This window comes from Scyliorhinus torazame, chromosome 7 (genome assembly GCF_047496885.1).
Source record: "Scyliorhinus torazame isolate Kashiwa2021f chromosome 7, sScyTor2.1, whole genome shotgun sequence".
Taxonomy (NCBI): Eukaryota; Metazoa; Chordata; class Chondrichthyes; order Carcharhiniformes; family Scyliorhinidae; genus Scyliorhinus; species Scyliorhinus torazame.
In genome coordinates, this window is record NC_092713.1 from 139,917,721 (window position 1) to 140,404,124 (window position 486,404).

At 47.7% G+C, this 486,404-nt stretch overlaps 2 protein-coding genes across 19 annotated transcripts; one reads left to right on the forward strand and one right to left on the reverse strand.

Annotated features, from left to right (window-relative positions):
* Positions 1–31,675: 31,675 nt before the first annotated feature.
* LOC140426606 (ral guanine nucleotide dissociation stimulator-like 1) lies at positions 31,676–441,000 on the reverse strand. Of its 18 annotated transcripts, XM_072511576.1 has the most exons (38): positions 440,885–441,000; positions 437,134–437,255; positions 434,534–434,603; positions 393,328–393,402; positions 152,869–152,979; positions 132,697–132,905; positions 128,266–128,343; positions 127,614–127,691; positions 127,208–127,285; positions 126,197–126,271; positions 125,759–125,821; positions 124,743–124,817; positions 124,290–124,367; positions 122,851–122,925; positions 122,398–122,475; positions 121,378–121,452; positions 120,925–121,002; positions 119,918–119,992; positions 119,489–119,566; positions 110,392–110,469; positions 109,133–109,210; positions 93,181–93,258; positions 91,354–91,425; positions 90,766–90,843; positions 83,404–83,597; positions 80,514–80,647; positions 76,984–77,199; positions 73,832–73,935; positions 72,756–72,840; positions 58,228–58,317; positions 56,729–56,815; positions 56,086–56,118; positions 52,581–52,702; positions 51,023–51,112; positions 40,811–41,003; positions 39,238–39,489; positions 35,178–35,292; positions 31,676–33,334 (listed from the first exon to the last, which is right to left on the reverse strand). In XM_072511576.1, exons 3-38 carry the CDS (start codon positions 434,579–434,581, stop codon positions 33,150–33,152), a joined length of 3,711 nt encoding a protein of 1,236 aa, XP_072367677.1. In that variant the 5' UTR covers positions 434,582–434,603; positions 437,134–437,255; positions 440,885–441,000; the 3' UTR covers positions 31,676–33,149. The 18 variants fall into 18 exon arrangements, with proteins under 18 accessions (XP_072367677.1, XP_072367693.1, XP_072367691.1 ...); XM_072511592.1 differs by lacking the exons at positions 393,328–393,402; positions 434,534–434,603; positions 437,134–437,255; positions 440,885–441,000 and adding exons at positions 106,020–106,091; positions 106,658–106,735; positions 206,376–206,719; XM_072511590.1 differs by lacking the exons at positions 393,328–393,402; positions 434,534–434,603; positions 437,134–437,255; positions 440,885–441,000 and adding an exon at positions 309,775–310,227.
* LOC140427333 (putative C->U-editing enzyme APOBEC-4) lies at positions 335,344–338,892 on the forward strand. The gene is made up of 2 exons (XM_072512888.1): positions 335,344–335,513; positions 336,858–338,892. The coding sequence occupies exon 2, from the start codon at positions 336,933–336,935 to the stop codon at positions 338,046–338,048; it is 1,116 nt and encodes a 371-aa protein (XP_072368989.1). The 5' UTR covers positions 335,344–335,513; positions 336,858–336,932; the 3' UTR covers positions 338,049–338,892.
* Positions 441,001–486,404: the final 45,404 nt, after the last annotated feature.

Below are 486,404 nucleotides of genomic sequence, written 5' to 3' on the forward strand. Positions count from 1 at the left end.
ATACTGTCGGGGGGGATAGCCTATCAGGGGAAAACAGCAGCAGCCAGAGCAGTGGCACCACGGCTGGCTCTGATGTTCAGAAGGGAGGGTCAAAGCGCAGAAGAGTAATAGTAATAGGGGACTCTATAGTCAGGGGCACAGATAGGCGCTTCTGTGGACGTGAAAGAGACTCCAGGATGGTATGTTGCCTCCCTGGTGCCAGGGTCCAGGATGTCTCCGAACGGGTAGAGGGAATCCTGAAGGGGGAGGGCAAACAGGCAGAGGTCGTTGTACATATTGGTACTAACGACATAGGCAGGAAGGGGCATGAGGTCCTGCAGCAGGAGTTCAGGGAGCTAGGCAGAAAGTTAAAAGACAGGACCTCGAGGGTTGTAATCTCGGGATTACTCCCTGTGCCACGTGCCAGTGAGGCTAGAAATAGGAAGATAGAGCAGACAAACACGTGGCTAAACAGCTGGTGTAGGAGGGAGGGTTTCCGTTATCTGGACCACTGGGAGCTCTTCCGGGGCAGGTGTGACCTGTATAAGATGGACGGGTTGCATCTAAACCGGAGAGGCATAAATATCCTGGCCGCGAGGTTTGCTAGTGTCACACGGGAGGGTTTAAACTAGTATGGCAGGGGGGTGGGCACGGGAGCAATAGGTCAGAAGGTGAGAGCATTGAGGGAGAACTAGGGAATAGGGACAGTGTGGCTCTGAGGCAGAGCAGACGGGGAGAAGTTGCTGAACACAGCGGGTCTGGTGGCCTGAAGTGCATATGTTTTAATGCAAGGAGCATTACGGGTAAGGCAGATGAACTTAGAGCTTGGATTACTACTTGGAACTATGATGTTGTTGCCATTACAGAGACCTGGTTGAGGGAAGGGCAGGATTGGCAGCTAAACGTTCCAGGATTTAGATGTTTCAGGCGGGATAGTGGGGGATGTAAAAGGGGAGGCGGAGTTGCGCTACTTGTTCGGGAGAATATCACAGCTATACTGCGAGAGGACACCTCAGAGGGCAGTGAGGCTATATGGGTAGAGATCAGGAATAAGAAGGGTGCAGTCACAATGTTGGGGGTATACTACAGGCCTCCCAACAGCCAGCGGGAGATAGAGGAGCAGATAGGTAGACAGATTTTGGAAAAGAGTAAAAACAACAGGGTTGTGGTGATGGGAGACTTCAACTTCCCCAATATTGACTGGGACTCACTTAGTGCCAGGGGCTTAGACGGGGCGGAGTTTGTAAGGAGCATCCAGGAGGGCTTCTTAAAACAATATGTAAACAGTCCAACTAGGGAAGGGGCGGTACTGGACCTGGTATTGGGGAATGAGCCCGGCCAGGTGGTAGATGTTTCAGTAGGGGAGCATTTCGGTAACAGTGACCACAATTCAGTAAGTTTTAAAGTACTGGTGGACAAGGATAAGAGTGGTCCGAGGATGAATGTGCTAAATTGGGGGAAGGCTAATTATAACAATATTAGGCGGCAACTGAAGAACATAGATTGGGGGCGGATGTTTGAGGGCAAATCAACATCTGACATGTGGGAGGCTTTCAAGTGTCAGTTGAAAGGAATACAGGACAGGCATGTTCCTGTGAGGAAGAAAGATAAATACGGCAATTTTCGGGAACCTTGGATGACGAGTGATATTGTAGGCCTCGTCAAAAAGAAAAAGGAGGCATTTGTCAGGGCTAAAAGGCTGGGAACAGACGAAGCCTGTGTGGCATATAAGGAAAGTAGGAAGGAACTTAAGCAAGGAGTCAGGAGGGCTAGAAGGGGTCATGAAAAGTCATTGGCAAATAGAGTTAAGGAAAATCCCAAGGCTTTTTACACGTACATAAAAAGCAAGAGGGTAGCCAGGGAAAGGGTTGGCCCACTGAAGGATAGGCAAGGGAATCTATGTGTGGAGCCAGAGGAAATGGGCGAGGTACTAAATGAATACTTTGCATCAGTATTCACCAAAGAGAAGGAATTGGTAGATGTTGAGTCTGGAGAAGGGAGTGTAGATAGCCTGGGTCACATTGTGATCCAAAAAGACGAGGTGTTGGGTGTCTTAAAAAATATTAAGGTAGATAAGTCCCCAGGGCCTGATGGGATCTACCCCAGAATACTGAAGGAGGCTGGAGAGGAAATTGCCGAGGCCTTGACAGAAATCTTTGGATCCTCACTGTCTTCAGGAGATGTCCCGGAGGACTGGAGAATAGCCAATGTTGTTCCTTTGTTTAAGAAGGGTAGCAAGGATAATCCCGGGAACTACAGGCCGGTGAGCCTTACTTCAGTGGTAGGGAAATTACTGGAGAGAATTCTTCGAGACAGGATCTACTCCCATTTGGAAGCAAATGGACGTATTAGTGAGAGGCAGCACGGTTTTGTGAAGGGGAGGTCGTGTCTCACTAACTTGATAGAGTTTTTCGAGGAGGTCACTAAGATGATTGATGCAGGTAGGGCAGTAGATGTTGTCTATATGGACTTCAGTAAGGCCTTTGACAAGGTCCCTCATGGTAGACTAGTACAAAAGGTGAAGTCACACGGGATCAGGGGTGAACTGGCAAGGTGGATACAGAACTGGCTAGGCCATAGAAGGCAGAGGGTAGCAATGGAGGGATGCTTTTCTAATTGGAGGGCTGTGACCAGTGGTGTTCCACAGGGATCAGTGCTGGAACCTTTGCTCTTTGTAGTATATATAAATGATTTGGAGGAAAATGTAACTGGTCTGATTAGTAAGTTTGCAGACGACACAAAGGTTGGTGGAATTGCGGATAGCGATGAGGACTGTCTGAGGATACAGCAGGATTTAGATTGTCTGGAGACTTGGGCGGAGAGATGGCAGATGGAGTTTAATCCGGACAAATGTGAGGTAATGCATTTTGGAAGGGCTAATGCAGGTAGGGAATATACAGTGAATGGTAGAACCCTCAAGAGTATTGAAAGTCAAAGAGATCTAGGAGTACAGGTCCACAGGTCATTGAAAGGGGCAACACAGGTGGAGAAGGTAGTCAAGAAGGCATACGGCATGCTTGCCTTCATTGGCCGGGGCATTGAGTATAAGAATTGGCAAGTCATGTTGCAGCTGTATAGAACCTTAGTTAGGCCACACTTGGAGTATAGTGTTCAATTCTGGTCGCCACACTACCAGAAGGATGTGGAGGCTTTAGAGAGGGTGCAGAAGAGATTTACCAGAATGTTGCCTGGTATGGAGGGCATAAGCTATGAGGAGCGATTGAATAAACTCGGTTTGTTCTCACTGGAACGAAGGAGGTTGAGGGGCGACCTGATAGAGGTATACAAAATTATGAGGGGCATAGACAGAGTGGATAGTCAGAGGCTTTTCCCCAGGGTAGAGGGGTCAATTACTAGGGGGCATAGGTTTAAGGTGAGAGGAGCAAAGTTTAGAGTAGATGTACGAGGCAAGTTTTTTACGCAGAGGGTAGTGGGTGCCTGGAACTCACTACCGGAGGAGGTAGTGGAAGCAGGGACGATAGGGACATTTAAGGGGCATCTTGACAAATATATGAATAGGATGGGAATAGAAGGATACGGACCCAGGAAGTGTAGAAGATTGTAGTTTAGTCGGGCAGTATGGTCGGCACGGGCTTGGAGGGCCGAAGGGCCTGTTCCTGTGCTGTACATTTCTTTGTTCTTTGTTCTTGTTCTGTGTGGGTGGGATTCGCTGAACACTGCACTTGCACCATCAGTCCTGCACACGGGGACCACACAGCACCCACCACCACCGCCCCCCCCCTTGCACCCCCGCACCGCGTTCACGGCACCAATTCCACATCACCTTACCCCATTGCGGCACTACGGGATTGCACAAGTGATGATTGGGTAAGCGGGTGTGATCAGTGCCATGTTGAATGATGACAGCCCGCTCTGCGATGAGCTGTGAGCTCAGATTCGCCAGCCGAGGTCTGACTCATGGCTATAGCTGAACCATGCACTCCAGTGGTCACAGCGTTCATAACGGACATTTCATCATGTGCCCGTGTGGGGTGGCTGGCGTCGGTGTGCCGAGGACAACGGTGTCCGAGTTTGGGAGGCAGAGGGGAAAGGGACAGCACATCCGGCACCGACATTGAACCGCTCGTATACCACTACGCCACTCGGTCACCCTCACGAGCCCCCTGGCACCGGACATAGCACACAGTCTTACAAGTGAAATTCAACAGTGAGTTTATTTGTGTGATTAACATAGGTGCCTTACCCCCTACAACTAACTGTGCCCTGCACCCGTGCCAACTTCTTACGTGCCTAACTTCTTTGCCTTACGGGCCCTCCAACTACGTCTAGATGTGTTCCCAGATGGTACAGCAGGAGTGGAGGCAGACTGCTGAGAATCACGCCCTTCGACATGGCTTCCTGGGGCGGCCCGGCTTCAATGGGCCAGGCTGCTCGGCGGGCGTGCTGGATGGCGTGGTGCCACCCTGACCTGCCCGCTGCCCACCTGATGCGCCAGGGACGGAACGGGTGGAGGTCGAATGTACCGGGACGTCCCTTGATGGAGCTACCGGGATGGGCCCCAGAACCTCCTCCTCCCTCGGGGAGCCCGGTGGCCCCCGGGCCTCACTGTGGGAGGAAGATGCGATCAGAGGCATGCCCCGTCGCACCACCGACACATGGCGCTGCCAGTCCTGGAGGCCTGCAGCGGGATCGACCACGGTCCGAATGTTCGCCGAGCGGAGCCCAGGGAGTGCGACATTCCTGCCAAGGACTGTGCGATCTCCACCTGTGAGTGCGCGACGCCATGCATCACGTGCGCCAGACAGTCTATGCTCTCCGCGACTGACTGCTGGGACTGTGCCATCGCTTGCTGGGACCGGGCCATGGCATGGTGAGACTCGGCCAGGGCCCGGAGAGCGGCGGAAATGTCGTGTTAGCTCTGGCGCATGGCTGCCTGTGAGAGGGCAGCCCTCTCCTGGGCCATGGATGGCGCGTGCACGTTAAGCCCAATGCCTTGCAGAACCTGACCCATGGCCGAAACCCTTTCACCCATTTCCTCCACCGCGGACGCCACCTGTGCGGTGTCGGCCTGGGTGGCTGCGATGAGCGGCACCACTCCCTGCTCCTGAACGTGGATGGACTCCTCCAACTGCGTGTGCAGGTCCTGGAAGATGGCCCTCATCCCGTTATTCAGTCCCTGGGTGTCCACATGCATCAGTTGTCCGGGTGGGTCAAGTACATCCAGGAACCCAGGAACCATCTGGGTGGCAGCTGTTTGCTGGGCCTGGGCTGCCCTCTGACTGTCCAACCCCTCGGCTGCTCCAAACTCCACCTGCTGTACCGGCTCGGCTGTGGGGTGCGCACCAGACCGTGACCCGGGAGCCTCATCACTTATATGCCCAACCGAGGTGAGTGTCTCTGCGATGGTGAATGGTGTCGGAGACAGTAATGCCGCTAGCTCGAGGTCATCGTCCGTTAGGAATTCTGGTCTGTTCCCCTCCCACTCATGGCCCGGCGCAAGTTCCATGCCGGTCATGTCGTGCTGACCTCCAGGTGATTCCACCGAGTGTGTGGCCGTGATGTGCGATTCATCTTCAATGTCTGCCCTGTGCCCCTCACTATTGTCTCTCTCGGTGGTGTGAGTGTCCCGGTCCTGCGTCCCATACTGAGAGGTTTGCCCTCCTGTCCGACCGACTGCCAACCTCTGGCGTGCACCCCTGGGTGCACTTGTGGTTGGCGATGTTCCGCTGTCTCTTGGCCGAGACGTTCCTTGACGCTCGGCGGCTGGCCCTGGGGATCATGAAGATTTGGGGTTTGTTAGACACGGTGGCCCGGGTGTATGGTGGTGGTGGGTGCACAGTGTGAGGGGGGGAGGGGACCGAGGGTGCAGTGGCATGAGTGTGAGGGGGGAGGGGATCGAGGCTGCAGTGGCAATGTGTGAGGGAGACGATGACGGGTTGGGGGGAGGGGGGGTGGGTGAGGACATGCAGGGCTGTCTCACTTGCTGCCATGCCTCGGAGCTGGCATGTCGCGACCTCCCGGGTGGCGGATCCCCCAGCGAGGTCCAGGGCCCTCTGCTCGTGAATGTTTAGGGGATGCAGCACAGGAGAACCCCCTCCGGTTCTCATACGCTCACGCTGGTTGTGAGCTGTCTTGTCCTGGGGGGTTGGAGGGGGGGGGGAGGATAAAGCATCACAATTAGGCGGGTATCATCAGGGCGTGCAGATATAAACTACATTTTTGCTGGTTCAGGAGACAGCACGCCATGGCATTACTCCGGGGCTCATGTGGGTCGAGTAAATCGTTGGGCACACCCCCCCAAACCCCCTCTGATGCCCCAACCCCCCCGATCCCCCCTGGCCCCCCAAAACCCCCTAATGCCCCAATCCCCCCTGATGCCCCAAACCCCCCTGATGCCCCAACCCCCACTTGACTCCCCCAAACTCCCCCTGATGCCCAACCCCTCCTGGCCCCCCCAAAACCCCCTGATGCCCCAACCCCCCCGATGCCCCAAACCCCCTGACCCTCCCAAACTCCCCTGATGCCCCAACCCCCCCCTGATGCCCCAATCAACCCCTGATGCCCCAACGCCCCCCCCGACACCCCCAACCCCCCCTGACCCCCCACCACCCCACTTCCCCCCCTCGTGCCGAGGGGGTGGGGGTGGGAGCTGGGGGCACCCTCATGGCACTTACCCTCGCAGCCCGAGTGAGGTCGCGCAGCTTCTTCCGACACTGCTCCCCCGTCCGGGGGGTCTGCCCCACAGCACTCACAGCGGTGCTAACCTCACGCCAACCGCGCCTCACCGTGCTGGATGGCTGGCGATGCCCACATCTTGGGCAGAGGGTGTCCCTTCTCTGCTCGGCCTCATCCAGCAGGGTGTCCAGGTCCATATCCCGGAACCTCGGTGCGGCTCGTCGGGGCTCAGCCATCTCTTCCTCTCTCTTCTCCTCCGGGTCCTCTGTGCGCGGATCGCGCCATTTATGATGCAGCGGGACCTTGGAGTTCAGGGGCACGGGTTCTCTAAAGGTGGAGTCACAGGTAGGGCAGTGAAGAAGGCTTTGGGCATGCTGTCCTTCATCAGTCAGGGCAATGAGTATAGAAGTTGGGAAGTTATGTTGCAGTTGTACAGGACTATGGTGAGGCCGCACCTGGAGTATTGTGTTCAGTTTCGGCCACCTTGCGAGAGGAAAGATGTTATTAAATGGAGAGAGTGCAGAAGAGATTTACAAGGATGTTGCCAGGATTCAAGGGAGTGAGTTTTAAGGAGAGATTTGACAGGCCAGGACTTTTCTTTGGAGCATAAGAGACTGAGGGGTGATCTTATAGAGGTGTATAAGATCATGAGAGGCATGGATAGGGTGAGTGCACTCTGTTTTTTCCCAGGGTTGGGGAACAGAGAACTAGAGGGCATAGGTTTAAGTTAAGAGGGGGAAGAATTAATGGGAACCTGAGGAGCAACGTTTTTACACAGAGGGTGGTACGTGTGTAGAATGAGCTGCTGGAGGAAGTGGTTGAGGCAGGGACATTGACAACATTTAAAAGGCATTTCGACAGATTCATGAATAGGAAAGGTTTCGAGGGATATGGGCCAAATAATAATAATAATAATAATAATAATAATTGCTTATTGTCACAAGTAGGCTTCAAATGAAGTTAGTGTGAAAAGCCCCTAGTCGCCACATTCCGGGAGGCTGGTACAGGAATTGAACCTGCGCTGCTGGCCTTGTCCTGCATTACAAGCCAGCTGTTTAGCCCACTGTGCAGGCAAATGGGCCTTTTGGTTGGTATGGGATAGTTTGGGCCGAAGGGCCTGTCTCCATGCCGTAGATTCTATGATTCTAGTTCCCTTTTTGAAAATATCTAAACTATTTGCTTCAACATTTGATAGCAGTTTCACATTCCAACCATTCTGAGTTCAGGAATTCCTCATTTTCCGCTGAATATCTTGTAATAATAGCCTGTAGTTTTGTATTCACGCACAAGTGAAGCCCTTCTCTCCACATCTATGCAGTCAAATCGATTTAAATTTAAATACCTCAAACTTGTAAGTCTTCTCTTCTCTTTTCTAGAGAAACGAAAGTCTTACGCTGAATTAGCCGTTCCTGAGACTAAGTGTTGATGCTGGGGCAGGATTCATGGAGTTCCATGACAGCAGAACTGGCCCCGTACCTGGACCGATTCAGCGACTATTAAGGGCGTGGAACATAATCGATTCCAATGAGAAACGGTGCAGGATTCGCCGAGTTTGTGATTGACACTCAGGAGGCTGACAAGCTGCAGCCGCATACACACGCTTCACTCCCCACACACACCACCCAGCCAACAAGATGGCAGTAGTACATGAGGACCACGCTACAGTGATGCCAAGCTCAAGACCCTCCTGGGCGTGGTGGAAGAGAAGCAGGCCACCCTGTCGCCCAGCCTGGGAAGGAACTGCACAACCTCCTCAGGGCTGCCAGGGTGAGTAGACAGCACTGTGCCCCTGGCACCAACACCCCTCCCACACACCTGTGACAGCCTCCACCCGCCCCACTAGGAGAGCAGCCGAACCCCCACCCTGCATCATCTGCCGACACTTATTCTGGCCGCTATGGCCGGGTGCCCTGGCCACTGACCACCAGCTCCTGGGCTGCATGCGCGAACTGTCTAACACTGTTGTTTTCTATTCCCCCACACCCCGCTCCAGGAGAAGGCCGCCCATAACCGCCAGGAGCAGGAAAAAACTAGAGGGGGGCTGACATACCTGCAGCCCCTCACCATGGCTGAGCAGCTGGCCCTGGACGTGGTCGGCGGGCCAGAAGATAGAGAAGTCGCCTGGGTGGAGGTCAGCCGCGGGCGAGGAAGTGAGACCATGCTGACTTGCGGTTCCTCGTGACAATGTGTCAGCCCGCCCCTCAACACCACCCTCACACCATCATCTCCCCCGCACCCTCAACCCCTCACTACCCCCCACCCCCACACCACTCCCACCCTCACCCCCACACCTCTTTGCCTTTGTGGTCTCAAACACACCCCGGTATGTTTTAATATCATGGCAACATGTATATAGTTAACAGTACGGTTGTGTTAACCAATCACTGGGAGCCCAATGTTAATATGCCATTTGTCCGTATATATGTTTCTTGACTTTCCATTTCTGTTTTGTTCTTTGTTGTTATAAATAGATGCAAAGGGGCAGCACGGTGACGCAGTGGGTTAGCACTGCTGCCTTACGGCGGCGAGGTCCCAGGTTCAATCTTGGCTCTGGGTCACTGTCCGTATGGAGGTTGCACATTCTCCCCGTGTCTGCGTGGGTTTCGCCCCCACAACCCAAAAATGTGCAGGATAGGTGGATTGGCCATGTTAAATTGCCCCTTAATTGGAAAAAAATGAATTGGGTATTCTAAATTTATAAATCAATAAATAAATAAACAAATAAATAAATACATGCAAAAGCCAATTAAAAATATTTTTTTTAAAAGTATCATGAGGCGTGGAGAAAGGTTATGTTCCGGGAGTAGGGCAAGATGAAATGACTAAGAGAAAGGCCATCATTCAATGTTATACTCGCTCAAAGGCTACATTCTCTCACGATAACATGTCTTATGTAAAATCATTCATGCTTTTCCACATCAAAGTGGAGAACAGCTCTTTTGTGGAAGCCCTTGCAGTGACGTTCTGATTATTTCTTTAAACACATCAGTGTGGCTATTCATGAGATCCAAGATCTTCAGAGGCTTTATAATCGAGCTCGAGTTTGACCAGTGCTGATAGCAAATTGGCAGCTAGAGTTGCAACTCCTTGTGTTCAGAAATAATAAATGTTGACTTCCTAACATCACAGATGAAATTCCTTCCCCATTGCTAATTTTCTACATTTGGAGGGGAGGGGCAGGGACTGCTCCCAACACAAAGGAGGTTGGACGTTACTGTGCTTGTGATACGGTTGTGACCTTGCTAACTCATTGGGACACTTATTGCCAGAACTTAAGCTTGAACTGTCTTGCAATTTGGAAACTCATACATTAAGCTAAATCTGACATGCCACCGTAAGCCAATTTGCTGGGATTAAATAATCACATACACAAAACCATTGTAAGCTGACTTTCACAAGCCCCCAAGAATTCCAAAGCCAAACTTTTTCAAATTTACAGCGAAATCCTTTTAATGCGGTGCCTTCAACTATTGACAGTGGCAGTGGTGTAATGGTATTGTCCCTGGACTAATAATTCAGACACCCAGGGCAATGCTCTGGGGACCTGGATTTGAATCCTGCCGTGGCAGATGGTGGAATTTGAATTCAATAAAAATCTGGAATTAAAAGTCTGGTTCATTAGTGTCCCCTCTGTCCTTACCTGGTCAGAGAATCGTAGAATCTACAGTGCAGAAGGAGGCCACCGGCCCTTGGAAACAGCACCCTACTTAAACCTACACCTCAACCCTATCCTCGTATTCCAGTAACCCCACCTAACCTAATGGTCTGGCCTACATGTGACACCACAGTGTTGTGGTTGACTCTTAAAATGCCTCTCAGTTCGAGGGCAATTAGGGACGGGCAACAAATGCTGGCCTTGTCTGTGATGCCCACATCCAATGAGAGTAAAGAAAACAAAACTCTCACACACACATCTCTCTCTCGCATTCTCACGCTTGCCTCTCTCTCTTACACACACTCACCTCTCACACACACACTCGCCTCACACATCACTCGCCTCACACATTCTCACACTCGCCTTTCTCTCTCACATACACTCGCTTCTCTGCCTCACACGCTCGCCTCATATACACACACTCACCTCTCTCATACACACGCCTCTCTCTCACACACACACACTCGCCTCTCTCTCACACACACACACTCGCCTCTCTCTCACACACACACACTCGCCTCTCTCTCACACACACATCCCTCTCTCTCACACACACATCCCTCTCACACACACACTCGCCTCTCTCTCACACACACACACTCGCCTCTCTCTCACACACACTCGGCTCTCTCTCACACACACACTCGCCTCTCTCTCACACACACACTCGCCTCTCTCTCACACACACACTCGCCTCTCTCTCACACACACATCCCTCTCTCACACACACATCCCTCTCTCTCACACACATCCCTCTCACACACACTCGCCTCTCTCTCACACACACACTCGCCTCTCTCTCACACACACACTCGCCTCTCTCACACACACTCGCCTCTCTCTCACACACACATCCCTCTCGCTCACACACACACATCCCTCTCACTCACACACACACATCCCTCTCTCTCACACACACACACTTGCTTCTCTCTCACTCACTCACCTCTCACACACACACATCCCTCTCTCACACACACACATCCCTCTCTCTCACACACACACATTCGCCTCTCTCTCGCACATACACTCGCCCCAGAATACTGAAGGAGGCTAGAGAGGAAATTGCTGAGGCCTTGACAGAAATCTTTGGATCCTGACTGTCTTCAGGTGATGTCCCAGAGGACTGGAGAATAGCCAATGTTGTTCCTTTGTTTAAGAAGGGTAGCAAGGATAATCCAGGGAACGACAGGCCGGTGAGCCTTACATCAGTGGTAGGGAAATTACTGGAAATAATTCTTCGAGACAGGATCTACTCCCATTTGGAAGCAAATGGACGTATTAGCGAGAGGCAGCACGGTTTTGTAAATGGAAAGTCGTGTCTCACTAACTTGATAGAGTTTTTTGAGGAGGTCACAAAGATGATTGATGCAGGTAGGGCAGTGGATGTTGTCTATATGGACTTCAGTAAGGCCTTTGACAAGGTCCCTCATGGCAGACTGGTACAAAAGGTAAAGTCACATGGGATCAGGGATGGGTTGGCAAGATGGATACAGAACTCGCTAGGTCATAGAAGGCAGAGGGTAGCAATGGAAGGGTGCTTTTCTGATTGGAGGGCTGTGACTAGTGGTATTCCGCAGGGATCAGTGCTGGGACCTTTGCTGCTCGTAGTATATATAAATGATTTGGAGGAAAATGTAACTGGTCTGTGTGGTAGTCTGTGTACAGGTATTACGGTACCTGGTAATGCTGGAACACCATTGGTAGATATTGTATGTTTCCTATTGGTCATGCTGTATGGTAGCTCCGCCCTGCAAGGCAGGGTATAGCCACCCCAGCAGCCTTCATTCTGTACCTGAGCTGCTGGGGGAAACATCTAGTTTATTAAAGCCTTCAGTTGGACTACAACCTCGCTTTAGTGGTCATTGATCGTGCATCAATTTAATAAGCTAGATTTAAAAGGATGGAGCTGCGAATCAAGCCGGAATGTCTGCAACTCAGCTCCCACGTGGCGAACTCAGCGGCAATCTTCAAGCACTGGCTGGCGTGTTTTAAAGGATATCTCGGAACGGCCGAAAACACACCCACGGGAGAAAGAAAATGCAAGTCCTGCACTCGAGGGTGAGCCCGGAAATTTACACCCTCATCGAGGGTGCGGAAAACTTTGATGCAGCAATAGAGTTGCTAAAAGGACATTATATTCGCCCGGTAAACCAGGTCTACGCCCGACATCTGCTAGCAACGAGGCGACAAATCCATGGGGAATCACTGGAAGAATTCTACCGTGCGCTCCTGGTGTTGGGGAGAAACTGCAGCTGCCCGCAAGTTTCGGCGAGCAACCACACAGAACCCTTGATCCGGGACGCTTTCGTGGCAGGTATGCTGTTCTCCCAAATCCGCCAGCGATTGCTGGAAAAAGACACCCTAAGACTCAAGGAGGCATGGGCCCTTGCAGGTTCCCTGGATGTGGCCTCCAGAAACGCCCGCGCTTACGTTCCCGACCGCACGGCAGCCCCCTGGGCAGCGTGGAGCCCCTCCGCAGCCGACCCCGAGACATCCCCCATCCCCCCACAAGCTTATGCTGCAAAGCGGCCTGGCAACCCCGGGGGGCCCCACTGCTACTTTTGCAGCCAGGCCAAGCACCCCTGCCCGGCCCGCACATCCACCTGCAAGGGATGCGGTAAAAAGGGCCACTTCGTGGTGGTATGCCAGGCCTGTGCGGTTGCCGCGGTCTACAGCGGCGAATGCAGACCGCCACCACAAACCTCGCCACGGTCCCCGTGCGGCCAGCGGGCGCCGCCATCTTCCTACTCCAGGGCCACGTGTGGCCCTCGGGCGCCGCCATCTTGTACCGCGGACGCCACATTCGATGGACGGGTGCCGCCATTTTGTGCACCCCCCGCCATGTGCGACCAATGGGAGCCGCCATCTTGGATGGACTCCCAGGACCCCAGCTCGGCTGACCGCACACCGCCCAAAGAGAATAGTCAACTGCTGAGATTAGCCTCAGTGACCCTGGATCAGTCCCGGCCTCGAACACTCTCAACTGCTACAACAACAGTACTAATCAAGGAGGCACGAGACGTCCTGCTTAATCAACTCTGGGAGCACGGAGAGCTTCATACACCCCGACACAGTAAGGCGCTGTTCTCTCCTCGTTTACCCCGCTAATCAAAAAATCTCCCCTGACCGCCGATTCCCACTCAGTAGAGATAAAGGGGTTTTGTGTAGCAAACCTCACAGTCCAGGGAAGGGAGTTTAAAAATTACCGGCTCTATGTCCTTCCCACCTCTGCGCAGCCACACTCCTAGGTTTAGACTTCCAGTGTAATCTCCAAAGTCTAACTTTCAAATTCGGCGGCCCTATATCCCGTCTGCAGCCTACCCGGTTTGCGAACCTCACCCCGGATTGCAAACCCGTCGCCACCAGGAGCAGGCGGTACAGTGCCCAGGATCAGATCTTTATTAGGTCAGAGGTCCAAAGGCTACTGGGGGAAGTAGTCATTGAAGCTAGCAACAGTCCCTGGAGAGCTCAAGTAGTGGTGGTAAAGATCAGGGAGAAGCAAAGGATGGTCATTGACTACAGTCAGACCATCAACAGGTTTACGCAGCTGGACGCGTACCCTCTCCCCCGTATAGCCGACCTGGTAAACAGGATCGCGCATTACAAGGTCTTCTCCACGGTGGAGCTTAAGTCCGCCTACCTCCAGCTCCCCATCCGCACTAGTGACCGCAAATACACTGCCTTCGAGGCAGACGGGCGGCTCTATCACTTCTTAAGGGTTCCCTTCGGTGTCACCAACGGGGTCTCGGTCTTCCAGCGCGAGATGGACCGAATGGTTGACGGTTTATGGGCAATATTCTCGTATCTCGATAATGTCACCATCTGCAGCCACGGCCAGCAGGACCACGACACCAACCTCCGAAAATTCCTCCAGACCGCAAAGATCCTTAACCTTACATACAACAAGGATAAATGCGTGTTTAGCACCGACCGCCTAGCCATCCTCGGCTATGTAGTGCGAAATGGAGTTATAGGCCCCGACCCTGAACGCATGCGTCCCCTTATGGAGTTCCCCATCCCACACTGCTCCAAGGCCCTGAAGCGCTGCCTAGGGTTTTTCTCTTACTATGCCCAGTGGGTCCCCAATTATGCGGACAAGGCCTGTCCCCTGATCCAATCCACAGATTTTCCCCTGTCGATAGAGGCCCGCCAGGCCTTCAGCCGCATCAAAGCAGACATTGCAAAGGCCACGATGCACGCCATCGATGAGTCCTTCCCCTTCCAGGTCGAGAGCGATGCATCTGACATAGCTCTGGCAGCCACCCTCAACCAAGCGGATAGACCCGTGGCCTTCTTCTCACGTACCCTCCATGCTTCCGAAATCCGCCACTCCTCAGTCGAAAAGGAGGTCCAGGCCATAGTAGAATCTGTGCGACTTTGGAGGCATTACCTGGCCGGCAGGAAATTCACTCTCCTCACTGACCAATGGTCGGTTGCTTTCATGTTCGATAATGCACAGCGGGGCAAGATAAAAAACGATAAGATCTTGCGGTGGAGGATAGAACTCTCCACCTGCAACTACGAGATCTTGTATCGTCCCGGGAAGCTAAACAAGCCTCCTGATGCCCTGTTCCGTGGCACATGTGCCAACGCACAAGTGGACCGCCTCCGAGCCCTCCACGAGGACCTCTGCCACCCGGGTGTCACTCGCTTTTTCCACTTTATCAAGACCCGCAACCTGCCCTACTCCATCGAGGTGGTCAGGACAGCCACTAGGGACTGCCAAACCTGCGCAGAATGCAAACCGCACTTCTACCGGCCAGAGAAAGCGCACCTGATAAAGGCTTCCCGTCCCTTTGAACGCCTCCGCATGGATTTCAAAGGCCCCCTCTCCTCCATTGACCGCAACATGTACTTCCTGAAGGTGATTGATGAGTACTCCCGGTTCCTATTCGCCATCCCCTGCCCCGACATGACCGCAACCACAGTCACCAAGGCACTCCATAGTATCTTTGCACTGTTCGGATCGAGGGATCCGCGATACAGTACCCCTTGATTTGTACCGAGTGGGACCCAGATGCGAGGGCTATGGTTTGGGATGCAGGATGGATGCACAAGGAGCAGCGCCTTACCGTGTTGCGCCCGTTGACTTGGACCTTCATCGTCGAGTTCTGCAGATGTTTTGGCTGAATTTGGTCGAGGATGATCGCTCCCACTCACGGGTAGTCCGAGTCCCCAGCCGAGTCGGACTCGTAAAATGGCCACCGCCGTCGGTCGCACGTGGCGGGTCGAGAAGATGGCCGCCGACAAGATGGTTGCTCCCATTTTTAATAAAATATATTTTATTCAAATTTTTCGGCCAAACAAAACAATACAAAGGTTTGCCTTTTTTACAACAATAAAACAATATAAATAACAGTGACCGTTTTAACAAGTAAATAAATAATATATAAACTAAATGGCAACTGCCATAACAAAAATAATAACTCTCCAGATAATAAAATCAAACAATCCAATATACATAACCAAGTACAAATATCTATACAAAAACACCCCTGAGGACCCACCCGAGCCCCCCCCCCCCCCCCCCCCCCCCCTCTCCCCTGGGTTGCTGCTGTTACCTTCCCATTTCTTTTATCGTTCTGCGAGGTAGAGGTAGTCAATGAACGGTTGCCACCGTCTGGTGAACCCTTGAGCCGAACCCCCTGGTGCGAACTTTATCCGTTCTAGTTTTATAAACCCTGCCATGTCATTTATCCAGGTCTCCACGCCCGGGGGTTTGGCTTCCTCCCACATAAGCAATATCCTTCGCCGGGCTACTAGGGACGCAAAGGCCAAGACATCAGCCTCTTTCGCCTCCTGCACTCCCGGCTCTTCTGCAACCCCGAATATAGCCAACCCCCAGCCTGGGTCGACCCGGACCCCTACCACCTTCAAAAGCACCTTTGCCACCCCCACCCAGAACCCATGCAGTGCCGGGCATGACCAAAACATGTGGGTGTGGTTTGCTGGGCTTCTCAAGCATCTCCCACACCTGTCCTCTACCCCGAAAAATTTACTGAGCCTTGCTCCGGTCATATGCGCCCTGTGCAAAACCTTGAATTGTATCAGGCTTAGCCTGGCGCACGAGGACGTCGAGTTTACCCTCCGTAGGGCATCAGCCCACAGCCCCTCCTCAATCTCTTCCCCCAGCTTTTCTTCCCATTTCCCCTTCAGCTCATCCACCATAATCTCCCCCTCGTCCCTCATTTCCCTGCATATATCCGACACCCTACCATCCCCCACCCATGTCCCTGAGATCACTCTATCTTGAATCTGCTGCGTCGGGTGCTGCGGGAATTCCCTCACCTGTTGCCTCGCAAAAGCCCTCAGTTGTATGTACTGAAATGCATTCCGTTGGGGCAACCCATATTTTTCCGTCAGCACTCCCAGACTCGCAAACGTCCCGTCTACGAACAGATCTCTCAGTTGCACAACCCCAGCTCTCTGCCATGCTCCAAATCCTCCATCTATTCTCCCCGGGACAAACCTATGATTATTTCTTATCGGGGACCGCACCGAGGCTCCCGTCCTTCCCCTATGTCGTCTCCACTGCCCCCAAATTTTTATCGTTGCCACCACCACTGGACTTGTGGTGTATTTCTTCGGGGAGAACGGCAACGGCACCGTCGCCAGTGCTTGTAGGCTGGTTCCTTTGCAGGACGCCATCTCCAATCTCTTCCACGCCACTCCCTCCCCTTCTCCCATCCACTTACACACCATTGAGATATTGGCGGCCCAGTTGTATTCACTTAGGCTCGGTAGTGCCAGTCCCCCCCTTATCCCTGCTATGCTGCAAGAACCCCCTCCTCACTCTCGGGGTCTTCCCGGCCCACACAAAATTCATGACACTTTTCTCGATTTTCTTGAAAAAAGCCTTCGTGACCATCACCGGAAGGCACTGAAACACAAAAAGGAATCTCGGGAGGACTACCATTTTGACCGCCTGTACCCTACCCACCAGTGACAGGGGCACCATGTCCCATCTCTTAAAATCCTCCTCCACCTGTTCCACCAATCTTGTTAAATTAAGCCTATGTAAGGTTCCCCAACTCCTGGCTATCTGAATCCCTAAGTACCGGAAATCTCTTGTTACCTTCCTCAGCGGTAAATCATCTATTCCCCTGCTCTGCTCTCCCGGATGCACCACAAACAACTCACTCTTCCCCATATTCAATTTGTACCCCGAAAATTCCCCAAACTCCCTGAGTGTCTGCATTATCTCAGGCATCCCCTCCACTGGGTCCGCAACATACAGCAATAAATCATCTGCATACAATGATACACGGTGTTCTTCTCCTCCCCTGAGTACTCCCCTCCACTTCCTGGAGCCCCTCAGTGCTATGGCCAGGGGCTCAATCGCCAATGCAAACAGTAACGGAGACAGGGGACACCCCTGCCTCATCCCTCTATGAAGAGGGAAGTAGTCAGACCTCTGCCTGTTCGTGACCACACTCGCCACCGGGGCCCTATACAGCAGCTGTACCCATCCAATAAACCCTTCTCCAAAACCAAATCTCCTCAGCACCTCCCACAGATAGTCCCACTCCACTCTGTCTAATGCTTTCTCGGCGTCCATCGCCACCACTATCTCCGCCTCCCCCTCTGGTGGGGGCATCATCATTACCCCTAGCAACCTCCGTATGTTCGTGTTCAGCTGTCTCCCCTTAACGAACCCAGTTTCATCCTCGTGGACCACCCCCAGGACACAGTCCTCTATCCTCGTCGCCATCACCTTGGCCAGGAGCTTAGCATCCACGTTTAAAAGGGAAATAGGCCTATAGGACCCACACTGCAGCGGGTCTTTTTCCTTCTTCAAAAGGAGCGATATCGTCGCCTCCGACATAGTCGGGGGCAACTTCCCCCTTTCCCTGGCCTCATTAAAGGTGCTCGTCAAAAGCGGGGCCAGTAGATCCATATATTTCCTATAAAATTCCACCGGGAATCCATCCGGTCCCGGGGCCTTCCCCGCCTGCATGCTCCCAATCCCTTTTACCACCTCCTCCATCTCAATCTGTGCTCCCATTCCCGCCCTCTCCTGCTTCTCCACCTTCGGGAATTCCAGCTGATCCAGGAAACACATCATTCCCTCCTTCCCTTCCGGGGGCTGAGCCTTATATAACCTCTCATAGAATGCCTTGAACACCCAGTTTACTCTCTCCGCTCCCCGTTCCATCTCTCCCTCCTCATCTCTCACCCCACCTATCTCCCTCGCTGCTCCCCTCTTCCTCAATTGGTGGGCCAGTAGCCGACTCGCCTTCTCTCCATACTCATACTGTACACCCTGTGCCCTCCTCCACTGTGCCTCTGCCTTACCCGTGGTCAGCAGGTCAAATTCCACATGTAACCTTTGTCTTTCCCTGTACAGTCCCTCCTCCGGTGCCTCTGCATATTGCCTGTCCACCCTCAAAAGTTCTTGCAACAATCGCTCCCTTTCTTTACCCTCTTGCTTCCCTTTATGTGCCCTTATGGATATCAGTTCCCCTCTGACCACCGCCTTCAACGCCTCCCAGACCACTCCCACCTGAACCTCTCCATTGTCATTAAGCTCCAAGTACCTTTCGATGCACCCCCTCACCCTTAGACATACCCCCTCATCCGCCAATAAGCCCATATCCATTCTCCAGAGTGGGTGCTGTTCTTGTTCCTCTCCTACCTCCAGGTCTACCCAATGTGGAGCGTGGTCCGAAATGGCTATGGCCGTATACTCCGTCCCCGTCACCTTCGGAATCAGTGCCCTTCCCAAGACAAAAAAGTCTATCCGTGAGTATACTTTGTGAACATGGGAGAAAAAGGAGAACTCCTTACTCCTAGGCCTACTAAATCTCCAGGGGTCTACCCCTCCCATCTGCTCCATGAAGTCCTTGAGCATCCTGGCCACTGCCGGCCTCCTCCTGGCCCTGGACCTCGACTGGTCCAGCCCTGGATCAAGCACCGTATTGAAGTCTCCCCCGATTACCAACTTTCCCGCCTCCAGGTCCGGGATACGTCCCAACATACGCCTCATAAAATTTGCATCATCCCAGTTCGGGGCGTATACGTTCACCAGAACCACCGCCTCCCCTTGCAATCTGCCACTCACCATCACATATCTACCCCCACTATCCGCCACTATGGTCTTTGCCTCAAACAGTACCCGTTTCCCCACTAAAATCGCCAGCCCCCTATTCTTCGCATCTAAACCCGAATGAAACACCTGCCCCACCCATCCTTTACGTAGTCTGACCTGGTCTCTCAGTTTCAGATGCGTCTCCTGCAACATAACCACATCTGCCTTTAATTTCTTTAGGTGTGCGAGTACCCGTGCCCTTTTAATCGGCCCGTTCAGCCCCCTCACGTTCCACGTGATCAGCCGGGTTGGGGGGCTCTTTACCCCCCCCCCCCCCCCCCTTGTCGACTAGCCATCCCCTTTTTTAACCCAGCTCCTCACCCGGTTCCCACGCACCCGTATATCCCCCCTGACGGTGCCCCCCGGCCTCGACCACCCCATCCCATAACAGCTCCCCCTTCTCCTTAGCAGCAGCAACCCAGTTAACTGCCCCCCCCCTCCGCTAGATCCCCCTCTAGCGTAGTTGCACCCCCCATGTTGCTCCCAGAAGTCAGCGAACTCTGGCTGACCTCGGCTTCCCCCCTTGTCCTCGGCCCCCACTGTGCGAGGCCCCCTCCTTCCTGCGTCCCTGTTGCCGCCACAATTACCATGGCGTGGGAACAAAGCCCGCGTTTCCCACTCGGCCCCCCCCCTAATGGCCGGCACCCACAGTTCCTCATACTCTTTCCCCCCCCCCCCCAACATTGGGAAGAGAGAAAAGTTACAGGATCACAGAATTAACAAATTGAAAAATCATCCCACCCCCCCCCCCCTTCCCCACCTCGCCCCACATAATCACCCCACCACTTTGTCCCAGAAGCTCTTTCTCTCGCCAGACTATTCCAGCTTCTCGTCCACAATGAATGTCCACGCCTCTTCTGCCGTCTCAAAGTAGTGGTGCTTCCCTTGGTGTGTGACCCACAATCTCACCGGTTGCAACATTCCAAACTGAACCTTCTTTTTGTGAAGCACCGCCTTAGCCCGATTGAAACTTGCCCTCCTTCTCGCCACCTCCGCACTCCAATCCTGGTATACGCGGATCACCGCGTTCTCCCACCTACAGCTCCAAGTTTTCTTCGCCCATCTTAGGACCATCTCTCTGTCATTGTAGCGGAGAAACCTCACCACTATAGCTCGAGGTATTTCTCCAGCCTTTGGTCTTCGCGCCAGAACTCTATAGGCTCCCTCCACCTCCAAAGGGTCCGTCGGGGCCTCCGATCCCATTAGCGAGTGAAGCATCGTGCTCACATATGTCCCGACGTCCGCCCCTTCTGCGCCTTCGGGAAGACCCAGGACTCTTAAATTCTTCCTCCTCGAATTATTCTCCAGCGCTTCCAACCTCTCCACACACCTTTTGTGCTGTGCCTCATGCGTTCTGCCTTCACCACCAGGCCCTGTATTTCATCTTCATTTTCAGCGGTCTTTGCCTTCACGACCCGAAGCTCCAGCTCTTGGGTCCTCTGCTCCTCCTTTAGCCCTTCAATCGCCTGTAATATCGGGGCCAACAGCTCCTTCTTCAACTCCTTCTTCAGCTCTTCCACAGTGCCGCAGGAACTCTTGTTGCTCCGGGCCCCATGACAAACGGCCACCTTCCGACGCCATCTTGCTTTGAGCTTCCCTTCCTTGCCACTGCTCCAGAGGATCCTCCATAATCCGGCCGCTATCCTCTCCCTTTTCCATGCGTGTCCGGGGGGATTCCCTTCTGGTTTACCGCACAGTGTTTTTGGCAGTTTAAATTGCTGTTGGGGCTTCTATTAAGAGCCCAAAAGTCCGTTCCAACGGGAGGTGCCGAAACGTGGGATTCAGCTGGTCATTGCCGCACCCAGAAGTCAAGATGGCTGCTCCCATGATTCGCACGAGGCGGATGACGCGTCAGAAGGGGGCGTGTCGGGTCGGTGCGCAGCCGCTTTGCGAGGCCTGCGGGCCCGAGAGCCTGATTTTTGGGCCGGCTGTTCTTTGTTTTTCTGGCTCCTGGGCCTGGCCAGGCAGACCCTCGCAAAATGCACCTTCTTCCCACAATCGCTGCAGATCGCGGAGCGGGCTGGGCAGCGTGGGCATGGATGCTGGCCCTGCCCGCAGAAGTAGCATGGTGTGCCCCCAGGAAGAGCGGGTCACCGCGCGGCGCAGGCCCGTAACGTGGCGGAGTCTGTTGAAGTCCGAGGGGGGCTCGCAGAGTCCGCGGGGTACGTACCCAAATTATGTCAGGCCACCTCCAGCGAGGAGGCAAGCGTTACCATGTCCTGGAGGCCTTTTGCCCCATTTTCAAGTAGCCGCTGCCGGATGTAGGTTGAGCGGATGCCGGACACGAACGCATCTCTGATGTGCAGCTTCATATGGGTTTCCCCTGTCACACCTTGATGGTCACAGTCCCTGGCAAGCGCGGTGAGTTTTTCAACCGGCAGGTAGAGAGCGTGGCATGTACCTCGTTGATGGGCTTTGCGAACTGCTTGCGTAGTAACTCGACCACCTCTTCATAAGTAGTCGCCTTTTCGAGCGTGGCAGAGATTCTGTGGCTCACCCGGGCGTGGAATAGACGCAGCTTGCGTGGCCCCAGGATGGGAGTCTCTGAGCAGTCCAGACAGGCCTCGAAACATCGGAGCCAGTATTTAAAAATTTATTTTGCCTGCAGTGTCCGTGCTTCCAGGTTGAGCTTCTCTGGCTTTAGGCCTGCATCCATCCTGATGTAGTTTAGCTTCTTAAATTGTTGTACCGTCAATAACAACGCTTAGAGAGTAAAACGGTAAAGAAGGCTTTAATAAGCTAAGAACTAGGCTGGTGCCGAGACGGGTGCTAACTGGGTGCCGCCCACAAGGCGGCCAAATATACGGCTCCCAGGTGGGCGGAGCCGGAGGCGGAGTCCCCCAGGGTTCCAAGTCTGGTCTTAAAGGGGACATCACCTTATATGATGACAAGGGTACAGTAACTGTTCATCACATAACTAGAAGATGGTCAGTCAGGGCAACAAATACCTTGCATATTCTAGTGTTCAATATTTTTAGATAATAGATCATGGGGTGAGGTCGTCTTTAATCCAGTTTGCCACTGATAATAGGATCTTTACCTCAAGGGTTGTAATGCTGTGGGCTGAATTCTCAGTTCACAGCTCAAGTCAGCACTCCAGACAACTCTTGAGGAATTGCTCCATTGTTAGAGGTGCTGTCTTTTGGTTGAGACAGGTAAACACAAGAGATTCCACGGTACTAGCTGGAGAAGTGCAGAGAATTCTCAAGATCCTGGCTAACATTTTTCCATCAACCAACAGCTCCATCAACCAACACCACAAAAAATAACGTTGCCGTGTGGGGGATCCTGGTGTGTGTGCAAATTGGCCCCCACTTGCAACTCTGAAAGCAATCCATCAGCTATGAAGCGCTCATGGCGAGGTCATGAAATAATAAAAACCAATAAACTTAACATCACAAAAGTCAAATCAATTCACTGAACTGTTAGGTACTACTCAACCATGGCATGAACACCAACACAAATTATTATAGCATCTGCAAAAGCTTTCTATTTGTCACAGTGCCTATGGGGATTCATAAAGTAAATAAAATCAAATTTACTGAACAAACCCAAAAGAAAAAAAAACTTACCAAGCAAGATTTCACTTTTTGTAACTTATAATACAAATCAGAATCCATGCAAATTAAACAAATTATCAGGCAAATCACGGTCAGTGCAAACTATAAGTTATACATAGAATAGCAGGTATCAAAGTCTATCTCAGAATTTCTCAGCAGTCCATTTCATCTGTATGGCCAACATTTTCAACCACAAAGTTCTTCCTCTCTCCAGTTCTTCCCTTTCCTTTGTTCTGGTGTCTGCAACATGCACTCTGTATTATTGTTCCAGTTGGCACTATTTCCAGGTCAAGGGTTGTCAGGTCACATGGATCAATATTTTTTCTTATCCAAAAATTAAAATTGATCCCTACACAATTGAAACAAACTCTGCACAGTCCTTTTCAAAATATTTAAAAAAACAATTAGATTCCCCAAACATTTGAAGTTACAAATTTTCCTTAGCTTTACTGCTTCAAGTGTACAGAAGGGCAGCAAGGTGGCGCAGTGGGTTAGCCCTGCTGCCTCACGGTGCCGAAGTCCCAGGTTCGATCCCAGCTCTGGGTCACTGTCCGTGTGGAGTTTGCACATTCTCCCAGTGTTTGCGTGGGTTTCGCCCCCAAAACCCAAAGATGTGCAGGCGAGGTGGATTGGCCACGCTAAATTGCCCCTTAATTGGAAAAAAATGAATTGGGTACTCTAAATTTATAAAAAAGTAAATGTACAGAAATCTAGACAAAAACATTGCATATTAGGAAACTTAATGCTACGAGATGCAGGTTAATGGCTGAAAATGAAAAGGTGGAGAACATGAGACAGGAGAATACAATGTCACATTGCTGCCGGCAATTTACTATCTATGTAAAATAATGGACATGCAGAAAATCAAATTCGTTGGGAATGGGATAGCTTCACATAATGCACTTTTGCTGATGACTGAAGAGACCAATCCTGGACAGGCAGGTTCAGCCACAGGTGTTGCACACAAAGTGGTTATCAGATGTCAGATGGGTTGTTTTTAGTGTTGGCACCACTTGCAAAGCCACTGTAGCCACGGTGGTGCACACAAACACGTCATTGCTTAGTGTTGCCTATGTGTGAAAAAAAACATGAAATTTGAGGTATTAAAAGTCCACGAGCCAGCAAAGTCACCGCAGCTTGATGAGTGCCAATATACTTCAGAGATTTGCCTTTGGGAGAACTGCTGCATGTGTCATTTTGTCCTACCACGAGATGCCCAGGACTTGCCACAAACAGCAAAGATGGAAGTTGTTGGGCTTCCTTTCTTGATAGCTGCAAGTTGTCCATATTGCACTGCCATACAAGATACTGAGAACATAGGCCTCAAACCAACAGTTCACGCTTCCTTCTCTGGAAGCAAAGGTTTTTCCAATGCATGTTAAGTTCTGCATCAAGAGGTAGATTGTTGAAAGTACTGATGTAGACCAAATCTACAGCATACTTTAAAATATATTCACAGTCTGGATACGGAGACAAGTACTGGACACAATAATCCAGTACTTGTGGTACTGCTGCGTTTTGGGGTCTTCCGTGGCAGCCATGAGCTGAGTGGTCACATGAAAAGTGGCTCTCATCTAAGAACATCAACAAAGGCCTTTTAAGCCCAACAAATGGGCACCAGAGGCACAGGAAATCCCCTTCAAATCTAACCCCCCACCAACCGTACTGCCAGTAGGATGGGAAAGAATCAACCGCTCAGCCGAAAAGCCAGTAGAAATTAGGGGAAGGAACCCTCAGCCTTGGAGCAGGGAATTGCAGATGGAGGCACAGAACCGGTGAGATGCAATCCTGCAGCGTTCCCAGCAACAGATCCAGGTGCTGATAGACAGAACCATGGGCTTCATCACCACCGAGTTCAGAAACGTAGGGAGGTGATGAAAAAATAGCTCATTGCGGCATAGGGAGGCAATGGACAATATGGAGTAGAAGCTGAAGGCCCAGGAAACGACGGCATAGGACCTTGAAAAAGCCAAGAGGACCAGATTGTGGCACTCACAGCTGAGGTGGCAAGGCTGGTTAAGATCCAGAAGGGGCCGCTGGCCCTGGCATTGAGGGAGTCCAGAAACTGGAGGGGGTTGGTTCGGGAGGGGGGGGGGGGGAGAAGCACCGTGTTTCGCTGTATGCGGATGACCTGCTTCTGTATATTGCGGATCCGGTGGAGGGGATGGGGGAAGTTTTGGAGACTTTTCGGGATACAAGTTAAACATGGGAAAAAGCGAGCTTTTAGTGGTGCATGCGAGGGGCCAGGAAGAGATATTGGGGAAGCTACCGCTCAAGATGGTGGAGAGGACCTTTCGGTACTTGGGCATCCAGGTGGCCAAGAACTGGGGGGTCTTGCACAAGCTCAACTTAGCGCGGCTGGTAGGTCAGATGGAGGAGGACTTTAGGAGGTGGGACATGTTGCCACTCTCCCTGGCGGGCAGGGTGCAGTCCGTAAAGATGACGGTCCTCCCTAGGTTCTAGTTCGTGTTCCAATGCCTGCCCATTCTCATCCCCAAGTCCTTTTTCAAGCGGGTAAATAGGAGCATCACGCGATGTGTGGGCAAATAAGACCCCGCGGGTTGAGACACTGTTTTTGGGAATGGTTGGAGGCGGCGTCCTGTATATATACTAGTTTGGGGGCACTGGTGATGGCACCGTTGCAGCTTCTGCCGACGCGGTATACCACGAGCCCGGTGGTGGCGGTGACACTGAGAATTTGGGGGCAGTGGAGACTGCATGGGGGGGGGGGGGGGGAGGTAGGGGCCTCAGTTTGGACCCCGATACGGAACAACCACAGGTTAATTCCAGGTAGGATAGACCGTGGGTTCCTAGGCTGGCACAGGGCGGGAATCCGAAGGATGGGGAATTTGTTTATCGATGGGACTTTTGCCAGTCTGAGGGCGCTGGAGGTGAAATTTGGGCTACCCCAGGGAATACCTTTAGGTACAGACATGTTCGGGCATTTGTGAAAAAACAGGTGGGGGAATTTCCGCTGCTGCTTGTCCGGAGGATACAGGACAGGGTGGTCTCGGGGGTGTGGGTGGGGAATGGCAAAGTATCGGACATGTACCAGGAGTTGCAGGAGACGGAGGCGGCCTCAGTGGAAGAACTGAAGGGCAAGTGGGAGGAGGAGCTGGGGGAGGAGCTGGATGAGGGCCTGTGGGCTGACACCCTGGACAGGGTTAATTCCTCGTCTGGCGCCAGGCTTAACCTGATTCAGTTTAAAGTGGTGCACCGGGTGCATATGACAAGGGCAAAAATGAGTAGGTTTTTTGGGATAGAGGACTGGTGAGTGAGGTGTTCAGGGAGCCCCGGAAACCATGCCCATCTGTTCTGGACATGCCCGGAACCTTATGGAATTTTGGAAGGGCTTTGCAAAGGCTATGTCCAAGGTCTTGGACACTCGGGTGAAACCGAGCTGGGGAATAGCGATATTTGGGGTATCGGACGATCCGGGAGTGCAGGAGTCGAAAGAGGCCGAAGTCCTGGCCTTTGCCTCCTTGGTAGCCCAGAGAAGGCTCTTGTTAATGTGGAGGGACGCGAAACCCCCAAGCGTGGAGGCTTGGGTCAATGACATGGCGGGGTTTCTCAGGTTGGAGAAGGTAAAGTTTGCCTTGCGAGGGTCTGTGCAGGGAGGGTCTGTGCAGGGGTTCTCCAGGCGGTGGCAATGGTTCCTGGACTTTCTCGGGGAGCGTTAGGCAGAGGTCAGCAGCAGCAACCCGGGGGTTGGGGGGCGGGGGGGGGATTTCATTTTATTTGTAAGGGGTGGGTGCCCTACTTTGCTTCGTTTTTGTTTATTAAATTCTGAGTTGGTTAGGGGGTTAGGTTGTTTTGTTGGCAGTGTTTTGCCTTCTTTGCATTATATTTTCTATTGTAGTGTTTTGTAAAAAATTATGGAAAAATCTTGAATAAAAACATTTATAATAAAGAAGATCCAGAAGGGGTTAAAGACAAGGTCGACGACCAAAAAAACTGATCACATCAGCAAAATCTGAGGATCATGGAGTTGCAGGAGGGAACAGAGGGGAGAAACCTCACGGAACATGTTGCAGAGTTGCTTGGGAAGCTGGTCAGCAAGCTCTCAGAGAAAGACCACGCCCACAGATCGCTTCGGCAGCGGCCCAGGTCTGGGGAACCATGGCATGCGATAATCAGGAGGATCCACAGGGACTCGGACAAAGAGTGAAACCCGGTGGGTGAAGAGTACGAGAGGGGGCAAGTGGGAAGGACATTTCATCCACCTGTACCAGGACATGCTGCCGACCTGGCCAGGCGCCGGGTTGAATTCAACGGTGCCAAATCCGCGCTGTACGCCAGTGGGATGCGGTTTGGCATGCTGTATCCCGTAAACAGTGGGTCACATGTCAGGGTAAAGAACATTACTTTAATTCCCCGGTGGAGACCAACAGGTTTGTGCAGAAAAATTGACTGGGCAACGGCATACACGGGCTGCAAGAATCTGAGAAGACAGGGTGACCACAGGCAGAAGTGCGGTTGGGGGGGGGGTGGGGGGGGGTGGGGGGGTGGGGCGGGGGACGCGAGGGGGACGAGAGGCATATGGGGTTAAATTGGGGATTCTGACTGTTAGGGGAGCCACTGCAATAACAAACAGGCTGGCGTATGGAGGTATAGCAAAAGGAGGAGACTGCGGTGCACTACCGGGAGAGAGGGAGCGCCTGACAGGAAAGAAGGGGAAAACAGGATTTCAGGGGCCAACTGCGGTAAAGAAAGGCTGGGTGGGACAAACGTTTCATTCATGTTTCAACACTAGGACAAGGGGATGACCATCCTAATCAACAGGATAGTTTCATTCACCGCGACAAGCACAATGATGGAGCCCGGGGGGCGCGGGGGCAGTTCGTTATGGTCAGTAGGACACCGGTAGTCTTGGTAAATATATAGGCTCCGAACTGGGGCGACGCAAAGTTAGTCAAAAAAATAATGGCCGCCATTGTAATCTCTGATCACGTGCCACATTATATGGACGCGAGGTTGGAGAAGGGCCGGGCCCAATGTCCCCCATGGAGGCTGGATATAGCTCTCCTTGCCGTTAAGGAATTCTGCACAAAGATATCCCAAGCCATCAATGGTTATGTAGCCTGCAATCAGAACAGGGAGGTCTTGCCCTCCATGCTGGCGGAAAGGAAACTGATGGAAATTGTAGCAGCGTGGCCCCGCACTTGCGCAAAATGTTCCACAACTCCCCGTCAATGGGGAGCCTACCACCCGCACTGGCCTAGGCCTCAATCTCACTGATCCCAAAAAAGGACAGACCCAACAGAGTGTGGAGCATACAGACCCAAATATTGATGCAAAAAGTTCTAGCGAAAACTTGTGAGGTGCCTGGAGAGCTGCCTGCCAGAGGTGATCATGGGAGATCAGACGGGTTTGCAAAGGCAGACAGCTAACGGGGAACATCAGATGCCTGCTGAATGTAATAATAACCCCATCCAGGGGGAAGACAGCAGAGGTGGTCGTTTCCCTGGATGCTGAGAAAGCCTTCGATGGAGTAGAATGGAGGTACCTCATGGAGGTGCTTGAACGGTTTAGATTGGGGTTCACCGCATGGGTGGTGCTCCTGTACAGCACTCCTCTGACAAGCATACAGATGAATGCTACCAGCTCAGAGTACTTTCGGTTGCATAGGGGAACGAGGCAGGGGTGCCCATTATCCCCACTCCTGTTTGCACTGGCAATCAAGCCAATGGCCATCACCCTTAGATTGACAGAGTGGTGGACAGGCATTCGGAGGGGGGGCAGGGAGCACAGTTGCAAGCTGTGCAGATGACCTGTTTCTACGTGTTGAACCTCCTTGCCTGCACAAAGTCCAGGAGCCCAGTAGTTGTGGCCACACTGAAGACGTGGAACCAATTCAGGCACCATTTCAAGCTTGGTGGTATGTCTATAAGAAGCCCCCAGCTGCAATAACCATAGGTTCATACGAGCAAAGATAGATGCCATACTTGGGGGGGTGGGGGGGGGAAAAGAGGAAAAAAAAAAAAAAAAAGACGAGAGGGACATTGAGAGTAAAGGACACGCACATGGACGGTAGACAGGTGACCCTGGGAGAACTCTCGGAAAAGCTCCAACTCCCGAAAGGGAACGAGCTCAGATACCTGCAGCTGTGCGGCTTTCTCCACAGAGACCCGGACACAATGGTAAGGCTGGACTGGTTTGGAAATGTCAAATGTGACGACATTTACAGACATCTCATGGAAAAGATCAGGATCCCATTGGACGAGACCAGACAGAACTGGGTGGAGGAGCTGGGCATTGAGATAGGGGAGAGGACGCTGGAGCAAGGAGCTGCACAGGAACAACTCCACCATCTGTAGCACCGGGTTAAGCCTGATGCAGCTCAAGGTGGTGCACAGAGTGCAACTCACTAATACACACATGAGCAGGTTCTTCCCGGAGGTGGAGGATAAGTGCGAGCGGTGTCACGGGGTCTGGCCAGCCACACCCACATGTTCTGGCCCTGCCCCAGATTTGGAGTTCTGGACAGCCTCTTTTGAGACAAAGCCCAGGGTTGTCAGGAGAGTGGGAGTTGCTAGAGCCATGCCCATCTGTGGCAGTCGTTGGGGAGTTTAAGCATCCAGAGCTCAACAAAGGGAGGGGGGGGGGGGGCGGGGGGAGGCGGATGCCTTGGCCTTCGCCTCACAGATCAGCAGGTGGAGACCACCTAACTGATCACCAGGTGGAGACTCCTGCCAGATTGAAAGTTGGCAGCTTCACCCAGTGTCTCAAGAGTGGCTCTCAGACCTGGCCGACTTCCTGAGACCAAAGATAAAATTTGCGATCAGTAGGTCCCCAGATTCCACGATACATGGAAGAAGTTCAAACTTCTGAAGACCTGTTTGTAACCAGGAACTAACTGCAGGAGGCAGGGGGAACAGGGGGCAGGGCAGGGTGTTCTGCCGAGATGAAAGGGAGCTCATGTACAGATGAGAGACAGGGAGGAAGGCCACTCGCCAGAGGGAACACATCCCCCCCTCCTATACATGGAAAATCGAGGAAGAGTATCATCTGAACCTCGCTTGAAAACTCAAATGGGGGAAACAGGACCTCCCCTATCAAAATAAGGGCAAATAGAAATAGTGTGTTCTGGCATTGATTGGAAATATAAATAAGAGAATGTGAGCACAGCAACCTGGTTCATATGGAAGTGACAACCTGTTGTATAGATGTTTATGAACTTGCTGTTTATTAGCTTCTTCCTTGCGTTCTTGCCAATGGTGGTCTCTTGTTGTGTATAACTTTTGTTACTAAATGCCAATAAAGAGTGGCATGATGACACAGTGGTTAGCACTGCTGCCTCATTCCACCGATGAAGTATTTTTTCAGGTCTGTGACTTGGGTTTGATTCCTGCTCTGGGTCACTGTCCATATGGAATTTGCACATTCTCCCAGTGTCTGCGTGGGTCTCACACCAACAACCCAAAGATGTGCAGGGTAGGTGGATTGGCCACATTAAATTGCCCCTTAATTGGAAAACATTTTTAAATCCCAAAAAAATATTTTTAAAAAGATAGATTGTCTAACACTGTGGATCCACGATAGAAGAATTTGCTAGCAGGGCGCTGTTTATCAACAGAGCTGTGACACCCTGTCTCATAACCATGGTTATATTTAGCTTGCTGCTTGTTTGAGTCCGGTGTTCTCAGCATGTTGTATGGGCTTGTACTATGAACAGGAACAGGTTACAGACATGGGAGAGACAACACATGTGTATTTGCAGCTCAGTTTCTGCATGAGTGACTAGCGCCGCATCACCAACATAGATTTATCCATTAAGACATGCTGTATTATGGTCTCCACTTTCAGTCTGGATAGATTGCAGAGCTGGTCATCTGACCCAATATTTATAGATAAACACCACCCAAATCAGCGCGTGTAAACATCCAGCATCATCAACTTATCCACTTACAAACTAATTATGGAAGTTAAACTAACTTGCACCTTATTTGGAAAAGTTACACATTCAGATTTCTTATGAGTGGAAAAATTTACGGATTATTTTAAGACTGAATTAAGTTTGACCTTAGAATTATAGCAATAGCAATCAACTTTGAATCTGATCTAGCCAGCAGAGATAAAAGATAGACACACAAGTTGGGAAGGAGGAGTAGAGGAGAGTGAGAGACAAGAACGATTGAGGATACATCTAAGGCAACAGCAAACTAGCCAAAAATTTCAGATGGGGCAGGACATTTTAAAATGGGGAATGCAGAAGCTGCCCCATTCAAAAAGTTGTAAATCTAATTGTTCACACCACAACTTTGGTGAATACGGTTTGATGTTGAACAATTAAATGGGGGATGGACAGGGGAGGGAAAGCATCCTGACCACATCTGTAGATATGCCCAGTGTCATTGTCTAGCAGATCATCAATACATAAAACACTGACTGGGCAAAAACTGGTACAGAGAGGGGGTGGAAAACTGGTATATAAAAATAATGCAAATAGTTAACTACTTTTGTTTTTCAACTCATCACCATACCATTGGAGAGCATGTGGCTTGGCTATATTATTTGATCAGCTGGTGTAAAAACATGACGACACTGCAGTTACCCGATCATCAGCCTTGGTTTCTAGTTACAAGCATCCATAACACCACATTAAGGGGAGCTCGCAACACATGGAAATTGCCTACTGGAGTACCAACAGGCAATGAAATAACTATTTAGATATGAAGTGCACTCATAACGTGTGTGATATGTCAAGCCCTGCCGCCTTCCATTTCAAACAAATAAAATCAAACATTTGATGCGTTGAAATTTTAGTAACTTTTTATTTAAAACAAATTATATAATATAGAAGGAATATGGAAGATATTTACAAAAGGGTACACTTAGAAAAGTAAAATGTACAAATAACTCAATAGGATTTCCTCTAATACCTGCACCAAGTGTAGTTGGCATAGCCCAGATGTTGAACCTTTTTAGTGACGAGTAGTCTTGTGTAATTGTGCCTGTGCCCGATAAGTGAATCCTATTACAGGGCATCAAGTGGTTGATAAGCAACACGAAAAATACATGGACCACCCTAACCCAGCTGGTGAGCTCCCCAAATCCCCTCCTCACAAAAACTCAGGCACGTCGATTCATATTGGGAAGGGACACTGGAACGTTGAGTGTGGAAGACGCTGGAAATGTTAAAGTGCTTCAGCACTTGCAGTTTTTCTGATGGTTAATTTATACATAGTGCAAACCTGAATTTGATAGAGACCCAAATACTGTTAAGACATTCTTGGCATTTTTTGCTACTTTTGAAGGGATTTTTTTTTGGGATACATCTAAGTGAACATACATAATTAGTGCTGTCCTACACCTGAGAAGTGATTGCAATAAAATGAAGAGGTCAATGAATTAAGTGTCTGTTGGGCTCTTGACCATTAAGATCTGTACTTTCACACAGAAAGGATATTGCTTATTCTTTTATTACTGTAGGCTAGCCCACACAAGATAATGGCAGTTCTAAGAAATTGAACACACGAGGGACAAAAAAGTATTCATATCTCAGATGATCTGGTCCCCTCTGCAGCTTTTAAAGATTTTTTTTTCCAAAAAGGTTTACACTTACAAATATATATACAAAATAACAATTCAATATAAATTCAGTATAAAGCTGAACATCAATTCAAAACAAGTGCAATATCATTGGCAATAATAAACTATTTCATATTTCTTGCAGTTGTCCTTCGTTGAAGGTAAGACATTGCTGTATAATCCAGAAGAGGTTAAGCCACTGGAAAAGTAAAGAGGGAAGGCAGGAAACATGTGCTGAAGAGTTCAAGGGCCAATCCAAATACTTTTGTTGAAGTATTCATCATCCGGCCAATGACAAGATGGTGGCTGGTTCACTTGCTACAAAGCGGTCATGGAGGAACCTAGGCAAGATCACTTGCAAATAGTCACAATTCAGTCATACGTAACAAAAAAGTTTTTTTTCCTCTTCCACTGATTTTGACAAGCACGTAATCTTCATCAAGTCTGTGGCTAGCCAGCAGACTTTGGTGACAGGATCCAATCCTCTAGCCATCTTTCAAAAGAGCTGATGTGCAAAATGTTTCAACAGCAGACCAAGCATTGTGCTCAAAAGTTAAGAGTTCGGTCAATGCTATCCATGGTGTCCAATAATTTAAGTAGAATACTGTCAAGGTGATTTATTCACATATATTGCAGGGCTTTTCTAATACTGAGTGGTGTTTTTAGCTCTGACAGGTACAGCTGCATGAAAAACTCCTTACAGCGTAACCTTGCTTAGTCTGTGCGTTGATGTTCCTTTTTTGGCTGCTCTGGGTAGAGTCAAGCATGACCGGCTTCGCAGCTTAACCGGTTTGCTCGAGTTGCGCTTTCTCAGAATAAAATCAAAATTCACAGAAGTGTTCATAGCATAAAACACATTGGCATTGTTTGGAATCATAAACTCTGGAAAGAAAAAGAAATGTACATGGTTATTTACACATGCATTTTGATTGGCTAATGCGTAGGATCCAACTGCAATTTAGATGTGGAAGTATGAATGGCTGCAAGGGTTCTGAACGTATGACAAATACATGCTTCTTGGATAGGCTCAATAAATAAAAACAAATTATTTAATCTCAGGATATGACCAGAATTTATTGCCCCTTCCCAGTTGCAACCCGCCCCCCCCCCCCCATTGAGAATATTGGTGGTGCCCACCCTCTTTCTCACAGTTTGATACAACTGAATGACTTGCTAGACCATTTCAGGGAGCAGTTACAAGTTAACAATGCACAGACCAAACCAGGTAAGGATATCTGGGTTCTTTTCCTAAAGAACATTGACATTGCGGCGATTGGATAATTAGTGAAACAATTGGGTTCTGCTCTTGCCAGTATTGAAGTAGAATAGCTACTGTTGTTATTGCTGAAAAACATTACCAAATGTTCCATTATTGTTGGAGCTGAATCCTGTACCAAACACCATTGGGGAGGCACCATTATTGAAAGGAACCCCAGCCTAAGACAGCAAGGTGATCAGCACTACTGTTCACAGCACCAGGGACCCGGGTTCAATTCCGACGTTGGGTGACAGTCTGTGTGGAGTTTGCACGTTCTCCCTGTGTTTGCATGGGTTTCTTTTCACAGTCCAAAATGTGCAGGTTAGATGGATTGGCCGTGCTAAAAAGATTGCCCCTTAGTGTCCAGGGATGTGGAGGTTAGGTGGATTATGGGGATAGGGCAGGGGTGGGCCTCTGTAGGGTGTTCTTTTGGAGGGTAGGTACAGACTTGGATGGGCAGAATGGCCTCATTCAGGGATTCTCTGAACTCAAAGATGAAACTTACTATCCCCATTTTCCCCAGGGCAATGAGGGATGCACAATAAATGCTAGCTTTGCCAGTAATATTTGCATCCAGTGAATTGTTTTTTAAAAATCCTGATCAGAATAGCATGTAAAATGCTTTGTAAAATTCCACCTAATGAGTATTCTGCTTAGTGGAGTCTGGACAGTTGAGAATCTGCAGGATTTTTAACCTTGGCAGAATCAAAGCCGCAAAGACTGATCCTGACTTCAACTTTTCTCTTGGAGAGGTAGTGGGGACATGGGGTACAAAATTAGCTACTTTTCTTGCTTCATGGCCAGATTGTTGGAGGGCCAAAGTAAAAAAAAATGGTTCTTGATTTCAACAAACTAAAATGGTAATTATTTTTGGGGGGTGGGGTGGAGAAGAATAACCAGCTGGAATTAAGAAATTAATAAAGTTGATAAATTGTGAATTATTCAAATAATTGACTCCACTACCAACTCCACATGTGCATCTTTCAATATAATATCACTTTCAGGAGATTGGTTGACATAGTTGCTTTCATTGGATGCAGATAATAGCTACTTAGTAAGGAACGTAATGTGAAACTCCTCCACTTGGATAAAAAGCAAAAAAAATTGCGAATGCTGGAAAATCACAAAAAGAACCTGAAAATGCTGGAAAAGCTCAGCAGGTCTGGTAGCATCTGTGGAGAGAGAAACCGAGTTAACGTTTCAAATCCCTATCATTTTTCTTAAGAGGAGTCACATTGATTCAAAACGCTAACTCTTTCTCTCTCCACAGATGTTACCAGACCTGCTGTATTTTTCTAGCATTTTGTGTTTTTATTCCTCCAAGTTGGAACCAGCTGAGTGCAATCGGCCACGTTCAATGCCAGGAATTTGAATTTTCCCAGTTTTGGTAAAATTAGAAGAAAATACCAATTTGCTGCCAGAGATGATGATTTATCACAAGTTGAAACACGATTTTCCACCTCTCACCTCTATCTTCTGAGATGACCTGTACTAGCTGATAATCCTCTGCATGCTCTGTTTCAAGGTTGTGCTTGGACATGGCTCTCTGGATAACCACAGGCGCTTTATCTTGGTTTGTCAGCTAAAGAGGAAAAAGTATTTACTTTTCATTAGGAATAATGAAAAAGTGCAAGGCCTTTCCAAAGGGCTTGAAAATGGCTGCTTTCACCCGGTAGATGAAAAGTAATGTTGCATTGAATGCTGCACAAGTTACATCAGAGAAATAATACCCATTTAGGAAACTGGTCTATGACCCTCAACCACCCCCAACTTTTAAAAACATAATTGACGGGATGTGGGCGCTGGTTAGGCGAACATTTATTGCCCATCCCTACTTGCCCTTCAGAAGGTGGTGGTAGGTGCCTTCTTGAACCGTTGCAGTTCTTGAAGGGTAGGTACATCCACTGTGCTGTTAGGGAGGGAGTTCAAGAATTTGGTCCCAGCAACAGTGGAGTGGCGGCGATATATTTCCAAGTCAGGGTGATGAGGGGAACCTCCAGGTGGTGGTGTTCTCAGGTATCTGCTGCTCTTGTCCTTCTAGATGGTAGTGGTCATGGATTTGGAAAGCGCTGTTTCAGGAACCTTGGCGAGTCCCTGCAGTGCATCTTGCAGATGGTACACATGGCTGCCACAGTTCATCGGTGATGGAGGGTTTGAATGTTTGTGGAAGGAGGAGAAATCAAGTGGGCTTTGTCCTGGATGGTGTCGAGCCTCGAGTGTTGTTGGAGCTACACTCATCCAGGCAAGTGAAGGGTATTCCATTACACTCCTGATGTGTGCCTTTTAGATGGTGAACACATGGAGGCTTTGGGGGGGTCAGGGAGGAGAGTTACTCACCGTGGGATTCCTAGCCTTTGACCTGCCCTGGTAGCCACAGTATTAATATGGCTAGTCCAGTTCAGTTTTTAGCAATGGTAACCCCCAGGATGTTGATTGTGGGGGATTCAGCGGTAATTCAATGGTAATGCCATTGAATGTCAAGGGGCAATGATTAGATCCTCTCTTGAAGGAGATGGTCATTTCCTGGCAATTGTGGAGCAAATGTAACTCGCCATTTGTCAGCCCAACCCTGGCTATTGTCTAGGTGTTGCTGCATTTGAACTTGGATTCCCTGGATTGGGATTGCAAAACCTGCCTTCATGCTCTGTAATCCATTCGCTGTGAACAGTGAAGGCACATGCATGAATAGACAAGAGTAACAGAGCCCAGAGTTCTGTCACTAGGATTCCCGGGCAATTTTATCCACATTTGCAGGTAAAGCAAATAAATTTGTAGAAAAGATTCATTTAAATGCTCCATTTCGTTTCCTCCTATACCATTTTTCTATTTTTGACATTTACTTTCCATTCACCAAAAGGGTTAGTCTGCCATTTACTAATATTAGTGCATGTTTACATAAAATAGATTCATAAAACCAATTAAGAAGACACTTAGCAACTTTTAGTTTCAGAGTGGAGTTCAAAAATGTAGTACCCACCTCAAAATGAGACACATTCGACTGGTGTTAGGTAAACAGGATATTTAAATGACCAAATGCACTGCAGTATTCTTTTAAAAAACCTTTTTGGTTTTTGTTCAATCCCACGTTACATCTGGAGCTCATTTCACCCAGCCCAAGAGGTTGAACAACCCAGGATGACCCCATGAGAGAAGTGCACTGGCAGATCTGGGTATTTCTTCTAGACAATTGGAAGGTTTCCCCAGTCGAGAGACTGTGTGCGTGTATTTCCCCTTTTAAGCTGCAGTCCATGGTTACAAATTGACTCTTTCCAGCCACTCAGGAACAAAAGTCATAATAAATGTGTTACAGATCAGCCGGATTGAAAAAGACAAAAGCGGTGCAATCAAATGCGATAGTTTGAGGTTGCATCAATTTGCAATTATTCAATATTTAAGTTGATTTATGAACTACAGCCTTTTGGACCTTGTATGGGTACATTCAGCAGAACTATATTTTGGCTACATTAAAGATCCTGCCATTCTTCTGTTCCAGGATGAATTTCAAGACAGGATGAATTTCAAGACATTCAAGATACTAAAATGTGTGTCTGATTAATGATGCTATTATCCAAGGTAAGAAAGTTACAGACTATTATTCTTAACGATAAATCTCCTGCTTTGTCATTTGATGGCAGAACTCTGTTTTGGGGGCAACCACGGAGTTCTAGATGTCTGGATCAGCTGGCCAAGGACAACTCAAGTTACTTGGTGCAAGCTCCAACGTTTGCAGCGATCTCGCACATCTGTCACGATCCATGCCACAAGTAGAGATGTACTCTTTGTCTCCCAAGATTGCTCCACATCATAGCCTCAACTCCACCCCCATGACAGGCTACATATCGGAGCAGTTTATATGTGACAACTTTAAACATGGGAGATGTTAAGCTGTGAATTCACAAGCTGGATCTATGCCAATTGGCATCACATTCATAGCATAACCACCAGAGTCCAATCTGGTAAAGGCAGACAGAACAGAGAAACATAGGTTTCATACATTTCAAGTTTCTTGTTATTCTTGGTGGGGTTGGTTTCTTATGTTACAAAGGTTACTGCAGTATCTTTGACATCAGAAAAGCTCCCTCGGTTATGAAAGATCATCACAATATATTCCAAAACTAAAACATTTCCAAAGTTAAATTTCAAAAATTTACTAATGGATTTTTTTGGCCATGCTAGATAGAAAAATCGCCTAGTGTGAATATACAGATTTCACGAGATTCAGCTCTGACAAACCCCCTCTCCTTCACTGATACAGGAGAACCAACTTTCATTTGCATGAGAAAACATTTTATTAAATCATCTAAATTATGCCTGAATGCTGGCTTGGAAAGTGACTGACGCTAAAAAAAAAAAACTTTTGCATGGATGTTTCTTAAATTGATTATAAACTGACTGACCCAGTAGTCTATGCACGTTGATAGCAATAAAATGCAATCTATGAAACCCTAAATGATGTAATTCCTTTGAGCATTCATGAAGCATGCTCAAAAATAATATACATTGTTTTAAACTATGAAAACATGCGCTGTCTAAATTTGAAATCCTCGATAAATATTTTTTCCATATTCCAACCAAACTGGGTCAGGACACCATTATGAATAATGACAGATTGGCTCATTTTAAACTTCCAATGATTCGCTCTCGTCTCGGATGCAAAATCAGACACAAGGTATGTCCACAACCAATAAGCATTATTAATTGGCTGTACACAGAGATATGTCCCTTTCCAAATGGAGGCGATAGGCTAGGCTAAACTCTTCCAATGAGACCTGGAGACTGCACTTTTGGTTTATTATAATAGTTATTTGCTACTGTTTGTTCTGGGGGATATAATATCAACACAGGTATTTGGAAGGCACAATCAAAGAGATTTGAAATGATCTTTCTGAACACGATACATGAAGATCATCAAGTTAGATTTTGAACTGTATACATCTTCTCCCCCATTTTTGATTGGTTCTCTTCTATTTGGTATCCTTTTAAATTCCACGTGAGCCAAAGCCAAGGAAAGCCTTGCAAAAATTATTCAATCAGCTAACAGTAGCAGAGCTACTTGTGGTTAGTCATACACTAATTGAAGGACCCACGCTCCAATTTGCACCTCCTTACCACATTGTTGTGCAAGGAGTGAGGACTAATGGGGGTTAGGGAGAAATAGTAAACATTAATAGACATCATTCCCCAAATAGGCTTAAGAATGTTACACCTTGCTGTGCGAATTTAATGAGTACGGACAGAAAAAAGGCTCCAAGGCCAAACGAACAGTGCGACATCACTCTAAAAGCAAGTTGAAGTGATGGTCAAAATACTCAGGAAACAGAATACATCAAAAGCATGGAAAGTAGACAGTGAAGTAGCAGTGATCAGTCACACAACCATCTTTACTATGGCTGCATGGCAACCAATGGTTCAGAGGCCATTTTTTTCTCAGAAATAAATGTCCCCTTACATTTATGTCTCTACTGACAGAAATTGACAACCATCACACAACATGAACATGACTAAAGAAAAAAAACCATGCACTTACCAAAATGCTTTTGTATAGATTTCCATTGTCATCCTCTAGGCTGACTCGGATGATACAGCTATCTTCATTCTGGTGGTTGTATACGGGAAGTGCTGATGCTGCATTGCAGGAGGTGGCTGAGGCGGAACGCTTGTGAACCTTGGTGTGGAGGGCTAATGGCGATGATGACACAGTGCTGAACAAGGATGAAACTCCCGAGGAGGTGGTTTCCACAGAGTGCGTGGATGAAGATGAAGACAAGGATTCGGATGACTGCAGAATAAATTATTTTAGAAAGAAAATTTTCAATGATTATATCTCTGATAGGCCCTCCTTCCCAGTTACATCCATTATGCCATGAGCTCTCGGATATTCCCTCAAAAATGGAGGCATTGCAGACACAACTATTTGGTCTGGAGGACAATGAAGGATGCACAATTTCATGGTAGTTTTACTGTGAAATATTTTCTTTGGGTTTCTCCCCCTCCAAGTTAAATACAACTCTGATGAATGATGTCATCTAATGTCTACTCATTGTTAAGCCAACATCGTCAGTTATCATTTAGCATACTGCATGCACAAGTGCACTGTGGGCTATTATATTTGAACATTTAAGCTACTCTCAAATTGTTAAATAATCCCTTCAGGATTTGGAGTTTCCGCTCAGTATTTGAGCAATTTTATACTCGCGCAAATATTTACCTGCCTGCGTCACCTGGCTACTCACTTGCAGCACCCGCCTACATTGGTTGAAGTTAAACACACCCAGTGGTGATGCGATGTGCGCTTGTGCAAGCAAGACAGCTGGTGCATGTGCAGGCGAGAGACAGCACCAGAGATCGAAAGAAAGGAGAGACACAAGAAGAATGAGGTGTGGGGTGGGATAGATAGAAGTGAGGAAATTAGGATTCAAATCACCCAGGTCACTCTAAAGTAGTTCTTCAAAGATGACTGCAGATTATTGGTCATGAAGAGGCAGTAAAGTTATTGAAGAGGAGGATTACAAGGACTGAAAAAGGTAAAGCCGTAGAGGGAGGGTAATTTAAAACACGTAGCACTCCAAAACACCCAAAGCTTCCTTTGTACATATTTATACAAAACAAGCTTGTATTAGCCAAACTTGTATTTCATGTTAACAAAATCAGTTTGCAATCCATAAGAGTTAATTTTAATTTTTTTGACATCCGATGCCTTTGAAACAACATGGTTGAGACAGAAGTCCCACCTTCAGGTTTGAAAATGGGAGGCCTCCCCACTTCGACCGGCAGTTTGACCTGGGGTAGCATATTGCTGGCAGTGGTCAATTATGAGGCTGTCGCTGGAGCCAGGTTCAAATTAAGGATAGAGGTTTGCCAAGAGATGTCAGCCCAATCAGGTAGTCAGATGCCCGCAAAGAAAGACAAGTCGGGTTTGGTCAGGCAAGAGAGACAGGTGATCACAACAGTTTGTCGCTGAGCACCCTTGTATCCCATTGACTGTCAAATTACAATTGGAGAGTGGAGTGGAGTATGTATTAGATGATCCCAAACCTCCCTGGAGATGTCTTAACTCCTACGACAACATGTTGTGTGGTGAACAAATGCCTGTGTGTCACCTTTTTCTGTGGTCCTTCTCGAGTATCAGTCTGCGAAGTACACGGCTCTTCGATTTCCAAACTGCTAGAATCCGATGATGAAACGCTGACTGAGTCAATACTCTCTGCTGAGCTCCCACTCTCAGGGGATTTAGGCTGGTCAGAGTTCTTAGTTGGAGTGCTGCTTGCGTTTACTTCTGCCCCTAGAAATAGGCTGCAGGAGAGAAAGGCAAAAACACTGAAAAACTGCTAAAAGTCATTGCATTCCAGAGTTTACTGTTGATTCGAGCGGCATTTAGCGACCAGTGGCCCAATACCTGAACAATTTTTGAAATATGTTGAGGTACATACGCTATCCCACCTGAGCTGGTTATGCAACTTATTGAAATAAAAACAGAAAATGCTAGAAAGAATTCCAGCACCCATGGAGAGAGAAAGAGCCAAAGTTACGTATCAGAACCTATTACCCTATTTATATTTTGGTTACAAAGAACTACATTTGAAAAGGTTCTTCTTTGAGAGCTACTAACAGCAGTAATAAACTTGTATTTATACAGCTTTTATCAATACCTTAAATCCTCCCCAGATGTGTCATAGGAGGAGTGTTGTGTAATAAAATGAGTCATTGCGCTACAAGGGATATGGGGGCATATTTTTATTGAATAGCTTTGTCAACTTTGGCAATGCTTTTGTGTAGACCTGCCTGCATCGAGAGTATAGTGTGTCAATGTATAGAGACTTTTAAATACAACAAATTGCATTATTTGAATCGGACAGCCTTGATAATAGGGTCAATTTCTCTGCACTGCCCCATTATCCATGTATTAAAGGATAATTAGGTTGCCCCTATCCCATTGTGCCCATCTAAAACAGAGACAGGAGTACAGCAGTGTAAAAATTGTGCCAGGTTTGATTGAAGGATTGTGCAGACAAGGTATTTTGACTTTGTGATAAATGGGAACCTGGAAGAGTGCAACTTCAGCAGTCGAGAAAGCTGCCGCAAGACGGACATTGAGCTTCATTTACAGATGTAAGTACTGAGTGTATCAAATTCATGTCATTTATAAGGGCAGGAAACTGATACTAACTGTTTGTGTTGGCTATCCCTCGATTCAAGGATGACGTCCACTGAGGATCGCGGGTTTCTACCATGGGCCTTCATGCAACTGAACAGACTGATTCTCAAGCCCCAGATCTTTAGGCACATAGGGCAGGCTGTCCCACAAGACAGGGAGAACCAGAATGCAGGATTTCCTTCCTTTATTTCCTTTTCTGCCACCCGTCTGCCTCCCCATTAAGGTGTTTGGATTCAAAGTGTGATGCAGCTTGATGGATAAATTGTCACAATTGAGCAATTGGTAGTAAGCTCCTCCGAATCATTGTCAACATTGCTGTGCTGCAAGGTGAACTTTACAATATTATCTTTATTAGCGTCACAAGTAGGCCCACATTAACACTGCAATGAAGTTACTGTGATAATTCCCTAGTTGTCACACTCTGGTGCCTGTTTGGGTACACAGAGGGAGAATTCAGAATTTCCAATTCACCTAACAAGTATGTCTTTCGGGACTTGTAGGAGGAAACCGGAGCACCCGGAGGAAACCCACGCAGAAACGGGGAGAACGTGCAGGCTCTGCACAGACAGGCGACCCAAGCTGGAAATCAAACCCGGGTCCCTGGCACCATGAAGCACCAGTGCTGAGCACTGGTTGATGAGATTTCTCAGCGTTCGTGTGTCACTGGTGCTTAGTCCACATCTCACCACGGTACAGGTATGTGGTGACAACAACTGCTCTGCACACTCGGGCATACAAGACCCCAAACTGCACATTCTCCCAGCGTCTGCGTGGGTTTGCTCCAGTTTCCTCCCACAGCCCAAAGATGTGAAGGTTATGTGGAGTTACGGTAGGGGAGTGGGCCTCAGTCGGGTGCTCTTTCAGAGGGTCGTTGCACACTCAATGGGGTGATGGCCTCTTTCTGCACTGTAGGGCTTCTATGCCATCACTACCCTCAATGAGACTTTGCTGCCACTCTCCATGAAGCTATGTCCACTACAGAACTGGGCCAAAGATACCTTAGATGCAAGTGGATTTAGTTGCCCTTTGAGACCTAGCAAAAGAATTCCAGACAGGGTTGACTAATATATATGGAGTATAAAAGTGAACCGTGTGGCATGGGTGGTTGCCTCCTTTGTTAATCACACTGGGTCTGCTGCATCTTGAACCCACTCATGCATATTCACAACACAGCCCACATTGCCTGCCTGATGCCTTGTGCCCAGTTACAAGGTACCAGCAAATAAAAAATGCATTTGTTGGGTGAAAAATTGAGGCAAACTATTAATGCGAGAATTGCATGTCATTGAGGAAAAGGGTAGTGTTGGCATCGACTTGTGCGCCCAAGTATATGCAAAAATTATGAGGCCAGAAAATGGGGGTGTTTTGTATGTGAGCCACAGCAAATCAAGGGCTGTGATATATTTAGGCAAAATACAGAGGTCCAGATTTTAGACTGACAGCAAAACAGAATGCACAGTCACTGAAATTGACAGAAATTTCAACCATTTCCGCACATGTAGAATAACTGCCATGGGTGCCGCAAGATTACAATAGAATCCCTATGCAAATTAGTGAACTTCTGAAAATTTCCACATCTATGCTATTAGTCTTTCTGAAGAAAAACTCTCGAAAAACTTGCAATTTGCTGAATGAGGTTTTTAAATGGACATATCAACCTCAATTACTGCAAAGCACCCTCACTAATCCCCAAAAGTTAAATTTATATTGCAGAATGTTTCTCCATTATTTAAAAATGTCTCCTTATTTAGCTACTATAACCCAAATAATAATTTGCTTTGTCATCTGAAATGTAAAGCAAAGGCATTCAACTGCGTGTTGCAGTCAGAGAGAATACCACAATACGATTGGCTTCCTATTCAGCTGCCTGAAGATCCACTTGACTTCGCACCAGATTCAAATTTACATCAGGAAAGGGGAAATCCTTGCAGAGATTGCAGTTGATGGCATATTCAATGAGGGCCTTCTCAGTGAAGGTTGGTGAGTTTGGTGGTTGTTGTGATTGGTGGTGTGGGGGGGGGGGGGGGGGGGGGGGGGGGGAGGAGAGAAAGAGGTGGTGTATTGCAGGGATCTGATGCACAATTCTACATGGAGTTGGAGATAGGAGAATTACTCCTTGAAGACCCGGGGCAGAAATGGCCGTCTGCCAAGAAATATTCCCCCTTCTGCTGGAAAAATCCACTAGGTGTTTTGATTTTTGTGTTCAGATGACATAAGACCGAGACTTTCCAGCGTGTTATTCCAACCCTGCTATTAATCTATTTCTTATAAATAGAAAAATCCAATATAAAATGATTAGTGCAGAAAATTTCCCAATGCTGCCACACCTTAAATGTATACATAATCTTTCATCAAAATTGAGCGCAAAAAAACCCACAACATTATTTGATAGGAAACTGCACACAAAACTTTGATAACTCTGAATTGGGTCTTCAATATACTGCTGCAGCTAAAGATAGGGTTTGCCCTCAGGAACTTGCATTTATATTCCATATTTAAGATGGTTAAATGTTCCAAAGTACTTAGAAGCAGATGGTATGGACTTCCGGGTGCGGCTATGCAGAGCTAGGTCGCATATTCGGCAGCTCCTGATTGGAACGGACTTTTGGGCTCTTTTACAGGGCCCCCACGGCATTTGTTTGACATTTCCCGGTGTGGGAAGAAGGCTGCAATATTCCCCCGACAGTGTCCCCCAGGAAGGGTATGTCTCTGGGTTGCCAGACACGGCAGAAACAGTAAAAGATTTGGCTGCAACTGCAGGATAAACAGGGCCTCTTCCAGCATGCAGGCGGGGGAAGGGCAAGCTTAAAGCTGCAAGCTGACCTGAGGGCCTGTATCAAAGGTGAATTCTAGCAGCAGAGGGAACAACTGTGAAAAGACCTCATCAAGGCCACTGAAAGGACTTCCGGTTGCGGTGATGCCTAGCTAGCCGCACGCTTCGGCGGCTCCAGCTCCGACGGACCTTCGGGCTCTTTTAAGAGCCCCAACGGGGAATTTTTCGACGACGCAATCCGGTGTGGGGTGTGTGAGAAGGGAGTCCCCCCCAAACGAAGGAGGAAAAAACCGGCGGCTGCAGCGCGAGGAATCGTCGACCAAAGGGTCAGAAAGAGAGAAGTACAAGATGGCGGCGGAGAAAGCACAGGCGACATGAGGGCCTGAGCAGGATGAAATTGTGAGACGGTGCGTGGAGCTGCTGAAGAGGGAGGTGTTGACCCCGTTGCTACAGGCAATTGAGGGGCTCAAGGAGACATTAAAGACCCAGGAGACAGAGCTCCGCGTGGTGGAGCAGAAGGTGACAGATATTGAGGACGAGATCCTGGGCCTGGTGGTTAAGACACAGACGCATTTCATAAAAAGTGTACTGAAATGATCGAAGCCCTAGAAAATGGAGCGCGAAGGAAGAACCTTCGAATACCGGGTCTCCCTGAGGGTGTGGAAGGAGTGGACTGTGGAGCGTACGCAAGTACGATGCTGAGCTCACTGATGGGTGCTGAGGCCCCTACGGGCCCCTTGGAGGTGGAGTGGGCAAATCGGATTCCGGCGAGAAGACCTAAAGCGGGGGAACCACCCAGGGCGATAATCGTGCGATTTTACCGCCTTAAGGATAGAGAAGAGGTCCTGAGATGAGCTAAAAAGGTGCGGAGTAGCAGATGGGAGAATGCAGTGGTACGGGTATACCAGGATTGGAGTGCGGAGGTGGCGAGAAGGAGGGCGAGCTTCAACCGAGCCAAAGAGGTGTTGTATAAAAGGAAGGTGAAGTTCGGGATGCTGCAGCCGGCAAGACTATGGGTCACGTATCAGGAGAGACACCATTATTTCGAGACGGCGGAGGAAGCATGGACCTTCATCAAAGAAGAGAAATTGGATCGGAACGGAGGGACTGATGCTGCAGGAAATGTTATTGTTAATGTTATGGTTGAAGTTAATTGAGAAGTAAATTGGGAAGGGGGGAGACATTGGGGTAATGTGGGCGCCGGTGAGGGGGGAAAGACGGGACATAGTTGGAGAATGGGGAAGGGGAGGGGGAGGGGAAAGGGAGCTGCGCCATAAGAGGCGGGTCAGGTAAAGGGATGTTCCCGCGCCAGAAAGAATAAGGCGGGAAGACAGGCGCAAGGCGGATGGGAGTTCCCCACACGGGGGGGGTCGAGGAGTGAGCAGGAGTAGCCGGGGTCAGTTGAAGTCAGCTGACTTACGGAAGTAATATGGGGGGAGCAATCATGCTAGAAAGAGATCTAGCGGGGAGGGGGGGGGGGGGGGGGGGGGAGGACAACTGGGTTGCTGCTGCGGAAATCCAAAAGGAAATGGCTAAAGAGTGGGTGGGCGGGGATGGTGCGCAACCCTGGGGGAGCGAGCGGGAGCGCGGAGGCGGGATATGGGACTGGCCTAGAGAAGGTAATGGCTAGTCGACACGGGAGGGGGGCGGGGGGGGCGGGGACAACTGGGTTGCTGCTGCGGAAATCCAAAAGGAAATGGCTAAAGAGTGGGTGGGCGGGGATGGTGTGCGACGCTGGGGGAGCGAGCGGGAGCGCGGAGGCGGGATATGGGACTGGCCTAGAGAAGGTAATGGCTAGTCGACACGGGAGGGGGACAGGTAGCCCCCTAGTGAGGCTGATCACGTGGAACGTGAGAGGCCTGAACGGACCGATAAAAAGGGCCCGAGTGCTCGCGCATTTGAAAGGACTAAGGGCAGACGTGGTTATGCTCCAAGAGACGCACCTAAAGGTGGCGGACCAAGTTAGGCTAAGGAAAGGATGGGTGGGACAGGTGTTCCACTCAGGACTGGACGCAAAGAATAGAGGGGTGGCCATTTTGGTGGGGAAACGGGTAGCATTTGAAGCAAAGAACATCGTAGCAGATAGCGGAGGTAGATATGTAATGGTGAGTGGCAGGCTGGAGGGAATGGAGGTCGTGTTGGTTAATGTGTATGCCCCAAACTGGGACGATGTGGGATTTATGAGACGGATGCTGGGGCGTATACCGGACCTGGAGGTAGGAAACTTGATTTTAGGAGGGGACTTCAATACGGTGCTGGACCCGGGGCTAGATAGATCCAGCTCAAGGACCGGAAGAAGGCCAGCAGCGGCCAAGGTACTTAAGGGGTTTATGGACCAAATGGGGGGAGTGGATCCATGGCGATTTCTTAGACCTAGGGCTATGGAGTTTTCCTTCTTCTCCCATGTCCATAAAGTGTACTCCCGGATAGATTTTTTTGTTTTGGGAAGGTCGTTGATCTCTCGGGTGGAAGAAGCTGAGTACTCAGCCATAGTGGTTTCGGATCATGCCCCACATTGGGTGGACCTGGAATTAGGAGAGGAAAGGGAGCAGAGAACACTCTGGCGATTAGATGTGGGACTGATGGCGGATGAGGGTGTGTGTGCAAGAGTGCGGGGGTGTATTGAGAGATACCTGGAGGTCAATGACGACGGCGAGGTCCCTGTGGGAGTGGTATGGTAAGCACTAAAAGCGGTGGTCAGAGGAGAGCTGATCTCCATTGGGACCCACAAAAGGAAAACAGAGGCCAAGGAAAGGGAAAGATTACTGGGGGAGATTTTAAGGGTGGATAGGGAATTTGCAGAGACCCCGGAGGAGGAATTGTACAGGGAGAGGAGACGACTCCAGACGGAATTTGACCTTCTGACCACCAGAAAGGCGGAGGTACTGTGGAGGAAGGCACAGGGGAGGAGGTATGAATATGGGGAAAAGGCTAGTCGCCTGTTGGCTCATCAATTGCGAAAGAGGGTAGCAGCGAGGGAGATAGGAGGAATTAGAGACGAAAGGGGAGACACGGTGCGAAGGGCAGGAAAGATAAATGAGGTGTTCAAGACCTTCTATGAGGAACTGTATAGGTCTCAACCCCCAGAGGGAGAGGAGGGGATGCGGCAGTTCCTGGACCAATTGAGGTTCCCGAAAGTGGAGGAGCGGGGGTGGTAGGCCTGGGGGCACCGATTGGGGTGGACGAGGTTATTAAGGGACTGGGAAGCATGCAAGAGGGAAGGCCCCAGGACCAGACGGGTTCCCAGTGGAGTATTACAGAAAATATGTGGACTTGTTGGCCCCGTTGATGGGGAGGACGTTCAATGAGGCCAGGAAAGGGGGGACTCTACCCCCAACGATGTCGGAGGCGACGATATCGTTAATTTTGAAGAGGGATAAAGATCCGTTGCAGTGCGGGTCCTATAGACCCATTTCATTATTGAACATGGACGCCAAATTGTTGGCAAAGGTACTGGCATCGAGGATAGAGGGCTGTGTCCCGGGGGTGGTGCACGAAGACCAGACAGGGTTCGTAAAAGGGAGACAACTGAATGTTAACGTGCGACGACTATTAGGGGTGATAATGATGCCCCCAGTGGAGGGGGAGGCAGAGATAGTGGCGGCAATGGACGCTGAGAAGGCATTTGATAGGGTGGAGTGGGAGTATTTATGGGAAGTGTTAAGGAGGTTTGGGTTTGGGAACGGGTTTATTAGCTGGGTTAGACTTCTTTATGGGGCTCCAACGGCAAGCGTAGTTACAGGTCGACATAGATCGGAGTATTTCCGACTATATAGGGGAACAAGACAGGGATGCCCGCTGTCTCCATTGTTGTTCGCGTTGGCAATTGAACCTCTGGCCATGGCGTTGAGAGACTCCAGGAAATGGAGACGGGTGATTAGAGGGGGAGAAGAACACAGAGTCTCGTTATACGCGGATGACCTATTGTTATACGTGTCGGACCCAGCCGGGGGGGGGGGGGGGGGGATGATAGAGGTTATGCGAATTTTGAGAGGGTTCGGGGATTTCTCGGGGTATAGGCTAAACATGGGGAAGAGTGAATTATTTGTGATACATCCAGGGGACCAGAGTAGAGATAGAAGGCTTGCCTCTAAGGAAAGTGGAAAGAAACTTCCGATACCTGGGGATTCAGATCGCTAGGAGCTGGGGAACCTTGCACAGACTTAATCTGACACGGTTGGTAGAACAAATGGAGGAGGACTTCAAGAGGTGGGACATGCAGCCTCCATCGCTGGCGGGCAGGGTGCAAGCAATTAAGATGATGGTCCTCCCGAGGTTCTTATTTGTATTTCAATGTCTCCCTATACTAATCACCAAGACCTTTTTTAGTAAAATAGACAGGAGCATCACGAGCTTCGTGTGGGCAGGGAAAGTTCCAAGAGTAAGGAGGGGGTTCCTTCAGCGTAGTAGGGACAGAGGAGGATTGGCACTACCGAACTTGGGCGATTACTATTGGTCCGCCAATGTGGCAATGATACGTAAATGGATGATGGAGGGTGAGGGAGCGGCGTGGAAAAGACTGGAGAGAAAGTCCTGTAAAGGGACGAGTTTAGAGGCGCTGGTGACGGCGCCGCTACCGATCTCACCTAAAAAGTTTACCACGAACCCGGTGGTGGCGGCAACATTGAATATCTGGGGACAGTGGAGGTGACAGAGAGGGGTGCGGGGAGCCCTGGTGGGGTCCCCAATCAGGAACAACCATAGGTTCGCCCCAGGAAGAATGGATGGAGGATTTCAGAGCTGGTACCAGTTGGGAATTAGGAGGGTGGGAGATTTATTTATAGATGGGACTTTTGCGAGCTTGGGAGCATTGGAGGAAAAGTATAAGTTGCCCCGGGGAAATTTCTTGAGATATATGCAGGTGAGGGCGTTTACTAGACAACAGGTGAGGGAATTTCCGTTGCACCCAACACAGGGGATACAGGACAGGGTGCTTTCAGGGGTGTGGGTCGGAGAGGGCAAGGTGTCAGAGATTTATCGAGAGATGAGGGAAGAGGGGGAGGAGTCGGTGGGCGAACTAAAAGGAAAGTGGGAAGAAGAACTAGGGGAGGAGATAGAGGAGGGTATGTGGGCTGATGCCCTAAGCAGGGTAAATTCCTCTTCCTCATGCGCCAGGCTTAGCCTGATTCAATTTAAGGTGCTACATAGAGCACACATAACGGGAGCAAGATTGAGCAGGTTCTTTGGAGTGGAGGACAAATGTGGGAGGTGTGGCGGGAGCCCGGCAAACCACGCACATATGTTTTGGGCGTGCCCGGCACTGGAAGGGTATTGGAAGGGAGTGACGGGAGTGATTTCGCGGGTGGTGAAGGCCCGGGTCAAACCAGGCTGGGGGTTAGCTTTATTTGGAGTTGCGGAAGAGCCGGGAGTGCAGGAGGCGAAAGAGGCCGACGTTGTGGCCTTTGCGTCCCTAGTAGCCCGGCGCAGGATCCTACTCATGTGGAAGGAGGCGAAACCCCCCGGACTGGAGGCCTGGGTAAATGATATGGCGGGGTTCATTAAACTGGAGCAGATAAAGTTTGCCCTGAGAGGATCGGCTCAAGGGTTCACCAGGCGGTGGCAGCCATTTCTCGACTACCTAGGGGAACGTTAGAGGGAAGACAGATGACCAGCAGCAGCAACCCAGGGGGAAGGCGGGGGGTTTAGTTTAGTTTAGGTCAAAGTTAAAGGGGTTTTGTTACTTGTGTATTGTTAAAAATTTCTGTATTGTTATTGTTGCGTTTGCTTTGTAAGAGGGGAAAAATTGTTGTTTGGGAAAAAAATTTCAATAAAACATATTAAAAAAAAAGAAGCAGATGGTATGATAAGTTTTCCAAAGGCTCGTGATGGGTACTGATGGAACAATTTTGGATGAAGGATCCATATGGCTGAGGAATCTTTTACCAATTGTGATGTGGAGAGAAGGATGGAATTCAATGGTGATGGGATCATATCAGCAGGATCTGTACACGTCACCCAAGGCTGGAGGAAATTAGAGGTAGAGACAGGGAAGGGCAGAGGGCACACAAGGGGTCAGCATGTTGTGGATAGGGATATCAATTGAGTTAGTGAGGGCATGAGTCAAAGGGAATCAGAAAAGGCTGATGGAAGATGAGCAGCAGATATTGGATGAGTTAGCATTCATGGATAACATAGCAGAGGAGGCTTGTGCCGCACAGGGGGCTGAGGCAGCAACACTGGGGAGTCTTGACAAAAGCATGAAAGAGTTTTCAGTAGTAATGGAGGCAAGGCAAGCATAGATTACATGTGATGTTGGCTAGATTGTAGTGATATACAAAATGTGGAAGAATATAAACTCAGAATAGACCCAGTCTGTCTATTTATCCCTATTACAAAGAAAGTAACCAGATCAGATGTATCCTCTGCTTATCGTGTGATACTTACAGGCTGAGGCGTTTCACCACACTCTTTCTGGGCTTTGGTGATGTGGGACTAGTATCGGAAGCGGCCTCTAGATCACAGGACACATGATAGCTGCAGGATGGCAGATAAACATATTTCAGACAAGGTTCAATTAAAAATAAACAGATGTGCTTGTTTAATAGTCTTGGCATTTTGAAGAACACATTTGTACAAAAAACATTTGCACGAGTGATGAATTTGCTGTTCAGGCAGGAGAACACTGCACATTACTTTGATTAATCATTAACTGCTACAACTGGGACGGTTCTCACTACGGGAACTACAATCTTTTCTACTGTGCAAAATGTAGCTAGAGAATAATCTAACTTCATGTGTCAGACATTCTCAGATGACAGCCACCATTAGCATCACAGCCTTTTTGTGGGACACACTGAAGGGAACAAAATGGTCTAACGTGTACATCAAGTACTGGAAAATTAAGAAATGCTGGACTTGTAGAAAGTAAACTGATTGACATTGGAAATCGAACTTCCAGTGTTTAAGAATATAGAATAGGTTGCAAATTCACACCCAAAGCGCTCCTGGCCTCATCTGTATTATTGTGAATGCACACAGCTGACAATGAACATCATCTTGTCACAAGGAATGAAAGGAGGTGATCAGTCACCTCAGGTAATTAACACTCCCTCGGAATACTAAAATGAGGGAGCAGATCCCGTGTATTAGAAACAAAGGGAGCAGACAAAATATAGGAGGCAAAAGTTTCTGCTACCAATATTTTCAGGTGCAATCCACCCAAAATCAACCAGCTCAAAGGAAAATACTGGAAGCTTTGCCCACCCACTAAACTAGCCATACTCCCAGCTCAAATGAATCAGTGTTCCAGGTATCTGCTCGACATGTCTATTTGCATCCGGAGGAGGGGTTTAAAATATTGTTAAAAGGTGCAGGAATACTGGAGTTCATTTTAAGAGATTTATTTTTTTAATTTACGAAGAAGCCAACTGCTGCAAACCAATATTACTGTCTAAAAAATACAAGGTTGGAAAAAGTCATTTCTAATTATTTCAAATCTCAGGTGGTGGACGAGACATTGATTGAACTTGTTTAACTGCAGTGCATCAAGTTGAGGCAACCACTTATTTTGTTTTTAAAAATGACACCTAAAATGCTGGCCTTGTTGGGTTCTAGGTCATGGATGTACAAACAGGTTTGAGCAGAAATTGTGAGGAAAAGAAATACTTCTCAAAACAAGCACAATTTACATAAAGATCAAATGTGTCCAAAGTGAAAATTCAAAATGAGGTCTATGGACCAGTGTCTCAAATTTTTTGCATTTTCCTGTAATTATTGGCTTATTAATTTGTTGTGTGTTATTCTACATTAATATAAACACATTTTGATACCACAATGGCACAGTTTCATTGCGTAGCTTATCCAAATCAGACTCCATCACAAAAGCTATTCGACACCAGTGAATGGAAAGACAACAAATAAACTGGCAGGCTCACTAATGGTGGACGATTACACACACAGCCCTTAACGGTTTAATCACCATATTCTTGCAATACCCACTTACCTTTGTTCATCAGTCAAGTAATGTTGACCGTGGAACCATCTTAGAAACTTCTGAACTGGATTGATGCTATAACTGTTGCAAGCAGACTGCAACAATTTAATTTGCGCTATCACCTCAAATTCCTAAAAGAACATGGAAAGAACAATTGAAAGTTTAAAAAATATCGCTACAATTGCTACTGCTTTACCCTAGTCAGTGGAATTTTGAATACATCAAAACTTTGCTAGATACTTGATGCTCAGTGACTCTTGCCTCAAAATGTCTTACATTGGAGTAAATGACCCATGAGGTGCCTCAGCGATACAAGTCCCATCTAGATTATTCAAAGATGGCTCCAAGGTATCGTTCCATCCAAACAGTGCTTCAAAGATCAATCTTTTAAAAATACCAATCACTTATGTCAGAACCATAATAAACTCCTGATAGGCTTGCAAGAGTGAGCAAAGGAAGGGAGGGTGGAAGGATGGGGAGGGAGGATGGGAGTATCTTAGGATGGAAGGGCAGGGGTGAGAAGGGAGGACAGGAGAGCGAGCAAGAAAGAAAGCGAGCTATCAAGAGGGCGGGTGGGCAAGACAGAGAAAGAACCAAGTGCACTTTATGGTGGCTGGAATATTCTGGAACCTAATCGCTGTAGAGTTTTCTCATCAGTTGTGGCCACTCTGTTGCATCTCACCTTGTGCGTTTGAGAGATACAAGGGGGAAAGATTTTTCCAAGTCAAACTTTGACAACAGCACGGTACAGTTGGGTTATAAAGTGTAAGCCTTCCTTCCGGTGACGGCGGGCGGGAGGCGGCCACACAATGGAGAGCTCCCGCTCGGGAACGGCATTTTCGGGGCTTTAAGCCCGGTCCCAGGGTCCACGGAGGCGGCAGAAGCAGGGAGAAGACACGGAGGAGGCACAGTGAAGACACAGGAGGGAAAAAAACCCAAAGAAAAATGTCGAGGGTGAGCAAAAAAACAGCCGAAAAAAACCAGCTGGAGGTCCGTCGGGGAGTGGAAAGTCACCGCGGGGTCACCAGGAAAAATGGAGGCTGGAGCACCAGGGAAGGCCGCACTGCTTACGGCTGAAGAAATAACCAAGGTGATGGCTGCGGAATTTGAAAAGCAGTTGGCGCAGATTGTGAAATGCATGGAGACGGTGAGGAAGGAGATGAGGGAGGTTTTGAAGTGTGCTGGTGGAGGAGGCGGTTTCCCCGGTGAGGACGGAGGTGGCGAGCGCAGTGGCGGAGGTGCAAGAGCAAGGGGAGGTGCTGAAGGAAGTGAAGGAGACATTATTGCAGCACGGTGATCAACTTGCCTCGATGGGGAAAGAGATGCGGAAGGTGATGGATACTAACAAGGATCTGCGAGGAAAAATGAAAGACCTGGAAAATAGATCCAGGCGACAGAACTTGAGGATTGTGGGGCTGCCCGAAGGAGTTGAAGGACCGAAGCCGACTGAGTATTTGGCCGCGATGTTGGCAAAACTATTGGGGGAGGGGGGGATCCCTCCCGATATGAACTGGATTGGGCTCATCTGTCGTGGAGGCTTGTACCAAAGGCGAGTGAGCCGCCAAGGGCAGTGACTCTGTGCTTCCGTAGGTACAGGGTGAAGGAGAAGGTCCTGAGCTGGGCCAAGCAGAAGCGGGTGGTGCAGTGGGCTGGAGCTGGTATACGTGTATACCAGGACTTTACGGTGGAGCTGGCAAGGAGGCGGGCTGCCTTCAAATGGGTGAAGAGGGCACTGTACATTAGCAAGGTGCGGTGCGGCATTGTATATCCAGCAAAGCTGACTTACAAGCTCAGGGACTTTTATTTTGGAACGGCGGAAGCAGCGGAGGAGTTTGCGAAAGCAGAAGGACTGTGGCAGAACTGACAAATTGAGGAATGGCCGTGTGCCGATGTAACCTCATGACTGTATTTTCTTCTTTTTTGTATCACTGCGCGCGGGTGTAGAGATCAAAGGAGCCAATGTGGTATATATTTGGACAAGGGAAGGGACGGGACTTTCACTTGAAATGAGGGTTCTTTGGGGTTTGGGTGGATATGCGGGGTTGTGTGCTAAAAGGGGATCTTTGGGCTTTCCTGGGGCCGGGCAAGTGGGAAAGGGACCCGGGCGGGGGCCTCCACGCTGGCCGGTTTGTGCCGGCCAGTGAACGGGAGTGAGGTGGGGGAAGGGGCTGCGGCCATCGGAGCCTGGCAGAACAGGGTCCGAGTGGTCTAGCCGGGGTGGAAAGTTGGGGGGGAAGGAACAGAGGTTGGGGGGAGGAGTTTTACAAGAGGCAGTGGACGGGAGGAGCTGGAGACCTGGGGTGGGGGGGGAGGGAAAGAGAGCTGTGTAAGATTAAGGGTGACTACGGGTAATCCCAGATTCCTTTTTGTCATTTGCTTATGTAAACATGCGGGTTGAGGTTTGGGGGTTGATGGGTGGATGGGATCATTGTTATTATGGGGACTGACATATCTTGCTGATTATTGTTTATTGTTGATGGATGTAAATGTGGGAGAAAATGTGAAAATGGAGATTTAAAAAAAAAAATTATAAAAATTATAAAGTGTAAGCCAGTATTCAACAGGCCAGTTAAATACTGAACATCATTCATTACACAAACTGGTCATTTAATAGAGCATGTCTCCCATCTAGGTGGGTAAGGCTATGTAGAATTGGGGTGGATGCCTATTTTGCATCCCACCTGATTGTATGAACCACTGAGGTCAAACTAGGCAGGGTGAATCATCTACAAAACCATCCCATTCCTGGGTTAGACTAAAATTGGTGCTCGAGTTACAGTTTCAGAACTGAAATATCACCGTTTTCCACATGGTCAGATTTCTATCGTGTTAACATTTTCAGGTTCTCTGCTGAACGCTGAGGCATAAAATGAAAACAGTACAACTATGCTCAGCAGTCACCACGGCAATAAAGCACATTTGGTAACTTGATTGCAGCAAAGTCAGCAATAGGGAGTAAAAATGCCCATCACCGGATAAACTCGAAGCTGCACTCCTTCACTGACATGCCACAAGAGTAACCAATGCCCCTTTTCTGAAGGAAAATATCGAGGACTTATTCAACCAGCCTCATGATTAAGGAAATATTTTCAGTCTTGCGGAGGCATAACCTACACAACAACACCTGGTACATGCTGTACCTAGCAGTGACTGCTAGAAGATAAACAGCATTAATTAACAGCACAAAAGCAGACCATTTGGCACAACAGATATGTGCTAGTGCTTATACTTCTCCCACCCTACTTCATCAGACTCCAAATATTCTCCTATTCCTTTTTCCAGCATTCCTGAAAGACATTTGTACAATTTATTTCAATCAATCCGTGGTAGCAGGTTCTACAGTCTAATCCAATCCAATGTGAAGTTCCTCCTGCATTCTTTATTCAATTTTAGTGACTTTCTTACATTTCAGGCCCTCACGTGAAACAAAGCCCAATAACATTTAGAGGCCTGCTCCCTGGCCCCAAATACAATTTTGAAAGTTTTGCAAAGTGTAAAAATAATGTATACTAACCCTGCGTCTCTTCTCAAAGTTGATGAAACCACTCTATAGGAGACAAACAAGGACAAAAAAAAACATTAGTTCGACTTGTAGAAAGGTCAGATTGCACTACAAGATTGTGAACTTGAAAGGTTAGGAGCAAAATGTAAGCCCTGTAAACTTGGTTCCAAATGAGTATGTAGCCAAAACTCAATCATGTGTACAACACAAATATTGTATTGCACTGCCAGGTCATTATTTTGAACAGTATACAGAGTCCTTGGATGCAGTCAAATTTGTCAACATCAACTGGACTATAAAAGCGAGCAGCTAGTTGAGAATGTAATGGAGAATGATGTCCAATTAACAGAAATTTACCTGTGCAAAGTAAAAGTGTGCAAGTTATAAAATCCACAACCGTTTTGGGATACAGAATAAATCTTGTTATATTCATAACCAGCAACATTGTGAATAAAGATGCATTCAAATCACCAAGTGTTTGATCCATAGTACAAAGCATCAAATCAAAGCCATGCAAGTACTTTCTCTGATGTATTAATCTCATTAGTGGTTTTACTGTTGCTTTGATTTCCACCTCCAAGCGACTTGCACTGAAACTGTAATGAGAGCAATCTTCAACAAAGATATAATCCCAATATGTCGTAAACAGACTTACATCAACATAATCTGGAAGAGCGGTGTCCAACATGGTTAAATCAGTTAAGAAAGTCCCCAGATAGGGCACAGTTCCCTGCATCACACCCTATAAAGTAGAAGCAAATTTGTTTAACCCAATTTGAATGTATTGTCACATTTCCTAAACATACTATCCATACAAGTTAAGGCAAAGTATATTATTCTCCATTGCTTGTTTTCTTTCCTTTTTCCCCTTCATTACCAGAAAGAAAAGTGAATTGATGACTCAAACTTGACCCAAACAAAGGCTGTCCTTCATGTGGTGACCTACAGGATGGCTGTTGGTACCCTATTCTATCAGAAGGCATCACAGCTTTCCAGCAGGAGCTAATGGTCAGCTATCAGAAGCTCAAAGTAGTTTTGGATAATTTTATAGTTTAGAAAGGGATTCAAAAGAATACCATAGATAACACAAGAAATTGGAGGAGGCCCGACAGCCCCATGAGACGTTCAATATGTTAATGCCTTTCTGCCTGATCCTCATATCTTTAGATTCTCTTGAATATGTTCAACAACTGTGTTCACAGTTCTTCCACGTAGAAATTTCCTGCCAAATCCTTGCAGATTCTTTTGTTTCAATGAGATTCCATCTCATTCTTCTAATAATAATTAGTGTCACAAGTAGGCCTACATTAACACTGCAAGGAAATTACTGTGATTATCCCCTAGTCGCTACACTATGGCGCCTGTTCGGGTACACCGAGGGAGAATTCATAATGTCCAATTCACCTAAAAGTGCGTCTTTCGGGACTGTGGGAGGTAACTGGAGCACCCGGAGGAAATTCACGCAGACACGGGGAGAACGTGCAGATTCTGCACAGATCCAAGTCGGGAATCGAACCTGGGTCCCTGGCACTGTGAAGCAACAGTGCTAACCCACTGTGCAACCGTGCCGCCCTAGTGTAATCCCAAGTGTATAGGTTTGTTCGATCTCTCTTCATAGAAAACCCTCCCAACCCGAGGACCAATCTATTCAGTCTACCACACTAGTAATGGCTCTTTGAATTATCTATTTGGTGTGGATTTAGTTCTTCCTACCCCATCTTAAAATAGGTGACTGAGTGGGAGCTTCGATTTCTGCCCGTCAACATCAGTAGATTCAGTGATTGAACCAGGATACTACCTTTATCCACGAGACCATGGAGAAGAAAGATTCTACCCATAATAGCTTACGATCATTTTAAACGTAGAACATTTTACATTCAAATGATACAGATTTATGTAAATCAATGCGTGGTTACATAGGTAAGCATCAGCGCTGTGCCCATATAATTATAGCTTTCAAAATGTAACCATTCATGTTAAGAGTTTTAAAAACAGCAACACTGGTGTCCTCACTGGAAATCGCACAAACTGGTTAATAGCTGAATTTAGAACAAAGCTTCAGAATTACATAAAGATGAATCACAACTTAGCTGGAAATGTATTAGAGTTTGAATTTTGAAAATAGTTAATTCCTGGAATAGATGGCTGACTCACCATGTCCTTCTGCAGCTGTAACCGCTTCTGAGCCCGTTTTTGGTTTTCCTTTACGCAGCTGTCAAGGTTTGCAAACTTCGAAGTTCCTTCCTGAAGATCAAGGAAGAAAATCAATCAACTCCTGGCCAACTAAATCTCCCATAGGAGACAACATCGGGAGATTTCAGCTCAAAAGTCTGATATTTTTGTTTTTAATTATTACTTCATAATCTGAAGCCTTATGCCATCGTGTTAGGAAATACCAATTCCAACTTGTGATAACCAGGTAACAATGTTTTGAAGCAAAACTACAACTTATCCCATTCGGAGAATCATTTAGCACAAAACTGACCATTATGTTGGGCCCACAGGAGAGATTAGAGCACAGCAAGGAAGACATGCACTTCCTGGATGATACACGACACTCTACTGGAATGCTTGTTGACTGCAGAAGGATGTACATGTGTGATATTGGGATAGTCCTGGAAAGGTCAGTGTTTGTTGTCCATTCCCAATTGTCCAAGAGGTGGTGGTGTGCCATCTTCTTGACAACTGCCAGCCTGCTAGTTAAGTGTCAACTGCATTGTTGTGGATTTGGAGTCACATATAGGCCAAATTAGGGTGACAAATTTCCTTTACTCAAGGACATTAGCAAACCAGATGGGGCTTTACAAGATTCTGGCAGCTTCATAGTTGATACTGCTGATACCAGCTTATTGATTGAATTTAAATTCTCCAGTTTCGGTGGTAGGATGTGAACAATTGTGTTTGGATCATTAATCCAGTCTACTGGATTACCAGTTCAGTAACAATTACTATGCCCATATTTCAAACAGAAGGCGGGTACTTCAAGGATGTACATCCCCTCCTCCACCCATAACCCAATTTGCTGGGAGATTGGAGGGGAATTTTATAAAATGTTCATTTAGGGACTACTTCAGATTTCCTGCAAGTTTTCAAATCAAGTTTCCGGACACTGGTCAATGAATTTGATGCCTCAAAGTGCAAGAAGAATGTGACAGAATATGTCATTTTTGGACATTTCAACAGATAACAGCAAAAGTTAGTATTGACAGGTCAGAATCCTGAACCACACGGAAGTCGCAGTTGCATCGTATGCACTGCAACATAACTGCAGCACAAGGGTGGGGGTCTCAGATGGTGGTTGTCATGATATTCAAACATACATCATAACACATACATAATGATAGACAGACCAACGGACCAATTAGCACACATAACACGACAGCCAATCACAGACAAGAGCAGACACAGTATAAAACAAGAAACACAACACTTCCGAGGCAGTCCATCTGGAGACGGCACAGGGCCAGGACCTCATAGCAAGAGACTCACACAGTCACAACGTGCTGAGTACCAAGTCTGATGTATAAATAGTTTAATGGAATAAAACTGCGTTGTACCAATCGCAACTGTGTTGGTTCATGTGTACCTCAGAGCACCCAACACTTCATGATACCAGGAGTGAATCGATACCTACCGGCAAATCTGCCATCCTGAGCCATGGACACGCTCAACAAACCGCAGCCGTTGCAAGTCGCTGGGAACCTGGGCACAAATTGGACGCTCTTCAAGCAGCGCTTCGAACTCTTCATGCAAGCCAATGAAAAACAGGGCGCCTCGGACGAAACAAAGATTGCCATGCTCCTCACTACCGCAGGTCAGTACGCCATCCATGTATACAACTCCTTGGTGTTCGCGGAAGGCGAGAACAAAGCTAATATGACACGGTCCTCCTCAAGCTCGACAAGCACTTCAACGTTGAGGTCAACGAAAGCTTTGAGAGGTATGTCTTTCAGCAGCGCCTGCAAGATAAGGATGAGCTCTTTCAGTCCTTCCTGACGCACCTCCGCATACTCGCGCAGTCCTGCGGTTACGACACCACCTCAGAGTCCATGATCCGGGACCAGATCGTTTTTGGCATTGCCTCCAGTGGCCTACGCTAGCAGCTTCTAAAAATAAAAGGCCTGACCTTAGCATCTGCAGTTGAAGCCTGTGTCCTGCATGAGAATGCGACTAGCCGCTATGCCCAATTTCAGGCGACCGAATCGGCATGGAGGGGGTCCCATGCGACCGAATCGGCAAGCCAGGCCACCCACGAGGCCGAACGCGTCCAGGCAATAGAGTTTCTCCCGGCCCGCGGCCCGGACGAGGGCGACCGTTTCGCGCGCTTTTTAAGGCCTCCCGCGTTTGTGCGCGCCAAAACCTACGGCAACACTGAGGGACATGCTGCGCAGACGCGCCCGACGCAAGACCGAACTGCGCATGCGCAGTGGCGTAACAAACACCATGACGTCATGACGTGCGGCAACTGTGGAGCTGCACATTCAAAAGGGCAATGTCCTGCAAAAACCCGACAATGCCTACGCTGTGGCAAGATGGGCCACTACGCTGCCTACTGTCGAGCGGCTCAACCTGTTGATCTTCCACATCTCCGACAACCTCGCAGGAATGTGCGGACCATTCAGCCTCCACATCACGACATCCAAACCGATGACACAGATGACCAAGACGTCTTCCGGGTTGCGGTCATTGATGGGAACCGGGTCAACACCATCAATCCGGGCGATGAATGGAGTTCCACCCTAACGGTCAACCCAAATTCGTCGCCCACCGACTAGACTGGACTTATGAGACTGTTCACACGTCAAACTTTTGCAACCACTGTTTTATAGCATGTCTCTGTTTTATCGTTTCAGGCTTTGTTTGATTGTTCCAAATTTCCACGTTGTTCTTCTTTTTGTTATGGTACAACCTCGTTAGCATGTCACACCTGACATCGCCCCTTGTATATAGTTAAGCCCCATGTACATGATGTAAATATTACGCACACACACACACACACACACCTTTAGCTGCACCCAGGACACATTTATATTTATAACCACGTAGGCACATAATCTTGTAAAAAAAAAAGGGGGGGGGAATGTCATGATATTCAAACATACATCATAACACATACATAACGATAGACGGACCAATTAGCACACATAACACGACAGCCAATCACAGACAAGAGCAGACACAGTATAAAACAAGAAACACGACACTTCCTAGGCAGTCCATCTGGAGACGGCTAGGGCCAGGACCTCATAGCAAGAGACTCACACAGTCAAAACGTGCTGAGTACCAAGTCTGATGTATAAATAGTTTAATGGAATAAAACTACGTTGTACCAATCGCAACCGTGTTGGTTCGTCTGTACCTCAGAGTACCCAACACTTCAGTGGTCAGTGTGGGGGCCGTGGAGAGTGCACTACATAGTTACCCAAAAGTTAGAAGTGGATTCTAACGTTTTTTGGGTAACTATTATTGTAAGACAGTTGGAAACATCTGACATCTGAAGTTTGTTTTGATATTGTACTCTTTTTGATGCTCAGAAGTTATAGGCCATGGTGTCCGACAGACTAGGCCTAACAAAAGTACTGCACTTAGTCCTCTTCAGAACAAAACTGCTTTGCTAACATCTAAAATTGATTAGGAATTAAGCAGAAAGCCATGCTTTGGCAATTTTCTGCTATGTACACTATGAACAGCAGTGTGGTAATTTGGCACCAAGATATTTATAATGAACCAACACCCAAGATTAATTAGTCACTTGGCAAAATGCAAGAATGAAGTAGCAAAAATGAATGGACAAGCATAGAAGTTAGGAGAGTTGACTGGAAACTTTGTTGAAAAAGGCAGTGTTTCAAAGAATGAAGAGGGGTAACAAGTCAAAAATGAGGTCCAAAGTTGGACTGAAGCAACTGAACGTTCTGTATCCAATGCAGTGAAGCGAAGGGGCATATATTAAAGAGTAGAATTGGAGGGGGGGGGGGGGGGGAAAGCACAAGAGCTCGAGATGGTATTCATGTTCAAAACTTACCAACCCTCTTTTATTACATTCCTGTATCATCTTTTATTACATTTCTTTGTGTTTTCATAGTATCATAGAATTTACAGTGCAGGAGGCCATTTGGCCCATCGAGTCCACACCAGCCCTTGCAAAGAGCACCCTACTCAAGCCCATGTGCAAGGGTACGTGATGTCTCGGATCGTGTTTTCCGGGTCCTTAGGGGGGAGGGGGAGCAGCCCCAAGTCGTGGTCCACATTGGCACTAACGACATAGGTAGGAAAGGGGACAAGGATGTCAGGCAGGCTTTCAGGGAGCTAGGATGGAAGCTCAGAACTAGAACAAACAGAGTTGTTATCTCTGGGTTGTTGCCCGTGCCACGTGATAGTGAGATGAGGAATAGGGAGAGAGAGCATTTAAACACGTGGCTACAGGGATGGTGCAGGCGGGAGGGATTCAGATTTCTGGATAACTGGGGCTCTTTCTGGGGAAGGTGGGACCTCTACAGACAGGATGGTCTACATCTGAACCTGAGGGGCATAAATATCCTGGGGGGGGGAGATTTGTTAGTGCTCTTTGGGGGGGTTTAAACTAATGCAGCAGGGGCATGGGAACCTGGATTGTAGTTTTAGGGTAAGGGGAATGAGAGTAGAGGGGTCAGGAGCACAGATTTGACGTCGCAGGAGGGGGCCAGTGTTCAGGTAGGTGGTTTGAAGTGTGTCTACTTCAATGCCAGGAGTATACGAAATAAGGTAGGGGAACTGGCAGCATGGGTTGGTACCTGGGACTTCGATGTTGTGGCCATTTCGGAGACATGGATAGAGCAGGGACAGGAATGGATGTTGCAGGTTCCGGGGTTTAGGTGTTTTAGTAAGCTCAGAGAAGGAGGCAAAAGAGGGGGAGGTGCGGCGCTGCTAGTCAAGAGCAGTATTACGGTGGTGGAGAGGATGCTAGATGGGGACTCTTCTTCCGAGGTAGTATGGGCTGAAGTTAGAAACAGGAAAGGAGAGGTCACCCTGTTGGGAGTTTTTTTTATAGGCCTCCTAATAGTTCTAGGGATGTAGAGGAAAGGATGGCGAAGATGATTCTGGATAAGAGCGAAAGTAACAGGGTAGTTATTATGGGAGACTTTAACTTTCCAAATATTGACTGGAAAAGATATAGTTAGAGTACAATAGATGGGTCGTTTTTTGTACAGTGTGTGCAGGAGGGTTTCCTGAAACAATATGTTGACAGGCCAACAAGAGGCGAGGCCACGTTGGATTTGGTTTTGGGTAATGAACCAGGCCAGGTGTTGGATTTGGAGGTAGGAGAGCACTTTGGGGACAGTGACCACAATTCGGTGACGTTTACATTAATGATGGAAAGGGATAAGTATACACCGCAGGGCAAGAGTTATAGCTGGGGGAAGGGCAATTATGATGCCATTAGACGTGACTTGGGGGGGATAAGGTGGAGAAGTAGGCTGCAAGTGTTGGGCACACTGGACAAGTGGGGCTTGTTCAAGGATCAGCTACTGCGTGTTCTTGATAAGTATGTACCGGTCAGGCAGGGAGGAAGGCGTCGAGCGAGGGAACCGTGGTTTACCAAGGAAGTGGAATCTCTTGTTAAGAGGAAGAAGGAGGCCTATGTGAAGATGAGGTGTGAAGTTTCGGTTGGGGCGATGGAGAGTTACAAGGTAGCGAGGAAGGATCTAAAGAGAGAGCTAAGACAAGCAAGGAGGGGACATGAGAAGTATTTGGCAGGAAGGATCAAGGAAAACCCAAAAGCTTTCTATAGGTATGTCAGGAATAAGCGAATGACTAGGGAAAGAGTAAGACCAGTCAAGGACAGGGATGGGAAATTGTGTGTGGAGTCTGAAGAGATAGGCGAGATACTAAATGAATATTTTTCGTCAGTATTCACTCAGGAAAAAGATAATGTTGTGGAGGAGAATGCTGAGCCCCAGGCTAATAGAATAGATGGCATTGAGGTACGTAGGGAAGAGGTGTTGGCAATTCTGGACAGGCTGAAAATAGATAAGTCCCCGGGACCTGATGGGATTTATCCTAGGATTCTCTGGGAGGCCAGGGAAGAGATTGCTGGACCTTTGGCTTTGATTTTTATGTCATCATTGGCTACAGGAATAGTGCCAGAGGACTGGAGGACAGCAAATGTGGTCCCTTTGTTCAAAAAGGGGAGCAGAGACAACCCCGGCAACTATAGACCGGTGAGCCTCACGTCTGTAGTGGGTAAAGTCTTGGAGGGGATTATAAGAGACAAGATTTATAATCATCTAGATAGGAATAATATGATCAGGGATAGTCAGCATGGCTTTGTGAAGGGTCGGTCATGCCTCACAAACCTTATTGAGTTCTTTGAGAAGGTGACTGAACAGGTAGATGAGGGTAGAGCAGTTGATGTGGTGTATATGGATTTCAGCAAAGCTTTTGATAAGGTTCCCACGGTAGGCTATTGCAGAAAATACGGAGGCTGGGGATTGAGGGTGATTTAGAGATGTGGATCAGAAATTGGCTAGCTGAAAGAAGACAGAGGGTGGTGGTTGATGGGAAATGTTCAGAATGGAGTACAGTCACAAGTGGAGTACCACAAGGATCTGTTCTGGGGCCGTTGCTGTTTGTCATTTTTATCAATGACCTAGAGGAAGGCACAGAAGGGTGGGTGAGTAAATTTGCAGACGATACTAAAATCGGTGGTGTTGTCGATAGTGTGGAAGGATGTAGCAGGTTACAGAGGGATATAGATAAGCTGCAGAGCTGGGCTGAGAGGTGGCAAATGGAGTTTAATGTAGAGAAGTGTGAGGTGATTCACTTTGGAAGGAATAACAGGAATGCGGAATATTTGGCTAATGGTAAAGTACTTGAAAGTGTGGATGAGCAGAGGGATCTAGGTGTCCATGTACATAGATCCCTGAAAGTTGCCACCCAGGTTGACAGGGTTGTGAAGAAGGCCTATGGAGTGTTGGCCTTTATTGGTAGAGGGATTGAGTTCCAGAGTCGGGAGGTCATGTTGCAGCTGTACAGAACTCTGGTACGGCCGCATTTGGAGTATTGCGTACAGTTCTGGTCACCGCATTACAGGAAGGATGTGGAGGCTTTGGAGCGGGTGCAGAGGAGATTTACCAGGATGTTGCCTGGTATGGAGGGAAAATCTTATGAGGAAAGGCTGATGGACTTGAGGTTGTTTTCGTTGGAGAGAAGGTTAAGAGGAGACTTAATAGAGGCATACAAAATGATCAGGGGGTTGGATAGGGTGGACAGTGAGAGCCTTCTCCCGCGGATGGAAATGGCTGGCACGAGGGGACACAACTTTAAACTGAGGGGTAATAGATACAGGACAGAGGTCAGAGGTAGGTTCTTTACGCAAAGAGTAGTGAGGCCGTGGAATGCCCTACCTGCTACAGTAGTAAACTCGCCAACATTGAGGGCATTTAAAAGTTTATTGGATAAACATATGGATGATAATGGCATAGTGTAGGTTAGATGGCTTTTGTTTCGGTGCAACATCGTGGGCCGAAGGGCCTGTATTGCGCTGTATTGTTCTATGTTCTATGTATCTACCCTATCCCTGTAACCCCCACTTACCCTTTTTGGACACTAAGGGCAATTTAGCATGGCCAATCCACCTAACCTGCACATCTTTGGACTGAGGGGAAACCGGAGCACCTGGAGGAAACCCACGTACAGACACGAGGAGAACGTGCAGACTCCGCACAGACAGTGACCCAGCCGGGAATCGAACCTGGGACCCTGGAGCTGTGAAGCCACAGTGCTATCCACTTGTGCTACCGTACTGCCCTTCCTCATAAGGCATACCCCATATCTCTGGAATCAATCTAGTGAACCTCTTCTGAACTGCAACTACATCCTTCCTCAAATAATGGGACCAAAACTGTACACAGTACTCCAGGTGAGGTCTCCCAATGTCTTGAACAGTTGCAGCAGCACTTCCCCACTTCATTCTCCATTTCTTTAGCTACAAACACCAAAATTCCATTTGCCTTCCTTATTACCTGCTGAACCCGCACACTAGTTTTCTGCAATTCATACATAGGACACCCAGATCCCTCTACACTGAAGCACTCTTGAAATTTCTCCCCCAAGAAAATAAATTGCCATTCCATTTTTCAAAACCAAAATGGATAACCTCACACTTATCCATGTTAAAATCCATCTGCCAAATTTTGGCCCACTCACTTAACCTATCTATATCTATTTGTAAATTTCGTATTTCCTAATTGCGATTTACATTTTATAGTGTCATATTCAAATTTGATTAAGTACATGTATCCCTGAATCCAAGTCAATATATATTGTAAATTGTTGTGGTCCCGATGACGAACTCTCTGGCACCCCACTAGTTACATCTTGCCAACCAGGAAAAGACCCATTTATCCAGACACACTACCTGCTGTTGGTTAGCCAGTCTTCTATCTAAGATAATAAATTACCCCATATCGCATGTGATTCTACCTTGTGTATTATTACCCTTTTGTGCAGCACCTTATCAAATGCATTCTGGAAGCCCAGATATACTATATCTACAGGATCCCCATTATCCACTGTAGCCACTTAAAATGGCCAACTCCCGATTCAAAATGGCGAACGGCAAAGGCTGATGGGAAAGTCAGCCAACAAGACAAAAACGAGCAGCTGCAGGTTGGCTGAGTATTTACCTCTGGAAAGGCCAGACAAGATCGATACCAGCAACCATCAGCATAACAAAATACCAGCCATCTGCATACTAATGAGCAATCCCCAGGAACAATAAGCAACATTTAGACACACAAAGCAAAACCAGACTCTTCGGCGCCAGCAGGAGCCTACACAAAAGGAGGTGAACGAGCACCTCAAGACCGCCCATCGATCAGGGAACCGCTCCAGCATTGGAGAAAATCGAACCAAGTGATTGGGACAAAGTCCAATCACTTGGGACCAGGTACAGGGTCCACCCCGAAAGGCAGTAAGCCCCTGGGAACTATAAGAATTGAGCCCCAAGTTCAAATCGCTCTCTTCTCCACCGGTTCTCCAGCACTTCACTCTTCAGCAGCTGATCGAAACTGTAAGTCTTACTTCAACGCTTGCTACGAGATAGACGCTCCTAGCTATCAATCTGTACCAACTTCGAATCCCGCAGCCTCAGAATCCGAACGAAAGGCCATTTGTTTCCCTGACCTGGTGGGCCAGTTCCAAGTTAAGTATAGGCCTGTTAGTTGTAGAAGTAGCTTAAACGTAGAATTTGTGATTACTGTGGATAATAAATGTGCTTTGATTTAAATCTTACTAATCGGTGAATTAGATTATTGATCATTACTCGGACTTGTACCACGTGGCGGTATCATAAAGATACCTGGCGACTCAAGAGCAAAGGTGATAAAACAGAGCAATTGAACCAAGGCAAAGTTAGCAACACCACTTGGCTTGTTATATCTTCAAAGAACTCTAGAAAATTAGTCAAACACTATTTACCCTTCATAAAACCATGCTGACTGATGGATTGCATTTTGACTTTCCAACTGTCCTGTTATTACTTCCTTAACAATGGATTCTAACAATTAGCCAATGACAGATATCAAACTAACTGGTCTATAGATTCCTACTTTTCGCCTCCCTTCCTTTTTGAATATTAATATTTTCCCAATCCACTGGAAGCTTTCCCTCATCCAGGGAATTTTGGAATATTATAACCAATGGATCCACTACCTCTGCCACCACTTCCTTTAAGACCTTAGGATGTCTCATCAGGACCTGGGGAGATCTGCCTTCAATCCAAATAATTTGTAAAACACTTTTTCGTATTGATGATTATTTTTGGTTATGCTTTTTAATTTAGCCGCTAGCTGCTCATATTCCCTCAGCAAAACCTCTATCCTTGTTCTACCTATGTCTTCTACCCATGTTGGCACCGATGTAGACCACCACAACTGGAAGTGGCTGAGACATCCCGAACCCTGGCGCCAGGTAGGCAACACAACCTTCGGGACTTTAGATCCTGTTCACAGAGAAGTGTCTATGCCCCCAACTATACTATTCCCAATTAGGACTACATTTCTCTTCTCCCCTCCCAGTTGGATGGCTCCCTGTACCAGTGCTGTGGTCAGGTTGCTGATCCTCTCTACAGTCCCCACAGGGAGCAAGAATCTCAAATCTCTTGGATAAGGACAAGGGCTGAGGCTCCTGCCAACTCTAACTCTTGGATCCCTCAACCTACCTCACTCCGTCCCTGACCAGTGGTTGAATCAAAGGTGTGTGACTGCCTCCTGAAACAGCATCCAGGTAAACTCTCCCCCTCCCTGATGTGTTGCAACATCCGAAGTTCAGACTCCAGCTCATCAACTCAGAGCCGAATTTCCTTGAGCAACCAACACTTGCTACAGATGTGTTCATTAGGAACCACAATGAGGCCCACCAGCTTCCACATCATGCAGGGACAACACATCACCGAGCCCTGCTCGTCTATTTTATTTAATTCACTTTTAAATTTATTTTTACTTTCCAACTGGTTTTCAGCTTTTGTAATCTGTAAAATATTTCTCCTTTTTACCTTTAATCTGAAAACAATTTTGAATAGGTAATTCAAATTAGCAGTTACTAACCAATATGAACTTACTGTTTTCCTGTGACGTCACTCCTGGATTGTTTTTCAAACTGAGCCTGCTACCTGAACAGGTGTCCCTCGCAGGCCTGGCCATCACGGTTCCTCCCTCTTTCACCAAACTCCAGCTGCACTCTGATGCAACAAGCCAGCAAGCCCCCCCCTTTAATGGCACCTAATTCAAAGCTTCTGAAACAGGATTATACCAGTTGTCTAACTAGCTTCAGCCGAGAGTCTGTAAACTCCTGTTTTAATGCTGCAACTAAACTTCACCCAGTCAAAAGAGCAACTTTAAAAAAAATTCATTTACGGGATGTGGGCGTCGCTGGTTAGTTTAGCCAGCATTTATTGCCCATCCCAAATTACCCCTCAGAAGGTAGTGAATCACTGCAGTCCTGGAGGTGTAGGTACACTCACCGTGCTGTTTGGGAGGGAATTTCAGGATTTTGACCCAGCGACAAGTGAAGGAACTCCTGCAGTGATGCCCTGGAGCCGAGATGATTGAACTCCAACCACCACAACCATCTTTCTGTGTGTCTGGTATGACTCCAACCAGCAGTTTCCCCTTGCGTTCCCATCTACTCATAGGGATCCTTGATGCTATACTCAGTCAAATGCTGCCTTGATGTCAAGGGCAGTAACTCTCACCTCACCTCTGGCATTCAGCTCTTTTGTTCCAATCAAGGCTGTAATGAGGTCAGGAGCTGAATGACCCTGGCGGAACCCAAACTGAGCTCCCAAACGGTTATTGTTAAGTGCCACTTGGTTCCTTTCATCATTTTGCTGATGGAGTGTAGACGGATAGGGCGATGGTAATTGGCTGGGTTGGATTTGTCCTGTTTCTTGTGTACAGGACACACCTGGGCAATTTTCCACATTGCCGGGTAGATGCCATTGTTGTAGCTGTACTGTAATAGGTTGGCTAAGGGTGCGGCAAGTTCTGGAGCACAAGTCTTCAGTGCTGTTGACCAAATATTGTCCCAGACCAGTTAAGGATGGCAGACTTCCTTCCCTAAAAGGATATTAGTGAACCAGAAGGGTTTGTGCAATAATCGTTTCAAGGTCACCATTGGACTTTTAATTCCAGATATGTATATATATATATATATATATATATATATTTTTTTTTTACGTTTAAATTCGACCCCGGGTCCCCAGATCATTACCGGATTACTAGCCCAGCGACAATACCACTATGCCAACGCCTCCCCTCCCCCGCCAAATGAAAGGAAAAACTTGACGTTAGATTAAATTAGCCTTACTTGCCCTTCAGATTCCCTGTTTTCCCAAACTCCAGCTGCACTCTGATGCAACAAGTCAGCACCGAGTGATGGTAAACATGCCAGACGTTTATATAATATGTACAGGGCATTGTGGAGTGCCTTACTTTCCTTAATATTTCCTAAAACAGCACAAGACACACTGAACACTGGCTGCAATCATTAAAGTTCTATGAGGTTTGGAACTTTACCTCATGTTTTGGCTGCTGTGCTGACCATTCAGCCCAATCATTCTATTTAAAATATGCAAGAAAATTCTATTCTAGAAGTGGAAACAGGCCTCCTGAAAGCCTTTTGCTAGGCCAATCACCTTAATCAAAAACTTCAGAAGCATTTCAAGATAAAACCTTATATAAATTGAGGTACAGTCCCCCAGAGATGGATAAATCTTTGAGAACATAACTTTCTTCAAACACGAGCAAGCATCATTAATAATATTTATTAGTGTCACAGATAGACTTACATTGACACTGCAATGAAGTACCGATTGTTGCAATATCTGCATAGATTTGCTTTCTCCCATCTTATTGTACACTAATCCAAATCAATGGAGACATGTTTGAAAAAGGGGGTGCCTGAAGGAGGGGAATAAATGCTCCTCCTGGAACCAAGCACTAAAAACAGACATTGCTATTGGCAAGGATGGCAGGGGAAGAGGGAAAGAGAAGATTAATAGCATGAAAGGAATGTTGTTGTTTTTGCAATTCCTAGAAGTCTAATAAACTTGTGCTCAAGGTGAATCATGTTCTTTTTTATAAAAAGGCAAAATACAATTCAGATGAACCGAATTGTTGTCGCACTGCCAAACCTAGCAAGTCAAAAAAGTTGCATCAACTTTTTTTTTCCATAACCACAGCAGGGCATTGCAAAAATCATAACAAACACCACACTTTAAAACAGACAAGCCTTTCAAACCCTTCAATTTGATTGAACGCATTTTGCATCTTCTCAGATACCAAAAGTTAGGTGTTGCAAGCCCAATCCCAAACATGGTGAATGTGTATTTCTAGTCAGGTTTGTTTTTTTTGTGGGGAAATCATGACTTTGGTATACTAGGCTGTCTTCCAGAGCTTTCAAACTATTCTGGTCGAACCATCAACAATCTATCCAATATTTTTGCCGAGTAGATCAGAGAAAATGAGTTGTTATTCAACTGGTCTTCGTTCTTAGTGGGAGGCATTCAACAAAGAGATATTAAGGATTTGAGCGTGTATGTTCCCTTAAGACAGAAAGGTGGAACTAGCAAATCTAGAGCCTCTAGATATCAAGGGGCTTAATGGAGACGATGAAAGAAAAAAAGGGAAGCTTATGACAGATACCCAAGGCTCAGTGCTGTGGAAAACCTAAGAGTAGAAAAGGTGCAGTGGTGAAATAAAAAAAAATTAGGAAAGCATAGAGAGGGCATCAAGATAGTGGCAAGTAAAATCAAAGAAACCCAAAGATTATTTCTAAATACATAAAGAATGGAGCATAACTAAAGAAAGAGTAGGGTCTACTAAGAACCATCAGTGTATTGAGAGGTGGGAGGATATTGTTATGGTTGTTAATAAGAGTGGCAGGGATCAGGAACTCACTGGTAGTGACTGATGTGACTGAAACCTTCATACTATTTAACAAGTATTTGGCACATTCTCCCCGTGTTTGCCTGGGTTTCGCCCCCACAACCCAAAGATGTGCAGACTAGGTGGATTGACCATGCTAAATTGCCCCAAAATTGGAAAAAAAATGAATTGGTTACTCTAAATCTATGAAAAAAAACCACAAGTATTTGGAAGCACACTTGGAAGTGACATAACCTACAAAATTAACAACCAAAAGCTGGAAAGTGGGATTAGGCTGGTGACTAATTAGCCGATGTGGACAAAATAGACTGAGTGGCCCCCTTAACCACTGCAAGTTTCTATGACATAACATTTCAGTATGTGATAAAATGCATGTTATGCATGACCTCCGACCACTAGGTGACATTGTAAACCCATGATGTCACCATGTGATCTGCAAGTTGGCCGTGCTGGGAGATAGATGTATTTGCAATAGTTCCACAAGAGTTTAGTGCTAGTTGTTTGTTAGTTAATTTATCCTAGTTATCTTACCACAGTTTGTTATATAATAAATTTTAAACTACATGTTTTGTAGTTCATCATAACTTTGGCCCGTTTACAGAACATGACAGTATTCCTGGAGTATAAGGTTCTCACAAAAAAGACGGTACAGCACTTGAAGATTCCAGATGCTGTAATGTGTTTCTATTTTGGTAGACACGATATGAAATTAGATAGTTACAGTTTGAAATATTCAACAAATAAAGCAATTAGATTATAAATATTCCCCAGTTCTCATGCAACAACTAATCCTTATTGTAGAGAACAAACAAGGAAGGAAAAGAATAAACACTTATGGGAACCAATTAAATCTGTAAGTGTTCCACCTTGGGTTTTAATTACATGGACCTCCCAGTGCACAAAGCAAAAATCATTGGCACACGTCCCACTTTATTAAAGAGTTCAAATGTCTAGGATAGATTTCGCTAACTCAGGTTGCATCCTTGGCAGCAAACCCACATTTGAAGCATGTTTATTAAAATGTTAATTTTAACATCCACCTCCATTATATGTAGAGTCTGATACAGACTTTGAATACTTAAGCCAAGCCAGACCACCTAGTAATGGTACACATTTTCCCATATTGCTTTACTGGTTGATAGCATCCACATGCAGTCAGCTACCAGCTTATCACATGATAGATATTATTCATTACTTATTTTAAAACATTGAACACCCCATGAATATAGATACATTGGGCCATGTGCAACATCTTACCCTCATTAGCAGCTCTCTACTTGTCAGATAGTTATTTTGATTGGAGAATATATCTGAAAGCTCTTGAAACATTGACATATTGTCCCTAGTCAAGAGAATGAGACAAATTACTTATGAGGAAATAGAGGCAGATTAACCAATGGCTGCCAAGGACTCTGACATTGACAAGCAAGAAGCGGAGACAATGGAGGGTGGTGAAGTATTTTGGGAGCTTCACAGAATGAAATGTTAGCAAGTGGCATTAGCCACCCTTTGGCAAAAATCACAGCGGCAAGAGAAACCTCCAAGAAATCCAAAAATTTAAACATGTTCAAATTGGCGGTGGCACAGAGATAAAACTACAGGTGCGTGCTCCCAAAAGGTTAGCACACTTCCTCAGGAAATCAAAGTAGTGTCTTTTCTGTACTTCCAGCATCCTGTACAAGCCATCATCTAACATTACCGGACACAGCATATCCACAGGAGAAATTTGTGGCAAATGACATCTAACAGCACATTGGTGTTGGACCACAATCATTTAAAGTTTAAGTTGCTGAACAGCTTACATAGATACATAGAGAGGAGGCTTTTTGGCCCTTGGAGCGTGGTCCGCAATTTATCACGATCATGGTTGATCATCCAACTCAATAGCCTAATGCTGCTTTCTCCCCATAACCTTTGATCCCATTTGCCCCAAGTGCTATATCTTGAATATATTCAATGTTTTAGCAGCAACTACTTCCTGTGGTAATGAATTCCACAGGCTCACGACTCGTTGGGTAAAGAAATGTCTCCTCATCTCGGTCCCAAAATGGTTTACCCTGAATCCTCAGACTGCGACCCCTGGTTCTGGGCACACCCACCATTGGGAACATCTTCAATGCATCTACCCTGTCTAGTCCGGTTAGAATTTTATTTTAAGAAAATTACCTTAGCAACTCCTCAGTCTCTAGCCAAAAGAAAGACCAATTCTGGCAATTTGCCAATAGGCGTGCACCAATTGTGCCTCTAGTAGTCCTGTCAACACACCTAGAAAATGCAACTCATTACCACATTACATAAAAATATTACATAGCTACCGTGGAAAAGGGACTTACTTTGATACAGATGCCCAAGACTTCTTTAACTTGTATATTGAGATTGACTGCATTGCAGATACAATTGCACGGAGAGACGAAAAATTCTTCAAGATCCTACATTCCTGTTAGAAAATCGGAGGAGTTGTGTGTGAGTATCAATAGTTTCTACTTTTTCATTAGAACAGCTCAAAAAACAAATCAGGACATGTGTGTGGGTGGGGGAGGAATAGCCCGTGTCCAATCAGAAAATTGAGCACCATTTTTATTAGCTCCTTTTTTTTTAAAAAAACTAAAAGAAAACAGTTTATACCAACTCAGCTAGGATAGCAGCAGCATTGCCTCCATACCCATGGCCCTCCCTATGAAGGAAGTGGGAGAAATAAATCAGTCATAATTCTCACTCTCGGACAGTGGGTTAGCCCTGCTGCCTCATGGCGCCGAGGTCCCAGGTTCGATCTCGGCTCTGGGTCACTAGCGTGTGGAGTTTGCACATTCTCCCAGTGTTTGTGTGGGTTTCGCCCCCACAATCCAAAGATGTGCAGGTTAGGTCGATTGGCCATTCTAAATTGCCCCTTAATTGGAAAAAATGAATTGGGTACACTATTTATATATATTTTTTAAAATTCTCACTCTAGAGAGCAATAAACAGGATCTGTTGCAGGTTCCAAAACCACAACCCCCTGGGTTGTTGGGAAGGCAAAGGGGGGGGGGAGGGGGGGGGAAAGAGGACTGGAAAAACACTGATCTGGGGCTTTTATGGAGGCATTCCCTTGACTGGCCTGGAGACAGGATCCCAGTCCAAATTGGCAGCCAGACTCTTGGAACCTAGAGCGGAATTAGCTTTCAGCTAGAGGGGGACAGCTGGCTGCTGTAAAGGATAAGTAACAGAGGGCGTTTCAACATGGAAACACCCTCTCATCACCTTAAAAAAAAAAAGAATCTAAATTAATACTAGATAAAGCAACCAAGGCCACCAGTAAGATGGGAGTGGCTCTGCAAGGTGGCCTTTGGTTGTGCCGGCACCCAGTTAGGCAGGGAGGACCTGTCAGCCTACCTGGAGCTCTGGCATTGGGATATAGCCTGAAGCCAGGTGAATTACTGTGAATTCACATCATGCTGTGAAACTGGAGACCAAGTGGAAAATCCCATTCCACCTCCTGTCAGGGCAATTAGCAAGACTTTAATGAACGTAACCGATGTGGGAACCACCGAGCCTCAAACCCACCTGCCCCAAAATAACCAGGAAAACTGAACGCTAAATCGGCACGGATAATTTTAGGCCCCGCCTGCCTCCTTTCGTGAGCTAAACAAGGCCCTACCCCGGATTTATTTCCAATCACATTTTTAAGTATAAATATTGGCGCCACATGTGATACCTCTTCCTTCCCACATTCAAACCCCCCCCCCCCCCCCCATAGCTGCTGTTCAGTATGCTGCATTCAGCACTCAGTCAAACGCAGAACAGTAAATTTGGCAAGATGTTAGAGGGAAGTCACACGTGCATTGGATCATACACCAGAAAGAATTTAGACAGGAAGGGGGAATAAAATGTCATTAATTAATTACAGCCAGTGTTACAGATGCCTGGTCATATCGCAACAGTGGCTATGATACTGGACCAAGACTGTAACATTTTAAAAAATTTTGTAAGTCTGTGCAAAAAGATTGATTTGCTCCAGGGTAATATGACTTGGCTACTTTTACAAAACAAAAGAAAAACATTATTATTTTTGTATTCAAACCCAACAAGAAGAGCTTACATGCATCTTTTAACCCTGACACCAGCTTTCCCTTAAACACCACATTAAATGAACATACAGCTCTCAGCTCCACTTAGGCAAGCAGATACTTAGATTAATAGAATATATTCCAGTTGTTCAAGTAGCTCCTTTAGACCCCTTTTCAAAAGCCGGTCTCTGTGGCAGTTTTTCATGACCTCTCTCGGTGGATTTCCAAATCCTTCTACCCCCACCTGTTCAAGCAGGATTTTTTTTTCCTCGGAGCTCCGCCCAGCCCCTCAAACAATGGGTCAGTCCTGGGTTTCCAGTCTTGAATTAATCATTGCTACTGGGTTTTTGATTGCCTCCTCCAGTTTACACTAAAGAACAGGGTCATGCTGTGAATACAATTTATGGACAAGAGGCCATCGGGCTCTGTAATGGGCTAATAGCTGGTCAGATCAGAGTGTCCTGGAGGACAATGGATCTTGAGCGAATCACCCTGGCTGAACAGGGATATCCTGCTCATTAACAAATTTAAGTCGGAATTGAACAATGTAACTGAGGCCAGTTGTGACTCAGTGCTAGCAGTTTTACCCTCAGTATGTTAATCCCTAAATTGCCCACTACATCTTCGATCCCATTGCTGGATCCAATTTCTTAACATCTCCCTATTGTAACACCAGCACTGGACAAATTACAACATATAATATCCAAGAGTCAACTTCATTTTTGAAGTGCAATTAACCCAAAACAGTCCCATATAATTAGTTTTTACTGTTGTGTCCAAATGCAAGCATTAGTGGAGGCATGGACTATTAGCTACATAACCCTGACCGCTTCCTCTTCAGACTAACTGCAGCTTTATTTTACCCCAAGAAAATAAATAGATAATAAAGCCAGATTTAAAACTGGGCAGAAGGCTTGGCCCAGGGCTCAAATAACAGCGGCTTTGAAACTTAAAAAAAACGCAAGACATTCATTGAAGCATTTCAGTTAGAAACTAAATACATGGCCGTCACATTTTTGTATAATTAAGTGGCACCTGACTGCGCCGTGACTACAGGATCTCTAATTCACAAAATCTGGCAAAACAGCTTCTGTGATAGGCACCGCCAATTAATGGGCTACTTATTCAGCTTACTCTGTTATTTGCGGCCAAGAGTTACAATTTTTACATACTAGATGCTTGTTCTTCACAATAACAAATTTTACTGATTTAAGTTTTCAGGCTCTCAGCACTATGGAAACTATGAATACCATGATTCGCCATTCTACAGAAGTATACTCATCTTCAGAAACCTACCTCATTCGGGTTCTCACTCACCTACAATCCGAGAGATTTTCTGTACTTGAACTTAACACTTAACCGGAGCTGCTTGCATGCTTTATTTTACCTCATGCATGTGGGATTTAGCTTTTCGCGTAGACAAAATTCAATAATTATTGTACCTGAGCAATGTCAATCCACTTCTCAATTATTTTTGCCCTCTGATGTGGTTTCAGCTGGAGATCCTTTAATATGGTGCTGATGACACACTTTGTGACTACATTGAATTGGGCGATAGTGGCCCGTATTGTAGGTGCAAGATGCTTGTTTTCCTTCTTGTCCCGTTGGGACCAGATGCATCCCAGGCAATGATGGGGGATCACCTTTTTGAACAGTTGCTGATCAAAAATAAAAATAATCACGAATAGCACCATGGACCACTTAAACTCTAAAGTACAAACAAAACCTGCCCACTTCCCTCACACTGAAGTAGAAAGTTTGTCAGTGACGGTGTATAATTCTTACAGATACGAAGTAGATATTAGTCTTAGGTAGTGGCGTGAAACATGTAATGTCCCTTCAAGCTGCCTGCTAATGTTGGATGCAGTGTACGACGGGTGGCCAATCCAATACCACACGTTTTGCATAACCACCCGAGTCAAATGAAAAAGTGAAAAAGATTAGTAGACAAAATTGTCTACTTTACAAGAGCCTCATAAATAAAAGCCAATTAAAATGGCTGGTAACACTAACTAAAAATATTTTATAAAATTGAATGCAAATGAAGGCTGCATCCTTCTGTGAAGATAGAATACAAGCACCAGAGTTTGAGGATCTCCTGTAGGTTAAGCAGGAGGGCTTTACAAGAGTTGAAAATGGAAATGACAAAGGCATGAATAGTGGCTTTAGTGGAAGCCTGACTGAACTGGGAATGAAAGCAGGCAGATGGCATTATTAGAGGTTTGTTCGGAAAATAATGGTAGTTTGAAGAGATTCATATTTGCATTGGTAAACCTTAGAAATAAGGTATAGTTTTAAGTGGGTTGAATTTAATGTTTCTGTGCCTGGCAGGGTAAAACCTATAGTTAGATTCATGTTGGATAAAGATGTTTGTATGCGTGGGGATTGGTTTCAATTCCAACTGCGATTCTATTGTGCTTAGAGAGGACGATGGTGTGAAGAGTAAATGAACCAGCTGTGGTTGTTAGTAACTGGGGCATTACAAGGTAGAAAAGCTTTTAATTTTTAGTTTAGTTCATTTGATTGCAGTTGGAGATAGGCAGTGAAGAGAAGGCAGCTCTCACAGCTCTGCCAGAAGCAGTTGGTTTTAGAAGGCTCAAGAGGGAACGTCTTGCTCAACCTTGCGAGAAGAAAAGCCATACTATGGATGACGAAAACTAAAAGCCCAGCTAGTTAAGGAAACTAGAGAAAAGAGGAGAAGTTTATAAGAAATCCGATGTTAACGGAAGAGAGGAAGCTGGGAAATAGAACAGAATACTATTCAGTAAAATCACAGTGGAGTTGAAAAGGTATTGGATCGGGAGAAGCCAGAAATATATTTGCAGTGGTGCTAAGGATTGAGAGAAAGCACTACAGTTTGGGAGATATTATTTGAAATAATTGTGGAAATTGGTGGCTGTACATCAGAATTTGTGTAAAAGCATTTAAGACAAAGGAAACCTGGAGGGACAGGGGTAAAACATGAAAGCAAAGCCCTTGATGGAAACAACAGAGGGAAAATATAATTTAATTTAAAAGAAGCTTTGAAAAACTGTGACTTGTTGAATGTGGAATTTCATAGAATTTACAGTGCAGAAGGAGGCCATTCAGCCCATCGGGTCTGCATCGGCTCTTGGAAAGAGCACTGTACTTAAGCCCACACCTCCATCCTTTTACTGTAATCTACTAACCCCACCTCACCTTTTTGGATGACAAGGGAAATTTAGCATGGCCAATCCACCTAACCTGCACATCTTTGGACTGTGGGAGGAAACCGGAGCACCCAAAGGAAACCCACGCAGACACGTGGAGAAAGTGCAGACTCCGCACAGGCAGTGACCCAAGGCCGGGAATTATACTTGGGACCCTGGAGCTGTGAAGCCACAGTGCTAACCACTGTGCTACCGTGCCGGAAATTTGAAATCACTCGTATGGAAGCCAGAATTCAGTGAGACAAGGTGGCTCATGGAATAAGAATCATCTGGGGGAAGATTCGGAGGAGAAATCCACAGACACTAACTTGGGTTCAGAGCGGATTGTGTATTTGACCAGTCATCTTGTGTGTTTAAATGGAACTGTGTGTTAATGAGACCATTGTAGCTTAAGATGTACTTTGTGATCTGCATCAATCCTAAAACCAGTGTGTAATTGAGTATTGTATTGTAACCCAATTTTTTCATGTTTATTAAATGATTTTTTTCTGGTTGTTGAAACTAATTAGCAGTCACAAGACTCTGTTCTCGACGTTTTAATAAAAAGCTAATGTTGTAGTCTTTTGAGCCAGGGTCCCATTCTGGGACTTGCCCATTCAGTTATATCAACTGGGAATCTAACAGGTTGAAGTAATTATTTTTGTGATGGGGTTGAAAGTTACACTTACATGTGTCATAGATAATTTGGTTTAGCCAGAGCCAGTAATTAGGAGGGCATGCAGTTTCTGGTGCCTGAAGATAGACTATGCCTTCAATCTTCCCCATGTTCAATGCCAGGAAATTTATGTCTCGCGCAGGAAATTCATGGCTTGTGCACAAGTGAATGAACTACCAGTATAACAACACAATGACGAGGCAAAGGTCAACAGAAGTGGCAGAGCTAGGCATCAATGTACTTGTAGAAGCTAACACCAATGCCTGCAGATCATATTGCTGAGGGGCAGCATTGTGATGAGATAGGGGAGTTCAGGGTGCTAAAGCAGCACATACTTTGTGAACCAGATCCAGTAATGTTTGGCGAAGATGATAGCTCATCTGGGCTAAAGGAAGAAATTTATAGAATAATTTATTTAAAAAGCTGCCCTCCCAATATTCCAAAAATGTAAGACATTCTTCATAAAGTAGGCGTTTCAATTACACAGATTTCTAAAAAAAAAAAACTATTTTGAGACAACCATGGGTGGCAATTTTAACTTAATCTGTTCATCGCAAACCAATGGGATTAGGTAAATGACTAATTTTACAGTTTGTCTGAATGTACTCTCCATTGGCATCTGCTATATCATGACAATGAAAAGTTTGCCAAGCTTTTTCCATGCGAACTTCAATCGGGCTTCATCTAGAAACTAAAAAGAAATTGCACTGCCTGCTCATATTGGTCATCATTTTTATGCCAGCTCTGAATATTGCAGCTTTTATCCTGGAATGCGACTTGCACATTGCACAGAAGCCGAACACTAGATGATACAATAAGGGGTTTTCAGTCACCCCAAAGGCTACTTATTTCACATGACGTTCATATTCAGAAAAACAACGGCAGCCGTTGGAGTCTTCACTGATAGATTCCAAGATTCCAATCTTAATACTAAGTCACAGGTTAAACAACATGTTTTGGTGTCTTAGAACACTGCACTGTGAAATGAATTCAGCTATAGTGACTGATAGGGCACTAGTAGCACTAATGATGGTGTGGAGAGAGATTGGGATGCGGACTACAGACTGAAACATCACACTCTGGCAGCTGGTGCCAGCCGAATGGCCCCAAATTTGTGTTTACTCACAGCATCCATGTACGTCAGCTGCTCTGCAACGACGTCCGATGGGAAGGAGATGATGTCCTGTTTTTCGTCAACTCCCTCTATCTCTACATCCCCTTCCTCTCCCAGTTGGAAAGAGATGTTTCCATGGTTACTATCTGTGCAATTGAAAAGAGACATTTATTTTATGCCCAAAGTTCACGGCACTCAACTAATACCTCTAACAAAAAGAGAAAGCACTTTTTAAACCTGCGCGATTAGAAGTCTGGCACTGGTTTACAATTTTCTTATAGCTGTATTTTTTTAAAATCTAGATTGTGAAATTAATCTTGTGTAATGTTGCAGTCAAAGCCTTTGAATACGAGCGCTGGAGTAGCAAGAAAATAATTGATATGTTCCCATTAAGCCAACATGATGGATGGGGAGCCGATCTGTGCCTGAGCAAATCTTCCAACTCACTAACAGTTCTTTAGTCACAGAATGTAACAAAAATACTATTGCCAGCAACAGTTAGAGGAAATTGTCTAGAAAGTCATAATAAATGCTGCTTGGTGAAATCTCATAATAATGCAACCTTAAGAGAAAGATGCACGAGTAGGATTTGCTTTTGTGTATTTGGTAATCATAAACCCTTGAATTAGGAGTGCAAGGAGCGGAGATGTGGTTGGAGAAGGAGGGGTAAATATTTCATGGATCCAGAAACACTGACAAGTTCTGGGAAAACCTGTCCAATACTTGGACAGATTTAGGCGTACAAAAGTTGAGACTGGAATGGTTTGACAAAGGGTCATCTGGAGTTGAAACGCTAGCTCTTTTCTCTCCCTACAGATGCTGCCAGGCCTGCTGAGATTTTCCAGGATTTTATCTTTTGGTTATGATCCAAATTGTTGAACTCATTTGTATAGTGCCAAGGGAAAGATCAGGGCCGGGATTCTTCGACCCCCCCGCCGGGTCGGTGAATCGACGGGAGTCGGCGTGAATCCCGCCCCCGCCGGCCGCCAAATTCTCTGGCCCCCCCAAAAAAATTCCCCCGACGTGAATCGCGCCGCCCGCCTCGGAGAATGACGAGGACTGGCACGACACAATGGGCCCCGGGGCTGCCCGAATTCTCCGGCCTGCGATGGGGTGAGCGGCCGCCCGTTTTAGGCCCATCCCGCTGGCATAACTTAAGGTAGGTGCTTACAGGGGGGACACGGCTGCGAGGGCAGCCTCCGGGGTCCTCGGGTAGGGGGGGGATGCGGGGGACACCCCCACGATGGCCTGGCCCACGATCGGAGCCCCGCTGATCCACGGGCGGGCCTGTGCCGCGGGGGCACTCTATTCCTCCGCGCCGGCTGCTGTGAACCTCCGCAATAGCCGACGTGGAGATGAACCCCCCTGCACATGCGCTGTGATGACGCCAGCACACACTGGCGATCCCGCGCATGTGCCAACTCGTGCCGGCTGGCAGAGGCCTTTCGGCACCGATTGTCGTGGCGCCAAGCCCCTTCCACGCCAGCCGGCGCAAACCACTCATCTTCAGGGAGGCCCGACGCCAGAGCGGTTCACACAACTCCTTCGCGCTGGAATTGCCTGCCCCGCCGGTTCGCGGAGAATCCCGCCCCAGGTTCGGTTCCTCAAGAAGAAAGGTAGAGAATTTCAATGACAATTGACAGGGTGCTCAGGGTCATGTTTGTGGACTGAACAGAGGATATCTGCAAAGTAGTTTAGTCTAGTCTAGTGAACAGCAAACATAGTAGACTAAATTCAAAGTAAACGCAAATCTCTGTTTCACCTGGTAGAAACATCTGGGGCCTTGGATGATGAGAAGCAAGGAGGTTAAAGGGCAAGTGCTGCATGGAAGGGATGGGGTGTTAATAGTGACTGAGGAGTGGACTAGGGTGATGCAGAGGGGGTGTCCCTGTGGAACGCAGAAAGAGAACAGGGGAAGATGTGTTTGGTGGTGGCATGTTGGAGTGGCGAAAATGAGAATGTTTTGTTTCACACAAGAGGGTGGAAGAATTGGACAAGGCAACCCTATCAATGTTCTAGGAAGTGAGTGGAAGTGTGTGAAGTGGACTGGCCCAGCAACCACGTTGTCAGAAACACTGATGATGAAGTTTGCATAAGAACAGATGTGACAGAGACAAAGAAACAGAGGGAATGGAATGGGAGCCCTTACAGAAAGCAGTGAGAAAATAAGTTGTGACGGTATTTGTAATTTGTAGTGTCCATCTCCAAAAATGGAGAGTGAGGAATCAAGGGAAGAGAAGAGTCAGGGATGGACCCAGTGAAGGTGAGGAAAGGGTGTAATTTGGAAATTAGGTTTAAAGAAGTTTCCGAGCTATGGCGAGAGGAGTTGGAACCAATAGGGTCATTCGTGGGAAATGAGAGAGGGCCCCAAGTAGGGCTGGAAAAATGAATGTTCCACTTAACCCTTAAAAAGCAGGTGGAGCTGGGACCCATCTAGGATCTTGTTTGGAGAAATTGAATGGCGTTGAAGTTGTTCAAAGTGAGAACGAGATCAATCAGGCATCGAATGGTGGTGGGTGGAGACCGGCTGGGTCTCCATTTGAGGAAGCAGAGGCTCTGACACTTCTGGAGGGGGTGGGAGGAAAGAGGGAAAATGGGGTGTCGTGGGATTGAGTTTCCAGTTTTCTGAAGTTATTCCACGGGCATGGCATAAAATAACTTTTCAAAGATGAATTTAAAATAAACTTCAGGAGTTGAATTTACAACCATGATCAAACTGCTCCCCCCCCCCCCCCCCCGCCCACCACCCCGGGTAGGATTTTCTATTCCCACTGAAGTCAATGGACCTTCGAACGATTCACCCTATTTTCCACCCCCAGCCCCATGGGGCAGTAAAACCCCACCCCATCCCACTTGCTTCTTCAAAACAGCTTTTTTCTTGCAATACAAAAATGAATCTTACTGTCTAGCTCCTGTTCTCCTAATTCTTCCTTCTGAAGCTGATCAAGAAGGTTCTGGGCTCGTTGCCACGGGTCCGACCCCGGCATCGTCTGCTTCAAGTAGCCAAGCACCTTCCGGAGGCATGCGTAATTTGGAACTTGACGGAAGTCTTCGGAACACTGGTCCAGCCAGGCTCGTAGAATTGAGGCTATAGCACTGGAAATAGTTACAAAGTAAGAATTAGTAACTGTCCATCAGAATAAGCAAACATATAGGAGAAATAAACTTCGAGTTAGTAATCTGTAAATTCGAATTCTGCAATGTATAAAGTTTATTTTTAATGTATTCCTGGAGTATGGGCAACACCAGCAAAGCCAGTACTTTTTTTTGCACATCCCTATTTAGCCTGGAGCATGTGGCGGTGAGCTGCCCCCAAATGCTGCTGCATGCCTGCCAATGGTACTTCCATGGTTCCATCGGGCAGCATGAACCATGGAATTTTTCATGATGAATTTTAACCCAGTGATGCTACAGGAACGAAGGTACGTGTCCAGGTCATGATGTTGTGTGACCACAGGAACTTGCAGGCAGTGGTGTTCCTAAATTGTCTTCTTTGGGAGGTGCACCTATGAGCCTATGGTCTCATGCAAAATAATTTTGCACACATCTATCTGAAGCTACACAATACATCTATCTGAAGCTACACAATACAAGAGCTCTTGGAGTTTCGATTTTGCCTTCTCCGGCAGCAAGTCAGAAGCAGGTTCGAAACAATATTTTACAAACCCTCAGCATTCCAAGTCAGGACAAAAGCAAATTATTTTTAAAATGCGAGTATAAAGAGTCAATCATTGCTCGACTGAGGGACACATTGTTAAGGCTTGGACACCCCAAAGGTAGAACACAGTAAAGGTATCTAATGTGATGCTCCAGTGTGTTCAGCTTGCCACTCATTTATTTTCAGCTGACGGTTAGTATTGGCGACCAGGGTGTGGGCGAGCAGGGCGGCCGCAATAACAAGAGCTCCCACCGGTGGCCGCGATTCGCGGCGATTTCGGGGAAATCCCCGAGTCCTCATGCACTCCCCGACTATCGTCGGCCTTTGGGGCCGCCACGAGCAGCCAGCGGGGCCGGTTTAAAAACCGGCGAAGAAGCCCGCGCGTGTGTAGGGCAGCGGGGGCGGAGGCGTCGGGCCCGGCAGGTCAGAGCAGCGGGGGTGGAGCTACGAGGAGGCCGAGGTGGCAGGCCAGAGGTCAGGGCGCCATGTAGGGAGGGTGCTCCACGTCAGATGGCTCCCACCTAGGAAGAAGAAAGAAGGTTGAAGCCTGGTCCCAGGTGAATGCAGAGGAGAAATAAAGAAGATTTAAGGAAGTTTGGTGGAAGTTTTTTTTCAAAAAAGAAGAATGTCAGATTGATGAAGGGCAGGAGGGTGAAGGGGAGAGAGGAGAAAGGAAAGAAGATAAAAAAAACCAAAACAATAAGCCGCTAAAGGATGCAAAAAGCAGCGAAGAAAGGAGGAAGCGTGGGTTCGCCGCCGAAGGAGAAGACGAGCAAAAGCAAAAGTGTTGACGGGATGGCGGGGCCGCACTACTTACGGTGGAGAAGATGACCGAGGTGATGGTGGTGGAGCTGGAAAAACGTTTGGTGAGGCACATGGAGGTCCTGAGGAAAGAGATGGCGGTCGTGTTGAGGTCATTGTTGGAGGAGGCAATCTGCCCGATGAGGGTGGAGGTGGCAAAGGCATTGGCCGAGGTGAGAGAGCAGGGCGAGAAGATGAAAGAGGTGGAGGAGGCCGTGACACGACACAGCGACCAGGTCACCTCAATGGGGGACGAGCTGCAGAGGGTGGTGGAGGTTAACAGAGGACTCAGAGCAAAGCTGGAAGACTTGGAAAACCGCTCAAGGCGGCACAATTTGAGAATTGTGGGCTTGCCCGAAGGGACAGAGGGCCCAAGGCCAATGCAATACTTCGCTAAGAAGTTGGTGGAGCTGATGGGGGAGGGTGAGAGCCCCACCCTGTACGAGCTAGACCGAGCTCATCGGTCATTAAGGCCGAAGCCCAAAGTGAACGAGCAGCCAAGGGCAGTAATTATCTGCTTCCATAAGTTTTGCATGAAGGAGAAAGCATTAAGCTGGGTGAAGCAGGAGTGTGAGGTGCTGTGGGATGGTACTGCGGTTCGGATCTACCAGGACTGGACGGTGGAGTTGGCAAAAAGACGAGCGGCGTTTGGGCGAGTGAAGGCGGCTTTGTACAAGAAGCGGGTGCGATTTGGTGTGGTGTACCCGGCGAAGTTGAGAGTAACATATAACGCCAAAGACTTTTATTTTGAGACAGCGGAGGCGGCTGAGACGTTCGTGAGGGCAGAAGGCTTAGGACAGACGTGAAGAGCGGAACTGGAAGAGAGACTGTGGACTGTGTTTGAGCGGCTGGAAAATATACAAATGTTACAACTTTCTTTTTACTGATTTGTATTGAAATTTACTTCTCTTTACATTGTTACAGAGTTCAAGTTAATGGCGTTCTGTGTTGCGACGGTTAAATGTTATGTTAGTGAATTGTAGGGGTTGGATTGTTGGGTTTGTTTTGGTGTTTCTTTCTCTGGGACTGGGCGGAAGGGGGCGAGAGGTCTCGGCGGGGAGAGCCACCCGTGCTAGCTAACTAAAGTCAGTTAGTGAACGAGGGTGAGGGGAGAGGAGGACTGCGGACGTTAGAGCCTGGATAGCAGGCTTCAATGGCCCTACGAGGCGAGCAATAGGGAGTGGAGAGATGGATGTTGGGGGATGTTTTTGTAGGGGGGGGTTCTTGGGAGGGGGGGGGGGGGGAAAGGGGTTTGATGTTAACAATGGACAGGGGCGGGTCTGGCTTATGGGGCAGGGTTCGGTGGTTTGGTGATGGCGGATAAGAAAGGTGGGGGGGGGGGGTGAGACTCCCAGTAAGGATAATCACGTGGAACGTGAGAGAGCTAGGAGGTCCGGTCAAGAGGTCAAGGGTGCTTGCACATCTTAAGTTTGAAAGCCGATGTAGCAATGCTGCAGGAGACTCACTTGAGGGTGAAGGACCAGGTGAGACTTAAAAAGGGCTGGGTTAGCCAAGTGTTTCACTCAGGATTTGATGAAAGGGCTCGAGGGGTAGCGGTGCTGGTCAGCAAAAGGGTACGCTTCCAGATGGAGAAGGTGGTGGCAGATCAGGGGGGTAGATATGAGATTGTGACAGGGGCACTGGAGGGGAGATTAGTGGTGTTGTTAAGTGTATACAGTCCCAATTGGGACGATGTGGGATTTGCTAGGAAGGTGTTTGGGGCTATTCCCGACTTGGACACGGCATGAGCTGATTGTGGTGGTGGTGGGGAAGGGGGGGGGGGGGAGACTGGAACTTGGTGCAGGAGCCAAGGTTGGACAGATCACGGCCACGCTTGCTGGTCCCATTGGGGGGGGGGGTGGGGGGGGGGGGGGCGGCGGCGAAGGTGCTGGCTGGGCTAATGGTGGAAATGGGAGGGGTGGACCCTTGGAGGTTCCTGCACCCAAGGGAACGGGAGTATTCGTTTTTCTCAGCGGTCCATAAGGTATCTCGCGGATCGACTTTTTTGTGGTGGGGAAGGCTTTGCTGGCTGGAGTCAAGGGGTCGGAATACTCTGCAATTGCAGTGTCAGATCACGCTCCACATTGGGTGGATATGGTGCTGGAGAAGGGGGTAGCGCAGAGACCGGGATGGAAACGGGATGTGGGGCTTTTGGGGAACCAAGTGTTCTGTGAGAAAATTGAAAAGGTAATTAAGGAGTATGTAGGTTTCATTTGTACGGGTAAGGTGTCGAAGGCAGTCGTCTGGGAGGCTCTAAAGGTGGTGGTGAGGGAGGAGGTAATTTTGTTTAAGGCCGGGGTGGACAAAGAGATCGACAGAGATAGAGGTGGCAAGGTCACGTAGTGTTAAATTTGATTTCAGGTCGTTACCTTTGCTAAAGGGAACAGTGGCTCTATATTGAAACACTATATTGAATCAAGCCTAGAGGAAGACCCCAGGGGTCATTTTTTGCATCAAGGAGCTTCCGAACCATTTTGGTCATGCTTAGATCATATTATGTAGGCTAAACCCTCAAAAGTATAAAGAAAAATGAATTTAAAAGATCACAAGCACAAGATTTTACTCCATCAACAACATGCCCAGTTGGGAATAAGTTACTGAGCTAGAGGCGTACCCTGCTGACTCACAATATGATAGAATTTAATCAGTGCCTGCAGACTAGAAAATTTGGCCTAAAGCACTAATGTGTGGTCCCACTGGAATAAAACCTCTGTTCCCAACACATAATTAACAAGTAAGTGTGTCGCCACTGAGTCATCGGAAACCTCTAATCTATTACATTATTTTAAATTATTCGTCAGCATTCCTTTCAGATCCTGAAACTGTCTCTTCCGAAAATTAACATTGAAAGTACTCAGACTCTGGTGGCAAAGGACAAGAGGACATGGTAACACTGGAAAAATTGTAACTCTAGATAAATCCCGAGTTCAGAGTAATTACACAGAATCACAGCATTACAGAATTGTTACAAAGAACAACGAAGATCAAAGAAAAGTACAACGCCGGCATCCCCACATCAAAGAAAAGTACAGCACAGGAACAGGCCCTTCGGCCCTCCAAGCCGGTGCCGACCATGCTGCCCGTCTAAACTAAAATCTTCTGCACTTCCAGGGTCTGTATCCCTCTATTCCCACTCTAATCATGTATTCGTCAAGATGTCCCTTAAACGTCACTATCGTCCCTGCTTCCACTACCTCCTCTGGCAGTGAGTTCCAGCACCCACTACCCTCTGTGTAAAAAAAAACTACCTCGTACATCTCTTCTAAACCTTGGCCCTCACACCTTCAACCTATGCCCCCTAGTAATTGACCCTTCTACCCTGGGAAAAAGCCTCTGACTATCCACTCTGGTCTATGCCCCTCATAATTTTGTAGACCTCTATCAGGTTGCCCCTCAACCTCCGTCATTCCAGTGAGAACAAACCAAGTTTATTCAACCGCTCCTCATAGCTAATGCCCTCCATACCAGGCAACATCCTGGTAAATCTCTTCTGCACCCTCTAAAGCCTCCACATCCTTCTGGTGGTGTGGCAACAAGAATGGAACATTATACTCCAAGTGTGGCCTAACTAAGGTTCTATACAGACAAATGTGGCCTAAGGTTCTATACAGTTACGGCGCAGGAGGCAGTGTCCACACCAGCTCTCTCAAAAGAGCATCATGGCTTTGTGTCACCCCCTGCACTCAAAACCATTATTTGATTAGAAATAATTACTAATGCCCTCTTGAATGTCTCAATTGCACCTGCCTCCATCACACTTCCAGGCAGCGCATTCCAGATTCAAACCACTCGTGTGTGATCTCATATCACATTTGCTTCTTTTGCAAATCACTTTAAATCTGTTCACTTTGCTTACTTTCCTCCCGTTCTGTCCATCTTTAATATCTGAATGTAATTGCTCTATCAGTGTTAGCTCCACCATAAAGCCCTCTGCTGCTCACCTCTCCTTCACAGCTATGTTTTACCATACTTTTGGCCATCTTTCCCAAATATCATAGTGTTGTTCAGTGTGAAACTTTGTTTCTTTAATGCACCTATGAAGCACGTGGCTGTTTCACCACATTAAAGATGTTATTTAAATACGAGTGGCTCTTGACACTTGCTTAATTAAACACAATGCTGACAGGTTGGAAATCACAGTACTGCGAAAAACAAAGCAACAACAGTTTCCTACCTCTGTCTCGACCCAAGAAAAAAGTTGAAATAGAGATTAACTTTCAAAATAACTTGGCCAACCTAGCATATTATTTTAATGTGAATTATGCTTTCCTCAGCACGGAAACAGTCACATTTTGACCCTTTTTGGGTTTCATTACTGCATATATATTCCCTGGTACAATAAATAGGAACCTTGTAACATGCATTCAGAACAAATGTGGTCTCCTGTACTAGTTTCCCCAATCAAAAGCTGGGCGGTTGGTTGGGGAGGACTTATCCCCACCGCACCCCGCCCCAACCAAACCAAACCAAACCCACAATTGGCTCAGGTTTTTAAAACTTGGTCCAAGAGATTATGGGCTTCTGGGTGGGGTAGAGTGGAGAGTAATGAACAATGCATCACAACACTAATTGACAGATTGTAGTGACCAGAATGTCATCTCATTCATGTGTGGCATTTTTCATGCATGTTCAGAGATTGTTGTTGTTGGTTAATCTTATTTTACATCAATGCAATCCAATGGGGATTACTTGCTAAGAGAAAACATTCCCTGGAAACTGCCTTTCCTCCAAACCAATCATTTTTCTTTATTATGATAAGATACAAATATGCCTTTCAATTTGTTCACAAGCAGACCTCTTTGCTCCTTGGCCCTTCAGGTCACCCTCTCGCTCACCAAAGCTACAACAGACAAAATCTCCGTTTGAAAAACTAAAACTAAGAAAGTGAGCAAACCACAAACAAGAGAAAAAGACGCACTGCTCAATCACTTAAACCAAACCGCAAAGCTCAAAATGTCCCAAGTCCAACACATCTGTTTTTATGCCTTTTCTTTCTTTATCATTTAATAGCTCAGAGTTTAATTGAAGAGCTGCACAGACCAAAATAACCCTGGGTTTAATCCCAGGTCTCACTCAGTTACCAAGACCATTGCCATGCAATGTCCTCAGCAAACTCGTGTCAAACATTTAACTGGGACTCACAGTAATCTCCAATGAATTCCACTGCATTGAGAGTGATGCTGCCTACAGTCAAATATCCTCAACAGCACTCAACTATCATGTTCAAACATGAATAGCCACTTGGGAAGAGCACTTTATGACATGAATCCCAGAACCAGCTTGGCAAGTTAGAATACAAGACAATGCAAAACATACTGGAGTGAGAGGCCAGGATACAAGTTCAGATGAATGACTACACCAGATGGGTGATTACTTTCCACTCCAACATTGACAGGAACTTTGAAGGACATTCGTACTGATGCTGGGGTGGAAAAAAAAAAAAAAAAAAAAAAAAAGAGGGAAACCAACTTCAATATTATATCCTTGCTGTAAGGTCCAGAAATATTGATCGGAGGTAAACAATTTAAAATTATTGTAGGTCAAGCAATTCAACTGATGAGTTTCAGTTGTTTTGCAGTGATTTTTTAAAAAACCTCTATAATTAGTAGGTACAATATACAATATTAGAGGGGCAGTCGAGCAGTTGTTCGAATGTAATTGCTATAGTCTGGAATGGTGTTCATTGCACGGTTATGGGATGTCTACATGAGAGAAGCTCCGACATAGCAAGGCTCCCAAGATATTTCAGTCAATTCGGTTGTGTTCCGAATGAGGCATTTGGTCACATATACAGATCAAACTTACTTTTTGATCACTGCTTTAGTTTCTGGAGAATTCGTATAGCCATTTTTCTCACAGTTTGAAGCGTCAAAGTTTCCGTATCTGCAATTGGTCACAAGGCACAAAATAAATCTTCGGGACTTGGATCAACTCATTCTGCTAAACGGATCGCACTCTAGATGTATGGCTGCTCTAGATGGTGATTTTGTCTCTTCAAATTTCACAAGAGATTTACCCATACACACATCAGGGAGAGCAACACACACACACTCACACAAAGAAGAGGGGAAAGCAGAGGGCAACCCATTCCTTCGATCTTTTACCCTTGTTGCATAGTCCAGAAATGCCAGTCTGCAGTAAACAAATAAAGACCTCAATGATGAAAAATTGCCGGCTGTTCGATAAATACATTTTGCACTGGTCTTCTCTAATCACTCTGAATAACTCAAATAATACAGAAGGCAGTTTTTAAAAACGTGATCGCTATTGGCTGGAATAGTGTCTATTGCATTGCAATGGAATGTCTTCATGAGGAAATTCCTCCGTCATCTTCTATGAATAGCCAGTAATTCCCTTTCACATTGTATTCCTGATGAAGCAGATATAACTTACTTCCTGATTATTTCGCTCATTCCTGGTGAACTTAGATTTCCATCCTCATCACAGCTTGGGCAGTTTTTGTAGCTGCAATTGTTATAAAATACAAAATTAAGTCACTTGAAAAAATGCTTTCTTTCTCAACTAAATCCATTAAAAAGAAAATCCCTGTAAACTGAAGATTCAGTATTTCAAACCTTGATCAGCTGGTTTTGTTAAATTAGTCAGACTCCAGATGTACAATTATACTAGATGGTGATATCTTAATAATTAAACATGAATCCACATTCTTTCAAATGACTGTTACTTTTAGCCCAGAACATAGTTTTTAAAAGCTTTCCCACCACCAAGGTAAAACAGACTGGGCTTATCTTCATACCTTTTTTGAACAAGATTGTAAGTGCTACAATTCTCCAGTCCCCTGGTATCCACTGTATTTTAAGAGGATTGGACTACTGTGGACAGTGACTTTGCAACCTCCACCATCATCTGTATCCTCGAAGGTCTCTGATCTGGTCCTCATGACTTGCCAATGTTAAATACAGTCAGCCTTTCTAATACCTTGTCTATCAAACTATAGTCCATCGAGTGCTCAACTATCTCCCTCTTTCACTTGAACAGTTATCTTACTTGGTCAAGATTGATGCAAACTGCTCATTTAATAGCCATGCCCTCTGCCTCCATGCATAGCTCTACCCTTTTGATTCCTAATCAGCCCCACTTCTTGTATAACCCTTTTACCATTCAAATGCCTATAAAAGATTTGAGTATGCTTTACGTTTGTCGTCAGCTTCTGCTCATCCTTTAGCACCGTCTCAGAATTTTCCACATTTAGCTTGATTCTCACTTACATCAACCCAACGTCATCACACCTGTCCATTTTCTGTTCCATGTTACTCTTCAATGCTTTTGTCATGCAGGGAGAGCACTAGCTTCATTTGTCCTACCTTATTCCCGCTCGTGGGAATGTACCAAGACCACACCTGAACCATCGCCTCTTTAAACGCCATTGTTTCATTACAGTACTTTGGTTCATATATGTTCTCACCCTATTGAAATTGGCCTTTCTCCAATTAAGTATTTTTACTCTGGACTGCTTCTTGTATTTTTCCCCACAGTTAATATGGTCACTGCTTCCTAAATATTCCCTGACTGACACGAGATCTACTTGACACACATTATTCCCCAAAAAACAGCATTCTCCCTCATTAGACTGAAAAATACTTTAAAATTCTCCTCTTCAGAAACTCTTCTCCAACTCTGCCCGTTACACTATTATAATCTTTTATATTAGGACTGAGAAAGAAAAAAAATGAATAGAGGCAAAGTGCAAGGCTTCAAGTTCAATTCTCTCAACTAAAAACTCAAGCTCTTAACAAACTACTCCCGATTCAACACAAACGCAGACAATTTCCAACACAGCATTCGATCTAGAGGTTCAATGTAGCCAGCATTTCTCATGATACATGTTGGGCAGTGTAATTCCACATCATCGCTTATGCACTGCTCAAGAGGGCATTGGATGAGTACTTGAATAGAAATAATGTGCAGAGGAAAAGGCAGGGGAATGTCACTAAGTCATAATGCTCGTTTGGAGAGCTAATGCACACTCAAATGAGCCAATGCACCATCACAATTCTATGATAACAATTTTTAGAGAGGCAGACCAACAGTTTCTTAATGTGATTGCTATGGTCTGAAATGGTGTTTGCTGCCCTGCTATGGGATGCCTCCATGAGGAAATTATCTACATAATCTTACAGGAACTGCCAGGACTCCAGCAGTTCACAATCTGGTGTTCCAAATGAAGCAGAATTTAGTCACATATCAGATTAAACGTACTTGCTGATTAGTGCACTCATTTCTGGTGATCTTACATTCCCATCTTCCTCACAGTTTGGTCCGTCAAAATTTCCATAACTACAATTGATTATAAAGCACATGGTAAGTCCTTTCAAACAAGCACTTGGTCATAATCAAATTGTTTGGAAAGAAAACACAACTGTGCTAACCACTGTGCAAGCGTGCCACCCCACAGTAGGATCAGGGTGAGCTTCTGCAGCCTGTGTTTATGGAGCAAGCAAAGTAACTAGCGAGATCTTGAAGCCGTAATCTCTGGATTACTCTCAGGACCATGAGGTAGTGAGAAAAGGGGTAAAACAAATGAAGGCATGACTGGGTAAACAGTGCAAGAGGGAGGGCTTCAGATTCTGGGATTGGTTCTGAAGGCAAAGGGACTGGTACAGGGTACACTTGTTGCAACTGAACAGAGCCAGAACTGACATTCTTGTTACGATATATGCTAATGCTATGGGATAACTTTGATGTGGAGATGCCAGCGTTGGACTGGGGTGAGCACAGTAAGAAGTCTTCCAACACCAGGTTAAAGTGCAACAGGTTTGTTTCGAATCACTAGCTTTTGGAGCACTGCCCCTTCCTCAGGTGATTCGGCCGAGGAAGGAGCAATGCTCTGAAAACTAGTGATTCGAAACAAACCTCTTGCACTTTAACCTGGTGTTGTAAGACTTCTTAATGTGATAACTTAGCAGTGAGTGATGTGGAACCAGGAAACAATGTGGTGAACAGAAGACTGGGAGAGACCAATAGCACTAAATGGTATGGTATTAGGTGGGGTCAGGAGGGAACAAAAGAAGGTCCAAATTAAGTTTGTGCAGTGTGTGCTTGTAAACATACCTGACTACAAGGTGTTCAGGAATAGAAAAAAAGGTGGTTAACAGTACTGATTAAGGGATTACAGTGCTGGAGAGAAAGGATATCCTAGAAGGGCAAGGACAGAGCCTATATACCTAGAACTAAAACACCAATAGAGGTACCATTTACACTACTGGGTGTATTCTATAGGCCACCATCTAGAGGGAAAAGATGTAGGAATAAATCTGCAAGAAAAGTATGGAGGGGGTTACAAAACTACAGAATAATTACAATGGGGGACTTTGATTATCCTAATATGGACTGGGGTAGTAATAGCACAAAGAGCAGAGAGGACGAATATTTCAGGAGAATCCTCTACATCAGTGTGTTTCTGGCCCAACAAGGAAGGAAACATTGCTGGATCTGGCTCTTGGGAATGAAAGTGGATCAAGTGTCAGTGGGGGAATATTTAGGGAACAATGATCATAATAAGGGGCTGGTTTAGCACAGGGCTAAAAAGCTGGCTTTTAAAGCAGACCAAGGCAGGCCAGCAGCACGGTTCAATTCCCGTACCAGCCTCCCCGAACAGGCACCGGAATGTGCCGACTAGGGGCTTTTCACAGTAACTTCATTGAAGCTCGTGACAATAAGCGATTTTTATTTCATACAAATTTTAGATTAGCTGTAGAAAAGGGCATGGAGCAATCTGGAGTAAAAATTAGACGTGGTCAATTTCAGTTGGGGGGAGACATGTCTGCCCAGGTTTGAAATCAAAGACTGGCTGGGAAAACTATAGTGCAACTTAGCTTCCATTAAAGAGGAGATGATTCAGGTACAGTCAAGGCACATTCCTCTCATGACCAGGAACATTGGGGCAACAAAGCCAGAGCTGCCTGGATAATGACAATGAGAGAGTGTTAGATAAAGCAGGAAAAGCATGCATATGGCAGATGTCAGGACTATAATATAATTCAGAGCTAGGCCGAATATAAAAAGTTCACAGGGAAACCAAAATAAGCAAAGAGTGTAAGAGAACAGACTTGCCGCCAACATAAAAGGGAATCCAAAAGTTTTTGGCATATAAATAGTATAAGTATGGAAAAAAGAAAGACTGGAGCAGATTTAAGGGCCAAAAGGTGGAACTATGCACTGAGATAGGGGGCATGGTCAAAATACTAAATTGAACCCGTTTCTACCAAGGAGGTGCTGCTCAAATCATGGTGAAACAGAAAACACTGGAAGGGGCAAAAACAGAGAGGCTTTGCATAGACTGGCTGTGCTTAAAAGTTGACAAATCATCGGGCCTGCTGAGATGCAGCCAAGGACGTGAAGGATTAAAGGGTGGACTTTGTGGAGGTTCTGGCCATAATCAACTAACTAAATTCTTCAACAAGGGTCATGTGGTTGGGTCTGGCTAATGTGGTGCACATGGAGTTCCAAAAGACCTTTGGCACAGTGCCGCATAACAGGTTTGTCAGCAAAGTTGAAGCCCCTGGAATAAATGGTACAGGGGCAGCATGGTTACGATGTCAGCTGAGTGACAGGAAAAAGTAGCAGTCAAAGGATGCTTTACGGACTGGTAGAAACTGTAATGATATGTATACATGTATATAACTAAAGGGTTAATTATAACATCTAACTGTAGCACTACGACTAGAGGGCACCACAAGATCCCACAATAAGTATCAGCTCACAAGGATCTTGGTCTCTTTCAACCCAGGAGTGACGAGACAGCAGTAGTGTATGATCAATCACAGCACGTGTAGCTTTGAATCAGTTATTACATTAATATTTAATTACATGATTTCTAGTGATAGTTCTGTCGTGTCGAACTCAATTATAGTTAATAGTTACTTAATAAATTAGTTTGCTTTAAGTTGAAAACTTGTGGTTTCTTCAAGATCACATCATTAGACCTTCTGGAAAAACAGCAACTAGTAACAATGCATATTACTAAACCCAGGTGATATAACAGAAGCTATATATGTCACAATCCCAGCTGAAGTTATAACTGGACAGGCAGATTCCAGAATGGAACCCTTGCTCAAAAGATCGCAACATTTACTTTTTTTAATATATAAAGTGTGGAGGAGCAGAATCTCAGGACTGCTAATTAGTTTTAAGAAAACAACCTTTATTAAAACAGAAAACATTGGATGACAATTCTCCTCGATTCTCCCCTTAGCTTAACAATTAACACAGATCACAAGTACATTTTAAACTACAATGGTCTCATTAACACAAGGTCTCTTTTAAGCACCCAGATGACTGTGGGTAAATACACTCCACTCGGAACTCCAAATGAATGTTGTCTCAGAATCCCCCCAGATGAATGTCACTTTAGCGTTTCTAAACTCCACTGCCAAAAACATGCTGTATAAATCTTCTCTCATACAACTCTTTTCAGAATTATGCTTTCCCTTAGCACTTTGTACTCCAAAATCCAGACCAGGTTTTCCAAATTACACTTGAAACAAAGCTCCCATTCCATTTTTAATCACAAATTCAGTCTAGGGTTTTACTCCAAACCCTATAGAATTTTTTTTGTCTTGACTGCTGTGCTGTGCAAACTGCCCACAATTTCTTTAACTTTTGATTCTCAGACTAAAGTAAAATGGCATCAAACTTTTGATTTACTCTTGAAGGCTGCTGTCCCACTTAAAATCTGGTAACTGCAATTGTCTCTTTAACCCAGAACACTTTGTTAACTCTTCCTTGAATTTTTCTGGGTATTGCCTTGGTCTCTTTCCACTTAACCACAGTCATCTTAAAACCTCTGTCCCAATACTCTGGTTATTTGGACCACCACTTGTATTTTTGGAAGTCTGGTTCTTTGTAGCTCCCGTCCTATCCAATCTTTCTTCAGACTGAGTTGAGAGATGTTCACTCCCATAGGTCCTGTCTTCAACTGCAATCAAATTAGCCAAGCTAAAACTTAAAATCTTCTCTATCTTGTTATCCCCAGTTGCTAAGCAATCACTGCTGGTTTATTTGCTTTCCACACCATAGCCTTCGCCAAGCACACTAGAATCACAGCTGGAACTGAAACCAACCCCACACATACAAATAATAAAAGCACATTACTGTGGATGCTGGAATCCAAAATGAAGGAGAAAATGCTGGAAAATCTCAGCAGGTCTGGCAGCATCTGTAGTGAGAGAAAAGAGCTAACATTTCAACTACAGTGACTCTTTGTCAAAGCCCTTTTGACAAAGATGCATTGGACTCGAAACGTTAGCTCTTTTCTCTCCCTACAGATACTGCCAGACCTGCTGAGATTTTCCAGCATTTTCTCTTTCACACACATACAAATACTTTTGTCCAGCATAAATCCAATTATAGGACTTCCGGGTGCGGCTATGCAGAGCTAGGTCGCATATTCGGCAGCTCCTGCTTGGAACGGACTTTTGGGCTCTTTTACAGGGCCCCCACGGCATTTGTTTGACATTTCCCGGTGTGGGAAGAAGGCGGCAATATTCCCCCGACAGTGTCCCCCAGGAAGGGTATGTCTCTTGGTTGCCAGACACACGCAGAAACAGTGAAAGATTTGGCTGCAACTACAGGATAAACAGGGCCTCTTCCAGCATGCAGGCGGGGGAAGGGCAAGCTTAAAGCTGCAAGCTGAACTGAGGGCCTGTATCAAAGGTGAATTCTAGCAGCAGAGGGAACAACTGTGAAAAGACCTCATCAAGGCCACTGAAGGGACTTCCGGTTGCGGTGATGCCTAGCTAGCCGCACGCTTCGGCGGCTCCAGCTCCGACGGACCTTCGGGCTCTTTTAAGAGCCTCAACGGGGAATTTTTCGACGACGCAACCCGGTGTGGGGCGTGTGAGAAGGGAGTCCCCCCCAAACGAAGGAGGAAAAAACCGGCGGCGGCGGCTGCAGCGCGAGGAATCGTCGACCAAAGGGTCAGAAAGAGAGAAGTACAAGATGGCGGCGGAGAAAGCGCAGGCGACATGGGGGCCTGAGCATGAAATTGTGAGACGGTGCGTGGAGCTGCTGAAGAGGGAGGTGCTGACCCCGTTGCTACAGGCAATTGAGGGGCTCAAGGAGACATTAAAGACCCAGGAGACAGAGCTCCGTGTGGTGGAGCAGAAGGTGACAGATATTGAGGACGAGATCCTGGGCCTGGCGGTTAAGACACAGACGCACGAGGCACTTCATAAAAAGTGTACTGAAAGGATCGAAGCCCTAGAAAATGGAGCGCGAAGGAAGAACCTTCGGATACTGGGTCTCCCTGAGGGTGTGGAAGGAGTGGACTGTGGAGCGTACGCAAGTACGATGCTGAGCTCACTGATGGGTGCTGAGGCCCCTACGGGCCCCTTGGAGGTGGAGTGGGCAAATCGGATTCCGGCGAGAAGACCAAAAGCGGGAGAACCACCCAGGGCGATAATCGTGCGATTTTACCGCCTTAAGGATAGAGAAGAGGTCCTGAGATGGGCTAAAAAGGTGCGGAGTAGCAGATGGGAGAATGCCGTGGTACGGGTATACCAGGATTGGAGTGCGGAGGTGGCGAGAAGGAGGGCGAGCTTCAACCGAGCCAAAGAGGTGTTGCATAAAAGGAAGGTGAAGTTCGGGATGCTGCAGCCGGCAAGACTATGGGTCACGTATCAGGAGAGACACCATTATTTCGAGACGGCGGAGGAAGCATGGACCTTCATCAAAGAAGAGAAATTGGATCGGAACTGAGGGACTGATGCTGCAGGAAATGTTATTGTTAATGTTACGGTGGAAGTTAATTGAGAAGTAAACAGGGAAGGGGGGAGACATTGGGGAAATGTGGGCGCCGGTGAGGGGGGAAAGACGGGACATAGTTGGAGAATGGGGAAGGGGAGGGGGAGGGGAAAGGGAGCTGCGCCATAAGAGGCGGGTCAGGTAAAGGGATGTTCCCGCACCAGAAAGAATAAGGCGGGAAGACAGGCGCAAGGCGGATGGGAGTTCCCCACATGGGGGGGGTCGAGGAGTGAGCAGGAGTAGCCGGGGTCAGTTGAAGTCAGCTGACTTACGGAAGTAATATGGGGGGAGCAATCAAGCTAGAAAGAGATCTAGCGGGGAGGGGAGGAGGGAGGGAGAAGGGGGGGGGGGGGACAACTGGGTTGCTGCTGCGGAAATCCAAAAGGAAATGGCTAAAGAGTGGGTGGGCGGGGATGGTGTGCGACGCTGGGGGAGCGAGCGGGAGCGTGGAGGCGGGATATGGGACTGGCCTAGAGAAGGTAATGGCTAGTCGACACGGGAGGGGGGCAGGTAGCCCCCTAGTGAGGCTGATCACGTGGAACGTGAGAGGCCTGAACGGACCGATAAAAAGGGCCCGAGTGCTCGCGCATTTGAAAGGACTAAGGGCAGACGTGGTTATGCTCCAAGAGACGCACCTAAAGGTGGCGGACCAAGTTAGGCTAAGGAAAGGATGGGTGGGACAGGTGTTCCACTCAGGACTGGACGCAAAGAATAGAGGGGTGGCCATTTTGGTGGGGAAACAGGTCGCATTTGAAGCAAAGAACATCGTAGCAGATAGCGGAGGTAGATATGTAATGGTGAGTGGCAGGCTGGAGGGAATGGAGGTCGTGTTGGTTAACGTGTATGCCCCAAACTGGGACGATGCGGGATTTATGAGACGGATGCTGGGGCGTATACCGGACCTGGAGGTAGGAAACTTGATTTTAGGAGGGGACTTTAATACGGTGCTGGACCCGGGGCTAGATAGATCCAGCTCAAGGACCGGAAGAAGGCCGGCAGCGGCCAAGGTACTTAAGGGGTTTATGGACCAAATGGGGGGAGTGGATCCATGGCGATTTCTTAGACCTAGGGCTAGGGAGTATTCCTTCTTCTCCCATGTCCATAAAGTGTACTCCCGGATAGATTTTTTTGTTTTGGGAAGGTCGTTGATCTCTAGGGTGGAAGAAGCTGAGTACTCAGCCATAGCGGTTTCGGATCATGCCCCACATTGGGTGGACCTGGAATTAGGAGAGGAAAGGGAGCAGAGAACACTCTGGCGATTAGATGTGGGACTGATGGCGGATGAGGGAGTGTGTGCAAGAGTGCGGGGGTGTATTGAGAGATACCTGGAGGTCAATGACGACGGCGAGGTCCCTGTGGGAGTGGTATGGGAAGCACTAAAAGCGGTGGTCAGAGGAGAGCTGATCTCCATTGGGGCCCACAAAAGGAAAACAGAGGCCAAGGAAAGGGAAAGATTACTGGGGGAGATTTTAAGGGTGGATAGGGAATTTGCAGAGACCCCGGAGGAGGAATTGTACAGGGAGAGGAGACGACTCCAGACGGAATTTGACCTTCTGACCACCAGAAAGGCGGAGGTACTGTGGAGGAAGGCACAGGGGAGGAGGTATGAATATGGGGAAAAGGCGAGTCGCCTGTTGGCTCATCAATTGCGAAAGAGGGCAGCAGCGAGGGAAATAGGAGGAATTAGAGACGAAAGGGGAGACACGGTGCGAAGGGCAGGAAAGATAAATGAGGTGTTCAAGACCTTCTATGAGGAACTGTATAGGTCTCAACCCCCAGAGGGAGAGGAGGGGATGCGGCAGTTCCTGGACCAATTGAGGTTCCCGAAAGTGGAGGAGCGGGGGGTGGTAGGCCTGGGGGCACCGATTGGGGTGGACGAGGTTATTAAGGGACTGGGAAGCATGCAAGCAGGGAAGGCCCCAGGACCAGACGGGTTCCCGGTGGAGTATTACAGAAAATATGTGGACTTGTTGGCCCCGTTGATGGTGAGGACGTTCAATGAGGCCAGGAAAGGGGGGACTCTACCCCCGACGATGTCGGAGGCGACGATATCGTTAATTTTGAAGAGGGATAAAGATCCGTTGCAGTGCGGGTCCTATAGACCCATTTCATTGTTGAACGTGGACGCCAAATTGTTGGCAAAGGTACTGGCATCGAGGATAGAGGACTGTGTCCCGGGGGTGGTGCACGAAGACCAGACAGGGTTCGTAAAAGGGAGACAACTGAATGTTAACGTGCGACGACTATTAGGGGTGATAATGATGCCCCCAGTGGAGGGGGAGGCAGAGATAGTGGCGGCAATGGACGCAGAGAAGGCATTTGATAGGGTGGAGTGGGAGTATTTATGGGAAGTGTTAAGGAGGTTTGGGTTTGGGAACGGGTTTATTAGCTGGGTTAGACTTCTTTATGGGGCTCCAACGGCAAGCGTAGTTACAGGTCGACATAGATCGGAGTATTTCCGACTATATAGGGGAACAAGACAGGGATGCCCGCTGTCTCCATTGTTGTTCGCGTTGGCAATTGAACCTCTGGCCATGGCGTTGAGAGACTCCAGGAAATGGAGAGGGGTGATTAGAGGGGGAGAAGAACACCGAGTCTCGTTATATGCGGATGACCTATTGTTATACGTGTCGGACCCAGCGGGGGGGATGATAGAGGTTATGCGAATTTTGAGGGGGTTCGGGGATTTCTCGGGGTATAGGCTAAACATGGGGAAGAGTGAATTATTTGTGATACATCCAGGGGACCAGAGTAGAGAGATAGAAGGCTTGCCTCTAAGGAAAGTGGAAAGAAACTTCCGATACCTGGGGATTCAGATCGCTAGGAGCTGGGGAACCTTGCACAGACTTAATCTGACACGGTTGGTAGAACAAATGGAGGAGGACTTCAAGAGGTGGGACATGCAGCCTCTATCGCTGGCGGGCAGGGTGCAAGCAATTAAGATGATGGTCCTCCCGAGGTTCTTATTTGTATTTCAATGTCTCCCTATACTAATCACTAAGACCTTTTTTAATAAAATAGACAGGAGCATCACGAGCTTCGTGTGGGCAGGGAAAGTTCCGAGAGTAAGGAGGGGGTTCCTTCAGCGTAGTAGGGACAGAGGAGGATTGGCACTACCGAACTTGGGCGATTACTATTGGGCCGCCAATGTGGCAATGATACGTAAATGGATGATGGAGGGTGAGGGAGCGGCGTGGGAAAGACTGGAGAGAAAGTCCTGTAAAGGGACGAGTTTAGAGGCGCTGGTGACGGCGCCGCTACCGATCTCACCTAAAAAGTTTACCACGAACCCGGTGGTGGCGGCAACATTGAATAGCTGGGGACAGTGGAGGCGACAGAGAGGGGTGCGGGGAGCCCTGGTGGGGTCCCCAATCAGGAACAACCATAGGTTCGCCCCAGGAAGAATGGATGGAGGATTTCAGAGCTGGTTCCAGTTGGGAATTAGGAGGGTGGGAGATTTATTTATAGATGGGACTTTTGCGAGCTTGGGAGCATTGGAGGAAAAGTATAAGTTGCCCCGGGGAAATTTCTTGAGATATATGCAGGTGAGGGCATTTACTAGACAACAGGTGAGGGAATTTCCATTGCTCCCGACACAGGGGATACAGGACAGGGTGCTTTCAGGGGTGTGGGTCGGAGAGGGCAAGGTGTCAGAGATTTACCGAGAGATGAGGGAAGAGGGGGAGGAGTCGGTGGGCGAACTAAAAGGAAAGTGGGAAGAAGAACTAGGGGAGGAGATAGAGGAGGGTATGTGGGCTGATGCCCTAAGCAGGGTAAATTCCTCTTCCTCATGCGCCAGGCTTAGCCTGATTCAATTTAAGGTGCTACATAGAGCACACATAACGGGAGCAAGATTGAGCAGGTTCTTTGGAGTGGAGGACAAATGTGGGAGGTGTGGCGGGAGCCCGGCAAACCACGCACATATGTTTTGGGCATGCCCGGCACTGGAAGGGTATTGGAAGGGAGTGACGGGAGTGATTTCGCGGGTGGTGAGGGCCCGGGTCAAACCAGGCTGGGGGTTAGCTCTATTTGGAGTTGCGGAAGAGTCGGGAGTGCAGGAGGCGAAAGAGGCCGACGTTGTGGCCTTTGCGTCCCTAGTAGCCCGGCGCAGGATCCTACTCATGTGGAAGGAGGCGAAACCCCCCGGACTGGAGGCCTGGGTAAATGATATGGCGGGGATCATTAAACTGGAGCAGATAAAGTTTGCCCTGAGAGGATCGGCTCAAGGGTTCACCAGGCGGTGGCAGCCATTTCTCGACTACCTAGGGGAACGTTAGAGGGAAGACAGATGACCAGCAGCAGCAACCCAGGGGGAGGGGGGGGGGGGGAGGGGGGGTTTAGTTTAGGTCAAAGATAAAGGGGTTTTGTTACTTGTGTATTGTTTAAAATTTCTGTATTGTTATTGTTGCGTTTGCTTTGTAAGAGGGGAAAAATTGTTGTTTGGGAAAAAATTTTCAATAAAACATTTATAAAAAAAAAAAATAAAAAAAAAAAAAAAAAAAAAATAAAAAAAATAAATCCAATTATAGGTTTTATCCTTCCAGGAACAGAAACAAATTAAACCCACTTAACACTACACCCCATTTCTAATGTTCAGCAACACAATTATAAATCCCTTAAAACTACCTGTGGGTTCCTAACATAGTTACAATCCTCATGAGGTCTGCGTTAGGATCAGTGCTTTGCTGGATCCACATTCATAATGTACAGGGCAACTGCAAATTTTGAAGTGACAAAACTTGGAAGGATTATGAACTCACTTCCAAGAGGACATTAATAGGTTGGTGGAATGAGTGGACAACCGGCAGAATAGACTTAACGTAGTGGAATGTCATATGATTCATTTTGGTGGAAAGACAAGGGAAGGCCCTACAAAACAAAACCTATAATTCTAAAGGGGGTGTAGAAGCAAAGGGACCTGTTAAGGTGGCAGGGCAGTTGGAGAAAGTGGCTGAAAAGGTAATGTGGAATCCTGGCCATAATAAATCATAGCACAGCGTACAAAAGCATGGAGGTCTTGCTGTACTTTTATAAAACTCTGGTTTGACGCCAACTTTATTGCCCCAAATTTTGGACACCACACTAAAGACGGCATGAGAGGGGCTGTAACAGCGATTCATGCGAGTGGTTCCAGGGATGAGAAACTTCAATTATGAGAATACAAGGGTAGGTTGGAGAAATTTGGGCTGTTCTCACTGGAGAAGATCAAAGAGGTTTGATAGAGGTGTTCAAAATCATGGACAGAGCAGACAGGAAGAAACAGATTCCATTAGCAGAAGGATTGGAGAACCAGGGGACACGGATTTAAACAGGTCTGGCAATGAAGTGGGGAAAAACTTTTTAAAAATTAAAAAAAAAGTTTATGGATTAGGATCGGTCTTCCTGAAAGTTTGTGGAGGCAGATTCAATTAAGGGTTTCAAAGAGAACAGGATAATTATCTGAAGCAAAAGTTCTGCAGTGTTAAATTGGGACGAGGCAAGTTGCTCTTCCAGTGAGCTGTCAGACATAACGAAACACAGGCGCTGGGGGGCCCTACATAAGCTTAACTTCACGAGGCTGGTGGAGCAGGTGGAGGAGGAATTTAAGAGGTGGGACGTGCTGCCACTCTCCCTGGCGGGTAGGGTGCAGTCAGTTAAAATGACGGTGCTCCCGAGGTTTTTGTTCCTGTTCCAATGCCTCCCCATCCTGATCCCTCGGGCCTTCTTCAGGCAGGTTGACAGGAGCGTTATGGGGTTTGTGTGGGTGCAGAAGACCCCGAGGGTGAGAAGGGTGTTCCTGGAGCGGTGCAGGGATGAGGGAGGGTTGGCGCTGCCTAACCTCTGTGGGTATTATTGGGCTGCCAATGTGGCGATGGTGCGTAAGTGGGTGATGGAGGGGGATGAGGCGGCATGGAAGAGGCTGGAGATGGTGTCCTGTGTGGGCACGAGCCTGGAGGCGCTGGTGATGGCGCTGCTGCCGCTTCCTCCAACGAGGTATACCACGAGCCCGGTGGTGGCGGCTACCCTCAAAATTTGGGGCCAATGGAGACGTCACAGGGGGGAGGTGGGAGCCTCGGTGTGGTTCCCGATTCGGGGGAACCACCGGTTTGTCCCGGGGAGGATGGACGAAGGGTTCCTGAGTTGGCACAGGGCAGGTATTAGAAGGATGGGGGGACCGGTTTGTTGTCAGGATGTTTGCGAGCCTGGGTGAGCTGGAGGAGAAGTTTGGGCTCGTCCCGGGGAACACCTTCAGATATATGCAGGTAAGGGCATTTGTTCGGCGGCAGGTGGTGGAGTTCCCACTGTTGCCGCTACACAGGGTCCAGGACAGGGTGCTGTCGGGGGGGTGGGTTGGAGAGGGGAGGATCTCGGCAACATATCAGGTGATGCAGGAGTAGGAGGAGGAGGCCTCGGTGGAGGAGCTAAAGGGTAAGCAGGAGGAAGAGTTGGGCGAGATGACGAGGGGACATGGGCAGATGCCCTGGGAAGAGTGAACTCTTCCTCCTCTTGCACGAGGCTCAGCCTCATACAATTTAAGGTGCTGCATAAGGCTCACATGACCGGGGCAAGGATAAGCCGGTACTTTGGGTGTGAGGACAGGTGTGTTAGGTGCTCATGGAGCCCAGCAAACCACACCCACATGTTCTGGGCGTGCCCAACGCTGCAGGACCTTTGGAAGGGTGCAGCGAGGACGGTGTCGAGGGTGGTAGATTCCAGGCTCAAGCCGGGCTGGGGACTCAATATTAGGGGTGGCAGAGGAGCCAGGAGTGCAGGAGGCGAAAGAGGCCTGTATTCTGGCCTTTGCGTCCCTGGTAGCCCGGCAAAGGATTCTTCTTCAGTGGAAGAATGCGAGGCCCCCCAAGCGTGGAATCCTGGATCAACGATATGGCAGGGTTTATTAAATTGGAGGGGGTGAAATTTGCCTTAAGGGGATCGGTGCAAGGGTTCTTCAGGCAGTGGCAGCCGTTCCTAGACTTCCTGGCAGAACGTTAGAAGATGGTCAGCAGCAGCAAACCGGGGGGAGCGGGGGGCTCGTTTTTCTTGAGGGGGCGTGTATATTTGCCTGTGTGTTGATGAAGGCTGTTAATTTATTATTTATGTATGGGGGGTGGGGGGTTGTTCTTTTCTTTCCGTATTTTGTTGTTGATAGTGAAAATTTGAATAAAATTTTTTATTTTTTAAAAGACATAAAACAGCCACCTTCGGTGATGTAACCATTCTACGATTCTATAATCATAAAGGCATTGCCGGCTCTCCAGCAATTTTCTTTCACAATATTGTATTCCGAATTAAGCATAATTTAGCATCAAACTTCCTTCCCAATTATTGCACTTGTTCCCGGAGAACCTTCATTCCCCTCACAGTTTGGCCAGTCACATTTTTCATAACTGGAACTGACCAAGTAATTTAGAACAAGCAAATGCATCTACATTAAACCCCCCAAAAGACCCTATGGACTTGAGATTCAATATTTCAAACCTTCAGCCATTGTCTTTGTTAAAAAGGTCACACTCTAGATGAATGATTGCACTAGACAGTCATACAGTAGCTCTCACTTTTATCACAGGGTTATTTGTTTGCAGGACACAACACGGAGGCTGGAATAGGGAGACCCATTTCTCCAATATTTTACTCTTGCTGTATACTCCTGAAAATGTCAATTGGAGGTAAATAACTCAAGACCTTGATATTGAAGGGCAAACAAATTTTTAATTTTGCATTAAATAATTTCCAATCTTTTATTTTGATACAATTTTGTTCCTTTTATATAAAATAAACTCTTTAACCTCAAGGAATAATGGAGAAGCAGTCAAGCATCTTCTATATTGCTTTTGGTCCAGTCTGCTGCTCACTGACCTACATGGGGAAGCTCCTACATAATCCTAGCTCCCCGGTAATTCCCGTTTCAATTCCAAATGAAGCATCATTCACTCGCATATCAGATTAAACTTACTTGAGGATTACTGCACTCTTTTCTGACAAACTTAGATTTTCATCTACCTCAGGGTATGAAATGTCAAATCTTTCATAGCTACAATTGGTCATAAAACACAAGTTAAATAATTTAAACAGCACTTGCAGCTATAATCAAATCCATTAAAAATCCCAACCGTAATATTTTGCTCTTTTTATATCTGCCTGGATTTTTTGAATGCAATGGTTGGAGGAATAGGTGGAAAAGAAGAGAAGGAACGAGCCTCTGCACTAGAGATAGAACTCCAGGCTTAGGGCCTCTAAAGTTCAAAGTTTTCCATGGACGACTGTAAATTCAACCCTTATCACAAACATCCGAACTCCCCATTCAATCTAGGGGACCAATGTAGCAATTTCTGACTGCCCAAACGCGCTGCAGTTTAATTTCAAAAAAACGATTATGGGTCGTTTTATTGAAAAGATAATCTGATTATTTTTATTTCCTTCAAAGAACAAAGAAATGTACAGCACAGGAACAGGCCCTTCGGCCCTCCAAGCCCGTGCCGACCATGCTGCCCGACTAAACTACAATCTTCTACACTTCCTGGGTCCGTATCCTCCTATTCCCATCCTATTCATATATTTGTCAAGATGCCCCTTAAATGTCCCTATCGTCCCTGCTTCCACTACCTCCTCCGGTAGCGAGTTCCAGGCACCCACTACCCTCTGCGTAAAAAACTTGCCTCGTACATCTACTCTAAACCTTGCCCCTCTCACCTTAAACCTATGCCCCCTAGTAATTGACCCCTCTACCCTGGGGAAAAGCCTCTGACTATCCACTCTGTCTATGCCCCTCATAATTTTATAGACCTCTATCAGGTCTCCCCTCAACCTCCTTCGTTCCAGTGAGAACAAACCGAGTTTATTCAACCGCTCCTCATAGCTAATGCCCTCCATACCAGGCAACATTCTGGTAAATCTCTTCTGCACCCTCTCTAAAGCCTCCACATCCTTCTGGTGTGGCGACCAGAATTGAACACTATACTCCAAGTGTGGCCTAACTAAGGTTCTATACAGCTGCAACATGACTTGCCAATTCTTGTACTCAATGCCCCGGCCAATGAAGGCAAGCATGCCGTATGCCTTCTTAACTACCTTCTCCACCTGTGTTGCCCCTTTCAATGACCTGTGGACCTGTACTCCTAGATCTCTTTGACTTTCAATATTCTTGAGGGTTCTACCATTCACTGTATATTCCCTACCTGCATTAGACCTTCCAAAATGCATTACCTCACATTTGTCCGGATTAAACTCCATCTGCCATCTCTCCGCCCAAGTCTCCAGACAATCTAAATCCTGCTGTATCCTCCGACAGTCCTCATCACTACCCGCAATTCCACCAACCTTTGTGTCGTCTGCAAACTTACTAATCAGGCCAGTTACATTTTCCTCCAAATCATTATATACTACAAAGAGCAAAGGTCCCAGCACTGATCCCTGTGGAACACCACTGGTCACAGCCCTCCAATTAGAAAAGCATCCCTCCATTGCTACTCTCTGCCTTCTATGGCCTAGCCAGTTCTGTATCCACCTTGCCAGTTCACCCCTGATCCCGTGTGACTTCACCTTTTGTACTAGTCTACCATGAGGGACCTTGTCAAAGGCCTTACTGAAGTCCATATAGACAACATCTACTGCCCTACCTGCATCAATCATCTTAGTGACCTCCTCGAAAAACTCTATCAAGTTAGTGAGACACGACCTCCCCTTCACAAAACCGTGCTGCCTCTCACTAATACGTCCATTTGCTTCCAAATGGGAGTAGATCCTGTCTCGAAGAATTCTCCAGTAATTTCCCTACCACTGAAGTAAGGCTCACCGGCCTGTAGTTCCCGGGATTCCTAATAGCTCAGAGCTTATATTGAGATGGGAGGGCACGAGGAAAAAGGGGGGGGGGGGGGTGCAGTGTGTAGGAGAGAAAACCACTTCTACATTTTATCCTTTGTGTAGTCCAGAATTGCCTACCTGAGCTAAACACCTGAAGTCTTGGATAGGTAAGCAATTTTCCAAAGACATTTGGATGTTGTGTGTTATGGGTCAGAGAATAAGTCTGTGCTGGTGAAGCGTCATGTGATGTTCAAGTGACATCAGTAGTGCGCGCAGGAGCTTTCAGTGCTCCATCTTCATTTGTACGAGCCACACCTCTCAAGAAAACCAAGATTGTGAACATCTCAGTAACCTTTCTCTTTGCGGCTAACTTAGAGATATAACATGTGTTGAGAGTTCTTTTTTTGCAAACTCTAATTGTTAGAACAATGCAAGTATTAATGAGCAGTCAAACAGTTCCATTAATGTCATTACGAAGTCTAGAATGGGTGTCCACTGCACTATTACATGCCTTTGTGGAATGTTTCTCCATAGTTTTGCAGGAATCACCAGCTCTCCAGCAACTCCTTTTCACATTGCTGTATTCCGAATGGAGCAGAATTTTAGTCACACATCAGATCAAACTTACTTCCTGATTACCACACTTGTTTCTGGTGGACTTTGATTCCCATCTTCCCCACAGTTTGGACTGAAGCTATTTCCACAGCTGCAAGTGATGATGAAGCACAAATTAATGATTTTTAAACAAGCTCTTGCACCCACAATTACAAATTGAAGACCAAAGAGGCAGCATCACATTTCCTGAGCAGTTGGTTTAGGTGAACAAGTCACACTCCAGATGTATAACTGCACCAAACGGCTCAATGTCCAGACATATCTATCAGAGGTAGATAACCAAGGCTCAGTGATTTTCCTCTGCAGTGTTTTGGATGTTTTGTGCTGATCCAGGGCTGAATTTTCCCAGGCCATTTGTAATCAGCACAGAGACAGGCCACACGTCAGGAGGGTTTACTGCCTGGGAGACTACCAGGTAAAGTGTGGCAACTTTCCAGTCGTTCCTGGCAGGGTGGGGCCGTTCCTTGGTAAGTGCTTAATGGTGCACTGCAAGATATTCAAGGACATCCCTTACGACTCCCCACCCAATCTCTGTAACCTACAAACTTGCCAGGCCACAAATCCCCAATCTATCTCATGTGTGTATCTTAGTGGACACCCCCTCATTGAGGAACACACTTCATTGGATCCGCTGCCATTTTAGTGTTGCCCATTCGATAACTCTCACTTATTGGACGGGCAACTCCAGGGGAGGGAAAGAGTCATCATCCTTAACTGGATAACAACAGTCTTCTAATTTTCTGCTGTCTATGACATGCTACCCAGAGTCCTGCTGCCAATGAGTGTGAAGTCAGCTCCACTTTACAGTCCCTGTCACTCAAATTTTCATGCCCCCTTTTAAAAAAAAAAAAGAGTGCCCAATTCATTTTTTCCAATTAAGGGACAATTTTAGCATGGCCAATCCACCTAGCCTGCACATCTGTGTGTTGTGGGGGCGAAACCAACGCAAACACGGGGAGAATGTGCAAACTCAACACGTCCAGTGACCCAGAACCAGGATCGAACCTGGGACCTCGGCGCCGTGAGGCGCCACTGCCCCACCGTGCTGCCCTTTCAAGCCCCTTTTTTCTTTAATTCTGTAATCTCTAGGAACAAAGCAAGTAATAGAGGGAGAAAAAAGTTTCTTAATGTCATTTCTATGTTTCTTAGACTGCTAGGGAATGCCTTCATGAGGAAGTTCTTGGCAGCAACAGTAGGCTTTCAAGCAATTCCCTTTTACATCATTGGTTTATGGATAAATCATAGTTTAGGCACACATCAGATCAAACTTACTTCCCGATTACTCTGCTCATGTTTATGGAATTTGGATTTCCATTTTCCTCACAGTTTGGACTGTCAAAGATTTCATTCCTGCAATCAGTTATAAAGCACAAGTTAATTTCAAACAAGTCTAAGTGGATTACATACAAAAGAATCGCTGAAGACTATTTACCATATCAAAACTTGGCCAGCTAGCTTCATTAAAACAGGTCACACTGCTGGTAATGGTACCACAGATAATTATCATTTGCACCAAAACTTCCAAAGACTGTTTACAGGACACTGCAATGATGCTGGGGTAGTAGTGGAACATACATCTTCAACATTTTACCCTCAATGTTGCGGTGCAAAACTGTGCAATTTGATGCAACTAACTTGAAAACTTGATACTGAAGTGGAAGCATTTTTTCAGTGTAGTGTTCTAGTTAGAATTTAAGAAATCTCTCTAATCTCTGGGAATAGCACAAGTACTAGACAGGCAGTCAAGCAGTTCCTCCAATGGGATTTCTATGGCCTGGTATGGTGTTCACTACACTAATACATGCCTTCATGAGGAAGTTCCTCGATAATCTTACAGGAATTGCGAGCTCTCCAGCAATTCCCTTTCAAATTGGTGCATTCCAAAATGGAGCAGAATTTAGTCGCACATTGCAATAAACTGATTTTCGGATTACTGTGCTAGTTTCCAGAGAACATGGATTTCCATCTCCCTTGCAGTCTGGATGGTCACGTGTTTTCACATCAGATAATACACAAATTAAAGACATTTACAAACAAATTCATCAATAATTCAATGCATTATAAAACCCGAAGACTCAGTATTTCGACCCTTGATAAGCTGGTTTTAGCTAACAGGTTACAAATGGCTCCAAATATATGACTGCACCTTTCACAAAGGTTTGCAGGAGGTCATGGGTGGGGAAAGAGAGAAAGAGAAAGAGGGGGAAACTGATGTAGCGTGGGGGCTGCAGAAAGAGATGGGACACCGATTTCTTGAAAGTTTTAACTCATACTGCATAGTCCACAAATGTCAGAGGCAAAGATGATCTGGATATTGAAGGTCAAGCAATTTTTCACTGAAGATTGTTGGATATGGTGTTGATACAGAATGGAATTTTTGTTGGTGATGGTGTCAGGAAGGGAGCCAGACATCTTGCCGATGCGGCATGAACATCCGCTGCATGGCGGCCAATTAAAGTCGGAGACGGTGGTATTAGTGGGAATGCCAGTGGACCAATAATCCAGTGACCAATACTCAGGGAACACAATTTCAAATCCCGCACAGCACCGGTGGAATTTACTTCCAGATTTATTCAATTTAAAAGCTAGTCTAATGGTGTCCACAAAAACTTTATTAATTATCAAACTCCATCTGGTAACTAATGTTCTTTAGGGAAGGAAACCGGCCTATCTGGTCTGGCCTATACGCAACTCCAGACCCACAGCAATGTGGTTCACTTTTAAATGCTCTCGGAAATTACCTAGCAAGCCACGCCGTTGTATCAAGCCACTTAGTTGTATCGAACCTCTAAGTCACAAAAGGAATAAAACCTGACAGAACACATAGCATCTACCAGAACACAGCAAATACATCACACCTGTGGTGAACCACTGCAATAGATGAGAGGTCGGACCCACACTACAGGTTCGCCGCTAGCTCCTGCCGGCTGGCTCCGCCCACGAAGAACTGTATAAATATGCATGACCTCCATTGCCCTGCCATTTCGCCAGCTGCAGCAGGAGGCCACGCATCTGACTGTAACAAAGCCACAGTTGTACACAACTTTAGTCTTTGTGCAATTGATCGTGCATCAATTTATTAGTCAGATTTTCCACAGAATGGATATCAGAATTAAGCCCGATCGCCTGCAGTTGGATCCACACTCGCCCGACGCCAGAAAAGACTTTACTCACTGGCTAGCATGTTTTGAGGCCTACATCAAGGCTGTGGACCCCGACCAAACGGAGGATCAGAAGATAAACGTCCTGTATTCAGACTGAGCACCAGCGTGTTCCCGTTGATCCAAGATGGCACGAATTACACAAAAGCAATGAAACTCCTTAAGGAACACAACATGCAGAAGGCGAATACGCTCTTCGCCAGGCATGTACTCGCCACCCGCTCGCAACTACCTCGTGAGTCCATCGAAGACTTCTGGCGGGCCCTAATTCCACTCGTCCGGGACTGTGACTGTCAGACCGTTACGGCCGCCAAACACGTGAATCCCCTCATGCACTATGCCTTCATGACGGGGATTGAGTCGGACCGCATCAGAGAATGACTACTGGGAGGGGCCACGCTCAAACTGGTGGAGACAAAAACTGGTGGCGCTCTCCATGACGGTCACATGCCGTAACATACAATCGTACCCCTCCCGCCACGCTGCCCACCCTTCTACTCCTTCCTACCCCTCCGGGACCCCGCCGACGACCTCTCCTCAGCCGGGGCCCTGCCTTCCCAATACGCCTGCGCCGCACGCCGATCCGCAGACCCTGGGGGTACATCAGCGGTCAGCAGAAGCACCCCCGCCAATACTGCCCGGCCCGCACGGTGCAGTTTGTAAAGCCTGCAGTAAAAAGGGCCACTTTGCGGCGATGCGCCAGGCCCGCGCAGTCGCGGCCGCTATCGCCCCTCCCCCACGCCAGCCGCACAATGGGAGCCGCCATCTTCTCCTCCCAGATCCATGTGCGACCAATGGGCGCCACCATCTTGTCCCCCTTCGGCCACGTGCACCCCATGGGCGCCGCCATCTTGTCCCGACCCCGCAATGTGCGCACCATGGGCGCCGCCATCTTGTCCCGACCTCGCAATGTGCGCACCATGGGCGCCGCCATCTTGTCCCCCACAGGGTCTCCGGACATCCCGACATTAGAACCGCACACGCTTGCCACCCGAAGCATCCATTGGCTGCCCGCAGCTTGCTTCGATGACCACCTCTTCGACGACGGTTAAAATCAACGGCCACGCAACCTCATGCCTGCTGGACTCCGGGAGCACCGAAAACTTTGTTCACCCAGATACGGTAAGGCGCTGCTTCCTCGCAGTCCACCCTGCCAATCAAAGGATCTCCCTAGCCTCCGGATCCCACTCCGTCCCGATCCGAGGCTTTTGTACAGTCACCCTCACGGTCCAGGGCGTAGAATCTAGTAACTTCCACCTCTATGTCCTTTCTAATCTCTGCGCTGCACTCCTGTTGGGCCTAGACTTCCAGTGCAACCTCCAGAGCCTCACCCTCAAATTCGGCAGGCCCTCCCCCCCCCCCCCCTTATTGTTTGCGGCCTCGCGACCCTCAAGGTCGATCCCCCCTCCCTTTTAGCCAATCTAACTGCGGATTGCAAGTCCGTTGCCACTAGGAGACGACGGTACAGCACCCAGGACAAGACCTTCATCAGGTCGGAAGTCCAGCGACTGCTTAAGGAGAGTATTACCGAGGCCAGCAACAGCCCTTGGAGAGCCCAAGTGGTAGCGGTTAAAACTGGGGAAAAACACAGGATGGTCGTGGACTACAGCCAGACCATCAATCGGTACACGCAGCTCGACGCATACCCCCTCCCACGCATATCTGATATGGTCAATCAGATTGAGCAGTACCGGGTCTTCTCAACAATTGACCTGAAATCCGCCTACCACCAGCTCCCCATCCGGAAGTCGGACAGGCCATGCACTGCCTTCGAGGCGGACGGTCGCCTCTACCACTTCCTTAGGGTCTCTTTCGGTGTCACAAATGGCGTCTCGGTCTTCCAAAGAGAGCTGAACCGAATGGTTGACCAGTACGGTTTGCGGGCCACCTTTCCATACTTAGATAATGTCACCATCTGCGGCCATGACCAGCAGGACCACGATGCCAACCTCGATAAATTCCTCCGCACTGCCACTCTTCTCAACCTGACCTATAACAAAGAGAAGTGTGTGTTCAGCACGACCCGGTTAGCCATTCTCAGCTATATAGTCCAAAACGGACTTAACGGGCCCGACCCCATGCGCCCCCTCATGGAACTTACCCACCCCCACTGCCCCAAGGCCCTCAAACGCTGCCTGAGGCTCTTTTTCTACAATGCTTAGTGGGTCCCAAACTATGCGGACAAGGCCCGCCCATTCATTCAGTCCACTCAATTCCCCCTTGCGGCTGAGGCACAACATGCTTTCGCCTGCATCAGAGCAGACATCGCCAAAGCTGGGATGCGCACAGTAGACGAGTCACTGCCTTTCCAAGTAGAAAGCGACGCTTCAGACGTCGCCCTTGCCGCCACCCTCAATCAGGCAGGCAGACCCGTGGCATTCTTTTTCCACACCCTTTATGCCTCGAAAATGTGACACTCATCCGTTGAAAAGGAGGCCCATGCTATCGTTGAAGCTGTGCGACATTGGAGGCATTACCTGGCCGGTAAAAGATTCACTCTCCTTCATGTTCAATAACACACAGCGGGACAAGATCAAAAATGATAAAATCTTGCGGTGGAGAATCGAGCTCGCCACCTATAATTACAAGATCTTGTATCGCCCCGGTAAACTCAACGAGCCCCCAGACGCCCTCTCCCGCGATACATGTGCCAGCGCACAAGTGGATCAACTCCGGGCACTACACGACAGCCTTTGTCACCCGGGGGTCACTCGATTGTACCATCTGGTCAAAGCTCGCAATCTGCCCTACTCCATCGAGGAAGTAAGGACAGTCACCAGGGACTGCCAGGTCTGTGCAGAGTGCAAGCCACCCTTCTACCGGCCGGACCGTGCGCGCCTGGTGAAGGCTTCCCACCCCTTTGAACGTCTCAGCGTGGATTTCAAAGGGCCCCTCCCTCCACCGACCGTAACACATACATTCTCAGTGTGGTCGATTAGTACTCCAGATTCCCCTTCGCCATCCCATGCCCCAATATGACATCTGCCACCGTCATCAAGGCCCTCAGCACCATCTTCGCTCTGTTCGGTTTCCCCGCCTACATCCACAGTGACAGGGGTTCCTCATTCATGAGCGATGAGCTGCGTCAGTTCCTGCTCAGCAGGGGTATAGTCTCCAGCAGGACGACCAGCTACAACACCCGGGGAAATGGGCAAGTAGAACGGGAGAATGGGACGGTTTGGAGGGCCGTCCAGCTGCCCTACGGTCCAGGAACTTCCCAGCCTCTCGCTGGCAGGAGGTCCTCCCTGACGCTCTCCACTCCATCCGGTCACTATTATGCACCGCCACTAATAACAACACCCCACAAAAGTGTTTTTACCTTCCCCAGGAAGTCCACATCTGGGGTGTCGCTCCCGACTTGGCTCGCTGCTCCAGGACCGGTCCTTCTCCTTAGGCACGTCCGGCTGCACAAGGCGGACCCCTTGGTGGACAGTGTTCACCTGCTCCACGCCAACCCTCAATATGCCTACATTGAGTTCCCCGACGGCCGCCAAGATACTGTCTCACTCAGAGACCTGGCACCGTCAGGTTCCACCACCCCCCCAAACCAACGCACCCCCCCCTCCCACCGCGTCGCCGATATTGACCCCACCAGACACCCCCCCCCCCCCCTCCCCTTTTCCACACAAGAGGACAAAGAGGACTTCTGCATGCTCCCGGAGTTCCCCGATGACTGGCCAGCATCAGCACTGCCACCATCATCGGTGCCATCTCCACCACAGCCAGCACAGACTTCGCCGCCACCGTTACGCCGCTCCCAACGAAGCACCAAAGCACCGGACCGGCTAACCTTTGACGGACTCCGGACCTTCAACATGGACTTTTCTTTCCCTACCACTGTACATAATTGCACTAATTGTATATAGTTTCACACCACCCCCGCCGGACTCATTTTTAACAGGGGGTGAATGTGGTGAACCAATGTAATAGGAGATGTAAGGTAGGACCTGCACTACAGGTTCGCCGGTAGGACCTGCACTACAGGTTCGCCGGTAGGACCTGCACTACAGGTTCGCCGGTAGGACCTGCACTACAGGTTCGCCGGTAGGACCTGCACTACAGGTTCGCCGGTAGGACCTGCACTACAGGTTCGCCGGTAGGACCTGCACTACAGGTTCGCCGGTAGGACCTGCACTACAGGTTCGCCGGTAGGACCTGCACTACAGGTTCGCCGGTAGGGCCTGCACTACAGGTTCGCCGGTAGGGCCTGCACTACAGGTTCGCCGGTAGGGCCTGCACTACAGGTTCGCCGGTAGGGCCTGCACTACAGGTTCGCCGGTAGGGCCTGCACTACAGGTTCGCCGGTAGGGCCTGCACTACAGGTTCGCCGGTAGGGCCTGCACTACAGGTTCGCCGGTAGGGCCTGCACTACAGGTTCGCCGGTAGGACCTGCACTACAGGTTCGCCGGTAGGACCTGCACTACAGGTTCGCCGGTAGGACCTGCACTACAGGTTCGCCGGTAGGACCTGCACTACAGGTTCGCCGGTAGGACCTGCACTACAGGTTCGCCGGTAGGACCTGCACTACAGGTTCGCCGGTAGGACCTGCACTACAGGTTCGCCGGTAGGACCTGCACTACAGGTTCGCCGGTAGGACCTGCACTACAGGTTCGCCGGTAGGACCTGCACTACAGGTTCGCCGGTAGGACCTGCACTACAGGTTCGCCGGTAGGACCTGCACTACAGGTTCGCCGGTAGGACCTGCACTACAGGTTCGCCGGTAGCTCCTGCCGGCTGGCTCCGCCCACGGAGAACTGTATAAATATGCATGACCTCCAGTGCCTTGCCATTTCGCCAGCTGCAGCAGGAGGCCATGTATCTGACTGTAATAAAGCCACAGTTGTACCCAACCTTAGTCTTTGTGCAATTGATCATGCATCAACACCCAACACTGTTGACCTTGCAAAGTTCCCCTTCCAAACAGAAGTTCTGTGGGCTTGTGCCAAAATTGACAGTGCTATCCCTCAGACTAGTCAAGCAGCAGCCCAACAGTGTTCATACAGAATTACACCTTACAATGTCTCAGACATCACTCTCACCAAACCTGGGTATGTCCTGTTCCACCTGCACAATGGCATACTCTCGAGAGGGAGTTGTCCTGGGAGTCCTCAACTTCAGCTCTGGACCTCAATCTCATGGACTCAGGTCAAATATGGGCAAAAAAAAAAAAAAAAAACCTTCTAATGGTCACTGTCCCCCTCAGCTGAAAGATTCTGCTCAGCTGAAGAACTAAAAAAAATTTCAAGGGTGTTGGCCAACATTGTCTCAGTCAGCAATTTTTACTGCCTACTCAAAATTGCCCTCGAGAATGTGGTGGCGAGCCACTTCACCGAACCACTGCAGTTGATGCCTTATCAGAACATCCTCAGTGTTCCAGGAATTTGGCCCAACAACTGTGAAGGAACAGCGATATATTTCCACGCGAGGGTGGCGTGAGACTTGGAGGAGATCTTGCAGGAGATGGTTGTTTCCATGATCGGCTGCTCTCGTCCTTCCGGGTAGTTGGAGGTCATCGCATTTGGAAGGTGCTGTCGAAGGAGGCTTGGTGAATTAGTACTCCTAATTGGAGGAAGCATTGAAGATGGCAAGGGGACAGATTATTCTCTGGGTGGGGGAATTCAATGTCCCAAGATTGGCTCAGTAGCACCACTACAAACTGAGCTGGTCATAGCTGCTGGAAGATGGTGAGGGATAAGGAGGGGAAATCTATTTTACTTCATCCTCACCAAACTACTGGTCGTAGATGCATCTGCCCATAATAGAATTAGTATGAGTGACCACAGCAGTCCCGTCTTCACATTGAGAATAGTTTCCATCACGTTGTGTGACACTACAACTGTGGACCATCAGCAGCAGAATTGTATACAGTCACAATCTGTAACTTATTGGCTGGCATCTTCCTCACTCTCATCAAGCTGGGGAATCAACTCTAGTTCAGGGAAATGTATCGTAAGAGGGCATGCCAGGAGCAAAACCAGGCATATCTAAAAATGGAGGTGCCAACCTGTTGAAACTACAACACAGGACTATTTGCTGCCCAGCAAAGTAAACAGCAAGTGATAGACAGAATTACACTAATCCACAACCAACAGATCAGAGCAAAGCTCTGCAGTTCTGGCAGATCCAGTGTGAATGGTGGTGGACAATTAAAATACTAAACATGGCAGCATGATAGGATAGCGGTTAGCACTGCTGCCTCAGTGTCAGGGACCCGGGTTCAATTCCGGCCTTTGGCGATGTCAGTGTGGAGTTTGCACATTCTCCCATTATGTGTAGTTTTCCTCCGGGTGCTCTGGTTTCCTCCCACAGTCCAAAAATGTGCAAGCTAGGTGGATTGGCCATGTTAAATTGCTTCTTAGTGTCAAAGGTTAGGTGGGGTACAGGGATAGGACAGGGGAGTGGGCCTAGGCACTGTGCTCTTTTGGAGGGTTGGTGCAGACTCAAATGGGCCAAGTGGCCTCCTTCTGCACTATAAGGATTCTATGATACTGACGGGAGGAGGCTCCACAAATATCCCCATCCTCTATGATGAGGTGCCCAGCACATCAATGCAAAAGACAAAGCTGAAGCATTTGCAACAACCTTCAACCAAACGTGCGAATGGATGACTCAACTCGGCCTCCTCCAGAGGTCCCAGCATCACAGGTGCCAATATTCAGTCAATTTGATTCACCCCATGTGATATCAAGAAATGCCTGAAAGCATGGACATTGCAAAAGGTAGAGGATCCAGACAACATTCTAGCAATAGTACTGAAGACTTGTGTGCCAGACCTTGCTTTGACCCTAGCCAAGCTGTTTCAGTACAGTTAAAACACCAAGGGTTACTACTACCTGTCTCCATAGGCATTTTGACCACGTCAGGCAGGCCTGCCTGCCACCACATGGTGAAATCACCATGTAAACCCTGGCAGTCGACACCCACAAATCCCCCAACACATCAACAAATTCCCACTCCCCTCCACATGCCAACTCCCCTCCACATGCCAAAACCCCCGCCAACACACACACCATTACCGACCGCCAACACACAACATTCCCCACATAAACTCTACCTCTAGGAATAATGCAATTATTAGAGGGGCTCTCAATCATTTGGTCATTGCTATGGTCGAGATGGTATTCGCTTTAGGAACTGTTCGTTCACCAGCAATACATAATTACATTGTTGTGGTCTCCGAATTTACTCACACATCAGATTAAACTTACATCCTGATTACTGCAATTGTTCCTGCAGGAACGCGATTTCCATTTTCCTCACCAGTTGGACTGTCACAGTTTCCGCAGCTGCAATTGATCACAAAGAAAGCTACTTTAAACAAACCCTTGCGTCCACAAGTGGCCGTTACCAAAAGTAGTTACTGAAGACTCTGGGCTTCAATATTTCAACACTTCATCAGCTGGTTTGTGCTGTATTTTCTTTGGTCTCTACTAATGCAATTTTCAATTCATAAAACTTTCTAATCTCGAGGAATAAGGCAAATGTAGAGAGGCAGTAACATGATTGGGAATGATCTATCCCTTCATGAATTCGTTGCTACAGAATTTTACAGGAACTGTCTGCTCTCCAGCAATTTCTATTTACAGTGATGTAATCGGAATGAAGCAGAATTTAGTCAAAGATCGGATCAAACGTACTTCCTAATTGCACTGGTTTCTGGAGAACATGGATTTCCATCTTCCTCACAGTTTTGACTGTCAGAGTTTTCATAGCTGTGGTCATAAAAACACTGTTAAGCCATTTTAAAGCAAGTATTTGCAGCCAAAATTAAATGCATTAAAGTAAAACCCTGCAAACTGAAGACACTGTATTTTGAGCATTGATCAGTTGGGTTTGGTAAAATAGGTCACGTTTAAAGATGCATCATAGCACGATATTGTGATTTGGTTTCTCTTCAAAAGCTTTCAATGGACGTTTGCGGGACAACACTGAGGCTGGAAGTAAACAATGCCTCAAGGGCAAGCAATTTTCCAATTTCTCATTTAAGAGTTCTTAAATACGTGTGTTTTTATAGGAATGCATTTCCCTGGACAGTTGGTGATGAGCTGGGAGATGTGAAGTTTGGCGATAGAGCAGGGACGTGTCAGAGGCAAGTCTGATCCCTCCCCACTGCCATTCCGCAATTGCCAAAGTGGCGAAGGTAGGCAGCTCAGCAATCCCACTAGATAGCCAATTGTGCCAATTACGATACCAACTGATGACCACTTTCTGCCTAGAGGGATCACTAGTAGCTTTTTCTCGATCATGTAAACAGTGCACCAGCGCTTGGATTGGGCTGGTAGCTCTTGGGACTGGTTCTGTATCATTAATTGGATAGTGGCCCTGGTGGCCGTCTCTGGTCACCACTGGCATAGTGCTGCCCTGGGTCCCGCTGTCAGCCAAAGCAGGATCAGATCAACACTGCGAACAGGACTTCAAATGTTCATAAATTTGTTTAAAAAAAACCCACTAATCTCTAGGAACAGTGCAAATAATAATAGAGGCAGCAAGCAGTCTCATTGTTATTGCTATGGTTTGGAATAGCGTTCGCTGCTCTTCTGTGGGATGCTTTCAAAGAATCAAATTATAATCTTACAGGAACCTCTGGCTCTCCAGCAATTATTTTTGCATTGAGGTGTCAGGAATGAAGCAGAATTGAACTTACTTCCTGATTGCTGCCATTGTTCCTGCAGGAACACTATTTCCATTTTCCTCACCAGTTGGACTGCCATAGCTTCCGCAGCTGCAATTGGTCACAAAGAAAGTTACTTTAAACAAACCCTTGTGTCCACAAGTGGCTGTTATTAAAAGAAATTACTGAAGACTCTGGGATTCAATATTTCAACCCTTCATCAGCTGGTTTGTACTGTATTTTCTTTGGCCTCTACTAATGCAATTTTTAATTCATAAAACTTTCTAATCTCGAGGAATAAGGCAAATGTAGAGAGGCAGTAACATGATTGCTGCGATTGGGAATAATCTTTGCTGCACTATTATATCCCTTAATGAATTCGTTGCTATGGAATTTTACAGGAACTGTCAGCTCTCCAGCAATTTCCATTTACATTGTTGTAATCGGAATGAAGCAGATTTTAGTCAAAGATCGGATCAAACGTACTTCCTAATTGCACTGGTTTCTGGAGAACATGGATTTCCATCTTCCTCACAGTTTTGACTGTCAGAGTTTTCATAGCTGCGGTCATAAAAGCACTGTTAAGCCATTTTAAAGCAAGTATTTGCAGCAGAATTAAATGCATTAAAGTAAAACCCTGCAAACTGAAGATGCTGTATTTCGAGCATTGATCAGTTGGGTTTGGTAAAATAGGTCACACTTAAGATGCATCATAGCACAAGATTGTGATTTTCTTTCTCTTCAAAAATTTTCAATGGAGGTTTGCGGGACAACACAGTGAGGCTGGAAGTAAACAATGCCTGAAGAGCAAGCAATTTTCCAATTACTCAATGAAGAGTTCTTAGATAAGTGTGTTTTTACAGGCCTGCATTTCCCTGGACAGTTAGTGGTCAGCAGGGAGATGCGAAGTTTGGCGATAGAGCAGGGAGTTGTCAGAGGCAAGTTTGTTCCCTCCCCACTGCCATTCCGCAATTGCCAAAGTGGCGAAGGTAGGCAGCTCAGCAATCCCACTGGGTAGCCAATTCTGCCAATTACAATACCAACTGATGATCACTTCCTGCCTAGAGGGATCACTAGCAGCTTTTTCTCGGTCATGTAAACAGTGCAACAGCGCTTTGATTGTGCTGGTAGCTCTTGGGACTCGTTCTGTATCATTAATTGGATAGTGGCCCTGGTGGCAGTCTCTGGTCATCACTGGCATCGTGCTGCCCTGGGTCCCGCTGTCAGCCAAAGCAGGATCAGATCAACACTCCGAACAGGACTTCAAATGTTCATAAATTTGTTTAAAAAAAAAAAAAACACTAATCTCTAGGAACAGTGCAAATAATAATAGAGGCAGCAAGCAGTCTCATTAATGTGATTGCTATGGTTTGGAATGGCGTTCGCTGCTCTTCCGTGGGATGCATTCAAAGAATCAAATCAAATCACAATCTAACAGGAACCTCTGGCTCTCCAGCAATTCCTATTTGCATTGATGTGTCAGGAATGAAGCAGAATTAAACTTACTTTCTGATTGCTGCAATTGTTTCTGCAGGAACACTATTTCCATTTTCCTCACCAGTTGGACTGTCACAGTTTCCGCAGCTGCAATTGGTCACAAAGAAAGTTACTTTAAACAAACCCTTGCGTCCACAAGTGGCCGTTACTAAAAGAAGTTACTGAAGACTCTGGGATTCAATATTTCAACACTTCATCAGCTGGTTTGTACTGTTTTCTCTTTGGTCTCCACTAATGCAATTTTTAATTCATAAAACCTTCTAATCTCGAGGAATAAGGCAAATGTAGAGAGGCAGTAACATGATTGCTGTGATTGGGAATAATCTTTGCTGCAATATTATATCCATTCATGAATTTGTTGCTGCAGAATTTTACAGGCACTGTCAGCTCCACAGCAATTTCTATTTACAGTGATGTAATCGGAATGAAGCAGAATTTAGTCAAAGATCGGATCAAACGTACTTCCTAATTGCACTGGTTTCTGGAGAACATGGATTTCCATCTTCCTCGCAGTTTTGACTGTCAGAGTTTTCATAGCTGTGGTCATAAAAGCACTGTTAAGCCATTTTAAAGGAAGTATTTGCAGCCAAAATTAAATGCATTAAAGTAAAACCCTGCAAACTGAAGATGCTGCATTTCGAGCATTGACCAGTTGGGCTTGGTAAAATAGGTCACACTTAAGATGCACCATAGCACAAGATTGTGATTTTCTTTCTCTTCAAAAACGTTCAATGCAAGTTTGCGGGACATCACAGTGAGGCTGGAAGCAAAATGCCTGAAGGGCAAGCAATTTTCCAGTTACTCATTGAAGAGTTCTTAACTAAGTGTGTTTTTACAGGAATGCATTTCCCTGGACAGTTGGTGATGAGCTGGGAGATGCAAAGTTTGGCAATAGAGCAGGGAGGTGTCAGAGGGAAGTGTGAGCCCACCCCACTGCCATTCCTCAATTGCCAAAGTGGCGAGGGTAGGCAGCTCAGCAATCCCACTGGGTAGCCAATTGTGCCAATTACAATACCAACTGATGACCACTTTCTGCCGAGAGGGATCACGAGCAGCTTTTTCTCGATCATGTAAACAGGGCACCAGCGCTCTGATTGGGCTGGAAGCTCTTGGGACTGGTTCTGCATCATTAATTGGATAGTGGCCCTGGTGGCAGTCTCTGGTCACCACTGGATCGTGCTGCCCTGGTCCCGCTGTCAGCCAAAGCAGGATCAGATCGACACTCCTAAAAAGGACTTCAAATATTCATAAATTTATTTAATAAAACCCCACTAATCTCTTTTTAAAAAAAAATGTTTTCCTTTTATGAGTTACCAAGCCAGGGCTCAGGGTGTGGGTCAGGGGCGAACCCCTAATCCAGCTCCTCGCCTGCTCCAAAAAACTAATTTAAATTCAATCCAATTCATGGTCCCCACAAGAGAGACATACCAGATCTGAACCAAAGGCTCAATCTACAGTCACTTGATCTTGGCCAAAGAGCCGAGAAGCGATAAACCCCATTAATCTCTAGGAACAGTGCAAATAATAATAGAGGCAGCAAGCAGTTTCATTAATGTGATTGCTATGGTTTGGAATGGCGTTAGCTGCTCTTCCGTGGGATGCTTTCAAAGAAGCAAATCAAATTATAATCTTACAGGAACCTCTGGCTCTCCAGCAATTAATATTGCATTGATGTGTCAGGCAGGGGCTGGTTTAGCACACTGGACTAAATCGCTGGCTTTTAAAGCAGTCCAAGGCAGGCCAGTAGCACGGTTAGATTCCCGTACCAGCCTCCCCAAACAGGCGCCGGAATGTGGCGACTCGGGGCTTTTCACAGTAACTTCATTGAAGCCTACTCGTGACAATAAGCGATTTCATTCATTCATTTCATTTCTCATTTCTTGAAGCAGAATTGAACTTACTTCCTGATTGCTGCAATTGTTCCTGCAGGAACACTATTTCCATTTTCCTCACCAGTTGGACTGCCATAGTTTCCGCAGCTGCAATTGGTCACAAAGAAAGTTACATTAAACAAACCCTTGCGTCCACAAGCGGCTGTTACTAAAAGAAATTACTGAAGACTCCGGGATTCAATATTTCAACCCTTCATCAGCTGGCTTGTACTGTATTTTCTTTGGTCTCTACTAATGCAATTTTTAATTTGGAAAACTTTCTAATCTCTAGGAGTAAGGCAAATGTAGAGAGGCAGTAACACGATTGCTGCGAGTGGGAATGATCTTTGCTACACTATTATATCCCTTCATGAATTTGTTGCTTTGGAATTTTACAGGAACTGTCAGCTCTCCAGCAATTTCCATTTACATTGTTGTAATCTGAATGAAGCAGATTTTAGTCAAAGATCGGATCAAACGTACTTCCTAATTGCACTGGTTTCTGGAGAACATGGATTTCCATCTTCCTCACAGTTTTGACTGTCAGAGTTTTCATAGCTGCGGTCATAAAAGCACTGTTAAGCCATTTTAAAGCAAGTATTTGCAGCCAAAATTAAATGCATTAAAGTAAAACCCTGCAAACTGAAGATGCTGTATTTCGAGCATTGATCAGTTGGGTTTGGTAAAATAGGTCACGCTTAAGATGCATCATAGCACGATATTATGATTTTCTTTCTCTTCAAAAACTTTCAATGGAAGTTTGCGGGACAACACAGAGGCTGGAAGTAAACAATGCCTGAAGAGCAAGCAATTTTCCAATTACTCAATGAAGAGTTCTTAGATAAGAATGTTTTTACAGGACTGCATTTCCCTGGACAGTTAGTGATCAGCAGGGAGATGCGAAGTCTGGCGATAGAGCAGGGAGTTGTCAGAGGCAAGTCTGATCCCTCCACACTGCCATTCCGCAATTGCCAAATTGGCGAGGGTAGGCAGCTAAGCAATCCCACTGGGTAGCCAATTCTGCCAATTACAATACCAACTGATGACCACTTTCTGCCTAGAGGGATCACTAGCAGCTTTTTCTCGATCATGTAAACAGTGCACCAGCGCTTTGATTGGGCTGGAAGCTCTTGGGACTGGTTCTGCATCATTAATTGGATAGTGGCCCTGGTGGCAGTCTCTGGTCACCACTGGATCGTGCTGCCCTGTGTCCCGCTGTCAGCCAAAGCAGGATCAGATCAACACTCCTAATAGGACTTCACAAATATTCATAAATTTGTTTAATAAAACCCCAGTAATCTCCAGGAACAATGCAAATAATAATAGAGGCAGCAAGCAGTCTCATTAATGTGATTGCTATGGTTTGGAATGGTGTTCGCTGCTCTTCGGTGGGATGCATTCAAAGAATCAAATCAAATCACAATCTTACAGGAACCTCTGGCTCTCCAGCAATTCCGATTTGCATTGATGTGTCAGGAATGAATTAGAATTGAACTTACTTTCTGATTGCTGCAATTGTTCCTGCATTTTCCTCACCAGTTGGACTGTCATAGTTTCCGCAACTGCAATTGGTCACATAGAAAGTTACTTTAAACAAACCCTTGTGTCCACAAGTGGCTGTTAATAAAATAAATTACCAAAGACTCTGGGATTCAATATTTCAACACTTCATCAGCTGGTTTGTACTGTATTTTCTTTGGTCTCTACTAATGTAATTTTTAATTCGGAAAACTTTCTAATCTCGAGGAATAAGGCAAATGTAGAGAGGCAGTAACATGATTGCTGCGATTGGGAACGATCTTTGCTACACTATTATATCCCTTCATGAATTCATTGCTATAGAATTTTACAGGAACTGCCAGCTCTCCAGCAATTTCCATTTACATTGTTGTAATCGGAATGAAGCAAATTTTAGTCAAAGATCGGATCAAACGTACTTCCTAATTGCACTGGTTTCTGGAGAACATGGATTTCCATCTTCCTCACAGTTTTGACTGTCAGAGTTTTCATAGCTGTGGTCATAAAAGCACTGTTAAGCCATTTTAAAGCAAGTATTTGCAGCCAAAATTAAATGCATTAAAGTAAAACCCTGCAAACTGAAGATGCTGTATTTCGAGCATTGACCAGTTGGGCTTGGTAAAATAGGTCACACTTAAGATGCATCATAGCACAAGATTGTGATTTTCTTTCTCTTCAAAAACTTTCAATGCAAGTTTGCGGGACAGCACAGTGAGGCTGGAAGCAAAATGCCTGAAGGGCAAGCAATTTTCCAGTTACTCATTGAAGAGTTCTTAAATACGTGTGTTTTTACAGGAATGCATTTCCCTGGACAGTTGGTGATGAGCTGGGAGATGCGAAGTTTGGCAATAGAGCAGGGAGGTGTCAGAGGCAAGTGTGAGCCCACCCCACTGCCATTCCTCAATTGCCAAAGTGGCGAGGGTAGGCAGCTCAGCAATCCCACTGGTTAGCCAATTGTGCCAATTACGATACAACTGATGACCACTTTCTGCCTAGAGGGATCACTAGTAGCTTTCTCTCGATCATGTAAACAGGGCACCAGCGCTTTGATTGAGCTGGAAGCTCTTGGGACTGGTTCTGCATCATTAATTGGATAGTGGCCCTAGTGGCAGTCTCTGGTCACCACTGGCAACGTGCTGCCCTGGGTCCCGCTGTCAGCCAAAGCAGGATCAGATCAACACTCCGAACAGGACTTCAAATATTCATAAATTTGTTTAATAAAATCCCACTAATCTCTAGGAACAGTGCAAATAATAGAGGCAGCAAGCAGTCTCATTAAATTGATTGCTATGGTTTGGAATGACATTCCCTGCTCTTCCGTAGGATGCATTCAAAGAATCAAATCAAATCACAATCTTACAGGAACCTCTGGCTCTCCAGCAATTCCTATTTCCATTGATGTGCCAGGAATGAAGCAGAATTTAACTTACTTTCTGATTGCTGCAATTGTTCCTGGAGAAACACACTTTACATCTGCAATGCAGTTTGTGCGGTCGAGGTTTCCATACCTGCAATTCATCAAAAAGCATAAATTAAGACATTTTCAACAAGCATCTGGCCACAATTGGCCATCAGCCATTTAAAATAAACCCCTGCAGACTGTGTGTTTAAACTCTTGATAAAATGGTTGTTAAACTGGTCACATTGTGGGTGGATGACTGCACCGGGTGGTGATTCTTCTCCTTCAACTTCCACAAAAGATCATCAGGACACCATAGTGAGGCTGGGGGAGGGATGGGGTGGAGGGGATGCAGAGGAGAAGATGGGGAAGGAGGAGGCAAACACATTTCTTCAATATCTTAAGAGTTCTATGATCACGCATTGGATTAAACTTACCTTCCGATTACTGCAAGCTTTCGTGAAGAACTAAGATTTTGATTTTCACCACAGTTGGGACTGTCACAGTTTCTGTAGCTGAAATTGGTCATGAAGAAAGTTATTTTGAACAAACAGTTGCATCCATAATTGGCTGTCATTAAAAAAATGAAGACTCTGGGATTCAGTATTTCAACCTTTGATCAGCTGGTTTTGTTGAACAGGTCACACTCTAGACATATGACTGTAATGCATGATTTATTTTCTTCAAAACATTCAGATGGTGTTTTCAGGGCACTAAAGGGAGGCTGGAGGGAGATAGGGGGGGGGGGGGGGTGCAGCAGAGATGACAGTTCATTTTTGTTCAATAGTTCAAAACTGCCTAATAGACAACCACATTTCCATTAAAGATATTTGGATGTTTAGTGATATATATATATTTTTCTTAAAATAGAAGTTTTCTAATTTCTAAGAATGATGCAAATGTTAGAGAGGCACTCAAACATCATCTTTAATATGATTGCTATGGTCAGGTATGGTGTTTGCTGCACTGCAATGGGATTCCTCCATGAACTACTTCATGCATAATCTTCCAGGAACTGCCAGCAATTTTCTTTCATGCTGTTGTATTCTGATCGAAGCAAAACTTAGTCACACATTAGATCAAACTTACTTTCTGCTTACTGCATTTGTTTCTGGAGAATTTAGAATTCCATTTGCCTCGCATTTTGGTGTGTCAAAGTTTCCATATCTGCAATTGGTTACAAAGCACAAATTAATTCATGTTAAAACAAGCACTTGCATCTACGATTGTCTTCCAGCCTTGAAAAACTCTGCTCCAGGTTCAAAGTTTTGAGCCTTGATCAGCTAGCTTGTTAAAACCCTTTCCATTAACTCCAATATTATCTTTGCTCAGTATTTTCCTTCTTTGCATTTACTTGTTTAACGGTGCACAATATTTATTTATTTATTTTTTAAAAATGTTTTATTCTCCTCCTTTTTCACATTTTCTCCCACATTTACATCCATCAACAATAAACAACAATCAGCAAGATATGTCAGTCCCCATAATAAAAACGATCCCATCTACCCACCAACCCCCAAACCTCAACTCGCATGTTTACATAAACAAATGACAAAAAGGATTCAGGGATTACCCGTAGTCACCCTTAATCTTACACAGCTCCCCACCCCCCCCCCCCCCCCCCCCCCAGGTCACCAGCTCCTCCCGTCCACTGCCTCTTGTAAAACTCCTCCTCCCACCTCGGTTCCTTCCCCCCCCCTAACTTTCCACCCCGGCTAGACCACTCGGACCCTGTTCTGCCAGGCGCCGATGGCCGCAGCCCCTCCCCCCACCTCACTCCCATTCACTGGCCGGCTTAAACCGGCCAGCGTGGAGGCCCCCGCCCGGGTCCCTTTCCCACTTGCCCGGCCCGAGGAAAGCCCAAAGATCCCCTTTTAGCACACAAACCCCACATATCCACCTACACCCCAAAGAACCCTCATTTCAAGTGAAAGTCCCGTCCCTTCCCTTGTCGAAATATATACCACATTGGCTCCTTTAGTCTCTAAACCCACGCGCAGTGATACAAAAAAGAAAATACAGTCATGAGGTTATATCGGCACATGGCCATTCCTCAATTTGTCAGTTCTGCCACAGTCCTTCTGCTTTTGCAAACTCCTCCGCTGCTTCCACCTTTCCAAAATAAAAGTCCCTGAGCTTGTAAGTCACCCTCAGCTTCGTTGGATATACAATGCCGCACCGCACCTTGCTAATGTACAGTGCCCTCTTCACCCGGTTGAAGGCAGCCCGCCTCCTTGCCAGCTCCACCGTAAAGTCCTGGTATACACGTATACCAGCTCCAGCCTACTGCACCACCCGCTTCTGCTTGGCCCAGCTCAGGACCTTCTCCTTCACACTGTACCTACGGAAGCCCAGAGTCACTGCCCTTGGCGGCTCACTCGCCTTTGGTACAGGTCTCCACGACCGACGAGCCCGATCAAGTTCATATTGGGAGGGATCCTCCCCCTCCCCCAATAGTTTTGTCAGCATCGCGGCCAAATACTCAGTCGGCTTCGGTCCTTCAACTCCTTCGGGCAGCCCCACAATCCTCAAGTTCTGTCGCCTGGATCTATTTTCCAGGTCTTTCATTTTTCCCTCGCAGATCCTTGTTAGTATCCATCACCTTCCGCATCTCTTTCCCCATCGAGGCAAGTTGATCACCGTGCTGCAATAACTTCTCCTCCACTTACTTCAGCGCCTCCCCTTGCTCTTGCACCTCCGCCACTGCGTTCGCCACCTCAGTCCTCACCGGGGAAACCGCCTCCTCCACCAGCACACTCAAAACCTCCCTCATCTCCTTCCTCACCATCTCCATGCATTTCGCAATCTGCACCAACTGCTTTTCAAATTCCGCGGCCATCACCTTAGTTATTTCTTCAGCCGTAAGCAGTGCGGCCTCCCTTGTGCTCCGTGACCCCGCGGTGACCTTTCCACTCCCCGACAGACCTTCAGCTGTTTTTTTTTTTTTAAGCCTTTTATTTGCTCACCCTCGACATTCTTCTTGGAGTTTTTTTCCTCCTGTGTCTTCACTGTGCCTCCTCCGTGCCTTCGCCCTGCGACAGGGCTTAAAGCCCCGAAAATGCCGTTCCCGAGCGGGAGCCCTCCATTGTGCGGCCGCCTCCCTCCCGCCGTCACCGCAAGTGGTGCACAATATTTATGAAAACATGATTGGGGAAGCCTTGAGGGAAGATAGGAGCAGTGTAACCATTTCTGGTACGGTGACAGCATTTTCTATTTCAGAATCAAAGACTCTCAGTACATTTTAAGGGCATTCAGGTCACTGTACCTGTGTTAGCTCTGGAGACTGCTATACATTAGCCCCACACCTTCCGCAGAGCCATGCAGTATTTTCCCCTTTCAAGTATATGTCCAACCTTGTTTCAAAAGTTGCTATTGAATCCACTTCCCCCACAATTTCAGGCAATGCATTCCACATCACAAGCTCACAGCTTTAAAGAAAAATGTTATCTTCTCCAGCTCTTTTGCCAATTATCTTAACTATTCCAATCATAGCACATTTGGCAAATTCTTCTTCCACCAACCAAAGGTCATCAGCTCAGCAGTGGTGATACCCCTTGTGATTTGCAAACAGTGACCCCAATTAACCACTTGTGAAGCACCAAAAGTGTACAAAAGGGCAAGGAGAAAACAAAGTCTTATCACTAATGGCATTTAAAATGCACTTTCTCTGCCATTGCTCCAGAATAATTTGCGGTATCTTGCATATTTCAGGCATAAACAGACATTATTTGACCAACATCTCAGATTTACCAAAAAGGCTTTGATTTCAGCACTCAATTAAAAAACTTTGGTTGTTGTTATGCCCTGTTTAAAGTGTTATTTTATTCTCCAACCCCACCCCTACTCCTCCCACCTCAGACATTACCCATTCTGAATATTACTTGATGCAGTTGCAGGTAGCTCCAACCTACTCACAAAGCCAGTCATGGTATTAAACTTTAAAACAGGTGCCGGAACATCATGGTAAACCAGTCACTGCACTTTTCAAACGTTGTAAGATTTGTACTCTGAGGCCAAGATCACAAGAGTTATTTTGTGAACATTTAAGCATAAATATTGCCACAGATTGTTTTGTGGCTATGCTTTATCCAGTTACCTCTAGACGGGGTGCTTCGTTGTGTTGAATGTCTCCTTTTCAGGGAGAGGAGAGGCCATGAGGAAGTGAATAAGTTCAGAGCTAGATAGAGACTTGGTTTTTCAGTTGTTAACTTTCAAAGGATAGTAAGGAACGTTATTAAATTTTACTTGACCCAGAGGTAGAGGCCATAGGAAAACATGAAATATTTTTATATTTCGGAAAAGTAAAGTTCAAAGACAATGGAATCCAGAGTTTTACTTGGCTATTTGGGGAAGGCATCCTGCAATCAGTTCTGTGCTGAGAGAAGATATGAAATCTGAAACAGCCACCCAGAAACCAGAAAAATCTTCAATTCAGAAAGTAGCCTTGTTTCTGAATTTTATTAGATTTTCACAACAGAGTGGAAGGGAATTAGAAGTTGTGGGGTATAATGTTACTAAAGTAGGAGTTTTTGCCTTTACTGGATTTTTTTTCTAGTTAAAAATCTATATGGAAGTGCTGCTTAGAAGGTGTTTAGTTTGTGAGTCCTGACCAAGTAATTTTTTTCTGTGGTGGGAAAATGCTTTGCAAGACTGATTTAACTGTGTAATTTTGTCTTGTGCGCTTAAGTTCTTTTTCTTCTAAATAATAAATAGTTTAATTTTTAAAATCCCCAAAAATTGTTACTGGAATTCTGTGTTCCTGTGATCAGTAGTCTTTTTTAACCTCTATTTCAGAATACAAAAAAAGGGTTAGGATCAGTAAGACAATTTGCCTTCTGGAATCTGGCTTTCTCGGCAAATAACATTTGCTGTAGTCGTTGACCATTGGCAACAGCTTTGATTGCCTTGTTGCAAAGATACAACGTACTAACTAGCCATACTAGTTATAGGATGTGGGTGTTATCAAAAATCCATACGGCTGCAGAAAGATTGTTGGAAGCATCGTCTGTTGCACAGGGGTAGAGGAAATTATGGTGCTAAAAAGTCACAAATTAATCTCCTGGAAAACAAAATATTACACAAATGTTTTGGAAGTATATGAGAATTTAACATTTTACCATATTGAATGAGTGTGTTTTGCTTGTGAATTCTGGTAAAACCATCAGTCAAGACAAACGTTGAATGCAACCCCTCTAACATAGCAATCAGTGGGTTCAATCTTTTGCTAGCCTTAAGGTGTCCAGCAAGGAATGTGCCACTGATTTCTACAAGGCAACAGAGAAAAGCATTGCGCCTAGTTTCAATAAGTTTTAGATGGTACTGTGCCAATGGAGTTAAACAGCTGGGTCGGTGCCTCCAGCAGAGAGCTGGGTGGGATGCTCAGTCCATGACCAGTGAACATTGTTGTTCCCAGTAGATGAGCTTCAGTGATTCACAGCCAGAAAGACAGATTAATGATATGAAAATAAACTGACAAAAAAACCCTTTCTACGCTGCCATTAAACAGATACTTGTTCTCACCTGTCCAGCAGGAGATCCAACACACGATCAGCAGAAGCAAAAGCTCTGTACGTCGAGAGGAAAATGCTGACGTAGGTAAAATCATTGTCACCAAAAGCGGTTAATAAATTTTCTACAAGCTTCTCCAAGGTCCCAGCCTTAATTGTACGGATTTTGCATGTTTCAAACTGACTGATGGCGTGACCTGGTGGCACCTCGTCTCCTTCCACCTACAGGGTGCAAAGATAAAAGGTCAACACAATGCAGTACAATTTACTGCGACAACAACTTTTCATTTCCACAGCATCTTCACATGGAAGAAACCACGCCCAAGATTCCTCACAGGAGTATTATCAGCTAAAACGGACACCAAGCTTCATGAAGAGAAAGTAGGACAGGCCACCAAACATTTGGTCAAAAGATAAATTTTGAGGAGTCTTATCGCAGGAGAGATTAGAAGTTTTAGGAGGAAATGCTACAGCTTCAGGATTAGGTAGCAAAAGACATGGTCGCCAACAATGGAATGGGGGGAAAAAAAAGGAAAATTGGGGATGAACAATTGGAGGGGCACAGATGTTGACTGTTTCAGGGCTGGAAGAGATTACAATGATAGGGAGGCAGAAAACATTCATCTGATTTGGCATTAACTGGTCATTTCATGTACTACAGAAACCATTTTGTAAAAACAGTCAAAGCCAAAACACAGCAGGCACACGAGAAGGACACATGACTAGCTCACTGATGATTGCACTTCTTTGTACTCCGAATACACCAACTCCTCCAGAGGGTAACTCCCAGTAATCATTATCCTCTTAAGAAAAAGCTTCCCGAGTCAAAAAAGAATGTCCCAGGTCCAATGAGTTGGAGACAGAGGTGGGGGTACCTCAATTAAACTCGTGTAGGGAGGGGGATCATGAGGGCTCCTCATGACTACAATGAGAAGTATCTGCTTTTGAGGAGAAAGTACAGAATAGGACCTGTTGCATGCCCCCCCCCCCCAACCCCCCTGGTTAAATGGCCTGCTGGCACCCTATTTCAGCTCACATCTGGGCTGCCAGTGGGAATCTGGCCTGCTTTACTACATAAAGGAAGAGGAAATTTTAAATGTAAAAATTAAGTACCTTGAGGTTTACAATTATCTCCAGAATAAAGTTTCTTTTTATTGAATGGTGATTAAGAACATTCATTTGAAGGGTGTGATAGAAGTGATACGATAGAATGGAATAAATGTCATCCAGCTAACCAGCCACCTGGATTTTTCAACATTAAACATTCCAGGTTAGTTCAGCTCTCCATCTGTTCATCAATGCTTCCTGGCTAGTTTCAATATCAGCATTAAATTTGAGATTTATTCTATACTCGCTGTGCGCTCCAAGAAGAGCTAGTACTGAAAGTCCAATGCAGTTCACCAAATCAGATAGTGTTACATGCAGTACAGTGCTGCCAACCTTCCTTGCGGTCAAAACCTACTTTAGCCAGAATGGCACCAATTCTGTCAGTTAATACCCAGGTTAACCCTGGTTAATAATCAGTGCACACGTTCACTTTTATTCTGCTGTAATAAATCTTGCACTTCATGATGAACTCGCAATCAGTCGCAGTTTCAACTGTTCCACCACTTGGGCCCCTCTGAAATGAATGATACAAATATTCTTCCAGAGGACCACTTAGCTCCCAGCTGCTATTTATTCCACAGCACATGGATGTCAATGTTCGACTCCACTCTTCTTCAGCAAATGCGAATTCCCAATGCCGGTGATTGTAGTGTATTGATGGCAGTGGTCTTGCCAGATAATATTTCCTCTACTAACTGTGTTTGTGCAGCTGCGTACGTGGCTAAAATTATACGTTCAAGCCCAGGACAGAAAATGCTGCAAACACAAAAGGGCCAGTCAACATCTGTTGGGGAGATGGATCTGTACCCCTAGATATAACCATTGTTGCACCTGGTGCACCCAGGCCGGTCGTGTCTGTTACCGTGTTACTGGCACCTGCTGTTTCCTGCACGATCCAGAATCGGTCAGGAATCCTGACCAACAGAATACAGAGGACAATATCATCTTAAAGGTAGTACATTGGATTAATGACTGGACTTTCACAAAAATTACACTTGGCTTTTAGAAAATGGCACTAACTTCAACTCCCTTCAGCTATCCTAGTAAAATCTGAATCACACAAACACTTTCTCTGAACTGAATGCACAGCTATTAGAATAAAACCAAAATACTGCTGACGTTGGAGATCTGAAACAAAAGCAGAAAATGGAAAAATTCAGGTCTGGCAGCACCTGTGGTGAGAGAAACTAAGGATTCCGAAGGGTCATATTGAACTCAACATTAAGTCTGTTTTTCACTTCAGACGCTGCCAGAAGTGTTTTTTAAAAAAAAGCATTTTCAGTCTTCGATGTTAGCACAGCTAATGGAATCAGTTGGTAAAAAAACTCCTCGTGTAGGAAGTAGAAATGATAAAATTTGAACAAAAATGTTGTGCAAGTTAGATTAATGCTAAAACACAAATTTGAAACTTACAAGTTATTTTTGGACACACAGCAACAATATCAAACCATAATCCTACGTAAACAATCTTTCAGTATTAAATTCTTTATCTGCCCACCCGCTGGCTTACAATTTCTACTTCAATCCAGTCATCAGAAAAGGCCAGTAAGATCTTTGGCAGAAAACAGCTTCTAACTCAGTCTAGCGCGTTTCCACAGGCATTGTGGAATTAAATTCAGAGAGTTCTGTTCTACAGCCCCAGGCCACAGCACGCAACAGGAAGTGGGTCAGTCTGGCTTCAATCACATCTGAACTCTCCACTACATTATCATAGACCTCACATTTCCCAACAATATTGTTTTTAGAAATTCTAATTACTTTTGAAGCAGGCTTGCCTTGGCTAGAAGCAAAGTTAAATTACCAAATGTTTGCTGAGCTGACAGGAAATATTTTAAAGCGGGCGGGGGGGGGGGGGGGAAAATAAAGAAAAAAAAAGCAAACCTCGGATTTTACTCCACAACCAGTGTCATGCAAGATCTCTCCCACAATCTGCCCAAGTGATTATTCAGCCTGTTTTTAAAATTCATTTACAGCTGTGGGCTTCACAGGTTAGGCCAGCATTTATTGCCTATCCTAGATGCCCTTCAGAAGGTGGTATTAAGTTGCCTTCTTGAACCACTGCAGTCCCTGTGGTGTAGGTACCCCACTGTGTATTAGGGAGGGAGTTCCAGAATTTTTTCCCCAGCGACACTGAAGGAATGCCGATATATATTCAAGTCAGGGTGGTCAGTGACTTGGAGGGGAACCTCCAGGTGGTGGGCTTCTGCTGCACTGGTCCTTCTAGATGCTAGTGGTCGTGGATTTGGACGGTGCTGTCAAACAAAACTTAGTGAGTTCTGCAGTGCATCTTGTAGATGTAGCATGGAAGTCACTGTTAGTTGGTGGTGGTCTTGTACAGAATGGTTTTGTGATTTTCTAGAGTGCGCAGAGATCAAGGCTGAAGACAGAGAACTTCAGGCTCCCGTAGCTAAAATGGCAACAAGCACCCATATGTTAAATTTGATCTCCCTTACATCAAGTGACCAGCTGAAATACAAATGATCTTCTGAGAGTGGGGAATTTTAGCTCTCTTTGGGCTGCCTGGCTTGAACTTTGATATAAAGTCTGAACCTCTGAACTTTCCTCGGCTAGTTTGTTGTCTGCTTCTCAACTGTGCCAGAATCAGGAAAAGCCTATAGCCACAGGAAATGTATTTCCAAGACTTGTTCCAAATGACAAAAAAAAGTTTACAAAGTATATTTCAATTAAATGTAGAGCACTTTTTAAATCTTTAAACCATTTAAGTACAAAAGTAGTAACAGCTGGCATTATCTGGCATTATCTACAGAAAAATTTTGTACCACCACACCAACACAATTACTGTACAATTCCAATCAATTTTCAAATCGATCTTGAAAAAATTCTAAAAGTGAGAGCTAACAGAAAAGGAGAAAGCCACAGCTGGATTGTGGGAAACAGATCAAATGTTCAATCAATCTTTCTCAAGTCTCCCCTTCCCTGACCTTGGCAGGAGATGCATTTCACTCCCAAGGACGAGGTGGTCCCCCATGCGTTGATCAAGTTTCTAACCAACTGTACTTCAGAGTGACAGCTGGGTCCAACTGCCACTGCATTTTCCTGCCAACTGAGGATCTGGCACAACAACAGTATGCTGTCACGAACATGTTGAGATGCAGCTAATTCAGAGGCTTCCTTTGTTGTCATTTTAAAAAAGCAACAGTGATAATGGTTTTAACGAAAGGGCACAGCTGAAGCAGAAATCCCTGCCTTGTGTGGGGAAGCTTTTAGGGAATAATAAACAGGATAAATATGAAGCCATTAATAATTCCATAACAAAACCAAAGACCAAGCTGTGAGAAGCACTGCACGATTGAGAGAAGAGTTTGCATGTTACCTTGTAATTATAGTTTATACGTTTCAGCTGGATAGTGCAAGTCAGCATGGGCGATTGCTGCTGCAGGCATATTTTTACTCCTTAATACTTTCACATCTGTTTTATATTTCATGAATTGGATAGGCAACAAATAATTCAGAGTGAGGGGTTGAAAAGGGGTGGGGGGAGCTGCAAAAGAAGCTAAGTTTTGGAATATTATACAGGATTTCCAACAGCAATTAGAACTCATCATTTATTTGAAAGCCTTCCTAATGATGCGTTAGTGGAAAGAATACAACGTTCAAGAATTCCATTCTACCAGGGACACAGATGGAAAATTAATCTGGGAACACAAATTTGCAACCTGCCCAAGTCATAGTGCAATCTGAACTATTTAAAGTACAAATGGCTCCAGTTAAAGCACTTGGTGGCATTAATTCAAATCTAATCTCACTTAATTTAACATGTCTTTTACTTCTGCTGACTTACCTCATAAAACAAGTGACCGCTTGCATCATTGGCTCCCGATAAATTAATTTTCACCACCTAGATACACGTTTGGTTAAGATCAAGCCGGAAATCATGTCAGCTTGGATCTTGTATGTTACTTTTGTGGAGACCATGAATTGGATTTAAGTTGAATTGGTTTTTGGAGCAAACAATGAGATGGATTAAGGGTTTGACCTGTCCACTCTGAACTGGCTTTGTAACTTTTAAGGGCAGCATAGTTAGCACAGCTGCCTCAGTGCCAGGGTTACATTCCGGCCTTGGGCGAGTGTGTGGAGTTTGTACTATCTCCCCAGGCCAGCTTGGGTTTCCTCTGGGTGCTCTGTAGTCCATAAATGTGCAGGTTAGGTGGGACTATAGGGATAGAGCAGAGGAATGGGCCGAATGGCCTCCTTCTGTTCTATGGGAATTCTATGATTCTCTGAAGGATGGGATAGAAAGAAAAAGTGCTGTCTGCCCCAGGAACTCTTCCTCTGGAAGGACTGCAACTTCCAAGACCAAGATTAGTTTTGTCGGGCAAGGGCATCAAAGGAATAAAGGCAGGTAGATGCCGATAAGACATGATTTAGCTGAATTGCAGAGCAGGACAAGAAACAAAGGGCTGAATGGCCAGTTCCTGAGGCATGAACTGTAAACCAAGTCGAATAGGACTCTTCTTCAGTTCTGAAGATATTTGAAAACTGACAACTTCATTATTTCCAAACACAAGTAAGGGGGAATCCAATTACTCAGCCATTTTGATTGGCTTTTTAAGGAGAAAAAAGGGTTAACTTGAGGACAAGTTTACAGGTGGTTAGTTTTCTCATGTTTAGAATGTTGAGGTTATCCAATTAAAGACAAGGATGTGATATAGTACAGATGCAGAGCAATTATTTTCTCAGTGAGGGAATCTTCAAAGTTAGAATTAACTCATACAGGAGTCAAGAGCAGAAGGATTATTCCTGCATAAAAGGGTTGCAACAATCTGGAACCCCCTGCCCAAAAGACTGCAAACTGAAATTTTCAAGACACAGATCTATCCTCGCTCATGCTCATATTCTCGTCAGACACAAGGCATCAAGAGATATGGAGCAATGACCGGTGCAGGAGGTGGAGGTGCAGATGAATCAAGTTAAATAACTGGCTGACAAAACTAGACTTTACAACGTTTTGCGGTTTCTATTTTCCTACAAACTCAGCAATTTCATCCAGGGAGTAGCTGAACCATACAGGCTAGAACAGCACCAAGTCTGTCTTGAACCAGTAGGGCTTCAGCCACTGGCTTCAGGGTTTCTCAGTTCAGAAGGGAGAGTGGGACTATTTGTTTTCCAACAAGAACCCCTGGAAGATCCATAGCGGAAGAGGCATCACCCCTCTTTGGGCAGTCTGGCTTAAACCGTCATCATATAAAGCATCAATAATCAGTTTCTCAAACCTGTTCTGTGATAATGCTTAGTGAACCAGCGTCGGAGAACTGATTCTGAACATGGAAGGCAAAAAATTAAGCGTGACTATTGAATAAGAATTGTGTCATCCTTGGCTGTAGTCTTCCTTTATCAATATTCTCACCCTCGAGGGCTCACTTAAATCTAATGACCACTTAAGTGGCCTGGACTGGGTGCAAGGATTGAAAATTGGCAAGCAGGAACTCATGGCCAATATCTTCCGGATGGTTTGGGGTGAGGAGGGAGGCTCTGCCGACTTGTGCCAGAAACTAACAGGTCACAATAGATTAATTATCTGGACAAGTATCAAAGAATAGGCCCAAGTTTCTGACGCCCAAGGTCAGTGTCAGAAGCATTTTCGGAAAAGCCCGGGCAGTGCAAAAGTGCCCATTGGACATTACTGCGCATATAGTCAGATCAGGATTTCTGTAGGATCCCAATGCACAACATCAGTGAACAAGAAAATACGGACCAATAGTTTTTTTTAAATCCAACTTCAATTGTTGAGGTGCAACTTGTGGGGGTCTTCAGAATAAAGGAAAACAGATGCAACATGCCAGATTCCAAGTCATAGGCTGGTCTACCAGAGTATTTAATATTTATTGCTGCCACACAAAAGCAAAGGTAAAAAATAAATGACTGGGTATAATCAGATAAAGCAAGCTAACTGTAAAGCAATCAAACCCAGGCATGAGTTCAAATAGATGTTCCTCAGCTCCTCTCAAAGGAATGTAGCAGAATTCAGACTATCCCAAAATGTGGCTATCCCACTCCATAATGTATTTTCCATTTCACAAGCAGAAATCTCAGCAGTCTCATTTTATTTACAACCTACCGAAATAGAAAAAAAATGAGGATAACAGTGGCTATGAGCCCATGGGTGCTCAGCATTAAAATTAAAAAAAGAACACATTCAGACAGCACAAAATAAAGATTTCACAATAACAAAAAAACACGTCGGGATTGACCTCACAGAGGATTACAACACAGCTGTGAAAGCAAAGGCCTCCACGGAAATAAGCAACAAGTAACTGTGACATGAGCCAAAATTTAGTTATCATACCCCAGGGCAAGTTATTTTTCTTGGCTGCTGAGAACTGGGGTACAATTGGTCACAAGAGAGGGGTTTCTGATGGTCATCTATTGAATAGATTACATTGTTTGAAGGGGCATGATCAGGCTCAGCTGCAATGCTATCCATGGTCAAACAGCTTATTGACAGTTACTGGCTAGGTTTAAACATGCAGCATGGTCATTTAGACCAGCCTTTTAAAAATGTTTATTCCCAGGATCCACTTTTAATAACCAGCCGATCTTCACAACCCATGCGGGGCGACCTTCGCAGCCCGCTATTTTATCTCACCTTTAATGCGATAGGTGAGCCTCACTCCAATCAGGTTCACAGGAGGAGAGGGCAATGCAGGTGCTGAGTTCAGCTGATTGCTTTGGGCTGTCTTCATCTTTTATGAGGATGGAAAATCCAACCTCGCAGATGTAGGTAATGAAGGGCAAAAACAACAAAATGCTCATCTTACTCAGCACTGGATACTCCTCCAGAGACACTACTCCAGAATGCTGACAGCTACATTTACTTGTGGCATGTTTTTAATGTGCTGTCACAGGTGAGGCGCAGACGTGGAGTCTCTTCATTTGGAGTCAACTGAAAGTTAATAATTCACTCTGGGATCGCAAATTTGAAAGGATTTTTCATCCACCTCTTTTTTAAAATCTGAAACTTCTCCTCTGGAATGTAGCGACAAAAACTGTTGATCAGTGCAGCTAGATGCGACAGTGTGGGGCATTTTCTCTTGGGCTACAGAGTAAGCTATGTAAGAGACTAATTGCGCTTTGTCATTCAATGGAACATTTCTGCCAAGGACTTCAGCTGGGGATTTACAGTCGCGCTGCATCCTTTGAAAAAAATAAATCGCCATGTTTAATCTTCAAATGCCTTTGAAGTTTTGAGAACTTTAAACTTTCATTTGCTAGTACTTCCCTGCATACAGCACACATCGGCTTTGCATTGCCACAATTAATAAAGCTATACCTCAAGAAATTATTTTTATATTGCTTTGTTCCTGATTTCAGCTACTTTTAATGTGTTGTTCACCAGAGCCCCTGGAACTCACACCAGCACTGCTTTGTCCTGCCGTGAACTCTTCTGGGCAGCTCTTTTGCAGATTTAAGTTGTGAGATGCTGGCTTGTGTGCGTCTCTGGCCCTCTCTTCCTTATTACAAAACAATCATTTTCAATTCCTCACAGTCCTGTTGCCTTGCTTGCTGGCAGCTACAAAACTGAGGAATCTCTCCTCAAATGATCACACCAAAAGCACAGATATACAAGGTGCAACTTCAGTACACGTGCCTAGCAGCACAGCGGTTAGCACAGTTGCTTCACAGCTCCAGGATCCAAGGTTCGATTCCCAGCTTGGGTCACTGTCTGTGCGGAGTCTGCATGCTCTCCCCGTGCCTGCGTGGGTTTCACCTGGTGCTCAGAACATAACAGCACAGTACAGGCCCTTCGGCCCTCGATGTTGCACCGACCTGTGAAACCACTCTAAAGCCCATCTGCATTATTCCCTTATCATCCATATGTCTATCCAATGACCATTTGAATGCCCTTAGTGTTAGCGAGTCCACTACTGTTGCAGGCAGGGCATTCCACGCCCTTACTACTCTCGGAGTAAAGAACCTACCTCGGACATCTGTCCTATATCTATCTCCCCTCAATTTAAAGCTATGCCCCCTCGTGCCAGACATCATCATCCGAGGAAAAAGACTCTCACTCTCCCCCTTATCTAATCCTCTGATCATCTTGTATGCCTCAATTAAGTCACCTCTTAACCTTCTTCTCTCTACCGAAAACAGCCTCAAATCCCTCAGCCTTTCCTCACAAGATCATCCCTCCATACAGGCAACATTCTGGTAAATCTCCTCTGTACCCTTTCCAATGCTTCCACATCCTTCCTATCATGCGGTAACCAGAATTGCACGCAATACTCCAAATGCGGCCGCACCAGAGTTTTGTATAGCTGCAACATGACCTCATGGCTCCGAAACTCAATTCCTCTACCAATAAAAGGTTTCAGGTTTCCCCTCAGTCCAAAGATGTGCAGTTTAGGTGTATTGGCCTTGCTAAACGGCCCTTGGTGTGGGTTGGGTGGGGTTAGGGGGATAGATTGGAGATGTGGGCTTGGGTGCTCTTTCCAAGGGCCAGTGCAGACTTGATGGACCGAATGGCCTCCTTCTACACAGAAAATTATGTTTCTGAAACACGTGCCCTGCTCTCTGCCACCACATCTGGCAGAAAGACACATTTGACTTTTCAAAAAAGAAATTTGGTCCTGACACAGCGTGCCGACGTCAGGTGGAAGTGGTCTGCCCCACAGGGCTCTGGGTCTGTGCACTGGTAGATCCACCCGAAGGGGAACGCATGCGTGGACATCCGGCATTCTTGAAAGCCGGTTGCAGCTGGCATTCTTAAAAGCCAGTCACGACCTTGGGCATTTCTCCCGCGATTGTGAATGCCGTGACCGATTGCTCCGCAACCCTCCCGACACCCACCTGCGGGTCACAATCCCAAGTTTGGAAAACCTTGATTTAGACGAAATATCAGATCTGATGGGGCCTGTGGAACGTCTCTCCTCTTTCTCCTCCTCCCCAACCCCCAAAATCATTAATCACTCTGCTCAGCAGAAAGTTAAAAAAAAACTGGAGGGCAGATTGTTCCAGTACCAAATTTACATCTGTTCTTTATATTTATAGTCTCCATCTTGTAAAATAAAACCATCACCATCTTACCACAAATTATGCTAGCTAAATGAAAGTCTTTTATATGTGGGTCAATACAAGGCCAGCAACCAAGTTAATGCTTGCAGAAACAGACCAATTTTAAGCACACCAAATGGACGCAAGAATGACCTCGAGGACATTTATATTCTTAAGCCTGGCTCATTATTACAATGAAAGTTCTTCCCCCCCCTCTCCAAGCGATGAACAAATCCTCATTTGAATCCCAGTTAACATACAACCAAATATCATTGTATTTCCTCAGGTCTGCCACACTCAAGGGCACTACCCAAATAAAAACAATTTTGCAAAAGTGTTCATCGTTAGAGCCCTACAATTTAAAAAATCTAATCAAGCAGCGAGGAGTTAGCTTGAAGTGACTGATATATTCCTTTTAGCCAAACACATCCCGAAACACATCCATAAGGACATTGAAAACAGCGCAAGAGGAGAGACAGCCGGGAGAGTAAAATCAGCGCGAGAGGAGAGACAGCCGGGAGAGTAAAATCAGCGCGGGAGGAGAGAAAGCCGGGAGCGTGAAAACAGTGCGAGAGACAGACAGCCAGCCAGGACATTGAAAACAGCGCGAGGGGAGAGACAGGCGGGAGAGTGAAAACAGCTCGAGGGGAGAGACAGCCGGGAAACTGAAAACAGCGTGAGAGGAGAGACAGTCGGGACATTGAAAACAGCGCGGGAGGAGAGAGAGCCGGGAGAGCGAAAACAGCACGGGAGGGGAGACAGCCGGGAGAGTGAAAACAGCATGGGAGGAGAGACAGCCGGAGAAGTGAAAACACCGCGAGAGGAGAGACAGCCGGGACACGCAGTGGTTGCTGGTTCAGTGTTTTATTTTTACCTGTATTTTAGTTGGCCGGTTGCTAAACCCGAGACACTACACTTGTAGTATCCCCCACCCTTCCACATCCTCTAACCTAAGTGGGTGAGTGAATATCAGGTAAGCTCTTTCTTTCTTTTTCTTGTTTTTACTGCAAATTATCTAGGGGGATGGCAGGGAAGGCAGTGCAATGTTCCTCCTGCAGAAATGTTTGAGGTGAGGGATGCCGTCAATGTCCCTGCTGATTTCACCTGTGGGAAGTGCACCTATCTCCAGCTCCTCAGTTAGGGAAATGGAGCTCGAGCTGGATGAACTTCGGATCATTCGGGAGGCAGAGGTGGTCCTAGATAGTAGCTTCAGGGATGTAGTTACTCCGAATAATGAAGATAGATGGGTGACGGTGAGAGGGGTTGGGTGATGGTGAGAGGGGTTGGGAGGATGCAGTCAGTACAGGGATGCCCCATGGTCATTCCCCTAAGTAACAAGTATACCGTTTTGGATACTGGTGGGGGGAGACCACTTACCAGGGGCATGCCACGGTGACTGGATCTCCAGCACGGAGTCCGTCCCTGTGGCTCAGAAGGGAAGGGGAAGAACAGGAGAGCAATAGTTATTGGGGACTCGATAATTAGAGGGACAGATAGACTGTTCTGTGGCAACGAAAGAGACTCACGGATGGTATGTTGCCTCCTGGGTGCCAGGGTCCGTGACATCTTGGACTGTGTTTTCAGACTCCTTAAGGGGGAGGAGGAACAGTCACAAGCTGTGGTACACATTGGTACCAACGACATAGGTAAGAGTAGGGACGGGGATTTAAAACAGGAATTTAGGGAGCTAGGGTGGAAGCTGAGAGCCAGGACTAACCATGTTGTTGCCGATGCCATGTGCTAGCGAGTTGAACAGGAAGAGAATGCAGATAAACATGTGGATGCAGGGATGGTGTAGGAGGGAGGGTTTCAGTTACATGGATAATTGGAGCACATTCTGGGGTAAGTGGGACCTGTACAAACAGGACGGTTTGCACCTGAACCAGAGGGGCACCAATATCCTGGGAGGAAAATTTGCTCCGGCTCTTCGGGGGGGTTTAAAAACTAATTTGTCAGGGGGATGGGATAACGAGCTGTAGTCCAAAAGCCAGTGTTGAGAGTAGTGAGGTATCAAGGTCGCAGGAGTGTACCGGCAGGCAGGAAGGTGGGTTGAAGTGTGCCTACTTTAATGCAAGGAGCATCCAGAATAAGGTAGGGGAACTTGGAGCGTGGATTGGTACTTGGGACTACGATGTTGTGGCCATTACAGAGACATGGTTAGAACAGGGACAGGGGAAGGGTTATTGGAAGTTCCGCGGTATAGATGTTTCAGGAAGAGTAGGGAAGGTGGTACAAGAGGTGGAGGAGTAGCATTGTTAATCAAGGATAGTTTAACGGCTGCAGAAAGGGGGATCTGCGTACTGAGGTAATATGGGCTGAAGTTAGAAATAGGAAAAGAGCGGTCACGTTGTTAGGAGTTTTCTATAGGCCCCCAAATAGTACTAGAGATGTGGAGGAAGAAATTTCAAAACAGATTATGGATAGGTGTGGAGGTCTCAGGGTAGTTGTCATGGGTTACTTTAACTTTCCAAATATTGATTGGAACCGCTATAGGTCGAACAGTTCGGATGAGGCAGTTTTTGTACAGTGTGTGCAGGTGGGTTTCCTGACACAATGTGGATAGCCCGACAAGAGGTGGGGCTACATTAGATTTGGTACTGGGTAATGAACCGGGCCAAGTGTTAGATTTGTTTGTGGGAGATAGTGACCACAATTTGGTGTCTTTCACTATTGCAATGGAGGGGGATAGAGCCATACGACAGGGCAAAGTTTATAATTGGGGGAGGGGTAATTATGATGTGATTAAGCAAGAATTAGGGAGCATAAGATGGGAACAGAAATTGTCAGGGAAAGGCACAAATGAAAAGTGGATCTTGTTCAAGGAACAAATACTGCACGTCCTTGATAGGTATATCCCTGTCAGGCAGGGAGGAAATGGCCGTGTGAGGGAACCATGGTTCACAAGAGGTTGAATGTCTTGTCAAGAGGAAAAAGGAAGTGTATGTAAGGATGAGAAAACAAGGTTCAGTTGAGGGTTACCTGGTAGCAAGTAATGAGCTAAAAAAAGGGCTTAGAAGAGCTAGGAGGGGGCATGAGAAGTCCTTGGCGGGTCGGATCAAGGAAAACCCCAAGGCTTTTCGACCAGGGTGAGGTTAGGGCCGGTCAAGGACAGTAGTGGGATCTTGTGCATGGAGTCAGAAGAGATAGGAGAGGCATTGAAGGAATACTTTTCTTCAGGGTTCACCGAGGAGAGGGGCTATGTTTTTGAGGATGAGAGTGAGATACAGGCGGGCAGGCTGGAGGAGATGGATGTTCTGAGGGAAGATGTATTAGCAATTTTGGAAAACCTGAGGGTCGACAAGCACCCTCGGCCAGATGGGATATATCCTAGGATTCTTTGGGAGGCAAGGGATGAGATTGCAGAGCTTTTGGCTTTGATCTTTGGATCCTCACTGTCCACGAGGATAGTGCCAGAGGACTGGAGAGTGGCAAATGTTGTTCCTCTGTTCAAGAAAGGGAATAGGAATGACCCTAGTAATTATAGGCCAGTTAGTCTTACTTCGGTGGTCGGTAAATTAATGGAAAGGGTCCTGAGGGATAGGATTAATGACCATTTGGGAAGATGCAGCTTAATCCGGGATTGTCAACACGGATTCGTGAAGGGCAAGTCTTGCCTCACAAATTTGATTGAATTCTTTGAGGAAGTAACTAAGTGTGTAGATGAAGGTAGAGCAGTTGGTGTCGTATACATGGATTTCAGTAAGGTGTTTGATAAGGTACCCCATGGTCGGCTCATGGAGAAAGTAAGGAGGTATGGGATAGAAGGAAATTTGGCCAATTGGATAAGTAACTGGCTATCACATAGGAGACAGGGGGGTGGTGGATGGAAAATTTTCAGACTGGAGACCAGTTACCAGCGGTGTACCACAGGGATCAGTGCTGGGTCCTCTGTTCTTGGTGATTTTTATAAATGACTTGGGAGGAGGGGCTGCAGGGTGGGTCAGTAAATTTGCTGATGACACCAAGATTGGTGGAGTAGTGGATTTGGAGGGCTGTTGTAGGCTGCAAAGAGACATTGATAGGGTGCAGAGCTGGGCCGAAAGATAAGAGTTTAACCCTGATAAGTGTGAGGTGATTCATTTTGGTAGGACAAATTGGAATGCGGATTACAGGGTCAACGGCAGGGTTCTGAGGAATGTGGAGGAACAGAGAGATCTTGGGGTTCATGTCCACAGATCTCTGAAGGTTGCCACTCAAGTGGACAGAGCCATGAAGAAGGCCTATACTGTGTTAGCATTTATTAACAGGGGGCTTGAGTTTAAGAGCCGTGGGGTTATGCTGCAACTGTACAGGACCCTGGTGAGACCACATTTGGAGTAGTGTGCGCAGTTCTGGTCACCTCATTATAGGAAGGATGTGGAAGCATTGGAAAGGGTGCAAAGGAGATTTACCAGGATGCTGCCTGGATTGGAGGGTAGGTCTTATGAGGAAAAGGTTGAGGGAGCTAGGGCTTTTCTCTTTGGAGCGGAGGAGGATGAGGGGCGACTTAATAGAGGTTTACAAGATGATGAGGGGGATAGATACAGTGGACTTTCAGAGACTATTTCCTTGGGTGGATGTAGCGGTTACAAGGGGGCACAACTATAAGGTTCAGGGTGGGAGATATCGGAGGGATGTCCGATGTAGGTTCTTTACTCAGAGAGTGGTTAGGGTGTGGAATGGACTGCCTGCTGTGATAGTGGAGTCGGACACTTTAGGAACTTTCAGGCAGTTATTGGATAGGCACATGGAGCACACCAGAATTAGAGGGAGTGGGATAGCTTGATCTTGGTTTCGGACAATGCTCGGCACAACATCGAGGGCCGAAGAGCCTGTTCTGTGCGGTTAAGAGAAAAAAAAATAATGTATTCCTTTTCGCCAAACATATCCGTAACTCCAGGTATTCTTTAAGTTATTGATTTCATTAATTTCTCATTCAGAGATAAAACCAACCCAACCAAGGGTCCAGTGGTGAAGCCTTCCCATTCTGCTATTTACATTCTTGACAAGAATATGATTTGAAACTGCTTTTTAAGCATGTGTATTCATCCTCCAACTGCAATTCGCCTGCCATTAAATAAATGCATTATTTCTAACTTCATCAATTTTAGGCCCACTTCATTGAAGGGACAGCAATTCAGTAAAATCATGCTCAACATCCATTTAAGACAGACAATTTTGCCACAGGAAGTCAATTTGAAGAATGGTGGTTACCAAGATAGCCTATAAATTAATAGTAAATAAATACAAATAGGGAAAGATTGATCAGTTAGCAAGTATGGCCTAAGAAGGGAAACAGATTTCTGCAGCTGAAATCCTATTCACAGCCCTGCCTAGGGTTATAGCCCAGTGTGGACTGAACAGACCAGGGAGTAGTCACACTTATCCCAAGAAGCATTGCTTAAAAGGATGGCTGTAATGTGATTCGGAGTCAAGGTAGGCTGCACTCTCCCCAGTTATTTAACAAGAGATCATTTGTGGCAATGACAGTCACAAAACAAGTTAACAGATACTAACAAAGGGTTATTTACAGATAACAATTTACTTGATTTTCAATCAAATTGACAATCATGGTGACCATCTTGCTCTTTGAGAAACCAAGCATAGGGGCAATAAATAGTAATTTACATATACAAAATCAACAGGATAGAAACAAGTCATTTGTCCCAAATGATCTATGCTTGTGTCAATGCCTAACATAAGCTTCCTCCCACATTACTTCATTTCACCCCATTAGTATATCCTTCTACCTTACTTCATTTCACCCCATTAGTATATCCTTCTATCCCTTTCTCCCTGATGTACTTACTTTCCTTACTTAGCTTCCTTTATTTTGAATGCTCAACATGCTTTTTATTAAATAAGTAGAGTGTCCTAGATCATTGTGATACTACTAGATCAGTGACAAAATGAGTACAGGAGTTCTGACAATTCAGACATAATCTACAGACTAGAACTTTAGGGTAGCAGCACGGCAGCGCAGTAAGTAGCACTGCTGCCTCACGGCGCCGAGGTCCCAGGTTCGATCCCAGCTCTGGGTCACTGTCCGTGTGGAGTTTGCACATTCTCCCAGTGTCTGCGTGGGTTTCGCCCCACAACCCAAAAGATGTGCAGGCTAGGGATTGACCACGCTAAATTGCCCCTTAATTGGAAAAACTGAATTGGGTACTCTAAATTTATCTTTTAAAATAAAGAACTTTAGGGTAGAGTTCTGTGGAGCACTAGTTTGGTAAAATAAAACGTTTGGCATAATTATGGGCAATTGTAACACCTCGGAGTTAAACCTTCTGGATCTTCCAGGCTATGAATTACTCATTATCCCATCAGAGCTCGACACACAAATCTGTTTCAAGAATAGAAAAAGCCAACTGCCTTTACAGACTCAAGACCTTAAGACACCATTCTCACATTCGTATGTTCAGTAAAAATGCAAATAAAAGATATCAGAAGCAAAGAAAAGACATTTTAAATGGAAATAACTTATGGTAATATTACTGACTAATCACTGCCATGGTGGAACAGTAATACAGCAACCATTTTATCATTGCATGTGATGGGATGAGCCAGCTACTTGCTACCATCTCCCAATTACAGCCCGAAGCACAGAACCAGGCACAGGAAGCTGTGAGGGTAGTCACCAAGCAGGCAGTGGCTGCAGCTGGTAGGTTTTGCACCCACTGTCTAGTATTGCTGATGGAGTGATGGGGTTTGGGGAGGGAGGAGAGAGAAGATAATGAGTAGAAAAGACATGGTGTTGCAAAGGCATGGGCTGGTTCTCAGCAGGTTCCCCAGTACCATTCTGATCAGGCACAAGGGAATCCTCCCCCCAGGAGCATGTAAGCAACTCTAACAGGGTTTCCTCATCTTGCTACTCCCATGGCCACTGCTGGATCAAAGAGGACAGTAAAACCACTCTTGCCTCCCTACCCCTCTCTTTTAAACTGATAGCAGTGCAGTATTTTTGATTCTAGTAATGGTTCATTTCTAGCTTAGTTCTGCTAACAGTGTATGCAAAATTCCCTGGAATTCATTATAGAACATCAATTACCTCCCTCTACAAACATGACCCCACTAGCAGTGCAGTACTTTTGATTCTAGTAATGGTTCATTTCAAGCTTAGTTCTGCTATGAGTGCACCCAAAATTCCCTGGAATTCATTATAGAACATCAATTACCTCCCTCTACAAACATGACCCCACTAGCAGTGCAGTACTTTTGATTCTAGTAATGGTTCATTTCAAGCTTAGTTCTGCTATGAGTGCACCCAAAATTCCCTGGAATTCATTATAGAACCATCAATTACACCATAAGAAACTAATTGTGCCCATGTATAATATACTAGAGGCAGGTAACCCGATAAGGTTCTAATCTACATTCTAAATTAATTGGAATTACAAACATGGCTTTTCTCTAATCAGGAGAGCAGAAATGGATGAAAATCATAATGTGAATTTTCACCTTTTTGACCAAGTATTAATGTAGTACTAACCATCTGTCCCTCAGCACCATAAGAGGGCAAGTGAAGCAGTCACTTAAATTTGGAGGTCAACGGTTGGTGTGAATGGTGGAGTTATGGGACAATTAAATGGTGAGGAATTGCAATAAATACAAAAGGGACTCAAGGAAAAATCTTACTCGGTGGTTAGAATGTGGAACTCGCTACTACATGGAGCACCTGAATCAAAAAGTATTAGGTGGATTTAAGAGAAGCTGGATAAGTAAATAAGAAAAGGAATGGAGAAGGATTAGAGGAAATAGGATGGAAGGAGGCTCCTGTGGAGTATTAAAACTCCAGCAGTTAGTCAGTTAGTGACCACGAGCGTCACAACCAGCTATTAAAAAGTAAATCAAAGTGAATCTACCTCTCTCCAAAGCAACAAGTACCATCTCCTTGCATATCTAGAGCATGGGATATGTGCACTGCCAAGTGCTGCCCTGGCCTCTGGGTTACTAATAGATATTACCATTATGCCACCATCTCCCTCATGAAGGGGCAATTAAGCATGGCCAATCCACCTCGCCTGCACATTTTTTTGGGTTGTGGGGGTGAGACCCATAAAGACATGGGGAGAATATGCAAACTCCACACAGACAGTGACTCAATGCCGGGATCGAACCCGGTCCTCGGTGCCATGAGGCAGCAGTGCTAACCACTGCGCCACCGTGCTGCTCTTCTTTCGGACAGACCTTTTTCCGATGAAGTGAGTAGCTCTGAAAGAACCGGTGTGTTACAAGATTGAAGTATGGCCGCTTCACTTGCGTTTCACAGCCGCAGAGCTGGTTTTCTTGGGCAGCACCACTGCCTGAATATTAGGCAGCACTCCACCAATTCCAAGGTATTTAAGGGATGCACAAATGCTGGCCTTTCCAGTCATGCCCACATCTCATGAAAGAGGTTTTACCAGCCTAATACCTGGAATGGATGGGTTGTCTCATGAGGAAATATTGGAGAGGTTAGGCTTGTATCCATTGGGAATTAAGACTAAGAGACAACTTGATTGAAACATACAAAATCCTGAGGATTCTTGACATGGCGACTATGGAGAGGGTGCTTCTTCTTTGGGGGAATCTAGAACTAGGGGTCATCCATTTAAAATGGAAATGACGCTAAATCAGAGGGGCATTAGTCTTTGGAACTATCTTACGGAAACATTTGTGGAAGCAGAGTTTTAGACATTTTTAAGGCGGGGTTAACTCTTGGTACGCAATGAATGATAGGTTACTGGGGGGGGGGGGGGGGGGGGGGGGAAAGAGGTGGAGGAGGGATGCAGATTTGAGGTTGTGATCAGTTCAGTCATGACTTTATTAAATGGCCAAACACACTTGAGGGGCTGAATGGCCTACTTCTGCTCCTTGTATATAGATAAGAGTTTCGGGAAGGTGGGTAGTGCTATGATAGGGATGAAAAAGGCAATATCAGGTGAGAAAATGAATTTCCAAGTTAACAATGATGGGTCTGAGGAAAGAGTTAGGCAAACAGCAGCTCCATGCAAATGGAGTTAAAGTGTTCACAAAGTAGAGACTGGACAAAATAGGCTTCTCAAACAGCATGAAATTACCTGTACAACAAAGCTTGTTCAATCCAACATTCAACCTCTAGCCTGGGTATCAGTGATCACCTCCATTCAAAGTTCAGTCTTAGATGCTGAACCTTCTGCATGCCAAGACCCAACTTTTTCACAGGAGCAACTTGGATTTCCATGCAGAGAATTTGCTGTACATTAGATACCAAATTTAAAAGCATTAAATACACCACAAAGTCAGAAAACAATCAATAAACCTGTGGTGGTATGTATTAGGGGTCATGTGGGACTGTGAAGCCGTGATGCTATTGGCTGACAGATCCCGGGTCCTGGTTGGCTGTTGACTCCTGGCTCCGCCCTGAAGGCGGAGTATAAGAACCCGAGCTTCTCCCCGCCGCTTCATTCTGTTGCTGAACTGCTGGGGACAAGTCTCGCTTAATAAAGCCTCATCGACTTCATCACTACTCTCTCTCGTAAATCATTGTGCGCTACAAAACCAAATTAAATTCCTCATCTATATCAGTTCATAATCCCATGGGTCATCCACAGTAACTCGCTGCCCTATCAAATTCCAAAGATCCTGGCTCTGTTATGGTATTGGTTCAGTTCAAGCACTCTTAGCTGTGCTACTTGAAGTTAAAAACAGCTCCGAAACAGATTAGCAATGACCTACTGTAAACAGCTGGACCAGGATCCTACCTGCACATTTTGAATTGCAATTGACTGTCAGATATGCAAGTGAATTAAACATAGGAAAGCACATAGCTAAACATGATCAAGTATCGGGAATAACCAATCAACCAGACTAATACAGATGAAGCACATTTGCCTTTTTGAACATTTGATGTTACATCCTGCTCAATTTTTGTTTCCCCTTCCTTTAGAGTCCACGATCTGCTATTAACTAAGATACACAGGATTTTCGATCAACATAAACGAATGGTCAATTCCCATCCAATTTTTATCACATGCAACAGGCCAGAGTATAATCCTGATATAGGCATCTAAATGTATACAAATTAGCTTTCGTAAAAAGGGGGAAAGGCAGAAGGGAGAGAACTCACCCCCAGCCATCTTGCACCCTTGGTCACTTGTTGTATTTGGACTTTCTTCAAGGTTACATTATAAACAGCTCCTTCTTCTATCTCTTCACCCCAGTCTTGGATTGGATTGTGCTGTGGAAGAATCAAGCACAAAATAGATTAAATCCCTCCGGAGAAGCTCCTGAAATTCTACCTCCAGAATGCAAAGTGTTATATCTAATTATAGGCCCCCGAAATAAAAACAGTCGAGGAAACTCTGTCTACTTCATATATTGCTCTCAAAATGGCACTAAAATATTTGCAATGCTCATGGGACTGCCTGCTCACTTTGGGGAGACTTTGCACAATTAATTAAATTGACAAGAAATGCAAATTACCCCCGTTTCAAAGTCTGCACTAAAAACCATTCATACACTTGGCATTCCCCATTGATGTTTTCCTGACATCCACAATGCAGAATGCCTTCACAGTGAAATGGAAAAGCAGCTTCCAATGCAGTACAACTCTGCAAGTTTTTAAACTAATTAAGATACATTAGATATTATCCATTGCATTGTACATATGACATTCATGAATCAACGTAAAACAAGCTTATGAGGAAGGGGAGAAAAGTGTCTGCTCCTCTCCCCATTCATGCTCCAACATTTTACTGACAACATCCTGGGAAAGCCCAGGGCATCAATTGTGATTTGATTTCGGTACCAAACGGATGATACAGAAGTAGCAGCATTTCACTTCTGAATGAATAAGTTTCAATTTCCCTTTGGCCATAACCAAATTAAGCCTAATTGATGTTGGGACAGTCGGAATCAATTTAAAAATGAAACGAGTCCCACGGGATCACAATAGATTTTTTACTGAAGTTGAAGCATGAAAAGACCTTGTGGAATATCAACCTCATTAATGGTTATTAAACAGCAGAAAAGAACACCACAATATTTTTTCAGACACTGCTCAACAACAGGACTAACATATTCATTGACAAAGAATGCTTCAAAAGCTTTGGCTCTGGTTCCTTTAGACCTGCTGTTTAAGCTGAAACACAGAAAAAAGCAACTGTACCATTTTATACTTCCAAGGTAACCACATTCGTTTTTTCCTTTTCATGATGACTACGCCAGAGATCCTTAAGCACTTTGATCTGAAGCTTTAGAAATCCGGTCACATATTCCACTAAGTCCCAAAGCTAAGCAGCACAGTAACAAGTCCATTTCTGGCACAGAGTTCAGCTGCAACTCCTCCCCCTGTGTGTGATGCAACACTTTCCTGTTTGGATCCCTGAACTTAAACCTTTACTTCCAATGTCTCTTTCTGCCCCTCTCCCCCCCCCCCCCCCCCCCCCCATCCACCCCCAAAAAATATTCTAACCACTGTCCTGGCGACACAAAAGCCCATCGCCTTCTCATGCTTCCATCTGCATAAAACTGCAGCAGCAATTTTGGACCCCAGCCACTTGTGAACCAGGTGCTGAAAAGAAAAAGACAGTTTTGTCTGCATTAGAACAAAGGGAGGAGTGGCAGAGGGAGGCGGGTTTTCAGGCAACACTATCTGCTTGTATAGGCTTGTATGAATAATTAAAATCAAGCCAACTCAATTGAGACATCCGCACTGCACAACCCGGTTGTCTATTAACAAAGAAAAACATCTACAGACAAGTAGAATAAACCTTTGCTTAGCTAAGTGCACGGTAACTAAATGCAAAGCACCTCGAAACAATGAAATAGAACTTTCTGTTCACACAGCCTCTTTCATTCTTCACATTTTCATGAACCAAAAGTGCCAGTTGATAAGGTGCCAACAAGCTCAAACAGGATTCAAGTCAGGCACAAAAAGGTTGGGGGTGCAGGGATGGAAAAGAGAGAAGAGAGAAAGACTCCTTCAAATCTTTTGGATTACAATATTTTTCACAATAGTGGATTATTTTACCCGCATTTCTCTCTTTCCCCCCCCCCCCCCCACACCATGTGACAATGGAGAGAAACCGACTAAAGATCAACTTTTGCACAATACACAAAATAGACGAGTCATATTAGTAAAACTTTCACAGCAGGATAAATATTTACAAGTGGTATACAAAAAAAGCCATTCAGCTGCCAAAGTACTTGCATGCAACCTCCCCCATTACTACAGCAGAATCACTAAACCAGAGTTTGGGCAGAAGGAAGTGTGTGTTTGGGGTGGGGGGGGGGGGGGGGGGGCGGAAGAAAGAGAATGGAGCAAGACCATATGACTGCACTTTGTACTGGAGATGGCAGTGATCAATCATGAAGTACTCTAATTTTTTGGACATACCTCTCGATAGGCTCATTCCATGCAGCGGGAGGCTCATTCCATGCAGCGGGAGGTTGCTCCAACTAGATTTTGTACATTTATAAAACTAATAAATGCTGATAGCCTCGCCTCTTTGTCACATACAATTCCAGTACTTACTGACTAAGCCATCCGTTACTTCAAAACAAAAATTCTGGAGATGGGATTAAATCAGGCTGTCTAAAAATATCCTCCTCTACTTCAGAGTAAATGTTCACATTTAAATCTTCAGTACTTTTTAATGTTAAATCACAAATTCCCTACAAGGATTAGAAGCCTTTAAAAGATAACCGTACAAATTCAATTCCATTGATCAGGTCAGATGCTTTCCCTGTGCTTCGACTCCTTTGTAAATTTCCCAAGCAGCATATCATCATCATACAATGCTATGTTCCCATGGAAACACTAGATAATCTGTTTCTGCGTCTAAAAGCACTGGGACACATTGAGATGCACAGCCTTCTCTCATGTACAGAAGACAAGACAGATGTTGAGATAGACATTTGATAAGTCACCACTGTTTTGAGGATCCTGTTCATCTCTCAAGCACAAAAAAGTCTGCAGGCCCCAGTGTAAAAAGGATGCAATGAGCACAAAGCATCACATGTTTCTACAGTCATTAATTTGGCTCAAAAGCACCACAAAGTTGCACCAACCAGATATAAAAATGTTATAAATAAAAGAGAACCTGAACCTGAAGTGAATGCATCTGTACTCACTGGCAACTGCACAAACCTTTGTTTCAGGTTATCCTTCAGGACACAATTTTGGATACAGCCACATAACTAACTAGTAACGTTGATCAGTCTTTGGAAGTTTTAAAATCAAACCCTGTTTGACAAACATCAGTTTCCATGTGCTGACTGAGGCCGACCTTCTTAACGCACACTTAATTACTATAATAATGGAATAGCTACTTCAATTCTCAAATACATTTTAGTTACACAGGTAAATAATATTTTGATTTGAAAATCTGAGACTCCTAAAAAATAAAATTCCAGTCTGATAACTAAACTGGTGCAAAATTTCAGTTTTCAAAGAATAAGAAGGTTGCAGTGAATTGATGAAACCCATCAGCTGGTGAAAGTCAGTTGTCCATTTTGTAACAACTGGCTACATGTAAATGTAATTTTGTACTCAAATCAATGTAATCACAACTCAAATTCATAAAGAGCTTCATTCTTCCAGTCCTGCTCAGCCCTCCCATCTATGGCTTTATTTTGTGTGCGTGTTTCACTGAGAAAACCTCACCATATGGACTCACATAGTTGAATTAACTTTATTCACTTTGTAGAAGAGTTGCTTCTCTCCACACATGATTAAACTCACTGGAGGAGGCGGCTCCACAAATACCCCCATTCTCAATGAAGGGAGAGCTCAGCACATCAGTGCAAAAGATAAGGCAACAATCTTCAGCCATAAATCCAGAGTGGATGATCCATGTCAGCCTCCTCCGGAGATCTCCAGCATCACAGATGGCAGTCTTCAGCCAATTCAATTCACTCTACTTGATATCAAGAAATGGCTGGAGAGACTGGATACCGCAAAGGCTATGGGCCTTGGCAATATTTCAGCAACAGTACTGAAAGCTTGTGCTCCAGAACTTGCCACGGCCCTAAGCTGTTCCAGTACAGCTACAACACAACCCAAAATTGTCCTGGTATGCCCTGTACACAAGAAACAGGCCAAGTCCAACCTGGCCAATTGCCACCCCATCAGTCTACTCTTGATCAGTAAAGTGATGGAAGGGGTCATTAACCGTGCTATTCCTTCGGGATCACTTCGCTCTTGACCTTGGTTCAAATGTGGAGAAAGACCTTGGTTCAAACGTGCGAGACGCGAGGCGAGAGTGACTGCCCTTGAAATGAAAATCGCTTATTGTCACAAGTAGGCTTCAAATGAAGTTACTGTGAAAAGTCCCTAGTCGCCACATTCCGGCGCCTGTTCAGGGAGGCTGGTACGGGAATTGAACCATGCTGCTGGCCTGCCTTGGTCTGCTTTAAAAGCCAGCTCTTTAGCCCTGTGCTAAACCAGCTCCTTGCCATCAACGCTGCCTTTGACTGAATATGGCATCAAGGAGCCCGGGCAAAACTAGAGCCAATGGGAATCAGTGGGAAAATCCCTTGCTGGTTGGAGTCATACCTAGCACAAAGGAAGATGGCTGTGGAGATTGGAGGTCAGTCATTTCAGTTCCAGGATATCACTGCAGGAATTAGTCAGGATAGTGCCCTAGGCCCAATCATCTTCAGCTGCTTCAATGATCTTCTTCCCCCCCCATCGTAAGGTCATGGACTGAATCAGTGCGAATCTTTGCACAATGTTGAGTACCCATTCGCGACTCCTCAGATACTGATGCAGTCCATGACCAAATCCAGCAAGACCTGGTCATATCCAGGCTTGGGGTGATAAGTGGCAAGTGTGTTGTGTATGTTACAAGTGCCAGACAATGTCGAACTCCAACAAGAGAGGATCTAACCATCACCCCTTGACATTAAATAGCATTACCATTGCTGAATCTCCCACAAAGTATGCTGGGATTACCACTGACCAGAAACTCAACTGGACTAACTATATCCCAAAGAGAAAATGCTGGAAAATCTCAGCAGGTCTGGCAGCAATGGTCTGTCAAGACAAAGGGTCATCTGGACTTGAACATTAGCTCTTTTCTCTCCCTACAGAAGCTGCCAGACCTGCTGAGATTTTCCAGCATTTTCTCTTTGGTTTCAGATTCCTGCATCCGCCGTGATTTGTTTTTATGGACCAACTATATAATCTGTGGCTACCAGAGCAGGTCAAAGGCTAGGAATACCGCAGCAATTAACTCACCTCCCGACTCCCCAAAGCCTCTACCATCTACAAGGCACAAGTCGCGAAGTGTAATGGAATGCTCTCCACTTGGCTGGATGAGTTCCAACACCACGCTCGACAGGACATAGGAAACAGCCTGCTTGATTGGCTGCCACTGTGGAAGGGGTAGCATGTATACCATCTACAATATGCACTGCAGGAACTTCTAGGTTCCTTAGGCAGCACCTTCCAAACCCACTACCACCACATCTAGAGGAGAGACAAGAGCAACAGATACCTGGGAACACCATCATCGGAGTTCAAAATATATCACCGGATCAAAATCCTGGAATACCTAACAGCACTGTGGTGTAACTACACCCCAGGGATTGCAACAGTTCACACAGGCAGCTCACCACCAACACCTTCGAGGGCAATCAGGGATGGGCAATAAAAATGGTCTAGCAAGTGGCACCCACATCCCACTAAATGAGTTTATCCAGCTTTTTATGTTCTGATTAACTTTATTCACTCCTCCTAACAGAAACAGAGAGGGTTGCAGAGAAGCAGCTGTAATATACCACAGCTTCCGTGAAGTCTGCCAGTGATCAACAATCAGCACCCTCTCCCCACATCCACAAAGTCTATTTACTGGTTAACGAGATTGTTGCCATCCATTACTTTATTGGTCACAAGGTGACTGCGGTCACTTCATGCCTCAATAGAAACCTGGCTTACAAGTGACACTCCGCATAGTTGTATCCTCCACCATCCACCCTTATGATCTGTTCCCTCCCCATATTCCACTGGCACCTTCTCCGTCATTGAGCACCTCACCTTGTTGGTCAGCCCTCTTTTCTTTAAATTCTTCTGTTACTGGAGCATTGGTTAGTGATTCATTCCCCATGACACCAATGTCCAAAGTGCTCTCCCTCCCTTAACCACTATATTTTGAAAAGAAATTCCTGCCAATTCACATGACCAACCACTTTCCATCTTAGCTTCACTCTTCTACTCAACAATGATACTGAAACAGTTCCTTATTAATGGGCCCTGCCTTTCTTCATTTCAAAACCACCATCAGTCCTTTCCCCCCCCCACCCCCCCAAAAAAAAAATCCCACTTCAAAACTTCCAGAGTGTGATATAGCTTCTCAAATTCGTGCCGATCTTTCCTGTAAACCATGATAGAACCTCTACAATCAGATTCCCTGGGCGGCAACAGCACTGAAATTGGCCTAATCAAAATCATAAATTATATCTATATGACTGCAGTCATCTTTCCTGTAAACCAATGATAGAACCTCTACAATCAGATTTTCTGTGCTGCAGCAGCACTGAAATTGTCCTAATCAAAATCATAAATTACATCTATGCGACTGCGGTAAACTATCATTCCTCCTCTTTCCTAAGCTCTCTACAGACTTGCAGTTGGCTATATGCCACATTGCCATAGTCACTCATCTGAACAGTCTCACCAATCCAGTCACAGGCAGAAAAATCTCAATGGCAAGGATATTTTGCTTGATAGGATTTACCTTCCCGCCATTTGGAGTGTGACGGAGAACACACCCGCTGACTATCTGTCGCACAGCTATTTCATACTCGAATGGGCGTCAATTGGCTGTAGGTGGGACTTCAGCCCCTCACTTAGGAGGAAGTCCCACCTGAGGAAGCTGCTGGCCAATCAGATTGGCTGGCAGCTCTCTAGCCCCTGCTACAACAGGACCTGCAATGTACATAACAGGAAGCGCATGATGATGACAGAGCCCAAGTCTCAGGATCAGATGGAAAGATCATTTTGGGGTCACAACAGCAGCACCCAAAGTTAGAAGGGTGCTGCTGATAAAGGAGCCCCCACCTTGACACTTGCTGCCAAGGGCCAAGCCTGATCATCAGGCTCCCCTCACACCCAGGAAATTCTCTCGCCGGCCTTAAATTTTGAGGCTGGACAGGAAACTGGCCTCAATTGGGTCAAGAGTAGGCAATCCATCGAAGGCCTTGCCTGCACTAGTATAAAATCACTGAAGTTGGGGTGGGAAGGTACCAATTAGGAAGCCACTTCCTTCTAATACCTTCCCCCCCCCCCCCCTTCCCCCTCCCCATCCTAAAACCTTCCCATCCTAAACACAACGGGCAGCATGACATTCAGGCTGATATCTTCTATCCCTGCTCCTACGCCATTATCTCTGAAGTTCCCCAAAGATTGATGCTTCGCCCCCTTCTATTTCTCATCTACATTTCCCATTCAGCACATTATAAATCAGATCCATCATATAGGTTGACAATGAGGTTCTACCTCATAACCACCTTGCTTCACCCCTTCGCTGCCCATTCCGCAGCTTGTTCATCTCAGCATCAGTTCTGGATGAGCAGCAGCCAATTAAACATCAAGACCAAAACCATTTTCTTTGAATTCCTATAAACTATTTCCTCAGGATTGCTCTCATTCACTTCTTGTCTCAGGAATTCACACCTTAACAACCTGTCGGATTTTAAGGGAGCTTCAAAATCATAGCCTCTGCATCAGGATTAACATCTACATCCACGACATCACAAAAAGAGCCCATGCGAATCTCAAACATTAATGGTGCACTGGATACAGACTAATGCCTCAAATTTAAGATACTCATCCTTCTGATCAAATCTTTTCACTTCCTCACCCCTGCCCATTCTTCTTCTCCAACCCTACAGGAATTCTGCATTTCCCAGATTCTATCCTTTTGGCACATCCTCCGCTTCCTTTGCCCGTAAACCCTTCATTATGTAGCATTTACAATGGATATATGGTAGGCAGAAAGCCCATAAAATGCACAACTCATTTAATTACTTGACCTTTTTCTTGTGAGCGGTAGGTAGCCAAGGAGAATGTAGCATTAAAAAGGCGCACTTGAATATGGCACGGTGGCGCAGTGGGTTAGCCCTGCTGCCTCACGGCTCCCAAGGTCCCAGGCTCGATCCTGGCTCTGGGTCACCATCTGTGTGGAGTTTGCACATTCTCCGGAGACATGTTTGCGTGGGTTTCACCCCCCCCCCCCCCCAACCCAAAAGATGCGTAGACTAGGTGGATTGGCCACGCTAAATTGCCCCTTAATTGTAAAAAAGATTTGGATACTCTACATTATTAAAAAAGAATGGCACTTCAGCACACAGTCTTCATGGTTTCCTCTCACCAAGAATCAAAGACTAACCCAGTACAAACAGTACATTGTGGTGCCGTTTCTGGTATTAAAATGGTTTATACATGGCCCTGGCATCCCATTGTCTGACATGGAATGGTAGGGAACACTCTTCAACTGTTGGAAGTTTGTAATATCAGGATGGTTACCATAAACTATTCCAAATAGCTGTATACTGATCTCAACTCATAGCATATTCCAGACCCAAGAAAGTTTAAGTAGATATTCCAAATCGAAATAGGAAATGCCCAATTTAATTCCTTCCAGTTGCTAAGTATTATGAATATAATCAGTGATCAATCCATAAAGTGTTCAACTGGGTTGGTTTCAGTTGGCTGGATGGTTGGTTTGTGATGCGAAGGGACACCAACAGCGTGGGTTCAATTCCCGTCCTGGCTGAGCTTAAGCCTTCTCAACATTGCCCCGCACCAGAGGTGTGGTAACCCTGTTTAAATCATCAGCGGTCAGCTCTGTCTCAGTTTCAAAGGGCAGAGCAGCCTATGGTCCTCTGGGACTGTGGCAACATTTATACTCCAATCCATAAATATTCTGCATTATGGTATGGTGATGTTTAAAGTTAAGAATCAGATATAGCAGCTATAATTGATTAGCTGAGGTTCAAATGTTTTAAATGTAGAACCAAAGTTTACAGTACAGAAGCATAACAATGCAGATGTTGGAAATCTGAACTAACAGAAAACCCGGAAATATACTCAATTCAGACAGCATCTGTGCAGAGAAACCAAGCTAACATTTCAGGTCGAAACAATTCTGACAAAAGTTAATATAAACCAGTTAATTGTGTTCCTCTCTTCACAGACACTGCCAAACCCAGCATCTTAAGTTGGTTTTATTTATTTACAGTACAGAAGATGCATTTTTAACTGGAATGATCCAAAGCTAATCCCCATGCTTTGCTTTTGTCACTTTCCCTGACCCCTACTGCTGCAGTGGATCAGCACCCTCATCTCCCCAAAGCCCATTTTCCAACACAGCCTCAATTCACACCTCACTCTTGACCGGTGTGGAATTAATTTAAAAATCATCTTTTACTATCCCTTCTCTGTAGTAATTAGTCTATCACAAGATAAAGTGATGGGAAAAAAAATGATTACATGTTCCTGCTACAAAGGCCAATGTTCTATTATAATTCAGTTTCAAATCTCCTAACTGAATCTTTATGGGTCAAAATTAAATGTGTTTCAAATGGTACGGGTTCTACAAGCAGTCAGTTTTTGCAGTACCTCATCGACGAGGCTCTCGTATCCAACCTCCTAGAGTTTTGAAAAAAGGAACCCTTCAGTTCGCACAAAAGCAAAACAAAATCATGTTTGGCCAACCTCTCGAAATCAGGTTTCAGAAGACACCAACTGAGCAAAATTGAGACAAAAGACCACAAACTAGCAAAGCTTTTTAAAAATAAATGATTCATCTGACTGTAAAACTGTACACCTTCAGACAGTGGTTAATCAACTTGCCACTCCCGGGACCTGGTCAGTGAATCACTGCTTCAAAACTGATCAATGTATCTCAAGAAAATTTACAGACAACCTTCAAAGAGCATGAGGAAAACATCCATTTAAAATGACTGATTACTGAAAAAAAAAAAAATCACCTCAGCATCATTCCTACTGAAACAGCAACTTCTGCAGCATCGGTGAACAATTAAAAAAATTTTTTTTTTTTTTTTTTTTTTTTAATTTCGTACATCCAACTATGCCATAGAACATAGAACATAGAACATAGAAAATACAGCACAGAACAGGCCCTTCGGCCCACGATGTTGTGCCGAACCTTTGTCCTAGATTAATCATAGATTATCATTGAATTTACAGTGCAGAAGGAGGCCATTCGGCCCTTTGAGTCTGCACCAGCTCTTGGAAGGAGCACCCTACCCAAACTCAACACCTCCACCCAACACCAAGGGCAATTTGGACATTAAGGGCAATTTATCATTGGCCAATTCACCTAACCCGCACATCTTTGGACTGTGGGAGGAAACCGGAGCACCCGGGGGAAACCCACGCAGACACGGGGAGGACGTGCAGACTCCGCACAGACAATGACCCAAGCCGGAATCGAACCTCGGACCATGGATATGTGAAGCAATTGTGCTATCCACAATGCTACCGTGCTGCCCTTAAGAACAAATAAATCTACACTATATCATTTTCCCGTAATCCATGTACCTATCCAACAGCTGCTTGAACGTCCCTAATGTTTCCGACTCAACTACTTCCACAGGCAGTGCATTCCATGCCCCCACTACTCTCTGGGTAAAGAACCTACCTCTGATATCCCTCCTATATCTTCCACCTTTCACCTTAAATTTATGTCCCCTTGTAATGGTGTGTTCCACCTGGGGGAAAAGTCTCTGACTGTCTACTCTATCTATTCCCCTGATCATCTTATAAACCTCTATCAAGTCGCCCCTCATCCTTCTCCGCTCTAATGAGAAAAGGCCTAGCACCCTCAACCTTTCCTCGTAAGACCTACTCTCCATTCCAGGCAACATCCTGGTAAATCTTCTTTGCACCTTTTCCAGAGCTTCCACATCCTTCCTAAAATGAGGCGACCAGAACTGTACACAGTACTCCAAATGTGGCCTTACCAAAGTTTTGTACAGCTGCATCATCACCTCACGGCTCTTGAATTCAATCCCTCTGTTAATGAACGCGAGCACACCATAGGCCTTCTTCACAGCTCGATCCACTTGAGTGGCAACTTTCAAAGATGTATGAACATAGACCCCAAGGTCTCTCTGCTCCTCCACAATGCCAAGAACTCTACCGTTAACCCTGTATTCCGCATTCATATTTGTCCTTCCAAAATGGACAACCTCACACTTTTCAGGGTTAAACTCCATCTGCCACTTCTCAGCCCAGCTCTGCATCCTATCTATGTCTCTTTGCAGCCGACAACAGCCCTCTTCACTATCCACAACTCCACCAATCTTCGTATCGTCTGCAAATTTACTGACCCACCCTTCAACTCCCTCATCCAAGTCATGAATGAAAATCACAAACAGCAGAGGACCCAGAACTGATCCCTGCGGTACACCACTGGTAACTGGGATCCAGGCTGAATATTTGCCATCCACCACCACTCCCTGACTTCTATCGGTTAGCCAGTTCGTTATCCAACTGGCCAAATTTCCCACTATCCCATGCCTCCTTACTTTCTGCAGAAGCCTACCATGGGGAACTTTATCAAATGCCTTACTAAAATCCATGTACACTACATCCACTGCTTTACCTTCATCCACATGCTTGGTCACCTCCTCAAAGAATTCAATAAGATTTGTAAGGGAAGACCTACCCCTCACAAATCCGTGCTGTGTCAAGCAGTGTCTTTCCAGATGCTCAGAAATCCTATCCTTCAGTACCCTTTCCATTACTTTGCCTACCACCGAAGTAAGACTAACTGGCCTGTAATTCCCAGGGTTATCCCTAGTTCCTTTTTTGAACAGGGGCACGACATTCGCCACTCTCCAATCCCCTGGTACCACCCCTGTTGACAGTGAGGACGAAAAGATAATTGCCAACGGCTCTGCAATTTCATCTCTTGCTTCCCATAGAATCCTTGGATATATCCTGTCAGGCCCGGGGGACTTGTCTATCCTCAAGTTTTTCAAAATGCCCAACACATCTTCCTTCCTAACAAGTATTTCCTCGAGCTTACCAATCTGTTTCACACTGTCCTCTCCAACAATATCGCCCCTCTCATTTGTAAATACAGAAGAAAAGTACTCGTTCAAGACCTCTCCTATCTCTTCAGACTCAATACACAATCTCCCGCTACTGTCCTTGATCGGACCCACCCTCGCTCTAGTCATTCTCATATTTCTCACATATGTGTAAAAGGCCTTGGGGTTTTCCTTGATCCTACCCGCCAAAGATTGTTCATGCCCTCTCTTAGCTCTCCTAATCCCTTTCTTCAGTTCCCTCCTGGCTATCTTGTATCCCTCCAATGCCCTGTCTGAACCTTGTTTCCTCAGCCTTTTTCCTCTTAACAAGACATTCAACCTCTCTTGTCAACCATGGTTCCCTCACTCGACCATCTCTTCCCTGCCTGACAGGGACATACATATCAAGGACACGTAGCACCTGTTCCTTGAACAAGTTCCACATTTCACTTGTGTCCTTCCCTGCCAGCCTATGTTCCCAACTTATGCACTTCAATTCTTGTCTGACAACATCGTATTTACCCTTCCCCCAATTGTAAACCTTGCCCTGTTGCACGTACCTATCCCTCTCCATTACTAAAGTGAAAGTCACAGAATTGTGGTCACTATCTCCAAAATGCTCCCCCACTAACAAATCTATCACTTGCCCTGGTTCATTACCCAGTACTAAATCCAATATTGCCCCTCCTCTGGTTGGACAATCTACATACTGTGTTAGAAAAGCTTCCTGGACACACTGCACAAACACCACCCCATCCAAACTATTTGATCTAAAGAGTTTCCACTCAATATTTGGGAAGTTAAAGTCGCCCATGACTACTACCCTATGACTTCTGCACCTTTCCAAAATCTGTTTCCCAATCTGTTCCTCCACATCTCTGCTACTATTGGGGGGCCTATAAAAAACTCCTAACAAGGTGACTGCTCCTTTCCTATTTCTGACTTCAACCCATACTACCTCAATAGGGTGATACTCCTCGAACTGCCTTTCTGCAGCTGTTATACTATCTCTAATTAATAATGCCACCCCCCCACCTCTTTTACCACCCTCCCTAATCTTATTGAAACATCTATAACCAGGGACCTCCAACAACCATTTCTGCCCCTCTTCTATCCAAGTTTCCGTGATGGCCACCACATCGTAGTCCCAAGTACCGATCCATGCCTTAAGTTCACCCACCTTATTCCTGATGCTTCTTGCGTTGAAGTGTACACACTTCAACCCATCTCCGTGCCTGCAAATACTCTCCTTTGTCAGTGTTCCCTTCCCCACTGCCTCATTACATGCTTTGGCGTCCTGAATATCGGCTACCTTAGTTGCTGGACTACAAATCCGGTTCCCATTCCCCTGCCAAATTGGTTTAAACCCTCCCGAAGAGTACTAGCAAACCTCCCTCCCAGGATATTGGTGCCCCTCTGGTTCAGATGCAACCCGTCCTGCTTGTACATGTCCCACCTTCCCCAGAATGCGCTCCAATTATCCAAATACCTGAAGCCCTCCCTCCTACACCATTCCTGCAGCCACGTGTTCAACTGCACTCTCTCCCTATTCCTAGCCTCGCTATCACGTGGCACCGGCAACAAACCAGAGATGACAACTCTGTCTGTCCTGGCTTTCAACTTCCAGCCTAACTCCCTAAACTTGTTTATTACCTCCACACCCCTTTTCCTACCTATGTCGTTGGTACCAATGTGCACCACGACTTCTGGCTGCTCCCCCTCCCCCTTAAGGATCCTGAAGACACGATCCGAGACATCCCTGGCCCTGGCACCCGGGAGGCAACATACCTTCCGGGAGTCTCGCTCGCGACCACAGAATCTCCTATCTATTCCCCTAACCATTGAATCTCCTACAACTATTGCTTTTCTATTCTTCCCCCTTCCCTTCTGAGCCCCAGAGCCAGACTCAGTGCCAGAGACCTGGCCGCTAGGGCCTTCCCCCATCTAAACCATTAGTCTTGTCCCACATTATACAGAGAAATAGCTGGTTTTATATCATCTTGATGCCAGAGCAACTACTAGTAATAGAAGTCAGAGAAGTATATGGGTGCAGTATTTACATCCTTTGGGCGTGGTCTAAAAATATTGAGAAATCATTTTGAATCATGAATACAGGACGTTAGTATTGATCTGTGGAGAGCAATGTTTGGCAAATTAAATACTACAACGAAACATTAAATTATTTGCATTTATAGATAGTGTTTTTCATCAGTACAAGGAATCCCAAAAGTGCTTTACTGCCAAATGGGGTTAGGTGAATTAGACATTCTCAATTCTCCCTCAGTGTACCTGAACAGGCGCCAGAATGTGGCGACTCGGGGATTTTCACAGCAATTTCATTGCAGTGTTAACGCAAGCCTACTTGTGACAATAATAAAGATTATTAGCTAAAGTGGAACTGTGGTGGATTCAAGATGGAGTCTGCAGGCCTTGGAGGTTCAACCAACCGAAGAGCTTTATTGAGAAGATGTTAACACGACAGACTGCTATGTTAGACTGCCCACACGAAGACATCACGTGATCGGTCTCTTAAAGTGCCCTTGTTCCATTGCAAAGCCCCGAGTAAGGAAACACTGGAAATACCATGAATACACAACAGTAATTACTATTGTAATTCAGGAAACAAGAGCATAAATTTGCTTACAACATGCTTCACAAATAATAACGATGTACTGACCAAATAATTTTTGGTGAATAGATTGCAGCATAACTCCCATTTTTGGAAGGATTTATTCAAGATCAAATTCTGCGCAGAGTTGGTGCGGGACGACACATTTGTGCTCGCTGATCATCACACATGGCCTGCTTTGTGTGAGTATGTCTTAAGCTCCTGCACATCATGGCAACAGGCCTACTTGATCCCATGCACCAACACATAAAAAAAGAGTATAACCCTCAGCATGCAACTCCCAGCCAAAGATTTGAGGCCCACTCCTAATTAGAATATAGCCTGAAAGACACATTTACGAGTTGAAGAGAATGTGTGCCGAGTATAGGCCCAAACCTGCATCTTGACACCAAACAAATTGATTCATGTACACTCTAACCACTCCACTATTGGTAACCAAGGCCCGGAACAGGACATTTTCTCCCTAACAGTCCCCTGCCCCTTCCATTCTTCAAGATCCTCCTTAAAGTGGACCTCTTTCACCAAGCTTCAACCAGCTATCCTAATATTGCTTTATGGGGCATTATCCCAAGCACCTTGGAATATTATATGCTGTTAAAAGCACTATACAAGTACAAGTTGTTGTTGTCTCATGAAACACTCATGTCATCTACAACATCCATTGAGGGAGGCGTGGGTGGGGGCGGAGGAAAGGCAAAGGCACCAACATTGCAGCACTTCCCCAATATGGCATTGAAAGGCAAACCTAGATTACGTACTCAAGTTTCGGTCTCGGAACTCGAACCCACAATCTTCAGATTCAGAGTTCAGGATGCTTCCGCTGATCCATAATTGACAGTAAGCGCTATCCATTACAAAAGCATTATCCATTACAAAAGCACTATCCATTACAAAAGATTACATTTTTCAAAGTTCAACATCAATGTTATAGAACATAGAACATAGAACAATACAGCGCAGTACAGGCCCTTCGGCCTACGATGTTGCACCGAAACAAAAGCCATCTAACCATCATTTTATATAACTCAGTTGTTCCCTGCAAGAATGCAGGTACAATTTGTAATATTTCTTTGTTGCCACAACGAGAGCGAGGTACGGAGTGACCCACACTCAAAACAGATATTAAGAAGTGTTGGTCTTACAATCTATGTCCATGCAAACACTCTGACTACACATCATATGATAGTTCAAAAAAGATAGGGGCGCAATTCAGAACTCATTGCGCGTCGCTCAAGCGTAACAAGGTGGGAGAGCCAAAAACAAAATCCACGGCAGGCACCACAATTTGCGATGCAACCGGTATGATCCAGTAGGCGAAATCGGGATCTCGCTGTAGCGTAGCGAGAAACCAATTTAAGCACCCAATTTCCGTCAATGAGAGCGACCCCATATCCAACAGCCTCCCAAGCAAGTGGTCACGTTGGTGCCGATTAATACTCCTTTTGAAAAGCGTGAAACTGGTGGAAGGGCTTCTGTGGGGAGCAGAGGTGGCGAGTAGCCATCTTTGTTCACAGGCAAAGAGCCTGGGGGTGCTGGGATTGCCATCCCAGTGCTTGGCGGCGGTTGGGGGCAATCACTCATGCACCAGGCCAACTCCTGGATCCCAACCCCATTCCCGAGGCAACCCTGCCTGTCTGCCCCACTGATCACCCACATCCCCCACCGACTGCTGAGGCCTCTGGTCATGTAGTTGAAGGCTATTGCTGACAGGGCATAGGAAATTGGCAATCATGGTTAAGTGAACACTTGACACATGCCAAGTAGATTCCTGTGGGTGGACGAGCCATGTAGCATGTGAGAGTCATTGCCTAGCATCCCAATCACACCTGGATGCCTGGACACTATGCCTGAACACTGCTGGAGACAACACCACATACGCAACTTCCTAGCACCCCGGGATTTTGGGGGGGGTGGGGGGGGGAATGATGCCTGGAGAGATGGGCAAAGGGTCTGAAGATCAGCCTGCATTGCGGAAGTGAAGGAGGCATCATAATGGTTGTTCAAAACGTTGTTTAAAATGCTGAACAATACCCCACTTCTGATGGTGCCACCCCCTCCCCCCCTGTGCCCTCAGTCATCCTCAATGGCCTGTTCTACCACTACGCCTCGGTGTTTCCCCAGGATGCACATCAGTGGTGGAGGCAGCCAGCTGCTTACCTCGTCCCATGGCCTTTGAAGACCCTGGCGGGCGTCCTCTGGGGCCAGAGGGCCCCGGCTCACTTGTCGGCAGCAAATGCACAGCTGTGCCGCCTATCCCCTGTGCTGACTGCGAGACGCGGCCTCATCAGAGGGGTGGAACTCGGGAGAGCTGGTGGCCACTGACGCCACTCCATGGGATGGGTCCGGTCTGGCACCCAGCACCCGCTCCACCCCATAGGGCACTGGGGTTCACATTGGGATGGAGGGGCAGCTGGTTTGAGCCCCAGCTGCCTCTGCATCCTCTGGCTCTGCCAGCCCTGGCTGTTCCCCATGGTGTCAATGCCCTCAGTGATGCTGCTCAGTGACTGGGACATGCTCGATAGTGCCTCAGCCATGCCCATCCAAGAGCAGGACATGTCCCGCAGAAACTCAAGGTTGGCCTGGTGTGTGTCCACTGCATCCAGGAGCCTCCCCAGGTCAGTGTCCCCGAATCTTGGGGCTGGTGTTCTCGGTGCCATGATTGAGAGCTGGCAGAGGTTGTCTGAGCAAGTGCAGTTTAAGTTCTGCTCGACCTGGTTAGTGGGCTGGCGAGTGCGGTCCCGGTGAATCAGCTGGCAAGGCGTTATTTGTGGAGAGAAGCCTGTGAGGCCTCACTAAGTGGATCAATTACATTGAATTGCTTGCCGGTTTCGCTGGGCCGAGCACCCGGAAGCTCACGGCAATTCCTGCTCACTACCACACTATCTTTCCAGAGAATCTCGCCCTCAAGTGTCCGGTGTAGGGTGAAAATGCAATTTATCATTTTATGATCCATGGAGACTGCATGAATTGTTCGAGAAATGAAGAAACCATGTCTCTTCTTGATGGAAGACAATTTCAAGGCAAACTATAAGGCTGCTGATAAATAATAGTTGATAAAGAAATACATAATCTAACAAGGAACTGTGACAGAAAACAACAATTAAAATGGAGGAAAAACTCACTACTTCTACTTACTGAAAAGAGGGAAGAAAATTAGTTGTAGAGTCCAAGACTTGAAAGCTAATTTTAAAAATGGATGGCCCATGCAAATGACTACTGGGTTTGAAATGCCAATATATTCTGCAGGCAAACCAAGATAGATTAAAAAGATCAAAAGTAAAAATCATGAAATATGCTTGACAACTGAAAAGATGCCAAGTACTGTTACGCAAACACTCCCTTTTCACTTGTCGATATTTGGGCACGGGTTTCCTAGAACCAGGTTCATTCAGTCTATTTGCACAATTCATCACAGTGTTCCAGTTTAGTCCTTAAAAATAACACTGCCTTAAAATAAACGGAATCCCAATAGAAGATAATGCTGTATTACTGGAAGGCTCCCAGAGCAAGAGAAACTAAACAGAGCACGATATTGGGAGAGCAAGAAAAAGTTTGTAATTATGTTTCGATGAAAAGTGAAGCTTTCCCAGCCACACCATAATCAATTATCTTTGGCAAACATATTTTAATCTGTTTAAAGTTGTGGTATCTGACAAACTGAAAGCAGTATTATTCTAAAGTCAATTGACACTTGATTGCTTAACTAAATCCATGCGCAAGTTGAATGGTATTTTAGGATTTGCTTCGAGGTGGGAGACTTGGGAGCGGCTCTGATTTGTTTAGGGAAATATCAACAGCCCACTGGAACTGCACAACTGCTTTTGGCTTGGAGAATTAGAAAATGTACGACTACAATAGTCCCATTTATAAACAAATGGGAGACAAGTGTTGACCTTCAGAGTTGATAACATGAAAAAAATGATACAACAAGGGTGCAGAGTGAAAAACAACAGGTTTGCAAAAGAGACACCATAAACGAGTTGAGAGCAAATTTTAAAATCCAATTGTCCAAGTCTCAGGCATACTTTTAAGCCCAACGATGGGCATGCTTTGCATTGAAGCAATTCCTTGGGTAAGTATTCCAAGTAACTTTTGTTTCCAGTTCTTTCGTGTTTGCACTGAATATTGGAAACCTAGAATAGACTGTGGCACTCAATAATAAATTCTGCAATCAGCATTTTTGGAATTGTGTAAATGATTAATATACCAGTTTCCCACTTGTATGCAAAAAGTGCAGAAAGCACAACCAAAAAACAAGCAATTTGGCAGCTAGATAGTTATATCAACTGTCCATGCCCCAACACCAGAATTGTGGATGTTTATTTTGCAATAATTTCAGAGCAATTGGGCTGAAAATGCACTGCCCATTTAAGAAAGTCTTACCTGAAAAATAGCACCAAATAAACAGCATTGGCAACATTAGAAAAGGTAGAGGGTGGATAAATTACAGACAACCTTTTTAAATAGATGAGGAATAACCACTTGCATTGGTTACCATTTTAAATAGAGTCATCGATGCTAGTTGTGGTATCCCAGTAATACCCCATCACGTGCCTAACAGCACATGGAATTGCTCAATCTCCTTCGACAGACTTGAACAAAAGTTCAAGAGTAGCAAAGAAAGCAAAATATCAGCACATGAAACAAAGAGAAACATATAGAAAAGACAAAGCAAATAATTTTACTGTGTATTTACACTGGCATCTGTGAATGTCGCAAGTTGGTACATTTCACTCCATGAACATTTCCCATTTATACAACTTGTATAGCCTTCTGCAAACAAAATGTTCTCACACATTCATCAGAGTCCCAACCTGCACTGCCAAATATTGAAGTGGGTAGATATGGGGTCAACTTTTTTAAAAAGCAGCATAATTTAATTAAATAATCACTGCCAGGTGCTGCGTTCAAATTAATAGAACCCTGGAATTCAAAAGGACCAATAAAGAGAGTTTATTCATATAGTCTGCTGATTTCAAAACAAAGGAAACACAATCACAAAGGGAAAAGGGTTTTATAAAAAAAAAAAACCAGAACTATTCAGATCCTGTCAGGCTCTCCGTTTGAAGCCTGACACGCATTTTTTTCAACCAGATGTTAGCTTCTTGGCAATAAGAGCGGTTACTGTCAAAAGTAAAGCATCTCCATGGATTACCCATCTTGAACGCCACAGGGAATTGCTGTATTCAGCAATTCCTGTCCAACTTTCAAGTTTCAAGGGAAAACCAATGAGGAATGTAGTGTTACCTGCGTGGTTGATAACACGTGTTACTCAATCCTTGGCTGATGGTGATGTCCTCTGAATCTTGTTGAAGACTTGAACTCGTCCAGTAACAACAAAGGTTTATTGAATAACTATAAATGCGTGAGTTCTTTACCTTAACATGGGAACTAGGAATTGGATAACAAGATTTAACAACTGTAACTAAATGTAACTCCACTAACTATGTGATTCTGATGTTCCCCTGTTCACAGCACACTCGAGAGAGAGAGAGACAGAGACCCCATGTGGCTGCCCTCAATACCACTGTTGGTCCAGCCCTCTGGTGAGGGAGCTGCTATCTACCCATTAACCCCTTGTGTGCATGCACCTACAGAGATCAACACATTCTCCCCCTTTTTAATGTGCTCCAGGTTTTCTGTATGGTGTAACGAAAACTAAATAAACAATCAATTAAGTCAACTGGGAACAGATAAAACAAGTAACGTTGTGTACAGAATGGGATGGTATTAATGACTGTACAAAGTCAATCAACGTTTAAAAAGTCCAATTCTAATGAAAAACTTGTGAGTCCAGACTGTGTGAGTTTGATCAGGTGGGTTGATCCTTTCGCCTGTCGTTGAGGTGGCAGTGTTGATGTCGCCATGTCGTTGTGACCGTCAGTGCTTATGCGTGTCCGTGAGGACATCATGAGACATCGGAATGGTCGAAGTTAGTAGCGGACTCTCTTTTGTGCTTGCAGTGTTGACCCTGTATGTCATCTTTTTTGCAAGTTGGGTTGGGCGATTGCTGCGGCGCAGACACAAAATCACGGGATCTGTTGTTGTTGTGGTTTTGTTCACTGCTTTGATCAACAGTGGGTAGACATTTAATGTCTGCTGCTGGCTGCTCAGACAAGGCAGATAGACCGTCATAGTCTTCCTCGTTCACGGCTGTCGCTCCAGAGTCGTCGCTTGTGGCCATTCTGGAGCCTGTCAACAAGCTCGCTATGGAGGCCGGTATCACTCCCTCAGTGGAGTCAATCTGTGCTCTCTGCGTGGCGTCGCCATCTGTTAGGATATGTGGTTGTCATCCATTTTGTCAACGAGTTGTCATGTCGTCATGGTACTGGATTCTCCCACCATGAGACTCGTAAGGGACTTGGCACCCATGTTGCTGCTGCAATGACCATCAGATCTGGAGAACTGATCCATGGCGGAGTGGTATTAGTCAGTGAGCAAATCATCGCTTCTTGTCAAGGATGTGTCATGGTGCTCTATTTGTCCAATGAGGAACTCATCCCCTGAGTAATCATAGTCAATGAACAAATCTTGCGCTATGGATTTGTCATTGTGCTCTTCTCTTTGGGTGTTGCAAACGGTATGTTTCAGTGCGCTGCGGCAGTGATCTTTAACTGTAAGTGGAGGCTCGAGCTTCATTCGGTCGCTGGGGAAAGTAATGTTTTGTTTTGAGACTTTAAACCCCTTTTTGTTCACTTTCGGGCATTTTGGATGAGGCGTGGTGATGTAAGGTTCCTCCGTTACTATAATGGTGCCCACACCATGGGAGCCATCATAGGCAAGGTCATAGTTTTCGGACAGGTAACCACTGAATATTGGTTGACGGTCCATAGATGCCACGTTCCGAACGTCGCAGGGTCTTCGTTGTTGTCCCATGGAAGTCATCTGTAGCACAGCTCTATGTACCAGCCTCCCCGAACAGGCGCCGGAATGTGGCAACTAGGGGCTTTTCACAGTAACTTCATTGAAGCCTACTCGTGACAGAAGCCTACTCGTGACAATAAGCGATTTACATTTCATTTTCATTTCATAGTGGTTGTACTTTCCAGACCTCAGGCACTGTTGGCCATAAGCTGGACATTGCCCTTTTAAGTGGGCAAGTCCGCAGTTATGACACGTCATGACGCCGTCCTGGCACGTTCGTCCCGGCACATTCGCGCATGCGCAGTAGCGTTCACAGCCGGTTCCAGTCTCCGTGCGAACTGCGCACGTGTGTGGGCCACTTGCAGATACGCGCGCACGAGATTGCCGGAGGAGGAGCGCCTTAGAGAAGCCTGGGCCACCATGTTGACTGCTCGAACCTCGTGGTGGAGGCCTTGGTCCCACTAAGTAAACTGTTGATATTGTGCTTCAGTGATTTCATGAGCAGAACATAGTTGTGTTGCCATTTCAAGATCAAGATTTTTGTGCTTAAGGAGAGATTTTCAGAGTCCCTCATCAGAAATGCCTCTGATGAGCGAGTCAGAGGGTCTCATAATTACACGATTGGGCCAGCAGCTTTAAGTCAGTGAGAAAGCTGCTGAATGATTCTCCTGGTCTTTGTATACGCCTGGTGAACTTGAAGCGTTCAAATGTTTCATTCACCTCCAATTTGCAGTGGGTATCGAATTTTTTGTAATTGTGTCCCACTTATTCTTGTCCTCCCCTTCGGCATAGGTAAATGAGTTATATATCTCCATGGCCGGTTTCCCTGCCGCAGCTAAGAGACATGCAATTATTATTTTTTTTAAAATCTGGTGCAGCGGTCATGTCCTTAATTTCCAGAAACAAATTAAATTGTTGCAGGAAAATCCTCCAATTATACTGGAGATTACCAGAGGTTCTGAGGTGTTCTGGAAGTGATTCCATCTTACCGGTTTGTGCCAGAGTGATCAGAGTGTAGCGATGCCTTACTTGGCAGAATATCTTATCCGAATTTCTTTTCTTTTTTTTGTTTTCTTTTGTGTGTGTCAAACCTAAGCTAGCTAGTTTCTATTTTCATCGTTAAGGCCAACACACTGTGGTACCATCTAGTGTTACTCAATCCTTGGCTGATGGTTGAGGTCCTCTGAATCGTGTTGATTAAGACTCAAACTCGTCCAGTAACAACAAAGGTTTATTGAGTAAATAGAACTATTAATGCACGAGTTCTTTACCTTAACATGGGAACTAAGAATTGGATAACAAGATTTAACAATTGTAACTAAATGCAACTCCACTAACTATCTGTGATTCTGATGTTCCCCTGTTCACAGCACACCCGAAAGAGAGAGACAGAGACTCCGTGTGGCTGCCCTTTATACCCTTGTTGGTCCAGCCCTCTGGTGATCATGTGGTGCTGCTATCTACCCATTAACCCCTTGTGTGCATGCACCTACAGAGATCACCACACGGAACACCCTTTCACATCCATTGAGTAAATGGACAAGAGCCGTCTTTCAGGGGAAATTTACAATAAATGTGATGTTTACATTCACTCAAAAGCTCAAACTGACAAGTCACTTCAGCAACAGCAATTCCTTTGCATAGCTTCCCTATCTCTGAAGGCCAAAATGTCCAGCAGGGCAAGTGTCTGAGATGTCTGTGCATCTCTAATTCAGGCCATGAGAGCATTCATGATTTACTTCAACTGTGATAGCAATGCCTGCAGCTGCCGAGTTGCAAGGTCTCCCCTTTAATACCCTCCCCAAACTGCTCCACTTGGTTTTCCTCCTTTAATACAGCCGTCAAAATCTCTCTCGGACCAAAGGTTTTGATCACATGCCTTAATATCTACATACATGGCTCGTTGTCACATCGGATTTTAGAATCCTTCATAACAAGACTTGGGGTTGTTTGTTACACTAAAGGCACCATAGAAATACAAGTTTTTTTTCCATGACTGCAGAGCTGCCATTGTTTCTTGAATTATAATGACCAAACAACGAGCAATCTTTGAACCAGAAGAACGAAGTTTTTTTTGGTCAGTTATATTCACACAAATATGAACGCTGCTATTCCCGGTTCCTTTCAGTCTTGTACATCGAGACATCAATGATTAGACACTTGTTATTGGTCACTAAAATGGGACTCATCACACCAAGAGGAAAACTGACAAAACAGTCAGCTGGTAAATGTGAAATAACAGCTGCCAAATCAAACATGCTCCGATGATTAAAACAGGTTATAATAATTCTACTGACAAACCATCAAGACATCACTACAGCACAATGAGCTCCGATGCTGCCTTTCAGCGATGATTTGAAGTCAGTTCCCAAGATTTGATTGAACAATCCACTCTGTTGAGCTAAAGTTAGCTGCTTCCTAAATTGTAAGGTGCACCAGGTGCATGTTATATTCTGTGTTGTGGCCGTGGTAAAGATGCGCATAGTTTGACAAATTAACACATGGAAAGATAACTAAAGAAACTATAATACAAACAGTAATGATTAGTCAATTCTTCTGGAGCTACTGCTGGGCAGAGATCATATAGATAACAACATATACTGTGCATATGACCACATCATCTTCCTTTGGAAGTATTTACTGTGCATATGCATATCACCACATCTTCTTCCTTTAGAAGTGTTAACAATTACAAATGTAACTGTGCTTCACCAAACATAATATGCATGACGATTTCAAACATGCAACTACACAGTTCACCACAAGTTCAATCCCTCAGGTTTACTACCTAATCTGGTTGATCTCCTGAGCAATGGCTGCATAGGTGATCGTGTTCCATCTTCATTTACTGGTTGGTGTTCCTGCTGGTTCGGTTTCATTGTTGGGGATGTTTCTGACTGTTGGTCTGTATTTTTTGGGACTACATACCAATTCTTCTGCTGGACTCAGGGACGTTCAACCAGAGCTCTTCGGATTCTCCACAAGACTGTGCCATCCTCAGTGATGAGATACGAATGTGGTCCTGACAGTTGCAGTACCTTTGCATGGCTGGACCATTGTTTCCATTGGCACCCTCCTCTAACTGTGCCACCTGGATGCACTGGGTGGATCTGTCATAGAATCCCTTCTGCCTCCTTTGCAGAAATAGCTTCCTCTCCAGTCCTCGATCCACAGGGTCAGTCGTAATGGAAGGCAGGGTCATTCGTAGCTACCTATTCATTAGCAGCTGCGCTGATGACAGCCCATTGATAAATGGTGCAGAACGATAGTTCAAAAGTGCCGCATACTTGCCTTCCCGGCTGTCAATGATATTTTTCAGCAGCAGTTTAACAACGTGCACGCCCTTTTCTGCTTTCCTGTCCAACTGTTATAAAGGACATGAAATAATGTGCTGAAAGTCATCTCCAAAAGCTCGAAATGGCATTAGCAAGGAAAGCAGCCGGTCTTGTTTAATAACACTTTTGGGTGTTCAGACTTAACCCTTTCCACTTCACTCTCGTTTTGTGCATTATGGTCATTGGACAGTATGAGAGCAGACCAGGTTCCATCTTCCGCCTGTACACCAAGCACAGCTCTGCTGTCTCCAGTATTTGCAATGTGCAAGTCTACACCATCTATGTGTGCAACGCAGACAGTTGCACCAGAAAATGCCACTCTCAACTGCCAATAATTGAGAAAGGAGTTACTGTTACCCACTTGAGCTTCCAATGAAATGTCACTATCAAGCCTTTTGATAATGTACATTTTTGTTCTTTGTTTTTGTTTGTCATAACGACGTGCGAACTCGGTCCACTCGGTTCTTAAAGCAGGGACCATCGTCAATCTTAACAGTGTTTGGTATCCCATGCCGGGCAAAAATCTCTTTAGCACTGAGCAGTCGAGTACGCTAGCTGTGCTACTTCCGGATAATGAGAGAAGCAGTCGATGACTAAATGGTATTATTTTCCATTTTAAGTGAAAAAGATCCACGCCCACCGACTGCCAAAGAGTTGTGATAATTTCACTCATGTGCATCAGCTCTTTGCTCTGCTTGCACTGAAACCTCTGACACGTGTTGCAGTTATCAACCATAACTGCAAAGTCTTGGAGGTGCCTGGCCAATAAACTGTACCCCTGGCCCTGCGCTGGCACGTCTCATTGCCCAGCTGCCCTTCATGGAGCTTCTGGAGAATGAGTGACCTCAAGGAATGTGGAATCGCCACCCTGTGCAGACGCAGTAGAAATCCATTTGCCTCGCTCAATTCTGCCCTCGCGTTGTATTAGCCCAAGCAGGAACCCTTAGGCCATCCCTCATGGAGATAAGTCATTACTTTTTGAAGGGCTGTGTCCTTGGCTGTTTCTTCCTCATTAGTCGAGACTTCTCATCAGAGACTGGAAGAGAAGCAGTGACAAGATTAACATGGACTTGCACGTCCTCATTAACCAGGTGCAACTCTTTAATGCCCGTGGCTCGAGAAAGCATGTCAGCGACAATAAGATGCTTGCCGGGTGTGTAGATTAGGTCAAAATCGTAGTGATAGAGTTTCATTATCATGCGCTGGATCCTTGGACATTCGCTCAAATTCTTCTGTACAATTATGACGAGCTGCATGTGGTCAGTCTACACAAGAAACGTCGGATGGCCATACACAATCATGGAACTTAGCTAAACCATTGTTGATTAACCCCAGATTTGTGCATACCTGCATTCCATCTCCGATATTGCTCTGGATGCGTATGCCACAGGCAGCTAGCTGTCTTCTGCATTCTGCTGCTTAACGCTGCTCCCAGACCATCCTCGAATGCATTGTTGAAAATTTTTTAATTTTTTTTTTTTGCAGGGTCAAAAAAATGTTAGAACTGATGCTGTAGTCAAGAAGACTTGCAATGCTCGCCATTCCTGCTCATGTCTGGAGGACCAATGGGACACTGCGTCCCTTTTCATCCTATCTGGGGAGCGAGATGTTTTAGATGCCAGGTTGGGAAAGAATTTTCCGACAAAGTTTATTAAAAAGAATTTTATTGAGGTATTTAGAATTTCAACAATTTTTAAACATCAGGTTCCAACAAGAACAAAACAATATAACCAACACAGCTCCCCGATAACAAACCCCAGCCAACATGGCTTACACAAACAGGACCACCTTCCCCAGCCCCCTTTCCACTGGTTCTCCTGCACTTACTTGACCATCCCTTGCCTCCTTCCTCCCCACCCCCCCCTCCCTCGCCTCCTTACCCCCAACCCCCCCCCCCCCTTGCTGACAGCCTAATTTCTCTTTAAAAAGTTGATGAACGGCTGCCACCTCCGGGCAAACCCCAGCAGCGACCTCCTCAAGGCGAATTTTACTTTAGAGTTTGAGAAACCCCACCATGTCACTAACCCATACCCCCGACTTGGGGGTTCAGAGTCTGAGGCATCTCCAGGCCACCAGGGAGGCAAAGGCAAAGGCATTGGCCTCTCACTCCCTGGGCTCCCGGATCTTTCGACACACCAAATATCACCACCTCTGGACTTGGCACCACCCTCAGCTTTAATACTTCTGATAGGATGTCAGCAAACCCTGCCAGAAACCACTCAGCCTCGGACATGCCGAAAACATATGGACATGGTTCGCAGGACCACCCTCAACAGCGCCCACACCTGTCCTCCACCTCCTCAAAGAACCGGCTCATCCAGGCCACCATCATGTGCGCCCTGTGGAGCACCTTGTATCAAGCTGAGCTTGGGACATGACGAGGATGCATTAACTCTCCTCAGGGCCTCCTCCCATAATCCGGCCTCCAATTCCCCACCCACCTCTTCCCACTTTCTCATCACCTCCCCTATCGGGGCTCCCTCCCACTCCATCAGTTGATCTCTGAAACCTTCCCCTCTCCCACTCCTGTTCTCGACACCATCTTATCCTGTAGCCCCCAGTGCGGCAGCTGCGGGAAGGTCGACACCTGCCTCCACGCAAAATCCCTCACTTGCAAATATCGGAACCCATTCCCACCTGGCAACTCAAACTCCACCTCCTCCAAGCTCGGGAAGCCCTCTTCAATAAAACATCTCCAAATCTCTCGATCCCCACCCACTACCACCTCTGGAATCCCCCAATCAAAGCGAAACAGTGATTACCACATATCGGTGCCCATCTCCAACCGCATATGCTGCCTCCACACCCTCAGGGCTGCCACTACTACCTGCCTCGTGGAGTACCTGGCCAGCAAATATAGCAGAGGTGCCGTTAACAGTGCCCCCAAACTCGTGTTTTTACCAGAAGCCACCTCCACCCGCTCCCACACAGACCCCTTCCCCACTATCCACTTCCTGACCATCGCAATATTCGCTGCCCAATAATAATAATTTATAAAATTCTGGAGACCCCCAATAGGTCCCTCCCTGGCCTGATGGGCGGCCAGGTCCTCAGGGTATGGGGTGGGGTCCAGCACGTGGTCCTCCATCTTGAGCATTTGCAGACACTGCTGTTGCCGCCTCCACCTTTGGTGTCTGGCCGGCTGGCCTAGCAGTGGCACCACTAGGGCAAGGTTCTGGTCCAAAATCCCAGCCATGCTGTTCCCTGCCATATCGTTTAATATCTGTAAGGCATCGGGAGAGGGTGTTAGACTGGCAGACAGCGGTGACACCTACCAGCGGGACCCTCCATTTCCCCCATTGATCTTCCCCCACTCGGTTCACCCTATCCAGGCATAGCGGGGCCATCCTCACCGGACCCTAGACCCTGTACGCCAGACACCCGCTCGGTCAGCTGGACCGGGAGCTGGTCCTCTCCCGTGGCACTCATCCACTCTCTGGCTGAGGACATGACTCCCGGAACTGTGTCCATCCCTTGGGTGTTCAGATGTTGGCTGCTGCGTGAGGTGGTGCCTCCCAGTGTTCAGGCAGCCTCCCACAGTGTTCAGGCAAAGTGTCCAGGCATTGCAGTCTGATTGGGATGCTAGACAATGCCTCCCACATGCTAAATGGTCCACCCACCCACAGGAATCCACTTAGGTTGTATGAAGAGCTCACTTAACCACGATTGCCAATTCCCTGTTAACAATAGTCTTCAGCCGCAAGGCCAGAGGCCTCAACAGAGTTTATGGGTGGCCGATGGGGCAACCGGACAGGGACATGGGTTGTGCTGGAATGGGTACATGATCTAGGGGTTGGCCTCCCTCCCATGGCTGCCCACCCCCAGCTGAGGTTCCCCACACCAAGCAACAAGCCCAGCGCCCCCGGGTTCTTCACCTGTGAGCAAAGCTAACCACTCACCTCATCGGCTCCCCACAGAAGCCCTTCCACCAGGTTCTATCCCCTTCGCCTCAGGGACCTCGGGCGAGCGCCCTTCAGTACCGGTCTTCACAAACAGGGAGCAGGTGGGACCGCACTTTTGGTGGTCTCCCAGGGGATCCGAGGCACGCAGGTGCATGCCCTTTAAGCAGGGTGGTACCCTGAATGCTGGTGCAACCTGGGCACCCTGGCAGTACCATCTGGGTGCCAGTCTGCAATGCCAAGGTGCCCAGGTGGCACAGCCAGTGTGCCAGGTTGGCATTGTGTGCTGCCGATTCAGCCAGCGATGCCAAGGCTGCGGCCAGGAACCCTTTCATAGTGCGTTGGGGCTCGTTGGGGGGGGGGGGGGGGGGGGGGGGGGGGGAGGGTCCAGAAAACTGGATCCTGCCCAACCTTTTTTTAAAAATAAAAGCTGTACCCAATTCATTTTTTCCCCCCAATTAAGAGGCAACTTGGCATAGACAATCAACCTAACCTGCTTTTAGGTTTTGCGGGTTGGGATCGCAGACACTGGGAGAACATGCAAACTCCACATGGGCACGGACCGTGGTCGGGGGCTGGGATCGAACATGGGCCCTGCATCCGGCCTAACCTAACTGCTCGCTAAGAAATTCATATAAATCCCACATTTGTTTTCCCGTGTTGCTGACTCACTAGTCATTTGCTTCATGCTAGTTGAAACAGTCCAACAATGCCCTCTCATATAAAAAGGTTAATATTTTTTTTGAAAGCATCACCTTCAGAAGATTATCTGAAGAAGCATTTTAAATATTTATACAAACTGATGCACACAACTAAAAAGGAATTAATCACACAAACATACATTTGGCGACTATTTTTAAACCACAGACTGCAATCATTCAAGGTGGTGGCACATCAGTATATTCTCAAGCACAATTATCCATGGGCAATAAATGCCCAATAGTTTAGATAGGGCTTAAAACATTTTTTAAATTAAAATTGCTGCCAGGCATCCAACAAAAGGCTGACCCTTTGAAAGAACTTCAAAGAATTCAGCGCTGGTAATATTCCTCAAACCACTTCAATAAGTTAATAGTGTGTTACTTTACTATTTCTGCTGAATTGGGTCACAGATGATCAGTGGAGACAAATAAGCAACTTTACAAAACAATGTTAATAGTTTCAATGACACTGCACTATGGTGGCCCTATAAAAACATCAATACATTCATATTGGATGAAAACGGTAGATCCCAATTACTAAAACAGGATAGATATGTGGCCATGTTGGGCCCACAATGTTAATGTGGCCAGAATTACTGCTTGTAATGCAACAATGAGGCACCAGGATAGACAATGAGAAGTTGAGTGCCTTTTTCTAACATTGCACAGCATCAGACCAAGTGGTAGATTGGGTAATCGTGAAATATTTACCATTCCTCAGTAAAAGCAGCTGCCAGCTCACAGTTACACATCCCAGGGTGGACGGTCACTCAAAAATCTATTGTACTCCAGTTGCTCGAGTCTAGTCTGCTCTCAGAAACACAAGAGATATATTTTTGTCTTAAAGAAACAAATCAACTCTTCTCTCATTACACTGGAACCATACTGCACGTTAATCTTGTAACATAAATGGGAAAAGAGTGGCCTATCAATAGTTCCAACTGGAGATAAAGCGAGTGTCGTGTTTGGTGCTCTGCTACACAGACGAACCAACACGGTTGCAGATGGTACAATTCTGTTTTATTACTATCAATAACATCATCTGTAAACTTGTTACTGTGGTTCGTTCATTACCCTTTAACCTGTGGACCCAGCCCTAACACTATCTTGGAGAGGCACTCAGCACATGGTGAATTTCGGAGTGGCTTGCTGTGAGCTCTGTGCCCTGAGCTGTCTCCTGCTGGAATGAGCGGGAACTGTGGTGTTCCCCATTTTATAGTGCGTGTGCCCTTGCTTGTGATTGGCTGTGATGTTGCGTGTGTTGATTGGTCCGTTGATCTGTCCATCAGTGTGTGTGTGTTTGCACCATGATGTTTATCTGAATATCATGACAGCGAGTGGTAACCAAAAAGTGTTACGGCAAAGTTAGCAAGGGCTACAAGTGGATCAACAAGTTTGCTGTCTGTTCAGAAAAGGTGTTTGACAAGTGCAAGATGAGGCATGCCAAACACGGATATAATCTGCAAGGAACTCAATTAAGGCACTATTAAATATAGGTATTGTAGCCACCTGAGTTGGCCAAGTCCCGATTTAAAATGGCGAACGGCAAAGGCTGAAGGGAAATTCAGCCAACACAGGCAGAAACCAGTAGGTGCAGGTTTGCTGTGTATTTAACTCTGCAAAAGCGAAGACAGCATTGATACCAGCGACCATCAGCATAATAATGTAGCAGCCATCTACATACTAATGAGCAATCCCCGGGAACAATAGCAACAGTTGGGACAAACAAAACTAAGCCAGACTCCCCGGCGCCAGCAGGAGCCAACACAAAAGAGGTTAATGGACACCTCAAGACCGCCCATTGATCAGGGAACCGCTCCAGTATTGGAGAAATCGAACCAAGCGATTGGAACGAAGTCCAATCACCTAGAACCAGGTACAGGGTCTGCCCCGAAAGGTGGGAAAGCCCCATGGGACTATAAAGTTAAGCCCCCAAGTTCAAATCGGCCCTCTTCTTCTTGACCGGGTCACTCAGCAACGCGAACCAACATTGACCGTGACCGGTCCAACGGCCGCCGAGAGATCGTAAGTCTGAAGTCAATGCTCGTGCTATGAGATAGGCACTCCTAGCTATCAATCCGTACCAACTGCGAATCCTGCAGACTCAGAACCCGAACGAAAGGCCATTTGTTCCCCTGACGTGGTGGGCCAGTCCGAAGTTAAGTACAGGCCTGTTAGTCGTAGAAGTAGCTTACACGTAGAATTTGTGCATGAGTAGCGATTACGGTGTATAATAAATGTGTTTTGATTTAAATCTTACTAATCGTATTGAGTTATTGGTCATTACTTGAACCTCGTGGCAGTATCATAAAGATACCTGGTGACTCGAGAGCAAAGGTTATAAAACAGAGGCAAGTGAACCAACCAAAAGTTAGCAACAGTATCATCACAGTTTAGCCTCTTCATTACTAATACTTACTACTTTTTAAAAAGTGCATTAAAAAGGCTGAATGTAAGATCACATTCTACACATATGCAAAATAAACTAATATTGAAGTAACACAACTGAACAATGACTCGGATCCATGAGATTCAACCACAACAAAAAACAGTGATCAAGTAATTTCAGGGGCATATTTTCTGTCACTGAAGCAAGCAAACTCAGAATTTAAATCAAATTGCAGATCCCAAAACATTCAACAAGACTGCAGTAACGGACACAAAGAATGGGATATAATCTCAAGCTTAAGTTATCGTGCAGGTCACTGCCATAAATAAAATATTGTTGGGGGGGGGGGGGGGGGGGGGGGGAAAGAGAGAAAACGACTCACCATGATAAGTGGCATTGAGTCAACCAAGTCACTAAGTTATGGACACAAATGTTCTTTTTCAGAGTAGTGTCCAGGAACCAGGAAAGCAGCTGAGCTTTTGTACATCTGTTGGCCGTTTCGATCCAGAAAAAAGAAAGAGATTTTATTTCATTCATTGGAGGTTGAAAAGGTGACAGCGCAGTTAGCTGAACACCTGAAAACAACCATGTCACTGAGGTAAGCAATCGCTCACATCCTGCAGCTTTTACGTTACAAAGACACACACCATACAAACATGTTGAGTGCTCCTCCTTCAACAAGGTCGATAATTGTGCTCAACGCCCAAACAATGTTTAACAGCTCAAGATAATAAACACAAGAATTCCACAGCCGAACAGCTTTTGATGTACACTGGAAAGCCTAAACAACCGAAGACGTTCCAATTTTCTAGAGCTGTTTACTTTCATTTCCAGTGTTGGATGTGCCACATATAAACAATCACTCCTCCATTAGCCACATGGTTAAACAAAGTCCATAATCATTTTTACATTACATTTTTTTTAAAGACTTCCAGCACAAAAATGCCTGGTTGCCAACTTTATCACATTTAGATAAACAGAAGCAGAGACCTCAACACAAATTATTTGCAAACACTTCACTGTTGCCATGTAAATAATCCAGTCAGTAAACAGTTGACAAAAGAGACAAAAATACAGCGCAATTCAATTTTTGTAAAAAGGAGGTTTTCTTGATAGATCATTTGGTAGCATGGGACAGAGTCAGATTTGGAAAATTCTAGGTTTGTTACCAAAGTTGTGTCGGGTCAACAGGTTTCAAACAAATACAAACATTTGAACTTGCTTCAGAACTCTGGTGAGGAAAGAGTACCAATACACCACGATCTCTATTCCTCACTGCAATCAGGTGATTCTTGCCTTTGTGGAGACTGGATGATGACAGGATTGTTTAGCTCTGATGCTGACAAGTGTGCGCGAATTGAGCACTCTGGCTCCCAATCAGATTAGGCACCATCATCAAACCATCCGAGCATATCAGATGGGTGGATAGGCAGACAGAATTCTGCAGGACTGAAAATCTGTCAGTGCTGAATTATCTGCCACTCACCTCTGCGGCTCACCGTACAAAAGTGTGTTTAAAAACCAGAGAAAGATTTTCTGTTTGAGAATATAACTCTGCAGTTTTGTTAAAAAGCACTCAATGGAATACAAGGGTTCCAGATTGCAAGAATTTAAGTTTCAGGTTCTGCAAAATATACACTCTTTCAGATCTCAAGGAGATCCTGTTGTGCGGGAACCCAAGGACAGGAGTAGGAATAAAGACAATTAAACGAAGAAGCCAATTAGCGCTGCCCAAAACCCACCAAGGATATTTTGTACTCACTCTTGTGGAGCCATAACATGAACGTAATGTGAGCAATACACACAGGCACAGACATGTTTATAGTTATAGCAGATGTAGGAGAAAAAAAGTTGAAGGTTAAATTCCAGTATGTTTGTAATATTGAGGCACAATCGTGCTTTCCTCAAGACTCACGAGAACAAGGACAGCTGTAAACCATTCAGTCCCTCGAGCTTGATCCGCCAATCAATCAAATCTGTACCGCAACTTAATATACCCATTATTTGGAGGGCAAGTTCCTGCTTTCCACTACTGTGTGTGGAAAAAAGAGTGCATCCTGAATGGCTAATGTTAAGGTTAGGCCAGCAGAGAAAATGGTCTGAATTGAAGTCAGCAATGAAGTAACTTTGTGTTACCTAGAGATCGAAGAAAGCTGCTGACAAAAGATTTGGCAACCGCTCAGAGATGGATTCTACCTTCCACAATTTAATTCCAGCACAAAAAAGGTGTAAAAGCAGCAATGGATTGTTTGGCACCCAGTAGTAATATTATCAAACAGGTTAAGCATCAATCACATTGATGAATTCTCAGGTGGAAAACCTGGAAGCAAAATTAACCAGTTACCTTCCACTCTTTGGACAGGAGTGTGAAATAAAGCTTTGAGGCACGTGGGAATAAGTAGAAGCGGAAATATCAAAAGGCTGTGGCATAATGATGATTGAGCTGTTAAAGGGACTGCATTCATATTGCTGTTGCCTCTGAAAGCATTGGTTCAAATCCCACTTTTGACATTGCTATTTGCAGTCCAGTGACTAAAATCGATAAGACACTGGCCTCCTAAGCCAGAGAATGTGGACGTCCTATCTGGGGTGGGTTAAATTTTCCAGGCATGAATTTGATCAGCCAAATGACTGCCTTCTGTATTCTAATATAACCAGAAAATAGGAGATGCCATTCGGCCCATCGAACCTGCTCCACCATTCATTATGATCACGGCTGGTCATCCAGCTAAGTAACTTGTTGCTGCTTCTCTCCATTAAGCTCCAAACTTATATCCAACTCCTTTTTGAAAACATATGTTTTGGCCTGAGCAGCTTTCTGTGGTCATGAATTCCACAAGCTCACCACTCTGGCTGAAGGAACTTTTCCTCTTCTCTGCCATAAATGGTCTACCCCCTACCCTTAGATGTGAATCTTGGATCTGGACACCCCCACCATCAGGAACATCCTTCCTGCATCTACACTGTCGAGGCCTGTTGGAATTGACCAACCGACCCAGGCATTCTTCTAAACTCCAGCAAACATAATCCTAACCAACTCAATCTCTCGTCATATGTGGAATCAAGTCCGGTAAACCTTCGTTGCATTCTCTACAGCAAGAACATCCTTCCTCAGATAAGGCAACTAACACTGTACACAATATTCCAGGTGTGGCCTCACCAAGGTCCTGTATAACTGCAGCAAGACATCCCTGCACCTGTACTCCAGGTTAACATACCATTTCCTTCTTTACCGTCTGCTGAATCTGAATGCTCAACTTCAGCGACTGGTGTACGAGATTACCCAGGCCTCGTTGCTATTACCCCCTCTTAATTTGTAGCCACTCATAATAATCTGCCTTCCTGTTTGGGCTACAAAAGTGGATAACCTCACATTTATCCACTTTACACTGCATCTGCCATGCATTTGCCCACTCATTCACACTGAAGCATCTCTGCAGTCTCATCACTACTCACCCAGTTTTGCGTAATGTGCAAATTTGGAGATATTATATTTAGTTCCTTCATCAAAATCATTAATATATATGGTGAATAGCAGGGGTCATGGCACTGATACCTGCAGTACCAAACTAGTCACTGCCTGCCATTTGGAAAAAGACCCATTTATTCCTACTCTTTGGTTCCCTGCCTGCTAACCAGTTTTCTATCCATTTCAAAACACTACATCCAATCGTCTGCAAGCTAATCTCTTATATGGGATTTTAGTTACATTCTCAAAGAATTCCAGAAGATTTGTCAAACATGATTTCCATTTCGCAAATTCAAGCCTACTGTTATGGGCCAGGGTTTTAGAGAACCCCAAAGTGTATCATGAGTTCACCTAACACGCAACTTTTAATAGATTGTGGGTATGGGGAGCACAGGGGCCTACTTTACAGGTGTGGTGCAACAGAGAGCTAAAGTACTTTTAAATTAAAACAATGTTTATTTATGAAACCAGTTAACACTTTATAAACCCACAGTAAACATCTTAACAACTATCACACCAATCATCCCAACAGATGCAATATTCTCTAAGTAACCCTTAATCTTTCCTTGCAACATCCATAAGACAAAGACCCTTTTTAACACTGAGATCAGATTTAAATTCTCTACTGAGAGCAGTCAAATCACCCAAATGATCTGGAGACAACCTTTAGATTGCAGAGAGATCCTTATACAGCTGCTTGCTTCTCCTGCAGATATTCAGCTCTCAAAAAAAAAAAACTAAAAACACCCTGTAGCTGCCTGCTCAAAGCGAAAGTAAAAAAGACAGACAGCCCAGCTCCCCACACATTCTGGGATCACTGCAGCTATTCGATAAACACCCATTTCTTAAAAGGTGCTCTCACATGACACTACTCTGTCTGATACTGCCACTGTTTTCCCAAGTGCTCTGCTATTTTATCTTTTACAATGGACTCCTTCATTTTCCCCACTACCAACGTCAGGCTGACTGGTATATAATTCCCTATTTTCTCTTTACCTCCCTTTTCAAATAGTGGGGTTACATTACAGATTCCAATCTGTAGGAACTGCTCCAGAGTCAGAAGATGACCACCAATAGGGCCATTTCTAAGTACACTGCGATGTAGATTATCAGTAGTGACTCCATGACTATGAAATTCCGAATTTGGCATTCCAAAAATATAAAATTTAGGCATTGCTCACCACTAGTTGCGACTTAGTACACCGTTAATAACAGTTACATCTTACTAACTAAAGAATGTTTTTTTTTTTTAAAAAAAGCATTTTTATATCTAATAGCACAAGAGTAATTCACTTCAATTCAAGTGAGTTCCAAAGATTTCATTTGCAGAGACTTCGAACAGTGCATTTTGTGGGAAATCACTTGACAGCAACTTCCAGATTTCACATTTAACTGTGTGTTCAGGCAACAGAAGTTGTCACAGGTCTACAGTTGCAACAACGGAAAGTGACTGTTTCGTCAATATTAGTGATAAAATCTGGGCAATGGTTTCTATAAGTTTACCCCAATTAAACCATTTAATCATATTAATACCTTGCTTAGATCATGCCTTTACCCTTCTAAAGATGCAAGGGAATACAAACCAAGTTTTGCAACCACACTCTTAATTTAACCCTTTAAAATTTAGTCTCATTTGCAGCTCGAAGCCTCTGAGAACACATTTTGGCTTGCCCCTCAGATCTAAAGTGGATGACCTCACATTTTCTATTACATCCTCCAAACTATTAATATGTATAGCGAAACGCTGTGACCCTAGACCAGGTCTTGAACTAACGTCATTAGTCCAAACAAACCTCTGATCCAGCTGTCAACTACACAATTATTGAATCTGGAGAGAAATTACTTTCTCAATATCCATATTGATAACAGCCACAGACACTTCCTACCCATATGCGCCCATGATCTCTTAAAATAATTAAATTAAATCACCCAGACATGTCACAATTATGCTGACGCTCTTTGAACAGATACAAATTGATCAGTCATTGAGGAGGATAGATTCTAATAACTTGCCTAATTCTAATAACTTGACAATTAGCATTAAACTGACAGTATCTGAATTCTCTCTTTCCATTTAGTGGAATGAGATTTGCAGTTTCACAATCCAGAAAGCTCAATTCATTAACAGAGATCAGAAAAATACAATCTCCTCACCCATTTCTTTTAATGCTAGGTTGGAAATCAGCAGGCTCTGGAGGATCAATTCATTATTTTCTCAATTGTCTATTATTTCTCCCAAAACATTAAATCCACTCGTCTTCGCCCCTCGATTTATTTTTTAGGTTCTCTTCCCTCCTTCAAAACACTGGTATTTGACACCCTTCTCCACCGTGAAAAACAGATACCAAGTACTCAAGTTGTTTAACAAACCTCTGCTTTGTTAGCCATTTACAGTCTCACCTGCACCTCACTAATTAATCATATCCCCATTTCACATTTTAAGAAAATATTTACTGTTAGCCTTAAATGATTTTGCAAATATTTTTCATACAGCCTTCATAGCCCACTATGTTCTTTTATTTCTTAGTTGATTTTTAGCCCTCCCACTCTGTTGGATTTCCACAATTTTATTGCAGTTATGCAAGCCTTTTCTTTTAGCTTGATATTACCACTTACCTCATTTGTCAAGCACAGTTTCTAAACTACACAAGTGGAGCATTTGCCTTTTAAGGGCATAGTTTCGCTAGGTGAGGGGTTGATGGGCTCCCGCCTTAACCCTCCTCGTTTGGCTACAAGACTTTTTTTTTGTTAAAATGGATACTCTGCCAATTGATGGAGTGTTGTTAATTGTATATGCGCTATGAAAAAAGACAACCGGACAGGTTTTCTTGAGTTTAATTAAAGACAGGATAGCCTCCAATAAAATGCTTTTGCGCGCATGCACGAGGTTCGCACACTCACATAATAGATTACAGAGTGGGGAAGGATGGATTCAGCAAGAGTCCAGAGGATTAAAAGGGATATAAAGGGATAAAAACAGTTTTTGCAAAGGTTTCAGTTTCCCTTGTTCAGTCAATTTAAAGATGTAGACAATTAATGTGTCTGTTCTTCTGAAGACAAGTGCAGGGTTAGGTTTGAGGGCAACCAATCTGCAAACAGGGCGTGAAAACTTGCAAGTTGAGGGGGTTGGATTACGACGTGAGATTGAGTAGACTGGGACTGTGCTCGTTGGTATTTAGAAGGATGTAGGGGGATCCTATAGTAGACACATATAAAATTAAGGGAATAGATATGATAGATGCAGGCAGGTTGTTTCCACTGGCGGGTGAAAGCAGAACTAGGGGGCATAGCCTCAAAATAAGGGGTAGTAGATTTAGGACTGAGTTTAGGAGGAACTTCTTCACCCAAAGGGTTGTGAATCTATGGAATTCCTTGCCCAATGAAGCAGTTCAGGCTCCTTCATAAAATGTTTTTAAGATAAAAATAGATAGTTTTTTGAAGAATAAAAGGATTAAGGGTTATGATGTTCGGGCCGGAACGTGGAGCGGAGTCCACAAAAGATCAGCCAGGATCTCATTGAATGGCGGAGCAGGCTTGAGGGGTCACATGGCCTCCACCTGCTCCTAGTTGTTCTTATGTTAAAATATTTACCACGGTCGGCCCTTAGACTTGTTTATTGACGTCAATTTAAGTTGTTTTATGGTCTTTCAATTTCACACCGTTGCAAAAAAGTTTGCTTTCCTGGAATTTAAAGTCCTGGTTTGTGACTCCCTCCCTCAAAAAGAAATAGCAATTTTCAATCATTATGTTCAGAAGATGCTCAGACAGTTAACTAATGCAGGTTCAACTCAATATTAAATCCAGTATGATCGGTTCCCTTGTCGGATCCTATAGCAGTGAGCTTGTCCTTTTTGTACTTTTACTAGTATAAATACATGTACTATTTTATTGTAGACATAAAATAGTGAAACCAAAGCAGTAATATCCTGCCTGTTCTCCTACTGCAGTATGCTGCCTCCCTCGCCTGATGCAGTTTAAACGTGCCAGTCACCCATCTTTCCCAAGACCCCATTCTTCATACGATCATGGCCAGCAAGTGCCATCAGTAATTTGACCACAAGGGATTGGGACAAGGTTCCCCACTTTGTTAAAATCAGCAACTCCACATGCATGTTACTGAACAAGGTGGCTGGAGGAGGTAGGGAGCAAATCAGTTATCAACGTTTGGGCCAACCTTCCCCAACTTGAGGAAAAGTCTCATTTTTGCTCATTCTTGATGCCAGTAAGCACGGTCGTCAGTGCTGCACCAACTTGGGGAAAAGTCTAATTTTTGCTCATTCTTGATGCCAGTAAGCATGGTCGTCAGTGCTGCAAGAATTCAGGATCAGAATTGTTTGTTTAGTCCATACATTCGCTCAGGCCATCCTCAAGTTATTACGCAGAGGATATTACTGTTCATAAATCGCAGTTTATATCTACATTTTGCAATTAAAGTGCAAGGAGCCCTCATCATACCAGGCAGTTTTTTTTTATTTTTTACTGCATACTCTGATGTCATGAAGGATTTCTGTGAATCTATTTAGCTAGGCAGGTCAAGTGTTTTTCATGTGTTAGTGCAAACTTCGCTGGATGAGTTCTGGAGGGGCGTTGCAAGGACGGTGTCTAAGATGGTAAACACCAGAGTTAAGCCAAGTTGGGGGCTCGCACTACTTGGGGTATCGGACGAGCCGGGAGTGCAGGAGGCCAAAGAGGCCGGTATTCTGGCCTTTGCGTTCCTGGTAGCCCAGCGGAGGATTCTGCTACAGTGGAAGGATGCGAGGCCCCCAAGCGTGGAAGCCTGGATCAGCGACATGGCAGGGTTCATTAAACTGGAGGGCAAAATTTGCCTTAAGAGGATCTGTGCAAGGGTTTTTCAGGCGGTGGCAACCGTTCTTACTGTGCAAGGGTTTTTTAGGCGGTGGCAACCGTTCTTAGACTTTCTAGCGGAGCGTTAGGAGGTGGTCAGCAGCAGCAGCAACCGGGGGGGGGGGGGGGGGGGAAAAAGGTACTTGGTGTTTACTACTGTTTATTAGCGTTTAATGGGGAGCTTGTATATTGGGGGAATATCATAGAATTTACAGTGCTGAAGGAGGCCATTCAGCCCATCGAGTCTGCACCGGCTCTTCGAAAGAGCACCCTACGAGAATTAGCTGCAGTCTCCATTGGAGACCACAGGCCTTTCAGCTAAAAGCAGCAGCAACCTGCCAAAAAGGAGGGAGGGAGGGAGCACTTCCAAATGGAGGCACTCCCATCAATCTTTATAAAATAAAAATGGGAGGGCAGCACAGTGGCAGCATTGCTGCCTCACGGCGCCGAGGTCCCAGGTTCAATGCCGGCTCTGGGTCACTGTTCGTGGAGTTTGCACATTCCCCTATGTTTGCGTGGGTTTTGCCCCCACAACCCAAAAACGTGCAGGGTAGGTGGATTGGCCACGCTAAATTGCCCCTTAATTAGAAAAAATGAATTGGGTACTCTGAATTTATTTGTTTTTAAAATGGACCTTGCAGCCAGGCCTTCATCCTGGGGGCAACCACTCTTGGGTAGCCAGCGACTGACCCTGCACCCAGGGGGGGGGGGGTTCCACACTGCTGCCCCTGGTGCATTGGGAGGTCTCCGCCAGACAATTAAACTTTGTCTTGCTGGTTGTCAGGACCTGGAGGTTGGCTGGATGATCCTAGTCAACCTCAGTAGGCTCTTAATAAGCCATGCTGGCTACCAGCTGAGAGAGAGGGGTAAGCCCTACTGCCCCTCCCGCCCCACTCAAACTATCTAACCCTGCCCATATAAAAATGGCCCAGGTGCACGGTTGAAGCCAGAGTGGAATTGGGAACTGACACATGGACTGGGCTATTTTTAAGCACCTATGTCCACGATGCCAATTCTGGCAGGATCTGGAAATTCAGCCCAATACCCAGCCAATGTTAACTGGAGGAATTTGCAGTTCCTTCAAACATTATACTCAAGCAGATAGTTACTTGACTGACAGCAATTGGGTAACTGATTAGATCCTGGAAACCAGGATTTTCCCTGCATAATGATGCTGAAAAAGGCAGTGCCATAGCATCACCCGTGATTCTCTGCAGGGTTACCAGTTCTAAAACATAATTTTATCCCCATCACCCACATTCACAACCCTGCAGTACAAAGGCTGCTCCTTAATAAGGAACAACATCTTCACCTTCCAGAGGCTGTACAAACATGTATCCTAAATAATTACAGCAACACGAAACATGGATATTTCCAGCCCTGATACCACCCTGCACAAGTGTTCCCGTTTATTACAGAAATGTCACATTAATTGGCTTGGTTCACTGTCTGCATGTTACTGCCTCACCTTCTGTGTCCAAACTCAATTATCAGTGAGCTATGTCATAGCTCATTCATAGAGCGCAATGGAAAAATACAATGTGTTAATATGTAGAGAATATCCATGGGATGCCTCTGAAGGAATGCTACACTTCTTCTCTGACAATTTCCATTAAATTGCTGGCATGCATTTTAATTATTCATGACCTGCTCATAATTAATGAGCACTTGGCTCTCTTCCTTTTCTCCCACACCCAACCATCTTCCTTTTCCGCCACCCCTCCCCCACACCAGACTATATCAGCCAGAAAGCCAGTTGTGGGTCTGTCCCCACAAAAGGCATCTGTGTGCAAGACGGAAAAATAATTATTGCCCTTTCTCTTCACTCCATTACACAGTTGAGCAGTAGATCTATAAATATGGATCTTGAATATAATCAAATACAGACAAAAATAGATCTCGCTGGTCTACGAAGTTCCAAGTGAAATTAACTAAACCCGTGGTGATAAGGTGTGTGTTTGTCCGGTAATTTGCACTATGTCCATTAAAGGTTAACTACAGGGCAGTGGTGGAAGAGTAAACAGCAGAATGATGATTTTAAAATCTTCACCACTTTCTTTAAAAAGACAGACAGCTACAGAGAGCTCCTTAACATTCTCTTGGATGCAATCAAAATGCTTTGCTGTTTGAAATCGAACAAGGCAATAAAGGTCACAGTACAGCCATGTGTACAGTGCCACCTACAGTCATCAAAACGTTGGCTCAGCCATCGATTATCAACAGCTAGTGGTAATTTACAACCACTGAGGGACCATTAGAAGTGGCCATTTGTGACCAAAGGTTCATTGGCCCAGTCAGATTTCTGGCATTAATTACATTTTTAAAAAAAACTTTTATTCATCAGGGGATTGGAATCCAGATGAAGGGACAGTGTGGCAGTCACAATTTAGCCCTTCTTTAAGAGGGCACAACTAATTCTAGTCAACATCCCCCATAACTTGGATTATCAACACATGACTTAGATTTGAACAATTCCATTTGAAATAACTGAAGTAAAGCATTTATAAAACCAAAACATTGCTGCTAATCTACTTTACCACCCAAAATCTGAAGCCTGGACATGTAGGCAACCAGAAGCGCATTAAAAACAGAGGCATTTTTATCCTGGCAAATCAGCTTGCAAGTCCCTTTGCTGCATGTCAGTAGACAAGCAAAAACAGCTCAATAACACCATCTAAAAAGTCCTGCTCAACTACAACGATTCAGTTCAGAAAGTAGACAGACAGTAAGTAACTTTGCCAACAGCCAACATGATTATATCACTCAGGATAAAAATAAAACTCAGGAACTTCATCCCACCCCACAGCCCCGAGTTCTTTCCTACTCACATGATAATCCTTCAAATTCACAAATCCACTGTTTAGCATAAGAGGGGTTATTGTGACATGCAAAATACATTTTATTTATCCCTACGGATTTCTCAAACAAATAGATGGGTCTTTTTAAAAAAAAGAATGCAACATATCAATTTACAGGTGTTTTACTCAGTTCTAGTTACAAACCACACAACAATCTACTTTCATACTTTCTCTTCATGCAGTGCTACACATAGTATATCACCCACACATGATTGAACCAGAGGCCTGGGGTGTATAGCGGCATGACAGCAAATCCTTTGGCATCCCACAGTCATTAACCAACTTCAGGTGTCCGCACGTGCAGAATAATGAGATCCAGAAGTTAATGATTCTACATTCCTGTTCAGGAACAACCTCCCATGCCCTGCCCAGGGGGCAAACCACAAATAATATAATCAGTGCACCATCAAACTGTCCGTCTCACTATAAAAACCCTCGAAAAAGTTGCACCTTATTGAATGTGTAAGTGGATATTAAATGGCATACATGTTGCAATCCCAGTTAATGGTATAACTACATGGAAGAGCCCAGAATGGAACCCGGTCTCAAAAGACCCAACTTTCACTTTTAAAGAAAAAAATCAAACACTGAGGAACGGAGCCACAGGACAGTTTATTTATTTTAACTAAAAACATTAAACATGGAAAAAAATGGATAACACAATAATACCCTTTTACTTTACTCTCCCTTAGGTTAATAATTACACAATATTAAGATTAACATGGATTACACCATACATTTGAAGCTACAATTATCTCATTAGCACACAAAGTTCGTATTTAAAAACACAGATTGGCTGCGTTCAATCACACATTCCACTCTGAACCCAAGTTAGTGTCTGTGGATTTCTCCTCAGAATTCCCCCAGATGATTGTCACATGAGTTTCCAAGCACCACTTCCAAAAACATGTTTTAAAACCTTCTCTTACAATAAAGCTTTCCGTTAGCAGACTACATTCCAAAATCCACTCCACATATTCTAAAGAACTCTTTTTAAACAAAGCTTCCACTCCACTTCTACCAGCGAATCTACTCCAGGATTTATACCAACCCCATTTAGGATTCCTTTCTCTTGACTACTTATACACAAATTCCAAAATCCAGCCAATGATTGCTCCACAATTATTCTTTTTAAAAAAAATTTAGAGTACCCAATTTCTTTTTCCAATTGAGAGTCAATTTAATGTGGCCAATTCACTGATTCTGCACATCTTTGGGTTATGGGGGTGAGACCCACGCAGACCTGGGGAGAATGTGCAAACTCCACGCAGACAGTGACCCAAGGCCGGCATCGAACCTGGGTTCTCAGCGCTGTGAGGCAGCAGTGCTAACCACTGCCCCACCATGCCACCCCGCTCCACAATTATTTTAATTCATGTCTCACAGACTGTAGTAAGATATCACAAATCTTAGAACCACTTCAGATAACTTTGACTTCTCATTAGCCAGCTCCTTTACAGTTGTGACAGTTGTGCCCCATTCAACTCCCAGTTCCTCTTTGTTCCTTAACTTCAGGCACCCTGGAAACTCATTTCTTGTGTTTCCTTAAATAGCCATACGCCATACTTTAGATTTCTAGCACGGACTTGCTTTGCAATTACTCCATTGTATGGTTTTTCTTCTAGCAAAGCTGAGACAGATGTTCTCTCTTTAGCTGCCAGTCCTCAACTGCTGTAGCTTCCAGCTATAGCTAAAGAACAAAGGAAAGTTTTTTTCCCCCCTTACAAGGGCTTCTAGCTGCCAAGCAATTATATTTGCTCTTCATGCCGCAGCTCCCTCTAACACAGCTGGAACCTTATCAACCCCCACATGCATACATCATTGTCCAGCATGAATCTAACTATAGGTCCCTTCCAGACACAGAATAAAGTAACCCCACCTAAAGCCATAACTTATTCCTAATGTTTGTCAATACAAATATAATTCCCTCAAAACTACTTTTAATTGTTGAACACCCACTTTGACCCTGAAAAGCTGATTTTATATTTGAGAAAGTACACCACTTCATTATTGCAATTAAGTATTCTAAAAAGGTTACATTTTTTCAAAAATATTTCAATTTTTTAAAAGTTTGTCAAAATATTTGAGTTTGTGTCCGATCATAATTTTGTTCATTTTGCAATTTAAATTTAGGTGGTGAAGAAATTCAGAGCTTTTAACTTCCTGGTTTACGGTCTTTGAAAATTCTTACATTTTGTTGGTTGCTTGCTGGCCATCATTGTTGCTGCACACTTGAGATTCCCTTGACATGTCGGCAGATTTAAACTGCTGCCAGGAAAGGGGAAATCAATGCCACAAAAATTGCTCGATTTTGACGGTTTTATTCAAGGTCAGCAGTCAGCTCCATTACTTAGCCCTGCTCACAAAAGCCAGCCCATTGTGTTCAACAAGCCAATGCAATTGGCTATAAAATACACAACTCTCTCTTGCCCTTCAACTGCCATTGTTCTTTTTCACACTGGCAATGAACTACAGTGACACATTCTAATTATATCTGCAGAATGAACTGTACATCCTACAGGACTCCCAAGATAGGAACTGGCAGCCCATTACTGCACCTTCAGGGTACTACATGTTCACTGTCTTTCTAAACAATATGCTTGTTGTTTCAAACAAGGTCAATTGTTAAACAAAAATTACACAACTGCAGTAATATGGCAGTCCATTTCAACATACCAAATGTCTTGAATGCACAGCATCTTGCATTGCAATGTCTCCCCCTGATCATTTTCTTCAGCAATTTCAGCTGTGAAGTGTTGTGAATGTTTAATTTCAACATTGTTTTACTGCGGTTTCCAGCTTTTATTCCACCAAAGGACCAACCACGTTCATTCAACCCAGAGTAAGATTGGGTAAAAATCTGCTGTTAAAACAAATGTGAGGCAAATGATGCTCATTGTTATTGTTGCTGGAATTCTAAGCTTTTGGGGAGTAGACAGGTTGCTTCCAGCAGTTATGTCACTTCAGCGTTGGCTTTGCAAACTGGCATTTTGCCGTCTGTGTCAACTTTGATGATGTGAGGCTGCTGCATCAGCAGGATAACTACAAACTAAGTTTGATTATCGATTGCCCATTCAAATTAGAGTACCTTTTTAACAATTGTAATAATGAACAAACAATCTCCAACACTGAAAATTAACTGTTCCCAGAGTGGAGTTTAAGACCTTCAATAATTAAAAACTTTTTCTGCCCCCTTTCTTGCATTCTATACGGATTGAACATTGAATTTACCCATACAATGTTTAGGTGCTACTACATCAGCAGCATTTTTTCTTCCTTTTCTTTTTCCATATCCATTACAAAGCCATTGAACCAAAGTGCAGCAGTAATCGATAAGAGGCTGTAGGTCAAGAGGCTGTAGGTCAAAAGTATTTTTAAAAATATTCAATGTTTCTAGTTATTTGTCACATGGAATATACTGCAGAGCCTGACTTTATTTTAATACATTGCTCCCACATCCCTGAAAGGATGTTATCAATAATTTGATATTATGCTTGCCTGCCAGCTTTTACTGGGTCAACAAGGTTAATTTGCTACTGTTGCTGCCAAGAGTCTAACAACTGCACCAAGTGGGCCGCAATCTCGGTTCATGGTTAACTGCCGGCTGACGGTAGCAGTTTAAACTCTTATCAGACAACACAAGGAGTTTTGTGATAATTATTCCTTGTTCTAATCATGGATTTGTAAATATACTTGATTCAAGGGTCCAACTCAAAAACCAATGTTCACTCCAAATGTGCAACATCAGTTATCATTCATGAGGAGCACGCTACCAGAAGATGGGTAACACCCATTTAAAACTAGCAATCAATACATAGATCTGCATCTCATCAGTCCTAAAAGAGGCCAGGAACATCCACAGCAAGTCCAGCAACACACTCAATGAGGTTTTCTAAACAAGATTTCTAAAAGGATTAACAAGACATTTTGCTTTTCTATCTGGATAACTTCAGTTGAATCTAATGCCACCCACCATGGACACACCTCAGTTAACACCATTAGAAATGCAAACCTTGAAGCCACATGACAACATCAGATCTCTCTCAGACCCAAATAGAGACTTAAAATATGTAATACAAAAGAACTACTGAACATTTAAGTTCTCACTGATTGCGATCAATGTGAGAAAGCTAAGTAACACCATTTCCCTTTTATTGATTCAGGGAACCAGAGCATAGGGTAAATAACGTGCTCCCTGGACACTGTGCTTTGCAAATCACCACTACTACATATGTAGATTTTCTACAATAACCTCGGTTTATGCCTCACTTTGTGCAATAAAGTGCTGATCCCTCATATTGCCCCTCCTCTCTGCTGTCACCAATGACTTGTTTTGTGCATATAATAGAAATCCTGGCACTTAACAGTGCAAAGCATGATGCAACTGCTGCTTTAATTTGCAGTCACAAAAGTAAATTGGAGACAGATGTTCTTGATTTTTGGACACAGGGAGATGGTCGAGTACCCAAAAATCTCTGATTTTCCTACTGGCTATCCTGATGCATTGCATCTAGGGGAGTCACCAGCCCGCTTTGCCGCAAACATTCAAGCAGCTTTAAACGAGGTAGCTAAATTTGGGCTTCACTGCAAGCCCGTGTTATATATACCTGGCCAGCCCTCAACAATGTCTAAGATACTGAACTAGTTACATAGTATTTTTACATTTTTAATGCAGTGCAGACAGATCAATTCATTCCAGAAGTGATAATAAGAATTAGGGCTTGGTTATTTTATGAACAAACTTTATTAAAACAAAAAAACAATATTTAAACTTTTACTTCAGCTCTAACACTAACCGATTACATGCAGTTCTTAACCTTAGCATACTAGTTCCCATTAAACAGCACTGTATCAGAACATACTATTCTTGCTCGACAAACAGTAGATACAATACTTGCATCTATGAAACACCTTTTTCGGTAAGAGACATTTGTTCAGATCCTCTCCTCTCTCTTCCCCCCCACCCTCCAAAGACTTCTGTGGCAACTTTCCATGACCTCTCTGGTCGATTTCCCAAAGCCTTCTCTCTCCAACTGTTCAGAACAGCACTCTCTCTCTCTCTAAGTTCCACCCAGCTTCTCAAACAAAGGCTCTCCCCTTAGGTAGCAAAACTTGAAACTATTATCGTTATCTTGGCCAAATGCTCACTCTCACTTATACAAAAGAACAGAGCCATGCCATTTACATGCAACTAATCTTCCATTGACGGACAAATAGGTCACCAGACTCTGACAGGCTAATGACTGGTCAAACAAGGTTGTCCTGAATGACAATGGATCTTCAGTGGTTCATCCTGGCTGTCTGGTGTATTCCCACTAACGCGGTTAAGTCTGAATGGGACAAGGTAACTCAGGCTGTGGGAATATCCCTCTGACTCTGTTGCTAGCAGCCTTTTCCTTCAGTCTGTTTAATAACCCCCAAATTGCTACATCCAGGACCCCATTTCTGGACCCAAGTTCCTAATATCTCCCTACCATGACACTTTGAAGAGTAACCTGGATAAATCATCAGTCTGGTCACATCTCATTACATTTGGAACTGTCCAGTTAAAAAATGTATTACAATATTTGGGTTGGCTTACTCGATAAAATTAAGAAAAAGGGAAACTTTACTAAGTGACAAATAATACATGAAAATGAAAACAGGAGGATAACTCAATCAATATATCCAGCCAGTCTCTGTTTAGAAGGATGCCGCATTCATGGGCAGATGGTTTTCCACTGCCCCTTTGTTCAAAACTTTTGTAGCAATGTCAAAGAATCCATGAGACAATGCCTATCTGCAGTTAAAGTACTCGGTCTTCACAAAGCCCTACAGAAGACATATAACATTTGGCCTAGTTACAGATAAGGAGCCAAACAAATGCATTGTTTATTTCCCTCAACCTGGGATAAAATGGCAGAGCTTTCAACATAGCAATGTGTACATCCCACTTCCCAAAATTACCCTAAAATATTTAGGATGGAGGGGAGAAGGGAGGAAAAAGCATTAACGAATGCAATACCAAACTGCAAAATGTACTGAGTAAATAGAAGTAACCTTTGCTTATATAGAATCATAGAATTCCTACAACGCCGAAGGAGGCCATTCAGCCCACTGAGTCTGCACCAACCATCCAAAAGAGCACCTCATCTAGGCCCACTCTCCCACATGTTACAGATTTAAATAAATCTTTAATTACGAAAGAATGCAATTAACAGTACGAGAAGCAGACAAATGACGGCACATCTCACGTATTTGAATACCTTCATTAAATAAAATGTTTTTTTTTCCCTAATCGATTTAGTTGCTATTTTAGTTGCTATATATAATCAAAGGAACCAAGTCTTGAATTTATATAGCACCTTTTACGGCTTCAATACAGCCCCAAAGCAATGCACAAAGTGCAGTCATTGCCACAATGTATGAAATCATTGCCACAATGTATGAAAAATGAGAAACAACTTTCTGCACAAAAGAACGACAAACGAATGGAGATAACAAACTGTTTTAGTGACATTGGTTATGGGATATGTATTAGCCAGGATGCAGGTGAACATGACTGCTTTTCTTCAAATTGAGCCATGGGATCTTGTGTCTTTAATTCATTTAGAGGATGTGGGCACCGCTGCCGAGACCAGGATTTATTGCCCATCCCTAATTGCCCTAGAGAAGGTGGTGGTGAGCAGTTGCAGTCCACGTAGTACACGGAGAGCTACAGTGCTGTTCGGGCGGGTGGGAGTTCCAGGATTTGGACGAAGCAGCAGTGAAGGAACAGCGATATATTTCCAAGTCAGTATGGTGTGCGACTGGAGAGAAACCTGCAAGTGGTGATGTTCCTATGTGTTTGCCATTATCCTTCTAGATGGTGGTGGTCATATCAGTATTTATATGGCTAGTTCCATTTCTGGTCAATCCCCAGTGGGGAATTCAGCAATGGTAATGGAATTGAATGTCATGGGAAGTTGGTTAGATTCTCTCTCGTTGGAGATGGTCATTGCCTAGCATTTGTGTGGTACAATGTTAACTGCCACTTGTCAGCCCATATTATTCAAGCCTTGCTGCATTTGGGCATGGACTGCTTCATTATGAGAAGTCAAAAATGGTGCTTAACATTAACAGCCCATTTACGACCTTATGGTGGAAGGTTAAGTTAGGTGGGTGTAGGTCACTACCCTGAGGAACTCCTGCAGTGATGTCCCTGAACAAATGACTGCAAAAGGTGACTGGCCCCGAACCATCACAACCATCTTTCTTTGTGCTAGGTATGACTCCAACCAGCAGAGTTTTTCTTCTGATTTCAATTGACTCCAGTTTTGTTAGGGCTTCTTGAGGCCACACTGTCAAATGCTGCCTCGAGGTCACAGTCACTCAACTCCCCTCTGGAGTTCAGCTCTTTTCTCCATGTTCGAACCAAGGCTGTAATGAGATATGAAGCTGAGTGGTCCCGACAGATACCAAACTGTGTGTTCATGGCCCTGTCTATCACTTTACTGATGACAGAGAGTAGACTGTTGCAAAAGTAATTGGCTGGGTTGGATTTGTCCTGCTACTTTGTGTGCAGGACATAACTGGGCAATTTTCCACATTGTAAGGGATATGTCAGTGTTGTAGCTGCATTGGAACAGCTTGGCTCGGGATATGGCAAGTACTGGAGCACAAGTCTTCAATACTTTTGCCGGAACATTGTCAGGACCCGTAGCCTTTGCAGTATCCTGTGCCTTCACGTGGAGTGAATTGATTTGGCTGAAGACTGGCATCTGTGATGCTTGTGACCTCAAGTGGAGGCCTGCACAAAGGAAAGGCCTGGCCACAGATATCATGTCTCATTTCTAAAGACTGTGCCTCAGACAATGCAGCATGCTCCCAGTACTGTACTAGCATGTGAACCTAGATTATGTGCAAGTCCCTGGTGTGGTACTTCTACTCAAGAGGAGATCTTATTAAAAATCTTTCAGAATAAAAATTATGAAAACGTGATGATTTTTAAGCAGCAAACGCTGATGTCATCCAAGATTTCTGATGGACTTAGTCAAGCCATTTCAGCAATCAATTCAGTCAAGCCACTTCAGCAATCAATTCAAATTGAAAAATTAATCAGCAACAAAGACACACGTTAATTCCTTACATTTGACAAGGGAAAAGAACAAAAAGCTTCGGTGGTTGTGCACACTAAGTCGTGCTCATTGCTCAACCCTTTTATTAAGTCCCTTTCACAAGGAAACTTATCAGCAACATGCCAAAATGAAAAAAAAAGAGAAAGCTGCACATCAACACTGAAGCAGCCTGGGATTCCCCACGGGTAGAAGAGAAGTCAAAAACAATTCACTTCAGCAGGGTCCGAAGGCATCTCATTTTTTTGGAAATTAAGATAAGGTCCTAAGGTAGCCCTTTGCCCCCTTCACTAATTTGTATGATACCAGAGTTGAATTAAGCAATTTGCTGATTAAATTCCAGAGCGATGTTCAAAAGTTACACTTTATACAGCCTTCATATTTCATGCTTACCTTGCATTAGCTTAGCAATGATATAGCCAAGATGGCTAACAACATAAAAATAAATCCCAACTCATCACTAAGTTAAGCGGACTGGATAGATTCTGTAATAGGCGTAATAACTAATCATTTCATGGAATTCATTTCCAGACAAATCAAAGTGTGAAACGAAATTACATCTATTTCCTTTTCAAATTGAAGTGTTAACCTTCTAAGATAATACTCTGCACTAGAATACTCAACTTTATAATGAAAAACACAAATGAATTCCTCTACAAGGTCAGGTCTCTGATGAATCAGTGCAGCTGTGTTCTACACTACCCAGGAAGCTCCACTATTTCCATCACTAACCCCTTTCCCAATGATTTCTGCACACAAACAAGACTAATGGTCATTTATCACAAGATTTGCACCCTACAGTGAAGTCAATTACCTGAAGCAGTTCTTTATCTCCCTGGATATTGCTCTCCCTGTACAAAGCCGTTACTGTGTGTGTAAAATAAAAAGGGAGCTTTCGCTTGGCCTCACTGAGCTTACACAATAGCTGCAGATGAACAATGACGGTGCTCCCCAATCGCCCGTTATTTTCCCACAAGCCTCCCCCGACCCTTTTATCTTTTGGTTGGGAAAAATGCAACTATCTTACAAAATCCCATATTGCAACGCAACTCCGAAGCTGTGATTCCGCAGCTAATTAAATGTGTCCTTGTTCAAGTGTGTGGATTGTCGAGTTAATTTATAATACGAGAACTAGAACCATTAAACAATCAATCAGGGGTCTTGTTAACAGTCAACATCTTCTGTTTAGAGTACAGGCTTATTACAGCACTGCCAAGGTGAAATCGGAAACTTAACTATTCCAATGATTGTACTCTCTCTTGTCTCTGTCTCTTCCCCCCCCCCCCCCCACCCCACCCCAAGTAAAAGATTACTGTAGATGTTGTCCCCTATCAGTAACTAAATATTTTGCAACCAACCTGGACGATTCTAATGGTTGCTGTAATTTTTTCTCATAAAACAATTAATGACATCCAAAGTGCAAGGGTGAGGAGCAGGAGGTAAAGAACGCATTGCTGATGAGTCACTTGGGAACTGTAGAAAATGTACTTTATTTCAATAGCATAACATTTATTTTCACTCCGCCTTTGATTTTTCTTTCTCTCTCTCCAGTACCTTCCCAAACAAACACCGAAACAAGAACTCAGGACTTCACCTGGACCAGAACAGTGTAGTGATGCCACATTTAACATTTTGAAATCCAATGCGCAGTCGGTCCTTTGCTAACACAACTGATTTGACGTGTTGAACCTATCGGGACACAACTGCGTTAAAATACAAGAGGCAGACAACTACTTCTTCGCATTTAGTGAAGTTAAACCAATCGCTGTTTTCCAATGCACCCCCAGCCACCCCCCCCCCCCCCCACACAAACACACAAACACACACAAAAACATAACCCCACATCGCTGAATTTACAATGTGGCGATTAAAAGCTAACACAACAGCCCCCTTAGCGGTTGCACGACACAATTGTCCAAATCAAAAGACGCACTCTATGTATTCGAGCCCTTCTCTGCGAGCGGCAAAAAGCAGAGGCTGGTGCAGTGAATGTGGATGGCTGTGCGGAGTGCAGACTCTCCCATCAGAATGGATATAGCCAACATCCATCCATCCCTCTTGGCGAGGCAACAACAGCCTCTGTAGAAAAGCTTTGAAGGTCCAGAAATGGCCAATTAAATCAAAAGTGGCGTTTCTAATTTATAAATGAGTCAAGCACGCCAAATGTTCGCTAGTTGAACAAAACAAAAATCGCTTAATTACTTAAAAGCTGGGCGACCGAATAAAGATGTACACAAATTATTATGGCCCAACAGCCAAGATATATTCCACAGATAGATGCCACTCAATTATAGTGACCCTCACCCATCCCATCCCACACAGTCACGATTTGTCGGTCTGTTCAGCTAACTCGCGAGATAACCTCATGATGGGAAAAATAAACTCAGTATTTGGAATGTGCAACTGTGCAGAGAGCAACAACTGCCTGTTCAGTACAGCCATCACCACACACTGAGAATCAAGCCTTGCCTTTCTCTCTGACATACCGAGGAGTTGTTGTCCTCCGGACACCGGGCTTGATAGCTCTGCAGGGCCACATTAGGCTCGCCCAGTAGCTCCAGGACCAAACTCTGCTGAATGTTCCGCACTGCCGAGCGCTTGCGGTCGAACATGCCGTGAGTGCCCACATCGGGGCTCCAGGTCGAGGCTGGCAAGAGTCCCACAGGAGACGGGGAAATCATTGGGGGGGGGGGGGGGGGGGGGGGGTACCGGTTTAAAAAATCATGTTTCCAGCATTGAAACTTAGACTGCAAAGAAGCCGGCTTTTCTAATCTCCCTTCTTTTTCTTCTTGTTGTCTTGCAGCCGCCCCCCCCTCGTTCGCGGAAACTGACCCAGCCTCTCTGTCTAATGAGCAACAGCTGCTGGCCAGCGTTGCCTTGTCCCCTCCCACTCCACATCCAGCTCACGCCCACTCCGGCTCCTGCCGCCGCAGATTACCTCCCTCCCTCTCGCCCATCAGCGCTGATCTCATCCCCTCCATTCAAATGAGCGCCTGGTGTGTGTGTGAGAGAGGGAGAGAGAGAGAGACCCTGGCAGGAACCCAGGCAGGCTCAACCTGGCCCGGAGCAGACAAGGTGCGAATTTGGAAACGCTCACATCTCATCGCTCTGCACCAACGGAGGCTTTTCTAATGGGAAAAAACAACCAGGGACACATTTCCTTACATTAAGTGTCTATTATTGTTCATTAGAATAATGATAATTGGAGTCTTCAGCAATGACGAGGGAGGCTGGCGACAGGCTGCGATTGTTTTCCTTAAGAGTAGGGAAGACTGAAGGGGGACTTGATTGAGGTGCACAAAATTATAAGGGACATAGATAGGGTGAATAGGAAGAAACATTTTTCACCAGAGTAGAGGGTCAATAACCAGGGGGCATCGACTTAGTAATTGGTCGGAGATTTAGAGAGGATTTGAGTAAAAACTTTTTCAAGCAGAGAGTGGTGGGAATCTGGAACTCACTGCCTGAAAGGGTGGTAGAGGCAGGAACCCTCACAACATTCAAGAAGCATTTAAATGAGCACAACAATCATCATAGCATACAAGGTGGGCGGCATGGTAGCATAGTGGTTAGCATTGTTGCTTCACAGCTCCAGGGTCCCAGGTTCGATTCCCAGTTTGGTGAATCTCTGTGTGGAGTCTGCAAGTTCTCCCCGTGTCTGTGTGGGTTTCCTCCCACAGTCCTGAAAGATGTGCTGTTAGGTGAATTGGATATTCTGAATTCTCCCTCTGTGTACCAGAACAGGTGCAGGAATGTGACGACTAGGGGCTTTTCACAGTAACTTCATTACAGTGTTAATGTAACCCTACTTGGACAATAAAGATTATAAGGTTACGGACCAGTGTGCTGGAAAATGGGATTAGAATAGATGGCTGACAAGACACAATGGGCCAAAAGGCCTCTTTATGTGCTGTAAAACTCAATGACTCTTGACAAGAGTGCAGAGATTTTTACAGAATGTTACCAGGGATGAGGGACGGACAATAAGTTGCATGGAGAGACTGGTGAAACAGGGTTTGTTCTCCTTAAAGGTAGTGGGGTTCCCAGGCATCTGCTGTTCTTGTCCTTTTAGATGGTAGTGGTCATGGGTTTGGAAGGTGTTGTTGAATCCTGTTCGGCTGGCGGTCAGCAGCACCACCCAAAGCTGCAGACTGGCTGTCCGACCTCTCAGAATCTCTCCAAATGGAGAAAATCAAATTCGCCATCCGAGGGTCGGACAACGGCTTCCACAGAACGCGGGAGCCATTCACCCAATTGTTCTGGAATCTGTTTGTGCCCAACGAACAAGCAGAAGAATAGCCAAGAATCAGGGGAGGCGTGAGAGGGAGGGATAGACCCCAGGGAGGGGGGGGGGGGGGGGGGCGGGCAGTTAAACCTAAGAGAAAATAAAGGCAAACCACAGGAGATGGGGGAGGGGGAAGACAGTGAACAATAGAGGTGAACCAGAGAGGGGGCGAGGCAAGGAATGATAGCCTGAAGGAGAGCACGGGAAACGACACCAAACTTACAGTAACAGAGAGCAAGGAAAATACGGGCGAAAGACGGGACGAACGGCCGAAGTGGAGGTGAACGCGCGACGACAATGGCAGCGAAAACCGCCCAGGCGAAGCAAGTGACAACACCAACACCAGATCCATTCTCGTATTGCCCTCGCTGTATTGGACATAACTACTGTAATTGTTTCTTCGGCACCCAAATGTATATGTACCTTCCCAGTATCTCTCCCGCGCCCCCCCCCCCCCCCCCCCCCCCACCGCCCCCAACAATCAGGAGCCTACTTGTTTGTTAAAAATAATATTGCTAACTGTACAGAGTTGCTGTTGTTGAGCTTGTGCACAATATCATACCAGATGTTTTTCTCTTCTATATATATATATATATTCTGTGTACACAACTGGAAATATACTTTGTTCAAAAAAACAATTAAAAACATTTATTAAAAAAAACTGTGGCAACAGCCAAGAGAAGCAATTTGTGTGAGTACTGCCTGCATAAAATGTAACTGGACTAAGTGACAAGGAGCCATGGTATTTGATTGTGGGTGAGGTGCATGTTTAAAAAATAAGGAATCCTGAACTTTGGCAATTTTAACCTGGATGGAACTGGCAAACCTTACTGTACACACAAGAAATTCATCTTTTCCCGTTGTATTTACTGAAGACTACACTCCCCAAGGGATAAAAAGTATAGGTTAGAGAAAATATGCCACGATAACTGGTCAGGGTTAATATTGGGATTCATAAAGTATCCCTCTTTGTTTTTAAATGTTGTCTCTCCACCTTTCTAATTAACCCTTTTTTATTATTATGGTATTAAAAGAGATTTTAGCTCCATTCATGTTAAATAGTGACATTCTGCTAAAAGTCTAAAAACAAGTATTGTATCATGGGTTTTCAGCAATTTTAGTCATCACAACTAATCAACACCTGTTTTTGAAGAAATAAAATACTTAATCAGCCTATAATTCTGGCTAATTTTCAAACCATATCATGTGACAAATTAAATACTCATAGTGAAACAGACGTCCAACAGAGTTCTGCCTTCTCTCTCACTGCTGCCAGATTTATAAGAAAGAAATCTGTATTATAAGATCTGTCTGCCGAGAAACCTGCAGGGAAGTTCAGAATTAGAGTCTTCAGTGAATTTCCGTGAGTGGATTTTCCAATTAAGAAAAGACCTGGGAGTTTCCATTGCAATATTTTCAAGCCTGATTTTCTGCCTGTCCATTTTAAGAGCTACTGGAAGTGAAAAGCCCCAGGCTTTGATTTCTTTGCGGAAGATCTTGGAACGTGCAGCAGCAGGTGGGCCTGAAGATAACATAGTACAGGAGAAGGTGGCTGGTGGGAGTGGATGTGATAAAATATCCCTGATCGGATCCCAGATGAGAACCCAACTATTTGCAAGTTGTAAAATTGTGAGGAAATGTTACTGCACCCCAGGGCCAAACACAATATCCCTCATAAATTATCTACACCCCTGGGGCCCTTCAAATCTAAAAAATATTCCATTAGCTAGCTATCTGCAAACAAGTAAATGGTGCTCAAGTTCTATTAGCAGAACACTTCACCTGCAAATCAGTGATTACCTCAATTTTACAACACATTAATCACAGCTCTAGCAGCCATGGTGCGTGAATGCATCTTTACCCAGTTTTAATAACATTACTGCAAAAAATATAAAATATGACAATTTCTTTCATTCATCACAATCCCACTATAACTTGTCACAGTTGGTCTTACAATGTACACAAATATACCCTTTTTTAAATGGTGTTAGTCCCTGCACCTTCCGAATGAACCCATTTTGAATAATTGCACAATACATAGATTTTAGTTGTATTCATGAGCAAAAGTGAGATTATCCTGCCATTGAGACTTGGGCTGCTAAATACATGCGTGAGAACATTGTCGAGTGTTCTCTCTGATTCAGCCGTCAAACACTGGTTGTCTAGGCATGTTTAGTTCAGTAATGTGGCAGACACACTTGAGCCTACTGCCGCACTTGTTGTCTGTTAGCCTTGGAGGAGGAGAGGGAATGAATGAAGGCCATAACTAAGCTAAAACCTCAGACCTTATTGTGTCTTTTGAGGCACCTTTGACCTTATTTGCTGTTTTGCCAAAAAGACAGCACTCAGATAGTGCTGCACTTCCACAGTATTGCACTAAAGTATTGGCCTAGATTGTGTGCTCAAGTCTCTTGAGTGCGGCTTGAACCTACAACCTTCTGCCTCAGAGGCAGGTGTTCCCACTGAGTCATAGCTGAGTCGCATTTGCGTAAGGAAGACCTCACATTCAGCGAAAAAAGCAGATCACCAGCTTCCACACTTGTGGAAGATGGGACCTGTACGAGCTGGATAGGTTGCACCCCAGCAGGACCCAGACCAATATCCTTGCAGGGGTATTTGCTAGGGTGCTGCAGTAATCATGGGTGACTTCAATCTACATATAAATTGGGCAAATTAAATTAGAAACAATATTGTGGGAGATAAATTCCTGACATGTGTACAAGATGGTTGTTTAAATCAGTATGTTGAGGAACCAACTAGGGAATGTTATCCTCGATTATGCAATGAGAAATTAATGGGCCTGAAAACCAATAAATCCTCAGGGCCTGATAACCTACATCCAGGGTTCTAATGGTTGTCAGCATGGAAATAGTGGATGCATTGATTGCCATCTTCCAAACTTCTGTAGGTTCTGGAACATCCCAGCAGATTGGAGGGTGGCGAAGGTAACCCTGCTATTTAAAAAAGGAGGGAAGGAGAAAACAGGGAATTCCAGACAGGTTCGTGCCTTACATCAGTAGTACCGAAAATGCTAGAGTCTATTATAAAAGATGCGATAACAGGATACTTAGGAAACATCAACGGAAGTAGACAAAATCAACATGGATTCATGAAAGGGAAATCATGCTTGACAAACCTACTGGAGTTTTTAAGGATGTAACTAGTAGAATAGATAAGGGTGAACTAGTGGAAATGGTGTATTTGGATTTTCAGAAAGCTTTTGATAAAGTCCCACTTAGGAGGTTAGTGTGCAAAATTAATGTGCGTGGGATTGGGAGTAATATATTGGTATGGATTGAGAATTGGTCAGCAGACAGGAAAGAGAATAGGATTAAATAAGTCATTTTCGAAATGGCAGGTAGTGCCGAGTGCAGTCCAATAGGGATCAGTGCTTGGATCCCAGCCATTCACATATTTACCCAGTGAGTCGACAAATATCTGGCAGATGCAGTATAACGTGGATAAATGTGAAATTATCCACTTCGGACAGAGAAATAGATTGAAAGAGTATTATTTAAATGGTGCTAGATTAGGAAACGGTGAACTACAAAGGGACCTGAATGTCCTAGAACACCAGTCACTGAAAGCAAGCATGTAGGTACAGCAAGCAGTCAAGAAGAAAAATGGTATGTTGGCCTTCATTGCAAGAGGACTTGAATACAGGAGCAACAATGTCTTACTGCACCTGTCCACAGATGAGACCACACTTTGGAGTATTGTTGGCAGTTTGGTCTCCTTATCTGAGAATGGATATACTTGTCATAGAGGGAGTGCAGCAACATTTCCCCAGACTGATTCCTGGGATGGCAGGATTGTTGTGTGAGGAGAGATCGGGTCAACTGGGCCTGTATTCACTGGAGTTTAGAAGAATGAGAGAAAATCTCATTGAAGCGTTTAAAATGTTGACAGGACTGGACAGACTAGCTGCGGGGATGTTGTTTCCTCTGGATGGACGGTCTAGAACAAGGGGTCACCGTCTCAGGATACAGGGTAGGCCATTTGGAACTGAGATGTGGAGAAATCTCTTCACTCAGAGGGTGGTGAACGTATGGAATTCTCTACCACAGAAGGTTGTGGAGGCCAAATCACTGCATTTTTTAAGAAGGAAATAGATAGATTTCTAGACTCTAAAGGTGTCAAGGGGTACGGGAGAGTGCTGGAGTGTGGCTTTGAAATAGAGGATCAACCATAATCAGACTGAATGTTGGAGTTGGCTCAATGTGTCGAATAGCTACTGCTGCTCCTGTTTTTTTATGTTTCTATGCCAACGAACTAACCAACCACTTGTCTGGGGCTGAATCACACAGCTCATCTGCTGCTAGTCTTCCACAGGAAACAGGTGCCAAAACACTACAAATTGGACTGGCTCAGCATATGGAAATCCCCGAACACAGCATTTCATTCAACTTCTTGCATTATGGGCAAGTTAGCTACAACAAATATGAAAAATTCTAACTTTGTCTGCTGTGGTTAATAGCGTAAAAAGTCAGCTTGGGCGGGAATGAGGAAAATGATGAAAGCTGCACAAACTGTGAATTGAAAGCAGAATAAAATCCAACCAGTGCACTTAACTGAAAAAAAGCCGGTGTTTAATGTTGGTTGAATTGAAACCCACTAATTAAGGAATACATTCAAATGTTCTAGTGGCTTTACTTAATTGAGGTCAGTGTGTGTACTGACTGATTTTTAAATATGGTGAATTGCCAAATTTTGCAATGCTGATATTGTTATTGTTGACAACGCAAACTGACAGCAAAACAAGGTAACGGATTGGAGGAGCTTGGCAGCCATTAAACCAAACAAGTATACTCACTGCACTGTCGTCCTCCTGTGTTGCAGGTATTTGTGCAAGTGATAGATTTAATTCGTAGCTACGATGAGTGTTTAACTTCGTGGTAGATATGTTGTTTTCCCTACAGCTTTCAACATTATCAAGGTTCATGTTGGGAAAGATCCAAATTAGCAGCAATTCAAAACAAATTTGGACCAATCCACAAATGACTATCTTACACTTCATCAAGTCTGGCAACATGCAAAACACAGGATAAATAAGTGCTAATTTCACACATGTTAACGAGGCTTTACAAAGTAACCATTTATGCTTACAAATTGAACCACAAAGCTATTGATTTATTTTGTCCAGTTTGGCAAGAATTTTGTTCACGATGCCGTACCCTGACTCTTCATATGAAAAACATTTCAAAGTGGTTGTCCCATTTCCACTTAGTGTTTGATTTTCCGCCTCTTGTGTTAAGTGCCTTGAGAGGTCTTGTTACATTAAGGTATAATTGAAATGCAATTTTTTTTGTGATGATCTCTGATTCTACAAGCTGCATTTGAAACAATGAAACTTCCGATTACAGTTTCTCATTTCTTGATCACACCAAATTGGGGCTCTGAAAGAATGACCAATCGGACAGTGAAACGCTGTTCCACTGATGAACTGTTTGGAAAAGAAATTTGACATCATGGCCAGAGTCTTTACTCGACGGTTGCCACTGGGCTGGTTTAGCACAGTGGGCTAAACAGCTGGCTTGTAATGCAGAACAAGGCCAAAGCGCTGGTTCAATTCCCGTACCGGCCTCCCCGAACAGGCGCCGGAATGTGGCGACTAAGGGCTTTTCACAGTAACTTCATTGAAGCCTATTTGTGACAATAAGCGATTATTATTATTGTTGCCTCAGAGGTTTCTCAGAAATGATTGGTCAGCGGCCCCATTGGGGATCACCACCCAGGGTTTGAGACCCCTGACCTATTGGACAAGGGCTACTGCACAAAACAAAAGTGTCCACAGGAGAGCTGGGGTTATTGTTCTAACAGTGGGATACCAATGACGTTATTGAAAATTGAACAGAAAATGTCACACTGATGCAATTGATAGAGCTTTACTCTCGATGGAGCTTTACTCTCTTTTTAACCCATGCCATGGGATTGCTTGGTGCTGACCTCCATCTGAAAACATAGAATGGTTAAGTCTCCACTTATATCTCTCATCTTCACAGAAGAGAAAAAATGATGCAATTTATCCGTCAAAACTTCTTTTGGGAAGGCTTGACTATGACATGGTCATTTTAGAGATTTCATTAGCAAATCAGTGGACCTTTGCCTAGCAACGTGAATTCTAACCTTTTTGTTCAAGGGCATTCGATGTGGATAAATCACTACGCATTACATCCCTCCAAGATAAAAGCTTCACCTGGAACAACATAACTGAGACAACTGTGTAAAACGTAAAACCGGCAAACTACCTACAAGATGCATTGCACCAAATTATCAATAGCATCTCTGAAACCTACAAACTCAACCACATAAAAAGACAAGGGCAGCAGTTGCATGGGCCACTGTCACTTCCAAGTTCTTCTTCAAGCTTTACCATCCTGATTTGAACATATATATACTTCATTGCCTCAGAGATAAGAGGCTGGATTCTCCAAAAATGGGGCTATGTCCCCACGCCGGCGTAAAAGATGGGCGTTTCACTCCAGACATTCCTGAAAAGAATATAGAGCAATTCACTTACCTTCAGGGGGCTGGCAGAGACCCGGAGTGCTTCACGTAGCTTTAGCTGCGGACACTGGCCCCCGCACTTCCGGTTCAGAGCATGTGCACGGCGGCGGCCTCCAGCGGCCACACCGAGCGCCATTACGGACTCAGACTGCGGACCAGGACCAAGAGACAAGGTCCCACCAATCTGCCCTGTGCCGCGTCATCCGACCCGCGCAATCGCCCATAAGCCAATCCCCCCCCCCCATTTGCTTGATCCCCCTGCCCCAACCAGGGCGCCCGCGGACTGAGTCCGCAGCCGCCGCGCGTTAGTCCCTACCGGCCAGACGTTGTTAGAACCACGCCATCGGGAACTCGGACAGTCGGGACCCGAATATTGCTGGGAGGGCATCTAGCAACAGCCCCCCAGCCACGCGTCGTGATTCGCAGGCGAGCGATTCTCCGGGAACCAGAGAATCGCAGGAGTGGCGCCAGACCTGATTCGGGCGTAAAAGTTGATTCTCCGCCCCCGCGCAAAACACGATTTCGCTGCGGGGCTGCGGAGAATCCAGCCCAACATCTTTGGACTTCCTAAAAGCATTGAGGAAGTATCTTTACCTGAAGGACTGCAGTAGTTCAAGAAGGCCGTCCACCATCACCTCAAGGGCAAGTAAGGATGGGCAATACAACTGCCAAATTTTAAGAAAAAACTACGGGCATGATTCCACGACCCCGTTGTGCCTGGCGCGGATATGGGCACAACGGGTGAATCGCGAGCGAAATCCAAATGGGCTCTGCGCCAAGGCGGTGGACCAATCGCAATTCACCTGACTCCCTCCATCCTGTGCGGCCTGGATCTCACCTTCGCTGGGCAAGATACAGATCTGAATACTTAAATGAGCCTAACGGTTCATTTAAATATCCCGATGCTGGGTTCACCCGCCGCACGATACTCAATGGCTGCACCTGGGAGACTTCACCAAGGTGTTGTTTAGTACTGGTTCACGCAAACATTTACTAGTTAATATATAAATGCCCGAATAAAATATTTTAAAAAAAACATTTACTAGTTGTGGTTGTAACGGCACCTGAGGGATCTCCTAGTCCATTGTAGGCCCCCGACCAATCATGGACAGGAAGGTGACACCCTGGCACGCCTCTTAGCATCTGAGTACTTTGGCACTGCCAGCCTGGCACCTCTACCTATGGGCCAGATGCACTGCCAGGGTGCCCATGTGCCAGGTTGGAACTGCCAGGGGGCTTGCCAAGTACAAGGAGGGTCAAGCGAGGGTCCTGGGGTATTCCCCAAGGTTGGGAGAGTATGAGGGGGGTCAAAAAAGCAGGAGGGGCCTGAACACTGGGGGAGGGGGGGGGGTAAGATTGGGGCTACCAGACAAGATGGGACCCGATCTGAAGTTCATCAGCAGGAAATCCCTCTAAGTGCACCTCCAGGGAGGAAAACTCCCCGAGGCCAAAAAATGGCAAAGTGCCGTTGGATAGCAGGATGAATCTCAGCACTTCAGCCACCAAGAATCACCCCACTAAACATGCCGTTCAGTGGACTTTAACTCAAGTCTGCTGAATCGTACCCTATGTTACCATCCAAAATAAACTCAAGGGACATCACATTCTGCTTCAGGTTATCATGAGCCATCAAAGCTTCATTGCAAAATCCTCCCCCCAACAATGTCACAGGCCTCAATTTCACTTATTCTTAAACGGGAGAAAGATCCTGGCAGTGTGGGTCAGAAAGGCTTTTGAATGTGGATGCCAAGTTGTTGGCTAAGATATTGGCCACAAGGATAGAAGACTGCGTTCTGGGGTGATAGGGGAAGACCAGACGGGATTTGTTAAGGGCAGGCAACACAAGGCCAACGTTCGGAGGCTTTTAAATGTTATTATGATGCCCAGAGAAAGAGAGGTGGAGGTGATGGTAGCGATGGATGCGGAGAAGGGCTTTGATCAGGTGGAGTGGGAATACCTGTGGGAAGCGCTGGGAAGATTTGGGTTTGGTGAGGGTTTTATCGGCTGGGTACAGTTGCTCTACCAGGTGCCTGTGGCGAGCGTGCGTACGAACCGGTTGAGGTCGAGGTATTTTAAATTACGTCGAGGGACGAGGCAAGGGTACCCCCTCTCCCCGTTATTGTTTGCTCTAGCTATAGAGCCACTGGCCATGGCGCTAAGAGCTTCGAGGAACTGGCAGGGGCTGGTTCGGGTGGGGGGGGGGGGGGGGTGGAGCACCGGGTCTCGCTCTACGTGGACGATTTGCTTTTGTACATTTCGGACCCGTTGGAGGGGATGGGGGAGGTTATGCGGATCTTGGGGGAATTTGGAAGTTTTTCGGGGTATAAATTGAACACGGGGAAGAGCGAGATGTTCGTGATTCAGGCTAGAGGGCAGGAGGAGGGACTGGGAGAGCTGCAGCTTAGAATGGTCGGGAAGAACTTCCGCTATCTGGGAATCCAGCTGGTTCAGAAATGGGAGGCACTGCATAAGCTTAATCTATCCCGGTTGGTACAGCAAATGGAAGGGGACTTTAAGAGATGGGACATGCTCTCGTTGTCACTGGCGGGGAGGGTACAGACTGCGAAAATGACGGTCCTCCCCAGATTTCTGTTTGTCTTTCAGTGCCTCCCCATCTTCATCCCCAAGGCCTTTTTCAAGCGGGTGAACAAGATCACCTTGGGCTTTGTATGGGCGAATAAAACCCAGCGGGTGAAGAAAATGTGGTTGGAGTGTAGTCGGGGGAGGGTGGGTTGGCGCTGCCGAACTTCTGCAACTACTACTGGACGGCTAACATAACCATGATTAGGAAGTGGTTAATGGGGGAGGGGTCGGCATGAGAGCGGTTGGAGGCGGCGTCATATAAAGGCACCAGTCTGGGAGCATTGGTAACAGCACCTCTGCCGTTCTCGCCGGCCCGATACTCCACAAGTCCGGTAGTCGTGGCAGCACTGAGGATCTGTGGGCAATGGAGGAGTATAACAAGGTGGAGGGTGCGTCGGTCTGGATCCCGATTTGTAACAACCACAGGTTTGCACTGGGCAGGCTGGATGGCGGGTTCCAGAGCTGGCAGAGGGCAGGAATTAGAAGGATGGGGGATCTGTTTATAGATGGGAGTTTTCCCAGCTTGAAGGCGCTGGAGGATAAATTTAAACTACCGCCAGGGAATGGTTTTAGATATTTGCAAGTGTGAGACTTCCTGAGAAGCAGGCGCTGGCCTTTCCACTGCTGCCGCCACGGGAGATACAGGATAGAGTAGTTTCCAGTACCTGGGTGGGGGAGGGGAAGGTGTCGGATATCTACCAGGAGCTGTTGGAGGCGGAGGAAACCCCGGTGGAGGAGCTTAAGGGCAAGTGGGAGGAGGTCTAGGTGGAGAGTTAGAGGTGGGTATATGGGCAGACGCCCTAAGCAGGGTCAATTCATCCTCTTCTTGTGCCAGGCTTAGCCTAATCCATTTAAGGTGGTCCATTGGACACACATGACAGCGGCTAGGATGAGCAAGTTTTTCGGGGTAGAGGATAGGTGTGCGAGGTGCGCGGGAACCCCAGCAAACCATGTCCACATGTTCTGGGCATGCCCGAAGCTCAGAGGGTTTTGGCAGGGGTTTACGAAGGCGATGTCCATGGTGCTAGGAACTTGGGTGGTGCCGAGCCCAGAGGTAGCAATCTTTGGAGTGTCAGATCCAGGAGTTCAGGGAGTGAAAGAGGCCGACGTCCTGGCCTTTGCCTCCCTAGTAGCCCGGAGACGGATCCTTTTAATGTGGAGGGACTCAAAGCCCCCGAGTGTAGAGACCTGGGTTAGTGACATGGCTGGGTTTCTCAGTCTTGAGAAAATAAAGTTTGCCTTAAGACGGTCAATGTTGGGGTTCACCCGGAGGTGGCAGCCGTTCGTCGACTTTCTTGGGGAAAATTAAAATGTCGGCAGAAGCAGCATTCTAAAGGGAGGGGGCGGGCAGATAGGTGTTAGATGGTTGAGCTGTATGAAGATGGGGTCGGGTGGGAAAATGTTTAGTTTACCATGTTAATGTTATTGTTTTTGTTATTGTTATAAACATTTTTCAAATACCTTAATAAAAATATATTTTTTAAAAGCTTCATAACAAGCCAAGCTCCAGAGCATTACAATACCATTTCCTCAGGATTTTTTCCCAGCTAAACCTTGAGATACTGTATCAGAATCGCATAGCACAGAAGGAGGCCATTCAGCCTATCATACCTATTCTGGGTCTTTGGAATTAACTGTCGCAATTGTCCCATACTCTGCACTTCCTGCATAATCCTGCAAATTCTCACTTCAAGTATTCATTGAATTCTACTATGAACATTATTGGAACTGCTTTCACTGCCCTTTATATTCCAGTGCATTCCAGATCATAACTTGCTGCCTATTAATAGCTGTTGTCTTCTCATTAGTAGGGAGTTAACAAAAATAAATCTGTAATACACTGTGTCATAAAACCACCAGACCTATGTTCAGCCACTGTGGTAGCCGGTCTTATATGTTGACTGTTGTCAATGGCTTGGAACATGGTCCCGCCGTGCTACCTTTTCTATCTATAAATCAAATATGTTGCTCTAGTTACATTAGATTGGTGCTGCACACACTCAATTATTGTGCACCATTTATCTCCTGTTTGGAAAGGTTCAACTTACTGTTTGAAAAGTCAAGGTCATTTCTGAAGGCTAGAAACTTGTAAAATGGGTCAGTCATTAGCATTCATTTGTTCAAGAGGCCAAACTGCATGTTCGTTTTCATTTTCAATTATTCAAAATTATCTGTTTTAAATTGTACGCAAAATAGTTACTGCTGAACTTAATGTCATGAAAGAAAGAGCAGAGCAGCTGCCAACTAAACATCTGGCAGCCTTGATGTTGAGAATTCATTTCAATGTAAAATTTCAAAGGCCTGTTTGATTTAAGTGAAATATCCCTTTTTGGTGCCCACTGTTGACAAACAATTTTATTTCAACCTGCATGCTACATAAACTAGCCAGATGATATGTTGCATACATTAATCCACGTTTGTAAACAACACACACTTCCAGACCCAAAGTGACTGTATAGTTTTTTGAGAATACATAATTGTAGAAAATTGATGATCATAGCGGAACTAAAGGCTCGTATAAAAAGTGCGACAAATTCCAAGTGAAAGGAAAACCTAAGCTTGGGTGACCAATCAGAAAACAAATGACCGATCATTCATCTCATTGCTGTCTTGCAAGAGTTTACTGTACACAAGATGGCTGCCATGCCTGTTTATATACACTTTAAAGTAATTCATTGTGTGGTAACTTGCCAATTCAAGAATTTTCCAGCACGAGAAAGGAGCACTCAGCCCATCATGTTTCTGACGGCTTTCTGGCAGAGCTATCAATATAATCCTTTCCCCTGCCCTTTTAATTATTAAAGATCCTACTTGCACTATGGTTTCTAGTAGGGGTATTCCAAGTGTAATCAAAACTTTGCATTAAAAAAGTTCTTGCAGCCATCACCTTTGTTTGTTTGATGATCTTAAGTTCGTGCCTCCTCACTGCTGACTCAGATCATATGCAGTCTTTCCCCTTAACTGAAATCTTAATTTTCAATAAGATCTTCTCTTGTCCTTCTGCTCCTAATTTTCCAGTTATGTGAATCACTTCTGTGATTGTTCCATGTCCTTAATATTCTTCATAAAGTTTGTGACTCTAAACTAAATACCCTGTTCCAACAGTGGTCTAACTAATGATCTGTATAAGTGTAGCATTTGACCACTTTGGTGTTCTGCACCCATATGAATACTATATGATTGAAAGATGTAATGGGATACTACTCTTTCCAAACTTTCTTGATTCAATTGGAACTGCAAACTTCACACGATAAAAAAAATTCTCGTGATTGAAATACTATCCCAGATTTAGACCACAAAATTGTACTTCATTTGGACCAGTGAACTGGGAAATAAAGGTTGTAACAAACCTTTTCCTCCTCCTTCATGTGCCATACCCGAAGATGGCATTGGACTGGTCTTGGCAAAGTACTGCAGTGGTTTGCCATTGTCCTCTGCAGTATGGCTGACCAGGATACTCTCCCGCTCTTACAAGCTGTCATTAGGCATATTTTTGGAAGAATTTACAGGCTGCCAATCAACCTTTTTGGCCACATGATGAAAGCACCTTCCATGTTAATCTCACAGAGCATCTGGCCCAAAGGTAGAGATGCTAGCCACTGCAACAATCCTTCTAGGAAATATGATAATTTTTTAACAAATCCTATAAAAGCTTCTGAGAGCATACACCAAAGTGCAAAGGACACAAGGCACCCTTCGAAATTTAGATAGTATTCAAAAGAGATCCTAGACTGATGTTCGACTCTTCTGGCTCTGTATCCCAACATCAGCCATCACCTGAGAAGGAGTAGGTAAGAGGTGAAAAATAAAAGGAACAGCTTGAGGTTGGACATAGGCTGCTACCGAATGAACAGGTACCTTGTAGATACACGTTCTAGAGACCAAGGAAGAAGGGCTGTGCTTAAAGATTTGATGCAGATCAAATTATTACAATTGAGCTGTCAGAGCCGTAAACAGTCCACCTTAGCTACATCTCAATAAATACATCCTTTTACAGAAATGTTTTCTTCAGAAGAGTTGCAGAGTGCAGTGCCTGGTGACTGGATCAGTCAGCATATATTCAACATCACTTGTGTCTGGGAGTTGATGTATGGTACATAAAGGTATGTTTCACCCATTTCCTTTGGAGCATATGAAGAAACCAAACATTAAACAAAATCAGCTTTAGATATGACATAGTAAGTGGATGGAAAGTATGTATAACCTTTTAAAGATATTTTTCAATTTTAATGGAAGTCTTGACTGCCAGCGAGCACCAGCGAGTAGGCTGAAGTTATCATCCCTGCAATAACTACAGAGCAATGTAGTTTGTTAGCAATCATCAATTATCTTCTAATGGATCAATCCTCAAATACCAGCTCTGCAGTTTATGAATCATGCCTTTAAGTTATTTTAAAATATGTGTGAGCCATAATTTAAGTAATGATCCCAGTTTCCCAGAATGAGAATGGAAGTTGTAGATTACTGCATCATAATTCAAGTCTCAGTAATCTTTGAACAGATGTGACACCAGATCTGTCTAATATTTAATTTGTTTACCTGAAAAAAGTTCCACGTCCTACTTCATTTAGCCTTTCACATGTGGGATAACACATTTGGCGAGGTTGAGTTGATGGGGTATGTGAGGGTCATGGTTTGACTAGCATCGCTGACAGAATCTCTCTGTTAGATCACAAAATGCCAATCAAAATGGATTTTATTGCATCAATACACAATCAGTGTTTAGGGTTCATGGGGAATATTGAACTTTGTGAGATGGACAATGTCGAGGACTGTCATGGTATGCAAATTATGCTCCAGTACATATCCTGAGTGCTCATTAATATCGATGAAGGCACCGAGTTATCATCGAATGTTGTGTCAAAACTGACTGGGCCACGTCTCTCCCAGATGCCAATACAATGCAGGATGTAAACTTGGCAAGCTTCTGACAAATGCAGAGTAATGAGTGTTTGTCAATAATCACATGATTGTTCTGCTGACCCACTTTGTGAGGACAATGCTAACTTAACTCGCAGGTTTCCGTCCATGCGATCGTGTGACATCACTGCGTCCTGATGTCCAATGGCATCTTGGGGCTGGGCTCAGTGTCAAGACGTGACCCCTCTTAATTAATTATGCATGAGAGCTGGCATTTGGAGAGATGGTGCTGTCCAGGTGTATCTCTGTCCTCAGACGGTGAAACAACAATTAAAGGATGTTTTTCCTCTTGGAGCTGCCTTGCCAAGCTCCTTCTCCACTGGCATGAGTGCATTGATATGTGGAACAGCATATTAGCCCCTTGAAGGCTGCTATGGCCACTGACTTACGAATGAGTACTGGTGGAGTGCATATCCCATTACACAGCGGACAAGTGCACCCTAGGTTACTGCCGCATCCAAGGATGACCCCATCGTTAGGGTTCAAGTTGACATGCTTTCTCCGTTATCATTTTGAGATTGATGACCTTTCCTGAGATGTTGAAGATGATAATTAAAGTTTTATTGTCTCCCCTGCATCAAAACATCGGGAGAATTGATCTCATATCAGCTTGTCTTCACTGTATTGTTCCAGGAATCTTGTAAGTATCCAGCTGTCACAGGCACGTTTTCTGCACTTTGCCCATACAATGGCGTCCTCGTGTGGCTTGGCAGAATCCTCATCCTCTTCAGATATCTAGCTCCTCCATGTTCCCCCATGGTAAAACTTCCCTTTGCAGTTCTAGGTTGTGTAGGGTGCAGCAAACAATGATGAAGAGGGCACTCTCTGTGCTGTGCATTGGACAGCCTTGCCTGATTAGTTTAAACATCTTTAAGAGACCAATAGTCTGCTCTACTAAGGATCTTGTGGCTGAATGTGCAGCATTGTATCTCTCCTCAGACATACTCTGTGAACAAATACCCCTTATTACTGAGGAGCCATCTCTCTAAGTGCTGAGGTACCTCAATGATCTCTGGCACCTGCAAGTGACTCAAGACGTATAAGTCATGATAGCTCCCAGTGCCCAGCACAACCATGCTGGATCTGCTTTCTGTGATCACAGATTAGTTGCATGTTTAGAGTGTTACTTGGAGCCTACATTCTCCACTCCTCTTTGTATCTGTGGACAAATAGATTGAAGATATAATTCAACCTACCCCTTTAATGGTCTCCCACAATCTCTAGGCCAGGAAGCCAGTGTGACACAACTGCACATTCGCAAAGAGGGTTTTGATCAGGGTGAATATAACCATGTGCTATAATTTTTAGTCAGGCTATTATCTATCAGCTTGTACCCATTGGCCAGACACTCACTATCGATCACCAAGCCTTGTACTGATGTCATGATTGTAAGGGTTGTGCTCTGGAAGCCATGATCATTACTATGGAAATATTGAGGCTTGCAGTGGGCATTTTGGTTTTGTCCAGCAGCCATGGCCCCTTGATAATCTTCCTTCCCTTCTTACACACCTTTGTCAGGAACAGAAGGTCAATCAGACCTGTCATGATATGCACTCATGCACATAGAGATACAGACAGGCAGTAACAGACACCCAGTACAGCCAATCAACACACAGGACAAAACACAACCAATCACCAGACAGAACACTAGAGGGTGGTCTCCCACTATAAAACACATGAGGCATCAGCGCTCTGCCTATTTCCACTGGTGACAACTGTAGTGACAGTCAGGGTGCATATATCAGTTAGCACCTTCTACACGTGGCTCAGAGCTAGTCTGGTCTAGTTAGTTATAACAAGCACGCTTAGATTAGTAGAGTGTCAAACCCACAGCGAACTGTGTGCACTGCTTAACAAGTTCAATAAAGCGTATTGAACTAACATCAGTTTGGAGTCTACTTTCAAGTACAACTGCATCCAGTTGCAGTCCGTGTTACCCCAGGGTGAAAAACACGGCATGGTACCAGTAGTCTACTTTTGCTAAGTGGTTTACCTCGAGTGACGACCAGCAAGTGCCTTCCAGCGGCATGGAGAAGATCCAGGCCCCTCCAAAGCTACGGATCAACGGCAATCTCGGCACCAACTGGCGGGTCTTCAAGCAAAAGTTCCTTCTCTGCATTGAGGCCTCAGGCCTCGAGGATGCGTCCGATGCCAGAAAAATTGCGCTGCTCCTATCAACTGCGGGGGACCAAGCCATCCAGATTTTCAACTCGCTTAAGTTTACCGATGGCCAGGACAAGACCAAATTCAAGACCATTTTAGAGAAGTTCGACAATGACTGTGAAGTCGAAACAAACGAGAGCTTTGAGCCCCATATCTTCCAGCAACGCCTTCAGTGTAAGGATGAACCTTTCCAATCCTTTCTAACTCATCTCCGTATATTAGCACAGTCCTGCAATTATGGTGACACCGCTGATTCCATCATCAGGGATCAGATCATGTTTGGGGTGGACTCTGATTCCTTGCGGGAGCAGCTCCTCAAAATTAAGCACATGACCCTGCCAGTCGCAATCGAGACGTGTATAATGCATGAGCATGCGAGAAATTGGTACTCCATCTCAAATCGGCAGAATTCGAGAAACTTGCCTTCCACGAGGCAGGGAGTGTACATGCCATCGCCCGGAGGCAGCGCCTCAGTATCGATGATAGCGGCCATTTTGTGCGCTTTTCCCGGGGCACCAAGCACGTGCAACACGAACGGGAGAACGAAGCGGCCGAACCCCAAACTGCGCAGGTGCGAACGTCGGCTGACCGCACTGCGCATGTGCGACGACGCACTGAGCGTAACGACGTCAACGCCATGACGTGCCCGAACTACGGCACCGCCCACTTAAAGCGGCAATGCCCTGCAAAAGGCAGGCGATGTTTAAATTGTGGGAAGCCTGGACATTATGCAGCCTTGTGCAGGTCTGCACCACCAGTCAAGGGCCAGCGATCCCAATTTCAACGCAAGCGTGTTCGATGTGTACAGCAATGTTTACTGGATTCTGATCCTGGTAGGACTACAGATCCAGTGGACGACTGCCTGGAGTCTCCCTATCGTGTGGGCATCATCACTACATGTGAGTATGCCTCCTCAAATTCAGCAAGATGCCTATCTATCCTCAATGTGGATTCCGTGGACGAATGGTGTGCTGTCATACACGTTAATCAATGCAGCATCCAGTTCAAGCTGGACACTGGTGTTTCTGCCAATCTCATCTCTCAAGCTGATTTTGACCGGATTAAAAAGCAACCCAAAATTCTTCCGCCAGCCTGCCAGCTCCTCGATTATAATGGCAATGCCATAACTGCACTAGGATCTTGTCATCTATTTGTCTCCAACAAGACTTCAATGCCACATTGCAATTCAAAATCATCAAGCCTGATAAGGCATCCCTGCTTGGTGCCCATGCATGCCAGCTACTCAACCTCATACAGCGAGTTCATGCCATGTCTTCTTCCAATGTGGATCTTCAGGCTGACATTGATGACATCCTTGCTCAATATCTGGATGTGTTTAGTGGAATGGGCATGCTTCCATACTGCTCTAAGATCCTACTCAGGCCTGATGCCACGCCTGTAATCCATGCACCACGCCGGGTGCTGGCTCCTCTGAAGGAACGTTTAAAGGTACAGCTACAGGAGCTCCAAGACCAGGGCATCATCTCCAAGGTGACAGAACCGACTGACTGGGTCAGCTCGAGGGTCTGTGTAAAGAAGCCCTTTGGAGAGTTGCGGATATGCATAGATCACAAGGATCTTAACCAGAACATAATGCGGGACCACTACCTGATCCCGAAGCGGGAGGAACTGACCAGTGAGATGGCACATGCCAAATTCTTCACAAAGCTAGATGCATTGCGTGGTTTCTGGCAGATACAACTGGACGAGTCCAGCAGGAAGCTCTGCACATTCAACACACCTTTTTGCAGGTACTATTATAACCGTATGCCGTACGGCATTGTCTCAGCCTCTGAAATCTTCCACAGGATCATGGAGCAGTTGATGGAGGGCATTGAGGTTGTGCGTGTCTACGTAGGTGATGTAATCATATGGTCCACGACCCCCAAGGAACACATATCTCGTCTCAAACAAGTCTTTTGACGTGTCCATGAAAATGGCCTCAAGCTGAACAGGCCAAGTGCTCCTTTGGCATGTCATCCATCAAGTTCTTGGGCGACCAGATATCCCAACAGGGTGTGCGACCAGATTCGGACAAGGTCAAGGGCATTAACTCCATGAAGACCCCGGAAGACAAAAAGGCGGTACCACACTTCCTCGGAATGGTGAACGTCTTGGGAAAATCCATTCCCAACATGGCCTCACACACCACGGTTCTCAGGCATCTGGTGAAGAAGTCCACTACATTCCAGTGGCTACCCACACATCAAGCAGAGTGGCTCGAGCTCAAAGCAAAGCTCACCATTGCTCCGGTACTAGCGTTTTTTGACCCGGACAGGGAAACAAAAATCTCCACAGACGCAAGCCAGGACGGCATTGGTGCGGTGCTCCTCCAGAGGGATGACTCCTCGTCCTGGGCTCCAGTTGCTTATGCGTCAAGGGCCATGACTCCTACTGAACAGAGGTATGCCCAGATAGAAAAAGAGTGCCTGGGCCTCCTAACCGGCATTGTAAAGTTCCATGACTACGTCTACGGTCTACCAACCTTCACAGTGGAGACTGACCACAGACCCTTGGTTCATATCATTCATTAGGACTTGGATGACATGTCGCCCAGGCTTCAGCGCATTCTCCTTCGACTCCGAAGGTACGATTTTGAGTTAGTATACACACCAGGCAAGGAGCTGATAATTGCGAATGCCCTGTCCCGCTCCATCACCTCGCCCTGTGAACAGGTTGACTTCATCCACCACATTGAGGCACAGGTGCAACTGTGTGCCAGCAACCTCCCGGCTTCAGATGAAAGAGTGATCAGCATTCATGAAGAGACTGCCAAAGACCCTCTTCTGCAGCGTGTAATGCACCACCTTGTAAATGGCTTGCAAAAAGGGCAATGCCCTCAGTTCTTTAATGAGAAGGACGACCTGACAGTCTTCGAAGGAATCTTCCTCAAGCAAGGTCGTATCGTTATTCCTCACAGTCTGCAGAGCTTAGTGCTCAAACAAATCCATGAGGGACACCTAGGTGTCAAAAAGTGTAGGCGCAGGGCCTGGCAGGCTGTATGTTGGCCTGGAATCAGCCAGGACATATCCAACATGGTCCCCAATTGTGCGACCTGCCAGCATTTCCAGCGTACTCAACCAAAAGAAACACTCCAGCAACACAAAATCGTGACCTCTCCGTGGTCCAAGGTGGGAATCGGCCTTTTTCACACCAATGGGCGTGACTATGTGCTCATCATAGATTACGTCTCAAATTACCCGGAAGTTGTGAAGCTGTCAGACCTCACATCAAGGACAGTCTTCAAGGCCTGCAAGGAGACATTTGCCAGGCATGGTACTCCACTCACTGTCATGAGTGACAATGGTCCCTGCTTCTACAGCCAAGAGTGATCCAATTTTGCCAAGTCGTACCAATTCAACCACGTTACCTCAAGCCCACACTACCCGCAGTCCAACGGGAAGGTCGAGAAAGGGGTCCATATAGTGAAGCAACTGCTCTGCAAGGCTGAGGACTCTGCTTCTGACATCAACCTTGCGCTGTTGGTATACAGGGCAACCCCTCTGTCCACCGGTATGTCTCCGGCTCAACTGCTCATGAATAGAGACCTGCGGATGACTGTTCCGGCCATACACTTACCAGACCTGGATCACCTCCCAGTGCTGCAAAAGGTGCAGCAACTCAGGAACCGGCAAAAGCTGGCGTATGATGCTCATGCTACCGATTTGCCTGTGCTATCCCCGGAAGATGCTGTTTGGATCAAGCTACCTGATGGAGGCTGGTGGTAGTTCATATGGCTGATGGCTCCATTGTCAGGTGCAACAGAAGGGCACTGCACAAAGTTGCCTGCCCACCACCAGATCTTACTTTTCCAGATGTTGTTATGTCTCCTCCGGAAACCTCGCACCACGAGGCCACCAATCTGGCAGCAATCCCGCCTGTCAAGGCGCCGTCGTCCCCACCTCCACCTCTCAGGCGGTCGACAAAAATCTGATGCAAGCCCCAAAGATTGGACTGACAGACATTTATCTTGTAAATTTTGTTCTGTATCTGCACGCTAGACACCTCTTATGTATATATTCATCCACTCACCATTTGATGTAAATAGTCATACATGTAAATACAGTCGCATATGCTCCATGCAACCAACATTTTTTTTTAAAAAGGGAGATGTCATGATATGCACTCATGCACATAATGAGATAGACAGGCAGTAACAGACACCCAGTACAGCCAATCAACACACAGGACAGAACACAACCAATCCCCAGGCAGAACACTAGAGGGTGGTCTCCCACTATAAAACACACAAGGCACCAGCACTCTGACTCTTTCCACTGATGACAACTGTAGTGACAGTCAGGGTGTATATATCAGTTAGCACCTTCTACACGTGGCTCAGAGCTAGTCTGGTCTAGTTAGTTAAAACAAGCACGCTCAGATTAGTAGAGTGTCAAACCCACAGCGAACTGTGCGCACTGCTTAACAAGTTCAATAAAGCGTATTGATCAACATCACAATTTGGAGTCTACTTTCAAGTACAACTGCATCCAGTTGCAGTCCGTGTTACCCCAGGGTGAATAACACGACAAGCCCAACTCAATCTAGTCCCAAAACTTAATGGATTCTCACATGAATCCACACTATCAGTGAAGGAGCCCTACCCCTTCAGTGAGCATTTGACCCTTGAAACCAGTGCTCAGCTGAGCCTTGTTCTCCATGGCTTGTGCAAATAATCAATATGTGCCCCTTCAATCATCCATAATAGTAATTGTGAACTCCACCCACATGCCTTCAGACCCTTCCCATATCATTCTTCTCATGCTTGTGCTTCCAACTGCGTCATTACTCAGCAAAAGCAAAGATGGCTCTCTTAAACTAACACCTTCCAACCTCCCCTGTCACCTACCATATTCCTTCCATCATCCTCCATAGTCGGCGCCTCCTAATCAGGAGGCTTATCGTGTCCAAAGATGTGCAGGTTAGACGGGGTTATGGGGATAGGGTAGAGGAGTGGGCCTAGTAAAGCGCTCTTTCAAAGAGTTGGTGCAGAATCGATGGGCTGACTAGCCTCCTTCTGCACTGTAGGAATTCTATGATTCTATTCTCTAGTTCCAATTCCTATCATTCCTATTGCTATCCAGCTCCCCCCGATTACCCTTGACCCTGTCTTTGTGCACATGGATATCCCATCCCTGTCCTCCCCCCTCCCCAGTTCCCTTCAATGTTGATGTCCTCATGCCTTTGTTGATCTGATCCCTGCACCCTTACTTTCCGAGCAACCCCTCAGACCATCCAATGCCCCCCATGACTTTACAGTTGCTGATTTACAGATGCCTCCCTGAATACTCCTGCGCTTTCTGCTTTCCAATACTATGACTCCAACCCTCAGGACCAAATGCCTTAGTCGATTGACCACACATTAAACATCATTCTGTGCATGACTGTCACTGCCCAAAGACACTTTCCCGCAACCAAGATCGGGACCAAGACATGTGCGCTTTACAAGGCCATCTAATATATCCTGCACAGCCCTGCGACGGTCTGATAAATACGCCTCCGACATTATGCCCTCAGCCTCAGGATCGTCTAATCAATATGCCTCCGACAGTGTGGCCTCAGCCCTCGGATAGTTTCATCAATACCCCGCCGACAGTGTGGCCTCAGCCCCAGGATAGTCTGACCAATACACCCCCAACAATGTGGCCTCAGCCCCAGGATAGACTGATCAATACGTCTCCAACAGTGTGGCCTCTGCCCCAGGATAGACTGATCAATACGTCACCGACAGTGTGGCCTCAGCCCCAGGACAGTCTGAACAATACCCCTCCGACTGTGGTGCTGCAGCCCCAGGATAGTCTGATCAATACGTCTCCAACAGTGTGGCCTCAGCCCCAGGATAGTCTGATCAATACATCTCCGACAGTGTGGCCTCCGCCCCAGGATAGACTGATCAATACATCTCCGACAGTGTGGCCTCCGCCCCAGGATAGACTGATCAATACGTCTCCGACAGTGTGGCCTCAGCCCCAGGATAGTCTGATCAATACGTCTCCGACAGTGTGGCCTCAGCTCCAGGATAGACTGATCAAAACATCTCCAACAGTGTGTCCTCAGCCCAAGGATAGACTGATCAATACGTCTCCGACAGTGTGGCCTCAGCCCCAGGATAGTCTGATCAATACCCCTCCGACAGTGTGGCCTCAGCCCCAGGATAGACTGATCAATACGTCACCGACAGTGTGGCCTCTGCCCCAGGATAGACTGATCAATACCCCTCCGACAGTGTGGCCTCAGCCCCAGGATAGACTGATCAATACGTCTCCGACAGTGTGGCCTCTGCCCCAGGATAGACTGATCAATACCCCTCCGACAGTGTGGCCTCTGCCCCAGGATAGACTGATCAATACCCCTCCGACAGTGTGGCCTCTGCCCCAGGATAGACTGATCAATACGTCTCCGACAGTGTGGCCTCTGCCCCAGGATAGACTGATCAATACATCTCCGACAGTGTGGCCTCTGCCCCAGGATAGACTGATCAATACGTCTCCGACAGTGTGGCCTCCGCCCCAGGTTAGACTGATCAATACATCTCCGACAGTGTGGCCTCAGCTCCAGGATAGACTGATCAATACATCTCCGACAGCGTGGCCTCCGCCCCAGGTTAGACTGATCAATACGTCTCCGACAGTGTGGCCTCTGCCCCAGGATAGACTGATCAATACGTCTCCAACAGTGTGGCCTCAGCCCCAGGATAGACTGATCAATACGTCTCCGACAGTGTGGCCTCCGCCCCAGGTTAGACTGATCAATACATCTCCGACAGTGTGGCCTCAGCTCCAGGATAGACTGATCAATACATCTCCGACAGCGTGGCCTCCGCCCCAGGTTAGACTGATCAATACCCCTCTGGCTGTGGTGCTGCAGCCCCATGATAGTCTGATCAATACCCCTCCGACAGTGTGGCCTCAGCTCCAGAATAGACTGATCAATACCCCTCCGACAGTGTGGCCTCAGCCCCAGGATAGACTGATCAATACGTCTCCGACAGTGTGGCCTCTGCCCCAGGATAGACTGATCAATACATCTCCGACAGTGTGGCCTTTGCCCCAGGATAGACTGATCAATACGTCTCCGACAGTGTGGCCTCTGCCCCAGGATAGACTGATCAATACGTCTCCAACAGTGTGGCCTCAGCCCCAGGATAGACTGATCAATACGTCTCCGACAGTGTGGCCTCCGCCCCAGGTTAGACTGATCAATACATCTCCGACAGTGTGGCCTCAGCTCCAGGATAGACTGATCAATACATCTCCGACAGCGTGGCCTCCGCCCCAGGTTAGACTGATCAATACCCCTCTGGCTGTGGTGCTGCAGCCCCATGATAGTCTGATCAATACCCCTCCGACAGTGTGGCCTCAGCTCCAGAATAGACTGATCAATACCCCTCCGACAGTGTGGCCTCAGCCCCAGGATAGACTGATCAATACGTCTCCGACAGTGTGGCCTCTGCCCCAGGATAGACTGATCAATACGTCTCCGACAGTGTGGCCTTTGCCCCAGGATAGACTGATCAATACGTCTCCGACAGTGTGGCCTCAGCCCCAGGGTAGACTGATCAATACGTCTCCGACAGTGTGGCCTCAGCCCCAGGATAGACTGATCAATACCCCTCCGACAGCGTGGCCTCCGCCCCAGGTTAGACTGATCAATACCCCTCTGGCTGTGGTGCTGCAGCCCCATGATAGTCTGATCAATACCCCTCCGACAGTGTGGCCTCAGCTCCAGAATAGACTGATCAATACCCCTCCGACAGTGTGGCCTCAGCCCCAGGATAGACTGATCAATACGTCTCCGACAGTGTGGCCTCTGCCCCAGGATAGACTGATCAATACGTCTCCGACAGTGTGGCCTTTGCCCCAGGATAGACTGATCAATACGTCACCGACAGTGTGGCCTCAGCCCCAGGGTAGACTGATCAATACGTCTCCGACAGTGTGGCCTCAGCCCCAGGGTAGACTGATCAATACGTCTCCGACAGTGTGGCCTCAGCCCCAGGATAGACTGATCAATACCCCTCCGACAGTGTGGCCTCAGCCCAGAATATAGTGATCAATACCCCTCCGACAGTGTGGCCTCAACCCCAGGATAGTCTGATCAATACCCCTCCGACAGTGGTGCTGCAGCATCAGGATAGACTGATCAATACCCCTCCGACAGTGTGGCCACAGCCCCAGGATAGACTGATCAATACCTCTCCGATAGTGTGGCCTCAGCCCCAGGATAGTCTGATCAATACCCCTCCGACAGTGGTGCTGCAGCCCCAGGATAGTCTGATCAACACCCCTCCGACAGTGTGGCCTCAGCCCCAGGACAGTCTCTTGACTCCTCCTTAGGCAGTCTTTCATTCCTCCACTCTGTTCCTTGATCACCCCACCACCCAGCCCACCTCCAGTCCTGCTTCCATCTTCACCTTTCCTTCCCATGTCCCCCCCCCCCCCCCCCCCCCCACCCCACCCCAAGTCCTGCCTCTGTCTGCCTCCTCCTCATTGGCCTTGCCTCCCATGCCCAGCCTTGGAACAGCTCGTGATACAGGCACCAAAAATCTTGCAGCAATGCTCTTAAAGGGTGGGCGATACAACAACTACGTACCTCGAAGATACAAATAAATGCAAAACGTGGTTCCCGATGTAGATTAGCCGAAATCCGACCTTCTTTTAACCTGCCATAAAAGTCAGGAGAACAAAATTCCAAACTAATTTCTTATTGGTGTGAAACTGAAAAGGTCACTCCAGATTTTATGCTTCTGCCCGCCATGATTCCCATCATTTGTGGGAGTGGAGAATTCCACCCATCCGTAGTGAGTACGCGCCTACATTCGCTGTGAGCGCAAGCGGTGATGTGGGCAAAAAATCTCGCCAGAATCGGAAAACAAGTTCCTAACCGGCGCGATTTCATTTCCCGATTTTCCCTCGCCAGTGTTGCAATGTGGGCAGGAGCCTCATTTCAATACATTTTAACAAACATTTTAATGTGATTTGCGGGCTTCTCCACCATATGGTCCCCCAACATTTCGAATTCCTGCACATCATGTCAGCGAGATGTACTACCGCTTTTTGAAGACCTGAAGCAGTCAAAGGGAAGGTGTAACAGGGAATTTTAGCCCCCGGGCGGAGAGGGACATGCCCCCCCCCCCCGGCACTGTCCCCTGGCACTGCCCTCTGGCACTGCCGGCTCTATCAGGCCTCACCCTGCCCACCATGATGGCGTGGACCATGCCTCCAGATCAGTTGTGCATGGAGTGCTGGATTATCGGGAGGGAAAACCAGGCTGGGCAACTAGAGAGCTGCAGGATGTTTTCCTCATCTCAGCCAGCACTCTGCGCACAGAGTGGAAAAATCCACCTCGTGTCTCTGCTTTAGTGCACTGCACTGGCCCTGACTGTATATTGAGCAAACACACTGTACAAGAAAAATACATTCTTTATTTGTTGGTGCTGGTTTGTGTTGTGTTGTGCTCCTTCATGTAGCATAAGCTGCTTCCTTGATGTATGCTCTGACAAAGGAAGGTTCAGACTTGGAGATAGATTTAACACATTTATTGAACAGTTAACAATTCTCCTACTTGAGTTCGACTCTCCTGCTAATCTTGCTATAGTAACTCAGTCTAACTAACCAGTCTGCTCTAAGCCATGCGGTGGGTGTGATGCTTCTGATCTGCCCCGTCCTTCTCTCTTGGTGTCGCCTGTGGAAAGAGAAAGAGCATGTGTGCCCTGTCATTTTATATGGGTTTCCCCCTTGTGGTAGTGTCACCTCTGGGTGTCTTGACTGCCCATTGGTCGTGTCCTATTGTATGTGTTGATTTGCTGTATGTCATGATGTCTCTGGTGCTCCCTCTAGTGTTTACTTAGTCATAGTGTATTTGCATTAACCCCTTGTGTATTTACAGTGATGCATATCACCACAGTTTGGGGATGCGAGAGGTGTGAAAGCATTTCGAAATGAGAGCGAAGGGAGGAAATTTTGTCTCAAATTTCAAAATCACTCATTCAAATGCTGCCATATTTCACCTCATCAGGAAGTCATTTTAAGATTGTAAAAGGTTATCATGATTTAAAACGAAAATAAAACGTTTGAATGTTTTCCCCCAAAGTGAAGAATGCAGCAATTATTTCTTACCCGCTGATTTCCCAATCAGACTTGCATTATTCAGACATTGTGCACCAAGGTTGTTTCAAACCAGTAAATGAGTCCATCAATGAGACAAATACAATAGTGAACAGCATAGATGCACTTAAGGGGAACCTGGTTAAGTACATGAGGGCGAAAGGAATAGAAGGCTGTACCAGTAGGATGAGATTAAATTGGTTGGGAGGAGGCTCGTGTGCAGCACAAACAGAGACATAGATCAAAGATAAAAGTAAATTACTGCGGATGCTGGAATCTGAAGCAAAAACAGAAAATGCTGGACAATCTCAGCAGGTCTGACAGTATCTGTGGACAGAGAATGGAGCTCAGGTTTCAAGTCTGGATGACTCTTTGTCAAAGCTAGGGTCAAAGCTTTGTCAAAGATAGCTTTAACAAAGAGTCACCCAGGCTCGAAACGTTAGCACTGACATAGGCCAGCTGCTTTATCTAATTTTCTGTAACTTCCTGATTCAAATGTCCGCACCGCCGACATCTCAGTGATGTGTTTACAGGAGTCTGACTTAATATTGGCTCATTCAGCTAAGTATTAACTAAAACCAAAGGCCAATTTCTACTCTGCTATTTCAAAAATATCGACGACTATCTCAAGTAGATGTCTGAAACTGTATAGTGGCTACTTTTGATGACTCAATGAAGCGATTATTCAAATTTGTGACGCCCAGCTTGCAAAAAGAGAGCTGCATCAGGTTCCAGATTAACTGCAAGAGTGAAAATGCAAGCAGCACAGCAATTGCATTCGAACTTGGCCACGACAGTTTGGAGCACCGCAGTTTGATTTTTTAAACAAAGTACAATTTTCATTTTAGCCCTGCTTGAGATGAAGAAGAACAGTGCAAGTCTCTGATTTTAATTCATTTACTTAAAACATTCTGTACTTTCAAGATGAAAATGCTGCAGAATTGGACATATCAGAAGGTGCGTGCATTATGAAGGCTATTGTGCACGTTTAGAAATATATCTTTTCAGTATATTTTTGACCTGTAGCCTGGGCATGAGAACTTAAATCGATTATCAATCTTTGTTCCATTGCAATTTCAATATCTTTTGAAAAAACACAAAGTGGTGGGGCAGAATTTTGCACACCTCCCCCCCCCCCCCCCCCCCACCCCCACCCCCACCCCGCACGCCCCTCTGTGCGTTCTGAGGTGGGAGTGGGAAGTGTGAAATTGCACGGACAGGATTCCCTCTGGGTTCCCACCCATCTCCATCTGATAGTTATGTTGGGGCAGGTAGGGTGGGAGCTGGGAATGCCCTTAATAATGGCATCTTAATGGTCACTTAAGGGTCATCTCCTACCCAGCCTCAATTTTGAGGCTGGCAGGTGGGTGACAGCTGTGGAGGGGAGCGTGGTTGCTGCATAAATGAAGATAGTTGGAACTCAGGCAGGAAATTTGTTGAACGTCTCCTTCAGAAGCCCCCTTCTGACTAGCGGCACCCTCTCCTTAAGGCCCGGTAACCTCTGCATCTCCCTCTCTGCCGAGGCCTATCCACCGAGACCATGGTTTCCCCCTTCACGACTTCCAAAGCCTACCACACCCGCTGTTCCCAGGGCCCCTGCCATTTTCCTTGTCCTCTGGTTTCCAGAACTTAGTGCCAGGAAACTCTCTGCAGTACTTATTTTGGCCACTGCAAAGCCGTGCCCGAAGGGACTGGATTTCCTCCCGAGTGAGGTGCGGAGGCCCCCGTCTTATGGCAATTGTAATAATCCACAGGAGGCAGGGGTTCCGTCACTACACCAGTATTTATTTGCAATAACTATATACAAGAGCAGCTCCAAACAGTGCTGCTAGCATTCCAGTCTACTTAAGACTGGTTCACAAAGCCTACACAGGTTATATGGCCCCCCTCAATGAGCGATCATTGAGGTAGCTCATACTCCAATTGGCCAACCAATAATGCCAATTGGAAGTCATAGCACCCCCCCCCCCCCCGCCCCCCCCAAGTTCCGAGGAATTCCTGCCAGCTGGCATTCCTCGGAGCTTCTTCCTGCTTCTCATGTCCGGACCAATTAAAATCAATAGTTCTCAAGAAGCCAGAAAACAAGGACGATAACCTTAAAATCAAGTGATTGTTTGACTGGGTGCCATCTTAGGTCAGCAAGTACAGGTGTGAGAGGGGAATGGCATTTGGCAGGGGTTAAAAAACGGACAGCAGAAGACCCCGAGAGTGAGGAAGGGATTCTTACAGCGTAGCAGGGATAGTGGGGGGCTGGCCCTACCGAGCCTAAGTGAGTATTATTGGGCCGCTAATATTTCAATGGTGAGCAAGTGGATGGGAGAGGAGGAGGGAGCGGCGTGGAAGAGATTAGAGAGGGCGTCCTGTAGGGGGACTAGCCTACAGGCTATGGTGACAGCCCCATTGCCGTTCTCACCGAGGAACTACACCACAAGCCCGGTGGTGGTGGCTATACTGAAGATTTGGGGACAGTGGAGACGGCATAGGGGAAAGACTGGAGCCTTGGGGGGGTCCCCGATAAGAAACAACCATAGGTTTGCCCCGGGGGGAATGGATGGGGGATATGGAATGTGACAAAGAGCAGGAATAACGCAACTGAAAGATCTGTTTGTGGATGGGAAGTTCGCGAGTCTGGGAGCGCTGACCGAGAAATATGGGTTGCCCCAAGGGAATGCATTCAGGTATATGCAACTGAGGGCTTTTGCGAGGCAACAGGTGAGGGAATTCCCGCAGCTCCCGACACAAGAGGTGCAGGACAGAGTGATCTCAAAGACATGGGTGGGGGATGGTAAGGTGTCAGATATATATAGGGAAATGAGGGACGAAGGGGAGACTATGGTAGATGAACTAAAAGGGTAATGGGAAGAAGAGCTGGGGGAGGAGATCGAGGAGGGGCTGTGGGCAGATGCCCTAAGCAGGGTAAACTCGTCGTCCTCGTGTGCCAGGCTAAGCCTGATTCAGTTTAAGGTATTACACAGGGCGCATATGACTGGAGCACGGCTCAGTAAATTTTTTGGGGTGGAGGATAGGTGTGCGAGGTGCTCGAGAAGCCCAGCGAATCATACCCATATGTTTTGGTCATGCCCGGCACTACAGGGGTTTTGGATGGGGGTGACAAAGGTGCTTTCAAAAGTAGTAGGGGTCCGGGTCGAACCAAGCTGGGGGTTGGCTATATTTGGGGTTGCACAAGAGCCGGGAGTGCAGGAGGCGAGAGAGGCCGATGTTTTGGCCTTTGCGTCCCTAGTAGCCCGGCGCAGGATATTGCTAATGTGGAAAGAAGCCAAGCCCCTGGGGGTGGAGACCTGGATAAATGACATGGCGGGGTTTATAAAGCTAGAGCGGATTAAGTTCGTCCTAAGGGGGTCGGCTCAAGGGTTCACCAGGCGGTGGCAACCGTTCGTCGAATACCTCGCAGAAAGATAGACGGAATGGAAAAAAGAAGGCAGCAGCAGCAGCCCAGGATCCGGGGGGGGGGGGGGGGGGGGGGGGGAGGAACCAGAAGGACTCTCAGGGTTGTTAATATATACTGTATAATATGTATAGGTCGTTGCTACAGATAATTATATATTGGACTGTTAAATTATATTTTTGGAGAGTGTTACTTGTGACAAGGCAGTTGCCAATTAGGGCTAGTTTTCATTTTTGTTATTTATTATTTATTCATTTTTTGTTTATAAAATAGGTCATTGTTATTTGTGCTGTTATAATATTGTGTAAAGGATGCACAATGTACTGTGTTGGTTGACCAAAAATTTTCAATAAAATATTTATTAAAAAAAAAAACGGGCAGCAGAGATTTAGATGCCCTCAAGTTTATGGAGGGTAAAATGTGGGAGCTCGCAACTTAACCTTCACCACACGGACTGCAGTGATTCAAGTCGATGGTTTACCACCACCTTCTCAAGGGCAGTTAGGAGTAGGCAATAAGTACTGGCCTAGCCAGTGACATCCTGGGAACAAATTGAAGAAATCCTCCAAGGGGTGAAATTCCTCTGACATGAGTTCTGAGGCACTGAAAGTGTGGCCAACAGCTGTCCTCAGGCACATGTTGCTTTTTGACAAATGATGGTAGATATTATATTGCAGCGCCTGTTACACTGATATACAGGGCTGCATACCAAACATTCCAGGCATGGAAACAGATGCCAAAGATTACCAGTCACCATATAGACAAGCCAATCTGCATACTTGCTTCAGGAATTGTTACTATCAAAGTCGTCCCTTGCTTCAGATTAAACGCAAAACATTTTCAAACAGAGAAACAGATCAATTTCAAATTCCAATCTGTTATAGATTATTTTTGCTGAATCTTGAATGCAGTGAGGACCATAAATTCTGTCATCACCGAATTTAACAAGATTATTAGACAATAGTGCAGGAAAACAAATCCTAAATTTCCCAATTGAGTCACGTTACTTCAATGAAATATCTGAGTCAATAGCAACAAGGCGATAGTCCCTTAAGGCGCTACAGAATTTGAAAGGAGAAAATCTATGTGTGGGCAGGGAAGAAGAAGAGAGAATTGAAGATGCGAAGAGACCTAAACTGGTGCAGTTTTATAAAATCATCCCATGCAAACATTATGAGAGAAAATTCAGTGCCTTGATTGATGATGCCAAGAGTGACTGAGTTGATCTATATGTTGTCAGATAAACAATGATTAATTAAGCTTCAAGCCAGGCTAGTTTCAGCCAATTATTGGAGGAAGGCTTCCTACATATATTGCTTTGTGAGGAAAACAGCACAAGCAAAAAATGGGACAAAGAGAAATGGCGGGACAACGGGATGGGGAGAAAATGAGGGGGATGCAGATCATGGTAACTGAGGGGACGAAAAGTTGAAACTCTTCACTCAGTATTATGTACCTTTGCTAATGTACATCCTATTGTGCTACATTTATTACCATTTTTAAATGTTATATTCAATGGGACAGAATTTGCTGGCAGAATATTTATTATTCACTGATGTGTCCGTTATTAATTAGTGTGTAAAATGCTCAGCAATTTGAGGGGAGGAAGATACAACTATGAGCCGCGAATGACACAGGATGGTGAGACTTGTGATCCTGCAATACTATTCAGTCTCTCTCGCATGGAGAGTGAACAATTTAAACTGCGGAGTCTCATTCCTGGAGGTAATATTGACTTGTCTATGTTTATTTTTACCTCGAACTTTTCCTTTGTCTCTTTATCAAACCCTTAATTTTCTTTCTGTCTCCCAATTGACTCTAATTCCCTTTGTTTTTTTCTTAGTCCTGCTCCTGCTTGTTTTTCCAATTTGGAGATAACCTATCAGTCTTGTTGTTCGCTAAGGTCCCAGGTGCCCTGCTGCCCTTGCTGTATTATTATCAGCTCGCACTACTGGCAATTTGCAGCAAACAAAATTTGAGCTCAATGACGAGGTGAAAAATAATCTACATAACCAATTCTGGGTCTTAGTTTTTAAAAAAAATCATAAATCTCACCATTCGCTCCCCAGTCCCAGACCTCCCAGCGCCACAACTTAAATAGGTAACTTGATTGGTTCAATGCAGCTCAATAGATCTTTTCACACAACTACTTGATACCAGACGACATGACAGCTGCCGCTGGCACATCTCAGCATGTGACACTGCAGTACTTTCCCTGTATAACAAGCACACCGAGTGAGAGTCTTCTTGCTGTATTAAGTAATATTTTTCTCAGTACATGTAGGAGTTTAATATGAGTGGCTCCATGCCAACCTGAATGAAATTTCTTCTCATTCCCAACAATAAATAAATGTAATTTAAAAAGCTGGAAGGCATAGATAAGGCAAATTCAAATCTTGTAAATTCAAAGTGCATTTATTTAGCCTGCACTGTGGAAAAATATAAAAGAGTATTGGTTCTTCTTTCCTCAGATAATTGATATGATTCACACACACAGACACACAAACAGACACAAACACACACAGCCACACACAAACACAGCCATACACGCACAAGCACAGACACACAATGACACAAACACACACACACAGCCATACATACAAACACATACAGCCATATGCACAGTCACACACAGCCAGACACACAGACACACACACACATAGCCATATGCACACAAACACACACATACGCATGCATCCATGTACACACATGTGCACACATGCACACATACATGCACAGGTGCACACATACATGCATACGCACACATGCACATGCATGTGCATACATGTGCACACATGATGACATATATGAAGATGCACATACGTGTGCACACACACACAGACCCACATGCACATGCACACACAAAGCTTCCTCAATATAGATTCCTGCTCCTATCACTGAGGAAAAGAGGAATGGGTTATGATTGGCAAATTAATTTCAACATAGCAAAATGTAATACCTCACAAATAGCTAAAAAAAAAAGGGGGATCACACATCACGTTGGAAAATAAGAATCTAGAGGAGCAAAGGAATCTGAGAGTACAAATATACAAATCACTAAAAGTCAATAAAGCTATTAAAAGTAAACCATGCCCTCGGGTTTACTTCTCAAGGAATTGAATTGAAAAGTAGAGAAGTTGGGCAGAATCTTACCTGAATTTGGCAAACGTGTCGGTTCCGGTGAGTAAACTGGTGTGAATCCCACTGGCGCCAATGGCAGGAAATCACACAGAATATTGAGCCTCCTCAAAAATATTTTTTTTACCACGTGAATCACTCTGTGCTCATGGAGGTCTCCCGCTGATTTGCTCGCCCTGGGGCAACTTAAATCTCTGCAATATGGTTCCATATAAACCCTCCCCAACACACCCCTAAGGGAAGTGTAGGAGTGCAGCCTGGGGCTTTCCACCCAGGGGACCCCAGGGGTGTCCAGCCCATTTGAAACCTCCCCCCACCCCCCCCCTGTGGGGAACACATGTCCAGCTGCGCACACCGAGGAGGCCAGCACTGAAACTTCAACAGCTGAGAGTAGGCTGGACCCTCAAGATCCAAGCCCCCCAAGGACTCCTGCCAAAATAATCTCAGGCAACAGGACAGGAAGGCAGCAGACTGCCTCAACCTCAGCTGTGGAATCTGTGGATACACCGAGACTTAGTGGGAGGGTGAGGAAGATAAGAAACTACAGGCACCTAGTGGGCACAGGTGACAGTAGTGGAGATAAGTCACCACTGTAATATAGCCCTTGTATTAAACATCACTTTATTCACTTACTGATCCCCCACCCTGTCCTTTCATGGCGCCATGCTCCGCAAACCCCACGCACACTTGACCTTTAATCCATGTGGAATGTGAGAATGGCAGCTCTATGTCTCTCTCTCCACCCACATGATGACTCAGTAAAGACATGCTACTGCTGGTACAGGACCCCACCTCCTGTGGAACCACTCTTCCAACCCCCATCCATGGAAGGTGACACCCCCCTCACCCAGCATCACGCTCAGGGCTCTCATGTCTGCAACTCTTATCCAGTGATGAAGGTCCAAGGGCTGACAACCTTTTGGAGAGGTTGTCCACCTTGGATGTAAGTTGGAAGAAAACACCAGGGCCCCTGACCTCAGACGGGGCTGCAGTAACTGAGATAAGTCAGCCATCATCTCTGAACTCCATTATAAGCCGATTATTTGGCAGGGCTCATTCAGCTCTCTGTCAGATCGGAGTCAGGCATATTGCTGAGGAGCATCGATATAAGATAGGCACAAAATGACTGAGGCAATTCAGAAGAAACATGTTTATGCTGAATGTGGTGAGAATGCGAAACTCGCTATGGGAAATAGTTGGGTACAAGTAAGTCATGGTGAATTTCAATAAATCCAAAAGGAATTCAGGAAAAACGTCTTTATTCAGAGTAGCATTGATGCATTTAAAGGGAAGCTAGATAAGTATATCAGAGGGAAGGGAACAGAAGGTTATGCTGATAGGACAAGATACGGAAAGCCGGAAGGAAGTTAGAGTGGAGAATAAATGCCAGTGTGGACTGTTTGGGCCAAATGCAACACTTGTCACCTGTCATTTGGAGGAAATCTTGGATTTATGATCCATCACAACATGTTATTTTCCTATCTGTCGTACTCAAAGATAAGGGCCGGGATTTTCCACTCCCGCTCCCGCCGTGCAGGTTCAGCGACGGGAGTTAAAATTATCGTGAGAATGCCAAATTTGCATTCAAACGTCAGCATGAAAATTTGCCACGATCGTCCCCTCCCTCCCATCAGTGAGGGGGCCGTGTTTCCTGCCGTTCAAGATTGGGAACCTCATTTGAATACATTTGCATCTCATTATCGGGCCCATACACCAGAATCAGCTCCCCTTCCGCCCTCCCCAACCCCACATCAAAAACTCCATCCATGAAGGGGTGCTGCCAGAATGGTGTGAATCAAGACTAGTTTCAAAAGGCGTGGATCTGGTGAGCACCCCTCCGAAGTGAGATCAGAGGTGGAAACAGCACTCGCAGAGCGCCTCTGCATATTAAGGGGTTGACTTCGGGCTACCGGCTCTGACTGGGGGGTGACCAGCCATTGACACACGGCGACCAGGCTCTGACTGGTGTCATGGATCTGCCCAGCTACAGGTAGAGTCTGCCTAGCGACAGTGATTTGAAAAGTCACGAAATGCAGGTGTCTAGACAAATGGGACGGGATTCTCCAATAATGGGGCTATGTCCCCACACCCGCGAGAAAACGGGCATGAATCACTCCGGACTTTTTTCTAGAAAGTCCGGGCTGATTCTCTGATTTTAAGGGGGCTTGCAGGGCCCTGGAGTGTTCAGCGCCACTCCGGCTGCCGATACGGGGCCCTGCAGTTCTGGCCTCATGTCTGCGCAACATGGCGGACCCACACAGTGGGCCGGCACCGAAGAAGTAGGCCTCCCCAGATCGCGAGCACTCGCCGATCGGTGGCCCCCGATCGCGGGCCTGGCCGTCGTGGAGGCTACCCCCAGTGACGGATCTCCCCACTCCCCCCACCAGGACGGCCACCGCAGCAGCGAATCCGAGCTCCGGCCGGGTAGAACCATACGTGAATCACGTCGGCGGGAACTCGGCCGGTTTCTGCGGAGAATCACTGCGGGGCCCTCTTTCAACGGCCCACGACTGGTGCCTCGTCGAACGCACGCGCTCAACTGCTGGAAATTCTCACATCGCCGCCGGAGAATCACGCAGAGGCGTCGTGGGTCTGACGCCCCATTCTCCGCCATCGTGCCGGACGCGATTGCGGCGTGGAGGCTTGGAGAATCCCGGCCTTGATATATAGTTGCCAGCACCTTCAGAAACAGTGAGGCAGTTTACACCTAACAGCCAGGGAGAGCAGTTTACATCTATTAGCTTGTGAGGCCAGTCCTCAATCTAACATCAATGATCCTAAACTCACATCTAAGTCTTAGAGCCAAAGCTCCTTCGTAAAGGAAGTTTTAATATCTTTGCTGCAACAGCCCTGTATTGTGTGGTAACTATCGACTTATAGATTTACTTAAGTTGGATGTTGTTTGGGAAAGAGGAATCATAGAATCCCTACAGTGCAGAAGGAGGCCATTTGGCCCATCGAGTCTGCACGACCCTTGGAAAGAGCACAATACCTAGACACACAACCTCACTCTATCCCTGCACCCTGTAACCCCACCTAACCTTTTGGACACTAAGGGGCAATTTAGCGTGGCCAATCCACCTAACCTGTACATCTTTTGATTGTGGGGGAAAACTGGACCACCCAGTAGAAAACCACACAGACACAGGGAGAACGTACAAACTCCATACAGTCACCCGAGGCTGAAATTGAACCACGTCCCTGGTGCTGTGAGGCATCAGTGCTAACCATTGTGCCACCCCTTAAGTCTCAAGGAGTTCAGAGATCGTAGATATGGGCCGGGATTCTCCATTGCGAGTCTGCCCCGCTATAGCTACTAGTGAGCACAGAGAACGTGGTGCTCAGCCAAATCTCCCATTCACTGCAGCGGGACCGGAGATTCCCATTGCTGTGAATGGACGGAGAATCCCGCCATTGGTTGGAACAAGGGGTATGTTCTCCGTAAACTCTGTGAGTGTTTATTGATTCATATACTTAATTGTCCTTGAGTATTGTAGTCCTGTTCATGTATATTTGCCTTCCCTTCAATTTAGTAAACATTTTTTAATAATTGTTACATGACCCGGGACCGGGCTGGTTATTCTCATTTGATTCCTCACACCATTCCAAAAAAAAAACCGTATACATCTCCCACGAACTGGTGCTCCAAGTTGGGATACCCTCGCAGATAACATCAACATTGTTCATGACACTGGTAGTGACCAGCCCTTGAATCAGCGGCAACCAGGCACTGACTGGCGGTGACCAGCCTTTGACTCAGGGCGACCAGGCTTTTACTTTCACCATTTTTGCTATAAAACAGCATTACATTCAATGTTTAACATGAATATTTCACACAAACCTGGTACCTGATTCAGGAATCTCTGAACAAGGTACATGCATGGGATCTTTTTCTTTAATGGGATGTGGGTGTCTCTGGCTGGGCCACCAATTGTTGCCCACCCCTATTTTCCCTTGAACTGAGTGGCATACTGGCCATTAGCTGGAATTTGAGAATCAAACGCATTGCTGTGGGCGTGGAGACACATGTAGGTCAGACCAGGTAAGGATGGCAGACTTCCTTCCCTGAAGGGCTTTGGTGGGATTCAAACCTGGGTCCACAGAGAATGACCGTGGGCCTCCAGATGACTTGTCCAGTGATAACACCACTGCACCACCACCTCCCCTTTGCTGAGATGTGTACGTTTACGGCAGTTGAATGGTTAACAGCCGCATTTTCTCCAACGAAAAGCATGAACGTGACATGCTTCAGGTGTATATGACCACTTGTTCTGTTTCTGATAATAAAAAAAATCTGTATGAACTTAATGTTTCCACTTTTGTAGATTCTGTCCAGAGAAGTACATACAACAGATATAAAATACTGAACTTCAGGAGCAGCAGGAAAGAGAGGAGAGGATGTGGCAATTTGTATCATGGAGACTTTCAGGAAAGGGCTCAACACTGCCTGATACTTGCTGTCACAGGTGGAGTTTGCACATACGGGTGGGCAGCAGTATGACAAAGATACAAAACAGCTAATTTGAACAATTTTGTTTAGTCAAAGCAACATAAATCACGCCTTGTAATTTGATATACATTCATTTGCTTAGTATCAGTTCAAACTGATCAGCCAGGTTCCCTTTTCCTCTTTTGCACGATCTTCAACATTGAAGCACTCAAGAAGGTCAAGTAGATGCCTTTTTATTCTTCCTCAGCAATGCACCTGAACTCCTGTCTTTTATAACTTTCCTCTCGTGTTGCCAATTCCAATAATGACAAACCTATGGTCACCCTGGAAATCCTCAATTTTTGCTTGACAGCAAGCAACGTAGACTTTCACCCCATCAATCCGAGGTATATTCAAAGACAGTTGACTGGTTAAAGGACCCCAGTACAGAATCCATACCTTTCATACTTAACTATTCACATATGCTGTACGTATCACAAAGCAGAGCTTCTGAATAAATTGTACCCTTATATGCAATATTATATTCTTTTACAAAAAAATAGAATATATTCTTTTTTTTTAAATTATTCCATGAAAATACAAATCAGGAAATATCTTTACTCACATAAAAATGCCAGACAGGAAAAGACTTACTAGTCCATCCAGCTGATCTCTATAATTGTGGTGTGTTATGCTTCACAATACAACTTCTCACACCACCCAGGCAGGCAATCTCTTGGCAAAAACACACTAAAAATCCACACCCATTCAGAGAAAACAAAAGAAGCAGAAAAGTTCTCTCTGATCATCCCAGACAATCTAAACTAGCCTGGGATACCACATTAACCCGATCTATAAGAAGAGTAAGAGGTAACTTGATTGATACCTTTAAGATCTGTGGGGTATTGACAGGGAGGATGTTACCTCTTGTTGGTGAACCCAGAACTTGTGGTCACTCTTTAAAAATAAGGGGCCACTTGTTTAAGACAGAGTTGAGAAAAAATCTTTTCTCTCAGACGTTGTGAGTCTATGGAACTCTTTTCCTCAAAAGGCAGCGGAAGCAGAGTGTCTGAAAATTTGAAAGGCAGACCGAGAGAGCTTCTTGAATAACAAAGAGGTAAAAGGTATTGGGGGCAGGCAGGAATGTGGGGTTGAGGTTACAATTAGATCAGCCATGATCTTATTGAATGGTGGATCAGGCTCAAGGGGCCGAGTGGCATAAACCTTCTCCTAATTCATATGCTTGTATGTACCTTTTGTATAAGGCGATCTCAGTTCCAGCAAAAACATGTCCAAATCATGAAGGAATACATCAAAACGACATTCACGGCATGTGTTGGCAACCTGCCCCTTTGGCTTGCTATTCTTGAGGAAATGAGAACCATTTAACATCTAACCTAGTTCCACCCTCACATAACTCCTGGTCCTCAAACCTATTCAGATCTATATTTGTTCCAAATGAACACAATCTAATTTAACCCCTTCATTATGAAGGCATTATCTGGTTGGTCTGAATGACCTGTTTCTGTGCTGTGTTACCCATGTAATTATTTTGTTCCTATTGGCTATGGAAAAGGGTGTCATGAGGAACATTTTGATTTGTGCAGGCTGGAGATTTAGCACATTGGTAACTTGGCAAACTAACTGCACATAAAACGAATCACGGGGGGTACCAATATACTTGTGTTCTTTACAGTGATTTTTAATATAAACACTCTTAATATGTTAGCTTTTCTGTTGAAATTCATTCCATCACCACCGACGTTTAAATTGACAATTCAGACAGGTGTTTACTTTAATAATCCATAAATAGATTGAGAGAGGGACCTCAAAATTCATTTCCTCATTAAACAATTGATTATGTGAGTGCACTATTTTAACAGATGTTGAGATATTAAGATAAATGGTTTATTTGGATGAAGGGCTGTGTCGTGGAAATAAAAATGTACAAAAAGTTGTGGGCTAGCTAGTTTCCCCAGGTGGGATTTAACCAAACTGACTGATTCCCTATACTTGTTTGGAATTTAGAGGTGGAACATTTAATATTCCAATAGAAAAGGTGACACGGACTTCACTGACCTCAATGCCAAAAGTGGTGATAGCAAGAACTATTGGACTATAAACTCCTAATGGCAATTCAATGTACATCCGGGATCCACTGTAATCAGAGCAGGCTATTTTACTGAACAGACCTGGGTGTATAGCCAAGTTTCAAAGGGCAGTGACTAATTGAGTTTGCAGAATTCACAGGTAAGCGAGGAATGGAGAGTAAAAGACTTACACTTATATATCACATGTTTACGGCTTCAAATTGTCCCAAAGTACTTAACTGCCAACAAGGTATTTTTTGAAACATTTCTAACATAGGAAAGGCCTCAGCCAATTTGCCAGGCCTGAAAACAGCAATGAGATCATCTGTTTCAGTAATATAGTTGGTGGTGACATTTTAAATGCTTGTAGGATGTAGAAGGAAGGGAAGATTGTGGAGGATATTATTTAAGATCCATAACTTAGGAGGCCTGTCAGGTGAGTAGGAGCTACGACGTTGGGCAGAATTCTCACATCTGGGGACTAAGTACGGTGGCGGGGTGGGAGCATGTTTCCTGCTACAAAGGCTGGCATATTCCGTCGTGGGGCAGGCCTGATGGCACGTAGTCTTCATCCTATCCAGGTGTCATATTGAAATGGCGTCCAACATCACTGACCCACTTTAAAGAAAGAAAGTGGACACCCTGAAAAAGAAGATGGATCTCTGGGAACACTCTGAGGCCAGAAGAAGAGCCGCCTGAGAATGAAGATGGAACTCTAAGAACATTCAGGAAGATGGACCCTCTCCAGGACATCGAGACCCACTTCTGTGGTGTTCCAGAGTCGATGGTTGGGGGTGGCCTCCATCCTGAACTCCAAAGGCAGTCCCAGGAATTGTTCAGGTGAGTCCTGACATCTGCAAGCCACATTGTCCCAAACATGTTTGACGCTGGCGTATTTCCCCCCCCAGTTACTATGAAAATCCCCTAGCCCCTAGCCGCCATACTCCGGCGCCTGTTTGGTTACACAGAGGGAGAATTCAGAATGTTCAATTCACCTAACAATCATGGCCGGGATTCTCCGAGCCCGCGCCGGATCGGAGAATCGGCAGGGGCGTGGGAAATTCCCGCCACGCGGCTCCGACCCGGGGCACGATTCTGCCAATCGCGCCCACGAGGTCGCCGCGGCACCGGCTGGGGGCCGCTAAAATAGGCCCCCGCGGCGATTCTCCGAGGGCAACCGGCCGAACTCCCGCCGGTGTGGTTTACATCTGGTACCACCCGGTTGAAGCTCGGACCCGTGGCCATGGTGATGATCCTGGTGGGGGGCGGGAGGAATCTGACTCCGGGGGGGCGATCAGCGGTGGCCAGCCCGCGATCGGGAGCCACCGATCGGTGGACCATCGTGATCTGGGGGGCCTTACCTTATTCCGCGCGGGCCCTCTGTGTGGCTCCGTCTTGTGGCGGCGCCCCCGCCAAGGTGGGCCGCCGCGCGCATGTGCGGACCCGCTTGCAGCCACCGTGCGCATGCGCGGCTGCACGGTCTGGACAGCAGGGCCCCACCGGCAGCCAGAGCTGCGGGACGCAAGCCGGGGCTTTGCTAGCCCCCCGGAAAACGGAGAATCACCCCGGACTTTGGAGGAAAAAGTCCGGAGTTATTCTTGCCCGATTTCCAGCGGGCATAGGGACTTAGTTCCGAAAAGGGAGAATCCCGGCCCATGTCTTTCGGGACTTGTGGGAGGAATCCGGAGCACCCAGACGAAACCCCCGCAGACACGGGGAGAACGTTCAGACGCCGCACAGTGACCCAAGCGGGAATCGAACCTGGGACCCTGGTGCTGTGAAGCAACGGTGCTAACCACTGTGCTACCATGCCACCCTGAATGGCCGATCAGAATGGCAGTCTTTGAATATGACTGTTTGGGCAACTCTGATCGTATCCATGATGAAACAAGACGGATCTGCATGCATTCGTGGCAATTTTAAAGTCATTATTAATCCTGTACTGTATGCAGAGCAATACCCTCTATCTCTAATTGATAACCTATTCGTTGGGTTGGCTGGAGGCCAACACTTCAGTAAAACCGACCACAGACAAGTATATCTTCAAATGAATGTGGATCAAGATTCACAACAGTTCTTGACGATTGTGACACACAAAGGGTTACTTCGATATAAAAGACTACCATTTGGCATCACTTGAGCACCACCGTTGTTCAAACGAGCTATGGACCAAATCTTAAGCAGATTAGATGGAGTTTAGTGTTGCATGGGTGACATCTTGGTTACTGGAAAGAATGAGAAAGAGCATCTCTGCAACTTAGATGCCACACTCCAGAGATTAGAAGGTTATTGATTAAGAATCCAAAAAGACAAATCTGAATGTTTCCAAACTTACATTTTTGGAATAAAATGGTTCTAGCAATTCCTGTATGGGAGGAAATTCACTTTATTGGTGGACCATCGTTCACTAACAATGATTTTTGGACCTCATACCGGGATTCCATCACTGGCAGTGAGCAGAATGCTGAGGTGGGCATTGCTCTTGTCAGTACAACATAGAAGATCAAGCATCATCAATAAAACCTTCATGGGAACGCAGATGGACTCTCCTGACTACCCTTGCCGAATAGTTTGTCGATAAGCAGTTCATGTGGAAACATTTTCTGTTTCAAGCAAGTAGATAACCACAGGACAGGTGAAGCAGCATACCAGTACTGTCAGAGGTTATGGAAGCAAGACTTCAGGAGCAAACCATGAGTTAAAGCCCTATTCCACCTGAAGACTTGAATTATCCGTACAGGCAGGTTGTCTTCTCTGGGCAAGAAGAGTCATCATTCCACCATTATTAAGAAAATGTGTATTAAACCAACTATACAAAGGCCACTGTGGTATTGTAAGGATTGAGGGGATAGCCAGGAGCTATATTTGATGCCCGGGCTAGTTTTAGAAATTGAGGAGAAGACGGGAATGTGTTTGTCTTGTGTGAAAGTGCGGAACCTGCCGCCATTAGCACCATTCCATCCATGGGGGTGGCCAAGAGGGGCCTGGCAATGGGTACATGTTGATTATGCTGGAGCGTTTGAAGGCAGTATGTTTCACATTCTACTCGATGCTCACTCGAAATGGCCTGAAGTTGCCATCATAAAGTCAATGTCACCGGAGAAAACAATTGAGAGATTGGGTTAAATCTTCAGCAGATCTGGTTACCCTGAACAACAATTGAGTGATAATGGACCACAGTTCATGTCTCAAGAGTTCATAATCTTCTTGATGGAGAAGGGAATACATCTGGTCCGCTCCTTATCGCCCTGCCACAAATGGGCTGGCAAAACGTTTTGTACATATGATGAAACATTCGTTAAATGTAACCAAATAACAAAGTTAATTGTCTAAATGCGTGAGCCAATTCCTGCTCACGTACAGGAATAACACGCATTCAACAAAGCAAGTTTCTTCATGTTGCTAATGGTTAACCGCACAGCATTCAATTTGCTAAAACCACCCAAGACAAAATAAATTGTGGAGAAAAAGCAGCAGAATTAGGTCATGTGGCAGGAAAACAAGATGTAGGCAGTCCTCTGGATCACTCACTGGTCAGCACTTCACAGTTGAAGAGTCACAACAGGCAGGGAAGGGACTTCAATACTCAAAGGGATGCCAGATCCCAGCACTCAGCTGAGCCACTGGCCGATGACATGCCCCTGCATCCAATCATCCCAGAGCTGCTGGAGTTTCAAACGATAGTCGCAAGCATCAGGAAGCGATGACAGTATCCCTCCTCGGACTGCAAGGCCGACTGGAGGAATATCATCACTTTCTGTCCGAAGTGATGGTGCCATCACTCCAATGCAATAAGATCAACGAGAGTGATGTCTGTAGGGGAGACCTTGGCACAGTATGTGCACTCCAAGGGCTGGAGATGCCCACTCCATGGTTCAGCTCATGATCTCCATGGCTGAGGGCACGAGATCCAAGGTGCAGGGCTTCAACTGCATGGTGCAGGCACTAGTGGGAATCCATGAGTTTCAGTGCCAGAGGATGGTGGGGCTTCTGGATTTCACTCCAGCTGCCCTCTATCCCAGCGGCCCCCTGTCAGCCTGTCAGGCAGGAGCGAAATCTGGAGCCTTCCACTCAGGAGATCATGGGAGTCTCCAGCCCATCTGACACCTCCCCTCCCTGAGAGCGACACACCTCCAGCCCTGCACACCAAGGAGGGCAGCACTGTAAAACCAGTGCAGCCCAAAAGTAGGCCCGGATCCTCAAGATCCGGACACCGGACACCTTCTGGGGATTGTATTGGAGGGCTCCCCGACCAGTCAGGCATCAGAACTGCATATGAGAAGGGAAATTGCGGGGACTTCCGGGTGCGGTGATGACTAGCTGAGTCGCACGTTTCGGCAGCTCCCTGTGAAACGGACTTTTGGGCTCTTGATAGGAGCCCCAACGGCAATTTTAACGGCTGAAAACACCGTGCGGTAAACCAGAAGGGTGTTCCCCCTGGACACGGATGGAAAAAGGAGAGGTAAGTGGCCGGATTGCAGCGGATCCTTTGGAACAACGGCAAGGAAGGCAAGCAGAAACCAAGATGGCGTCGGAAGGTGGCAGTTTCATATGGGGCCCTGAACAACAAGAGTTTTTGAAACGCTGCGTGGAGGAGATAAAAAAGGAAATGAAGAAAGAGTTGTTGGCCCCGATATTACAGGCGATTGAAGGGCTGAAAGAGGAACAAAAGACCCAGGAGCAGGAGCTTCGGGTCGTGAAGGCGAAAGCAGCAGAGAATGAAAACGATATACAGGGCCTGGTGGTGAAGTCGGAGATACAGGAGGCACACCAGAAACGATCTGTGGAGAGGTTGGAGGCACTGGAAAATAACGCAAGGAGGAACAACTTGAGGATTCTTGGCCTTCCTGAAGGTGTGGAGGGGGCGGACGTCGGGGCATATGTGAGCACGATGCTGCACTCGTTAATGGGAGTGGAGGCCCCGACGGGTCCGTTGGAGGTGGAGGGAGCATACCGAGTTATGGTGCGAGGATCGAGAGCAGGAGAAGCTCCCAGAGCCATAGTGGTGAGATTTCTCCGTTTTAAGGATAGAGAAATGGTCCTTAGATGGGCGAAGAAAACTCGGTGTAGTAAATGGGAGAACGCGGTGATCCGCGTCTATCAAGATTGGAGTGCGGAGGTGGCGAGAAGGAGGGCGAGCTTTAATCGGGCCAAAGCGGTACTTCACAAAAAAAAGATAAAGTTTGGAATGCTGCAACCGGCAAGACTGTGGGTCACATATCAAGGGAGGCACCACTACTTTGAGACGGCGGATGAAGCGTGGACTTTTATTGTAGAAGAAAAATTGAAATGATTGGACTACGAAAATGAACGTTTGGACAAAGTGGTGGGACGAGTGGGGGGGGGGGGCGAAGAGGGATTGTATGACTAATCCTGCGGTATGGTAACTTTTCTTTCTCCCACAGGTGGTGATGGGGGAGGTGGGGAGGGAGAGGAGATGGGGCGTTGGCCATGGGAGGCGGGGCCGAGGGAGAGGCGCGGGCTTGGTTCCCGCGCTATGATAATTATGGCAGGAATAGAGAAGCAGGAAGGAGGGGGCGCCGCACGGGGCGAGCCGTGATCACGGGGAGAAGCCGAGGTCAGCCAGAGTTTGCTGACTTCTGGGAGCAACATGGGGGGAGTAATTACGCTAGCGGGGGGTCTAGCGGGGGGGGTGGGGGGGGGGGGAGGGGGGAATTACTGGGTTGCTGCTGCTGGGGAAAGGGGGGAGTGGGTACGGGAAAGGATGGGCGGGGGGCACCGTCTGGGAGAAATACAGCTGCGTGGGAACTGGGCGAGAAGCTGGAAAAAGATGATGGCTAACCGGCAAGGGGGGGGGGGGTGGGAAGCCCCCCAACTCGGCTGATCACGTGGAACGTGAGGGGGCTTAACGGGCCGATAAAGAGGGCACGAGTACTCGCACACCTTAAGAAACTTAAAGCAGATGTGGTCATGTTACAGGAAACGCACCTGAAACTGATAGATCAGGTTAGGTTGCGCAAAGGATGGGTAGGGCAGGTGTTCCATTCGGGGCTGGATGCGAAAAACAGGGGGGTGGCTATATTAGTGGGGAAGCGGGTAATGTTCGAGGCAAAGACTATAGTGGCGGATAACGGGGGCAGATACGTGATGGTGAGTGGCAAATTACAGGGAGAGATGGTGGTGTTGGTAAACGTGTATGCCCCGAATTGGGACGATGCCAATTTTATGAGGCGAATGCTAGGACGCATCCCAGACCTAGAGACCGGAAAGCTGATAATGGGGGGAGACTTTAACACGGTGTTGGAACCAAGGCTGGATAGGTCGAAGTCCAGGACTGGTAGGAGGCCGGCAGCAGCCAAGGTGCTTAAGGATTTTATGGAGCAGATGGGAGGGGTGGACCCGTGGAGATTCAGTAGACCTAGGAGTAAGGAGTTCTCGTTTTTCTCCTATGTCCATAAAGTCTATTCACGCATAGACTTTTTTGTGTTGGGTAGGGCATTGATCCCGAGGGTGAGGGGAACGGAATATACGGCTATAGCCATTTCGGATCATGCCCCACACTGGGTAGACTTGGAGATAGGGGAGGAAACAAGAGGGCGTCCACCCTGGAGAATGGATATGGGACTAATGGCGGATGAGGGGGTGTGCTTAAGGGTGAGGGGATGCATTGAAAAGTACTTGGAACTCAATGACAATGGGGAGGTTCAGGTGGGAGTGGTCTGGGAGGCGTTGAAGGCGGTGGTTAGGGGGGAGCTGATATCAATAAGGACACATAAAGGGAAGCAGGAGAGTAAGGAACGGGAGCGGTTGTTGCAAGAACTTTTGAGGGTGGACAGACAGTATGCGGAAGCACCGGAGGAGGGACTGTATAGGGAAAGGCAAAGGCTGCATGTGGAATTTGACTTGCTGACCACAGGCACTGCAGAGGCACAATGGAGGAAGGCGCAGGGTGTACAGTATGAATATGGAGAGAAGGCGAGCAGATTGCTGGCACACCAATTGAGGAAAAGGGGAGCAGCGAGGGAAATAGGGGGGGTGAGAGACGAAGATGGAGAGACGGAGCGGGGAGCGGAGAGAGTGAATGAAGTGTTTAAGACATTTTATAAAAAATTGTATGAAGCTCAACCCCCGGATGGGAGGGAGAGAATGATGGAGTTTTTGGATCGGCTGGAAATTCCCAAGGTGGAAGAGCAGGAAAGGATGGGATTGGGAGCACAGATCACGGTAGAAGAAGTGGTGAAAGGAATTAGGAACATGCAGACGGGAAAGGCTCCGGGACCGGACGGATTCCCAGTTGAATTTTACAGAAAATATTTGGACTTGCTCGCCCCGCTACTGACGAGGACCTTTAACGAGGCAAAGGAAAGGGGACAACTGCCCCCGACTATGTCAGAAGCAACGATATCGCTTCTTTTAAAGAAGGAAAAGGATCCGCTACAATGCGGGTCCTACAGACCAATCTCCCTCCTCAATGTAGATGCCAAGGTCTTGGCCAAGGTAATGGCAATGAGAATAGAGGAATGTGTCCCGGGGGTGGTTCATGAGGACCAAACTGGGTTTGTGAAGGGGAGACAGCTGAACACGAACATACGGAGGTTGTTAGGGGTAATGATGATGGCCCCACCAGAGGGTGAAACGGAGATAGTAGTGGCGATAGATGCCGAGAAAGCATTTGATAGAGTGGAGTGGGATTATCTGTGGGAGGTGTTGAGGAGATTTGGGTTCGGAGAGGGGTATGTTAGATGGGTGCAGCTGTTGTATAGGGCCCCAGTGGCGAGTGTGGTCACGAATGGACGGGGATCGGCATATTTTCGGCTCCATAGAGGGACAAGGCAGGGATGTCCTCTGTCCCCATTACTGTTTGCACTGGCGATTGAGCCCCTGGCGATAGCGCTGAGAGGTTCCAAGGGATGGAGGGGAATACTTAGGGGAGGAGAAGAACACCGGGTATCTTTATATGCGGATGATCTGCTACTATATGTGGCGGATCCAGCGGAGGGGATGCCAGAAATAATGCGGATACTTGGGGAGTTTGGGGATTTTTCAGGGTATAAATTGAACATGGGGAAGAGTGAGCTGTTTGTGGTGCATCCAGGGGAGCAGAGTAGGGAAATAGAAGACCTACCGTTGAGGAAGGTAACAAGAGACTTTCGTTACCTGGGGATCCAGATAGCTAAGAATTGGGGCACATTGCACAGGCTAAATTTGACGCGGTTGGTGGAACAGATGGAGGAAGATTTCAAGAGATGGGATATGGTAGCATTGTCAATGGCAGGGAGGGTGCAGGCGGTTAAGATTGTGGTCCTCCCGAGATTCCTCTTTGTGTTTCAGTGTCTCCCGGTGGTGATCACGAAGGCTTTTTTCAAAAGGATAGAAAAGAGTATCATGGGTTTTGTTTGGGCCGGGAAGACTCCGAGAGTGAGGAAGGGATTCTTACAGCGTAGTAGGGATAGGGGGGGGCTGGCACTACCGAGCCTAAGTGAGTATTATTGGGCCGCTAATATTTCAATGGTGAGTAAGTGGATGGGAGAGGAGGAAGGAGCGGCGTGGAAGAGATTAGAGAGGGCGTCCTGTAGGGGGACCAGCCTGCTGGCTATGGTGACAGCCCCATTGCCGTTCTCACCAAGGAACTATACCACGAGTCCGGTGGTGGTAGCTACACTGAAGATTTGGGGACAGTGGAGACGACATAGGGGAAAGACCGGAGCACTGGGGGGGTCCCCGATAAGAAACAACCATAGGTTTGCCCCGGGGGGAATGGATGGGGGATATGGAATGTGGCAAAGAGCAGGTATAACGCAATTGAAAGATCTATTTGTGGATGGGAAGTTTGCGAGTCTGGGAGCGCTGACCGAGAAATATGGGTTGCCCCAAGGGAATGCATTCAGGTACATGCAATTGAGGGCTTTTGCGAGGCAACAGGTGAGGGAATTCCCGCAGCTCCCGACACAAGAGGTGCAGGACAGAGTCATCTCAAAGAAATGGGTGGGGGACGGTAAGGTGTCGGATATATATAGGGAAATGAGAGACGAAGGGGAGACTATGATGGACGAACTAAAAGGGAAATGGGAAGAAGAGCTAGGGGAGGAGATTGAGGAGGGGATGTGGGCAGATGCCCTAAACAGGGTAAACTCATCGTCCTCGTGCGCCAGGCTAAGCCTGATTCAGTTCAAGGTATTACACAGGGCACATATGACTGGAACACGGCTCAGTAAATTTTTTGGGGTGGAGGATAGGTGTGCGAGGTGCTCGAGAAGCCCAGCGAATCATACCCATATGTTTTGGTCATGCCCGGCACTACAGGGGTTTTGGATGGGGGTGACAAAGGTGCTTTCGAAAGTAGTAGGAGTCCGGGTCGAACCAAGTTGGCTATATTTGGGGTTGCACAAGAGCCGGGAGTGCAGGAGGCGAAAGAGGCCGATGTTTTGGCCTTTGCGTCCCTAGTAGCCCGGCGCAGAATATTGCTAATGTGGAAAGAAGCCAAGCCCCCGGGGGTGGAGACCTGGATAAATGATATGGCGGGGTTCATAAAGTTGGAGCGGATTAAGTTCGTCCTAAGGGGGTCGGCTCAAGGGTTTACTAGGCGGTGGCAACCGTTCGTCGAATATCTTGCGGAAAGATAGATAGGGGAGAACAAAGAAGGCAGCAGCAGCGGCCCAGGACTTGGGGGGGGGGGGGGGGATGGGTGGCCTGAGACAAGGCAGTTGCCAATTAGGGCTAGCTTTTATTTTTTTTTTTGTTATTTAATATTTATTTATTTGTTGTTGTTTTTGTTTAAATTTAAAAAGGTCATTATTATCTGTATTGTTACAATGTTGTGTAAAAGATGCACAATGTACTGTGTTGGTTGACCAAAAATGTTCAATAAAATATTATTTAAAAAAAAAAGAGAAGGGAAATTGCCTGCTCGTCCAGCACATGCGTTGCCGCATGAGTCTCGTTATAGCGAGTCTCATCAAATGTTTGGGGCTCCGCACTGGCATCATCACCTACTGAGGTGGTATCCATTGTCCACAAGGTCTCAACCCTCCAGCCTCTTCTCTCCCTCAAAACTACTGGAATCTGCGAGTGCCCCAAGATGTAACTATCATGGAAGCTCCCTGGAAAACGGGCACTCACATGCATAATGCCCATTCTGTGATGACAGGCGATCTGGATATTGAGGGAGTGGTATCCCTTGTGGTTCATAAATGGCGCCCCATATCACCATGCGGAGCGTAGAACCATCAGTCGATGACACCCTACATCTGGGGCATTCCTGCTATGAGGGTGAACCCATGGCCCTGGCGTCTTGGTTCGCCTGGCCTGTCCAAGTTGATGTCCACATTGACCTCGTAAATAATGCACCTGTGACCTCCCTTCTGGACGTGTGCGCGGCAGACTGCGAGACACCACAGAGGTCACTGGTGAAGACCTGAAATGAGCCACTGGCATAGAAGTTCAGAGTGGCTGTGACTTTCAGGGCCACAGGCAATGGATGACCTCCCAGTCTATATGGTGCCAACTCTTCATCACCTGGCATCGTGGTTCACAGTCCCCTGGACAGATGCAGTCTTCTCCGGCACTGGACTTCTGACATCTGGAGGTAGGAATTTCTACAGTGGTACACCCTTGGTCGATAGTTGTTCCTCCGAGGTTCCACCATCTTTGGCCCTGCTCCGAGAAGATCAGTGAGCCCAGCCTCCCCCCGCCTCTGTAGGGCACTGATCCTGGCCATGTACAGCAGCACATTGATGTCAATGCTGCTGCTCATCTGGCTCAATAATTCTCCAGAATCATAAACTGAAAGGAAGAGAATATCGAAGTGAGCAATGAGGACTCCTGACAATCCCCTGACCCACAGCTCTCTCAGGATCTGGAACACCCGCTCATGCGCATCCCCCTTTGTGAGTGCTTTTCCAATGAGCCTCACTCCACCCTCTGTCACACAATAGCCAATTCCCCACAGTCTTCGAAATTCCACCTGAATGAAGTATCTTGACCCTTGAGTGCCTCAGTGGGCCATGTGACTCCCCAAGGGTGAGGAATTTGATCGTTTTGGTTCCTTCCACAAAGTGGAAATATTTTCTCTATCTTCTCTTTGTGCGATAATTATAAACTGGTCATTAATATATCCAATAGGTGATTCGAGAGAAACTTCTTTATCAGAGGAGTGGTTAAAATGGAAAACGAGAGTGGAACACCGTTGAAGCAAAGAGCACACATTTGAGAAATGAGATGAGGTGGGAAAGGAAAGAACAGAAGGTTATCCCAATAGGATTAGATGAAGAGGTATAAGTGAACACTCCTGTGGAGCAGCAGAACTAGAAACAGCTAGTGGAGCCATGTGGCTGGTTTCTGTTCTGCATATTCTGTGTCAAGTAGGAGCTCGGAGTAGTTTGATTTGAGGGGCAGGGGCACTCAGCCACCACTGGGGACACTGGACAAAGTGACGATCAGGACAGCAGACCGATTTGCAGAGTGGTAAACAACATTTTTCATTAAATGTGCTGTTATAATAGTTGCTGACTGTTCAAGGGGGAAGTGGGATTTGTCATCGCTTTTCAATTTAATGACTTTCGCTAAAATAAACTGTTGAAAGCCAAGGGGACCAATTTGCACCAGCAAGGGAAGAGACTAAATGACAAACAAGCTGTTCAAGAAATAATTTGACAAAAGGAAGTTTTTTTTCTTTGTTGTTTACTGCATCATAAAGTTGACTTTTAGTGATGCCTTAACTCTTTTTTTTGCTGAGGAAAGCCATTAACAGAGAGAGGAAGGTTATGTTAAAACCTGGCATATTACAGGGAAATCAAAGGCTAAAACCCTGGAGCTGCAAAATACTGAATCTGCACAATTCAACAGCAGCTCAGCACTTTGTTTTTGCAGTTCAGCCTGCAGCACTTTCCAACAGGGATAATGATAACCCACGTTGTCTGTGAACACTACTAACAGTCTAACAGATATCAATGTCCCGAATGGTTTCCCCCAATACTAATCCTTCCTCACCACCACATCAATGGTGTGTAAAATAAATGGAATTTCAATCCTTTACGCACATGAAGTATTACTTTGTACTTCTGGTGTATGGTTTCATAGGGATCCAATGGGAGCTTGGGCAACTGGGCATTTCTGTGACTATTTCAATAGAACACTATCACTGGTATTTTCAGCTGCCTCATAAAACCCCTTCGCAGTACATTACCATATTCCCAAGATATCACATTGTATTGAGTAGGTCGAGGAATACTGGACATGAAGAAGGGCGACCCCTGACAATTACATACAATCACAGTTTGGATGTCTGATGGAAAGCGGAACTGAAGAAGTTTCAAAATGTGAATGATAAAGCAGCGGCCGGGGGGGGGGGGGGGGCGGAGAAGAAGCTACAGACAGAAACTGCTATCTATGGGTTCAGAGCCCCACAAATGGCTTTCACCAGAAAAAAGGTTGCCCACTTACTCACTATCCATGCTGGAGGGAAAAAGAGAGATAACGAGCACAGCAAGAAAAATAGAGGCGGGAAAAGGAGAAACCAGCAGCTGAGTAAAGCAGGGCTGTGTCGCCACTTCAAAAGAAAACAAATGGACAGCAATCAGGATGGAAATACCGTCTGTTGCCTCGCATCGACTCCTTGGAAATTATACAACATTTATTTTTTTTAAATCAAGATAAAAAGCCCCTTCGTGTTTAATTCCCAATGTCTGGCAGGCACTTAAGTTATGAGAAAATAAAAAAAGGATCCATGCACACGACACAAGTTTCCACACAACTGGCACTATTCCAAAAAGTGTCATTACTGTAACAAATGCCTGCTCCCAGAAAGAGTTCACCAAGATCGTTTTACAAGACGCTCATGTAGCTTCATGAAAATGATTTAAGAGACATCACACTGTCAGCAACACACATATAATGAGTTGCTGCAGAATGCAGTGCAGTGTTAAAAATGCAAGTAATTCTCTCCAATCCCGTCACTGTATCTACATACACACACACACGCACGCTTGGGTAAAGCAACAAGAGAAATCTGCTGTGATATTTTAAAAAATAACTTGAAAAAGAAATTATAGTTCATCTTCATTGAATACCTGGGAAATATGGAATTACAACATTTGCACCAAACTTTAGTGAATAATGAGGTGTCAAACTGATTTACTTGGTCAAATGACTTATTTTTGCTACCCCCCCCCCCCCCCATATGGTTTTTCTGTAGGTGGTCTCATAAGTTAAAAGTCTAATGACTTTCTCAGCTAGCATTGATCATTGAATGAACAAGTTGACATCTTGTTTAAGCAATATATACAGCCCACTTTGGCCATATTCCCAGGCAACCAGAATGATACAGTGCGAGTGGTCACTATTTTACCCATTTTGGAATACAAGTTCTTTGAAAGAGATACATTTGGTCCTGCTCTCCAACTCTTTTATTCCATTTTTAACTTAGGATCCAATTCCCTTTTGAAAGTTACTATTGAATCTGCCTTCTTCATGTTTTCAGGCAAAAAGTATTCCAGGTCATAACTTTGTGCATGAAAACAAAAACATCTCATCCGAGCCCTGACTTTTTACTGCCATTTATCTCAAATCAATGCCGTGCAGACACCAACAATCCTGCCAGATCCTGCTAGAAAACTGGCTTCTCCTTACCTTCTCTATTAAAACCTCTCAATTTTGAACACTTCTGTTAATCTCTCCTTAACCTTCTCTGCTGATTATCATTCAACAACCCCAGGGTAGTAATGTCACAAATCACTGATATTTCAGTGGGATGGATGACATATCTACCCAAAGCACAATGGAAAAAAGCAAATTGCATCAGGGGTTCCTCTGTTAGCTCCAGGTGGTATTTGTACGGAGCCAAGTTCAGTCCCTGATATGGTGCTGGGCTGCTACAAGAGGCATTAGCTGTTATAACTACATAAAGCAGAGGAAATGAAAAGACAAGACAACATATCTGCTCACAGTCACCATCACTTTCTAGAAATGTTGCCAAGTAAACAAGATTAGAAGACACAAACTGTGCTGTGCTGCGTTGCACCCCGCCACCGCCCCAAACCCCCACCCATCACGCGTGGTGAAGCAGCCTTGCCAACAATAATCATTTTATTCTCAAACCAAAAAAAAAGCAACCACTTGGACAAGGCTGCGCCAATCCTCCAGAAAGATTGTCCCAAACAAGGGGATGAAGCTGCAGAAGATAAACTAGAAATGGACTTAGAAAACTCCACAGTACATATAGAAGTTAAGTGATTTCACGATTCAGATGAAAGCTTCTGAACTGAAAATCACAGTATTTTGCAACCAACTTAAGGTTGCCATCCTGCCCATTGAACTCATGACAGTCCCTCTGAAAGAGCTACCTACATAGTTTTGTTCCCAGCTCTTAATGTTGGTGTACACTGTTTATCTTGGCGGTACTACAACCTTGCAGTCATTCCTACCAATTCATCCTTACCAACAAACATACATGTAAAATGCCATTTTAATGATTTAGGAGAACCTTAAGTGGATTTTGATGGCTAACAGACTTCTATTACTGCAACATATTCATGTTGTTGGCAGACTATTCTGATGGATGTGAAATGCCAATAGTGCAGATTGAAAGGAATACTCACACACCATTCTAAGGCAATTGTATTTTTTTCACATCTCTTGCAGTAATCAGTATTGCGATCTCTTTGTAGTGTGCGTCATGAGCAATAAAACCAATCATATTTTTGAAGAATATACTCTTCTTCTATCAGATACTCGAGAATCCATCTCCCATAGTAATTTTACAAAATCAAAGTTCCTTTACCCAAATGAATAGACTTTTAACTGATATAAAAATAATGCAAGGTAGAAATATTCAGAAGGTCGGACCGTGGCTGTGGAGTTAACAGGTGGAATTTTCAGGCCCCAGCCTGCCCACAACAATTCCCGTAGCGGGCAGGATGAGAAAATTACGCCCAACTTTTCAAGTTGATGACTTTTTGCCAGAGCTGGAAAAAAGTTGGAGGAGTAACAAGTTTTAAGCAAGTACCGAGACAAGGGAAAGAGGAATTATATATGATTTAGGTGCAGGAGTAGTCCACTTGGCCCCTTGCCAGTTAATAAAATCATGGCTAATCAGAATGTAACCTCCACTCCACGTTCCTGCCTAACCCTGATAATTTTTCACCCCTTTGTTTATCAAGAATCTATCCAGCTCAGCCTTAAAAATATTCAGGGACTCTGCTTCTACTGCCTTTTGAGGAAGAAAGTTCCAGAAACTCACCACCCTCTGAGAGAAAAAATTCTCCTCACCTCTGTCTTAAATGAGCAACCCTTTATTTTTAAACAGTGACCGCTAGTTCTAGATTCTCCGACAAGAGGAAACATCTGCTCCACATCCACCCTGTCAATACCCCTCAGGATCTTATATGTTTAAATCAAGTTGTCTCTTACTCTTCTAAACTCGAGTGGATACAACCCTAACCTCTCCAACCTTTCCTCATAAACCAACACTCATTCTTGGTCCTGATATTACCCTAGTAAACCTTCTCCAAACTGCTTCGAAAGCATTTATATCTTTCCTTTAATAAGGAGACCAATACTGTACACAATACTCCAGATGTGGCCTCACCAATGTTCTGTACCACTGGGAAAGAATAATAGGGAAAGAACTAAAGAATAAGTCTCATAAAGAGTAAAAGGCAGGAGAGGTTAAATGACAAAAGGGATGGTGGCGGAAGGTAAAATAAAATAGCAAAAGGACAAGCAAAATAACAAAAAGATGGGTTGACGGGAGGTGTAAATGGGATTTTGCCCAAATCAGCAACAGTTGCCACCGAGAAAATGGGGACAGAGGTTATAATCTGAATGTTAAACTCAAATGTTGAGCCTGGAAGGCTGTAAAGTGTTAAAGTGAACTGTGAATAATTTTGTTCCCTGTATCTAAGGAAAGATATACTGGCATTGGGGGCAGTCCAGAGAAGATTCACGAGATTGTTCCCGGATATAGTGGCATTTTCTTATGAAGAGAGGGTGAGTAGGTTGGGCCTGTACTCATTGGAGTTTAGAAGAGGCAATATTATTGAGGCATATAGGATTCTCAGGGGGCTTGACAAGGTAGATGCTGTGAGGATGTTTCCCTTTGTGGGAGAGTCTCGGACCAGAGGGCATAATCTCAGAGTAAGGGGTTGCTCATTTAAGACAGAGATGAAGAGGAATTTCTTCTCTCAGAGGGCAGTGAATCTGTGGAATTCTTTACTGCAGACAACTGTAGAGGCTAGGTCATCAAGAATGTAAAAGGCTGAGGTGGACAGATTTTTAATCCATAAGGGAATTAAAGGTTATCGAGATAAGGCAGGAAAGTGGAGTTGAGGATAATCATGTCAGATCAGTCATAATCTCACTGAATGTTGGAGCAGCTTGATGGGTGGAATGGCCTACTTCTGCTCCTACATCTTATGGTCGTGATCTTACAAGTTCAGTTCCTCAAGCTCACACTGAGCTTCACTGGGACAATGTCGGAGATGCAAGGCAGAGAGGTCACAGTGGGAGCGGAGAATTAAAATTACATTAACTCAAGATTGTTTTGGTCCAAAATGTAACTTAAAAAAAGGGAAACAGAGCATCAGAGCACTAATGATTTCCAACTGTGGCATTCATTCGAATAGCACAATGTGTAATACAGTACAGATGACAACCAATGCTTACTGAACTATTTGGACAATTTTCTGCCTCTGTAATATAGCAATCATTGTTTAAACTATAAAAATATTACACAAACAAACCACAGTACAACTTAATTTTCTTGAGTTCCATCTTAGGCTACAGTCTAGCAAGTAGAGGAAATTAAATTCCAATAAGATGAAGCCCTTAGACCAGTTGAGCTGTCTGTAACAAGGCTGGGATTATATTCTGGGTATGTAGTGAATACTTACTTAGTGAATTCAGAGATATACAGCCAAAGAATCACAAAATGTCCATGTGGCACATTAAAGTTTAATACAGCAGATTCACATACTGTTGTGAGTCTGCAAGTGTTATGGCATCATGAAAGATTAAATGAAAACCATCTGTTGAAATTTGGCCCACAACCTCATCTGCTTTGAGCAGCACAAAACCATTGTAGAATGGAAAAATATGGCGCAGCGCTCATTCACAAGTTAAAGGGTGCCATACAATGGACGACCAACCAGGTCAACACTAGCAATGCCCACATCCCATGAGAGAGTGAAGAATAACTGGCACCATTGGTCTGTGTATGCATGACAGCCACAATCCAGGATCTTACAGTCAGACAATTCAGTCGTATCATTCTGAGTGTCAGATCCATTTTGTAACTGAATATTAATGCACTCCACTTTTAAAGGCTCAACCTAAACTTTAAACTTTTAAAGGTTTTAATATGTTAAGAAACCGCAACATACTAAATAAAGCAGTATCACCTGATTAACACGAACATCACTAATTTATTGGTTGTACCACCAAATGTCTGTTAGGAATGAAACTATAGGATTATGGGCGCAGCTTTTTAGCTGGGTTCTCCTGTGACTCTTCAACGCCCGATATGGGCTAAGCTGCCTTCCCCAGCATATCAAGACATCATGGTTCCCCAGCATATAGTACAGTGAGAATGAGATGGAGTTTACTGCTGTAATCATTGGAACATCAATCAAGACTATGTAAATAGACCACAGGCTACTCTTGGCTGGAATAGATGTTACTGGTATTTGTATATTAACTTACTAGCTTATTCCATTTTTATTTTCTCTTTTTCCATTCTCTGTATTTTATAGTTAGTCTATTGTTATGTCTTTCTCCGTTACTGTATTACCATGTTTTTCTCAGTATGTTCCGTCATACACTAGTGTAAATAATGAAATGCCAAGAAAAAAACTTTTAAAAAAATAATCGGAACATTGAGGATATCTTCCGTCTATCTGGTCAAATTAAGACGACTCCCAGCAAAGGAATGAATCTATGCACATTTGCCTCAGGAGACACTGTAGCAAGCATTTTCGTAATGCATAAAAATAAGGATCATTGTTTGTGCAAAATAAAAGCTCAAGCATGTTTCTTTTTTTTAATAAACATTTTATTGAGGTATTTATGGTTTTATAACAATAACAGAAGAAACAGTGTACAGACAAATATAAACATAGTGCAAAGGCCGTCTTCCTCCCTTGCAGGTCCCACCTTTTCTAACACCCTACTCTAAACTAAACTTCAACCCCCCCACCTCCTTTTCTGCTGACCGTTAATTTTCCCCAAAGAAGTCGACGAACGGCTGCCACCTCCAGACGAACCCTAACATTGACCCTCTCAGGGTGAACTTGATTTTCTCCAGACAGAGAAAACTAGCCATGTCAGTTAACCTGTGAGTCCCTCCAAGCTAATAATATCCGTCTCCGGGCTACCAGAGAGGCAAAGGCCAGAACATCTGCCTCTTTCTCCTCCTGGATTCCTGGGTCTACCGACACTCCGAAAATCGCCACCTCTGGACTCGGTGCCACCCTTGTTTTTAGCACCTTGGACATGACATCCGCAAACCCCTGCCGGAATCCCTTAAGCTTCGGGCATGCCCAGAACACAGGACATGGTTTGCTGGTCCTCCCGCACACCTTGCACACCTGTCTTCTACCCCAAAGAACCTACTCATCCGGGCCACTGTCATGTGAGCCCGGTGAACAACCTTAAACTGTATCAGGCTGAGCCTGGCACTCAAGCATGTTTCAAGTTAATTCAAAGCTTCACAGTGCAGGAATATTGACAACTAGGCATCCATGAGTCATGTAACAGGGGTTGCCTAGCATTAGGGTGGCATTGGTTACAGAATGTGTCTGTCAGAGAAGGCTTTGTAATCTTCTGTTTATTGACAGCATGTCTTTATTAACTGCTTATAACTGTACAGACATGTACAGTAAAGGGTACAGGCAAGGGGTTATCTCCATCTCTAGGTTGTAACACATCTCTGGCCAACACCACATTGAGCACTTGCAAATCAGTGGCAGGATCAGACAGAGTCAGCATGGGTTTATAAAAGTGAAATCATGTTTGACAAATCTACTGGAATTCTTTGAAGATGTAACGAGTGGAGTTGACAAGAGGTAACCAGTAGATGTGGTTTATTTGGGCTTTCAGAGGGCTTTCGGCAAAGTCTCTCATAAGAGACTTTGGCAGGGGGATGGGAACCGATGTAGGAAGTCAGTGGGGACAGAAACAAAAGGCAGGAAGGGAGATTGTGTAAAGCATGACCAGAGAAAGCAGGGCAGAGAGCAAGGAAGGTCTACATTAAACTGCATTTATTTCAATGCAAGGGGCCTGACGGGCAAAGCGGATGAACTCAGGGCATGGACGGGCACATGGGACTGGGATATTATAGCTATGACTGAAACATGGCTAAGGGAGGGGCAGGACTGGCAGCTCAATGTTCCGGGGTACAGATGCTATAGAAAGGATAGAACAGGAGGTAAGAGAGGAGGGGGAGTGGGGTTTTTGATTAGGGAGAACATCACGGCAGTACTTAGAGGGGATATATCCGAGGGTTCGCCCACTGAGTCTATATGGGTGGAACTGAAAAATAAGAAGGGAGAGATCACCTTGGTAGGACTGTACTACAGGCCCCCAAATAGTCAGCGGGAAATTGAGGAGCAAATATGTAAGGAGATTACAGATAGCTGCAAGAATAATAGGGTGGTAGTAGTAGGGGACTTTAACTTTCCCAACATTGACTGGGACAGCCATAGCATTAGGGGCTTGGATGGAGGGAAATTTGTTGAGTGTATTCAGGAGGAATTTCTCATTCAGTATGTGGATGGACCGACTAGAGAGGGGGCAAAACTAGACCTCGTCATGGGAAATAAGGAAGGGCAAGTGACAGAAGTGCTAGTGAGGGATCACTTTGGGACAAGTGACCATAACTCCATTAGTTTTAAGATAGCTATGGAGAATGATAGGTCTGGCCCAAGAGTTAAAATTCTTAATTGGGGCAAGGCCAATTTTGATGGTATCAGACAGGAACTTGCAGAGGTAGATTTGGGGAGACTGTTGGCAGGCAAAGGGACGGCTGGTAAATGGGAGGCTTTTAAAAATGTGTTAACCAGGGTGCAGGGTAAGCACATTCCCTTTAGAGTGAAGGGCAAGGCTGGTAGAAGTAGGGAACCCTGGATGACTCGAGATATTGAGACTCTGGTCAAAAAGAAGAAGGAGGCATATGACGTACATAAGCAACTGGGATCAAGTGGATCCCTTGAAGAGTATAGAGATTGTCGAAATAGAGTTAAGAGGGAAATCAGGAGGGCAAAAAGGGGTCATGAAATTGCTTTGGCAAATAATGCAAGGGAGAATCCAAAGAGATTCTACAGATACATAAAGGAGAAAAGAGTAACTAGGGACAGAGTAGGGCCTCTTAAGGATCAACAAGGACATCTATGTGCAGAGCCACAAGAGTTGGGTGAGATCCTGAATGAATATTTCTCATTGGTATTCACGGTGGAGAAAGGCATGGATGTTAGGAAACTAAGGGAAATAAATAGTGATGTCTTGAGAAGTGTGCATATTACAGAGGAGGAGGTGTTGGAAGTCTTAAAGCGCATCAAGGTAGATAAATCCCCGGGACCTGATGAAATGTATCCCAGGATGTTGTGGGAGGCTAGGGAGGAAATTGCGGGTCCCCTACCAGAGATATTTGAATCATCGGCAGCCACAGGTGAGGCGCCTGAAGATTGGAGAGTGGCGAATGTTGTGCCCTTGTTTAAGAAGGGCAGCAGGGAAAAGCCTGGGGACTACAGACCGGTGAGCCTAACGTCTGTAGTAGGTAAGTTGCTAGATGGTATTCTGAGAGACAGGATCTACAAGCATTTAGAGAGGCAAGGGCTGATTCGGGGCAGTCAGCATGGCTTTGTGCGTGGAAAATCATGTCTCACAAATTTGATTGAGTTTTTTGAGGGGGTGACCAAGAAGGTAGATGAGGGCAGTGCAGTAGACGTTGTCTACATGGACTTTAGCAAAGCCTTTGACAAGGTACCGCATGGTAGGTTGTTGCTCACGGGATCCAGGGTGAGGTTGCCAATTGGATTCAAAATTGGCTGGACGACAGAAGGCAGAGGGTGGTTGTAGAGGGTTGTTTTTCAAACTGGAGGCCTGTGACCAGTGGTGTGCCTCAGGGATCGGTGCTGGGTCCACTGTTATTTGTGATTTATATTAATGATTTGGATGAGAATTTAGGAGGCATGGTTAGTAAGTTTGCAGATGACACCAAGATTGGTGGCACAGTGGATAGTGAAGAAGGTTATCTAGGATTGCAACGGGATCTTGATCAATTAGGCCAGTGGGCCAACGAATGGCAGATGGAGTTTAATTTAGATAAATGTGAGGTGATGCATTTTGGCAGATCGAATCAGGCCAGGACCTACTCAGTTAATGGTATGGCGTTGGGGAGAGTTATAGAACAAAGAGATCTAGGAGTGCAGGTTCATAGCTCCTTGAAGGTGGAGTCGCAGGTGGACAGGGTGGTGAAGAAGGCATTCGGCATGCTTGGTTTCATTGGTCAGAACATTGAATACAGGAGTTGGGACGTCTTGTTGAAGTTGTACAAGACATTGGTACGGCCACACTTGGAATACTGTGTGCAGTTCTGGTCACCCTATTATAGAAAGGATATTATTAAACTGGAAAGGGTGCAGAAAAGATTTACTAGGATGTTGCCGGGACTTGATGGTTTGAGTTATAAGGAGAGGCTGGATAGACTGGGACTTTTTTCCCTGGAGCGTAGGAGGCTTAGGGGTGATCTTATAGAGGTCTATAAAATAATGAGGGGCATAGATAAGGTAGATAGTCAACATCTTTTCCCAAAGGTAGGGGAGTCTAAAACTAGAGGGCATAGATTTAAGGTGAGAGGGGAGAGATTCAGAAGGGCCCAGAGGGGCAATTTCTTCACTCAGAGGGTAGTGAGTGTCTGGAATGGGCTGCCAGAGGTAGTAGTAGAGGCGCGTACAATTGTGTCTTTTAAAAAACATTTAGATAGTTACATGGGTAAGATGGGTATAGAGGGTTATGGGCCAAGTGCGGGCAACTGGGACTAGCTTAATGGTAAAAACTGGGCGGCATGGACTGGTTGGGCCGAAGGGCCTGTTTCCATGCTGTAAACTTCTATGATTCTATAAGAGATTAGCGTGTAAAATTAAACTCATGGAATTAGAGGTAGTGTCTTGAGATGGAGAGAAAACTGATTGGCAGACAGGAAATAAAACGTAGGAATAAACGGGTCTATTTCCAAATGGCAGTGTTACAACCCTCATGAAGGTCAAGGGGTGTGGACCATCTGATTCCTCATGATCTCCACGGAATATGAACTTCCCCGGTAACGGGCTGGGGACTTCCCATTTAACTAGGGGATCCCTCATAGTATAAATATCGTGATCTGCCTGCAGTTCAGGAAGGGAGATCTTTCGGGGAGTGGAGAATTATTGTGTACTGAGAATAAAAGAGTATCATCCAGCTGGCCTTTCCATGCATGTTCACTCATGCGCAGATATTACACTGGCGACAAGAGTTAAATAGAGTTGTCGTCGGCACCGAGTGCTAAGTACCCGGCCCAATTTGTTTAGGCCTCAGGAGGCCTTCAACCCACAGCAGATATGCCACACATTGGAACGGTGGAGCCGTATGATGCAGGTACTGATGATTGGGGGTAGTACATTGAATGTATGCAGTGTTTTTTTAGGACAAATACGATCACTGGGGATGAACAACAAATGGTCATCTTACTCACTGCTTGTGGTGGGCTGACCGACAGCTTCATAAAGAGTTTGACCCATCCGGACGCACCGGATACTCGGTCTTTTGGCACCGTAAACCGGGGCTGGTTTAGCATAGGGCTAAATTGCTGGCTTTGAAAGCAGACCAAGGCAGGCCAGCAGCACGGTTCAATTCCCGTACCAGCCTCCCCGAACAGGCGTCGGAATGTGGCCACTAGGGGCTTTTCACAGTAACTTCATTTGAAGCCTACTTGTGACAATAAGCAATTTTCAGTTCATTTTTTTCATTTCATTTCATTTTTCACCTTAGTGGCCCTAGTGGAGAACCACTTTCACCCCGAATCCTCAATAATCGTTTGTTGGTTCCGGTTTCATACCACCACCCAGGGCCAGGACAAATCGACAAGCGACTTCGTGGCTCGGTTACACAACCTGGTTAAAACCTGTGAGTTTAAAGCTGATCTGGCAAGGTGGGATGGTCTCCCTCATGTCACTGGCGGGTCGGGTACAGACAGTTAAAATGAACGTGTTGCCGTGATTTCTGTTTATTTTTCAATGCCTACCGATTTTCCTGCCAAAGGCTTTTTTCAGAGAGATTGAGAGAAGGATTACTTCGTTAATATGAGGAGGGAAGGTGGCCAGAGTTAGAAAGGTGCTGCTACAGAGGGGAAGGCAGGCAGGGGGTTTGGGTCTTCCGAAATTGATGTATTACTACTGGGCGGCAAATGTGGAGAAGGTGCTGAGCTGGGTAAGAGGGGTTGATTCCCAGTGGGTCAAAATGGAGGAGAGTTTGTGCAGGGGGTTGGGATTGAAAGCACTAGCAACAGCGCCGCTCCCGATGGCCCCAGGGACGTACTCAGGGAGTCCGGTAATAATAGCTTCATTGAGAATTTGGAGGCAGTTTCACCAACACTTTGGGTTGGTGGCAGAGTCAAGGGAAATGCTGATTCGGGGGAACCACAGATTTGAGCCAGGGAGGTGGGATCGAAATTTTCGGAAATGGGAGGAGAAGGGGATTAAGACACTAAAAGATTTGTTTCTTATGGGTCGGTTTGCAGGAAAAGCCCCTAGTCGGGTTGAAAAGCCCCTAGTCGCCACATTCCGGCGCCTGTTCGGGGATGCTGGTACGGGAATTGAATAGTGCTGCTGGCCAGCCTTGGTCTGCTTTAAAAGCCAGCGATTTAGCCCTGTGCTAAACCAGCCCATGTGCAGATTAGGTGGATTGGCCATTTTAAATTGCGCCTTAGTGTCCAAAGGTTAGGTGGGGTTATAGGCATAGGGCGGCAGATTGGGCCTAGGGGTGTACTTTCGGTGGGTCGCTGCAGACTCAATGGGCTGAATGGCCTCCTTCTACACAGTGGGAATTCTATGATTCAAATGACCATGAGATCATAAGTCATAGGAGCAGAATTAGGCCATTCAGCCCATCGAGTCTGCTCTGCCATTTAATAATAATAATCTTTAATGTCACAAGTAGGCTTACATTAACATTGCAATGAAGTTACTGTGAAAAGCCCCTAGTCGCCACAGGGGTACACAGAGGGAGAATTCAGAATATCTAAATTACCTATTGGCATGTCTTTCGGGACTTGTGGGAGGAAACCGGAGCACCCGGAGGAAAACGTGCGGATTCCACACAGCCAGTGACCCAAGCCGGGAATCGAACCTGGGACCCTGGAGCTGTGAAGCAACAGTGCTAACCACTGTGCTACCTTGCTGCCTCTAATCATGGCTGATATGTTTCTCATCCCCATTCGCCTGCCTTCTCCCCTAACCCCTGATCCCCTTATTAATCAAGAGCCTATCTATCTCTGTCTTAAAGACACTCAGTGATTTGGCCTCCCCAGCCTTCTGCGGCAAAGGGTTCCACAGATTCACCACCCTCTGGATGAAGAAATTCCTCTTTGGTGCTTGGTACCAAAAATGGAAATATACCTGACTTGTTCATACTAATATCCTTTCGTTCTAAAGAACTTACTCAAATTAGCAAAGTAAAATTTCACCTTCATTCCATTAATTCTTCTTACACAATCCCATTACAGATTCAAAATCTAACAACAGCAAGCTCTAGTCACCTGGCCTTTTTAATCACCTTCTATTTTCCTCTCCCAATGACACCCCTCCCCATCCAATTGCCATCACCCATGGATTGGGTGAATGCCTGGTTACCACTACTCCTGCCCTTAACTAACAACTCCCGGTGGAAAGTTATAGGCGAAAAACCATGTGCGGGATTCTCCCTTCTGTGGATTAAGTCCCCACTCCTGCCGGAAAACGGGCGGGAATCACTCCGGACCTTTTCCTAGAAAGTCCGGAGTGATTCTCCGTCTTCAAGGGGGCTAGGAGGGCCCCGGTATGTGTCCCGCAGCTCCAGCTGCCGGCGGGGCCCTGCAGTTACGCCCGTGCGGCCACGCATGCGCACTGCGGCTGGCCACGGGTCTGTGTATGCGCGCGGCGGCCATCTTCACGCCGGCCCCCGCGCAACATTGAAGCGCCCTACAGGGCCCTGGCGTGGAGGAACATAGGCCCCCCCGGAATGAGCGCTCCCGCCGATCGGCAGCTCCGATCACAGGCCTGGCCACCGTGGAGGCACCCCCCCCCCCCCTCCTGTCCCCCCCACCAGTACGGCCCCTGCAGCCAGAACGCCGTGAACCACGGCGGCGGGACTCGGCGAGCACTCGGCCCGTCGAGCATGGAGAACCGGTGCGGGGACCGCTTTCAACGGCCCCCGACCGGCGCCGCATCGATCACGCGCACGCGACTGCCAACGATTCTCCGGTTGAGAATCGCGTGCCGGCTTGGGAGCCTATTTTGGGTAATTCTCCGCCCCCGTGCCGAGCGCGATTTCGGCGTGGAGGGTTGGAACAATTTATTAGAAATCCCAACAGTCGTTGGTTGAACAGATGAGGGGCGAGTTTCGGATGTGATGCCCTCCCGCTGTCATTAGCTGGGAGAGTGCAGAAAGTCAAAATGACGATCCTACCGAGATTTTTGTTCGTATTTCAGTGTCTCACAATTTTCATCCCACGGTCCCTTTTTAAGAGGGTTAATAAAATCATCCTGGGCTTTGTGTGGGCGGGTACATCCCTGCGAGTGAAGAAGGTGATGCTTGAGTTGAGCCGGGGGGGGGGGGGGGGGGGGGGGGGGGGGGGGGGAGGCGGGGGGGCTTGCGCTGCCGAACTTCAGTAATTATTACTGGGCGGCTAACATAGCCATGATAAGGAAGTGGGTGGTGGGGGTGGGGTCGGTTTGGGAGCGGATGGAGGCAGCTTCGTGTAGGGGCACCAGTCTGGGGGCATTGATAACGGTACCTCTGCTGTTCCCGCCGGCGAGGTAATCCACCAGCTCCGTAGTGGTGGCGGCCTTGAGAATCTGGGGTCAGTGGAGGAGGTACGTTGGAGCAGTGGGAGCATTGGTCTGGTCCCCAATATGTGACAATCACCGGTTTGCCCCGGGGAGCTTGGATGGGGGGTTTCGAGTATGGCGAAGGGCTGGAATTGAGAGGATGGGGGACCTGTTTTTAGAGGGGAGCTTCCCTAGCTTGAGGACGCTGGAGGAGAAGTTTGGGCTGGCAAGGGGGAATGAATTTAGATATTTACAGGTGTGGGGCTTTCTGCGCAGGTAGGTATCATCCTTCCCACTCCTGCCACTAAGGGGGATCCAGGATAGGGTAGTGTCTAGGGGATGATTGGGAGAGGGGAGCGTCTCGGACATCTTGAAAGAACTCATGGGGGCGGAGGAGACGCAGACCGAGGCGCTGAAGCGCAAGTGGGAGGAGGAGCTTGGTAGGGAAATGGAGGATGACTTATGGGCGGAAACGTTGAGTAGCGTCAACGCGACTGCAACATGCGACAGGCTCAGCTTGATCCAATTCAAGGTGGTCCACCGTACCCACGTATGACAGTGGCCCGGCTGAGTAGATTCTTTGGGGTGGAGGACAGGTGTGTAAAGTGTGCGGGAGGACCAGCGAACCATGTTCACATGTTCTGGGTGTGTCCAAAACGTAGGGGACATTGGCAGGGATTTGCAGATGTCATGTCCAGAGTATTGAAAACAAGAATGGCAATGACTCCAGGGGTGGCGATTTTAGGGGTGTCGGAAGACCAGGGAATCCAGGAGGAGAAAGAGGCAGATGTTCTGGCCTTTGCTTCCCCGGTAGCCCGGAGACGGATACTGCTAGCTTGGAGGGACTCAAAGTCCCCGAAGTCGGAGCCCTGGCTGACGGAATTGGCGAGCTTTCTCGGCCTAGAGAAGATTAAGTTCGCCTTGAGAGGGTCACTGTTAGGGTTCGCCCGGAGGTGGCAACCATTCATCGACTTCTTTGTGGAGAATTAATCGTCAGCAGGGGGGGGTTTAGGGTAGCGAAGAATAGGGGGTCAATTAGGCGGGTCTTGGTGGAATGGGAGTCGGTGATTGCACTATGTTTATTGTTCTTTGTCATTGTTTCTATACTGTTGCTGTTTGTAATGCCAAAAATACCTCATTAAAATTGTTTATCAAAAAAAAGAAAGAAATCTCAACAGTCTATTCAGGTCAATAATCTGACCTGATCTCATTGTCATGATCTCATTGGATGGTGGGGCAGCCTCGATGGGCCAAATAGCCTATTTCTGCTCCTATGTTCTATGGTCAATCTTATTAGCCTCCCAATTGTCAGACTGTAATTTCCCTAATTAGAACTAACGAGCACCTCAACCAGTGAATGTGAAGAGCAAAGATACAGTAGCTTCCAGAAATGTCTCTGGAACATTCCAATGCCGTGGGGCAAACACTCCCTCCCACGCACATATGACACCATGACATAGTCTCAGTATGGTTCTCATAAAACAAGGACCATGAGAGAAGGATTTCTTTGGCTATGATATCAATGCAAAGTGCATCAATTGTACAGAAAACATCTACACAGCTGAGTTAAGTTAACCAGCTGTCACCTACATTGATGATTATCATCTGATCTGAGTTTCTCACGGGTTCAGATACGTCTCTATGGCTTTGCTGAATTTTCACAGTACATATTTCAGTGTACCTATTCCTCCAGACCGCCAAACACACTGGTGACAATGGACACTTTTTTTCAACATTCAAAACCACACTGGAGAATAGAGTTCATCATAATAATTTCAACAACACTTTGAGAGGGCAGGCTGGTACTAAAAGAGATTTTGAAATCCATCAAAAAGTGGCCAGTTATTGTAGGACTGTAAGAGGTTTGTATTAATGCTGCCAATCTGTTGCCTCTCTGATCGACATGGATTCCTATGTGTCATGAAGCACACGCCTCAGCAACTTATACAATTCCACATGAAGCCCAAATAAGGTCCAAGTCTGAGATACTGTTCAAAAACTGAAATGGATTCCGACAGAAAAAGCATGTCAATAGCTTGGTGATGCTTCTCAGCTCTGAGCTGTGACTCAGTGGGTACCAGAGTTCAAGCCCCACTGTGTGGGGCAGCATGGTAGCACAGTGGTTAGCACTGTTGCTTCACAGCTCCAGGTCCTACGTTCGATGTCCGGCTTGGGTCATTGTCTGTACAGAGTCTGCACGTTCTCCCTGTGTCTGCATGAGTTTCCTCCCACAATTCCCGAAAAACGTGCGTGTTAGGTGAATTGGACATTCTGAATTCTCCCTCAGTGTGCCCGAACAGGTGCTGAAATGTGGTGTCCCGGTGCTTTTCACAGAAACTTCATTGCAGTGTTAATGTAAGCCTACTTGTGACAATAAAGATTATTATTTTGATTATTAGACCTGAGCGCATATCCAGATGGGAATTCGAGTGCAGAGATGCCATGTTCCAGATGATCCCCTGCTTCCTCTGCAATGGGACAGCGCATCTGAGGAGTGCCCCAAGGTCCTATTTGCCACCGCAGGTGGAGACAGGAAAGAAACCCTGGCATGAACTGGAAGAGGAGGGAGTTCTCCTCGACGTCCTGGTCAGTATTTATCCTGAATCAGCAGTCATGAAAGCTGCAGTGTAAAAATGCATGTCCATGAAAATCTCTTCTCTTCCATCAATGTATTATAGTCACTGTTCCACTGAACTTCCTCCTTTTTTAAAACTTCAGGTGCACTATCCTACACTTTTTTCCCTTTCCTTGCATTGTCACTTTTGAAAAAATGAAGACTGATCACACCCTCTCTGAATTCAAACATTTCAAAATTGCGGGACTCCTTCCTCTTTCCATGGTCGAGACATTTTTAGCTTAAAAAAAAGCTAAGTTTGACATAAGGTAATCAGTGCCTGATTCCATTCCCTCTCCCCTCCTGCCACCCCCACCCCTCCCATCTTCTCTTCTGCCCTTTTCACCCGTGGCTATATACTGCATTCCAGACTTTGACTATTAACCGTGCCTTTTTAAGATAAGTGATTCCCCCCACAGCAGCACAAAGGGCCAAAACTGCTTTTCCTTACAAACTGCTGGCAGTAAATATATTTTGAATGCACCGTCTAACAAATCAAAATATAATGAGTTCAGCTTCATCACATTCACCGACACATGTGGCAAATGAATTATTTGTTCTTATTAAGTCTAGCTGGGGTATGATAATGCCAATTGAAGGTTTCCAGAAGAAGAGAACAAATCACTGGTAAGGTGCTTTGTAGACATTGCTTTCTAAATAACAAACTCTCCAAATATCCTAAAATGTGTGTAAAAAGCCAGCAAGGCATGCATTTATACAGCGCCCCTCTTGATTAGGTTGCGAACTAAATATTATTGGAACCAAACACTCGGTGCGTCAGGTTATAGCTGTGAAGACTGATGACCCTACCTTCCTCTCACCACTGACCCTGCTGAGTGTTTGCAACATTTTCAATTTTTACTTCAGGTTTCATACATCTGTGGTTTAATGACCAGGAAGCCAGTGATAGGAATAACAAAGAATTTATTTAACTGAACATAAAATCTGCCCACGGCAATAACCTTTTACACTTCACAGGCGCTATTGGGACATCCAACATGCCAGTCTCTGCTCGGGCCGGCTTTCATGCTCCATCTTATGAGCCCCAGCTTTGTAGGCCTACTATCGTTAAGCTTGTATACCACGAGCCCCACAGGGGATCAATCACAATTTTCCTGTGGGCCTCGTGGGGGCTAGTGCATGTTTCTTTTTTGCTTTGGAGCTATTTTCAACAGCAGCCACCATTCCACTGGCACACACTGCAGCCAATTTGCATGCACTGAGGTCTCACAACCAGCAATGGGATAGATGACCGGTTAATCTACTTTATGATGGTTGGAGGATAAATGTTGGTCAAGATACAGAGCATACAGAGCTTCCCCTCTCCTCTTCAACTGGTGCCCCTGATTCTTCTATACCTATCTCCAAAGGCCAAAGGGAACGCAGTATAGTGTTTCATCAGAAGAAAACAAGGCACCTCAGGCCCTGCAGAACTCTCCCAGTACAAAATGTCCGCTTAAATTAGGCGCTGGAATGAACTGGAATCCACAACCATCTGACGGAAAAGAGAATGTGCCATCACCAAGTCCATGGACTCAAGGCGCCCCCCTCGGGATCGAGGTGACCTGACGCAGACCATCATTGCTACTATCTGTCTTTTAAACACGTTCCTTCGGTGCTACTTACAGGCTCCTGGCTGCTCATACAGCTGAGTGCTGCCTGTGTCCTGTAAATGCTCAGAAGGCCTCTGGTCACCTGGGAGACCACTCAGGCCACCCTTCTACACACCCTCATACCCCAGCTGTACCATCAAGGGATGGGCATGGCAATCAGGGGCCAACTAGGGGCACTCCTCAGATGAGCTGCCCCACTGCAGAGGAAGCAGGGGATCATCAGAGCTCACCCCAACCAGAAGGCACCTGCACCGTGGCCTTTGGAGCTGTCCCTGTGGTATAACCTGCCTGCTTACCACTGGCTGGGGACTAATGGCAATCCCACAATCCTTTGGGAGTATGAACTTCCCCAATGAGGAAGGCGGAGAAATCATTAGCAGATTCCCTGCATAAATAAAGCTGGCCAGTTTGGAACCAGTTAGAGAGGAGTGAGCAGCAAGGGAGTTGCTGTTGTATATGTATATGATTGTAAATAAATGTTATTTCTTTCTATCCTTCAACTCGTGCTGGATTCTTCGTGGCCCTCACAAAACCCTGGTTCTCTGCCCCTCTCAGGAAGAGGCCTCACCAGTGACCCCCACCCCACTGGATCACTAGATGTCACCTCCTGCCACCACCTCTCAGCTGGTGTTTAGGAGGGTAGGCTTGAGTCTATGGCCCACCCTGGGGCTCACCCTGGGGAAGAGGGTGTCCCTCTGCTCCTCACTGTCATTGAGCTGTGGGTCAACCTTGGACTCAGTGGGAGCCACTGCAGGCCGCCGCTGTGCACATGTGCGGTCACGGACCCAGAAATTCTCCGGGGCATATCAGCAGCTAGAGCCAGGTGCTCTATGCTGCCATCCTGTTAGCCCCCAGCAAACTGGTGATTCAGTGGCCATTTTGCACCAGTTTACCTGGCATAAAACGCCACTGTTCTCACACTGGCATGGGGACATAGCCCCACAATTGGAGAATCCAGCCCAAGGTGTGCTGAAAAGCAGTCGCCCAGTCTGCGTTCAGGCTCCCAATGTAGAGCAGACGCCTTTGGGGGCAGCGAATATAATAAACCAAATTGAAGGAAGTGCAAGTGACATGCTGCTTAAACTGAAAGGCGTGTTTGGGGCCTTGAATGGTGAGGAGCGAGGAGGTAAGGGGGCAGGCATCCCACTTTCTGTGATTGCAAAGGAAGGTGCCGTGGGAAGGAGATGGTGAGTTGGGTGTGATGGAGGAGTGGACCAGGGAGTCACAGGGTGAGTGATCCCTGTGGATTGCTGGAGTTGGCGGAAATGGTAGAGGCTGATTCTTTGAATGCAGAGATTAGTGGGCTGAAAAAAGCGGATAAGGGGACTCCATCTTGGTTCTGGGAGGGGAAGGGGTAAGGGCAGAGTTACGGGAAATGGGTCAACACCGGTTAAGTGCCCTGTTAACCACAGTGGGTGAGAAACCTCGGGTGAGTAAAATAGAAGACACGTCAGAAGCACCATTTCCGAAGGTGACATCATCAAAACAGATGCGATGGAGGCAGAAGAATGGGATGGAGTCCTTATAGAAAGCGGGGTGCGCGGTGTTCAGTCGAGGCCGTGGGCTTGTAAGTAACACTGGTGGTCATGGTCAGTCTATCATGAGAAATGGAGGGAGGGCAGTCAAGGAAGGGAAGTGTTGGAAATGGATCATGTGAAGGTGAGAGAGGGGTGGAAATTGGAAGCAAAACCGATAAATATTTTCAGATCCAGATGGGAGCATGAAGTGGCACCAGTACAGTCATTGATGTAACGGAGAAACAGCTGTGGGAGTGGGCCCGAGTAGAACTAGAACAAGGAGTGTTCCACATAACCCACAAAAAGGCAGGCATAACTGGGGCCTTTGCGGGTCCCATAGCCACACCTTTTATTTGCAGGAAGTGAGCCAAGTTAAAGGAGAGATTATTCAAAGACAGAACAGGTTCAGCAAGGTGGAGGAGAGTCATAATGGATGGAGTGATGATAGGGAGAGGACTTAGTTTGATGGCATAGTGTAAGAACAAGAACATGAAAAATAGGAGTAGGAGTAGGCTATTCAGCCCGTCAAGCCTGCTTCACCATTCAATAAGAGCATAGCTGATTGGATTATGGCCTTAACAGTACTTTCTTCTGTGTGGCCCACTAACAAGATCTTGACTCCCTTGTCAATAAAAATCCTGTCCAATCCAGGCATTGGTTCCTTGATTGAACATTTCCAGACCAATAGCTTTAATTGTTTACTTCTCTTCATCCCCCACCCCCATTTTTAATATTTACAAATACATTTTAAACCAAAACATATGCCACAAAAATTGAGCCTTCTCACATTTCACCCTGAAGCCCCAAGCATTCTGATGTCTGATTCACAACTATAAAATTTCCCAATCTGTTTCAACCTGCCTCTAATACTTCACTATATGAAACAAAAGTCACCCTTAATTTAATGAAATTTGGGTTGAAGGTGTTTAGTTAGTCATATTAGAAATTAAACTCTGCAGGTCATTGTGCAACCAGTTGGATGCATGCCTGCTTTATTAACTGTTCCTTTTTGGCTAAGGCTGTCTTGCTAACACACATAGAACATACAGTGCAGAAGGAGGTCATTCGGCCCATCAAGTCTGCACCGACCCATTTAAGCCCTCACTTCCACCCTATCCCCGTAACCCAATAACGCCTCCTAACCTTTTTGGTCACGAAGGGCAATTTATCATGGCCAATCCACCGCACCTGCACATCTTTGGACTGTGGGAGGAAACCAGAGCACCCGGAGGAAGCCCACGCAGACACGGGGAGAATGTACAAACTCCGCACAGACAGCGACCCAGCGGGGAATCGAACCTGGGATCCTGGAGCTGTGAAGCCACAGTGTTGTCCACTCGTGCTCCCGTGTTGCCTTTTTGCTCAGGGAAAGTGGTACATTTTTATCAAAGACGGTTTTTAAGGAAGTAGAAAAGATGATTACCTTGTTTATTTGGTTGGGGGGGGGGGGGCGGGGGGGCAGAGAGAGGAGGGGGGCGGTGGCCAGGATTAGGAAGGTGCTGTTGCAGAGAGGACGGGAGTCAGGGGGGTTGGGTCTCCCGAATTTACTGTCTTATTACTGGGCGGCGAATGCTGAAAAGGTGAGGAGCTAGGTGAGAGAGGGGACTCCCAGTGGGTTAGAATGGAGGAGAATCTATGCAGGGGGTCAGGGTTGAGGCCACGAGATCATGTACGAGAGGTGTAACGAGCATCGTACATCTCGCGAGAGGCTCGCCTCATCGCATTCCGATTGCACCCTCTGTATCAAAGCATTAGATATGACATTCTGTTCTAAATTTCTTATCCTGAATTTTGTATTATAGTCTCATTCTAAAGCCTTCACAAATTGATGACAATCTTCTTCCCATCAATCCATTATTTCAATTTCTTTTCAACATATGTTTGTGGTATTATGAGGTATTGCGGTACCTAAGAGGCTGATGACCATTGGTTAAACCTAGGAGTTTACCACTGGCTGTTGATACGTAGCTCCGCCCTGACAGGCGGAGTATAAGAACCGGTGCCGTCCTAGCAGCCTTCACTTTCTGTACCAAAACTGCTGGGGAACAAGTTCTAGTCAATTAAAGCCTTCAGTTATGAAATCACTTTGTCTTGAGTGTAATTGATTGTGCATCAATATTTATCTTCTTGCCCAATACTCAGCCCATCTGAGTGATTTAGTCTGTGTGGAACCCGTACCCCAGTGCGAGTCATGTGTGGAACCCGTACCCTAGTGAGGCTCAGTGTGTGTGGCACCCGTACCCCAGTGAAATGAAATGAAAATCGCTTAGTGAGGGTCACTGTGTGTGGAGCCTGTACCCAATTGAGAATCGTGTGTGTGGAATCCATACCCCAGTGAGAGTCAATGGGCGTCATTCTCCGACCCCCCGCCGGGTCGGAGAATGGCCGTTGGCCGCCGTGAATCCCGCCCCCGCCGAAGTCTCCGGTACCGGAGATTGGGCGGGGGCGGGAATCAGGCCGCGCCGGTTGGCGGGACCCCCCACTGGATTCTCCGGCCCGGATGGGCCGAAGTCCCGCCCAGAAATTGCCTGTCCCGCCGGCGTAAATCAAACCTGGTATTTACCGGTGGGACCAGGCGGCGTGGGCGGGCTCCGGGCTCCTGGGGGGGGGCGCGGGGCGATCTGACCCCGGGGGGGTGCTCCCACGGTGGCCTTGCCCGCGATCGGGGCCCACCGATCTGCGGGCGGGCCTGTGCCGTGGGGGCACTCTTTCCCTTCCGCCTCCGCCACGGCCTCCACCATGGCGGAGGCGGAAGAGACTCTCCCCACTGCGCATGCACGGGAAACTGACAGCGGCCGCTGAGCTCCCGCGCATGCGCCGGGAAACTGACAGCGGCCGCTGACGCTCCCGCGCATGCGCCGCATTTCCGCGCCAGCTGGCGGGGCAACAAACGCCATTTCCGCCAGCTGGCGGGGCGGAAATCCCTCCAGCGTCGGCCTAGCCCCTCAATGTTAGGGCTAGGACGCCAAAGATGCGGAGCATTCCGCACCTTTGGGCCGGCGCGATGCCCGTCTGATTGGCGCCGTTTTTGGTGCCAGTCGGCGGACATCGCGCCGTTGGGGGAGAGTTTCGCCCAATGTGTGTGGAATCCGTACCCCAGTGCGACTCAGTTTGTGTGGAACTCATACCCCAGTGAGAGTGAGTGTTTATAGAAACCATACCCCAGTGAGAGTCAGTGTGTGTGGTATCCATACCCCAGTGAGAGTCAGTGTGTGTGGTACCCATACCCCAGTAAGAGTCAGTGGGCGGGATTCTCCATTAGCCGACGCAGAAATCGGGAAATGCGATTGGGTGGAGAAAAGCTTCCGACGGCAGAATTGCTGCAGGCGTCGGTTTGACTCCAAATTGCGATTCTCCATCACCTCGAAAAAGGCATCAATGCATTTCACTCCGCGTGTACTTTAAGCACTGTTTGCATATCATTAATGGGCCCACACGCGATTCTCCGCCTCCGATGAGCTGAGTTCCCGACAGCGCAGTTCACTTGTGCTTTCAAAAATCGCCACCCTGGCATGGTGGCTGCTGAGAGATGCCACTTTCTAATGCCTCGTGAGGTTTAGATCCCTGGCTGGTTGCACTGCGTGCATCATATTTCCTTCCTTTGAATTCACTGGAAATGACAGTATAGACCTTTCATAAATGGACGGTAGATTTGCAACACCAATTATTCAGCTGGTGACTCATTCCCTGTAATTTCTTGACGTGGTGGTGATGACAGCATACTTCTTAGCACCCCCCCATGCCCAATTTCACTCTCTATACCTCGTTGTATTTTGTATTCCTCATCTATACCTAGTTGTATTCTGTGTTCTGTATTCCTCATCTCTGAACTTGGATATGATGGGCAATAAGTTATTTACTCTTGGTAATTATGCGTCAGGAATAACACTCTACTTTGTCCCAAACATGTGGACATGTATTTCAACAGTAGGCACCGCATTGCTCTTGCAACAAACATGCCATTTGATCAGGTCCACTGACCTGTGGAAATTAAGAGGTTTCCCAGCTAAGTCAATTAACTGGATAGGTCAGAGAACTAACCTAGTACGGCACGGCACTTTACGACTCAACATTGAGAAACAACCTAATGTAATTGAACATTCTGAAAAATCAGCGAGCAATGTCTTGGGGTAGATTTTGATATTCAGTATTCTGCATTAAACATCGCCAAGGTAAGCTCTTAGGGACACTAGCTCACTGCTTATTGAGTTCTCTGAATGTCCTTCATTTAACAGGTGGAGAGTCATTGGGGTAGAGTTTGATGTCATTTGGGGCAGGCCGCTACGTTACCAGAGGGCTGGGCATGACATGGGGCCCTTCAAAGAGAGACAATGCGGGGTCCCCAAAAGTTTAAGTCTGTCTCTGGCTCCAACATAACCTCGCTGCTCTTATAATCCATGCCACGGCTGATCATAGAATCCCCACAGTGCCGAAGGAGGTCATTCGGCCCATCGAATCTGCATTGACCCTCTGAAAGACCACCCTACCAAGCCCACTTCCCCATTCTATCCCCGTAATCCCACCTAACCTGCACATTTTTGGACACACTAAGGAGTAACTTAGCATGGGATGGATTCTCCGCCCCGCTGCGCCACATTTCTGTTTCACCCCGCCGGTGGGTTGCTCCGTTACACCGGCCGGCCAATGGGGTTTCCCATTGTGGGGCAGCCCCACGCTGGCGGGAAACCCCCGGGCTGCCGGCAAAATGGAGCATCCAGCCAGCAGAGAATCCAGTCCCACATCGTTGGACTGTGGGAGGAAACCAGAGCACCCAGAGGAAACCCAGGCAAACACGGGGAGCAAGTGCAAACTGCACACAATCACCCAAGGCCAGAATTGAACCCAGGTCCCTGGCGCTGTGAAGCAGTAGTGCTAACCACTGTGCCACCATGCCGCCTTAAAGGCAGTGTCTCCTATGTCTTCTTAACTATCCTATTAACCTGTCCTGCTGCCTTCAGTGATCTATGGACAAGAACCCCAAGATCCCTCTGTTCTTCTGAGCTTCCTAGTGTCCTATCATTCATTGACTAGTCCCTTGTCTTATTACTCCTTCCAAAGTGCATCACCTCACACCTTTCAAGGTTAAATTCCACTTGCCACTGACCTTCCCATTTGACCAACCTGTCTATAGCCTCCCTGCAACTTCAGACCCTCTTCCTCACTATTAGCAACACTGTCAATCTTCATGTCATCCGCAAACTTAATTATCATCCCCCCACATTTTCATCTATGTTATTTATATATATATCACAAACAATGAGGGACATATCACTGATCCCTCTGGTGTGCCACAGCCTTCTACCAGTGCCCTCTGTCTCCCACCACTAAGCAAGATTTGGATCCAACTTGCTCGGTCACCCTGGATCCAATGTGCTTTTATCTTTTTTTATCAGTCTCCCATTTGGGACCCTGCCAAAGGCTTTGCTGAAATACATTTAAACTACATCAACTGCACTATCCTTATCTACACACCCATCACCTCATCGAAAAATTCAATCAAATTTGTTGACCTTCCTCTGAAAATCCATGCTGATTGTCCCTGATCAAACTGTGCCTCTCCAAGTAGGGATTGATTTTCTCCTTCAACCATTTGCCCAGTGAGACTCACTGGTCTGTAATTCCCTGGTTTATCTGTACCACCCTTCTTGAAAAGTGGAACTACATTAGCTGCCCTCCAATCCTCTGTCACCCCGTGTGGCCAGAGAGGAATTTGGGTCAAAGCCTTTGTAATTTCCTCCCTTGCCTCCCACAGCAGCCTGTTGAACTGCCTGGTGATCACCCTTCTTTCCTCCAGTCCCTTGAGCATACCTCTCAACGTGCTATCCATGTAACTCTCAGCATTGGTGATGCACGACAGTTAGTTTTTTTTCAACTGGATCTGACTGCAGGACACCATTCCCAGTGTGCTTAGCTATGATGCTGACTGCAGGACACCGTTCCCAGACTGCCTCACTGTGATGCTGACTGCAGGACACCATTCCCAGACTGCTTCACTGTGATGCTGACTGCAGGACACCATTTCCAGACTGCTTCACTGTGATGCTGACTGCAGGACACCATTCCCAGACTGCTTCACTGTGATGCTGACTGCAAGACACCGTTCCCAGAGTGCTTCACTGTGATGCTGACTGCAGGACACAGTTCCATGACTGCTTCATTGTGATGCTGACTGCAGGACACCATTCCCAGACTGCTTCACTGTGATGCTGACTACAGGTCACCGTTCCCAGACTGCTTCACTGTGATGCTGACTGCAGGACACCGTTCCCAGACTGCTTCACTGTGATGCTGACTGCAGGACACCGTTCCCAGACTGCCTCACTGTGATGCTGACTGCAGGACACGGTTCCCAGAGTGCTTCACTGTGATGCTGACTGCAGGACACCGTTCCCAGACTGCTTCACTGTGATGCTGACTGCAGGACACCATTCCCAGACTGCATCACTGTAATGCTGACTGCAGGACACCGTTTCCAGACTTCTTCACTGTGATGCGGACTGCAGGACACCGTTCCCAGACTGCTTCACTGGGATGCTGGCTGCAGGACACTGTTCCCAGACTGCTTCACTGTGATGCTGACTGCAGGACACAGTTCAATGACTGCTTCACTGTGATGCTGACTGCTGGACTCCATTCCCAGACTGCTTCACTGTGATGCTGACTGCAGGACACTGTTCCCAGACTGCTTCACTGTGATGCTGACTGCAGGACACCATTTCCAGACTGCTTCATTGCGGTGCTGACTGTAAGACATTGGTCAACTGGACCTGAAGATCTGTCCACTTTAAGCCTTTCAGCATCTCCAGTACCTTGTCACTCTCTATGACAGACAATTTTTCCAAGTACTTCACAGTCTCTTTCCCCGAGTTCTATATCTACCTCCTCATTCTCTTGGGTGAAGACAGATGTGAAATATTAGTTTAACACCCGACCAATGTCCTCTGGCTCCACCTACAGATTTCCCCCTTGGTCCCTAATGGGCTCTACTCTTTCCCTGGTTATCCTCTTCCCATTGTTATACTTATAGAATAATTTGGGATTTTCCCTACTTTTGCCAGCCAGGCTTTCTCATTCTCGAGCTATGTAATCCTATGGACACAACTGGTTGAATAAATACTGGCATATCTTATTCTATTTGGTTTCAAATAAATTCCTAATGTTTGACAAGAAATGTGTCTTTATTTTGCCTGCCAAAGTTTACAGTTCTCATTGTGAAAACAAAACACATTCACTAGTTCCTTAAATTAAGTTGTTGCAATTGCATTGCAACTGCATCTTCCAATCGTGATGGTTTTTGGACACAGGTCTCCCCAGCTGTTGGTGGAGTGTAAGGACAGCCCAGCAATGGACCTTTGCCATGGCTGCCTTACACTTGTACATTGATAGCTCGGGTTTAACAGCAGTGCTATTCTCTGACGCTGCTGAGGACATTTTACTGGCAGATGCAGCAGCACATCCTTACACTCATACTTTGTTGTTCAAGTTGTCAAATCCAACTGCAGTAGAGGAGCATCTGTAGACTGCTTGGAAACAGGTCAAGGCAACAAATCCGAGAGGTACCGAGAACAATAGACAACTTGGAACAGGCAAAAATAGATCGACAGAGTTAGAAAACAGATAGTGGGGGAAAAAAGATGATTTTAATGGGTTACACACAACTACTGACCAGGTAGGCATTCCCTCTTAAGCATTGACACACCATTCTCAAATAATGGATTATTTTACTTTCTTTTGTCTGACTCAACTTATAGTACACTCAATCTGAAATCACTTACATTATAATAATGTTTGAAAGTGGAAAATATGGGGTGGGATTCTCCGACCCCATGCCGGGTCGGAGAATCGCCGGAGGGCAGTGCGAAATCCGACCCGCCGCTCCGACTCCGGCTGCCGAATTCTCCGGTGTCGGTTTTCAGGCGGGGGCAGGGTTCAATCCACACTGGTCGGGGGCCGTTGGCAGCGGCCCCCTGGCAGTTCTCCGGGCCTCGATGGGCCGAGCGGCCGCCCGTTTTCGATCAGTCCCGCCGGCGTGAAATGGACATGGTCTATCTCGGTACCTCACGGACTGGCTTGGCAGCCGTCTAGCGGGGTCCTCCGGGGGGCGCGGGCGGATCCGGCCCCGGGGGGTGGGGGCGGGGCACGGTGGCCTGGCCCGCGATCGTGGCTCACCGATCTGCGGGCGGGCCTGTGCCGTGGGGACACTCTTTCCCTCCGCGCCAGCCTCTGTATCAGAGGCTGATACAGAGGCTGGCTCGGAGGGAAAGAGAAGAAGCGGAGAAGAACCCACCTGCGCATGCGCAGGAAACACGTCGGCGGTTCTGCGCATGCGCCAGAACACGCCAGCGGTTCTGTGCATGCGCGGGACCACAGCGGCCCTTCATCGCTGGTTGGCATGGCGCCAACCCCTCCGACGCCGGCCTAGCCCCCGGAAGTGCGGAGGATTCCGCAACTTCCGGTTGGCCCGACGCCGGAGTGATTTGCGCCGTTCTTGGAGCCGGCATCGGGCCATCGTGCCAAGTGTGGGAGAATCCCGCCCCAGATTCCAGATTTAGGCAAGGCTGACTTCAATTCAATGAGAGACCGTCCTCAGTAAATTAGGGAGATCTGTTAATGAATAAAACATCATAAGTTCAGAGGAAAGCATTCACAAAATAATTTGGTGCAATATACTTTGTTGCCCCAAGGTACCAAGAACTCAACTTGCCAAAAAAAGAACTATACATGATTAACAGGGGAAGGAGCTGGTGTTGTGATACTGTCAATGGACCAGTAATCCAGCGGCCCAGGGAAAAGCTATGGGGACCCCAGGTTTGAATCTCAGCATGGCAGATGGTGAAATTTGAATTCAATGAAAAGAAATTCTGGAATTATGAGTCTAATGATGACCATGAAACCATCATTGATTGTTGTAAAAACCCATCTGGTTCACTTTTGTCCATTAGGGAAGGAAATCTGCCATCCTTACCTGGTCTGTCTTGCCTATATGTGACTCCCCTTCATGTGGTTGATTCTTAAAAACCTTATGAAATGGCAATCAACCACTCAGTTCAAGGGCAATTAGGGGATGGACAATAAATGCATAATAAATGAATTTTAAAAAGGGAAGTGGGGAACACAAAACTGAAATAAAAAGCATGCTGTCCAAAGTAATCCAGCATGGAAACACAGAATTGGGAGGGGTACGAAGCACAGCAGATAGGTGATAAAACATATAGCAAGAGCTACAAAAATGGATAATGGAAAAACTTGCAAAGGGCATTAAAACATTTTTTGAATACGGAAAACATTTTTACAATTGTTCGGAAAAAACAGGTTGTCAGGAACAAGGAGGGACCCTTGAACTAATAGTGCTGATATTGTCAGTGAAAACAAGGGAATGACAGTCAGTATTTACACAGGAGTAATAGGATAGCATTTCAGACATACCGAGGAAACTAAAATTTAATCAGGGATGGGATGGGGACTCAACAAAACTAATGTAAACCAAATAGCAGGAATGAAGAAAATATTGGCACTGAATAAAATCAAATTCCCAGGACCAGATGTTTTTGATCCCAGGGTCTTTGAAAATATAGTATGATGAATGTAAGAAATTGGTGTAATATTGTATTTAACATCTGTTGCAGTAGATATTTAAAAGCCTGGGTTAAAGCATATATTTGTTAGTAATTTTATTAAAGAACCTAGGTTCATGTCCAGACTGTGTGTCTGGTAATGTATCGGGCAGCACGGTAGTACAAGTGAATAGCACTGTGGCTTCACAGCGCCAGGGTCCCAGGTTCGATTCCCTGCTGGGTCTCTGTCCGTGCGGAGTCTGCACATTCTCCCCTTGTCTGCATGGGTTTCCTCCGGGTGCTCCGGTTTCCTCCTACAGTCCAAAGATGTGCAGGGTAGGTGGATTGGCCATGATAAATTGCCCTTTGTGACCAAAATGGTTAGGAGGGGTTATTGGGTTACGGGGTTAGGGTGGAAGTGATGGCTTAAGTGGGTTGGTGCAGACTCGATGGGCCGAATGGCCTCCTTCTGCACTGTATATTATATGTTCTATGTTCTAAAGTTGCAGTTTATTCATAAAAGGTGGTCATGATCGATTTCAACAATTTACTTGGTTACATATTGACGGCTAATGGGATATTGTTATGATTGTTGAAGTTTCCTTGGAGTGTAGATCATTTTTTAAAGTATTTTTAGTCAACAGATTTTCAACATTTTCACAATACAAAAACAACCCCAAACACACAAAACCCACAGTACCCTCCCCCAAACTCCCCCTCAATTGTCAATGGTAGCCACCTCCCGAAAGTGCATGATGAACAAATCCTAACAATTGTAGAACCCCTCCTTCACCCCCCTCAACTCAAACTTCACCTTCTCCAGGGTCAAAAACTCCAACAGGTCCGCCCACCATGCTGAGGCACAGGGTGAAGAAGCTAACCTCCACCCCAACAAGACCCGCCTACAAGTGATCAGCGAGGCGAAGGCTCAGACATCTGCCCCCGCACCCGCTTGCAGCTCAACCCGGTCCGACACCCCGAATATGGCATCTAGGGGACCGGGCTCCACATCTACATGCAAGAACCCCGAGATTGTATTAAATACCATTCTCCAAATGCATTCCAGCTTCGGGCAGGACCAAAACATATCAACATGATCCACATGGCCCCTCCCACATTGTTGACAAGATATCCCCCACCCCCTCGAACAGCTGGCTCATCCTTCACTTTCTGAGGTGCACCTTGTAAAAAACCTTCAGCTGTATCAACCCCAGCCTCGCGCATGAAGTTGAGGCATTCTCCCTCCACAGCACCTCACACCACCCCCCAGCTCTTCCTCCCACTTTGCTTCAGTCCCCTCCACGGACACTCTGTCCTCCTCCAGATTCCTCCTGTAGATCGCCGAGATGACACCCCCCCTCGTCAACCCCCCTCGCCCAGAAACAAGGAGGCGGGCGCTATTGGGAAGGTTGGGGAAACCTTCCTCACAAAGTCCCGCACCTACATAGACCTAAAACCTTCCCCCTGCATCAACCCATACTTTGGTAGATAATGTATGAGACAGTGGTGAGTAGTCCTAGCTAAGCCGATCATGGAACTTGGTGAGATACAGATGATGTAATTAATAGGAGGAGCTCGGTAGTTTTGCAGTTTGTCATAGGATTTGAGCCTGACAAGACAGAAGAATTTTAAGTTGAACAGCAGTTTTGACAAATGCTGCGAGCTTGAGCAGAAGTGTACCGAATCGACTCTTGAAAGGAATTCTATCTGAAAGTCTGGATACAATTGAACAATTAAACCTGTTTTGTTAACTTGATTTGCCTGCCCGCGACCGGGCCCAGCGGTCGGCGGGCCGGCCTCTCGCTCCCCGGGCCTATTTTCGTACGTGCCGGCCCCTGAACTCCCGCGCCATGTTGCGTCGGGCCGGTGCACTGAGGGAGGTCACCACGCATGCGCTGGTTGCCGGCGGCGCCACTGCGCATGCGCGGATCCCGTGGCGCACAGTCCGCACCGGGATGGGAGGCTGGAACGACGTGAACTGTTCCAGCGTCATTCTGGCCCCCTGTAGGGGCCAGAATCGGTACTCCCAGAGGCGTTTGCGATGGCGTGGACACTCTGCCGCCGAATGGAAGAATCCCGCCCATTTTCTTTGGTGTTAAAGCGGTTAATTCTGTATTTAAATTAAAATTTGTTGTAACATAAAATATGTCTTTGGTCAGAGTGATCATTCCTGGGGTGAAGTATCCTTTCCCCACAGTTTCTCGTCTGGTGTCCTAACCAATGTTGGGGTCTGGTCCGGCATCCTAAGTGGGACAGAACATTACGGATGGCATAACTATAACCTTTCAAACTTCTCTTCAGTTTGGAACCATTTTAGATTATCAAGGATATATATTGCTCTGCTATTTGCGAAAGCTGAGAAAGAGAAACCAGAAAACTTTAGACCAGTTAGCCCAACATCTTTTGCTAAGAAATTGCAAGAGTCTATAACTTTCAGGTAATGACTGAATAGCATACAACCTTGCAGCTGATCAGAGTGAGTAAGCTTGGATTAATAAAGGCAAATGATTGCAATTTTTCAAGACATGATTAAAGTAGTGGACTGTGGAATATCAATGGATGGCATATATGTGGACATTCAGATGGTGATGGTTAAAATACTCCATAAAAGACTGTTAGATAAAGTGGAAGATCATGGAATTGAAGGAAGATTATTGACCTGGTTGGAAAATTGGCTGAATGGAAGGTGACAGAGAGAGGAAAGATTTTTTTAATGTACTTTATTACAAACAGGTATCAAAACAGGTTACAGCCCGGGAGACATACTTCCCAACAATTACTATACAGTCTGTACAGATTTTTCCCCACTTCCGCACCCCGCACCCCTGCCCCCCAGCACCAAACAGCTCCTCAAACATGGTTACAAACATCCCCCACCTTTTTTCAATCCCTCCTGCAGAGTCCCTTAACTCATATTTTATCTTCTCTAACCGCAGGAAGTCATACAGGTCACCCAACCAAGTCGCTACCTCCAGTGGCAATGCCGACCGCCACTCCAGCAAAATTTGCTGCTGTGCAATCAGAGAGGCGAAGGCCAAGACATCGGCCTTCCCGGAGTTGGTGGTGTTCATGGACACAGGGAACGCTGCCTTGCACCCCTTGTAAGTCAAAGCTTCTTGAGCTCATATCATTCATCCTCACCCTCGCCCTTGGTGCCACATACAGCAACCACACCCATGCCACAAATCGCGGCCCAAACCCAAATCTTCCCAAAACCTCAAACAAGTACCGCCACTACACTTGATCAAATGCCTTCCCTGTGTCCATGAACACCACCACCTCCGGTACCAGCGCCCCGCCGGATTCATCACCACATTCAACAGCCGTCTTATATTACTCGTGAGCTGCCTGACCTTCACAAAGCCTGTTTGAACTTCTGTGAAAAGAAGGAATATTCCCTTCCCCCTGGGTTCTGAAAGCACCATGGACCCACCATACACATCCTCTCCATAAACCCTCCCAGCTCCCTTGCCATTCGTACCCTACCCACCGACCTGGGGCTCGACCGATCCAGCCTCAGCTCGGGACACAGTTAAAATCTCCTCCCATGATCAACTGGTGCGTGGCCAAATCCGGGATCGCTGCCAGTAACCCCCTCATAAAACCCACATTATCCCAATTTGGGGCATATACATTTACCAACACCACCGGTGCCCCTTCCAATACCCCACTCATAATCACATATCTCCCACCCGGATCCCTCACCTCCTTCGCACTCACAAATCCCATTTTTTGCTCATTAAAATTGCCACTCCCCTCGATTTTGAATCAAACCCGCCTGACCCACCCCTTTCTTAAACTAACCGAGTCCTTCACATGGCGGTGCGTCTTCTGCAGAAAGACCACCCCCGCTTCAAGCTCCTGAGGTGCGCGAACACCCGCGACATTTTAATTGGCCCATTCAGTCTTCGGCGTTCCACGTTACCAGCCTTACCGGAGGCTTACACATCCAATCCCCTCTACTGTCCATCATCTTCCCCACTTAACCCCCTCCCACTTAATTACACCCTACAGCTAGCCAACCCCAGATGGCCCCTTTCTCCATCCCTGACAATGCCATCTCTCACCACCTGCCACGTCGCAACAACCTCCCCCCCGCCTTCTTCTCCCCTCCCACACCCCGCCCGGCCATCCCTCTCGGCCTTCTCCCCACCACCTCACTTCCGTTCACCAGCATCACCTGCTAGCGTGGCAGCCCCTGCCCAAAGGCACCTCCCAATGATCTCCCCCTCCCTCCCGCCCCCCCCCTCCCCCACTCCTCAGCTCAAAGAGGAAGGCTCCCTGTTGACCTTACCCTCCCCCACCCAAACAAAGACTTCCCTTGAACTCCAGGCAGCCTTCTCCAAAAGCAAACAGATAAATGTTAAACACAAACAGTCCCATAAAACGGGAGCATCCATCCCTTCATAAACGTTTCATCCATACAACCCCTTACAATCCCAACAGTAAACAACAAACCCCCCCACCCCCCCGCCCCCCCAAAAAAGATGAAAATCCCCCAATCCCTACCCCTACTTCAAACATGCTCCCAGCTATTACAAAGTGCCGGCATTCGGGTTCCCAAGCATTGTCCGCTCAGTACTCCCCCAGTTTATGCTCCTTAATGAAGTCTTCGGCCGCTTCTGGGGTCTTGGAATAATACTCCCGGCCTCCAAATGTCACCTATAATTTGGGTGGGTAGAGCACCCCAAACCTGATCTGACGCCGGTACAGCACCGCCTTGGCCTTGTTGAACCCTGCCCGTCGCTACGCCAACTCGGCTCCGATGTCCTGATGAATTCGGACCCTATTTCCTTCCCAGTCGCAGGTCCACTTCTCCCTGGCCCATCGCAAAACCTTCTCTTTCTCCACAAATTTGTGGAGTCGCACGATCACCGCCCGCGGCGGCTCCCCAGCTCTAGGCTTCTGCCTCAGGGACCTATGCGCTCGGTCCACTTCAGGTGCATGATCTAGCACCCCTTCTGCCACCAGCCCCACCAGCATCTTTGAAACGGACCTCGTGGCACTCACACTTTCCACTCCTTCAGGCAGGCCCACTATTCGCAAGTTCTGCCTTCTCGAGGTATTCTCCTGCGCCTCCACCTTTGCCGTCAACATTTTACAGCGGTCTCCTAGGAGCCCAAAACTCTGTCTCAGGGTCACCACACGGTCGCTATAGTCAGAGATCACGCCTTCGATCTCCCGAATCGGTGACCCCTGCACCTCCAAACACCTCTCCACCCGTTCCAAAGAACTCTTCAGGGGTGCCACCGCTTCTTCGATGGCCTTTGCGAGATCCTCTCACATTTCTCTCCTCTGCTGCTGGAATTCAGCTTTAATAAAGGAACTCATTGCAAGTTGAAGCCTTCCAGCTTGCATCAGCCCTACCCAGTCTGCATGTTTAAACAGGCTGTTGCAGCACAGTCCTGCCCAACCTTTCAGCCAAATCTCTCACTGTTTTCTGCCGCGTCTGATAACCAGCAGACATATCACTCCTGGGGGAAACTACTCCTCCTCCTTTCATCAAATTTCCACCTAGTATTGGGTAAAAATAGCTCTTTTGTGCCATTAAGCAGGAGCTGCCCTGTGGTGTGACCATTCACAACATGGCCACCACCGGAGGTCCGACAGAGAGAGGAAAGATAATGGACAGGTACCCTAAGTGGCAAGATATTATTAGTGATACCCCTCAATTATCAACCACATTTATTCAACTACGGGCATGAAAGTGGCATAGAGGTTAGCACTGCTGCCTCACGCCGCTGAGGACCCAGGTTCGATCCCGGCCCCGGGTCACTGTCTGTGTAGAGTTTGCACATTCTCTTCGTGTCCTGCGTGGGTCTCACCCCCACAACCCAAGGATGTGCAGGTAGGTGAATTGGCCACACTAAATTGCCCATAATTGGAAACAAAGAAGAATTGGGGAATTCAAATCTATAAAAAAAAGAACAAAAATGTATTTAACCACTTAGATGATGGGATAGAAATCCACATACACAAATTTGCCAATGATGAAAATGTTGTTGGCATTGTTACCAATATATATGGAAGCACAAAATTAAGAGACATAAATGGATTCATTGAATTGGGCAAAACAGTTGAAAATGGATTTCAATTTAGGAAAATGTGAAGTTCATCCACTTTCTGAAAAGGACAGAATTGAGTACAAAGTGGTGAAAAGCCAGAAACATGGAGGGAAAAGAGACTTAGGGACGCATGTACATAGATCATTAAATGTCACAAACAGGTGACAAAAATAATCAAAACGATTAACGGAAGGCTAGCTTTAACATCTGGACGAATAAAATACAAGGGAGTAGAAGTTATGTCACAGCTATACAAAGCAGTGGCTAGACTACACTGTGAACAGTTTTGGGCCCCATACCTGAGGAAGGACATACCGGACTGCAGAGTAGATTGACTACAATTTACTCCGTGGTTTAAATTGCAAGAAACGGAGCGGGGGGTGGTAGGCCTGGGGGCACCGATTGGGGTGGACGAGGTTATTAAGGGACTGGGAAGTATGCAAGCAGGGAAGGCCCCAGGACCAGACGGGTTCCCGGTGGAGTATTACAGGAAATATGTGGACTTGTTGGCCCCGTTGATGGGGAGGACGTTCAATGAGGCCAGGAAAGGGGGGACTCTACCCCCGACGATGTCGGAGGCGACGATATCGTTAATTTTGAAGAGGGTAAAGATCCGTTGCAGTGCGGGTCCTATAGACCCATTTCATTATTGAACGTAGACGCCAAATTGTTGGCAAAGGTACTGGCATCGAGGATAGAGGACTGTGTCCCAGGGGTGGTGCACGAAGACCAGACAGGGTTCGTAAAAGGGAGACAACTGAATGTTAACATGCAACGACTATTAAGGGTGATAATGATGCCCCCAGTGGAGGGGGAGGCAGAGATAGTGGCGGCAATGGACGCAGAGAAGGCATTTGATAGGGTGGAGTGGGAGTATTTATGGGAAGTGTTAAGGAGGTTTGGGTTTGGGAACGGGTTTATTAGCTGGGTTAGACTTCTTTATGGGGCTCCAACGGCAAGCGTAGTTACAGGTCGACATAGATCGGGGTATTTCCGACTATATAGGGGAACAAGACAGGGATGCCCGCTGTCTCCATTGTTGTTCGCGTTGGCAATTGAACCTCTGGCCATGGCGTTGAGAGACTCCAGGAAATGGAGAGGGGTGATTAGAGGGGGAGAAGAACACCGAGTCTCGTTATACGCGGATGACCTATTGTTATACGTGTCGGACCCAGCGGGGGGGATGATAGAGGTTATGCGAATTTTGAGGGGGTTCGGGGATTTCTCGGGGTATAGGCTAAACATGGGGAAGAGTGAATTATTTGTGATACATTCAGGGGACCAGAGTAGAGAGATAGAAGGCTTGCCTCTAAGGAAAGTGGAAAGAAACTTCCGATACCTGGGGATTCAGATCGCTAGGAGCTGGGGAACCTTGCACAGACTTAATCTGACACGGTTGGTAGAACAAATGGAGGAGGACTTCAAGAGGTGGGACATGCAGCCTCTATCGCTGGCGGGCAGGGTGCAAGCAATTAAGATGATGGTCCTCCCGAGGTTCTTATTTGTATTTCAATGTCTCCCTATACTAATCACCAAGACCTTTTTTAATAAAATAGACAGGAGCATCGCGAGCTTCGTGTGGGCAGGGAGGGTTCCGAGAGTAAGGAGGGGGTTCCTTCAGCGTAGTAGGGACAGAGGAGGATTGGCACTACCGAACTTGGGCGATTACTATTGGGCCGCCAATGTGGCAATGATACGTAAATGGATGATGGAGGGTGCGGGAGCCGCGTGGGAAAGACTGGAGAGAAAGTCCTGTAAAGGGACGAGTTTAGAGGCGCTGGTGACGGCGCCGCTACCGATCTCACCTAAAAAATTTACCACGAACCCGGTGGTGGCGGCAACATTGAATATCTGGGGACAGTGGAGGCGACAGAGAGGGGTGCGGGGAGCCCTGGTGGGGTCCCCAATCAGGAACAACCATAGGTTCGCCCCAGGAAGAATAGATGGAGGATTTCAGAGCTGGTACCAGTTGGGAATTAGGAGGGTGGGAGATTTATTTATAGATGGGACTTTTGCGAGCTTGGGAGCATTGGAGGAAAAGTATAAGTTACCCCGGGGAAATTTCTTGAGATATATGCAGGTGAGGGCGTTTACTAGACAACAGGTGAGGGAATTTCCGTTGCTCCCGACACAGGGGATACAGGACAGGGTGCTTTCAGGGGTGTGGGTCGGAGAGGGCAAGGTGTCAGAGATTTACCGAGAGATGAGGGAAGAGGGGGAGGAGTCGGTGGGCGAACTAAAAGGAAAGTGGGAAGAACTAGGGGAGGAGATAGAGGAGGGTATGTGGGCTGATGCCCTAAGCAGGGTAAATTCCTCTTCCTCATGCGCCAGGCTTAGCCTGATTCAATTTAAGGTGCTACATAGAGCACACATAACGGGAGCAAGATTGAGCAGGTTCTTTGGAGTGGAGGACAAATGTGGGAGGTGTGGCGGGAGCCCGGCAAACAACGCACATATGTTTTGGGCGTACCCGGCACTGGAAGGGTATTGGAAGGGAGTGACGGGAGTGATTTCGCGGGTGGTGAAGGCCCGGGTCAAACCAGGCTGGGGGTTAGCTCTATTTGGAGTTGCGGAAGAGCCGGGAGTGCAGGAGGCGAAAGAGGCCGACGTTGTGGCCTTTGCATCCCTAGTAGCCCGGCGCAGGATCCTACTCATGTGGAAGGAGGCGAAACCCCCCGGACTGGAGGCCTGGGTAAATGATATGGCGGGGTTCATTAAACTGGAGCAGATAAAGTTTGCCCTGAGAGGATTGGCTCAAGGGTTCACCAGGCGGTGGCAGCCATTTCTCGACTACCTAGGGGAACGTTAGAGGGAAGACAGATGACCAGCAGCAGCAACCCAGGGGGAAGGGGGGGGGGGGACGGGGGGGGGACGGGGGGGTGGGGGGGTTTAGTTTAGTTTAGGTCAAAGATAAAGGGGTTTTGTTACTTGTGTATTGTTAAAAATTTCTGTATTGTTATTGTTGCGTTTGCTTTGTAAGAGGGGAAAAATTGTTGTTTGGGGAAAAAAATTTCAATAAAACATATTTTTTTAAAAAATTGCAAGAAACGATTACACAAACTGGGACTGTGCTCCTAGGAATTTAGAACATTGAGGGGAGATTTTATTGAGGGCTTCAAGATGGTCAAGGGAATTGATAGGATAAGTGGACAGAAGCTCTTTACCCTGGTTGAGAGCAGTCTAGGATTATGAGGCATCTTCTGAAAGTGAAAGCCTGGCCTTGCAGTGGTTGAAGCTTGCAAGTGGCAATTGATGCTCGGCTAGTTGTTATGTTTTAAATCTGAGATTGCATTTTAATTTTGGCCTCATTGAATGGCAGCAGGGACTCAAAGGGCGCGATTCTCCGAGCCCCGCGCCAGGCCGGAGAATCGCCGCAACCGCGCCACGTGACCCCGACTCCAGCGCGCGATTCTCCGAGGTGCAGAGAATCGGCGCCATTTGCGCCGGCGCGTTTGGCGCAGCGCCGGTCGCCGCCAATTCTCCGGCCCGGATGGGCCGAGCAGAAACGGCAGAGTTCTGCTGCCGCCGTTCACCCCTGGGCGCTGCCGGCGAGAACTCTGCGCGAAGGGTCGGGGGGCGGCCTGTGTGTGTGGGGGGGGGGGGGGGGCATCCCGGGGAGGGGGGCCTCCGATGGGGTCTGGCAGGCGATCAGGGCCCACCGATCGGCGGGCCAGCCTCTTTCCCCCAGGCCTACCTTTTTGCGCGGCCAGGCCCAGAACCCCCACGCCATTTTGCGTAGGGGCCGGCGCTCTGAAGAAGTCCCCCGCGCACGCGTGGGTTGGCGCGGTGTCCATTTGGCACCGGGAAGGGAGGCTGCAGCAGCATGAACCGCTCCAGCGCTGTGCTGGCCCCCTGTGGGAGCCAGAATCGGTCATCCCTGCGCCGTCGTGAAACGCGACGGCGATCACGATGCGCGAACACACAGGGCGCGATTCTCCGAGCCCCGCGCCGGGCCGGAGAATCGCCGTCACTGCACCACGACGCCCTGACGCTGGCTCACGATTCTCCGAGGTGCGAAGTATCGGTGCCATTTGTGCCGGCGCATGTGATGCGGCGCCGGCCGTGGGCAGCTGGAATCGGTGGGGCCACCGATTCTCCGGCCCGGATTGGCCGAGCGGCTGCGCGGAAAAAGCAGAGTCCCGCCGGCCCTGTTCACCCGTGGTCGCTGCCAGCAGGAACTCTGCGCGAAGGGTCAGGGGGGTGGCTTGTGGGGCGGGGAAAACGCTCCTTCACCGAGGGGGCCTCCGATGGGGTCTGGCCCGCGATCGGGGCCCACCAATCGGCAGGCCGGCCTCTTCCCCCCACCGGGCCTACTTTGTTGCACGGCCGGCCCCTGAATCCCCACACCATGTTGCACAGGGGCCGGCGCGTGAAAGAAATCTCCCGCGCATACGCGGGTTGGCGCGGCCCAATTGCGCATTCGTGGGTTGGCGCGGCGCCCATTTGGCGCCGGGGAGGCTGGAGCGGCATGAACTGCTCCAGCCCCGTGCTGGCCCCCTGTGGGGGACAGAATCGGTCGTCCCCACGCCGGCTTTGCGCCATTGTGAAACGCGACGGCGTTCACGACGGCGCGAACACTTAGTTTCCATTTTGGAGAATCGCCACCTTAGTCTCCATTTTGGAGAATCGCGCCCAAAGGTTTTCAGGGGTAGCTGGGAATTTGGAATTTGAACCCAAACAGATCAGCCATAATTTTATTGAATGGTTGAGCAGGCTTGAGGGGCTGAATGACCTACTTCTGCTTATATTTCGTATGCTCACAGCAGGTTTGAGGGGCTGAATGGCCTACTTCTGCTTATGTTTTGTATGCTCACAGTAGGCTTGAGGGACTAAGTGGCCCACTCGTGTCCTGTGTTCTTGTAAATATTTGGAGAGTGAAGTACTGGAACTTCCACGCGTATAGTCGAAAATAGATTAATTTCAACATAGCACAATTGGAATAAATTCTTCTACATTACATTTTAAAATCTCATTTGAAAGCTCCAACGGTGCAGTTCCTGAAAGTGAAGCGTTTTAGAAAAATTGTCCCAGGACTAATCCTTCATTTCCCAATCACTGTTAGATTTCCGAGGTTACACACATTCCTTCACAAAGAAAAGGAGAGTGAGGGGGAGATTCCAGAGCTGCTTACCTTCTTGCTACTGCACTCACAGCAGTGTTTAGTAGAAGCCTGGGAAAGTTATCTGCCAGCTGGAACAGTAATAAATGCCATGTGGCACTCAACTGTGGAAAGGGGAGAACACACGTTTGCAGAAGTATTCATGAAAAGACAAAGAGCTGCTGATAGCAAGGCTCACTTTTAAAGGCAGAATTCAGATCAACTTTTTATTTTGCATTATAAGAAAGTTTATGAAGACATTTCCAGACAGGGAGCATTCTATCAGGAAGAGAGGGAAAGGCAGTCAGGTACAGTAATTAATATCAAGAGGCATAATAAAAACATGGGACAAAATTTAATGTCCCCACTCACTTGAGTGAATTTGAAGGTATGGAGGGCTGGGGGATCGGGTGGGATAGTGCGAAGGGGAGATCCCACTGCCTTCCCCCCTCCCACTGATTACATCTGGGACAGGAAGGCTTGCAGGCGACCTCCTCTTCTGGGTATCAATTGAGGCTGTTAAGTGGGGCATTTGATGTCCACTTAAGAGCCTCGTCCTACTGCTGCTAATATTCAACCAGCACGAGGCGCGAGATCAACTATGCGGGAGCCGGACAAGGAAATCCTAGCAACATATGTGTGGGGAGGAGGTTCCCTTGTTCAGAGGCACTTAGTGTCTGATGGAGGGACCCGGGATTGGGAAGTGGGGGGGGGCCTGCAGAGAGGCCAATACACCTCCCACACCCCACTGGCAACCCACCCTGCACAGCCCCCCATTACAACCTTTCACTCGGGATCCAACGATGAACCTGGTGAAGGCCCATGTCAGCAGCCACCTTTCCCAGTGGCACTGTAAGTAATGGAGAGTTGTTGGGCCGTTTTAGCTGGCAGGATTTCCGCCCTTCTGCTGGAAGTCCTGGAATTAATGTGGAATGGAACCCCCGCCAGCAGGGTTCCCACTGCCAATTATGGATTTAATTCCCTCAGGGCTCCTGAATATCGGGTTGGCAAAGATGCTGCCGGTTTTGGTGGTGGGCATGGGCCCCTGCCACCCTCACTGAATTCTACCCATAGTTTGCAGAAAACAATTTTAAAAATTGGACAAGAAGCTCTGTGAAGAGAATTATATTGCATCAGATTCTCCTAGTAGGAATTATGTAGGGTGTCAATTCAGAAAAAACTCCCCTGCAGATCTGTCATTGTTTGGAAAGAGCACCACTTGCAGCCTAGGAAAAGAATTACGTTCTCTATTGTGATTCTGTGGTCTGTGAACAACTTACGTAGCTTGAGGGCAGTGACCTGTGGCCCAGGGAGGCTAATGGAATGGTTAGCCAAAGGGTTCAATTCACTGTTACCATGGCACAGATCTCAGAACACAAGCAATGCCACATTCAGGGCAATGTCTAATGAGCATGGAAAACTCATAGTTCATGATAACTATGCCAATATTTTCACAGACTCTCAAAGGCTACACCATTTCCATAGCACCCATGCGCAAAGAAACTTCATGTAAAACAGGGAGATCGCCCAGCAGGAGAGAAATGGAAAAGAAAATGGAGAAAGGCAGGAAGGGGAGGGAGTGAAAGGGATAAAGAAAATTAGACAAAATTAGTCAAAGCAATGGATTCTCAGGGGATTCCTAAAAGTAGGATCGATGGTGACAGAGGCAGGAAGTCTCAAAGGCCAAAAGTGAAGTGGCTGAGCAAATGCCCACCAAATGGTAGAGCAAGCAAGAGCATTCCAGAGGAACAAAAAGTGTGGACAGGGAGATGAGACAGAGGAAGTCACATCTCCTCTGACTGAACGGGTATTTGGAATTTCAAATACCTATAACAAGAGTAGATGATTTAGCTTTTCCACCATTCAGTTGGACAGTGGCGAATTTGCATTTGAACTCCATTTGCATGCTTTTGCACCACACCCACTTCAAGTGTACCAAAACAGGATCAGGCAGAAAGCTACGGGGACTTTGATATGTTCTTCAATTCTGTCTCTTTAGCAAATACCAGGGTCAGCTTCAAAAGGCATTGGGCTCCTTATTGCTCGGTCATCTCCAACTGCCACTTAAACAAGAGGGAAAAAAACATTTCTACATCGAGAAAGGGCTGCAGCTTTGTGATTTAAACTGCTGCTCACAGGGCAGGAAAATTTACTTCTTTATGCCGAACAAGAAAATATTGCAATCAAAATGTTGGGAGAATAAACAAATAGATGATTTCTTTAGATGCATAAAATCAATTCCTTGCTCATCAATAGTTAAGACAGTCCCCAGATCAGACCAGACCATTTTAATAATTGGGTTGACAAAAGATGAACAAAAATGTTGAAATACTGAAAACCACTTCTCGATGGCATGAAAGTCTCCCCTTTTATGCTTATGGTTTATAGATTAAAACATTGATATCCTCAATTCTAACTTATTTCCAAAACAAAAGATTGTTCATTAATGAGAAAAATAATGAAAGCAAACATCTAGAAATCCTAAGAGCCTTAGCAGTAGTTGTGGCAATGGTTGTACATGTGTGCCTGATACTTGAGTGATGATGTGCTTCTTGAATGGATATACTCGCCAGAACAACCGGAAGTCCAGCCCCACCAACCCTCAACCTCCTCACCGACAATTTTCCCCCTCCCTTATCAATTTTCCTTTATATTCTTCCCTGAGGACCACTGACTCCTGCTGGGCCCAACCAGTTTTGCAGTTGACTGTCAGTGGCCAGTGTTTACGTGTCAGCCTCAACACTGAGTGTCAACACGATCTTCAACCGAATACTCGACCTCATTCTACGATCGCAGGCAGATTTCCAACAGCAACAGAGACCCCCCGCTTCATATACAAAGCTTCTGTCCCTTCCTAGTTTAGGACACTGGAGCTGAACTCCTAGTGTAGCAGCGGCTGAATGTAATTAAACACAGGCTGGGGATTGAGTGCTTCCTGGTCGTGGGACACTAATTAACCTTAGCCTTGCTGAGGAATTGAAAACAATATTAAATCCCATCCCCCATCTGCCCCATCCTGCTGTACACTACTTGTGCATTAACACTTACACTTCTTAATCCCTGAAAATCAATCAACTCAGTCTTTCAGCTGAACGGATACGCAGAACTGGGAAACAAATACAGCAAATGTAATCAGATTTCCAAATCAGGAGACGAAAGACGTTAGCTGCTAAACATTCATTAAAAGCAGTTTGGGGCTTTGACTGTTTAGTTTCAGACAGGCTGAATTTACATGGCTTAAGTTAGTTCCTGGCATATACATTTAATATGCATGTAGCCATATCTACTCATTACAACACCATTGACGATGTTAAATTTATCTCAGTAATTGGAAAGGATCAAAGGTTGCTAACTGTGACTAAATGTATTCCTGGCGGTTTCATCACATGACCTGCCCCCACACTCCAACCATGAGTGGGCCAACACATCCATCCTTGTGACAAACACCTCTCCCAACTGGAGAGCAAAAAGACTCATTCCACAATTGGATGAGGCTTGACTGCCAGCCAAATGCCCCCTCCCTAGCCCATCTATGTTTTTATATATTTATATCTGCTAAAGAGAAATGGTCAAAGAAAATGACAAAAATATACAATGCATCACAACATCTTCGGATTGGAATCAGCGTTAGATCGCCACTCTTACCCACATACTTGTGCCAAATTTCTTCGGTGCCAATCTTGGCCGACCATCTTCTAGAGTCATAGAGGCATAGATGTTTACATCATGGAAACAGGCCCTTTGGCCCAGCTTGTGCCGCACAGTTTCTATCACGATGCTAGGCCCACTTGCCCGCATTTGGCCCATATCCCTCTATACAACCCTGCCCATGTAACTGTCTAACTGCTTTTTAAAGGGCAAAATTGTACCCACCTCTACCACTGCCTCTGGCAGCCCGTTCCAGATGCTCACCACCCTTTGTGTGAAGAAATTTCCCCTCTGGTCTCTTTTGTATCTCTTCCTCCCCTCTCACCTTAAACCTTAAGCAGCTGGTTTAGCTCAGTGGGCTAGACAGCTGGTTTGTAATGAACAAGGCCAGCAGTGTTGGTTCAATTCCCGTGCTGGCCTCCCCGAACAGGCGCCGGGGCTTTTCACAGTAACTTCATACATGTGACAATAAAATATTATTAGGGGCTGGTTTAGCACAGTGAGCTAAACAGCTGGCTTGTAATGCAGAACAAGGCCAGCAGTGTGGGTTCAATTCCCGTACCGACCTCCCCGAACAGGCACTGGAATGTGGCGACTAGTGGCTTTTCACAGTAACTTTATTGAAGCCTATTTGTGATAATATGTGATTATTATTATTAAACCTATGCCCTCTAGTTCTAGACTCCTCTACCTTTGGGAAAAGATGTCGACTATCTACCTTATCGATGCTCCTCATTATTTTATAGACCTGTAGAAGATCACCCCTAAGCCTCCTACAGGAAAAAAGTCCCAGCCTATCCAGCCTCTCCTTATAACTCAGAACATCAAGTCCTGGTAGCATCCTCGTAAATCTATTCTGCATTCTTTCTAGTTTAACAATATCCTTCCTATAAAAGGGTGACCAGAACTGAACACAGTATTCCATGTGTGATCTTACTAATATCTTGTACAAATCCTGTATTCAATATTCTGACCAATAAAACCTAGCATGCTGAATTCCCTCTTCACCACCCTGTCCACCTGCGATTCCACCTTATAGGAGCTATGAACCTGTACTCCTAGATCTCTTTGTTCTGTAACTACCATTAACTGAATAGGTCCTGCCCTGATTTGATCCACCAAAATGCATCACCTCACATTTATCCAAATTAAACTCCATCTGCCATTCATCGGCCCACTGGCCTAATTGGTCAAGATCCTGTTGCAATCTTATATAACCTTCTTCACAATCTACTATACCACCAACCTTGGTGTCACCTGCAAACTTACTAACCATGCCTCCGACATTCTTATCCAAATCATTTATATATAACAAATGTCCCAAAAATCTGAATCCCTCCCTCCTGCACCATCTCTCATGCCACACATTTATCCTGTCTATCCTGTCATTCCTACTCTGACTAGCATGTAGCACTGAAAGCAATTCTGAGATTATTACCTTAGAGGTCCTACTTTTTAGTTTAGCTCCTAACTCCCTAAATTCAGCATGTAGGACCTCATCCTGTTTTTTACCTATATCATTGGTGCCTGTATGCACCATGATAGCTGGCTGTTCACCCTTCCCGCTTTAGAATGTCCTGCAGTGGCTCTGAGCCACCCAGGACCCTTGCACCCAGGGGGCAACATACCTTCCTGGAGTCTCGTTGTGTCCACAGAAACGCCTGTCTACTTACTTACAATCAAACCCCTATCACTATAGCTCAATCACTCTTTTCCTTGCCCTCCTGCGCAGCAGAGCTAGCCACGTTGCCATGAACCTGGCTACTGCTGCCTTCCCCTGGTGAGCCATTGCCCTCAAGTGTATCCAAAACGGTGTACCTGTTTTGGAGAGAGATGACCACAGGGGACCCCTGCACTGCCTTCCTACTCTTCCTCTGCCTGTTGGTCAACCATTCCTTATCTCCCTTGGTACTCTTTATCTGCAGTGTGACCAACTCGCTAAACATGCTATCCACGACTTCCTCAGCATTGTGAATGCTCCAAAGTGAGTCCATCTGCAGCTTCAGAGCCGTCAAGTGGTCTAACAGGAGTTGCATCTGGACACACTTCTTGCATGTGAAGGAGCCAGAGACAGTGGACATGTCCCTGAACTCCCACATCGCACAAGAGGAGCATGACACGGGTCTCGGATCTCCTGCCATGTCTTAACCCTTAGGTTAACTTATATAACTACAATGCCAAAAAAAATAGATAAATGAAAAGAAAAGAGAAACTACTTACCAGTCACCACTACTTACCAGATAGATTCAAATTTAGCAGGTCCCGTCTCGGCCAATCAAATCTCAGTCCTCCTGTAACATCACTCTTCAGTTTCCCCCCAATCTAAACCTCAGATTGACTGTTTGTCCCTTATCTTCCCAAGAGGCCGTCGGTCCAACCGCTCGTCTCCGCTCCGCTCCTGACTCAGGCTGGGCGAGATCCAGACAGCGCAGGGGTCGCCGAGGCCCAGTGTCGAAATCCAACAGTGTCAGAGCGAAGGAGGACTTGCCCCCTTTTTTACTACACTAACTGCCATAAAGCAGGTAAGTTTAAGGATCCCATCGAAAACGACAGGCCAGGGAGAAGGTAAGTGTCTAAGGTAAGTGGCATTTGAGGGGTGGGAGGGGAGAGTCAGGCATCGGGGTATGGGGATCGGATATTGGGAGAGTGGGGGATATTAGGTTTGGGTCAGTTTGAGGGTGGAAGTTCAGGTTGGTTTTGGGGGAACTAACTGGGTCAGGTCAGGTAGGCGGGGGCTGCAGCAGGGTCAGGTTGGTCTGGGGTTCAGTTCAGGGGGCTAGGTGAGTTGGGTGTTGCATTGGGGCCGATTCAACCAGGTTGGGGGAGTCAGATCGGGGAGGGCAGGGAACCCTGCAGAGGTGGGAGTTAGAGGTGGGGAATACTGTGGGGGAGGAGTGGTTCATGAGGGGGGGGGGGGGGAGTTGGTTGTAAGGGAATACCCTGTGTGGTTGGGAGTGCGGGGGGAATACCCATGCGGGGATCAGCCTGGATATTTAAAATAGTAATGCAAAAGTTACAAGTGGTTATAATCTTTCCATTTCTTTCAGAGTAACTATTTGTGTTACACTGGTGGGACCAACAAAAGTTAGTGATTTAAATCGCTTCATTGGATGCTTCCCAGCGTAGTGCAATTGCCAGGGGAATTCAGTGCTTTTGGACAATTGCCTAGGAATTTCCCAGTGAGATTCCCCAGCAAATCCTTTGGTCCCCACCAGTTTCCTCTTCTCCACCGCCACCTCCCCCCCCCCCCCCCCCCCCCCCCCCACACACCCACGCCCACGCCAAATCCAACATTGGAGAGCCCAGCAGTTAGGCCACAATATTTTTTAGTGTCCTGATGATTTTTCTCCAGAGGCTGCACACAGTCAGTGCCCTCGAGATTGATTTTAAATCCCTGGGGCCTCAAGAGCCAATTCTGGAGTGGTGGCAACCCAGATCAAAAGCCTTCTAATGTGTTTCCTATTCCACATGACGAGGTCTTGTATGGAATGCGAATACTTTTGCTAATAAATGTGTCCTCCCTTAGCCTCAATTCAAGCTACTTTACAGACACAAAAATGCTTACTGGTACTTGAGGCTTCAGATATGGAAGAGCAATGTGAAAGCAGCTCAACCCAGACACTCAGAATCCTAGTTTTCAGGCTTTACATGTCACAGGTAGAATCTAAAATCGAACTGACGGACTGGATAGTTAAGATTAGCATCTTATCAGCCGTTTACAAATCTGCTGTCACATGGAGCCCAAATGCTTGGAAGCTGGCACAGTTCTTTGCATCACAGGTCAGCCTCTCGGGCTCAAGAACTTCATTATTTAAAGAGTTTATACCCCTTTGATTAGATGGCTTTCGGAAATGGTGCCAAGTAGGAACAGTTCGTGACTTATTCACACAAGAGGGGGCTGAATGTAAAATTCTATACACAAGCGCGTCAGAAATATCCGACTGATTAGGTACATTAGGGGAGCATGCGATTAACGTTTACATGCAAGACCTGCAAGAGATATTTCACAGGAAGCATTGCAACAGAGTCAGCACAAACCAGGTCATGGTTCAGCACGCAAAACACAAGCCCTTTTCCATAGTTTCCTGAAATAGCCAAGTGTGCACTATTTTAGGTTGATTTCCACTCCATGGACCATCTGCTAGAATATTTTCCAACAAAAAAAAAACGCCTTCAATTTTTTGGCAGACTGAAGAATGATAGGACAGCAAAAAAACTTTGTTCACTTTCAACTCCAGCCTCCAGAAGGAAACCCAATAAATGATGATATCATCATGGCAGCAAGTCTAAAGCATAGTCAGATTAATCAAAACGAAACATACAATGTAGATAAAATACTGGATTGATTTTATTTTGTCGCTTTTCAATGTGTCTCATACATGCAGAATAACTGTTTAATGTTAGTGGAAATTCTTAAACATTGTTCCATTTTGATCGACTCAGAACAGATCTACTTGGAGGAACCTCCTGATTGAAGGGACACACTTCTTCTAGGACACCAGATGGCAAGAGGCAGCTCAGAAATAATAATGTAATAATAATAAGAGCCTGAGAAAGGAATACCAGCGATCAAGAGTCCAAGGATCGACGCCACCTCCCGGAAACACCTGCCAAGTGTACGGTCAAAGATGCGGCTCCATGTGCAGCATGGTGGCGCAGTGGTTCGCACTACTGCTCATGGCGCTGAGGATCCGGGTTGGATCTCGGCTCTGGGTCACTGTCCATGTGGAGTTTGCACATTTTCCCCGTGTCTGTGTGGACAACCCGAAACGATGTGCAGGATAGGCGAATTGGCGACACTAAATTGCCCCTTAATCGGAAAAACGAATTGGATACTCGAAATTCTTCTAAAAAGATGAGGCTCTAGGATCAGCCTCATCAGCCATGCAAGAACCCACAGAACCATGACCTGTAACACAGAGTTTCTTAGGTGAACAATCGTATTCGCTAATGAGTGATCACTGAACAAGATAAAAAGGTCAAGTGATGATGAGGTAAAGATGTAGTAATTTAGCAGTGGCGGCACGGTCGCACTGTGGTTAGCACTGCCACCTTATAATGCCAGGGACCCAGGTGGAGTTGTCACATTCGCCCTGTGTCTGTGTGGGTTTCCTCCTGGTGCTCTGCTTTCCTCCGACAGTCCAAAGATGTGCAGGTTAGCTGGATTGGCTAGGTTAAATTGCCCCTTAGTGTCCAAATGGTTAGATGGGGTTAGAGGGTAGGGCGGGGGTTTGAGCCTTGGTAGGGTGCTCTTTTGCAGGGTCAGTGCAGAGTCAGTGGGCTGAATGACCTTCTTCTGCACTATAGGGATGCTTTGATTTCACATTTGCAGCCCGGGTGAAATGAGGGGATTGATTCCTCAACACCATCCTGCAGGATTTCCCTAATTTCCTTTTGAATTGCACACCTGACGGATCGGCGGCGCATGAATGCAAATAAAGTGGCCTACTCCAGCCAGCCTGGAGAAAAACATGCTGCACACGACATCCATTCCCACCAGGAGCTCTGCTGTGCCACTGGGAAACACATCAGTCAATACCGATGTGAACTTGTTTTACGAGTCATTGAACGCCTTGACGTACAGGTCACATGATAACAGGTTAATCAATTGCCACACAATGTTCGACCAAGAGAAGTCAAAACATGCCCTTCTCCTGGTCATCTAAGTAAGACATGCGTGCCGTGACTTGCTGTCAGTGTGAAGAGGTTTCATCAAACGCAAGACCTCCCGGTTCCATCGCAAGCGAGCGGGAACTTGCCTCCTCCAGGGAGAGCGAGTGTCCCCTCAAGCTTCACCGCCAAATCAGCCCCAATGCTGATTTTCAACAGTGTCTGTACCTCCTTGATGACACATAGTCGTAACGAATAATGCAGGGCGAAATATTTGTTTCCTTTACTTGTCTTGTCCCCCCCCCCCCCCCCCCCCCCATTAAGTAAGGAAAAATACCAGATGCATGTGTACAAACATATATTAAAAAACTGCAATTCTGGCTGTACAAAAAGCCTCATTCAATATTTCCAGACTGTCCATTTCAAGTTATTTTCTTTAAAACAGCTGCTAGAAAAACACTCAAAACACACTCATTTCCAACTATTTTTCCCACTCCCCCGCTCTATTTAAGCCAAGATATACTAACCAACAAAGGAAAAGAAGCCATTCTTCTGGACCATATTTTGCTTTTGCCTCAGCACGAACCATAGCGAGAAGCAGATAAAGTGGGTTTGGCGCAAGTCATTCTTGCAGTGAGAGGTGAGATCCACCAGGTATTCCACTCTGATTTCAGACTTTCCCCGCTGAAGCCGAAATCTGCTCAGACCTCAAACCAAATGTTAGACTGTTGCAGAGTGCTCGCACGATGCCTGCCCCTGGATGAGGGAAAGATGAATTCCCTTCCCGATGTTGACAGAGGAGATGTCCAAGCGACAATTGACGGAAGTGAGCTGCTTAGCTGGTTTAATCTGCATCATGCTCCCACACAGACTGTGTGACTCCTACTCTGGAGGGGGGAAGAGAGAGAAAAAAAAGCAGCTAACTTGGCGGTGCCAAGAAGCTACTCCAGATTTTCAGCAGTCTTTTCACATTTGACACAAGTGCTTCTTTGTCGTTCTCGCTTTGTCTGATACATCCAAGTAACGCCTAAGCCAAAAAGTCCACAATCAACAGATTAAAAAGATATCCAAAAGTTCTTCAATTGTAAAACAAAATTGAATTCTCAACATCTCGTCACAGACTTAGTGAAGAAAAGAGGCAATCTCAAAAAGTACCAAAGCATTCCTAAGTGTTGGTGTCATTTTTCAAGTGTAAAAACAAAGTTTGAGGACTTGTAATGCTTCCAGAGAAAGTTCTGTACATAATGGGGACATTAATGGCTGTATTTCAAAGCTGGGTTAATCAGCCAGTGTACCTGCAAATTCTGGCAATGGCCAAATCTCATTTAAACTCATGTAAATGAGCAATTGCAAATACATTTTAAATACACAAAACCTAGGCAGCCAAATAGCTCTATCTCTCTAATGAAGTGAGTAACTTGAAAACAGACTATTTTATTCAACTTGAAGATAACAAATAGTAATTTGCAAAACATACAACTAGTGAGCCTGGTCTCTGCATGGATGTGTATTTTCCTCATGGGGGCTGCTGCCCTGGTTTATGTCACTGGTTTTTTTTCTCTTTTCCACCCCATCCAGAACCAATAAGGGAAAAGTACGATCAAGTTACAAAAAAAAATGAACAGATATCATTCCATGAAAGCAACATTCGAAGTTCTGCTGCACTCCATATCTAGGATTCCTTGAACATTACACATGTAGTCTGCCAAAGTTTGAATATATTATGACAAACAGATAGAAAGCAAACACTTTTAAAGTGGAATTGGTTACTTGAATAAGAAAAGCAGAGTTATGGGGAAGTTGCAGGGGATTGGGGACTATCTGGATAGTTATTTTAAGACCATAAGAAATAGGAACAGGAATAGGCTATTTGGCCCCTCAAACCTACTCTGCCATTCATTCTGATGCATATGAATTAGTTCCTGAAGCATATAGGCAAAGATTTCAGAATTTGGGGAGACAGCCAGGCCAGGCTTATGCAGAATTTGAAATGGTTAAGCAGCACAATTTTAATAGGTGGGTGTGAGCATTGGGAGTTGAAACTACCTATGAGGCTCTGAGAGGGGTAATTTTCCTAGAGGAATTTAAGAATTCTCTACCTTCTATAATAAGAACCCATGTTGAAGACCAGAAGGTGAAAACTGCTAGGCAGGCAGCAATTATGGCTGACGATAATGATCTAATCCATAAATTTAAACCTTTGGTCCATCACCCCATAATTGTGAAAAGGATGGGAAGTGGGAGAATGAGAGGGAGGGTGGTAGTCAAGGTGGATAATGGATATTTGGAAATGCTACGGGATCACCTCCTCAGACCAGGAAGAAAGGTACTGTGGGTGGAGGTGAGAGTTGGAAGCCTAGGTGTCACCATTGTAATAAGTTGGGACACGATCGTTCAGCATGTTGGAAGTTGCAAGGAAAGCTCATGGGATTTGTGGGTGTTTATAGGGAAGATTCAGAAAAGGGCACAAAATTAAAGAATACTATGGCGCAGGCCATAGCGTTAACTGGACTTAGGAGACCTGAGGTAAACAATGTAGTGGGAGCACGAATGAGCAGGATGAGAGATATGCCAGTTTTGTGTCTAAGTGGAAGGTCACCCCATTTTCCTCAACTGGTGTAGCCAAATCCATAATGATCTTAAGGGATACAGGGGCTACTCAAACTCGAGTGCTGGAGAAGGATTTGGTTTTCCCTCCAGAGAGTGCAGTGAAAGCTGAGGTATTAGTGAATGGGATATGTGGAAGCTGTATCCCCATTCCATTACATAAAGTGCAATTGGAGTGTAATTTAGTGTCAGGTCCAGTAGTTGTTGGAGTGGTCAAGGAATTTCCAATGGAACAGGTAGACTTACTTTTAAGGAATGATTTAGCAGGAATGAAAGTAGTAGTTCATCCAGGATTACGGATAGTTCAGAGGAAGTATTGCAGATAGTACATGAGATGCCAACAGTAGGGCATGGGGAGATAGGAAAACTCACTGGGCAGTAGATGATTCAAAGAGAGATGTTGACAGCTATTGATCAAATTACAGTGGTACTGAACCAGATTCTGTGCATTCTCAGATTGAACGTGACCATAAAGATGAAGATTCAGAGGAGAGTTTTGACTTTGATTTTGGTTTTGATTATGAAGTAATAATAAACAGTTGTTACTGAATAGACCAGTCACTAATTGATCCTGAACAAATGTCAAGCAATTCTTCCAAAGTTAGTAAAGGAGCTAGCAACCCAGAAGAGGAAAGTGATTTGGACTTTTTTAAACATAATTTGTCACTGCCTCTTGTAGTAAGCCCATTGCCATTCCCTTCAATTGAAAAGAATTCCCAGAGCAGGCTTGCTTTGACGGAAAGTATACACGATAGAATGACATCAGTTAGTCAGGATGGGGACAGTAGGGACTGTGAAGTGACACTCAGCGAACGACTGACTGGTTAGCCTGTATCCTTTCAAAGGTCTGCAGTGCCTCATCGAGGTAAAATAAGCAGATAACAAGGGAGGTGAAGTAATTAGCAATCAATTTGTTTTGAAAGTTAAGGGGAAGGTGGATGGAGGAGAGATTGAATCGGTTAGGGTTGTATTCGCAGGAATTCAGAAGAATGAGATGGGGATCTCATAGAAACCTATAAAATTCTAACAGGACTAGACAGGGTAGATGCAGAAAGGGTGTTCCCATTGGTGGGTGTGTCCAGAACCAGGGGTCACAGTCTGAAGATACATTTAGAACAGAGATGAGGAGAAATTTCTTCACCCAGAGAGTGGTGAGCCTGTGGAATATGTTACCACAGGACGTAGTTGAGGCCAAAATATTGTATGTTTTCAAGAAGCAGTTAAGGGAGCAGCACGGTGGTTAACACTGGTGCCTCACGGCACCGTGGTCCCAGGTTTGTTCCTGGCTCTGGGTCACTGTCTGTGTGGAGTTTGCACATTCTCCCATGTTTGCGTGGGTTTCGCCCCACAACCCAAAGATGTGCAGGGTAGGTGGATTGGCCACGCTAAATTTCCCTTTAATTGGAAGAAATGAATTTGGCACTCTAAATTTTACCAAAAAAAAGATATAGCACTTAGGGTGAAGGGGATCAAAAGCTCGAGGGGGTAGTGGGATTAGGTTATTGAGTTGGATGATCAGCCATGATCATAATCAGCAGGCTCTTCTATTTTCTATGTTTCGATGTAATACTTCTCTCAGCGTTGACAATCATACTCGTAATTTAGTTGTAGGACATCCTCAAAATTTGGTTAAAACTTCATTGGTCAATCAGGAAAGGCTGATTGTATTACATGAGGGACGGAAAGAGACAGATGTAGTAAAAGTACTGAAATAGCACACACGGAGTTGTAGGGAAACACCAAGGGGCACTTTGTTAACTATTTATGGTATGGACACAAGAAACTTGGAACCACTAAAGCCACATGCATCTCGATTAAAACCACAGAGACTGGATGGGAGGGTCCCTTTAGTCAGGGGGGCTATATGGGAGGGTCCCTTTAGTCAGGGGGTCTCTGTGTAGGGGTCCCTTTAGTCAGGAATTCTCTGAGGAGTCTCCCTATTACAGAGGCTCCTGGATGGTAGTGGGGTTTCCCTATTACAGGTCCCAGGGGTGTCTCTTTATTACAGGGCCCCTGTAGGGTCTCTCTATGACAGGTGTCCCTGGGGGTCTCCCTATTACAGGTTCCGGGGGTTCTCACAATTACAGGGGCCCCTGGATGGTCTCTCTATGACAGGGGTCCTTGGATGGTATCTCACTGTTAAAAGGGCCCCTGAGGGAGTCTCCCTATTACAGGGTCCCCCTTGTCGTTGGGTGAGGGGGCACCTAGGCAATCCAGGGGTGGGGGGCTGCTTTGCAGTGTGGAGGGGTGGGTGGCTGGCTGCTGGACTTCGTTACCAGGTGCCGCACACAATGGAGGCCTGATAGCGGGATTTCCTTGGGAATCTCTCGTATTTCTTGCCATGCATAAATTTGCATGGCAAGGGACATGGAATTTCTTCCCCATTTGCGCTCCCGGGGATCGCAAATTGGTTGCAATTCTCCTCTGGCGGGTGAACGCGGGGTGCGATTCTCTGTTGCCCGGCGCCAATATCGTAATCAGTGATAGGTGGAGAATCGAGTCCGATGCCCATATCGGGGCCGGTGACAGTTTGATGCCTGTCAGCCATGCTCCGCCCCCTCCTAACTGGCGTTGTCGGTGCCTCGTGCCATTGCAGTGGCGTTGGTGCGTCATCGGCACCATTAGCCGAGTTCCCAACCATGCGGGACACGTGTGGTCTCAGCGGTCAGGAACCCATTGTGGCGGCTGCAGACTGTGTCCAGTGCCGCCACACTTGGCTAGGATCCGTGCCGCTCGCTGGGTGGGGGGGGGGGGGGGGGGGGGGGGGGACTTCTGCGAGAGCTGGGGGGTCTGGTGGGGTTGCAGATGGCGGGCGGGTCTGTGCACGGCCAGCGCCATGTTGTACCATCGGTGCAAGTCATCCCGTGCACATGCATGGCCAGCAACCCGGCCATTCTCCAGCCGTTTTCGGAGCAGGAGCCAGGTGTTTCACCCAGCGCTGCTGCTAGCCGCTCACCGGTCCCGGAATCAGTCAGGGATCGCCGCCGATTTTGAGTTTGAGCTGGTGAATTGGAGAATCCAGTCAATAGTCTCTCAAATGGAGAATTTTGCCCACAGTTTGTAGATGCAATGCCATGTGTTTAAAGGCTGACTCATTACTAATGTAGGAACAGGAAAAGGGGCCTGTATAATGGAGCTGGTTTAGATAGGCATGTGTTGGTGTTTTATGTCTTGCATACCTCATAATGAAATGTCCATGACCTGAAGTTTAATTCTTTTAGGGGCAGATATATGTAAGGATCCCCCTAGACCTTGTGTAGGGTGCTCTTTCCAGACTCGAAGGGCCGAATGGCCTCCTTCTGCACTGTAAATTCTATGATAATCTATTTAATCCTTGTCTGTTCCTGTTTATGACATCACAGATGTCATAAATGTTTATAGCATGGAAAGGTACCCTTCGGTCCAGCTTGTCCATGCCACCTGTGTTATATCACTAAGCTAGTCCCACCTGCCCGCATTTGTCCCATATCCCTCGATACCCACCATGCCCATGTAACTGTCCAACTGCTTTTTAAAAAACAAAATGGTACCCGCCTTTACCACTGCTCGTTCCAGATGTTCACCATTTCTGTGTGAAGAAATTTCCCCTCTGGTCTCTTTTGTATCTCTCCCCTCTCACCTTAAACCTATGCCCTCAAGTTCTAGACTCCTCTACCTTTGGGAAAAGATGTCGACTATCTACCTTAAAAAAGCTCCTCATTATTTTTAGACCTCTATAAGTTCACCCCTAAGCCTCCTACACTCCAGGGAAAGAAGTCCCAGCCTATCCAACCTCTCCTTATAACTCAGAACATCGGGTTGGCACACGGCAGGGATAAGAAGGTTGGGGGACCTGTTTGTGGACGGGAAGTTCGTGAGCCTGGGTGAGCTGGAGGAGAAGTACGGGCTCCCCCCCGGAAACACCTTTAGGTATCTACAGGTAAGGACGTTTGCCAGGCGGCAAGTGGTGGAATTCCCGCTGCTGCCGCCATGAACGGTACAGGGCAGGGTGCTCTCGGGGGTGTGGGTTGGAGAGGGGAAGATTTTGCCAACGTACCAGGTGATGCAGGAGGAGGAGGCCTCGGTGGAGGAGCTGAAAGGTAAGTGGGAGGAGGAGTTGGGGGAGGAGATCGAGGAGGGGACGTGGGCAGATGCCCTAGGGAGGGTGAACTCTTCCTCTTCATGCGCGAGGTTCAGCCTCATACAGTTTAAGGTGCTGCACAGGGCACACATGACCGGGACAAGGATGAACCGGTTTTTTGGAGCTGAGGACAGCAAACCACACCCATATGTTCTGGGCATGCTCAGCGCTGGAGGAAGTTTGGAAGGGCGTAGCGAGGACGGTGTCGAGGGTGGTAGGATCCAGGGTCAAACCAGGCTGGGGGTTCGCAATATTTGGGGTTGCGGAGGAGCCGGGAGTGCAGGAGACGAAAGAGGCCACCGGTATTCTGGCCTTTGCGTCCCTGGTAGCCTGGCGAAGGATTCTTCTTCAGTGGAAAGATGCGAGGCCCCCAAGCGTGGAATCCTGGATCAACGATATGGCAGGGTTCATTAAATTGGAGAGGGTGAAATTTGCCTTAAGGGGATCGGTGCAAGGGTTTTTCAGGCAGTGGCAACCGTTCTTGGACTTCCTGCCAGAACCGTAGACAATGGTCAGCAGCAGCGGCCCCGGGGGGGGGGTTCTATTTTATTTTTGTTTGTCTATACTGGGGAATCTGAGGGGGTGTATATATTTGCTATGTTTGCTATGTGTTTCGGCGGGTGTTAATATATTATTTATGTATGGGGGGAGGGGGACACTGAGTTTTGTTTTGTTTGGTATTTAATTCTATTGGGTTCCTTTTACATTTTGTTGTTGATATTTTGTGAAAACTTTAATAAAAATTGTTTTTTTAAAAAGGGAGTAGTAGATTAACTGCCCATTATTCTGTTATAATTACTGCATATTTCTCCTTTATTTCTGTCATTAACAAACAGTTATTTGTGTTCAACTTACAAACCTGGTGGCTGTAACTTACTGGGCAGTCAAGGGCTAACGATTTTGCAAATTTTATATGAATTATTGGTTAAGTCAGTTGTGTTCGGACACCGGAGTCTGTGGGGTTGGAATTGACTGTGCATTCCCCCAGGGTGTTGTAACATAAAACAATCCCTGCATACAGGGACCATCCTAATGAACCTTCTCAGTTCCGCCTCCAATTAAATAATCCATAGAATTTGTAGAATCCATAGAACGCCAACAGTGCAGAAGGAGGCCATTTGGCCCATCGAGTCTGCACTGACCCTCTGAAAAAGCACCCTATCTAGGTCCACTTGCCTGCTTTATTCCCGCAACCCCACCTAACCTGCACACCTTTGGACACTAAGGTGTAATTCAGCATGGCCAATCCACCTACCTGCACATCTCCAGACTGTGGGAGGAAACTGGAGATCCGGTGGAAACCCATGCAAACACGGGGCGAACGTGCAAACTCCACACAGACAGTAATCCGAGGCCGGATTCGAACCCGGGTCCATGGCGCTGTGAGGCAACAGTGCTGACCACTGTGCCGCCTTATCTTTCTTTAAATAAGTGGGGGAGACAAAACTGTTCTCAGTACTCCACATGTGATCTTATCAGTACTTTGTACAGTTGCAGGAAAGCTTCCCTCCACTTATATTCCAACCTCCTTAAAATAAGATAGAAAGGTACTATCAAGGTGGAAAGGTAGCATAAACACCATGAGCAACTTCAGAGCGCTGTGATTCTGTGAACGTTAAAGGGACACGCCACTCTGAAGATTCGTGATGCCCCCAAGGCATTGTAATTTAAAACAGACATAGAGCTTGACATTCATGCTGCGCACCAAGCAAATGATATCCCTAATTTATTCTGCTAGGAACAAGAATACATTTTTTAAAAGGATTTGAAAAGAATACAAGTACCATGAATAGAGACATTGAGTTTTACAGAAAATGGCCCTTCGACCATCGTGTATGTGCCAGCCATCAAGCACCTTTCTATTGTAATCCCATTGTCCAGAACTTGGTATGTAGCCTTGAATGCCATGGGGCGTGATTCTCCGACCCCCCGCCGGGCCAGAGAATCGCTGGGGGGCGGCGTGAATCCTGCCCCGACGGCGGCTGCCGAATTCTCCGGCGCCGGGTTTTTGGCGGGGGTGGGAATCACGCCACGCCGGTCGCATGCCGTTGGCAGCGACCCCCCAGCGATTCTCTGCTCCACGATGGGCCGAGCGGCCGCCTGTTTTCGACCACACCCGCCGGCATAAATTACACAAGGTTCTTATCGGCGGGACCTGGCTCTGAGGGCGGCCTGCGGAGTCCTGGGGGGGGGGGGGGCGTGGGGGCATCTGGCCCCGGGGTGGGGGGGGGAGGGGGGCACTGTGGCCTGGCCCGTGGCCTGGCCCGCAATCGGGGCCCACCGAGATGCGGGCGTGCCTCTTTCCCACCGCGCCGGCCGCTGTAAAGCTCTGCCATGGCCGGCGCGGAGAAGAAACCCCCTGCGCATGCGCAGGAATCACAGCAGCGGTTCTGGGAATACGTTGACGCTCCTGCGCATGCACCAACTCGCGCCGGGCGGCGGAGGCCCTTCAGCGCCGGTTGACGTGGCGCCAACCACTCCAGCGCCTGCCTAGCCCCCGAAGGTGTGGAGGATTCCACACCTTCCGGGCGGCCTGATGCCGGAGTGGTTCACGCCACTCTTTGGCGGCGGTACGGCCCGCCTGCCGGATACCGGAGAATCCCGCCCATGGTGTTCCAAGTGATCATTTAAATGCTTCTTAAATGTTGTGGGGGTTCCCGCCTCTACCACCATTTCAGGCAGTGAGTCCCAGATTCCCACCATCCTCTGGGTGCAAAGGTTTTTTTCCTCAAATCCCCTCTAAATCATCTGCCTCTTCCTTTAATTCGATGTCTCCTGGTTATTGACCCCATTGCTAATGGGAAAGGTTTCTTCCAGTCTACCCTATTAATGTGCGTCATAATTTTGTACATCTTACTTATACTACCTTCAAACACTACACCAATGCAGTTTGGATCTGCGTATCAACAAGTACCAAACATTGTAAGTGCTTAATACAAAGCCACTGTGTTGGAAATTTTACCGGAGCCAATTTTGGGGTTGTAACCAATTTGGAAATAGGGCTTAACCAGTATCTCGAAGAGGCACAACAGGACGTCCCCAAAATCAATTGCCTCTTAAGTCAGACCAATGTTTGGTGATGGGGGGAGTCTGGCCTGATTTTACTTAAAGTACTATTCGTGTTCATCCACATTTCCCCAATTTCAATTCTCTTCCCACACCTAGTGGTGCACTAAGGCAGATTTTGTCTGTTTCCATAGCTAGTTATTCCTGGAACAGGTCGCTAGTCTGTCACCAGAGGCTTATATCTTGAGGGGCACCATTCTGCATCAAACCCTTACCACCTGCCATTGGCGTGTTAGAAGGTTTTGCAGGTTGACACTTAATGTGTTTGGCCATGTAATGAAATCACTTTCCTTGGCCATTAAGTTCTGGGGTGGGAGTCAAGCTCAGACGTTCTGGTTCAGGGGCAGTGAGCACTATGCTACGCGCTGCACCACAAGACCTGCCCACTTTGAGAGCAGAGTAAAAATCAACAACTATTAACATTTCAGAACTTTAAATTAATTACATTAATAAATGCACAAGACTGTAGATAGCGGTTTTCAGCACAAAACTAACATCACATTGATTAAACAGTGGGCGGGATTCTCTGGCCGCGTCCACCAGGTGACCAAAGAATCCCACCCGAGGTCAAAGGAGTTCTCCATTGTCCGCATCTCGCTTGTGGCGTTCTTGCGGCAGGCGGAACAGAAAAATCCAGCCCAGTGTTTTTAGTAGCTTTTCTAGTTCTTGTACAAAATCAAAGCAAAGGGCAGGATTCTCTGTAGTCCGACGCCGAAATCGGGATCGCGATTGGTCAGAGAATGGCTTCCGACGCTGGAATCGGAGGCAGGCACCAGTTTGACGCCAGTTCACGATGCTCCGCCCCCTCCAAATCGGCATCTTCGGACCGCGGGCACCCGCGACACCTATGGCGCGTCATCAGCCAGCCCACCCCATGAAGCTCCGCCCCTGGTGGGCCTAGTTCCCACAGAGCGGGCCACGTGTGGTCCCAGCGGTAGCGACCTGGCGTTCCGGCTGCAGACAGTGACAAGCGCAACACACTCGGCCGGGATCCGTGCACTGGCCAGGGGGCTTCTGCTAGGGCTGGGGGAGTGGTGGTGGGTGGCCAGAGGGTGGGCTGTGGGTTCGGGGTGGGCGGTAAGCGGTCCAGCACGGCGAGCACCATTTTTCCCGGCGTGACCGGTGGGTGCGCGGCTGCAGCTTTTCAGCCCTGTGCATGTGCATCCCTGGACCCGGCGCTTCTCTGGTCGTTCTCTGCGCGATCTGCGGGTGTTCCACGCAATGCTGGTGCAAGCCCCTCACCGGTATTGGAATCGGTGACGGATTTGTGCCGAATTTCCCATCGTGGAGCACCACGGATTCTCCATTGGCGCCGGCTTTTAGCCTCAGAAAGGAGAATCCAGCCCAAAATATTTGGAGTCAGTCCCAATTTTACTCTAGTGACTGAAGAAAAAAGACGAGGGATGGCAGGGGGAAGGGAGAGGAACAACTGCAGAAAGACCATATTTGCACTGATGAATGCTCGCACACCAGAACAGAAAGAGATTTTCTTTCCACAGATGCTGCCAAGACCTGCTCAGAACATTTCCAGCATTTTCTGTCTTTTGGTCATATTTCCAGCATCTGCAGTATTTTGTTTTTGTGGTGTTTGTGACCATGTATGATCTTGCCCGTCACCCTTAGACTTGCCAAGATATGAAAACCCGTAGCAATTTTGAAATTAAGCATTTTAGTTTGAGGAAAAAAATACATTCACAGAAGACTATTTATCCACATTCATTTCCTAAATGGCAGTTACCTACAGTCACAAAACAATCCAGGCAATAAAACATTGCTTCTGCTATATCATTTGAAGTTGAACTCAGTAAGCGTCAAGACCCCCCAATGTAATAACTCAGTTTTGATTCCTACAAATGTCAGCGACTTAATCCCACAGATCTATTAATCAGTTTACAGTTGGACCTAGAAATTCCACTTGTCATGTTCCTCTGCTAGGCCAGTGTGAATGATGCACAGAACATCTAGTTCTTGACTAGTTAAAATAATTTATTGTTAAAAAAATTGTGTGGTAAAGATAACTGGAATAAATATATTGCAAACTACTAACACTAACTAACTAACTATACCACCAGCACGACTTACTTCCAACTCCCGCGGCATAGAGCTGCATGGTACACTTATACTGCCACCTGCTGGTTGGAGGTTGTGTACAATATTATACACAGAATTGCTTTGTGCATATTATCACATCTCCTATCTCTGCTCATATAGAAGCTTGACATTTAGTGACAGCAACATTAATTTTGCGGTCCAGGTTACCCTAGCAGTATATCACCAATGTGCTGCCAAAGTCTTGTAGGAATGGTTTGTTGAAGTGTCACCAAGATTCCTTTGATGCAGCAAAAAGGTACTGATCACCTATTTGCTCATTATTTGCCACTATTCTGATTTTGAATGAAAAGGATCTTTGGCTATAAGGTACTTACTGTGAATGGTATGTACTGATTATTGAAAGAGTTATAGGGAATTCTGTTTTTGAGAGGATGGATGAAACCAATCATTTCTTGAGGTGCCTTTCACTTAATTTGTTGTGTGTGATGAATGCATGTGGAAGTGTTTGAGATGGAATCTTCAATCTTTTAATTGATTTCCGATTAGGCTGAACTTATCTTGACATCAAATTCTTTCCTTCATGGCACCCCTTCTGATGCATGGGATGGCACTGACCTGATCAGAATGTTGTTACTCAGATTTTGCAATCCAGAAACCCATTCTCTCAGTGTAACAAGACAATAAATATATGCTTAGGGAATTTTGAGTATGGGCACCATGTTAGCACAGTGGTTAGCACTGCTGCCTCACCGCTCCAGTGACCCGGGTTAAATTTGGGCCTTGGGTAACTGTCTGTGTGGAGTTTGCACTTCCTCCTTGTGTCTGCATGGGTTTCCTCCGGCTGCTTCCCTCCCAAGTCCAAAGATGTACAGGTTAGGTGGATTAGCCATGCTAAATGCCCCTTAGTGTCCAAAGGTTTAGGTGGGTTACTGTGTTACGGGGATGGGTGGAGGAATGGGCTTAATAGGGTGCTGTTTCCAACAGCCGGTGCAGACTAGATGGGCTCCATCTGCACTGTAAATTCTATGAGCACAAATTACTCGAAGTATAAGATTACAGAAGTGTATTTTTTATTTCTGTTGTTCGCAACCGTACATCAGTCCAATTATCTCCTATTGATTCAAATGGACTTTGCCACTATGTGCTAGCTGGAACACTTAGTTCTCTGCCGTATCACAAGTGGCTTCTCCAGCTGAGGCACTTCCTGTGCATGTGTTGCCGAATGCATTCAGCATAATTTGAGGCAATGCAGCTCCCTCGGAGCCAATGAGACCATAGTCAACTGAGCAGATATTTAAAAATTTTAATGAGCAATCTGGAGTATGAAATGTGAGTGAAACCCACATGCATCTGACAACGGCATTCAGCAAGTGGAACCTCACTCTTCCCATTAAGCTGCAGTTGAAAACAAATGATTTTTACAGCAAAGATTGCTCAACGTCCCAGCACTTGCCTACACAACAGGTCACTCTGCTGCCAACACCACTTGGTGGCAGGTCAATGATGGAATTTCAAATTAATACTTAGTTATGACAAATTATCAAAACGCTGTACACTAATTTTTGTACCCCAAATGAAGTTGACAACAGATCAGAAAAAGCACACAAATTTAAGTAATTTACAACACAGAGGCTGTTGATGAATGCCTGTTCTAACCAGCTCCAGATAGCAAAACCCAGAAACATCCGACCCATAACAACTTGGTTACTCACTGCTTAGCCAGTTGAGCTGCAAACCTGAGGAACAGATGTTTCCCCACACATGCTTAAGTGTTGAAGATACACCCATGAACCAACTGCAAAATCGCAACATTTACAAATCTCCCATTCAGACCAACAGAGTATGAACTCATCTCCTATTCCATAAACATTAACTATTCTCTTCCTCTTTAAATTTGAATATTTTCCATTGTTCTAGTAAAGTGCCATAGAAAAAATATTTGCAAGCAGCTACACTAGTCAAGAAATATGTTGCTCCATTATCCATTCATACTTGAAAACAAAGGCTAATAAAACCAATATCTTCTCCACAGGACAGATACACTTTAAAAGAATGTAGAAACGGGCACAATATGTGGAAACCCACATTCTATTTAGGATTTGGTACAGTTCTGATGAAATGAGGTCACCTTGATGATAGACAACAAGACAATATAACTCTACACAAAATAAGTATAGGTATTTCAAATTGTTTCAGTTCTATTTCTAATGTGAGCCACATTAGGTTAAGGTGTGGTACAGGAGCAGAATGCTGCAAGCATTCTTATGCATCTGAACATGACTACGTAACAGCTCCCTTTTACTTGACCATTTTCCCACATCAACAGAATGAAGCTCCCAAAGTTTACAGCCATTTTATACCATGGACATAATGAAAAGGGATGTGTGTAAATTAGCAATTGATAACAAGAGCAACAAAGATGGTGCACTGCACTACACCATAGATGAACAAATGGGCACAAGATATTTTCTACAATATCAAAGGTAGGACCAAGACACAAGGGGCTGGACTGTCTGTTCCTGAGACTGTCAGGCGCAGGATTCATGGAGTTCCATGACAGCAAAACTGGCGTCTCTCCTGGACCGATTCAGCTACTGTTAAGGGGCTAGCACCGGTGCCACGAGGAACACAATCAATTCCGATGAGAAACGGTGCCGGATTCACTTGGTCCGAGACTGACACTCGGGTGGCTGACATGCTGCAGCCACATGTATACACTTCACTCCCCAACACACCATCGCAGCCAACAAGATGATAGCAAAAGCGACCTCATGATTCAGACGCCGGGTTGGAGACCCTCCTGGATGTGTGGAGAAGAGGCGGGTGACCCTGTACCCTGGCCTGGGAAGGAGGCTGTCAGGGGCCGCCATTGCAACTGGATCCTCGACTTTCTGACCCACAGACCACAATCAGTAAGAATAAACAACAACACCTCCTCCACAATAGTCCTCAATACCGGGGCCCCGCGAGGCTGCCTACTATACTCCGTGTACACACACGACTGCATGGCAAAATTTGGTTCCAACTTCATTTACAAGTTTGCTGACGATACGACCATAGTGGGCCGGATCTCGAATAACGACGAGTCAGAGTACAGGAGGGAGATAGAGAACCGAGTGGAGTGGTGCAGCGACAACAATCTATCCCTCAATTCCAGCAAAACTAAAGAGCTGGTCATTGACTTCAGGAAGCAAAGTACTGTACACACCCCTATCAGCATCAACGGTGCCGAGGTGGAGATGGTTAGCAGTTTCAAATTCCATGGGGTGCACATCTCCAAAAATCTGACCTGGTCCACCCACATCGACGCTACCACCAAGAAAGCACAACAGCATCTATACTTCCTCAGGAAACTAAGGAAATTTGGCATGTCCACATAAACTCTTACCAACTTTTACAGATGCATCATAGAAAGCATCCTATCTGGCTGCATGACCACCTGGCATGGCAACTGCTCGGCCCAAGACCGCAAGAAACTTCAGAGAGTCATGAACACAGCCAAATCCATCACACGAACCTGCCTCCTATCCATTGACTCCATTTACACCTCCCACTGCCTGGATAAAGCGGGCAGCATAAGCAAAGACCACTCCCACCTGGCTTACTCACTCTTCCAACTTCTTCCATCGGGCAGGAGATACAAAAATCTGAGAACACGCACGAACAGACTCAAAAACAGCATCTTCCCTGCTGTTACCAGACTACTCAACAACTCTCTTATGGACTGACCTGATTAACACTGTACCTGTATGCTTCACCCGATGCTGGTGTTATCCAGTTACATTGTGTACCTTGTGTTGCCCTATTATGTATTTTCTTTTATTTCCTTTTCTTTTCATGTACTTAATGATCTGTTGAGCTGCTCACAGAAAAATACTTTTCACTGTACCTCGGTACACGTGACAATAAACAAATCCAATCCAACAGCCTCAAAAACAGCTTTTTCCCAGTGTTACCTGACTCCTAAACGACTCTCTTATGGACTGACCTCATTAACACTACACCCCTGTGTGCTTCACCGGTGCTAGTGTTTATGCAGTTACATTGTGTACCTTGTGTTGCCCGTATTTCCTTTTCTTTGCATGTACAAAATGATCTGTTGAGCTGCTCGCAGAAAAATACTTTTCACTGTACCTCGGTACACGTGACAATAACCAAAAATCCAATCCAAATCCAACCCATTGTGGTATTATAGGTATTACGGTACCTGAGAGGCTGAAGTACCATTGGTAGAACCTATATGCTTGCCATTGGCTAGAGTGCATAATAGCTCCGCCCTGATAGGCGGGGTATAAGAACCCGTGCCGTCCCAGCAGCCCTCATTCTGTACCTGAGCTGCTGGGGGAAACATCTAGCTTATTTGAGCCTTCAGTTGTACTACAACCTCGTTTTAGTGGTCATTGATCGTGCATCACCCATTCCCCATGCCTGGGTGCAGTTGGCAGAAGCGGTGAGTGCTGTGAGCAACATTGTCCGGACCGGCCAGCAGTGTCGGAAAAAACTGCACAACCTCCTCAGGGTGGCCAGGGTGAGTAGGCAACACTGTGCCCGTGACACTAACACATGCCAGCACTCATACTGGCCTCCATGGCCAATTGCCCTGGCCACTGAGGCCACCAGCTACCCATCCCTGGGCTGCATGCGTCAGTCGGACTGTTTAACACTTCCGTTTGCTGTCTCTCTCTCTCTCTCTCGCTTCATCTCCCATCCCCCACCACGAGAAGGCTGCCCACAACAGCTGGGATCGGGAGAAAACTGGAGGGGGGACTGCCGGATCTGCGGCCCCTCACCAAAGTAGAGCAGAGGGCCCTGGACGTGATCGGCAGCCCAGAGGAGAGGGAGGTTGCTGGGGTGGAGGTCGGCCGTGGGCAAGGAAGTGAGACCCCGCTGAGTTGCGGTTCCCTGTGACAAGTTTTTCAACCCCTCAACATCATCCCCATACCACCCTCACCCCCACACCACCCTCAGCATCACCCCCACCCGCCCCCGGCCTTATGGTCTAACCATGTCTTGAAGGACCTGCTGGCGATGAGGCAGGTCCACCTGTTGTCCCCCACCCCAGCCAGTGCCACAGCTGGTGCCCTCCCCTGTGTGCCAAGCAGCGACGAGGAGAGCAGCACGGATGGCAGCCCTCGAACCGAGAGTCAGGACACCCCGGAGCTCGGAGTCCTGGGATGGCACTAACTTCCCGTCACAGCTGTCTCCAACACCCTCCACCATCCCAGAGACACTCACCTCAGTTGGGCACTTTAGTGAAGACTCTCTGGTGCGCACCACACAGCTGAACCGGTACATCAGGTGGAGGTAGGAAAACCGAGGGGACAGTTGGTCGGAGGGTGGGCCGACCCCATGGACTAGCTGCTGTCATGACAGGTTTCGGGCTTTTGGAACGGACAGTCCCATCGATTGGGAAGATGCAGTCGCCGAGCCAATTACTACATGAGGGGTTGTCGGCGAGCATCCAGCACCTGCAGTCACAGGTGGAGGAGTCCAACCACGTGTAGGAGTAGGAGGTGGTGCCGCCCATGCATGACACCCAGGCTTATGCCCATGGGTGGCATCCGTGGTGGTGGCATTGGGTGCGAGGGTTGCAGCTATGGACTAGCATGTGCAAGGCCTGGGGCATTCTGTGCAGGTGCTTGTCGAGGCGAGGCCAGGGTTGCTGCCTCACAAGCAGCCATGTTCGAGAGCCACCAAGAAATTGCAGCAGCACTTTTGAGAATGGCCCAGTCACAGCGGGCCATGACAGAGAACGTCGGCAGCATTGCCCAGGCACTGGCCGATGTGGCGCAAACACAGAGGGAGGTGGCTCAGTCACAAAGGGAGATGGCGCAGTCACTGGCTGATGTGACACAGATCCAGAAGGTGCTAGCACAGTCAATGGGTGATGTGCGATGCGATGTCCGTGCCTCTGGACAGTTTCTCCCCCCTCGAAGTCGGTGAACCTGGAGGCGATCAGAGCATCCCATGCACGTTGGCCCTGACGCACACGTTGTCTGGCCTCCCATGCCTGTCTGGGCCCCATGTCCTGTCCAACCCTGCCCTCCCCCACATCCTGCACATTGGAGAAGCCCTGGGCTTCCTCCTCCTCCTCCTGCATGTCACCCCTCTGCTGCGTAATGTTGTGGAGGAAATTGCAGGCCGCCACGAAGCAGGCAACCCTCTCAGCGTCATACTGGAGGGTCTTTCCAGAGAGACTAGGCAGCTGTACCGCATCTTCATCAGGTATCTGACCAATGTCGCTGCATGGGCGCCGTTGTAGCAGGTCTCCACGCCAGTCTGTGGCCTCTGGATAGGTATCATGCGGTTGCAGTGGATAACCCCTGTCGCCTAGGAGCAAACACCCCAGCTTGCTGGGGTGGGGGCGGGGTGGGGGGGGGCATCTCGAACATGTCAGGAATCATCCTGTGCCAGGATGAAGGCATTGTGCGCACTGCCAGGGTATCAGGCGCAAAGGTGCATGATGCACACATGATGGTCACGTATCAGCTGCATGTTCATCGAGTGGAACCCCTTTCGGTTTGTGTAGAGCGGCCTGTCACCTGCAGTTGCTCGTATGGTGACATGCACCCTGTCAATCACCCTCTGGACCCGGGGCATGGCGGTGATGGCGATGAACCCTGTTCAAAGCTGGAGGACTACTGGAAGCAGGTTTTTAAGGTAATCTCTAAAATGGTGCACGTGAAGCTGGACCCGGGCCCTGGGGAGGCCATATTCGGGGTGTCGGACCAGCCGGAGTTGGAAACGGCTGCGGAGGCAGATGTAGCCTTCGCCTCATTGATCGCCCAAAAGCAGATCTTGTTAGGGTGGAGATCAACCTTTGGTCAGGAACAGAGAGACACAGCAGGGCAGACATCCCAAATTTACGGACTGTGCCAAAAACGTTAATGTTAAAAGTTAATTTGACTAGGAGGAGGTCAGAGCAGACAGTCGGTTGGGAAGGTGGATTTTACAGTTGAGCCTTCTTCTAGGACAACTTTAAATGATGAAGATTTAGCCATGTCCAGGCACAATGGTAAAGTTTGAGGTGCTCAAACTATAATTGTCAATGCAGAGCAAGGCCCAATGAGTTCCAGATTGGAGTCTGCAGATTTGAGGACATGGCTGGTGCTAGGAACATCAGTTGAGTAGTCAAGGGCAGAAATAGAAAAGAATTAAAACATATTTCAATAAAGTTTATGGAAACAATTAATCTTGACTCGTTTTGTCTAGTTTGATAAGTTTCTGGCTCAATCTTTCCCTCCTTCACAATTCAGAAAACAAAATATCAGTCTTATCCCAAAAATGTGAAGGTGTCTGCTTTGGACAGCCTTTGAACCTTTTTTTTGGCAAGGACTTTGTGTTAAAAGAACTCACAAATATACTGCCGCTTTATATAGAGTACTTTGCAGCAGTGCCAATTGATGTGTAGGTACCAGAACAATCATCTAGGTCATTCATCATCGGTTACAAATGACATTGGCAACACAGACTGATGAGGAATTTTGTTTTTTTCTTTGCGTCATTCGGAGTCTGTTTACCAGATGGTAAATAGAAAAGTAACTACTACCAGCATTTTGGCTGAAATGTACTTTGAATGAAATGCTTAACAGCTTAGTAATCCTCACTGGGATTGAAATATTTTTAAACAGCATATTTGAGAGAAAGATAATTAAAGCCAAAATGATCTTGCTGGCACATTCATAAAATAATTAATCTTTCTTATTTCATCCACTCTTCCTGTTTTAGAAGTGCCAGTGCCAGGTCCACACACATTTATTTTTCCAATGCTCAGGTTTGCAGTGTTAAGATAAATGCCAAGCTTCAATTGGAATCAATATCATAAAATCCCTACAGTGCAGAAGGAAGCCACTCGGCCCATCGACTCTGCACCGACCTTCCGAATGAGCACTCCACCCATGCCTGCATATCCCTGGACACTAAGGGGCAATTTATCACGGCCAATCCACCTATCCACGCACATCTTTGGATTGTGGGAGGAAACCGGATCACCCAGAGGAAATCCACGCACACACGGGGAGGATCTGTAAACTCAGCACAGGTAGTGACCCAAGCAGGAATCGAACCGGGTCCCTGGCGCTGTGAGGAGCAATGCTAACCACTGTGCTACCCCATGTGGTTCAGGGTGTTGTCAATCACTGACTACTGCACAACAAACTTAAATTTAGACATGAAATTAGCCAAGATGGCACACCCCAGATTCCTGAAATGACAGATAAGTTAACAAAACAAAGATCAATTGTTGGAAATCTTCAAATTGGAGATAGTACAAAATAAATACATTCCTTTAAGGTTAAAAAGTGGCATATTAAGCAATTGAGTTCCATAAATAATAGTGAGAGATTAAAGTAATCAGCACAAGATAAAATGAAGGCTCCCAATATAGAAAATAGCCAAGATATTAGAAGTAAAAGAGTCGTGGTAACATTAAGGTTATGTTACTGGGCTAGTAATCAAGAGGCCTGGACAAATAATTGAGAGACAAACCCCATTATGGTAATGGAGATATTAAATAAATCTGGAATTTGAAGAAAACTAGTCTCAGCAATGATGGGCATAAACTACTGTGCAAAATGCATCTGGTTCGCTAAAGTCCTTCAGGGAAGGAAATCTGCCACCCTTACCTGGTCTGACCTACATGTGACTCCAGACGCACAGCAATGTGGTTGATTCTTAACTGCCCTCTGAGTGGCTGAGCAAGCCATTCAGTTGTATCCAAGAAGAAGGCCCATTGCTAACTTCTCAAGGATAATTAAATTTGGGCAATAAATATTGACTTTAACTGCACTGGTCACTTTCTGTTAATGAATTAAAAAATATTAGAGAAGGTAGATCCACTTGGTAATGGAGGGGAGGCATGTCAAGAGATATTAAATATTTTTATATTTAAATGATAGTGACAGTAAGACAGCACCTTCCCAATCCGCAACCTCTACTGCATAGAGGAACAGGGGCAGCAGATGGATGGAAACATTCCCCTCCAAGATACCCACAATCATGACTTCAAAATATATGGGTGTTCTTTCATTATTGCTGGGTCAAAACCCCAGAGCTCCTTATCTAATAGCACCGTGGATGTATCGACACAACATGGACTGCAGTGGTTCGCGAGGGCAATTAGGGATGGACAATAAATGCTAGGCTTTGCCTAAATGAATTGAAATAATGGGCAATTAAATGGGGCGAGTGTGAACTAAAATGTTTTTGGAACAATACACAGAAAGTTGCTGAAGGGAATGAGTGAACATTGATTGATACAGAGGGGTTCAATTGCAGAATCCCCCTGAAAGTGCAATTGAGAACAGAAAATATCAATTATAAAGCCCTTATGATGCCCCATTTGTAAACTCCAATATATTGATAAACATGTACAAAATATTGACTCGGCCACAGTTAAGAGTATTGTTTGCAGTTTAGCTGCTTCACAAGTACATTACAGCCATAGAGTATATTTATTGTTATTGGTATCAGTCCTTTGTGGCTAACCCAAGGGTGTATGTCACTTCTGTACTGAACACTGTCTGTTGTGGCTGTAGAGGCTGTTTTATAACTGGCAATCCCGTCCACAACTGGCACAGCTGAATGGTGTTGGCACGAGATCGCCTGATGTTTTTTTTCTTTCCGCCGGCCTCTGTTTTCTGATATATGGGGCGAAATTCTCCCCCAACGGCGGGATGTCCGCCGACTGGCGCCAAAGCCGGCGCCAATCAGACGGGCATCGCGCCGGCCCAAAGATGCGGAATGCTCCGCATCTTTGGGGGCCGAGCCCCAACATTGAGGGGCTAGGCCGACGCCGGAGGGATTTCCGCCCCGCCAGCTGGCGGAAATGGCGTTTGTTGCCCCGCCAGCTGGCGCGGAAATGCGGCGCATGCGCGGGAGCGTCAGCGGCCGCTGTCAGTTTCCCGCGCATGCGCAGTGGGGAGAGTCTCTTCCGCCTCCGCCATGGTGGAGGCCGTAGCGGAGGCGGAAGGGAAAAAGTGCCCCCACTGCACAGGCCCGCCCGCGGATCGGTGGGCCCCGATCGCGGGCCAGGCCACCGTGGGGGCACCCCCCGGGGTCAGAGCGCCCCGCGCCCCCCCCCCCCCAGGACCCCGGAGCCCGCCCACGCCGCCTGGTCCCGCCGGTAAATACCAGGTTTGATTTACGCCGGCGGGACAGGCAATTTCTGGGCGGGACTTCGGCCCATCCGGGCCGGAGAATCCAGCGGGGGGGGGGGGGGTCCCGCCAACCTGCGCGGCCGGATTCCCGCCCCCGCCCAATCTCTGGGAGCGGAGACTTCGGCGGGGGCGGGGGCGGGATTCACGGCGGCCAACGATCATTCTCCGACCCGGCGGGGGGTCGGAGAATGACGCCCTTCATCTCTGATTCCAGTTAACTTGAAGGCTCGCTTGCAGAAATCCTTGTATCGCAGATGTGGGTGACCTGTCCCATGTCTCACTACACCACATACTCACCACGTCTTTGGGGATAAGGCCATCATCCATCTGGTTCACATGACCCAGCCAATGGAGTTGCCATCGAATCAGGAGGCACACATGCTGCAGGCTGGTGTGCTTCCATGCTTGCCCAATGTTCATCTGAGGCAGCAGAATTAGAAGCTCAGTGGTTAGCACTGCTGCCTCACAATGTCAGGTTCGATTCCGGTCTTGGGTGGCTGCCTGTGTGGAGTTTGCACGTTCTCCCGATGACTGCTTGAGTTTCCTCCAGGTGCTCCGCTTTCCTCCCGTAGTCCAAAGATGTGAAGGTTAGGTCGATTGGCCATGCTAAATTTCCCCTTAGTGTGTCCGAAGGTGTGCAGGTTAGGTTACAAGGATAGGGCGGGAGAGGACAGGAGACTGGTCCTTGGTAGAGTGCTCTTTTGGAGGGTTGGTGCAGAGGCGATGGGCCAAATTACCTCCTGCTGCATGGTAGGGATTCTCAACTTTGACGTGACAGCTGTGGCCTTGGCACCTGGCCATGTTGAGAGATACGGGTGTTGGCATGTGGTGCAGGGTGGGGTGCGAGGGGGCTGCCGGCGGTATGGTTGCCCTCTGGGGGGGTGGGTTGGGGGGGGTGGGCCAGAGGTGGAGCCAGGAGCATGGAGCTGGTGACTCACCATGTCTGGCCAAGAGGGTTGCCCATCCTAACCCAGCACTGTCTGCTGGGCTGCCTGGTGGGTGCCGCATGTAAGGGGGAATGATGGGTGTGGGGTGTGGAACGAGGGTGGTGCCATGGGTACAGAGCTGGTGACTCACCTTAGCCCCCCTGAGAAGGTTGTGTGGCATTTTCCGCCGCTGCTGCCTGGTCCTTGCAGTGACGCCCATGACTCTCCTGGCCTCTGCCACCTGCGTCCAAGCCCAGTTAATATCGGGGGGTGGCAGCCGCCTTCCCACCCCGGGAACAGGGTGTCCCACATCTCCTACACGGCATCCAGCAATATCTTCAGCTCTGCATCCACAAATCTCAGGGCCAGTCTCTGGGGTGCCATCTTCTTGGTTGGAATGAAAGTGTGTGGGGCGTGGAATGCTTATATGCAGCTCCAGCTTGTTAGGCTCTGCAGTGCCAATCCCGACCACAGTGAATCCGTGCTGGCATCAGTTGGAATTCCGCGTGGTGCGAGTGCTGGCCTATTTACATTTTCTGAATTGCTCTGTGACTGGCGCCACCATCGGGACCATGGAACACCCGCCATTCAATTCCAGCATCGGAACAGTCTCTGAAATGGGGAAACCAACCCTTTTTGTGTGGTAATCAATTTTGGAATAACGTTTATGTTGCAAGAGGCAGTCTAAATTACTCTTTACCAAGTCATCTACTATTTCTCTAATAGAAAAATTAAGATTTGTAAATCAACGTGCATAATTCTGATACTCTACAGCTCACTGGTCAGACTGCACCTGGAGTACTGTCACACGGCAGGTGATGTAGTGACTGAAAAAGGTCCAGAGGAGAACTGTAAGAATGGTTCTTAGGTTAATGAACCACAGCCACTCAGATAGACCAAGGTCCTGGAGCGTATTTACTGTGTAGCAAGTTAGACTTAGAATATGATAGATATGTACAAAATAATTAAAGGGCATTCTTGCTGGTAGATTATTTCAGTTTATTATCTTGGAGAGGAACAGTGGCACGATGGCACAGTGGTTATCACTGCTGCCTCACAGCACCAGGGCTGTGGGGCAGTTCAATTCAAACCTCAGGCAACTGACTGTGTGGAGTTTGCATGTTCTCACCTTATCTGCGTGGGTTTCCTCCAGGTGGTTCAGTTTCCTCCCATAGTCCAAAGATGTGCAGGTTAGATGGATTGGCCATGGTAAATTGCCCCTTAGTGTCCAGAGATGTGTCGGATAGGTTAGAGGGTTGTGCGGATAGGGCGGGAGAGTGGGCCTAGGTAGGCTGCTCATTCGGCAGAACGGTGCAGACTCAAAATGCCAAATGGCCTCCTTCTGCTCTTGTAGGGATTCTATGATTCTATGAACAGGAACATGAGTTTAAGCTGCGTAAGAGCAGGAATAGACTGGATGTACTTCTCCCACAGTGAATGTTTAAAATATATTGCCAGTTGATGTGGTGGGTGCTGGACCAACTTGTCTTTTCCTGTCCTTATTGTGCGTTTATAGTTATCCAACCTGGATTATATGTGGAAATAAGTCTGAATATGTATATATAATGTCATCTTGTGGTTTGTTACTTCCAAGCAGAATTACTGGAATCCACTTTGCCTGCTATTGTACATCTCCAGGAACAACACTCCTCATTACTTGACTAATTACATTGGTTGTATGGCTGGTTTGTGATGCAGATGTAATGTTCTCCCTGTGTCTGCGTGGGTTTCTTCCGGGTGCTCCGGTTGTTATATTACCCTTAGTGGTAATATGTCGTGTTCTTTGTCTTTTGTTCCAGAATGGTCCATTGAGTTAATGGCAAAGAATCCACCAATCATCAGATTGAAACAAAACTAATTTATTGGATAACGATTAATTAAGTGAAGTTCGCACATGCTACTGAGCTATAGTTAATAATAAAGTAATATTGAATCTGTCTAGTAGTGATCAATAATCTAAATAATCACTAATAATAACCTTGTGTTAACTCTCTCTAATCGAATACTCTCCTAGTGCTGTTCTCAGGTTTTCTCCTTCACGAACTACCCAGCATTTCCTGTGTTCTGATTTATATACAGAGATATGGTGGTGCCCTCTAGTGTTTGAATTACACAGAGATGTAATAATTAACCCTTCACTAACTTGCCCAGATACATATCATTACACCGGTTTCCTCTCACAAGTTCCGACAGACGTGGGTTGTTCGGTGAATTGGACTTTCTGAATTCTCTCTCTGTGTACCCGAACAGGTGCCAGAATGTAGCGACTAGGGGATTTTCACAGTGACTTCATTGCAATGTTAATGTAAGCCTACTTATGACAACAATAAAGATTATTATTATAAAAAGAGCGATGCCAACAACGCAGCTTCAATTTCCATACCATCTGTAGTTATGCATGAAGGCCCTCTCAACCTTGCCCCTCGCCTGAGGTGTGGTGACCCTCAGGTTAAGTCACGCCCAGTCAACTCTCTCTCTCTCTCAAAGGGGAGAACAGCCTATAGTCATCTGGGACAATGGCGACTTTCACTTTTCACTCTTCCAAGCAATTGAGCAATACCACCAAAAGGCTATAGCCAACACCAGTAACCAATTTAAAATTAGCTGTCGTAATGATTTATCTGTAATAAAATTCTTACAAACGGCCCATGTTTCTTGTCGCACATTCGCAAATTCTCTGACTCATTCTGAATGACAGAAGATTGATTGCCACATTTTAATACCAAAACCGAAAGACCTCGCAAGGAAACAATGGAGGAATTGAAAACTTCAAGTTCAAGATGAAACCCACTCAAACCTTTGTTCTCACCATTTCTCACAATCCCTTAACTTGTGCAATTCTTTGTAACTGGCAGTCAGCCAGCCATCTATAACATTTAAAAACACACATCATTCAGTGAACTTTGTCGCATACAATGTGGCATTTCGCTTATCATTCTAGTTTTGAAACACTCAGTGATTCACGCATTTGTAGCACTGTGGTCTTATGATGGTGATTAAATTAGGTGAAGGAAACCTGGCAGAAATGTGGGAAATACAAGCTCTTTACATGAGGAACTGTAACCTAGAACAAATTCTCATTGCCATGGAGTTTATTATCCATCCCCTTTGCTCATAAACAAAAGCTGCCCCTCCCTTGCGAACAACTCACAAACCAAACAACTTCCAAGCAAAAGGACAGAATCACAGGTGAAAGAAATATCTGTTCGCAGGATCTACTGCAGATTTTCACTAACAGATGTCCAACATTTGGAACTTCATATTTCAAATGAATCGAAAAGACAACAGGGAACCAGGAAAACAGGTTAATGAAGCTTTGCTGGGTCTCCTGGTTACAGGTAAACACTTACAATATAAACACTGGATAATTTATATTTTCACCTTCAGGCCTAAGCCTATCATTCTAACTCTGTATTCAACAGTTTCATATTCAGATCATAATAGATTCACAGGCATTTATTTATCATGACTCTAGGCTTCAGTACTGCATTTGAGATTCAACACTTTGAGTAATACAGATGCAGCACAGACAAATTGATTTATTTCTGGCTAGAAATCTAGTTGGGTTTCACTCCAGCAATATATATATTTTACAACTGTTTTGCTACCAATTTGTTTTTCTCATTTTAATTTCAACACTGAAACATTGTGTTAGAAATTCCAGCTGATGAAGCTAATTCCTCTTGCTACATTTGTGAATTCATGTCCCCATTTAAAAATGACACAGCCATTGATCATTTATTAATTCTTTCTCAACCGAGGTGAACCTAAAGGTTGCCAACTCTGATTGCATGTTTTCCTGAAGGTTTCGCCACAGCTGGTCAAACAGATTCTCATTCCCTTCAGTGCCCTTTGTGCCTGGGAGGGAAGAGGGGAAACCGATTAAGTTAGGACATCCTGAAATGGGTTCATTATGTCCTGACAGTTAAGGTGAAGGCTGGTAGGGGAATGAACACAAAGGTCACTTGGACAACATACAAAGTGCAACCGACACTCATACAATCTAAACCCAGTGAAATGAGCTAAAACATTCAAGAGGCAGAGAGAAAGGGAAAAATGCCCATTCAAAAATAAGTCACACCTCACCAAAATAGGTAGATTGAAAAATCATGGAGGCATTTTATCCCAATCTATTCATGTGCAAAGCGAAAAGAAAATAATGGTGTTCTTGTCATTTTGTGTTGTTAGTACTTAATAAACTTGTTGCAATAACAGCCTCGTCTCTGCTGAGGTTCTGTCCTGGGCCTCCTATTACAGCATAGGAAGGGGCCATTCAGCCCAACTAATTTGTACTATTTATAGTTTCCTCCAGTTCCATCTCCTGTATCTTTGTATTTTTTTTTCTCTTCTAGCTTCATTTTGAAAGCATCCAAGCTATTTGCATAAACTACTTCCTGCAGAAGTAAGTTCCAGATTCTAACCACTAAGTAACTTCTAATTTTATATTGAAATTATTAATAACTAACTATCTTCTATTTATAAAGGAAATGTTGCAGATGCTGGAAATCTGAAATGTAAAAAAATCAAAACAATAAAAGAAAGGGCATTCTGACGGAAGATTTGACCTTCCATTGTCTACTATTATTCTAAAATTGGAACAGTGACTGTTTTTCCTTCTTACATGAACAATGTAAAACCACCTTTCTGTGTATAATCAGCACCCATTTTAACTTTTCTTTCAGGAATACATTGCCCGTAAAGGATTATGATGTTGCAGTGAAATTATTCTTTCCAAATGGTGAGGTGAACCAACCATCATGACAGCTGTTTATGAAGAATACATTGCTCCTCAGGGCACACTGGTGAAGCCTTACTACTGGCTGTATTTCACTGAAAGCTGTCCAAAATGTCCGTATCACATCAAAACGGGGGAAGAAGCACGTGTTTCCTACATTGAATTTTATGAAAGCTTTGGGTTTCCCTATGCTCAACCACAGTCTGGCAGGCATCTGGTCTTCTATGAGCTGAAGTTATCATCTGGTACCCTAGTGCAAAAAGGACAAGTAACTAACTGTACTTTGCTTCACCTTCATCCAGAATCTATCTTCTTTGATATAGATGGCTATCTGGATACACTCTTGTATTCCTATGAAAATATTGCTTATATTACCATCTACTCCAATTACACCCCGTGCAATGAAAGAACCCATTACTGCATGAACAAAATGTATGATTTCTTGGTAAATTATCCCAGCACAAGGTTGGATATTTATTTCTCTGCGCTCTATCATACCGATGATCATTTTTCTGAATCTGGCTGGAATAGAGAAGCTCTCCACAGCTTGGCTTCACTTTGGCCGAGGGTTACCCTCAATCCCATCAGCAGTGGGACATGGCTGACAATCCTTCATAGGTTTGTGAGCGGTGTGCCTCGGTCAACACTTTACAATCCAGTTCTGCCCGAGAGGGCTTTTGCAGACCTGAGCAATGCCCATCAGATAGCTGCCATCACTGGAGTTAACCCTGCTTACATAGATGTCACACCCCAAGCAAAACAACATCAAAAGCGACTTCTTAAGCCAACGGATGTGGACTTGTATCCTATTTCACAGGCAGCACTGCCAGTTATGAATAGAATAGCGTTAATAGTTCCTCCCCAACTATACCAACCCTACATGAATCTTCCAAACAACTTGACATTGCCTTTGCACATACACCCACTTCCTCAACAGAACATTAAACTAAAGAATGTGGTGAGACATCTGAACATGCCCAACATATCGATGTGGAAACCATCAGCAACCCCATCACCACGCAACATTCAATTAACTGAAACAGTGAAAATTATTGAAGCTCCAGTGAAGAAAAGAACAAACCATTCAATGCAACAGAGGAAGACAAGGAAAAGGGAGAAATCCACAAGAAGGAATTAGCTGAAGAAAACAGCTCCTTCAGACTGGTAGAACTAAAACTAGATGCCTTTTCGACAGCATTAAGGAACACTATCACTATCACTGCTTTTTCAGAAACTTTGCACAGGAAGTATAATAGAATATGCCATCAAATTTGTCAACTCTATTCAACCATTGTTGTTCGCCATGGCAGTTTCCATGTTTTTTGCCCAGTTCCTTCCTATTTTGCCCCACCTATAATACTCTAATTTCTCCAGTATCAATCTCCAAAGCAATTCAGCTCCGATTGTATCTGCAGTCTCCTGAAGCTGCATGTGAATTTCACATTCAGAAATCCTAAACAACAAAGCGTTTCCTGGGTCACTTTGGATGAACTTTGCTTGAATTCCAAGAATATTGGCACTTATTCGGGATTCTCATACTAAAATTGCTCGTTAACCTCCAGGAAATATATCCCAAGCTTACCCAATGGTGGATTGTTACAGGCCAGCATCATTTTCCTCAGTTGAAGCACCCAAAATTGAACTCAATATTCCATGTCACTTGACTGCTCTATAAAATTGCAGTAATGCTTTCTTGCTTCTATATTCTATACCTATTGTGCGGGATTCTCCGACCCCCCGCCGGGTCGGAGAGTCGCACGGGGGCGGCGTGAATCCTGCCCCGCCGCTGGCTACCGAATTCTCCGGCGCGGTTCTTTGGCGGGGACGGGGATAGCGTCCCGCCAGGTGGGCTGTTGGCAGTGTTCCCCCCCCCCGGTGATTCTCCGGGCCCCGATGGGCCGAGCGGCCGCCTGCTTTCGGCCAGCCCCGCCGGCGTGAAATACATAAGGTCCATACTGGTGGGACCTTGCTCTGAGGGCAGCCTGTGGAATCCTCGGGGGGGGGGGGGGGGGGGGGCACGGGGGGATCCGGCCCTGGGGGGGGCGGGGGGCCCACGGTGGCCTGGCCCGCGATCGGGGCCCACCGATCTGAGGGTGGGCCTGTGGCGTGGAGGCACTCTTTCCCTCCGCCCGGCCTCTGTAAAGCTCCACCATGGCCGGCGCGGAGAAGAAACCTCCTGCGCATGCGCAGGGATCACGGCAGCGGTTCTGCACATGCGGCAGAACACGCTGGCACTCTCGCGCATGCGGCAACTCGCGGCGGCCGGCGGAGGCCCTTCGGCACCGGTTGGTGTGGCGCCAACCACTCCAGCGCCGGCCTAGCCCCCGGAAGTGCGGAGGAGGCCCGCCTGCCGGTTGGGGGGAATCCCGGCCATTGTGTTTCAGTCTATCTCATTAGTCTTTTTGATGAATTGTGCCATTCAAGGAAACTGATGAGGATAACACACCAAACACGTCAGTCCCTTTCTTAATCAGATTCTCCACAGCATAAGGTTTGCAACTTGCCAATCCATGGTTTACGTTGGAAAAAGGGGAAAAAGGGGAATTGTCAATGTAGATCCAAAAGGCTACATATAATGGCCGTGATAACTATTGCAACTTGATTATTTCAAGAGCTTGTCATTTAGTGTAAAAAAAGCAATGAAGGGTAATCTGCCATCCTTACCTGTTCTGGTCGACATGTGACTCCAGATTAATTAACTGAGATGATGTGACAAGTCACTCAGTTCAAGGGCAATTAGGAATGGGCAACAAATGTTGGCCTTGTCAGTGATGCCCACATCCCATGAAAAAATAAGTACAACAGTTTTAAAATCTCCAATTATTCTATTTTGTTCCGTGAAAGTTAAAGTGAGGATAGCACACCACAACTTCAAACAGGATTAAGACATGTTAACACCCAACCTATTTCAAGAGTCTTGTTTCGGACTTAAACACGTCTTGATTAATATTGGCACTTCCTCTATTAACCAGGTTGGACTTAGATTGTGAAAGGTTTTGTAGGTGTATTAACCCTCATGGAGGTCACTGCATCAGAACTATCAGATTCCCGTGACCTCCACTGAATACGAGCTTCCCCTTAACTGAGGATTAGATGACGAGTATGAAAACCCCAACCTGTGTACCATAAATAAATCCAACCTTTGTTTTCTATCTACTTGGTCCATGTGTGCTGCTTTAGCGAATTCTATAGTAAGCTTCAGATATCAATGACCAAATCAAAGGTTAATCTTCCTTAATTACAACAAATGCAGTTTAATTTTGTAACTTAAGTTGTCAATTTGAGAGGAATACATGCAGTATTATAAATAAGCCACATGGGAATGTAAAAATAAACAAACAAAATTTCTAACTATTGCTGCTAATTTTCTTGTGTGCTTTAGACAGAGTGAGAGCATAATGAAGTGCAGATGCCTGATACAGACACAAGATAGGAAGGGGGGGGGGGGGGCGGTAAAACAATAAAATTTGCAAAGTAAATGAACTACAACTCCATTGGAAAAGATTTTATTTACATGTCTGTTAGCTCAAACTATAACACAGCTTCGTACAATTGTTTTAAAGTCAAAAGAATGTCTAAACATTAAAAGATAATAACTAAACTTACACATTGCATCAACAATTGCAGTCATCCATCAACCTAAGAACAAGCTCTATTAAAGTACCCAGACCATCAATGGACAATTACATAGGCGGCTGAATCACTGGGGTAAAATGCAACACAATTACTCAACATTATTTTGTACAACTTTGTTGGAGTTTACCTGTTTATATGGAAACCAATTGGCTACAGTCAGAGTGAGATTATAAAAACACAATTTAAAACCTAAACCAAAGCATTCCTGTGGAATACTGCAATTAAATGTCACAAAGGGCCAGAATTTACAGTCAGTGGTGAATGATGGTACCAGCCGTTCATTCCAATTTCATTTGGCCACTAGGCTTTTGCAATGGAACTTCCAGTGCCCATTCTGGCCCTATGCCCTCTGCAGTGAATCTGGGACCCATGGGGCAAGTAATTGTATCTCTTTAGCCAATTAAATCAAATAATTGTTGCCAATTGGAATATTTAACTCAATACCAATGGAGAAAAAAAGCAAAATAAAGGGAGGGAAGGAAAGATGAGATAGAGACCAAGACAGCAGAGATAGAAAGTTAAACTTAATGTTCTATTTCAATTTATTTTTAACTCTAATAACCATCATCTGAAGGAATGGGACTCCCCATTCGTGAAAGCTAATTTTCTGTGCCAAAAATGTTGATTGGCAATAATTAATACTCATAGTAAAAATGTATGTACGCTGGAATGCACAAACTAATATTCTCTGGTGATTTTAGTGGGCATCGCATAAGTACGAATACTTCACGCCCTTCATGTGTTTCAATGCCAAGTTGTTTGTCTTCAATCTGAAGTCAGGTTTGATCCCAACTTTAGTTGTATTTACATAATATTAAGTGCATCCTTCATATCAACAATTGTAGTGCACATTCACCCAATGACAGATGATCAGGCGTTGCTGATTAGTTAACGGCTATATTGTGACTTAATTTGATAGCCCATCTGGTGTTAGCAAATTCATGCATCATTGTTTATGTACTTCAGTTTCCAGAACCGAAGTATTTTCATGCAAACAAATGTCACAGTGCAGTATATTTGACTTATGGATGAAAGTGTTGGTGCTAAATTTTGAAGCTCACATACTGCTTGGAGTGATACACAGGCTGTGCCCAAGCAGAGAATCTGGAGGATAAGAAGGTATGGGAGAAGTGACTATAAACATGGTAAGAAATAAAAAGATTAATTTATAGACTTCAAACCTGTGGGTGATCAAGCTTCTGTATTCTCTATGTACAACTTACTTTTTGTTTTTTATTGCGAATATATGCTTAATTCATAAAACATCTAAAAGAAGCATTACTAAACAGGACAGTGCAACGATATTCATATTTTCTACATAGATCATGTTGCACTCTGAGGTGCTTCAATATAATGAGAACATTACAAACACTTCCAAATGTTTATTGCAGAAAGTGCAATGATATTCAAATCATCTACATAGGTCATGGTGCACTCTGAGGTGTTTTTATACAGTTGTATTTACTCTAAACAGTCAAGAACAAGCTTACTGTCCAAGGGGTTCTTCATTGTTAGTAATCATTCTTTATACCATGGTTGCAAGACATTACACAGTGGCCTTTTCCCATTGCGCCTTGGCAGTGGCTGCCCTAAGCTTGAGTGCGTGCCTCAGCACGTAGTCCTGGCTCTTGGAATGTGCCAGTCTGGAACACTCAGGGTGGGATTTTCTGGCCTTTCCCATCAGTGGGATCTTCCGGTCCTCCTGAAGACGAACACCATAGACATTGGTGGGGCCAGAAGATCCCGCAGGGTAGCCAATGTTGAGCCACCCCCAGCACTGGAAATCTTGCCTCATGGGGGCTGGAAATAATGGCCCTCGGTCTTTTGCACTGGAAGATCAAGAAGTTTCAGGCCGAAGAACATTGTTCACTGAGTTGATGATCCTCCAACAGTATTTAATGTCTGTCTCAGTGTGCAACCCTGGGAATAGCCCATAGAGCACAGAGTCCAGCGTCATAAACCTACAGTGCAGAAGGAGGCCATTTGGCCCATCGAGCCAGCATCGACCCTCTGGAAGAGCGCCCCACCTAGGCCCAATCCCCCAACCTATCCCCGTAACCCCACCTATGGGCAATTAGCATGGCCAATTCACCTAACCCGTACATCGTAGGAGGAAATCGGAGCACCGGAGGAAACCCACGCAGACATGGGGAGAATGCGCAGAATCAACACAGACAGTCGCCCGAGGTCAGAATCAAAAGCTGGGTCTCTGACATTGTGAGTCAGGAGTGCTAACCACTGTGCCACCCCAAAATTCAAACCACTCCTGGCAGAGGTGTCATGGAACTACTTGGGATGAATCTCGATAAAGGTCACTGCATCTCTCTCCAGACCTTCTTTCCAAAAACACACTCCACAAGGAAGTGCGCAACCAACTCTTCCACCCCACAGCTGCCTCAAATGAGTTTGACAGTCTGCTCATTTTCAAAAAATGTTGGGCGGTATTCTCCACCCCCGCACGCCGGGTGGGAGAATCGCCGGGGCATCGCGCGAGTTGCGCATGCTGCCCTCACACCCGCACGCGATTCTCCCCCCCCCGAAACCAGCGCCGTGGGAATCGCGCCGGGCGGCTCGGAGAATCGCCGCAAACGGTGAGCGGCGATTCTCCGGCCCAGATGGGCCGAGCGGCCAGCGAAAAAAATGACAGTCCTGCCGGTGCCGTTCACCCCTGGTTGCTGCCGGCGGGAACTGTGCGGGAACGCTGGGGGTCGGCCGGTGGGGGGGGGAGGGGGCAGGGGGGGTTCCTTCACCGGGGGGGGCCTCCAATGGGGTCTGGCCCGCGATCGGGGCCCACCGATCGGCGGGCCGGCCTCCCCCCCCACTCCCCCCGGGCCTACCTCCTTCCGTGGCCGACCCCAGAACCCCGGCGCCATGTTGGTGAGGGGCCGGCGCGCGTAAGAAGTTCCCCGCGCATGCACAGGATGGCGCGACCCAACTGCGCATGCACAGGAATGAGCTGCCCCAATTGCGCACGCGTGGGTTGGCATGGCGCCGCCTAAGGAGACTGCAGCGGGTGAGCTGCTCCAGCGCCGTGCTGCCCTCAGAATAGGTCATGCCTGGGCCCTGTTCGTGCCGTCGTGAAACACAGTGGCGTTCACGACGGCGCGGGCACTTAGTCCCGGGAGCGGAGAATCCCGCCCATTAGTTCCAACACATGGGGCGGGATTCTCCCCTACCCGGCGGGGCGGGGGGTCCCGGCAGGACGTAGTGGCGTGAACCACTCCGGCGTCGGGCCGCCCCAAATGTGCGGAATCCACCGCACATTTAGGGGCTAGGCCCACCCCGGAGTGGTTGGCGCCCCGCCGGCTGGTGTGGAAGGCCTTTGGCCCCACGCCAGCCAGGGCCGAAGGGACTCCGCCGGCCGGCAGGAGTCCGCGCATGCGCGGGAGTGTCAGTGGCTGCTGACGTCATCCCCGCGCATGCGCAGGTGGTGGGGGGGGTTTCACCTACGCATCAGCCAAGGCGGAGGCTGATGGTCAGCGTGTAGGAAAAGAGTGCCCCCACGGCACAGGCCCGCCCGTGGATCGGTGAGCCCTGATCGCGGGCTAGGCCACCGTGGGGGCACCCCCCGGGGCCAAATCGCCCCGCGTTCCCCCCCAGGACCCCGGAGCCCGCCCGCGCCGCCAGGTCCCAGCGGCAAGGGACCTGATTCAATTTATGCCAGCGGGACCGGCATAGAGGCAGCGGGACTTCGGCTCATCACGGGCCGGAGAATCGCCGGGGGTGGCCCGCCGACTGGCGCGATTCCCGCCCCCACCAAATCTCCGGTGCCGGAGAATTCGGCAGCCGGCGGGGTCAGGATTCACGCTGCCCCCCGGCGATTCTCCGACCTGGCGGGGGTTCGGAGAATCCCGCCCATGATTACAGGACGATCCTCTAAAGTAAAGATTTTTTATTGCATCCTGTTTATCTTTATAAAACAAATGAACCAGTGTTTCTGGCCTGTCACAACACGTCAGGAGTTCCTTTTGATTTCTGGGGCTATTGTTATACTTTATTTGTACCGTACACTTATTGTCAGTTTACAGCTCTTAACACAGCAGATTCTCCAAGTGTAGACACCATAATGCTCTTCAGCCAAAAATCCCCAGCAAATTACTTGATTTGTGCTGTGGAGTTAACCCTGTAGTGTTTTTGTTCACTAAGTGGAAAGTTAGTGTGGGTGTGGAGCGGGCAGCTGAGTTGTGATGGAAGCTGAAATCACAGAGGATGAGGTAGCGTTCAGTTGACAGTTAGGAGTTTGAAAGTGAGGTTCTAAGTGGCTGGAGACAGAATGTTGAGGGACAGAGGAAAACAAATCTTGACAAGCAGGCATGTTGGAAAGCAGAGAAATAGGGAAGGGTTTGGATAGAGATTTGGGGGCTGGATAAATGAAAGGAAGCATGAATAGGGAACAGGCTGGTAAGGATGGAAATGTTCAAGGGGCAGCTGAAGAGGGTAGAAGAGAAGCAAAAAGAAAAAGGAAGATATTAATAATAAAAACGTGTCTGAAAATGAACACCAAGGAAATGTAGGTTATTGAAATCACAACTGAAGCTCAAGCTTCATCTTCAGTACAATGTTTAGTTGTGAACAAGGGCTTAAAAAAAAAATCTCTCCCAGCAGAGGGCTCAGTGATGCTGTAATGGGTGCTCTTTTGAGGTAGTTTCTCTGCATGTTCAAAATGATCGAACAATATTTGACACCACTCACTACCCAGTGCAGATTTAGGCTACGCATTTTGGCAAGGTGTCTTCCACTTTAAAAGGACTTATAAAGTCATCTGAAAGCTATAGATATTATTCTGACCTTCAAGATACCTTTAATATAATCCAATAAAAAATAGCGAACACTTCACAATTTTGTTTGGAATGTCAACTGAAGATTCGATTATAAATGTTACTTAAAACACAGGAAATGCAATTGGATCAACATGGCAACTGCTGATAAATGTTGAAACCTTTTTTTTTTAAAATGCAGCCCGATTGTCTGCTTCTCCAGATAGCAGCTCTAACTTGAGCTCTTGCCAAATCTAACCTTAATCCTTTCATAAAGTCAGCAACAAACACTCAAGCTGCCGGGTTTTATTTCTTTCTGTTGAAATACTGCAGTCATTCATTCAGAACATAGATAGGGGAAGACTAATACAGACTGATTAATTCACCAGACGTGCTACAGGCACTCATTCAAAGTGCCAGCGCAATCAGTTTGATTCCACAACATTTAGAATTCAGGGGCGAAATTCTCCGTTATCGGCGGAAACTCCGCCGATCGGCGCAAAAAACGGCGCAAATCCCACTTGCGTCACGTCATAAAAATGGGCCGATAGTCTGACGCCCGAAATGGGCTAGCAGCGACGTAACGGGATCCGCGCTTGCGCAGTGGTTCACGCCGTGCAGCGTCATACGCGCTGCACGGCGTGACGGCTCATAAGGCCGCGCAGCTCCCCCCCACCCGACCGGAACACCCGACCGCAACACCCGACTTGATGGCTGGTCGTCGCTCAGCCCCAAGGTTCGAGTCACGCGATGTGGAGGCGCTCCTGGACGCGGTGGAGCAGAGGCGGGACGCCCTGTATCCCGGGCACGGCCGCAGAGTTGCCCCACGCCACAGCCGGCGTCTGTGGAGGGAGGTGGCAGAGGCCGTCACCGCTGTGGCCCTAACACCACGGACAGGCACCCAGTGCCACAAGAAGGTGAACAACCTCGTCAGAGCAGGCAGGGTGAGCCTCCCCCATATCCCCCATATCCCCCCCTCCCCATATCCCCCCTCCCCCATATCCCCCATATCCCCCCTCCCCCATATCCCCCCTCCCCCATATCCCCCCTCCCCCATATCCCCCATATCCCCCCTCCCCCATATCCCCCCTCCCCCATATCCCCCATATCCCCCTCCCCCATATCCCCCCTCCCCCATATCCCCCATATTCCCCCCTCCCCCATATGCCCCTCCCCCATATCCCCCATATCCCCCCTCCCCCATATCCCCCCTCCCCCATATCCCCCTCCCCCATATCCCCCATATCCCCCCTCCCCATATCCCCCTCCCCCATATCCCCCATATCCCCCCTCCCCATATCCCCCCTCCCCCATATCCCCCTCCCCATATCCCCCCTCCCCCATATCCCCCATATCCCCCTCCCCCATATCCTCCATATCCCCCCTCCCCCATATCCCCCCTCCCCCATATCCCCCCTCCCCCATATCCCCCCTCCCCCATATCCCCCATATCCCCCTCCCCCATATCCCCCCTTCCCCATATCCCCCCTCCCCCATATCCCCCATATCCCCCCTCCCCCATATCCCCCCTCCCCCATATCCCCCCTCCCCCATATCCCCCATATCCCCCTCCCCCATATCCTCCATATCCCCCCTCCCCCATATCCCCCCTCCCCCATATCCCCCATATCCCCCTCCCCCATATCCCCCCTCCCCCATATCCCCCATATCCCCCTCCCCCATATCCCCCATATCCCCGCTTCCCCATATCCCCCCTCCCCCATATCCCCCATATCCCCCCTCCCCATATCCCCCCTCCCCCATATCCCCCCTCCCCCATATCCCCAAGTGAATCCAGCCCTAACCTTAACCTCTGCAATGCACGCGCAACCGATGGCGTGCATTCATATACCTGCCTAACACTGTTGCTTTTTACCCCTGCCACCCCCCCCCCCCCCACAGGAGAAGCGCGCACACAACAATAGGGAGCATGTGAGGACTGGAGGAGGGCCCGCTGATGAGAGGCCACTGACCGTACACGAGGAAAGGGCCCTGGAACTGGCTGGTGGAACTGAGGACCGGGAGGTTGCTGATGCAGAGGTCGGGGCCCCACGAGCAAGTGAGCCACCAACAGCCCGTCCCCATATCCCCCCTCCCCTATATCCCCCTCCCCCGTATCACCTGATCACTGCCTGATGTCTAACCATGCATGCTTCATTGTGTATCGCAGGACCAAACGTCCAGGCACCCATCCCCGCAGATGCAGACCGCCCGCAGGATGCCCCTCGGAGACCACAGGAGACGGAGAGACCCGCACCCTCCAGCATGCGACGCCCGCAGGATGCCCCTCGGAGACCACAGGAGACGGAGAGACCCGCACCCTCCAGCATGCGACGCCCGCAGGATGCCCCTCGCACACCACGGGAGACGGAGGGACCTGGAGCAACAGGGAGACGACACCCCCGTCACGTGCGGGAGCGACCACCCAGCGATGAGGAGGGCAGCCACAGGCCCCCGTCACATCCGAGCCAGGACACCACTACCCAGGACACCACTATCCAGGACACCCCTACCCGGGACACCACTACCCAGGACACCCCTACCCGGGACAGCACTACCCGGGACAGCACTACCCGGGACAGCACTACCCGGGACAGCAATACCCAGGACACCCCTACCCGGGAAGACGAAATACCGGACAGTGACTCAGAGTGGATGGGTGGAGACGAACCCCCACCCCAAAGTGCCATGGACTCAGAGTGGGACGAAGAGCACGACACAACGCCACTGCTGTCACCAACACCCTCCACCATCGCAGAAACACTCACCACGGTTGGGCACTTTAGTGATGAGGTGTCTGGTACACTCACTGGTGCGCACAACACAGCCGTCCCGGTACAGCAGGTGGAGGTAGGAGCAGCAGAGGGACCGGGCGGTCGGAGGGCAGCCCAGGCCAAGCGAACATCTGCCGCCCAGATGGATCCCGGGTTCCTGCAGTTACCACACCCACACATAGATCCGATGCAACCACCGACACGGAGACGAGCGAATAGGGTGACGGGTGGCTTGCGGCGGCTGCGGTCGCAGGTGGAGGAGTCCACCCGCGTCCAGGAGCTGGGAGTGGTCCCGGTCATGCGTGCCACCCAGGCTGACACCGCACGGGTGGCGTCCGCGGTGGAGGCAATGGGTGCGACGGTGTCAGACATGGGGAACGGTTTGCGAGGCCTGGGGCCTTCCGTGCAGGCGGCGTCTGTGGCCCAGGAAATGGCTGCCCTCTCACAGGAGGCCATGAGCCAGTGCCAGCGCCAGATGGCAGAGGCGCTCCACGCCATAGCCCAGTCTCAGCAGGCCATGGCCCAGTCTCAGCAGGCCATGGCCCAGTCTCAGCAGGCCATAGCCCAGTCTCTGCAGGCCATGGCCCCGTCTCTGCAGGCCATGGCCCAGTCTCAGCAGGCCATCGCTGAGGGCATCGGCGCCAGTGGCCATGTGCGAGCTGGCGTCGCACTGTCGCAGACAGGGTTCGACAACCCCCTGGGCTCCATGGCTGCAAACCTGCAGACCCCTGTCGATACCAGCACGGGCCTCCAGGACTGGCAGCGCCAGATGTCGGGGGCGCGTCGGATGGCCAGTCCGTTCGCATCCCCCACCCATGTAGAGGCCTGGGGGCCATCGGGCACCCCGAGGGAGGAGGAGGTGGTGTGGTCCGTCCCGGCTCCCTCTGTAGGGGAGGTCCCGGTACACCGCGACACCTCGGATTCCCCCCCTTCCGTCCCAGGTGCATCGGGTGGGCAACGGGCAGGACAGGCTGGCAGCTCGCCATCCCAGTCACCCGGGCCGCAGCCTGGCCCATCTAGGCCAGGACGCCTCAGGAAACGGCCGCCAAAGGGATCCGGTGTCAGAGGGCAGGAATCACAGGAGTCCACCTCCAGTTCTGCTGTACCGTCTGGGGAACCACGTAGACGTAGTCAAAGGGCCCGTAAGGCCAAACAATTAGACACTGAGTAAGTTGGCACGGGTGCAGGGCACAGATGAGTTTTAGGGGCTAGGGCACGTGCATGAACTCCTTTGGTTATTAAAGTCAATGTTACACCTACCGAAGCTGCCTTTGTGCTCTGTCCAAAGTGTGCGGGCGTGTCATGTACGTTGAGCGCAAGTGTGTGTGTGACGGGTGGTCTTACCTCAGCCCCAGGTGAGTCTGCCCCCTTCCCCCTGGGCCGCCATCAACATCCCCCGGGCAGAGGACGGGACCGTGCGCTGCAGTGTCACAGCCGCATGGAGGGATGGTCCGGGTGGATGATGGTACTGTGGCCATGGGTCAGACATAGTCCAACGATGTAGAGCCAGGAGCTCATCGGAGGCGGGTTGTCATCATCCTCCATGGCCTGCGATAGACAAGCGTCCACCCGCAACTGGGTGAGCCTGGCCCGTTGTGCCGCCGGTGGATCGGCAATTGGGGGTGGGGGGGTGGTGTGCATGCGGGTGGGGTGTGTGGGGTTGGGGAGGGGGGTGAGGGTGCTGGGTGGGTGGATGGGTGGGGGGTGTGGGTGGTCGGCTGTTGTCATGGTGTGCGGTCTGTGGCCATACTACCCGATTCCCACGCCCATCTAGTCAGTGAAGCGGGCGTCTATCAGTCTGTCCCGTGCCCGCTGGGCCAGCCGGTAACGGTGGACAGCCACCCGCCTGTGTCTACCCCGTCTGCCCTGACCATTGCCCCCATCCCCCTCATCTGGGGAGGACTGGGCCTCTTCCTGCTGCTCCTCCACTCCGCCCTCCTCTGCCTGCGGCGCATCGCCCCTCTGCTGGGCTATGTTGTGCAGGACGCAGCACACCACAATGATGCGGCCGACCCTATCTGACCGATACTGGAGGGCGCCCCCAGAGAGGTCCAGGCACCTGAAACGCATCTTCAGCACGCCAAAGCACCTCTCGATCACTCCCCTTGTCGCTACATGGGCATCATTGTAGCGGTTCTCCACCTCATTGCGTGGCCTCCGTATAGGCGTCATCAGCCACGATCGCAATGGGTAGCCCTGTCGCCCAGCAACCAGCCCCTCAGCCGGGGATGGCGTCCCTCGTACATGCCGGGGATGGATGACCGCGACAACACGAATGAGTCGTGTACACTGCCTGGGTGACGGGCGCAGACGTGCAGGATCATCATGCGGTGGTCGCAGACCACCTGTACGTTCATTGAATTGGTCCCCTTCCTATTAGTGAACACGGCCCTGTTCTCTGCAGGTGGCCGCACGGCGACGTGCATCCCATCGATCGCGCCCTGGACCATGGGGAACCCGGCAACGGCAGAGAAGCCCACGGCCCGGGCATCTTGGCTGCCCGGTCCACGGGGAAGCGGATGTAGCGGTGCGCCATGGCATAAAGGGCATCTGTCACTGCCCGGATGCACCGATGCACCGATGTCTGCGATATGCCGGACAGGTCCCCACTCGGTGCCTGGAATGACCCCGTTGCATAAAAGTTCAGGGCCACCGTAACCTTGACGGACACGGGGAGAGGGTGTCCCCCGCCAGTGCCACGCGGTGACAGGTGTGCCAGCAGGTGGCAGATGTGTGCCACGGTTCCCCGGCTCATCCGGAGTCTCCTCCTGCATTCCCGGTCCGTGAGGCCCTGGTATGACTGCTGGGGCCGGTACACACGGGGCGCCCTCGGGTGCCTCCGTTGCCGTGGGGCCACGACGTCCTCCTCCCCCTCCTCGTCCTGTCGGTCAGGTGTCCCTCCAGCCTGGGCGGCTGCCGCCTGCCCCTCTGCGGCAGCCTGCGCCGCCTCTCTGGCACGCTCCTCCTCCTCCTCCTCCTCCTCCTCATCCAGGGCAACAGAGACATGAGCGGCTGCCACCACGGCGGCCAACATCGCTGGATGGTCTGAAAACATGACGGCCTGGTGGGGGGGAGGGGAACGACGACATCACATCATTGCCCATATCCCCTCCTCCCCCCAGCCAGGTGGCATGGACCGCATGGGTCCAACTGTTGGAGGCTGGCACCTGGCCAGGTGGACCAACTCATTTGCCCTCCCATCACCCACCCCAGCACGGACCCCCCCCCCAACCCCCAACCTCCACCCCGGCACGGACCCCCTCCCCAACCCCCAACCTCCACCCCGGCACGGACCCCCCCCCCCCAACCTCCACCCGGCACGGACCCCCTCCCCAATCCCCAACCTCCACCGCAGCACGGACCCCCCCCCAACCTCCACCCCGGCACGGACCCCCTCCCCAACCCCCAACCTCCACCCCAGCACGGACCCCCCCCCCCCAACCTCCACCCCGGCACGGACCCCCTCCCCAACCTCCACCCCGGCACGGATCCCCTCCCCAACCCCCAACCTCCACCCCAGCACGGACCCCCCCCAACCTCCACCCCGGCACGGAGCCCCTCCCCAACCTCCACCCCAGCACGGACCCCCCCCCCCAACCTCCACCCCGGCACGGACCCCCTCCCCAACCCCCAACCTCCACCCCAGCACGGACCCCCCCCCAACCTCCACCCCGGCACGGACCCCCTCCCCAACCCCCAACCTCCACCCCAGCACGGACCCCCCCCCAACCTCCACCCCGGCACGGACCCCCTCCCCAACCCCCAACCTCCACCCCAGCACGGACCCCCCCAACCTCCACCCCGGCACGGACCCCCTCCCCAACCTCCACCCCAGCACGGACCCCCCCCCCAACCTCCACTCCGGCACGGACCCCCTCCCCAACCCCCAACCTCCACCCCAGCACGGACCCCCCCCCCCAACCTCCACCCCGGCACGGACCCCCTCCCCAACCTCCACCCCGGCACGGACCCCCTCCCCAACCTCCACCCCAGCACGGACCACCCCCCAACCTCCACCCCGGCACGGACCCCCTCCCCAACCCCCAACCTCCACCCCAGCACGGACCCCCTCCCCAACCTCCACCCCAGCACGGACACCCCCCCCAACCTCCACCCCGGCACGGACCCCCTCCCCAACCCCCAACCTCCACCCCAGCACGGACCCCCCCCCCCCCAACCTCCACCCCGGCACGGACCCCCTCCCCAACCACCAACCTCCACCCCAGCAAGGAGCCCCCCCCAACCTCCACCCCGGCACGGACCCCCTCCCCAACCCCCAACCTCCACCCCAGCACGGACCCCCCCCCAACCTCCACCCCGGCACGGACCCCCTCCCCAACCCCCAACCTCCACCCCAGCACGGACCCCCCCCCAACCTCCACCCCGGCACGGACACCCTCCCCAACCTCCACCCCAGCACGGACCCCCCCCCCAACCTCCACCCCGGCACGGACCCCCTCCCCAACCCCCAACCTCCACCCCAGCACGGACACCCCCCCAACCTCCACCCCGGCACGGACCCCCTCCCCAACCCCCAACCTCCACCCCAGCACGGACCCCCCCCAACCTCCACCACGGCACGGACCCCCTCCCCAACCTCCACCCCGGCACGGACCCCCTCCCCAACCTCCACCCCAGCACGGACTCCCCCCCCCAACCTCCACCCCGGCACGGACCCCCTCCCCAACCCCCAACCTCCACCCCAGCACGGACCCCCTCCCCAACCTCCACCCCAGCACGGACCCCCCCCCAACCTCCACCCCGGCACGGACCCCCTCCCCAACCCCCAACCTCCACCCCAGCACGGATCCCCCCCCCAACCTCCACCCCGGCACGGACCCCCCTCCCCAACCCCCAACCTCCACCCCAGCACGGACCCCCCCCCCAACCTCCACCCGGCACGGACCCCCTCCCCAATCCCCAACCTCCACCCCAGCACGGACCCCCCCCAACCTCTACCCCGGCACGGACCCCCTCCCCAACCCCCAACCTCCACCCCAGCACGGACCCCCCCCCCCAACCTCCACCCCGGCACAGACCCCCTCCCCAACCCCCAACCTCCACCCGGCACGGACCCCCTCCCCAACCTCCACCCCGGCACGGACCCCCTCCCCAACCTCCACCCCAGCACGGACCCCCCCCCCAACCTCCACCCCGGCACGGACCCCCTCCCCAACCCCCAACCTCCACCTCAGCACGGACCCCCTCCCGGCACTCCCCCGGAGCCCAGCCTACTCTAACCACCCCCCCCCCGCCGCACACACACACAAGCCGAGACACACCTCTCCTCACACAATCAGTCTGCGGCCACGCCATTTCCTGCCCAGAGCCAACCCCCCAGGCCGTCACTCACCTCCTCGCTGGTCGGCGTGAGCCTGGAGCACCGGGTCACGCCGATGAAAAGGAGGTTTGATTCACGTCGACGTGAACGGTCATCACGTCGACGGGACTTCGGCCCATTCGGAAGGGAGAATATCGGCAGGCCGAAAATCGGCTGCCTTGCGCAGACCCGTGACATTCTCCGCGGCAGCGGCGCCATTAACGCCCCGCCGACTTTTCTCCCTTCGGAGACTTCGGCGGGGGCGGGGGCGGGATTCACGGCGGCCAACGGCCATTCTCCGACCCGGCGGGGGGTCGGAGAATGACGCCCCAGGTTTCAGTCTTATTTAATGTAATCTTCACTCGACACTTATTTCTGTTCAATCTTATTCAGCAATGTACAATTCGACAAATCTGCTGACAATAATTGAGAGACAGCCCTGGAAAGTGACAAAACAATCAGCTTTTACTAAAGTTATGAAAGTGAGAATTATCACTTTGTTTCAACATCTGTTACCAGAAGTTGTTACCGACTCCTTTTTCCATATGCACATATTTTCCTTTTACATCCAAACTTCTTTTCAAATCACAGATTTCTCTTTGCTTAATGTTACACTATATTGGCCATGTAGGCCTTTTATAGCTTTTGATGTGAAGCATTCCAAGCAGGGTGGATTGAATGGCCTTCATCAATGCAGTGAGATTCAAGATCATCCCCTTTAGTTTGAGCTAACACCAGTACAAACTTTGTATCCAAACTAAAGTTATCTTTATCTTGCACTCATGTGCCTCAGCTCCATTTAAGCATAGAGACTAAAGATATTTTTCCATCTCAATCAGTCACGGTGCCTTGTGGACTCAAATGGGACGGTTAATCAAGAAGTATATATTCTACCGACAGCACATATTTGGAAATGACTATACTCTATCATTCGAAGATCTGCAGCTATGAGGTTGCTGAATAGATAAGGTCATAGATTAAAGATTGATTTTTAGGAAGAACAAAAAGTACTTTGCTTTTAATATATAAACTGATTCTGAATAGTTTTGATTATCATGTCTGTATTGGAGTTAAATCTTCTCCACCGAAATCACTTTTCCCGATAGGGCTGCAGTGAATAAACAAAATTGACATTAATGTGATGTTACCGACATTAAACAGTCTTCGAAGCTTGAGAGCCTTACAGTTCATATCCTTTCAGCTACTCCCCCTCCTTCCCCTCACCCATCAACTCAAACGTCTTTTCAGGCCTCAGTGCCCTGCTGCTGAACCCAGCTCTGTCTCGGTTTTTTTTCTCTCTCTCCCATCCCTTCTCCCCTCTGGCTTTATCCAAATCGCCCCCATTTGAATGAGATTGAAGGAATAATTGAAAACGCCTTCTTGGCCGACAGCCAGCACTGCACTACTTTCCTGGACAGCAGAGGAAAGTTGGCAAACAAAAAACAAAGCCTTAAATACAAAACAACATCATGCCCTTGACTAAATGATCTAAAAGGAAGACTGGGAGAGCGGGCAAGAACATAAAAGGTACAACTAAAAAAAAAACATGCGTTTGACCGCTAGACAAGTGGTTTCAAAAGCTTGCTCGCAAACAATTTGATATTAGACTTTATGACTGGGGAACTGAATGGCCAGGTTGTGGGAATGTGCATATAAAGAAGCTTGTGAAAAAGCAAAGCGGTCACGGATTCCCAAGACACTACAGAGCCCAAGGACTCTATGCGTTCCGCATTTCTTTTGGGCGAGATAAGCACTGCTCAATGCAGAAAATAGCACCGCAGCAAGAAACTGGAACGATGGGGAGAATGGAATAAAAAAGGAACTCATCTAACAAATTATAAAATGACACAAAAGTTACACTTTAAAGCTTTTCCAGTCACAGTCCTGCATTCTTTTATTTGAATTACCACAGTTTTACTGTGGAATAAGACTGACTCCATTATCACATGGATAATTACTGAAGGCATTGAGAAAGCTAAGAAGCTGTTACCCAAATACATTTGTTTTATTCCTGTGCCTAAATCTGCTTTCAGCACTGGAATGGCTTGTGAAGAGCAAGAGACAATGCTGTGTGTCTTACTGGTGTCTCAAAAACAACATTCCCCACTGTCTGTGTTGTTCTTGGCAGTGCTTCACAGCCTAGTCTGTATTGTAGGGAGTGAAAATAGAGCTGACTGCGGCACCATTTTAACCAGTGCTGTTTTGGAAAGAATTTTTAAAAAATCAAAATACGATGGGAGGGCTGGATGTTCAGAAACTACTCAGAAGTTAAAATGACAAACCGTTCTGTTTAATTCAAAATAAGGCTGATTAACCCAAAAAACAAAACATTTTAGATGCTGTTGACTCAGAATTAGAGAGACTTGCATTTACATAGCGCTTTTCACAAGATCAGGAAATGCCAAAACACTTTACAGCTAGTGATGCATAGTCACTGTTGCATTGCACAACAGTGTGATATAGAACATAGAACATAGAACAGTACAGCACAGAACAGGCCCTTCGGCCCTCGATGTTGTGCCGAGCTTTGTCCGAAACCACGATAAAGCTGTCCCACTCCCTGTCATTCTGGTGTACTCCATATGCCTATCCAATAACCGCTTCAAAGTTCCTAAAGTGTCCGACTATCACAGCAGGCAGTCCATTCCACACTCTAACCACTCTCTAAGTGAAGAACCTACCTCAGACATCCCTCCTATATCTCCCATCCCGAACCTTATAGTTATGCCCCCTTGTACAGCTATATCCACCCGAGGAAATAATCTCTGAACGTCCACTCTATCTATCCCCCTCATCATCTTAAAAACCTCTATTAAGTCTCCGCTCATCCTCCTTCGCTCCAATGAGAAAAGACCTAGCTCCCTCAACCTTTCCTTATAAGACCTACCCTCCAATCCAGGCAGCATCCTGGTAAATCTCCTTTGCACCCTTTCCAATGCTTCCACATCCTTCCTATAATGAGGTGACCAGAACTGCACACAATACTCCAAATGTGGTCTCACCAGGGTCATGTACAGTTGCAGCATAACCCCACGGCTCTTAAACTCAAGCCCCCTGTTAATAAATGCTAATACACTATAGGCCTTCTTCATGGCTCTATCCACTTGAGTGGCAACCTTCAGAGATCTGTGGACATGAACCCCAAGATCTCTCTGTTCCTCCACATTCCTCAGAACCCTGCCGTTGACCCAGTAATCCGCATTCAAATTTGTCCTATCAAAATGAATCACCTCGCACTTATCAGGGTTAAACTCCATCTGCCATTTTTCGGCCCAGCTCTGCATCCTACCAATGTCTCTTTGCAGCCTACAACAGCCCTCCACCTCTTCCACTACTCCACCAATCTTGGTGTCATCAGCAAATTTACTGACCCACCCTTCAGCCCATCCTCCAAGTCATTTATAAAAATCACAAATAGCAGAGGACCCAGCACTGATCCCTGTGGTACACCGCTGGTAACTTGTCTCCAGTCTGAAAATTCCACCACCACCCTCTGTCCTCTGTGATAGTCAGATACTTATCCAATTGGCCACATTTCCCTCTATCCCACACCTCCTTACTTTCTTCATGAGCCGACCATGGGGAACCTTATCAAACGCCTTACTGAAATCCATGTATACGACATCAACTGCTCTACCTTCATCTACACACTTAGTTACCTCCCCAAAGAATTCAATCAAATTTGTGAGGCAAGACTTACCCTTCACGAATCCGTGTTGACTATCCTGGATTAAGCTGCATCTTTCCAAATGGTCATTAATCGTATCCCTCAGGACCCTTTCCATTAACTTACCGACCACCGAAGTAAGACTAACCGGCCTATAATTACCAGGGTCATTCCTATTCCCTTTATTGAACAAATGAAGAACATTCGCCACTCTCCAGTCCTCTGGCACTATCCCCGTGGACAGTGAGGACCCAAAGATCAAAGCCAAAGGCTCTGCAATCTCATCCCTAGCCTCCCAAAGAATCCTAGGATATATCCCATCTGGCCCAGGGGACTTGTTGACCCTCAGGTTTTTCAAAATTGCTAATACGTCTTCCCTCAGAACATCTACCTCCTCCAGCCTACCCGCCTGTATCGTACTCTCATACTTGCGAAAATGTGGTAATAATCTTTCCTTAATAAAAAGTGACATGGGCAAGGGTTAAACATTGACTAGGACTCCCATGCAGTGAAATGTTACCTTGGGATCTTTGTACATCCACCTGAGGGGGCAGATTAGGCTTTGGTTCAAAGTTTCATCCAAAGGATGAGACCTCCAACAGTGTTGCTGCACTCGATTGCCAGCCAAGATTTTGTGCTGAAGCTTCTAGAGTGGGAGCTGAACCTGCAACCTAGCAAGCCACCCACTGAACCACTGCTCAGAAGTAAACTGTTTTCAGTTGTATAAACAAAGGTGGTTTAGGCTTTCATCACGAGTCAATGCTGAGTTTAAGCGCTGCACACTTTGATTAAGAATGGGAGATGAAACGGGAAAAAAATTGTCTAGGTTGGAGAAGTCGGGAAAATAACTCAGGGGCGCTTCCACTGATGGCATGGTAACTCTTGCTGTAAGGATGGACCTCTGGAAATGAGGCTAGAATTTAAATTCAACAAATAAATCTGGAATGTAAAATCAGTAAAGGTGACCCATGAAACTATCATTGATTGTTATTGGGACATTATCATAAATATAAGAACTGCAAGAGTTAATGAAATGTCCAACTCACCCACTAGAGGGAGCTAGATGTAGAAGTATATAAGACATTGATGCTAAGCCTTATGGGGAGAGATTGTAGAGAAGGCGAGAGAACCGATTGAAGGAAAGAAAGTGTGAGTGAGAGCAGATCAGAGTTAATGTTATAGTTTAGAGATTAGAAGTAGATGAGTGTAGATTATATGTTTATTATCAACTGTGTAAGTGTTGAATTTAAATTAGTAAATTTATATTAATAAATTTATAGTTTTGTTCAATTTAAAGCTATTTTGTGGTCTTTGTGAACACTACGCCATCCATCCTAAATTTACCAACACAAAGAACACCACAGTGATAAAACCCCATCTAGTCCGCTAAAGGAATCTGCCATCCTTACCGCTGGTCTGGCCTACATGTCATTCTAGGCCCACAGCAATGCAGTTGACTCTTAAATTGCCTGGCAAGCCACTCAGTTCAAGAGCAATTAGGGATGGGCAACAAATGCTGGCCTTGCCAGTAATGCCCACATCCCATGAAAGAGTAAAGAACTCAGCTTAGTAGCAGCATCATACATCAGATTAAACATCTACCAAATGTGCAAACTCAAAGCAAAAACTCGTGACTGAAGTACATAATAAGAAATGAGAAACAAGCCAAGACTAAAATCTATTCTGAGAAGTTCTGAGATATAAATGGAGAAATTCATGCAAGATTACAGATGAGTGATTTCTAACAGGTGCATTATTCAAAGTTAATATTTCACTTCAAATAGTGCTAAGAAATCAAGGGCCATGCAGTCAAAGGCCATCCCTTTGATCGCTCTGAAACTGTACCCACCATTACATCACCAACACCACTCACCCACCATCACTCTGTTCCTGTCCAACCCAGTTATTTCTAAGCCCAGCTCAATTGTGAAAACCAATAAAATTGGAAAAGATTTTAAACTGCCTTGCCCAGGTGGGCATCGGATTCAATGACATTGTTCAGGACAAAGCGAGGAGCACTCCCACTCTCCGGGCCAACATTCATTCCTCAACCAAAACCAATAAAAATTTTAAAAGGACAGGTTAAGTGGTCATTCATCTAAATTACAACATGAGGGACCTTCCAGAAGCAAATTAGCTGTCACATTTTGTACACAACAACAGGGACCGCACTTCAATCAACATAGTTCACTGTGAAGCATACTGAGTTGCACCAAGGCCATGAACGAGGCATTACATGTAAGCCGCTATGGTAGTGTAGTGATTGAGCAACTGAATTAGTAATCCTAAAGCCTGGACTAATAATAATCCAATTTGAAAACTTGATATCAATTTTTAAAAAGCCGGTCTCAGTATAACACGATCATACAGCTATCAGGCGGGCATCATAACACAACTGCTTCGCTGGTGTTCTTCAGGGAAGGAAGTCTGCTGTCTTTGCCCGATCTGGCCTTTGACAGTGTGATTCTTAACTACCCTCTTAATTATGTAGCCAGACATGTTGCTTAGTTGTATTATCACTTCCAAGGACAATTAGGGATGGGCAATAAGTGCCTGGAAGACTCAGCTTCATGGAATGAAAAAAATAAAACAAATCCTAATAAGTTATTTTCCCTGTTCAGGTTTCACGTTTGAGGACAAACAAAAACGCAAATGCGACCACACTTTCATTGAAAGTGCAGCCAAGATGTAATTTGATTTCATGGTTTGGTTACGCAGAGGAAATAATAAAAGTGACATCTTCAGTCTTTCATAAATCAGAACTAAAAAAAGCTACCCATTGTTTTGCAATGGCTCGGTCAACAGGTCAGTTTTCTTTCCTTAATAAATTATGTTAACTCACTTGCCCCACTCCCATCCTCTCTACCACCACCCATCCCCCAAATTCTGATTGCCTGTTTTAGAGAGAGAGAGAGAGAGTTGGAAATCATTTGACGGCGCGCTGTCCCAGATAAATTTAGCTTCACACACACTGCTGCTCATGTTTTTCATCTGCACCTCCTGTTTTTGACATTAACTTATTTATTCAACACTTCCTCGTGTCAAAAGGAAATCCTTGAGTAAATGTTTGCAGTTTGTCGGATCGAGAATACTTGTGATGGTTCATGGAAACAGTTCTCAGCTGGTCTGAAAACTACTTTACTCGGAAGTGAAGACTGCCAACATTTCAAGGTTTCTACAAGAAAGGGAAACGCCTTCTAAATTTCCATGCCCATCTTTCCCACAACACCATGAAGATCCGCAAGGTTTCTAGCTTAGTCATGACACTGAAACCGCTGTAATGATGAGTCACAAACTACACCCTCTGTTACTTCAACTGCGCTGTATTGTCTATCCATCCTCAGTATCGTTGCAGACTTCAACAATAATTTAGAGTACATCATTCACCTTTTCTGTTGTCCAGTTTGTTGGGACGGTCACCTATTTATTCGTAGAACAGCAATATGACCACATTAAAAACGTTGAGTAAAACAGCTGACCAAAAGATTATACCCAAAAGGCAACTGAAATCCGGCAGTTTATTCATTTCCTCATGCTCTTTCCATCTTAATTTCTCTGGTTGCTTACTTTGTGTATCTAGTTAGCACAGAACTATAAACCATTCTTATAGATGGTGGATTAAGTCAGAAACTTTGGATTTCTAAATGTAACGCAATAATCATTTCCTTTCAGCTTTAAATGTCAGTTGTTTTTGATGCAAGCTAGTCATAAAATGAAGAACTCTTGTGTCATTCTCATTCAACAATGACGTCAGTCTTTAGCAGTTTGTCAAGCAGAGAATTCTCTCCTGATAAAGTTCTCACTAACTACTTCCCTTCCATCCTTATGAAAATTGTTACTTGAGAGATTGTGTTAAAGAGCAGAAGCAGCAAGGGTTCATATCAACAGTTCTTGAGATGGAATAAAATTGGCCATAACAGGTCAAGCTCTTACAACTGATCCACAAACGCTCCAGTGGAACAGTACCTTAAACAGAGGAAAGTAATAAGGGAGAAACTTCACCATGTTTAATGATTTACTGAGTATTCCTCAAAGATAACATATCCAAATTTCACGTGACCTTGCATTGATTTGAAATTTGGAAAGGATGCTGTATGTTAAATAAAATAGTAAAAATTATAAAAACATAGACACATCCACTTGGCCAACTTGACAAAACTGAAAGCTACAAATGTGACAGAAATGGTTGTCATCAAATTCCTGGGTATAATATTACAACACGAGTAGTACCCATTAATACAGCAGCACCACCAGATTCCTATGAAACTCAAGAGTCATTGGTGACTGGAGGCAAAGGACTGGAAAATCCCACATTTAATTCCAGTCAGTGGGCGGAATTCTCTGGTTGTCGTAATTCACTTTTCCTGCCGGGTGTGCGGCCCCGCCAGCGGGTTTCTTGGCGGCATGAGGTGGGTACAATGGGAAATCCCATTGACGCGAGTGGGAGTATAGAATCCCACCACCAACAAACGGCACGCCGCTGAGAAACCCATGGCCGGTGGAACGGAGAATCCCGCCCAGTATGATTTTATCCTTTCTTGAAAAAGAATGACATGGAAAATCGAATAGAACTGAATTCATGCACAGATAATCAAATGATTTTAGAGATGCATCAATGCTTCAGGATTAAATTTCAATTGAACATTAAAAAAAGAGATTCTTCCAAATTCTAAGTTGTGACATGTATGTTTTCCACTCCACCAACCAAGCACGGAAGGACAAAAAAGATTAAGAATCCTCTGAACTTGACTTCGGGTGGCGGCCATGGAGTGAGTGGTTAAACACAGGGCAGCTCTGGCTCAGAAGAGTTCGTTTTGGCTTTATTCACCCATGCTTTGGGTAGATTCGGCAGAAAGGCAGGGCGGAAAGTCTAAGGGAAGAAGTTCTCCCCTGGATTGGCATGTCTGCTTTCTATCAGACCCGGCTGAAGACAGTGAGAGGCCTGGCTAAGGAACTGGAGACTTGTGGCGCTACTGTGGCGCAGCACCAATTGTACAAATGGCAGAGGGAGAAGGATCGTCATTGGCGAGGAAACCTCAGATGGAGAAATCGATCGGTTTCGTCAAGAAGGAATTTTAGCAGCAGAGGAAGGAGATGCACAGTGACTGGTTGAAGGCGATGAGGGAGCAGTGATTTCTCTTGTCTCGGTGGTCTCTGGATCGGGTGGAAAAGTGCCTTGAAGCACAAAGGGCGGTGATCTGGGAGGTGGAAAAAGTGGTATTCGACCAAAATTAGCGGATTGTGACTTTGGAGACGGAGGTGGGGATCCTTGGGGACCTATGCAAATTGCTATAGTTGAAGGGAGAGGAGCGGGAGAACAGGCCCAAACGTCAAAATTTGCAGATCGTCCGTCTGCTAGAGGTTGCGGAGGAAGCGAGCACCAGGAAGTTTGTTTTGAGGATGTTAGCCAGGTTGGTGGAGGAGAAGGTGTTGGACAAGGCCCTAGAGGTGAACCGGGCCCATAGGTCTTTGAGGCAGAAGCCGAAAGTGGGAAATCCGTCGTGGGCGCTGATTGTGCGGCTGCACATGTTTTTGGACAAGGAGAACGGAGCTGGTGAAAAGGCGAGCGGGTTTCAACAAGGTCAACAGATGACAGATTCAGTTCTGGGTGCCGTACCCAGCCAGACTCTGGGTAACTCATGACGGCCGGGAATATTAGCTTGAAACGCCAGAGGAGGTGAATGACATTATCAGGGACCATACACTGGGGGAGAGCTGAGGGGAGGTTTGGGATGGAGGAGTTAGGATTTGCTGTGGTTTTGGGTTGCTGATGGGGGGAGGATTTCCAGAACCATTAAGTTTTTAAGGGGGTGATCGCTCCCCCCTCCCACCATTTGACTTTTGGTGGGGAGGATTTTTAAAATGTATTTTAGTGTACTTTTACGTAAGGGGTGTGTTCGATGGGGCCCTTTGTGTTGTGTTGATGGTTTTGATGCTTTGTACGGAGGCCGTGGGTCTGTTGCACTGGCTAAAGTGGGGTTGGTAGGAGGGGGGTGGGGGAGTATGTGTAAGGGGGCCTTCGGGCGGGGTCACTACGCTAGCAAGCAAGGCTAGTGAACAGGAGTGTGGTGGGGGAGGAGACTGCGAGCGATGACCAGTCGCCAGTTTAGGAGGGTGGGGAGTGGGGGGGAAAGAGCAATGCGAATTGGCAGGTTTGGAGGATGATCGTGGTCATGGACGAGGTGGGGGGTCATCTTGGATGCACCCAGGTTAGATTGGGATTGGGCGAGGCAGAGCCAAAGGGAGGTGATGGTGTGTGAAAGAGGGGGTGGAGGCATAAGACTCTAGTAAGAATTGTGACACGGAATGTCCACGGGCTAAATAGACCCGTCAAGAGGTCCCGGGTTTTTGCACACCTGAAGAGTTTGAGAGAGGAGATGATTTTCTTGCAGGAGATGCATCTCCGGGTGAAGGATCAGGTTAGGCTGAGGAAGGGGTGGGTAGGACATGTGTTTCACTCGGGGTTTGACTCGAAGTCGAGGGGGGTGGCCATTTTGTTGAGCAAGAAAATGGGATTGGTTGAGGCCAGGGGTGTGTGAGATCCAGGAGGGGAGATTTGTGATAGTGAGTGGGGTGTTAGAGGGGACCCTGGTAGTGTTAGTCAATGTGTATGTGTCTAACTGGGACAATACGGGGTTTGTGAGGAGATTGCTGGGGGCAATTCCAGACTTAGATTCGCACCAGCTGATTATGGGAGGGGATTTTAACTGTGTGATGGAGCCGAAGGTGGACAGGCCATGCCCCAGGTCGATGGGAAGGCCGGACGTGGCAAAAGAGCTGCGGGGGTTTGTGGAAAGGATGGAGATGGTGGATCTGTGGAGGTTCAGGAACCTGGGAAGGAGGAAGTTATCCTTCTTCTCGCATGTGTATAAGATGTACTCTAGAACTGATTTTTTTCGTGGTGGGTGGTGCTGATGGGATGGTAGGTGCGGAATATGCGGGAATTGTGATCTTGGATCATACGCCGCACTGGCTGGATGTAAGGCTTATCTCGGGACAGGTGGAAAGGCCGTGGTGGAGTTGGATTTGTGACTTCTGGCAGACAAGGCGTTTTGTGAGAGGGTGAGAGTGGCGATTAGGAATTATGTGGAGCTTAATCACAATGGGAAGGTGTCGACGGCCATGTTTTGGGAAGATTTGAAGGCGGTGGTCTGAGGTGAGATTATTTTGTTTAAGGCTCAAAGGGATAGGAGGAGGGAGGAGTACCAATGGTGATTAGATGAGATAGTTGAGGGAGATAGAAGATTCTCGGCGGCCCCCATGAAGGAATTGTTGGCGGAAAGGAAGATGTTGCAGGGGCAGTAATATCGGATATGATGAGCAAGGTGGTGGGGCAGCTGCAGAAGGCGAGGGCGGTGCAGTTGGGTATGGGGAGAAGGCGAGTGGTATGTTGGCTCACCAATTGCAACGTCAGGCAGCATCTAGGTATATTTTGCAGGTAAGGGCATAGAAGGGGGAGCTGGTGTCAGAACTGGAAAAGATAAATGAGGTGTTCAGGGGATTCTGCGAGAAGTTGTATCAGGCTGAGCCAGGTGGAGAGATGGGGGATATGAGGCAGTTTCTGGATGGGTTGGAGTTCCCAAAGCTGGAGGGGGGGGGGGGGGGGGGGGGGGAGGAAGAGGCAGGCACAGGAGGAGTTGTTGGTCTTGAGGGAGATGATGGATTGTGTCAGGGGAATGCAGTCAGAGAAGGCCCCGACCAGATGGTATTCCGGTAGTGTTTTATCAGCACCCTGCGACAGAGTTGGCCCCCTACTTGTAGTCGATGTTCAGTGAGGCGGTGGAGAGGGGGGTTGCCAGCAATGTTATCAGAGGCGTCAATCTCATTGATCCTGAAGAAAGGGAAGGACCCATTGGAGAGTGGATCCTACAGGCCCATTTCTTTGTCGAACACCGACATCAAAATATTGGTGAAGATGTTGGCGTGTAGATTGGAGGGGTGTGTGCCAGAGTTGGTCTCTCAGGATCAAACGGTGTTTGTGAAAGGTAAGCAGCTCTCCAGTAACATTAAGAGGCTGCTGAATATAGTTATGACTCCGTCAGGGGGCTGGTCACTGGAGGTTATTGTATCAATGGATGCGGAGAAGGCCTTTGACTGGGTAGAGGGGAGATACTTGTTTGAAATTTTGGGTAGGTTTGGGTTTGGGCCGAAGTCTGTGGCATGGGTTCATCTTTTGTATGTGTTCCCTGTGGCTAGTGTGCATACACATGAGAAGAGTTCAGGGTATTTTGGGTTACATAGGGAATGAAGCAGGGGTGTCGTTGTCACCATTGTTATTTGCGTTGGTGATTGGGACCTTGGCGATGGCCCTTCGGGGGTTAGCTGAGTTGTGAGGGATTGTGAGGGGGCAGGGAGCATTGGTGTCACTGTACACAGACGGTCTGTTGCTGTGTGTGTCGGACCCGCTGGAAGGTATGGGCAGAATTATGGGCCTGTTGGAGAGATTTGGGGCCTTCTCTGGGTATAAGTTAAACGTAAGGAAGAGCAAGGTATTCCTGATGAATACGGCGAGGCAGGGATTCAATTTGGGGTTACTACCGTTTAAGGTGGCAAAAGAGCAGATATTTGGGAATCCAGCATGAGTGGAACTTGAAAGCATTAGTGGAAGAGTTTAAGGGGGATTTGCACTTGACTTTGCACTTGATGATGGCAGGGAGGGTGCAGGTGGTAAAGATGAATGTGCTACCAACGTTCCTGTTTGTCTTTCAAATCCTCCCGATTTTTCTCCCTAAAGCCTTCTACCGGAGGGTGGAAGCACGGATTTTGGAGTTCATATGGGTGGGGAGTGAAGAGGGTGCTGCTACAAAGGCAGAAAGGGGGTTGGTGCTCCCCAACCTGGCATTATTGCTGGGTTGCGAAAGTGGAGAAGGTGAGGCGTTGATGAGGGAGGAGGGGGTGAAGAGGATCAGGTTGGAGGGGAGTCCTGTTGGGGTTCTAGCATGAGGGCCCAGGTGACCCGTTGCCATTAGCCCTGGGGATGTCTCTGGGTAGTCCGGTGGTGCAGTCAACTATCAGGATATGGAACCTGTTGAAGAGGCATTTTAAGTTAGATAAAATGTCGGAGTGGCGCCACTGTGTGGGAATAACAGGTTTAAGCCGCGGTGGATTGGATGGGATGTATGGGAAGTGGAGGGAGGTGGGGCTGGAGTGGGTTAGGGATATGTTCTCGGATGAACTGCAGGAGAGGTTTGAGCTACCAAGGGGTAGCAAGTTTTGGTATATGCAAGGTGAGGGACTTTGCGCGAAAGAAAATGAAAAATTAAAATGAAAATGAAAATCGCTTATTGTCACAAGTAGGCTTCAAATGAAGTGACTGTGAAAAGCCCCTAGTCGCCCCATTCCGGCACCTGTTCGGGGAGGCTGGTGCGGGAGTGGCCGATGCTCCCCCAGCTACAGGAGTACATGTTATTAGAGCAACTGCTGCTCCATGATGACTTGGGGGAGGGTTGGGAGAGCAGGGCAAGGCACAGGTGGTGAGGATAAAGCATTCATGGAAGGAGGATTTGGGGAGTGAAATAGACTGGGGTCTCTGATGTGAGGCGATGCGACAAGTGAACTCAACCTCCTCCTGTGGGAGGATGAGCTTGATTCAGTTTAAGGTGGTGCACAGGGTACACATGACTCGGACAAGAATGTGTGGGTTCTTCCAGGAGTAATGTGGGCAGGGGCAGGCAAATCATGCTCACATGCTCTCATGTTTTGGGGCTGCGAGACGTTGGAGAGATTTTGGGAGGTGGTGTTTGGGACATTATACAGGATAGTGGGGGTTGAGGTCAGGCCAGACTCTATGGTGGTAATCTTTGGGGTTTCGGAGGAGCCGGGGCTGCTGGTGGGGAATGGGACCAGTGTTGTAGCCTTCACCTCTCATGATTGCCTGGTGATGGATTCTTTTGAATTGGAATCGGATATCCCACCGGGGATGGCAGCTTGGTTGGGGACTTACACAGCTTTCTCCAGCTGGAGAAGATTAATTCGCTCTGAGGGGTCAGAAGAGGGCTTCAATGTCCGGTGGAGGTCACTCACGACTTTATTTGAGGAGCTGTTCATCGTGGGGCTGGGGGGAGGGGAGGGATTAAAAGAGGAAACACTGTACAAACTGTTAACTGTGCTTTGATGGATTGAGTATTTTACTGATATTGTCTATGTTTGGAAAAATATATCTTCAAAAAAAAAAGAATCCTCTGAACTCCAAGAATGATTTACAGGCAAAGTACTGTGAGAGAACATAAAGTACAGTACAAGACAGAAACACTAGTATTGTCAGTACCTATGAGTAACGCTTGTTTTTCCCATTTGTTCGGTGAATTTACTTAACTGGAGTTAAAAGTGAAATGGGTCGAACTTGTCCCTGAAGTCTTCTTCAGAGACACACAAGGAGGAAATCAATCAAGTGATAGCTTCATGTGGATTAGCCACAGTTCTATCTCGAAACAGCAAAAGTTACTTATAAAAAAGGCAAACTGGAGAAACCCTTGGTCCACATTACCAATCAACCGGAAAACTGGTTCTCACATCAGCACTTCTATTCACAGCACCATCTCATTTCCTGTTACACTAAATTTGTACAATATCTAACATTTCCACTCTCACAGTCTTGTCCGATATCCTATACACACAGTTGTTCACCATGAGTACAAACAGCAACATGGGTACAAAATATCATGAGAGTGATAAATTGTGAATCATGATGGCAAAATCTAATTTTAGATTTATCCTGTGCCAGTGCCGCAAGAACATCATGCCCAGAAAGGTCAGGAACTCCATTTAAATAAATTATAATGAAATTAAAGGGCTTTCCCACCATATCAGTCACCCAGATTGGAATCTCGCCACATCAGTGAGGTTTACAACAAGTTTTTTAAAATGGGAACCAAGCAGAGGGAACCTGCCTGGGTGCACAAGAAAGTATAGCCCTGAGGGACAATGCCAGGGGGCAGTGCCAGGAGGCAGAGCCGGGGGGCAGTGTCAAGGGTTAGCCCCTATAGGGATCTCCATGGGGGAAGGTTGTTTCTCTTATCCAAGGGGGTTCCCCTATGTCCGTGGGAGAGGGATTCCCTTTGTTCATGGGGGTGGGGTTCCCTTTGTGCTTGTGGGGGGTCTCCTTTAAAGACACTCCAATCTTGGGATTTACGGCACTGCTGACTTCCCTCCGGCCTTGCTAGCCTGCGTGATGGCATGGGTATTGCTTTCAGATTTTCTCTGCACAAAGGGATGCACAAAGAGGTGAGAAAGTTGGCTGTGCAGCCAGCGAGTAGCGCATTGATTTCGATGCCTCAGCCAGCACTCTAGGCAGAGATTGGAAAATTTCCCCCTATAATATCGACGTCTTGGCATCAACGATAATGTTCCATTTATGCAGGAACCAATAAATCCTCCCACTCAGAGGGGTTTTTACAATTACTTACAGGGTTCATTGGTTCTCTCCAGTGAACTGTGGGTGAATTTTTTGTTATTGGTTCATGGGACATCACTGGCTGGACCAGCATTTACTGCCCAACCCTAATTGCCCTTGAGGGGCAGTTAAGAGTCAACCACATTGCTGTGGGTCGGGAGTCACATGTAGGTCAGACCAGGTAAGGATGGCATTAGTGAACCAGATGGATTTTTACGACAATGGGCAATGATTTCATGGTTATCTTTTAGACTTTTAATTCCAGATTTTTATTGAATTCAAATTTCACCATCTGCAGTGGCGGGATTCGAACCCGGGATCATTACCCTGGGATGCTGGTTTACTAATCCAGTAACAATTGACTATGCCACCACCTCCCCTGAGCATTGAGGTGCCACAGCTTGGAATGGGTTTGCATGAGGGGTCATGAGGGTTTGGTGGGAGGCCATCCCTTGGAATGGGTCCACAAAGGGTCATGGGAATTGTTTAGGGAGCATACCTTGACATGAGACCATGAGCGGCCATGGGCAGTGGGTGACTGTCATCTCTTGGCATGCGGTCATGAGGTGCTATGGCGCTTTGTTTTCAGGGCTACACCTTGACATGAGGGACACGAGGAGGACCTTTTGAACCTTTTTTCAAGAGATTCTCTCATGCAGACTATTTGTTCATGATATCTTTGAGGTACCATGAACCAAATCTTGGAAAGTTGAGCCGACTGCATGACGATTGTGTAGGGCTGGGACATGTCTATTCCCACAATGTAGCTGGCCAGGTCGGGAATGCAGGGCACAGGCTCATGGTCTGAACCCGTCTGCACCCTTTAAAGGCACTGGTAAAAATCAGGAACACTGGGAATGGGAATCCCAGAATCTTGTCTTGGCTGCCATTTTTATGTTTTTACTCTGCATGTTTTGGGGTAAGCCAAGATGGGGTGGTCATCGGTACCATGCACAATTTGACAAAAAGAACACCGCAAGCCTGGTCTCTCTCTTAATGCTGGTAGATGGGAGCCGTAAAGGTCATGATGCTCAACTACATAATAAACAGGTCAATGGATCAACTAGAAATTGATTTACCTGTCACTCAGACGTTTAATCTCAGATGTAATTATTAATTTACATGCTGTGCTTCAACAGCCCGTAGATCATAGCTTCCTTCAGCAATTGAGTAGACAAATCTTGTACATCTTAATTCAGGGGTTTTAATATTTACTGAACTCAAGCCAAATGTTAGACTCATACAAGATTTTAATTTTTTGATTATCATGCATGCATATACCAAATGTCTTTTGTCAGCATGTTGGAAGCATTGACAGAATGTTTGCTTAGCTGGATTTCCTTGTGATTCATGGAAAGATGTGATGCCAACAGGAAATTAGTGACTTAGTTCGATGCTCCGCGGAATGTAAACACAAGTTATTACAACCAGAAAGGAATAGATGATAACATTCAGACAAAAAGTACACATGCACCATACCCACTAGATTGCATCTTCAATATAATTCAGCACTTTTGTCTGGCCCATAATTATCTTCATCCCATTGTGAACTTGTCCCTTAGCTTTTCTGCTGCTGGAAATCTTATCCGTACCTCTGCTGCCTCCTCTTGTCCCTACCATTGCGGCACTCTCCTGGCTGGCCTCCCATCCCTTATCCTCCTTTAGCTTCAGCTTAGCAAAACTCTTATTGCTGGTACAGCGAAGGTTCTCTGGGATGAGAGGGTTGACCTGTGATGAGAGGCTGAGTAAATCTCTGAAATTTAGAGGATTACGAGACAATCCAATTAAAAAGTACAAAATTCTAAAGGGGATTGTTAGGGTGGACACTAAGAGATTGTTTCCGCTCGTCAGGGAATCTAAAACGCAGGGGCACAGTCTCAGGATATGGGGGCCAATCATTTAGGACTGAGATGAGAAGAAATTTCTTCCCTCAAAGGGTGGAGAATCTTTGGAGCTCTCTACCCCAGAGTGTTGTAGATGCTCCATCATTGAATACATTTAAGGCTGCGGGACACAGAACTGGTTTCTCAAGGAATTTAGGCATAAGGGGAGCCATCAGGAAAATGGAGTTGAAGCCAAGATCAGCCATGATTATATTGAACGGCGGATCAGGCTCGACAGTCCGCATGGTCTCCTCCTCCTCCTATTTCTCTCCCTCAATGCCAGCAAAACTAAAGAGCTGGTAATTGACTTCAGGAAGCAAAGTACTGTACACACCCCTGTCAGCATCAACGGGGCCGAGGTGGAGATGGTTAGCAGCTTCAAATTCCTAGGGGTGCACATCTCCAAAAATCTGTCCTGGTTCACACACGTCGACGCTACCACCAAGAAAGCACAACAGCGCCTATACTTCCTCAGGAAACTAAGGAAATTCGGCATGTCCACATTGACTCTTACCAACTTTTACAGATGCACCATAGAAAGCATCCTATCAGGCTGCATCACAGCCTGGTATGGCAACTGCTCGGCCTAGGACCGCAAGAAACTTCAGAGAGTCGTGAACACCGCCCAGTCCATCACACGAACCTGCCTCCCATCCATTGACTCCATCTACACCTCCCGCTGCCTGGGGAAAGCGGGCAGTATAATCAAAGATCCCTCCCACCCGGCTTACTCACTCTTCCAACTTCTTCCATCGGGTAGGAGATACAGAAGTCTGAGAACACACACGAATAGACTCAAAAACAGCTTCTTCCCCACTGTCACCAGACTCCTAAATGACCCTCTTATGGACTGATTTCATTAACACTACACCCTGTATGCTTCATCCGATGCCAGTGCTTATGTAGTTACATTGTATATGTTGTGTTGCCCTATTATGTATTTTCTTTTATTCCCTTTTCTTCTCATGTACTTAATGATCTGTTGAGCTGCTCGCAGAAAAATACTTTTCACTGTACCTCGGTACATGTGACAATAAACAAATCCAATCCAATCCAATCTTGTCTCCTTAGGTTTTTGAGCCTGTATCTCATTCTCACCATCAACTCCTGCCCATTTCTTACCCTGTCCTAGCTCACCCCTGGTGGCTCCTTCAATATCTCTTTCCTGTGTTTAAATCCATTCATGGCCATAGCCTATTCCTATCCCTGTAGCGTTCGACAGCCCTAAACCCCTTCAACCTTCCCCCCATTCCTTCATTCAATTAGACCCCACATTCTTTCACTCTTCCCCTTTGTTAAAGCCACACTTTTCCTCATTTCTCCTAATAACTCTTCCTTGGCAAAGCATTCATTTTCCTCCAAATGCCTCTGTGGACTACCTTGGGATGCTTTCTACAGTCAAGGTGCCGATTCATCCATTTTGTCGATTACCCAGTGAAGCATTGAGTCACACTGTCCATTATAAGTAGGAGGAGGAATAATTGGCAATTGGGGGAGATGGTGGAATAGTGGTAGTATCATTGAGCTAGTGATCCAGAAGATCACGCTGATGTCCTGGGGACCTGGGTTCAAATCCCATCACAAAAGCTGGCCTCAATAATGGTGACCAAGAAACTATTATTGATTGTTGCAAAAACTTTCACTCATCTCCCTCAGGGAAGGAAATTTGCCAAACTTTCCTTTTCTTGCCTAAGTGTGACTTCAGATCCACAGCGATGTGGTTGACTCTTAGCTGCCCTCTGAAAAAGCCTAGCAAGCTTCTCAGTTCAAGGGCAATTAGGGATGGACAACAAATGCTGGTCTTGCCAGTGACATTCACATCCCAAAATTAAAAAAGCGTGGTACGGAAATTTTGTTTAGAAATTTCATTTTTAAACCCTGAGCTTCTCAGAGTAAAATCTGGTAGTTTACCATCAACAATTGGAAGCAGTTTTAAAGAAACCTTGGGATGATTTACTGGAAGCGACACACCGGAATCGGGATAGATCTAGATCTGCAATCTATGCTATCAATTGCACAATGCTATTTACACATGATAAAGAGGTTTCAAATGCTTGCAGTTTCGGCTATTGATTCTTAAAATGTCTGCATGATTGACACTCTGATTGGGCTGCAGTAAAAGATTTCTTTTTGAGAAAGTGCAAAATTATTAATGAATGAAAGTTTTTGAAAAAACTTTTTTTTACAATTCCCACTGGCACATACAACTCCCGGGAAAGGCCTCTCCTGGAATTCCCGACGACCGTAACGCCTTGCGAGATTGAACGGGATTCGTGAGATGTCACGATTTGGACCCACCCACAATGGGCGGGACTCAGACTTGCATTGTTAAAAGAGCTTAAACGCTCACTTACCTAGGCTCTCGCCATTTCTAACTGGTAACCAGAATCTATCAGCCTCACCAAGGAGATCCCAGCCAGGCGCTGTTTAACACAGATTCCCACAAACGAGGACCAGGCGGAACGTCACTTGGGGAGGTATCCCAGGCGATTGGAGACCCCTCAGGTGGTTTGCCTCTGGCCAGGTTGGAACCCTGGTGCTGCTGGTGCCACCAGGGCACCTTGGCACTGCCAGCCCGATAGCCTGACATTGTCACTTGGGTGCCACCCTAGCACTACAAGGGTGCCTTGGTGGCACTGTCAGGCTGGCAGAAGAACTGCCAAGGTGCCCAGCTGGCTTTTTGTCCATTGAATCAGACCTGGGGTGCCCTGCCAGTATGTGATTGGGTGCAAGGGGTTGAGGATCCCCAAAAGGTGAGTTGGGCATTGGAGTGTGGGATCCATGGTTGGGTCGGGAGGTAGAGAGATCAGTGCGCCATTTAAAAATGGCGCCCCAATCTCTTCCTGCACTGAGGCCGAGTTTGATTGAAAGAGATTTTTATGACAATATTTGGATAACACAAAGAGTTGTATGTGCCAGTGGGAATTGTAAAAAAAACTTTTTCAAAAACTTTCATTCATTAATAATTTTACACTTTCTCAAAAATAAACTTTTACTGCAGCCCAATCAAAGTGTCAATCATGCAGACATTTTAAGAATCAATAGACGAAACTGCAAGCATTTGAAACATCGTTATCATGTGTAAATAGCATTGTGCAATTGATAGCATAGATTGCAGATCAAGATCTATCAATCAAGCAATGCTTTCCCTGGGGCTCAGGTATTTCTGTATCCTAATGGGTGTTTTTAAAAATGTGTTCATGGGACGTGGGTGTCACTTGCTGGGCCAACATTTAGTGCCTATCCCTGAGGGCATTGAAGAGTCAACCACATTACTGTGAATCTGGAGTCAGATAGGGCCAGACCAGGTAAGGTCAACAGATTTCCTTCCATAAAGCACATTAGTGAACCAGATGGGTTTTTACAACAATCGACAATGGCTTCATGGTCACCTTTAGACTTTTAATTCCAGATTTTATTGAATTCAAATTCCACCCTCTGCCATGGCAGGATTCAAACTTGGATCCCCAAAGCATGACTTTGGATCTCTGGATTACTAGTCCAGCGACAATACCAGAACCACTATGCCACTGCCTCCCCATGTGTATTTGATATCAGTTATGAATGTATAATGAGGCTTGGCTGAGAGCTCAGAAACGTTTTTAAAGGAATATTTTACATGTTCAATGGTTACTTTCAGGTTCATCAGTTACAGCATTGTCAGAGACCCCTCACACCCAGGTATTGCCTTCTTCCAGATCCTTCCATCAGGCAGAAGATACAGAAGTCTGAAGACCCGCACATCCGGACATAGGAACAGCTTCTTCCCCACAGCTACCAGTCTCCTCAACGACTCCCCCTCGGACTGATCTGTTCCCTGTAAGAACATTATTCACGACGCCCTATGCTGCTCTTGTTTGGCCCTTGTTTCGCACTGTAACCAATCACTATTTGTTGATGTACCATTGTCAATGTATTCTGTTGATTATTCTTATTCTTTTGTCTACTATACACTGTGTACGTTCCCTTAGCCACAGAAAAATACTTTTCACTATACTTCGGTACATGTGACAATAAATTGTCATGGGAATGTCCCTTTAAGAAATGTTTCTCTTCTCAAATGGCTGCAGTGATGTCATTGTATGGGTGGAGCTGGTGGTGGCTCTGGTTTTTACTTTCAGTTTGAGCTGGAAGCTGTTTGTGGATCTGAGTTTTACTTTCGGGTTAGACAGTTGGAAGCTGGATTCAGACCACAAGGATCTTGGAGTCTCTCTCTCTGCATGTTAAAAAGGTGTCTCCAGCTCACTTGATAACTTCAAAGTAATAACTGTGTCCTGGAAGGAATTCAAACCTACTGTTTTGTGGTAAAAGGGAATGTCTGATTTATGGATGTTGTTACTTGAGTGAAACAGTAAAGGGAAGATATTGAGGGTTAAATATAGAGTATTTATGGGGTGGGGTATTTATGTTTGTAGTTGGTAAAATGCTTACTGTGTGTGTTTATAAAATGTTAACTGAATTCGTAGAATAAACTTTTTTTTGATTTAAAGTGCTTAAGGCCTTGTTGATTAACACCAGCAAGGTAGGCCCTTATGCTCCTCATAGCCAAAATCTATAAACAGCTGTATGTAAGGTGGACGCCATGGTATACTTCAGTGTTCTCTAAACCCTGGCCCATAACAAAATATCAATCAATATCAATCAATCAAACATGCAATTGTACAATGGGTGAATGGGCATGGATGAGCCATAGCTTGGCATGAGAGAGAATGAGGGACCATGGTGGGTGTGGGGGTGGGGGTGGGGGGGGGGGTGCATGGGGCCTCCTTTGGAATTAAGGGAAGGGGGGGGGGGGGCTAGGGATTAATGTAGGGGAATGGATGGGGCATGGGGATTGTCTGAGGTTAAGCTGGTGAGGGTTGAGAGCTGGTGGGGCTTTCTGTTTTATTTTACCAGCGACAAAGTCCCACAGCATCAAGGTGGGCCTTTTAAAAACGCAGCTCTGCACCCTGCATCGCCTATTGCTGCCTCCAAACTTTTTCCCAGGTTTGTTAGCCTACGCTCATACTCCCCCCCCCTCCCCCCCCCCCCTGAATAAAAATCACGTCCTTCATGACACTTTCTCCTGACTTGGACAGACTGAGCCAGGAATTTTCCCAATTCCGGCTACCCGCCTCGGAATGAAAATCCAGTTCATAGTGTTTTATTGAACGAAAACTAATGCAGAACTAAGTACTTGTCATTCTAAAGATACTCCAGAATACAAAATCATCCTCATTTTGTTACGAGTTCTGAACAAGTGCCTGATTTGTTATGTTGTAGGTGTAACATAAGCGGCTTCCTTGTGGTGCACTTGACAAAGGAAGGTTCAGACGTGGAGATAACTTCAACACGTTATTTAAACTATTTACACTTCTATTACTCGTGTTCGACACTACTAATCCTACTATAGCTACCCAGACTGACTAACCAGTTGCTGCAATCCACGTGGTGGGTGTAATATTGAATCAACCCTGTGTCTCTACTCACTGACTGTCTCCACTGGAAAGAGGCAGATCATGTGTGTGGTGTCCTTTATATATGGGTTGGTGTAATGCCCTCTTGTGGTCGTGTCACCTCTGTGTGTATCGTGAATGTCCATTGGTCGTGTCCTATCTAACTATCTATTGGTTGAGTGTGTGTGTGTGATGTCTCCGGTGCTCCCTCTAGTGTCTAGCTAGCCTACATGCATTTACATTGATACACATCACCACAGTGCCCTCTCCCCAAGTTGGAAAGAAAAGTTCAAATAGTTAGCCATGCTATCCATAGCAGAATCCAGCCCATTTCTGAAATGAAAGAATTTTGCATGAAAACCATCCACAATCTCCGAGTAACCACCCATTGTTTCAATAAGTGCATGGCATGAATTTGAATCACCTGCTTTGAGTTTGTTTTACCTTCTGGAATTTAAGGCTGAGGTTTGTGACCATTTGAGTTTCTTCTAATCAAACATAATTTAGCACTTCCTCTTAAACAGGTTATATCTTCTGACTAGACAATGACCCTTTGACATGGATTCCTAGTCTCCTGTTCAAGCCTGAAAATTAGCAATATGTGAAGTGTAGCACACAACAGATAGGACACTGAATTGCCCAGAGTGTCGTATGCATCTCCTGGTGGATTTAATCGTGGAATGGGTCATCTGAAGTAACTACTCAGAGGGTTGTGAATCTTTGGATTCTCTATCCCGGAGTTGCAGAGGGAAGTTTGACTTCTGGTGGCGCCTATGTGGTGCACACGCGGCGGTTTATGCCAGGGTACTTTGTTTTTGTCCCTTTTCACCCAGTTTATGGATGATGTTTGATCTGAAATCTGAGTAGTTCGATAGGATAAGGTCCCCACATAAAAGTATTGAACAACAAGTATAATACAAGGCAGCATACTGGCAAAGAATTGTTGTTGGACTCAGAAGCCCCTTGAGCCTCATTGTTGGAAAAATGGCGAAGGCTCCTGCTGTGACTTTGGCCTCTCCATGGATGGCCGAGATGCTGGCAAACTTCTTGGTGGATGAATTCAAAATGCAGTGGCAGGTGGTCTCCGAGGACCTTACAGTCCCTTACAATCAGAAACAAGGGAATGTAAAAAGGGTACGAAGAAATGGCTGAGCAACTAAATACATACTTTGTATAGATTTCTGACTTCACAAATCGGACACCAGAAATGTCGGGGAACACAGGATTTAGTAAGAGATACAAATTGAAAGAGATCAGTATTAGTAGAGAAATGGTGTTGGGAAAATTAATGGGATTTAAGGCTGATAAATCCCCGGGGCCTGATAACCTATATCCCAGAGTACTTAAGGAAATGGCTCCAGAAATAGTAGATGCATTGGTGGTCATCTTCCAGGATTCAGTAGACTCTGGAACAGTTCCTGCAGATTGGAGGTAGCTAATGTAACTCCACTTTTTAAAAAGGGAGGTAGAGAGAAAACAGGGAATTATAGATCAGTAAGCCTGACGTTGGTAATGGGGAAAATTCTAGAATCCATTATCAAAGATTTTATATCAGAGCACTTAGGAAACAGTGGCAGGACTGGAGAGAGTCAGCAGGCGGTAAAGAAGGCAAATGGTCTTCATTGGCCTTCATTGTGAGAGGATTCAAGTACAGGACAGGGATGCAATTATACAGGGCCTTGGCTTGGCCACACCTGGAATAGTGTGTGCTGTTTTGGTTTCCTTATCTGAGGAAGGGTGTTCATTCTCTGGAGGGAGTGCAGCAAAGGTTTACCAGACTGATTCCTGGGATAGTGGGACTGATGTTTGAGGAGAGATTAAATCAGTTAGGATTATACTCGCTGAAGTCCAGAAGAAAGAAGGGGGATCTCATAGAACCCTCTGAAATTCTAATAGGGCTAGACAGGGTAGATGCAGGAAGGATGTTCCCGATGGTAGGTGTGTCCAGAACCAGGGGCCACAGTCTGAGGATACGGGTAGACCATTTAGAACAGAGATGAGGAGAAATTTCTTCACCCAGAGCATGGTGAGCCTGCAGAATTTGTTAACCCAGGAAGTAGTTGAGGCCAAATCATGGCATATTTTCAGGAAGCAGTTAGCATTCAGGAGAAGTGTATCAAAAGTTATAGGGGGAATGCACGATTAGGCTATTGAGTGAGATGATCAGCTTTGATCATAATGCACAGTGGTGCAGGTTTGAAGGGCCGAATGACTTCCTCTTGCTCCTATTTTCTATGTTCCTATGTTGAGAAAATTATGGCAGGGGCTCTAGCCCCCATTCGTTCAGCCTTGAACACAGATAGGAAGGTAAAAGAGCAAGGTGTGGTGATACAAAAGATGGAGGTGGCACTCTCGGAGTAAAGTGACCAGATTGTTGTCTTGGAGGCGGAGGTGGTGTTGTTGGCTGAAGGACATAAAGCGTTGAAAGCTGAGGTGGACGATTTGGATAACCAGACGGCAAAATTTAAGAATCATTGGGCTGCCAGAAGGTCTGGAGGGCCCAAATCATACGGACCACATGTCCAAGATGTTTGGGAAGATGGTGAGGGAGCGGGGATTGCCATTCCCTGCTGAATTGGCCCTGACCCATCGGCCGCTAAGGCAGAAGCCCCAATCTGGGGAACCACAAGGGCCATCATCAGGTTCCACAGGTACCAAGACAAGGAACGGGTCCTGAGGTGGGCAAAGACCATCGAGATTCTAGATGGGAGGGTCGCGCCATCAGAATTTATGAAGCTTTGGGAGCAGAATTGGCGAGAAGGAATGTGATGTTCAACAAGGCCAAGACCACGTTGTGCAAATGTAATGTGCGATTCATTGCGATATACCTGGCTCATCTTCAAGTGACTTTGAAAGATTGAGACAATTACTTTGATGCGTCGGGGATGTGGATGAATTTTTTAAGAAGCATGGACGAACGGACTTCCGGTGGCAGCTCCGGCTCGAAAGCGTTTATTATGGCACTTTATACCCATAAGTCGGGTAGCTCTGGCAGGAAAATGCTGCAGAAGATATAGAAGGAGAGGTTCTACTGGCTAACAGACCGGCAAAAAACAGTCAAAAACCTGGCTAAGGAATTGGAGGGGACCAATTGCGAAAATGGTGTTGGGGGAAGGGTCGACACCAATGGGAAAGGCTCAGATGGAACAGTTGAAAGCCTTTATCAAAGATGAATTTCGACAGCAGAGGAAGAAGCATGGGGACTGGCTGCAGGCCATTGAGGGAGCAGTAACACATCTGCGAGGATCGAGTGGAGAAGTGCCTTGAGGCACAAGAGGCGAAGATACGAGAGATGGAGATGGTGATGTCTGACCAGAGCGACTGGATTGTGTCCCTGTAGGCAGAGGTGGGGGTCCTTGGGGACTTATGCACATCGCTGAGGGTGAAGGTGGAGGAGGAAGAAAACAGGACCAGGCGGCAGAACCTACAGATTGTGGGACTTCCAGGAGGTGTGGAAGGAAGGAGTGCCACAAAATATGTGTTATGGATGTTGGCTGGACTGGTGGAGCAGGGAGTACTGGTCTTTAAGGCAGAGGCTGAGAGCAAGGGAGCAACCGTGGGCAGTGATTCGTGGAGAAGGAAAAGATCTTGCGATGGGCCAGGGAGAAGCGAGTCTGCGAATGGAATTTGAACCGTATCCGAATATATGATTATGGTGATTATGCGGAGGTAGATTTAACAGGGCCAAGGCGGCATTATACCGAATGCAGATCCGATTAGAGGTGCTGTACCTGGCAAAACTGTGGGTCACATTTGAGGGCCAACAGTACTATTTCAAAATGCCACAAGAGGCTAATGATTTTATACGGGACCATAAACTGGGGGATAACTGAGAGTTGGTGTGAGATGGAGGAGCTGCATCTGTAAAGGTTGGAGGTTACAGTTGTTGTATGTTGCCGGGGAGTGTTTCTTTCCCCTTTTTGTTGTTGATATTATTGCATATTGTGTTTTGGGGAGTTATAAGTTTTTAAGTTTGCACGGGGGTAGCAGGTATTCCATTTGAGGTTTGACTCAAAGTCGCAGGGGGTGACCATTTTGTTGTACAGAAGAATGGGGTTTGTGTGGGCCAAGGAAGTACAGGACCTGGAGGGGAAGATAGGTGACAGTAAGTGGGGATGCTAGAAGGGATGGTGGTGGTGCTAGTTAATGGTGTCTGTGCCGAATTGGGATGATGTCAGGCTTGTGAGGGTTTTGCTGGGAGCAATCCCGGATCTGGATATGCACCAATTGATTATTGATTGGAATTTTAATTGCAATTTAATTGATGGAACTGAGGGTGGACAGGTCGAGTCCCAAGTCAATGGGGAGGTTGCGGATGGCTAAGGAGCTGGGAGAGTTTGTGGAGTGGATGGGAATGGTTGACCCGTGGAGGGGAATACTCCTCCTTCTCACACGTGTATAAGGTGTACTTGAGAATTGATTTATTTGTGGTGAATCGAGCAGTGTTGTTGGGGGTGGTGGGGGTGGACTATGCGGGAATCGTAATATCCAATCACACATTGCATTGGCTGGAGGTGAGGCTCAGCCAGAGGCAGGTGCAGAGGCCGGGTTGGAGGCTTGATTCGGATTTGTTCTGTGAAAAGGTGAGGTCGGCAATCGGGGCCTATGTGGAAATTAATCAGAATGGGGAGATGTCAGCACCACATTCTGGGAGGCGTTGAAGACGGTGGTCCGAGGGGAGATTATCTTGTTCAAGGCACACAGGAATAGGAGGAGGAGGGAGGAGCATGGGTGACTGTTGGATGAGATAATTGAGGTGGACAGGAGCTCCTGGCAAAGAGGAAGATGTTGCAGGGGCAGTTCGATAGGTTGATGATGGGGAAGGTAATGGGACAATTAAGGAGGGCGAGAGGGGTTCAGGATGAATTTGGGGAGAAGGTGAGCCACATGCTGGCCCACCAGCTGAGGAAGCAGGCTGTGTCCAATGAAATTTTAAAGGTGTGAACAGAGAGTGGGGAGCTAGTGAGAGCTGGAGGAGATAAATGAGTTGTTCGGTGTGGGTACTGTGAGAAGTTATACAGGGCGGAGCTGGGTGGAGGGGAAGGGAATATGGGATGGTTCCTGAATGGATTGGAGTTTGCGAGGTTGGAGGAAGAGAGGCGGCCTGCATTGGAGGAGCCGCTGGGGCTGGAGTAGATAATTGATAGCATTAGGGGGATGAAGTCAGGGAAGGCTCCAGGGCTGGATGGCTTTCCGGCAAAGTTCTATAAAGTGTTTGCAATGGAGTTGGCACCATGAGAAGGTCGGTGGAAGGGTTCTAATCAACAGCCTTTCATCTTCTTTTCAGGGAATCTGGGGATGGGGACAAGGCAGAGTTGTCATCACCTTGTTACAATGAAAATCTATCCTGAATAAAAAAATATATTTTTTAAATCGGAGGGAATTTTCTCGCCCTTCCCGACAGCTGGATCTTCCAATCCCCTGATGGTGACCGTCTGCGGTGGGTTCTCCGGCAGCTGAGGGTGCGAGCCATGCAATTGTCATAGGCACCAGTGGGACCAGAAGACCTCGCCACCACCTCCACTGCCAGAAAACATACTCGGAGTGGGGCCAAAGAGGGGGGAATACTGCCCATTGAGGATGTTTACAGCAGAGATTGACAGATTACTAAATTTATAAATAGCAAATGACATAAAGGGATATGGGAGTATTGTGAGGAAAATGCATTGAAGTGGATGATCAGCTATGAATATATTGAATGGTGGAGCCGGTCCGATGGGCTGAATGGCCTACTTCAGCTCCTATGTTCCTGTATTCCTAAATGAGACACAGCACACTATACTAACAAGGTAGATGAAATACATGGTAACTGGGCTCCTGAAAGAAGTAAGATACAGAATGATAAATCAGAGAAAAAACATCTGATGACATACCACATTAAAGAAAAATCAAAACTGGGGCAATGTCCTAATTTCTTGTGGAGCACAAACTGCGAAGATAACTTAAATATGGTTCGACCTTTCCATTTTTGTCAAGTGTAGAACTGAAAGTGAATGTAGTAACCGGCCCCTTTTAGAGGTGTACATCGGGAGTGTCATGTGACCCAATCACCCAATGGGAGTCTAGCACAAAGACCTTGGTGTAGAGAGCGGGCTTTTGCAGCCAGGGTCCATCCTAGAGCTAGAAGAGATAACATCATGAACAGCTGGAGTAGTTTTTCAGGACTAACAGAATAGAGGGGGGGGTGGGATTGGAAGATTATTTACCAGATGTGGGACCCAGACCCAGACTTAGAATCAGATTTGTAGTTTAACGTCTCCCAATTCTCCTGATATTATGTAGTTTGCAGAGCTAGTGGAACTAGCGAAGGGGCATTAACACCCTAAAGCCTCGATGATACTGCAAAGATATAAGTTTGAGTCATCCCAGAGGAGACCATAACAGTATTCGTAGCCAGGCTAAAGCAAATTGCAGAGTGCTGCTACTTTGAGTCAGCTTTAAATGATATGCTAAGAGATCGGCTAGTATGTGGTGTGAATAGCGTAGCCATGCAAAATAAACTGTTGGCCGAGTTAAGGTTCACTTTCAAGAAGGTGTTAGACATGGTGACAGCAAATGAGGCTGTTAAAAATAGTGCCCAAGAGTTACAAGGAGAATAAAGCTTTGAAGTCCACCAGGTAGGGTGGGAAACCGTGAGTGGTAATGGTGAGGGCTTGGGATCAGGCTCAGGAGTGAACTGAATTTAGAAGCAGGAGGAACCATAAATATTAAATTTAAGCAGGTTTGGATTGAGACAGAGTGCTTTTGAAGTGTGTAAATTCAAAGGAGCCGACACTGTGGGAAGGGAATGATTACACTGGATAGGGTGCAGAGGAGATTCACTAGGATGTTACCTGGGCTGGAGCATTCCAGCTATTAAGAGAGTCTGAATAGGTTGAGATTGTTTTCCTTAGAACAGATAAGGCTGAGGGGGACCTGATTGAGGTGTATAATATTATGATCGGCATAGATAGGGGAGATAGGAAGGAACTTTTCCCCTTTGAGGAGGTGTCAATAGCCAGGGGGCATAGATTTAAGGGAAGGGGCAAAAGGTTTAGAGGGGATGTGAGGGGAAACTTTTTCACCTAGAGGCTGGTTTCAATCTGGAACTCACTGCCTGAAAGGGTGGTGGAGGTGGGAACCCTCACAACTTTTAAGAAGTCTTTGGATGAGCACTTGAAATGCCACTGCACGCAAGGCTACGATTAAAGTATATAGGTGATTGATGGCTGGCTCAGACTAGATGGGTCGAAGGGCTTCTTTCCATGCTGTAAAAGCTCTATGACGATATGACTTTATGAGTGCTACGGGTGTGGGAAAAAAGGCCATCTAAGGCACAAATGCAGAAGCAAGTAGAGCCAGCCCAGTGCAATCAGAGCAAGTCATCAAGCCTTGGTAAATAACTTGGGGGAATGTCCAGTGGGAGAACGTAATGTCATGTCCTTAAAGAATGTGGAGGAAGGCAAGGTAACCCCACACCACAGTTGTGCTGAAAATATTCGGCCGGCGACTAAAAATGGAGGTGGTCACAGGGGTGTCAGCTGCTGGTACCTGAAAGAAGGAATTCAACCCCTAAAATTGCTGAACACTACAGCAAAATTAGCCACGTAAAGCATAGGGGTTATAAAGATAGTAGGAACAACTACAACCCCTGTGAGGTCTGGACAGCGGTCAGCACTGCTCCCACTGATGGCGGTGTCAGGTCAGGGATCGAGCTTGATGGGATGTGATTGGCTCCGGAAGATAAAATTAGACTGACTGGAGATCTTTAAGATTAAAGGAGGGGGCTTGAATGTGGCCTTAAGGAAGTATCAAGAAGTATTCCAAGAAGAACTTGGCAAGATTAAAGGATTACAAGCTAGAATCCAGGTAGATCTGCAGTTTTTTTAGGGCAAGGTGTTAGTGGAAAGAGTTGAAACAAAATTGCAGCGATTGGAAGATTTGGGTATCGCCTACCATACCAGTAGCTAAACCTGATAAGACAATCAGAAATTGTGGAGGTTATAAGTTAACGGTGAATCAAGCTGTGAAGTTGGACATGTACCCCATACCCAACATAGAGGACCTGTCTGCAAAGATGGCTGGGGGCCTGACATATACTAAGTTGGACATAAGTTACACCAATCAACAGTTGGAACTAGATGAGGCTTCGAGAACTTCTCTCACAATAAACAGCTATAAGGTACTGTATCAATATACACATTTACCCTTTGGGGTTTCGTCAGCATCTGCCAATTTCCAGCAGTCTCTGAAGTGCTTGCTGCAAGGGTTGCCCAAAGTTATCGTATATTCAGATCATGCCCTGATTCCAGAGGCCACTGAGGAGGAACATCTGGCAAATCTGGATGAAGTTTTAAAGAGGTTCCAGGAAGCGGGAGTGCGCCTGAAGAGCGAAATGTGCAACTTTCAGGTGAATGAGGTGGCTTATCTTGGATACAGGCTGGGTGCTCAAGGAAGAGACCCAATGGAAGATAAAGTGAGAGCCAGTAAAGAAGCACCAGCCCCAAAGAGCATCACAGCTCAGGTCTTTCCTAGGAATGGTTAATTACTACAGACAGTTCCTCCCTCACCTATCAACATTGGTAGCTCCATTACAAGGGACGGCATGGTGGCACAGTGGTTAGCACTGCTGCCTCACAGATCCAAAGACCCAGGTTCAATTCCGGCCTCGGGTGACTCTCTGTGTGGAGTTTGCACTTTCTCTCCATGTCTGCATGGATTTCTTCCGGGAGCTCTGGTTTGCTCCCACAGTAGAAAGATGTGCAGGTCAGTTGGATTGGCCATGCTAAATTGCCCCTTAGTGTCCCAAGGTTAGGTGGGGTTACTGGACGTTCTTTTAAGGGCTGGTGTAGACGCGATGGGCTGAATGGCCTCCTTCTGCACTGTAAATTATAAAAAAAATACATGTGCTATTGAAGAGGCACCAAAAATAGTACTGGAAGAATCCATAAAAAGAAGCTTTCAATCAAGTGAAGCAAGCACTTCAATCTTCAAGTTTATTAGTACAGTTTGATTCAAAGAAATAAATAATGCTTATGTGTGATGTGCCACCGGTTGGCGTTAGGGCTGTATTATCCCATGTAATCAAAGAAGGGCTTGTGAGACCCATCGGATATGTATCAAGAACTTTATCTGATGTGGAATGAGGATATTCACAGATAGAAAAAGAAGGCTTGGCCATCAGTTATAGCAGTAAGAAATTTCACTAATATGTACATGGCTGGCATCGTCACGATTATTACAAATCATCAGCCGCTTTTCAAAGATGATAGAGCGATACCCCCTATAACTTCGGCCCGAATTCAGCGGTGACCATTGTTCATACCGCATTGACCAGGGGTTCACTTAGCCAGTGCAGAAGTCTTCCGCCGCCTTCCATTACCTGAAAGAAAACCACTAACACCTTGCCCTGAGTACTGCAAGAAATTGTGACGACCCTCAACTTTATGGATTCCTTGCCCAACACAGCACAGCAAGTCAAATACTGACTAACAGGGAGCCTTTGCTGTCAAAGATCAAATGCATGATACTGCATGATTGTCAAAATATGAACCTTTCTGAAGAGATGAAGGTGTATCAGCTCAGAAAGGATGAGCTCAGTTGCGAGGATGGTGTCATCCTTTGGGGATCTAGAGCGGCCGTACCAAAACCAGGAAGACAGTTGTTACTAAGAGAGTTACATGGTGTCAACCGAGCATACCAAAGATGAAAATGGAGTGAGGAGCTATGTCTGGTAGTCTGGGATTGATGCAGACATAGACAGATGGTAAAACAGTGTGACCAATGTCAACCACAACAGGAATTACTTGCCACAGCTCCCTTATATCCTTTGGAATCACCAGGTCAGCCATGGATGAGAGTCCACGTTGGCTCGTCTATGGATACAATGTTACCTGCTGCTGGTCGATGTCCATTCAAAATGCATCGAGGTTTTGAAATGAGGCCTACAATGTCCCACGCTACGCTTGAGAAGTTTTGTTAATGCTTTGCAACCCATTGTGTGCCAGAGGTGCTAGTTTCAGACAATGGCACAGCGTTGACTAGTGTCAAGTTCCAAATGTTCATGGTCTTCAATGGCATTAAACACATTTGCACAGCACCATACCACCCCTCATCGAATGGGCTAACTGAACATGCTGTCCAAACATTCAAAGCTGGCATGAAAGATTAATCACTTGCTCCATTGGACGATTAAACTGGCACGTTCTCCAGTCTTGCAGAACCACCCTGCACACTATGATGGGAATAGCTCCAGCTGAGTTGCTACTGGGCCATTGCTTAAGGACCAGATTATGCTTCGTAGTTCCAAATTTGGCAGAGAGGATGGGACAAGGCAGAGTTGTCAACAGAGGAACCATAATTCTTCGAAAATAGAGAAAATGTCAAAAAGTTTGAAATGGTCCAACTTAGGTTCCTGGAGTTGTGGTGGCTAAAATAGGGCCACTATTGTTTGAGGTGCAAGTGTAAGACAAGTTAGTGAAGAAACACGGGTGGACCACTTGAGCAGGTGGGAGCCATCCAGAGAGCCAATGCTGTTGCCTAATCCAGTTCTGCCCAAAAGTAGTATGGTGGTTTGCCCAAGAGTTGAAGTGGCTGATCAGCCAGTTGCAGGCCAATGTGCTGCTCCCATTATAGCTGAAGAAAGTGAGACATAGATTCCAGAGGAGAGTTCCAGTGAGATATTTGCAGCAGAATATACCTCAACAGTGGAGCTACAGCCAATTGGGCTACATCACTCCCAGAAGAAGAGAAAGTCCCCTCTCAGACTGACTTTTGATGGACTGTGTTGATGAAGTGTCTCTCAGTACTGGTGTTTTGTTAATAGTATAACTATTTCATTTGCATTGTATAATAAGGGACTTACAGGGGAGGGATGTAGAAGCTGGCCCCTTTAAGGAGTGTACATTGGGAGGGTCATATGACCCATCACCCAATGGGAATCAGGCACGGGGAACTTGGTGCAGCGCCTGAGCTTTTGCAGCCAGAGGGACCTTAGAGCTCGTAGTGATAACACCATGAAAGACTCTGCATAAATACCGTTTGTAAATTAGCTATAAATATTGAAAATTAGTTATAATTTATTATACATACTGACTGGTGGTCGCCATCCTTCCTTTATTGCAGTGACTTTACTTCATTAATTTTTTTAAAGGACAGCAGATTTTCTGATTACTGTAACACCATAAGAATCTGCACAACAACCACCGCCCCCCCCCCCCCCCCCCCCCCCCCCCCACCACCACCACCATCACCATCACAAACTGGCCAACCTGAATCATTTCATTGCTATCACGCACATCTATTCACCAACCACAACAATGGAAGTTCTTTAGCTGCCCAGCAAATGGTCACATGGCAGGGGTCTCATGCTGATTCTCTGTACAAAACGTCAGAATGACTGGTGGAAGAAGCCAACTGCTGCCCACCACCAACCTTTGTCTGAGCGATTGGCATGACTGCAGTCAGATCCCTGAACAAGTAACCCTGTGCGCGGCATTTCCAGGACAAAATGCACACCAAGCAAATTTGGCTGGGCTGGAGATGATTCACTTTTGGTAATAATAGTAAGCTTCAATACAGCCTTTTGCTCTCAATACAAGTCAAACGGCTTATTGCACTGTTATTGAAACCGGGCAGCCACATTCCTGTTACTCTTTTGGGAAATAATTGCATCAATAACAATGTTATTTTGTGTGCAACACAATAAATTGAAAAGTTTCTGGATCACCACCAGCCCACTCCCTTTATAATGAGTGAAATTATTATTTACAAACCAGTTCAAAGTTGAACAATTGGTGGTATCTTGAAAACTTGTTTAAATGCTAGGTTTGATTCGTCTCCGCACAGATTACCATTGCAGATACACACAGCAAATCAGAGGACACAAGTTCTATGTAACACACAATTGCCTAAACTTGCTGTTTTATTTTGGCCCAGTTAAAAGCAGAACCAGGGCTGAATTAAAACAAGATAGAGCAAACGGTCACAGAGTTTAAGTGCAAAACTGCTGGCTATCATCATGGAGTTTCTGTGACCTTTTGCACTGGTTCTTTTCCGCTTTCTTGTGAATGGGCACTATTGTAAAACCTTACTGAGTACAGAGGATTCTTCCACAAACCAGGGTTCAAACTGGTCAGCTTCATTGGTACAATAACGCACAGTTCATACACCCGCAGAATCCATTTTGGGAGCAGCTGATTGAGTTTAGTTAAGTTTTATCAGATTGAGACATTAAAAAAAAAATCAGGAACAACCCTCCTCTGCGGAAAAAAGTGGAGTAAAGCTGGAGCATTTTCAAACTCAAAATGTGGGCCCCTGACTGCAGTACACGTTTTTTCTTTCTTGTAAAGCAGTAGTGAACTCGCCAACATTGAGGGCATTTAAAAGTTTATTGGATAAACATATGGATGATAATGGCATAGTGTAGGTTAGATGGCTTTTGTTTCGGTGCAACATCGTGGGCCGAAGGGCCTGTACTGCGCTGTATTATTCTATGTTCTATGTTCTAAAGCCTTCTTCCAACATCAGGATATTGTCGTTTCATAAGAATTGAAAACAGCTTCCCACAGATTGGGTCACTGCACATGCTGCACTAAAATCAGTTTTATTGACCCCAGCTTCCTACAGAGGAAGTGGAAAAAGGGGGTTGTGATCGTTGTAATAATCAGCTAGCTGGACCCCCAGTGAACACACTGCTCTCCGTGCACCATATTAATGTGAGCTAACATTGTCAGGTGGCACCAACTCCTTGGCAGCACTGTGAGGAGCTCGAACAAAAGTGGATTTCCTATCAGGAGAAAAATTACCGGATTGCAGTCTATAAACAAATATAAATCAGAAAGGATGCTTGAGGAAACTAATATTTATAATAGGATACAGTGAATTACCTCAAGATGAACAATTTATCCATGCACAAACGTCAAAGGTCATTAATTTTTATTACATAAACAGATTATACTGTATAATAAACATCTACATCTTCGCATAACCTTTGTCAGAATTCAAAATTAATGCCTTCCTCAAGAAATATGTGTCTAAAATATTCTCCTAAAAAGGAGAAATGTGCATTTGTATTATGTGACACCCAATTTAAATTTGAAGAGCAAACATTAAGTATACTAAGGAAAGGATACTTAAATTGAAAATTAATTGCATTGCCCAGTCCATGTAACAGGCATTTGCACTCAATAGCCCATAATGTCCTGGTTCCTCAGCATCGCATTTAAGGGGTATCCCAATGATGCGCTCGGGAATTTCCTCTAGGAAGGCTTTACGCAGCAATTGCCCAGAAGTGCTCATTTTCTCTGGACAATTGTGCTGGGTTAGGAATCATTAAATTTGGATGATTCTGCCAGTTTTACCAATAGTTACTCTGAAAAAGTCAGAAAGACTTATAACTCGGAGTACCCATTTGAAAACCCAACCTCGCACAGGACACACGTCCCTCAGGAACCGACCATACTTCCCCCACCCACAGCCCTGAGCCGACCCGACCTGCAGCCTGTGCCGTAAAAAGGGGGGGTTGCTTTTTTCCCTGTGCCCAAGTTACTCCGTGCAATGTAACTGGGGGTGTGCTTCGCTGTTCCTGTCTCACCCAGCCTGAGTGAGGAAGTTGGGCGAGACAGGGGCTTGGGAATTACAGCAAGATAAAGCTCATCCAAAATGACAATCTGACGGAGATTACCACTCTGAGGAAGTTATAGGCCATTATACGTAGTTCTAGATTAGTCATCCAACGAATGTTATTTTGAATATTGGAGCCATAACACTCCCCACATTCCACCACACTTGTCATCAATATTTCGCAGCCTGTCTAAACGTGACCAAACTGAAAACAAAATATTACTGGCTATTTCCTCTCCTCAAACCACAAGCCAACAGGCAGAATCAGAAATTATTCATGTTGAACTATAATGGTTCTGCCAAAATTGGGGGGTGGTAACATGATGACAATGACACTGGGCTAGTAATCCAGAGCCCAGCCTATTGCTCTGGAGCAATGAGTTCAAGTCCCAACATAGCAGTTGAGGGCATTTAAATCAATTAGTCCATAAATTTGGAATAAAATTCAGTTAGTAATGATGGCCATGAAACTACTGTTTTATTGTAAAAAACCCATCTGGTTCCTTAAGTGGATGAAATCTGTTGTTTTTACCTGATCTGGCCGACATGTGATTCCAGACCCAGAGCAATGTGGTTGACTCTTAAACTACCCTCCGAAATGTCCTAACAAGCCACGCAGTTGTATCAAACCACTGCACAACAGTCAAGTAAGATAAAGTTGGACAGACCACATGGCCTCGGACTAGGAAGTAGAAAAAACGAAGGCATACCGTGTCCAGTTAACCCTGTAAGATGCCTCTTACATCAGCTGGGCTTTTGCCAAAATTTACACGGTTGTCCCATAAACTTGTGGAACAACAAGCCTGATATACTCATAACCACCAGATCATACCTAACAGACAATGTCCCATATTTCTCTATCATCATCCCTGCTTATGTCTTATCGCACCAGCAGGGCAGACCGACCAGATGTGGCACAGTGGTGTGCAGTCAGGAGAGAATGGCTCTGAGAGCATCAAAGAATCCTGACAATGCGGGAAGGAGGCCATTCAGCCCATCGGGTCTGCATGGACCCTGTGAAAGAGGGCCCTTCCTAAGCCCACTCCCTCTCCCTACCCCCGTAACCCGACCTAAGCTACAAATCTTTGGACACTAACAAATCTTTGGACACTAAAGGGCAATTTAGCATGGTCAATCCACCTAACGTGCACTTCTTTGGGCTGTGGGAGGAAGCTGGACACCCAGAGGAAACACACGCAGACATGGGAAGAAAATGCAAACACCACACAGAGTCACCCAAGACTGGAATTGAACCCGGGTTCCTGGCGCTGTGAGGCTACGGTGCTAACCACTGTGCCGCCGTGCCACCCCAGGTCAAACATAAGGGGCGGAATTCTCCCCCCCCCCCCCCACGCCGGGTGGGAGAATCGCCCAGGCGCCGCGCGAGTCCCGCCACGTCATCCCGACGCCCGCACACGATTCTCCCACCCCCCCCCCAAACCGGCGCGGCGCGACTCACAGCTGGCCGCTGGGAGAATCGCCGTTTACCGTTGGTAATAGGCGAGCGGTGATTCTCCGGCCCGGATGGGCCCGAGCGGCCTGCCCAACACGACAGATTCCCGCCGGCGCCATCCACGCCTGGTTGCTGCCGGCGGGAACAGCGCGGGAACGCTGGGGGGGGCGGCCTGTGGGGGGGGCAAGGGGGGTTCCTGCACCGGGTGGGGGGCTCAAAAGGGGTCTGGCCCGAGATCGGTGCCCACTGATCGGCGGGCCGGCCTCTCTAAAGGAGGACCTCCTTTCCTCCGCTGCCCCGCAAGACCGATCCGCCATCTTGCGGGGCGGCCGCAGGGAGGACGGCAACCGCACATGTGCGGGTTGGCACCGGCCAACCCGCGCTGGCGCGGTTGACGTAATTTACGCAGTGCCGGTCGCGTCATTTAATCGGCGCCGATTTTACATGGTGCCAAGGCCCCGGCGCGCGTAAATGACGCGGCGCCGCTCCTAGCCCCCCGGGGGCGGGAGAATAGGGGGCTGGGAACGGCCTCCGACGCCGGAGTGAAACACTCCGGTTTTCACTCCGCCTTCGGGACTTAGTCTCCCGATGGAGAATTGCGCCCAAGGTCTGGTGTGTCTGTCCTGCCAGTGGATAAAACATAATCAGGGGCGGGATTCTCCTCCCTACCCAGCGGGGCGGGGGGTCCCGGCATGATGGAGTGGCGGGAACCACTCCGGCAACAGGCCGCCCCAAAGGTGCGGAAGTCTCCGCACCTTTCGGGGGCCAAGCCCTCACCTTGAGGGGCTAGGCCTTGCGCCGGAGTGGTTTACACTCCACCGGCTGGCGTGGAAGGCCGATGGCACCACGCCAGACAGGGCCGAAAGGACTTCGCCGGCCTACGTAAGTCCACGTATGCGCGGGAGCGTCAGCAGCTGCTGACGTCATCCCCGCGCATGCGCACGGGAGGGGGTCTCTTCCGCCTCCGCCATGGTGAAGACCATGGCGAAGGCGGAAGAAAAAGAGTGCCCCCACGGCACAGGCCCCGCCCGCGGATCGGTGGACCCCGATCGCGGCCAGGCCACCGTGGGGGCATCCCCCGGGGCCAGATCGGCCCACGCCCTCCCCCCCCCCCCAGGACCCCGGAGCCCGCCCGTGCCGCCTGCTCCGCCGGTAAGGTAGGTGGTTTATTCCACGCCGGCGGGTAGAGGGTTGACAGCGGTGGGACTTCGGCCCATTGCGGGCCGGAGAATCGCCGGGGGTGGGCCCGCTGACCAGCGTGGCGCGATTCCTGCCCCCGCCGAATCTCTGGTGGCGGAGAATTTGGGACACGGCGGGGGCTGGATTCACGCCAGCCCCGGCGATTCTCCAAACCAGCGGGGGGGGGGGGGGGGGGGGGGGGTTGGAGACTCCCACCCCAGGATAGTGATAGGGGAGAATGGAGTCTGTAAGTGAGTATGACTATGCCAGGCTTTTGCTTAACTAATTGACTCTCCCAATTTTGACACAAGTGCCTGGACGTTAGTGAGGCTGACCTTGAAGGGTCGACTCGGCAGGTTGCGCCTTTGTCGAATCTGTTGCCGAGGCCGATGTCGGGTGGCTGATCCAGGTTTATTCTTACTTGACATTTCCGTTACAATTTGGCGCAGCTCAATGCTAGAGGACCGTTAAGAATTTATCACATTGCTGTGATCTGTAATCGCATGTCGGCCAGACTGGGTAAGGATGGCAGATTTCTTCCACTGCAGGGGCTTATGAAATAGATTTTTTTTAACAATGGTTATGTAGTTTTGTACTACCATTTAGCACAGGGCTAAATCGCTGGCTTTGAAAGCAGACTAAGGCAGGCCAGTAACACGGTTCAATTCCCGTACCATCCTCTCCAAACAGACGCCAGAATGTGGCGACTAGGGGCTTTTCACAGTAACTTCATTTGAAGCCTACTTGTGACAATAAGCGATTTTCATTTCATTTCAAAACCAACTTTTTATTCCAAAGTTATCGAATTAACTGAGTTTAAATTCCTCCAGGTGCCATGCTGGGATTTGAACTCATGTGTCTGGAGCACTGTTCAGGCCTCTGGATTACTAGTCCAGTAACATTGCCACACAAATGTTTCCTTGTTCAACAAGGTTGATAAAATATTGTCACTTTACTTAGCAGGGTTTGCAACAAAGCACATTGAACGTTCCTTGGGGTACATGAGCAGGCATACGTAGAGCACCTCACTACTGACATGATGAAACAAGAAACATCCATGAACTGTCCAAAATTGGTTTGAGTAGATATGACTTATGTTGTCAAAACAAGCATGTAAAGGTCACTTTGTGTGTGTTCTTGAAGATTTGGTGCTCGGTTAAGAGCAAAGGACAGGTTTCAATGACTGTCCAGTCTCCTGAATGTTTGTTGTTTCATCATTTCAGTAATGACGATAAAAAATTAGTAACACTCCCATTACAGCAACATAAACTACACCGGTTTGATAAATCAGAAAACTTTACAACATTGAAATGGAATACCTCAGGCAGCTCTGGAGATTGGTTGGAACACCTGTCGATTTTCATACACATATTTCTCAAACACTTTACTGGGCTCTGAAAAGGAAAAAGAGATTGAAAATCAGGCATGTGTTTGAGATTAGTCGATGAGGGAATATATTAACTTGAAATATTGAAATACTGCTTTTCGTCTCTTTAGTATCACAGGGCCAAGTCTTCAATATCAGTAAAGTTGCCCAGGTGACCTTGGACAATGGAAGTCAGCAGGTCAAGCAGGGTTTATTGGACTGTAACATGAGTGGGTTTCCTGGACAGCATCTTGCTCCCTAACCCAGGGATGCCGAGACAAATTCCAGTACTTTCATTGCTGTTTTAGTGGGCAGTAGCTAACTCGGCAGACACGGGGCTTAGTCACCTTCACAGCCCCTCTCCCTTACTACCCTCCCTTACACCTCTGAAATGCCTTGCAATGCTTCAGTTAAAGGTGCTGAACAAGTGCAGGTTGTTGTGGCTCGCTGGATAACCCACCTGAGGCAGTGACATGGGTGGAAACACTCCAACATTTTATCTTTAAATAGAGAAAAAAACTGAAGCTCTATAATCGGCAATTACAACATCAGGATGTCCAAAGTGACATCCAATGAAGTATTTTGTGAAGGCACTCATACGCTGAAATATATAAAACAAATACGTTGGCAGCCAACGTATTCACAGCTACCCCAGGAGAGAATCCTGACTGAAAGGCAACAACAGTGTTGAGGGTTGAGTGAGAAGACACAGGGCGTGACCTAATGGCTTTGTTGCACCTGGTGCAGATCCGTGAGAGCTGGTTAGATCGCGGAAGAGGCCTAAATCGGGATCCATGCAAGGTGTCGATCGGTTTCCGATCTAACTGGCTAGCTCCTGTTGACGGTATCCGGATCCAGTCTAGATGTGGTGGGAAACCAATCATCACCAATTCAGGCCAATCTCCATATTGTTAACGGGATGGACCACCTATCTAATGGCCTCCCGTGATCTAACCGGTTATGCAGTGAGCGATCACGTGGGCGCCCTTTAGCACTCCGATTTAAAAACATGAAGCTGCCGCAATGGCTGCTATGGGAACGGAGGAGGTGTGTGGCCACCTTCAAAATCTGACCATCAGCCCGGAGGCACTAGAGCTGCTTTCCCAGAGCTTGGGTGGGGGGGAACCCCCAGTGGGGAGGGGGGGGGGCAGAGAAGTCCTTGTCAGGGGGATCGTCTGCCATCAGTGGAAGAGGGGGGGTGCACCCCTGGGCGAGCGGATGAAGGGGTCAGTGCCTCGGGGTCCAACATGCCCTTTCCACACCCCAGATAGTGTATACCTGCAACAGGGCCAATTTCAGCTGCTGCCATTCCATCCCGCTGAACACCCCCAGGACAGAGCCCTGTCCATGGTGAAATGGTAACGGTCCCTTTAACTCCCTCAGACGGTGGTGACTCTGGCTGCACACCTGAAGGCTATTGCTGATAGGGAATTGGCATTGGTAGTTACATGAGCACTTCACAGCTCCCAAATGGATTCCCATGGGTGTGCCATGCCGCAGACGAGTACTATTGCCTGGCACTCCAATCAGACTGTGAGGACTGGACACTTTGCGTGAACACTGGAGGCGCCAACTCCGCAGAGGCAGCAGCCAACAATCAAACACCCAAGAGCTGGGCCTCAGCACTGGGGATATCCCCGTGGCCAGAGGGTGGTGTGTGGAGCGGGGAGGGAACTTGAGCTGGTTCCAGTAATGTTCCAGGCAGATGTCTGGGGTCAGGGTCCCTGCTGTGGCCAGGGGCACTTGTGCAGGGTGGATCCCCCCAGCACAACTGGCTTGTTGGATGGCACCCTGAGAGATGGCAGGGAATGTAAGCATGGGAAAGGCTTGGGGAACCCGAAGGTCCTGGGGTGGAAACCATAACTGATTATTAGTCTCACACCCTCTCCAATTCCTTACAGATACCACATGACGGATGCGATTGTGGCCCCGCAGTATTTGCCCTCGTGGTGCTGGTGGCAGGCAAGGCGGTCACATGCCAGAGAAGGCCGCAGCGTCAACGGAGGCTCGAAGCAGCAGCCCCATGTGCAGGGGCCCCACATCCTGAGGACACAGCCACCAATCAGGCCGGGGAGAGACCCAGAGGGGGAGACCAGTGGCAGCCTAAGGTGTACAGGCATTGTTTGAGGAGATGTCGGACAGCATGTGCTGCAGGAGGCTCCATCTCAACAAGGGGACAGTGCGGTACCTGTGCTATGTCCTTGCAGACTTGGCGCTTCGTGGAGGAGGAGGATACCCTCTCCCGGTTACCATCAAGGTCACCGCATCCCTGAACCTTTATACTTCGGGTTCATTCCATGGTTCGAGTGGGGACTTGTGCGACATATCCCTACGACAGCCCACAATTGCTTCCATGAAGCCACAGATGCCCTGTTTGCCCAGGCAGCTGATTATATAAACTTTGACAAGGATCAAGCCCATCACGATGCCCAGGTAGCAGGATTCTCCGCCATCGCCGGGATGCCCCAGGTCCAGGGGATAATAGATGGCACGCTTGTTGCCATGCGCACACCATTTTGAGGGCCCTTCATTTACAGGAAGTGGTTCCACTCCCTGAACATTCAACTTGTGTGCAACCACCACCTCAAGATCCTGCACATGTGTGCACGTTTCCCAGGGAGTGTACACAACAGCTACATCCTGGAGCAGTCAGAGATCCCTGGCGTCATTCAGTGACACCCCAGAGTGATCGGTTGCCTCTTGCAAGATAAGGGGTACCCACTGAGGTCCTGGCTGATGCCAGTAAGGAGGCTGGAGACCCATGCGGAGACCTGATATAACGAGGACCAATGTAGCCACTTGGGCTATCATTGAGCGGTGCATCGGACTGCTGAAAATACCGTTCTGATGCCCCAACTGTTCCAGTGTGCACTGCAGTGCACCACCCTGAGGGTCGTCCGCTTTGTAGTGATCTGCTGTGCCTCCATAACCTGGCACAGCAGCGGGGTGACGTGTTGGAGGTGAAGGAAGAGGAAACACGTGGCCTTGCCTGAGGCGGACGATGATAAAGCAGGTAAGCAGGCGCTGTTCGACAAGCCCAGTGGGATCTGTGGGAGCAGCCGGAGGCTGGAGGATTGGTGGCACCAGCGAGGGTCCAGCATGCCGAAGGACAAGGGAGGCCCTCATTCTCATCCACTTCTCATAGGACGCGACTTTGTCTGTGATCTCAACCCTCCCTCCTTCCTAACCACCCCTCCCCACTTCCAAACTACCTCTCCCTCCATCCCCCAACCATTCCCACGCCCACCCAAAAAACACACAATTCTAGGGTGATGTACCCGTGTCGACACTGTCAACAGGTCAATATTCAAGGCAGGAGAGTGAGGATAAACCACTCTGAGCTGAGCACTGGCGCACCTCAATCTATGCTGACTCCTGTCTGGCTGCTGACAGGGCGCACACAATCATTGTATGCCTTGGGGGAGGGGTCCAGTGGAGGGCAGAGGGCAATGGGGGGTCGGCGGTGCAGGTCGGCATGTAGTGTGAAATGACAGAGGCTTCACATGTCTCAGGTGTAACGTGTTTAATTGTGTACAATTCTGACCCTAACTGACCCCAGCTACTGATCGTGCCGCCACCTCCCCCTCACCACCCCCCCCCCCCCCCCCCCCCCCACCCCCTTCCCAGTGACCTCTCAGTGATCCTCAAACTGCTTAGCCCTTCAGGCTCTGCCGCCACATCTAGGTTTGACCCCAGGATGCACATATCAGAGGTGGTCGCAGCCTGCTGCCTCTCGCGTCCTGTGGCCTTTGATGCCCTTGACGGCGTCCTCTGGTGGCCGGAGAACCTCACCATGCCACCCTGCTCTGCCCACTGACCTTGAGATGTGCCGCTGTCAGGAGGGTTGGGAGGGGCGTGGAGCTGAAGACCCTGTTGTTTCCCTGTAGGGAGCCTTCGGGTTGGCGTCCGGCGCTCCCTCCTCCCAGACGATGCCCAGAAGGCCCTGGGGATCGCCTTGGGACGGAGAAGCAGCTTGAATAAGCTCTAAAGGCCCCTACGTCATCTGGCTCTGCCAGCCCTAGCAGCTCCCAATTCTCTGCACCGTGGTGTCCACGCCCTCAGCAGTGCCCCTCTGTGACCACTCCACACTCTGCAGTGCCTCACCAAAGCCCACTTGCATCTGGTACACGCCCCTCAGCAACTGGGACATGCTGTAGAGTGCCTAGGCAATGGCCATGTGAGATTGGGACATGCTCCGCTGCACCTTGGCATGGTCCGCCTGCGCCTGGGACACGGTCCTCAGTCACTGGCTCATGCACTGGAACCACTTAGCAATTCTCACTGCGTGAGGTTCACGTCCCCCAGTGGCTGGGGCATTCAGCCGTGGCTGCCACCGACTGAGCGACGCCTTGGACAACTCCACTCATGGTGCTGACGTTCAGCTCCAGGCTCTCCACTGCAGTCACTACCCTGGCAGTGTGGGCCTCGGTGCCACACTTTGCCGGCACTAACTCCTGTGCCCGCAACCTTTTGGAGTCCTTCAATCGGTTATGGACCCACTGGAGTGCATCTGACATCCCCCTCTGAATCTCACGGCTAGCATCAGCTTCGGGATAACTTTGGCTCAGCATCAGACAAGGACCCAGCTGAGGTCCAGCAGACCTCCGACTGCTGTCTCCCCCTGGACATTCCTTCTTCTGGCTGAGATGTATCATCAACTGTGTGGTGCTCTTCAGATTTTGCCCCAGAAGTCTGTCCACTACTTTCACCCACTGAGGTGGGTGTCTCTGTGCTGGTGGTGGATGGGGGTGGCAGCTGTGTCGTCTCAATGGTGGCATCCTTGGAACTCTCCTCCGAGGTGTTCTCTTAGACAGTGGGGAGTGGGGGGGCACTAGGATGGGCTGGCGAGACAGTTATTTCCGACATGAAGCCCGTGGGGCATCATTACCAGCCATAATTGGTGTTAGATACCAGTCGCGATGTTGCCGAGTCAGCTGCCAGGAAGCACCTGCCAATTCTTTACTCACTACCACACTTAGTGCTCCTGGCAGGTCATGCCCATTAACTGTAGGCAACAGCATTCCCAAGAGCAATATTGCAAAAGCATGACATTTGCGACTAACTGGATTAAGTGATTCATTGCCCTCTGACTCCATGGCTAGATTCTTTCTGGCTGTGCAATTATTGTAATAATTCAAATGTGTGTCTTAGGTGGGTTTTCAATAAACGCACAACTTGAAGAGGGTAGTGTATTTTATGCTGAGCAAATGCCCCATAGCCTACTGTTCAGTGTTTATATGCTGCTATTGGTGCTCAAATTGTACAAAGCACACAATTCCAACTCGCAATGAAGTACTAGCACCACCTGGTGATATGAGAGCGAGCGGCCACTTCTTCAACACATTGGTATCTGTTGCATTGGAAGACCCAGTCTCCAACAAAATGCAAGTAATCTCGTACTGTGCTCACAATGTATTCCTGGAATAATAAGGAATTAAGCAGTTTGGCCGCTCCAATAGAAGTGCTTTAAATAAATCTATTGTGTTCAACTGCACATACTGATGTTAAAATGTTATCATCTTTTTTATTCATTTATGGGATGTGGGCATCGCTGGTTGGGCCAGAATTTATTGCCCATCCCTCATTGCCCTTCAGAAGGTGCTGGTGAGTTGCCTTCTTGAACTTCTGCACTCCTTGCGGTGTAGGTACACCCACTGTGCTATAAGGGAGGGAGTTCCATAGAATCATAGAATTTACAGTGCAGAAGGAGGCCATTCGGCCCATCGAGTCTGCACCGGCTCTTGGAAAGAGCACCCTACCCAAGGTCAACACCCTCACCCTATCCCCATAACCCAGTAACCCCACCCAACACTAAGGGCAATTTTGGACACTAAGGGCAATTTATCATGGCCAATCCACCTAACCTGCACATCTTTGGATTGTGGGAGGAAACCCACGCACACACGGGGAGGATGTGCAGACTCCGCACAGACAGTGACCCAAGCCAGAATCGAACCTGGGACCCTGGAGCTGTGAAGCAATTGTGCTACCCACAATGCTACCTGCTGCCCAAAGGATGTTGCACCAGCGATCTTTATGAACCAATGTCACCCACTCTACAAATATGAACACACACCCCTACAAACAACTGATAATTTCGACAATTAAACCGTTTTCAAAATCTGTTCTTGGGATCTGTGTCAATGCCACATTTCTTGCTCCTTGCTGGTTGCTTTGTTACAACTAATGTTATCAAATTTTGTCTCTACCAAGACATTACACCTTTTAATTTGCTCCCAAAATGTTCAAGCGATTGTTCTGCACCTTCTGCTGAGAATTTAAACAATATGTAGAATGGAAGAAGGGTGAGCGAGCAGCTCTCTTAAGCAGCCCCACATGGTGACAAACAACCTCAATACTGGAAGCTAGAATGTTGAGTGCCACAGTCTGAAGTGCAGCATTGCTTGATCAACATTGCAGCATGCTTCACCGTGAAATGACAAGATGTGGAGATGCCGGCGTTGGACTGCGGTGAGCACAGTAAGAGGTTTTACAACACCAGGTTAAAGTCCAACAGGTTTGTTTCGATGTCACTAGCTTTCGGAGCGCTGCTCCTTCATCAGGTGAATGAAGAGGTATGTTCCAGAAACATATATATAGACAGATTCAAAGATGCCAGACAATGCTTGGAATGCGAGCATTAGCAGGTGATTAAATCTTTACAGATCCAGAGATGGGGTAACCCCAGGTTAAAGAGGTGTGAATTGTGTCAAGTCAGGACAGTTGGTAGGATTTCGCAGGCCAGATGGTGGCCTGCAGACGCTGCGACAACGAATGAACGGACATCGTGCAACAATCACCAGGCAGGAATGTTCCCTTCCAGTCGGGGAACACTTCAGCAGTCAAGGGAATTCAGCCTCTGATCTCCGGGTAAGCATTCTCCAAGGCGGCCTTCAGGACGCGCGACAACGCAGAATTGCCGAGCAGAAGCTTATAGCCAAGTTCCGCACATATGAGTGCGGCCTCAACCGGGACCTGGGATTCATGTCGCATTACATTCATCTCCCACCATCTGGCCTGCGAAATCCTACCAACTGTCCTGGCTTGACACAATTCACACCTCTTTAACCTGGGGTTACCCCATCTCTGGATCTGTAAAGATTTAATCACCTGCTAATGCTCGCATTCCAAGCATTGTCTGGCCTCTTTGAATCTGTCTATATTTATGTTTCTGGAACATACCTCTTCATTCACCTGAGGAAGGAGCAGCGCTCCGAAAGCTAGTGACATCGAAACAAACCCGTTGGACTTTAACCTGGTGTTGTGAAACGTCTTACTATGAAATGACAAAACATGGCACTGCAACCATATTTGGATAATTTACAAACTGCAGAGATCATAACCATTTCAAAAAAAGTCTTGCCTAAAAGCAGCTGTAACATTTTAGCAGCTTTGGAAACTCTGCAAGACAGTGTGCCAGTGGAATACTCTGAAGCATTTCCTGATCCACTATATTAATAGGTAAGGGCAGAATTCTATCCGTGCTGGCATCAGTGATGCCACTCATGTCAACGCATGTCCGTCATCCACCATCCTTTGCACTTATCTCTCCATGCCAAGTCAACTAGCATCCTTTGACCGTTCCGTGACAGCTTTGACAATTCTCTAATAAATTTGACAGTTCCTTGAAAGTGACAGTTCCGTGACCGTTGTTTGACAACTTTGAAAGTTCTTTGAAAGAATTGACAGTTCTTTGACAGCATGAATCATTGCATTTATGCACGTTTTATGCATAATCATGTTTACTTTTAACCATCCCAAATAATACCTTACCCCCTCCCAAATTATGCAATACCTCCCCAAAAGGGTGCCTTAACTCCCCCAAAGTGTCCTGTAGTCAGATCTAAAGGGATACCTTGGCTATCTAATTGAATCCTCCAATGTCAGACCTCCATTTACCTGGTCTAATCTGAATACTTTGGATTTCACACTCTTGGCCTACCAAATTCTCACTTCAGTGGTGGCAGCCGGTGAATTAAATGGGCAGCTACCACCGTAAATCATGCTTGCATGAATGCCCGCTTGACTCCAGCCCAACCCCTGCGAAAATGGAGCATGCTGTGTTCGGAAACGATATTTAGAAGTTCCGGCCATTTCCTGGATTTTCGCCAAAACAGAAATCATGTTTATTGTGGTGAAAGTCTGGGCCTGGTGTCCACACGTGGCATAGTAGCCTGCCCCAGTTTACATCTGGGGAGGGGAGAAAACTATAAAACATGGGGAAGGTCTAAGGCCACTTTCACAGCTATAAATTTGCATGAGTTCCAAGAAATGTGGCACAGCTGTTAGCAATCTTAGCTTTTCGTCAGAAGTTTGCTGATCAAGCCCCCAGCAAATCCAGTTACAAACACAACACCAAAATTAGTCCTTCAGTACGGTACTAAAGGAGTGTTACCTTGTCAGAGGCATTGTCTTTCGGATGAGGCATTAAACTGGATGTCCTGGATGACCTCATGGATGAATACAAAAGATCTCATGGCACTATTTTGACAGATAGCAGCAGAGTTATCACCACTGTCCTAGAAAACATTTGCCTCTCAATCAACATCAACAATAGATTATCTGGTCGTTATCACATTGCTCTGTGGCTGGTGTCTTTTCTACAATAGCGATGTTGGCTGGAAATGGTTTTGGGACATTCTGAGGTCCATTTATTTTAAGAAGAATGAATCCTTTTACATTTTCTTTAAAAAAAAAGCAACTTGGATGATTGTCAACTCAGGGCCGCGACGGATGTTAAAAAGAGTATGGATAGTAAATGCTCAAATGAACTGGTGGCTAACCAGGAAATGATTACTTAACCTTTTTGGACCAATAAATCACATATCAAACTCCCATGCTGGGCAGAAGAGTCACTTTAAATATGGGGAACATGCTAACAACATGTCTCGCACACACCTATCGTACAGCAGTGGAGGTTCGAGTGTGCTGCCTATTTAGAGCAGATCACTGAAGTAAATTATTTAAAATAAAGTTCTGAGAGCAATTGGGTAGGAAGTGAAAAGGAGGAGGAAGGTTTGTCTCCACTCACCATTCTTGAGGGTCAGGAGAGTCAAAGGGATTTCTGGCTTTCCCCAGCTCTGTTCCACCAGTCCACCAACACCTCTCCCACCAGAGCTCCCTAGGTTGCTATCCTCTCTTCCACGTGAACCTCGCCCATCACCCCAACTGTCAACCCTTTGGTTTATTGGTCTTGTGTCTCCCGCTCGGTCCATCACCCCTACTTCCAGCCTCTCGAGTCACAATTCCTGCCTCTCCCACAGAGTGCCAAGCTAAAGTTTCCTGCTGTTGGTGTCCCCTCCCAGTCACCAACCTGACTGTCAATTTGACCAATTGCCATGCAAAAAATGGATCTAAAAAAGAATGTTAGAGATCCTGCCATTAAAGTTTGACAGATCCTTCATGCCCCAGGACTGTGGGAGGAAACTGGAGCACCCAGGAGCACATGCAGTGGGTTTCTTCCGGATGCTCCGGTTTCCTCCCACAGTCCAAAGATGTGCAGGTTAGGTGGATTGGCCATTCTAAATTGCCCTTAGTATCCAAAAAAGGTCAGGTGAGGTTGCTGGGTTATGGGGATGGGGTGGAGGTGTGGGCTTAAGTGGGGTGCTCTTTCCAAGGGCCGGTGCAGACACGATGGGACGAATGGCCTCCTCCTGCACCGTAATTTCTATGATTCTATGTCTGCTGTTCTTGTCATTCTAGACAGTAGAGGTCACAGATTTGAAAGGTGCTGTTGAAGGCGCTTTGGTGAGGTGCTGCAGTGCATCTTGTAAATGGTACACACTGCCGCCATTGTGCGTTTGTGGAGGAGGAAGGGAATGTTTGTGGAAGGGATGCCACTCAAGCGGGCTGCTTTGTCCTGGATGGTGTCGAGCTCTTTGAGTGTTGATGGAGCTGCATTTATCCATGCACGTGGGGAGTATTCCATTACACTCCTGACTTCTACATTGTAGATGATGGACAGACTTTAGAGAGTCAGGAGAGGAGTTACTCGCTACAGAATTCCCAGCCTCTGACATGCTTTTGTTGCCACTGTATTTTTATGGCCAGTCGAGCTCAGTTTCTGGGAAATGGCAACCCGCAGGATACTAATAATAATCGCTTAATGTCACAAGTAGACTTCAATGAAGTTACTGTGAAAAGCCCCAAGTCGTCACATTCCAGCGCCTGTTCGGGGAGGCCGGTACGGGATTTTGTTACTGATTTCAGCAACTTATTTTGGCAAATAAATTAATCCCAATTCGCTCTGGTGCCCCAACCTAATTTGGTGTCAGAACCTAACTTTATCATCGTGACTGAAATCAGTATTATAAGTTTATGTTTGCTGCATTGTGTGTTAAGCTCAACCCAGAAAGAAAGGGTCTATCATTTACTTTGTTGTTTAGACAAAGCACTGCTAGATATAACGCTCTTCTTGTTTATATATCATCGCACTTCAATCTAGTGAGACAAATTATAGCAAAATAAATTGACGTTTTTCAGCCACCCTGACAATCCTAGTGAAGGAAATGATGGGAAATCCATACACTTCACCAAAAAACACAACCATTACGTTTTTGCAATATATTTGTAAAATAAAGGCTACCAGCTGTCAATACATTGCCTTTGACCTTTACAACGCGTGAAGTATTTTGCTCTTCCCTGTTCCTTCCTCTCTCACACTATTCATCATTCTTTCCATCTGTTGTGCCATGCAAGTAGCAGCCTGTCAACTCTCTTGCTCAGCTTTCCTTCTTCATAATCACCCTTTTAATTGCTCTCAAATCAATTTGTTTGATACAAACGCTTAGCTTTCCAAATAACAGCCTCATGGCATCCTCCCTGGTGATCCAAAGCTTTCAAAGGGGATGTCCAGAAACCTGGTTCTGTGCAGCATTTTGAGATGGGGGCCGGGGGAGTAAAACTCGATGGACAGTCTGGGCTTCTTCCCACGCTACCTGGGGTTCATCATAATCCCTCCACCCTCGGATCTCCTGCTTCATCCCTCCCTTCCCACTCACTGCATGGTGCAACAGAAGAAGAGCCAATGCCCACTATGGGAGGTTCTGCCCTCCAGTGTCTCAAATCCTTTTAAATGCTCATAGAACCTGCCAAAAAATATACATAATCCAACGGGGCGAGTCGCTGTCCCCACTCCATAAATATACACAGCGCTAAATCAAAACTGCTGTGTTTTTGATGGCGCATTGAACAGATGGAGTAATTAAGCAATCAACAGGGATGAAGGAAAGCTTTGAAGCTTAATAGTATTCAAAGCGAAGCCTGATGGGTGTGTTGAAGTTAAATATGCAGAGGAGAATATCAATTATGCTATGATCATTCAAGTTAAAAATTCAGAAAGTATATATCCACAGGAACATTGCTTTTCTTGTTTTAACAGTCATAATACCACAACATGCTTGCAGTGAACAGAAGGATTGCCGAGCAGATGACATGTTATTTTCCTGTATCGGGTCCAGGAAGTGGTTTGAAAATCTGGTTTGAATTTGGAATTTGTTTACTGAAGGTTGTTAGGGAGAACACATGGGAGAGCAGATGGAAGGTGGCCAACAAATGGAACACCATTCAAGGTCTATCATTAACCCCAATTAAAAGGTGGAAACAGTCCTCAGCAGCTTGTGGTTCTCAAAAGTAATTTCATTTAGGGTATTTTTTTGTTTATATGAATAGAAAAGGTACCAAAACCAGAGCAGTCGGACTTCTGGTGACGAGGATGTGCTGACAGTAGCACATCAGGTGGCTCTCCCCTTATGAACCCGAAAATAGGCTCTTTCACCCGAAATAGCCCGCTAATACGAAGAAAAAAAATATCCCCTCACTTCAACCACCATCAGCGCGAAGGGAGATGCTGAACGACAGCCACTCCAGAGGCTCTGTAGAAGCAAGGGGCAAGATTCTCCGACCCCCCCCCCCGCCGGGTCGGAGAATCGCCGGGGGCTGGCGTGAATCCCGCCCCCGCTGGTTGTCGAAGTCTCCGGCGCCGGATATTCAGCGGGGGCGGGAATCGCGCCGCGCCGGTTGGCGGGCCCCCCGCTCGATTCTCCGGCCCGGATGGGCCGAAGTCCCGCCGCTAAAATTCCGGTCCCGCCGGCGTAAATTAAACCACCTACCTTACCGGTGGGACAAGGCGGCGCGGGCGGGCTCCGGGGTCCTGGAGGGGGCGCGGGGCGATCTGGCCCCGGGGGTGCCCCCACGGTGGCCTGGCCCGCGAGCGGGGTCCACCAATCCGCGGGCGGGCCTGTGCCGTGGGGGCACTCTTTCCCTTCCGCCTTCGCCACTCCCTCCACTGCGCATGCGCGGGAATGCCGTCAGCGGCCGCTGACGCTCCCATGCATGCGCCACACGGAGATGTCATTTCCGCACTAGCTGGCGGGGCACCAAAGGACTTTTCCGCCAACTGGCGGGGCGGAAATTCGTCCGGCGCCGACCTAGCCCCTCACGGTTGGGGCTCGGCCCCCAAAGATGCGGAGCATTCCGCACCTTTGGGGCGGCGCGATGCCCATCTGATTTGCGCCATTTTGGGCGCCAGTCGGCGGACATCGCGCCGTTTCCGGAGAATTTCGCCCCAGAAGTGGAAAAAGGACTTCCGGTGGCAGCTATGAAGGAGTAAGTCGCACATTTGGTGGCTCACGCTCGATTGGACTTTTGGACCTTTCCCCCCGATTTTTTACCGGAATTGATTTGAAAAATTGATGACTGAGGCAATTGTGTACTGGATTCCCACATCGGTGCATGGAGAGGAGGACTAGAAGTGCTTGTAAAGGCAGAAACAGTAGGACAGAGAATGCTTAGGCTGAAGCGGCACCGGGAGTAAGCATGGCAGAGGACCGGACTTCTAGCTTGTCGACCCAGCGGTCAATGGAGCAGCTGATGCAAGTTATTCAGGAAGGCTTCGCCAAGCAGAAGCAGGACTGCTTGGACCCGATTAAAGAGGCAATTGCACGGCTGGAGCTTAGATTGGATGCCCAAGATCAGGTGATCCAGAAAGTAGAGAAGGCACTGGCTGAGCAGGGGGAACATCAAACAGCGGTGGAGTTGGAGGTGGGGATGCTGAGAGACCAGCAGAAAAGACTCCTGGAGAAGGTGGAGGACCTAGAGAACAGGTCCCGCCGGCAGAGCCTGAGAATCGTTGGGCTCCCGGAGGGGTCCGAAGGAGCGGACGCTGGGGCATACATAGCGGCCATGTTCAAGAAGCTGCTGGGAGATGGGACATTCCCCCGACCCTTGGAGGTGGACAGGGCTCACAGAGCACTCACGAGGAAGCCGTGAATGGGAGACCCCCCGAGTGCAATGGTGGTGATATTCCACAGGTATTTGGATTAGGAGCGTATTCTACAGTATCCTGCGGATCTACCAGGATCTGAGGTGGCCAGGAGAAGTGCGGGGTTTAATCAGATCAGGTCAACTCCTTTCAAGAAAAAGGTGAAGTTCGGGCTGTTGTATCTGGCTCGCCTCTGGGTCACATACGAGGAGCAACATTTTTATTTCGAATCGCCTGAGGAAGTGCTGGATTTTGCGAAAAGGAAAGGGCTGGTGTTGGACTGAGAACTTTGAACTCTGCTACAACAGGGCAGCACGGTAGCACAAGTGATTAGCACTGTGGCTTCACAGCGCCAGGGTCCCAGGTTCGATTCCCCGCTGGGTCACTGTCTGTGCGGAGTTTGCACGTTCTCCCCGTGTCCGCGTGGGTTTCCTCCGGGTGCTCCGGTTTCCTCCCACAGTCCAAAGACGTGCAGGTTAGGTGGATTGGCCATGATAAATTACCCGTAGTGTCCATAAGGGTTGGGAGGGGTTATTGGGTTGCGGGGATAAGGTGGAAGTGAGGGATTAATGTGGGTCGGTGCAGACTCGCTGGGCCGAATGGCCTCCTTCTGCACTGTATGTTCTATGTAATTCTATGTAACGGTTATTTAAAAAAAAAGAGAGTTTCTTAGTTTTCGTTTTGCGGACGTTATTTGTAATGCCTGCCGTATTGATCTTGGGCTAGTTGCAGAGCTGAGTGAGTTAAAGTTTATATTTGCACTGTTGGGGGATGGAGGTGTGTTTGTTCAGATGCTGGATCCTTTGCTTGGCCTTTTCTTTGTTCCCAGGCGGACAGGACAGAGACGGACCGCCTAGTAAAGGAGATACTGTGGGTCGATAGGAGGTATGCGGATACCCAGAGGCAGGACTTTTAAGGGAACGGCAGAGGCTACAGGCGGAGTTTGGCTTGTTACCCACAGGGAAGGTGGTAGAGCAGCTGAGAAAGGCGAGGTGGGAGATCTGTGAGCATGGGCAGAAGGCCAGCAGAATGCTTGCACAGCAGCTTAGAAAGAGGGAGGCAGCCAGGAAGATAGGGAAAGTAAAGGATGGAGATGGGAACCTGGTGGGAGACTCAGCATGGGTGAGTCAGGCGTTTAAGGAGTTTTATAGTAGGCTGTATAGGTCGGAACCCCCACCGGGGCCGGAGGGAATGAAGCACTTCCTAGGGGGGCTGAATTTCCCGAAGGTGGTCGGGGAGCTGGTAGAAGGGCTGAGGGCCCCGATCGGGATCGAAGAGATAGCGGAGGGGCTGAAGGCCATGCAGTCGGGTAAAGCCCCGGGGCCGGATGCGTACCGAGCGGAGTTCTATAAAAAGTTCGCTGGGATATCGGGGCCGCTGCCGATGAGGACATTCAATGAAGCAAAGGAGAGAGGGATGCTCCCCCCGACGATGTCACAGGCCACGATCTCGCTGATCCTGAAGCGGGACAAGGATCCAGAGCTGTGCGGGTCTTACAGACCGATATCTCCATTGAGTGTGGACGCCAAACTACTGGCCAAAACTTTGTCCTCTAGGATTGAAGACTGTGTTCCGGACGTGATTGGGGAGGACCAGGCGGTGTTTGTTAAGGGAAGGCAGTTGGTGGCCAATGTAAGAAGGCTGCTAAATGCGATCATGATGCCCCCAGAAGGTAGGGAGGTGGAGGTAGTGGTCGCAATGGACGCAGAGAAGGCTTTTGATCAAGTAGAATTGGAATATTTGTGGGAGGTACTGGGACGATTCAGATTTAGGCGGGGCTTTATTGACTGGGGCAGGCTGCTGCATCAGGCTCCTGTGGCAAGTGTACGGACGAACAGGACAATATTGGACTATTTTAGGCTACATCGGGGAACGAGACAGAGATGCCCCCTCTCCCCATTGTTGTTCGCGTTAGCTTGAGAGCTGTTGCAATTGCACTAAGAGCCTCTAGGGGCTGGAAGGGGCTGGCCCGGGGACGAGTGAAACACAGAGTCTCGCTTTACGCAGACAACCTGCTCCTGTATGTATCGGACCCAGCAGAGTATTTGGGCGAAATCATGGGGCTTCTGGGGGAATTTGGTCGGTTTTCGGGGTACAAACGAAATATAGGGAAAAGCGAGATGTTTGCGATCCAGGCAAGGGGACAGGAGAGGAGACTGGGTTAACTGCCGTTTAGAGTGGTAGGGGGAAACTTTAGGTATCTAGGCATCCAGGTGGCGCGGGAATGGGAACGGCTGCACAAACTTAATCTGGCCCGTCTGGTGGACCAAATGAAGGATGATTTTCGGAGGTGGGACGCGCTCCCGTTGTCACTAGCTGGGAGGGTCCAGATGGTGAAGATGACGGTCCTCCCGAGATTCCTGTTCATGTTCCAGCGTCTCCCCATCTTTATTCCGCAGTCCTTTTTTAAATGGGTTAACAAAGTTATCACCGGCTTTGTATGGGCGGGTAAGACCCCGCGAGTAAAAAAGGGGATGATTGAGCGGAGCCGGGGGAGGGTGGGCCGGCGCTGCCAAGCTTCAGTAACAATTATTGGGCGGCGAATTTAGCCATGATTAGGAAGTGGGTGGTGGGGGGGAGGGTCTTCATGGGAGCATATGGAAGCGGCCTCATGTAAGGGCACCCGCTTGGGGGTGCTAATAACGGTGCCTTTGCCGTTCCCGCCAGCACGGTACTCCACCAGCCCCGTGGTGGTGGCGGCCCTGAGAGTCTGGGGTGGCAGTGGAGGAGGCATGTGGGAGCGGAGGGAGCATCAGTCTGGTCTCCAATTTGTAATAATCACCGGTTTACCCCTGGAAGATTGGACGGGGGGTTTAGGAGATGGCAGAGGACAGGAATTGAGAGGATGGGGGATATCTTTATAGAGGGGAGCTTTCCTAGCTTGAGGGAGCTGGAGGAGAAATTTGGATTGACGAGGGGAAATAAATTCAGGTACCTGCAGGTGCGGGACCTCCTACATAGTCAGGAGTCAATCTTCCCGCTCCTACCACTAAGGGGGATACAGGATAGGGTAGTTTCCAGAGAGTGGGTGGGAGAAGGGAAGGTCTCTGATATCTATAAGGAACTCATGGGGTCAGAGGGCATGCAGACTGAGGAGCTGAAGCGCAAATGGGAAGAGGAGTTAGGAGGAGAGATAGAGGATGGTCCCTGGCGGATGCGTTGAATAGAGTCAACGCGTCCACAACATGTGCCAGGCTCAGCCTGATACAGCTTAAGGTCGTGCACCGGGCTAACATGACAGTGGCCCAGATGAGCAGGTTCTTTGGGGTAGAAGATAGATGCGCAAGGTGTTTGGGGGGGACCAGCAAACCATGTCCACGTGTTTTGGACATGCCCAATGCTCAGGGAATTCTGGCAGAGGTTTGCAGACGTCATGTCCACGGTGTTATAAACAAGGGTGGCACCGAGTCCAGAGGTGGCGATTTTTGGAGTGTCGGACGAAACGAGAATCCAGGAGGAGAAAGAGGCGGACGTTCTGGCCTTTGCTTCCCTGGTAGCCCGGAGACGGATATTATTAGCTTGGAGGGACTCAAAGCGACCGAAGTCGGAGACCTGGCTATCGGACATGGCTAGCTTTCTCTGGTTGGAGAAAATCAAGTTCGCCTTGAGAGGGTCAATGTTAGGGTTCGCCCGGAGGTGGCAACCGTTCGTCCACTTCTTTGCAGAAAATTAATCGTCAACAGAAAGGGGGGGGGTTAGTCTCGCTTAGAGTAGGGGGTTAATAATGGTGGGACCTGTAAGGGAGGAAGCAGGCTTGTTGCACTGTGTTTATAGACTCATGTATATTGTTTATCTTATCATTGTTGTAAAACCAAAAGTACCTCAATAAAATTGTTTATTAAAAAAAAGAAGTGGAAAAAGCCAGAAGAAGCAAATGGCCGAGTCGGCAGACGCACAAGGCGTCAAAACCCAGGCCTCGTCAGAGCGAGAAGGACCAACCCTCCGCACAAGGAGACCCCCTCACCAGGGGGTTGTTGGAGGATGTTTCTCTCAAGGGAACTGAGAGAACACAGAGGAGATGAAAACCGACATCCAGGGTGTGGTCAGGGTGGTGGTCGCGGAAGCTCTGGCGACCATGCAGTTGGCCCTGGATGAGGCGGAGAGATGGCTGGAAGCCTGGGAAAGCACCATAAAGGCGATAGAGAAGGCCTCAACAGACCAGGGTGACCGGATCGCCGGCCTGGAAAAGAGAATATCGAGGTCGGTCGCGATACAGGGGAGTCTGAAAGGAAAGATTGAGGATCAGGAAAACCGATCGAGACGTGAAAACTTACAGATTGTGGGATTGTCAGAGGGAATCGAAGGTAGGAACCCCACAGACTATGTGGCGCAAATCTGGTGTGACGGGATAGCTTCCCCAACCCACCAGAAACTACGGAGCCCACCGGTTGCTTCATCCAAAACCCAAAGTAGGGGAACAGCCGAGGGTGAAAATCGCTAAAATGCACCGGTTCCAAGACTGGGAAAGAATCCTGCGTTGGGCAAGGTAAACAAAGAACTGTAAATGGGAAGGTCACCGGATCAGGATCTACCAGGACATTGGGGCTGACCTGGCCAAGCACCGGGCAGAGTTTAACAGGGCGAAGACAGCCCTGTACAAAAGCGGGGTCAGGTTTGCGATGCTGCACCCAGCCAAAATCTGGGTCGCATTCCAGGGCAGAGAACACTTCTTCATGGCCTCTGTGCATGAGGACAAGTTTGTCCTGGAGAACGGGCTGGAGAAACGGCAGCAGAGACAGCGGTGAAAAGATCATCCGAAGATACTTTATTCATTTATTCACTAAATATTAACCAAGTCGATGAACACTTTGCGTGGGACTGCACTGCTTAATTCTAGGGGACAGGAAGTGAAATAGAGGAATGAAAGAGCGAGGGCAGAAGAGCACAGGAAAGGGTGAGGAGATTGACAGGTAGGGAGCTCAGTGAACAGGTGACAGGAGGACACATAACCATCCCCGGGAAAACTAACGGGGAAGCTAGCACCGGGAAGCGTGAGGGAAAGAGAGGCCATGGCGCAGCTCCCGCAAGGGAGTGAGCGCCTGGCGAAGGTGGAGGGGTAGGCATCAGCAACAAGGGGATGACTAGGGGACTAAACAGAGCGAAAGGAACTGAAAAGGTGGGGGAGGGGACAGCTCCTGGGACAGGAGGGGAGGACGCGGCGGAGAAAGTACCATAGGTGGAACATAGGAACAAAGATAGTAAGAGCATTAGGCTGGCTGCAACAGGCCACGTGTGGCGACTTGGAACACAAAGGCTCTGCAAGCAACCACTTTGGAGGGTCCCTGGGCAAAGGAAACCCCGGAATGCAGGGGCTCACTCACATGGCATACACACAGCAGGGGCCAGGCCTCATGGGGAGAAGGGTGACCGTGGCCATTTTGGACAGCCTACTAATAAAGGAAAACCCCGGAGTGCAGGGGTGCATCCAACAGGTAAGTATGGTTGATCCTGCAGGAGGGGCGGGGCACGACAAAAAACCCTCACCAGGATAGTCACCTGGAACATCAGGAGACATAACGCCCAGTGAAAAGATCGAGATTCTTCGCCCACCTGGAAAGTATGAAAGCCGACATAGTCTTCCTCCAAGAGACGCACCTGAGGGTGAAGGACCAATTGCGGGTAAGTAAGGGCTGGGTGGGACAGACCTACCATTCCTACTACGGTATGAGGGCCAGGGGGTAGCCATACTGCTAAATAAGAAGACAATGTTTACTGTGATGAGGACGGTTGCGGACCCAGGGGGGGCGGTACGTCATGGTCAATGATATCCTAGACCGGGCACCGGTAGACCTGGTTAAGGTGTATACGCCCAACTGGGACGCCATTTATAGAGAGGACCATGGTGGAATGAAAGAGTGAGCACAGCAGAGCCATCCAGGAAGCATGGAAAACGTACAGACCTGCAGGTGAGAGTGAAACAACGCGGCCCCAAAGCCCCTCTGCCGAGCTTACTCCTCGCTAATGTCCAATCTCTGGAAAACAAGCTGGACGAACTTAAAGCCAAACTCATTATTCAAAACGAACTAAGGGACTGCTATGTGCTCTGCTTCACGGAGACATAGCGCACTCCTGCTTCACCGGACTGTGCCCTACAACCAGGGGGCTTCTCAATCCACCGAATGGACCGTACAGCGGCCTCAGGCAAGGCAAGGGGAGGTGGGGTCTGCCTCCTAATCAACACCCCCTGGTGCCTAAATGTAGCAACACTGGCGAGTGTTTGCTCCCCAGACCTAGAATACCTGACGCTAAAATGCCGCCCCTTCTACTTTCCGCGGGAGTTCAGCTCCGTTATCCTGACGGCAGTTTACATTCCACCCCATGCGAATGTGAAAATCGCACTGGTCGAAATATTCACCACCACAAATAGCCTTGAAACGAAACATCCCGAGGCCTTGTTCATTGTAGCTGGGGACTTCAATCAGGCCAAGCTCAAGAGCATACTACCAAGTTCCCATCAACACGTCACCTGTTGCACCAGAGGCCCAAACATCCTGGATCATTGCTACACAAATATCAAACATGCCTACCATTCTATCGCCCGCCCACACTTTGGCAAATCTGACCACAAGGCTGTGCTCCTGCCCCCGGCTGATAAGCAAAAACTGAAGCGGGTGAATCCGCCAAAGAAAGTCATGCATTGTTGGTCTGAGGAATCGGATGATCTCCTACGGGACTGCTTAGAGTCAATGGATTGGTCAGTATTTAAAAATTCTGCAATCAGCCTGAACGAGTACGCCACTACAGGAACTTACTTCATTAGTATCATAGTATCATAGAATTTACAGTGCAGAAGGAGGCCATTCGGCCCATCGAGTCTGCACCGGCCCTTGGAAAGAGCACCCTACCCAAGGTCCACACCTCCACCCTATCCCCATAACCCAGTAACCCCACCCAACACTAAGGGCAATTTTGGACACAAAGGGCAATTTAGCATGGCCAATCCACCTAACCTGCACATCTTTGGACTGTGGGAGGAAACCGGAGCACCTGGAGGCAACCCACGCACACACGGGGAGGATGTGCAGACTCCGCACAGACAGTGACCCAAGCCGGAATCGAACCTGGGACCCTGGAGCTGTGAAGCAATTGTGCTATCCACAATGCTATCGTGCTGCCCCAAGTGCGTGTAGTAAGTGTGCAGAAGACTGTGTCTCAAAGAAGCAAATCTGCGTGTTTCCCAACCGGAAACCCTGGATGAACAGGGATATTCACTGCTTGCTGAAGTCTAGGTCTGAGGCTTTCAAGTCAGGCGACCCTAACCTATACAAGAAAGCCAGGTATGATCTAAGGAGATCCATCAAAGATGCCAAAAGACAGTATCGGACCAAGCTCGAGTCCCAGGCTAGCCACACAAGGTCTGCAAGACATAACGAGCTACATAAGGCATGTAAAATCACCGGCTCCAATGCACCCCTCCCTGATGGGCTCAATGCATTCTGTGCACGTTTTGAACAAGAGGTCAGCGAGAGCACGCCCTCCACCCCAGAAGCCTCGGATGAACTTGTATCTGAGATCACCACTGCAGACGTCAGAGCAGCCTTCTCGAAGGTCAACCCACGGATGGCCACTGGCCCGGATGGGGTACCAGGACAGGCACTCAGGTCTTGCGCGGATCAGCTGGCGGGGGTATTTGCAGACATCTTCAACCTCTCTTGACAACAATCTGAGGTCCCTATCTGCTTCAAGAAGACGACCATCATCCCTGTACCAAAAGAAAGCCACGCAGCGTGCCTTAATGACTATCGTCCAGTGACACTGACATCCATCATCATGAAGTACTTCTAAAGGTTAGTCATGGCACGAATCAACTCCAGCCTCCCGGATTGCCTTGAGCCACTACAGTTCGCCTACCGCTGCAACAGGTCCACAGCAGACGCCATCTCCATGGCCCTGCACTCTACCCTGGAACACCTAGATAACAAAGACACCTATGTCAGACTCCTATTTATCGACGACAGCTCAGCTTTCAACACCATCATTCCTACGAAACTCATCTCCAAACTCCGTGGCCTTGGCCTCGGATCCTCGCTCTGTGACTGGATCCTGAACTTTCTAACCCACAGGCCACAATCAGTAAGGATAGGCAACAACACCTCCTCCGTGATCATCCTCAACACCGGTGCCCCATAAGGCCGTGTCCTCAGCCCCCTACTATACTCCTTGTACACCTATGTCTGTGTGGCCAAATTCCCCTCCAACTCGATTTTCAAATTTGCTGATGACACCACAGTGTCACAGTGGGTCGGATTTCAAACAATGACGAGACAGAGTACAGGAATGAGATAGAGAATCTGGTGAACTGGTGCGACAACAATAATCTCTCCCTCAATGTCAACAAAACTAAGGAGATTGTCATCGACTTCAGAAAGCGTAGTGGAGAACATGCCCCTGTCTACATCAATGGGAACAAAGTAGAAAGGGTCAAAAGCTTCAAGTCTTTAGGTGTACAGATCACCAACAGACTGTCCTGGTCCCCTCATGCTGACACTATAGTTAAGAAAGCCCACCAACGACTCTACTTTCTCAGAAGACAGGAAATTTGGCATGTCACCTACAACTCTCAACACCTTCTACAGATGCACCTTAGAAAGCGTTCTTTCTGGTTGTATCACAGCTTGGTATGGATCCTGCTCTGCCCAAGACCACAGGAAATTACAAAAGGTTGTGAATGTAGCCCAATCCATCACGCAAACCAGCCTCCCATCCATTGACTCTGTCTACAATTCCCGCTGCCTCGGAAAGGCATCCAGCATTATTATGGACCCCACGCATTCCAGACATACTCTCTTCCACCTTCTTCCGTCAGGAAAAAGATACCAAAGTTTGAGGTCACGTACCAACCGACTCAAGAACAGCTTCTTCCCTACTGCCATCAGACTTTTGAATGGACCTTCCTCGTATTAAGTTGATCTTTTCTCTATACCTTGCTATAACTGTAACATTATATTCTGCAGTGTCTCCTTCCTTCCCTTTATACGGTATGCATTGTTTGTACAGCATGCAAGAAACAATACTTTTCACTGTATTCTAATGTATGTGACAATAATAAATCAAATCAAATCAAAGGAAATCCACAACATCAACAACACTGATTTATCATGGGGGGGGGGGGGTCTTTAACTGTATGCAGGACCCATGGACGGTCAAGTCAAATCCCAAAACAGGGAAGATCTCCAACACGGCGAAAAACTTGGCATATTCATGGAGAGATGGGAGCGGTGGACCCACGGCGGTTCACCCAACCAGAGGAGAAGTGTGTTTCCCTTCTTCTCCCAAGTGCATAACGTAGACACACGGATTTACTTCTTTATAGTGGGGAAATCTGTGCTTCCAGAGCTAGTAAGGCAGAATACTCCGCGATCGTAATCTCCGACCACGCTCCATACTATATGGATGTGAGGTTGGAGGTGGGCCATACCCAATGCCTCCCAAGGAGGTTGGACACGGCCCTCCTGGCCGATAAGGCTTACTGTGAGAAAATATCACAGATCATCAACGAGGACATTACTAATAGCCAGAATGTGGAGGTCTCACCCTCCATGTTCTGGGAGGTGCTGAAGGCTGTGATTAGGGGTGAGATTATTGCCTATAAAGCACACAGATACAGGAAAGAGAAGGTGACTAGGCAACAGCTAGTCGACCCCATACTGAAATAGACCAGCAATACTCTGAGGCCCTGATCGTAGTGCTCCTGGGCGGAAAGGAAAAAGCTACAAATGGACTTTGACCTGCTCTCCATGAGGAAAGCAGTGCACCAACTCCGCCAGGCACGGTGGACCCAGTACAAGCACAGAGACAAAGCCAGCCATCTGCTGAGAAAGCAGGCAGCTACGAAGGAAATAGCATTGATTAAAAATGGCACTCTGGGGCGAAATCCTCCGGTATCGGCGTGATGTCCGCCGACCAGCGCCAAAAATGGTGCAAATCAGTCGGGCATCGCGCCGCCCCAAAGGTGCAGAATCCACCGCATCTTCGGGGGCTGAGCCCTAACCTTGAGGGACTAGGCCCGCGCCGGATTGATTTCCGCCCCGCCAGCTTCAGCTGGCGCGGAAATGACATCTCCGGCGGTGCATGCGCGGGAGCGTCAACGGCCGCTCACGGCATCCCCGCGCATGCGCTGTGGAGGGTGTCTCTTCCGCCTTCGCCACGGTCTCCACGGCACAGGCCCGCCCGCGGATCGGTGGGCCCCAATCGCGGGCCGGGCCACCGTGGGGGCACCCCCCGGAGCCAGACCGCCCCGCGCCCCCCCCAGGACCCCGGAGCCTGCCCGCGCTGCCTTGTCCCGCCGGTAAGGTAGGTGGTTTAATCCACGCCGGCGGGACAGGCATTCTAGCAGCGGGACTTCGGCCCATCCGGGCTGGAGAATCGCCGGGGGGGGGGCCCGCCAACCGGCGCGGCGCGATTCCCGCCCCCGCCGAATCTCCGGTGCCGAAGAATTCGGCAACCGGCTAGTGCGGGATTCACGCCAGCCCCCGGCGATTCTCCGACCCGGCGGGGGGTCGGAGAACCTCGCCCCTGATCTCTGAGGAGCCGGTCTTGTCGATGAATTTATTCTCCCACTTATGTAAAAATGCGAAGTGTGTGATTTTGCAATGAGAATCTCCTAAGTTCAAAACAAATGACTAAGTGTTGGTGAACTGAGATCTGGACCGTGCCCATACCCCCAACAGGAAGCAACCTGTGATTGCCACCCAAAATGACAAAAGTCATTTTTTGGGAAGATTTAACTCAATGATTGCCTTCATCAGCCAGAGCACTGAGTACAAGAGTTAGCAGGTCATCCTGCTCCGAAAACACGTGCGGGCGCACAAGTCGGACCCGTTGGTTGAGAGGGTCCATCTGCTCCATGCTAACCCCCAGTACGCCTATGTGGCGTACCCCGACGGCCGACAAGATACGGTCTCCCTACGAGATCTGGTGCCCGCTGGAGCCCCACGCACACCCCAGCCTGGGGAAGTTGTATAAAACTTTAGTTAGGCCACATTTGGAATATTGCGTGCAGTTTTGGTCTTCATACTACCAGAAGGATGTGGATGCTTTGGAGAGAAGGTTTGCCACGATGTTGCCTGGTCTGGAGAGTGTTAGCTATGAGGCGAGGTTGAATAAACTAGGATTGTTTTTGTTGGAATGACAGAGGCTGAGAGGAGACCTGATTGAGGTCTACAAAATTACGAGAGGTATAGACAGGGTGAATAGTCAGAGACTTTTTTCCAGGGTGGAAGACTCAATCACAAGGGGGCACAGGTTCAAGGTGAGAGGGGGAATATTTAAGGGAGAGGAGATGTATGTGGAAAGTTTTTCACACAGAGGGTGGTGGGTGCCTGGAACGCGCTGCCAGTGGAGGTGGTGGAAGCAGGTCCGATAGCAAAGTTTAAGATGTGATGCACGATCAATGACCACTAAAGCGAGGTTGTAGTCCAACTGAAGGCCTAAATAAGCTAGATGTTTCCCCCAGCAGCTCAGGTACAGAATGAAGGCTGCTGGGGTGGCACGGGTTCTTATACTCCGCCTAGCAGGGCGGAGCTACCATACATCCTAACCAATAGAAAGCATAGAGTTTCCACCAATGGTGCTCCAGTCTATCAGGTACCGTAACACCTATAATACCACATTCACCCCCTGTAAAAAGGAGTCTGGCGGGGGTGGTGGCCTGATACTACAAACATGGCAATGTGGTAGAATTAGTTATGGAGGTACCGTAATACCTCCGCACAGTGTTTAGTAACTATTTACAATTATGATAGCTATGTACATTTGATGATTTACATTTACAGTTTAAAGTTTACAGTTTACAATTTAAAATGGAGCAATCAGTTTACACTTTACAGTTTACAATTTAAAATGAAGCATTCAGTCGATCGGGGGCCCTGGTCGTCCTCTGTGATCGTCGGAGCTTCGGCGGTGACTCCGGTGGAAGCTCGGGCGTCTGTGACTCCGGGAGCGTGGCTTCGATCTCCATGGCAGCTTTGGCACCCCTAGACGGCGCAGGTGGGGAAAACGGTTGACCTGGAAGGGAGCACCTGCGGGGAGCGTCGGTGGGTGGGGGGGCCTAGACGGGGCCGGCGGAAGGACCGATCCTCCTGTAAGGTGCCCCGGTGGAGGGGAGGGTGGGACTGGTGGCTGGGGTGTGCGTGGGGCTCCAGCGGGCACCAGATCTCGTAGGGAGACCGTATCTTGTCGGCCGTCGGGGTACGCCACATAGGCGTACTGGGGGTTAGCATGGAGCAGATGGACCCTCTCAACCAACGGGTCCGACTTGTGCGCCCGCACGTGTTTTCGGAGCAGGATGGCTCCGGAGCTGCCAGCCAGGTCGGGAGCGAGGTCCCAGAGGAGGACTTCCTGGGGAAGACAAGGTGACGTTCGTGAGGTGTCTGGTTGGTGGTCATACAAAGCAGTGACCGGATGGAGTGGAGGGCATCCAGGAGGACTTCCTGCCAGCGGGAGACTGGGAGGTTCCTGGACCGTAGGGCCAGTAGGACAGTCTTCCAGACTGTTCCGTTCTCCCTCTCTACCTGTCCGTTACCCCGGGGTTTGTAACTGGTCGTCCTGCTCGAGGCGATGCCCTTGCTGAGCAGGAATTGACGCAGTTCATCGCTCATAAAAGAGGACCCCCTATCGCTATGTATGTCAGCGGGGAATCCGAACAGTGCAAAGATGCTATGGAGGGCCTTGATGATGGTGGTTGCGGTCATGTCGCGGCAGGGGATGGCGAATGGGAACCGGGAGTACTCATCAATCACGTTCAGGAAGTACGTGTTGCGGTCAGTGGAGAGGAGGGGGCCTTTGAAGTCCATGCTGAGGCGTTCAAAGGGACGGGAAGTCTTTATCATGTGCGCTTTCTCTGGCCGGTAGAAGTGCGGTTTGCACTCCGCACAGATTTGGCAGTCCCTAGTTGCTGTCCTGACCTCCTCGATGGAGTCGGGTCTTGACAAAATGGAAAAAGCGAGTGACCCCTGGGTGGCAGAATTCCTCGTGGAGGGCTCGGAGGCGGTCCACTTGTGCGGTGGCACATGTGCCGCGGGCCAGGGCGTCAGGAGTCTCATTTAGCTTCCCGGGACGATACAAGATCTCGTAGGTGGAGAGTTCAATCCTCCACCGCAAGGTCTTGTCGTTTTTCATCTTGCCCCGCTGTGCATTATCGAACATGAAAGCAACCGACCGTTGGTCAGTGAGGAGAGTGAATCTCCTGCCGGCCAGGTAATGCCTCCAATGTCGCACAGCTTCTACTATGGCCTGGGCCTCCTTTTCGTCTGAGGAGTGGCGGATATCGGAAGCATGGAGGGTACATGAGAAGAAGGCCACCGGTCTGCCCACTTGGTTGAGGGTGGCCGCCAGAGCTACGTCAGACGCATCGCTCTCGACCTGGAAGGGGAGGGACTCGTCGATGGCGTGCATCGTGGCCTTTGCAATGTCTGCTTTGATGCGGCTGAAGGCCTGGCGGGCCTCTATCGACAGGAGAAAAGCTATGGATTAGATCAGGGGACGTTCCTTGTCCGCATAGTTGGGGACCCACTGGGCGTAGTAGCTGAAAAACCCTAGGCAACGCTTCAGGGCCTTGGAGCAGTGAGGGAGGGAGAACTCCATAAGGGGGCGTATGCCTTCAGGCTCGGGGCTTTTAACTCCATTTCGCACTACGTAGCCGAGAATGGCTGGGCGGTCGGTGCTAAACACGCATTTATCCTTGTTGTATGTAAGGTTAAGGATTTTTGCGGTCTGGAGGAATTTTCGGAGGTTGGTGTCGTGGTCCTGCTGGTCGTGGCCGCAGATGGTGACATTATCGAGATACGGGAATGTTACCCGTAAACCGTACCGGTCAACCATTCGGTTCATCTCGCGCTGGAAGACCAGTGGAGGTTGGTGGCACCGAAGGGAACCCTTAAGAAGTGGTAGAGCTGCCCATCTGCCTCGAAGGCAGTGCATTAACGGTCACTAGTGCGGATGGGGAGCTGGTGGTAGGCGGACTTGAGATCTACCGTGGAGAAGACCTTATAATGCGCAATTGTGTTTACCAGGTTGGATATGCGGGGAGAGGGTACGCGTCCAGCTGCGTAAACCTGTTGATGGTCTGACTGTAGTCGATGACCATCCTATGCTTCTCCCTGATCTTTACCACCACTACTTGAGCTCTCCAGTGGCTGTTACTGGCTTCAATGACCCCTACCCTCAGTAGCCTTTGGACCTCTGACCTAATAAAGATCCGTTCCTGGGCACTGTACCGTCTGCTCCTGGTGGCGACAGGTTTGCAATCCGGGGTGAGGATCGCAAACAGGGAAGGCGGGTCGACCTTAAGGGTCGCGAGGCCGCAGATAGTAAGGGGGGTATAGGGCCACCGAATTTGAAGGTTAGATTTTGGAGGTTACACTGGAAGTCTAAACCCAGGAGTGTAGCCGCGCAGAGGTGCGGAAGGACGTAGAGACGGAAATTTTTGAACTCCCTTCCCTGGACGGTGAGGTTCGCTACACAAAACCTCTTTCTCTCCACTGAGTGTGAACTGGAGGCCAGGGAGATTTTTTGATTAACGGGGTGGATGAGGAGAGAACAGCGCCTTACCGTGTCGGGGTGTATGAAGCTCTCCTTGCTCCCAGAGTCCATTAGGCAGGCCGTCTCGTGCCCGTTGATGAATACAGCCGTTGTAGCTGTTGGGAGTGTTCGAGGCCGGGACTGATCCAAGGTCACCGAGGCTAATCGCAGCAGCTGAGAGTTCTCTTCGGGCAGTGCGTGGTCAGCCGAGCTGGGGTCCTAGGGGTTCATCCAAGATGGCTGCTCCCATTGGTCGCACATGGCTGGGGGTGTACAAAATGGCGGCGCCCATCCCTCCAACGTGGCATCCGCAGAACAAGATGGCGGCGACCGCTGGCCGCATGGGGACCGTGGAGAAGTTTGTGGTTGCGGTCGCATTCGCTGCCGGAGACCGCGGCAACCGCACGGGCCTGACATACCCCCACGAAATGGCCCTTTTTGCCGCATCCGTTGCAGGTGGATGCACGGGCCGGGCAGCACTGGCGGGGGTGCTTGGCCTGCCCGCAAAAGTAGCAGTGGGGCCCCTGGGGTTGTCAGGCCGCCTTGCAGCGCAGGCCTGTGGGGGGATGGGGGAAGTCTCGGGGTCGGCCGCAGAGGGGTTCCACGCTGCCCAGGGGGCTGCCGTGCGGTCGGGAACGTAAGCGCGGGCGTTCCTGGAGGCCATGTCCAGGGAGCCTGCAAGGGCCCGTGCCTCCCTGAGACCCAGAGTGTCTTTTTCTAACAGTCGCTGGCGGATTTGTGAGGATAGCATACCTGCCACAAAGGCGTCCTGGACTAAGAATTCAGTGTGTTCGCTCGCCGAAACTTGCGGGCAGCTGCAGTTTCTCCCCCACATCAGGTGTGCACGGTAGAATTCTTCCAGTGATTCCCCAGGGGTTTGTCGCCTTGTTGCAAGCAGGTGCCAGGCGTAGACCTGGTTTACCGGGCGAATATAGTGTCCTTTTAGCAGCTCTATTGCTGCATCGAAGTCTTCCGCTTCCTCGATGAGGGTGTAATCTCCATGCTCACGCTTGAGTGCAGGATGTGCAGTTTCTGCTCTCCCTTGGGTGTGTTTTCGGCCATCCCGAGATACCCTTTAAAGCACGCCAGCCAGTGCTTGAAGATTGCCGCTGAGTTCGCCGCATGGGGGCTGAGTTGCAGACACTCCGGCTTGATTCCGAGCTCCATCCATTCTTTTTTTAAAAACTATCTTATTAAATTGATGCACGATCAATGGCCACTAAAGCGAGGTTGTAGTCCAACTGAAGGCTTTAATAAGCTAGATGTTTCCCCCAGCAGCTCAGGTATAGAATGAAGGCTGCTGGGGTGGCATGGTCTCTTATACCCCGCCTAGCAGGGCAGAGCTACCATACATCCTTACCAATAGAAAGCATGCAGTTTCCACCAATGGTGCTCCAGCCTACCAGGTACCGTAATACCTATAATACAACAAGATGTATCCTAATAGACACATGAACGGGTGGGGAATGGCGGGATCGTTTGGGCAATAAGTAGTAGGGCTAAATAAGGAATCTGGATCAGCCCAGGCTTGGTGGGCTGAAGGGTCTGTTCCAGTGCTGTAATGTTCGTTTTTCTTTGTGTTATCTCCAAAGCGGATGGAATTTAGATCAGAATTAATTTAAAAGAGCCTGCGTGCGACCTAATGGCTGTGTTGGGCCCAGCACGGAACTGAACAAGCTGGTTAGCTTGTTGAGAGAGGCCAAAATTGGGATCCTAGCCAGCGCTCATTGCTTTCCGTTCCAGCTGGCTGGTCACATTGGCATAATCCAGATCCCGCCTAGACGTGGCGAGAAACCAATAATTACCAATTGAGGTCAATCTCCATTTTGTTAACTGGCTCCCCAATAAGCGGTCACGCAGGAACCCTACACCACGGGCTGCATTCAACGTTTTTGCGACTAAATGCGGAGGAACTGTGGCTTTTTACGACAAAAAAAATCAGCGCCGACCCCTCAACGATCCTGCGACCGGTGAGGGGCTAGCAACCGCGCTGAGTAAAACACCCAGCTCCCAGGATAAATATGGGTGGAGAATGGTCAGGTCCGTGGCCGCGCATGCGCACGGTGACGAGCTGCAGCGGTTGCGCCTTAAAACAAGGCGCCACCCGTGCGCAGACGCGACCTGGCAAATAGTGCCCCCCTGGCCACACACTGGCCATCCCTCACCAGTCCCCCCAGCCCTCACGGAAGCCCCCCCCCCCCCGGCCAGCACCATGGCTCCCGCCCGAATATGGCGGTGCTGGACACAGTCCGCAGCTGCCACGCCGGGTTCCCGACCGCTGAGACCACACATCAACAGCACGGTCGGGAACTCGGCCTATCAGGGGCGGAGCACTGAGAGAGGGCCTACAGGTGACGTGCCCCACAGCTATTTAAAAACGTAAAGCTAGTGCAATGGCTTCTGTGGGGATCGGAGGAGGTGAGTAGCCATCTTCGAAACCAAGCAATCGCGGGCGGGGTGGGGGGGTGGGTGTGGAGCCTTGAAGGGGGGTATGGACCCAGTTGGGGTGTCAGCTGCTAGAGGTGGGGTTCAGCCAGAGCTCGGTGGTGAGGGGCTCAGCACCCATCTGTCCAACATGCCACCTTCCACCCCCCCACCGGATAGTGTATACCCATACGAGGGGTAAATGCTGCCTGTCCATCCCACTGAACTCCCCCAAGATAGAGCCCAGTCCGTGGTAATATGGTGACGGTCACTTTAACTGCCTCTTAGCATGGAGGCCTCTAGCTGCACAGCTAAAGGCTATCGTGAATAGGGAATAGGCATTGCTAGTTATATGAGCATTTCAGAGCTTCCAAGTGGATTCCCGTGGGTAGACGTGTTATGTTGCAGGCGGGTGTTACTGCCTGGCACCCCGACCAGACTGTGGGGTCCGGACACTTTGCCTGAACACTGAAGGCGTGAACACCACAAAGACAGCAGCCAACATTCAAAAACCCAAGGTCTGGGCCTCAGCACTGGGGGTATCCCCATGGCCAGAGGGTGGTTGTGTTGATTGGTGTGAGAGCATGTGCCCTGTCTAAGTAATGTTCCCAACAGGTGCCTGGGGTCCAGGGTCCGGGGTGGAAGCCATAACTGATTGTCAGTCTCTCACCCGCTCCAATTACAGATATCATACTACGGACGATATTGTGGACCCTGCGGCAGCTGCTCTCGCGGTGCTAGTGGAAAGCCATATGGCCAGATACCGGAGAAGGCAGAGTCAGCAGCATCGCTCGGGTTTGAGGTGGCAGTCCAAGTGCAGGGGCCCACCCCACACTCTGAGGACCCGGCTGCCCATCACATTGGAGAGAGACCCAGGCATCGCTGGTCATTTGAGGAGGTGTCAGACAGCGTCCGCCTCCACAAGGGGACAGTGCGGCACCTGCACCTGGGACATCGTCCTCAGCATCTGAGACATGCTTTGGAGTGCCTCAGCAATGCCCACCTGAGATTGGGATATGCTCCGCAGCACCTCAGCAACGTCCACATATGTCAGGGACACATCCTTCAGCAGCAGAGACGTGCTGGTGAGACGCTCAGCCATGGCCGTCACTGACTGAACAACGCCTTGGACACCGCTACTCTTGGTGTTGACGTCGTGCTCCAGTCTTTCCACTGCAGTCCCCACCCTGGCAGTGTTAACCTCGGTGCCACACATTGCAGGCAGCATCTACTGTGCCCGTAGCCTTTCGGACTCCTCCAATTGGCTATGGGCAAACTGGAGTGTCGCTGACATCCTCCTCTAACTCTCATGTCCGCAGCTTAGCGTCTGCCTCAGCTGCACGGGCCTTGGCCAGAGGCTCGGGTTGTCCCAGCTTGTTCCTGGGATCCAACAGACCTCCGATGCTGTCCCCCCTGGGTGTTCTTGCCCCTACCTGATGTGCGCCAGCGACTGTGGTGCTCACCAGATTGTGCGCCAGAAGCCTTTCCACTGCTTTTGCCCACCGAGGTGTGTGTCTCTGCGTCTGTGGCGGGTGGAGATGACAGCTGTGACACTTCATGGTGGCATCCTTGAAGCTCTCCTCCAAGGTGTTCTCTTGGAAGTTAGGGGCATGCCATCCCAGATGGGCTGGCACCATCAGATGGAGAACCTGCGGAAGAGTGGGCATGTGATCAGTGGGAAGGAAGGACCATTACGCCTGGCATGAATTATGGCTGGGCCCTGTCCCGCCTATTATGGCCAATATCTCCTGCGGGGACAAAGAAAGGGCATTGTGAGCTGCATGCTACATGCATCGCCGGTGGGTGGGGCTCTGGCGGGGGACAGACATAGCCACCGCTGCTGGGCATGGGTGGGGTGTGCAGGTCGGTGCCAGCGTGTGCTGGGGCACCGACGCAGTATCGTGCTGGGGTGGGTGTGGCGCCAACCGCTGAGTTGTCGGGGAGGGGTCGCAGGCAGGACTGGTGCCAAGGCTCCAATGCCAACTTGCCCATGTGGCCTGGTGGTCATTGTTGAGCTTCTTACGGCACTGGGCGGTGTTACCCCTGGTTACACTCACCGAGCTGACGGCCAATGCCACTGCCTCCCAATGGCTGACCTGTGACTAACCCTCTGACCCCTTATGGGAACAGGGTATCCCGTCTAGATTCCAACAATCTGGCCAGGACAGCATTTCCGAATTGCGGAGCGGGTTTGCGCGGTTGCATAGCTGCGTGGTGTCTGGGGCTTGCTCGGAGGGATCGGTTTGAGAGCTGCTCCCTCTCGTTATCAGTGAGCTGCCTGGTATGATCCAGGCGAACCAGCTGGCGGGCCAGCAATTTCCGATGTGAAGCTGGTTGGACATCATTGCCGCCTCTAATTGGGTTCAGCTCACCCCCAGACTTGGGGGTGAGAGCGCACTCCCAGCCAATTCAGGGGCTGCTATGAGGTGCTGAGGGGGCCAGAGCAGATTTGCGGTGTGGGGGGGGGAGATGGGCTTAGATGGTCTCTTCCATTGTGGCCCTGGTGGTGGACCTGGCGATGGGCCAAGGGCGTAACCATGAGGTCCACCATGTCAAGTTCACGAATGAAAAGACCACCAGTGAACTTTGCAGATTCCTGGCTGTGGGGACCAGAGAATCGTGGCAGGCCAGACCACAGGGTGCATAAAAATGCCTGGAGAGTGGTCAGGTCCGTGGTCAGGTTAGACGAAGCTTGGTTTAATGTCTCATCTGAAGGATGGTGCCTCTGGCAGCACAGCACCTCCCCAGTATGGGCACATTTATCATCCTAGATTATGTGCACAAATCTCAGCAACCTACAAAAGTCTGACTGAATGGCGACACTGTTGCCAAGCTGACACCTACTCCTTGCATCGTTGTCATGGTGCAGCAATAATGGAAAGGGCTGGAAGCAGAAAGAGCCAGATGAAAACAAACTCGCCACTGCCTTCCCTCTCTGAGGGTGCTACCGAAATGGTGGCATTTCTCCCAGTAATTGCTGTACACTTGAGGGCAAAGGCTGTAGAGCTACATACAAGTAGTTGGGTAGGCAATAGCACAAACAGGAGGGACGATTCTCCACGCCCGCGCGTGAATCTTGTTATGGAGACTTTCACAAGACAGCCAATAATGTGATTTGACCCAAACCAGCACGAACCAGATTAGCATATTTAACTCTTCATTAACAGATACAGATTTAGCCTTAAACTGAATTCACTGGGCATCTTCAATTCTCCCACCTGCCGGCGCAAGGTGAAGTAGGTGGGGTTAACTCCTAGTCTCCAGTGGGCGGCACGGAGGCACAGTGGGTTAGCCCTGCTGCCTATGGCGCTGAATATCCAGTTTCGAATCCTGGCCCTGGGTCACTGTCTGTGTGGAGTTTGCACATTCTCCCTGTGTTGTGTGGGTTTCACCCCCAGAAAGATTTTCAGGTTACGTGGATTGGCCACGCTAAATTGCCCCTTAATTGGGGGGGGAAAAATTGCATATTCTAAATTTATGAAAAAAAACCTACTGGAGCGGGATTCTCCGACCCCCCGCCGGGTCAGAAAATTGCCGGGGGGGCGGCGTGAATCCCGCCCCGCCGCTCCGACACCGGCTGCTGAATTCTCCGGCGCCGGTTTTTGGGAAGGGTGATTCTCCGGGCCCCGATGGGCCGAGCGGCCGCCCGTTTTCGGCCAGTCCCGCCAGCGTGGATTAGACAAGGTCCATACCTGCGGGCTCTGGCTTTGAGGGCGGGGTCCTCGGGGGGGGGGGGGGGGGGGGGGGGGGCGGGAGAGGATCCGGCCCCAGGGGGGGGGGCACACGGTGGCCTGACCCACGACCGGGTCCCACCGATGGCCGGCGCGGAGAAGAGACCCTCTGCGCATGTGCAGGAAACACGGCAGCAGTTCTGCGCATGCGCCAACTGGCGCCAGCTGGCGGAGGCCCTTCGGCGCCGGTTGGTGCGGCGCCAACCACTCCAGCGCCGGCCTCGCCCCCAGAGTTGCGGAGGATTCCGCACCTTCCGGAGGACCCGACGCCGGAATGCTTCACACCACTCTTTGGCGCCGGTACGGCCTGCTCCGCCGATTGCGGGAGGATCCCACCCCTGGTCTCCAAAAACAGAGACCAGGTGTGATGACCACACCGGGGAGGCCTGGAGGCCATCGGGACTTGGCTGTAAAGTGCCCTGGCACTGCCCCCAGCACCCTGGAGGCACCCTGCCGGGACAATGGCATGTTGGCATTGCCAAAGTGCAGGACAGCCAAATAATGGACAGGACGAAGCAGAAAAAGCTAGCTGCTCCAGAAGTGGTTGTTTTTTTACTGACTATTTTTGTATGCTTCACTGTCGTAGTGCCGAATGGCCACTGAAGATGGCGATTTAGCCAAGTACAGAACATGCAGGCTGCAGTCTGAATGAATAGTGATGAACAGGCTGCAGCCTGGACATCACAATACACAGGAAAAAGGCCCTCTCCTGGCCATCCCAGGGACAATATAAATCCACTGTCAATCATGAATGTCTGCCAGACGCAAAGGCATCTACATTCCTTATTTGGAAGGGCCAATGTGCCCGTAACACTTGCAGACATAACCGGTGAGTGCACACCCCAAAATAGATGCGGCAGCCCATGATTGAACATGATCGATCAGGGTGATCGAACCCTGATCCATTGATTGGCAATGACCCAGAGACCACCCAAAAGGGCACGAAATCCAGCAAGACTGAAAGATGCTGCACCACCTTCGAATCACTCTCTCTGCAGCAGCGCACAACAGCAACAAAACAACGGTGATCTTCACCGGCCACCACGAAGAGGACCATCACGTCACCAGTAGGAGGAAGACCAGAGCCAGTGGAGCAGACCAGACCACGGACCAAACATCAAGGATGACAGAAACCAGATCGCGGATAAAGGCCGATATCTATTTGGGTACTTGTCAGTCACTCAAAGTTAAGTTAAGATTTGGTATTGCACTTTCGCATTCTGTAGTATAACTTAAACTGATAAATGTTGTTGTGTTATGTAATTTGGAATAACACAAGCTGCCACTTGATGCAGTTTTGAGTAAAAGATGCTCCAGACTTTGAAGTGAGTTCAGTGTATTTTATTGAACTATTAGCACAGTTCTCTATGAGTTCGACTCTCTGCTAATCTAAATGTAGTAACTCAGTCTAACTGAACCAGCCTTGCTCTAAGCCACGTGCTGGGGTGTGATGCTGAGGATACACCCTGTCTCACTCTGTAGATGTTGGTCTGTGGAAAGAGGCGGGGTGTGAGTGCCTCATCCCTTTTACAGTGAGACACCATCCCTGAGTGTCCTGACTGCTCATTGGTCGTGTCCTATTCTATGTGTTCTTTAGCTGCATGTTTGCATATCATGACAAGTGTGATTGATTCATTCTAACATTGTGTGTATGTGAATAAAGATTATTGATTTAAAACAAAGAACTCGCAGTCATTTGTCCACCACATACAGGTTAAAGACACACTGCACAACATTAGCTACATGCAGGTACAAACAATGAATGCTCAAATAGCTGATAAAGAAAATCGAGATCATTGCTACAATCATCTTGATCTTTTTTTTTGTTGGTGATATTAAATATTTGAATGTAAAAATATTCTGCCTAACAGTAATATACATTCATTTGGGTACACCATTGATGCCATTTCCGTTCCTTTAATATTTTTTCACTTTTGAAAATATTAGTAAAAATCTCGGACGCATTGAGTATCGGTTGAGGGTCCTTGAATTGGATTTGCTTAGGAATCACTGCCAGATGAAATTAGTGATTAAAGCTTCCACAGCAAAATAGACCAAAGAACAATACAGCACAGGAACAGGCCCTTCGGCCCTCCAAGCCTGCGCTGACCACGGTACCTATCTAAACTAAAACAGTATGCACTTACGGAGTCCTATCCTTCCATTACCACCCTATTTATATATTTGTCTAGATGTCCCTTCAATGCTGCTATCGTACCTTCTCCCACCACCTCCCCACGCAGTGCATTCCATATATATATATTTTTAAAATAATTCATAAAATATCAATAACAAAATGAAAAAGAAACCCGACAGGGTTAAGTACAAAACACAGTCCAGAAAAACAACCCTCCATACCCCCCTCCCCCCCTGCACATAAATAATAAATTAACATTAACACCCCAACTTAATACAACAAGTATATACAACCCCTCAGACCCTCCAGTATAAATAACAAAAACAAAAAAGGAAAGTGACCCCCCCCCCCGAGTTGCTGCTGCCATTGATCAATGTCTATCGTTCTGCCAGGAAGTCTAAGATCGATTGCCACCGCCTAAAGAACCCTTGTACCGACCCTCTCAAGGCGAATTTCGCCCTCTCCAACTTAATAAGCCCCGCCATATCGTTGATCCAGGATTCCACGTTTGGGGGCCTCGCATCCTTCCACTGAAGAAGAATCCTTCGCCGGGCTACCAGGGAGGCAAAGGCCAGAATTCCGGCCTCTTTCGCCTCCTGCACTCCCGGCTCCCTCTGCGACCCCAAATATTGCGAGCCTCCAGCCCGGTTTGACCCTGGATGCTACCACCCTCGACACTGTCCTCGCTACGCCCTTCCAAAATTCCTCCAGCGCTGGGCACGCCCAGAACGTATGGGTGTGGTTTGCTGGGCTCCCTGAGCACCTAACACACCTGTCCTCACCCCCAAAAAACCGGCTCATCCTTGTCCCGGTCATGTGTGCCCTGTGCAGCACCTTAAACTGTATGAGGCTGAGCCTCGCGCACGATGAGGAAGAGTTCACCCTCCCTAAGGCGTCTGCCCATGTCTCTTCCTCAATCTCCTCTCCCAACTCCTCCTCCCACTTACCTTTCACCTCCACCACCGAGGCCTCCTCCTCCTCCTCCTGCATCACCTGGTAGGTTTCCGAGATCTTCCCCACTCCCACCCACACCCCCGAGAGCACCCAGTCCTGTACTGTGTGTGACAGCAGCCACGGGAATTCCATCATCTGCCGCCTGGCAAACGCCCTTACCTGTAAGTACCTGAAGGTGTTCCCTGGGGGGAACCCGTACTTCTCCTCCAGCTCCCCCAGGCTCGCAAACTTCCCGTCCACAAACAGGTCCCTCAACCTTGTTAACCCTTCCCTGTGCCACCCCGAAAACCCTCCATCTGTTCTTCCTGGGACGAACTGGTGGTTCCCCCGTATTGGGGTCCACACCGAGGCCCCCACTTCCCCCCTGTGCCGCCTCCACTGCCCCCAAATTTTGAGGGCAGCCATCACCACCGGGCTCGTGGTATACCTCCTTGGAGGGAGCGGCAGCGGCGCCGATGCCAGTGCCCCAAGACTCGTACCCACACAAGATGCCGTCTCCAGCCTCTTCCATGCGGCCTCCTCCCCCTCCATCACCCACTTGCACACCATCGTCGCATTGGCGGCCCAGTAGTATCCACAGAGGTTGGGCAGCGCCAGTCCCCCCCCTATCTCTACTCCGCTCCAGGAACACCCTTCTCACCCTTGGAGTCCCTCGCGCCCACACAAACCCCATTATACTCCTGTTAACCCGCCTGATAAAAGCCTTCGGGATAAACACGGGGAGGCACTGGAACAGGAACAAAAACCTTGGGAGCACCGTAATTTTGATTGACTGCACCCTACCCGCCAAGGACAGCGGCAACGCGTCCCACCTCTTGAACTCCTCCTCCATTTGCTCCACCAGCCTTGTAAAATTAAGCCTATGCAGGGCCCCGCAGCTCCTGGCCACCTGGACTCCCAGATACCTGAAGCTCCTCTCTGCCTTTTTTAGTGGGAGCTCGCCAATCCCCCTCTCCTGGTCCCCTGGATGAACTACGAACAGCTCGCTCTTCCCCATGTTGAGCTTGTACCCCGAAAAGTCTCCGAATTCCCGAAGAATCCTCATTACCTCCGGCATTCCTCCCACCGGGTCCACCACATACAGCAGCAGGTCGTCCGCATAAAGTGACACCCTATGCTCCTCCCCACCATGCACCAGCCCCCTCCAGTTCCTTGACTCCCTCAGTGCCATAGCCAGGAGTTCAATCGCCAGTGCGAAGAGCAGGGGGGATAAGAGACACTCCTGTCTCGTCCCTCGGTGCAACCGAAAGTACTCGGACCTCCTCCTGTTTGTGGCCACACTTGCGTTCCATATATTGACCACCGTCTGTGTAAATAATCTTGCCTCACACATCTGTTCTAAACTTTTCCCCACGGTCTTCAAACCTATGTCCCCATGTACTTGATCCACTTATCCTAGGAAGGAGCATCTGACTATCCACTCTGTCCATGTTACTCAGAATCTTGCAGACCTCTATCAGGTCGCCTCTCAACCTCCATTGTTCCAGTGAGAACAAACCGAGTTCATCTAACATCTCCGAATAGCTAATGCTCTCCATACCAGGCAACATCCTCGTAAACCGCTTCTGTACCCTCTCCAAATTATCCACACACTTCTGGTAGTGTGGCGACCAGAATTGTACACAATATTCCAAATGAGGCCTAACTAAGATCCTGTACAGCTACAACATGACTTGCCAATTTTTATATTCAATGCCTCGACCGATAAAGCATGCCGTATGCCTTCTTGACCACCTTATCCACATGCATTGCCACTTTCAGTGATTGGTGGACATGCACGCCCAGATCTCTGCCTGTCAGTACTCGCAAGAGTTTGACCATTTATTGTGTAATTCCTACATGCAATGGACCTTCTAAAGTGCATTACCTCACACTTGTCCATCTGCATCTCCATCTGCCATTTCTCCGCCCAAGACGCCAAACAGTTTATATCCTGCTGTATTCTCTGACAATTCCCTTCACTATCAGCTCTTTTTTTGTCATCTGTGAACTTACTAATCAGGCCAGCTACATTTTCTTCCAAATCATTTATATACACCACGAACAACAAAGGCCCCAGAACTGATCCCTGTGGAATGCCTTCCATTCAGAAAAGCGCCCTTCTACTGCCACCCTCTGTCTTCTGTGCCCAAGCCAGTTCTGTATCCAACGTGTCAGCTCTCCTTTGATCCCATGTGACTTCACCTTTTGTACCAGTCTACCACGAGGTACCTTGTCAAAGGCCTCACTGAAGTCCATGTATACAACATCTATTGCCTTTCCCTCATCTATCATCTTTGTCACTTCTTCAAAACTCGATCAAATTAGTGAGGCACAACCTCCCCTTCACAAAACCATGCTGTCCATCACTAATAAGTCCATTTGTTTACAAACGTGAGTAAATCCTATCTCTAAGAACCTTTTCCAATAATTTCTCTATCACTGACGTAAAACTCACTGGCCTATCATTTCCTGGATTATCCCTGCTGCCCTTCTTAAACAATTGGAACAACATTGGCTACTCTCCAATATGTACAATCAACATTTTTCTCTGCATTCCACCCCACCCCAAGTTGAGTTGTCTCTATGTAGTGCTGCATGATTTCTCTGTGCTTGAAAAGCAGATATGGCACAGTTCTCTTTACTCTGGTGTCAAAATAAAACATCTCACCTTCTCTTTACTTTTACCTTCTCTGCCAGCTAGCATGGGCTTTGATAATCTCACATTAGCCCATGCCCCCAAGATCTGAATGCCCGCCTGAAATGTCACAGAAAAACCAGCACATGCCGACCGAAAAAGCTTGGGAGCTATTCCGTCATATACCTCAGTAGACCACTCAAAATAGGTCACAAAAGTGTTGACTTGGAAGGATACCCAAAGAGCTTCATACCAGAAATACTTCATTGGCTGGAACCCAAGAAATACTGTTGACAATTTTGCAGACAGCAAGTTCCCACTGACCACTTTGTGATAATCACCAGTTAATCTGTTTGAGTAATGATGTTTGAGGCATACAGGGAAGAAGTCCACAGTTCTTCATCAAATAGCGCCATGGAATCTTATAGCCAACCGACCAGCAGGTTAAAGTCTTATCTCTAACAGTGCGACATCTGCTCGGTACTGGACTCATTTGTCAGCCTAGATTTTCTGCTCAAGTAACTACAGTCCACTGTCAGACTGCTACTTCTGGCAGCGTTGTCATGGTGCAGCAGTAATAGACGGGGCTGGAAGCAGAAAAGGCCAGAAGGCAAACAAGATCACCACTGCCTTCTTTCCCTTCTGGGACAGTTTTATAACTGATCATTCTTGTACACTTCACTGCGATGGCTTTAGAACTACACGCTGGTATTTTATATACACGCTTGCACAAATTAATGCAGTTAGCTAATAAAGAAAACCCAGGTCATTTCTACAGTTATCTTAACCATTTATTAATAATGATACTAAATCTATAACGTGCTGCTCAGTGCATCACTGCAGCATAGAAGACAGTTGATTTCATTAACACACTTGGCTTTTGGCAATTGTAATAGAAATTTAGGCACCAGTACATTACATTGTCTAGTAAATGGTAAGGTCTTTTAATTGGGCATTTCCGCAGCAATTCCTGACATATGCAATCAGTGATGAGAGAGCAGCACAGTAGTACAAGTGGATAGCACTATGGCTTCACAGCGCCAGGGTCCCAGGTTCGATTCCCCGCTGGGTCACTGTCTGTGCGGAGTCTGCACGTTCTCTCCGTGTCTGCGTGGGTTTCCTCGGGTTGCTCCGGTTTCCTCCCACAGTCCAAAGACATGCAGGTGAGGTGGATTGGCCATGATAAATTGCCCTTAGTGACCATAAAGGTTAGGAGGGGTTATTGGGTTACGGGGATAGGGTGGAAGTGAGGGCTTACCTGGGTCGGTGCAGACTCGATGGGCCGAATGGCCTCCTTCTGCACTCTCTGTTCTATGTTCATCTTCAACCAGCCTTTACAATGTGCGGTTATTAAAGTAAACTCCACTTAAATGTTTGCAAGGGGCTTTGAAAAAAGCAATGAGTCCTAAACACGTTTTGTCCTGTGGTGAGTCCACAAGTTTCTAAATATGATGCATACATTGCTAAACAATTCAGCTATGACAATCTAATGAACAATTGAAGATAGCTAATCACCTTTCTGCTTAAGTACACCAGCATGGAACTAATTCCACAAGTTGTCATCTTTGATGGCACACAGTCAGTTCTAAAAGTTAAATGAGAACAGCATCAGATTGGAGTCAAAACTAAATTAAACATCAAATGTGGAAGATTGTAATAAAGCTTAAAAACAGTCCCAGAACAATAAATGTCACAGGTTCCTTTTTTCTTCTGCCACGATTCCTTTCCTCTTTTAAGGCTGGGATTCTCCGGGGCGGCCTGCGAGTAGCAGGATTTGCAAAGGCCCGGTGAATCCCGTGTCGGGCCAAATCCGGGATTCCACACTGTGGGTTCCACACTGACAGGAACATACAAAGTGCTCATCAGCATTCATTTGAATGCTATTATCGGGTTAGGAGCCTACTTCAAGTGCCACCTGTGTTGCCCTCCCTCCCCCACATGAGTCACATGATTTGGTACAAATATTTAAAAATGGGTTCCTGGTGCTCTAGTCTCTGAGGGGGAGCAAGGAGCCTTTCAGATTTTATTCAGGCTTGCTGAGGGCTGTTTGTCCAGTGACCTGGGGGTAATGGGGATACATTTGGTGGCAAGGACACCTGACTGGTAAAGCTGCTGTATGGTGTCGGTTTCATTGAAGTCTTCTGAGGTCTCGGGTTCCTGTAGCTTCCATACACCCCACCCATCTGGAAACCCTCATTGTTGTATCAGCACTCTGATCAAAGAGATGGGCACAGGTAACGTCTCATCTGAAAAATGGCACCTTTGACAATGTGTCACCTGCACTGCAACTGGGCACAATTCTCAGTCTCGAATTTATGCTCAAGTCTCCACAACCCACAAACATCTAACCTGGGGATGAGACTGCTGCCAGCGATGCTACCTCTGGCATTGCTGCCTTGGCACAGTGCTAATGGGAAGGGCTGGAAGCAGTAAAAAGCAGAAGGCAAATAGCTCACCACTGCCTTCTCTCCATAATATTGCCCATTGAAATGAGTTTTTTTACTGACCGTTTTTATGTCTGTAGAACTACACAAGTGGTTAAATACAAGCCACAAGGCAAAGTCCGCTGATAAGGAAAATCCAGATCATTGGTACAATCACCTTTTTTCTGTGAGTGGTAATCAATGTATATATGCAAATCACAGAACTGTAAGATATTTTTATTTGTGTGTGTATGTTATTGTTGCAATAGATGTCAGTTCCATTCATTGATTTATTTTTGCTTTTGGCAATTGTAATAAAAACCGAGGCAGTATTGAGTGTCATCGTGTAGTAAATGATAGGGCCTGCTAAGTGGACATTTGCACAGGAGTACCTGTCAGATGAAATCAGTGATTGTGGCTTTCATAAGAGAAATATTGCACCAGACAACTGAGTGCTTTGTGCTCCTATCAAGTCCTCTGCCAATTTTCTCTACTCTTGTTCATAGATATATCTGGGAAGCGTCTGAGCCTCAGCCTCATGTTTAAGGACAATTTGGATGATGAAATTGAAGAAGCAGCCTCCACCAGTGCAGGTACAGAGGCATCTAGACATAGAGCAGATGCGGGGGTCACAATCTGGTGAGCACAGCACAATCCGTTCCACGGCAGTCAGAGGCAGGCACATCACAGATAGCTAGCACTCGGAGGACTGCTGGAGCCCACAATTCTGCTGAATCCAAGTCAGATGATGAGCCTCAGGATTCAGTCCAAAACATGAAGTCCACTGCTGGAGTTGCAGTGGCAGTCAAGGGAGTATCAGGAAGGGATGTCAGGTGCAGTGGATTGCAGCAAACGATGAAGCAGTCTGGCTGAGGTGATAATGTTGTAATGCCAACACACTGAGATCAACACTAGCAGGTTGGCAGCTGCCATGGAGATTTTGGTCCTGGACTGCTCCTGGGGTCTAATGGGATACTACAGTAGGCCACTAAATTTAGAACACAAAAAGGCTCTGTTTTCTATAACACTTTGCGCAACTTGGAAGATTGCAGAACTGCTCAGGTGAACGGTCACGACCTGAACCGGTAACTCTGCTTCGTTCGCCACAGATGCTGCCAGATCTGCTGAGTATTTCCAGCATTTTCTGTTTTATTTCAGATTTCCAGCATTCGCAGTTTATTTTGCATTAATCGGTAACTATGAAATGTGTTCCAACTACGACAACAGAAATTAACAACAGAGAAAAGCCAATCACTGTTCTGCTTCAAACCAACAGCATGGAGATTGAATTGTGTCCACACATGACTTCCCAAGATGATATGCAGTCATAATCGCAGTTTATTGCTTTTTTAAGTTGATCGACGCACTAATGTAATTGTGGAATTAGATGCCTCGTCCATTCATTGACTTATTTTTGTTTTTGGCAATGTAATAATGATCGTGGACTGAATATCATTTTCCAGGAGCATATGATCCTCTAAATGAACATTTGCTCTTAAATGCCACTTATGAAGGCTTCTACAAGTGAAACATTCCATCAACATTTATAAAGTTCAAGTATACTTTGTTTCTATGGTGAAGGTGAAGGCAGCAGCCATGCCCACCAACTGGAAAGTCGGGGGTGAGCCCATCACTGCTGACCCTGGAAGCCACAGTAGTATTTGACATGTCTCATGCAATTAGTTGCCTTACCTGACTTTGAATGCCCTGCCTCCTAGAGTTGTTGATATTGTGTTGTAGATTTATCAGTGCCAATGGAAGCAGTGGCCATTGCTGGGACTGCAGTGGTCCCAGACCAGGAGCAGCACTGGAAGCTGGAAGTAAAGATAAGCGAAGAGGAGTCATCAGTCCTGGAAAGGAGGTGATTGAGGGTGGGGCGATTGAGTCGCTGGAGTCGGGATGTGTTCCACAGGGAGGGTGCTGTTGGGTGCGACTGCCCATTGGTCTCAAAGTGACTTGGGCCATCCTGTCCCTAACCGCTGGTAAAATACGAACAGCAGCTGAAGAAACCCCTAAGAGGCTCTCAATTGGCCTCAAATGGTCCAACTGGGGCAAGATACCTGCCACCTATCCCACCCGCCATAGTAAAATACCAGTGGGGGTAATTAGACGACAAGCACAAGCATCCCCTGCCAATTCATTAATTATTCCACTGTCACCTGCCTGCCAACCTACTCCCAATGGCGATGGATTGTAAAATTCAGGCCTATTTTTCCAAGGATCTTTACAAAAGTAATGTTTTCTAGTTCCATAAGACATAGGAGCAGAATTAGGCCACTCGGCCCATCGAGTCTGCTCCGCCATTGAATCATGGCTGATATTTTCTCATCCCCATTCTTCTGCTTTCTCCCCATAACCACTTATCCCCTTTGCCCTTTTGTGCCAGTGACCTCACAATAGTCTGGCTATTGTAGCATTAATCGGTAACTATGAAATGTGTTCCAACTACTACAACAGAAATGAACAACAGAGAAAAGCCAATCACCGATCTGCTTCAAAACAACGGCATGGACATTGGATTGTGTCCACACATGACATCCCCAAGATGATATGCAGTCATACTTAAGATATAAATAAAACAAACATCAGGTTAAAGTCAAACCTAAATTAACATGAAAGTGTTTGACTGCAGTCAAACTTAATATACTAGATTAACAGATTCCAACAGCAGACATCAGTTTCATTGCCTTTTCCAATGACACATAGAAATATAGAAAATAGGAGCAGCAGGAGGCCATTCAGCCAGTCAAGCCTGTTCCGCCATTCATATTATGATCATGGATGGCCATCCAACTCAATAGCCTGACTCCACCTCCCCCCCCCCCCCAATATCCTTTGATCCTCTTCACTCCAAGAGCTATACCCAACTCCTTCTTGAAAACATGCAGGGCGGAATTCTCTGTTCCAGGACGCCTGGAATGCGTTCCCCAATGGGATGGAGAATTGGGTGTCGGTGGAAAGTCGGCATCGGAGAGCTGAACGCGATGCTCTGACTCCCCGCTGGCAGCATGAACGAGGTCTACGATGCGTGCCGGCTTGGGATGTAAATTCCAGCCTCCCATGATTTTCAGGTCCCTGTGGCCGGGAATCACCTGGGCGTGGATCACTTGTGGTTTTTATCAGCATGGTCCTGACATGGTGGACCTCGCAGTGGCCAAGGGGGCTGGGGCCGCACTGATACAGATCATCCGAGCCCATCCGAGGGTCACCCCTCCCCAAAAATGCACTTCTTGGCCACGCCTGTAAGTACATTTCAAGCGCTAAGTGCATTCCAATCACTCAAGCATGTGATTTCGCAGCACTTACCTCTCTTTGATGTGGTGAACGTTTACAAATATTGGGGTTTCACAACTTGGGCCACTTTACTATGAAAGGATATGAATGATTCAAAATGCAGATAGTTTGTTGATGTCAATCACAGGCATCTACCCGCAAGCTATGAATAGCTTTTGGATAATAGATCTGTGGGAACCAGATGCAGGGACAGCTGCTCTCCTATGAGGAATGGACACGTGGAGCTGCAAGGAAATATCACAGCTATAATCCTTCCCACTGCCCCACCTGGACTGCTCTCTAGCTCACAGAAATGGGTCCCTTTTCGGGTAGGGGGTTTGTTTGTGGGGGGAGGTGTTTGTGGAGGGGGTTCCTTTTGGCAGGGGTACCTGTGGGGGAGTCCTCCTATTACAGAGGTCTCTGGCAGGTGGGGGTCAGGTCACTCCTATACTTGGTGATGGGAGGGGTGGCATTCAGGCAATCTGGGAGTGGGGGGCTGCTGTGCGGGGAGGGTGGAGGTGTCGGGGCAAATTTGCAGTGTGGGAGGTGGGGATTGGTTGGGCCGATTTGCAGCATGAAGGGGATGGCAGGCTGTGGGACCTTGCTATCAGGCCGCCTGCTCAAGGTGGCAGCCCAATAGCAGGATTCCCTGGGAACCCCTCTAATTTGCATGGTGCGAAACACTGAATTGCATTCTGCTTTACGACTCCAGGGACAGACTTCCGAACGGAGAATTCCACCCACTGTGTTTTGGCCTCAACTGCTTTCTGTGGTAGCCAATTCCACAGGCCAACCACTCTCTGGGTGAAGAAATTTCTCCTCATCTCAGTCCTAAATGATCTACCCATAACTCAGACTGTGACCCCTGGTTCTGGACTCACCCGCAATCGGCAATATCCTTCTTTCATCTACCATGTCTAGTCTTGTTCAAATTTTATGGGTTTCTATGAGATGACCCCTCATTCTTCTGAACTCCAGTGAATACAATCCTAACTGATTCAATCTCTCTTTGTACAAGAGTCTTGCCATCTCAGGAATCAATTTGGTAAACCTTCTCAGTACTTCCTCTGTAACAAGAAAATCCTTCCTCAGGTAAGGAGGCCAAAACTGCACACAATATTCCAGGTGTGGCCTCACCAAGACCCTGTATAATTTCAGCAAGACATCCCTGCTCCTGTACTTGAATCCTCTTGCTATGCCAACATACGATTTGCCTTCTTTACTGCCTGCTGTACCAGCATTCCGTGACTGCATAAGAGGACACCCGGGTCTTAATACACATTCCCCTCTCCTAACTTTGTCCATTTAGATAATAATCTGCCTTCCCATTTTTGCTATCAAAGTGGATAACCTCAGGTCTCTACAAATTATACCGGATATGCCGTTCATCTTCCTCAGAGCTCACCCTCCCACCTAGCTTTGTGTCATGTGCAAATTTGGGGATACTACATCTCATTTCCTCATTTAAGTCATTAATATATATTGCGAATAGTTGAGGTCTCAGCACCGATCCCTGCGGTACCTCACTAGTCATTGCCTACCATTTTGAAAAAGACTCATTTATTCCTTTCTGTCTTTAAAGAATAGCCATGGAGACAGCCTGGAATATAATCCTTCAGATACCTCAATAAGTTACTCAAAATGGAACACAAAACTTTGATTCAGGAAGTCCCAAAGCACTTTACACTTTCCAGGTACTTTAATGACTGCCTTCTTTGCAATTAAGTAGGAAAGGCACCGGACAATTTGCAGACAGCAAGCTGCCATACGTAGAAATGTGATAACAAATAGATCATCTATTTTAATAATCTTGTTTTAGGGCTAGACAGTGGCCAGAACAGAAAGAACTCTGCTGTTTTTCAAGTCGTGCCATGTAATCGTATGATCGCCTGAGGGTGCAGACAGAGCCTTATTTTAGTGTTTCATTCTGAAGTTGGCATCCCTGACAGAAGAAACATTTTCCTCTTGGCCAAGTTCAGACACAAAAGGTGGTCAATCTACTTTTGATTGCGGTGGAGGGTCGGAGACATTACCAATTATCAAAACACAGTCAGAACTTCAACAGGATTACTGCCATTGGCATTCATGTTTCCATCCCACCCACATCTGAATTTTGTCTAAAATTTCAATTCTGACAAATTCTGCCCAACTCAAATTGATTTCAAAATACCTCCAGACTCTTCACACAAAACGTGATTGACACTTTGAATGTCTTTGTCCTTTCTCTTCACTTCAAATAATGCTAGCTTTCCTCACGATACTAACGACTATTCAGAATGAGCCAAAAGCAAGAGATGCACTCTTGATCAAACAAGGTCTACTCTGTTTGCAAAAACCTTGACTCATGATGATATGTAGGTGCACTGCTGTTGTCATTGATTATGTTACCATCGCGGACAGAGTTTCCATAGTTGCAGAATTATGCTGTAACAATCGGAGCATTGTGAGGTCACTGGATCATTGCTTTTAAAAGAAAACCCTGTTAGAAAAGAAACAAAGTCTGCTTGAACAACTATATGGTGTAATGGCTGATGGAAGATTTCATTTGTGGAATCCTTCATCACTGACTACATCAGGGGTGATTGTCAGGCAGAGAGGGGGAGTGGTAAAATTGCTGTTTGCTGCACCTACCAATCTGCCCCCATATCACTGTTATTTTACCAGCAGTGGGGAAGGTGTGGAGAGACCCATGCATCCATAGCTAAATTGAGGCCCTAGCCTCCCCCATTACCATTCAGGTTTTACCTGTGGCGAGAGAATCCAAGTCATGGGTACAGATTTCACTTTTGGGCTGGTGGGCTGTCAAGAGGTAGAGTGCTGCCTTTACATGCCCCCTGTGTCCACTGGAGGTCTCCCCAATGGTCTTCACGCCCTCTCATTTCTCCATTCTTCTACCGTATCCACACCGGCCTGCACCTACTGCTCCCAACTCGCCACCCTCACTGGAGCCTGATGAGACCCCAGATGTACCTTGAATTGTGCCTAATCACTGAATGCCCACTTTGGGACTGGCTGCAGTTCCACTAGTAGCCAATGCTCCCGATAGGTCTTCTGAGATTAGAGAGTAGCCAGCTATTTGATTGGCTGGCAACCTTGGGGACGTGGCTTCCTCCCCTGATGGGGCCCACCACAAGCCAATATCTGCCCGACAGCTGTTAAATGGCCGTCAGGTGAGCTGGCTAAATAGGGACAGGCCATTCCCCTGATTATTACCCTGAGGGGATGGGATGCTGGCCTCCTTCCACCACCCCCACCACCACCCCACATCCAGGGTCCCCGTAAAACCCAACCCCTCAATTTATTAGATGACAATACTCAAAAGTATCAAGATTTTTGATAAAAACTTGAAAGCGGAATTACAGGAGTGAATGGAACCAAAATCTGTTGACTCAATGACTCGTGTATCGTTCAAATTCCAAGGAACAAAGGTCCAATTTGCATAGACTTTCATTATAGCACAACTCCCATAAATCAGGGACCAATCTAATGAAATTTTGCTCTAATACAAATATCTCCTTCCTTAAATAGAGAGATCAAAATTGCATACAGTTTGCCAGGTGAAGATTCCCAAAGCCCCCATACAATTGTAGCAAGACTTTATTCTTGTACACCAAATCCCCCTACAATTGCTAGCTGTTCTTCCATGCTCAGTTTTTGTGTTGCTTTGTCAGGGAAACTTAGGTATGTTCGTAGGTTAGCCATTAAAAAAATATTCTGCTTTTCTATTCTTTTGAGAAAAGGATTTCCTCAGGGTGATGTCATTGGTTCATCTTCAGCTGCTTCATCAATTTTTTATTTTTAAAATATATTTTTATTAAGAATTTTTTTACAATATTTTTCAACCTTACAAAACAAACCTCCCCCCCCCCCCCCCCCGCCCCCCATGACAAAAAGAAAGAAAGCTCGCATAGCAAGACATGAACATGGCAAATCGATATAATACAGAGCTTTGTACATTGGATTCCTCCCGTACATTTTCCGGATCATTCATGTGTTTTCTTGCTCAAATGCCCCCCAAATAACCCCCCCCTTCCCCCTCCCTCCCCCCCCCCACCCACGAAAGATATCCCCTCCTCTCCCCCCACCCCCCCCGGGTTGCTGCTGCTACAGTCCGACCTTCCTCTAACGCTCCGCGAGATAGTCTAGGAACGGTTGCCACCGCCTGTAGAACCCCTGCGCAGACCCTCTCAAGGCAAACCTTACCCTCTCCAACTTGATAAACCCTGCCATATCATTTATCCAGGCTTCCATGCTGGGGGGGGGGGCTTTGCCTCTTTCCACATTAACAAGATCCTTCGCCGGGCTACTAGGGACGCAAAGGCCAGAATGCCGGTCTCTTTCGCCTCCTGCACTCCCGGCTCGTCCGCTACTCCAAATAATGCTAGCCCCCAACTTGGCTTGACCCGGACTTTCACCAACTTGGATATGGTTCTCGCAACTCCCCTCCAGAATCCATCCAGTGCCGGGCACGACCAGAACATATGGGCGTGATTCGCCGGGCTTCCTGAGCACCTCCCGCATCTGTCATCCACCCCAAAGAACCTGCTCAGCCTCGTCCCCGTCAGATGCGCTCTGTGGACCACCTTAAATTGTATCAGGCTGAGCCTGGCACACGAGGAAGAGGAATTAACCCTACTTCGGGCATCAGCCCATAGCCCCGCCTCAATCTCCTCCCCCAGCTCCTCTTCCCATTTACCCTTCAGCTCCTCTACCAAAGCCTCCCCCTCTTCTTTCATCTCCTGGTATATTGCCGACACCTTGCCCTCTCCAACCCATACACCCGAGATCACCCTGTCTTGAATATCCTGTGCTGGGAGTAACGGGAATTCCCTCACCGGTCGCCTCACAAACGCCCTCACCTGCATGTACCTGAAAGCATTTCCCGGGGGTAGCCCAAACTTCTCCTCCAGTGCCCCTAGGCTTGCAAACGTCCCATCAATGAACAGGTCCCCCATTCTTCTAATCCCTGCCCGATGCCAGCTCTGAAACCCCCCGTCCATCCTCCCTGGGACAAACCGATGGTTACCCCTGATCGGGGACCACACCGAGGCTCCCATTGCGCCCCTGTGTCGTCTCCACTGGCCCCAGATCTTTAGCGTTGCCGCCACCACCGGACTCGTGGTGTACCTAGTCGGCGAGAGCGGCAGCGGTGCCGTCACCAGCGCCCCCAGGCTCGTCCCTTTGCAGGACGCCATCTCCAACCTCTTCCATGCCGCCCCCTCTCCCTCCATCGCCCACTTACAGATCATCGCCACATTGGCTGCCCAGTAGTAGCCACCCAGATTCGGCAACACCAACCCTGCTCTGTCCCTACTGCGCTCCAGAAACCCCCTCCTTACCCTCGGGGTCTTATTCGCCCACACAAACCCCATAATGCTCCTGCCTACCCTCTTAAAAAAGGCCCTGGTGATCACAATTGGAAGGCACTGGAACACCAAAAGAAACCTCGGGAGGACCACCATTTTGATCGACTGCACTCTACCCGCTAGCGAGAGCGGCAACATGTCCCATCGTTTGAAGTCCTCCTCCATCTGCTCCACCAGCTTCGTCAAATTAAGTTTATGTAGGGCCCCCCAACTCCTAGCTATTTGGATCCCCAAGTACCGAAAGCTCCTTTCCGCCCTCCTCAACGGTAAATCGTCTATCCCCCTTCCCTGGTCTCCTGACTGTACAACAAAGAGCTCACTCTTCTCTACATTGAGCTTATAGCCCGAGAAGTCCCCAAACTCCCTTAGGATCCGCATGACCTCCACCATCCCCTCCACTGGATCTGCCACATACAGCAACAGGTCGTCCGCATACAGCGACACCCGATGCTCCTCTCCCCTCGGACGACCCCCCCTCCATTTCCTGGACTCCCTTAATGCCATGGCCAAAGGCTCAATTGCTAATGCAAACAACAGGGGGGACAGGGGGCACCCCTGCCTCGTCCCTCGATACAGCCGAAAATACTCCGACCTCCGCCAATTCATAACCACACTCGCCACCGGGGCTCTATAAAGGAGCTTAACCCAACTGATAAACACCTCCCCAAACCCAAACCTCTGCAACACTTCCCAGAGATAATCCCACTCCACCCGGTCAAAGGCCTCCGCGTCCATAACTGCCACTATCTCCGCCTCTCCCGCCACCGATGGTATCATAATCACGTTTAGGAGCCTCCGCACATTGGTGTTTAGCTGCCTGCCCTTTACAAATCCCGTCTGGTCCTCGTGAATCACCCCCGGGACACAGTCCTCGATCCTCGTAGCCAGCACTTTTGCCAGCAACTTAGCATCCACGTTGAGGAGCGAGATCGGCCTGTACGACCCACATTGCAGTGGGTCCTTATCCCGCTTCAGGATCAAAGAGACATCGCCTCAGACGTCGCCTCAGACATTGCCGGGGGCAGGGTCCCTCCCTCCCTTGACACATTAAAAGTCCTCACCAGCAAAGGGGCTAACAGGTCTACGTACTTCCTGTAGAACTCAACCGGGAACCCATCCGGTCCCGGGGCCTTCCCTGCCTGCATGCTCCCCAGTCCTTTACTCAGCTCCTCCAACCCAATTGGTGCCCCCAAACCAGCCACCTCCTGCTCCTCCACCTTCGGGAACCCCAGTTGGTCCAAGAATCGTCGCATCCCCCCTTCCCCCGCTGGGGGCTGGGATCTATACAGCTCCTCATCGAAGGCCTTGAATGCCTCATTTACTTTCATCGCACTCCGCACCGCAGTTCCCCTTCCATCCTTGACTCCACCTATCTCCCTTGCTGCCATCCTCTTACGGAGCTGGTGTGCCAGCATCCGGCTGGCTTTCTCCCCATACTCATACGTCGCCCCCTGCGCTTTCCTCCACTGTGCCTCTGCTTTCCCTGTGGTCAACAGGTCGAACTCCGTCTGGAGACTTCGCCTCTCCCTGAGTAGTCCCTCTTCAGGAGCCTCTACATAACTCCTGTCCACCCTTAAAATCTCCCCCACTAACCTCTCCCTTTCCCTGCCCTCTCTCTTCTCCCTATGAGCCCTGATGGAGATTAACTCTCCCCTGATCACCGCCTTCAGCGCCTCCCATATTACTCCCACCTGCACCTCCCCGTTGTCGTTGGCCTCCAAATACCTTCCAATGCGCCCTCTCACCCTCCTGCACACCGCCTCGTCTGCCAGCAGTCCCACATCCAACCGCCACAACGGGCGTTGGTCGCTCTCCTCTCCCAACTCCAGTTCCACCCAGTGCGGGGCGTGATCTGAAATGGCTATGGCCGAATACTCCGTTCCCTCCACTTTCGGGATCAGCGCCCTGCCCAGGACAAAAAAAATCTATCCGGGAGTAGGCTTTGTGCACGTGGGAGAAAAAAGAAAATTCCCTGGCCTGCGGCCTGGCAAACCGCCATGGATCCACTCCCCCCATCTGGTCCATAAATCCCCTAAGCACCTTGGCCGCCGCCGGCCTCTTTCCGGTCCTAGATCTGGAGCGATCCAGTGCTGGGTGCAACACCGTGTTGAAATCCCCACCCATTATCAAGCTTCCTACCTCCAAGTCCGGAATGCGCCCCAACATACGCTTCATGAATCCAGCATCGTCCCAGTTTGGGGCGTATACATTTACCAATACCACCCACGTCCCCTGCAACTTACCGCTCATCATCACGTATCGGCCTCCCTTGTCCACAACAATATTCTTGGCCTCAAACGACACCTGCTTCCCCACCAATATTGCCACCCCTTTGTTCTCCGCATTCAGCCCTGAATGGAATACCTGTCCTCCCCATCCCTCTTTACTGGCCCATTCAGGCCCCTCACATTCCACGTTATCAGCCGGATTGGCCCCCCCCCCCCCACACCCCCGCCGACTAGCCATCACCTTTTCTAGGCCAGTCCCGTGCCCGTGCCGCCCTCACCCTCCAGTCCCCCAGACGGGGGACCCCTGCCCCGACCACCTCTTCTGTGTCCAATTCCCCCTCGGCCAGTGCAGCAGCAACCCTATTCCCCCCCCCCCACCCCCCCGCACCCGCTAGACCCAAGTCTAGCTCTTTTGCTCCCCCCATAACACTCCCGTAAGTCAGCTGACTCCTGCTGACCCCGGCATCCCCCGCCGTCCCATTGACCCCCCCGTGTGGGAATCCCCCCCCCTCCTCCTCCCCAACAATCAGTGTGCGCTCTTCCACTCCCCCCCCCCCCCTCCGTCCTACCCATTTTCCCGCGCTTTCCTGAGCCAGCCCCGCCCCCTCTGGCGCAGCTCCTGTCGCGGCCTTGTCTCATTTCCCCCATCCCCGGGCCTCCCCTCCCTCCAGCACCGGCGCCCACATCTCCATCCATCACCCAACCCGTGGAGCATTTCCTACGCATGATTAAAACCCTGTGTACAACCGACATCATATATCCCCCGCCCACCCCCACAAACCCTCAGTTTGAGTCCAACTTTTCAGTCTGGATAAAGGTCCAAGCCTCCTCAGGCGTTTCAAAGTAGTGGTGTTGATCCTGGAATGTGACCCACAATAGCGCTGGCTGCAGCATTCCGAATCTCACTCCCTTCCGATGTAGCACCGCCTTGGCCCAGTTAATACCAGCTCTCTTCTTTGCCACCTCTGCGCTCCAATCCGGGTAGATTCGGATCTCCGCATTCTCCCAGCTGCTGCCCCGCTCTTTCTTGGCCCATCTCAAGACCCTCTCTCTGTCCGTGAAACTTCACCACAATCGCCCTTGGCGGCTCGTTGACCTTGGGCCTCCTCGCCAACACCCGATGTGCCCCATCCAGCTCTGGAGGCCACGGACAGGCCTCCGCACCCATCAGCGACTCGAGCATCGTGCTCGCATATGCCCCGGCATCGGCCCCTTCCACTCCTTCAGGGAGACCCAGGATCCGAAGATTCTTTCTCCTCGACCTGTTCTCCAGGTCCTCAAATCTTTCCGCCCACCTTTTGTGCAGCGCCTCGTGCCTCTCCAACTTCACCGCCAGGCCCAAGACCTCATCCTCGTTCCCTTCGACTTTTTTCTTCACCTCCCGGATCTTTACCTCGTGGGCCATCTGGGTCATCCCTAATCCTTCGATCGCCGACAGCATTGGCGCCAGCATCTCTTTCCACAGATCCTCAAAACAGCGCTTGATAAACTCTTGCAGCTCTGGCCCACATTCCTCTTTATCTCCGGCCGCCGCCATCTTGTTTTTTTTCCCTCGCTTCCCTCGCTGCTCCAAAGCCGCTTTTTTAGCCGTTCCACTTCTTGTACGTTCCATATACTGTGAAGGGGGACCTTGCTCTCACCTTCCCACATGGGACGTCTTCGAAAAATTTCCGTTGGGGCTCCTCTGGAGAGCCCAAACGTCCGTAATCGCGGGAGCTGCCGAAACGTGCGGCTTAGCTCCGCATCGCCGCAACCGGAAGTCTAGCTGTTTCATCAATGACCTTCCCTCCATCATAATGTCAGAAGTGGGGATATGGCAATATTGTGTTTTTAAAAAAATATGTTTATTCAAATTTTTCCAACAAAATTTTATATGGGGCTTGGGGAGGAGACCCCTCCGTCGGGCTACCAGGGACGCAAAGGCCAGGATACTGGCCTCTTTCGCCTCCTGCACTCCCGGCTCGTCCGTTACCCCATAACAAAAAGAAGAAAAAACACAAAGCCCACAATCAAAAATAATAAACTACTTATACATTGGGTTTCTCCTGCATATATTAACCCCCCCATATGACATTCAAAAGTACCCTTGGGGAAACCCCCCCCCCCCCACCTGCCCAAATACCCCCCCGAAAGAAATGAAATGAAAATTGCTTATTGTCACAAGTAGGCTTCAAATTAAGTTACTGTGAAAAGCCCCTAGTCGCCACATTCCGGCACCTGTTCAGTGAGGCTGGTACGGGAATTGAACCGTGCTGCTGGCCTGCCTTGTCTGCTTTCAAAGCCAGCGACTTAGCCCTGTGCTAGACACCCCCCCTCCCCCCCTGCCCCCATCTGCCCAAATACCCCCCCTAAAAGAGACACCCCCCTCCCCCCCCGCCCCCCTACGGGTTGCTGCTGCTGCTGACCTCCTCCTAGCGCTCCGCGAGATAGTCTAGGAACGGTTGCCACCGCCTGAAGAACCCCTGCACAGACCCTCTCAAGGCAAACTTTATCCTCTCCAGCTTAATGAACCCTGCCATGTCATTTATCCAGGTTTCCACACTGGGGGGCTTCGCGTCTTTCCATAATAGCAAGATCCTCCGCCGGGCTACCAGGGACGCAAAGGCCAGGATACCGGCCTCTTTCGCCTCCTGCACTCCCGGCTCATCCGTTACCCCAAATAATGCCAACCCCCAACTCGGCTTGACCTGGACTTTCACCACCTTGGACATCGTCCTCGCGAAACCCCTCCAGAACCCATCCAGTGCCGGGCACGACCAGAACAGGTGGACGTGATTCGCTGGGCTTCTTGAGCACCTCCCACATGTGTCCTCCACCCCAAAGAACCTACTCAACCGCGCCCCTGTCATATGCGCTCTGTGAGTAACCTTGAATTGTATTAGGCTGAGCCTGGCGCAAGAGGAAGAGGAGTTAACACTACTCAGGGCATCAGCCCACAGACCCTCATCAATATCCTCCCCAAGCTCCTCCTCCCACTTGCCCTTTAGCTCCTCTACCGAAACCTCCTCCTCTTCTTTCATCTCTTGATAGATCGCCGAAACCCTGCCTTCTCCAACCCATACACCCGAAATCACCCTGTCCTGAATCCTCTGTGCCGGGAGCAACGGGAATTCCCTCACCTGCCGCCTCACAAACACCCTCACTTGCATATACCTGAACGCATTTCCCGGGGGTAACCCAAACATCTCCTCCAGCGCCCCTAGGCTCGCAAACATCCCATCTATAAACAGGTCCCCCATTCTTCTGATCCCTGCCCGATGCCAGCTCCGAAACCCCCCATCCATCCTTCCCGGGACGAACCGATGGTTCTCCCGAATCGGGGACCAAACCAAGGTTCCCACCTCGCCCCATGCCGTCTCCACTGCCCCCAGATCTTCAACGTTGCCGCCACCACCGGACTCGTGGTGTACCTTGTCGGTGAGAGCGGCAGCGGTGCCGTCACCAGCGCCCTCAGGCTCGTGCCCCTGCAGGACGCCATCTCCAACCTCTTCCACGCCGCCCCCTCTCCCTCTATTACCCACTTACGGATCATCGCCACGTTGGCTGCCCAATAGTAGCCGCACAGATTCAGCAGCGCCAGCCCTCCCCTGTCCCTGCTACGCTCCAGAAACACCCGCTTTACCCTCAGGGTCTCATTTTCCCACACAAAACCCATTATGCTCCTACCTACCCGTTTATAAAAGGCCTTGGTAATCATAATGGGAAGGCACTGGAACACAAAGAGAAACCTCGGGAGGACCATCATTTTAACCGACTGTACCCTGCCCGCTAGCGAAAGTGGCAGCACATCCCATCTTTTGAAATCCTCCTCCAGCTGCTCCACCAACCGCATCAAATTGAGCTTATGCAGGGCCCCCTAGCTCCCAGCCACCTGGATCCCCAAGTACCGAAAGTTCCTTTCCGCCCTCTTCAATAGTAGGTCGTCTATCCCTCTTCCCTGGTCCCCTGGATGCACCACAAAGAGCTCACTCTTCCCTACATTGAGCTTATAGCCTGAGAAGTCCCCAAACTCCCTTAAGATCCGCATAACCTCCACCATCCCCTCCACTGGATCTGCCACATACAGCAGCAGGTTGTCCGCATACAGCGACACCCGGTGTTCCTCTCCCTCCCGGACCAACCCCCTCCATTTCCTGGACTCCCTTTACGCCATGGCCAAAGGCTCGATTGCCAATGCAAACAACAAGGGGGACAGGGGGCACCCCTGCCTCGTCCCTCGGTACAGCCGAAAGTACTCCGACCTCCGCCAATTCGTAGCCACACTCGCCACCGGGGCCCTATATAGGAGCCTGACCCAACTGATAAACCACTCCCCGAACCCAAACCTCCGCAACACTTCCCAAAGATACTCCCACTCCACCCGGTCGAAGGCCTTCTCCACGTCCATAGCTGCCACTACCTCCGCCTCTCCCTCCCCCGATGGCAACATAATCATGTTGAGGAGCCTCCGCACATTAGTGTTTAGCTGCCTGCCCTTTACAAATCCCGTCTGGTCCTCATGAATCACCCCAGGGACACAGTCCTCAATTCTCGTAGCCAGAACTTTTGCCAGCAACTTAGCATCCACATTGAGGAGCGAGATCGGTCTATACGACCCACATTGCAGTGGGTCCTTCTCCCGCTTCAGAATCAGCGAGATCAGCGCCCCGGACATTGTCGGGGGCAGGGTCCCCCCCCCCTCCCTTGCCTCATTGAAAGTCCTCACTAACAACGGGCCTATCATGTCCACATATTTCCTATAAAACTCGACCGGGAACCCATCTGGCCCCGGGGCCTTCCCCGCCTGCATGTTCCCCAATCCTTTAACCAGCTCCTCCAACCCAATTGGCGCCCCTAAACAAGCCACATCCTGCTCCTCCACCCTCGGGAACCTCAGTTGATTCAAAAATCGTTGCATCCCCTCTTCCCCCGCTGGGGGCTCAGATCTGTACAGCTCCTCATAGAAGTCCTTAAATACCTCATTTACTCTCACCACACTCCGCACCGTATTCCCCCTGCTATCCTTAACTCCACCTATCTCCCTCGCTGCCACCCTCTTACGGAGCTGGTGTGCCAGCATCCGGCTCACCTTCTCCCCATACTCGTACGTCGCCCCCTGTGGTTTCCTCCACTGTGCCTCTGCTTTCCCTGTGGTCAACAGGTCAAACCCCGTCTGGAGGCTTCGCCGCTCCCTAAGTAGCCCCTCCTCGGGGGCCTCTGCATATCTCCTGTCCACCCTTAAGATCTCCCCCACCAACCTCTCCCTCTCGCTGCCCTCTCTCTTCTCCCTGTGGGCCCTAATGGAGATTAACTCTCCCCTGACCACCGCCTTCAACGCCTCCCAGACTACCTCCACCTGCACCTCTCTGTTGTCATTGGCCTCCAAGTATCTCTCAATGCACCCCCGCACCCTCCCGCACACCTCCTCATCCGCCAGTAATCCCACATCAAGACGCCACAGCGGGCGCTGGTCCCTCTCCTCTCCTAACTCCAGCTCCACCCAGTGCGGGGCGTGGTCCAAGATGGCTATGGCGAATACTCCGTTCCTTCCTCTTTCGGGATTAGCGCCCTACTCAAAACAAAAAAATCTATCCGTCAGTAGGCTCTATGTACATGGGAAAAGAATGAGAATTCCCTGGCCAGGGGCCTAGCAAACCTCCATGGATCCACTCCCCCCATCTGGTCCATAAACCCCCTAAGCACCTTGGCCGCAGCCGGACTCTTCCCCGTCTTGGATCTGGAGCGATCTAATGTTGGATCCAGCTCCCTGTTGAAATCCCCCCCATTATCAAGCTTCCTGCCTCCAGGTCCGGAAGGCGCTTCATAAATCCGGCATCATCCCAGTTCGGGGCATATACGTTTACCAGTACCACCCACACCCCCTGCAACCTCCCGGTCACCATCACGTATCGACCTCCATTATCCACTACAATATTCTTGGCCTCAAACGACACCCGCTTCCCCACCAGTATTGCCACCCCTCTATTCTTCGCATCCATCCCGAATGGAATACCTGTCCTACCCATCCCTTTCTCAACCTGACCTGGTCTGCCACCTTCAAATGTGTCCCCTGAAGCATGACCACGTCTGCCTTCAGTCCCTTTAAGTGCGCGAACACTTGGGCCCTCTTAACCGGCCCATTCAGGCCCCTCACATTCCAAATTATCAGCCGGATTTGGGGGCTTCTCACCCCCCCCCCCCCCCCCCCCCCCCCCCGCCGACTAGCCATCTCCTTTTCTAGGCCAGTCACTTGCCCGCGCCTCCCGCACCCTCCAGTCCCCCAGACGGCGGACCCCCGCCCCGACCACCTCTCCTATTTCCAGTTCCCCATTGGCCAATGCAGCAGCAACCCTAAACCCCCCCTCCCCCCCGCTAGATCCATATCTAGCTCTTTCGCTCCCCCCATAACACTCCCGTAAGTCAGCTGACTCCAGCTGACCCCGGCCTCTCCCGCCTTCCCATCGACCCCCCCAGTGTGGGAATCCCCCTCCCCCTCAGTCAGTGTGCGCTCCTCCGACCCCCACCGCCGTCCTTCCCGAGCGCGGGAAAAAGGCCGCGCTTTCCCGAGCCGGCCCCACCCCCTCTGGCGCAGCTCCTTTTGCGGCCTTATCTCAATTCCCCCATCCCCGGGCCTCACCTCCCTCCAACACCGGCGCCCACACTCTCCCACAGCCTCCCCATCACATCCCTTCACCCATCCCCATCCAGCACCCAACCAAGGGAACATTCCCTACACGTAGTTAAAACCATATATACAGCAGACATCCCCCCACAACCACAGACCCTCAATTTGTGTCCAACTTTTCAGTCCGTGTAAAGCTCCATGACTCCTCAGGCGTTTCGAAATAGTGGTGCCGATCTTGGAATGTGACCCACAATTAGGCTGGCTGCAGCATCCCGAACTTCACCCCCTTCCGATGGAGCACCGCCTTGGCCCGATTAAAGCCAGCTCTCTTCTTGGCCACCTCTGCACTCCAGTCCTGGTAGATTCGGATCTCCGTGTTCTCCCACCTGCTGCTCCGCTCTTTCTTGGCCCATCTCAAGACACACTCTCTATCCATAAAGCGGTGAAACCTCACCACTACAGCCCTTGGCGGCTCGTTGGCCTTGAGCCTCCTCGCCAGGACCCGATGAGCCCCATCTAGCTCCAGGAGGCTCGGGAAGGCTCCCACACCCATCAGCGAATCGAGCATCGTGCTCACATCGTGCTCCACTCCTTCAGGGAGACCCAGAATCTGAAGATTCTTCCTCCTCGACCTATTCTCCAGGTCCTCAAATCTTTCCGCCCACCTCTTGTGCAGCGCCTCGTGTGCCTCCACCTTCACTGCCAGGCCCAAGATCTCGTCCTCGTTCTCCGAGGCTTTCTGCCGCACCTCTCGAATCGCCGCCCCCTGGGCCCTCTGGGTCTCCTCTAGCTTCTCAATCGCCACCTTCATTGGCGCCAGCATTTCTGTCTTCAGCTCCTCAAAGCAGCGTTTAAGAAACTCCTGCTGCTCCTGCGACCACTGCGCCCATGCTGCTTGGTCTCCACCCGCCGCTATCTTGCTTTTTCTCCCTCTCACTTTTCACTGCTCCAAGATCCCTTTTTACACTGCTCCACTCCTGGTCCAATCCATATATTGTCGGGGGGATCTTGCTGTCACCTTCCCACACTGGAAGCCGTCGAACAAGTGCCGTTGGGGCCCCTCTAGAGAGCCCTAAAGTCCGTTCCCGGCGGGAGCTGCCGAACGTGCGACCTATTCAGGCATGGCCGCAACCGGAAGTCGGCAATATTGGTTGATGATTGCACAATGTTCAGCACCATCCGCCATGTCACATTTACTGAAGCAGTTCATGTAAGACCTAGACAACATTCAGGCTTGGGCTTAAATGGTAAATTGCATTCGCGCCACACAAGTCCCAGGCAATGACCATTGTCCAATAAAAAACAATTGAACCATTGTTCCTTGACATTCCATGGCATTGCCATTACTGAATGCTCCACTAGCAAAATCCTGGGTGTTACCATAGACCAGAAACTGAATTGGACTAGCCGAATAAATACTCTGGCTACAAGAGTGGGTCAGAGGTTGGGACGTTTGCAGTGATTAACTCAAATCTTGACTCCCCAAAGATTAACCACAATCTACACAGAGCAAGTCAGGAGTGTAATGGAACACTCTCTATTTGCCTGGATGAGTGCAGCACCAATAATACTCAAGAGGTTCTACGTAACCTAGGTCAAAGCAGCTCGCTTGACACCAGCACACCATCACTGACACAAAGTGGAAGCCGTGTATAATATCTAAATTATGCACTGCAGCAACTCACCAAGACTCCTTCAACAGCACCTCCAAACCTGCGACCTCTACCACCTAGACAGACAAGAACAACATATATATGGGAACACGGCTATCTGCATGTTCCTCTCCAAGCCACGCACCATCTTGATATGAAACTATATGGAACTATATCACCATTCTTTCACAGTTACTGGATGAAAGTTCTGGAACACCTTCCCTAACAGCACTGTGGATGTGCCTACACCACATGCACTGCAGCAGTTCAAGAAGGTGCTGGCCGAGCCAGCGATCCCATGACTTGTGAATTAATATTTAAAACTCACACTCCCCATATTATACTGCATCTGACAAATTGTTGTCCACTCACTTAACCTGTCGATATATTTTTACAGCCTTTTTGCGTCCTCCTCATAGCTTGCATTCCCGACTGGGTGTGTATCATCAACAAATGTAGATACATTATCCTATGTCTCTTTGTCTAAGTCACAAATATAGATTGCAAATAACTGAGGTCCTAGCACTGATCCTTGCTAACTTGAAAATACCCCAATTATCCTTACTCTCTACTTTCTGTCCATTAACCAATTCTCTGTCCGTGCTATATACACAGTGCAACTGCATACAGTCGTCCTCCTCCTTTGGTTCATCCAAGTGGAAAGTACAGGTCCTGGGTAAACAGTGGCCTCTGTCGGGCGTCCAGTCCTCTAGTGCACCCATGACCTGTGCTCATGTCGGGATTGGTGACCACCAGCTCCACAATGACTGGCTCCCCTTCTACAGACTCCGGGGAAGATTCACGCCAGGAAAGCTTGTTCTTCAGCCACTGGGACGGGCCTTTACGATGTTCGGTCTGGGGCAAGGCAGTAGGGAGGTGAGGGGCCACGGAATAGGAGGGAGCGCGCCATAAGATGTCCACCTCCATTCCTTGCATCTCCTGCTTTCGATGGAGACGGCAATTTGGAAGGCCTGTTGCAAAATTAGGGAAGGGTCGGCCAGCAGCTTTTTCTGCGAAGCCGTATTGTTTATGCCGCAAACCAAATGATCAAGTCTTGGAAATCATTCCCTAACAGCACTGTGGATGTGCCTACACCACATGGACTGCAGCAGTTCAAGAAGGCGAATCACCACCACCTTCTCAATGGCAATTAGGGGTGGGTAAGAGATGCTGGCCTACAAGCGATCCCATGGCTGGGTGAATGAATATTTAATAACTGTCTATATATCTTTGCAGCGTTTGTGTGTCCTCCTCATAGCTTGCATCCCCGACTGGGTGTGTATCATCAACAAACATAGATACATTATCTAACATTTCAGATAAGGTGGCACCGTACGCACAGAACACATCAATTGTTCGCAGCCTCGATGAAAACTCGGTCATGGACTCACCTGGGGATTTTTCTTTTTTTAAAAATATTTTTTTATTCTCCTCCTTTTTCACATTTTCTCCCAAATTTACACCCAACAATAAACAATAATCAGTAACGAATGTAATGCCAATCCCCATATCAATAACAACGATCCCATCCTCCCACCAAACCCCAGACATTGGCCCACATGTTAACATAAACAAATGACAAAAAGGAATCAGGAATCACCCATAGTCACGTTAACACATACAGTCCCCCTCCCCCCAACGCTCCCAGCCCCCACCCCCCTAATGTTCGATGTGAACCAATTCTCGAAACTGCATAACGAATAAGGCCCATGAATTGTAGAAACCCTCCATCCTTCCCCTCAGTTCAAATTTGGCCGCTTCAAGCATTAAGAATTCCAGCAGGTGCCCCCGCCAAGCCAGGGCACAGGATGGAGAGGTTGATCTCCACCCTAACAGGAACTTCCTTCGGGCGATCAACGAGGCGAAGGCTATAACATCTGCCTCCGCGCCTGTTTCCAACCCCGGCTGGTCCGACACCCTGAATATGGCCTCCCGAGGGCCCGGGTCCAATTTCACGTGCACCACTTTAGAGATTACCCTAACTACCTCCTTCCAGTAATCCTCCAGCTTTGGACAGGACCTAAACATATGAACGTGATTTGAGGCGCCCCCCCCTCCCCCCCGCCCCGCAACGTACGCACACATCTTCTACCCCTTCAAAGAGCCAGCTCATCCTCGCCCTTGTAAGGTGTGCTCTACACACCACCTTCAGCTGTATCAGCCCCAACCTCGCACACGAGGAGGAGGCGTTCACCCTCCGGAGAACCTCACACCAGAACCCCTCCTCCATACCCTCTCCCAACTCTTCCTCCCACTTTGCCTTGATCTCTTCTAGTGGCGCCTTCTCCTCCTCCAAAATAGCCCCGTAATCACCGATATTACCACCTTTTCCAGTCCCCCTGTCGTCAGCACCTCCTCCAGCAATGTGGAAACCGGCTCGACTGGGAAGCTCTGTATCTCCTTTCTGGCAAAGTCTTGAACCTGCATGTATCTAAATATTTCCCCCTGCACCAGCCCATACTTTGCTCCCAGCTCCTTCAATCCCGTAAAACAACCCCCAAGAAATAAATCTCTTAGTGTTCTAATTCCTTTCTCTTCCCATCTCCGAAAATTTCCATCCCACTTCCCTGGCTCAAATCTATGGTTCCCCCAAATCCACATTTCCCTTGACCCTGCCCCCAACCCGAAGTGCTGTCGAAACTGCCCCAAATTCTCAATTAAGCTATTACTACTGGACTCCCTGAGTATCTCCCCGGGGCTGTCAGGAGCAGCGTTGTTGCTAGCATCTTCAATCCTGACCCCCTACACAAACTCTCCTCCATTCTGACCCATTGGGAGTCAACCCCTCTGACCCAGCTCCGTACCTTCTCCACATTCGTCGCCCAGTAATAATACATCAGGTTCGGAAGACCCAAACCCCCTTGCCTGCCTTCCTCTCTGTAGTAGCAACCTGGGGATTTTTCAACGGCATTAAACAGGTATCACTGCACTATCACCGACGGGGTCAGATTAAAAGGTTGCCCCACTAACTCCACAAGCTCATCAAAGGTTTTAGTGCCCAGGGCCACTGGGTAGACAAATCTCCATATCACTCCGAACGTATGTGCACCACAGGCAGTAAGCAAAATGGCTACCCAGCGGTCATTCTCTGAGATAGTTTTGTCCCTGAAAAAGTACTGCATCCACTGTGTGTACTGATTTCAATATTCCAGCCCAGCATCAAACGTTCGAACATTGGCATAATGGGAAAAGAATCTCCAACCGTTATCCAAGAAATATGGGGAGGTGGCTCAGCTGTGTCGATAGAGAACCAGTCTTTATCCTCATCGCCAATTTTGTAAGGGACAACAAAAGGGGTCCGCACCAAGTCATAGAGAAAACCAAACGTATTTATATAACATGTTAACATTATGTACAGTTCCAATAGTTCCCTACTAGGTCTTCTCTAGTCGGTGCCTGACTGACTGACTCTATTTAGATAAAGGCACATCAACTGTGTTAAGGGTCTCCTGTTCCTTTATCAGGGGAGCTTGCATTCTGCAATATCCACAGTGTACTGGATCATACCTACCTGTGAGACCTGTGTGGGTCCATGAGCCTTTACCTTGTGTATTAACCTTTAGCACGGCACCTTATTCAATCAATCCTTTTTAGAAATCCAAGATGTCCTGATCCCATTTATCTACTCCACTAGTTGCCCCCTCAAAAAATTCCAATAATTTTTTCAAACAGGATTTCCATTTGGTAAAACCATGCTCACTTGTTCCAAACATATTATGTGTTTCTCAGTGCATGGGTAAGACTTTGACTTAGATTCCAACATTTTCCTGGTAACTAATGTTAGGCTAACTGGCCTGTGCATCCTCGTTTTCACTCTCACTCCTTTCTTGAATAGTAGTATTACATATGCTAACTAAGTGTTCAGACTGTTCCGGAATCTAGGGAATTTAAAACATTTCTAGCAATGGTATTCTCCGTAGCTATCACTGTTAGATTCCTTGAGTATGTGGGTCATCGGGTCCTGGGGATTTATTGGGTTTTAGTCCCTAAATTTCTTCAGTAGGCTTTCTAGGTTCCTTAATATTCTCACTCTTTTTAGCACCCAGGTTACCCTCTATTTCTAGTATGCAACTTGTGTTTTCTGCTGTGAAGACAGGCACAAAATATTTGTCATTTCCTCATTCCCCACGATTGCTCCTGCCTCTGCTTCTAAGAGATTCATCTTCAATTTCCATAGCATAACTTCCCGACAGTGCAGAAGGAGGCTATTTGGCCCATTGAATCTGCACCGACACTCCAAAAAAGCACACTGCCCAGGTCCACTCCCCCGCCCACCCTCCCAATCCAGGCAACTCAACTGCACATCCCTGGACACTAAGGGCCAATTTAATATGGCCAATCAACTTAACTGCAAAACTTTGGACTGTGAGAGGAAATCAGAGCACCCAGAGGAAGCCCATGCAGACATGGGGAGAACGTAAAAACTCCACAGTCACCAAGGCTGGAATCAAACCTGTGTCCCTGGCATTCTGAGGCAGCAGTGCTAACCACTGTCCCACCGTGCTGTCCAGGACAAGCATGGAGGTTACTAACCCTAAAGTCTGCACAGATGCTATCTGACCTGGTGAGCATTTCCACTGTTTATACATTTTAAAGGCATTTTCCTCTCTTGTGCCATTCCATGGCCGATGGTGGAAATTGATTCTAATAAAAATACGGAAACTGTTGCCCCATCTGGTTCACTAATCCCCTTTAGGGAAAGACATCTGCTGTCCTTTCCTAGCCTGCCCTTCATGTGACTCCACAGCAATGTGGTTGACTCTTAGCTACCCTCTGAAATGGACAAGGTAGTTTCAAGGGCAATTTGCTTGTAACACCCACATACCAAGAAAGAAATTTAGAAAATGTGGCTCAAACTCTGCACCAAGTTTGGCTCCATAACTTGTCTGTCACTGTGCAGTACTGAGGGAATATTCCTTCAGCAGATGCGCCTTCCTTTGAAGAAGATATTAAATGATTTGGATGCTAAAGGCCTCAAAGAACCATTTGGAGAACAACAAGAGGTTCCCCCAATCATCTGGCTAACATTTAAAAACCATAAAACAGATGTTAATCATCACACTATTATTTGTAAGGTGAAGGAACCGTAGAAGAATTTCGACAAAACAGACATTGTACTTGTACATAATTCATTTTATGTCACCCTTGGGGTTATTTTCACACAAGAAATGCAAAATTAAATTTAAAATTTAAATTAAATTAGGAACAATTCATACAATGTACATGGGCATCTTGCAAAGCTCGTGATTTGGTAATTGCACCATTAGATTGCACATTTGTTAATGTCGCACCATTGTGTCAGCCAGTTTCTCATCAGTCAGGATCATTGATTCAGAGAAATGTATGGCACAGGAGGCTATTCAGCCCATCATGTTTGAGTTGGTCAAAAAAGAGGTATCCAGTCAAATCCCATTTTCCAATTCTTGGCCCCTAGCCTTGTAGAAATGTACAGTATATATAGACACGCACACGTGCAGAACATATAGACACGCACACACATACAGTGTATGTAGACACGCACACACATACAGCATATATAGACACACACATGTACAGAACATATAGACACGCACACACATACAGTGTATATATATATATATATATATACGCACAGATACAGAACATAAAGACATGCACCTATATACAGTGTATGTAGACATGCACACACGTATAGTATATATAGACACGCATTTATATGTACAGTATATATCGGCACATACACACACATGCAGTATATATAGACACACACAGTAGAAATAGACACACACATGTAAAGTGTATATAGACACACACTCACATGTACAGTTTATATAGGCACACACACATGCAAATACAGTATATAAAGACACAAAGTATTTATAGACACACATACACATACAGTATATATAGACATGCACACACATGTACAGTTTATATAGGCACACACACTCCCGCACACACAGTAGAAAAAGACACACACCATATATTTATGTCGACACACACGCACAGCATGGGCGGCAGGGTATCACAATGGTTAGCACTGTTGCTTCACAGCGCCACGGTCCCAGGTTCGATTCCCAGCTTGGGTCACTGTCTGTGCGGAGTCTGAAAGTTCTCCCTGTGTATGTGTTGATTTCTTCCGGGTGCTCCGGTTTCCACAAGTCCCGAAAGAACTGCTTGTTAGGTGAATTGGACATTCTGAATTCACCCTTAGTGTACCCGAACAGGCGCCGGAATGTGGCAACTAGGGAATTTTCACAGTAACTTCATTGCAGTGTTAATGTAAGCCTACTTGTGACAATAAAGATTATTATTATTTATATTGACACACATGCACACAGTATATATAGAAACATATGTACAAACACAAGCACATGCAGTATATTTAGACACACACTCTTTATACATATATAGAGACACAGACATACACATAGTGTATATAGACTCAGGCACATACAGTATATATATAGCTATATATACACAAACACACACAGTATATATAGTCACAGACACACAGATTATATATAAACACACGTACACCCACACTGTGTGTAGGCACACATGCACACAGGCAGATAAACACACAGCATTTATAGGCACACACAAACTCATACACATGAAATGAAAATGAAAATCGCTTATTGTCACAAGTAGGCTTCACAAGTCGCCACATTCTGGTGCCTGTTCGGGGAGACTGTTACAGGAATTGAACCGTGCTGCTGGCCTGCCTTGGTCTGCTTTCAAAGCCAGCAATTTAGCCCTGTGCTAAACAGCCCCTATATAAACATGTATATATAGATACAGATACACACATGCCCAGTCTATATAGTCACAGTCTCAATAGTCACTCAGACACGCACACAATAGACACACACATAGCATATGTTAACACACAAAGCACATATAGACACACACACATACAGCAGTATAGACACACATACACATACAGTATATATAGACATGCACACACATGTACAGTTTACATAGGCACACACACACCAAAAATAGCAGCAGCGTCGACATACGGCGCGATCTATTGGTCTCGTCGCACCTGACTCAGTGACGCGACTAAGTCGTTACATCTCGTGAGATCTCGTTACATCTCGCAAGGCGTTGCAATCTGGATCTCGCCCTCAATGGGCGGGATCCAGATTTGTATATTTAAGTGAGTAGTTAGTGTTATTTGTATATGTCGACGTCAGAGTTACCCGAGGCGCTGGTTCTCACGGCCTCGACTTGGAGACCCCGCCATGGCGCAGTTTGGCACTGGTTTCCACAAATGTCGACCAGGCGTAACAGCACCGGGGGTGGGGGGGGGAGGTCCTCCCAGGCGATTGTAGTCCCCTAGGTGGTCGGGCTCTGGGCAGGGTGATACCTTTGCACTCCCGATGCCCTTGGCACCCTGGCAGTGCCACCCTGGAACATCCAGAGTAACCAGGTGTTGCCAGCAACTTAGCATCGACGTTGAGGAGCGAGATCGGTCTATATGACCCGCATTGCAGTGGGTCTTTATCCCGCTTCAAGATCAAAGAGATCATCGCCTCCGACATTGTCGGGGGCAGGGTCTCCTCCTCCCTTGCTTCATTGAAGGTCCTTACCAGCAACGGGGCTAACAGGTCCACATACTTCCTATAAAACTCCACCGGGAACCCATCCGGCCCCGGGGCCTTCCCCGCCTGCATGCTCCCGAGTCCTTTAACCAGCTCCTCCACCCTAATGGGCGCCCCCAAACCAGTCACCTCCTGCTCCTCCACCCTCGGGAACCCCAGTTGGTCCAAGAATCGTCGCATCCCCTCTTTTCCCACTGGGGGCTGGGACCTATACAGCTCCTCGTAAAAGGCCTTAAATGCCTCATTCACTTTCACCGCACTCCGCACCGTAGTTCCCCTGCCATCCTTGACTCCACCTATTACCCTCGCTGCCATCCTCTTACGGAGCTGATGTGCCAGCATCCGACTCGCCTTCTCCCCATATTCATATATCGCTCCCTGTGCCTTCCTCCACTGTGCCTCTGCCTTCCCTGTGGTCAACAGGTCGAACTCCGTCTGGGGGCTTCGTCTCTCCCTGAGTAGTCCCTCATCAGGAGCCTCTGCATATCTCCTGTCCACCCTTAAAATCTCCCCCACTAACCTCTCCCTTTCCCTGCCCTCTCTCTTCATCCTATGAGCCCTGATGGAGATTAACTCTCCCCTGACCACCGCCTTCAGCGCCTCCCATACTACTCGATGCACCCCCGCACCCTCCCACACACTTCCTCGTCTGCCAGCAGTCCCACATCCAACCTCCACAACAGGCATTGGTCCCTCTCCTCCCCCAGCTCTAGCTCCACCCAATGCGGGGCGTGGTCTGAAATGGCTATGGCCGAATACTCCGTTCCCTCCGCTTTCGGGATCAATGCCCTGCCCAAAACAAAAAAATCTATCCGGGAGTAGACCTTATGTACATGGGAGAAAGAAGAAAATTCTCTGGCCAAAGGTCTGGCAAATCTCCACGGATCTACTCCCCCCATCTGATCCATAACCCCCATGAGCACGTTGGCCGCCGCCGGCCTCTTCCCCGTCCTAGATCTGGAACGATCTAATGCTGGGTCCAACATCGTGTTGAAATCCCCACCCATTATCAAACTCCCTACCTCCAAGTCTGGAATACGCCCCAACATCCGTTTCATGAATCCAGCATCGTCCCAGTTCGGGGCGTATACATTTACCAATACCATATCCGTCCCCTGCAACCTACCGCTCACCATCACGTATCGGCCTCCATTGTCCGCTACTATGTTCTTGGCCTCAAACGACACCCGCTTCCCCACCAGTATTGCCACCCCTCTATTCTTCACATCCAGCCCCGAAATGAACACCTGTCCTACCCATCCCTTCCTTAACCTGACCAGATCTGCCACCTTCAGATGTGTCTCCTGAAGCATGACCACGTCTGCCTTCAGTCCCTTTAGGTGCGCGAACACTCGGGCCCTCTTAACCGGCCCATTTAGGCCTCTCAAATTCCACGTGATCAGCCGGATTGGGGGACCCCCCCGCCCCCCTCCCCCGCCGACTAGCCATCTCCTATCTTTGGCCAATCCCGTGCCCGCGCCTCCCGCACCCTCCAGTCCCCCAGACGGGGAACCCCGCCCCGACCACCTCTTCCATTTTCAGTTCCCCCTCGGCCAGTGCAGCAGCAACCCTATTGTCCTCCCCTCTACCCCCCTTCCCTCCCCCCCTCCCCGCTAGATCCGCATCTAGCACTTTTGCTCCCCCCATACTACTTCCCTGAGTCAGCTGACTTCTGCTGACCCCGACTTCCCCCGCCTTCCCGTTGATCTCCCCGTGTGGGAGTCTCCCCTCCTCCTTACCTTCCTATTTCCCCCCCCTCCCTAGCGCGGGAAAAAGCCCGCGCTTTCCTGAGCCAGCCCCGCCCCCTGTGGCGCAGCTCCTGCTGCGGCCTTATCCCAGTTCCCCCCTCCCCGAGTCTCACCTCCCTCCAGCACCGACGCCCACATTTCCCACTATCTCGTCAACAGAAATTTTTTTTAACAAGAACTCTTCCCACATCCCCATCCATCATCTCACCCATGAAACATTCTTTACCCATATTTACAACCCCGTATACAGTCGCAATCCCCCCCATAACCACAGCCCCTCAGTTCAAGTCCAATTTTTCTGTTTGGATAAAGGTCCAAGCCTCTTCTGGCGTTTCGAAATAGTGGTGTAGATCCTGACATGTGATCCACAGTCACGCAGGCTGCAGCATTCCGAACCTGACTCTTTTTTTGTGCAGCACCGCCTTGGCCCGGTTGAAGCCAGCTCTCCTCTTTGCCACCTCCGCACTCCAGTCCTGGTAGACTCGGATCACCACATTCTCCCAACTACTGTTCCGCACCTTCTTGGCCCATCTCAGGACACTTTCTTTGTCCGCGAAGCGATGGAACCTCGCCACTATCGCCCTTGGCGGCTCATCAGCCCTAGGTCTCCTCGCCAGGACCCGGTGAGCCCCTTCCAGCTCCAGGGGGCTCGGAGAGACCTCTGCACCCATCAGCGAATGGAGCATCGTGCTCAAGTACGCCCCGGCATCAGCTCCCTCCACTCCTTCGGGGAGACCCAGAATCCGGAGATTCTTCCTCCTCGACCTGTTCTCCAGGACCTCGAGGCTCTCAGCCCACCTCCTGTGCACCGCCTCGTGTGCCTCCATCTTTACCGCCAGGCCCAGGATCTCATCCTCGTTCTCATTAGTTTTATCCCTCACCTCACGGAGCTCCACCGCCTGGGCCTTCTGGATCGCCTTCAGCCCCTCAATCGCCAACAGCATTGGTGCCTGCACCTCCTTTTTAAGCTCCTCCACACATCACCTGAGGAATTCCTGCTGGCCCGGCCCCCATGCTGCTCGATCTCCACCCTCCGCCATCTTGTTTTTTCCCCCTCGTTTTTGCCGCTGCTCCAAAGCCTTTTTCTCCGACGCTCCACCGCTAATCCCTGCCATACAACGTAAGGGGAACGTTACTTCACCTTCCCACACGGGATTCAATCAAAACGTTTCTGTTGGGGCTCCTCTGGAGAGCCCAAAGGTCCGTGATAGCGGGAGCTGCTGAAATGTGCGGCTTAGCTCCGCATCGCCGCAACCGGAACCTGATCTCTTCCTGCATTGGTGAGCTGAGCTCATTAGTGCAGGAAATGAGTCTAAGTGCCTTCGGGCTGGTGGCGGCATCCCATGTGCATCGAGCGCCACACATTCTGAGGATCCGCCGCCAATCAGGCCAAAGAAGATCCCAGAGGGGGACTTCAGCGATACCCCAAGACATACAGGCGTCATTGGTCTTCCGAGGAGATGACGGACAGCATGTGCTGCAGGAAATTCCATCTCAACAACGTCCTCGCGGACTTGGCACCACGTGGAGGAGTAAGAGAACACCAGCTCCCGGTAGCCATGAATGTCACCGCAGCCTTGAACTTCTATGTATCCAGTTTATTCCAGGGCTTGAGTGGGGATCTGTGCAGCATTTTCCCACAAGTGTATGTCCGGGCATCAGACTTTATCTACTTTCACCTGGTCCTGGCCCACCAAGATGCTGGGCTGCAGAATTCTTCACCATCACGGGATGCCCAAGTTCCATGGATTAATTGGTGGCACACATGTTCCCTTACATGCACTGGGCTATCAGGGAATGCCCTTCATTAACAGGAAGGGGTTCCACTTCCTGAATGTTAAACACGTAGCGATGACCAACTGCAGATCATTCACGTGTATGCACGCATCCCAGGAGTGTGCATGACAGCTACAATCTGGGACACTCGGAGATCACCGACATCTTTGAGGATCACCCCAGGGTAACGGGATGCCTCTTTGGGGGATAAGCGGTACCTGCTGAGATCCTGGCTGACGATGCCAGTGTGGAGGCCGGAGACCGAGGCAGAGACCCGATATAGCAAGGCCCATGGGGCCACCCGGGCTGTCATTGAGCGGTGAATCGGACTGTTAAAAATGCAATTTTGATGCCTAGACCACTATGTCATGCAGTGGGGAGCCGATTAATCCCCGGGCGGCCTTTACATTCGACTTCAGTCTTGCTAATGAGATGGAAATTAATGCAAATCAGGGTAAATGATATGCTTGCCATAGGGGCAGCACGGTAGCATTGTGGATAGCACAATTGCTTTACAGCTCCAGGGTCCCAGGTTCGATTCCGGCTTGGGTCACTGTCTGTGCGGAGTCTGTACATTCTCCCCGTGTGTGCGTGGGTTGCCTCCGGGTGCTCCAGTTTCCTCCCACAGTCCAAAGATGTGCAGGTTAGGTGGATTGGCCATGATAAATTGCCCTTAATGCCCAAAATTGACCTTAGTATTGGGTGGGGTTACTGGGTTATGGGGATAGGGTGGAAGTGTTGACCTTGGGTAGGGTGCTCTTTCAAAGAGCCGGTGCAGACTCGATGGGCCGAATGGCCTCCTTCTGCACTGTAAATTCTATGATATTTGGGCGAGATCTGGAACTCACCATCGGGAGCAGGCCAGTTAGATGGAAAACTGATTCTCGCCTGGCGCGAATCTCAACTTTTGCCTTTCCCGCTGTTTGACCAGCGTGCCCAGATTCGCGCCGGGTGCAAAGTATTTCTAGTGCTGCAAAGAGCTGCCTTGTCACTCCATGCAGCCTGCCTCTCCCTCAACTCCCTCAAACAGACTCCCAGTCAAGAAATGTTCAGTGCCCACTTAAAGAGGCAAGCCAGGTACAAAAGAAACCACACGAAAATCAACAAAACGTTCTGCCCTTTTGTTTAATTGTAAAATATCCTTCATGTATTTTCTGCATTTGAAGAAATGGAGGGATGTAATGAGGCGTGTGGCCCGTATAAATAAAATGAGGCTTCAACTAGAGAAGGATTTTTTTTCAATTTAAAGTTGTGACCTAAAATCTACATCACCATTTCAAAAGGTTATTGGGTGAATACCTGAGGGGAAAAACTTTGCAGCATTGAAGAGAAAGACCAGATTGAGTGGGCCTAATTGAAAAGCTCTTTCAAAGACGATTGGTGGGCCAAACGGCCACCTTCTGTGTTATCTCATTCTATGATCTGGCAGGCAGCCATGCCAGTGAGATCTACCAGATCTGCCATGGAGTGGAGGGGGGGTGCTCATCGGTCATCATCGGCGGGACTGGAAGATCACACCGGCGGGAAAGGCCAGATAAGTCGGTCTCATATCTTTCAAAATATTAAAATGGCACTCAGCGATTAAATTGTGATTTGATTTAGTGTCACATGTACTGAAGTACAGTGAAAGGTATAATTCTGTGGCTGAGGAGTGTACACAGTACGTACATAGTAGACACAAGAATAATCAACAGAGACCATTGACAAATGGTACATCGATAGAACAATGAATGGTTACAGTGTGGAAAAAGGGGCCTGTGGTAGTACCAGGTATTGCGGTACCTAAGAGGTGGATGACCATTGGTTAGACCCAGGAGTCTACCATTGGCTGTTGTACGTATCTCCGCCCTGAGAGGCGGAGTATAAGAAACAGTGCCGTCCCAGCAGCCTTCACTTTCTGCATCGAAGCTGCTGGGGAAGAGTTCTAGCAGATTAAAGCTTTCAGTTATGAATCACTTCGTCTTGAGAATAATTGATTGCGCATCAATTTAATCTGCTAGAATTAAGCTGGAAGGATAGATTTCCGAATCAAACCGGAGTGCCTTCAACTCAGCCCCCACGCTGAGAACTCAACTGCAATTTTTAAATACAGGCTGGCGTGCTTTAAAGGCTATCTTGAGATGGCCGGAGGCACCCCCATAGAAGGGCAGAAAATGCATCTCCTGCGCTCAAGGGTCAGCCCTGGGATCTACCCCTTTATCGAGGAGGCGGAGAATTATGATGCCGCGATCGAACTGCTAGAAGGACATTATATCTGCCCTGTAAATCAGGTCTACGCTCGTCACCTGCTTGCGACTAGACGGCAAAGCCCCGCGGAATCGTTGGAAGATTTCTACCGGGCGCTACTGGTGCTGGGCCGAAACTGTGGCTGCCTGCAAATTTTGGGGAACAAGCACATGGAACCTTAAATCAGGGATGCTTTCGTAGCAGGTATGACGTCCTCAGATATCCGCCGAAGACTCCTAGAAAGGGACACTCTGGGACTCAGAGAGGCACGGGCCCTGGCAGGGTCCATGGACGTTGCCTACAAAAACGTGCAGTCCTATGTGCATGACCGTGCGGCGGCCCCCTGGGCTGCGTGGCACTCCGCAGCGGCAGCCCCACAGACCTCCCGCCTGACCCCGCAGGCCTGTGCTGCGAGGCGGCCTGCTAACGCCGCCGGGCCCCGCTGTTTCTTCTGCGGGCAGGCGAGTCACCCCCTCCCGTGCTGCCCAGCCCACACCGCCACCTGCAAAGGATGCGGCAAGAAAGGCCACCTTGTGGGGGTCTGCCTGGCCTGCACCGTGGCCGCGGTCTCCAGCGACTCCCGACCTCCGCGGCAACCCCCCCTTCAGGCCCCGACCGGCCAGCGCTCACCGCCAACCCGCCCTCAGGCCCCGACCGGCCAGCGCTCACCGCCACCCCGCGGTCACCTGTGACTCTGAACCGCCGCGGCACCACCCCCCTTCAGGCTCCGACCGGCCAACGCTCACCGCCACCCCCCTATCCCGCGCCGTGGCCGCGGTCTCCAGCGACTCCGGACCGCCGCGTCAACCCCGCCTTCAGGCCCCGACCGGCCAGCGCTCACCACCACCTACCTACCCGCGACCCACGGGCATGGCCATCTTGCCCCCCGGACACCATGCTGGATGGGTGGGCGCCGCCATTTTGTCCATCGTCGCCGCCATCTTGTTCACCCCCAGACACCATGGGCGACCTATAGGTGACGCCATCTTAGATAGGGCCCCAGGCCCACAGCACGGCCGACTACACGCTGCCCGATCAGAACTCGCAACTGCTTCATCTGGCCTCGGTGACACTGGAACAAAGTCGACCCCAGACACTCGCAACGGCTACAACGACGGTCTTTATCAACGGCCACGAAACGTCTTGCCTCATTGACTCTGGGAGCACGGAAAGGTTTGTTCACCCCGACATGGTAAGGCGATGTTCACTTGTAACCCACCCTGTAAACCAAAGGATCTCCCTGGCCTCCGGGTCACACTCAGTGGAGATAAAGGGGTTCTGCCTAGCAAACCTCACTGTCCAAGGCAGGAAATTCGACAATTTCCGCCTGTATATCCTGCCGCATCTCTGCGCAGCTACCCTCCTGGGGCTGGACTTCCAATGCCACTTGCAAAGCCTGACTTTTGAATTTGGCGGCCCTATACCTCCCCTTACTGTCTGCGGCCTCGTGACCCTTAAGGTCGACCCGCCTTCCCTGTTTGCGAACCTCACCCCGGATTGCAAACCTGTCGCCACCATGAGCAGACGGTGCAGTGCCCAGGACCGGGCCTTCATCAGGTCAGAGGTCCAAAGGCTGCTGGGGGAAGGGGTCATCGAAGCGAGCAACAGTCCCTGGAGAGCTCAAGTAGTGGTGGTAAAAACCGGGGAGAAGCATAGGATGGTCATCAACTACAGCCAGACCATTAACAGGTTTAAGCAGCTGGACGCGTACCCTCTCCCCCGTACAGCCGACCTGGTAAACAGGATCGCACAATACAAGGTTTTCTCCACGGTGGATCTCAAGTCCGCCTACCATCAGCTACCCCTCCGTAATAGTGACCGCAAATACACTGCCTTCGAAGCAGATGGGCGGCTCTATCAATTTTTAAGAATTCCCTTTGGTGTCACTAATGGGATCTCGGTCTTCCAGCGAGAGATGGACCGAATGGTTGACCAGTACAGTTTACGCGCAACGTTCCCGTATCTGAATAACGTCACCATCTGCGGCCATGACCAGCAGGACCACGACACCAACCTCCACAAATTTCTCCAGACCGCGAAAATCCTTAACCTGACATACAATAAGGATAAATGCGTGTTTAGCACCGACCGTCTAGCCATTCTAGGCTACGTAGTGCGTAATGGAGTTATAAGCCCCGACCCTGAATGCTTGCGCCCCCTTATGGACTTCCCCCTCCCTCACTGCCCCAAGGCCCTGAAGCGCTGCCTCGTGTTTTTCAGCTATTCCGCCCAGTGGGTCCCCAATTACGCAGACAAAGCCCGGCTCCTAATCCAGTCCACAACATTCCCCCTGTCGACGGAGGCCCGCCAGGCCTTCAGCCGCATCAAAGCAGACATTGCAAAGGCCACGATGCGCGCCATCGACGAGTCCCTCCCCTTCCAGGTCGAGAGTGATGCGTCCGACGTAGCTCTGGCGGCCACCCTCAACCAAGCGCGCAGACCTGTGGCTTTCTTCTCCCGTACTCTCCACGCTTCCGAAATTCGCCATTCCTCGGTCGAAAAAGAGGCACAAGCCATAGTAGAAGCTGTGAGACATTGGAGGCATTACCTGGCCGGCAGGAGATTCACTCTCCTCACGGACCAACGGTCGGTTGCCTTCATGTTCGATAATGCACAGCGGGGCAAGATTAAAAACGACAAGGTCGTGTGGTGGAGGATAGAACTCTCCACCTTCAACTACGAGATCTTGTACCGTCCGGCGAAGCTAAATGAGCCTCCTGATGCCCTGTCCCGCGGCACATGTGTCACTCGCTTTTTCCATTTTGTCAAGACCCGCAACCTGCCCTACTCCATCGAGGATGTCAGTTCAGTCACCAGGGACTGCCAAATCTGCGCGGAGTGCAAACCGCACTTCTACCGGCCAGAGAGGGTGCACCTGATAAAGGCTTCCCATCCCTTTGAATGCCTCAGCATGGATTTCAAAGGCCCCCTCCCCTCCACCGACCGCAACACGTACTTCCTGAACGTGATTGACGAGTACTCCCGGTTCCCGTTCGCCATCCCCTGCCCAGACATGACCACAACCACCAGGGCCCTCCAGGGTATCTTTACACTGTTCGGTTTCCCCGCATACATACACAGTGATGGGGGGTCCTCCTTTATGAGCGACGAACTGCGTCAATTCCTGCTCAGCAAGGGCATCGCCTCGAGCAGGACGACAAGTTACAACCCTCGGGGAAACGGGCAGGTAGAGAGGGAGAACGGAACGGTCTGGAAGACCGTCCTACTGGCCCTACGGTCCAGGAATCTCCCAGTCTCCCACTGGCAGGAAGTCCTCCCGGTGGCCCTCCACGCCATCCGGTCGCTGCTCTGTACAACCACAAATCAGACACCGCATGAACGTCTCCTGGTATTCCCCAGGAAGTCCTCCTCCGGGACCTCGCTCCCAACCTGGCTAGCGACACCCGGACCCATCCTGCTTCGGAAGCATGTGAGGGCGCACAAGTCGGACCCGTTGGTCGAGAGGGTCCAGCTGCTGCACGCCAACACCCAGTACGCCTATGTAGCGTTCCCTGAAGGCCGGCAAGACACAGTCTCCCTTCGGGACCTGGCGCCCGCCGGAACCCCACGCGCACCGGAACCATTGCCCCCACCCCCACCCTCCCCACAGCACCTAACTGGAGGGCCAGTACTCCCGCCGCTCCTACCTAGGCCCGACCACACACCGACGCCCCCTACAGGCGCCTTCCCCCCTGTCAACCTTATGCTCCAACAGCGCCGCCTAGGGGTGACAAAGCTGTCAGGGAAGACGACATCACGCTCCCGGAGTCGCAACCGCCGGGACCCCCATCAGAATCACCGCCGAGGCCCAGACGCTCCAGAAGGACAACCAGGCCACCCGATCGACTGATTGCTGCACTATGAACACTTTGTAAATACCCTCGACATCACGATACCTCCATATCTGGTCATACCATGCGAAAGGTGACTATTAACGCTGGCCACCACCCCCACCGGGCTCTTTTTAACAGGGGGTGAATGTGGTAGTACCAGGTATTGCGGTACCTAAGAGGTGGATGACCATTGGTTAGACCCAGGAGGCTACCATTGGCTGTTGTACGTAGCTCCGCCCTGACAGGCGGAGTATAAGAAACGGTGCCGTCCCTGCAGCCTTCACTTTCTGTATCGAAGCTGCTGGGGAAGAGTTCTAGCAGATTAAAGCCTTCAGTTATGAATCACTTCATCTTGAGGGTAATTGATTGCGCATCAGGGCCAAACAAAGCAAACAAAGCAAATATTCCTCTCTTCACACACACACACACGCACGCACTCCTATAATTGGCCATTCTGAACTCATGGCCACATTTCTTTGTATAAACAAAAGTTCTTTTAAGCTAAGTAATTATATCCCAATGTAAAAGGATTAGGTCATTAAGATAAATATTTAATTAAAAGGTTGTGTAAGAATTAATTCCTATTTTTGTCATTCATAATTAATAGTTAGACAGATCAAAAAACCTCCTTGCCAAATATAGAAAATCACATTAGATACATATTAGATTTATAATTGCTGAGGCATAATTGCTGCTTGTACTAATAAAAATGACCAAATAATAACAGTGTGGGAGGAAACATCTTACAATTGCTGACTTATCTGGGTTGTTCGATGTGTCTTCAGATAATTAGAAGGGCTGTTTCCTTGGCTTGAAAAGCATTTGGCAGTACAATCCATAATTCCCACGCCAAATAAACTCAGCCCCACTCTCTCTGTACCATATTGCATTGTCACTGTGCATGAATTCACTCTCCTGTCTGGCTGTCCTTTGTGTCGACATGGGGAAGCAATTGGAGCATGCTGATCCTAATGACCAAGGGAAGGTTACTCAGGGAGCAATGTTTCACTTTCCCAATGCTAGGATAGGCTATCCTCAGTCGAGTCTTCATACTGGTTCAAAATCAAGAATCTGTAAATTCTTTTTTTTGACTGGATGGGAATGTTATTTCTCAGCAAAGAATTTCTGAATAAGGAAGACACCTGGATGTTGTGTTCAGAATTCTGTAGGATTTGATAGATTTCCTTTGGGAAAGATCCTAGGCGGGATTCTCCCGAATCAGTGTGATGGCCCAATGCCGGCGTAAAAAACGGCACAAAGCACTCCGGCGTCGGGCTGACCGGAAGTTGAAATGAAATGAAATGAAAATCGCTTATTGTCACAAGTAGGCTTCAAATGAAGTTACTGTGAAAAGTCCCTAGTCGCCACATTCCGGCGCCTGTTCGGGGAGGCTGGTACAGGAATGGAACCGTGCCGCTGGCCTGCCTTGGTCTGCTTTCAAAGCCAGCGATTTAAGCGGAATTCTGTGCACTACCGGGGGCTAGGCCAGCGGCGGAGGGGTTGGCGCTGCGTTAGCCGAAGGGACTGCGCGAGTTAGCGCATGCGCAGAACCGCCAGCGGGATTCAGCGCATTCACAGAATGGCCGGCGTATTCTGGCGCATGTGCAGGGGGGTGCCTTCACTGTGCCGGCCATGGCGGAGCCCTACAGGGGCCGTCACGGACGAAGAAGTGCCCCCATGGCACAGGCCCACCCGCAGATCGGTGGGCCCCGATCCCGGGCCAGGCCACCATGGGGACGCTCCCCCGGGGTCGGATCCCCCCGCACCCCCCCCCCCCCCCCACACCCCCACCCCCAAGGACTGCACCAGCTAACTTACCTGCCAGGTCCAATCGATGCCGGCGGGACTGACCAGAAACCGATGGCCGCTCGGCCCATCGGGGCCCGGGGAATTGCCGGGGGAGCCGCTGCCAACAGCCCCCGACCGGCGTGGCGTGATCCTCGCCCCCGAGAATCCGGCAGCCGGTGTCGGAGCAGCGGGCGGGATTCACGTCGCCCGGCGGGGATTCTCCGACCCTGCGGGGAGTTGGAGAATCTCGCCCCAGAACTGTTAATAAAGGTAATGAAGGCGGCACAGTGGCACAGTGGTTAGCATTAATGCCTCGCAGCGCCGAGCACCCAGGTTCGATCCCAGCCCTGGACCACTGTCGGTGTGGAGTTTACACATTCTCCCTGTGTCTGCATGGGTCTCACCTCCACAACCGAAAGCTGTGCAGGGTAGGTGAATTGGCCACGTTAAATTGCCCCTTAATTGGAAGAAATAATTGGATACTCTAAATTTATTTTTAAAAAATCAAAGGTAATGTATCCTGTCCTTGGCAACCCTAACCAAGTTATGTTACTTTTAATTTCCACATTAACTACTATAAAACATGCACACGTGAAAGCTTCCTGCAGTAGACTTTATCTCTTATGTTTCTTCTAGTGGAAACATTCGTGGACTGGTTCATGAACTTGCAGTTCACAGTATTAATATTGCTACCTGAATCAGAGAATCATAGGATCCCTTCAGTGCAGAAAGAGGCCATTTGGCCCATTGGGTCTGCACTGACCCTCTGACAGAGCACACCACCTAAGTTCAGTCTCCCACCCTATCCCAATAACCTCTTAATCGAACCCACACATCTTTTTTGGACACTAAGGGCAATTAGGCATGGTCAATCCACCTAACTTTCACATCTTCGGGCTATGGGAGGAAACCGGAGCCTCCGGAGGAAACACAGGGAGCACGTGCAAACTCCACGCAGACAGTGACCCAAAGACTGGAATTGAACCCAGGTCTCTGTCGCTGTGAGGCAGCAGTGCTAACCACTGTGCCATTCTGCCATCCTATCTCTCCTGATTCTTGTTCTCAAAGCTCACTGGAATTTTGCCCAGCAGTGGGTGTTGGGAATGGAAGTGTGGGGGACCAGTAAAATACTGGGTAGCCACACTGAGGAAATGTCCCATTGGTGGCAATGGTAGCAGTTTGCTCTCTGGATGATTACTGAAAGATTTAAGGTTGATTCTCCCTGATGGACTGTATTTTGTTAATGGCGTGACCACTTAGGGAGGCCGCCAACTACATGGAGAATCCATGACACAAGCAGGTGGCTGCAGCACCCAATGATACTCCCGCTGGCCCAACACTGCCTCCCCTCTTTTTTTCCCCCACCTGCATCACAACTTAATGAATGCCCATTCTTCCCAGGGTGCCTCTAAATGGCAGTGCCCTTATATTGTTCTTGCTGCCTCAGTAATGGCCACCTCTCTCAGTGGTGCTGCAGAGGCTCAGGAGCTGTCAGCCCTTTGATCAGGCTGGCAATGTGGAATGCCCACAGCTGCCTGTCTTTAATTGGCTGCCAACCCAGCTTGTTGACTCTTAAATTCCCTCTTGGTCATATCGTGGGGAGGTTCTACTTCTCGTCCAGGTGCTTCTGACCACTCAAAAAACAGCTGGGCGAGATCTCCAGAACCGTGGCAAAATCTTGCTAAATCTTGTTTCAAAGAGTTGTGAAAATATAAAGTTTGCCAACTCCCAAGGTGCCGGATAACTAGATGTTACTAATGGGCTTTCATGTTTCCCTATGTTGCAAGACTGACTGCACGGAACATCCTAAGGAAAGACAGTTCTTTCTTTAATTGACACAAGGATACATGTTCCAGGCACTGAAGAATAGCAGAATAATTAAATGCCTCATCCAACCCAATGATGCGCAAGTCAGGTGGATTGGCCATGCTAAATTGCTTCTTAGTGTCCAAAGACAAGCAGGTTAAGTAGGGTTACAGGGATAAGGGCGGGAGAGTGGGCCTCGGTTGAGTGCTCTTTCAGAGGGTCAGTGCAGACTCGATGGGCCAAGTGGCCTCCTTCTGCACTGTAGGAAGTCTATGAATAATGCCGAGTAGAATTATTACGATTGATTGTTTTATATTGTTACTTCCGCATTACTTAAATACATTGCCATGCGGCACAGTTTTAAGAGGAATGGTTCTCGAGATGGAGGGTAAAAGATCCAAACCTGCCGTTGTTGAGTCGTTTATTTTGTTTACTGTGCCCATCCAGCACACAGCGTTTAGGACATTTTGAAACAATCAAACACCTACAAGATAGGCCCAACAGCCTGTCTGGCATTACTCTGAATGGCCATGAAATAACCACTTACAGCAAATTTGACCCTGCCTACAGTTCTATTGCAGGGGCTGGTTTAGCACAGTGCGCTAAATCGCTGGCTTGTAATGCAGAACAATGCCAGCAGCTCGGGTTCAATTCCCGTACCAGCCTCCCCGAACAGGTGCCGGAATGTGGCGACTAGGGGCTTTTCACAGTAACTTCATTGAAGCCTACTTGTGACAATAAGCAATTATTAACGGGCAGCACGTTAGCATTGTGGATAGCACAATTGCTTCACAGCTCCAGGGTCCCAGGTTCGATTCCGGCTTGGGTCACTGTCTGTGCGGAGTCTGCACATCCTCCCCGTGTGTGCGTGGGTTTCCTCCGGGTGCTCCGGTTTCCTCCCACAGTCCAAAGATGTGCAGGTTAGGTAGATTGGCCATGATAAATTGCCCTTAGTGTCCAAAATTGCCCTTAGTGTTGGCTGGGCTTACTGGGTTATGAGGATAGGGTGGAGGTGTTGACCTTGGGTAGGGTGCTCTTTCCAAGAGCCGGTGCAGACTCGATGGGCCGAATGCCTCCTTCTGCACTGTAAATTCAATGATATTGCTTATCTGAACTCTACAGAATTTATTTTGTATCTGCCTGATGAAGTGTGTTGACATTCAAAGTACTTGCACTCGCAGTGGGAGGAGGAGGGAGTTTATCAATCTATCAACTCTTCCTTCATTCCCCAGGCCTACTGAGAGAGAAAACGAGAAACAGTTCCTGTGCAGACTTAAGGGAATCCATCCGGAGGAAGGATTTCTCTCCTGAAGAAAGAGGCCGGAACAAAAGTAAGGAAACATTTATTACGTGTAAACCATTTAATGAGAGAATGTACTCCCAGGGGAAAAGGCGAGGGGGGAAGAGATAGATTAAGTGTTGTGCACCACAAGTGTCACTGTCAATGTGTCAAAATCTTGGAAAATCCCCTAATTAATAGATGTACCTTCACCACAGAGACATTAACAGTTCAAGAAGCCAGCTCACCAACACCTTCTCCAGGTTACTTAGTGGTGACCAATAAACACTGACTTTGCCATCAGCACAGATAGAACATAGAACATAGAACATTACAGCGCAGTACAGGCCCTTCGGCCCTCGATGTTGCGCTGACCTGTGAAACCACTCTAAAGCCCATCTACACTATTCCCTTATTGTCCATATGTCTATCAAATGACCATTTGAATGTCCTTAGTGTTGGCGAGTCCACTACTGTTGCAGGCAGGGCATTCCACGCCCTTACTACTCTCTGAGTAAAGAACCTACCTCTGACATCTGCCTTATATCTATCTCCCCTCAATTTAAAGGTATGTCCCCTTGTGCTAGACATCACCATCTGAGGAAAAAGGCTCTCACTGTCCACACTATCCAATCCTCTGATCATCTTGTATGCCTCAATTCAGTCACCTCTTAATCTTCTTCTCTCTAACGAAAACAGTCTCAAGTCCCTTAGCCTTTCCTCATAAGATCTTCCCTCCATACCAGGCAACATTCTGGTAAATCTCCTCTGCAACCTTTCCAATGCTTCCTCATCCTTCTTATAATGCGGCGACCAGAATTGCACGCAATACTCCAAATGCGGCCGCACCAGAGTTTTGTACAGCTGCAACATGACCTCATGGCTCCTAAACTCAATTCCTCTACCAATAAAAGCTAACACACCGTACGGCTTCTTAACAAACCTCTCAACCTGGGTGGCAACTTTCAGGGATCTATGTACATGGACACCGAGATCTCTCTGCTCATCCACACTGCCAAGAATCTTACCATTAGCCCAGTACTCAGTCTTCCTGTTATTCCTTCCAAAATAAATCACCTCACACTTTTCTGCATTAAACTCCATTTGCCACCTCTCAGCCCAGCGCTGCAGCTGATCTATGTCCCTCTGTAACTTGTAACATCCTTCCGCACTGTCCACAACTCCACCGACTTTAGTGTCATCTGCAAATTTACTCATCCATCCTTCTACGCCCTCCTCCAGGTCATTTATAAAAATGACGAACAGATGCCTGAGAATGAATTTTTTACAACCGATCCAACCTGGGAAACTTACACTTACTGAAATAAATGCAACACAGTGTATGTGACCAGATAATGAGCCTTTGCTGTGCTTAACCTGAGTTCCATTCCAAGAAATCAAAGTCTGGGCCAAATGGGGAGGGAATTCTTAACAACCGCCCGACCCATGACTGGGAGAGAAATGGGAGAATGGGCTAAAGCATAGTAGTACAGTAGTTAGCGCTGTTGCTTCACAGTATCAGGGACCTGGGTTCAATTCCCAGCTTGGGTCACTGTCTGTGCGGAGTCTGCACGTTCTCCCTGTGTCTGCTTGGGTTTCCTCCGGGTGCTCCAGTTTCCTCCCACAAGTCCCGAAAGACGGGCTGTTAGGTCATTTGGACATTCTGAATTCTCCCTCTGTGTACCCGAACAGGTGCCGGAATGTGGCGACTAGCGGGTTTTCACAGTAACTTCATTGCAGTGTTAATGTAGGCCTACTTGTGACACTAATAAAGATTATTATTTAAGTCTGAATCTTCACTGCAACCTGCTTTGAAAGTGCCCACTCCCAGTTTTAATGGAGATGGGTTGGGCGTGAAGGGTGGTGATGATTAACCTGCTCTGGTGAGGCAGCTCAGGTAAATAAATCTGAGAGTAAGGCTCACAACTCAAATTTCTTTTTATTTAAAAAACAATTTATTGAAGGCATTTTTAATGTATACATATTCACAAATATACAAAAGCCAACTGCAGAAACAGGTAACACTACTCCTTTTCTGCACTCCCCAACCACAGCCCCACTCAGCCCTCTGCCACCCACCGCGGTACCCACCTCCCTTTTCGAACCTATCCCCCCAAACAAAAAGTCAACTCCAACCACCTACCCCACCCCCCCCCACCCCCCGCCCACTGATGACTCAATACTCCTTAAAAAAGTTTATAAACAGCTTCTAGCTCAAGATGAACGCCGCCTTCACTCTTCGAATGGCAAACTTAATCTTTTCCAAATACAGTAGCTCTGCCAAATTACTCATCCAAGGCCCTGCCTTTGGCGGGTCCGAGTCCTGGCAACGCAACAAAATCCAACTCTGGGCTACTAGGGAAGCAAAGGGGAAGACGTCGGCCTCTCTCCCCATCTGTACTCCTGGACCCTCCAGACACTGGAGTTCTCTGAGTCCGGCACCTCCGGACTCAGAGCTACCGCTACCCCCAAAATCTTTGACATTACAGCTGTCATGAGAATGTCACTTTAAGAAATGTTTGGCTGCTCATGTTACTGCAGTGATGTCAGAGCAGGGTGGAGCTGAGCTCTGGCTCTGCTTTTTAGTTTCACTTTGAGAAAAGCTTGGGTGTGTATGTGTTTTTTTGGTTTCGTTTCAGTGTTGGAGTTGCAATCAGCCGCTGGAGGTGTAATGTCGTTCTCTCGGCCATGTAAAGACTATCTCTTGATCATTTGGGGAATTCAGAGAGATAAATGTTCTCAGTAGTGAATTTAAACCTGATGTGCTTCTGTTAAAAGTTTTTTAAGTCTTCTGGATGTTGTTTGGGAATTTATTAAGGATTACTTAGTGTTGTATTCTTTGGGGGTTGTGTTTGAATTGATGGTTGCTAAGATGTTCACTGTATGTTTTAAAAAGGTTAACTTGAGTTCATAGAATAAACATTGCTTTACTTTAAAAAATACTGTTAGATGTTTGCTGCACCACACCTGTAGAGTGGGCCGTGTGCTCCCCATACCACAATCTATTAAAAGTTGCGGGTCAGATGAACTCCATGATACACTTTGGGGTTTTCTAAACCCTGGCCCATAACACTTCTGAAAATCCCTTCCAGGACTCCTTCAACCTTGCACATGCCCAAAACATATGCACATGGTTCACCAGCCCCCCCACACACCACCCACACCTAATCTCCGCCCCCGAAAAGAACCGACTCATCCTGGACACCATCATGTAGACTATATGCACCGTAAATTGGATAAGACTTAACCTAGCACACGACGAGAACGCATTCATCTTCTGCAGAGCTTCCCTCTGCACTGTGGCCCTCAACGAGACCCCCCCCCCCAACGCTTCCTCCCACTTGGGCCTGACCTCTTCCATGGGAGCACACTACCTCTCCATCCTGCCCTTTCCAATGTCGTCCTCGGACAAAAGCTTATCTTACAGCACTGGGATTGGCAGCGCCGAAGAGGACAGCACGGGGATAGGGCAGGGGAGTGGGTCTAGGTAGAGTGTTCTTTTGGAGGGTTGCTGCAGGATCGGTGGGACAAATGGCCTATGTCTGCATTGTGATTCACCTGAGGAAGGAGCAGTGCTCCGAAAGCTTGTGATTCGAAACAAACCTGTTGGACTTTAACCTGGTGTTGTAAGACTTCTTACTGTGCTCACCCCAGTCCAACACCGGCATCTCCTCATCTGAGGGTGATAACACAGAACAGTCAGAGGATGAACAATCACATCATTCTCCCGCACCCTCCATCAATGCAGACACAGTCACCTTGGTGGGAATACTTTTGAAATTAGGCTCAGGATCACAATCTGGGGATCACATCACAGACATGTCCAGCAGCTGAGATGGAGGATGTGACAGCCAAGACCTCTGACAGTCAGAGGACTGTGTGAGACCAGGCCCAAGCTGAGCCCCATGCAGGGTATGTGTCTGTGTAAATGGCCGTAAGAACCCTGTGGAGATACATAGTCAGTCAGTAAAACATGGCAGAGATGTCAAAGGTTACTCGCAGCCTTAAGTGAAAGGTGGAGTAGGCCATTCAAGTTATGTGTTCTGTCATACCTCCAGTGTGTGAGTGTGTGCCTTCTTCCACAGAGAGGTTGGCAGTTGCCATGGAGAGGCAGATAAGCAGATAATAACAATAATCTTTATTGTCACATGTAGCTTACATTAACACTGCAATGAAGTGACTGTGAAAAGCCCCTAGTCACCACATTCCGGCGCCGGGAAGGGAGAATTCAGAATGTCCAAATTACCTAACAGCACGCCTTTCGGGATTGTGGGAGGAAACATGAGCATCCGGAGGAAACCCACGCAGACTCAGGGAGACAGTGACCTAAGCGGGAATCGAACCTGGGACCTGTAGTGATCTTTGTATGTGCATGTACATAAGGGGTTAATGGGAAATCGGAAGATCACTAGAGGGCAGCACTGGTGGTTATAAAAGTGAGACGCAAGCAGTTCCTCCCTCTCTTAGTGATTAGACTGTGACGAGAGCAGGGGCATTGATTTAGCTCAGGGTGACTAGTGTGGTCAGACAGAGCTACTGTATATAGACTTTGTAACCTTTCTACTGGTATTGATCTTACAGTAAAGAACTCACGCAGTTGTTAACTTAGTTACTCAATAAACCTTTCAATACCTCTGGACGACTTCGAGTCTTTTTCATCAAGGCACAGAAAGCCTCTTCAGCAACTGGATTGAGTAATGCATGTTACGCTCAGTAGTGCTACCAAACACACTACGGTAAGGTAACAAAAGAGGACCCTGGCGCTGTGAAGCAACAGTGCTAACCACTGTGCTACTGTGTCGCCTCGAGCAGAACACTCAGTGGCTGTTGGCTATGTGCTCGGACCAGCATCCTGTCACTCTGGCCATGGGCTCTTCTTAGTGCTGGTTCGGCGAGAGGTGGAATGAGGCAGCTCGATCCCCCTCCAGATGTGTGTGTGTGTGCATTGCTCAAAGCAAAAGTGAAACAAAGACTGGATCACATGTCCCATCTCGTGCAGGCATACTGATACACCTTAAAGGCAAATTACAACATTCAGCACCACACAAGAACATGTATGCGATCAATTGCCCCTTCTATCTGTGGAAAATATGGAGCTGAATCGAACAGCTTTGGTTGCCTTGCTCTCAGGGGGTGTGGTGAATCGCACAAAATCATTGACCCTTTTGAACATGGCATTTAGATAATTCCCTTATTCCGCTTGGTGTGGTTGACTGGGAAATGCCAAACATGCCCCTTGTGGAGGCCTGGAATGTCCTGGTGACATAGAAATTCAAGGCCGCAGTGATGTTTATGGCGATTGGCGTTACATTGCCTCTTATTCCAGGGGCTGTAGATCTTCCTGCAACAGCCGACATAAATCAGTGACGTCCTGCTTTGATATGCTCAGCCATCTCTGATATTGCCTCTCTGACCTTTTTAGATAGTTACTCCGCATGCAGTATATTTGATTAAATGTCATTGTATGGCATCACTGTCCCCTGCTTGCCAGCAACCTGAAATGTCTGTCCCTTTTTAGCCTTCTGGCCGTTTCTGTTGGGCAATCCTCTGCTGGCTCCTCTCCAGGTGTCCAGATTACCAACAACCTGTCCTGGTCCCCCCCATGCCGACGCTATAGTTAAGAAAGCCCACCAACGACTCTACATTCTCAGAAGACTAAGGAAATTTGGCATGTCACCTACGACTCTCACCAACTTCTACAGATGCACCATAGAAAGCATTCTTTCTGGTTGTAACACAACTTGGTATGGATCCTGCTCTGCCCAAAACCGCAGGAAACTACAAAAGGTCATGAATGTAGCCCAATCCATCACGCAAACCAGCCTCCCATCCATTGACTCTGTCTACAATTCCCGCTGTCTCGAAAAGGCAGTCAGCATAATTAAGGACCCCACGCACCACCTTCTTCCGTCAGGAAAAAGATACCAAAGTTTGAGGTCACGTACCAACCGACTCAAGAACAGCTTCTTCCCTACAGCCATCAGACTTTTGAATGGACCTACCTCGTATTAAGTTGATCTTTTCTCTACACCTTGCTATAACTGTAACATTATATTCTGCAGTCTCTCCTTCCTTCCCTATGTACGGTATGCGTTGTCTGCACAACATGCAAGAAACAATACTTTTCACTGTATACTAATTATTGTGACAATAATAAATCAAATCAAATCAAGGGGCTGGTTTAGCACAGGTCTAAATAGCTGGCTTTTAAAGCAGGCCAGCAGCACGGTTCAATTTCCGTACCAGCCTCCCCGAACAGGCGCCGGAATGTGGCGACTGTGGGCTTTTCATTTGAAGCCTATTTGTGACAATAAGCGATTTTCATTTAATTTTTCATTTTCAAAATCAAATCAAATCCTCCTCCACCATAGCAGTGAAAAGCACTGGGTGCATGAGAGCCATCTGTCCTGCCTTTAGTGAACTGCAGACAGAGGCAGTGATGATTTGTCAGTATAGCCTATTTGACTCACTTTCCTGACTTGGACCAATGGGGAGCCCACTGCTTTGCCTTGATAACACACTTGTCTCCCCCCACCCCACAGGCTAGCTCGCTCCTTGATTTGCTATATGAACATTTCTTCTAGCTGTTGCAGCTCTGTCCCTGGACACTTCCTCGCTACAAGGATCTCAGTGAACTTTGACCTTCCCTCCACTCCCTTTGACTCCATCACCCTATCCGTGTCTTCTGTGACTCTCAAAGCTCCTACCATCAACCCTGAACAACTTTCTGACAACCCAAACAACATTCAGCTGCAGAAATTCCCTCTTCCCCTTCTCCCCCAACAACCACTCCTCACACCCTGGCACTCTTTCATTGTCAACATGCCAATTGTCACCCTTGGCACACCCTCTATCATGCTTGACCTGCCCTCAGTTACCCTTGATTCTCCCAACCTCACAGTTGACCTGCCCCCAATGACTCTTGTTTACCCTTTTATCATGCTTGAGCTACCTTCAGAAGAAATTGACCCTCCCTCAGTGGTCCAGCTCCCTCCCTCTCCAACAACCATTCTTACAACCCATCATCTTTCCCTTGGCTGTCCATGCTCCAACCTATACGGCCAGCTGGTACCCAATCTCAATGCAACAGCTTAGGTCCAATAAAGCTCCCCATACAAGAAAATATGTTTTTACTTACTCCAAATCTACTGGAAAGACTACCTCACCTGCTGCATGCCACCTTGAACCAGGTGTAAACCTGAAGTTGCATAGTTGTCATTTACTGCCAATTTAATCGCAAAAAGTGCAATTTGATCTGGCGACTATGCGTTTTAATGAGTTCGCATGACATGCTAATTCATTGAAAATAGGTTACTGTTGCTTGCCATCAGGAACCTGGGCCTGCCATTAATCCACCACCAACTTAGTTCCCAATGTTCATCCACCATCAGGTCGGGAAGGTGACATTTTGCCTCCCACCCTGTCCGCTTCATTTCCTGCTCCCATGAACTTCACAGGATTTAACACATGGCCACCACATCTTTTTTCCAAATACCAGGCCAAGGTTTCTGCTGGACATTTTAAGAAATTAAGTCTTCCTTTGCAAAGCACAATAACAATTCAAGTGGGTTTTGAGGAGTGAAACTGTACAAGGCTATTGCAAAACCTCTTGCACATGCACATGAACAACTTGTACGCTTGCTTTAGTTGAATACAAGTGATCTTGTGTCGACGGCAGAGACAATTGCTATGTGGTGGAGCGAAATGCAGGGCAGATGGTGCAATAATACATTCTTCTGTCCTTGTTGACAGCTACAAAAGGCCGCAGGATGGGTCGATCGGCAGTTATCGAAGCCAGAAAACCCCATCCCCTTCTTCCCTGTGAGAGTGTCTCTATGGCCTGAGGTTACTATTAATTAAATGTCATTTGGGCAGCATGGTAGCATAGTGGTTAGCACAGTTGCTTCACAGCTCCAGGGTCCCAGATTCAATTCCCGGCTTGGGTCACTGTCTGTGCGGCGTCTGCACGTTCTCCCCGTGTCTGCGTGGGTTTCCTCCTGGTGCTCTGGTTTCCTCCCACAGTCCAAAGATGTGCGGGTGAGGTGAAATGGCCATGCTAAATTGCCCATAGTGTCCAAAAGCTTAAGTGGGGGTTACTGGGATAGGGTAGAGATGTGGGCTTGAGTAGGGTGCTCTTTGTAAGGGCTCGTGCAGACTCGACGGGCCAAATGGCCTCCTTCTGCACTGTACATGCTATGATATAATAATAACAACTTGCAATTATGTATAGGAGCAAAGGTTTCATTGATGTAGCATCTTTCACATGTCATTGAGAGGACTTTGTGGCAAATGAATTACTTCTTGAAAGTAGGAAATTCAGAAACCAACTTCAATACAGCAAACTTCCAGTCAGTAATCATAATTCATTATATTGATTGGGTTGAGGGATTTATATTAACCAGGATGAATGTCCCATTCGTCTTTGCATAATGCCATGGGATCTTTTATGTCCACCTGAGAGATGTTTCATTTGGAAGACAGCACCTCTTCAACACTCATTCAGTACTTCACTGGAGTGCCAGTATAGAATTTTGTGCTCAACTCTCTGGAGTGGGAATTGAATCTACAAGCTGGAGTGAGAGTGTGACTACCTAAGCCACGTCTGACATGAAGGCCAGGAATTTCATTTTTGAGGTGGGTGCGGGAGAGTTGGGAAATTTCCCTGCTTAGCTTGCTTGCCTCAGGGAAAAACTGGGAGCTTCTTTGCTGGGGGCCCGGTGTGGGCTGGAGTCAGGCCAGCCGACTCAGGGAGAAATGCTGAGGCAGCCACAGGGGCTACTGGCTGTGGAGGCAGGCTGTTTAAAAGACTTGCCTCAGTGCGGTAGGGCACTGTTCCTGTGAAGAAAAGTTACAAAGCCCCTCCAGCACTCACGCACCATGACCCCTCATGCCAAGTCCTGCCTTCCACTCACTCCCTCAGGCTCAGGTTTGCCCTTCCACCCTCGGGGCCTAGGTTTAACATTTAACAGTCTTATTGTTGCTAATGAGATATACCAGAGAAAGAAATTTAATAAGGCAAACACCGAATTGGGGTGAGTGACTGGCAAGAGTGGGGAGGGGGGTGAATGGAGATATGGAGCGGGTTTAAAGTGGGCTTCACTAGTTACGTGAAATGGGCTTCTTTCTTTCATAGGATATGGGCATTGCTGGCGAGGACAGTATTTGTTGCCCATCCCTAAAGGCTCTTGAAAAGGTTGTGGGGAACCACTGCAGTTCCAGGATTTTTACCCAGTGACAATGAAGGACTGTTGTCTTGGATCCAAGTGAGGATGGTGGACAGCTTGGAGAGAAATTTACAGATGGTGGTGTCCCTACGCATCTGCTGCCCTTGTCCTATGAGGTGGTAGAAGTCATAGGTTTGGAGGGGACTGCAGGACTCTTGATAAGTTGCAGCAAAGCTTCTTGACTGTTGTTGGAGCTGCACTCCTCCAGGCAAGTGGAAAATATTCCATCACACACCTGACTTATGCCTTCTGGATAATTGATAGGCTGTGGGGAGTCAGGAGGTATGATACTTGCCGCAGTGTTCCCAGCCTCTGAACTGCTCTTGTGGCCATGGTATTCATGTGGCTTGTCCTAAATCAGCAACCTTTTCACACTTACTGCAATGGAAAAAGACATTGAGTGTGATGGAAAATGTGATGTTGTTTCACTGTGAGCCACTGTTGTCTTATTGTCTTACCCCTGTAAATGTGAAGTAAAAACAGAAAATGTAATGGATACAACCAATAGGTCAGTCAACATCTGAAATGGAAACATAACTTTGAGATTTTGAATGTGATCTTATTCTAATGA

Bases quoted from the DNA above. Each gene is read 5' to 3' on its own strand.
- LOC140426606 (XM_072511592.1), bottom strand. From the start codon at position 206,570: ATGATTTCCCCGTCTCCTGTGGGACTCTTGCCAGCCTCGACCTGGAGC. The intron at 152,980-206,375 runs GTATGTCAGAGA...ATTCTTCCACAG, and splicing joins CGGAGGACAACAACTCCTCG to CACAATCCAATCCAAGACTG. The intron at 122,476-122,850 runs GTACGTTTGATC...GACCAATTGCAG, and splicing joins GAAACCAGTGCAATTAGGAA to CTGCGGAAACTGTGACAGTC.
- LOC140427333 (XM_072512888.1), top strand. From the start codon at position 336,933: ATGACAGCTGTTTATGAAGAATACATTGCTCCTCAGGGCACACTGGTG.